Below are 576,716 nucleotides of genomic sequence, written 5' to 3'. Positions count from 1 at the left end.
ACATGTTGCAGAATCATATTGGTCATGCAGTCACATATATACATAAAGTAATAATGTCTTTTTTATTCTACTATCTTTCCTACCCCCCACATCCTCTGCCCTCCCTTCCTATCAGTTCTCGCTACCTAATCTAAAGTAACGAAAGCTATTCTTCTCTAACCCCCCACCTTATTGTGAATTAGCAGCCATATATTAGAGAAAACATTTGGCCTTTGGTTTTTTGAGATTAGCCAATCTCACATAAGCCTATTTTGTTTAGCATGATATTCTCCAACTCCATCCACTTATTGGCGAATGCCATAATTTCACTCTTCTTTAAAACTGAGTAATATTCCATTGAGTATATATACCACATTTTCTTTATCCATTCTTCTATTGAGGGATATTTAGGTTGGTTTCATAGTTTAGCTATTGTGAATTGAGCTGCTATAAACATTGACGTAGCTGCATTACTGTACTATGTTGATTTTAAGTCCTTTGGGTATAAACTGAGGAGTGGGATAGCTGGGCCAAATGGTGGTTCCATTTCCAGTTTTCCAAAGAATCTTCATACTGCTTTCCAGAGTGGTTGCACCAATTTTCAGTCCTGCCAGCAATGTCAGAGTGTACCTTTTCCCCCACATCCTCGCCAACTTTTATTGTTGCCTGTATTCTTGATGATTGCCATTCTGACAGCAGTGAGATAAAATCTTAGTGCGGTTTTGATTTGAATTTCTCTAATTGCTAGAGATGTTGAATACTTTTCATATATTTATTGATTAATTGTATTTCTTATTCTGTGAAGTGTCTGTTCATTTCCTTAGCCCATTTATTGATTGGGTTATTTGTTTAGTTTTGGTGTTAAGTTTTTTGAATTCTTTTTATCTCCTAGAGATTAATGCTTTATTGGAGGTGCACATGGTAAAGTTTTTCTCCCAATCTGTAGGCTCTCTCCTCATGTTATTGATTGTTTCCTTTACTGAGAAGAATCTTTTTAATTTGAATCCATCCATTTATTGATTCTTGATTTTACTTCTTATGCTTTAGGAGTCTTGTTAAGGAAGTCAGATCCTAGGCTGATGTGGTGAAAATTTGGGCCTATTTTTTTCTTCTATTAGGCACAGGGTCTCTGTTCCTAAATCTTTGATGCTCTTTGAATTGATTTTTGTGCAGAGTGGAAGATAGGGGCTTAATTTCATTTTGCTACATATGGATTTCCAGTTTTGCCAGCACCATTTGTTGAAGAGGCTATATTTTCTTCAGTGAATGTTTTTGGCACCTTTATCTAGTATGACATAACCATATTTATGTGGGTTTGTCTCTGTGTCCTCTATTCTGTACCATTGGTCTACAAGTCTATTCTGGTGCCAATACCATGCTGTTTTTGTTACTATTGCTCTGTAGTATAGTTTAAGGTCTGGTATAGTGATACCACCTGCTTCACTCTTCTTGCTAAGGATTGCTTTAGCTACTCTGGTTCTCTTATTTTTCCAAATAAATTTAATGATTGCTTTTTCTCTTTCTATGAAGAATGTCATTGGGATTTTAATAGGAATCACATTAAATCTGTTTAATGCTTTTGGTAGTATGGCCATTTTGACAATATTAATTCTACCTATCCAGGAGCATGAGAGATCTTTCCATCTAGCACACCTTCATGTTCAAAACACTAGAAATACTAAGGATAGTAGGAACATACCTCAACATTGTAAAAGCTATCTATGCTAAACCCAAGGCCAGCATAATTCTAAATGGAGAAAAATGGAAAGCATTCCCACTAAAAACTAGAACAAGACAAGGATGTCCTTTTTCACCACTTCTATTCAACATCATCCTTGAAACTCTAGCCAGAGCAATTAGACCAAAAAAAAAAAAAAAAAAAGAAAGAAAAAAAAAGAAAAATTAAAGGGATACAAATAGGTAAAGAAGAACTCAAACTATCCTTATTTGCTGAAGATATGATTCTATATCTAAAAGATCAAAAAAAAAATCCACCAGAAAACTTCTAGAACCAATAAATGGATTCAGCAAAGTAGCAGGATATAAATTCAACACTCAGCCCTTTTTATATTTATTTAGAGACAGAGTCTCCCTGAGTTGTTTAGGGCCTTCATAAAATGCTGAGGCTGGCTTTAAACTTGCAATCCTCCTGCCTCAGCCACCTAAGCACTAGAATTATAGGCACATATCACCACACCTGGCTGGAAATTCTTATTAGTCATAGAATCTTGGGCAAACCACTGCCCCAGTTAGCACTGTCCAACAGAACTGTATGCAATGATTACATTGTCTAAATTTGTGTTGGCCAATGTGGTAGCCTCCTTATGTTAACTGAGCATCCAAAATGTGGCTAGTGCCTGATGCCATGCACACATCTGTAATCTCAGCTATTCAGAGGCTGAGACAGGAGGATGTCAAGTTTGAGGACAGCTTGGGCAACTTAGTGAGACTATGTCTCAAAATGAAATGTAAGAAAGGGCTGGGGATGTAGTTCAGGGGTAGAAGCCCATTGGATTTGGTTCCCAGTATCACCCCTACCCCCATCACACAAGTGTCTATTGTGATTGAGGACTGAGTTCTTAATTTAATTTTTAGATGTAAATAAAAGCAGCTTCATAGGCCTAGGAGCTATTAAAGTGCCCGTACAGTCTCTTGTTGTTGTTGTTCTTTTTAGATATCCATGACAGTAGATTGTATTTTGACCTGTCATATATATATATATGGAGTCTAACTTCCCATTCTTGTGGTTGGACATGATGTGGAGTTTCCCTGGTCGTGTGTTCATATATGAACATAGGAAAGTTCTGTCCCATTCACTCCACTGTCTTTCCTACTCCCATTCCCCTCCCTTCCCTTCATTCACCTTTGTCTCATCCAATCAACTTCTATTCTTCCCTCCCTCAACCTTGATATGGGTTAGTATCCACATATCAGAGAGAACATTCAGCCTTTGGTTTTTGAGGATTGGTTTATTTCGCTTAGCATGATGGCCGTATAGTCTTGTAGCCTTGGTTTTCACTTTTATAAAGAGGAGATAAGAACGGGACTTTTCATATAGGATTGCCATTGATTGGCTGATTGATTGATTGATTGATTGATCAACATAGATTAGATTATGCAACATAGTACTTGGACTATGTTCAGTAGGGAAGAAATCGTTTGTGTGCTCCTGTGCAAATACATCTTATATTTTGGAGACCTGACGTTGGGTTCTACATTGTTGCAAAATGAGAACAATCTGTTATAAGCTTGCATTTTTTTTCTCTTTGGGTAGGCTGAATATATTTCTTAGTATGTTGATTTTTTTGTGGGGGGGGGTATCCAGGATTGAACTTGGGGGCACTTGACCACTGAGCCCCATCCCCATCCCTATTTTGTATTTTATTTAGAGACAGAGTCTCCCTGAGTTGCTTAGGGTCTTGCTTTTGCTGAGGCTGGCTTTGAATTCATATCCTCCAGCCTCACCTTTGAGCTGCTGGGAGTCCAGGTGTGCACCACTGTGCCTAGCTGTTGATGTTTTTAATACACTTTTTAAACTTTTTAAATAACACTTTGGGCTGGGGAGTGGGTAGCTCTGTGGTACAGCTCAACGTGCACCAGGGCTTATGCAGGATTCCCAACACTAAACCAAAAAGACAAGCCAAAAAATAAAACAAACAAATCAATAAATAACCCAAAACAAAACAAACAAAAAACCCAAACCAAATGAACCCCTTGAATTTCCTCTAGTCCATGACCAACTTACCCATTTCTCCAGACTGCTGTCAAGGTCTATCTGAGTTCATATTTGTCTTTGGCTGCCTGTGACAGGAGGCCATTCACTTTGCCTGTCACATACCTGACTTTGTGCTCCAGGCTCTTGGTCTTATACTGCTCTGTCTTCTTCCACACTGCTTTCTCTTCATCCTCCTCTTCATCCCCAGTGCCTGCTTCTGCCCTGGCTTTGAGTTATGTCCCAGGCGTCCGGGAAGGAGAAGCGTGCTTCCTTTTGATACTGTGCTTTTAATTTTGGGAGAAAAGCCCTTGTAAGAGTTTTTATTTCACGGACCTGAGATGGGTCATACAGGGACACTCCTGGGTCCTAAGGAGCATGGGGAAGGTGCACCCTGTGTTGTCTCGCTGCACCGAAGAGAAGGTGGGGGGGCGTATGTTCTGTGAATGTATCTGCAGCACCTGGCACAGTGTTTTAAACACTAAATTCAGACAGTAGCTGCCAGGGGTTTATGGTGTGTCTGCATAAGAGAAGGAGCCTCTGAATACTTGAGTTGGTTCATCTCAAAATGAGAAAGCACAATGTGGATCTCCCTGAGATGTAGGTAAAAGCTTTTTGCAAAATAAGAGTGATGGAAGATTAAGGAGGAATGATGATGCCGATTCATTATTTAAAATCTCTCCTTTTCCTGTTCTGTAGTTCATTATCCTCAGCAGCTATAATTGGAGTCCCTTTGACAATAGCCCCGGTAAACTTATTAATAGCTAGTTTCATTTGACAGCAGTATCTTTGGATGGCTTACTTAAAAGCAGAACCTTAAATATTACTCAGCCATAAAGAAGAATGAAATGACGGCATTTGCTGGTAAGTGGATGGGACTGGAGACTATTGTGGTGAGTGAAATAAACCAGTTCCCCCAAACCAGAGGTGCATGTTCTCTCTGATATGCAGACGTTGACACACAATAAGGGGGAGTGAAGAATAGAAGTTCAATGGATTAGACAAAGGGGAATGAAGGGGGGGCGTGAAATAGAAGAGACAGTGGAATGAATGGGACAGAACTTTCCTATGTTCATATATGAACACACGACCAGAAAACTCCACATCATGGACAACCACAGAATGGGAAGTTAGACTCCATGTGTATATGATTTGTCAGAATGTACCCTACTGCCCTGTATATCTAAAAAGAATAATAATCATAAAAAAGCAGAGCCTTAGATTAGAATTCTTGTGCCTGCCTTATATTGAGGGGGTGCATCAGGAAAGACCTGCGGGAGAGAGAGGGAAGGATGAGGAAGGGGGAATAGGTGAGTGGAAATGAGTCCAGCTGGATCCCAGGACGGGAGCTGAAGTGTAAATTGCACCACAGAGGTGACCCTGCCTAGAGACTCAGGGGCCTGGTCTTCTATCCTCCCAGGTCAGCCATCGGCCACATGGTGCCCTCAGGAGTGGAGGGCATAACTCCCAGGCCTCTTGAGAGGAGGAAACCCAAAGGCAAATCTGGAGGAAGGTGTGGGTGAACTGCCAACAGACAGTGACTACTGAAGCTGGGAGATGCTGCAGGTGAGGTGAAGGAAGTCCGGGTTGGGCATCTGCTGAAGGTGATCTGAGGATGGAACTGCTTACTCCTTGAGTCGAGAGAGAGTCTGTCCGTCCCGTCTGCATTTGTCAGAGTTCCTTCATTACCCATATTCTTGAACCTCCTGCCCCACAATAAAAAGATGTCTCAGGATTCTACCAATGGACCTCTTGGAATAAGGGTGGTTAATTTGCATAAATCAATAGAGAAGGTTCCCATTGGCAATAATCCTCCTTTTCCACTTTGGTTTTGTTCTTGACCTGAAGGATCACATGGGACTCAGGGAAAACATTTTTTTTTCTTGCCAATACAGTTCTAGATTTATATCAATATATAAAATGCACATATATGTATAATACATATATACATATAAATGTATGTGTGTGTATGTATGTGTGTGTGTGTGTGTGTGTGTGTGTATATATATATTCTGTACTGGGGATTAAACCCAGGGCACTTAACCACTGAGCCACATCCCAAACCTTTTTTTATATTTTAGTTAGAAACAAGGTTTTGCTGAATTGCTTAGGCCTCGCTAAATTGATGAGACTGGCTTTGAACTTGGAATCCTCCTGCCTCAGCCTCCCAAGTCTCTGGGATTACAGGTGTGAGCCACTGCACCTACCTCAGTTCTAGATATTTGTTCATGCTTGGTGTGTAAAAGAATTAGGGAATATGCTAATAAAAATCAGGGAGACTTGTCCTGTAACTATGGAGAATTGGTAAGGAGGGTGGAGGGTGAATTCTCACTCAGAATGAAATCTAGATCTGACTGGAAAAGCAACCATCATAATATCAATAAAAATTCACGTATCCACAGTACCTAGCTGTCTAGGTCTTGTGCAAAAAATATCTCTATACACTTGTTCTCCCTAAATCTTCACACCTCTACAGATGCATTTATATCTCCCATTTTACAGATGGAGGTATTGAGGCTTAGAAAGAAGTAATTGCATACCCAAGGTCACACAGCTGGAAAGAGACCAAAAAATGGAACTTTAACTGAGATAGAAATGATGGATTGTGTGGCAGAGGTGTCTGAACCTGAAAATGAGAGACTCGAAAGACTTGTGTGCTGCAAGGACCCCAGAGCTTATTTCCTCCCAAAGAAGACAGACAATAAAAGACACCAGAGACACAGGTTCCTGTGAATTTGTTAGGAGAGTGTTTAGAATAGGCTTGGAGCTGGGTATGGTATCATATGCCTGAAATCCCAGCATATGGAATATCATGAGTCCAAAGCCAGCCTCAGCAAAAGTGAGGTCCTAAACAACTCAGCGAGACCCTGTCTCTAAATAAAATACAAAATAGGGCTGGGGATGGGGCTCAGTGGTAGAGTGCCCCTGGGTTCAATCACCAGTACCAAAAAAATGGTTTGGAAATAATACTTCAAATATTGTTCTTCATTCTGTATTTATGGAGCCCTAGTTGTATGCATGCCTGAGACTGGCCACAGGGCACAAGATCATAAAATGGGTCCCTTGCTCTTATGGGGCTTAGAGTCTAGTTTGGGGCAATGGACATTGAATTGATGGTGTTGATATGAAGAAAAAGATTAGGGTACCATAAGGGTGTCTGAGCACAGAGTGCTAGTGTGTGTGTGTGTGTGTGTGTGTGTGTGTGTGTGTGTGTGTGTGTTGGGAGAGAGTGGTGGAAGGAATTCAGAATGAGTTTCCCTGAGGAAGTAACCCTATTTTTTCAGCCTTATGGAGGTATAACTGAAAAATAAATATGGTATATATCAAAATGCACAGTCTGATGTTTTGACTTACATGACTCTGAGAAAGGATTACCACAATGAAGCTAATTAACATATTCATCACTTCACATCGTTTTCCTTTTTTTGTGGTGAGAATACTTAAGATTTATTCTTAAAGCATCCAATCTGTTATTATTAATGATAATCCCCCATGCGGTGCACTGGGCCTCCAGAACTTTTTTTTGTATAACTACAAGTTTTTCCCCTTAGAACATAATTTCCCCCACCTTCCCAAACCTGAACACCACCTTTCTACTTTGTTTCTATGAGTTCAGTTTTTAAACCTTCCACCTGTAAGTGTGATCCTGTAGATTGGTCTCTCTGTGCCTGGCTTATTTCACTTAGCACAATATCTTCCAGGCAGTTCCATGTTAGCAAGTGTCAGGATGTCCTTAATTTTAAAGGCTGAATAATATTCCCTTGTATATGAATACAACTTTCTCTTTACCTATTCATCAATTAACAGACACTTAGGTTGTTTCCATATTTTGGCTACTATGGATAAAGGTGCAATAAAAAATGAGAAGGCAAGTCTCTCTCTGAGATTCTCAAATCCTCTTTTTTCAATGTAATGTATAATCAGAAGTGAGATTGCTGGATATACAGTAGTTCCATTTTTAATTTTCTGAGTCTCTTCCATACTGTTTTTCCTTAAGGGCTCTACTACTAATTTTCATTTTTACCAAAAATCTAAAAACTTTCTCTTTTCTGTGTAGCTTCACTGAGACTTTTTTTTTTTTTTGACTTTTTGACTATAGTCATCCTAACTGGTATGAAGTGATCTACCTTTGTGATTTTGACTTGCATTTCCCTGGTGATTGGTGAGGTTAAGCACTTTTTCATATTCCTGTTGGACATTATATGTCTTCTTTGGAAAAATGTCTATTGATATTGATTACCTACTTTTTTTAAAAAAAAATAAGCTCACTTTTTCTCTTGCTATCAACTTGAGTTCCTTATACATCTTGGTTATTAATCTCTTATCAGTTTGCAAATATCTTTTTCCACTGTTTCACGGCTGGACAGTTCATTTTGCTGATTGTTTCCTTTGCTGTACAGGAATTTTAGTTTAATGTCCCACTTATTTGGGATTGCATGTGCTCTTGGTGTCATATCTAAAAATCCATTGCCAACCCCAGTGTCTCTGAGCTTCTCCCTGTGTTTGAAGAGTTTTTAAAGTAAACTTTAAATTGTGATGTGAAGTATGGTGACAAGGGAGGAGTGTTCCAGCAAGAGGGAACAGAGAAGGTCTTAAGGTGTGAATTCTCTGCTCACAGCCACACCTAAAATGTCTGCCTGGGCCTGACAGTATTAGGGCCCAATAATTTGAAAGGGCCTGTTACCATACCACCTTCATCTTTCTCCTGGATTCTCCCAACAACTTTCCAATAGATCTTCCCATTTTTATTTTCATTCTTTCAATCCAAACTCCATTCACACCAGTTGAGTCCATTCAAAGGAGAATAACTCAGGTGTTCAATTATGCAATTGGTTTGTATAATCTATATTAATGTAGTGATACCATCTATGGTTAAATGTGTACAAAACATATATAGAGAAATATATATTTGTATATAAATAAATATAGTGATATATAATATATATATATACACACATGAGGATTATTGCCACTGAGATCATGTAATTAATGCAGAGTCAGTTTTTTTTTTAAAGAGAGAGTGAGAGAGGAGAGAGAGAGAGATAGAGAGAGAATTTTTTTAATATTTATTCTTTTTAGTTCTCGGCGGACACAACATCTTTGTTGGTATGTGGTGCTGAGGATCGAACCTGGGCCGCACGCATGACAGGCGAGCGCGCTACCGCTTGAGCCACATCCCCAGCCCCAGCAGAGTCAGTTTTTGCCAAAACCTAGGTAGAAGTTGTAGCAGAAAATATTTTTCTCACAATGAAAAAAATTTTTTTTTGAATTATTCGGAAGAGCTTAAATCGAACCTGATCATGTCTCATCATTTCTTGGTAGAAATTGGACACTGCTGAATATGGAGAATGAATGACAGTAATGAGTTGAAGAAATACCCACATTTCTTTCCATTATATGGAAGCAGATCATGAACTGGCAGAGAGAAATCCACATTGTCATTCACTGAGTTCCATGACACTCACAACTCATAGTTCACAAGAAATTGAAAAACATAAATAATCATTTCCCAAAAGCAACCCCCCTCCCCAATTCTTCAAAAGCCATAGATATTATCCCATACAACTTACATTGCTAAACATATGGTCTGTCAAATCAACAATTTGGACAAACAGAGAAGAGCAGATCACTGTATGAGTTTCTTATTGCTGCTGTAACAAATTATCACAAATATGATTGTTTAAAACAACACAATCAAAGGCTGGGGATATAGTTCAGTTGGTAAAGTGCTTGTCTTGCAATTCCTGGTACCAAAAACCAAAAAAAAAAAAAAAAAACACTCCCCCCACATAATTACACTTATATTTAGACAAAGATGCTAAAAAAATATATTGGAGAAAAGATAGCCTCTTCAACTTTTTGCTGGCAAAACTGGAAATCCATATGCAGCAAAATGAAATTAAGCCCCTATCTCTCACCTTGCACAAAAATCAACTCAAAATAAATCAAAGACTTAGGCACTAGAACAGAGACCCTGAGCCTAAAAGAAGGAAAAATAAATCTAAATCTTTACCACGTTGGCCTAGGATCTGACTTTCTTAACAAGACTCCTAAAGTACAAGAAGTAAAATCAAGAATCAATAAATGGGATGGATTCAAATTAAAAAGCTTCTTTTCAGCACAAGAGACAATCAATAATGTGAGGAGAGAGCCTACAGATTGGGAAAAAATCTTTACCACATGCATCTCTGATAAAGCACTAATCTCTAGGATATATAAAGAACTAAAAAAAACTTAACACCAAAAAATCAAATAACCCTATCAATTAATGGGCTAAGGAACTGAACAGACACTTCACAATACAATCCATCAACAAATATATGAAAACATGTTCAACATCTCTAGCAATTAAAGAAATGCAAATCAAAACTACTCTAAGATTTCATCTCACTCCTGTCAAAATGGCAATTATCAAGAATACAGGCAACAATAAATGTTGGTGAGGATGTGGGGAAATGGTATACTCATACATTGCTGGTGGAACTGCAAATTGGTGCAGCCACTATGGAAAGAAGTATGGAGATTCCTCAGAAAATTGGAAATGGAAACCATCATTTGACCCAGCTATCCCAGTCCTTGGTTTATACTCAAAGGACTTAAAAATCAGCATACTGCAGTAATGCAGCCATGTCAATGTTTTTAGCAGCTCAATTCACAATAGCTAAGCTATGGAACCAACCTAGGTGTCCCTCAATAGATGAATGTATAAATAAAATGTGATATATATATATGCAATGAAATATTACTCAGCATTAAAAGAGAATAAAATCATGGCATTTGCCAGTAAATGGATGGAGTTGGAGAATATCATATGAAGTGAAGTAAGTCAAAAAACAAGGGTCGAATGTTTTCTCTGATATAAGGAGGCTGATTCATAATGGGGCTGGTGTCCACATCAATGTTTATAACAGCACAATTCACAATAGCTAAACTGTGGAGCCAACCTAGATGCCCTTCAGTAGATGAGTGGATAAAAAAATGTGATACACACACACACACACACACACACACACACACACACACACAACAATGGAATTTTACTCAGCAATAAAAGAGAATAAAATCATGGCATTTGCAGGTAAATGGATGGAGTTGGAGAAGATAATGCTAAGTGAAGTTAGCCAATCCCCCCACAAAAAGCTGAATGTTTTCTCTGATATAAGGAGGCTGATTCATAGTGGGGTAGGGAGGGGGAGCATGGGAGGATTAGATTAATTCTGGATAGGGCAGAGGGGTGGGAGGGGAAGGGAGGGGGCAGGGGGTTAGCAAGGATGGTGGAATATGATGGACATCATTATCTAAAGTACATGTATGAAGACATGAATTGGTATCAACATACTTTATATACAACCAGAGATATGAAAAATTGTGCTGTGTATATGTGTAATAAGAATTGTAATGCATTCTACTGTCATTTATTTTTAAAAAATCAATTAAAATAATTTAAAAATAATGGGGCTGGTGGGGGGGCATGGGAGGAATGGAGGAACTTTAGATTGGGCAAAGGGGAGAGAAGAGAAGTGAGGGGACAAGGGGTAGGAATGATAGTGGAATGAGACAGACATCATTACCCTAAGTACATGTATGAAGACACAAATGGTGTGACTCTACTTTGTGTACAAACAGAGACATGAAAAATTGAACTGTATTTGTGTACTATGAATTGGATTGCATTTTGCTGTTATGTATAACAAATTAGAATATATAAAAATTTAAAAAAAGACTGTGGATGTTTTTCAGTGGTAGAGCACACCTGGGTTCAATCCCTATACCACCACCCCCCCAAAAGCAAGCAAACAAGCAAAACCCCCCAAACAAAAACAAAAACAAAACCCCACAGTTTATTGTCACAATGTCGTATTCCGGAGGTCAGAAGTGAAAAACGGAGTGCAGCAATGATATTTCTGGAGGCTGTCAGGGAGACTCTGTCTCTGGCCTTCCCTGGTCTCTAGGAGTGGCCTCACTACAGGGCTCATCAGGAGAGGCCTCCCTGCAGCCTCCTTTCCTCCATTTCCTGCTGGCCTCAGACCCTCCTGCCTCCCTCTCCCACTGCTTAGGCCCTGTGGTTGATTTGGTCCACGCACAGAATCTGGGAACACCTCCCTCTCAGCCTAGTCATGTCTGCAGCCATGTTCTTGTCAAGCAAGGTCACATACCCGTGGGTCTCAGGAATCAGGACCTGGACATCTGTGGGCAACCATCATCCTGCCTGCTGCAGCCAAGGACTGGGCCGCAGGGAACAGGGCTGTCACCAATGCAGCAGGCAAACCCGGGAACAAGACACCAGACAGGGGTGACTTCCCAATAGTCAGTTCCCAGTGACATTTTCAATTTCGAGGCATCTTAGCTCCAGTTAAAGCTGCCATGTTGAGCAAGGTTTGTCTTTTTATTCCCCTCCCTTCCTGCCTGTGATCTCCTTGGCCAACTCGAGAGCAAGAAGCTATTTTGGGTGGAAGAAAAGCCCTTTGGGCAGCCTAGGGATGTGCATGCAGAAGCTCTGCAAAGCCCAGAATAACAGTGCAATTATCGTTCTGGAGGGATTTCTCCTCAGAGGAAAGTAGGCCTCTTTCCTAAGGCCTCGTCTTCCTCCCTTAAATGTTGCTGGTGCCCAGATGAAATCTGGGTTTTGTGTGGATTCCTCCCAGAAGCCTTTGCAGCCCCCTAGGTCAGCCCCTCCCTCTGTGTGGAATCCTCCCAGAAGCCTTTGCAGCCCCCTAGGTCAGCCCCTCCCTCTGTGTGGATTCCTCCCAGAAGCCTTTGCAGCCCCCTAGGTCAGCCCCTCCCTCTGTGTGGATTCCTCCCAGAAGCCTTTGCAGCCCCCTAGGTCAGCCCCTCCCTCTGTGTGGAATCCTCCCAGAAGCCTTTGCAGCCCCCTAGGTCAGCCCCTCCCTCTGTGTGGATTCCTCCCAGAAGCCTTTGCAGCCCCCTAGGTCAGCCCCTCCCTCTGTGTGGATTCCTCCCAGAAGCCTTTGCAGCCCCCTAAGTCAGCCCCTCTCTCTCCCTGAGGGGTCACCATTCCATCTCTTACTGTTGACAGAATGACTCAGTGGACAACCCAGGAGAGCAGGGATATCATGCTCCCCTGTCCCGTAGTGGAAATAGGTAGCCCCGGGTCAGGGAGCCGTGACCTGAGCTGGTCCCTCTTCCACACCCTTCACCAGGATCTTCTGTCTCACTTTAGGTCCAGAACAATGGAGTCAACCATCCACAGACTGAACCTCTGAAAGTGTGAGCCTAAATAAATTTTTCCCCTTCCAGCTGTTACTGTCAGGGATTTTATTCACAGTGAGTAACACAAGCCTCTGCTGGCCCTTAGAATTTCCTCAAGGGACAGAACTGTCCATCACAGGTGACAGCATAAACAATGATGAGATGAAGACAGAGTCAAACTCCCCAGAAGCCAATCCTGAGTCAAGAATTCACTTGCAAAGCTTTATTAAGGAAATGCTTCAGGAGGAACTGGTAAAAGAACAGAGAAGCCAGAAAGCGAAGAAAAAGATGAAATAGGGCAGAATGTCAAGTGAAGCTCAGTCTCAGACTTCTCTCCCCGGGGGATTTAGAGGGCCAATCAAACCTCTACATTTGCCCTGCTGAAAGCAGATGTGTTGGTCAGCTTTGTAGCACTGTGACAGAAGACCTGAGGAAAAGCAACTTAAAGGAGGAAAGGTTTATTTTGGCTCATTGTTTCAGCGGGTTCAGTTCATGGGTGTGTAGCTCCATTGCTGTGGGCCAGAGGAGAGGCAGAGCATCATGGCATGGGAGAAGTGGTGGAGCTGAGCTGCTCACCTCCTGGCAGCTGCAAAGGGGAGAGAGAGGGAGAGAAAATGGGATAGAGTATCAAGGACACACACCCAAGCACCCATGCCCTTCAGCTAGGTCTCACCTTCTATAGTTTCCACCACCTCCCAGTAGTACAAATTATGAATCCACCAATGGATGAATCCACTGATGAAGTCAGAGACCTTGTGATCCAATCATTTCCTAAAAGCCCCAACTCTGGACATTGTGGTACTAGCGACCAAGCCTTCACCACACCAGCCTTCTGGGATATTCCAGACCACAGTGCTGGGATATCAAAATCCTTCTACTACTCGCCATGGCTGATTCTAGCTTCTGTGCACATATGCAGCATAAAAAAGTGCCTGGCACAGAGGAGTCCTTAGGAAGCATTTGTTGAAGAAAATAGTTAATATTATGGTTATTGTTTTTTTTTTTTTTTTTTTTTTTGCTGCTGGGACTACAAGACTCGACAAGAACAATTCCAGAGGAGGAATAGTTTATTTGGGAGCTCATAGTTGCAGAAGTCTCAGTCCATAGACAGCAGGCTCCATTCCCTGAAGCTCGAGGTGAGATAGGACATCATGGAGGAAGAGTGTGGTGGAGGGAAGCAGCTCACATGGTGACCAGGAAGCAGAGAGAGACTCCACTCTCCAGAGACAAATAGAGACCCCCAAAGCCACGCCCCCAATGCCCCCTCCTCCAGCCACACCCACCTGCCTCCAGCCACCACCCAGTTAATCCCATCAGGGGTCCATTCACTGGTTGGGTTAAGGCTCTCACAACCCAGTCATCTCTTCTTTGAACCTTTTTGCATTTTCTCACTTGTGAACTTTTGGGGGACACCTCACAGTCAAACCATAGCCGTTATTGTCATTGTTTTTAAGGTTGCTTTTGCAATATTAAGTAAGGTATACGGTCCATAAAGGACCCAGTACAGAATCTGGCTCACTTAGGCCACCTGAGAAGGTGTGTACATTTACCTACAGGTGAATATGAACACGTACTTTGCATCGTCCCCAAGGCGTCATCTCAAGGATATGGATTGTTTTAATTAAAATACATGAAGCAGATGTGGCCACTCCCAAACCATCACCGGTGGTATGTTTGCTTTCATTTTTCTGCAGTGACAGGTGTGACAATGAGAGCAAAGGAATTTTATACTGGAATTTTCTTAGAGTGGAATTTTCCTGGGGAAAAAAAAAGGGGTGGGGGAGAACTCTGAAAATAATGAGGCTCCGTTATTGCTTGTCCACTGCCTTGGAAATGGAGTCCAGCCGTGGAATCAGTCAAATCTCAGTTCAAAAGCTGCTCCAGCAATCATAATAGGGTGGCCTTGGGGAACAGCTTACCTCTGCTCGGCGTCAGTTTCCTTGTTCATAAGACAGGGGTAACAACAGTATCTTCTCCTAGTGTCTCTCTGAGGAGTGACTGAGTTACTGAATGACAAAACGACTTTACTGTGCCTCTCAAAGTGTACCCAATTGCCTTAATTGCTTTTAGGCCCTGTGGGTCTCTCCCTCTAATTCATTTAGTCACTCACTCGATTGATACACGTGCCAGGTACCAGAGTAGACCCAGGAAATATATTAGAAATGAAGATGAATATTTAACAGATGAACACAGTTAATATTGGGGTGTAATCAAACATTTATTGAGCATTGACCAGCTTCGTATTCCAAATGCTTTACATACATTTATATACATTTAATACTCTCACAGCATCTTTGTCACCCTTGCTAGAAAACTCAGGATCAGAGAAGTTAAACTACTTGCACAAAGTCACACAGTCATGGACACTTTGTTCTAGAGTACCTATGTTCACTCACGAGGGATGTGAGGAACCCCCCACTCCATGTTCTGCCAGGTGTTAGGTTGATTTCCAGCTGTGGCATGCAGTTGCCCACTTGAAGTTCAAGGACAACATTCAGCACTCCACAAATCAGGGAAATAACAAATTCTTTTCCTGGCCCAAAGCCATGGCAGATCTGATTGAAAGCCGGAAGTGGTGTGATGGCTGTGAATTTCCCAGAATGAATGGTCCTGCTTGTCTTCATTTCAAAGAGCATCACTTCCTGCCTGGGACACAAGCCCCAGGGATGACATATCCTCCTCCCAGAAAATCAGCAAACACTCATCGCCACAATGTTTCCAATGATCTTCCAACCCACAAGCTCAGCCAGAGGAAATTAAATTCCGCCTTTCTTGAAGGTGAGTCATTTTATTAATGTGTGAGCTATAGACTGATGTTTAATTTCAAATCCCCAAACATGGAGGCTATTGATCTTGGTGAAGTGTGAAGACTGATAATTCTGAAGATGACACATGAAGGGAAATATCCAGGCAATTATGAGTTGCATCCAATAGAGAGACTTAATAAATATTGAATAAGTGGAAGAAACTACTCATGTAGGAGAAGCTGAAGAAAAGCTGCAAGATCGGGTTGTGTGTGTGTGTGTGCATTTGGGTAAAGAGAAGAGGGAGAGTGAGCCAAGGGTTCAGAGAGAGGAAGAAGGGAGAATTTACGGCTTAGGAAAAACTATTCTTGCAATGCATCTTATTATTCGGCCAGAGGACCAGTCCTGTCCTTTCTCGAGAGTGTTTACCAATCTTCCCAGCCCATTCTGCTAAAAGGAAATTACAAACTCAGGACTGTAATGAGAAGTAAAAAAGGGATATATTGGGTTTTCAATGAAAAGTGGAGTCTCAGGAGTGAGGCAAGATGTCTTGGAGAATTAACATGCCCATGATGATCTCAGCAACTGAGAGGCTGAGGCCAGCCTCAGCAACTTAGGGAGACCCTGTCTCAAAATAAAAAAAACAAAATAAAATAAAAAGAGCTGAGGAAGGAAGTGGCTCCCGGGTTAAATGCCTCTGGGTTCAATCCCTGGAACTAAAAAAAAAAAAAAAAAAAAAAAAAAAAAGTAACAACTTTCTTCTAGAATATCTAGAGCAAGAAACCATAGATGTGGTTTCCTCTGGCCAGTTCATTTCTAGTGAGCTGGTCGGCTTCTGTGGCATGGAAACCTGGGTGTTTTTCTCACCTCATTACTGTCATTCATTCTCCATGACCAGCCGTGTCCAAGTAAATTTCCAAGAAATATTCTTTTTTCAGCACCAGGCATTGAGCTCAAGGGTGCTAAACCGCTCAGCCACAGGCCCAACCCATTTTATTTTTCTTTTTCCTGAGGCTGGCTTTGAACTCGTGATCCTCCTGCCTCAGCCTCCTGAGCTACTGGGATTACAAACCTGCGCCATTGGGCCCTGGGCAATTTCCAAGAATTTTTTGAAGGGAAGTGCCTGTGCAGAAGGAAATTGGGAGGGATCTGGTGAAGTTTGCAGGGACCTCAGGCTGCAATGCAAAAATCTGATCCTTAGGGCAGGAGACAGGGAGGCGGGGGCGAGAGGCTGGGAGCACCCTGCCTGTGAGCCAGTCCACTTGCAGGAAGGGCCCGCTTTAATATCCCTAGCTACTGGGTCACGCGAAGGGAGTGGACTTGGGGGCGTGGCCTTGATGTGATTGCCAGAGCAGACTTGAGAGCTGTCGCTTTCAGCAGCTCCGGAGGCTGAGGCAGGAGAATCAAGGCTACCAGGGATCTCTGTAACAGGAGTTCTGCAAGACCACCCCATAGACCAGGTTGTGTCTCCTCCTTTAGATGTCCTCTCCCCCATCCCCCGTCCCTCCTACTGACCTCTTAGTCTTTCATGATTGCCTTTTGGTTGGTTTGTTAATGTAACAATGAGCACATTTAATGGGAAGGATATCAGAGAGGACAGAGGTGCTACCACATATGTCAACCCGGGTGTTGCTGGGTGGGTTTGCAACTGGAGATAGTTGAGATTGTGTGAAGCGACCTTTATAAATACTGACGAGCATGTTGAAAACCTCTGAGACAATCAAAATTTGGGGATTTTATTTAATGTGAATATGACTGATATGAAATGAAAGAGTTTATTATTTGTATTAACAGGTCACATTTATGTTTTGGATGGACAGAAAGACATTTTGTGGAAATGGCTCAGATCAGGGTAAGGAACACATTTTTTTTTTTTTTTTTAAAGAAAAGATGTAGAAACTTTTGAAAGGAAAGAAAGAAAAAAATGAAAAGCAAGGAAAAATACTCATGATTGACTTTTGATAGCACTGTTTTCATTGAATTAAGGTTTTTTTTTTTTTTGGCTTATTGGCTATTTAGGAGGTCTTTAAAACTAAGGATCAGCTGGGCACCATGGCACACACCTGGAATCCCAGCAGTTCAGGAGGCTGAGGCAGGAAGATGACGAGTTCAAAGCCAGCCTCAGCACCATAGCAAGGCCCTAAGCAACTTAGCGAAACCCTGTCTCTAAATAAAGTATAAAAAAGGGCCCGGGATGGGGCTCAGTGGTGGAGTGCCCCTGAGTTTAATCCCTGGTACCCTCCCACCAAAAAAGTGCTTCTTCCTTTCTCAGAATTCTGTTCTTGTTGCAAAGTTGTAGCGGATGTTGTTGGTATCCTGCCTGTAACTTCTCCACACTTGACTGCACAGAAAGATCCTTCCTGTGAACATCTGCAAATCTCTGCCTGAGGCTTTCCCTGGCTGGGAGAGCATGCCCAGAATAAGCCAATGGCATGGAGGGGCTGCTGCTTATCAGCTGCTGTCCTCCAACAAGAATGAATGGGAGCTGGTGGATAAATACCCTAGCTCCCTGGCCTCTGAGTTTGGGGAGCTCGAAGGCACGTGTTACCCTGTTTCTTTTGAGCTCCAGTGGCCCATGGTGACAACATGCTTGATAACACCCCTAGTGCCTTCCTCCACCACTTCCCACCCACATTTCTGGAGCTACCTCCCAAGTAAACCATTGCACTTGAATCTTTGTCTCTGGTCTTGTCTCTGGGGAACACAAACCAAGATGAAACTCTCCTTCAAGCGTCATTACCTATCTCGTTCGTCTAAGTTCCCTTTTGAATCTGAAGAGTAGGAGGGGTGTTATTTCCATTTAGAGGTGAAGAAAAAAAAATTAGTGGGGGCTGGAGTCAGGGTGCTGGTCAGCTTGGCTTTGGATTTCACGTTCTTAACCCCTTTGCATCATATGGACAAAGTCCTTACCTAGATCCAGATTGAACCAGGCATATGACTATGGGCTTATGGCTATAGGTTCCTCACATGGCTTCTTTTACTTATTTTTATTTTTTGAGGGGTACCGGGGATTGAACTCAGGAGCACTTGACTTCTGAGCCACCTCCCCAGCCCTATTTTATTTTATTTTATTTTATTTTATTTAGAGACAGGGTCTCACTGAGTTGCTTAGTGCCTTGCTATTGCTGAGGCTGGCTTTGAACTCTGATCCTCCTGCCTCAGCCTCCTGAGCTGCGGGGATGACAGGCATGCTCCACTACAGGGCTTCTTTTAGATGGAAGATGCACATGTCTATAAAGTGGCAAGTGGTTTGAAGTGGTAAGTTCACTTGCCATGTAGGAGTAATGCAGTAAATTGGCTCCATTTCTATAATTGCAAAATATTAGAATTTCAAAACAATATAATTGCAAAAAACTATATAATTAATAAAACTCCTCATGAGATTTGGAAAGTTCCAGAGTGTCCCATTTTATGTGTTTTGCCAGCACTTTGCACATGATGCAGATGTTTCATCTTGAGGTGTTGATTGCTGTGGATGGATCATCACTGACCCCTTCACTCTTGAAAATGTGTTTAGTTCTCAGAAAGAAAAGAAGCCAGGTGCAGTGACCCACGCCTGTGATCCCAGCAGCTCAGGAGGCTGAGGCAGGAGGATCTCGAGTTCAAAGTCAACCTCAGCAACTTAGTGAGGCCCTGTCTCTAAATAAAATATAAAAAAAGGCAGGGGATGTGGCTCAGTGGTTGAGCATCCCTGGGTTCAATCTCTGGTACCAAAAAAACAAAACAAAAAAAATTAAAGAACAAATAAACAAAAAGCAGCTCTTTTACCACTTGGAAACCTGCTTATATCAAGCATTTTTTTTCTTCTGATTTTTCTGAGCCACTCTCAATAAGCCAGAAGGCTTATCTTTAAATACAAGTGGCCAATCTGGAGTATCTCCCAAGGTGAGATTCATACCTTAACACATCTCACCTATGAAACCTCCTGTCTCAGAGTTCTCTGCAAACAACCCTCTTGACAATACTGGTTCGCTGTCCTAGAGGATGGGAGTTTGTTCTCATTTAGAGGGTTCCCAACTCAGATTGCCATGTTGACTGACTTAAGGTTGTTCATAATATTCTATGATTATTGTTTTGATATTTATTTTCCGGATCCTTTTGGTTGCCCACATGGACAAAACTGTTTTCTCTCTTACTCTTGATGGGACTTGCTAAGGGTTTATCAGTTTTGTTGATATTTTTGGAGAATCAACTATTAGCTTTATTTCTTTCCTATTATTTGTCAAAATTCCTTTTCATTCATGTCCAAAATTTTCTTTGTTTCTTTTCTAGTTCCTTCTTTTTATTTACTTTGCATTTTTTTTTTTTTGCTAGAGTCTTCAGGTAGAAACTTAGGTCATCGATTTCATAACTTCTTTGCTTTTCTCATAAAAACATAAGACAATAAATTTCTTCATAAGCACTCTTTTAACTGCATATAACAAATTTTGATGTCATATTTTTGTTTCCTTCCAATTTGAAATATTTTCTAATTTCTCTTGTGATTTCTTGTTTTGACTTGTGCATTATTTATGAGTATGTTATCTATTTTCCAAATATTTCTATTGACTTCTAATTGAATTCTGTTGTAGTGAGAGAACATGTTTGTAGGAGTTGAGTCATTTTAAATTTATTGAAACTCTTTATATTCTATTTTCATAAGTGTACAATGTACTCTTGCAAAGGATTTCTATCATGCTATTTTAAAAAATAAAAATTTTTTGGTACCAGGGATTGAACCCAGGGGCCTTAACCACTGAGCCACATTCCAGCCTTTTTTATATTTTATTTAGAGCCAGGGTCTTGCTAAGTTGTCTAAGGCCTTCTAGTTGCTGAGGTTGGCTTTGAACTTGAGATCCTCCTGCCTCAGCCTCCTGAGCTTTCTGGGATGACAGGCATGAGCCACTGTGTTTAGCTCCAGCTAATTTTGGATGGAGTCCATAAATATCAATTAGGCCACGATGGTCAATGATGTTGTGCAGATCATCTAGGTCTTCACTGATCCTTTGCTTAATTGTTTATCAAGTGTCGGGAGAGAAGCATTAACATCTCCTTCCATGTTATAAAATGATGGACTCTTACATATAACTCTAACCTTTTTTTTTTTTCCCATAATAAGCATTTACTTCTCATGGATCTGCAGGCTGGCTGGGAGGTCTCTGCTGGTGCCCTGACCGATGGAGGCTTGGCTCCCTGCCGGGGCTGCTGGCTGACAGTACAGGCCGGCCATGTGTTCTCCATGCACTTCTCTTGGAACTTGGACCTGAGCACAGTCAGGTCAGGTTCTTCTCCTGGGGAGGGCACAGGCACCAGAAAGTGAGGTCTACTGTGAGCCTAAAAGCCTGGGGATGGATCCGCACACTGTCTCCTCCACTGCCGGTCACTGACCCAAGCAAGTCACGCTGCGGTGTCGAGGGGTGGGACACAGCGCTCAAGTCACACCAGGGCCACAGGGAAAGTGCTTGCACGCGGAGGTGCTCTCACTCCTCCTTCTGTCTCATTTCTCTGGAGTCTTGTTATTCACACCTCCATGTTAACATCTGGTGATCGCTGTTTCTTCCTAATGCATTGATCCTTTTAAAAATTTATTTACTTATTTTTGTTCTTTTTGTTTATACCTGGCAGGAGAGTGACATGTTTTGACATATTGTACATACATGGAGTCTAACTTCCCATTCTTGTGGTTGGACATGATGTGGAGTTTCCCGGGTCGTGTGTTCACACAGGAACATGGGAAAGTTCTGTCCCCTTCACTCCACTGTCTTTCTGATTCCCATCCCCCTCCCCTCCCTTCATTCCCCTTTGTCTCATCCAATGAATTTCTATTCTTCCCTTCCCTGCTTTTATTTCGGTTTAGCTTCTACATATTAGAGAGAACATTCTGCCTTTGTTCTTGGGGAATTGGCTTATTTCACTTAGCATGAGAGTCTCTGTCCATTTCCATGAAAATGTCATAAAGTCAATCTTCTTTAATGCTGAATAATATTCCATTGTGTATATAGACCACATTTTTCTTTATCCATTCATCTGTTGAAGGGCACCTAGGTTGGTTCCATAGCTTAGCTATTATTAATTGAGCTGCTATCAACATTGATATGGCTGCATCACTGTAGTGTGCTGATTTTAAGTCCTTTGGTATATGCTGAGGAGTGGCTAACTGAGTCAAATAGTCGTTCCTTTCCAAGTGTTTTGAGGAATCTCCATATTGCTTTCCAGAGTAGTTGCGTCAATTTTCAGTCCCACCAGCAGTGTGTGAGTGAACCTTTTCCCCACATCCTTGACAATATTTATTAGCATTGATCCTTTCATATTATGCAGTGTAACTTTTTGTCTCTGACAATACTTTTTGTCTTAAAGTCTGTGCTACCTGATAAAGCTACCGTAGCCTTCATATGCTACCGTTAGCATTGTCTATATTTTCCCATCTATGTAGTTTTAACCTATATGTGTTTTTGTATTTAAAGTGCATCTCTTGCCAGATGTGGGGATGCATATCAATAATCCAAATGACTTGGGAGGCTGAGAAAGGAGGATTGCAAGTTTGAGGCCAGCCTCGGTAATGTACCAAGGTTTTAGGCAACTTATTGAGACCCTGTCTCAAAATGAAAAGTGAAAAGAACTGGGGATGTGGCTCAGTGGTTAAGCACCCATGGTTTCAATCCTTGGTATGAAAAAAAAAAAGGGTCCATCTCATGGAGACCACATATAGTTGGTTCCATTCTGACAACGTCTGCCTCTTCATTGTAGTTAATATTTAGGCCACTAAATTTTTCTTAAAGGTATTTAAGGGACTCAGTATGGGTTAAGTATAGAACTCAGTAAATGTGAGCACTTGTATTTATTACAAAAAATTCAATAAGCTTTGATAACTATATCTTTAGAACTTTTTTTTTAATCTTTAAACAATAACTCCTCATTTTTCTCCTCCTGGTAACTACAATTCTACTTTTATCTGTATGAATTGACCAATCTTGATGCCTCCAATGAGTTGGAGCATAAAATACCTGTACTTTTGTGACTCATTTATTCATTTTCTGTGTATCTTGGATCTCAATTGCTCATTAGCTATGTGATTGGCAAATATTTTTCCCATCATGGGCGCTGACTTTTTAGTTGATTGCCAGTGTCCTTTGATAAACAGAAATAGGCCATGAACATTTAGTGTACTTATTAATATATTTGACTTACATTTTTAATTTCAATATTAATTTCCTGTTATTCCTTATTATCTTTCATTCCTGTTTCTCCTTTCCTGTCTTATAAAAAATATGTCTGAATATTTGTTAGAATTTGACTATAATTTATCTATTGGCTTTTTAGCTATATGTCTTTGAATTATTCTTCTTTTTATCATCATCATCATCATCATCATCATCATTTTGGGACTCAGGGGTCCTTTATCACTGAGGTAGGTCGCTGGCCCTTTCCATATTTTTTTTTAAAAATTTCATTTTGCGACAGGTCTCCCTAAGTTGTTGAGGCTGGCCTTGAACTTGAAATCTCCAGCTTCAGCCTCCCAAGTTGCTAGGATTACAGTTGTGTGCCACCATGCCTGGCTGAATCATTTTTTTAGTGGTTCATCTGTGGATGAAAATATATATCATTAACTTTTCACAGTGTACTTAATGTTATGTCACTTTCAGTAAAATGTAGAAATCTTCTCATTGTATAGTTTTATTTAATTTCTCCCACTACCTTGTAAGCTATAATTGTCATATTATTTCTCCATACATTGTGAACACCTCAAGGCATTATGTTTTTCTTTAATCACTTTTTCCCCACATTTTTTGTTGCTGCATTATAGTTGTACATGATGATGGGATTTCTTGTCACGTATTCATATAAGCACACACTATAACAATATAATCTGCACAATATCACTCCCCAGCATGATGTCTGTCCTTTAAAGCCTCCTTGAGCATTTCTTATAGTGCAAGTATTTTAGGAGTGAATTCTGTTTTTTTTTTAGACCTGAATGCATCATTCTTTTGATCTTATAATAGCAAAATATTGTCCACACAGAATTCCAGGGTTTTGGTCTCTTTCTTTCAGCCCTTTAAAATGTTCCGTTTTCCCAGTCTCCGCCGTTCTTGCCGGGAAGTCAGCGCAGTTTTGCATTTTAGTTGCTCTTTGTTGAGAGCCACAGCCAAAGGGGCCCCAGCAAACTTCTAGCTGCCAGCAAACTTCCAGCTGCCGGCTGATGATCCAGCTGCCAGCAAACTTCCAGCTGCCGGCTGATGATTGGCTCACAGTGGCCCCAGCAACATCTAGCTGATTGGCTCCTCTGCGGTGATGTTCATTGGGCTGTTTCCCTGCCCTTCAGACTGCCAGCTGATGATTGGCTCACAGCGGCCCCAGCAACATCTAGCTGATTGGCTCCTCCACGGAGCTGCTCATTGGGGGACTTCTTTGGCTCTGCCCACGCAACCCAGCCAATCGGCCTCAAGAGCAGGAGGATTGTGGGAGGTGGAGAGGCTGGTGTGGGGGTGAGAGGCTTGTGGAAGCCGGTGGTGGCAGTTGGGCTCTGAGGGTTTTTTCCCTGAGGAGCTGTTTTGTTTGGCGTTTGTAGTTCTAAGAATAAAGTTAGTTTCTTTTGACAAGTGGCTCCTGAATTGTGCCCAGCCAGACTGTGGCAGCTCTTTCTCTTTTTTCCCCCTCTCATTCATATATTTTCCTTCCTGCATCTGTGGTGTCAATGTGGTCTTCTTGCCTTGTAATATTTTTAGTATGTTATTTTTAATAGCTTCACAATGAAGTGTCTGAATCTAGCTGTCTTTATATTCTTTTGGAGTTTGGAGTTCAATGAGCTTCTTCACTGTGCAGACTTATGTCATTGACGGTATTGGGGGAAGTTTTGGTCAATATTCTTTTAAACGACATTTCTGGCCCATTTGTCTCCTCTATGAATCCAATTACACAATCGCACCCTTTGATATTATCCCACAGGCCCTTGAGGCTCTGTTTATTTTTTCTCTCTTTTATTTGGGTTGAGTCATTTCTGTCTCTCATCGGGTTCACCCAACCTTTCCTCCATTGTGAACATGCTAACTGCTAACATTAAGACTATATGAAGATTTTATATATTTTCTTTCTAGAATTTTAATCTGGTTCTTTTTTATTTCTTCTATGTCTCTGTGACAACTCCTAATTTTTTATTCATTTTGAGTATATTTCCCTTGTGTCATTGAACATGGTCATGAGAGCTGCTTTGAAAGTCCTTGTCTAATAATTCTAACATCTCGGCAATCATGAGATCGACCTCTGTGGTTCTCCTTCCCTTGAGAAGGGGTCATTTTATCCTAGTTTACCAGATGTCGTATGATTTTGGATTATATGCTGGACATTGTGGTATGTGTTGTGGAAACACTGGATTCTATTATACTCTTCTGAAAGGGTTGCTATTTTTATTTTAGGAAGCAATTAACTTGGTTAGATCTGAACTCTAAATTCTCTCTACCCTTTTGTAGGTGTGGGAAGTTCAAGCCAAACCAGTTCTTTCTTAAAAATTTTTGGTACTGGGGATTGAACCCAGGGGCACTCGACCACTGAGCCCCATCCCCAGCCCTATTTTGTATTTTATTTAGAGACAGGGTCTCATTGAGTTGCTTAGCACCTCGCTTTTGCTGAGGCTGGCTTTGAACTCACGATCCTCCTGCCTCAGCCTCCCAAGCTGCTGGGATTACTGGTGTGCACCACTGCACCCAGCTCAAACCAGTTCTTTTAGCTGTTTGTTTTTGGAACCTGCTTTTTGTTTGTCCCATGCGTGTGTGGTTTAATTGTTTACCAGCAACTTGGGTAGAGTTTGCATGCAGGTTTCAAGACATCCTTTTTTGAATATCTCCTTTCTAAGAGAATATCTTCTTTCTCAGCAGTTATTGTTGCCCTCTTATTCTTCAGTCCAGAGAGATGATTGGGTTTTCTGTTTGCATTTTGACCACCTGTAAGTAAGCTTTGGTGACCCCAGGGGCTAACGCCATAAACAGAAGAATCTCACTCCATATCATTCTTCCAAGTTTTGACTTCCCCCCTGAGTCCGACATTTGGTTCCCTTTAGAGATTTCAGTTCATTGTGTTTTCTTTTTCTTTTTCAGCATTTTGCCAAAGGTTCAGTTCTCATCTGTAGGTCTTCAGTCTGCTCGGAGTGTACTCTGCCTCACCAGAAGTAGAATTCCAGATAACTCCTCACGATTCCCAATTTCAGAGGTTGCTGACCCAAGAAAGTGGTTATCTGATGCTTTGTCTGACCATTTCAGAGACACAGACACAAAATGCCAAATAAGCTCTTTGGGATGTCAGTGTGGGACAGTAAGTTGATGGTATAAGGGGGAAGTGTTTGCCCCAGGCAAAAAGGGTGCATTACGTGTGGGTCCACAGGGAGGTTGGCACCCTGCACAGCACCAAGAGACGTCACTCACTCTTTGGTCTATGTGGAGTTGTGTGGGGACAGTTGGTGGTTGTAGCAGCCATGAATGTCCTCTATTAACTATAAATAAATCAGAAGTGACTGTGGGGGGCACACCTGTCATCCCAGGCGCTCGGGAGGCTGAGGCAGGAGGATTGAAAGTTCAAAGCCAGCCTCAGCAACTTAGTGAGGCCCTAAGCAACTCAGTGAGACCCTGTCTCTAAATAAAATACAAAAAAGGGCTGGGGATGGGGCTCAGTGATTAGTGCCCCTGGGTTCAATTCCTGGTACCAACCAACCAACCAACCAACAAACAAACAGAAGCGAGGGTCACTGAACACAGGTGCTCCTGATTATATGTAGAACAATGTCTGTGAAGTGCATAAAGGTCTCTGCTAACCTCAAGCCTCCTCCATCCTCCTAAATCCAGGATTATCTATGATGTCACACGTCTACCATTATAATTGAGGTTTTTGACCTGTGGGCCTCTATAATGGTAAAAACTTTCTGTTTGCATTTGTTTCTGAGAAGATAATCCAAACCACTCTTGTGTTTCTCAAAGATATTTGGAAACATCCCCTGACCCCTGCAACAAATCAGAACATTTATCATTACCTTTTGTTTAAATTCAAATTTCTTAAAAGATGTGATTATGCCTTAAGATGTTATGAACTATTCAAAGAGACTTAAACAAACAGTTTTACAGTCATGTAATAGAAAAGCTGATTTGTATAAGTTCCGCAACATAAGTCTTCATTCTTATTTCTTTTAGTAACTAAATCCTGAAAATCCCTTAGAAGATGTTGGGAGGAAAGATACGGAGGCATTTAATATCTGAAACATCCTTGTTCAAATACAGGTTAGTTATTCACTAGCTGTGTTATGTCAGGAAAATTACCCAACCTTTCTGAAACCCAATTTGTTTTTCATTCTCTATTATTTACAATATTTTAATTATTTTTTCATTAATTTTTTATATCAGAAATGTCTTTAGTAGAAAGCTCTTACATTTGTACTTTTTTAAAAAAATTGTCCTATATATATATATATGACAGTAAAGTGTATTTTGGCATATTATATATATATGGAGTATAACTCATTGTAATTAGGATCCCATTCTTATGGTTGTACAAGATGTGGAGTTTCACAGGTTGTGAAACGTAGGAAAATTACGTCTGATTCATTCCACTGCCTTTCCTATTTCCATACCCCCTTCCCTTCATTTACCTTTGTCTAATCCAATGAACTTCTATTATTCCCTCCCTTCTTATTATGTGTTAGCATCTGCATATCAGAGAGAACATTCAGCCTTTGGTTTTTTGGGATTGGCTTATTTCACTTAGCATAATATTCTCCAGTTCCATCCATTTGCCAGTAAATGCCATAATTTCATTCTTCTTTATGGCTGAGTAATATTCATTGTGTATTGTTAAAGACCCCCGTCCAATGAAAGACCCCCGGTATCCCTGTCCAAGGAGAATCACACGAAACACTGGCTGCAAAAGCAAGAGGTTTGTTTATTGGGACACAGGCTCCTGTGGGTGCCCAGCAGCACCTCAGCCGGAGCTTTGGTGAACTGGCACACCAGGCTTGGGGATACAGAGATTTTTATAGGGTTTGGGACAGGTTTCGCGCCCGCGGGAAGCAACAGGTTTCTTATTGGTTTGTTTAAATCTAGCATATAGGCCACCTAGGGGGTACAGGTCTGCATTCCAAAAACCACAGGTCTGCATTCTATTCTTTATGTTCCTGCTTATCTGTTCCTGTTTATTCATTCATGCCTCAGGGTGCGGGTGCTCTGTTCTTTAACCGGTTGTCGGGAAAGCATGCCTGGTGCCTGAACCTGTTTATGGCGTGCCTGGTATCTTGGTTTCATATCTTGGCCTTAGGTAACTGGGCTAACTGGGCTAGGGTCTTTCAGTATATATACCACATTTTCTTTATCCATTCATCTATTGAAGGGCACCTACGTTACTTCCACAGTTTAGCTATTGTGAGTTGAGCTTCTATAAACATTGATGTGGCTGTGTCACTGTAGTATGCTGATTTTAAGTCCTTGGAGAATAGGCTGAGGAATGGGTCAAATGGTGGTTCCGTTCCAAGTCCTCTAAGGAATCTTATTTTTCACCTATTTCTCCATTGTTACAAATAACATTTGCTTATTTGAGAAAAAATATGAAAAGAAATAAAAATAAATGGGGGAATGGTAATAGGAAAGACAGTGGAGTGAATGGGACAGAACTTTCCTGTGTTCATATATGAACACACGACCAGGGAGACTCCACATCAGTTCCAACCACAAGACTGGGGAGTTATGCTCCAGGTATGTGTGTTATGTTAGAATACACTGTACTGCTGAGAATATCTAAAAAGAGCAAAGAAAAGATAATAAAAAAGGAAACAACTATAGCTCTGAACCCTAGTGCTCATTAGGTTATCACTTGGCATCCTGTGATGTCTCTGCAAAGAGACCATGGTGGGACCCCTGTACAAATAAAACTGACTCACAACTTACAGCAAGCCATCCAGAAAGTCAGAGCGCAGCATTTGCAGCAATTGGCCCCAAGTGACTAAGACTCAGTCAGTAACTCTTGGCTTCTCCAGTTTTTGTCTTTCTCTCCAGCTTAGGGCCAGATGGAGGAGACCAAATGTACACTCCTAAGCAATTACAAGAGGATGCCCCATTTCTAGGCAGCCTGATTCCAGTTTCCCTGCCAACAGTCTCCAATGGGGGCCACACTCAAAGCCTTCCCGTGCCCCCGCCTGCCTTTACTGTCTGTCACATGCACTGCACGAGATGCTGGCTGACTCTCTGGTGCAGCAAGTGCTGAATAAATAGCCTTTGCTCGTTTTCTTTTGGGTGACTTCAGTTTTTGCCACAGTAATTTTTTGGGGGGTACCCTGGAGTAAACTCAGGGGTGCTTAACCACTGAGCCACATCCCAACTCTTTCTTTATTTTGTTTAGAGACAGGGTCTAGCTGAGTTGCTGAGGGCTTCACTAAGTTGCCAAGGCTGGCTTTGAACTTGCGACCCTCCTGCCTCAGCCTCATGCGTGGCTGGGATGACAGGCCTGCGCCACTGCACCCAGCTGTTTCTACAGATTGTCTCCGTAATTGTGTTTCTATGGATAGTTATTCATCCCACTTGATCATTTGGACATGCCCCATTATGTAGTTTGGGCGTCCATCTGGTCTCCCTTAGCGAAATGCAAAAGCAAATATGTCCCAAAACACCTCCTAAACACTGGGTGATACCAGGCTGCCTCCTGATGCATCCCCTTGCTCTGTTTGGTCCTGGACTTCTCTTTCCCATCTATAAAATGGACAGACTAATAGCAGGACTATAGGATGGTTGTGAAGAATTCCAATCGGATCTGTATGGCTCCTAGCAGAATTCCAGACCGAGGATAGACACTCCGTGGGCACTAGTCCTGTCTGTGCAACACTCAGGGTGCTTGATAGTGGTACCCATCATCCTCATCCTTCCCATCCCAGATCCAGGGGCTTTCTCAGGCTCCCCAGTCTTTCCTGCTGGGGTCAGAACAGTCCCTGTACCCCGGGAGGGAGTCCAGCAGGAGGGGATCAAGAGCTGCTCAGGCTGAGCACTTGGGGACCTATAAACAAAACCCCAATAGGGTCTCTCCTGTTGACATGGCAACCTGGCTCCCAGCTGTCAGGCATTCAGGAGACTTTTACCACCTGTACCTGGTTAAGGACTCTCAGCTGGGGGAGGGCGTGGTGGCCAGCTAAAAGCACTTGTTCTAGAGGCTTCTTAGCCAAACCCAAAGAGCCCCTCTTTGAAGCTTGGTTTGGGTGCACTTTTTTATTTTCCTCTTCCAGCCTCAGCAGCTGCCTCCTGCAGGGCCTTGAACAGTATCTGCCACAGACCTTTTGTCCTGAAGCTTCTGCCTGACTAGCTTTCAAAAGCTTTCCCAGCCTCCGCTTCAGCTCCTTCTGAGACACAACAGGTGAGTGACAGCCTTTTGTCCAAAACATAAGTGACCGGGGAGATAGAAATCAGTTCTTAAGGAGCAATGTGATGCCCTGGGGTCAGAGACAAATAGTCTGGAGTCCAGTTACCCCCAACACAGAGCATGACTGCTGGCCATTGGAAGCAATTAGATTCACTCTCTCTGTTATTCCTTCAGTGTTAGGAAAAATGTTCTGATTTCTTTGGGCAAGGGCTAGACAGTTGTCTCAGGGTGACCTGTTTGATGGTTGTATGGGAGTCAGCTTCCTGTTACTGTAACAAAATACCTGAGATCACTTATAAAGAGAAGAGGTTTTAGTTTGACCCACTGTTGGGGGTTCTAATTCATGATCAAATGACCCATTTGCTTTGGTCTATGGTGAAGTAGCCCATTGTGGCAGGAGTGTGTGGCAGAGGAAACGGTTTGCCTGATCAGCCAGGAGGCAAAGAGAACAGGATGGAGAAGGGGCTGAGCATCCCATAATCCCCTTTAAGATCGCACATGCAGTGACTTAAGAATGCTCCACCTCTTAAAGGCCCACTGCCCCTCCCAATAGCGTTCCATTGAGGACTCAGTCTTAAATACATGACTCTTGGGGGATATTTAGCATCCAAACTATAGCAGTGTTACAGGTTGTGCGCTGCACACAGCTCCCGACACAGGGGTCAGATGGGGAGTGAGATCCTGCCGGTCCATCACATATCACTCTGGCATGTTGTCTTGTCCCAAAGTGGGATCTGTTTTCATGACCTTGAGTCTGCATGCTGAATCTCAGTGTTGCTGGCCTTGACCAACCCTAACACTGCCAGTCCCCAGCCCTGGATAAACACCAAAATGTAACATAGCTTGCTGGAAGTCTCGGCAGGGGAACCTAACTGCAGCCATTTAGGGGCCTGCCCCTACACTGACCTTTGACCCTCCAGGAACTACTGCAAACCTGGCACCTTGTTGGCACTAAATAAATGCTAAATGAGTGAGCAAATGTTTTCTTTCTTCCTTCTCGTCCTTCAGCACCTGTTATAATCCAACACGGTTAATTGGCAGGTTAGTGTGGATTTCAGTAAATTGCTCTGAACACCAGGTATTTGCAGCTAAGCCTTAGCTATAAGAAGAACGGAAACAAACTGTTCCATTAAAGGGATCCAGCCATTAGCACATTAGCCTGTGACCCAGACCTTACCAAGAATTTTCAAAACAGCATCCTGTGAAAACTGCTACTAGCTACTGTGCACCCCATATGGGTCAGGTTCTGAGATGAACTCACTGCAGGAATTATTTGTGGTCTTCACAGTGATGCTCCAGGGGAGGTATTCTTACCCAGTAGATGAAGACAATGAAGTTCAGAGAGGTTAAGAAACGAACTCCAAGTCACACAGTTACTTTTTATCTTTCTCAGCCTTCTAAGTCCCCATTAGTATGTGAATGTCTGCAAGAAAATAATGGAGTTCCATTTTCCAGAAGAATAACATGTCCCTAGAACAAGTGTCCTAGTCTTTTTTTTCCACATGTTGAATTTCTTTTTTATTTTCCTTTTTTTTTTGGTACCAGATTGAACTCAGGGACACTCAGCACTGAGCCCCGTCCCCAGCCCTATTTTGTATTTTACTTAGAGACAGGGTCTCACTCAGTTGCTCAGGGCCTTGCTAAGTTGCTGAGGCTGGCTTTGAACTCTCCATCCTCCTGCCTCAGCCTCCCTAGCCACTGGGATTACCGGTGTGCACCACTGTGCCTGGACCACATGTTGAATTTCTGAATATCAGCAGTTACATGGCCGTAACAGATTTTCGCCTGTTAGAAATATATTAAGCTTTTCTCCCAAATGTTTTCCTAGTTGTACTCAACTGATTTTTCTTCCATCATCTCCAAAGAAACACAGACAAATTTCTGCTTCAAATAGCTGCACCTGAAGCCTAAGGAAATTTATCAGGAGAGATGCATCCTTTTGATTAATCAGCTTGACATTTTCCCACGTATAAGAAAGGGACTGAATTAGACTCCTGGGTGCCTGCCTGGCCCCCTTATTTATAAACATGAAAGTCTGTCTCCTGTGGAGTCCAGTCTGGAAATATTCCCAGCAAAGTAAGAAGGTACAAATTGAGGATTAATTCCCAGCCCTGTTACTAGACCTATTACTGAATAGACTTCAAAATTCAATTATAAATTATAATGCAATGTAACATATTCCCAATTCTCACAGCACCTCAGGGACTGGAAGAGATATTTTACCTGGGAGTTATTTACATTTATTACTTCTTGTTTTCATAATAACAAATACTTCCAATTTGTTATTTAAGGATTCTTGATTTTTTTTTAATTTAAGTTTTGGAACAATGGATTGAACCCAAGGGTGCTTCACCACTGAGCTACATCCCCAGTCTCTTTATTTTTTTATTTTGACACAGGGTTTTGCTAAATTGGTTAGGGCCTTGCTGAGTTGCTGTGCCTGGTCTCAAATTTGTGAGCCTCCTGCCTCAGCCTCCTGAGTTGCTGGGATTACAGGCATGGGCCACCATACCCTGATATAACACACACACACACACACACACACACAGACACACACACACACACACACCAAATCTATGTTCCATGAGGTATCAGCTTAAGGAAATGAGGAGTTTGCTTTCCATGTGGAGACAGATGGGTTCTCTAGCAGAGGTGCAGTGGGGCTCACTTATTGCTTTTACAATGTTAAAATAGTTAAAAGCCAGACTTTAAAAAAAATGAACACTTTTCCCCTGCATATGAAAAGCAACCAACCAAACAATCATGAACAACTTAAAAAAATTGTTCATTTGAACACTGAAATAAAAAAATTAAATATGTATAATTGCACCAATAATTACAACCTTTAACATATTTGCCATGTTTATATATGCAGTGTATTTTTAAAGTGCTAAGCATTAAGTTGTTTTGCACTGATGATGCATATTAAGCCTTTTAGCCACCTCTGGAGATAAATTCTATTATTATTCACAATTTATAGATGATAGACTGGCACCCACAAGGAGTAAGAGTAGGTGGAGGACTCAGATCCACCTTAGCAGTCTGGTGCTCAGTTTCTTTTGGTGCTGGGGATTGAACCCAGGGGTGCCTAACCACTGAGCCACATCCCCAGCCATTTTTATATTTTATTTAGAGACAAGGTCTTGCTAGATTGCTCAGAGCCTCGCTAAATTGCCAAGACTGACCTCCAACTTGCAATCCTCCTGTCTCAGCCTACCGAGCTGCTGATATTACAGGCTGTGTCACCACAGCTGGCTTGGCGCTCCGTCTCTGAGCTCAGTTTTTTCAACATTATCCAGGGACACATTTCCGGGTAGGCATATAATAGATGTCATGTTGATGGTATACATTGTAAATCAGATGCAGTTACTTTGTGTATGCAGCTTAGTGTTCCTGTACTACTAAATAATTTCTCAAGTGTACTTACTTTTCCACCCCATTAAATGTTTAACAAAACTCAACACCGTCATTTTAAACCATGACAGGCCAATTGGGTCTATTTTTATTTTGTATTTTTTATAGTATAAAATTCTGGGCACTGGGGATTGAACCCAGAGGTGCTTACCCACTGAGCCACATCCCCAGCCTTTTAAAAAATATTTTATTTAGAGACAGGATCTCCTGAGTTGCTTAGGGCCTGGCTAAGTTGCCAAAGCTGTTTTTGAACAGCATCTGAGTTACTAGGATTATAGGCATGTGCATCGGGCTAGATGTAATTTTAGAAAACAAAATACCAATATTGCACTTTCTCTCATGCCCCCCAAATAAAATACAGATGGATTTTAATTTTTTAATCAGTTATAAACAAAATTAAGAAAATTATAAGTGAATCATCTCACCTGAGTTTGCATCACACTCCAAATATTTTGTAGCTCTGTTACCTGGGCAACTTACCAACCTCTCTGAGCCCTTATAAAATGGAAATGAAATTGCTTTTAAGTTAGAGGGATATTAAAGGATTAAAATTTTTTTATCTCTGTTTCTCATTTAGCAAACGCTCAGTAAATTTTAGATATTGTTATATGTAGGAACAGAAAAAAAAATTTGTCCTTAATTTTAGGGGCTTAGGAGCACCCTCCAACAGCAAAGACTGGCTATAACCCCTTCTGCTTAACACTCAGATCTCAACCTCCACCCCATCTTTATGAGAGGTTTATTCTAATTGGTATCTGATGAGGAACTGCTTTTATTCCTCCATGTGACTTGGGGTGAATTAAGCCAGCTTTAAATTAAGTTCAGAAATGAGAATATTGTCCTCTTCTCAACTTTTTTTTTCCTTATTATAGAATCACAAATGAGAGGTTTGGAGTATGAGTCTGCATATTAAGGAGAGGCAAAAATCTGATTTCCATAACCAGTTTTCAATCTCCAAGGAAAAAAAGCTTGCATAATTGCTAAGCGGAACCAGTGGGTGAATTCTGTCCCAGAATCTCAGCCTAGGTGCAGCCCAAATCACCCACCCAAATGAAGCTAGAGTTGAGATTCACTGAGGGTGGCAATACTTAGACATTTGAAATTTGATTGGTATCCTGGATGGCATATGTGCATGTAAACCCTACTGTATGTACAGCTTGCTGAGATCTGAGTGATAAACTCAGACAGGAGCATCTAATCAAAGAAAAACAACATGTGGGGGGGGGGGTACCAGGGATTGAACTCAGGGGCAGTTGCCACATCCCTAGCCCTTTTGTATATTTTCTTTAAGAGACAGGGTCTTGGTGAGTTGCTTAGAGCATTGCTAAGTTGCTGAGGCTGGTTTTGAGCTTGCAATCCTCCTGCCTCAGCCTCCTAAGCCAGTGGGGGTCACAGGGGTACTACCCAGCAATATGTGGGAGATTAATGAAGCCATGGGCAGATCTGAAAAACTCTAGAGGGACTTTCCCAGTAATTTTAAGCACTGTATCCCAGGGTTAAAGGACACTTTTGAGATGGCTAATGGTGGCAAGCAGTTCTTCATTTGCTTGTTTTTTTTTCTCTGTGTGTCTTCTTTGGTGAAATATTTGTTCAAAGTGTTAGTCCTTTATTTTTAGCGGGATAGCTTGTTTTTGTTATCACCCACTTTGAGTTCTTTGTATGTTACGGACACAAGTCCTCCATAGAATGTACGTGGGTATGGTGAGTATTTTCTGCAATTTGTTGTTTTGTTTGCACAGCAAACTTTTAAGGTTTGAGAAAGTTCACTTTATCAATTTTGGAAAGAAAAAAAACAAGAACTTTGAGACGTGTACAGTTTGAGGAAGACCTGCTTCACCAATCTGCTGATAGTCCAAGGGTGCTACGCTTTGAATGTGCTACAGAAAAGTTAGTAAATTGGAAATTTCATCCCCAAATTCATGCTAATGGTATTTGGAGGTGGTGATTTGGGGAAGTAATTAGAATTAGATGCGGTCAAGAGGGTGGGGCTCCATGATGACATCAGTGGTTTTATAAAAAGAGGGAGAGACACCCGAGCTGGCATGCCTGCTCATTCTCACCATATGATACCCTCTTCCGTGTTATGATGCAACTGGAAGGTCCCCCTGCAAATTGCCAGTGGCTTGCTTTCTAACTTCCCAGCCTTGAGAGCCCGAAATCAAGTAAACCTCCATTCTTTTTGTTTGTTTGTTTTTTTTGGTACTGGGGATTGAACCCAGGGATACTTAACCATTGAGCCTCATCCCCAGCTCTTTTTATGTTTTATTTTGAGGTAGGGTCTCACTCAGTTGCTCATGGCCTTAATAAATTGCTGAGGCTGGCTATGAACTCACAATCCTCCTGTCTCAGCCTCCCGAGTTGCTGGGATTACAGGTGTGAGCCACTATGCCTGGCCTAAAAATTAATGTTAATTCTTTAGCATCAGAGAATCTTAAAGTCACCTGTTAATTCAACTGTGACAGTTATTAGCTCCTATCACCGGGCAATTACAACATGCAAAGGAAAGACACTATATAGGAGAGGTGCAACACATGTTTTATGGTTTGGATGTGAGGTGTCCCCCAAAAGCTCAAGTGTGAGACAAAGCAGGAAGGTTTAGAGTAGAAATGGTTGTGTTTTAGCCTTAACCTAATCAGTGAGTAAGTCCCTGATGGGATTAACTGGGTGGTGGCTGGAGGAGGTGGGTGTGGCTGGAGGAGGGGGCATTGGGGGCGTGGCTTTGGGGTCTCTATTTGTCTCTGGAGAGTGGAGTCTCTCTGCTTCCTGATCACCATGTGAGCTGCTTCCCTCCACCACACTCTTCCTCCATGATGTCCTGCCTCCCCTGGAGCCCTGAGGGATGGAGCCTGCTGTCTGTGGACAGAGACCTCTGAATCTGTGAGCCCCTGAATGAACTTTTCCTCCTTTACTGTTTTCTTTTTCACAGTAGTGAAAAAGCTGACTAAAACAGCAATCCATATTTTTATTTGGTAAATCAAGCGACTCTTAACATCACTGGAGAAGGAGAATCCAAGGGATTCCTGGAGAAGGAGATGAAATTGTAAAAGATGTGACTTATAATGTGTGAAAGCTAATAATTGGTAGTAGAGTATGAATCCTGAGGTTCTTTACCTCTTCTTCCCATGTCTCAAAGCGACTCTGAAGGTTTTCCATCTTCCAACCACTCAAGAAAGTTGACATTTCAACTCAGCTGTTGGAACATGTGCTTGGTGCCAGGTATCATTAGTTTGTTACAATCAGTTGCAATGTTGTCGACCCATTCAGCATTTCTCGCTTTTCACCCAAGGAAACAGAATCATGAAGAGTTGGTGTGTTGCCAAAGTCCTCCAGGTGGCCATAGAGTCAGAATCCAGACCCAGATGATTTGGACCTCAAAGCTCAAATAATGCTCTAGGTTACTTCTGAGTCCAAAGATGAGATGGATATTTTGGGGAATTCACTTGGAAGGTTCTCAGTTGGAGTCAGCATTTGTGTCCTCCTGAACTTCTGGGTTTGAACTCTGTGACCCGGGTGCTGCCATATTTCTGTGTCACCAAAGCGATGTTGAACTGACAAGATGCTTCTTCTCTGATCAGCATGGCATGGGAAGGGGCCAGGGAAACAAGTTGAGTCCTATTTTCTGGATCTGGCAGCCAGTCAGGAGAAAGGGTTTTTTTTTTTTTTTCAGGAAAATGGAAATCTTGCAAGTCCTGGAGGTTGTTCATATGATCTACAAGAGCATGGATTTTTTTTTTTTTGAGCACATATCATAAGCCACTTCTGACTGTGTGACTTCGGGCAAATTACTTAAAATGTCTCAGTCTCTGCTTCTTCATGAGAAGCATGGTTTAACATAACTATTGGAGGTGGAAGTTCTACTGAGAATATGCCCATGGAGGCATTCCCTGAGGGCACAGTGCTCCAACATGGTAGCCATCACCATTGTCATGGTCATTGTCTTTCTTATTTCTATTTTTAAGAGTCTGGGAATACTGAACTCCCTTACCCTGGAACTCTGACTCTTTGTGTTGCTTATTTTCATATTTATTAGGCATTTACCCTCCCACCCCTTTGCCCTATCTAGAGTTTGTCTAATCCTCTCATGCTCTCCCTCCCTACCCCACTATGAATCAGCCTCCTTATATCAGAGAAAATATTCAGAATTTGTTTTTTGGGATTGGCTAATTTCACTCAGCATTATCTTTTCCAACGCCATCCATTTACCTGCAAATGCCATGATTTTATTCTCTTTTATTGCTGAGTAATATTCCATTGTGTATAAATGCCACATTTTCTTTATCCATTCATCTACTGGAGAGGCATCTAGGTTGGTTCCACAGTTGAGCTATTGTGCATTGTGCTGCTATAAACATTGAAATGTCTGCGTCCCTGTAGTGAGCTGCTTTTATGTCCTTTGGGTATAGACTGAGGGGAGGGATAGCTGGGTCAAATGGTGGTTCCATTCCCACATTTCCAAGGAATCTCCATACTGCTTTCCATAATTTGTGCCAAGGCCTGGGACAATCGGAAAAGGAGGAACTCAGAGCCTGGTGCAGAAACCAATACCACCACCCCCTAACAAAATCAGATTCTATGGCGTGCGAGATGGCACTGTGGGGTAGAATAAGGAACACAGAAGAGCAGTCCTACAAGCGATGAAAACTAGCTTCAACTGACTCAAGTCAAAAAAAGTGACTAATGGGCTCTGTCAATTGAGAGGTACTGGTGATCTCCTTGCTGAGGAGCCGCCTGTCTGCTACCTTGGTTTCATGCCACGGAGCATCCAGGAAAGGGACCTCCTCTATTCTGCCATCTTGAAATCCCAAAGAGTTTTAATTGAATAGTTTTTTGGTGTGTATTTAAAAGTACTTATTCAGAAGTCAAGGCTGAGATTATTGAACTACCTTGCCAAGCTAACAATGGAGTGGGAGGCTGGTGAGAGAACCCCGCAAATTGTTCTCAGAAAAACTCCTTCTCCAGATTGGATGGTGGTGAACAGTTCCACAGGTTGCCTTTGATCTTCATCCCCGTGGACACCACTGGGTGAATCTTGCTGCCCTCCAACAGGACAGGAGCCTGGTGCTTGCACAACATCACTGCCAAATCATCTCTCTGCATCTGTCCACTCTGGTTTCTTGTGCATTGCTTTCCCTCTCGGGCTTCTCTCTCCAGGTGAACATTTCACTGGCTCAAGGACCTACTGAAAGAGAAGGTCATTTTCCAAAGAGTCACAGCAACTTATTTAGCACTGATCCTTTGGCCTGAACTAGATGCATGCCCATCCCTGAACCAATCTCTGTGGGTCCAGCTCAGATCCGGGGAGCACGGTAAGCCTACCTTGTACCGGTGGACTATCTTGTCCATTTTCAAAGGGAAACTGAGGTCTGGACATGAGAAGGGGGGAGATGGCTACCAGGGAAGCCAAAGGAGATGTACACTCCTAGGGTGGTGGGAAGGGGGCTAGGGAAAGGCTTTTCATGAGGGGGCTCCAATTTAAAAGCACAGAGCCATAAAAGTGCATTATATTTGAAGGACCTTACAGAAAGCTGGAGCAGCATCCACTGGAGAAGGGACATTGGAAATGTCCTTCCACCGGAAACAGAAAGGTGCAGACGTGTTTTCAGAGTTTTATTTTTCCAAGTGCCATAGCTTGTATTTTTTCCTTTGAGCCTCCCTTGGTCCATCTGGGTGGGAGTATCAACTCCAGTTTTCTCACCTGTAAAATGTACATATTCACATCTGCTCTGGAAGTGGTACCAAGGGCTCCCCATGGCTGCTGGGGGCATCATCGCCCCTCACTGGTCCTTAAACTGCCTGAGCTTTGTCAAGACCCCTTAGCCCACTTGAGAGTGATAGCTGTGTCACATGGGAGCCTTGACTGGTATAATAGCACAACTAGCTGGGGTTAAGTGCAGTGGAATTAGTTCCCCCCAAATGGCGTGTCTTTGGATAGAGCCCTGACGCATATTCCCTAAGTATGTAGAAAGTTCTGCCAAATAATAATGGCATGAATTTCTCAGCATGTTGGCCAAAAGTCAGTAGGAGAAAGAAATGAATCGCTGGCTATTTGTCACAAACAGGCTGTCCAAATCGAGCCCCTTCATGATTTGTAATACAGAGTAGGCTTCAACAGGAAGCATTTATTTTAGCTTCATCACTCCGTCTTCTTAATGATGTTTACTTTGCAAAATGCTTCTCATAATTTCCCTTGCCACGGCACCCTCCTCTCGGCATCCTCTTTGGTGCCAACAGCACAAACAGTTCAGAGATTCTCAGTTTGTTGGGAGAGACGTGACTCTCAATTGTCCTCTGAAATGGGACTTCTGAAACTCAACTGTGGGACGAAACGAGGACCTGAGAAATAGCACAGGAAGATGAATCAATAATCTGCCTACATGCAGACGTGCTTTGCATCACCATGGTTGGCTCAATGACAGATTACACACATGACAATCCATGCAGATATGACGGTATGTTATCTATAGATGCATGGTAAGCTGTGTCATCTAGGTAAGTATCATCTATGATGTCTGCACCGTGATAAGAATCATCTAATGAAGCAAAGCATGACTATGTGTGTCTCCTAGAAAGTCAAGGAGCATGTCCCTGTGATTAAAGCATGACTAAATGTATCTGTAGAAGGTCAAGGTGAAGCCACCTAATAGCAGCATTCAGAGGCCACTGAATCCATCATCCACCCTTCCTTTCCTCCACCTATTCACTATGTGCTCACACTCCTCCCCCTCCCTGTTATCTACAGGATCATTGGTTTAATCCAACCAGAGGCTAGAAGGCAAGGTCACCTGTTCAGGAAGTCTACAAGATCAGTCTTCCAGGGCACAGGCCAGGCAGAGAAGAGCCAGGATATCTAGGGCGATAAGCAAGAATGAGCACAATACCTCTTCCCGTTTCCACCACTCATTTTAACCTGGGAAATAAAATTCACCGGTCAAGACCGAGTGTGGATGCCAACTCACCCAGGATCCCTCCCCACCGTGTCCCCCATCCAGGATCCCTCCCTGCTGTGTCACTTACCTGTGTGAATGTGCCCAGTCATTTCTTTCTCAGGATCTTCTGGCCACTTTTCATTTTGCTCTTTGGCATAGTCAGTTCTGCCTGCCTTAATAGAATACCGGGGACCCGGTCACTTGACAATTATTTCTCCTAGTTTTGGAGGCCGACGAGTCCAAGATCAATGTGCTGGCGGATGTAATATCTAATGAGGGCCCACATCCTGGTTTTCAGATCACCCTTTCTTGAATCTTCACGTGGCTGAGAGAGAAATTCTCTGTCTCCTGCTCCTTCCTTGGAGGGGTGCTTATCCCATTCAGGAGGGCTCCATCCTCATGACCTACTTGCACCCCATCCCCAAAGCCCTGCCTCTCAATAGTGTCATCTTGGGAGTGAGAGTTTCAGCACATGGGTTTGAGGGGATACAACAATTCAGTCTATAAAACTGCACTAGTGTTGACTTAGGTGTATGTTAGGTTGGGGTCTCCTCAAAGCAGATCCTGAAATGAATTTGTTTGCAGAGGTGATGTTTTAGGAAGTGTTCCTAGGAAGAACTTGTGGGAAAGTGGACAAGTAGGGAGAGAAGGAGGCCAAGCTAAGTATGAGTCAATGGGGCAGGAGAGGTGTTGTGGTGTGGATGTGAGGTGTCCCCCACAATCTCACATGTGAGACAGTGCAGGAAGGTCCAGAGGAGACATGACTGGGTAGTGAGAGCCTTCACCCAACCAGTGAATGGACCCCTGATGGGATTAACTGGGTGGTGGCTGGAGGCAGGTGGGTGTGGCTGGAGGAGGGGGCATTGGGGGCGTGGCTTTGGGGTCTCTATTTGTCTCTGGAGAGTGGAGTCTCTCTCTGCTTCCTGATCACCATGTGAGCTGCTTCCCTCCACCACACTCTTCCTCCATGATGTCCTGCCTCTCCTCGAGCCCTGAGGAATGGAGCCTGCTGTGTGTGGACTGAGACCTCTGAAACCATGAAGCCCCCAGATAAACTTTTCCTCCTCTACAGTTGTTATGGTCAAATATTTTAATCATAGCAGCAAAAAAATCTGACTAAAACAGGAGGACTGCAGCCGTTATTCATCTGGCCTCAGTGTTGCCCTTCCCAGGGGCAAGCAGCAGGTGAGCTGGACTCGCACACAGGCCTGTGGTGGAGGACTTAAGGTTTCCTGTGGTCTTGGGCAGAGTGGCTCTGGCAGCCTGTGGCCAGAATCCAACATGGAAAATGCAAGTGAAGTCTTTTGAGTGTTGAGGGATCAGGTGGACCCCAGTTCGAAAGGAATCCAAAAGGGTGATGTGAATTTCCAATGAATTGTATCACACCCGGCTTCTCTCCTTCCTGGATACAAATCCTCTCTAGAGTAGGGACCGGAGTGTGCTTTGTAACTCCATACCTGATCTTTGTAATTCGACATCTATCACCAGCACTGACTTTGTGTCTGTGAGCCAGTGGACAGCAATCAATCAGAAGGGCCCTGGGCTTGTTTAATACTGTGCCATCACCATTCCCAATTTCTTTTCTTATTCTCCTTCTTTTATGTATGTATGTATGTATGTTTGTATGTATGTCTCAGGCATTGAACCCAGGGGAGCTTAAACACTGAGCTACATCTGTAACCTTTCTTCTGTTTTTGAGACAGGGTCTCACTGAGTAGTTTAGGGCCTTGGGAAGTTGCTGAGTCTGGCTTTGAGCTTTCAATCCTCCTGCCTCAGCCTCCTGAGCCACTGGGATTACAGGAATGTGCCACCGTGTTGGGACTCAATTTCTAAATAATAATCTAATAAGGAGTCTTGCATTTTTGTTTTAAACAGAGCCTCGCAAATTATGTCACCAATGTATTTTCATTGGGTGAAGGGATGGATGCATGGCGTTCACAAGGTGGCTAATAAACGCAGGCTGAGTGGAGGTATCGGAGGAGCTGTGTCCTGAGGTCTTAGACCTCAACGTGGAGGCTGGAGTGGCTCCTACTCTGTGACCTACTGTTCACCTTCTTCCTCCTCCAGTCTGCACACCCCTCCTGGGCCCCCATGGGGAGGGAGTAGGAATTGTTTATTTTGAGCTATTTGTTTTTCTTTTGTATAACACGGAACACTCTTGGCATCAGGCAGCACTATTTTTGTTTCCCCATCAGAATAATTAAATTTAGGCTCAGCTGCTCTTCCTCCAGAGTTAGGCTGCGGGGAAAGTTGAGATAACAGGCTGATTCCCAGGGCGGACTAGGGAGGGCTGCTGGTCTGGAATACATTTACCCTGGATGCACTTGGGGAGGAGGTTGTTAAGACTTAAGATCAGTTGATCTTCCTTTGGGGTGAACAGGGCAACCACAACTGTGTACCCTAGAGCCAGCTGGGGCTGCAGGAATGACCTTGACCAGGGCTCAGCCCACTGCCTGATTCTGGAAGCAAACCTTTATGACAAGACAGCCCTGGTCATTTGTTTGCACATTGTTGTTGCGTTTGTTTGGAAATTCAACATTGGAGTTGAGCACTGGTGACAGAGGCCCTGTGGCCTCTAAAGACAAGTTTGTTTACGATCTGGCCCATTATAGATTAAGTGTGTTGACCCGTGACCTAGAAAAGGAATCCTCACGCATTTCCTTTTTTACATGGTATAGAGTGTATTTTAACATAGGTGGAGTCTAGATTATTCTAATCAGGATCCCATTCTTGTGGTTGGACATGATGTGGAGTTTCCCTGGTTGTGTGTTCACATATGAACACAGGAAAGTTCTGTCCCATTCCCTCCACTGTCCTTCGTATTCCCATCTCCCTCCCTTCCCTCCTTCCCCCTTTGTCTAATCAATAGCTCCTAGTCTTCATCTTTCTCCCTTGTTGTGTGTTAGCATTTGCACATTAGAGAGAACATGTGACCTTGGCTTTTTTTGGGGGGGCGGGGAATTGGCTTATTGGAGGTCCAGGGTATGGGTACATGTCCTTTCTCCCTCCCTTGGATTCACTGCTGCCAGAGCTCACACAAGGTGCAGGTGAAGGGAGCAGCTCCAGGCTCCTGCAGCAGCATTTGACCCAGTTATCCCACACCTTGGCATACACCCGAAGGACTTAAAATCTGCATTCTATAATGATGCAGCCACATTAATGCTTATAGCAACTCCATTCACAATAGCTAAGCTATGAAACAACCCTTAGGCCTTTCAACAGATGAATGGATTAAGAAAATGTGGATCCTGACTGTAAGCTTAGCATAATAGTCTTCAGTTCCATCCATTTACTGGCAAATGCCATAATTTCATTCTTTTTTATGGCTGAGTCATATTCTATTGTGTATATTTACCACATTTTCTTCATCTATTCATCTGTTGAAGAGCACCTAATTGTTCCATAGATTACCTATGGTGAATTGAGTTGCTATTAACATTAATGTGGCTGCATCACTATAGTATGCAGATTTGAAGACCTTTGGGTGTATGCCAAGGAGTGGGATAAATGGGTCAAATGCTGCTGCAGGAGCCTGGAGCTGCCTCCCTTCACCTGCACCTTGTGTGCACTCTGGCAGCAGTGAATCAGAGGGAGGGAGAAAGGATATATGCCCATGTCCTGTCTGATCCTCCACTGCTCACCTTCTAGCCACCTGAGACCTCAGCACATAGAACTAGACTCTGCCCGTGCTCTACCCAGGCCTGCCTGACTAGGGCTGTACTTTCTTGGAAGAAAAAGATGATTCCATTTTTTTTGTTTCATGATCTCTGATTATAAATCACCTCCCAAAGGAGAGAACCATGAAGCTTCATAAGAACAGGTACCGCTAGATAGGTGTCTAAGACATCATGGTGCTTCTTGAATGTTTAGGATGTGCAAAGCCCTATCTTCAGTGCTGGTAATCAGGAGAGAGGGGTTTTCTCTTTTTGGTCTTCTCCCTAAGAACCTAGAAGAGGGAGCAGGGAGTATATTGGAAGGCAATTCTAGGAAGCAAAAAGGGGAAGTTATGTTGAATCCAGGAAAGAAAAAAGAGCAATCCAGGTGTATCAGTGCACAAGCTGCCACACGGACCAGTGGGGCGCAGTCCCATGGGGGATTTCTGGGGAACTTGCCTTATGATCTTAGGGTGAAGAGCCTGAGGGAGCTCCCCAGTGACTCCCCCCTGCACTGGTGGGAAGGGGCCCTGGGAGTTTTAACTCTACGGCAGTTTGCACCTTCCTGACATAGAGCCAAGCCCCTCAGGCTCCAGAGAAGAGACGCATGTGCACCCAGGCAAGCAATTGCCAGTGTGCCCGAAGTAGCACAGGTGTCCTCCGATGGGTGTGCTAAGAGGATATGTGTTGGGCTGGGTGTGGTGGGGCACACCTGTCATCCCAGCAGCTCAGGAGGCTGAGGCAGGAGGATCTCGAGTTCAAAGCCAGCCTCAGCAAAATTGAGGCCCTCAGCAACTCAGTGAGACCCTGTCTCTAAATAAAATACAAAATAGGGCTGGGGATGGGGCTCAATGGCTGATCGCCCCTGAGTCCAATCCCCAGTACCCCCTGGCTGCCCCCTAAAAAGAGGGTATACATTGGTCATCAGCATCATTTCTGTGGAGGTGACATTCAAAACGCCTAACAACTTATATGGCACAGACAGATCAATCAGAAGAGATGCCTGCTGTGACCAACATACTGATGAAGACACGCTGACCATCAGCCCTGCTAGGGATACAGGGATGAATAGGAGTCTCGTTCCCAGGCTGGGATTCTTCAAGAACGACTAATATGATTTCAACGATGACATACTATTCCAGGGCTTTTGAATCTTATCCAGAACAGTCAAAATAAAGATCAGAGACAATGTCATCATCAAGTTGGTATTGTGTGTGGCCTCAGGGCATAGAGAAATGCCTCCCACGCCTCTTAGCCTCATAGAAAACCCCATAGTACCTTTTCCACATAGAAAGGGCAGAATTGAATCAGTGAGTGCGGGCAGCTTCACCTTGCAGGAACTAACCTCTTTCTCAGTGTGCACATTGGAGTTTGTCCCTGGTTGAACTAGCACAATGCAGGACTGTTTTTCAGACCTTGGAAGCAAGGTTTCAGTTTTCAAGCTTTGGTGTTATTGGGAACAGCTGTTCCTTGCAAAGGGGACCCGCAGTGCTACAGTGCAAGGGAGTTTCCACAGACAGTTTGCTATTTAGTTTTAATGGGGTTTTAGGGAATTGACCGACTTCCTTCCTTCCTACCTTGCTGGGATTGAACTCAGGGGCACTCACACTGAGCCCCATCCCCAGCCCTATTTTGTATTTTATTTAGAGACAGGGCCTCACTGAATTGCTTAGGCCCTCGCTAAATTGTTGAAGCTGGCTTTGAACTCATGATCCTCCGGCCTCAGCCTCCTGAGCCTCTGGGATTACACCCTGTTCAGTTGGGAATTGACCTTCTCGACAGTACCACTTTCCCATTGTACCCTGGGGGCACCCAGGTGCCTGTGCTCGCTGAAAAATATCATATTCCTATTCAAAATGCTTGAGAAGAGCAGCACATTAGAAGTGCAGTTTCTTCAGCAGCACGTTCAGATTCTAACTAGGAGACTCTGAGGACGGGGGCTCTCAACTGTGCTGTGACTGTGCTCCTGAGAAGAGCTGATCTCTAGCTTAGTTTTAAAAGGGATCCAGGGGTCAGGAGAAGCAAGCTCACTCCTCGCTGGTGGCCCCAGAGATCAGACCTAATTTCCATTCTTTACCTTTCCTCTCCTCCTGATGTCAGAGAAGGAGCCATGTGTGGGCAGTCTAGCAAAGACAGCTCCTGAGCCATGAGCCCATAAACATGCAACTGATCGTCTTCAGAATCAGAATTCTTTCCTTAAAGAACCAAGTGTCAGAGAAATCGAAGATCCTTTAGAAACCTGTGGCTCTCCTTTTCCCGGCCTTTAATTTCACTATTGATTTTCCTTAAGCCCCCCAGAATCCCCCAGCATGCCTACAGCTTTCTTTCCTTCAAAGAGAGAGATTTTGCCAAGGCAGACGGTTCCAGGCATTCACAGGCCACTGGACACGCTGCAGCCCCACAGCCAAGGAAAAAGAGAACCAAACAGCCCTAGTCCTGCTCTGAGGCCTCGCCCATCCAGGGGAGAGGTTCAGAGATTTCCCAGGATCAGCCTGTCCTCCCTTGGGGCTGCAAATCTGTCTGAGCGCAACCCTTGAGGCAGAAGGACAAGAAACTGGGTGGAGGAGCAGATGAAGTTGGTGAAGATTCTTTGAGCAGAAAGATAAATCACTGAATTTCAAAATGATTTTATCTTATAACTAAAATTTCATCTTATTGCAAAATGTTTTTATCTTTATAACTAAAAATGGGCTTTGAAACAATGGCCTGGCTGACTGAGCTTCAAAAATCAGTAAGAAACAGGAGTGTCGGGCGCCATGGTGCACACCTGTCATCCCAGCGTCTCGGGAGGCTGAGGCAGGAGGATCACGAGTTCAAGGCCAGTCTCAGCCACTTAGTGAGGCCCTGAGCAACTCAGGGAGACCCTGTCTCTAAATAAAATATAAAAAGGGCTGGGGATGGGGCTCAGTGGTTAAGGGCCCCTAAGTTCAATCCCTGGTAATCAACAAAGTAAAACAAATAAACCAGAAGAGTCCTCAAGTGGCTCTTGGCTCAGATGTTGAGTGCTGGTCGAGTGTCTCTGGGTTCTGGGCCTCTCTGTTCCAGTGGGTTTCCCACTGTGTATGGACTTCAGTTACCTCTAACAGTGAAGATTCTCTTTGATCTCAAGAATATTCAAATGGCTTGTTTGCTGGTCCCCAGCTAAATGGGAGTGAAAGGAACCCTAACTGAGTTCTCTTCTTTTTCTTCTTCTTCCACCCAGGCTGAACTAGCATTGGCTTTGTGAGTAGATTTAGTTCATTTACATACCACAGGAGCTCTTTTCTTTTTCTGTATCACTTTGGCCTGTATTCAAGCAAAAATATATATATTTTTTTGTACCAGGGATTGAACCCAGGGGTGCTTAACCACAGAGCCACATCCCCAGCCCTACTTTGTATTTTATTTAGAGACAGGGTCTCACTGAGTTGCTGAGGGTCTTGCTGAGTTGCTGAGGCTGGCTTTGAACTCACCATCCTCCTGCCTCAGCCTCCTGAGCCCCTGGGATTATGGGCGTATGGACCACCATGCACAACACTCAAGCAAAATTTTTACATTTTCCCTTTCACCTCTCCGTTTGGAGGACTCATTCACTCATTCATTTGTTCATTTGATATTCACTCAGCACCTACTGTATACCAGACACTGTTTCAGGTGTCTAAGACAGCCTGGGCTCTTCCTTTTCAAAGCCCTAGAAGACAACAGAAAGTGACCTCTGTGGCACTTTTGAAACCCACATAAAGCACATCTTCATGTTCTGAACCGCAGAAGCTTGGAGAGTTTCTCATCTTTTCTCTTCCTCTCCTTCTGACATCGCAGGGACATTAGCTGGTGACTGATGTCTAGTGCTGGGTGTACTGGGGTGAATCTACCCACTGCCAAGGTCAAGTGGTAGTCAAAAGGAACAGAAGAGATGACTTTTTTTTTTTTTAAAGGATTAGAGTTCATCCACGGGCACATTAGATCTTGTTGTGATTTTCTTTTGAAAAATGTTGGTTTGCCCAAGAGAATGTCCCAGTGGGATGGGATTTTAGAGAACATCTGGTCACAGGGCCCCATTATACCAAATAAGGAATAATATGGGAGTTGAAGAGAGAGAGCAGGAGTGGACCTGGGAATGAAACCTGCTTCCCCCTCCACATCAGCGTCTGTACCACGCCACCTGGCACACGTCAAGGTTCTGAAAATACCCTCTCTGTCCCAAGGACCCGATGCTCTTTTCTCCCTGCTTCTGGGGCCTTCTTCCCACCATCTGTGGGCAACAGGACACCTGGATTAAAATATTCCATTGCCTTCCCCCAGAGGCATAAATCCTTGGGAAGCTGAATTAAATGACAAAGGGAGGCGAGTCAACCATTTTATACTAGACTGCATTTTTTTTTCCTGTATTGGGGTTTGAACCCAAGGATACTCTACCAGTGAGCCACATCCCCAGCCCTTCTTATTTTTTTTATTTTGGAACAGGGTCTCACTATATTGCTAAGGGCCTCACTCAGTTGCTGAGGCTGGCCTCAAATTTGTGTTCTTCCTGCCTCAGCCTCCCGAGCTACTGGGGATTATAGGTGTGTGCCAACACACCAGGCTTTATTGCATTTAAAAAATACTTTTCTTGAATTGATTCCTTTGGGCTCTGGACCTGTGGAATTCTTTTTCTTCCCTCTCCTCCTTGTTTTAGAGGATAATTTGTTGTAATTCATTATGAATCTTAAATGTTGGACAGGCTGTCCTTAAATTTGCTCATGGGATCATTGAAAGAAGTCAGACTGTGGCATGCAGCAAGACAGGGTTTCCATGCTGGGTGACATCTGTCATTTATTGCCCTGTGTCTCTGGGCAAGCCACTCGACCCTCTCTAAATTTCATTCTGTTTGGTGAAATAGAGAGGATCATACCAATCTCCAAAGCTGTGTAGGGAATTCAGTGGCAGACTGTACCGTGATACCTGAGTGCCACAGATCCTTGGGGTGGGGCAGCCGTTGATTAAGGGCACGACAATGGGAATTTGTTTAGAATGAGACAAGTGGCCTCTGTTGAAGTCTCACAGCAATTTTTAAAAGAAAAGAATCTCCTTTCTCATTCAAAACATGTATTTAGAAATTATAAGGTTAGCCAGGTGCAGTGGTGCGTGCCTGTAATCCCGGTGTCTTGGGAGGAAGGCTGAGGATGTCAAGTTCAAAGCCAGCTTCAGCAACTTAGCAAGGTGCTAAGCGACTCAATGAGGCCCTGTCTCTAAAGAAAATACATAAAAGGGTTGGGGATGTGGTTCAGTGGTTAAGCACCCCTGGGTTCAATTAAAAAAAAGATATAGTTTATATATATATATTTCATTCAGAAAAGTGGGTGACTTTGTCATCACAGCTCATGGTGGCAGGTCTGGGACCATAGTTCAGGTCCCTCCCTGTCTGTTCACTTCTCTAGGCCAGTGACTTCTCTAGGGATGTAGATACCCAGCTTTATATTCTCCAGACTCACTCTAAGTAGGAGAGAGAAAGATCATAAAGGGTTGGTTAAAATTTGTTTTGTCTTCAAGTAAGTATGAAAAATTTCCATGGTCACTGCTCTTTAGATTTAGAATTGTGGCTGAAGTATTGAGAACTGGTAGTGTTGTAGGGACAAACGAGGCAAGGCACCGAAGAGAGCAGGAAACAGTTTTATTTGGCTGCAGCCAGGTTCAGAGGGCACAGCTTTGGCTGTAATCAATTAATCCCCTGAGCCCCGAGTTCAAAGTTTTATACCCAGCATGTAAGGGGAGGGCTCAGAAGTTCACAGTCTGCAGAAGTTCACATAAAGCAGCTTTTTCTTTCACTGTGTTGGGCAAGTTAACCCTTCAAGGACAACTCCTGAGAAGGGGAGAGCTTCTTCTCCCCTTTCTTTCCTCCCCCTGCCAGCTGTTACCATGGAGCCCAGTTGGTAACTTCTCTTATCTTAGAAATGTAGACATCTCTGTGAAGCCCAGCTCCAGGCCAGAGGCCTTGTTTGCACATTTCTTCAAAGTACTATACTGGATACATTTGTGAAAAACTAGTAAGGGAGTGTCCAGCACCTGGAGTGTCTTCCTTGCCAGTGGCCAAGTAAACAGGGTAACAGGAAAATAGGAAGTTTATCTACATTCGACTTTTTCGCAGAGACTCTTGCTGACAGTCCTAAATTCAGCCATGGTGAAGAGGGCTTTTCTGTGGAGAAAGGGGGTGCAACTTCAGTAGCAGGAATGCATGGTGTTGCTCAAGGAAAGTTCTTTTTAAAAAGTGCAGTAACAGCATAACATGCTAAAAAAAAAAAAAAAAAAAAAAAAAAAAAGCTCAATGCCATGCCATCTCATGAATTGGATTATTTAAATTTTATCCCCAATGGATCAAAGAGAAATTTGAGTCCATGTATCCTGCATTGAAATTGCAGGAGAAGAGATCATGCTAGCACATACCTATCATCCCAGCAGTTTGGGAGGCTGAGGCAGGAGGATCACGAGTTCAAAGCCAGCCTCAGCAACTCAGTGAGGCTCTAAGCAACTCAGTGGGACCCTATCTCTAAATAAAATATAAAAAGGGCTGGGGATGTGGCTCAGTGGTCAAGTACCCCTGGGTTCAATCCCCGGTACCAAAAAAAAAAAAAAAAAAAAAAAGAAAGGAAGAAATTGCAGAAGAGAAATCAGATATAACCATCATTCTCCCAGGCCCGAGTCACCGTGTCCCTTGCCAACCGTCTGGGCCAACCTTGGCTGCATCCGGAGCTCTGGTCTCCCCGAGAGCTCTCATTTGCTCTGCCTGTCCATGCCAAGGTGAGCTGAGGAACAGGCCCCCCCCTGCTTTCCTCCCAGCTCTCTCCCTGCGTCTCACAAAGGTCTATTTAAAGCACAGATTCTTATCTCACACTTGAACCCACTTTTAGATGCTAAAATAAAGAAAATTAGGGGTTCTAGGACCGAGTTCGTTTCTGTCATGCTTAGCAAATTGCACAGGTGCCGTGGCACTTGTCTAGGAATATCTTGGCTGTAATTAACCACAGGAAGACTTCCCAGGAAGACTCAGGTTAGCATCTTTTATGCAGTGACAGTGACACTGCACAAAAAGTTTCACTTGGAATAACAAAATCATCCCACCGAGACACTGTAGCTAGGCCCATCTCTGAGAAGCAAATAACATGGCCCATTTCATCCAAGGGATGCATTTATTCCTGGAGAGTTTTACAATTTCCTCAGTCAGTTTCTTCCCGGGTTCTCTTTTCCTCCTTTGAGAACCTGCCTGCATTATCTCTGAGGAGTTGGCTCCCAGGGGCAGGCAGGTGATTGTCACCTTGACCACATGTGTCTGGGCCAGTAGCTGTCCCTCCTTTAACTCTTTTTTTTTTTTAAGAGAGGAAGGGGGGGGAGAGAGAGAGAGAGAGAGAATTTTTTAATATTTATTTTTCAGTTTTCGGTGGACACAACATCTTTATTTTTATGTGGTGCTGAGGATCGAACCAGTGTCCCGTGCATGCCAGGTGAGTGCTCTACTGCTTGAGCCACATCCCCAGCCCCCCCTACTTCAACTCTTGCCAATAGCATTCTCTCTCCTGAGGGTTGGCATGGGGGCTGCTGAGATGCTCCTGAAAGTTTGTTGAACATTTAATTAAAAAAAGATCTCCAATCAAAATGTTTTACTTGGCTCTTGTGTGAAGAAGCAGAAAGAACTGATGAGAAGCTAGAGGTGGGGGTGGGGGTGGTGCAGAATAATGACCACATGCAGAGAGATGTTAAGACACCAATTCATTTTAGAGATACCGAAACACCTTGGCTTTGCTTTCTATTGTCATTTTCAATATTTTATGGATATTCATTGGACTCTGTGCCCTTGTCTTCCATTTTATACTCTTGTACCTTGTTTATAAACACACCTGTTCTCTTTCTCCTTTGGTGTGTGTATAACTGGAGAGGATTTATTTATTTTGGATTCTGACATTTTAACTTCTTTTGAATATAAGTCCCTTTTTTTTTTTTCAAGCAAAGAAACAGAATCAGCTTCAGGAGGTGGTCCTCCAGGGATCCAAGCCAAGTCTGGAGATCTTCAACAGAATGACATGATAGCATAGGGGCTAGTCGTAGGTAAATAGCAACTCGAAATAGCAATTACTTATATTTATTTTTTCATTAGGGAACAGCCAAAAATTTAGTCTTTAAAGGCATTGGTGTGGATCTGTCTGTAATATTTTTTACTTTGTTTTTTAGTGGCAAGATCCAGGAATTTTTTTTTTTTAAGCCACAGAATAAGTTTTCAAAGTATAAGCACTGTCTCTGATAACCAATTCTTGGCCAGCTCTGATCTGGTTTCCCAAGAGGCTAGCCTGCATATAATTTGGGTCATTCTATCCTTTGTAGATCAAGATGTTCTGTCTATGATGCCTTTAAAGATTGGACTTTTGGCTGTTACCAAAGGGAGAGGATTTTGTTCCTTATAACCCAGGGATCCCGAGACAGAGTCCCTCCACAGCCTCACCTATGACCATCAGTAACATTTTCAAAATGGCACCTTTCAAAACAGAGTGGAGCTCATGGTCCTATGACTAGGTCCTAGAAGTTCCAGGATCTAGTGTCTTAACACCATGCTCCTTGGTTTATCTGTCACTGATGCTTCCACATGTACTTTTGCTGCTTTCATTCTTTGCTAAAATAGATTCTATAATTGATATCTCCCTCCGAAGATCGTGACTTTCCATCTGGGATGGATTTTTTTTTTTTCCCTTGGAAAATTCTTCCTGGGTAGTCCAGAGGGGTTGGAATAGCTCCAAGATTCTCCAAGACTCACACCCTTGGCCAGTCTCTCTCTTTTTTTTTTTTTCCTCTTCTCTGAAAGTTGTGAATTTGACCTTTTCATTGGTCACCGAGATTTCCATATTCGGCTACTTGTGACTGAGACACAAAGGGCTTCGAGAGGGAGGACAGCCCACAGAGTTCTATTTGAGGAATGCCAAATGGTTCTCTGGGGCCCAGCTGGTATTGCTGTCACTCGCACGGTGCCTGAAATGTGCACGGCTATTTTTGTCAAGTTATAATATTATTGCTCACAATAAAATCTAATATTAAAACCAAATCAACATTGCCCTCGGGGAGGACAGAAAACTTTCGGAGCTGCTACTTGTGTGGCTGGAGGAAAAAATATCAAAAGTTCTGCGCTTCAGTTTCCTCATCTGTAGGATGGCCCTAATGATAAGATCCACCTCACAAGCGTGTTGGGGGGTAAAGTGAGTTATGGTTTGTCAAGTGTCAAGAAAAAAGTGACCTGTATAGAGTGTCATTCTGGTGTTTGTAATAAAAAAGAAGAAAAATTTCCTCTGCTTGTCCTTCCCACTTGATGCCAGGCAAACAGCTCAAGGCAGGAAGACTTCGAAAGGTAGCCATAAAGAATTTTCCGGAACTTCTTTTTCTTTTTGTACTGGGAATTGAACTCAGGGGTGTTTAAGCACTGAGCCACATCCCTAGCCTTTTTTTTATGTATCTTATTTAGAGACAGGGTCTCACAGAGTTGCTTTTGGGCCTCGTGAAGTTGCTGAGGCTGGCCTTGAATTCTCAATCCTCTGGCCTCAGCCTCCTGAGCAACTGGGATTACAGACTTGTGCCGCTGTGCCTGGCCCCTTTTGTTCTTCTTTGATGAAATAATTGAGTTTGAATGCTTCTATTAAACACACCTGCCTCCTGCTAAAGTGGCCCGAGAGTGGAAAGTCTGGAACTTTACTTGGTCTGAGCTCTTGGACACAGGTTTGAGGTTTGCAGAGGAGAGAGTCAACGAGTTGAATTGGGGTGGTTTTGGAACTCTGCTACATGTGATAACACCTCACCAGACCCCCAATTATTAAAAGTTGTGGTCTCTTTTGAAAGAGTTTTGCATATGTGTGCGCCCTGCAGTGTTGGTCTGGGAAAAAAATCAGAGGTAAGAGAAGGACCTGGGAAATCACAATCATTTTTAAATGAAGCAAAGTTTGTCTCCCCCTGAAACAAGCAGATTCACTTTTTTCCTGAAGTGACATGTCCATGCGTGTGTCTGGGGTTGTGCTCTAGACCAGCCTCCCCCAGCTCCGAGACTGGTGGGGCAGCTGTGGTGGGCCATGTTGCCACTGATCATGGCCCAGGGACTCGGAGAAGAGGGTTGGACCCAGATTCTTAAAGAACCCACCCAACTTAAATGTCCCTGGCCAGAGCCTCTGCATTCTGCACTTGGAGGAAGCAGAGAGGTGCCGTCCCCCTAGTGTTTGGCAGAAAAGGGATGGTTTGGTGAAGAGCACATGCATGGAGTCCTACCAGCTATCGACTCCTGGAAAGTAAAGACTGTGACTCATCCTCTCTCTTTTTCTTTTTTGGGTGGGAGGGTGCTTACCCACTGAGCCACATCCCCAGCCCCTCTTTTGTATTTTATTTAGAGACAGGGTCTCACTAAATTGCTTAGGGCCTCACTAAGTTGCTGAGGCTGGCTTTGAACTCGAGATCCTCCTGCCTCAGCCTCCAGAGCCGCTGAGATTACAGGCATGCGCCACGGCATCCAGCTCTGCCTGTCTCTAAACACCAGCTTATAGTAAAAGTGTGATAAACCTGAGGTGACAGGCTCGCTGTGAAGCTTTGTGACTGGAATAAAATGGGCGCAAAGGACCAGAACACTTAGTTGGTCTTCCCTCCCCTTGTGCTGGGATCTAGACTGTGGTGTTGGTTATCTGGGTGACCTGAACCCTCCTTGGCCCACTGTGAGCCTCAGCACCTGCAGCTGAAAATGTCCTTTGTAAAGATGGGCCAAGAAGGCGTGTGTGAAAACCCAGGTGTGTGAAGCTTGCCTGGTACCATCTCTGGGGGCCTGTAGGTGCCCATCAGCATCTGCTAAACGGCTCCTCTGAGACCTGGGGTCCCCAGGCACATCCCTACATGAATAAAAGCCTTTGAAAGGGTCTGTCTGATTGGTTGAGGCATTGATATGTGTCTCTCTGTGTGTAATTTATTATATATATATATATGTAATTTTTATTGTAGAAGGACACAATACTTTTATTTATTTACTTATCTATATGTGGTGCTCAGAATCGAACCCAACGCCTCACACATGCTAGGCAAGTGCTCTACCCCTGAGCCACAATCCCAGCCCCTGTGTCTCTGTGTGATTTAAATGCAGGAATGCAGGAGGCAGTCATGGGGGTGGAGTGGGTCTTTGGAAGAGGACCACTTTTAGATCATAAGGCTGGTTAAACCCTCTTGTTAAACCATGATCAGGTGACAGGGATGGTATTGGGGGTATTAATTTTAAAGTCAGGCTTACTTAGGGGTAATTCATAATCACCCTTATCAGGGTGCAGTGCTAAGAGTTTGACAAATTCCCTTGTGCCTGTTTGTGAACGATCTCCTTTCCCACCATGTCCCTGGCATCCAACTGTTTATTTATTTTATTATTATTTTTTAAAATAGAATATCAGGAAAGCTTTGACCTTTGAACCCAGGTCAGATAATAAACTCTTTTAGCATCCTGTATCCCTTACTGTAATGATAACTATGTGGTGTTTGGAAAAAGTGTTCATTGTCCATCTTTCCTGCTGGAGACTTGTCAGCATGCTGGAAGGAGGGGACTGTCTGGTCATTCTTCTGTATCCTTGGCAGAGTCACCGAGTGAATGCTCAACAGACATCATAGAATGAATGAATGAATGAATGAATGAATGAAAGACTCAGTGTCTATGAGGAAAATGCTCTATGTCACTGTGGACTTAGCAAAAGCAGTTGGATATTCATGTATCATGTTGTAAATCACGGCACATGAGTAAAGGATGATCCAAACATTTCTGACGAGTTATACGAGTCTGAATATCAATAATCAGAACCATCTGAGATCCAGGATCAGTATAATCACCCAATTACAAAAAGAAGGGAAAAAAAATCTTTGATCATTGGACACCATGCTCAGACGTTATTTTATCTACTCTCATATTTGAAACCGTCACTTGTCATTTTTTGCACTCCAAATATCTTGTAGTAGATCTGACATGACGGTGACGCTCAGGAGCAAGATCATGAAGTCCTCAAAATCAAGCTTATTTTCTGTGTGCTCCTCCAGCTCAGAAAGGATGTCTTGGTAGTTTGACTTGGTTTCCTGTCCCTGTGAGAAGGAAAAAGGAAGGAGGAAAAATCTCATTCATTGTGAAAACCTTGGGTTTACAGATAATAAGCACAGAAAAATGTTTTCAACAGATAACATGCAGGTTGTCACCCGTATTACCAAAGAATGGCGTGAAATCTCTTCTTGGGCCGGGCATGGTGGCTCATGCCTGTCATCCCAGCAGTTTGGGAGGCTGAGGCAGGAGGATTTCAAGTTCAAAGCCAGCCTCAGCAATGGAGAGGCCCTAAGCCACTCAGTGAGACCCTGTCTCTAAATAAAATACAAAATAAGGCTGAGGATGGGTCTCAGTGGTTGAGTGCCCCTGAGTTCAATCCCCAGTACCCACCCCTCCAAAAAATCAGTTTGTGGGTTATCTCATTTGATCCTTGCAGGGACCTTTCTGAATATGTACTATTGTTGTGCCCTCTTCTGATGCTGCATCAGAACTTAGTGATAACGAAGCAGCTTTGGGTATGGAGCTAAGATGTGTGCACTTGGCTACCTGATCCTAGAGCTCTGGCTCTACAACCTGCTGTGCCGACCTGCCCTTTTCTTGAACACAGATATGGTTGCATTTTCACTTTTTTATGGGAGGCCTCCGTTATGTCTTCACCTGAACTGTAAGACGATCCTGCAATACAGGAAAAACGATGCCGAAAGAAAGCAGGCACTGGGGAAGCTTGTTCGGCATTGAGTTGGATCCTAAATCAGATCCAAGTTTGTGGTCCTCATAAACAGACCCAAGGAAACTCTCTGAGTAGCATGTGAGTGGAGAGGCTTCTCAGTGTCAAGCCCTGGATCAATGAAACATAAACGTCCTTTGGTTCTTCCACCCAGCTGTTCCCTTTGACTTCAGCCCGGGTGCCGCTCAAAACCCTCCCAGGAGGAGGGAGCACTTCGGGAATGAGGGGGTGCTCCCTCTGCGGGCTGGGGCCCTGTTTTATCAGCTTTTTCCCTGCTCTGAATAAAAGACCTGAGCAGCACAACTGCAGAGGAGGAGAAGTTTATGTGGGGGCTTATGGTTTCAGAGGTCTCCGTCCACAGACAGCAGGCTCCACTCCTCGGGGCTCGAGGGGAGGCAGGACATCATGGAGGAAGAGTGTGGTGGAGGGAAGCAGCTCACATGGTGATCAGGAAGCAGAGAGACTCCACTCTCCAGAGACAAATAGAGACCCCAAAGCCACGCCCCCAATGCCCCCTCCTCCAGCCACCCCCACCTCCTCCAGCCACCACCCAGTTACTCCCATCAGGGGTCCATTCACTGGTTGGGTTAAGGCTCTCACTGCCCAGTCATGTCTCCTCTGGACCTTCCTGCACCGTCTCACACGTGAGCTTTTGGGGGACGCCTCACATCCAAACCGTAACACACAGGTGTAGGGAATCTCACAGAGCTGGGCTGTTGGGTCAAGGTGGCATTCTGACATATCTCTATAAAATTGAACTGTCACCGTTGATCGTGATTCTGCCTGGAATGAACTGTCCTCTGGAGTCCCCTGAACCTTGGCCCTGCTCTCTGGTACCTCTCATCTCAAGCAGAGGACAGCATACACTTAAGCCTAGGCATGTCCACTGCAGGCATGGCTGAACCTTGGGTTTAGTCTGCACCAAGGGTCAGGAGGCGGAAGGTCTTTCCTAATGACTGCTTTTAATATTTTCCTTTGATATTCTCAGAGGGATTATCAGTGACATCAAGGTGATGATCCGCTAAGTCTTCATTTTCATGCTTATTAAAAGCCCTCTGAAGCCTTTCCAAGACACCAGCTAGGAAGCCTTTTTTCTCTCTGAGATATGCCATTTATTTTAGCCAAAGATAGAGTGAATATTATACATGATTTATTCACACCTCTCTTCTTTAAAGAGTCCCCCCAAACTTTTCAATCTCTTGTCAAATTCTGCCTAATATTTCTGCCTAAAAATAACATTTCCTTAAAAAACAATGCATCTATAATATAGAACATTTAGGGAAAAAAAGTTTTTATGTACTTTTTATTTATTTATTTTTGGGAGGCTGCAGATTGAACCCAGGTTGCTTTACCACAGAGCTACATCTCCAGCCCCTTTTATTTTTTCATGTTTAGATGGGGTCTCACAGAATTGTTGAGGCTGGCCTCCAACCTGAGATCCTCCTGCCTCAGCCTCCCAAGTAGTTGGAATTACAGGTATGCACCTTTGTGCCCAGGTTGAAAAATGTTTTTAAAAGAATGAATATAAATATAACCCTTACCTCATTACCCAACTATAGCTAACCCTTATCAACATTCCTGTTATTTTTATGTGTACTACACTACACATACACACACACACACACACATACACACACACACACACACACACACACACGCGCTCTTTTGAAATAATCATAGGCTCATAGGAATTAGTACCCTAGAACGGGCTTCTCCCAGTGGGTAACAACTTATATAACTTAGTGCACTAAAACAATGTATGCATATGGGTATATGTACATGTACATACTTGTGCATTGCACATAAAGAGACTAGTTATCTTTTTAGTGTATCAGAGCACATATAGAAACTTAGAAACATCCTCTATTTTTTTTTCTACTTACCAATAAACATTGGTGGTTCAAGCACACAAATCTTTTATTCTTACACATGTTCCCTAGGCCAGTCTTACCCAAAGTATGAACACGTACTCATGGTAGAAGGTGACGCAGTTTCAGATGATACATGATTAAAGGTCAAGTAAGAATTCATAGTTATCTAGATTTTTAACTCTCTTCCATTTTTACCCACTGAATTCACGTTTTTTTGAATATGATAAAGTAGTCTTATAAAATGAACGTATGTAGACATAGAGAAAATGTAAAGGAAAAGTTCAAAGTATTGGAAGATAGAGGCTGTAGACGGATGTGGAAATAAGATGGCATTCAAATGGCCCAAGTGTGAGGCCTATGCCCCTCAGTGGTGTAGGTACTCCCTTTAGATCTGTGACTGTTTATATATTGCCAATTCTTTTTTGGGAGGGAGGGGATTCAACCAAAGGGTGCTTAACCACTGAGCCACATCTCCAAACCACCCCCACTTTTTTTTTTTTTTGAGACAAGGTCTCACTAAATTGCTGAGGCTGGCCTCTAACTCACGATCCTCCTGCCTCAGTCTCCCGAGCCTCTGGGATAACAGGTGTGCCCCGCCAGGCCTGGCCCAACTCTCACTTCTGCCTTTCAAATGCAGCTCTCTATTCTTCCCTCTCAACTCATGCATCCTGTGGTTTTCTCACTTGAAAGTTTCATGGACGTCTGAAAATTGACATATTCTAAGGGAACGACTTCCTTTACTTCCTCCCAGATAGATAACCCCTCCCACCTCAATTCTGCGTATTCTGCGTCTTTCTCTTTTCTGGGAACAGATCCGGCATTGACTTCTCTAACTCAGAAACTGGGCTGTCAGTCAACTCTCACAGCCAATCAACTCTCAGATCCCATTCATTCTGTCTTCCAGATGTCCCCTCCCTCAACTGCCCCCCAGCTCCTGTGATTTCTTAGACTTGGAAAACCATTTCCAGTTTCCTCCAGTTCTTAGGCTGTGTGAGATGAATATTTGACTTCTCCTGACCTCTCTGGTCTTATCATCCACCACTTCCTACTTCCCACCCCCTCCTTACCAATTGCTCACTCACCTTCCAGGTTCCTGATCTGCCCCGGGGACTTTGCATGTGCATCCCCTCTGCTTGGAAAGCCAGCCTTCCCACTCCTTGCCTGGCTAGCTCCTGATGGCTCTTCAGACCTTAGCTATACCTCGGTGTTCCGGGAACCTGCCTTTGACCTCTTGCCCCAACATAGTTTTACTCTCACTCCCTGCTCTACTCCTACATGTCTTGTGAACATTCCTAAAGACAGTTTCAGTATATTTCTTTACTCTGCTGGATCATTTGCTCGTTTATTGCCTGAACTTCTGTGCCCCTGCTCACTGCCTGGCATGCAGTAGGTGCTCAATAAACATCTGCTGATTGCAACAACTTGGTGGGGCCTCGAGCTGGGAGTTGGTGGCTCTTGGGGCCAGCTGTTAAGATGTGGCCCCTATTTATTCATTTATTCATGCAGGAAAATTCTCTTACCTCTGTGAAATTCCTAAATTGAGTTTGCAGCAGATTTTTGGCAGTAGCTTTTCCAAGTTTGCCGTCAGGGTCAGAAGAGTTTCGGAAAATCAAAGCGGCGGTAGCAATGGCTTTTTCCAGATCTGAACCCTTCTTTAAAGCTGTGAGGAAAGACATGTGCATTGAGGTCGACTATCTTGGAAATGACCTTTCCCCAAACAGGGGGCTATTTGTATCTTCCAAGGAAACTGTGGGCAACAGGTTTGGGAGGTGTACATCAAAGACACAATCCCTGGTCCTTTGCCCCCAGCTGGGAGCTGGATATAGAGGTTCCTGATCCTGGATCTTTAAACAATGCAGAACAAAATTTCCCTTAGTAGCATTTAGAATTGGTAGAATTACTATGGTACTTAACACCTGCTTTCTCGGTGACCTTGGAAAAACACCTCACCTCTCTACGCCTTGGTCTTTCTGAGTTGTAATTTCATTCAGTTACTTAACATACATTTATGGAACACCTAGTATGTGTTGGGCTCTGTTTTAGACAGCTTTCTTGCTGCTGTGAATGAGAGACCTGAGCAGAACAATTGTACAGGAGGAAAAGTTGATTCGGGGGCTCAGAATTTAGAGGTCTCAGGCTCCATCCCTCGGGGCTCGAGGGGAGGCCGGACATCATGGAGGAAGAGTGTGGTGGAGGGAAGCAGCTCACATGGTGACCAGGAAGTAGAGAGAGACTCCACTCTCCAGAGACAAATAGAGACCCCAAAGCCACGCCCCCAATGCCCCCTCCTCCAGCCACACCCACCTCCTCCAGCCACCACCCAGTTAATCCCATCAGGGATCCATTCACTGGTTGGGTTAAGGCTCTCACAGCCCAGTCATGTCTCCTCTGGACCTTCCTGCACCGTCTCACACGTGAGCTCTTGGGGGACACCTCACATCCAACCATAACAGGCTCAGCCTTTGAGGTTAAGGATAACTCCCTTAATAAAACAGAATCCCATTCTTGTGGAATTTCTATTCTGTGTCAGGCACAGCATCCCTTTAAATACAATAAAGGAGAAGGACTTCCAGGACAAGTTCTCTGATATAAAGGAGGATCAGAGGTCTTGCCCCCGGTCAAGGCGATCTCCCAGCTGGTTGGTGTGGCTTGACCTCCTTGACAGGGGCAGCGCTAATTTATTCCTTCCTAGTGGGTAGCAAAGTGAACACGGGAAAATGCACCAAGTACCATAAAAACAGCTCCAGACTCTGAGCTTTTAAAGTCACCTTTGTATCCACTCCTATAGAATCCGCACAGAACACTTTATAGCGGTTAAATGTTTAACCTCCACAAATAGAAAGCAAATCTCCACGGGGCCAAGGGTCCTATCCCGTATCCCTAGTGAATAGCACAAGTACCTGCTAATAAATGCTACTGAATGAATCAGAAGAAGGTAAAGAAACACAGAGTCTCATAGCTTTCAGCAAAGGTCATGGGCCACAAGAAGAGGTTCAAAGAACGATGTGTCATGGGAATAACGTGGCTTCTGTCACATTGCTGTGTGCTTGGTCCTCCGGTCAAGTACTCAGCATGTGAGGTCCCAAAGCAGATGTGGTCTCTGTTCCCGTATGTCTTAGGATCATAGTGGTCAAATCAGTAAAGATCGAGAGGATGTGTATGTGTGTTCATATGTATCTGTTCTTTACTTACGTTTCCACGTATGTATCTAGCATGTATATATGTATATATTTGCAACTTGTGATGTATGAGACTAACGAAATCAAAAGACAGAAACACAATTATAACTTGGGTCTGGGAAGAAAACTACTGAGATAGATAGATGATCTGGAAAGCCCATATGAGTAGATTAATAGGGAGACTTATAGAAGGAGAAGGAGCCGCCATGTCAAAGGTGTGTGGGGGTCAAGGTGGGGTCGGGGCTTTGCTGAGTGTTTCGACTCAGGGAGCTGCACAGGTGAAGGCTTGTGTCAAGAGCTGAGGGAAGACGGTTGTTTCTGGAGTCCAGCAGCAGGAACGGTGTTTGCCCGGGACAGGTAGGCGAGGGCTCGATCGGGCAGGGCCTAGATAGGCTGTGTGAAGCAATCAAGGTTTTCTTCAAAGTGGGAAGAGCAGCAGGGAAGAGTTTTAAGCACATAAGTTTTCAATGAAAGGTGAAGGAAGCCGGGTGGGGTGGTGCACGCCTGTCATCCCAGTGGCTTGGGAGGCTGAGGCAGGAGGATTTCAAGTTCAAGACCAGCCTCAGCAACTTCGGGAGGCCCTGTCTTAAAATATAATAAAGGGCTGGGGATGTGGCTCAGTGGTTAAGTGTCCCTGGGTTCAATCCTCAGTACCAAAAAAAAAAAAAAAAAGAAAGAAACTGAAGAATGGAGGAAACATACGAATTCTTTAGGAGGTAAATACTTGTTCTGTAGTTTGGACCAATTGATTTACAAATTAATAAGCCAGGCTTTAGGATGCGATGCTCTCCTGGGTCTGAGGATTTCCTTGGAGGCAGTAGTCACTGGCAGTGGGATCTCCTTTTCTTCTGTTTTCATTTTGGTGGTCTGGGGTCTGCTCAGGGCCTCTCACATGCTAGGCAGGTGCTCTACCACTGAGCAATGCCCCTGGCCCCAAAGCAGTGGATCTTCATGCTGAGAGTTGAGTTTGCAAAGCAGGATAGGGACCTTCCTTGTTTACTTCATGTTGGGGCCTTTAAACATAATCTTATTTAATGCTTCAAAACCCCCCACAGAGGTGGGTAGTGTTTGTGCCTCGATTTCACATGTGCGAATCCTGGAAATGGGAGGTCAGTCTTGAGCATCGTGAGTTCACAGTGCTGAGAAGTGACAAACACAGCCCTTGAAGGTCTTTCTGGCTCCTAGGCCTCATGGAACCGTCAGCCACTTGAGAACATCTGTTTGCAAGTCCGGCGGTCGTGGAAGGCGCCGTTTTTCCAGCCCTCGGGTCAAGTTCAAGTGTAGCTGCGCTCAGCATCGGGACTCCGTCTGGACTCGCCAATTCATCCTTTTCCTACATCTCTTTGGAAAGATAGCATGCATTCCCCACCACCCCATAAACTAGCATATGTTCATGGTAAAAAACAGAAGTAGGAAATATTTAAAATAAAAAATAACCAAGAGCCCTGGCTGTCCTACTCACCCTGATGATGTTTTGCAAAGCGTTTTAGTTTCCTGTTTTTAGGGTTCTTTAATAAACCCAGTAGGTTGCCTGCAGACTTCTTCGCTCTCTGACATGTAGACTTGTGAACTGGTGTGTGAAGGCATATTGCAAAGGTCCGAGTGCAATTATAAGCATAAGGGATTGCAATTTCTCTGCTGGCGTCTGTCTTTTTTTGGGGGAAGGGGTACCGGGAATTGAAATCGGACACTCAACCACTGAGCCCCATCCCCAGCCCGATTTTGTGATTTATTTATAGACAGGGTCTCACTGAGTTGCTTAGGGCCTCAATAAATGGCTGAGGCTGGCTTTGAACTCATGATCCTCCTATCTCAGCCTCCCAAACTGCTGGGATTAGAGGTGTCCTCCGAGGTGCCCAACTCTGCTGGTAACTTTCGTTGGATGCCTTGATTCTGGATTGGGGACAGCAGGGAGGCTGCTAGGCTGGGTTACTTGACGTGACCCTCTTCTGCTATTTCCCTCATGCATGTTTTATACTTTGATACTATTGGACTGTGTGTGGTTCTCTGAACACCCTAACCCTCCCACAAGTATGTATCGGTAAGTATTTGCTGCCAAACCCTATGCTAGTTCTCGGTGTAGAACAATGAACAGCATCTGAGTAATCCCTGACCTTGGGGAGCTCATGTTCTGGTGGACAATAGTAATGAATGATCTTGGAGCCCAGACTCTCCACACCAGTCACTGCTCTCTGGGATGGATGTCTGTCATTCCACTGATGGATTCTTATGTGAGTCCTACAGGGTAGAGTCCTGGTATCATCCACACTTTATAAATGAGAAAATGGAGGCACAGAGAGATTAAGTAGGTTACCCAGAGTCACACAGCTTATCTGGTTCCTCACCCCAGTGTACTCTGCCTTTAGGGTTTGTTTATTTTTTTGGGGGTGGGGGCCATATTCTGCAGGGCTCTTTACCAAATTCCCAAATAGGGTGACATATCCCTTCTTTATGCTTCTATAGGTCCCTAAACATAACCTCTCTATAACCCTAATGCTGTTTGTCAGTCTATTTTCTTTTAAAAAATGTTTTTATTTGTTCTTTTTAGATATTCAGGACAGTAGAGTATATTTTGACATATATACATGGAGTATAATTTATTCTAGTTAGGATTCTGTTCTTGGGGTTGTATAAGATGGAGTGTTTATCCATTTTAATTGTCCTCTAGATCTATGCTGCCCAAAAGATATATATGAGTCATAATCATATTTTAAGTTTTCTGTTAGCCACATTAAAAGAACTAAAAAGAATCAGATAACATACTTTTACTATTTATATACATATTTTGGGGTACCAGGGATTGAACCCAGGGGTGCTTAACAACTGAGCCACATACCAGCCCTTTTCATTTTTTATTTCGACACAGGATCTTGCTAAGTTGCTTAGGTTAGGGTTTTGCTAAATTGCCGAGGCTGACCTCAAACTTAAGATCCTCCTACCTCAGCCTCCCAAGCTTCTGGGATTATGTGCACATGTCTCTGCAACTGGCTAATAATGTATTTTATTTTGCTTGATAGGTGAAATATCATAAATTCAACAGATCATCAATATAATACATTGAGAGATTTTATAAGTTTTTTCCTACAATTTTTTTTTGTACTAATTCTCTTAATTCCACATCTGAATCCAAAGTAATCGCCTTTCCAGTGCTCAGCAGATCCATGTGGCTTGTGGCTACCATACTGAACATGGCAGCCCTGGACTGTGTGGTCCCTGAAGGCAGTGACCACATCTGTATTATCTCTGCATCTGTGCCCAGGCCCTGGGTGTTGTGTACACGTGTTAAGCTGAGCTGACTTGAACCTCAGAACCATCCCCTGCCTCTCCCTCCTCCCCTGAGCTGGAACACAGGACACTAAACATCCTGCCTGAGTCAGATCCTAACACTTTAGTGTCAGAGAAGCACCACTCTTGGCGCGACAAGCTGTCGAATCACCTCAGCTGAGATCTTTTCCTAATGTCAGTTACTTTTGCAAGTGAGTAAATGGAAGATCCATAGCAGAGAAGCCATTTGCCAAAGCTCATGGAGGTAGCCTATGGCAGAATGGACAGCTAGGAATGCCCTTATTCTCTACTCTGGAGGCCGAAAGTTTCCCTACAACTCTGATGCTTCCCAAACTTTTTACTCCAAATCTGCCCTGGGCGTTAGAGGTATATATATAGCTACTCACCCTGCACCCCAAATGCTCAGGCAGGCCAGGGCATAAACCAAGAGAATGAGCACTCAATTCCATGATCTGTGCATGTTTGATTTCAGTGAATAACACTTAAAATGACATACTATTGAATAAAAACACATCCTAGGAAGCTGAGTTGTGTTTGTTAAGGCATGCGATTACATGTGGTTTTTTAAAGGAGTCTGGGGCTATGAGTGGTGTGTGTGTGTGTGGCTAGGGGGCAGGGGAGAGGTTAGTGGGGTTTAAATAGTTATAATCCCCCTTCAACCTTCCAGGGGGAAAAGTTGTCTTTAAAAATCTGCTGGAACAATTCTCAAAAGAGCCTGGAGGCTAGATGTGGTGGCACACACCTGTGATTCAGCAGCTCGGGAGGCTGAGGCAGGAGGATCGAAAGTTCAAAGCCAGCCTCAGTAACTTTAAGGCGGTCCTAAGCAACTCAGTGAGACCCTGTCTCTAAACAAAATTAACAAAAAAATTACAAAAGGGCTGGGGATGTGGCTCAGTGGTTGAGTACCCCTGGATTCAATCCCTGGTACCAAATTAAAAAAAAAAAACTCTATCTGGAATTGTGTACCCTTTAGAAATAGAAACCATGAGTCTGTTGTGTTATGATAGTGTAAACAATATTTACATCAAGGGGGAGATTTGTTTAAATAAAAACCTCAAGACTCTCTTCTGGAGAGAGTGGCCAGCCGTCTAGGAAGAAAACCACTGCAAAGGAGAAATATCGAGCTATGCTACTTCCTCTGTAAACATGTTCAGCCACACATTTCGGGATGCGCATGATCCAAGTGTGTGAGTGTTTTCTCTTCTGTTGCTATTTATGCATGAGACACCTTACCTATGCAATTGAATTTCAAGGGCAAGTAGTTCCACTTTGGGAGATGGCCACATGGTTGTCACTCAATGAACTGGTAGCCGAGAGTCGGTCACATCCTGAGTTCCTCTGAGTGTTTGTTAGTCAGATGCTCAGAGTTCTCCTCTGAATATCCTGAGAATGCTGCCCGTGGGGAGGTGTTTGGATACCATGGGAAGAAAGGGAACCATAGTCTAGTCTTAGCTTTGCCTTTAATGGTTTGTCTCACTTAGGGAAAATCATTCCTGTCCCAAACCTTTCAGAAAACCTTCATGAATGTTCGGTGATGTATCTACAGGTTCCGTCCATCTCTGGTATTCTTGCACGACTGCTGTTCTAACTCACTCTGGGCATGCCATCAGGGTAGAGGGGAAACCCACACATCCGTCACCCCACACCTTACCTTTAATGGAAGCCAGTTGCTTGGATATTGAAATGCTGCCAACAAAATGAAAGAAACGTCATGATTCTGGGACTTGGGGATATTGATATGAGCACCTAAAGCAAAGCAATGCAACGATTGGAAAATCCCTGCTTTTCAATGGATATTCACTGAGCATTCTAGGGCTGCAGCTCTCTGTCGACCCGAATCCTTTGTTCTCCTGCATGTCATCTAGAAGTACTTGACCGTGGCCGTACCCCAGCCACACATCCCTGTCTTCCTCAGAGTTAAGTGGCCATGTGACTGGGGCCAAAAGAGAAGAAAACTCCTTCTGCTTTAGTCAGGTTTTTGTTGTTGTTGTTGTTGTTGCTGTGAATCAGAGACCTGATAAGAACAATTTTAGAGGAGGAAAATTATTTGGGGCTCACAGTTTCTGAGGTCTCAGTCCATAGACAGCAGGCTCCATTCCTTGGGGCCACATGTCTGGAACTCCCACTCTGAACTGTCATATAAAATAGAAAAAAAAATAGCTTCTTGCTCTACAAAATACAAAGACCTTGGAGTTTCTTTATTCTAACTGGTTAGCCTACCTAACTAGGAACAATCCTGGGCCATGGGAATATATTGGGTCATGATAGAGACCTATTCCTTTGGGGCTTCAAGTCCACCGTAGAAGACAGATATTAAAGCAGTAACTTGATAAAGAATAATGGAAAAGCACCCACAGAGGGCAGAGAGGGCGAGCCTCGTCTGCAGGCAGGGTGGGGCATTTTGCCTGATTCTAAGGAATCAGGTGAGGAAGGAGCAAGAGGGTTTCCTGCAGAAGGAACAGTGTGGGCTAAAGCGTGAAGGTGGGAGAAAGTGGGGCTTGGTGGAAGAACCCGAGGAAACACGGTGTGGCTGGAACTTGGAGAAAGCAGTGGAAGATGAAGTCAGGAGCCAGGGCCAGAGAGCAGGCTGAGCTTTGGAGTCTGTGGTTATTATCTCAAGGGCATTGAAGTACAGGGTCAGGTTTGCACTTGGGAAATTATTTCACCTGCTAATCAGAGGTGGATCCGAAGCCGGGCACAGAGGCACCTGTCTGCAATCCCAGCGGCTCAAGAGGCTGAGGCAAGAGGATCATGAGTTCAAAGCCATCCTCAGCAAGTTAGCGAGGCCCTAAGCAACTCAGCAAGACCCTGTCTCTAAATAAAATACAAAAAGGGCTGGGGATGGGGCTCAGTGGTTAAGCACCCCTGGGTTCAATCCCTGGTAACAAAACAACAACTGGAACAAAGAGGAGATTGGAAAAGGGTCCAGATTGTTGGAGGTAGGAAGATGGAGATGAATCATGGTCCTTTAAAGACAGCAAATCAAAGTTGGATGCTCATTCCCTGTGACTGGCATACTTTTCAAGAAAGCCAACAAGAACAATAGAAATTGGTCATCGCTTTGGCATTTCCTCTGGAGGGACTTTCAAGTTCAAGGTCCGGTTTTGACATTGAGAAGTTGAGGCACCATTACCTTTAAGGGGCTTCACTTTTCTCACTTGTAAAATTAGGAAACTGGATTTTTTTTTAATTTCCTCATTTTTTATTGGTGCATTTTAGTTCGGCATATTGATGGGACTTGATGTTCTATATCAGTACATGCTGGGAACTGGGCTCTGTGATGTCGAGGACCCTTAATGTTATGGTGAGCTCCTTTTGATTTTAAAAAAACCTCTGAACCTCTATTGTTACCTCCTTCATGGGAAGAACAAAAAACCATCTTTTACTTTTCACAGCCTGCACTTGTAACACGGCCTGTTATTTTCTACTGCTGTGATTGATTTTCTGCCTCTTCAATTGTCTGGGGCCCTTGAGAAGCCAGCACTCTACAGTTTATTCCCACACCTCCCTCCTGTTATGGTTTGGATATGGAGCATACCCCAAAGGCTTCTGTGTTCATGCAGGTGGTGAAATGATTATAAAAGACGTAACCTCATTGGTAGATTAATCCATTTGATGGATTAATAATTTGAATGAACTTCTGGGTGATAACTATAGGCAGGTGGGGTGTGGCTGGAGGAAGTGGGTCATGGGGATGGGGTGCCTTGGGGATTATATATTTTGTCCCCGGCTCATCTTGCTCTATTTCTGGGCTACCTTGAGCTGAGCAGCATCCCTTCTGCCATGACACGTGCCTTACCTCAGCCTCAGAGCAGTGCAGTCATCCAACCGTGGACTGAACCTCTGAAACGGTGAGCCCCAAATAAGCTTTTCTTCCTATACGTTGTTCTTGTCAGGTATTTTGGTCACAGTGACAAAAAGCAGGTGAACACATTACCTCTTGTCTAGCACGGTCTAGAACACTTAATTTTCAGATGCTCCAAACATTTTTGGGAACTAAAGTTGTAATTCCACTAAGGAGATGGAATTACCTGATAAAAAGTATTTTCCATTAAAAAAAAAGGATAGTTCATAAGAGAAACAAATTAAAATGACCATTTCTAACCTATCAGATTGACAAGAAAACCAAAGGTTTGGTAACACAGTCTGTCAGGGTTCTTGTGGGAAAGCTGAATTCATACATGGAGAATAAACTAGTGTAACACCAGGGCAGGGCAAATTGGCAACATCTCTCAGAGTCACCCATGCGTTGACCCTTAGCCCAGCAATTCTCCTTTGGGAAACATGTCCTACTGATATATGTGCATCCATGAAAAAAATGACACATTCAAGATGATTCATTTTGGTATTTTGATACAAGATTGGAAACAAATGTCTAACAATATGAGACTAGTTAAATAAAACATGTTCATCTGTCAAGTCGTATACTATGCAGAAAGAATGAGAATGTTCTTGAGATACATTACTTGGGGGGGGAAGCAAGGTATGAAACAATAGTTTCTGTATGTAACTATTTATGCAAAAACAGTTTCTATGGGCTTATATTTCATTAAAGTAACTCTGGAAGGATAAAATAATATTTTCCATTTATTTGATCTAAGTTTACACATTTGAACCATGTGAAACAATTTCTCTCTGTCATGGGTAACTTGGAAGGATATGCTGTACAGTTAAGATCATTACCCCGGTTGATTCACAAATGTTTCTCTGAAGACAAAGATATTTGTGAAATTGCAGGCTCTTTCCAGTCTATGGTCAAAGCTGCAAGTTCTCTTTGTTTTTCCAATTCAATTTAAACCTGGATTTGGGTGGATCATAGGCACCAAACTTTCAGTATCTCGGCTACCAAGCTGTTGACATCAACTAGTTGGAAATATATTTGCAAATGTAAATGAATTTAACAAAAGAAAACCAAGTGCCACTGACCTTTTGGGCATTTTCCTTAGATGCTAAAGTGGACGTTGGGGTTTCTAACCGATTGGACTCCTCTTCTGAGTGGATTGCTTGGCTTTGGTTACGGTGTGGACGGCCACCTCTCCTCTGGTCCCTTGTGTGTTGGCCTTTCCTAAGCAACAGCTACTTGTCCACTGTTACTATTGACATTTACTCCATGACAACTACACACAGGCACTTCTTGAAGAACTTTTGCTCAGGGTCATGGTATATGAAGACACCGAGTTATTCATGTGTTCAAAAAAGGTTTGGGGCCAGACACTGTCCAAGGCGCCAGGGGCAGGACGGCAAGAGCAGACGCTCTTGACCTCAGGGAGGGTGGTGGCGTGATCCGTGTGATAGTCAGCTTTTCACCACTGTGACCAGAATACCCTGCAAGAACAACTCAGAAGAGGAAAGGTTTACATTGGCTCATGGTTTCAGAGTATTCAGCCCATGGTCAGCTGGCTCCGATCCTCAGGGTTTGAGGTGAGGCAGAGGGTGGAAGGGCGTGGCAGAGGAGACCAATTCAGCTCATGAGCTCGGGAAGGAGAGACAGAGAGAGAGAGAGAGAGAGAGAGAGAGAGAGAGAGAGAGAGAGAGAGAGAGAGAGAGAGAGAGGAGAGAGAGAGAGAGAGGGAGGGAGAGGGAGGGAGGAAGGAGAGAGGGGTGGGGGGAGGGAGGGAGAGAGAGGGAGGGGAAAGGGCTGGGAAGAAGATATATTCCTCCAGGCACCCCCTACCCACTATGGTTTGATGTGAGGTGTCCCCAAAAGCTCATGTGTGAGACGGTGCAGGAAGGTCCAGAGGAGACATGACTGGGTGGTGAGAGCCTTAACCCAACCAGTGAATGGACCCCTGATGGGATTAACTGGGTGGTGGCTGGAGGAGGTGGGGGTGGCTGGAGGAGGGGGCATTGGGGGCGTGGCTTTGGGGGTCTCTATTTGTCTCTGGAGAGTGGAGTCTCTCTCTGCTTCCTGATCACCCTGTGAGCTGCTTCTCTCCACCACACTCTTCCTCCATGATGTCCTGCCTCCCCTCGAGCCCTGAGGGATGGAGCCTGCTGTCTATGGACTGAGACCTCTGAAACCCTGAGCCCCCCAATAGACTTTCCCTCCCCTAAAATTGTTCTTGTCAGGTCTTGTAGTCCCCACAGTGACAAAGCTGGCTAAGACACCCCCATTGCACTTCTTCCTCCAGCTAGGTCCCAGCTCTCGATGGTCCATGTCAGCCTGCAGTGGTCCCCTTGATTGTTGATTCACGGATGAGGTCAGAGCCAGACCTCTTAACCTTGCTGCGGGGGGGCCATGTTTTCAATGTGTGACTCTGGGGGACAGTTCAGTTCCAAATCCTAACAACTGACGTTAATCAAGTAGTTGTGCGAGATGTCACACCTGTGAAGAATGCTACGTAAGGGGGACGCCAGGAGATGGGAGTCCGGGAGTCAGTCAGGCATCCCGGGGAAGTGGCGCTTGGTGATGAGCAGGACTTAACTAGGGGGAAGAGCAGGGGGTCCATGTTTCCGACAGAAGAGGAGCCTGTGCCAAGCCCTGTGGCAGGAGGGAGCCCGGCACAGGGGGCCAGTGTGACTGAGGTGCCGAGTGTGGCTCCAGCTGGGACTGAAGAAGATGTGTGGTGGCCATGAAGGAGCCTGCAGACCACAGTAGGGGATTTTTAAAGCTATGTCCAAAGAATGGGCAGCCATTGGTGGATGTTAAGCCAGGAGGTTAATGAAGGTAGGTTTATATTTTGAAAAGGTCACCCCAGCTTCAAAAGGCTCGTTTAAAAGGCTGGGAGCGATGGCACATGCCTGTAATCCCAGCAGCCCAGGAAGCTGAGGCAGGAGGGTCTCAAGTTCAAAGCCAGCCTCAGCAACTTAGTGAGGCCCTAAGCAACTCAATGAGACCCCGTCTCTAAATAAAATATAAAAAAAAAGGGCTGGGGAGGGGCTCAGTGGTTAAGCACCCCTGGGTTCAACCCCTGATGCCAAAAAAAAAAAAAAAAATTGTGGACAGAGTTAATGCAGGAAGACTGGTCAGGAGGCTGTTCCATTCCTGGTAGATTTGAGTCCTTTCTATAAAAACTGAAGGATGTATCAACTCAGCCAAATGAGTCATTCAGAGAAGATACATCCAACCATTGCATAAGTCCCCATGAGCTGAGGAGCGGGAGGAGATGGAAATCTCCAGGGAGGCTATTCATAGGTGTTATTCAGGCTTTCAGTTTGCCCCAGTGACACTGCTATCTGACGGCTGCACCACACGGTCACTGTGACCACGTGGCTCTCTGATTTCCCATGTTTATCAATGTTCTCTTTATGGGGGTCCTCCACCTCTTCGTTGATTTCCTTAGCATTTTTAATTCAAGTTCAGGATGGAGCGAGGTTTGGTTGTCTTACTAATTACCACTGCCCATACCGGCAGTCAGTTACTTTGTGTGGCCAGTTCCTGTGGGCCAGGCTTGACCCTGAGCCAACCTCACACCTCCAGTCAAGGTCTAAGGTTGGTTTGCTTAGAAGAGCACTCGGGATAAGATTCCCAGAATCTGGATTTTTTTTTTTATCATTTACTTTTTCCCCAATTATTTTTTGGAGGGCATCAGGGATTGAACCCAGGGGTGCTTAACCACAAAGCCCCATCCTCAGCCTTATTTTTTATTTTATTTAGAGACGGGGTCTCACTGAGTTGCTTAGGGCCTCACTAAGTTGCTAAGGCTGGCTTTGAAATAATGATCCTCCTGCCTCAGCCTCCCGAGCTGCTGGGATCACAGGTGTGCACCATTGTGTCTAGCTACCCACATTTTTTTTTTTTACTGGTGCATTATATAGTTGTACATAATGACGGAGTTATTGTTACATATTTGTCCGTGCACACACTATAACAATATAATTTTGTCACTATCATTCCTTGGTACCTCCCCCTTCCCTCCCTTCTTCCCACTGCTTGGTCCTTTTCCTCTACTGACCTCCCTTTGATTTTCATGAGATCTGTCCCACCTTTCTTTTTAGAATTTGCATGTTTAATACACATTCCAGGTGATTCTGATGGGGATTGCTTTGAGGAGCTGTTGGTACTGGATGAAAAGGGACTTTGGAGTAGAAAGGATTTGCATCCTGACTCTGCGGCTTACTAGATGCGTTCCCCGGAAGAAGACCTTTAAAACCGCTAAGTCTGGTTTCTCAGCTGTAGATGGATACTCTCCTCATGGAGTTATTGTCAAGACTGGATGGCTTTGGGTTGGGGAAGCCCTTAGCACCAGGTCTGATGGAGGGAGCGATCAGTAAATAATAGCCCTAGGGAAAATGGTGTCAGAGAGATCCTTGTATCATTTGAGTCCTGCTGGACACAGAATCCAACTCAGATGGTACCGGGGACATTTATGAAAGGATGACTCAGTGGGCAGGGACAGGGAAACCAACATTGACGCAGAGGCACCCAGAGATGAGCAACAAGGAGAAGCTGGCAGTACCCTTGGTCCTGAAGGGGCAAGGGAAATAATAACGGGGTTGGAGAGCTCAGTGAGAGCTGGGTTTTTGGAGCAGAGGTCACTCCACAGAATCTCTGGTGGCAGAGAGGAAGCCACTGCTGAAATGCAAGTGAAGCAAGAGGGACTGAGGAAGAAACATCCCTTGCTCTGATCACTGGCCTGTGCCTCCTGTTACCTAACCCAACTAGGACACCAGCCGCAAGGGAGCCTGGGAAATGGAGTCCTAAGGAATCAGCCTGCTGGGTGGGGCGCAGAGAGGGGCAGAGAGTGGGAAGGGAGGGAGAGGGAGACAGAAAGGGGAGAAACAGCCTGAAGAAGATGATGGAAGCCAATGCTGGGAATCTGAGGTTTATGGATCATCTTTTCATCAGAATTGAAATAGAGCTGGCGTCCTCTAAAAGATCCAGTAGTTTCTGCAGAAGGTTCGGGTAAGAATGGGCCATTTATTTTCCACACTGGAATCGCATCCTATGGTGGGACATATAGGCTGTTCACACACGGTTATCCAATCATCTGGGGGAGCTGGGCTTGGTGGCACAAGTCTGTAATCCCAGCAGCTCAGGAGGCTGAGGCAGGAGAGGAGGATCCTGAGTTCAAAGCCAGCCTCAGCAACTCAGTGAGACCCTGTCTCTAAATAAAATGTAAAAGAGGCTGGGGATGTGGCTCAGTGGTTGAGTGCCCCTGGGTTCAATCCCTGTTACAAAAAAAAAAAAAAAAAGAAAGTCATCTCGGAGGAAACTATGTATATATACATATGTGGCACAGGGGACTGAGTCCCAACCTCAGTAAGTTGCTGAGACTGGTTTTGCCTGTGTCTCCCAAGTTATGCACCATCATGCTCAGCCTGGGAAAAAAAAAATAGATATCTGTTTTTTTAATCTATCTGTTTTTTAATATTTATTCTGCCAATGACCAGTACTACTCAAGTTGATATTTTAAAAATGTTATTTTATTTTTATACCTTTATTTTATTTATTTTTATGTGGTGCTGAGGATCGAACCCAGAGCCTCACACATGCTAGGCAAGTGCTCTACCACTGAGCCCCAGCCCCAGCCTCTGGGAAAATATTTTTAAAAACGCCACAAAATGCCCAAGTTGACCTAGGCTTTGGGCAATGGGGGTACCGAGGGAGGGCTGTCAGTTTGCCAAAGGAAAGGGGAGGACCCAAAATGGCTCCATGTGGATGTGTTGACAAGCATAGGGGACCCCCTGCCTGCAAGTCTCCTCAGTGGCCTTCTTCTGTGGTGGCTGCAGGCAGTGGGAGATCAGCACGGGGTAGTTCTTAATGAAGCATGAGGTTTGTTAAACTAGTCAAGTGAGGAAAAAAAATGCCAATGGAAAATTAGTTTTCCAGGTTCGCTTTCTCACTTGGTTTCCTTGCCCTGGTCTGACTCAGCAAATATTAAATAGCTGATCCTAGGAGAGAGAGTCTCAAGGGACTTGCCTTTCACAGGTTGGTTTAAGTTGGCTTGTGCTTATGTTTTTTTTTCCCCTCCTGATGCTAAATTCTTTCCTGGGAGACCTGGAAACAGCTAGTTTACAAATTGCACTTTTAGGAGCCTTACCATGGCTAGAATCATGCAAACATTTCCTCCTGTGTTCATTTTTTCTGGGTGAAAGGATTCCTAGGTTCCTGAAGTGGTATAGAACCATTTCAGAGTCATTACTGGGAGCAATGCCACCAGGCTGGTCATGCTGTCTATTTGAAAAGACCCCCTCACCCAATCCTGCTCAGCCTCACCCCAAGATAGAGAATATGGACTCTTAGGTTCTCACTCAGTAAATATAACTGCTAACATTTATGCAATGGATCGCTGATATGGTGCTAGGTGTTTGATTAATATTTCTTTTTATCTGCCATAACCATTCAAAGTAAGAATCGCCATCATCCACAGATGATGAACTTCAAGCTTAGAGGGGTTAAAGTTTTTTTTGTCCAAAATACTATGTCTAATAAATGGTTGATCCTCCATTCAAACCTAACGCTCTGGGGTCAGGATTTTTATTATGTTACGCAGTCTCCTGCTGCACTGTTTGATCAGGTCTCCTGAGCTGATAAGTCACAACTCTCTGTAAATCTTATGAGAAATCGGACCAGAATTTTCCAGCAAGAATCAGCCTCTTTCCCCTTTCAGTATTCCCAAAGCACATTTTGCCTCTATAGTCGGCTTTATAAGTAGATGTGATTTACCATCTCTTACTGAATTGAGAACATTAATAATAATAAGAAAAATAATGAAGATGATGATGATTGTTATGGTTTGGATTGAGGTATCCCCCCAAATCTCACATGTGACACAATACAAGAAGGTTCAGGGGAGAACCTGGATGGGTTGTGAGAGTCTTAATTTATCAGTGAATTAATCCCCTGCTAGGGATTAATCTAGTGGTAACTGGAGGCAGGTGAGTGTGGCTGGAAGGAGTGGATATTGGGGTCTCTATTTGTCTTTGGAGAGAGGAATCTCTCTCTGCTTCCTGATCACCATGTGAGCTGCTTCCCTCCACCACACTCTTCCTCCATGATGTCCTGCCTCCCCTCTAGCCCCGAGGAGTGGAGCCTGCTGTCTATGGACCGAGACCTCTGAAACTGAGAACCCCCAAATAGGCTTTTCCTCCTATACAATTGTTCTGGTCAGATCCTTTAGTCACAGCAGAAAAAAAAAAAGGCCAATTAAAACAATGATGATGACAATAATAATAATAGTAATGTAGTCTGACCCAGAATCTGGAGTGTGATTGTTAGGTACAGGACAGGCTGAGTAAGCTGTCTGCAAGGCATGCCAAACAAAGTTAGCTGCAGGATGACCTGGCCACTCAAACCCTCTGTCTGGCTCTTTATCACCTGTTTGCTTCAAGCCCAAACGCCCAAGCCCCCGCTCAAGGCTGAGCGCTTTGCCCCCCTGCTGAAGGCTAAACACTTAACCCCCTTGTGTGCCAACAAGGCAGCTTGCAGACCCAGAGACCCCATTAGATTTGGGCTATAAAAACTCCCTCCTGCGGGGTCCCCTCTCTCTTGCTCTCTCTGTCTCTCTTGCTCTCTCTTTTGCTTTCTCTGTCTCTCTCTTGCCTGCGCTTCCCCCCCCTCCTCTGTTTCACTGCTGCAATAAACATATCTTGGTTGCTCTGAGTGTTGTGGTCACTTTTCTTTCATCTGGTGCCAAAACCCGGGAGAGGGTTAAAATCCACTTTTGGGTCCCTCTTCCTTCGCAAGTGCCACTCACCAGACGGCCTGAACCCAGGCCTGAACCCATTTTCTCGACCCCAGAACTCCATCCACCACCGGCCTTCGATTGGTGAATCTCCCCTTCCTGGAGTCCTAAACCCAATGGTGGTGTCAGGAGGATTTGACCTTTGACTGTCTGGCAAACCTCTTTGCCCACCTTTGGGGAGGAAAACACCCCCCACAGCCTTCAAGGCCACGGTGGCCCTCAGGGACTCCTTCCTAGGGCAGAATAGACTCCTGGGTTCAAAATTATTCCCTTCCCTTCCCAGCTGGTAGTTTCCCAGTATAGGCTTTGTAGATCTTCCTCGAAGGACTTTGTAACCTCCAGGGACACATGACAGAGAACTGAACATCACACTCCACCCAGACCTTCACGGTCTCGGTGGCTCTCATATAGTCCTAGTCCTCACACCTCCAAGACTCGGCCGCCAGAGAGACGCTTACCCTCCCCTTCCTCCCTCTTCCCCTGTCTCTCTCTTTCCCCTCTTTCCGGCCCTGCGAGTCTCCGGCCTCTCCAGGAGGGGTCCCGAAAGGCCTTGGCCAAGGTCTCCCACGACTCTGGCTCCCACGGCTCCAGCTCCGTCCAGGACGAGAGCTTCGACTGTCAGGATTCGGTGACGACCAATCTCTGCAGCTCAAACCTGCCACTAAGGCACTCCTGATTTTTGGCTCTAGCGGGGGACGCCCCTTTTGCCAATAAGGGGACGCCCCTTTTGCGCCCTCTTCCCTCCTCCTTATACTACATTTGCGACAGGGGTAATGTGTCCTCCTGCAGGTCGACTCTCCCCTACAATGCCTCTTGGATAACCTCAAAACCCTCTCCTTGACACCAGACATTAAACCCCCCAAATTGATCAAATATAGCACCCAGCCCTGACCCACTTATCCCTTAGACAACCAAAGCAGATGGCCCCCTTTTGGGTCCCTGGATCCCTCCATTCTAAGGGATCTCTACAATTACTGTGAGCATTCGAAAAAATGGGCAAAAAGCTGCTATGTCAAAGCTTTTCTTCCTGCTTGTGCTCTCTGCACCTCTTGCAGACCTCTGCAAATTCTTCCAGCTTGCAAACCAACTCCCCCAACCACCGATCCCCAATCTTCTCCTCCTCCAGACTCATCCACTTCTTTTGACCCTACTGATGAATTTCCACCCTATCACCCGGCTCAAATAGGTCCTGACCCTCAGCCATCTGCCCGACTCTCCGTTGTCTCTCCCACCTCAGTAACCTGCTTTCTCCCCTCCAATTACTAGATCAAAAACGTACACCACCACCCTTCCTCAGACTGTTGCCTCTTTCCTGAGGTAGCAGGTACTGAAGGAATCCCTTCACCCACTCACTCCTCTCTTCTCCTGTCAGTGCCCACACCGGGTCCCACCAGGTCCTCTTACCAGCTAACCCAAAGCTCAAACCAGCTGAGGAGAGCCCTCAGACCCCTATCCAAGATGTAATAAAAATGGCCTTTAAAGTTGCTTTGTCATCAGCTGAAAACAGGTTACTAAGAATTAAAGTCCCTTACAGGCTTTTTGTGATACTCACTCCATCTTCTCCTCTGCTCTACCTGTTCTACTGCTCAAGTTTTCCTTGCTAGGGAAAATCCCCAACCCCTTTCCCAGTATTATTCTACATCTCCTTCCTCATTCTCAGATCCACAGGAACTGCTCTCAGCCCCGCCTTCCTGTCTTCCCCCTCCCTACCAGGCCCACAGAAAAGTCTTAATTGACCTTCCCCAGAAATCTTCACCACAGCTGATTTTAGGACTTTCAGCAAAAGAATCTCTACAAAAGAGTTCAGTGTAGATAAACTTCCTATTTTCATGTTGCCCTGTTTTACTTGGCCATTGTCTGAAAAAAATCAGCACTCCAGGCGCTGGACACTCCCTTACTAGTTTTTCACAAAATATGTAAATAAGGCCTCTGGCCTTGAGCTGGGCTTCATAGTGCTGTCTACATTTCTAAGATAAGGAATTTACCAACTGGGCTCCATGGTAACAGCTGGCAGGGGGAGGAAAGAAAGGGAAAATGAAGCTCTCCCCTTCCCAGGTGTCCTTGAAGGGTTAACTTGCTCAGAACAGAGGAAAAAAAAAAAACTGCTTTTTGTGAACTTCTGCAGACTGTGAACTTCTGAGCCCCTCCCTTTACATGCTGGGTGCAAAATTCTGAAACTACCTAAACTCGGGGTTCAGGGGATTGATTGATTACAGCAGAAGCTGTGTCCTTTGAATCTGGCTGCAACCAAATAAGACTATTTCCCTATCTTCAGTGCTATCTTAGGTGCCTTGCCTTGTCCATCCCTACAACAGTATAATTCTATACACTTAAACACTGTTTATGTTTTCATGAAATGCTAAACAGATCTAATTAATTGTGTACTGCAAATAACAAAATATTTCTTATTGAAATGGAATAACTTGCCTAAATTCAGAAATTTGCAAGGATTTGTTCAAAGTGTGAATAAAGAAGGAGTTATCATATGGGAAAGAGAAATTAGAAGATTCTAAGTATGGATTTAGTAGAAGGAAAAGGTGTTTCTGGATAAGAGAGTCTATATAATTAAGTAAATAAGAGGGTTTAAGTAAGTGATAAAGAAGGTCTATGTATGTTGGTTACATATGTAAGTTTTTTGAGCAAGTAATCTTGAAGGAATTAAAAATTATACAACTATGGTTAAACAACAACTGTTATTTTGCAATATTGTAATATGTTATTTCTTTAAAAGCTAAACTTGATTAATATAAAAACATCAGTGCAATTATGGTACTTTTCTTTGTATATTAAATGTGTTCATATTTTTCAGGTATGTAAGTCTTTAAGATAGAAGCTTAAAAACAAAAACATTATATTATATAAATTTGGTATTCTCCAAAAGGTTGCATGGTAATTTTAGGCTTAAAAAATAACATATTGGAGATTTATTTATATCATTTAATATTCTATAACTGGACCTATTATAAAGTTCTATAAACTGGAGTACAATTTAAATTTAACATCATATTGTGTTAGCTAGTATTCATGTGACATCAAGCAACAATATATGTAAACTTTATAAAATGATATTTAAAAACAAAGATCAGCTTCAATACTAGAACACTTTACCTAAGATTTATAAAGAGCCTTGGCTTACCTGAGATAAGGCTATGCCTCCCATCTTACTACATGTCAGAATGACTCCAAAGTAGGCCAGACTTCAGCTAAAGCCCAATACTCTTAATTTAGGGTGAAATTGACTTTGCTGGATATTTAAGATCAAGACTTAAAGTTAAATTAAAATGGCCAAGAAAACCAATATTTGCCTCTATCCCTCTGAGTCAGTCTGAAATCCAGAGAACAGGGAACTTCTCTAAAGAGCTTTGCAACTCTGGGCCACATAACCTCCTGATCAGGGAGATTAATGAGACCACTGGAGAATGAAAAGCCAATCAGTGCACTTGCTGTGAATAGGAGGCTCATTGGAGACAGGAGACATCCCTGATGCTTCCAAGGGAAGCCACATGGTCAAGCAAGACCTGGACCCATCCTAGCACAAATGGTACTAGCAGAACTAAGAAGCTGCTCTCAAGTTCCCCCACGAGTGACCCCTATGGGAACTCGGCTGACTCTTCACAATAGAAACAAAGTCAGTTTTGACCACTTGATCTTAAACACCTACCAAAAACAGTTAAGCCAAACACAGTCATTCCTGGGAGTAATGAAGGACAAGAACAGCTAGAAAAGAGGAGACAGCAACTAGGCCAACAGGCTCCATGGGGAATGTTCAGTCAAGTATGGCCTTGGCTCCTCCCCCTCACAGGACCCCTGTTAGTCCTCTCTATGTTTCTCCTAATAGGACCATGTCTATTAAATTGCCTACAGAAGTTCCTCCAAGATCAGACACACAAATTCACCAACCAGTCAGTCAATCAACTACTTCTTTAAGACTACCAGCCCTGACGCCCAAGATGAACACCTACGACTCATGACCAACTCCTCTGGCTCCAGAGACTCTGTGCCCATCTAAAACCCTCTCTAACCCCCTTTTCCAGTTTTCACAACCCATCTTTCACTTCCTAGGAATGAGAACTACTCTCCAGCATGTCCTCTCTGCTTATTCTGTCTGCTCTACAGTATCCCCACAAGGAAGCATCAAACCTAAACTCCCCACACCTCAGATGAGGAGCCACTAGTCAGGCAAAGACTGGTAGATCAACTTCACTCATATGCAGCGACCTACTTACTTTGGTTGATACTTTTTCAGGTTGGATAGAAGCCTTCCCTACCTCCAGGGAAACTGCTGACACGGTTGCCTCCATCCTCATTGAGCAGATCATTCCCAGGTTCAAACTTCCCGCCTCCATCCAGCCAGACAACAGTCTGGCCTTCACTTCTCAGGTTGTTCAATAGTTTCCAAAGGCCTCAACATCACTTGGAGGTTCCACATCTCCTACCAACCCCAATCCTTGGGTAAGGTTGAGAGGCCTAATGGCATTCTCAAGGATCATCTCACTAAACTTACTATTGAACTTAGGTTCTTCTGGCCCAATCTCCTGCTGTTGGCCCTCACCTGAATTCAGGCAGCCCCAAGGGCCCCCTCAGGCCTTAACCCCTTTGAGCAACTCTATGGGTGCCCTTTCTTAATCACCCAAAGCTTTTCAATCATTCCTGCCCCCCTTGTGTCCTACCTGCCCTATCTCACACTTCTACACAAACTCCTAAGGGAACATGCAGACCGGTACCTTCCTGCACCATTCACTGCCTCAATCCCAGCACAACCACAAACTGAATTGCACCCTCTTCAACTGGGTGACTCAGTCTTACTTCAGGAATGGCATTCTCAATCGTTGGACGACACCCCATACAGTCATACTTACTACCCCAATGGTAACCAAGCATTTAGACACTCTCTCTGGTACCATGTCTCCTACCTTAAAAAGGCACCTGTTCCAAATGTCCAGTCCTGGACTTCTGCCATGCCCATCAAACTCAAAATTTCTAGCCAACTCTCTTCTTCTATTACTAATCATTATTCTCTCTCAAGTTTCTATCCCAACCACAGATGGTGCTTCTACATCCAAGTGACATGGCACCAGGATGACACCACCCACTCTCAGTTTATGGGTCAAAGTGATTGTCCTTCCACTGGCTGCAATCGGGCTGCCACCCTTAACATTACTGGATTCAACCAAGCCACCTCCGATACTTCCTAGAGTCCCTGCTACAGGACCAGTGGCTGATACCAAGAATCTCCTCCACCCAGGACTGGTTTGATGCCATCGACGACTTGTGGCTTCAAGGAACTTTTATGGACTTTACCCCTACCACAGTAGTTGTCTGTAGCCACTGAGTGTTATTTCTGGCTGCCCTGGTGTTCTCAGACCTGTCCCCTGAACATTCCTCCACTTCCCTTCTAGGTCTAATGCTGCCCACCATTAAGCAGGAAGTAGCCAGAGGACTTTACGCTGTCCCCCATGTCACTTAGAAAAACAAAAAGGGAGGAATGTTAGGTGCAGGACAGGCTGAGTAAGCTGTCTGCAAGGCATGCCAAACAAAGTTAGCTGCAGGATGACCTGGCCATTCAAACCCTCTGTCTGGCTCTTTATCACCTGTTTGCTTCAAGCCCAAACGCCCAAGCCCCGGCTCAAGGCTGAACACTCAGCCTGCCGCTCAAGGACGAGCACTTAACCCCCTTGTGTGCCAACAAGGCAGCTTGCAGACCCAGAGACCCCATTAGATTGGGCTATAAAAACTCCCTCCTGCCAGGCCCCCTCTCTCTTGCTCTCTCTGTCTCTCTTGCTCTCTCTCTTGCTTTCTCTGTCTCTCTCTTGCATGTACTTTCTCTCTCTCTCTCTCTCTCTCTCTCTCTCTCTCTCTCTCTCTCTCTCTCTCTCTCCTCTGTTTCACTGCTGCAATAAAAATCTCTTGGTTGCTCTGAGTGTTGTGGTCACTTTCCTTTCAGTGATAGTAACTGGGGAAGTGGTGTTTGTGTCTGGTACCTGGACATCCATAGTGTCCAGTGCTCTCTCCCTGTTTTCAACCTATGGGTGAAATGGGATCTGCAAGAAGCACGCTGAGCTCACAAAAGGCAGAGATAAGAGGAAAGTGTGAGATTTGCACATAGGAGTTTTGTCCTCAGGAAATGGACATTTGAATATACGACAGATCTGGTATCCGTTCTCCTGGTCCTAGATATTTGGGGTATTTCTGATTTGGGATCATTATGAATAAAGTGGCTATGAACATTTTTCTGCAAGCATTTTTGTGGGTGTGTGTATACACAGGCACTCTTTTCTCTGGAGCATATATCTAGGAATGGAAGTTCAGGGTCATAGGGTAGATTATAATTAATTATCTCAAAAACTGCTGAATAGTTCTCCAAAGGGGATGGCTTCATTCTACACCTCCATCAATAACGTAGGACAGCTCCCCATCCTCATCAACGCTTGGCTTTGCCAGATTTTAAGAAGCTTTATGCATTCTGGCATCGCAGTGTGGTTTTAATTTGCATTTCTTTGATGAGTAATGCTATCGAGTAACTTTTTCCTGCCCTGACTTCCTGTTTGGTTATCTTTGGAACACTACCAGCAATAAAAAAGAGCAACCTGCAAATGTACACAGTGACACAGGTACACAGCAAAACCACTGCATGAGATAGAGAAATCAGACACACGATAAAAGAATATGTGTCCAGGGCTGGGGATGTGGCTCAAGTGATAGCATGCTTGCCTGGCATGCACGCAGCACTGGGTTCGATCCTCAGCACCACATACAAATAAAGATGTTGTGTCCACCGAAAACTAAAAATAAAATAAATATTTAGAAAAATTCTCTCTCTCTCTCTCTGAAAAAAAAAATGTGTTCTCTATGATTCCATTTCAATGCTGTTCAATAAAGCAACAACAAAAAAACCCTAATCTACAGTAACAGAATTAACATAGTGGAAATTTCTGGAATGGACCTTGGTTTAAAAATAGCACCAGGGGACTCTTTGGGATAATGATTTTTTTTTTTTTATTGTTGGTCGTTCAAAACATTACACAGTTCTTAATACATCATCTTTCACAGTTTGATTCAAGTGGGTTATGAACTCCCAACTTTACCCCGTATACAGATTGCTGTATCACATCAGTTACCCTTCCATTGATTGACATATTGCTTTTCTAGTGTCTGATGTATTCTGCTGTCAGTCCTATTCTCTACTATCCCCTGGATAATGATGTTTTAAGTCTTGATCTGGGAGGTGATCACATGGGTGTATCCAGACATAAACAAATTTTGCTTTAATAAGGTTTATTAAAGATTTTGCCAAGTGAATGCATTTGGAAAGTGCAACAACACAGTGTGAAGCCACTGTCTAGGGAGCGTTAATGGTGCTCTGCCACCAAATACCCCTGTGGGTCCCCAGCTGGGGGAGAACACTGATCCACGCTACAAATGCTCTGCTCTTGCCTTCCAGCTTAGGGCTAACTTCCACAAAGGAGGGACACCCCTGATTCTCAGGAACCTACTTCTCCAAATAAGTATGTCCTCAAATTCTATTAGCAAAGACGTTTCTTTTCTTTCCACTGGGGAATTGATGGGGATCATTTAGTTTGTTGAACTCTTCTTCAATTTTGTTGCCACAAACTCTGTTGAATAAACTACAGAGTTAGGCTTGGGGCATTAGGATGATGATTTATATTGATTTTTTTTCAAGGTCTAATCTAATTCTGTTATTCTAGAGAAAGCTTTTTTCTTTCTTTCTTTTTGCAGTGAAAGGAAACAAAAAAACTTAATCTTCCCTGGAGAGACAGCATCTTATGTAACCAGACAGCGGCGTCTCACTTTTAGATGGTGCCATTATGACAGCTGCTGACACTTGCACTTGGTTGATCTCACCAACGGGCGAAACTGGTGCAAAAGGACAGCCATGATCACGTGCAAGAAGCACAAGGTGGTTCTGAAACAATTTTTTAAATAAGTTTTTATTCTTCTTTTTCATTATACATGACAGTAGAGTGTATTTGGACAGATTCTACATACACGGAGTCTAGCTTATTCTAATTAGGATCCCATTCTCGTGGTTGGACCTGATGTGGAGTTTTCCTGGTCGTGTGTTCATATATGAACACAGGAAAGTTCTGTCCCATTCACTCCATTGTCTTTCCCATTCCCATCCCCCTACCTTCCCATCCCCCTCCCTTCCCATGCCCCCTCCCTTCTCCTATTCTCCCACACAATGTGATGACCCTCCACTCTCCCACCAAGACCCATCCTGTTTAGTCAGCTTGTTTACTGCTGTGAATAAAAGGACCCCACCAGAACCATTATAGAGGAGGAAAGGTTCATTTTAGGGCTCATGGTTTCCGAGGTCTCCGTCCCTAGACAGCAGGCTCCATTCCTCAGGGCTTGAGGGGAGGCAGGACATCATGGAGGAAGAGTGTGGTGGAGGGAAGCAGCTCACATGGTGATCAGGAAGCAGAGAGAGACTCCACTCTCCAGAGACAAATAGAGACCCCAAAACCAGGCCCCCAATGCCCCTCCTCCAGCCACACCCACCTGCCTCCAGCCACCACCCAGTTAATCCCATCAGGGGTCCATTCACTGGTTGGGTTAAGGCTCTCACAACCCACTCATGTCTCCTCTGAACCTTCCTGCACTGACTCACATGTGAGAGCTTTTGGGGATACCTCACATCCAAAGCAGGATACCCCCCTCCCGGCCTATTGTGAGTCAGCATCTGCACATCAGAGAGAATATTTGCCTTTGGTTTTTTGGGGACTGGCTTATTTCACTTAGCATAGAGTCTCCAGCTCCATCCATTCTCCTGCAATGCCATCATTTCATTCTTCTTTATAGCTGAGTAATATTCGGAAGCAAATTTTCTATGCCCTGTGTAATCCACCATTTGTTGAATGTCTGTGATGTTGGCATGGTACAAGTTTTTTTTTTTTTTTAATTCTTATAAAGTTGTGGTAAAATAAACTTTGCCAGTGTAACCAATTTTAAGTGTATGATTCACTAGCATTAAGTGCCTTCTAGTTTGCAGTCATTACCAGTGTCCATCTGCAGAACTCTATTCGTCTTGCAAACTATAATTCTGAACCTGTTTAATACTGACTTCCCATTCCTTCTCTGCTCGCCCCTGGAAATGACTGTTCTACCTTCCATCTGTACAAAGGTGATAATTTAGGTACCTCATGTAAATCCAAGTGGACTTTCTGTAACTGGCTTTTCCCCTTAGCATTATGTCCCCAGGGTTCATCCGTGTGCCGTTGCACATGCATTTTGTTAATCCATTCATGTGTCTGTAGATAGCTGAGTGGCTTCTGCCTTTTGTCCATCATGACACTTGTACAAGCAAGCATAAATGCCTGTTCAGGTCCCTGTTTTCAATTTTTTTTGAGCATGTACCCAGAAGCAAAATTACTGGATCATATGGTAATGTTATTTTTAATGATTTTAGGAAGTGCCATACTGTTTCCATAGTGGCTGTACCATTTTCAATTACCACCAACACCTGTTTCTTCACATCCTTGCTAACAGCTGTTTTAAGTTTGTGCTTAGATAGCAGCTGTCCTAGGGAGGTGGTATCTCCTTGTGGTTTTGATTTACATTCCCCTAGGGATTAGTAATATTGAGCATTCATGTGCCTGTTGGACATCATCTCTCTCTCTCTTTTTTATTTTGTACTGAGGATTGAACCTAAGGGCACTTAACCACTGAGCCCCACCCCCAGCCTGTTTTTTCTATTTTATTTAGAGACAGGGTCTCGCTGAGTTGCTAAGGTCCTCGCTAAGTGGCTAAGGCTGACTTTTAACTCACGATCCTCCTGCCTCAGCCTCCCAAATCGCTGAGATTATAGGCATGGGCCACTCTGTCCGACTCTGGGCATCTTCTTTATAGAAATATCTACTCAAATTCTTTGTCCATTTAAACAAGTTTGAGCTTTTGTTTTCTGTTTTGAAGTTGTAGGAATTATTTCTATATTCTGAAAAAGATGTTTTTTTGAATGTTATTTCATTTAATCCCCACAATAACATGAAAAAGAAGTCTCATTAACTCAATTTTGCAGCTTAAAGCTGAGTGTGGTGGTGCCTACCTGTAATCCCAGCCACAGGGTGGCTGAGGCAGGAGGATCACAAGTTTGAGGCCAATTTCAACTACTGTCTCAAGGCCAAAAATAGAAAAGGGCTGGGGATATGGCTCAGGGGTTAAACACCCTTGGGTTCAACTTCTGGTGCAAAAACAAACACAAAACAAAACAAACAAACAAAATCAATTTTTCAGTCTTATCTTGAAGCACACTTAGAGAAATTATCTGGTAATTCATTCACCAAACAAATATTTATGGAGTTCTTGCTCCGAGTCCAACACTAGTAAAAAGCAGTGAAGCTATAACAATAAAATAAAACTGACAAGACCTCTTCCCTCCCACAGCATCCATGCTAGTGGGAAGACACACAAGAAACAAGACTAATAAACAAAATGCTGTCAAAATGAGAGGCCATGACCACTATAGAGAAAAAAAAAATTGAGTAGGGGAGGGAAATACCAAGTATTGATGGGAGATGGAAAAGGCTGTAATTTTAAACAGATTGGGCAAGGAAGGTCTCCTCTTGTGATATTTGAAGAAAGAAGGAAGTTGGAAGGGAAGCATGATGTTATCTGGAGGCAGAACTTTCTGGAAAATAGAGAAGTAGAAAAGCTAAGATGTGGCTGGGTGTGGTGGTGCATGCCTGTAATCTCAGAAGCTTGGGAGGCTGAGGCAGGAGTTCAAGGCCAGCCTCAGCAACTTAGCAAGGCCCTAAGCAACTCAGTGAGACCCACTGTGAGGTATATAAGGCAAAAAGAAATCCTGGGGTCCTCACCACCATGAAGCTTTTAGAGTTCTGGGGGCCGAGGCCACCTGACTTTTCCCCCACTACCTTTTAGACTCACATTTATTCTATGTAAAATGTGTAGGGGTTGTAACTGTATTCAGCAGAAAAGCAGGGAAATATGTTTATTTCATCTTCCTGGATGCAGGAGACTCCATATAACTTTTAGAAACACTATCTTATTTAAATACCCATTTAAGTAAATAAACATTCATTTAAATATTCATCATCTATCATAAGCAGACTCAGAGAAGTGACTTGCTCGAGAGCATATTTGCTGCCTGATACTGCACAGCTGATATGGTCTCACCGTGCTACGTCGCCCATAGCCTTACAGAACTTTACTGATTCCCGTCACCCTCCCAGATGCCTTCACATACTTGCTTGTATATCTATAACTATCTGTCCACTCATCCATCCATCCATCCATCCATCCATCCATCCATCCAATTATCTAGCTGTCTATCCAGTCTTTCTGAGTTCTAATCTACATTCTGCTGACCCCTTTCAGATGTTTGTTATGGTTTGGCTATGAGATGTTTCCCCCAAGCTCCTGTGTTAATGTAGCAATATTCAGAGGTGAAATGATTCAATTATGAGAGTAATTAATCCATATCAAATGGATTAATCCACTGGGTAGATTAATTATTTGAGATGACTATGGTACTAGGTGGTAACGAGGTAACTATTCATGTGGCTGATGGGTCTTTGTGGCTGAAGGAAATAGGCCACTGGGGATGTGCCTTTGGGGTTGATATTCTGTCCCTGGTACCCTGATCTCTCTCTCTCTCTCTTTCTCCCTCTCTCCTTCCCAGCGGCCATGAGCTGACAGTTTTCTTCCATCCTGCCTTTTTGCTGTGATGCTCTGTCTCACTTGGGGCCCAGAGTCAAGGAGTTGGCTGACCATGGACTGAACCTCTGAAACCATGAGCCCTCAATAAACTCTTCCTCCTCGACACTGTTCTTGTTGGGAATTTTGGTCCCAGAGATGAAAAGTTAACTCACATAATGTCCATGCTGGTACGGTCTCATAGTCGTCTGCCCTGCGATGGCATTGTCTTTGTCACGAATGGGACCTTGCTGTCACACTCCTGCACGGACAGCTAGCAGAATCACGGAGGAGGAGTAGAGATTCAGGCTTCCCAGAAATAGCACCCAGCAGCAGTGGGTCCTCCTGTAGTGACCTCTTATGTAACATCTTTCTTTGGTGGGTCATCTGTTTAATAAAGCAATGCTTTGATGGTTTCCCAGGGCCAGCAGGCTCGGAGCCCAGGTCTGTCGACACCGTGCAGTGGGTCCCCTGCCTGCACTCTTCCTTCTCTTTGGCTGGGAACTGGCAAAACCATTTGGAAAGACAGTGGCTTCACGGTGAAGTTGCCAGCAGATGGCCTACAGCGTCTCAATGCCTGTCTGCTATGGTCTGAATTAAATTTCTGAATAAGGATGTCGATGGGTTTATTGGTCTGCGCTTGGATTATTTTACAATGTAATGGAGGGCGGCAGCAGGGCCTCCCATTTTCCACTGGTGACTGACATCATGTCAGCCTTTCTTGTGTGAGAGAGAAACTGGTCCTGATGAGCACTGGGCAATCTGCGTCCTCTCTTAGGAATAAAGCCTTCCACCGATTTGCAGTGAGACAGCCACACACCATGTAGGTGGAGCCAGCACTTCTCATGTGGTCCATGAACACAGAGCATTGAACGGGATCTTAGGTTTGATTTCTGTTAGTAGTCCACCGCTCACTCAGAAGTCCTGGAATCTCTTTGGTGGATGCCTGTTTTTGTTATTATTATTATTTGTTCTTTTTAGATCTACATGGAAGTAGAGTGTATTCTCCATGTTGTACATATGTGGAGTCTAACTTCCCATTCTCGTGGCTGGACATGATGTGCATGAGTTCCTCAGTTAGAATTTTAAAGCCTATAGGATAAAGAAATCAGGTAAGAAAGCTCAGCTCAGATTAAAGACTAAAAACCTGGAGGAACTGTTCGCCCTAACAAGGAAGTACCCACTTGCGTTTTCCCAAAGTGGTAGCTTATGTGGGAGAGTTGGATTTGAAGACATCCAAAGGGGTTAAACTATATATGTTAAAAGTCTGAATTTAGTTTTTGAACAAAGGACACTTTTATAGGCTTTCAAATCAAATACACGAAGAGGCAGATAGAGATCCCTTTCCTATTCCTGCGACCATCTGCCTCAGTTCTGATCTGCTTCGAGTTATAATCACCTTAGTCTGAATTAGTCATAAAGCCTCATTTTTTTTCCTCTTAAGAACATGCCATGAATGATTTCCATATAGATCAAGATGATCTTCAGGAAGCAGTGTGGAGATTCCTCAGAAAACTTGGAATGGAACCACTAGTTGACCCAGTTATCCCACTCCTTGGTCTATACTCAAAGGACATAGAATCAGCACACTACAGTGAGGCAGCCACATCAGTCTTTATAGCAGCTCAATTCAAAATAGCCAAGCTAGGGAAACAACCTAAGTACCCTTCAACAGATGAATGGATAAAGAAAATGTGGTCTAGATACATAATGGAATATTAATCAGCCATAAAGGAGAATGAAATGATGGCATTTGCTGATAAATAGATGGAGCTATAGACTATCATGCTAAGTGAAATAAGCCAAACCCCCCAAACAAAACCCAAATGTGCTCTCTGATATGCGGATGCTATCACATAATAAGGGGGTGGGGGGAGGGAAGAGTAGAAGTTCAGTGGATGAGACAAAGGGGAATGAAAGGAAGGGAAATGAAACAGAATGGGAAAGACAGTGGAGTGAACGGGACAGAACTTTCCATGTTCCTATGTGAACACACGACCAGGGAAACTCCAATCATGTCCAACCACAAGAATGGAAAGTTAGACTCCATGTGTGTGTGATAGGTCAAAATACACTCTACCATCACATATATCTAAAAAGAACAACAACAACAAAAAAAACTGTAAAAAATAATTCAAGGAAATGCAATTATATTTTTAAGTGATTTTAATCATTTTCTCTCTATCAAGCAATATATGTTTCTTAGGGAGGAAAGAAGATTGTCTTCAGGGCACAAGGCAAAGAATAAATATAGAAACAAACCCACAACCTAAAAGCAGGCGTCCAAGGAGAATGGGATAGAGTGGTGGTCCCCTCCATAGGGGTCTCCTTCCTCTCCTGGGGATCTCTCAGAGCCACTTCCTGTATTTCTGAGAGCCCGAGAATCACAGCGCTGCCTCACCCCAAGACGCGAAGCCTCACTATCTGACACAGGTGAAGTTGGCCGCCCTCCCTCTGACCTGGTGATCTCTCTTTCCCTGTGACACGTCTATATTCCTGCTGTCCCCAGGGAATCTGAGACCTGAGTGCCCTGGCTTTGCTCAGACTTTTCTTTTTCTCCATTTATTTCTCTAGCACCTGACTTTCCAAACCTAGTGGAGGATTTTTTCCCCTATGTGAGTGTCAGAGTTTGAGACTAATCTGCACTGAAAAAGGAAAAATACCATATGCTAAAAATTTCTGTTAGTGCTTCTGTGTTGAAGAGAATGAAGTGAACCTGGAGAGATTTGGTATCCCAGAATACCAACAAGATCTATTTTTTAAAAGAGATTTTGTTCTGCTCTAACTTGGACCACGATCTCGCCATGGTGTACAGACAGGGTTTTTTTTTTTTTTTTAATAATGTGTTGAAGGAATTGTCGTTTTAAAACTCCAAAACAGCTGACAATATGTCTTTCTCTTGGCATGCTCGAAATTGGACAGATCCAAATAAAGATAACCAAGTTGTAAACAGAAATATCCAATCTTGAGCTCAACAGAGATATTAATACACTCAAGAATCTATTTGGGGGATTCTAATTTCCCTAACAAAATAAATGTCCTTCTGAGATGTGGCTTAGGAGAGAGGGACATCAGCAATTTTCCTTGAACTCCTCAGCACCTGTCATGATGATAAATTGTTACAGGGCTTGTCTTCCAGAGCAAATTTCACCACCGATTTCGAGTTGCTCAGTCCTTTGTAGGTTTCCAGGAACACCAAGTGCCAAAAAATAACACCCCAATAAAGATGAACTGATAGCTCCCTTTTCTCCACCTGACCCGCGATGACACTGCTGATCAGCCAGAACTCCCATCTCTGCATGTGATTGGATATTTCATCTTTCCAAACCTCTAATTTAGAATGAGTATTACTTTGGAGAGGAACACACTGGAACACATTTTTAGAAAAAAAAATTTTATTCTTTTTAGCTCTTCATGACAGTAGAGTGTATTTTGACATATTATACAGACATGGAGAATGTCTTATTCTAATTAGGATCCCATTCTTGAGGTTGTACATAATGTGAAGTTTCAGGGGTTGTGTGTTCATATATGAACACGGGAAAGTTATGTCTGATCCATTCCACCGTCTCTCCTATTCCCATTCCCCTTCCCTTCCCTTCATTCCCCTTTGTTGTTGGGTATTAGCATCTGCATATCAGAGAGAGCATTCAACCTTTGGTGTTTTGGGGATTGACTTATTTTGCTTACCTTGATATTCTCCAGTTCCATCCATTTACCAATAAATGCCACAATCTCATTCTTCTTTATGGCTGAGTAATATTCCATCGTGTATATGAACACATTTCCTTTGTCCATTCATCTATTGAAGGGCACCAAAGTGGGTTGGAACTCATTTGGAACCATTTGTTCATAGTTGCGCAGGTGAGAAGAGATTCTTGCCTTTTGTATATACTTACCATCCGTCTGTTCACATGCTCACGTGGTGCATTCATTTACTCACACAGTCAGCTTTCATTTGACATCCAGCAAGTAACACAGACTGAGTGCCAGCCCTATGCCTGTCATGCTTCCAAGGACCTGGACTATAGGAGGGGTCCCTATTGTCACACTGCTTAAGTTTTAGTGGGGATAAATTGCCAATCATGACATGGAAGCGCTTACTCAGGCAGTGCGCACAATGAATAGAGAATTACTGATTTTTATAAGGGTGACAGGTGTCAGTGGGGAGCACCTTCAGATTGTGGAATCCGGAAACACCTCTCTGATGATGTTTGAGCTGCATCTTGAATAAGGAGTCAGCAGTGTGAAGTGGTGGGGAAGAGCGCCCCGGGCAGAGGGGTCAGTTCACACCACAGTTTGAGGCAACAGAAGGGGAAGAGGTTGCTGGGGCTGGTGCCCAGGAGCTCTGGAGCTGAGGGGTGGGCTTCTCTGCCATGCTGGGAAAGGGGAGTGGGGAGGGGTGATGGCGAGGCTGGGCAGTGGGGGATGGATCACCATGGAGGACAGATCAGGGTGGGAGGAGAGCAGAGTGAGGGACAATGAAGGGACACTTTTTTTTTAAATCCCATAATATGGGAATGTGGGAGAAGAAACCATGAAAATGATCCCTAAAGCCAGGTGCAGAGGCTCACACCTCTAACCCCAGCAGCTCAGGAGGCTGAGGCACAAGGATCGCAAGTTCAAAGCCAGCCTCAGCAAATTAGTGAGGCCCTAAGCAACTCAGTGAGACCCTGTCTCTAAATAAAATACAAAATAGGGCTGGGGATGGGGCTCAGTGATCAAGTGCCCCTGAGTTCCATCCCTGGAACTAAAACAAAACAAACCAAACAACCCCCTAGGTTGTTGACTTGAGTAGCTAACTTTGGTCTCTACCTGTAGGATTGTGAGAGAGTCTCCGGGATTCCCAGGGAGAAGAGACATGAAGAGGCTAACAGCCTTGCTGAGAGCTGGGGAGGGGAATTGGGAGATGAGTTCTGGTATATGGGAGACTCCAGGCCTCAGGGCCTCTCAGGGCCACACCCAGGAGGTGGTGGGATAAATCCTCTTGGCTCGTCCTCCTGATCCATGTTGGAGTGAATTCACTCCGAATCTGTGCAGCTGACCTCATCTCCCTATTAGGGATCCAGGGTGCTGGGGTGAGCAGGACCCTGGTCTTTCTCTCCTTTTCTGGAGTCCAGGAGTGAGTGCAATACGTGGTGATTGCAGCGAGTGCCATGGACCAAGGCCACTCAAGAGGAAAAGCAGCTTCCTCCACCTGAAGAGATGCAGGTGAGTTGGTGAAGGAGTCTTTCAGCTGGATCTCAAAAGAGGAGTTAAGAGTTGCACAGAGAAAGGATTCCAAGTAGGAGAGACAGCATTTGCACCAGCAGAGACATGGAAGTGCAAGCTGTGACTGGTGTGTGAGTGTGTGTGTGTGTGTGTCTACACAAGCATCTGGAGACTCCCCAGGAAGTGGCTGGAGATGAACCAGAGCCTTAGAGTAGCTATGGCAAGTGCTCATGGCTCCGGGGGCCAGGCAGCAGGAGGGATCAGGATAGGGAGTGGAAACAACCCTTTCAACCCAGCGGGAACAAGTCCAGCAGAGCCCCAGTGTCATAGCGTTGGTCAGCCTCTACCAAGGAGAAATGTAGTCAGGGCTTCTGAATTTTCTAAGGAAGACTGAAATGTAAAAATCACTTGGATTCTAAATGTTGACCCAATGCTGAGACCAAGTGAAGCCCATTGGAGAATTGGGGGCTGGCTTTGGTATTCTGTGCTTTCTCGGCGAGGACGGTGTAGCCTGGTTAAAGTTCTAGTCTGGTTAAAGTCAATGGACTAAGCTATAGGTTATTGGTTAACACTTCAACAACAACAACAAAACAAAAACAGAAACAAAAAAACTCTAAAACCTAGGTTGACTCAGCTTCATGATCCAATATGGCAGCCATTGGCCACGTGGTGATTTAAATCTTGATTCACATAAAATAAATTAGAATACAATTTCCAATTCAGTTCCTTAGTCCCATTGGCCACATTTCATGTGTCATGTGGCTACCATATTGGGCAACACAGATCCTGAACATTCTTATCAGTGCAGAAATTTCCATTGAACATATCTGGCGTAGAGTGCATTAGTGTTGTTCATGGCTATATTTTTGGTGTTGGGCATATAATCCTGAGAACCTAAGTGCTCAAAAAACCATGAATTGATTGATTGTTTCATTGACTGAAATCTGTTCTGTGAAGAGAACAAACTCCACTCAAAAAATGAACGGAAACAGTATGTCTCTATGTAGATACCAAATATTTTTTAGAAAACCTACCTTACATAACTTTATGATGTCTTATTCTGGACTACTTGTGTCATTTCAGAGGAGAGTGCTCTGAAACACTCAAAGGTTTAGTTTTCATGTTTCCTTGACTGTTCGTACCCTGAATGGCTTCACGTCCCAGAATTCCTCGACAGTTGTGACTGAGCAAGTCATGACATGCTCAGGCTTGGGGGTATCACTGTGTACTCAAATGTTTGCACCAATGGATAGAGTTGGCATTCTTCCTAGAAATCTCCAGGAATGAGGAAAGGCATCCAGTGAATATAAAACACTTAATCATTGTACATTGTCACTCAGGGAAATAGCTTGAGTGTTTAAGAGCTTCTATTCTGGATCAGAAAAATCTGGAATCAAATCATGATCTTACCACTGTACAATTGACAGCATCAAAACCCTGACTTCCCAAAAATTACACTCTAAAATGAATAATATTATTGTTCTAATGAAACAAAAACGGAAACTGCACAGCTAATAATTGTGGCAGAGTTTGAATCATAATTCAAACCCAGGCACGCTGACTCTAAGATCAGATTTCTGAACTTCAGTCATCCCAGGGTCCTGATATTTAACAAATTAAACAAACTTCCTCATACCTCAGTTTCTATATCTGTAAAATTGGAGTCATGCTCCCCAACTCACATGATTTCTTGCAGGATTAAGAGTCTGTCACCTACTGTTGGATTTATATATATATATATATATATATATATAATATATATATATATTGCCGCAGCCTGGCTGGCTGGGGAAAATAACCGGGGGGTGATGAGCAACTGTGTAGATTGATACAGCAGGAGTGGGAACCGTTTATTGTAGGACAGGAGCAGTATTTATACATTCCACACAGCTTATCTAATTAACATAAACTAGATACAGCAGTCAACCAATAAGGAATCTCCACACTTAATGGCTCGCTGGCCTTACTTCACAAACCACTCCCTCTGGCAAAATGCCAGGTGCCATCTTGACTTGTTTACAGACTCTAACAATATATAAAGGCATTCATTGAAAAATATAAAATCATACTCATCTCATAAAATTAATACATTTAAACAACAAGAATATGTAGAAATATATATGTATGTATGTATGTATGTATGTATATATATATATATATATATATATTGCCCATCATACAGATAAACACCACCCCCCAATTATATAATTCTGTGAGAGAGAAGATAAAGAAGTACTCTGTGTTCTGCTGGAGGGAATATAGTTGGGATAACCTCTAAGGAAGGTGCTATTAGTTTGCTTGTGCTGCCATAACAAAATACCACAGGTCGAATAGCTTAAACTACACAATTATATTTTTTCATAGTTCTGGGGACTAGAAGTCCAAGATCAAACTGCTGGCAAATTTGGCTTATGGTAAAGGGACTCTTCCTGGCGTGTTTTCTTACCGTGTTCTGTGTGCCCAGGAGAGAGAAGTCTTTGTCTCACTTCCTCTTCTTGTAAGGATGACACTTCCAACAGATCAGCACCTAACTCATGTGTCCTCCTTTAATCTTAAATGCCCCATCCCCAAATACAATCACATTGAGGTTTAGTGCTTTAACATATTAATTTTAAGAGAACACAATTCCATCCTTAATATATGTAATTAGCAGTACCTATCAAAATTAAGAAAGTGTTTCTTTTAACCAAAGAAAGCCATTCGTATTAATTTATCCTTTAGATATGTTTGCTGATATGCTCAAAAATGTATGTTCAAGAATGCTCATTGCTATGATATTTGTTGTTGCCTTTAATAGGATGTTAATTAAAAAGGGGTCAGCAAACTTTTTATATAAAGGGCCAGATGGTCCATATTTTAGACTCTGTGGTCTATCTAGTCTGTGCCATTTGCAGTTAAGAGCAACTATTGATGAGGTGCCCATGGTTATGTTACAATAAAAATTCATTTATCAAAGTTGATTCAGAAGTTGGCTGAATTTGACTTGCGGGCCACAAGTTTGCTGGTCCATGGTCATCCATGGTGATCCGTGACGGTTCATCCCTGTGAGGCATGCTATTCCCCACAGAGGAAGATTTTTCTGCTCTTCTCCCCCTAGAACCAAGTTTCATCCTCTTGATCCTCAGCTCAGCATTCATGGATTATTTATGTATGTCCAGTTCATGGACCCTCTCTGGAAAGATGGGTAAGAACTTTGGGACAACCATTGCTTCCATGGATGGATGGTCTGGGAGGGTCGGAAGTGGGGAATCTCAGATTGTGTTACTTTCTACAGAATGAGAGAGAGAGAGAGAGAGAGAGAGAGAGAGAGAGAGAGAGAGAGAGAGAGAGAGGGAGAATAAAGAAAGACCTTCAAGCAGAGTTGCCAAACAAATAACTGTACTGTGGAGGAGGGTGGGGGCCTGCCAGGAGCGCCTGCTGAGCCCCCTCATTTGCTGGGCAGGCTGTGTTCCAGGAGCACTAATGGACCTCTGGATCTCCAGGAAGCCTCAGATCTGAGAAGGCAGCCATTCCTCACGTCGGGGCATGGGTTTGTTTGCCTGGCTTTTAATGACTCCATCAGCAGGCTCTGCTCCCTTTCTGCATTTCCTCACAAATAACCCCAGATGGAAAGAAAGAAGCAGATGATTTAATGAGTCCTTTAACCCTTTACTGGAACATACCTAGCCTGCCTTCGTCTGTCCTGAAACCTGGAAACCGCCTCTGGGGTGAAACACGTGTCCAATTTGTTCTTTGTTTCTCATCGAATGAAGACTCTGCTGGATCCAACTGTGCATTATTCCGGGGGAAAGGGAGTGATAGGAGAAAGAATTGGTGGGACCTAAATCAGAACTTTCTTCTGCGTTCTAACTGTGTGCTCATCCACTCAACCATGCTTCAAAGCGCGGGGGACCCCTCTGGGCATCTAAATCAATTGAGAAATTGGAAACCAGCACGAAAAAGCAAGTAAATCACAACAGAACAAAACAGAATGGAACAAAATAGAAAAGAGAATGTGTCTCATCTGGTAAAGACAGAGATGGCATTGTGATACTTTGTGTTTACTTCTTTATGTGTCCTGGGGCTTATTTGAAATGTATTTACTCTCAAGGGTGTCTGTCCCATTAACGACTGACCCTAGCAATTTGACAGAGCCTGGTGTGAAGGATCGTCTGGAGCTAGTGAGAATTCTTACCCCTCTAGGCATCCTCTATTTCATGGAGGATTTTATAGATGTAGGAAAGTTCAAACTTTCCCTCTGAAAGTTTGGTTAATCGAATCTGCTGAAACAAATTGACAACAGACAGATTAACAGGAGAAAAAGCTACTAAAATGCACACAGGCTTGGTAGCCAAATAAAAGATGAAACTTAGAGGGGGTCAGATGGGTCATAAGGGAGAGGGAATTGGGGAAGCAGCTAGAAAATATTTATTTATTTATTTATTTATTTATTTATGGTACTGGAAATTGAACCCTGGGGTGCTCAACCACTGAACCATACCCCCTGCCCTTTTCATGTTTGCCGAAGTCTGGCTTGGCACAAATCAGGAGCCACTTGTCAAAAAGAAACTAACTTTATTTTTAGAACTACAAACGCCAAACAAAACAGCTCCAGGGAAAAACCCTCAGAGCCCAACTGCCACCACCGGCTTCCACAAGCCTCTCACCCCCACACCAGCCTCTCCACCTCCCACAATCCTCCTCTCTTGAGGCCGATTGGCTGGGTTGCGTGGGCAGAGCCAAAGAAGTCACCCAATGAGCAGCTCCGTGGAGGAGCCAATCAGCTAGATGTTGCTGGGGCCGCTGTGAGCCAATCATCAGCTGGCAGTCTGAAGGGCAGGGAAACAGCCCAATGAACATCACCGCAGAGGAGCCAATCAGCTAGATGTTGCTGGGGCAGTCTGAAGCTTGCTGGCAGCTGGAAGTTTGCTGGGGCCCCTTTGGCTGTGGCTCTCAACACATGTTTTATTGAGAGACAGGGTCTTGCTAAGTTGCATAGGGCCTCACTAAATTGCTGAAGCTGGCTTTGAACTTGTGATCCTCCTGCCTCAGCCTCCCCAGAGATTCTGGGATTACAAGTGTGCACTACCACACCTGGCTTGTTTTTTTTAATTTATTTTTTTTATTGGTTGTTCAAAACATTACAAAGCTCATGATATATCATCTTTCATACATTTGACTCAAGTGGATTATGAACTCCCATTTTTACCCCAAATACAAATTGCAGAATCACATCAGTTACACATCCACATTTTTACATAATGGCATATTAGTGACTGTTGTATTCTGCTACCTTTCCTATCCTCTACTATCCCCCCTCCCCTCCCCTCCCATCTTCCCTCTCCACCTCATCTGCTGTTGTTCAATTCTCCCCCTTGTTTCCCCCCTCCTTTCCCCTCACAACCTCTTATATATAATTTTGTGTAACATTGAGGTTCTCCTACTGTTTCCATATGCTTTCCCTTCTCTCTCCCTTTCTCTCCCCCCACTCGTCTCTGTTTACTGTTAGTCTTTTCCTCATGCTCTTCCTCCGGGTTCTGTTCTTAGTTGCTCTCTTTATATCAAAGAAGACATTTGGCATTTGTTTTTTAAGGATTGGTTAGCTTCACTTAGCATAATCTGCTCTAATACCATCCATTTCCATGCAAATTCCATGATTTTGTCATTTTTTAGTGCTGCGTAATACTCCATTGTGTATAGATGCCACATTTTTTTAATCCATTCATCTATTGAAGGGCATCTAGGTTGGTTCCACAGTCTAGCTATTGTGAATCGTGCCGCTACGATCATTGATGTGGCAGTATCCCTATAGTACGCTCTTTTAAGATCCTCAGGGAATAGTCCCAGAAGGGCGATAGCTGGGTCAAATGGTGGTTCCATTCCCAGCTTTCCCAGGAATCTCCATACTGCTTTCCAAATTGGCCTCACCAATTTGTAGTCCCACCAGCAATGTACAAGTGTACCCTTTTCCCCACATCCTCGCCAACACTTATTGTTGTTTGACTTCATAATGGCTGCCAATCTTACTGGAGTGAGATGGTATCTTAGGGTGGTTTTGATTTGCATTTCTCTGACTGCTAGAGATGGTGAGTATTTTTTCATGTACTTGTTGATTGATTGTATGTCCTCCTCTGTGAAGTGTCTGTTCAGGTCCTTGGCCCATTTGTTGATTGGGTTATTTGTTATCTTATTGTTTGATTTTTTGAGTTCTTTGTATATTCTGGATATTAGGGCTCTATCTGAAGTGTGAGGGGTAAAAATTTGACCCCAGGATGTAGGCTCCCTATTTACCTCTCTTATTGTTTCTCTTGCTGAGAAAAAAATTTTAGTTTAAGTAAGTCCCATTTGTTTATTCTTGTTGTTAACTCTTGGGCTATGGGCATCCTATTAAGGAATTTGGAGCCTGACACCACAATATGTAGATCGTAGCCAACTTTTTCTTCTATCAGACGCAGTGTCTCTGATTTAATATCTAGCTCCTTGATCTTTTTTGAGTTAACTTTTGTGCATGGCGAGAGAAAGGGATTCAGTTTCATTTTGTTGCATAGGGATTTCCAATTTTCCCAGCACCATTTGTTGAAGATGCTATCCTTCCTCCATTGCATGCTTTTAGCCACTTTATCAAATATAAGAAAGTTGTAATTTTGTGGATTGGGCTCTGTGTCCTCTATTCTGTACCATTGGTCCACCTGCCTGTTTTGGTACCAGTACCATGCTGTTTTTGTTACTATTGCTTTGTAGTACAGTTTGAACTCTGGTATTGCTATACCTCCAGATTCACACTTCCTGCTTAGACTTGCTTTTGCTATTCTGGGTCTTTTGTTTTTCCATATGAATTTCATGATTGCTTTATCTATTTCTACAAGAAATGCCGTTGGGATTTTGATTGGCATCGCATTAAACCTGTAGAGAACTTTTGGTAATATCGCCATTTTGATGATGTTAGTTCTGCCTATCCATGAACAGGGTACATTTTTCCATCTTCTAAGATCTTCTTCTATCTCTCTCTTTAGGGTTCTGTAGTTTTCATTGTATAAATCTTTCACCTCTTTTGTTAGGTTGATTCCCAAGTATCTTATTTTCTTTGAGGATATTGTGAATGGAGTGGTTTTCCTCATTTCCATTTCAGAAGTCTTGTTGCTGATATACAGGAATGCCTTTGATTTATGCGTGTTGATTTTATATCCTGCCACTTTGCTGAATTCATTTATTAACTCTAGCAGTTTCTTTGTAGACCCTTTTGGGTCTGTTAAATATATTATCATGTCATCTGCAAATATCGATAATTTAAGTTCTTCTTTTCCTATTTTTATGTGTTTAATTTCTTTTGTCTGTCTAATTGCTCTGGCTAGTATTTCAAGAACTAAATTGAATAGAAGTGGTAATAGAGGGCATCCCTGTCTTGTTCCAGATTTTAGAGGGAATGCCTTCAGTTTTTCTCCATTTAGGATGATGCTAGCCTGAGGTTTAGCATATATAGCTTTTACAGTATTGAGATAAGTTCCTGTTATCCCTAGTTTTTCTAGTGTTTTGAACATAAAGGGATGCTGTACTTTGTCAAATGCTTTTTCTGCATCTATCAAGATGATCATATGTTTTTTATCTTTAAGTCTATTGATTGTGGGGAATAGCATTTATTGATTTCCGTATATTGAACCAGCCTTGCATCCCAGGGATGAAACCTACTTGACCATGGTGCACAATTTTTTTGATATGCTTTTGTATTCGATTTGCCAGGATTTTATTGAGAATTTTTGCATCCAAGTTCATTAGAGATATTGGTCTGTAGTTTTTTTTCTTTGAAGTGTCTTTGTCTGGTTTTGGGATCAGGGTGATGTTGGCCTCATAGAATGAATTTGGAAGAGCTCCTTTTTTTTTCTATTTCTTGAAATAGCTTGAAAAGTATTGGTATTAATTCTTCTTTGAAGGTTTTGTAAAACTCCGCTGTATACCCATCCAGTCCTGGGCTTTTTTTGGTTGGTAGTCTTTTGATGGCTTCTTCTATTTCTTCCTTTGTTATTAGTCTGTTTAAATTGTGTGTGTCTTCCTGACTCAATCTGGGCAGATCGTATGACTTAAGAAATTTATCGATATCTTCACTATCTTCTATTTTATTGGAATATATGGTTTCAAAATACTTTCTAATTATCTTCTGTATTTCTGTAGTGTCTGTTGTGATATTGCCTTTTTCATCCCGTATGTTAGTAATTTGAGTTCTCTCTCTTCTAGTCTTTGTTAGCATGGCTAAGGGCCTGTCGATCTTATTTATTTTTTTCAAAGAGCTTTTAGTTTTATCAATTTTTTCAATGATTTTTGTTTCAATTTCATTGATTTCTGCTCTGATTTTAATTATTTCTTGTCTTTTACTACATTTGCTGTTGTTTTGCTCTTCCTTTTCTAGTTTTTGAGGTGTAGTGTGAGTTCATTTATTTGTTGGTTTTTTTCTTTTTTTTTTTGAGGAAAGAACTCCAAGAAATGAATTTCCCTCTTAAAACTGCTTTCATTGTGTCCCATAGATTCTGGTATGTTGTGTCTGTATTGTCATTTGTCTCTAAGAATTTTTTTATCTCCTCCCTTATGTCTTCTGTAACCCATTGATCATTCAGTAACATATTGTTCATTTTCCATGTCATGTAGGATTTTTCCTTCCTTCTCTTACCATTGATTTCCAATTTCATTCCATTATGGTCAGATATGGTGCATGGTATTATCTCCACGCCTTTATATTTACTGAGAGTTGCCTTATGGCATAATATATGGTCTATCTTTGAGTAGGATCCATGTGCTGCTGAGAAGAATGTGTATCCACTTGATGATGGTTGATATATTCTATATATGTCGGTTAAGTCTAGGTTATTGATTGTGCTATTGAGTTCTATAGTTTCTTTATTCAGATTTTGTCTAGAGGATCTGTCTAATGGTGAGAGCGGTGTGTTGAAGTCACCCGTATTTATTGTGTTGTGGTCTATTTGACTCTTGAACTTGAGGAGAGTTTGTTTTATGAATGTTGCAGCACCATTATTTGGTGCATACAAATTGATAATTGTTATGTCTTGTTGGCGGATGGTTCCTTTTAACAGTATATAGTGTCCTTCTTTATCCCTTTTGATTAACTTAGGTTTGAAGTTGATTTTATTCGATATGAGTATGGCCACTCCTGCTTGCTTCCAAGGGCCATGTGAGTGGTATGATTTTTCCCAACCTTTTACCTTTAGCCTGTGTATGTCTTTTCCTATCATATGAGTCTCCTGGAGGCAGCATATTGTTGGATCTGTTTTTTTGATCCAGGTTACTAGCCTATGTCTCTTGATTGGTGAGTTTAGGCCATTAACATTTAAGGTTACAATTGAAATATGGTTTGTACTTCCAGTCATGTTTATTTATTTATTTATTTTAGTTTGGCTAGTTTTTACTTTTTGGTTATTTTCCTCCCCCTTTACTGAGATACTTCCTGCTGTTAGTTTTGGGCACTATTTTTCAATTCCTCTTCTTGTAGTATTTTGCTCAAAATGCTTTGCAGTGCTGGTTTTCTTGCTTCGAATTCTTTTAGCTTTTGTTTATCGTGGAAGATTTTAATTTCATTGTCAAATCTGAAGCTTAATTTTGCTGGATACAGTATTCTTGGTTGGGATCCATTATTTTTCAGTGTTTGAAATACATTGTTCCAGGATCTTCTCGCTTTCAAAGTCTGTGATACAAAAACAGTCGTTAACCTAATTGGTTTACCCCTGAATGTAATCTGCCTCTTTTCTCTCGTAGCTTTTAATATTCTCTCCTTGTTCTGTATGTTGGCTATCTTCATAATTATATGTCTTGGAGTTGGTCTATTATGGTTTTGGATGTTTGGGGTCCTGTAGACTTCTAGGATTTGGCAATCCATTCCATCTTTCATCTCTGGGAAGTTTTCTAGAATTATTTCATTTAATAGGTTGTCCATTCCTTTGGTTTGATCCTCTATGCCTTCTTCTATCTCGATGACTCTCAAATTTGATTTTTTTATGACATCCCATATCTCTTGAATAGATTGCTCATGGGATTTAAGCATCTTTTCTGTGTTGACTATATTCTTTTCTAGTTGATAAACTTTGTCTTCATTATCTGATGTTCTGACTTCTACTTGATCTAGTGTATTTGTAATATTCTCGTTTGAGTTTTTAATTTGGTTTATAGTTTCTTGCATTTCTAGGATTACTGTTTGATTTTTTTAAGATCTCTATCTCCTGGTAAAGCTCGTTCTTTGCCATTTGAATTTGTTTGTTTAGTTCATTTTCAAAATATACTTTCATTGCTTGGACTTGCTGTCTCATGTCTTCTCTAATATTCCTTTCCATTCGAGTTAGGTATGCCTTGAGTTCTTTCCCTATCCCTGTTTCTGATGCTTCTAGGTCCTCCTGTAGATTAAAGTTGTCCTGCATTGTTTGTACTCCTTTTTTCCCTTGTTTTTTCATGATGTTCACGTTACTTTCCAGCTCTATTTGATTGCTGTGTTTCTGCTCTCTTCTATAGATTTGTTTTGGTTTTGTATATCTCTGTTGTCTCTCCTTTGTGTTGGTAGACTATGTTTGCTAAAGTGGATTCCGCTAGGAAGGAATTCCGACGGCTGAGCTCCAGTGACGTCACCTCTCTGCTATGGCGGGCCCCAGGCTCCTTGCCGGGGTGTCCGAATCGGGGGGTGGGACTGGACTGTCTCTGGTTGGTTTCAGCTCCCGGTTGCCGGCGGGTGGGCAGTCTTTAGCTGCCCAGTCACGCTGGCAGCCAGCGGGCGATTGGTCGCTGGCCGGCGGTCGATCTCTAGCAGCCCAGTCACATGGTCGGTCGCCGGCGGGCGGGAGGTCTCCAGCCACCGAGTCACGAGGGCCTGGCCTCTAGTCCCCTGGTTTCTCTTGCTAGTCCTGGCTTCTCCTGCTAAACCAGATTTCCCCTGAGTGATGCCTCTCGGCAGTTCAAACTGTACTCTGGGCCTGCGGTTTGCTGGGTGTGGAGGGTGGCTATTGGGAACCCCAGCACTCTATTGTTTTGATTTTTTCCGCTCGCCCCCTCCCAGTGCTGGCAAGACAGGTTTCGTTTTCGCCGCTGATGGGAGGGGGAGTTGAAGGTCGGGTATGTCTAGCTTTCCCCGAATCTTTCTGCAGGCTCGCTCTGATAATCCCTCCCCCGGAGAGCCTAGGAGAGATTTTATGTGAATTCCCCGCTGTATGGGAGATGAGCTGAATAACACGCACCTGTTTTATTGTTGCAATCTGTTGGAGAGTGGCGGTGGTTACGTCAGCTCTCCAAGATGGTGGCTGCTGGTTTCCTTGGTAGAGTTTCCGTTGTGGGGAATAGAACTGTCCCACTTCCTTCCCCGTCTGAAATCCTGAACTCAGCCCAGGGCTCAGTGGGGGCACAGCCGGCAGGATTCCACAGAATCCGTAGCAACATTTCTCTCTGCTTGCTGGTTGATTCTCGTCGGCACCCCACCACCTGTAGCCGCGGGGCGGGCCGCACGGATCAGTCAGCCTGGATCTCCGGTCTCACAGTTGGCTTGTGTTTGAGACTCAATTACCGGACCTCGGTGCTGGAAATCCTTCCTCTAGGTTTCGGTGTACCCCCATTTTGTTGTAAGTTCCTAACAAGATAGTTTTTTGTCGTTCTAACTCGTTATTCACCTGCACAGTGGCGAGGTACATGGGGTGTAATGCACTCTATTGGCGGCCATCTTGGAGTCTCCTGGCTTGTTTTTGAGACAGATTCTCACTGTGCTGCCCAACCTGGCCTCCGACTTCCCATCCTCCTGCCTCAGCCTCTCACCTAGCTGATGTGATAGGCATTCACCACCATGTACTAGAGGTAATTTTAGAGGGGTTGTGATTGATTTCTAGAAAAGAGAATGAGCCTGGAGAACAGATGGTGGCCTGGCAGAGAGCTCCTCTGGGATCTGGATGTGGTGACCTGTGTTCAACTTTCTTTGGTGAAGGAAACATCACTAAGAAGGTTTGAGAGCAGTTGTGTTCATGCTGGACCCATCTGGTCTTTCGGAGATTAAGGAACTTCAGGGAAAACCCTTCACTGCATTTGATGCCAACCAGGGGCTCTGAGTGAAGTCCCAAGCAGCATGTTTTGGTATATTGATTTCTGATTTCCAAAGAAGATACTGGAAGCGAGCCAGTCAGTAGCAAGGTTTGCAGGACCTCTGGTGCAAGAGGTCCTTTCTGTGTGGGCATATGTTGAGCTATTTGGAAACATGCTGGAAACTTTCCAAAGGAGACTTGAAATGCTTCTCTGTCTAGCTTGTTAATATATCACCTTTGTTATACTAGTTGGCATATTTTATGAACAACCCATAATGCAATAACTTGGGTAATGTATCACACAGTATTTATTTCACAAGTATTGGACTCCTTGAAGAGTTCAGGCACTGTTCCAGAGTGCAGGCAACTCAGGCATGCATAATCCAGCAAGCTCCTGTCCTCTTCTGAAATTTACTTATAAAGGACAGTAAATAAGGGAAGACATGATGTGATTTCAAGTCTGCCTGCAATCTCTGTCATTGGTCTATAAAAACATTGGAGTAAGAACTGTTGTTTTAGTCAGCTTTTTCACTGCTGTGACTATAAGACCTGACAAGGACAAATTTAGAGGAGAAAAAGTTTATCTGGGGGCTCAGGGTTTCCGAGGTCTCAGTCCACAGACAGTAGCCTCCATTCCTCGGGTCAGGAGGGGAGGCAGGACATCATGGAGGAAGAGTGTGGTGGAGGGAAGCAGCTCACATGGTGATCAGGAAGCAGAGAGAGACTCCACTCTCCAGAGACAAATAGAGACCCCAAAGCCACGCCCCCAATGCCCCCTCCTCCAGCCACACCCACCTGCCTCCAGCCACCACCCAGTTAATCCCATCAGGGGTCCATTCACTGGTTGGGTTAAGGCTCAGTCATGTCTCCTCTGGACCTTCCTGCACCGTCTCACATGTGAGCTTTTTGGGATCACCTCACATCAAACCAGAACAACTGTGTCCTCCCTATTGCTGGACGGAGCGAGGATCATATCTGGAAACCATACATTTTCATTTGCTAGAGTAGGAAACAAAATAAAATATTGGTCAGTTCCTAATCAAAAAAATTAATACTAATGATTGGAACAGCTATGAGTTTGAATCATCATTATCAGCTACTGATTCCTTTGAACAAACTCTGATAAGAAATTTACTTACATCCTATCATTTGATCCTTTTTTCTTACAGGACAAGGGAGTAGACAGTATAATGGCCAGAGCTGTCCATATCATACTCCCAGGAACATATGATTTATACCTTAAATGGCAAAGAGAAAGGAAGGTTGCCGAGGGGAAGAAGTTGCTGATCAGCTGATGTTAAAATGGAGAAATTCTTCTGTGTTATACATGTGGGCCCAATATAGTTACAAAGGTCCTTGAAAACAGGGGAGTGGCGGGGGGGGGGGAGAGAGAGAGAGAGAGAGAGAGAGAGAGAGAGAGAGAGAGAAAAGAGGAGATTAAAGTGGGACCATGTAAAACAATTTGGCCATCTGTTGTTGACTCTGAAGTTGGACAAAGAGGGCTGATAGCCCAGGAATATAGGAAGCTCCTCATCGTTAGAAATGACAAAGAAAGGGGTGTCTCCAAGGGCCCCCAGAAGAGCATACAACCATTTTCACCCTCTGATTTTAGCCCACTGAGACTTCTAGCTAAGAGAATCATAGAGATAATAAATTTGTGTTAAGCCACTAAATTTGTAGTAATTTGTTCTGCCGTCTGTGCAAACTAATTCAGGTAAAGGCATTATCCCCAGATATACGGATAAGAGCTTGGAGGTTCAGGAAGTGTTGGGGCACCTTCCCAGGACCATAACAGCCTGGTTTGGGTGGTGGAACCAAGGTTGGAATTCAGATCTAGCTGACTCAGAAGCTGATGGTTACACTTCACTGCTGGGAATTGACAAGATCAACCTACAACATAAAGCTAGTGACAGTATCAATGCCTAATGACACAGTGTATCTCTCAGCTCCCAAACTCTGTGCAAACATATATCCGTCATTACTAACAGAGCAACTCCAAAAGGAGGTATGGGAGCTTCAAGAGAACAGAGTAACAAAGAGCTTGTGAAGAGGGCAGGAAGACTCAGGGCAGCTTGTCAGCTATGGAATGATCAGATTTGGAAGTAATGTGACTTTGGACATCAATCCGAAGAGACTTGATAGTGAAAAATCCAGAGGAGGAAGAATCCAGGAGGATTGTCAGTCCCCAGGAAAGATGGGAGGATATTTAAAATGTGAAAGTGTTACCAAGCCGGGGCCTTCCGAGAAACGTAGGCAGCACAATGACCCCCCTCTTCAAAGCCAGATTCTTGCGACCACGTCGCAAAGATTTCAGACATGTCACTCAGGGTAAGAGGAATGAGTTCATTAAAGGAATACGGAAATGGGACAGGGGACACTCTCATGGGAATGAGTGCGTCCTCTCAAAGGGGAGAAGGACAATGCACTCCAGTTTTATTGGGGATCCCAGAGAAGTTTCCAGAGAGTCCCACCCAGGTCCACCTCTTGACTTTTGACTGACAGCAGGATGACATCAGACTTTCAAGTCCCCACTGTCCTGGCAACTCTAGGTCACCTGGGCCCATGCTGACTGGTTCTAACTGGATTATTAACTATATATTCTTGCAGATTTTAAGGTTAGGAGAAAATATCTTTATCTTCCAGACTCTCAGGATCTTTCTGGTCATAGAAGCCTCCCCTTTAGGGTATCTTGGGTCTCTCTTGTCAACATTACCTTGGGCCTGCGTTTCTCCTGCAGGGAACAGGTAGTTTGCTGAGGAATGTGACATGTCCTGTCCCCTGAGGCCAAGCAGGGCTGCAGATGAATTGCTTCTTGGAAAAGAAAGCATGTGGCGGTCAGCACCGGTGGGCCCATTTTATGGAATTATTTACCGTGTTCATCTATCTGTCCCCTAACTAAAGCAGATCAGCTTTTTACTTTTCTTGTGCTTATCAACTCGGCATGAAAATAGGTAACACGTGGCCGGAGACTGCTTCTGGGAAGGAGGGGGATGACTTAAGTTCACAAAAGCCAGTGAGTTCAGTTCACAGTGCAAGCCAATTAGACCCTCTTAAGCAGCAAGAGTCCAATCAATCGATACATGAATAAAGTAGCAGAAGCTCAAAGGTAAACTCCTCTCTGCCACCAGGAAACCTCTTAGACTCATTATAACTACCCTCAAGTGTCTTGTTCAATAAACCTGGCGCAGAGAGCGGGGACTTGCCCATTTCAAGGAAATACTCAATTAGGCTTAAAATATTTTCGGAGAAATACAAGATTTCCAGGAAAATAGCAAAAATACTCTATTATGATGGCCTTTTTGTATCCAGTGTGTGTGTGTCTGATACATATATAATTTTTTTTTTGTACTGAGGATTTTGTACCTAGGACACTTACCCACTGAGCCACATCCCCAGCCCTTTTCTTATATTTTATTTAGAGACAGGGTCTCACTGAGTTGCTCAGGGCCTTGATAAGTTGCTGAGGCTGGCTTTGAACTCGTGATCCTCCGGCCTCAGCCTCCTGAGCCGCTGGGATTATGGGTGTGGGCCACTATGGTGCCCCGCTTCAGTGCATATTTTATTCCCATAGGTGATTTCCAACATGGGGTCGGAGCATCCAGGGTCATTCTTGGAAGTATTTGCTACAGATTCTGAAGAGCATTCACCTCAACCCTAAAACCCAGCAAAGCCTCACACTCCATTGGAGCATGTGAAGAAGTCATTCTTAGTTCACTTGGAACTTGAGCAATCTTAATGACTTCCTTAACCTGTTTAATGAGTGAGGTCTGATGATTCGTGGCACAGCTTGGTTTCTAGCTAACAGAACACAGCATCCTTGTGGAAGGCCCAAGGAAGCCCCTGATGGCTGGGGTCTTCATAGTTTGCACCCCGTTGGACAGGCAAAGTGCACCCAGCTTGAAAAGTCATGGAATGCCTAGGCAGCACTGCTGTGGTCTAGGAAGGTTGTTCAGAGCAAGGAATTTCAGAGGCAGAGAGTCACGGATTTCTGCATTCAGGGGCTCTGCCCATGCCTAGCTCAGTGATCTTGAACACATGACTTAATTTTCAAGAAATTCGGTCTTCTTTTCTGCTCAGTGGGTATAAAAACAGCATTTTCTCCTGCATTCCCTGTGAGCATTAAATAGAAAAATGGAGGCAGGCTGTTGTTGTAGGAGCTTCTTCACAGCTTCAACTAAAAGACCCGACCAGCACAACTATGAAGGAGGAAAAGTTTATTAGAGGGCTCAGGGTTTCAGGGTTCTCAGTCCACAGACAGCAGGCTCCATTCCTCAGGGCTCCAGGGGAGGCAGGACATCATAGAGGAAGAGTGTGGTGGAGGGAAGCAGCTCACATGGTGATCAGAAAGCAGGGAGAGACTCCACTCTCCAGAGACAAATAGAGACCCCAAAGCCACGCCCCCAGTGCCCCCTCCTCCAGCCACACCCACCTGCCTCCAGCCCCCACCCAGTTAATCCCATCAGGGGTTCATTCACTGGTTGGGTTAAGGCTCTCACCACCCAGTCATGTCTCCTCTGGACCTTCCTGCACCGTCTCACACGTGAGCTTTTGGGGAATGCCTCACATCCAAACCGTAACAGGTGTGTAGTATGGTTCTTTGTGCAGTAAACCGAGTAAATAGTAGGAATTATGAACTCTCTTTATTGGTGAAGGTGTTCCCAAGGATTCTGTCATCTTCTAACTCTCCAAACTTTGGTTTTCTAAACCACAATATAGGAATAGTACTAGTATCTTTATTATAGTGCTGTTGTAATTAAAGACAAAGCGGTTGCTTAGCTCAGGGGCTTGCACACTGTATGTGCTCAATATTTTTTTAAGTTATTATTTTGTAGATGTTATTAAAATTGGATATTTTCATATCTAGATGAAATTACACGGTCTATTGGGGTTAAATTCCTATTTCTATGCTGTAAGCTAGGAAGTGAATAGGGGAAATTCTAAGATGAGCAAAAGAAAAGAGACTTAAGTTCAAGTCTTTTTCCTGGCATCAAGCTGTTTATCATTGCTGAATCTGGGTGTGGAAGTTGTGTTCCCTCACAACTGACTATTGAACCTGTGCTGACCTAAGTGACTTCAACTGGGGACACCTGTGATGGTCCCTGAGTGCATCACTCTCCGTCAGACGTAGACTGTACACGGGGTGGTCCAAAAGTGCTCGGGAGTTACCACTTTTCCCAGGCAGCCATCCTTCAGTGAGCAACAGGAATGGATGGTTAAATGCCACGGCTCCTCCATCCCTGGGCTGGGCTACCTGTTGGATCATTCTGCATGTTGGATATTCTTTTGTAGGTTTGAGCCTCACTTGGCCACAGCTGTGACCTTCTCCAGAATGCAAGGCTTACCAGCTTTCCTGCCTTTGGTTCACACCCCCAACCCCTTGTATTTTGCACTCTGATCTCAGGGTCTGTCTCTGGAGAAACTCAATTTTGGACTCTCAATTTCAAACAGGGCAAGTGGCCTCTACCTTTTGCTTGGCCGTTGAGAGGATCACACGAAATCAAGGCCACTGTGACTTTTGAAGAGCTCACAGAGTGGCTCCATTTAAAGGAACACTTATTTTTCAGCCATCATTTATCATTTCCACATACTATCAGTAAGACTTGGGCACAAGCCTCAGCTATGCAAGAATGCTCATAGGGCCTCATCCTAGCTCAGGCCGCCGTGTTTTTCTTCTGGGCCGTCTGGCATCTCCTACTGTGCCCATCCACCTGCAGCCCTGTAGCTGTCTTCCATGTCTTCCTGTTTCACATTCTCCTTAACATTTATCACTGTCTAGTCTGATTTCTTTATCTGCATATGCTCCATTGGCCTCACGCTGGGCTACGCATTCCGTGAGTGCGATGATGATGTCCATGCACTTCAGATCAAATATATCTGAAATGTCTATTCCTAGAAGATAGAATAGAGCTTGGCACATAATACCAGCTCAGTAAATACCCACTGAATGAACTGACGAATTCTCCTCACTCCCTGACTCTTCCTTATTTAATAAATCCAACCTTCCGAGTCCCTGATCTGCTTTGAATGTCCAGTATTAAACCCAGTAAAGTCCTCCCACCCCTTGTCATTTCTCATACCTTGCTGAGAAGCTGCTTTTCTCTTTTCTGGTTTTCATCCCACAGAGCAGCCAGGAAAGAGACCTTCTCTATTCTGCTGTCTTGAAACTCCCAGTACGTAGGCGATAGGCCTATATTCCCTGCTCAGTGGCTTCCCACTTTCCTTAGGATCAGATCTTCTTTCCATGTCCTCCAAGGCCTCTGACATTTTGGCTTTTCCCAAACTTTGCAGCCCTGGCTCGTGATCCTCCCCTGGCAGGTCACCATCCCACGTCCCTTTCTCTTAGCCATTCTTCAAAGACACTGGGTGGTCTCCTGCCTTAGGTTCTTGGACACCCTCTCTCCTCTGCGTCTTCTCCCCAGGCATGATTCCTCCCTTTTACGGCTTAGATGTGAGGTGTCCCCTAAAAGCTCAAGTGTGGAACGATGTAAGAAAGTTTCGAGGTGAAATGATTGGACTATAAGAGTCTTCACTTAATCATGCATTAGTCCCCATGATAGGGATTAACTGGATGGTAACTGCAGGCAGGTGGGGTGTGGCCCGAGGAGGAGGGTCCCTTGGAGGTGTGCCTTTGGGGTTTATATTTTCTCTCTCTCTCTCTCTCTCTCTCTCTCTCTCTCTCTCTCTGCTTTCTGATCACCATGTGAGCTGCTTCCCTCCACCACACTCTTCCTCCATGATGTCCTGCGTCCCCTCAAGCCCAGAGGAATGGAGCCTGCTGTCTATGGATTGAGACCTCAGAAACCGTGAGCCCCCAAATAAACTCTTCCTCTTTTAATTGTTCTTGTCAAGTCTTTCGGTCACAGGAGCAAAAAAGCTGACTAAAACAATCCTTATTCTCCCTGTCCCCAGGCCTCAGCTGAGAGAGGTACCTTCTCAGAGAGGCATCCGGTGACCACCCCATTCCACTGCCCCCTGCTATTTTCCTTCCCAGGATCCATCAAAATCTATTCCTACCTAGATGGTAATTTGCTGGCTACATGAATCTTCCAATCTTGAGAGTAAGCTCCAAAAATGACGAGGAGTATATTTTGTCTCCCTGGGTTCAAGTCGAAGTTTGACTTATAAGAATTCAGTCTTATGTAAGTTTGGAGTCCATTTATAGCTCAACATTTAATTCAGCTCTGTGGAGCCAGCACTCTGTGGGTTCATTCATGTTTTACACATACAGCCAGATAACTTCTTGTCACTGCCCCACAAGGTGGGATCAGCCACAGCCTGGTTCTAAAGGCTAAGTGATAACAGCTCATGGGTCACCGCGGTGGGTGGCTTTGGCCTTGCTCTTCCTCGGTGAGTCTCTCATTTCAGCCTCGGCTTGGATGAGAGTTCCCGCTCCTGTTGACAGTGATGTCCCCCATGCATGGACCTTCTGGGCCTCCTCCTCTATCCTTCCTCAAGTTCACTGTCCACAGAACTGAGGGCGGGAGGCTGTGGCGGGACTCATGCCAGCCCCCTCCCCTAGCCCACAGCCTGTTAGATGTCAGGAGTCAAGAGTTATTTTCCCAAAGTCCTAGGAGTGTGTTCACAGGCAAGTGCGCCCTCGAAATGTGGCAGGTTACCCTGGACTGGGCGCATTCCCACGCCCGCTCCTGCGCCTTGATGGGAACCTGCCCGTCCCTCCGGGGCTGATCCCGAGGGAGCCCAGCATCTCCTGTCCCCTCCATCGAGGTCACCAACCCACCCTGTGCTTGGTGCTCCTCCTTGGCCCTCTCCTGTTCTGCACTCCCTCACTCCTGCTCCTGCTCGGTCCTTGTCCCCAATGCCAATCCAATAATGAGGATACGGTATTGAGAAAAAGGAAAAAGAAGGTTTATCGCTTTGTCACAAAGGAGTGACACAGGGGACTCCAGTCCCAGAGGCTGTGGTTCTGCCCGTCAGGGAAAACAGGGGGCTTTTAAAGAAGCGATTCAAAGGCTACCTTCCCGGTGGGTCCTGCTGGGGGAGGGGTGTCCCAGGTGCACCATGAGGTTATATTGAAATCCACTTGTTAATCTGGGAGACTGTCACTTCCTAGTTCTTCTGGGGACATCTCCTTCCAGGAGAGAACAGATAACTGAAGGTCACCTTGTTCCCTGCTCCCAGGTGAGGGATAGGGAGAGGGAGAAGAGGAAAAGGAAGACAGATCCCTTTAAAAATAAGCAGGAAGGGCTGCATTCGAAAGGTAAAGTGGACTGCTGTGACAAAGTCACCTCCCACACCAACCACTGGCAACCAAGCCCTCCTCCCAGGTGCTGTGTTCGGGGGACCCAGTCCCTGACAGTGCCTGCTGCATGCTGGAGCTGCTCTCCTTCCTGTATGTGGCCTCCCCTTTTCCTAATAACATCTTCACTTCTTCAAGGCAGATATGATTGCTGTCTCCAGGGCAGAGAGGAAAGTATGAGAACTTAAGCATCTTGCCAAAGGCCTCTCTCCATTGACCTGTCCACACCCCTCAGGGTTGAAGGTGCTCCCCAGAGTTTAATTTCCCTTCACATCCAGGCTGCAAGTACCCATAGACCTCAGAGGAGTCCTGGGGCTTTGGAGAAGGCCCGGGAAAGGTAAAGCTACTGCAGGGATTCTAGACCAGGTGGTCTGATCTCAGAGGTTACCTCTTTATTTTCAGTGCCGGGGTTGCACTTAGGGGTGCTTAACCACTGAGCTACATCCCCAGCCCTTTTTCTATTTTATTTACAGACAGAGTCTCGCTGAGTTGCTTAGGGCCTTGCTCAATTGCGGAGGCTGGCTTTGAACTTGCGATCTTCCTGCCTCAGCTTCCTGAGCCACTGGGATGACAGGTGTGTGCCATGCCCGGTTAGAGTCCACCCATTTTGAATGTATGTTTTCCCTCCTCCCAAGGAAACAAAGGTTCAAGAAAACAAATCAATATCTTGAAACATAGCCAGAGGTGGTGGCTCACTTCTGTAATCCCAGGTGCTCGGGAAGCCGAGGCAGGAGTTGCCAGCCTTAGCAACTCAGTGAGGCCCTAAGCAACTCAGTGGTTAAGCACCCCTGGGTTCCATCCCTAGGACCACAAAAAAGAAAATAAAACAAAACCCCCAAAAACTTTGAAACATGATCAGTGAGCAGTGCAACTTCCAAATTAGGTCTATTGGACACATAGATCTGGGCTTACTCACAAGCAAGGATCATTCCTCTTTGTGTGAAAGGCCAGATCTACTGCTCTCTTCTTGAAACCTGGAGGAATAAGACCAGTTTAGTGACACCCCTGTTGGATTAGACCACATTTTTATCGCACACCTGCAGTGGGGTGTGGAAGCCCGCCTCTGGCCCGACTGGGGAGGGTGGTGCTCTCCATTCGTCAGCGCCCACTGTGCTGGGGAACTGCTAACCCCGCTCAAAATCACCGCTGGCTAGGATGATTTCTCTGCTTTGCAGGGTTCAGGACGGTTTATGAAGCAGAGGACACTCTCTCCTCCTGGACAGGGCTGAAGGAAGTCAGCCCTGGCCATTGTCCCAGGAAATGGGGGGAGACACTCTGGGAAGAAGGCACCAGTGCCCCCTCCCTCTCCCAGGCCACGGCCAACAGAGGTCAGGAGGGAGAGCCTGTTTCCCTGGGCACAGGATGCCTTCCTTTCCTATTCTCTTCTGCCCCTCAGCCATCGAGAGCCTTCCAAAATGCTAGTCTCATTGTGTCCTGCTTAAAATCAGTGCTTTCCCTTAGCTTCCTTAGGATCAAACTAGAATTCCTAATTATGGTCTTTGAGAAGGTTCCACCAGGCACCCGTCACAGCCACACCTCCCGGCACGCCCTCCTCCTTCATCTCCCAGTGCAACCTGAAGTATTCCTCCTTCATCCATCATCAAAGCCTTTGCCAGGGAATTCTCCCCCGGGACCTGCTTCCCTCTCCCCCCTCTCCCTGTGTCCTTGTTAAACCTTGTTAGTGTTGATACTGATCTTGAAAATGAGGATCAGGTCCTTGTTATCCCAGTGTTGAAGATTAAACAGCTGAGAAATGCCATAGCGAGAGAGAGAGAGAGAGAGAGAGAGAGAGAGAGAGAGAGAGAGAGAGAGAGAGAGAGAGAGAGAGAACCCACAGAGCTGGTGCCCGAAGGAATGCGAAGGAATGGGGGTGACCTGCCCCTTTAAGGAATTTAGGTTTTCCTTTTCTCATGCCCCCCTCTTCCCAACCTGCCTGCAGTGATCAAAAGATGACCAAAAGGCAGCCAGAGAACTGTCCAGGGGGTGACTGCTTGTGTTGGAAAGTGTGATCTTTCCCCTCCCCCAGAGGCTGTATTAGGTGCTACCAACACCTTTCCTTTTCTTTGGTAATCAGCTACCTGTCCTTTGTCCTTTGGTCTCAGTGCTCAGGTACAAGGCTCCTGGGCTTCTCCCTAACTGGCTCAAGTCCTTCTGATAGATGTTCCTGTGGGATGGTGGGATCCGGTGTCTCATTGTCGTACTTGGCATAATCGGGGTTTGATGATGGTAACGTCTGTCTCTCCTAATAGAACATAAGCTTCTTAATGAACAGCCTGCTTCTGGGTTTTCTCATTATTATGTCCCCAGAGACATGCACGGTGACAAGGGCACAGAAGGTCTTAGAATGGGGGAGTGACTGAATGAACAACCCTGCTGTGTTAGTCAGCTTTTTCACTACTGTGACTAAAAGACCTGACCAGCACAACTACAGAGGAGGAAAAGTTTACTTGGGGGCTCAGAGTTTCAGAGGTCTCAGTCCATAGACAGCAGGCTCCACTCCTCAGGGCTCGAGGGGAGGCAGGACATCATGGAGGAAGAGTGTGGTGGAGGGAAGCAGCTCACATGGTGATCAGGAAGCAGAGAGAGACTCCACTCTCCAGAGACAAATAGAGACCCCAAAGCCACGCCCCCAATGCCCCCTCCTCCAGCCACACCCACCTGCCTCCAGCCACCACCCAGTTAATCCCATCAGGGGTCCATTCACTGGTTGGGTTAAGGCTCTCACCACCCAGTCATCTCTCCTCTGGACCTTCCTGCACTGTCTCACATGTGACCTTTTGGGGGACACCTCACATCCAACCTTCACACCTGGGCTCAGGAAACAAGCAGAGGGGGAGAGACTGGAGACACTGCATTTAACCCCTGTTCTTTTCACTGGTCAGCCGGCCGGGTAGCACTACTGTCATTCACTGCACTGTCAGCAATGTGTGTAATAACTTTATTAAGGTCAAAGAGATATCACAATACACATTTATCCAACAGGATCAAGAGAGGGTTACAGATATCACCCAAGACACAAGGCTATTTTGTGCTATATGCTTCTCACATCACAGATCACACAAAGTTTGTACAGAAATAACAACTTTTATCTGGAAATACAGATGCTTAGCTTTCCTTACCGTCCAGGCTCTGGTGTTTCAATTGAATTAAAATAAAGAGGAGAAGTTTGGCATTTTCTTGGTAATGAATACATTCTAGGGAATATTTCATGAGAACACTCTTTGGGATACAGAGTGGCACCTGGAAGCCATTTTTAATTTATCGGTGACACTCAAAGCAGAATTAGTAAATCTGTTGAGCTGTGACTTGAGAATTTTCAATAATTGGATTGAAGAACATATTAGCTTTATAAATAGATAGGATTAAAATGTTTGATGGGTCTACATAGATCTACAGAATTTCCTTTCTACACTAATACTTTAGAACAGCAACATCTTAACTATGGTATCTAAATCTGCATCTCCAGTATTCTATGGACATGTCACTGTTTGAGCTCAGACAGTTACTGGGCTTTATTAGGCATGGTCCACAGGATAAGAGCCATAAAACACCATAGAAATTTATCAGAATGTAAATACTTAGATAAGCAAATAGGATAAATATTGGGCAGTTACCCTATGTAACACTGTCTACTAATAGGAAAACAACAACAACAACATCAATACAAATCTTAGTTACAATGCATTCAGAACTTAGGTAAAGCCAGAAAGACAAATTTGCAAAGGTATACAAAGTAATGAGTATGTTTCTTTAAACATCCTTTTGACAAATTTATAGTGCAAACTGGAAAAACTTCGTAAATATAATTCAAATGTTTACTGTGTGAGAAATGCTTATTCATGCACTAAATCATATGAGCATTGATTCATCAAGTGAAAAAAAAAATACAGTAATTGCCTGAAATAAGTAGTTAGAGATTTGCATCATACAGGGTCTAAAAACTAAAAAATAATAATGCATGCAACGTTGTTATACATCAAATTGTCTCCTAGGAATCATTAAAATGTTTTTTTTTCATCAAAATGCATAGGAAAAACTCAATGCTATTTAATTGACTTTACGCATATCACCTACCAGAGACTTTAAGCTACAAAATGCTTCTACGATCTCTAACACACATATAAAATGACCATAAAAGTATCTGTGGATTTAACAAGGTACTCTCCAATTAGCCATCTGTGATAAATAATATGTCTCCCCACGTCGTCTCATCTCTAAGAATCATTTATCACGACCCAGGCCTCTCTGCTTTAATGAGGACTACACATCTCTGACTTCCATTCAACACGACCTGCATGAATAATTGATGGGAACTCTTAAAAAATTCGTCTGCCACTGAAGTGGAAGGTGGTGAAACCTTCTCCAGAAGACTGCAAAAGCTACTCTGCTAAATCTGATTGGTGAAGGAGGTGGGACCGCTAGGCTGTGGGCCAAACTCGTCTGAGGATGGCCCCAAACTCGCCTGCTGGTTGTACCCGCTGCTAGACCCATAGCTCTCTTGGTTGTACCCGCCCTGATTATAGCTGCTCGAATGCTTCTCCATGGGGTCCGAGAGGTATCTCTGTCCGGAGGAATGCCAGCAGGTCTCCTTGAAAACAAACCAGATGTTTCCAGCCCAGAGGATAAAATTCAAGAATCCGAAAACCTAAGGAGAGAATCAGGGCAAATGAGTTGATACACTGGACAGAAATGCTAGGGGAAAAAAAAAAAATCTCAGTTTCAGAAAAATCCTTCAGAGTATAATGGATGTTTTTTGGCTTTAACGTGGAGGCCCCATGACCCAGACCTGGTCTGATCTTCCATTTGAAATCACAATCTCATTTAGAATATTTGGTTTCTAGTGAAGGCCTGCTGTAAGCCAGGCACCGGGTAAAGGACTTTATATGGATTGATTCCCTCTGTCGAAGCTGACAGTGCAATTATTAGGCCCATATTAATGAAGTGGATTCTGGTCCCAGGTCACACGACTTGGTAAAGAGATCTCGGATTTAAACCCTGTTCTGTCTGATAGCCTGAGCCCTGACCTAAGCCATCAGTCTATCTGCAAATGAGGAATTCCTCATGGTATATAGGATTACCATCAGGTGGTGTAGGGTGCAATATTCTCTCTTTAGTAATGATATGTTAATTGATAAGGCTACTGGCTACAGATACTACTTTCCCATTTATTATAATGATAGAAAATGATTTGATTTTTAAATAAACATGGAACAATCTGTGATGTAGGCCCAGAGTTTGAGGCTCTGCAGAGTTGTACTTCTGTGTCTCTCACATTCAGAAATGAACTTCAAGAGCAGACCCAGAAAGAGGTGAGGTTTCAGAGAGATAGAAAATGCTTCCTGAAGAACTGGAATATGAATATGAGGCTTTCCTACGCAGGTTTCTTTCACTCTCCATAAGGGTTTTGTTGAGTCAGAGGACTGGGTGGTGTTTCTCCAGGGCCTAAGTGTTTGATGGATACAGAGCTACTTGCTACTGCAACAGGCTCAAAAAGAAGTCCCCATTACATGGTTCTTCTGCCACCTTTTCCAAGACTGGTTGGTTGATTTTGGAATGAATCATAGTAGCCTGTTTGAACAATTTCATGTTGGAGACAGATAAGGTTAGTATAATACCAACTGAAATAATATTAAAGTCTATCGAGATAATATGAAAGAGATATAATATTAAAGAGATAATATCAAAGTCTAACAGAGGTAGGTAGAGAGATGCTAGTGTAGAGATGTTGGGGACTGCTTACTAAGACATTTCCTTATTGCAGCATTGGGTGGGTCATTAGAACACCTGCCGACTAGCTGAATGTGGGACTTGGAGTGATCTCTGTGGGCGCTGAAATTTGAGTGGCCTGGGCACTTGCCTTCTTGCTCTGCGACTCGAACCTTAGACCTCAGGATTTTTTTTTTCTTATTTGGAAAGAAGATAATAATTCTTTCCTTGGGGGATAGTTTGGAGGACTAAAGACAATATGTGAAGGTGGGTAGGGCCGGGCATATTTGTGTTACATGGTAAACAATGCTCTGAATCACTTTAAAATATTTTTACCAATTGGAACTCTTGCCGTCACATAAATCGAAGTGCATTTTGACCATGAGGCTATATTCTTGACAGGTAAAAAAAATAGTTAAAACAGAGTAACTTGATCTAATTGAAGACTGGCCTCCTTCTTTCCCTTCCTCTTTTCCTTCTTCTTTCCTGTTCCAAATCTTTCCTTAATATTTCCTTAATATTGAGGATCAATTTTGTGACATGTCCCTCGCTATTGCTGAGGAAGATGTAAAACATAAATCAGGTGTAATCATTGCTTGATGGAAATGAATCATGTAGTCACGGTCAAAACTCTGATTTGCATTCAGGACATTTCAACCTGTGTACAGTAACTGGATATTTGGCATGAGAAGAGGGAGCTTAACTAAATTGTACATTTGTAAGTAAATGCCAATATATAAATGGAAAAAAATCATTAAGGGATCTTTTCAGATATGAAGAGATAGCTCTGTCCAAGGCTGTAATTTTCTCTGTTGCCTATAAATTGAGGGGATTTAAAAATCCAGCGAACTTGATCCCTGAGCCCCATCCCCAGCCCTTTTTGAATTTTATTTAGAGTCAGGGTCTCACTGAGTTGCTTAGGGCCTCGATAAGTTGCTGAGGCTGGCTTTGAACTCGTGATCCTCCTGCCTCAGCCTCCTGAGCAGCTGGGATGACAGGTGTGCATCATCGGGCCCAGGTTGTTGTGCATATCTTTGGTCTCTCCCTTTTCCATGTTGTTACAGTTTTTTTTTTTTTTTAATTCCAAAGGGATGCTCAAGAAGAACCTAGAAATCAGGGAAATGCAACTTAAAAGTAAGACCAGAAGGCGTCCCATCTGATAGCCGAGTTTCCTGGGTCACAGAGGTATCACAGGTCTCTCTCGACGGGCATATTTCAGGGACACATGGCTTCCTAAGTTTTTTCTTGCCATTTTGTTGCAACTGAAACTAGGGGAAAAATTTTGATTCGAGTTCAGAAGTGGGGACAACAGAGAGAGAGAGAGAGAGAGAGAGAGAGCTCGAAAGAGACTCTACCTAGCACGAGAAAGAACAGGGAGAGGAAGTCGAGATTATCCAAAAAGACGTGTCATGTTTGCCTGAAGTGAAGAAGTATAAGTAGAAATCAAAGTTATGGATAAACTAAGGATGCTCAGTGAAAGCTTGATAAGAACTGAGAGATTAAAATAAATCCCATCTCCCTACATCTCGCTGGCCTCTAACACTTAATAATATTAGAGAAAATGAGTGTATACATTTTTTTCCCCTGGGTACTAGGGATTGAATCTAGAGGCATTTAACCACTGAGCCACATCTCCAGCCATTTTCATATTCTATTTAGAGACAGGGTCTCACTGAGTTGCTTAGCACCTCACTAAGTGGCTGAGGCTGGCTTTGAACTCATGATCCTCCTGCCTCAGCCTCCCCAGCACCCCCAGCAGCTATGATCATAGGCATGTGCCATTGTGCCCAGCTGAGGAGCTTCGAGTTGACTGTTACCTGGCGTTAGCTATCTACTGGGCACCATGATAAGTCGTGTTAAGTATTTTTCATATATTGTCTTGCTGAAATCTTCCCAACAGTCTTGAGGTCTGTTCTATAATTAGGCCCGTTTTCCCGGTGGTGAGACTAAGTTTCAGATAACTGAATGACATTGTCCAAGGATAGACTGTCAATGATTGCATGATGCAGCCGGGACTCAAACCCTGGCAGAGAGACTCCGGCATCGTTCATGCAGCTGTGTTCCGTGGCAACAGCATTTGGACAGTTTGGCTCCAGTTCTGGCCTTTTAGAATTTTGACTTTTAGACATTAATCTGCAAACTTGACACAGGTCCCTTAACCTCAGCTCCACTCAGGGGCATTATCTGGATAGCTCATCTGTCTTTATGTGTCATTACGAAATGATAGATGCCAAAGTGCCTTGAAGAAAGTCAATTTGTTACTAAGGTGGAAGATAAGGTGATTATTTCCTGACCCATTTATTGGAAGACGTCACCTACTGTGGTGTGTGTCTGGCTCCTTCTCTAAAACTTGCTCTGGCCCAGGAGAGTGAGTGCTGTATTTAGATGACAGACTCCCCAGTGATAAGACAAAGGTGCTCAGAAGGCCTTAGAGAGGTTCTCTACCAGGTGTCTGGAATTGGAACGGAGTGATTGTAGCTCGTTCCAAACTTTCTCTTCCTTTTTTGGGGGGTGGGGTGGGGTGGGGGATGGTATATCAGGGATTGAACTCAGGGGCACTTGACCACTGAGCCACCTCCCCAGCCCTATTTTGTATTTTACTTAGAGACAGGGTCTCACTGAGTTGCTTAGGGCCTCGCTTTTGCTGAGGTTGACTTTGAACTTGCGATCCTCCTGCCTCAGCCTCCCAAGCTGCTGGGTTTACAGGCCTGCACCCAGCCCAAGTTTTCTTTAACAGCAAATATAAACTTAGAATCTGTGAGGTGTTTTCTTCTGTTGTGGGTATGGAGAAAAAGTGAAAGTCTATCTGGAAAGAGACGATAATGAAACAGACATTCTCTTTCAACAGAAAAACACAAAGCTCCAGAAAGAGGGAAGGAAAAGAGTGGGAGATAAAACCTGTTCCATTTCCCAATGATATTTTGGTTCTTGGCCCTGGATTCTACCCTGGCAAGGCAACATGATAGTATTTTTCCAATTATTTTCCATTTTGCATAACCTATCCATATGACTTGAAGGCAAGTTTGTAATTTAAAAAAAAATGATTGTGTTTGGGCTGATTCATAGTTGTTCCTCTGATTTAGGAAATACAAATCTGATTTCGTTTGCAGAGCCGTGTTCCACCTCAGTGGCTAGAGCTCTCTCCTGGAACTTAATGCAACCCTGGAAGAAAAATGCAAAGTTAGGTAAAAATTTCCACTAGTGGCAACTCAGAGGGACTATTCTTTAGTATCTGGCATCTGGAACTCTGATTCTCCTCAAGATTTGCCTTTGTGTTTTCAAATCTCATCATCGTGTTCATGAGCCATTTGATATCTTCCCCAAAACTGTTTTTTAAAAATTTTTTTCCAAGATGAAGTTAGAGTCAGTTTCTCTTATTTGCAGTCCAAATATTTGAACACATATAGATATTGGTATCAGAAGTGGGGCTCAAAGAATAGACTTTAGGGATACAAAGACTTGTGCTTTAGCCAGCTTGAAGTGACTTTTCTGTTATGAGAAAACAGCTATGGATACATAACTGTAACAATCACCTTGTTTTTTCATTCTGAATTCCTGTCTTCTAGACTAAAAATCATCGAAGACACTAGCAGAAGAATTTAAAGGATCCTGCAAGGTTTCACAATTTATTGGAGACTGGTTATCAAACTAACAAACACATCAAACAGTTTAATCTTTGTTCTCTTAGGTTTTGAGAACCGAGTTATAATCACTTTCATTAAACACTGTCTATAAAACAAAGTAGAATAAGTAATACTGCTTATGCTAATGTATACCTCAAAGCAGTTATCTACAGGTGAGGCCAACAATCAATAGAAATGATTGTGAGGTCCTCAAATATGGTTTGTTTCCATGGTTACTATCTCACCAAAGCAGGAATCAGTGGTAAAATCCCTGGGAGCAGAGGAGCAACCTTTTCCTGCATTGTAAGAGCCTTCCCAAGTTGGGCATGGTGGCATACCCTTGTAATCCCAGAGGCTGGGGAGGCTGAGACAGGAGGATCTCAGTTCAAAGCCACCCTCAGCAACTTAGTGAGGCCCTCAGCAACTCAGTGAGACCCTGTCTCTAAATAAAATACAAAATAGGGCTGGGGGGTTAAACACCCCTGGTTCAATCTCAGTTCCCTCCCCAGCAGCTTCTCAGATTGAATTCCAAAAAGCTGTAGAAACACAGGTTAACCTTGAAGCAAAAATAATTATTTCTAAGGTTGCTAAAGAATGTTGTTCCTTTAACAAACACTGCTGAGCTTCCTCTTCTTCGATACAAACTATTTTGTGCTGCCGTTACAGCTTCTATCTTTTTTCAGACACAGCTTCTTTATTGGGAATAACACAAGTCTTACCCTTATAAATTAAGAATCCAATTTAGCATCCCTGCTAACTGTCAGATTTTCTCTCGTCCTGTAAGAGCCACAAACCTGATGACAATATTTGACCATCTTCAATCCATAGATTACATCTTTTCTAAAGCTATCAAGCAACTAAACCAAGAGGATGGAGAAGATTTTTTAAAAAATGACCATAACTATTCCTGGCACTTTTGTTTGCCATGTAATTTCTTTTGCAACTTATGAAGTTTGAGTATTTTCTTCTCCAGTTGGGTGTATTCTATTCGTGGTTTGAATAATGTTTCCCTCCCAGATAACTTCTATGCCATCAGAAATTCCTTTAAACTTCTGGCAGGTGGCAGCCTTCATGTTAAGATTCCATGTCTGCTTTTGGCTTAGAATTTTGACTTGACAGTCATCTAAGCAGTAGCTGCTGATACTCGCTGGGTTTCTATTAAGAAGTCTGTCAATCGGTGGCCCTGGAGTGTATGGATTTCTGATGATAAAAACCTTGAGGACCAAAGGACGGTCTTGCACCTGGAGTGAAATTCCCCTGTTCCGCTGGCCTAATCTGGGAGGCAGACATTTACCATCCAACTCTGGAGGTGCTTTTCTTACTCATTGGGCTTAAGCCGCAGGGGAAACCAACTCACCACAGAAGTGTTCAAGCTGGACATGACAGGGCTGTGGACAGCCATGCACTTGTTGGACGGCTGCTTGCAAGCTGACATGAGTTGCAAGACTTCCTTGGGATCTGTGGCGACTTTGACATCAGACAGTCCTTTGGCCCACGCGGATGAGCCCACCAACCACAAGAAGGAGAAGACCACGGTGACCACGAAGTCCTACGGAGCAGAGATGGAGCAGGAAAAGAAAATGGACGTGAGTTCTAGGAACAAGTACTTTATATAACTACTTGCTTTGCCTTTTAGAAAAATTCCAAGGTCCCATTGTTGGGACAAACGAGGCCAGGCACCAAAGAGAGCAGGAAACAGTTTTATGTGGCTGCAGCCAGGTTCAGAGGGTACAGCCTTTGCTGTAATCAATCAATCCCCTGAACCCCGAGTTCAGGGAGTTTCAGAGTTTTATACCCAGCGTGTAAATGGAGGGGCTCAGAAGTTCACAGTCTGCAGAAGTTCACACAAAAGCAGCTTTTTCTTTCACTATGTTGGGCCAGTTAACCCTTCAAGGACAGCACCTGAGAAGGGGAGAGCTTCTTCTCCCCTTTCTTTCCTCCCCCTGCCAGCTGTTACCATGGGCCCATTTGTAACTTATCTTAAAAATGTAGACATCTCTGTGAAGCCCAGCTCAAGGCCAGAGGCCTTGTTTGCACATTTCTTCAAAGTACTGTACTGGGTGCATTTATGAAAAACTAGTAAGGGGGTGTCCAGCACCTGGAATGCTGGTATCTTCTCAGCCAGTGGCCAAGTAAACAGGGTGACTCGAAAATAGGAAGTTTATCTACAGTGGACTCTTTTGCAGAGACTCTTTTGCTGACAGTCCTAAAATCAGCCATGGTGAAGAGGGCTTTTCTGTAGAGAAAGGGGGTGCCACTTCACCAAAGCAGGAGGAACAAGAGAGATATGTGGGATAATGAAGATTGATGATATTCATACTTACATAAAATATACAATAACAATAAATACATTCTGCTGTCACATATGACTAAAAAAAATAAAAATAAATCATAGGGTAAAAAAAAATAATAGTTATTGAACGCTCACCATGTCTCAGGAACAATGCCAAGGACTACATAATCCTCATCTGACAGATCCTACAACATCCCTTATCATATGTACATGATAAGAATTTAACCCCTGAGCCTTTTCAATTTTTTGTTTTGAGACAGGCTCTCACTGCGTTGTTAAGGTTCTCACTTTGTTGCTGAGGCTGGCTTTGAACCCAGGATCCTCCTACCTCAGCCTCCTGAGTTGCTAAGGTCACAGGTTTGGGCCACCATACCTTGTCAGAAAGTTCTTATCATTATTCTAAGAGCTGTCCAAGGCTCTCTGACTCCTGAGTCCTCGCTCTTACCCACCAAGCTCTGATGGCTTTAAAGAGTTAGAATTTAGCCAGTTGTTAGAGACCCTGGGTGGTAGTATTCATTCATTTATCCACTTGTTGTTGTAACACACCTATGCATTATCTATGTTAGCCTGGGAACACTGTTACATGGAAGGTAATAATAGCTATGATGTTTTTTTTTTATTGTTGGTTGTTCAAAACATTACACAGTTCTTAATATATCATATTTCACAGTTTGATTCAAGTGGATTATGAACTCCCAATTTACCCCATATACAGATTGCTGTATCACATCAGTTACCCTTCCATTGATTGACATATTGCCTTTCTAGTGTCTGATGTATTCTGCTGTCAGTCCTATTCTCTACTATCCCCCCTCCCCTCCCCTCCCCTCCCCTCCCCTTTTCTCTCTCTGTCCCCTCTACTGTAAATCATTTCTTCCACTTGTATTATCTTGTCTTACCCCTCCTTTCCTCTTATATGTAATTTTGTATAACCCTGAGGATCGCCTTCCATTTCCATGCTATTTCCCTTCTCACTCCCTTTCCCTCCCACCTCTCATCCCTGTTTAATGTTAATCTTCTTCTCAGGCTCTTCGTCCCTACCCTGTCCTTGGTTACTCCCCTTATATCAAAGGAGTCATTTGGCATTTGTTTTTTAAGGATTGGCTAGCTTCACTTAGCATAATCTGCTCTAATGCCATCCATTTCCCTCCAAATTCTATGATTTTGTCATTTCTTAATGCAGAGTAATACTCCATTGTGTATAAATGCCACATTTTTTTTATCCATTCATCTATTGAAGGGCATCTAGGTTGGTTCCACAATCTTGCTATCATGAATTGTGCTGCTATGAACATCGATGTAGCAGTGTCCCTGTAGCATGCTCTTATTAGGTCTTTAGGGAATAGACCGAGAAGGGGAATAGCTGGGTCAAATGGTGGTTCCATTCCCAGCTTTCCAAGAAATCTCCATACTGCTTTCCAAATTGGCTGCACCAATTTGCAGTCCCACCAACAATGAACAAGTGTACCCTTTTCCCCACATCCTCTCCAGCACTTGTTGTTGTTGGACTTTATGATGGCTGCCAATCTTACTGGAGTGAGATGGTATCTTAGGGTGGTTTTGATCTGCATTTCTCTGACTGCTAGAGATGGTGAGCATTTTTTCATGTACTTATTGATTGATTGTATACCCTCCTCTGAGAAGTGTCTGTTCAGGTCCTTGGCCCATTTATTGATTGGGTTATTTGTTATCTTATTGTCTAATTTTTTAGTTCTTTGTATACTCTGGATATTAGGGCTCTATCTGAAGTGTGTGGAGTAAAGATTTGTTCCCAGGATGTAGGCTCCCTGTTTATCTCTCTTATTGTTTCTTTTGCTGAGAAAAAACTTTTTAGTTTGAGTAAGTCCCATTTGTTGATTCTAGTTGTTAACTCTTGCGCTATGGGTGTCCTAAGCTATAATGTTTTATGCCTACTGTGGGTGAGAGGTTCTATATAAAATCATTCTCACAATCATCATGTTAGACACTATTTGTAGGGCTCATTTTAGAGATGGGGACACTGAGTTTCCAGGAGGTCCAAGATCACTTAGGAAGTGACAGAATCAGAATTCATATCCAGGTTTGACTCTAAAAATCTCCTCTTTGCAGGGGGGAAAAACTTCTTTGTTTTTAACAACAGCAACAAATAAAAAATCTCTATGATGTAAGGGGTCGACTTATTTTAGAGACAGAATTCTCTAATGGGACAGAACCCTCCTATGTTCACCTATGAACACACGACCCGTGAAACTCCACATTACGTACAGCCACAAGAATGGGGAGTTAGACTCCGTGTATTAGGGACTAGTTACCATGTCCTCTCTCATGGAAGGAGAGGTGGGAGTCACTGTCCAAGACTTGAGCCCAGTCTATGTCCTAACAGACCCTTTTTCAGATTTAGTGTGCTTTCATTTGACTACAAAAATGTCACATGCTGTTTACCTAAAATAACTAAAAGAAACACCAACCCAGAAAGAAATATAATAACTTTGATACATCCAAGAAATAGTCCGCTCTTGGCTGGCCGCAGTGGCACATGCCTATAATCTCAGTGGCTTGGGAGGCTGAGGCAGGAGGATTGCAAGTTCAAAGCCAGCTTCAGCAAATTAGCGAGGCCTAAGCAACTCAGAGAGACCCTGTCTCTAAATAAAATATTTTAAAAAGGGCTGGGGATGGGGCTCAGAAGTAAATTCTCAGTACCAAAATAAATAAATAAATAAATAAAAAGAAAGAAATAGGCTGCTCTTTTTATTCTAGATAGCCAGTCCTGTCCCGAGCAGAAATCTTGGACTGTTTCTTTCCTACCCAAGGGCAGGAGCTTCTGATTTGCCTGGGTCCGGTTGTCCCTGGGGCTAAATGGCTTCTCATCAAGCTTCTGTGATCTGCACTGGGGACTCTGACGCTGCTCAGGTGCTGAGTGAGCCTGGATTCGATAGGGGGACCTTTGTGGTGAATGTTTCAGAGAATTTTGTAACTAACAATGGCTAAACCTTTGGAGCAACTGGTCTCTTTTCATCCAGGGACTGTTCTGAATCTTCTAACTCCGTTTACCTTTTTGTGTTGGCTCTAGAATATTTGGGTCAATCCACAATTTATTCACATGGTTTTTAGGGCACGGTTTTTGTTTTTATGGGGTACCGGAGATTGAACTCAGGGGCCCTCGACCACTGAACCCCATCCCCAGCCCTATTTTGTATTTTATTTAGAGACAGGGTCTCACTGAGTTGCTTAGCACTTTGCTTTGGCTGAGGCTGGCTTTGAACTCACAATCCTCCTGCCTTAGCCTCCTGAGCTGCTGGGATTACAAGTTTGTACCCTCATGCCTGGCTAGGGCATGGTATTTTTAACTATTTTTTAATACTCATCTTTCCTTCCTTCTTATTTTTGATTAGTTCCATCTTGAGTTTTATGAACCCTTATAAACCACCTTAAGTTCTTTTTGGAATGAGGCAAAGTGTCAACCAACATGCAAACAAATATGATATCTACAACTGCTTCAACATTAATAAGAACATTTGGAATAGAGAAACTCAAGTGATGGGTTTGAACTAGAAATTGGAAGAATGGTTACAAATAAATAGGCCAGATAAACTATCAAGTTATAATTTCCTGTTTACCTCCAATTTGGAATCTTCATTCATTCATTCATTCATTCATGCATGCATGCATTCAACTTGTGTGGTCTTATGAAGGATAAAAATATGCAAATCAGGGACTTTGACCTTTTTGATTACATATTGATTATGGGCCCATATAGACCATTGTATTCTGAACATGGAACTGTGGTGGTTCATGATTTATACTCATATATTTAGAAAAAGACTTATTAAAAGGCCAGTAGGATCAGCATACTACCATGACACAGCCACATCAATGTTTACAGCAGCCCAATTCACAATAGCTAAGCTATAGAATAGACTTAGGTGCCCTTCAACAGATAAATGGATTAAGAAATTGTGCTATATATACACAATGGAATATTACTCAGCCATAAAGAAGAATGAAATTATGGCATTTGCCTGTAAATGGATGGAGCTGGAGGCTATCTTGCTAAGTGAAATAAGCCAAGCTCACAAAAACGGAGGTTGCGAGTTCTCTCTAATATGTGGATGCTGACTCACCATAGGCAGGAGGGAGGGAGGAATGGAGGTTCACCAGATTGGACAGGGGAATTGGGGGAAGAGAGAGGGGGTTGGGAATGGGAAAGAGAGTGGAGTGAGTGGGACAGAACTTTCCTAGGTTCATATATGAAGACACGACCCATGAAACTCCACATTATGTCCAACCACAAGAGTGGAAAGTCAGACTCCATGTGTGTATAATATGTCAAAATGTATTCTACAGTCATGTATAACTAAAAAGAACAATAATTTTTTTTTTTAAAAAAAGGCCAGTAGGATGGTGGAATCAGAACAGAATTCTGTGAAGACCTCTCAGTTGGAGATTGGAGAAAATCATGTCAAAGATTTCATATTTATTAGTTTAAACACTCATCATTCCTAACATTTAGTGAGTGTTTTTCCAAGTCCATATGCATCTACTCATGTAATTCTAATAATAATCCTGCCCCCATTTTGCTGTGGGGGAAGATGGTGTGCCAAGAGGTGACATAAACTGTCCTAGTCACGTGGGGGTAGATGCAGGGTCTGGGATCCTAAGCCTGGCCATCTGCCTCCGGGGACTGCTACTCCATGCTGCTTCTCTTGTCTCCTTGAAGGAATGAAAGTCTTCCTTCTTAGTTACTTTTTATTTTTACTTAAGGAATGATGTCCCGGTGGATTTTTGCATGCTATCGCTTCCTACTCCCCAAATAGGACTCATTCCTGTGAACCCACCAATTCCATGATTTTTATTATTATTATTTTTTGGTACTGGGGATTGAACCCAGGGGGCACCTAGGCACTGAGCCCCATCCCCAGCCCTTTTTCATTTTTCATTTAGAGACAGGGTCTCCCTATGCTGCTTAGGGCCTCACGAAGTTGCTGAGGCTGGCCTTGCACTTTCAATCCTCCTGCCTCAGCCTCCTGAGTGGCTGGGATGACAGGTGTGCACCACTGTGCCTGGCTATCATCTCCCTTTCCAAACAAGTACACAAAATTGTTTTTCAAAAGCAGTTCTTGAGGTCTTGCTTAATTCAATATGAAAAATAGTAATGAAGCATTTTCAGGAAAGGAACTATAACTTTGAAACCAAAGATTTATGTGGTTGTACTTAGTACAGGGCTTTTGGAAGCTGATTCATTCTTTTATCTTCTAGTTTCATCTCCGAAAGAGAGATCGGTGTAGATGATCCCTTAAATATTTGAGTTAGAAGCTCAGACTCTGTCCCCGGATAGGCCTGGGTCTGAACACTTCATTTTACACTTGATTGCTTTGTGTCTGTAGGGAGTTTGCCAAATTGAAGCCTCAGTTTGCCTCTCTGTCAATTGGGATAATAACAGCATCTGTTTCATAGGAGGGTTGTGAGGATCAAATAAGATGCTATAAATAACATGCCTATTGCTGTGCCTGGCAAATAGTGAGGAACCAGTGAATGTCCACTTCAACAACCACCAATAACAGCAGCAGTCAGTGCAATACCACCATGACTAGCATGACCCACGGAGCAGGAGCTTACATGACTGTGTATCTCCTTTGAGTAACTTCTGCCTTATTGAAGTGGAAAGAGGAAATTTTGAACAAGGTTACAAACCTCAGCATTTAAAAATCATGAGCTGGGCACGGTAGTGCATTCCTGTCATCCCAGCAGCTTGGGAGGCTGAGGCAGGAGGATCTGCAGTTCCAAGCCAGCCTCAGCCACTTAGCGAGGCCCTGAGCAACTCGGTGAGACCCTGTCTCTAAATAAAATATAATAATAATAATAATAAATAAATAAATTGGGCTGAGGATGTGGCTCAGTGGTAAAGCACCCCTGGGTTCAATCCCCAGTGCTAAAAATAAATAAATAAATAAAAACATTGCCACAAAGAAGTTAATGTGCGACTCTTAAAAATAGGGCCGTAGAACATGATTTACTGACGTCTGTCTGCCCCAGCACAGAGGGTAGAGCTGCACATACATCCTCTGCTCAAAAACAGCCAGCGACGCCCACCCACCTTCCTGACAATGCAAGCCAGAGGCCATACAGAGGCTCACAAGAGATCACCATCTGGCTGTGCCTGCTGCCGCTCTGATTTTGGTTCCTGTCCTGTCCTCCCACCCTCGGCCCTTCCAGCCACACTGGCCCCTTGCTGTGGCTCACACCCACCTAGAACGCGTGTAGCTCCGAGGTTTTCCCAGGACGTTGCCCTCCCCACATATCCACGTGGGTCGCCTGTTTTCCTTAAAGTCTCTGCTCAGGTCTCATGCTATCCAGAAGTTTCCTGGCCAACTACACACCAACAGCACTCCCCCAGATGAACCCCCTACTCTCCTCGTTTTAATTTCCTGTTGCCCTTTTACAAACCCGGGTGTAGTTACTTGTTTTTTTCAACCGTCTCCCTTATCTCCTCCAGCTAAAATGTAAAGATGGCATGGGTGGGAATTCCATCTGTGATGACAGACCACAGGTGCTCAGCAAATATTTCTCAAATGAATGGATGCAACAGGAAATGCTTCTGATGTACCCAGGTGGGAACTTCAGGGTAGAACCTGTGCGTCAGGCCAGGTGAGTTCCTGCCTGGGGCCTCTGTACTGGGTGCTCTTCTACAGGATTGGTAGGTTGCTTTACCACCTTCTAAGACTCCTCACTAGCGGTCACCTTCCCTAAAATGTATCCCCTTATTTCTATTCCCTTATTTTTCTTTCCTCTTTTTCTTCTTTTTTTTTTGGGGGGGGAGGGGTACCAGGGATTGAACTCAGGGGCACTCTGGACACCATTGACCACATCCCCAGCCCTATTTTATATTTTATTTAGAGATGGGGGTCTCACTGAGTTGCTTAGGGTCTCGCTAAGTTGCTGAGGCTGGCTTTGAACTCGGGATCCTCCTGCCTCAGCCTCCCATTCCTTATTTTCTTTACCTAGCACTTTTGACAATTTGAAAAATTGTTTGCTTGTTTGCCAACTTCTGTTGATAAGACGTCAGCTCCATGCAGGGAGGGACTTTTCCACCTTGCTTATTTGCTGGGTTTTGGCAGAAAAGGCATCATTCATATTTGTTGAGTGAATGAATGAATGTATGAATGAATATACAAAATATTCCCATTGTATTTTTATGACTATAACATTGTGTAAGAACTCACCAAATATTAATGGCAGGGTTAGAGGTTCTTGTTACCTTGTTTTACATTAGATTGTTTATTTTAAAGCACGATTTTATAATTTGACTAAATAAAGATAATATGGCAACGTGACCAGAACACAGCGTGATTATAGCCATGGCTGTCCCAGGCAGAACTTCAGATGGCCCTAAAATAATCACAGCATTATTTTGTTTATTTATTTATTTATTTTGGGTACCAGGGGTTGAACCCAGCATTGCTTAACCACTGAGCCACATCCTCAGCCCTTTTTAATATTTTATTTAGAGACACGGTCTCGCTGAGTTGCTTAGTGCCTTGCTAATTTGCTGAAGCTGGCTTTGAACTCAGCCTCCTAGGTTGCTGGAATTACAGGCGCCTGCCACTCCACCCGGTGAACAGCATTACCCATAACTAGATTAAATAATAAACATTATTAGCATTAAAACTATTTGTACCCAAGGGTTTCCAAAAATAGTTTCCAGCCAGGCTTCCTATAACTAAGAAAAATGGGGAGACCCTGTCAAAACTGCGGGAATATATTAGCTTGAAATTGTTTTGGTTTTTGGCTTCCAGCATAAATCTGAGTTTGAGGTTGATTTGCAGAGAATGAGACGTGGGAGGGAATATTTGACCCCAGTTTCCGTTCATTTTCCTATTTCCTGCTGAGGCCACCCCTGGCCAAATTCCAAGGGCTCCAGGAGGTGGGAAACCCGAAGAGGTGATGCATGGATATCAACTCCTGGGCACAAAGGAGATCAGAAGAAATCCGGAATGGATTTTTCCCATTCACTGGGAGCTTCCTCAATACCAGGCCCTCGGCTAAGGCCTATAGACATCATTAACCTTATAATCGAGGCCCTTCTGTTTGCCCTGTTTTACTTGTGACAGGACTGAAGCGCAGACTGGTTAAATACTTACAGTTAACATCAGGCTTGATGACTGTAGCATAACCCCAGCTTTCTGGAGCGTGGAGGAATACAATGCTCTGGTGTATTCTAGGTGAACAGTTACTCTAATTGATGTTCTTTAAATTTCAGTCAATTTGGTACCACCTAAACAATTTTGATTTCATCGACATGCCTTCTGTGTTTGGCTTAATATTTCATTTAAAGCCATTATGCTCTCTGCACAAATGAGGTTATTTTGGAAAGATAATGAAACGTGTTCCATACATGTTAAAGCGATATAGCTTCCCATCAATACAAGAAAAAATGCAAACATAAATGTTGTCTGGTTGAAAATAAAACAGCTCCAATTCTAGGGAGAGATGTTCGTCCAAGGCTTTGGAACCTAGGACCTTTGTTAAGCCGGGAGATTAACAGGTGTGAGAGGGTGTTAGGGAAATTTCCTAACATGGCCCAATCAGAAGGCTTGACCCTGTTTTCTCATTCGTGTCACTGAATGCCATGTTCATGGCTGTCTAGAGCCATTTTCTGTCGGGATTAATTTCTTGTCTGCTCTCGTGTGTGGCCCCGTTGAGGGAATAGTCTTTACTGTCCAAAGTGTCATGGAGTGATCTAGATGGAGACCGCCTCATAGGTGTGGTATCCAGAGCCTTTGTGTTAATTCTGGTTTTGCTGAAGCACTGGAGGTCCACAGTGGGACCTGGGAGTCCACCCTTAGCCATTTCTATTTGAGGTCTAGATGTGAGTTTGGGTTTTGGTCTCTTCTTTGCTTTGTATTAAGGTATAGCTGAAGACTGAGCGTCACCCATTTGTGTGTGGAGCAAGGGACGCTGTCCTTTGGCTGAGTTTAGTTCAGAAACAGAACCTCTACCCTGTGAATTGTAGTGTCTCTGGAGGTTCAAGCACCTCCCTCTGCTTGAATCCCTAGCAACAGAGCCGTAGGAATGCAGCCTTTCTCTAACCCGCCATCTTGAATATCCTGGAGCCATTTTTCTGTTCCAGGAGAGGTAAATGGCTCACTGCTTGGGAAGTGACTTCTGATGGGGCAGACGAGATTCCAGTTGTCTACAATCTACTCCTCATCTTTCTAAGACAGGTAGGATTACTGGAAGATGAATTTGTAACATGTACTGGTAGGTTATCCTGGTGCCTACATTAACCTTTTGAAGATACCTTCCACTAGCTTTGTTTGTGTTATTTATCCTCTTGTAGTGGACAGCCTGCCATTTTGAAGGTGGTGCAATGCTTCAAAAAGCCCTCCTGCTTGGATCTGGGTGGTTCCCACAAAACCCCAAGAAATTGTCAGAGGAGGCCTAGAAACTGCAGCTTCAGGATTAAGAGGTTCATTTTCCCATGGTTCATTGAATGGTTTCTGGGTGAACTCTGCGCCACTGATCTTATCCTGTACCCAAAGAACTGGGGCATGCAATCTGGGTGTGTTTCTGCTGTATGCCTAAAGTGTCTGCTCAGCAAACAAAGAAAAGAGTTTCACCCACAGAAGGAACAGTCTGGCTTAACGTAGACGGTTGCCTTGGTTCCATTTAGCATTTTTAGGAGTACTTTGTCATCTGATAAATTGTTCAAAATTTTTTGGTTTTTACTAGAATGAAATTTAATATAATAAAGCTGCCAATCCTGGATCACTGTGGGGCACACAAGAGGGAGTCTTTCTTTGGTGACAGAAAAGTTGACTACATCAGAGCCAGGTAAACTTGTCTCCACCCCTCTCCATTAGTGGTACACCCCAGCCTCACTGGATATGAGTCCACAGAGTCAATTACTCCATTTCTACCTATTGGCAAAATTTGCCCATATTTCAGTCTGGTGAAATATTTGGCTTTTTGGCTTTTTTTTTTTCTATTTGGCTTTTTTCTCTTGTTCATGCTTTCACTGAGAGCCTGTACTGGATACTACTAAGAGCTACCTTCATCCCAGTGTCAGAGGGTTCACTTGGCTGATTTTGCTTCCAGCATGATGCTGTGAATCAGAAAACAGAAACCAGCAAGATGGCGGCTCAGTGGAGGGCGGAGCTTTGGTCTTGTCTTGGAAGAGAAGAGCTAAGCACTGGTCAGGTAAGACAACTTCCTATTCTGTCAACTCACAGGTTTGCTTCATTATTCTATTTGAGGTACGAATAATAATGGCTTCAGACTTCCAGAGGGTGGGTGCCTACCAGTTTTAACATGCTATGGCAAAAGAGCTTCACAGTAGCTGGGAGAGGGTGAAGACAATCATATTACCTATTTTACAGAACAGTGAGGTAAATGCAGGGAATTTAAGTGATGTGCCCAATTGTCACAAGGAATTGTGATTTGAATCCAGGATTTTAGGGTCCTGGTGGGTGTTTTTCTTTTTTTTTTTTTATTATGCTCAGATTTTCTAAAGATAGAGTGGGACCATAAATGTAGCAATAAATAACATTGAGCTACATAGGGATAAAGGCATTTTCCTTCACAATTCTCTTTCAATCAGCTTAGTAAAGGAGAAGGTCTCCGTTGGGTGCTAATCTGTCATCCACACCCATTTAGCAAATGCTAGTCCTTTTCATCCAAGAAAACTGGCCCCAGGGTCAGAGCCTTCAAGCAATCAAATTTACCTAACCACAGTCCAGTCCTATTAATTTTCCATTGGTTCACTTTGTAGGTTTATCTTTTAATAAAGTCAAATAAGACTGGGGCTCTATAGCTAGTCATGGTCTATGCTTTTATTTTAAAAAAAAATGATATTTTGAGAAAATGATGTAACTTAAACAACAGAAAATAATTTGTGACCCAGAAATTAGAATGTCTGACATTTGGAAAGGACTGTAAGGCACCAACCTAGGAGATCTCTAGCTGAAATCCTAACCCAGTCATCTACTAGAAATCTCATGCAAGCCACAGATATGAAACACATACGCAATTTTAAGTTGTATAGGAGGTGCATTAAAAAAAAAGCAAAAAGAAACTTGTGCAATTAATTATGCTAAAGTATTTCACATTAATATAATAAAGTCCAATATAGCAAACATTATAATATCATAATCAATTTAAAATTATTAATATTTTAGCTTTTTGGGGGTATTAAGTCTTTGAAATTTGGAACATTCTGGTATAGGTATTTTGCACCTATAATACATCTTTTGTTTTGGGGGTGGTGGTACCAGGGATTGAACTCAGGGGCACTCAAACACTGAGCCACATCCCCAGCCCTATTTTGTATTTTATTTAGACATAGGCTCTCACTGAATTGCTTAGGGCCTTGCTAAGTTGCTGAGGCTGGTTCTGAACTCAAGATCCTCCTGCCTCAGCCTCCCAAGCTGCTGGGATTACAAGCGTGAGCCATCACTACAGGCCCTGCAGTACATCTTAATCCATTTAAAGTATTCAGTAGCCACATTTGCTAGAGATCTGTCCTATTAGCCAGTTCCGATTCACAATGAGCAGATGGGAGCACATTTATATTCAGGTTCAAGTGAGAGATGCCCCTTCCCTGTCGTGGGTCACTGATGGCCTGATTTCTTTTGGTTCTCTGATCTGAGATGGCTCTGCGAGCTGTCTCTTGACTCATCCTCGACAAGGCCAGCAGGCCTCTCAGATGTCTTTTGGCCTGTGGAGGTCCCATAGGTGTGTGGACATGGTCACCCAGTTCCTTATGGCAGTGACTTTGTGGAGGTCTGAAGGCGGGTCCGTGTGAACAGAGGCCCTGTGTATTAGCAGCCCCAGGAAGGAGGTGAGCCCACAGGGTGGCCCTGCCCATCAGAGCTGCGCCATGTCCTGGGTGGAGGGCAAAGGTGGACTTGAGCGCTCTGTTCTCAGGAGAGGTGGTGGGTAAATATGGAGTCTTCCTGTTGCTCTGACTGTCATTCTGAAATAGGAGGAAGAGAAGGGAGAGCAGGAGGGAGGGAAAGATAGAGGGAAGAGAGAGTAAGAGGAAGGGGTAGGGAGATGAAGAGAAGGAAGGGTGAAGAATGAGAATCAGGGAGAGGGAGAAGGAGAAAGAAGAGTAGAGGAGCAGAAGATTCAGAGGACCTGCCACCATGAAGCACTCAACACGTGGTAGGGTCTGTGCTAAATGCTTTGCATGCAGTTTCATTTTACTTCTACAACAACTTTATGAAACCCAGTTTCTGAAGATAAATCAAGAGTTTCAGTCAGGCACAGTGGCGCACATCTGTCATCCCAGCAGCTCAGGAGGCTGAGGCAGGAGGATCACAAGTTCAAAGCCAGCCTCAGCAACTTATCGAGGCCCTAAGCAACTCAGTGAGACCCTGTCTCTAAATAAAATATAAAAAGGGCTGGGGTTGGGGCTCAGTGGTTAAGCACCCCTGGGTTGAATCCCCTGTACTGAGAGAGAGAGAGAGAGAGAGAGAGAGAGAGAGAGAGAGAGAGAGAGAGAGAGGAGAGAGAGAGAATTTCAACCAGTTATGGAGTTTTCAGTCCCAGGAGGTCAGACTCCCCTTTTCCTGACACGGAGTGAGCTTTGCCAAATCTTTTAAATTTTCTGGTTTGTAACAAACTTGAAGTGGTGGTATTAATACTTCTGGCTGTCATTCATGGAGTAGTAACTAGGTACCAGACACTGAGCCTCTATACATTATTCATTTAATGCTCACAGTGACACTTCCAGAGTGCCTATCATTGACCCCGCTTTACAGTGAGAAAGATGAAGTGGTTTGCTGGAGGCCTGAGATGCTAAATTGCTGAGTGTTTGTTGTAACCAATGTTGGTTGAGCTCCAGAGTCTGTGACTCTCACTGGAAGGTGACCCTCCTTGTCTCCCAAAGCAGCTTTCCTGGAGTCCACCACTAAAGGTGTGAAGTGAGCACACGTTTAAAATGCTTTTTGGCTGTTGTGACTAAAATACCCCATCAGCACGATTTTAGAGGAGAACAGTTCTATTTAAGAGCTCCGGGTTTCTGAGGTCCCAGTCCACAGACAGCAGGCTCCATTCCTCAGGGCTCGAGGGGAGGCAGGACATCATGGAGGAAGAGTGTGGTGGAGGGAAGCAGCTCACATGGTGATCAGGAAGCAGAGAGAGACTCCACTCTCCAGAGACAAATAGAGACCCCAAAGCCACGCCCCCAAGGCCCCCTCCTCCAGCCACACCCACCTCCTCCAGCCCCCACCCAGTTAATCCCATCAGGGGTCCATTCACTGGTTGGGTTAAGGCTCTCACAACCCAGTCATGTCTCTCCTCTGGACCTTCCTGCACCATCTCACACGTGAGCTTTTGGGGGACACCGCACATCCCAACCAGAACAGTGCTTTACCTATTTCACCTAATTTCATCTTTATTACAATTTTCTGGGATAGTTGCAATGTTTATTTATTTTTTCTATTTTGTAAATGAGAAAGGTGCGGCTTAGAGTAGTTAGGTAACTAGAGCGGTTAGATACCAGACTGAGATCAGTTTGACTGCGCATCACATTGTCTATTGTTCTCTTTGCCCCTTTTCACAGTCCTCTGCCCAACATTTATCATCTTGCCACTCTAGGCTGGGTGCTGTTCTAAAAATGGATCAGGGGTCAGGCGTGGGGAGGGTGATCCCTGCCAAAGGAGATCTGTTCTCAGCCCTCCAGTGGTTTACATCTTTCCACGTTATACACTGCCTGGGATGTTTTATTCTACAACAAGAAGATAGTCTATTGTCGCACAGTCAATTAATCAGCATTCTGCAAAAAGAAAGATATAGCGCATGCTGATGTTCTTCCGTTATAAGGCCACAGTATTAATGAGTTATCTTGTTTTGTGTGTGAAGAATCTGGTGTGTGCTTGAGGATTAATGCAAGATTTCATTTCTTTTTTCCCTTAGGTTGAATTTGATTGTGATGGGACATACTACCCTTTATATTTTCTAAACTGTTCCCAGAGATCTTCATCAATTGAATTGTGGTTGCTCTGCTGTGGAACTGAGACCTCTTCATTTATGATTTTAACTTTTCTTGTGAAAATAACACTTTTAAAAAGATTCTCTCTCTCTCTCTCTCTCTCTCTCTCTCTCTCTCTCTCTCTCTCTCTCTCTCTCTCTCCCTTTAGTTTAGTCATAGACAACTGATTACAAAATTTATTTTTTTCTTTTGTACCAGAAATTCAATCCAGGGATGCTTAACCACTGAGCCACATCTCCAGCCCTTTTTAATATTTTATTAGAGACAGGGTCTCACTGAGTTGCTTTGGTCTCTCTAAGTTGCTGAGGCTGGTTTTGAACTTGAGATCCTCCTGCCTCAGCCTCCTGAGCTGCTGGGATGACAGGTGTGCACCACTGCACCTGGTGATTTCATAATCTTGATACAAGAGGGAACTATTCAGGACTCTTTGGTAAACTCAGAAAAGATGAAAGTCTTTCCTAGCCTTCTGTGATGCTATTATAAATCATATGTTAAAAATACCCCTAACCTTGGGCTGGGGTTGGGGCTCAGTGGTACAGCACTTGCCTTGCATGCATGAGGCACTGGGTTCAATCTTCAGCACCACATAAAAATAAATGAATAAAATAAAGATATTGTGTCCATCTACAACTAAAAAAAATTAAATCTGATTTGATTTTCAAATCAAATCTAACCTGATTTGATTTTCAACTGATCCTCCTTAACCTTTTTATTGTAAATAGCACAAGCCCTTTAGAATAAGTTAATAGTAATATGAGTGAATTAATAACAGTTTAAAATAAATTAATTGTATTGATTATATATCTATTGTATATTGATAATATTATTAGCTTCTATTACTTACTATCGGCCAGACACTACATACATCATTATATTTAATTTTCATTGATAATGTGTACAGTAGCCTTCATATTGGTAAGTTTTTATAATACACAGTGGCACATAGTATTTATGTCTACAATCTTGAAAATCAAGCAGTCCTGGGTTCAAATCTCAGTGTTTAGTAACTAGTTTTGGCTTCCTATTGAGATCTAGTTTTCCTATATGTAATAATGGGTAATAATGATATAAATGTTCATAGAGCCAAAGATAAAGGAATTAATACAATAGCATGCTTAGCCCAGTGCTTGAAAGTGTACTTTTAATTAGTCTTGATATAGGAAAATTCTAGTGCATGAAGTTTAAGATGAAATAGGTTAGAAAAGGCCATTGGCATGGGATTTGGTGGGTGCTGAGAGTTGATAAATCAGATGGGTTCATTCATTTATTCACCAAATCCATACTGAGAATCTACTTGTAGCCAGATTTGGGGAGCGTGGTAGTTAATAATAACAAATAGAGGCCTAGTCCTCACTGTGATAGAGGAGAAAAACCTTAGTCAAATAATCACAAAAGAAAGTGTCACTGCATATGGTGCTAACAACTTTGCAGGAAAAGGTCTTGGTGTTTGAAAATAAAAAAGGGTGGGAGTTTAGAAGCCCTGACTGGTCCAGCCTACAGGGACAGAAAAAGTTATATAGAGCTGGTTGCATTCAGAATCATTTTAGGTTTGATTCTTGAATGGTTCTCAAAACCAATGCACCACAGAATGGCTTATCTAGAAGGCCTATGAATTGGCCTCTAGAGGGAGCATTGGCTCCTCTCTGCTACATTCATTAAGAAGGAAGAATGTTCATTTGGATCTGGAAATTTCTTGGGCTGTGCTCCCAGGAGAGGTAGTGACCAGTGGGAGGAGGCATTTTGGTGACCCAAGTGGCTACAGAGGTTATCAACTATCTGTACTTCTCCGCCTGTAGTCCCTTTGGTCTTAGAAAATAATAAATAAGGGGAGTCCGAGGGCTGAGAGGTCAACGAATCGGGGGTAGAGGTAGATCTAGTTGTTGGCAGAAGAGTATTTTTGCCTTTCGGGGTCCTCGCAGTTTGTGAGTCTAGGAAAGCAATCGGCATTGTTGGCTTTTCTGGCTGACTTCCTAGCTTACCCACGAAATGGCACCTCTTCCAAATAACTGGTTATTGGTTTTGACACACCTATGAATAAATTCATAAACAAGTAACAAGTCCAAGATCCTCGATCAGAGGTGAAGCAACTGTTGAAACCAGTTTAGATGTCTCAAAAATAACTGAGGGGGGAAATTATAATAGTGGCGTTAGTCAAGGGTGGATCTGGAGATTTGGAGAAGCTCATTGAAAACATCAGTCTGTTTTTTTTTTTTTTTTGGAGAAGCTTATTGAAAACATATCTGTCTTTTCCATTTTTATTTGTTTTTTAGCACTTCCAAAATATTTTGGGAGCTGCCATTGAGCCAGCTAGTTGAAAAGGCTCAGATCTAGGTAATTAACCACCAGCCTCATCTACTTGGCACAAAACATCTGGGTGTTCTAAATGTATCTGGGAAACAACAGATGTCGGGGGACATCCAGGAGAAACATCTGGAGAAACTGTCGCATCGAGCACACACAGTGGAAGGCCCAGGGGTGGGGGTGGGGGTGGGGCAGAAGCAGCCCGGTTTGAACTTACTTCTTCTGTGTGCCCCAGACTACAGTATTTTCTCATCATGAGACTGAAACTGCCCCATCATGGTTTAGCACACACCTGCACGCATCTTGGAGTCATAGATTTATGGGATATCACACACACACATATGGGCACATGTTTTAAAAATAGATGATACGCTACCCCCCTTTTTACCCATATAATGGCAGACAGTAAAGACAGGGATGATTAAAATGTCATGTAACCCAAAGTAATTTTTTTTTTTTGTACCAGGGACTGAACCACATCTCTAGCAACACACACACACACACACACACACCACATATTAATATATAGATTATTTAAAGTCAGGATGTTGCTGAGTTGCTTAGGTCCTCACTACATTTCTGAAGCTGGCTTTGAACTCTCAATCCTCCTGCCTCAGCCTCTGAGCCACTGGGATTACAGGTGTGCGCCCTTGCACCCTGCCCACAGTGATTTCTTAACTTGTTTTGATGCTCTTCAGTTACCCCGTCACTAAGCTCTGCTTGAAGATTCCTACAGCAGACCCTGAGACATTTCAGCTGGCTATTGGACCCCACCTTCCCAATCAGGTCATCTCTGTGAATTCTGTCCTAGACTCTTTTTTTCCTAGACCCTCCCTGAAAATCAGGAAAAAAGGCACCTCTTCTTCTTTTGCAGAATTACATAATATTCGAGTGGGAGGGAACTGCTGAGATGAACTCAGGCTGTCAAATACTCCTTGAAGACACAATGCTATTATTAACTTACTATTCTACACTACTGGCACCTCCCAGGGAGGAGCAGGAGCAGTGGATATGTGTGGCCAGGAGCAATGCCACAGAGCCGGTTTGTCCCCAGGTGCTGCACTTCTCTGACTTCACATCTGGAACGTGGATGAGGACTGCTTCTTTTACGGGGTTATTGTGAGGAATGACATTACACAGAAATGTTGAGCGTGGAGACTGGACTATTTTTTAATTGTCGCAAAAATGTTTGTGAGAATAACGAAGATGAAGATGTAAGCCTGATTGGATCACAGCCTATGCATGACACTTGACAGGAATTCAATTGTTATGACTTGGATTATTTTTCCCCCCCCAGTCTGTATTGTGACATTCTTTGGAAAAGAGTGGCCCTGGGCTGAGATTCAGCAGACACGGCCTGGACTTGGTCCACTCATTCTAAGGTGTTGAGCCACTGGTTCTTGGTAGGCCTCTATGTGTGTGTGTGTGTGTGTGTGTGTGTGTGTGTGTGTGTGTGTGTGTTTCATCAGGTTACAGTACATGTTTGGAAAAGAACCTGAGTCGTTGTGAGAAGATTTAAGGCCATTTGCAAAAGCTCTCCCTGGGAGAATGAGCCACGGATATGGCAAAGGAATGCCTCTATCAATTTTTTTCCCCCTTACAGAAAGGACTCTCTTTAACTACTGCATCCCTAGCACCTAGCCAAATGGAGACTGTGGATCGTTTCTCACACATACCCACTAACTAGACGAAAAATGAAAAGAGACATCGTATTTGGAAGACACACAAAGGAAAAAATCATTTGGGTCTCAAAAATCTGCCTGTTTTCTAAATTATGTCAAGGTATAAAAATCTCATAAGTTTGAAAAAATAGAGATAATTTAAGGCTAGGATGTAGGGATAGAAGGTGGTTTGAAATTTTTTGTTTTTATTCGCTGAGCCCAGTGGTGCACGCCAGTGATCCCAGCGGCTCGGGAGGCTGAGGCAGGAGGATTGTGAGTTCAAAGCCAGCCTCAGCAATTTAGCAGGGCAAGTCAGTGAGACCCTGTCTCTAAGTAAAATACAAAATTGGGCTGGGGATCTGGCTCAGTGGTCAAATGCCCCTGAGATCAATCCCTCGTACCTGCTCCCCCCCTCCAAAAAAAATTGTTTTTATTATTTTTCTTTATGTGTACTTCCCTCCTCTCTTTACAGCCTCTTAAGTGACTAGATGTGAAATATATGGCGTGAGTTTAGAAGGGGCATGTTCTACTGTACCTGACCTTTGGCAATCAGGAGAAACTTTCCGTTTAGGAGGGTGATTATGATTTTATTTCACATTTCCCTCCCACCAACTTTTTCTTTTTTTTTCTTTTTTTCAAATGAACAAGTGGCATTAACAGACAGATAGGTTCATGAAAAGAGCTGCTATTTTTCAAGCGTTCCTTTTGCCTCTCTAGAATTGAAGATCCATTATTCTGTCATATATCAACCCATCTGTCAGCCTGCAACAGATGGTTCAAATGAAGAACTTCTAAAATACCAGGGAGGAAATTACCCTGTGCTTCACCATCCACAGCATAAATTCGGTCTGACTTTAGAATATTTTTTGCTACTTCCCTGCTTATCATGTGAAGTGAAACTGAGGGGGAAAATATTGCATTTGAATTACAAATCAGAAGCCATTCCTTCAAAAGATGACTGTTGGCTTCCTTCAATGTCTTTCCTTAGCCCAAGAAAGACTTGAGTTCTAGTCTCAGTTAGGCTACTTCTTAGCCCTCTTGACTTTGGCGATTTATTTAACCTCGTCAACTTTAATTCACTTAGTGGACTAGTAGGAAATTAATAGCTTGTCTTGGAGGATTATTGCAAGAATCAGAAAAATAATGAATATCTTGCAGGAAAAATACCTTGCATAGCTAAGTATCTGCAAAATGGTCAATGCTATTGTTATTTTCTCCATCGGTTCTCCCCTAGTTCTTGTCCCTTGTTTCCTATAAGTTTGTTCTCAAAGACTCTGTGTCTCTGTAATAGCGAAGCTGTGGAACTAACCCAGGTGCCCTTCAACAGATGAATGAATAAAGAAAATGTGGTCTATGTACACAATGGAACATTATTCAGCCATAAAGAAGCATAAGACGATGGCATTTGCTGGTAAATGGATGGACCTGGAGATCATCATGCTGAGTGAAATAAGCCAATCCCCCAAACCAAAGGTCAGATGTTCTTTCTGATATGTGGATGCTAACACAGAATAAGGGGGTGGGGGTAGGGGAAGAATAGAAGTTCATTGGACTAGACAAAGGGGGATGAAAGGAAGGGAGGAGGATGGGAACAGGAAAGACAGTGGAATGAATGGGACAGAACTTTCCCGTGTTCATATGTGAACACATGACCAGAGAAACTCCACATCATGTCCAACCACAAGAATGGGATCTTAATCAGAATAAGCTATTCTCCACTTATATGTAATATGTCAAAATACACTGTACTGTCATGTATATCTAAAGAGAAAAAATAAACAAATTTTGAAAAAAAGACTGTGTCCCTGGAAGGCAAGATTTGTGCAGGTGCATATGGACAGAAGGTAGGCAGGCTTGAGAAACTGGGGAGTGTCGATGAAGCTGGGTGTGTGTGCATCTGACTGTTTCACACAACACACGGGGTGCACCCAGGATAACCCAGGAAATGCTGTAGTGCGGCTCTTTGATTCGCATGTGTGGGAATGAACGTAGAGACACGTGGACCAAAGTGACCTTGCATTCAAGGGCTAGGTGTGCTTTTGTAAACCCGAGAGGGATAGGAACTTTTGCCCACATCCTCTCAATGAGAGCGATTATATGTTTTCTGGGTTTTTCATTTCAATCTGGAAGAAATAAATATTTGTGATTTTCACCCTATCTAGGCATAAATATTAATGGATCATAACTTATGTTTCATACTTTATTTAGCTGATTCTACTTATTTTTGTCAGATCCATCGTTTCCAGTATATAGCTCTTAGAATTTTACATTCTAACAGGATTTTTTGGTTTTTGTTTTTGCAGTGGGAACTTTTCAAAGGACAAGCTCTTCTCTTCAGTCTTGTTCTTTCGTGAATGCTGCTGGGTCTGACAGGAGATAATGACAGGCCTGGTGGTTTTGAGAAGCGAGATGTGTCCTAGGAAAGGGCTTTGCAACGTTATGTGCCAGGAAGCTTCCAGGAATCTTGCTGAAAAGCAGGTTCTGGTTCAGTGGGTCAGGAGTCGTGTCTGAGAGTCTGTATTTCCAACAACTTGCAAGAGATGCCAGTGCTGCAGGTCTGGGCCCACACTTTCAGAAGCAAGTCCTAGCCTACAGGAAACTTCCTCCATAGAGACTCCAGCATCCACTGCAATCCACAGCCCCACTGTGAACCACTGTGAAGACACTTCCCAGTGCCATTTTGGGGACTTTGCCATCCTGTCTTGTTTTCATGTGGACAGGTCTTATTTTGCCAGTTCAATTTTTTAAAAATGATCTTTCTTTAAAAATTTTTTGTTAGTGCTTTAGAGTTATACATAATATTGGGGTTCATGCTGGGCACAGTGGCACACACCTGTCATCCCAGCAGCTCAGGAGACTGAGGCAGGACAATTGTGAGTTCAAAGCCAGCTTCAGCAACAGTGAGGCCGTAAGCAACTCAGTGAGACCCTGTCTCTAAATAAAATACAAAATAGGGCTGGGGATGGGGCTCAGTGGTTAAGTGCCCCCTGGGTTCAATCCCTGGTACACCCCAGAATATTAGGGTTCATTCGTCCATTCAATTTAAGATAATTCTCTTCTTTCTTTCTCTCTTCTAACATTTATGTGTATTGGCTATATACCCTAACCCTAACCCTATATATACTTCATTTGCATGATTCAGCCTTATTCAGTTATCAATGATAGGGTAGGTCCTACTATCATCATCAATAAACAGGTGAAGCTACAGAGACCTAGACAGGATGAGTAAATTGCCCAGGGAAGGCAATCTGATTCCAGAATCTGTGTTCCCAATTCCTAAGGATTTGTTAATATACCTTTCTGGGAATGTATCAATTATATACAGAACCTCTCCTAGTGTTACCTGTAATGGATATGAACAAATTAAAGTTAAAAAAATCATAAAAATACATATATGCTGTTTCTTCTCTCTTTTCTTCCTAATTGGCTACATAATGAATCCCATGAAGCTGAATATCAGGAGATTTAGGACGAACATTATGATACAAAGTCCAATAATATGTACTTAGCCAAACTGCATATGATTAGGCTCTGGTCATGAATAGTTATGCTATGGGGACATCATTTGACCTTCAGCCCATTAAAGCCCATTATAATGAGATCTCATTATATAAGCTATATTTTGTCCTATTGATGAGAGGAAGAAATTAACCACTGGAAAAAAGCAAATGTTCTACATAAGATATTCTTAGACACAAAGAGGACCCCAATTCCACAGCAATTTGCAGAAATTAGCTGAAGATGCTATCATCTTCTGTAGTTTGCAGAGTTGCCCTATGAAATGGTGCTGCTAATATTCCATTTAAAAATGTGTTTTCACTATTACTAAAATGGTGTCAAAGAGAAAGTATTTTTCAGGGCAAAAACCAAAACAAACAACAACAACAACAACAACAACAACAACAAACAAAATGCTGTACTCTTGTTTTGGAGCTAAATGTTCAACCATATTTTCAGGAACAACTCTCATTCCATGTTAAGCAGAGTCAAACCTACTGGGCAGCACTGGGGAAACAGACAATTTGCAAATACTTTGTTTTGAGAGAATATTGTTATGGTGTGGGTGTGAGGTGTCCCCCAAAAGCTCACAAGTGAGACAGTGCAAGAAGGCTCAGAGGAGAAATGACTGGGTGGTGAGAGCCTTAACCCAACCAGTGAATGGACCCCTGATGGGATTAACTGGGTGGTGGCTGGAGGAGGTGGGTGTGGCTGGAGGAGGGGGCATTGGGGGCGTGGCTTTGGGGTCTCTATTTGTCTCTGGAGAGTGGAGTCTCTCTGCTTCCTGATCACCCTGTGAGCTGCTTCCCTCCACCACACTCTTCCTCCATGATGTCCTGCCTCCCCTCGAGCCCTGAGGAATGGAGCCTGCTGTCTAGGGACTGAGACCTCTGAAACCCTGATCCCTCAAATAAACTATTCCTCCTCTAAAGTTGTTCTGGTCAGATCTTTAAGTCACAGCAAGGAAAAAGCTGATTAAAACAAATGTGAAGCCCAAATTATAATTCCTATTAAAATAATGGTGTTTACTTAAGTAAAGACGAAGCCACACTTGCAATTCCAATAGCTTTTGAAAATATGTGGGAAACATGGGAGCGTTCACTCACATGCTTATAGATGGGTCCTAATATCTTTTTGTAATGAGAAAAATCACTGAGTGTCAAAAATACTCTTTGATAAATCTTCCAAATCTCTTGTAGAAGGTTACCTTGGTTTTGTGCGTGCATAAAGTTGACGGTTTATGTTTACGACTATGTTGAATGAAAAATACACGTCTTTGAGTACCAGGATTACTTCTGTTTGGGGAAATGCTCTCCCTGTGAGAATCGGAAGGGAACTGACACACACTTCTCTGTTCATGAAGGTTAGACATGTTTTCATTTTTGTTTTTCTTCCTCTGCACCTTAGTTATAGGTCTTGTTGATTTTTACTTTTTTTTTTGGATACATACATGCCTTTGGATGATCATATCACATCAACACACCACGCCCTCCACTGTGTCACTAGTGTGGAGGGGTCAGGAGGTTTTTTCCATTTCGTTTGGTTTTAGTGACAATCCTCGCCCACCTCTGCCCTCCCCCAGAGGTTTCAAAATAGTGGTTCTCAACCTTGAGCTCCCTTGGAGCATTTCAGAATGTCTGTCTGGAGCAGTAGCTGGCTGGGTGTGTTTTTCTGGTGTAGTGTGCGGCCCCTCTGCCTGTACTCAGGACAGTGGAGTCATTTTTGGCCTTTCCCCATCTCATCTGGAGAAGGCCATGAAGCCCACGTGCTGATAGCTACAGGTCATTTCTGGATTCATTGTTACTGACTGGACTCTAGCCCGAACCGAACCCCTACATCCCCTCGGCCTCAGTTTCTCCATCTGTCAAATAGGGTGAAATACCTCCCTCACTAAACTCTTGTGAGGACTGAGTTGTGATGTATGAAATATTCATTGCATGCCTGACATATGCTAAATATTCAGTGAATATTAATGGTGGGCATGATTATTTATAGGTGTGCTGAACACAGGCTGTTTCATGGGACTCGTCCAGAACAAATTCTCAAAGCAGATCACCGGTGACAGAGGTGAAGCCTCCCCAGAAATGAGACTTCCAATGCCAGATGCCAACTCATCCGGGTACAAGGAGGAACAGCCACTAACCTTTCAGGACCAGAGACTGACTGAGTGGTGACGGAATCTATCTGGTCCTTCACCACGTTAACAAGGGCTGATCTCAGTCTTGGGTTCATGCTTCAGTCTCTGGGCAGCTGAGCTGCAGTCGCCCAGCCGAGGTCCTCCCTGTGAGATTTATTTCCTGTGCCTGGCTTCGGTTGGTCTTTCTTTCTACCACCTTCTGAAATCTAGGCTGCCATTCACATCCCACAGGCTGTGCCAGACTTTGGATTGGTTTTGCTACCAGCAAAGGAAAGTTATCATTCTGTGAGTCATATTTTTTAGTTTCCTGCATTTTGAAAAAAAAAAAAACACCACAAAAATCCAGTCATTCCCATCCTCTCCAGAGATACATATTGTATCAATACATGGATATATTCTGCGAGGCCTCTGGAGCTTTTCCAAAAACCAAAGGTTCTGTTCTAAAAAGGTTTTGATGAACTTTGCTCATAAAGAAGTCATGAGATCGCCTTCCTGGTCTTATATTCACCAATTTCTTTGTTTCTCGATATGAAATGACTGCGAGGGATGATTTCACCTTAGCTATTAGAGAGGGTAAGCTCGATGGGGTCACACCATAGCTTCTTATAAGCCTGACTGGGAAGACTTTTCAAATGTCATAATTCATTTTTTAATACTTAAAAAAATGGAGCTGGGTGCCGTGGCGCACGCCTGTCATCCCAGTGGCTTGGGAGGCTGAGGCAGGTGGATGGCGAGTTCAAAGCCTGCCTCAGCAAAAGCGAGGCCCTCAGCAACTCAGGGAGACCCTGAGTTGATGGGAGTGGGACTCAAGGAAGAGATAATAAGACAGATGAAATGGGGTCTAGTGGAGGATTGAATTTCGAGGTCTCCTGGCTGGAAATATAGTGTTTTCAATCACTGGGGGCCCAGCCTGGGATCCCAGGACTCCCCACAGCAGCAAAACCTTTACCAGCGCAGGCTCAGAAGACCTGCCTTGCTCAAGTGTCTGGATACAGGCAGGTCAGGGTCTTGGATGGCTGTTTCCATGGAGATACAAGTCCTGGGCTCTCTTTACCTCTTTAAAATTCACAAGGAAGAAGAAGAAAAAAAAGTACACTCTACTTCTAAATCTTCTCTTTAGTTAGGAATCCTTAAGCTTTCATTTATTCCTTTAAAAATCTTTGAGAGGGGAGGTCCTCAGATGGCATTATCCCCTTAAGCTCTGGAGAACTCTCCACTTCTCCCCGTTCAACACCTTCAGGACCTACCTCATCTGAATGTCAGATCCACACCCTCAGGACCAGGCACACAGGGGTGTCCTCTGCTCCTCTGATTTAACTTTTCTGAAAATAACTCAAAGTCTCTCCCTACACCTACTCCTTCATCTGCATGGATCAGCTTGGCCAAGGACAATCTCAGGCTCCAGGCTGAAATGCCAGGCTGCCCCTCCCCTCCCTCCTGCTAGCCTTGGGCCAGTGGAAGCTGAGCATCACCAGCCCAGCGCCAGCCCAGGCCCTGCCTGGGTCAGAGAGATCTGCCTCCATTTCCGTCCCAATCTTTACTGGCCATGTTACTTACCTTGAGCCTCACTCAAAATGGGAATAGAGACACTTCTTAGCTCATGAGATTTCTTTGAGTTTTAAATGAAATAATGTCTATTCTGTGCTTGGTAGGCAAGCCGTGCTCAAAAGCGGGCTATCACTGTGGCTAGAATGTTCTATTGTAGTTGGGTCTTACTCAGCTCCTCACCCTGTCTCTCTTACCGGCACATTATTTAATTATTAACAGAAGCCTTTTATTTTTAAATACATTTAGAATTTTTTTTTGAGGGTGCCGGGGATTGAACTTAGGGCCTCGGCATGCTCTACCAGGGAGATACAGCCCCAACACCAACATAAGCTTTTTTTTTTTTTTTTTTTTTTAACTTGGTACCAAGGATTGAACCCAGAGGCACTTAACTACTAAACAATATCCCCAGGCCTTTTTCTATTTTATTTAGAGACAGGGTCTCACTAAGTTGCTTAGGGCCTACCTAAGTTGCTGAGGCTGGCCTCAAACCTGCGATCCTCCTTCCTTAGCCTCCTGAGTTGCTGGGTGAACCGAATATTTCTAAAGTCAGGGTTCTCTATAATTCAGCTCTCTCTGGACCTCAGAGTATTTTGCACCTAATGATTTCTCTGTTGAATTCTATTAGGAGGATTCCAGTTGCTAAGGTTCCAATGGAAGCATGCAGATAGCATTTAAGCATTGCCTTTACCCAACCACCTGCTGCTCCCTGGTTTACAGTTTGACTTACAACTGAGTGTGAGGTTCTTCTGTGCAAAGCCATCTGTTCTACAAATTGCCAGCAGCCCCGGATTGGCTCCTCTTTAGTTCTCCGCAGTGAGCTTTTTCAGTGAGATTAAGCCACTAGGGAATGTAGACCAGAGATCTTGCTCAACTAGTTGGACCAGCTAAAACTGGTGGCCTTAAGAGAATAGAGGTGGGTGTGGTTTGTCAAGGGTCACCGGTTTCTGAGGCCCACCTTTGCCAAGCTGTTTACCAATGATTGGGAAGAAGATTTCCACAACCTGTTTTCTATGTGAGCAATGCTGGGGACTGGCTTGGCATCACATTAGGTAGAAAGGCAGCAGAGTTTTAAGAACAATCCGACAGTGGCTTATTGAAACTGGGGAAGTCATTCCAATAGAGAATTCCCCTCCTAACTTTGGGTGAGGAAAGTAGCCCAAATAATTTCTAAAATTAGCACCAATTTCCTATTCCTGATCCAAATTACCATCTGGTACGTGTTTGTCTCATGTACTCCCAGAAAAGCCAACTCGAATAGAAAATACTAAATACCAGGAATGTTTTATTCCAAGAGGTCCCCTTGACGGGAGATCTCAGAGACTGTGAGAGGGTGGGAGACGCTGCTCCTCTGGTTTCCAGAGGATCTGCTTAGATCTAGGCAAGGAAGTAAAAATGTCCTACAGTCTGGGTTGGGGATTTCTTGGTAGCAGGAGTGCCATCAGAAGGGACAACTAAATAAAGTTATTCCACCTAAAGTTAAAGACAATCACTTTATTATCCCTAATATTTGCTAATAACAAAACCATGGCACTTTGGATCATCAAGAAATAATGACTATTTGCTGGTTGCAGTGGCACACACCTGCGATCCCAGCGGCTCGGGAGGCTGAGACAGGAGGATTGTGAGTTCAAAGCAACTTAGTGAGGCCCTAAGCAACTCCGTGAGACCCTGTCTCTAAATAAAATCCAAAATAGGGCTGGGGATGGGGCTCAGTGGTCAAGTGCCTCTGAATTCAATCCCTGATACCCCTGACCTGGCCAAAAGAAAGAATAAGCATTTATGTTCACAAAATTTCATTTAAGACTATAAATCATTGGACTTTACTGAAATACGGTTTAGTATAAAACATGAGGTCTTTGTTGTTGATTCCAAAGGACACAGGCTTGCTGGTGAAAGAGACCCTACTAGGAGAAAGAGAGGCCCACATCCCTTGCGGCCCGATGGGCACGAGGATCCATTATCTCTCAGCCGACAAGAGAGTCTGGCTGAAGTCTCTCCACGCAGTCCCAGGCAGGGTGAGCCAGGCCCTTCTGCAGTAGTGAAAGCCATGTGTGCAGGGTTCCTTATCTTTACAGTCTCCAAGTGCCTCCTGTCAGGGAGGGCCCTGGGTGACGGAGCAGGGCTGATGTTGTGCAATCCAGGCTGAAAGCAGGTCAGGTCTTAGGATGAGAAAGAGGAGCGGGGCCATCATGGAAGAAGGGAACTCTGGCAGCCCAGGGTAAGGGACTCTGATGGGGACTTGGAAGGAGGAACAAATATCTAAAGAGGGTTGCTTCATGGATCAACTAATTTTTTAACTTTCTTGTGTTAAAGATGACTCTGCATTGACATCCCAGTGATCCAACAACCTTATCTCACGTTCTGATTTTGGGGGATAGGAAGATTCTTATTTTTAATGGACACATAATAATTGTGATATTTATGAGGTAGAATGTCATTTTTTTTGGGGGGGAGTGGGGTACAGGGGATTGGACCCAGTTGTACCTGTTGGCCAACTTCTCCAGATTCCCCTCTGTCCTACTGTCCCCAGCCACTGGTGACCGTTCTTCTACTCTGAACTTCTATGGGACCAACCTTTCTAGATCCCATCTATGAGGGAGGTCATGTTGTATTCGTCTTTTTTTTGTGTCTGGGTTATTTCACGCAGCATGATGTCCTCCGGGTACATCCGTGTTGTCAGAAATGACAGGATTTCATCCTTTGATGTGGCTGAAGAGGTGAGCTTTTGGCTGGGTGACATGCAATGCCAACTTCTCCAGCTCTCATGAAATCTGGGTATCATCTTGGTACCAGCTCACGTTTGTCTGGATGGATTCTGTGATGTTAGAGCACTGACTTCATGGTGGGTACACGGTCATGTGTGGGCTTTATAGCTAGGGCTGACTGTATGTGGGCCCTGGTTGGTGTGGGGTAGACCTGCTGCAGGGATTCACTTGTGTAGTTCTGCCTTAAATAATTGCAAGTATGCACTTATACTTTCAAATGCGTATGTGTTTGGCTCCTGTGTTTTCTCTCTTGTACTGGACAGGTTAAAAGGAAAAGAAAGGTAGGGACAGAGCTCACAAAAATCAAAAGGGGATCAATAAAGGAAAGAGATCCCGAGAAATGGGAGGTGCAGAGGGAGGGCCAAATTATATTGTTATATTGTGTGCATAGATGGATATGTACCAAACAAATCCCCTTAGTATGTACAACTAGAATGCACTAAAAAGAAAATGTATGCGTTTGGATGATGAATTATAAGGCCATGCAAAATAGCATTGATCTGATTGTACTTTGAGGACCAGATACATTTGTCCTTCAATTGCTTTCTAGCTCTGGGATTGTGGGCTTCTCGAGAGATAGGACACCATCTTCATTAACTCACTCAATACTAGATATGTGAGTTCTGTATAGGAGTCCAGGGTTTGGTTTCAATGAATAATTAGAAATGGTCTCTGCACTCCAAGAACTTGTGACATGGTGCAGGTGGCTGATGTATAATTAAATAAGTACAAACTGGAGAGGCAGGTTTACGTTTATTTTATTGTTTTGGGTACTGGGGATGGAACCCAGGGGCATTTACCACTGAGCCACACCCTCAGCCCAGTTAGTTGCTTAGAGCCTCACTAAGTTGCTGAGGCTGGCTTTGAACTTGCCATCCTCCTGCCTCAGCCTCCTGAGCTGCTGGGATGACAGGCGTTGGGCCACTGCACCCGGCTCAGGTTTACTATTGTTAAACCAGTGTGGATTTCTCCACAGACACTACGGACATTTTGGGATGGATAGTGCACTGTCATGTCAGATGTCCTGTGCATGCTAAGGAAGTTAGGATCACTCCTGGCTTCTACCTCTGAATGCCGGTAGCACCCCATCCGGTAGTGGTGACCTCAAATGTCTCCAGATATTGCCAGATTCCATCCTTTCCCTCCCGCTCCACAAATCCAGGACTATTAGTTCCTTCAGACAAGATCAAAGGCATCACAGGAAGAGCACGTAGCCATGCTTGGGTGGCATTTTATTAATTCTGAATGCTCAACTCCTAGGCATGGCTTAGTACATGATTGATGACTGAATAGAATACATACCAATCATGTCACCCTTTAGGATTCTTGGACTGAAGTTTAGTCAAACAGGAGGAGTTGAGCTGTGAGGCCTTAGGCAAAATGTAACAGATGACATTTGTTCTGAATCCTTGGTACCCGTGTTCATCTCAGAAACACTCTCTGTAGCCCCAAAGGGACTTGCTCCCTAAATGTCACGGGGCAGGTTCTCTAACACCTATTTTCCTGTAATAAACACAAGACGGTCAAGGCCTTGGCAAATACCAGGTGCTTGTAAATGTTAGTCATTATGAAGCCACATAAATGCTTGAGATTCCATCAGCCACAGCAGGGAATGAGTCCAGATTCTAAGAAAAAAAAAAAAAAAAAGCCCTGATATTCAACTAGTGGCTTACCCACCAACCACCCCAACTGGTCGCCTGAAACCTAGTACATCTTAGAAGTAGGTGTTTTTGCAAAAGGTCATTAAATCCCCCGTCCCAACTTTGGGGATGGCATCCTGTTCCCAAGTCAGGTTTATTTTGATGTAAATTACGGCAAGAAAATTCACAGCACAACCCACACACTCCTTTACACATTCTCAGTCCTGACCAGAGTGACATTAGAGTAATGGTTCAGCAGAGCTGACTGGTAAAGATCAGCCAGAACCACATGTTGGCTTTTTTTTTTTTCCCCTGATAAACTTGGGATATGTAGAGCCATAGTGGAAGTTTTTGTGAACAGGCTGGGTGACCTTAGGCAAGTGACAACTTCTCTGGTCCTCCACTGGTAAAACAGAGGGCAGAGAAAGTAATAATATAAAATCGGCTCATAGGACTTATTGATTCCTTCATCAGTGGTTTATATTCTTAAAGGATCATGGAATTTAGCTGGGTGCAGTGATGCATGGCTGTAATCCCAGCAGCCTGGAAGGTGGAGACAGGAGAATAGTAAATTCAAAGCCAGCTTCAGTAACTTAGCAAGACCCGAAGCAACTTAGTGAGACCCTGTCCCTGTCTTAAATATAAAATGGGCTGGGGATGTGGTTCAGTGGTTAAGCACTCCCCAATACAAAAAAAAAAAAAAAAATCATGGAACTGGTGGGTTCATAGGACTGGCTCCTATTTTGGGGAGTGGGAAGCAATGGCATCCAAAAATCCATCTTGACATCATTCCTTAAGTCTTCTTGAACATCCTGAAAACTCAGAGCAGGGTTCTGAGGCTGTCGGTCATGCAGAATAGCTGGGGGTAGTTACTTGCTGAGTCTGAGCCAATACCTAACCCTCTCCTTGCTGAGATGGTGCTGTGTTACCTGCGATGATGTTCCTTGATAGAAATGTGACCCAACTGATTTTGGACTTTCAATTACTGAACTTCCTGGGAATTCTCTGAAATCTCTTCCTTTCCTTAAGATAAATATTCTCAGTGAGTGCAGAGAGACCCGCTGATGTTATTTAGAAGTTGCAATCAATAAGAACCTCCAGCCACGAATCTGTTGTCCCCCTACCTACCAACCCTTCCTTTCTTTCTGATGTGCCAGAGGTCCATTTTATTAGCAGCATTCAAAGCACATGCAGAATCAGCACAAGAGCGACTCCTTTGTTTTAATGCTGCTGCTAAGCATAGAAAAAATAACTTGCATGCAGGAAAAATCTCCTTCCTCCTTTAATTCCTTCAGGAAGTACCTCCTTCTCCATACTTATTAAAAATGGGCAACCAGTTCCAGGAGGCTCCTGGAGGTCTAAGTTTGTGAAGTGACTATGCATAAAGATGGCAGAATATCAAGTTTTGATAATTACACCTTTTCATGCGTACGGTGCCTGGAGTGAAATCGGCTTTGACTTTGGCTGATTTAATATAGCTTTTCTAATTTAAATCTATCTCTTCACTCCTACTTAGCTGTTGTTCCATTTTAGATGGGAAAAATGGGTTCCTATTTCCCACTTTCTCAAACCAATAAAGATTCTGTATTTTTAGACAAGAGTGAAGGCATTGCATTTAATTTCTGACCTTGCTCTCTAATTCAAGAGTTTGGGGAAGGGAAGCGTTTCGATTTCTGTGTGATTAAACTGTTAAAGACAGGGCAAAAGAGCCAGGAGAGGCTCAGGTAACTACACCTAGCGTAATGCCTGACTCAAATCCACAGGCAGCGATTTTGGTTGCAAGAACACTGCTTTAAGACAGGAGAGAAGACTGTGAATAATCTTACAGCAGAAGAGGTCGTCAAGAGACCTTACCAAAAAAGCATATTTGGAATGAACTGTGATGAACATGAAAGCAATTGGGTTCAGTAAGTAGAAAGACTCAACCGGAAAGCAATGCAAGGTACCCCTTGGTTTGCTGTCTCTGGACATATGGCAGCCCAGGGAATGGTCACATAGCTGTCTGCTGGTTTTCAACTGAAAGTCAAATGGGGATACAGAGTTCATCCCTTTAATAGGCACCTCCTGGATGCCCGCTTTGTGCTGTGCTCTGTCCTTCAGGGATGCCAAAGCAGTCCTGCTCTCAAGATGACCATTCTCCAAGACGGAAAATGGACAGGAAGGCGTGACATTGACCTAGGATCATAGATTGGAGAGGGGTCCTCTTGTCCAAGGAAAATTTTTTCTTCCAGGAAAATTTCAAATTTTTTTTTCTTTTCTTTCTTTCTTTTTAAAGAAATTTGTTTATTTAATAGCACTAACTTCACAAAGCTGTTCATGAAACCAATTTTATGAGCCAGAGTATAAAGTCTGGGTGAATCAGCCCATTATTTTATTAGCTACAGAACAAATCAAGTTTCTCTCCTTTCACAAGCATTTGGAAATTATTTGAATTTCAAATATGGAACGTTACCTACTTTTCTTTGGGGAAAATTCACATCTGAATCTTTAAAAAGATGGTCTTTATTCAAGTGTCAATCTTTTGTTTTCTGATTACACATTTACCAAGGAACCTCCCATAACCAGAAAACAGACAGGTGTCAGTCACTTGTGGCTGCAGGGATGCTTCAGATGTTTATTAATTTGAGCTGGGGACGGTGGCACACACCTGTGATTGCAGTGCTCAGGAGGCTGAGGCAGGAGGATTGTAAGTGACTCAAAGCCAGCCTCAGCCACTTAGTTAGGCCCTTAAGGTAGTTAGTGAGACCCAGTCTCAAAGTCAAAAATAAAAGGGGCTGGGGCTGGGGTTGTGGCTGAGCTTCGCACGTGCAGGGCCCCAGGTTTAATCCTCAGCACTGTGTCAAAAATAAATAAATAAATAAATAAATAAATAAATAAATAAATAAATAAATAAATAAAAGTTATTGTGTCTAACTACAAAAAAAGAAATTAAAAAGGGGACGGGTGCTGGGGATGTGGCTCAGGGGTTAAGTGCTCCTGGGTTCAATCCCCAATACCAAAAAAAAAAAAGGAAGAATTTTATCAATTTGAATTTATTTTGATGATGCACAATTGTAAATACCTCTTTGAAATAATCAGGTATGAATTAAGGCCACATTTAACATTTTCAAAGAGGAATAAAGACTGCATGGCTGCTGAATGTAACACATATTGATGCCGTTTTCCTTTCACAAAATGATTAAATCAGCTGGATGCGGTGGTACATGCCTGTGATCCCAGGGGCTCAGGAGGCTGAGGCAGGAGGATCATGAGTTCAAAGCCAGCTTCAGCAGCTTAGTGAGGCCCTAAGCAACTCAGTGAGACTCTGTCTCTAAATAAAATATAAAAAGTGGCTCAGTAGTTAAATGCCCCTGGGTCCAATCCCTGGTACCAAAACAAACAAACAAACAAACAACGACAACAAAAAAACCCTAAATCAGATAAGAGTATGGCAGGAAAATCATGAACTTCTGTTGTTAGGTGGACTTCATACTCCCTATATGTTGTTGAATGCATGTTGTAGGCTGTACCAGAGGAGGATTAGTCCTTCTTTTGGAAATAGCAAGCTCAATCTTAATAACATTGATGCTTATTGTTAATCAAAATCCTAATGTTGAAAATGAAGCAGTCCCTGTGGATACCTCTAGTGTCCACAGACCCAAATTCTGGACAAGGCGTATTCTATATTTTGGGACTCCCTGCCTGTGTTTCTCGTGGAATATACATTTGCTGTGTGCTACTGGAGCTAACCATAGTTCCTGGAACACAGTAGGAACTGAACAAATTTGTGTGCAGTCCATGATCATTCAACTCAGAATTAGAACCCATCTTTGAGGCTCGGCTTGGGAGGTCCTTATTTTCATTTGTATACTGCATTGGGGGAATACCTCAGTCAGCTTTTTCACCACTGGGACTGAAAGACCTGACCAGAACCATTGTAGAGGAGGAAAAGTTGATTTGAGGGCTCATGAATTCAAAGGTCCATAGACAGCAGGCTCCATCCCTCAGGGCTGGAGGGGAGGCAGGACATCATGGAGGAAGAGTGTGGTGGAGGGAAGCAGCTCACAGGGTGATCAGGAAGCAGAGAGAGACTCCACTCTCCAGAGACAAAGAGAGACCCCCAAAGCCACGCCTCCAATGCCCCCTCCTCTAGCCACACCCACCTGCCTCCAGCCACCACCCAGTTACTCCCATCAGGGGTCCATTCACTGGTTGGGTTAAGGCTCTCACAGCCCAGTCATGTCTCCTCTGGACCTTCCTGCACCGTCTCACACGTGAGCTTTTGGGGACACCTCATACCCCAACCATAAGAGGGAACGACAGCTATAATAGAAATAGTCCTCCTTCAGATATTTGATATCTAATGGGGGGTGGTGACTCAAACAACACCACATCTAACTAGTCGTCACTGCTTTTTGCACAAAGAAAAATTCTCACACAGATCTATGGAAGTTTAGAGGAAGGACAGTTCACAAATCTTCGGCAGGAAGGAAGTAGAGAATGAACAGGCGGTAGTGCAATAGGTAGCATTTGAGATGGGTCTTTGAGAATGAATCAAATTTTGATTGGCTGCAGTAAGGGCAGATGCCAAGGCCCTTCCAGGTGGCCGGTAGACGCTCAGTAATGATGCACAAATAGGAGGTTATACACGATGGCTTAGGAATGATGAGTGGTTCAGTTTGGCTAAGACTTGGAATCTAGGGAACGGTGGGAGACGGCTCTGAGGAGTGGGTCATGGTTTAGGTGGGCTTTGGATGTTGGTGTGAGCAAAGGGTTGTTATTTCTGACAATCAGAGATGGCCATGGCCAGTTGCATCAACACAGCTGCATTTTGGAGCGAAGGATTGTTACAATGGAAATCAGGAGTTAGACTATTCCATGAGACTCAAAATATGACCCAATAGGATGAATTCTCTTTTTTTCCACAGTCTCTCCCCACCTCTCTACCCCCTGTTGCCCGGAACAGTGCAAGAAGGTTTCATGAAGTCCAGATTGGGCTCCCCACCGGCTGTCTCTTCTAATCAGGGACACCGATTCCACGTGGTTTGGTCTCTCTTTTTTTTTTTCAATTGTGACTCAACAATTTATGAGTGGGGAAAAGAAGAAGAAAGCCAAAGAAGGCTGTGGGAGATGGTTTAATTGGAGGTTTGAAAGGAGCCACCAGATTTAGGCAGATGCTCCCGGTTGTGACTGCAGCAGGCAGAGTTGGAGCCCCTTGTGCTGATCTCCCTGCGCCCTGACCATCTGCTGGGCTGCCGCAGCCAGAACGGTGGGCCCTGGAGACACCCCAGACTTATGAAGGGCTTCATTATTAAGGAAAAAAAAATAATTCACATAGAATTGTCGGGTGTTGGATTCTGCCATGCTTGGACAGAATGGTCAAATGCTAATGTCTTGAACTTCACTTTTTGAGCTTCAATGAGAAGGTAATGCCAAAGCCAAGGGCACACAGAGCCCAGGTCTGAATCTATGCATATGCCGCCACGCAGATCAATGCCATCCATCTTGGGGCTGTCTCCTTGGTAATTCAAGGCTGACATCTGCATACTTAAACACGGCTTGAACTGAATTTTTGATGTTCCCTTAGTGTCTCAAGTTTCAAAGTAAATATTTCAGGAGCAGCCTCAATACAACAAAACTTTCATATGTATATATTTTTTCTCCCTGGAAAGCAAATTCTCTCTGTAGAGCTTTTTGGGAGACTCTTTCCAAAATAACATACGATCTCCTGGTCTGGGGTAGAGTAAACAGTTGACACGCAAAAGTTCCACTCAGATCCGAGGTAATTTATTGTGGGTATGTTTTTAGGTAGGCTTGAAAATATGTACTTCTATCTCCAAAGTCGGGCTGATAATCGACTTCCGAGATTCAGTTCCTAAGTTAATGACTCAAAATGTGTGTAAAGATTTAAATGGAAGCCTCATGATTCATGAGATGGGAAAATTCAACGCTTTGTAAAATTAAAAGCCCCGTGTAAGAAATGTACAAATGATTTAATTTGTCAGAATATAATGAAACATTATGCAGGCATTCCAAAGGGAAACAACTGGGATTAAGTAATAACCAATTAAAAAGCACAACCTGAGTTATTCTACCTTATTTTTCCTTGGTTCTATGAATAAATAAACATCTTCTATGTACTTAGCACCTAGTTATCATACCAAAAAGATTTTAACACAGGGCTGGGGTTGTAGCTCAGTGGTAAAGTGCTTGCCTAGCCCTTGTGAGGCACTGAGTTTGATCCTCAGCACCACATATAAACAAACAAACAAACAAACAAACAAATAAATAAATAAATAAAGGTATTGTGTCCATCTACAACTAAAAATGTATTTTGAAAAATCTTTAAAAATTTGTAAACTTAATCCCATAAATGATTTTTTTTTGTACTGGGGATTAAGCTCAGGGGCACTCAACCACTGAGCTACACCCCCAGCCCTATTTTGTTTAGAGACAGGGTCTCACTGAGTTGCTTAGCACCTTGCTTTTGCTGAGGCTGGCTTCAAGCTGGTGATCTTTCTGCCTTAGCCTCCCCAGCTCCTGGGATTACAGGTGTGTGCCACTGGGCCTGGCTATAAATAATCTTTTGATCTTTGGGTTCTTAGTACTTTTTAACAGAAGAAATAAAAACTGTAGTTTAAGATACTATCTTTGGCAAGTATCAGAAATCCACAAAGTAGTGATCACAAAAAGAAATTCAGTCGCTCATATAACTGGAAAGTCTAAAAGTTCCTGCTTCAGGCTTGGCTGAATTCAGGAGCTCAGTTTTTAATTTTGTCCCTGTCCCTCTATGATTCTCTCCTACTCTCCTCTCTAGGATTTGCTTATTTCTGCTTAACTTTATTCTTTAAAATGATTCCTCTCATATCACGAGCCATGTGGCCACCACCACCTAGACCCCTGTATTCCTCCTAGCTTAGTGACTCAAGAGGAAGAAGAAATCCATTGTGGATCAATCCAAGAGGAGACTTTGGTGGATATCACTTTCACTTGAGTCACTTGCTTATCTGATGTCAGGCATCATGACAGACAGCCCAGCAGGACTGTATCAGTGGGAGAAGGTAGTTTCTTCAAATCAGGAAGCTGTCAGGCCACAGAAGTGTCTACAGTTCAATCACATCTTTGCTGAATCTATTCCCCCAGCTGAAAATCTCCCCCTTCTATTCAGCTGATATGTATGTATGTGTATATTGGTACCAGGGATTGAACCCAAGGACACTCAACCACTGAGCCACATCCCCAGCCCTTTTTCTTTTTTAGAGACAAGCTCTCTCTAAATTGCTTAGGCCCTCTCTAAGTTGCTGAGGCTGGCTTTGAACTTGTGATCCTCCTCCCTCAGCCTCCAGAGCCACAGAAGTGCACCACCACACCTGGATTCAAGCCTTTTTTTTTTTTTTTTTTTTTTTTTTTACCTTGAATGAGTTTCTACATGTTCCCAGGACAAATTTCAAAGTATTCTCTAATGTGTTCCTTTGATAAGGATTCTGCTAATAAGCCCTGGAGATGAAGATCCCCCTCTGGGAGAAAAGGCTAAAGAGCCCGCAGAAAACCCAACCTCTGGAGTTTGTGCCAATTATTTGAATTTTTAATGAACCCTGGGTAGTAAAACAAGACATTTTTAAACTTCTGGAAGCCCCAATAAAGCTAAGCCTATGTGTCTGAGCGTTGGCTTGTTTTGGGTTCAGAAAAAACAAATTCAGCAAGTAATAAGTATAGTTGGCTATCTTTGGGAGTGTGGGTGGGGGGACATATCACTAATTTAAAACATCCATGATAGCAGGAGGGGTGAAAGACTGAGACTCGTCTCTCAGCTAATTGTCCCAATCAGGTTTTCCAAATTCTGCCTGTTATGCCATTACTATATTCAGACTGCCGGCTGATCCAGATGCAAGCTCTTGCTACCTGGATCCTGGATGATTTAATGGATTTGTGCTCTGTTCCTCCCCTTAGGCAGGAGGTCTGAGTGCCCTGGTGGGAGGGAGCTAGCCAAAAGGAGGGGGAACAGAGCGATGGGGGGCAGAGTGAAGTTCCATATTAGAGCGGATTGCATTTGCCTGTAAAGAAGGCTATGCCAAGTTTGAAAGCTCAAAGAATAGAAAAAAAAATCATATAAAACGGGGTTTGATATTGACAGAGCAATAAGAAGCCTTCCCCAGCATTTCTCAAGAAGAGAAAGTCAATAGAGTCTGCATCCACCTGTCTTTCAGCCCTAACATCTGTGGAGATCTAATGAATACAAGCAGCTTAAAAAGCACAGTACGAGACCAGGGTAGCTAATACGGAGGCCGATAAAAATGAGGGCTCACTTTAATGAGCCCCTGCCGAGCACCAGTTGTAATGGCTTTGTGTGTAATAACTCATTTACTCTGACCAATCCTCTTGGAAGTTGTCTCCACTTCGCAGGTGAAGGATTGGAATTACAGCGTGGTCCTAGATCCTGCTCAAAGTCACACAGATGGTAAATGATGATACTGAAATTTGGGCCCACTGAAATTTGGGTATACAGCTTGGAGTCCTACCCACTGCCTCTTATTGTCTCCTGATGACAAATTATTCCTCAAGATTAGTAGGAATAAAGCTGGGTTTCATTCAGCTTTAGGTCCTTAGTACTTAGCACAAGGCCCGGGCCCCAGTGTCTAAACATCCATGATCATTACTCTTTGTTATTATTGTTCTGATTAGTTATACATGACAGTAGAATGCACTTTGATACATCATATATAGATGGAGTATAATTTTTCATTCTTCTGGTTGTACACGGTATAGAATCATGTAGTCATATATGTACAGAGGGTAATAATGTCCAATTCATTTTAAGGTCCTTCCTATTCCCATACCCCCTCCCCTCCCTTCACTCCCCTCTACCTAACCTAAAGTAATTCTATTCTTCCCTAGACCCCCCACCTCTTATTGTGAATTAGCATTCGAATATCAGAGAAAACATTCTGCTTTTGGTTTTAGGGATTGGCTTATTTCACTTAGCATGATATTCTCCAGCTCCATCCATTTACAGACAATTTCATTCTTCTTTAAGGTTAAGTAATATTTCATTGTGTGTGTGTGTGTGTGTGTGTGTGTGTATTTTCTTTATCCATTTATCTGTTGAAAGGCACCTAGGCTGGTTCCATAGTTTAGCTATTGTTCAATGTCTTTAGCAATTAGAGAAATGCAAATCAAAACTACTCTAAGATTTCATCTCACCCTCATCAGAATAGCAATTATCAAGAATACAAACAACAATAAATGTTGGAGAGGATGTGAGGAAAAGGTGCACTTATACACTGCTGGTGGGAATACAAATGGGTGCAACCATTATGGAAAGGGGGTTGGAGATTCCTCAGAAAACCTGGGATGGAACCACCATTTGACCCATCTATCCCACTCCTTGGTTTATACCCAAAGGATTTAAAATCAGCACACTACAGTAATGTAGCCACAGCAATGTTTATAGTAGCTCAACTCACAATAGCTGAACCATGATCATCACTCTTGAATCCAAGAAAAACTTTCTACCTTTAAAGAAGAGTGAAATTATGGCATTTGCCAGTAAGTGGTTGGAGTTGAGAATATCACGCTAAGTGAAATAAGCCAATCCCACAAAACCAAAGACCAAATGTTTTCTCGAATATGCGGATGCTAATTCACAATAAAGTAGAAGGCACTAGGGAAGAAAAGCATTACCTTAGATTAGATAGAGGGAAGTGATGGGAGGGGAGGGGAGGGGATGTGGGTGTAGGAAGGATAGTAGAATGAGACAGGCATTATTACTGTATGTGTATATGTGACTGCATGATTCTATAACATGTACACTCAGAAAAATAAGAAATTATGTCCCATCTATGTATGATATATCAAAGTGCATAAACGCATTCTACTGTCATGTAGGACTAATTACAACAAATTAAAAAATTAATTAAAAAAGGAAGAACTACATAAACTTTTGCTTGACTGAAAAAACTAAAAACCAAAAGTGTCTGAGGGTCCTTTAAGGAAAACCCAAGATAAAACAAATTATCAAAAAAACTTAGTGTAAAAATTAAGTAGGGAAATATTTTGCTCCTTTCTTTCCTAACTCTGTAGCATTTTGAACATCTCACTGAGGCTACTTGGGGTAGCCCTTGGGGTAACCAGTGCTCCAAGTTGCTTGGAACTCTTCAGCTGGCTCTAATTCCGTAACTGGAGATGGGGTCTGCAGCAGTATAAGAGTATCCCGAAGCCTTCGGGAGCATGCAGAGTCCTTTGATGGGTATCATCTAAAACTGGTGGAGGAATGCAGTTTGCCGCCATGTTCTTCTTGGACGTCAGGTAGATCACAGGGGAGCTTTTGGGAAAGAGGCTGCACAGCTGCAATTGGGGGGGAGGTAAGATCTTGAGTGCATGTGTGCTGGGGTAGCTCAGAGAGAAGCAGAAGAGGTCAGAAGGCATTGCAGTAGCCAATAGCTAGCAGTGAGGTTCATGGATCAAACAAACAAATGTAGAGGCAGGGAGTTCTCCAGATGTGGAATTATTCACAGCCAAAGAAGCAACTTTTTAAAAATTTGTTTTAATTAGTCCTACATGACAGTAGAATGCATTTATGCACTTTGATATATCACACATAGATGGGATATAACGTCTCATTTTTCTGAGTGTACATGTTGCAAAATCTTATTGGTCATGCAGTCACATATACACATACAGTAATAATGTCTGTTTCATTCTACTATCTTTCCTATCCCCACCTCTACTTCTCTCCCCTTCCTCTACCTAATCTAAGGTAATGCTATTCTTCCCTAGTGCCCCCCCGCCTTATTGTAAATTAGCATCCACATATTAGAGAAAATATTTGGCCTTTGGTTTTGTGGGATTGGCTTACTTTGCTTACCATGATATTCCCCAACTCCAACCATTTACTGGCAAATGCCATAATTTCACTCTTCTTTAAAGCTGAGTAATATTCCATTGAGTATCTATACCACAATTTCTTTATCCATTCATCTACTGAAGGACACCTAGGTTGGTTCCATAGTCTAGCTATTGTGAATTGAGCTGCTGTAAACACTGATGTGGCTGTGTCACTAGAGTATGCTGATTTTAAGTCCTTTGGGTATAAACCAAGGAGTGGGATAGCTGGGTCAAATGGTGATTCCATTCCAAGTTTTATGAGGAATCTCCATACTGCTTTCCATAGTGGTTGCACCAATTTGCAGTCCCACTAGAAATGTGTGAGTGTGCCTTTTTCCCCACATCCTCGCCAACATTTATTGTTGCCTGTATTCTTGATGATTGCCATTCTGACAGGAGTGAGATGGAATCTTAGAGTAGTTTTGATTTGCATTTCTCTAATTTTCACATATTTGTTGATTGTTTGTATTTCTTATTCTGTGAAGTGTCTGTTCAGTTCCTTAGCCCATTTATTGATTGGGTTATTATTATTATTATTATTTTGGTGTTAAATTTTTTGCATTCCATGCCGAATGTCTTCTCTGATATACGGGGGTGACTCAAAATGGGATAGGGAGGAAGAGCTTGAGAAGAAGACTACCACTAAATAGGGAAGAGAGGTGGGAGGGAAAAAGAGGGAGAAGGGGAGTTGCACGGAAGATGGAAGGAGAACCTCATTGTTATACATATATGATGTTGTGAGGAGAAAAAGAAAACAAAAGTGTGTCACATTAGATTGGATAGAGAGAAAGGATGGGAGGGGAGGGGAGGAATGGGGGGATAGGAAGGGCAGCAGAATAGAATAGACAATATGATTGATGTATGTACATTCCAGGTATGTATTATATATCAAAATACATTCTCGTGTCATGTATGACTAAAAAATAATAAAAATAAATCGTATGGCAAAAATAAATTTTGCATTCTTTCTATATCCTGGAGATTGGGAGAAAATCTTTACCACATGTTCCTCCGATTAAGAAGCAACTTTTGAGCTGAAGTCAGAGGTGATAAAAAGCTTTTGCCTCTGGGGCAAAACTCTTCATTTTCCTTTGCTATCATTTTTTATATCTCAATAATAGAATTTAATAATATACCAAGCTCTAAAAGTTATCTTAAGGATTTGTAAGGAAAACGTTTTAGTCAATCTTTTTCGCTGCTCTGACTAAACAACCTGACCACAACAACTGTAGAGGAGGAGAAGTTTATCTGGGGGCTCACAGTTTCAGGGGTCTCCGTCCACAGACAGCAGGCTCCATTCCTCGGGGCTCGAGGGGAGGCAGGACATCATGGAGGAAGAGTGTGGTGGAGGGAAGCAGCTCACAGGGTGATCAGGAAGCAGAGAGAGACTCCATTCTCCAGATACCCCAAAGGCTCATCCCCAATGCCCACCTCCTCTAGCCATACCCTATTCTCTTCCAGTCACCACTCAGTAAATCCCATCAGGGGATTAATTCACTGATTGGGTTAAGGCTCTCATAACTCAATCATTTCTCCTCTGAACCTTCACTGTCTCACACATGAGGTTTTGGGGGACACCTCAACTCCAAACCATAGCAGAAGACATTTGAAAAGTGCCTGGTGCAGTGCTAGGCATACAGTAGGTGCTCAATGGTTGGTGTTTATTGCTCCAAATCAGGCTTTCTCAACCCCAGCAGTACTGACATTTGGAGCTGGATAATTCTTTGTTTTGGTTGTTCAGTGCACTGTGGGATGTTCAGCAGCATTTCTGACCTCAACCCTGATAGATACTCGCAATGTCCCCTCAGTAGTGACAATGAAAAATGTCTCTGGACATTGCCAAGTGTCGTAGGGCAGGAGTGTGTGCCTTAGTTCATCTGTGTGACTCTAAAAAAAACCACTTCAGATTGGGTCATTTATAAAGATTACAAATTCATTTTCTCATAGTTCTGGAATCTGGGAAGTCGGTGATCAAAATGCCAATATGTTTTGTTGTCTCATGATGTCTGTTCTCTCCTTCCAAGATGGTCCCCATGTCCTGCATCAAGGGGAAGGGAGTATGCCATTCCTTACATGGTAGAAGGCAGAAGGGAAAGCAAACCAAACACCGTAAAGCCTGCTTTACAAAGGCCTGAATCCCATTGGTAAGGGAGGAACCCTCAGCGCCCAGTCTCCTCTTAAAGGTCCACCTTGTGACACTGTCACTTTGACAATACATGCATTTGGGGGTGGGCACAATTTTGTGGTTTAAATTTGTCCCTTCCAAAATGCTTGTGTTACCAAAGTGATAGAAGAGGTGGGCCTTTAAGAGGTGATTATCCATGAGGATGATTCCCTTATCAGTGAGATTAAACCCCTTACAAAAGAGGCTTCACGCAGTGTTTGGCCAGCTCCTCTAACATGAGGACACAGTGTTTTTCTCCTCCAGGGGAGGTGGCCACAAGGTGCCATCTCCAAGCAGAGAGCGGTTCTTGCCAGACAGCAAACATGTTGGAACCTTCCGTCTTGGACCTTCCAGCCTTCAGAACTGTGAGAAATAAATTTCTGCTTTCTATATTTCCTGTCTCAGGCCTTTTGTTACAGCAGCACCCTTGGACTAGGATGGGGTAGGGGTATCAGAAGCAAAATTGCCACCGTCCTTCTCCCCATGAGTTAAGCACCACTGGTCTAATTGGGAGAGGGAACAATTCCCTCTGGTGCACTGGGCCAGAGAGTGGACACATTTCACATGTCATTCTGTTTTAAATGAAAATAGAAAACGCGCAAGGAAAACACATTTGGGGTTTGGCCACCTTCCTGCTGGGTTCTGATTTTCTAATTGAATGGTGAGTCCCTGAAAGGAGGAAAAAAAATCTGACAGAAATGGGATGGAGCTGCAACTGACATTTCCACGAGCCCTTTACAGAACAGGCTCCAACAGAGGAGGAGAGCCGTGGGCTCTGGAAGATCCACACTGATCCTTCAAACGGTTCATTGCCTTTATTAAAGCTGTTGGGCTGCAGCTCATCTTTGTATTTAACTAGCTAATTAGAGAAACATGGTACCAAATACAGTGGGAATTCATTTAAATTACTCTCATTTAAATTTGTTGGGCTGCAGCTCATCTTGTTAAAGAGCTCAGTGGAAATGTCAGTTGACAGTCCAATCCCATTTCTGCTCAGATATTTTTTTCCACTATTTCAGGAATGCCCAAATGCTTTGGGCATTATCTTTTACTTTTTGTTTTTGGTGGGGAGGGTGGTGCTAGGGATTGATCTCAGGACCCTTGACCAGCCCCTTTTTTCTATTTTATTTAGAGACAGGGTCTCACTGAGTTGCTTAGTGCCTCACTAAGTTGCTGAGGCTGGCTTTGAACTCGTGATCCTCCTGCCTCAGCCTCCCGAGCTGCTGGGATTACAGGCGTGCCCCATCCTGCCCGGCTAGAATTATCTTTTAAGTAAGTCCATGCCAAGGAGTGTATTCACTTGTAAGCAGAGTTACACTATGGTTTAGATTGAAGTGTCCCCCAAAAGCTCGTGTATGAGACAATGCCAGGAGGTTCAGAGGTGAAATGATTGGTTTATGAGAGGCGTAATCCTAATCCACAGATATGGATTCATTGGGTGTCAACTGTAGACTGGTAGGTAGCATGTGGCTGGAGGAGGTGGGTCACTGGGGACATGCTTTGGGGGTTTATGTTTTGTCCCTGATGAGAAGAGCTCTCTCTGCTTCCTGGTACTACGTCCTGAGCTGCTTTTCCCCGCCATGTCCTTCCACCTCACCTTGGGCCCAGAGCTCTGGAGTTGGCTCACCAAGGACGGAACCTCTGAAGCCATGAGCCAAAATAAACATTTCTTCCTATTTATATGAGGTCTTTTGGTCACAGCAACAAAAAAAATCTGACTAAGACATACACTTCCTCCTCCAACTTACCAAAGCCCATCTACATTCCTCTTGTAGACCATTTGCCAGGAATTTCCAATGATTTTCCTTACCATACCGCATGCTCTTAATTCATATACATATGGCACGTCCATTGAAGATACCTATGGCCTATTATAGTGAAATGCACCTGGGCATGAAGGGGAACTGATATGATCACTCACACACTCTCTCTCTCTCTCTCTCTCTCTCTCTCTCTCTCTCTCTCACACACACACACACACACACACACACACACATACACAAACACACACACACACACACACACACACAGAGAGAGAGAGAGAGAGAGAGAGAGAGAGAGAGAGAGAGAGAGAGAGAGAGAGAGAGACTTCCTAATAACTTCCAAATAGCTCAAGGAGTGCAAAATTTGATTTCCACCTGTGATCACACCCAAGTAAAGGTGTTGCTGATGGGAAATAGCCTTGGATTCTTGGAGCATTCAGAGCTGACCTGCTTCCTCTTCTCCTACCTCAGTGATGGCCTCTACCTGTGCCTGACAACGAGGAGCCTGGTTTTCTACTGGGGAGGTTAAAAAAGAGTCTACCTTCCAGACACAGAACACAATGAGTGGGATACACGGAACGGAAAAGTGACTTGGAGCCTTGCTCTAGCCGTGGTGATCTGGGAAGCAGTTCTGAGTCGAGCTCTAGCCTCAGGGACTGGGGGTAGGAGAAGATGCATGGGGTGGAGGGACCAGAGGGAAGCAGGACTGTGATCAACTAAAGGAAGATGCCGGCCATTTCCCTTTGTAGGTCTAGGGCACTACCTAGTCATGGTCAGGAGAATTATTAAAATTAATGACAATAATAACATTACCATCAGATACCATTGACGGATCACTGACGGTGGGTCTTTCACTGGACAGAGCCCTTTGAGGGCCAGAACTCTCTGTCCTTACAGCGCCCATGTGTTATGGACGTTATTGTTCTTGGCGCAGTAGAAATAACAAGCTTCCCACTGTTAAGTAATAGGTCCTGACAGCACAACTAAATCAAGAACGCCATAACTGAACCACTGTGCTTAAGATCATCAGGAGGAGAGTTTCGATATTTGTTTTGCCGTTAACTTCTACTGACATTGGCCAGGTTTCTCATCGCCCACGGACTCATTTTTGCAATGCCAGGTGCTCAATAAAAAGGAATCAATTTGAATCGGTAGAATGAGGCCAGTTCTCATCGCTCTGTTTGTCTCTCTGGATTGTCTTGAGGCTAAATGGGGAAATTTGAAAATACTTGGAAGGCAGTGGGCACACAACAGATGTGAGCCGTGACACCCGGGTGAGTCTGCAATGGGTAAATGGTTCTAGTCCCATAAACGCCCTGTGGTCAACCTGGTCTCCTTGATGACAAAAAGAGATTTTTGAGGAACCTGGTCTTTTCACTCCCACAGACTCCTAAGATGCATATTGTCCACTTCTCTGATTATTAGACTGTTTACTTTAATCCAAACTTTCGTTCAACACGGATTCGTGGAAATGTGGAATGGGGTTGACTGGATGCTCCAACTCAGAACATCCGGCCAGCTTGGTAAGGTCAGTTTCTCTTTTAAACCTCCTTTACATGAACATGAGGAAAACCCACAGCCTCACTGTTTGACGTGAGATCCGAAGGTGGCTCGGAATATCCTGTCACAGAAATCTAGGCCAGAGATGGGCTTTAAAACTATACTCCAAGGAACATGACAAAATGATGTAACCAGACGTGGCATTTCAATTCCGCAATCATGAACCATTCAGGTGGCCACTTCTGCTTCCTGAGAGCTGACAGCCACTCCGCTGTATGAGAAGGCACTTCACCGCGGTGACGTACAGGACCGGGCTGATGCCTTTGCCCTGGTTTTTTCTAGCTACTGTGTCATTTCGTATCATCAACAATTCACGTTGCTTGGAAAGACATTCCGATTCTCATTTTTACTTCAAGGTGGGTAATTCTGTATGAATTCCGTAGATAATTATCTTTTTCTTTGGCAACGGATAAGCTTAGCCTCAGTTTGTTTGAAATTGCTGACAGCTGCGTATAAACATTTAGGAACCAATCCTGGTCATCCCTGATTCATAATATACATTGATCTTGGCCATTGTTAAAGCCTGTTTTTCTCTCTTTGCATCTTCTGTCTGCCATTCAAGCAGAACCTTCTTACTGTTCAAGCATCGTAGACTCATGGCAGTCTTTCTGTAACTCCAAATGGATTTTGATGGCAAATTAAAAACCTCCTGTGACTGTCAAATGAGCAGAAGACCCCAGGTGACTTGGGGTGCAAGTTATCTATTCCCAGAGTAAGAAAATGTCCCTGTGTACAAACCCATTCGCCTTACGTACCTTCACCCCTCTAACTTCTGTAGCACATTGTCCATATGGGACCCTCTGACATCCAGGAGTTTGGGGCCCTGGATTTGGGTCCAAACACTGCCCTCTGCCTATTTAAGTGATGCGACCTATGAGAGCTGACAATTTTTTTTCTAAGCTTCCTTTTCCTCATCTACAAATGCAGAAAATAATACAAACTCAGGTTTTATTAAATCAGCTCAACACATAGTAGAAGCCCAAACATTATCAGCTGATATTGCTAATGTCAATTATTATTATCATCCCTGCTATCATTAGTCTTATTTGTGTGTGATGTATAGTTTCTTGTTTTATCGGCTATAAATCAAAATGGGAATTGGTTAATTTTTGGAAGGATACCTAATTTCTTTCTTTTTCTTTATTTTTTTAAATATGAATGGATCATAATATTCTCTTAAATTTATTTTATTTTTTTGCCTTTAGATATACATAACAGTGGAGTATATTTGGACATATTATACACACATGGAGTATAGCTCATTTTAATAAGGATCCCCCTTTTGTGGCTGTACAAGATGTGGAGTTTCACTGTGGTGTATTCACATATGAACATAAGAAAGTTATGTCTGATTAATTCTCCTGTCTTTCCTATTCCCATCCCCCTTCCCTTCCCTTCATTCCCCTTTGTCTAATTCAATGAACTTCTGTCATTCCCTCCCCCCTTATTATATGTTAGCATCAGCAGATCATCCTCATAGTTGGCCTTTGGATACCTAATGTCTTAAAACTGATTGAATTAGCTTATCTTAGTCTAATATGGCAACTTTGTTGTTTCAGACTAAAAATTGGACTTGGAGAATCCCAAATTACAGAATTTTTTTTTAAAGGGTGTGTGTACTGGGGATCGAACTCAGGGGCCCTTGACTGCTGAGCCAGTTCCCCAGCCCTATTTTGTATTTTATTTAGAGACAGGGTCTCGCTGAGTTGCTCAGTGGGTTCACTGATTTGTTCAGGCTGGCTTTGAACTCACGATCCTCCTGACTCAGTCTCCCAAGCTGCTGGGATTGCAGGCATGTACCACCGTGCCCGGCCTAGAATATTTTAAAGAAGTATATGTGTTGTCAAAAAGGAACAACAACAAGAAAAATATGTGGTCATCAGAACAAAGCTGCTCAAGTTAGGAACAGTAGCCAACTTTCAGAATAAATGGGATTGGGTTAAAATACAAGTATTGTTAACATCTGAACAAAGGCTTCTTTTGTCTAAAGTTTTAAGCACCCTTCAGGTATCCCCTCACACTGTGAATTTGCTGCTTGTCATGAAAGGTATAAATATGCATTGTTAGTTCCCCAATCACAGCCTGTCATGGTGGGATTGGGACTGACAGGGTACAGATATACACAGATATACACGCAGCCTGCCTTGTGACTTGTTGGACTCAGGCTTAAATTAACTTTTATCTGCTAAGTAATGAGCACATCAGTTTTTTAATATCGCAGAAGTTTCATCTTGGAGACTTTCCTTTTTTTATTACTAGAATCATCCCCACCTCGGTCCCTCCCTTCCCAGCATGTAATAAAACAAAAGCTACCTGGTGTATTACACAACTCAGGATTTCATTAGATCCTGCCGGGTGGGAAAGACTATTTACACAGAGACAAAAGAGCATGCTTTTGCAAGATGATTTCACAGAAGCGGAATGGGGTTTTACAGAATAAAAATAGATCTTTTCCCATTTATGGGCCAACTAGCTGGGCCAGTTTCCTCTTTCTAGAAGTCAGAGCATTTCCCTGGACTTGAGAATTCTCTGAGAATGTTTCCATGTCCCCAGGAAATGAGTGGATGCTGCTGGGGTCATGGTCTATGCATGGTCATCTCTTTTTTTTTCTATGTACCAACCTACCTGCATCATGGGAGAAATAAGACCACTTAGGTGACTCTGTTAAAGTTTTTTTTTTTTTTTTAAAGACTACTGGTTCCAATCTAGGATGAAATAAAAGGACCCCTACCAAATGTTTAAGTTCTTCTTTGTATTCCATATTCTCTAAGTTAACCAATTAAAGTGCTACAAATCTGAACTTTTATCTAGTTCCTTCCAACTTAAGCAGAGTTGTAAAAACACACCTTTCTCCCAGTTATCCTTCTATGATTATTTCAAGGTTCAGTTCTCCATAACGTGTAGGTCAGAGGTTTATAAAATTTATTTTACTTGCATGCTCCCTAAAAGAATTTCCAAAAACTGTGTGAGTATTTGGGTAAAGTCAGCACTTAATTTTGTTTTTCATGATAGTTTTAATAGTTGTGGATATTGTAATTTCCGGCATGGTCTCAGTATTGACATTTAAAAGTATAGCTGTTATCTCAATTTTTAAACAACACAATATTTACTTGATATTTTTGATCATCCATTAAAATTGATAAATAAATTCTTCAACAGTTGGAAAATTTGCTTCTTTTGTTCTCTTTGAACTTATATTTCCGTATACCTCCCTCACAGAATTACAGATACAGCATTTTTGAAAGAATTTTATATTTGTTTATCTATATTTTTATTATATTGTGTGTTTCTTAATTTTATATTTCTATGCAACAAAAATATGTATATGAATTTAAATTACTTTTTAATTACTTATGATCCTAAGGGCTTAAGTATTATACCCTTTTGATTGGTCAACCATTACAAGAATTATTAATGCAAAATTTTCCAAAACAACAAAAATGTATTATAAATTTTATAAGTAATCTTTAAATAATTATTGAAAGTTAAAAGTAAAAATTTCATTGAAAATTTATATTTCTTAGATGGATGGGCTGCTTTTTTTCTTCAATTTATAAATATTTGGGAGGGCAAATATTATCACTTTCTAGAATGGGACATGATTCAGCATAGACTTGATTGCCATTTTTTATGTTATAGCTGTATATGCCGAGAAAGTTTGCTTAAAAGAGTAGATGGGAATAGTTGGACTTTTGTTATAGCAATATCATTAATTTCCTTATATTTAATTTATGTGCCCTGATTACATGGTTATCTATCATCAAAATTTATTTTAGTTTATTTTTAATTTTTAAGAATTATTTTAGCTTTCTCTTTATACATCAAAAATTATTTTTTTAATGCTGTATCAACTGATGAGGACTTTTAATTTTATTGAAAGCAAAACATAGGAAATCTCCTTATGTCCAAAAAAAGTATATTAGCCAGGCATAAGGATCCTCACTTTTTCAACAGAGTACCCATATTTCAAATGATTCATTTTTTTAGTGCCTCAAGTGTGTTGTATCATGTAAATCTACTGAGTGGTAAGATTTGGGATGGTATGGAAGGATGCTTTTCTTTAAAATGGGAGTAGATGATCATTATAAATTGGATAGTTAATGTTCCCCAAAGGCCAATGTGTTCCAAGTATGGTCTCCAGGGTGGTGCTGGGGGCGGGGTGAAACCTGGGGGAGGTGGGATCTTGGGGGATGCATTAGATCAAGGGATTGTTGGCCTCTGAACCCCTCCTCTGTAGCTCTCTTTTCCTTCCTGACCTTGACATGAGCAATTTTCTGTCATGTACTTTCACTATTTGGTGTCCCCACCTGGGGCTGGAATCTCTAAAACTGTGAGTCAAAATAAACCTTTTTCTCTTTATATGGTAATTACCTCAAGTGTTTTGTTACAGTTAGTTTTTGAAAGCTAAATGTGATTTGAAAAAAGATAGCAATATATCTTCAGAGTCAGGGCATTCTCAGGAAGACAGATTTTATGCAAATATATATGTAAAGATTGGGAAATGTGATTTTTTTTTTTTTTGGCACCAGGGATTGAACTCAGTGGCACTTAACTGCTAAACCACATCTACAGCCCTTTTTTATATTTTATTTAGAGACAGGGTCTTATTGAGTTGCTTAGGGCCTCCATAAATTGCTGAGGCCGGCTTGGCACTCTCAATTCTCCTGCCTCAGCCTCCCAAGCTGCTGAGATTACAGGCCTGGGCCACGCTACCCTGTGGGGAAATTGGAAATTTATTTCCTTAAAATTACCCATGCCCATGTGCCCGTCAGAATTTGTAAATCCTTCTAGGTATATGCTGCCCCACCTGTAGGAGTCCTTGGCCCATTCTACAAAGCAAAGGAAAGTGGGGGTGGATAGGGTGACTGATGAGAGAGAGAGAGAGAGAGAGAGAGAGAGAGAGAGAGAACCAACTTCATCTTAAAGTAAATCACACTCTGCCAAGACTATCATGCACTGAGGGAATAACACATTTCGGATATGTACAAATCATACTGTCTACATAACCAGTGATCAAAAGGACTAAGTCCAGAATGCTGAGATCATAAGTGAATCCAAAGCAAGCCTCACCACTCCTTCCTCCCTCTCACTTATTTCGGAAGGGGTTTCCAGCAGGTCTCGGACATTATTTCCAAAGGCAGGGGGTGGGGGGCTCAGGAGAGGGACAGGCATCACACACCTGTCCCCATCCAAGAGGTTTGGATGAAAAAAGGAAAACGATTTTCTTTCCCATCCCTGCCCCCAGGACTTTAGGTCCCTGGGACACTTTTGCAGCCTTTGCCAAAGAAGCGCGAGAGGACAAAGTTCTGTGAAAAGAGAAAAACCACTCACGATCAACGGGCCCCGGTTGTTTTCTCGGTACTTGTTCTGGAAGAAAATGTAAACCACGGTGGCGGCCAGAGAGTAGAGGAAGGCGAAGACGGCGACCGTGACGAAGAACTCGGCCGAGGACGAGGAGTCGCCGATCAGAGCCAGCTTCTGGCGCTCCTTGCCCTCGCAGGTGGGCACCTCGAAGGTCACCTGGTGCAACCTACATGGCCGGACAGAGGAAGAGGCTCTTTAAGGGCTCCCAGGTCTGGTGTCCTGGACCCTGGCTATGTCCCCCGGCTCCTTCCTCTTCTGCTTTGAACTGTCACCTTGTTGTAACCTCCATGCCCCCCCCCCCCCGCCCCACCTTTTGGGGCTTCTCAGTTATGCCAAGCATGGTCCTGAGTGTCTGGTCATGGACAGCTCTCTTTCCCTAAATTACTCTGCCCCTGATCTCTCCCAGGGCTGTCTCCTTGATATTCAGGCATCATCAGCTTGAACACCCTCCTGGGAGAGGATTTGGCTGAGCATTGATCAAAAGCAGTTCCTTTGGCTGGTTGAGGGAGCGCATGCCTGTCATCCCAGCCACTGGGGAGGCTGGGGCAGGAGGATTGCAGAGATTTGAGGTCAGCCTCAATCATTTGGTGAGGCCCTGAGCAATGTAGTGAGACTTCATCTCAAAATAAAACATAAAAAGAGCTGGGGGCACTGGGGTGGTGGCTCAGTGGTAGGGCGCTTGCCTTGCATGTGTGGGGCACTGGGTTCCATCCTCAGCACCACATAAATAAATAAAATAATAAAATAGAGGTACTGTGTCCATTTACAACTAAAAAAATTAAAAAAAAAAAAGATCTGGGGATGTGGCTCAGTGGTTAAGTGCCCCTGGGTTCAATCCCCAGGACGAAATAATAATGATGATGATGATGATGATGATGATAATAATAATAAAAGTAGCTCTTTTGCTTTAGACATCTTCCACCACGTCACACTGTTTAATCTTATTTGCAGCAGTCATCACCAGGCAATGACTGGTCATTAACGGGTCTCTTATCTCCACGATAGTGGGGAATCTTGGTTTTCTTCTTGGTATTCCCCAAATCCAGCCTCTGTTTGGCACTCAGTATTTGGAGAAGTAAATGAGCATTCTTTTTTTTTTTTTTAATTTTAGTTGTTGATGGACCTTTGTTTTATTTGTTTATACATGGTGCTGAGAATGGAACCCAGTGCCTCACACATGCTAGGCAAGTGCTCTGCCCAGCCTAGCCCCCAATGTGAATGAGCATTCTCCAGTCTGTCTATCAGGATGACTGATAGTCTGATAGTCCTAATTAGATTGGGCCTTTAAAACTTCTACTTTAAAAAGAAAGTTCTATCAGGATTGCACCCAGGCTTAATAGATTGCTTGGTAGAGAAAAATAAGATGCTGGGGTGATGCTTTCTGCTTAGCCAAGGTCACCCAAGGAAGGTGACATCCAATAGTTCATGGTGTGAACTAGAACAAAGTGGTCAACTGGAACTCAGTCTAGAAACCAGTTCTCCAGAAAGACCATGAGGGAGACACCTGGACAAAAAAAAAAAAACATGAAGGAGGCTTATTTATATCAATAAAGCATCACTTGGAAAATTATGCACCTGAAAATTCACAACTTATCCTTAGAATTTTTTTTTTACTAAGCAAATTTTGATCTCTTTCAAATAGATTGTTGAACACATTTTCTTCCAATTTAGATAGCAATGGTCATGATTAAGTAATAATGATAATGACAACCAACATATTGGAACATTTCTTATGCAGCAAACACTTGGGCTTTGAATACATGATTGAATTTAATGCCCAGGATGAACCTGATAATGTAGTAACGTAACGGCATTTTCCCTTTGCAGATGAGGAAACCGAGGCGTACAAGAGTCAGGTAATTCTTCCTAAGGTACGTAGCTCATGATTATTGAGCCAGGGATTTAAATCTGCTTCTGATTTCAGAGTTGGACCTTTTAACATCTGTGTTAACCTGTTTATATTAAGTAATGAAGACATTAACTAGCAGGAATTTTTTTTTTCAAAGTGAAGCCTGTGGACTACTGGCCTTAGAAACTCTAGGCATTCTAGCATACATTCAAGGGCCCCGTTCCAGACTTACTGAAACCTCTAGGAGAGAGCCTAGTTGGTAGCTAGAGCAGACAAAAATCCAGTTCACTTAATTTTTTTTTCTTTTTCTCTTTCTTTTCTTTCTTTCTTTTTCTTTTTGGTACCAGGGCTTGAAACTACAGGTGCTTCACCTCTGAGCTACATCCTCAGTGCTTTTTTATTTATTTATTTATTTTGAGACAAGGTCTCACGAAGTTGGTTGGGTCGTTGACTAGCCTCAAACTTGTGATCCTCCTGCCTCAGCCTCCTGAGTCACTGAAATTATATGCATGGACCACTATGTCTGGCTTGTTCTTCCTTCCTTCCTTCCTTCCTTCCTTCCTTCCTTCCTTCCTTCCTTCCTTCCTTCCTTCCTTCCTTCGTACTGGAGATGGAACCTAGGGGTATTTTACCACTGAGCTACATCCCGGCCCTCTTCATTTTTTAATTTAATTTAAATTTTTATTCATTCATTCATTTATTTATTTAGAGACAGGGTCTCCCTGAGTTGCTTAGTTCTTCCTTAAGTTGCTGAGGCTGGCTTTGAACTCACCATCCTCCTGCCTCAGCCTCCTGAGCTGTTGGGATTAAAGGTGTGCACCACCGTGCCCAGCCAATTTCTTTATTTCTTAAAAGCATTCATTATTTTTTGTTTGTTCACTGTTTGACTAAAGAAAGAACTATCTACAAAGTCCTTTTGATTTTCCTTGTGGCCATGGAGCTTGTCCACGGTCTTTTCCTTAACAAACACTGAGGTGTTCAGCTGCAGTAAAATTCGGGAAGAGGTGATTTGGCAGAGCCCCTTTTCTGCCTTGCTGGGTATACGGAAATATTCCTCAACAATTTGACCTGTAGGAATATTTAAAAATGAGGGAGATTGAAGAGGTAGGTACTCATGTCAATTCTGAAACAGGTGATTTGGAGTTCACACCCTTTCCCTGTGTTTAATGTCATTCACTTAACACATTTTTTGACAGTCAGCAACTCTATGCTTTACCCAGTGGCTGATGCTGGGGTGAGGTGAGGAATAAGGAGAGGGAGTGATTTCTATTTAGTTTGATTGAAGCTATTTACTTTACAGAGATGATAGGTTTTCTGAGAGGAGCCCTTGCCCAGTCTGGGGGTGGGAGGGTCCCGGTAAACCTCCCTTATGGGAGCTATCCTTACTCCGCAGCTTGAACATGAGTAGAAATAACCCGGATCTAAAGTTAAGAAAGGAAGCACAATAAGATCCCATTTTGCATCCACTAAGTTGACAACACCAGACCAGATTACAGGGTGGCAGTAACAGGCGTTGGCGGGGATGTGGGGAAATTGCAGCGTTCACGCGTGGTCCATGGGAAAGTCAAATGGAGTGACCACTTTGGAAGACAGACCCTGAGAGTTCTTCAAATAGTCATACACAGAGGCATCATAGGATCCGATTCCACCCCTGAGATGCATATGGGAGAGACATACTATTTGGTTACAAAAAACTTGTGCCAGAATGTCTGCACGAGACTATTCATAACAGCCCCAAAGTGGAAGTAAGTCGAATGTCCATCAACTGATAAAAGGGTGCAGTGTATCCAGAGGTTGGGATGTCATTTGTCAATAAAAAAGGAACAAGCACTAATACATGCCACAACAAGGAAGAACCCTGAAAGTGCTACAGTGAGTTTAAAACAAAACAAAACAAAACAGACACAAGAGGCCATGTGTCCTGTTTCTATTTATGTGAAATATTCAGAATAGGCAAATCTATGGAGCCCAAAAAGCAGGTTAGTGTTGGTTAGGGCTGGGGGTTGGGAGAAGTGGGGATGATGGCTAAGCGGTGTAGTGTTGCTTTGGGGGGATACTGACGGTGTTCTAGAATTCATTGTGGGAAAGAGTGCATAACTCTGCCGAAAAGCTATTTAATTGTACATTTGAAATGATGAATCGTGTGACATGTGAGTTATATCTCATTAAAACTCTTAGCGAACACACAGGGAAGATGATTTATCACGTTCCTGTGTAGGCAAGACACTCAGCACATGGAGAAATGCAATATAGCCAGGTGCGGTGGTGCACACCTCTAACCCCAGCAGCTCGGGAGGCTGAGAGGCTGAGGCAGGAAGATGATGAGTTCAAAGCCAGCCTCAGCAACTTGGCGAGGCCCTAAGCAACTCAGTGAGACGCTATCTCTAAAGAAAATACAAAATAGGGCTGGGGAGGTGGCTCCTTAGTCAAGTGCCCCAAGTTTAAACCCATATATATATATATATATATGAGATGCAATATGACTTGGGTAATTGGAAAAAGGATGGGTGATGTGGAAAGAGAATAATAGCCAGGGGTCCCCACTGCGGGCCTTGTGGGTCATGTTATTGACATGGGCCTTTATTTGAAGACAAAGGTTGGCAAGATTTTCTTAGGGTAACCATCACGTAAAACAAAACTGTGTCACCTGTTGCAACGAACTGGAGACATGCACACCTGCTTGCCCAGTGACCCACTCCAAGATTAGTGGGTCTCCACGGTGACAGTTCCCTTTTCTCAAATGTGGAATCTGGGTCTGAATCTGTGTGCAGGGGAACAAGAGGAGTGGGAGAATAAATCATCCTTCTTTTTCAGGACCATCAGTTGAACAGCAGGATTTTTTGCCTTGCTGACTCACTGCATGGACTCGTAGAAATTGTTAACTGTGCTTATGTGCACATGATGAAAACAAACAAACAGACACACACACACACACACACAAAAAAAAGCGACTTAAAAATCTGCTTTTCTAGGAAACAATCAAAAACGTGAAGAGAGAGAAAATCTTTGCCACCTGCACCTGGGATACAGCATTAATCTCCAGGATATATAAAGAACTCAGAACATTTACACCTAAAAAATCAAATAACCCAATCAATAAATGGGCAAAGGAACTCAACAGACACTTCACAGAAGAAACAGTAAGTCATCAAATATATGAAAAAATGATCGACATCTCTAGCAATTAGAGAAATGCAAATTAAAACTACACTGAGATTTCATCTCCAGTCAGAATGGCAATTGTCAGGAATACAAGTAACAATAAATGCTGGCGAGGATGTGGGGGAAAAGGTATACTCATAAGTTGTTGGTGGGACTGCAAACTGGTGCAACCACTCTGGAAAGCAGTGTGGAGATTTCTTAGAAATCTTGGAATGGAACCACCATTTAATCCAGTTTTCCCACTCCTCAGTATATCCAAAATACTTAAAATCAGCATATTATAGTGATGCAGACACATCAATGTTTATAGCAGTTCAATCCACAATAGCTAAGCTATGGAACCAACCTAGTGCCCTTCAATAGATGAATGGATAAAGAAAGTGTGATATCTATATACAATGAAATATTACTCAGCCTTAAAGAAGAATGAAATGATGGCATTTGCTGGTAAATGGATATAACTGGAGACTACCATGCTGAATGAAATAAGCCAATCCCCCCCCCAAACAAAGGCAGAATGTTTTCTCTGATATGTGGATGCTAACACACAATAAGTGCGGGAAGGAAGAATAGACCATTGGATTAAACAAAGGGGAATGAAGGGAAGGGAGGGGGATAGGAATGGGAAAGACAGTGGAATGAATCAGACATAACTTTCGTATTTTCATATATAAATAACAACCAGTGAAACTCCACATCATGTACAATCAAAAGAATGGGAAGTTATAGGGGCTGGAGTTGTGGCTCAGTGGTAGAGTGCTTGCCTCACATGTGTGAGGCTCTGGGTTTGATCCTCAGCCTCACATAAAAATAAATAAAAAATAAATAAAGGTATTGTGTCCATGTACAACTGAAAAAAAATTAAAAAAAAAAAGAATGAGGAGTTATACTCTGTGTGTGTATGACATGTCAGAATACACTCTACTCTCGTATCTTAAAAGAACAAATAAAAAATTTTTAAAAATCTGCTTTGCTTATTACTATCTGAGCAGTTAGTCCAATAACTCTGCTGGGATGAGATGAGAAGAAAGAGATCAAATGGAAGTGACGTTCTAAACCAGTGCCTAATATAAGGAAAGGGGTGGAGGACAATTTATAAAGGAAGAGTATAGCAGCAGAAATAGTCAACCAATATATGAAAAAAAAATGATCAACATCTCTAGCAATTAGAGAAATGCAAATTAAAACTACATTGAGATTGAGAATAATAATTCATGTCATTCCGTGTTTTGAATGCTGCAAACACACATATACACAAGAAGCTTCTCTTAAGCAACAGTTATGTTTATATATAAATATGGTATGTATGGCTGTACATATAAAAACCGTGCGCTCTCTCTCTCTCTCTCTATATATATATATATATAATATATATTATATATATATATAACTGCTATATATATTAATTTGAAAGAGGAGAATTTATAGTCGGCATGTGTTTTGCAGCTATAATCACTGTAGAATGAGGTCTCATTAATTTCAGAACCTAAACTAGGGGGGAAACTGTCTCAGAGAGATAGAGCCTATCAGTGCTCAGCATCTGGAAGCTGGGGATCCCTCTGATCTTGCAGAGAGCAGTTGCTGAGCCTGCGAAAGGTACCAAATCCAATTTGTTGATTTCAAATGTATGATTCCCTTCTCGGCTGACCTGACCCAATCAAGGGGTAATTGAATTTGGCTGGGTTTTACTGCATATTGCATTCTATCAAGGAAAGCCCTCCATTTTAAAGTAGTTTCCTTGAGGGGGGGGAAGCAACTTTTGATACCAAGGCCTAAATGGGGCTATTTAAAGCATTTCATGGATACACCAATTAACTGCAAGGAACTACTAAGCACCTGCGGTTTTCAGGTCTGTTTGTAGGACCTGGAAAAATCGTCAATGTACCTGTCTCTTCAGGGAACTGGAAAAGGACAAACTGGTACTGCTTTGCTAAGAACCAGTGACATTTTTCTACCTCTAGGCAGTGGGCTAGTTTTCTGTAGCTAGCCGTATCTCAATTAATTCTGATTGCAACTCTCTTAGATAATACTGTCACTAGTTTTTAGACGAGGAAGTGATGCTTGACATGAGCAGTCAGCTTGCCTGAGGTCATTTGGCATCCACCAGGAGAGCAGAGATTGTCTCAACTGCAAGTAGATCAGGAGGAGCTCACATTAAGGACTACCTCACATTTCCACCTTGCAGCTTGAAAATGATAGTATCCTTTAATGTCTTTTTTATTTTTTAGTTTTTGGTATCAGGGATTGAACCAGCGTGTACTCAACCCCTGAGCCATATCCCCCGCACTTTTTTATATTTTATTTAGAGACAGGGTCTCACCGAGTTGCTTAGGGCCTTGCTAAGTTGCTGAGGCTGGCTTTGAACTTGCGATCCTCCTGCCTCAGCCTCCCGAGCCCCTGGCATTACAGGTGGGTGCCACCACTCCTGGCTGCATCTTTTAATTTCTAGCTGAATGTTTGAACAAAAAGTGGCCAAGCCTGCTTTCCCACACCATCTCATCTAATGGTAGGCTGAGAATTTATACTAAACGGATTCTAAACCAATATTCCTTCTGCTTCCACCTTGAAATATGTGAATCAGGCATTTTTACAAAATCCCCAGCAATGACGGAGCTGCTCCCTGAACGCTGATCAATAGAAAGGCATTTAAAACTCCCTGGTTTTCAAACCTTGTCCTGGGATATTCTAACATTTGCCTTAGAACCAAGCAGAGGGCAAAGGAACTGCAGTTGGGATCATCATAGGGTGATTCTGTGTAGAAAGGGAGACACTCTGCTGAGGGTAGCACATATTCATCTGTATGTCCCACGGGGCGATGCCAGTCATCTGGGAATACGACTTTTGAAATTATTGACAGTATCTTTCACCAGGGGTGGAAGAAAACAGGACTAAAGCCCCTAGCAATATATTTGGGAGTGGCTCAGTGTCACATCCTAAGGACAGCGACCTAGCTGCTTCTAGGAGCAAAGTGGGGAATATTTAGGGTGTCGGGGAACATAGGGCTGTCACTGAATTCCTGATAGCTTTAATGAAATTGGCTGGGAAGATCAGAGGGCAGCTGGCGAATTATAGTTCTCAGCACGTTTTCTCATTACCCGATCATCTTCTATAGGTTCTGTTTCAAATCCCATTTAACAGTCGAAAGGGACTTTAATCATCTTGCTCCAACTTTTTCTCTTCCCAATACGAAACATTGGCCATTGTCTGGTTTTAGATCGACTTTCTATTTAAAAAAAAAAAAAAAACCTTTTTTTTTTTTTTGTTAGCCCTATGTGCATTACATTACAAATGTAATGAGTACATTTGGGTGTGCATTTGCGTGCACACAAACACACACACACACACACACACAAGCACACCTACTGCTTACTGTGCTCATATCATTTACAAGATAAATCACTGTAAAATCCTGAGCGTTTATGCGTTTTCATAGGCTACCTTTTCAGTTTCTTTTTCTCCCCAGTAGATCTTTCCATTTCACAGACAGAAAAATTGGAGCTTAGTCATCTTGGAAAGAATCACAGAGTTGGCATAGAGAAGAGGCCAGACCCCGATCCAGGCTTTCTGCTGCCCAGCTCAAGTTGTTTGAGGTGTGGACTGAATTCCTCTAACTTTCCCAAACTGCTGTCTCCCTATGCTCACGTCCTTCCTTTATTCATTCAACAGGGATTTGTTGAATCCGGTGGGACAGTCATTAGAGACCACTAGACAGGGAGACAATGAGTTATGGGGAATGGGAACGGAGATTATTTAGTGGTTGAAAGCACAAACCTCTCCTTGGGTGCTTATCACTACCTAGAACAGTAGTAGGGATTTTTTTCTTTTGGTACCAAGGATTGAACCCAGGAGTGCTTAACCAGTAAGCCATATCTTCAGCCCATTTTTGATTTTTTATTTAGATACAAGGTTTCACTGAGTTGTTTAGTGCCTTGCTAAGTTGCTGAGGCTGGCTTTGAACTCATGATCCTCCTGCCTCAGCCTCCTGAGCCACTGGGATTACAGCTGTGTGCCACTGTGCCCGGCTGCTAATAGGGATTTTATGTCTTCCACTGCTGGATGCCAATCGTCAGCTGACATTTACTGAGCATCTACTAGGCCAAGCATAATGTTAAATGCATTTAAATATTATCTCATTTAAACTTACAAACACGAGGAAGAAGACTATTATCTTATAGTACCCTTCCTGTAGAAGTGAGGAGACTTAGTGACATCAGGGACTTGAAATGGAGCCAATCAGGCCTCAGACCTCTTGCTCTTAAGCTCCCATATTGTGGAAAAAGAAATACACACACACACACACACACACACACACACACACACACGATGCCACTAATTATTTTTAGGAATCACATATTGGCTGGCCATTATAGTCTCATGGTAAGTCACCTCCTGCTGGCTTCTCCCAGGGTCTTTTAGCAGCTAATTCTCTCACTTGTCACTTTCAGTGATTTCTCAGCAGGTCATGGAATGAATCTAGGGTACTGTGACCATTTGTTTCCCTGCTCCCTGCTTGACAGGTGATTTTAAGCTGGTTCTAAAAAAATCTCATCCATGGGAGCAAGGTTCCCCTTTAAATTACCAGCACCTCACAAGGCATATTTTTATGTTGTGATCAAAATCTGGGGAGAGGCCTGTTTTCACAAAGCCCGTGTTTAGGATCATACAGGGTAGAAATGACAGAAGAGTTCCAGTTCTGGTCAGAGATCAGACCCAGGAACATGCCCATTGTGGTCAGAATCAAGAGTCAGCCCCAGCAACGGGGGCTCAGGTCACTGAAGATGCAGAAATGTGGCCAACAATTCTATGAATAAATATTCAACACCTCTAGCAATTAGAAAAATGCAATTAAAATTACACTGAGATTTTACCTCACTCGACAAGAATGGCAATTATCAAGAGTACAAATAACAGTGAATGTTGGTGAGGATGTGGGGAGAAGGCAAACTCACACATCGCTGGTGGGACTGCAAATTGGTGCAACCACTCTGGAAAGCAGTATGGAGATTTCTCAAAAAATTGGGAATGGAACCACCATTTGACCCAGCTATCCCACTCCTAGGTTAATACCCAAAGGACTTAAAATCAGCACACTGTGACACAGCCATATCAATGTTTATAGCAGTTCAAACCATAATAACTAAGCTATGGAACCAACCTTGGTGCCCTTCAACAGATGAATGGATAAAGAAAACGTGGTGTATATATATAATGGAATATTACTCAGCCATAAAGAAGAATGAAATGATGGCATTTGCTGGTAAATGGATGGAACTGGAGACTATCTTGCCAGGTGAAATAAGCCAATCCTAAAAAAACAAAGGCAGAATGTTCTCTCTGATATGTGGATGCCAACCCACAACAAATGGTGGAGGGGAAGAACAGAAGTTCACTAATTAGACAAAGGGGAATGAAGGGAAGGGAGGGGGATGGAAATAGGAAAGACAGTGGAACGAATCAGACAGAACTTTCCTACGTTCCTATATGATCACACAACCAGTGAAACGCCACATCATATACATCCACCAGCCTGGGATCCTAAATGGAATAAGATACATTCCATGTTTGTAAAAATAGATCAACATAGATCCTCCTGTCACATATAACCAAAAAGACCAAATAGAAAAAATAAAAAGATGGCAACAAGGTTGAAGCCTTGAGCTTGCAGAAGGGATTGGGCAGTTTGTCTTAAAGGCAAGACTCCCTCACTGAGCGCTGTCAAGGATCAGTGCACCTGGGGACATCTCTGTTGAGGCACAGAGTCACCATCAGACTGTACCCAACATCCCTCGGGGCAGAACACGAAGCAACCCAGTATGCAAGTTCCCTTCTAGGACAGCCTTCCTGTGCCCCCAGGAAGGTGGTTTGGACATGGATGGTACTTCCACACCCCCATCTGCTAGACCGCCAGGATGCTTGTCTTCAGATAACTGCCCTTGTGTCGGTAGCCTGAATCCTTTCTTCAGACATTTCAGTTCTAACCTGGGCTGAGTCAAAAGCAGTTTCATCTTCAAGCCTCTCAGCGTCAGTATACTCCCCCATCAATAGTTTCTTGGAATTGAAGAAAAACTAAGGGAAAGACAAAAGTTTCTACTTGTATTTTTCCATACAATGGGGCCTTTGTCTCTGATTTGTTCATGCATTGAGTGTATTAAAATTCGATTGTCACCACGGAAGGAAATTTCCGTTACATTTTGTCCTCTCCACTTTACTAATAGTGAACCTAAGTTTTCTCCCTGCAGAGAATTCAGCTAGACATTGGGAAGTGTAGTCAAGGTTGCCACAAACAATACACCATTTTCCTACATTGTTAGTTGTGCTCGTGCATGGGAGGAGGGAAAATCACTGCCTCTGTCCCCCACCCCCAGCATGTGCCTGCCATCTTATGTGCCCAAAAGACATTTATTCAATTTATTGAAAGAATGCTGTGCTGTTAAGAAAGTTGCTTCTTAAGTTCATGTCCTGCACACCTGAGTGTGCACAAACACACACACACACACACACACACACATTTGTATTTGTGTAGATAGACATTTCTCTGGTAGAGCAAGATGGGAACTTGGGCAGTCTAAGAGGTGACAGGCTGTGGTTTTGCACATGGACACACAGCAGCTCTGCTTTACTGAATTTAACCATAGAGGCCTGCAGTGGCTAATGGTATCTTCTAACCACAGTAACAAAAGCAGGAAATACAGCAATGGGGAAAGAACAATCCCCCTTTAGGCTTAGTGCAGTGAAAGTCCCCATGCTGTGTGACCTAAGAGCCCCTAGGCTGTTGACAAGTTTTTATCATATAAGGAACATAGAATGCACCCTCCAATAGAATGGCACCTACCCCCTTGCCTTGATGTGCCCCAAACTTGCTTATGTTTAAAAGTAAAAGCCCTGCTGTGCTCAGGGCTCAGAGTTTGGGAATTATCCCTTTGGGCCGTGGGGCCACTAATAACGGATTGTTTCCAGATCTTGGACCCTCATTTCCTGCTACATTTCAAAATGGAAATGTAGACTTCAAAGTGATCAGAATGGACTGGTTCCATGGAGCCCAGGGTCTGGCCTGCGGTGGAACTTAGAGAAATAAGACTCTCAAAACCTACAGAGTGGCTTGCAAAGAGGCATTGCTATGCTCACTAGCAATGATTTATTAATTTTGGTTTCTTCAAATAGAATTTGAGTAATAGAGAGCTCAGACTGCCTCTACATTGCCAAATTAAAATAGATAATGAGTTCATTATTTATATCCAGGGAACATTCTTCTCTTGTTTCCCCTGAACTGTGAAACACTATAACCCAAGAAAATTAGGAAACAAAATTGTCCCAGAATGGATTTTTTAAAAAAAATCTTGAATGTCTATTTGACAATTGCTTATCTCTCCATTGTATTTGTTTAATATAAATTTTTTAATATAGAAATTTTTAATATAGATTTTTAAAATATTTGTTTAATATAGAAATCATGAATAAAAAATGTAAAAAGGATTTGGTTCACAGATATTTGCAATACTCAAAAAACACAGGGGTGGTACAAGGGAGGGTGCAGAATCTGCCTGATCTGACATTTTGTTCAAAATTTAGCTCCAATTGATTTGATTCATTAATTCAACCAACATAGAAATGTTGAAAAGAGAAAGAAAAAAAATGCAATGTCACAATTTCTTTTCAAGCATCAACAACCTTAAAAGATTGAAATCCAACAAGGTCTTCCATCTCCTATTTACCACCTGGTAATAGGACCAGTCCATAGCGGATCCTTTCAGAAAGCCCTTATTCCTAAGAGTCCTATCTAGAGGCACAGAAGGAACCATCGTATTGTACACACTGTTCTGTGCAGGGACCAGTGGAGGTCCCATGATTATTTTCTAAATAGCCCTTCGTTGGGGCATTTTGAATACTTCATATTAATTTCTCTGGATCATGTTACATAACTATCAGATTCTCAGACAGTTTTTTTTTTCTTTTTTAAATCCCCAAAGGTTGAAATTTACTAAACTTGATCATTTTGGTAACCTACTGCTGAAAACAGAAATGAGAAATGGATTTTAAGGTTTTCATATTTGGGCTGCATATTTTGTCCAATGTGACAGTTCTTGATCCTACCCACTAATTACCTCACCTGGGCGACATGGAGAAGAATATTCAGATACAAGTCCCGTCAGTGAGAGGCTATTTCTGACACACTGAGAGCCCTAACAAACCTTCTGTATGTCTCACTTTGTACATTTTTTTTTTTTTGCTTAATGGAAAACCAATATAAAACAGACCCACTGACCACCAGCTATGTGACTTTGGTCACAGTAGAGTACATCTGCAATCCTAGCAGCTTGTGAGGCCGAGGCAGGAGGATCATGAATTTAAAGCCAGCCTCAGCCACTTAGTGAATCCCTAAGCAATGCAAGGAGACCCTGTCTCAAAATAAACCATAAAAAAGGGCTGGGGATGTGGCTCAGTGGCTCAGTGTCCCTGGGTTCAATCCCCCATACCAAAAAAAAAAAAAAAAAAAAAAAAAAAAAAAGGACCATCCTCAGAGTAAATTTTGGAGAGGCTCAAATGAGATAATAGAATGCACTGTATTTATCAAGGTACTTGAATGTAACTGGCAATTACACATGCTATTAAATATTTGAACTGCTAAGAATTTCCAGATTCTAAGTTCAATGTTAAGTTTAATTTGTCAAGTTGATTTTAAAAAGGCGAATGGCTTCAAAAACTAGAAACAGGCAAGTTTTAGTACTTTTTTTTTTTTTTAAAAAAAACTAGGCAATCAATAGTTATTTGGTCATTTTCTGTTGCTGCTTGCTTGCTGTTCTCACAGATCTCTGGCTGGGTGGGAAATTCAATATTTATGCCAGATAATAATCAAATAAATAGTAATCACTTATGCCTATAGAACAAAATGCAATCTCCTTGAAATCACCAAAAAGCTATTGCCTTGTCAAGCGGTTTTGGAAATCCCCAGCTCTTTGGTTATTAATATTACCATCAACACACAAATCCTCTTTGGAAAAAAAAACAAAAAAACGTCTCAGACACAAAGAAACGCTGTTCATTTTAGTTAACTAGGAACAGTTTGTTGAACATATTTATCAGCATGGGATAGGAAAAGTGCCTCTTATTGTCAACAAATATAATGTCACCCACATTTCCAGTGTGTTGCCAGCGACTAGGGGATTAATCATACCATTTGAGAGTGGCATTTGGAATATGACATGTAAGAATTCATTTTCTTTCTGCACAACAGCCAGAAATCTTTTTAAAACATGAATCAGAGCATGTCACTTTTCTGGGTAAAACTCTTCTTGGGTGACTTTCTCTTCTTAGAATACAACCGCCCCCACCCCCACCCTGCCCAGGTCCTTTGATTTAGCTCCACAGCTTCCTGCCTGCGGTGGAACTTAGAGAAATAAGTTCACCCCAGGCCTCGGCGGCCAACAGGTCTACCCCGCTATGAGGCTCCTTTCACCACGGAATCCCAATGGCGCATCCTACCCTTGGTCATTCTCTAGTTCTTGGTCCCGTTTTATTGCTTTATTGTCTTATCACTGTCTGAATCGACTGTTATTGTGAACCTGTGTTTTGCCTGTGTCTCCCACCAGACTGCACACAGGGGTCCTGCTCATCTACCTGTTTATTAATGAGCACCTAGTTAGGGTACACTTGGTTTACAGCAAGTGCTCAATAAATGTTTGTTCAATGAGGAAGGAAGAAGGAAGGAATAAAGGAGAGAAAGAAGGAGGAATGGGAGGGGGGAAGAAAGGCCAGATCTCATTAAAGTCCTAGAGGAGCCGTTTGTATGGAAGCTGGCTCTACTCTCACCTTGTGGAATTGGAGACAGAGATGCCTCCCCTGTTCTCCCAGAGGAAATCGAGATTCAGAGACGAAGGTGCTTGACCCAAGTCACACAGGGAAAGAATCACAGGTCTAGCTTCCTGCTTCTGGAGCTGGAGACCCCCGACTACTCTGCGATTCTCTGAGGAAGAATTCCCTTAGCTCAGAGAGGCCATGCCCCGAGGCTGGGAAAGCTACAGGATCCAAGAATAAGAAGTGGAAGCCATCACCCTGGCCTCTGCTGGAGACCTCCAGGGGAGCCTCCCTTCCTGGTTTGTCTCACCCAGTCAACATGGTGGATCTTGGGTCTCTCTCTCAGTACTGGCTTTGCTCTTCCTGGGTCTGGGCTTCCCTCTGACTGAACTTTCATTCATTCATTCATTCATTCATTCATTTATTCATTCATTTATCTCCTACGTGCTGGGTACTGTGCCAGGGATGACAGTACCCTACTAAGCAACATGGAGGTGGTTTCTGATCTGAGTCTTTTGTTCTAAGGAAAACAGAATCCACGCAATAGCTCTGGTCATTATGGTAATCCAACAGCAAGAGCTGGTAGATATTGATGCCTGCCTTTATGAAAGTCACAGTGTTATGTGCTCTGCAGAACTTATTTCCTCAGTCTTCACAACAGCCCCAAATGGGAAATCATTATTATCCCTATTCTACAGATGAGGAGACCGAGGCCAAGCACAAACAAAGTCCATCAAACACAGTCAGCCTGTCCGGGGAGATGCTTACTGGGCAGCAGAGATTTCTTGCTCTCACCCTGAATGCTTTCTCTCTCCCAGGCAGACTAGATCCTTCTCCACCTTTTCTCAGAGGTGCATTTGGAGTCAGCTCTTTATATACCAATGGGGGCAACACAGTGCAGATTTCCAGAACGATTGGACCATGGTGAGCTAATTTGCTAAAAATCCACTGGCTAAGAAATCAGTTGCCAGATAGTTTGCTGACCTGGAACTGTCGAGGAGAATTTGTCATGGCGGTCTGGCCACCGTGTCTGAAGGTGGAGTGGCTCCTCAGTAGGAATGGAAAAGAGTGAGTGTGCTCGTGTTGGGGTGTGGGAGAGGCCTTCGCCCAGTGCTGCTCATACATTAGGACTATTTAAGAAGAGAGAAACCTATCTCTCAGTAAGCTGATTATTTTAAAAGCTGAGTAGGAGGAAATGGCTTTCCTGCTCACTTAGTTTTGATTGAAATTAAACTGGAAACCAAAAGGGCCGCCGCCCCTAGGAAAGAATTTTAAGGAATGACTTGAAGGCTTTGAAAGAGAGTCATCTTCCTCTTGGCTTCAGAAGGGAAGCCTGATCCACTGATGATAGGACTTGCTTTGCCCTTCACGCTGCCCAGGAACCAGAGTGAAGGGGCTTCCTTCTCTCCCCTGTTCTGAAATCTGCATGTTCCCAGTTCCACCATGTCCAAGTCCACCACTTATCCAAACAGAACTTCCATCTCTAAATAAAACCACCTCCATTAGGATCTTTCTTCAATGAAAGGAGGTTTAATACAATATTTACTAAATATTTGATTGGAAAGCCTTGGATGTTTTTATGAGGCCAGTGATAAGTCTATTTACAGAAGGAGAAAAAAATGTCTTTTAAAAAGAGAAAATGAAACCTGGCACAGTGGTGAAGGCCTGTGATCCCAGTGACTCAGGAGGCTGAGGCAGGAGGATCGCAAGTTCAAAGCCAGCCTCAGCAAAAGCAAAGCACTAAGCAACTCAGGGAGACCCTGTCTCTAAATAAAATACAAAAACAGGGTAGGGATGTGGCTCAGTGGTCAAGTGCCCCTGGGTTCAATCTCTGATACTAAAAAATAAAAAAAATAAATAAAAAAAGAATATGATATTTAATCATTGAAACTTTTCAAATGACAAATAAATAAATAAATAAATAAAACCTAAACTGACTGACTTCATTATTGGTTAAGGCCTATTTCTTACTATTACTTTTTCCTCTTAATTCATGGAATATTTACATGGAACAGAATGGGAGCTAAATACAATTTCTTTCTTTGAGAATTAAAAAATCAAGGGTCATTCCATGTGAGCGTATGCCACTGATATGTCTTGCAAAGTAATTTGATATGCAATAACTTTGCTTAGCTTCTTAGAAATTCTTAATGTTTCTGAAAACCTGAGATCAGAGATCCTAAAACTGTGGTCCAGAGACCCCCTAGGAATGTCCCTTTTGGGGGTTTATGAAACCAAAACGGCTGTCCTAATGTTGCTGAGACAATATTCGTTGTGTTAGCTCTTATTCTCTCACAAGTTTACTGTGCACTGTGTTTTGCAGAAGCCACAGGATGTGGGATACAGCCAATGTTCTGATGGTTAATAAGACGTGTATTTGCATATTCTTGAATTTTGTAACTTCCTCGGTTTTGATTTCTAATACGGCAAGTATCCACAGCCAAAATCCACATGAATAAAAAGATCTTTATGATTGTCAATCATTTTTAGAGGCCACCAGAGTTTGCAATTAGGGATGCTTAACCACTGAACCACACCCGCCAGCCCTTTTTATTTTTTTATTTTTAGAGACAGGGTCTCACTGAATTGCTTAGGGCCTCACTGAGGCTGGCTTTGAACTCACAATCCTCCTGCCTCAGCTTCCTGAGCTGCTGGGATGACAGGAGTGCACCACTGCGCCCGGCTTCATCAATCATTTTTAAGAATGTAAAAGGTATTTAAATCTTAATGTTGGAGAACTGTTACTCTAGATGGTGACTTGGACTTTCTTCAAAGTATTTCATTTTTTTCAGGCCCATTTTTGGTAACTCACATAACATGGCTCCAGTCACCATTTTATACAGAGCTTTTTTTCACCCAGCAATATTTATTGAATACCTGCGGTATGCAAATCATCACACCAAGCAATGGTTTTTATCATCATGGCCAAAGATCCATTATTGATCTCATCCCTGAAGGAGAGTCATAAACTGAGGCTTAAAGATGGTGAATTTGCAACATAAGGGAAAGAAAGTATTGTGTTTTTTTGTAGTACCCCCATGAGGTGGATATTTGATAGTTTAATTACCTGGCATCTGTGGCTTTTCTTATTCGTTCTTTGATTTTCAGGTGGAACATGAGATTTAGATCTGATCAATTATAATGTTTTATCCTTTGGGTTTAAGGATTTAAGCCATACATATTGGATCCCACTACAGGATAATGAGGCCAAGAAAGGAGAAAAGATGTAGAGAAAGAAAGCCATCCTAATTCCTTATTGTATCCCTAGCTCCTAGCAAGGGCCAGGTTACTAAAAAATATTTATAGACTCAACAGATTGACTTAGCTTCTTTACAAGTGCCTGGAACAGCCCATATAAAAGCAGAAACCCATCTAACCCTTTATTTTGAAAAGGCATGATTTACAGAAATACCCACTGACATGTCAAAATTTGATAAAACCCATTTCTTCTCTATTTTTTTCTTTCCTGTCTCTTTGATGCTACCTTGTTCCACTTCTCTGGCTTTTTATTTATTCTAAGTGCCCTCTGGAGAAGGTAGTGGTATTATGGGAAAGGCACTTGGATCTATTGCATGATTCAAAAGCATGCTTTTTCTGAAAGCATCTTTAGTTTTGCATTTCTATGTTTAGCTTGTCTGGGCTCTTAAATCTTGTGAAAGAAATTTCACATGTGGCCAACCTATGCCAACATTCGTAGACTGGATCCCTAGCCAAGGAACACGAACCCAAGTGGATGAGGTAAGTGAGGGGGAAGAGGAAGAGTGTTATAAGAAGGAGGAACATCATGATCAGGACTCAGTGCTCAATAAGTTCAGCTCCTTCATTGAAAGAAAAGTTAACCTGAAGTTAATATTGCCACCTGCAATCTATCTAATTATTCTAGAAACCCACCTGCACACACTCAGGTCCACAGAAAGGACTGGTGCATGCTGAAGGTCTATTGGCCAGGTAACTCTGAATCTTTGGGCAATTTGTATAAGGATTTATATGAAGAAGAGCTCACCTAACCAACCTCCTTTCTTTTTTCCTTCTCCTTCCTGACATGTTTAATGGTCCAGTGAACTGAAGCCTCCTTTGTCTGTTGTTTGCATTTCTCCCCCACCTGCCCATGACAGGACACCTGGAGACTTCTGAGCAGATGCCAGCAGGGGGTGACCCACCAGTGAGCCAGCAGCACACATGGAGCCCTCGTGTGCAATGTGTCCATTCTTTTTTTTTTAAAAAAATGATTATTATAATGCATTATACTTATGCATAACACTGGGGTTCATTTTGACATCCTCATAGAGCGTGGAATATAACTTTCTCCACTTGGGTCCTCAGCACTTCCTCTTTCTCTCCCTTCCTCCTTACCTCTGTTTCCTTTCATTACTCAATCGGGCTTCCTTCTGTTTATTTACTTAGTTTTTTCTTTTTTTATTAGCGCTTAATGGTTATACATAGTAGTGGGTTCACCCTACAAACTTATACATATTTTTTTGGGGGGGTGGAGGTACCAAGAAGTGAACTCAGGGGCACTCAACCACTGAGCCACATCCTCAGCCCTTTTTCTTTTTCTATTTAAAGACAGGGTCTCCCTGAGTTGCTTAGGGCCTCGCTAAGTTTCTGAGGCTGGCTTTGAACTGGAGATCCTCCTGCCTCAGCCTCCTGAGCTGCTGGGATAACAAGTGTGTACCACTAAACTCATCCCTCGTACATGTTTTTCTTTTTTAAAATTAGTGTTTTATAAATATACATAAAAGTGACTTCCCTGTGGTATATTCACACACGTACACAGCACAATTCAGTCAATTTCATTCCATCACTTCTCTTTTTCCCTCCCTCCTCCCTCTTCCTCAACCTCCTTCTTCTGCTTCACTGGTCTTCCTTCTATTTTTGTGGGATTCCCCACCTTCCCTCCCCTCCTTATTTTGCAGCTTCTATTTTTCCTTTTCCACGTGTAGTTAATAGGATTCTTCTGAGAAGTCTGAGGTGAAGATTTATCTCTTATTTATTGTTTAGACTGAGTCTAAGAGCTTAAAAAAAAAAAAAAAAAGAACATCCCTAACCTTCCTCCCTCCATCAGCTTGCCTCTGCTTGGCTTTACCTTTCTCCTCAGGTGTGCAAGACGGAAGGCTCGCATCCACTCCCCACCAGCTCAGAAGTCCTGACCCCTAGACAGCTGAACTCCCAGCTCTATCAAAAAAAACCAATTAGGTCATATGCCCATCTCCAGTACAACCACCAAGGTCAAGGTCTGGATGGACCTATTGGCTAGGCTGCGGCCAGGTACCTGGTGCATGAGTGTCTAGGAGGTGAGAGGAGGTGAAACTCCACATGGACCCCACCGACTGGGTTCTTCCTTGAAAGAACCCAGTAAGAAAATATATGAAATATATTTTCTAGTATAAAAATATAAACCAGACGTTTTAGTCAGTTTTGTTTGTTTGTTTGTTTGTTTTTTGCTGCTGTGACTAACAGACCTGACCAGAACTATTTTAGAAGGTAAAAAGTTTATTTGGGCTTCATGGTTTCAGAGGTCTCAGTCCCTAGACAGCAGGCTCCATTCCTCTGGGCTCCAGGGGAGGAAGAGTGTGGTGGAGGGAAGCAGCTCACATGGTGATCAGGAAGCAGAGAGACTCCACTCTCCAGAGACAAATAGAGACCCCAAAGCCACGCCCCCAATGCCCCCTCCTCCAGCCACACCCACCTGCCTCCAGGCACCACCCAGTTAATCCCATCAGGGGTCCATTCACTGGTTGGGTTAAGGCTCTCATCACCCAGTGATGTCCCCTCTGGACCTTCCTGTACTGTCTCACACGTGAGCTTTTGGGGACACCTCACATCCACACCAGAACACTATGTATGTCTACTTTAAGTGTCTCTTCCAAGAGGATCTCCTGTGGATTGTTTTATTCTCTACAGAGAAGGAATTAGACATGTGAACATATTTGTTTAATAAACAAGAGGGATCACACATGGTGTTACACATGCCTTATTCTAAGGACCAGCTCTGTGCCCTTTCCACTGTGGGCCCTGTTGACCCACGTCCATCATGCTACAGTGCCTCCCCCCCCTCTATCCCATCCTTACATGCACAGGCTTATTTCTTTTTCAACAGTTTCCACCTCATCAATCTTCAAGCACAGCTCAATTATTCCTCTGTAAAGCTTTCAAGGAAGAACACCTCCTTCATTATATCTCCATCTTGGAGTTCCCCGTGCCCTGACTTTCTTCCCTGTGGCCTTCCTTAGAAAACTAGTCTTTAGACCATGATTCAAGGGTCAACTCCTCCCGTATCATCTGCTAGGCAAATTTCTTAATTTCCGAGGATGACCATCATCGTACCTCTCTCTGAAGGCTGTTGTAAGGATTAAATGACAGGATGTCTGTCAAGAGCTGAGCAGGGCACCTGGTAGAATGTGAGTGTTCAGAAAACACTGGCAATTGGGAGAAATGATACAATATCTCGCTGCAGCAGGCACATTTGATGCTGTGTCCAACGTGGTCCGTGCTCAGGCAGCCTCTGTGGAGCTCAGGCAGCCCCTGTGGAGGCCCATCAGGCCCTCACCTGAGCAAGCTCTTTTCTCCATAGGAGGGCCTTCCTCTACCCCAGGAGGCTTTCTTGGCTGCAAGTGTGCACAACTAGAAATGTGAGGGATTTAACAGTTTTGAATGCAGGATGAAAGTCAGAGGGTCAGTGCCCCAATTTCTCAGAGGATCCTAGCAGGACTGAGCCCCAGCTGCCCACCATAGCGATGTCATCAATGAAAACTCTGCTGACTTTCTCCTTTCCCCATTTCATTTCACTCACTTCTCTGCTTGTGTCTTCTGGGATCACCTCCTACCTAACCTGGCCGAGCCCATGTCTGTCTTGGGGACACCCAAACTTCCAGATGTTCTAGAAGCTTCCGGAAGTTTCCATTGTTAAAGTCATTTCTCAGGATACATTCACTTTGGGCAAGGAGCGCCCACTCTTCCCTTTGTAGCTCTACACTGCTTGGTATGTTTTTTGTGCACTTAGACTCAATAATGGTGTGTTGGCTGAAGAAGTGATATATTTTGAGCAATCTTTCGTATTTAGATTCCAGAGAAAGAAGTCTTACGGGCTTTTTTTCCCCTCCCGACAGCTGATGAGATTCACTTTCTATTTGCATTCCCATTTGGTTCAAGTTTGGGACACACATGCCTGAAAGCCTCCCTCAACTTCTTTTTGGAAAATTTAGCTTAGGAACTACATAACTTGTGAAAGTGAGCCCTAAATCGGGTTTATTTATAAAAATAACATCACACTTCCCTTGGTAGGTATTACTCTGTTGAGAAATCACTCATGTTATTGAATGACTGGTACTAACATGTTAGGTTGTCAAAATATAAACCACAAGCTACAGAGCGGTGTGTGTGTGTGTGTGTGTGTGTGTGTGTGTGTGTGTGTGTGTTCAGTGATGCAAAACTTTCAAACTGTGAAGCGGAAACAACAGATGTCCTGGTACAGAGGTGGAAACAGAATTAAGAAAGAGAGAACCGGCCTTTGATTTCCTTCAACTAAACAAATGGATAGAACCAATCAGGAATCTGTTCAGATGAGTATTTTTTTTTTTCATCCAAATTTGGAGAGTTAGGTTCTTAGGCGTCTTATTTCTGATTTACAAACAACCTGCCATTTCCAGGAAGGGACAACACAATAGTGTTTAGGGAAAAAAAAAAGAAATATAGAAAGTAAATTAGGACTGTGTAAGATTAGTAACGGAAGATCCTACTGGTTAACTCTTGCCATACGGTGCCGCCTAGTTACCTATCTTAATCTCAGTGGTTAAAAGCAACCGCTGTCTGATCTTGCACCTGTGTCTATCTGTGGCTGCAGAGACTCTGTTGGTTCATCCCTGGGTTCAGGGTGAAGGGCTTCTTCTACCTGGAGGAAGCCTCTTCTGGTTGTTGGTGGAGGCACAAGATTCCCATGAAGGCCTCCACTGGTTAATGACCAACTCTTCTGCCCACTTTCTATTGAGTGACAAGCTCCAAGTCAATTGGACGAGGAAGTAACACTCTGTCTCTATGACACCACAACAAAGGTGATTTTGCAGAATACTAGTTGGGGGAAGAGGATGAAGAATTGGGGTCAAACGGTTCTGTTTACCACCAGCAATAATGTCATCATTAACGGATCACAATTCATTGTAAATTATTAGTTTCTTTCTCTATGTGATAATCATGCTCAGATGTCTCAAACCACAGTGTGTTCAAGTGGTAGGCCAGGGAAATATTGTTCTGGAAAAAAAAAAACGGAGTGAAATTGGCCAAGTTATTTTATTATACTATGTGCATGTACAAATAGGTAACAACGGATCTCACCATTATGTACAACTATCCTGCACCAATAAAAATGGGAACAAAAAGAATATCTGAGCAAAATTTATTCATTGCAAGTTCTAATTCCCACCACAACAGTTTCATGATTTGACTTGTAAAATAGCTTGGCTTTGCTAACAACCAAAGCTAGATATTCCAAGGGAACATTTTCAGATACTCCCATATAGCTGGTTAATTATGCAAAAGTATTCCACACAGCAAAAAGAATTTATTGCTCTTCTTGAGGAAATTCAGCTTATCCTGGGACACTTGGGAACTGGGCTATCAGCTCACTTTCAGAAGGCAAATATTTATTCATTGTAGCATTCTTTCCCACCGGTAATTGGAATTCAAATATGAAAGTATGTAAGGTTTAAATCTAAGGCAACTTTTCTGTGTTTTGATAGCATATAATCTTTTGATGAAAAGATATCCTTTTGTTCAGTTTTCTGTCTTTAATAATTTGTTTATTTATTCATTTATTTGCCCATAGAAATGTGCCAGGTGCTGTTCCAGACCGCAGGACAACAGGGACAAATACCTCAAGAAGCTCATACACCAGGGGAAGACAGGCAACTAAACAGATAAGGACCACACGTGGAATCTGTGCTAGAATGAAGATTTGTGCAAAGAGTGGAATTGCTAGATATATGCTTTAATAAAAAACATTACTGTGTATTTAACATATGAAGGAACGGCCAAACTATTTTCCAAAGCAGCTGTATCATGTCAAAAAATCCCACTCGCAATTTAAGAGAAATCAGCTTTTCCACATCCTTGTTCACACTTAATACTGTCTGTCTTTCTTTTTAGCTATCTTAGAGAGATGGACGTGGCGCCTACTTGTAATTTTGATTTGCATTTCCCTGCCGACTCTTGAGGTTGAGCATGTGCGTAGCTTCTTTGAAGAAATGTGTATTCATATTCTTTGTCTAGTTTATAATTGGGTTATTTTTTCTTTGTTAAGTTGTAAAAATTCTTCAAATATTCTAGATAGATACAAGTTCCTTTTGAGATAGATGATTTGAAAAATGGTTCTTCCCTTCTATGGATTCCTTTTCAATTTCTTTTTTTCCCCCATATTTTATGGGTGCATTATAGTTGGACATAATGGTGGGATTTGCTGTTACATGCGTGTATGTGCACATAATGTATCAAAATATGATTTGACCAATGGCAGTCCCTCGTATTTCCCTTTCCCTCTCTTCCTCTCCTCTCCTGGTGCTTTTCATTTTCTTGATAGAGTCCTTTGAAGTACAAAAATTTTAGAAATCTTGGTGAAATCCAGTATTTTTCTGCTGTTCCTTATGCTTTGGTTGCTTTATCTAAGAAGAAGTCATTTGCTTAATCCAAGGTCATAAAGATTTATTCATTCCTACACGTACTTCCAAAGGTTTTATAGTTTTAGCTCTTACATTGTTTATGATCCATTTGGAATTCATTTTTGCCCATGACTTGAAGTCAGGGTTGGTCCACCTTGGTTCTTTTGAGTGTGGATGTTCAGTTGTCTGACTGCCATTTGTTGAACAGACAATTCTTTCGGTTAACGTGTATTGCATCCTTGTGAAGAATCGATTGACCTAAGAGCCAAGATTTATTCCTGAACTCCCAATTCAATTCCCTCGTTCTTTATGTCTATCCTTATGCCAACCCCACAGGTCTTGATTATTCTGATCCTTTTAATGTCAGAGAAATACATTTCACCACACCTATTAGTAAGCTGCTCCTAGGGCAAATAGATACAAGGGTTAAAACCAATAATTCTTTTTTTTCCCCCTTTCTGAATTTAGTCCTAATAAAACAACTGAAAACTATCTTTGGAATCAGTAGAAGGGATAACAGATAATTATGTTCTATATAAAAAGCACTTTTATCTGATGGATTTTTTTCTACATATAAAAATTTCTTGGAAGTCATATTTTTATAACCACATTATAAATTCATGCTTTTAATATGCTTTTATTGAAAAAAACCTGCTTATTATAAGGAAAGTAACCCAACTACTTTGAAAAATAATTACTAAGGTAATGGTGATGTACAAATGTGTGTAGTGCATTTATTTTCTAAACAATTATTGTCGTGTCTTTAGTTCTGCTAGTTACCAGCTGTACAATCTTAGGCAAATTATTTAAATTCTCTGATCTCCAGCTCTATGATACTGAAAGTCCCTAATCCCACTGTTTTCTCATAAATATCAAATGATACATTCATGTGAAGGTCTCAGCAGAATGTCTGACTTCATAGATGTACTTGGACTGTTGTTGGAAATGTACAACAGATATCTGTTGGCAAAATACCTTTTTTTTTTTACCTGTAAAGTAAAATGAGAAACTGGAAATGGACAGTAACATAAATCTTAGCATTTTATTTCATGAAACAACCTCTGTTCATCTTTCCGTCTAACTATAACTTCATTCACATCGATGAGAAAGCACCAACTTTTTGAAAAATTCAGTTACTTTAATTTTTTGTTCTCCAATTTCATATTTAGGTATTATTTGATGACAGCTTCCAAGATTTATTTGAACTTCTTTCCTTTTACTTATCTATTTACTTGTATATTTTAAATTTATTCCTTTTAGATATATATGACAGTAGAGTGTATTTTGACATATTACACATACAAGGAGTATAACTTACTCTAATTAGGATCCCATTCTTATGGTTGAATATGATAGGGAGTTACACTTGACTACCCTTTGTTTTTAAAAAAGGATGGTGATCTGAAAACTTTAACAGGGTCAAAAAGCCCTGGGAGGGATGGACAATGTGAACGCTGGACAAGCTATATGGTAGCACTTGTGCAAATGTGTTGTACTTGAATTCAAGTCCAAGCTACTCAAGTTTTGTAGATTCTCATATTTCCAATTAGCTGTAAGAGAGTCCTAGTCCTTGATTTAGTTTTCTAATGTGGATATTCTCCAAGGCAAGACTGCAGTAGGTATTGAGAATAGCTGTGTTTTGGTTGCCAGACACCTGTTCTTCTTTGATGAATAGCCCCTTGATTTTCTTTTGGGGAATCACATCTCCTGGAGAGATTGCAGATTTCCTATGAAAGGGGCCGTCATTCCCTATCCAAGGGAGGAGTGAAAGACCTTACTTAGACTAATCAAATTCTCCTTCTAGATTTTGAACCTTGTGTGGCATGATGTCATATGGGGAAAGTGGTTGGATAGAATCCTAAAATTGCATGCATGGATTAAACTATGGAATGAAGCCATTCCTTAGTTTCTACTATATTTGTGCCTGGAATGTGCCAAATGTGTGTGTGTGTGTGTGTGTGTATAAATATATATATATGTATATATATATTTAAGGCTATTATTTTCTAGCCTTTCCTTTCATTGTATCAACTTCCCCATATCTTCCCAATAAATTCTTTCTCTGCAGGTTTTTTTTTCCCCCCAAAGGTAATTATTTCAATCTCTAGGACTCTAGGTGACACAAAGTCTGTCTCCATCACTGCCCATTCTCTCCCCAAACAAGCAGGGTGGCTGAAAGTGGGTTTCCATATACATTCATTTGTTGAATTCTTCAATATCTCCAAATGTTCACCCTTAAGTTTCCTGCAAGTCCTTCTGTTTCTTTTGAGTTCCAGAATCTCATAAATATTCCAGAACCTTCTTTCAAAGAATTTGATGGAGCTCTTGTATAACAATATACAGTAGTCACTATAATAGATAGTGACACTAATGATAGGGAACACCAGAAAAACTTTCCTAGCGTTCTATCCTTCAGTTGTTTAGGAAATAACTATTGCAGATATACCTTACCATGTCCTGGCTACTAGACGTACAAAAATGACTGGGACAGAGAGTCTTGTTCCTTAGAGAGTTGGGGCGTGGTAGGGGGAAATGAGAAACACAGAAATAACAGTAGTGCCCGAAGTGCAGGTTGAGTGAGTGGGAGAACCAAGGAGGGGAGATTAATTCAATGCCAGAAGGAACGAGGAAGATTCTAGCAGAGGAGATGAAATTTCAAGTGCCCAGTGGCCAATTATCTCTAGGAAATAGAGTTTGCAAAATTAAGTCTAATCTATAGAGGATAGGTGATTTGCTCTTAGCGTGGTGTATTAGTTTCTACGGATTCTGTCGTGGGCAGTGGACTAAATTGCTTACAGTAGCCCTGAGGACACAAGGATGTCAGAACCAGGCCTGGTGTTTGCATCTTTGGGATGTCAGTGGGACTGACCGTGGCCTAGTTCGGGGCCAGAGGTATTTCTTAGCAGTTGTTAAACCTGCTGTAAAAATTAACTACCAGTTCCAACTAGCTGCTTGGACTTATTATCTCCAAATGGAGACAGCAACAAGGACAGAAGCTGTTGACTAACAGTGATAAGGCCCTGAAAACATTCGGTTCGCGTTCTTTTATTTCCACACCTTCTCTTCTGCCCACACAGGCAGCAAACTTTCTTCTTCAATTTAGCAGAGAAAGGAAGCTCTGAATTCATCGGAGATGGACAATCAGCCTGACAGACGGAGCTTGAAAAAAACGTATTACTGCTCATAACTGTACTAGGCGGTGGTTTTGTGTGAAATGCTCCTTTCATGCCGGGAAACCCTGAGGCATTAGGAAGGAGCATTATTTGAAACACAAAATGTTGTGTAGCCAGGTGACAATGAATTTATTCATCCAGCCAGAGAACATGTAATAGAAAGAAAGACAGCCACTTGTTTTTTTTTTTTTTTCCTTAAAGTTTCAGTTTTTCCAAAGAGGAGGGTTTACTTTGACAGTTTGCCTGATACTTCCCTCCATCTCCTTCAACAATTCACACCCTAGGCTGTGCTCCTGTGAGCCTTACACTGGAGAAGAGCGGTTGGAAAGAATGCGAGGGCACCATTCCTCCCAGAGGCTGGGGAGAGGGACACTGTTAGTCATTATTTTACTGAAACCTGATGTGGGAACACATTAAGGAGAAACCTGTGGACTCCCAGTCCCCAAATGTGAGGATGGCCTTAGGCCTCAGCCTAAGCAACTCTGGTTTGAAACCTGCAGTCTCACCGGGCACACCCACAGAGCCCTCCAGTGTGGCCACAAACAAGTCACCTCCCCTCACCCTGATAAACAGAGTGAAGCCCCTGGCAGGCTGTCCTCGCCTGATAAGAGGCAAAGGCGAGAAGATGAGGTGGAGACCACACCAGCAAAAGCCTGCCTTGGTTCCAGACCTGGTCACCAGGTCTGGGTGAGTGTGCATCTGCTGGACGTAAAGCCTGAGGCTTGAGACTTTGCAACTTAGCCTGCAGAGGGAATGTCTGTCATTAGCGTGTCATGATTAAGTGTGTTTGCAGTGCTTAGAATTACTCTAGAATTGTTTGCTGTGGATGAATTACTCTAGAATTGTTTGCTGTGAATTGATTCGGTCTATTGCAGGGCCCAGCACTAAAGATTGTTCTTTTCTTGATTAAGAACCTATAGAGTGAAACTGTAAGGAGTAATTTTAGCAAATAAAGTATCGAAAGCGGCAGAGGTGCGTGGACATTCTTTATTTCTCCCCTCGACTGCATATGTCGCAATTTTGCCCCCTTGCGACACCAAAGCTCCTTGGAAATCGATAACTTTTCCACCAGAAAGTGGGGAGGAAAAGAAAACATGGTATCAGTGGGACTTTTAATAATACTCTCACTTCCCCAGCAGCAGTTTCCTAAATGGACAGTTTAGGAAATTGTTCAGTTCAAGGACCTTCCAGAATGTTCTAAAAATCTTTACCTAGTTGGTTTCAGGCTTGTGGCTTTCAGAACTGGGAGACAAGAAATTTCAGTGGTGTTAAGCCACTGGGTTTGTGGCATGTTGTTACTGGAGCCCTAGGAGAGGAATATGGGTGCTTAAAACTACCCTGTGCTTCGTGATTGACTGGGGCACCTTCCTCCCGACTATGGTCTACTATTTACCGGCCTCCTCCTCTTCACTACACCTCAAGCTTTGGGCTCCGTTGGACTCTCAGCAACTCCATCAGTATTTATCACAATTTTTTCCACCTCCATGAATGTTTCCTTCCTGGCACAGCGAGGACCAGCACTGAGGGTTCTGGGCCCACTCAAAATCCTGCTCATCCATTCAAAGTGAAAACTCCTGCATAAAGCTGAGCTAAGTGAGAAGAACTTTCTCCTTGAAAACCGTTTGTTTGTCCCAGCACCCTGCCTTGCCATTTAGCTAGCAGACTACACGTCTAGCTTCTGTACGTTCACGAGAGCTGGGAACGGGAAGACTTTTTGAAACTTTCACTTTGTGTGGCTGAGAGACTTGTTTCTCAAAGGAGGCTCCTCAGACCAGGGGCATAAGATCACAGAATCTCAGACCCACCCCAGACCCTTGGCCAGAATCTGAATTAAAACCCAGTTCTTGTGAGACATGTGTCCTGCTATGGTTTGGATGTGGGGTGTCCCCCAAAAGCTCACATGTGAGACGGTGCAGGAAGGTCCAGAGGAGACATGACTGGGTGGTGAGAGCCTTAACCCAACCAGTGAATGGACCCCTGATGGGATTAACTGGGTGGTGGCTGGAGGAGGTGGGTGTGGCTGGAGGAGGGGGCATTGGGGGCGTGGCTTTGGGGTCTCTATTTGTCTCTGGAGGGTGGAGTCTCTCTCTGCTTCCTGATCACCCTGTGAGCTGCTTCCCTCCACCACACTCTTCCTCCATGATGTCCTGCCTCCCCTCGAGCCCTGAGGGATGGAGCCTGCTGTCTATGGACTGGGACCTCCGAAATCCTGAGCCCCCAAATAAACTTTTCCTCCTCTTCAGTTGTTCTGGTCAGGTCCTTTAGTCACAGCAGGGAAAAAGCTGCCTGAACATGTTGACAGTGGAACTTAAGCAGCACTCCCCAGAGGGCTGGGCCATGCCAGCTACCGCGAATCAAATGCGAGTTTCGCGGCTACAACTTTTCTGAGCATCACTACTTACATTTTTCAACTTAGTCATTGAAGTGATTGTATGGACAATCCTGTGAGGCAGGTATTGTCACCTCCCAATACACAGAAGACAAAACTGGACTTGCAGTACAATGCTGTGTGTGGGAGTGGGGAAGTTAAGTCAGGCATGATCCTTTCCGACAGCATGCCATCCACCAACCTACGGCTGATGCACAGCCCCAAGGGCACTGAATCCTCCTTATCCGGCTGTGTGGGGCATCTGTGCCAGGAGCTGTGGATATACAGTACCCACTCGTCATAGACCCAGATGCAAGGCAGACCTTAATTTTTTTTTTTCTGTATCAACAAGGACCTCTTAATTTATGTCTCAAGGGGGAGTTTATTCCCAAAACCCAATTCCCTGAGTTTCAATTCTTACTTAACTATTTAGTAATTATTATTTCAACAAACCCATTTACAGATCAACTCCATTTTGAATTTCCTTTTTTTTAAAAAACCTGGAATGAACATTTTATTGAGAAGATTTGTTAATGACTAAGATGCTTTTCTCTGAATCTCTTAAATGAATAAATTTTCTTTGATATTCTTTCTATCTGGCAAAGCTTTGCCTCCTATCGATTGTGTAAGAGTCCTGTTGGAATTTGCACATGTATTCTAGAATCATTTGGTCTCTATAGCATGAGACCTGGAGAAGCCACAGATCCTCTGTGAATGACAATCAACAAACATAGTATTCCTTCGATGCACGCATGTGTGAGTATACAGGAACAAGATAATGTTGTGATTAAATGTGCAGATTCTGTGGTCGAACCTCATATTGACTGTCATAGCCAGTTCCCTCTGACTGGGGATTGCTACAGAGAGGAGGCTTGGGGGTTCTTTAGTCCAGCTATACCATTAATAAAGTTGATAGTTGGTTTCTCTTTGGGTATCAGTTTTGTGGCTCACTTAGTTCTTTATTAGAAATAATGATTGAGCCAGGCATGGGGGCACATGCCTGTCATCCCAGCAGCTCAGGAGGCTGAGGCAGGAGGATCACAAGTTCAAAGCCAGCCTCAGCAACTCAGTGAGGCCCTAAGCAACTCAGTGAGACCCTGTCTCTAAATAAAATACAAAAACAGGCTGGGGATGTGGCTCAATGGTTAAGCACCCCGGGATTCAATCCCTGGTTAAAAAAAAAAAGAGAGAGAGAGAAAGAAAGAATGATTGATACTTTCAGAGTACATCCAAAATGCAAGTAGAGACAAAATCTTATTAGAGGAAGAGAGTTACACCCAATTCTGGTCAATCCTCTCTCTTCAAATGTCATTGGGCCCATGGGGGTGAGAAAGATGGCCTGACACCCAGGGGGTACAGAGTGAGGTTTATATGTTGTGGGCCAAGGTGGTTTCTGGTTAGAAAATTTTAGTAAAAATAAATCATGGCCTTAATTTTCCACCTGTGCAAGTAAAAATGGATTCTTCTCACATAAAAGCTAGGAGAACAGTAAACATGAACAGGCCTAATAGGCTAGTAGTGCAGATCTAGTGGTTTTTTTTTTTTGTTGTTGTTGTTGTTTTCAGGCACCAATGGTAACTTCCTTGGGAGTTGGAAGTTCAGGAGAGTCTGGAGCCTGTGTTGGAGCGCTAGGCCTCTTAGTTTAATAGCAGGGGAAGAACTCCCGTCTTTCACAAGGCTGCATCCAAAAGAGGACTCCACGGAGAAATTGAATTTGTATTATGTGTTCACTTGAATATTAATGATGCAGTCACCTACTGACGGCTTGGACGTGACCTCAGCAAACATACCTGCTTCACTCTGTGTAACTGAGTCCTCCCTCAAGTTTATTGGATCCCTAATTGAGGTTGCATATCAGCCATCAACATACCGTGATACACATTTTGGTTTTCAATGAGATGTTAATGAGGAGGAGAGATCTAAAGGGAGACTCCCTTCATTGATCGCTTCATGATTGTGAGAGAGAGAGAGAGAGAGAGAGAGAGAGAGAGAGAGAGACAGAGACAGAGACAGAGAGAGAGAGGGAGAAAGAGATTGTTTTTCTCCTATAGTTATCTTCCAAATGGGATTTTCTGGAAATCAGAGATTAGCATCTGGCAAATGAGTGAGGGTCCGGAGGGAACATCTGACCCCAGGGAAAGAGAGGTTCCCTTCTCTCTGCATTATTAAAGACCACAAAGTCCTCCCTGAAAGCTTCTGTTTCATGCTATAACTCAAGACAAAGATCTTTGGTAAAATAAAGTAGGATATTCACTCCAGACGACATTGGGAAGATCCAGTGCCACATTAAATCATGACATTTTTTCATGATGGACACTGAAGTCATGTGCCTGACACTTGGGACACAGTATTAAGTGTCAGGATGAAACCACACAAGGACATTCACTAGCCATCAGGGGCTTGCTGGGTCCAACAGCAGGAGAGGTGGGGCAGAGGGGCCGACTCACCAGGCTCTCGGGGATACTTTTCCACCTTGAGATAAAAGGGGAGACTATTTTCTTCTCAAGATGGAGGCTGGATAATTCCGAGGGTAGATTTATCTGGATTCCTGGTGCTGACGGACAGCAACTCAATCCGCAGAGATGCTCAGGGCTCTGGCAAAGCCATGCCACCAGTCCCTAGGGGTTTTTTGTTTTCTCAAGGACACATATCCCATTAATGCAAATCCAGGGTAACTACTGGTCACCGCCTGTGTGTTCTCCAGTGATAATGACAAGACAGGGTTTTCTGGATCTTTGGGGAGTGGGTGGGAGGTGTGGTACTGGGGATTAAACCCAGGGGCGCTTAACCACCGAGCCACATCTGCATCTCTTTATTTTATTTCATTTCTTAATTTTTGAGACAAGGTCTCACCAAGTTTCTGAGGCTGGCTTTGAACTTCCAATCCTCTTGCCTCAGCCTCCTGAGCTGCTGCTCAGGAGGATTATGAGCATGCGCCACCACGCCCAGCTGCATATTTTCTTTACGGAAAAGCAAAGCGGGGATGGTGGTTATATGGAGGCAGAGATGTCTCCCTGGAGCTCCTCTCCATGAGGCCGTGGATACTATGACCACAACTGCATTGGGGAGGGTGACTTGGGAACAAGCAGGCCAGGCAGGGCTGCCCGTGGGCAGTGCCATCTGAGTGAGTTTCCCACTAGAGCCCCTACGTTCCATTTTGGTAGAGTGCCCTGTGATCTCATTTCCCCAGATTATTCTCTGTTACTATTCTGCAGCTGTTCCTTCCATCTGGACTGCCTTGGCCTCCATTTCTGCCTATTGAAATCTTACCCATACTTCAAGGCCCTATACGAACTTCTTCTCCGAGAAGAGTTTCCTCTTTACCTCTGGGTGAACAAATACCCTGTTTTTTTTTTTTTTTTTTTTTTTTTGCCTGTTGGGGCCTTTCTTATAGAATTTTCACATGTTGATTTCTACTACGGTGGAGCCAATGGTCATCCTTAAGGCCCACAGTCTGGACCCTTTGAAGATGAGATTAAACTCTAAGTCATGTTGTCATCCCCTCCTGGAGCACTGAGCTCATAGCTAATAACTCCATAAATGCCACTTGAATGGCATCTCAGCCTTTTGCAAAAGATTGCAATTGAAAGTGGGCAACATCTGTCATTCAGCATTCTGTTTTTCAATGACTAGGTGGTCTTCCTCTCCTGGACTTCCTGGGCCCGTGTTTTGCAAACATTGCTCATTCTCTTATTGCTCTTGTGAGTGGCAGCCTTTCTGTGTACCGTTTATGCTCCTCTCTACTTAGGGTTTTCTTTAAATAGATTCTCCCTTGGCCTGCACTAATTCATTTAAAAAGAGGACCATCTATCTCTACATTAGACAGAAATCCAGGGTCAGGTGCCCTTAATAGAAGATAAACATGTTCCTTAATAAAATGAGAACAAGACATTTGGGATTCATCCATTGAACACATACTTATTGAACACTGACCCTGTACCAGGTACTGTGTGAGGTGCTGGGGAGACAATTGCAAATAAGAAGGACATAATCCTAGTTCTTTAGGGACTTATGCTCTTTGGGAGAGAACACAAAAATGCAGAGATAAACACTAAATATAAAATAAATGTTACAAAGGAAAATAAAGCATGGCGAGGGAGAGTCTTTGGAGTGATATTTAGATAAAGAAGTCAGGAAGGGCCTCTCCAGGGAGGTGATATTTGAGCAAAGACCTGGAAGAACAAATGGTGCAACCATCTAGAGGTAAAGAATCAGAGGTCTGGAGAACAGCAGGTGTCAAGGGCCTGAAAAGGAAATGTCGGAAGAGCCTCCGGACCTATAAGGAGGCCATTGTGGCTGGAGCCTGGTGAGTGACGGAAGCACCATACGGGGTAGTAAGAGTACATCAAGCCTGGTGGACTCTTGGCATGACTGGGAATGTACTCTCAAAGGGAAACACATGGCATGACAGGAAACTCTATGGGATGGGCATTGTGAGCTCTGCCCTATGTTGAGTCTTTGATAGCATCCTCTCACCTGACATCCATGTGTGTAGGTGCAATTGTTAGTCCCAAATGATGCATGTGAATAATGAATCTTTGGAAGCTTTAAAAAATATGTGGTTTTTGCTGGGCCTGGCATTGCCCACCTATAATCCTTGTGGCTGGCAAGGCCCTAAATTACTGAGACTCTGTCTCTAAATAAAATATTTTAAAAAAAGGGCTGGGAATGTGGCTCAGTGTGTGGCACTGAAAAACAACAATAACAACAAAAAAGAGTGTGCCATGTTTTCTGCAGGGGTCTTGGGTTAGGAATTCAGACTCAGACTTGCCTGGTCCAGTGTTTCCTGAGACATGTGCATGTTGCATCCAGCATATTGACTAGAGGAACACTTCATCAGAGATTCCAGACCAGGCTATCTCATGATCCTTAGGAGCCAGATCATATGGCTTCAAACCTGTCCCTACCCTTCTCTACCTCAGTTTCCCTTTTTGAAGCTACTATCAGCACAGAGGTCACTGGATTGCCATGTACACTCAATGGCTTGATGTTTGGAAAATTGTTGAGAACAGTGTCTGGCACACAGTGTACACTCTGGAAATGTCAGCAAGGCTCCTGTACCAGCACAGAGCTGGGTTTTAGTGGACAATTTTCTGCAGATGACATTTTTTAAAAAATGGTTCTTAAATTGGGGGATCACTTACAAAAGTCACTTTTAATATCTTTCCATGCACCTATCCCACGTTCTAGTTCAGAAGCCATGAAGTGGGGCCAAGAACCTGTGTTTTTAAAGTTGAGGAGCCCCAGGTGACTCTGAGAGGTGGAACCCAAGCCCATCAGAAGAAGCATTGCCTTCAAGAGGTCCAGCAGCCACAGGAAATGGGTAGGGAGGAGCTGGTCTAGCAAGGCCCAGAGACTTCTGCCATGTAGCACCTTCTTTTCAGACAGAGAAGTGGACAAATCCCTTCCCTTCTTAGTAATTTACTTGCTTATTATTTTTCCTGTTAACTGATAATGTTCAGAGACTTTCATACAAATGGGCACACATGTGCAATCATTTGGCCTTTTCCTACCAAAAAATCGGATTCTAAAGAGGCAGAATTGGCATTTCAAGTCCGGCTCTCACTCCCTGGGCCTTGTGGACTTCATGTACATTAGCGAAGGCTTGGGCAGGTAGACCCTGCAGAGCACGTGGGGCCAAATCACAACTTTGCCATCAAATGTGAATTGGATTCAAATCTGGCCTCACCTCCCACAAGCCAGGAAGTCACTTTGAGGCTATGAGATTGACAATAATAGGGGTGGAGACCATCCTAATGATGGTGTGTGGTGGTGGTGGAGAAAGGGCCTGGTACCGTCTAAGTTGTTCAGCTGTCCTCAGGGCCACTGGAAAACCTGAGTGAAAAATTGGGGGACCTAAGAATTCTATTTCTAAGACACAATTTAGTCTTCTTCCTAATGTAGCATGTCTAAAAAAACTTCTTCACAGCAAAGGAAACAATCAAGAACAAAGGGTGTAGACCTTTGGCCTGCCATCTGGTGGATCCGGACAGGTGAATCAAGTTTCCGTTTCCTACTTTAAGATGGAGGGACTGGGGCTGTAGCTCAGTGGCAGAACCCTTGCCTAGCACATGTGAGGCTCTGGGTTTGATCCCCAGCACCGCATCAAAACTAATTAAACAAAATAAATGTAGTGTGTCCATCTACAACTAAAAATATTTTTTTAAAAAGAGATCAATTTGGTGATTTATTGCAATCTCATCATAAAATATAGACACAACAGAAAATCACTCAGCCATAAAGAAGAATGAAATTGTGGCATTTTCTGGTAAATCCATGGGACTGGAGATTATCATGCTAAGTGAAATAAGCCAATTTCATAAAACCAAAAGCTGCATGTTCTCTCTGATATGTGGATGCTGACTCACGATAGGTTGTGGGGAAATAGAGGTTCACCAGATTGGAGGAGGGGGCAGTGGGCGGTAATGGGAAGGGAGGAGGAATGGGAATAGGAAAGACAGAAGAATGAAATGGACAGAACTTTCCTATGCTCATATACGACCAGTGAAACTCCACATCACGTCCAACCACAAGAATGGGAAGTTAGAGTCCATGTATGTACGACAGGTCAAAATACATTCTTTTTTTATGTGTAACTAAAATAAAACATAAAAAATCTACCTAATGGATAATAATAGAGGAAAGGGCTTAAAGAATTCATGGTTTATGTGGCACATACTGGGCCACATTCTAAAGTTATGTTGTAAGACGATATTTAATGATGCAGGAACATGTTTGTAATCTATCCAGTGGTTAAAAAAAAACAACTTGTTAAAATAGAGCATATCATATGATTCCACATTCAAGATACATTGAGTTGTAGCTATAAATATGGAGATACATGTGTTCATATATGTCACACACATATATATACATCTATTTAACAAAATGTTGGAAGTGGTTATCTCAGAGTGATATATAACTTATAAGGATTTATGTTTTCTTTTTTGCTTATAAGAATTTTCCTTACAATTCTCATGTTTCTTTTTTTTTGTAATTAAAGATAACATTAAAGAGCACCCTCTATTTTGGAGGAAATAAGATACATTAGACTGACCACCTCTATTAACTGAGTGCATTACTGCTCAGCATCAGAGTTGGGGAACGGAAGAAAGCACTACCATAGCAACGTGGTCGTACAAACCCAGACTCCCTGAGAAGCAGCTGGACAAAGATCTGCAAAAGCGCAATTCAGTGACGAAGAGACCCGTGTCCATCTTGAGGAGGGTGCCGAAGGGCAGTCACTGATGCTTGGTTCAGGGACAAGGAGGGGTTGGAATCTGGCTGTGGATTAGATGGGCCAGGAGGTCAAGGAGCACAGCTCTGAGCAAGATCTCCTGTGTCCACGAAGGGCTCAGGAAATAAAAGAAGAGCTCTCATGGGCAGAGCATCTATAACAAAGGGCTTTGTCTTCTTTAAAACTTGCAGCAATCTTATTAGGTAATTATCACTATTGTATCTTTTTTAGCAATGAGGAGATGAGGCTAAGAAAGATTGAGTGATTCTCTCACGATCTCAAAATGACACGGATAGTCATCAGAAAATTGGAGCCAGGATCTGATTTTGGAGCTTAAGAGCCTGTCTACCAGCTGCTGTAGCTCACTTATTCATTCAGTGGACATTCGTTGAGGCTTTTATGAACCAGGTCCAGGGGACTAAGGTGGAGTGCAAAGTGGTATGAATCACACAAACAAGGGTGCTGTCGTAGTAACTGACTGCCCAAGAGCTGCACATACAGAGAGGTCAGATGAGACTCTAGGGGAGGGGTTATTTGAACCAGGTTATGAAAGACAAGCAGAATCAGCCAAGCACAAATCAGAGGATATGGCAAGTGCAATGTCCAGAGTCATCAAGAGTTAAGTCTACAGGAAGAATCGTGAAAGAGGGGAGAAGGGTAAAAAACAAAATAAGATCAAAGACGCTAATGTGATTCATTCCCCATTAATTCCACGTGGCAGAAGGTCATCTTCCTTTATAACAATAAATCTTCATCAACTCTGGCCCACTTTTACCCCCTTCTGAAGATCAGCTCCCACATCTGATTGATCTAGAAGTCTCTTTCTCCTTTGCTCCATGCAAGCTCTGCATTCTGCATGAAACCAGGACTCACAGGATGTTTACTGAAGACGTAGTTAGGTGCCTTCAATTCATTTCAATAGGAACAGTAACAGTTAAAAACCCAACCCAACCCAACCCTCAGCACACATACACTATAATTAAAGCCTCGAACGAAATCGTATCAGCTCTCTGCCTCTGAGTGTACTTGTGACTTCCCCGTAACGGTTTCTGATCAATCACCTTTGAAAGAACATATTGCGATTGAAATGAAACATATCAACCCAGGCAATTTGGGGAAAGCCAAGTCATTTGTTGAGAGACTGTGATCAGCATAGCCAGAAATGAAAACCACAAGGAAATAAAATACGATCATTTTAACTCATTTGAGCAGCCACTTGGGAGTCGTGTGGAAGAGAACAGAAGGTGGGAAGATGAGGAAAAGAACAGATTTAAAAAAAAAACAACAACAACAACAAAAAAAACCACTGTTGATTTACAGAGTGGCCCTGCCTGCTGTGGATCTGCATTGTGTGACAACAGCCTCTCTCCATGGCGGATTGGACCCCTCCCCCAACTGTGGACTCTTCCAAAAGGATTCCTCTCGTGGGCAAGAACTCTGCGATTTGTTGATTATCCAATCCCAAATCTTATCTATCCCTCCTACTTCCCCAAAGAATGGATATCATCACCTCATTATTACGGACCTTGGACTTCACCTGCTGTTCTGGAAGCAACCAGGCATTGCAAATGAGGCTGTTGGCTTGAGGCTGGGCACTCTGGGCTCCATTTCTGGCTCCACCCCCTTGCCTTGTGACCCTCAGCAGATTGATTGATATTCAATCGTATTAATTATCATTTCCTTTTCAGGGAGTAATTGTGATGGTGGACTGAGGTCACAGATAGAAAATATGGAATGGTGCCATTGCATATAGTTGGCAATCAATACATGATCACTGAGTATTCAGAGGATTTAGGTCACCTGTCTGAAGCTGGAAGGTGGTAGGGATATTGAATTCAGGTGTGTTGAAGAGAAATCATTAAGCAGTGCAGGTCTATCTCTGATGCAGTGGGCGATACATTTGAAGTGAGATAAATCATTCAATTTGTGCCCTTATGCTCACCCCAGCATCACTGAAATGGGCAGGACATTTCCTTAGTACTTTCCTTTTCTTTCTAGTCTGAGTTAGAATCTTGCCCAACAAGCAGGCTACTGTGCCATAAACAGAGCCCTCCAAAAATAAGGCTATAAGTGCGAGGGGTGAAGTATGCTTGCTCCCTCCTCTATCTGGACTTAAGAATCCAGCAATCTGTGGGTATCATGGTTTTTGTAGAACATTCGATGAGATTGGACTTGTCAAGCAAAGGGTGAAGATATGTCTTCTGGAACGTTTCCATCCCCCTCCCCCTCCCCCTTTGGTCTCTCATACAGATAAGGAGGGATAGATTCTGTGAGAAAGGAGGCAGGTGATTCTCTGAGATACCTCTGATCCGGGACCGGGATTTGGGTAGTGATGACATATAGCATAAACACTCTCCCTCAATCCTGACACACCCTGGCACTTCTGCTCACTTGCAAAATCAGCCTAGGTAGAAGCTATTCTCCTGATGTTTGCAGCCCCTGCCTCCACAGACCTACAGCATGAAATAATTTCTTCTGGTACGTGGACTTCTTGTTAGGCTGCCACGCTGTGCTGCATTTATTTATTACCCTATTTGTCTCCCTTTCTACAAGATGAGTTCTCAAGGGCAGAGAACGTGCTCATTACATGGAGGCGATTAGGATCTCTGGCTTTGGGGTCAGGTATGCCCAAGCGAGGCTCTGAGTTGCTCATAACCTCCCTTCCTTGACCTCATTCAGGTGAATGAATGTGTTATACCCTCTATGTTTTTGAGAAATCTTAATCTGGAGCAGATGGGTTTCCCTGAAATTACAAAATGTTATACGAATGTACATATTTCTATGAAGAATTCAAGAATTTCATATTTTTAAATGGGGGGCATACTTCTAAAAGAAGTAAGAACTTTTTGGATGTAACTGGTTAAAATTAAGTTTATAAATTAATTCTGAGTTCTGCATCATACTTTTTATAATAAAGAAAAAAGGAAGATATATATATATCTTCAGTTTATAGTCAGTTTTTACATGCTTTTTGTTTTTCCAGTACAAATTCACTAAATACATGGTTTTCTCTACTTAAAATATCTTTTCTTCCATGATTAACCACTGAGATCAAAGTCATGTGCCAAGAACTCTTCTGAACCCTTGAAAGTACATAAACTCATTGGACCAAGTGAACATGGGTATCTCCCCATTATATAGAGAAGGAAACTGAGACATAGAGTTAGGATTCCTTCTAACGCTCTCTGCCTGTGCCTACAACACCCTGTCTTTTCTAGAATCCTCAGCTTGTGCAAATAAGCTCTCAAGTTTCCTGTTTGGTTTGTAAAACATCGAGGTCTAGTGATTTCAGAATCCTCCTTAAGAATTCATGTGTTATCACATTGGGATGGATCATTCAGAAGCTTACAGGTTGTGTTCCCTTTGAGTCAGAATATAAATCTCTAACAGAGCAGGTCTTGCTTTTTTTGTTCTTGTTTTGTACTTAGGATTGAATCCAGGTGTGCTTAACCACTGAGCCATATCTCCAGCCTTTTTTTTAAAAAAAAAATATTTTGTTTACAGACAGGGTCTCACTGTGTTGCTTAGGGCCTCAATAATTTGCTGAAGCTGGCTTTGAACTTGCGGTCCTCCTCCGCAACCTCCCAAGCCACTGGGATTACAGACACAGTTTCTGTTTTATAAACAGATTTGCAAGACGGATAAAATGACATCCCTTATACAACATTGTTCAAAATCTTCATGAATATATATTAAAATTTTAGGTAAAGAAAGAATACATTAATACATCAAAGATTCTAATGAAAATATAAATCACATATAAAGCAAGAGAAAAAATCCCATATTTTTATAAAGGAAAATGAACAGAAGATAAACAGGGCTAAGTTGGATTCAGAATCTTTACTCTAAAGTGTTAAACTGTACAGCTGAATTTCAGAGAGGAGTAAAGGCTATGGTCTTTTGGCATTAAATAGATAAATCTGCATCTAGGCTCTCCTATGTCTAGTCTAACTGGTAAGCTCAAGCTCAACCATATAATGAAGGTCATATGTCACCTATCTTACAAGGTTGTCAAGAGCACAGTGTTAGCACTCCATAGATCATCAATGAACATTAATTGTCTATATTCCTTTATTTAGAATTTCCCTTCCAGTTTTTCATTACACCAGAGTGATTGCTTCTAATGTTTCATTTTAAGTATGAAGAACTGGGTCCTCATTTATCTGATGTCCCCAAGGATACAGGGCCTCCAAAGCACAGCGAGCTAGAAAGAAAACCAGTCTCATGCTAGTTGTCCAAGATGAGCTAAGACCAGGAAAGGGACTCCCTGCCAGGGAATGTCCTCTTCTAATGGAAACCAAGATGGCAGCATGAGTTAGAACAATTTTCTGGATGCCATTCTAAATGTCCAGTCCTTATACCTTTGACCCAGCAAATATAATTTAGGAAACTTTCCAAAGAATTCATTATTAAAAAAAAACAACTCTCATGGCTATGCATAAAAGATATTGATTGTAGCATTATTTATAGTAGTGAAAGAGTTGGACTATTTGCTGATTGTAAATCTACTAATTGTTCATTGATGGGGGTCTGGTGAAGTTATGATTGATCTGTGTATGAAGAGACACCATGGTCATAAAAGGGGTAATGAAAATTTGAATACTCACAGTTTGTTAAATTTAAGATGTAGGCAAGAACACATTATGTTCACATTGACCTTTTTTGTAGGTGAGAAAAGATTAATATGAATATAGTACACAGGCACACACCCAAAATGTAGAAAGAGGAGACCCATGAGATACATATTTTCCTGTGTGTGTTTTCATAACTATCCAAAATCTCTACAAGGATTCTGTGTTGGTTTGATAACCAAAAGAGTCATTTAAAACATCTCCAAGATCCTGATCATTCCAAACACACATTATCCTGTCTTAAACTTCCCTGTTCTTTCTTCCCAGTTCAAAAACCCACACTGATATGCCTCAATTCCCATTAACAGGCCACTTAGGGGAAAGGACTCAGCTCTATTTTGATTTTCCCATTTCAGGAAAGATGGTTTTCATTATTCATACCCAACCAACTGGGAGAGAGAGAAAAGAATAAAAGAGAAGCCGATTAGAGTGATGTGAATCTTCAAGATAATAATTATAACAAAATTTCCACTTAACACGGCAGAGCTGTCTCAGTCATGATCTAATTTAGGAAAGCAAGGAGGACGATGACAGGAGTGACAGATTTAATCTAAGACCCGTGAGGGGGCCACTGGATAATGAAGAGAGGCAAACAACCCAGGGGCAGTGAGAAGAGTGGTTGATGCGAAATTCAGTGCGAGGCCTGATCTCTCATAATTTCAGAGATTTTGAGGGCTGAAAGCCAAAAAAAGCATAATTATTTATAGGACCCCAAATCTACAAAATTACAACAGATCCACACATTATTATGAAAATGCTTAACATACAGAATAAGGATAGAATTTTAAAGCCTGCCAGAAAAAAGTGACTGGTAATATTTAGAGGGAAACCAATCTAGATCTCAGCTGATTTCTCAACCCAGAACCTCAAAATAAATAAATAAATTGAAAAGACAGGAGGGGAAAGGAACTATGATACTAGAAATGGAGGAAAGGAAGTTGCTAGAACCCCATATCATTAATTCATTCAGCGTCGCCTTGTAAATATGAGAATGTGCAATAATTCTTGTGGCCGTGGAAACACTGGGCCTGTCACTCAGAATCACTGACAACAGCTTCTGTAACAGAGAGAAAGCATTAAATATGCATCATAGACGTTCTTGGGGAAGCCTTTACAGGGTCACTGAGCTCCTGCCCCACGATCCAATTTAAATGCACCTAGAACATGAGTACATCCGAGGTTACCAAACCAGCCCGTCTCAGGCATCCTAAGTTATTCATCAAGAGCTCAAGAGAAAGCAAAAGTGAAATCTCTCATTTTAAAACCTGCAGTTCTCGGTTGATTCTATTTTTGTCAATACTTATCTTCTTCTTCTTCTTTTATTTATTTATTTATTTTTGCTTCACTCCTTGCCCCAAGATGACCTGAGACCATATATATTACTTATTTATAATTTAGTAAGATCAGTAAGACGTTTCCTTGAAGTTCCTTCCAGGGTAGGAAGAGGGGAGGGAGGATTTGCAGTTGGTCTTGTAAGATGAAGAGACAATCTGTCTAGATGAGAAGAGAGAACTCCAGAAGAGAGAGTGTGTCGGTCGCCAAATGCAGAGACCCAAAAGCCAACGGAAGGATTTCCATTCTGCTCCGCTGGGTGCAATAGGCAGAGATTTCTTAGAGGTGTTCCAAACCTCATGACCTCTCATGACTTGCTCAGTCTCCTTGAGCAAGTTCAAAGCAGGGCAGTGATCTATTATCCACTCTGAAGACAGGCAATAAAAATTATGAAAGCCTGCAATAAAAATACAGCCACCAAAGACCATGCACCAACTTTTCAGCTTCGCGATGATTGGCACAGGTAAGGAACCAGATGAGAAAAAATCCAGCTCCAGCAAACACACCTGTGTACTCTGATCATCACTTCCTGTCTTATTACGATTTCTCAGTGATTTACTGATTTAAAAAAAAAGAATATTTGTAAGATCAGATTTTTGAGCTCACTGCTTGGGATAATAATGCTCACTGCCTTCCTGACATTTGACTGCAGGCAGCAATCTCCGGGGAGGTGACAGTGGGGGAGAGGGCCAGTCCGTAGTCAGTATCAGGCACATGTTGAGCATCTTCAGCCATGTTTCTGAACCAAATGCAAAGGGCTTACTTTGAGCAAGATGCCCTGCTGGGCCTCTGGAGATTTCTCACCTGTCACTCTAGAGGAGGGTCCACCCGGCCTTCCCTGGGCCCACTGTACATGGATGTCTGACGCTCCAGGGGTGTAGACTGATTCATTGTTTTTTAATTTTTCAACAAATACCCCTAGAACAACCACCACCACCACAAAGCGCCTTCCCAAGCCCAGTTGGAAGCTGTAACTCTAGAGGACTTGACCTTCCACAGTGGTCTCTCAGGCCATTGAGAATTGGCCACCAGCAAAGATGAAGTAGGACAAGAGAAACAGTTGCTTTCAAAACCTGTTCTTCTCCTCGGGCTGCCGTAACCAACTATCATAGGCCAAGGCGGCTTTCAACAATAGAAATTTATTCTGTCGCAATGCAATTCTGGAGGCCAGATATCAGAATTTAGAGTATCATCAGGGTTGGTTCCTAATGGAGACTCTGAGAGAGAAGGCTTCATGCTTCTCCCCTAGTTTCTGGTACCTGCCAGCAATTCCTGGCATTCCTTGGCTTGGGTAGGTATGTCACTCCAATCTCCACCATCTTTATTTTGGTACCAGGGATCAAACACAGGGGTGCTTAACCACTGAGCCCCATCCCCAGCCCTTTTCATATTTTATTTAGAGACAGGGTCTCACTGAGTTGCTTAGCGCCTTGCTTTTTTTAGCTGAGGCTGGCTTTGAACTCATGATCCTCCTGCCTCAGTCTCCTGAGCCATTGGGATTACAGGTGCATGCCCCCGCTCCTGGCCAATCTCTACCACCTTCACGTAGCCTTCCCCTGAGTCTCTGTGTCTTATAACACAGATAACCATCAATGGCCTCCAGACCCACTGTAAATCAGGATGGTCTCATCTTGAGAATCCTAACTTCATTGCTTCTGCAAAGGCCCTATTTCCACAGTCACAGGCACCAAGGGTTAGGACTTCCACGCATACTTACAGGGCCAATATTCCACCAGTGACACCAGTGTATGCTTTATCCTCCCTCATGTTAACAACATGGAGTGAAACACAGTAAAAAGGAGAATGAATTTCCTTGCTTTTTACAGCTGCTAGAGGCCACTATATTCCAGGGCTCTGGGCTCCTTTGTCCATCTTCAGATTTGGCAAGAAGCGTGTGAGTGGTTTTCACATCACAGTTCTCTGACTTGCTTCCAGAATCCCATTCTCCTCTCTCTCTTCCCATCTCTTTCACTCCTAAAGGACCCCTGTGATCACTTGGGGCCTACCCAAATAATGCAAGATAATACCCCTATTTTAAGGCCAGCTGATAACCTTAATTATTTTTTTTATTAGGCAACTTGCCTTTTTATTGTGCCGTGCATATGGCTAGGGGTGGGGATGTATAGATGTTATTTTGTTCCAGATGTGGAGTAAGCCCAGGGCTACAGATAGCCTCCCATTTGCTTAAAAATATTTCAAATTGAAGTCAGTAGACTCTGATGACACAGCCACATCCATGTTTATAGCAGCTCAATTCACAATAGCTAAGCTATGAAACCAACCTAGGTGCCCTTCAGCAGATGTTTGGATAAAGGAAATGTGGTGTCTATACACAATGGAATATTACTCAGCCATAAAGGAGAAAGACTTAATGACTTTTGCTGGTATATGGATGGATCTGGAGAATATCATGTTAAGAGAAAAAAAGCCAATCCCTCCAAAAGCAAAGGCTGAATGTTCTCTCTGATAAGTGGATGCTAACTTGCAACAAGTGGGTAGGGAAGAATAGAAGTTCATTAGATTAGACAAAGGGGAATGAAGGGAAGGGAGGGAGATGGGAATAGGTAAGATGTAGAATGAATTGGACATAAATTTCTTATGTTCATATATGAATACACAACTGGTGGAACTCCCTATAATCTACAACCACAGGAATGGGAAGTTAGACTTCATGTATGTATAGTGTGTTAAAACACACTCACTGTCATGTATATCTAAAAAGAACAAAAAAATTTTGAATGGGATTCTTTGATTTATATTTCAAAGAGTCCCAGTTATACACGTGTGTCTGTGTATATGTATTCAAATACGTTTGAGTATGATTGGAAAAATCTAGAAAGACTAGCAGGGAATGGGATTGGGTGGCTGGTATTGGGTGGCTTTATTTTTGTCTTCATGGGTATCTACTGTGTGAATGTTACGCAATGGGCAGGTATCACTTTTATCATCTTAAAGATGAAGCCAAAACAGCGGCTATGGTATAAAATGTTAAGTTCCCCCTGGGCTCGAAGGTCTGGCTCAAGTAGCAGAAATCTCAACACTTTCTCTTTCATCTGGTGCATTTAAATAGTCCGAGTCCACTCCAGAGCCAATAATTACAAGTTGCTTCGTAGGCCCTGATAACATGCTCTATCCTTTCCGAAGAGCTCTTTAGAAGAGGCCACAGAAGATAAAAGGCCCCTGCTCAGAGACACAAACAAGAGCCTGCTGGCTCATCCTGGTGGGGTGACATCTCCGGGTGCAGGTCCAAAAGGCAGGTCTTGAAAGTACAAGTTTGTCCTAGTTTCCCTTCCTCGCCTCCTCGGATTATAAATATGCACATCATAGGGATCCGAGATAAAAGCCAAGATGCCAAAACAAATGCTTGCATTTCCCTTGCCAAAGAAGACACAAAAGCCGCCTGCCTCCAACTGTATTAAAACACGGGAATGGAGAGTCTGCTAAAATGTCACCATTAGGAAGCTCTGAAGCATCCTGTTGCTGCACTCTCCACAGGGGGCTGCAGCATGCTCCATCTGAGTTCCTTCTTCTCTTCCTCGCCAGGTCTGGTAGGCAGAGAACCAACCACAGTGCCAGGGGGCAGACTGGCATCACCTTCTTTAGAAGGACCCTTTGAGCAACTCAGTCAGGGAGCGGGGGCTTCAGGATTATACCCAGGCCTTTCCGTTGCCACGGTCCAGGATTCCCCATGCATAAAAAGGCAGTAAGAAACATTGCTGGGGAAACTTGTCCCCTTAACAAAGATTCAGCATCAGGAGAGTTGGGGCTGAGTCCAGGAATCTGCATTTCAGGAAGCAGGCCAAGTAATCCGATGCAGGAGACTGTGCTTATAGAACACCCCCCCCACACACACACGCATTTTCCGTTACGCTTTTGGCCTTTTAACTGAAAGGATATCAGATTCTGAGAAGCAGAAATGTGGGTACACTTACACATGCCCAGCCTTTCCTCTTTTCTTCTATCCCAGAGCATAAAGAACTGAGATCCTGAGATCGGGAGGTATTTAAGTGAGGAGCTATTATTGATCAGAAGTTTTTAAAACATACAAAGAACTTCATTCATTGTTCAGTAAAACAAAATTTGCAATCCTCCACATATAAGTAATCAATTTTTTTAATGTGTTAATTTCACCAAGTTGTAGAAAATTGTTCAAATTTCAGGGCAAGGAAAAAATCATACTTTATTGATCAAACGTGTATGGACTCATGGAAAAAAATGTGACAGGCCACATAATTTGGAAGCCCTCCATTGTCTGCTGATACAGGCTTGACCTCACAGAGTAGCTCATTGATGAATGCAGTGGCGCATGCCTCTAATCCCAGCAGCTCAGGAGGCTGAGACTGGAAGATTGTGAGTTCAAAGCCAGGCTCAGCAATTTAGGGAGGCCCTAAGCAACTGTCTCTAGAGGCCCTGTCTCTGAATGAAATATAAAAAGGGCTGAAGATGTGACTCAGTAGTTAAGCACCCCTGAGTTCAATCCCTGGGACCAAGAAAACAAAAAGTAGCTCATTCATATTCCTGCCCTGCTTAGCTGGAAGGCGGGTGGTTCAGAATGCTGTCACCTCCTTTAAACCACACAAGGAAACAGCCCACAAGGGTACTCATCTATTTGAATTACACCTGACCCTATTAAATACCAAATAAATGAAAGTAAAGCTTTGTTTAAAAATTTCCCATCCATATCTTCATTGAAAGGTGTCTGTTGAAACTGAAGAACGGAAAGAACCATTGTGCAGTGACAGGTGACTGGGGTTGAACTTAAGTCCTGCCTCTGTTAACAAATTTACCTTGCAAGAATCTCCCGGGCTAGCTGGGGGCCTCCTGCTTCAGCCTGTGGATCACATAATGCTTTCAAGTTAATTTAACTTTTTAAATTTCCCCTTACTTCTGTTTGTTCCTCCCGGTTCACTACCACATACTCACCGCCAAGCCCACTCTTAAAAATAAACCCCAAGAGGATAAGAAATTTATTTACATATTCCCAATAAAAATTAAACAAGAGAGCCCACGGTTTATAACTGTATTATAAACTGCTTTATAATACAGTTGTTATTTTAATTTTTTTTCGATACAAAAGAACTTTAAGATGATTTCAGAGATTATTATGGTAGATATTATTTGTTTTGCTTCACATTGTGTAGCATAGAGTTTTACTGTCTAAAAATTATAGGGTTTAAATTTCATCCTAGTGTATATGAATTTCCAGGTTTACTAGCACCATTTGTTGAATAGGCTGTCTTTTCTCCAATGTGTGTTTATGGTGCCGTGTCTACTAGGAGATAATTCTATTTAAGTAGGTTTGTCTCTGTGTCTTCTATTCTGTCCCATTGGTCTTCATGTCTGTTTTGGTGCCAATACCATCCTGTTTTTGTTACTATAGCTCAATAATATGATTTAAGGTCTGGTATTGTGATGCCTCCTACTTTGTTTTTCTCATGAAGGTTGCTCTGGCTATTTCTGGGTCTCTTATTTTCCCAAATGAATTTCATGACTGCTTTTTCTATTTCTATAAAACACATCCTTGGGATTTTAAGAGGAATTTTATGAAACCTGTATAGCAGTTTTGGTTGCATGGCCATTGCTGCGTTCTACCAAATCTTCAAAGAAGGACTAACACCAATCCTCGTCATGTTATTCCATGAAATAGAAAAGGAGGGAGCCCTTCCAAAGTCGTGCTGTGAAGCTAGTATTATCATGACAAACCAAAATGGGAAGGGGACTTCAGATTGATATTCCTGATGAATGTAGATGTAAAAATTCTTAACAAAATACTGGAAAATCACATGCAAAAACATATTAAAATATAGAGCCCCATGATCATGTGGGGTTCATCCCAGGGATGTAAGGAAATCAATAAACATAATTCATCACATCAGTAGACTTAAAGACAAGAATCATATGATCATCTCAACAGATGCAGGAAAAAGCATTTGATGAAGTACAACACCACTTCCTGTTCAAAGCACTAGAAAAACTGGGGATATTAGGAACATACCTCAACATTGTAAAAGCTATCTATGTTAAACCCAAGGACAACATCATTCTAAATGGAGAAGAACTATATATATTATTTAAATTATATACATACAAGTAATTGAGGCTGAAAAGTTCGTAATAAATTCAAATCCATGAAGTGGATCTTGGAAGAACTGGGACTAGCCATAAATTCTGTGTTCTTCCATTTTGCATTCCAGCTATTAAAAGTCTATAAAGCAATGAGGTGGATTGACAGGGTAAATATTAATTTTGCATAAGAAATCACAAAAAAGTAAAGACTAGGATATTTCCTGAAATTCCTAAAAAATTTAGTGAATTATTTTTTTCTGCATAGTACCTTCCTTTCTTCTAAGATCATTTCCCTTTATGAAGGAAAACATTGGTGGGTGGGATTATTTTGTTTTCCTCTGTTCTAAGTTGTGGCTGCCATTGTTTTGCTTGTGACTGGTTGGTTGATGAATGGTTCAAGTTAGCTCTGTCAGAAGGGCTTTATGCCACTCTTCTGCTTATAGTGATTGGTCAGGAAGAGGTCACATGACCTCAATCAGACCAATCATATTCCTGCCCAGGATTTTTGTATTTGAAGCTAGGTATAAAGCACTTTGTTCTTCTGATGCCTGAGTTACCTAGTCGTGTCTCTCCACCTTCATGTCTTTGCTCCATTGTTGGCTTCCCTGAGATCACATTTGAAATTGGAATCTCACCCCCACTGTATCTGAGTCACCTTACCCTGCTTTGTTTTTAACCCCATAGCATTTACTACTTCTCACCATATAATTTGCTTATTTACTACAGCTACTGTTTATGTCAATCACTCCCTCTTGGGAGTGGGATCTCCAGGAAGTTAGGAATTTTTGTCAGTTTTATGCATAGGACAATACCAGGAACACAATGTACTCATAAGGGAGAGAGTGAGGAAAGAAAGGGAATCAATTGAAGGGAAGAACAAGGCACTCATAGGAAGAAGCAGAAACACAATACAGAGAATGTGTCTTAGTGGTGGTGCAGCTATACTGTCTAATGTGCAAGCCACTAGCCACATGTGGATCAAATGTGAATCAAGAGTAATGGTAAGTGGCTGATCTGAAATGAGTCTGGATTTTAAGACTTAATTATACTTATTTTTTAAAAAAATATTCTTTTCAGATATACATGACAGTAGAGTTTATTTTGATACACTATATATATATTATGGAGTCTAACTACTCATTCCTGTGGTTGGACATGATGTGGAGTTTCAATGGTTGTGTTTTCATATATGAACCTGGGAAAGTCATGTCCGATTTGTTCTGATGTCTTTCCTATTCCCATCCCCCCTTACCTTTATTCCCCTTTGTTTAATCCAGTGAACTTCTATTCTCTCCCCCCCCTTTATTGTGTGTTAGCATCTGCATATCAGAGAGAACATTCAGCCATTGGTTTGGGGGAATTAGCTTATTTCACTTAGCATGATATTCTCCAGCTCCATCCATTTACTGGCAAATACTTAATTTCATCTTTGAAGACTTCATATAAAAAACAATGATAAAGAACTCATTATAGCCGAGTGTGGTGGTGCACGCCTGTAATCCCAGTGGCTCAGGAGGATGAGGAAGGGGGATAAAGAATTCAAGCCAATCTCAGCAACAGTGAGGTGCTAAGCACCTCAGTGAGACCCCGTCTCTAAATAAAATATAAAAAGAGGCTGGGGATGGGGCTCAGTGGTTGAGTGCCCCTGAGTTCAACCTCCAATACCTTTCCCCCAAAAAGAACTCATTAAAATTTTTATAGATTGCATGTTGAAACATTAATATTTTGGATATGTTGGGTTAAAGAAAATATATTATTAAAATCAATTTTGCTTGTTTAACTTTTTTAATTTGGCTGTTATATAATTTAAAATTACTCATGTGAGTCATATTCATGGCTCATACTATAATTTGATAGGTTAACGCTGCACTGGACCCTGAATCCCATCATCTCTTTTTTTTTTTTTTTCTACTGTCCTTATTTTTTATCTTTTCAATTTAAAGCAATTTTAAATTGTTATTAAATTTGCAAAACTAATCGATTATATGTATTTTTCCACAGATTTCCCTAATATTAATGTCTCATCATACTTCCCCTCACACACACACTGGGGATTAAACCCAGGGGCGCTTAACCACTGAGCCCCATCCCCAGCCCTATTTTGTGTTTTATTTAGAGACAGGGTCTCACTGAGTTGCTTAGGGCCTCACTAAGTTGCTGAAACTGGATTTGAACTCACGATCCTCCTGCCTCAGCCTCCCCAGTGGCTGGGATTACAGGTGTGCACAGCTGAGCCCGGCTCACCATATTTTTTAACTGATCTGCAGATTTCATTCAAATTTCACCACTTCTCCCATTAATGTTCATTCTCTGTATTCGAATCTGATCTAGGATCACACATCACCTTCAGTTGTGATGGTTTCTTAGTCTGCGTCAATCTGTGACAGTTCCTGATTTTTAAGTCTGTGACACTGTTTCTTGATTTGGGATCGGCTTATTTCTTTTTTATTACTATTCGATTGAGGATAGGCATTTGTACCAAAAGGGAAACAGAAGTCATTTAGTAATCTTAGTCTATCATATCAAATATAAATTATTTTTTCCTTGGTAATTTATCAATACCTTGAAGGACACACTTTGAAAATAGGCAGATTTTCAACTTTTCCTTAAACTCTTGCTTTTTGATCTGTTGGGTCTAAGTCCCATCACTTCTGGGACTAGATCTTCATAGAACTGCAGGGCAGTAGCTCGAAACTGGCTCTCATGTACAAAGCCAAGTGTCCCCCAGTCCAGTGCTCAGGGATTCTCACCTGGGTGTGAGGCAGCACAGAGATTTTAAATTCTCCATTATAAATGGTTCTTTAAAAAGATACAGCTCTTCTTTTGCAGTGAGAATGAAAATTTGCTATTGTCTAAGTAGTTTCCCAAAAAAGGACTCCATGGAAAACGAATTATGTGGTGCTCACAGATGTTATATTATTCTAAGAAATGTTTCTAAGATTAAATGAGTTTGGGAAATGCAAAGTTAAACAGATTTCTCAGAACTTTTATTTCTCCAGTGTGCATTGGAGGGAACCGTGTAGCTCAAAAGTCATTGCATTCCTTCTTTGAAGAGCATGTCATAGGACTAATGTTTCTCAGAAATCACTTTGGGATTCATGTCCTAATTCATCAGCCCGATAGGGACATGACAACTTTTCTCAAAATATTTGAGAAAGGATATTAGTGAAATTTTGTGGCATGCAATTGATAAATATTAATTTTTTTTGCGTGCACTACTGAGAAGCGGGAATTACAAATTTAGAAGGAAGGATGTGCTGTCTATCAGCCACACCAAGCCTTTTCCATTGTCTAAAGGAAGTGCAGGAGAAAGGAAAGAATGAATAAGGGAAGGAAAGAAGGAGGGAAGAGGAAGAAAAGAAGGAGAGAGGGAAAAGAGAAAGGATGGGGGAGAAAGCGAGAGCGAGAAGGAGGGTCTAAGTTGGATTGACAGCAAAGTGCAGAATCTCCATGCTGCTTTTATACCCAGAAAGAATGATGAATTAACCCAGAACAATAGTCACGGCTAGATTATTGATGGGCAGAGATTTTGGTCCATGAATGAAATCTCAGGGGACATGAAAATAGAAAATTCTGTATTTCCCATGCTCATTTGATCATAGAGAATTTTCTTAAACCTATAATATCTATCAGCATCACATAATTCATTTTTCATAGAGTTCCTTTGGGGAAACTAGTCATATGCAAAAAAAAAGTACCTGCAAAGAAGTTCCTTCATAAGACATCAAACATCATCGACTGAACTCTAGATGAGTCAGAATGCTGTCGACTGAAACTTTTCGCCAATTGGAATGCAATAATCCGCATACATTCTCTAGCTGTCAATAACTGAAAAACCATGCTTTCTTAGCATGAGGGGGATTAAAGGCTCTACCTTGTTTATTACAGTGTAAGCACACTACTGTAGAAATGGCCTTCAGCATATCAATTAACTTTTTTATATATGGGAACAATTTAAGGTAGATAATCTGCAAACTACAAATAGCAGACACACATGCATTCAAATGATCATGTCTGTTTTGTCCCCCACTTAATTCAAATCCACCTTAAAAGACTATTGTCATCACTTCTTCAATGTGTCCATCCTGCGAGAACGAGGTCCTGTTTGATGCATACTTCTCCCCAAACATATTTTATCTTCCCATCAATATTGTGTAGAAGGGTAGGAGAAAAAGAATTAGTGCTTTGAAGTCAGGTATTTGAGGCATTGGGAATTTTATTCCAATATTTACTGGCTCTGTATCCTTGGATAAGGTTGAGTTAGGTTGAACCAAGTGAAATTGCCAATATTCATCTGGCTTTGATCTATAAATCTGGCAACTTCATTTGGTTCACCCTAACACGTAACCCTCTGGGTCTCAGGTTTTTCCACATAAACTATAATAATACTGCATTTAGTTGTGAAATGGCATGTGTCTAAAGTCGTTGGCACAGTGCTGGCACAGAGCAAGAGTCAATAAACAGGAACTGTTATCCCTGGCTATCTAGAGAATGCCCAGTACGTCCTCTCTCCCTCCTGTTCCCACTTTAGTTTCTCTTACTCATAGACAATCTGATAACCCACCTTCCCATCTTTCCGTCCTTGTTAATCATCTCAGAAATCTCTCTACTCTGTCCAGCTCTCCTTCTGTCCCTTTTGCCCAGGTGAGTCACACAGGAACCAAGCCGTGGCTCCTCTGTGTGAGAGTGATATACACCCTGTCAGTCATGAGACACTCACACAATTGGAAATAGCCTCCACAGTTCTTGAGCATTTCCCAAGCAGTTTTCAGAATGCCCAGAGAAGTTCCTTACCCTCTTCATTACTAATTAAAAACTACTTTTTAAGCCGGGCACAGTGGCACACATTTCAGGCACACACTTGAAATGCCAGAGACTTGGGAGGTTGAGGCAGAAGGATCTCCGAGTTCAAAGCCAGCCTCAGCAACAGTGAGGTGCTTAGCAACTCAGGGAGACCCTGTCTCTGAATAGAATACCAAAAAAAAAAAGTGCTAAGTGAAGTTAGTCAATCCTCCAAAACCAAATGCCAAATGTTTTCTCTGATATAAGGAGGCTGACTCTTGGGATTGTGCGGGGGAGCACGGGAGGATTAGGGCAAACTCTAGTTAGTGTGAGGGGAAGGGAAGGGGCATGAGGGTAGGAAAGACGGTGGAATGAGATGGACATCATTACCCCAAGTACACATATGAAGACACGAATGGTGTAACTCTGCTTTGTATACAACCAGAGACATAAAAAATTGTGCTCTAGATGTGTAATACAAATTGCAACACATTCTGCTGTCATGTATAACAAATTACAATAAAAAACCTATTCATGTATAGATCAAGAGACATTTTTAAATTAATATCTGCATCTATAGCAATCTCTTTTTATTAATTGTGTTGCATCTGAAGTGTTCATTGCAAATGGGTAGCGGTGTTGACTGTAGTGGAGTTTGAGTGGGCTGTGGCCTTGGAACTGACACACAAGGCCAGCAAGAGACAAATGACTGATTTGCATACAAACTTGGGAAAACCAAATAGTCCATAAATATGGGAGAGGGGAGGGGGTTAAAAGCCCGTGGAGAGAAGGAGAACATAGAGATGGGTACATGAGAGAGAAAGCAATCTTTTATTTCTTCTATTTTGTAAATTGCCAACTCTAAGAATAAACAAGTTGGAATTTAATATCTCTATACAGAAAGTTATTTTGGGTGCTTCAGATGTTTTTAGAATGTTGTTTGCAAGATCTCTATGAACCAGAGCTGACTCTTAGCTGGCCAGGGTCCCAAATATTCAAACTTACCCATGGATACGTGCATACAAATAAAATGTAAAGCATTACCAAGAGATTATTGTGTAAGATGTTTTCATTTCAACAATAAATGCAAACTAACTGATTTATAAGTCATCCTGTTATATATACTGTCTACTTGATAGAAATTTAGAAATGTGAATGTTAAGTTATTTTCAATAAAAGTTCGATGAATTCATAAATTAATTTGGAATATTACATAGAATAAAGTAGTACATGGTCTCTGTTATTGTTTAGCATGGTGGAATTACTCAAAGCAATGTTCTACTCATATAAATTAATAAAAATATTATTGATATACAAATAGTCCATAATTATTTTCAGCCCTAACACCTAATAGCTACCAACTGCCCCTTAAGATTATATATGATTTTAACAGTATCTGTTTCTGGGTTTATTTTGGTCGTGTTGGGGGTTCCTGTCAGTCTTCTATACTTTTCAGTTCAGTGGAAACGACTCCATGAGTGTCTTATTTTGCAAAATAATTTAACAGAAGAGATAAATACAAATTACAAAATTGAAATCGATGACAAAAATTCTACCTACTTAAAATTCCGGCTTACTACAAAACAATACATCTAGAATGTGGATTCAAAAGACATTAAAAAAAAAACAACACAAAGACTGTTAAGACATTCAACTTCACAAAAGAACTTCGCTATTGTTTTCAATTTTAAAAAGCCATTCTGCTATCACAGGATTATAAGATGGGCCATAATATTTTGTCAATATTTGAGCCAAGAAGTGTCTTAGGTTCTCAAGAGAACAAGATAAAGGATACATTGGAATAAAGTACTCTAAAAAGGCATTTAATGAAGAACTATTACATAAGATGTACAAAGATATCTTTAAGCTCCATCCATAAAAGAAGAAACAACCCAATTAAAAAAAAAATTGGCCAAAGGTCTTCACAGACACCTCCCCAAAGGAGATATACAGATGGCAAATAAGCATATGAAAAGATGCTCAACATTATACATCATCAGGGAAATGCAAATGAAAACAACCAAAGAATGTCAATACACACCTATTGGGTCAAAATACAGAGCCCTGTTACCACCAAATCCTGGCCAGGCTGTGGAGACACAGGGGCTCTCGTTCTAAAGGGTTCCGCCGTTTTGGAAGGCAGTCTGGTAGTTTCTTATAAAATCAAAGATCATATGAACAGACCCAGTTCTCACATTCTTTGCTATTCTCCTGAAAGACCTGGAAATGTGTCTACTCAAATGCCTGCACATGGATGGTTTTAGCCATTTTATTCATGATTCTCCTGACTTGGAAGCAAAGGAGCTGTTCTCCCATAAGCGAATGGATAAACTGAGGTACATCCAATGAAACATTCTTCAGCTTTAAAAGGAAATAGCTAACACATCTTGAAAATCCACAGATTTTTAAATATTCCTTATTTTCATACTAAGTCTTTGGAATCTAATGTATATTTTTTTACCCTTCAGTGTACCACATTAAATGCATATCCCTGAGGGAAAGAAGCCAATCCCCAAGAGCTGTATCCTGTATGATTCTGGGTATTCTGGAAGAGGCAGAACTGTGAAGGCAGTTTTTAGAAAATAGTGGGCGACCAGGGATTGGGAGAAGGGGTGAAGTGGAGTCCAGCAGACTTTCAGGGAAGTGAAGATACTCTTACTGATGGGTAGATGCCATTATATATTTGCCGAGTTCTATAGAACCCACAGAAAGACAAAGAATTCTTCCTAATGCCAACTGTGGACTTTGGGTGGTAAGAACCCATCAATGCAGGCTTATCAGTTGTGACACATGTCCCACTCTGGTGGCGGATGGGGATAATGGAGGAGGTTGTGCATGTTGGGTTGGGGGAGGCTGGGAGATCTCTGTTCTTATCTTTCAGTTTTGCTGTGAATTTCAAACTGCTCTAAAAAATAAAGTCTTAAAATGTCCTAGATGGCCACTGCTCCATAGATCTAGAAAGCAAGTCACATGTGTCATTTTACATGTTCTGGAAACTACTAAAAATAATAACAAATGGGTGAAATTGACCTTAATAACAAATCTATTTAAACTCACAGGTCCACAATATTACCACAACAGTGTGCATTGGATAAATCATAATATTTTGGTTCTATTGATTTCACATTGAAGTACTAGCGAGATGTTAAAATACTCCTTATTTTCATTCTAAATCTTTGGAATCTCATGTGTATTTTTACCCTTCAGCACACCACCATCCAGAACAGCCACATTTTAAGTGCTGAGTGGCCACACAGGGCTAGGATATCATAGCACAGGCCTAGACCTTTATCAATAAGGAGTTTTACTTATTCAAATCAAACCAGATGCTAATTTCTCCTGTTCATCCTGTGGTATCCTGGGAGCATCTATTATTTTACAACATTGAGCTAAATTGTCCTAGCATTTCAAACAATAGATAACAACACAGGCAATCAATTCTGATTAAACACAGAATTTTCTATAACTAAGAATTCTTAGAGCCGGCACATCTCACTGTATCCAAAATAAGATCACCACAATAGACACAGATAACAAAAGCTGAAGGCAATAGCAAATATTTATTAAGCACTTATCCTGCGCTTGACAGTGTTTGTGATAACTTTCATTTAATTCCCACAATAACTCATTGTGGCGGGACGATGGTATTTGGAATCTTGGACCCCTAATAAAGACATGCCATGAATGTGAAGAGTGATTATCTTCTCTCTTGCAATAATAGTGAGTACTGTTTACTATCAGCCAGGCATTGTTAAGCTATTAACTATCTTTTTTTAATTCAATTTTCACAAAATCTAGCAAAATAGGAAGAATACTTCTATTTTCCAAATTGGGAAATAGATTCTTAGAGATTACTTGTCTTCTACAAAGATTCTAGTCCATTACTGGCACAAAATCTTGGCACACCCCATGCTAGATACTCAAACGTACCATCTAATTTATGTTTGTTAGCTCATTTGACAAAAAAAAAAAATTTCCTCTTCTAGGTACTTCTTTGTTTTGGGGAGGTACCAGGGATTGAACTCAGGGACCCTTGACCACTGAGCCACATCCCCAGCCCTATTTTGTATTTATTTAGAGACAGGGTCTCACTGAGTTGCTTAGCACCTCACTTTTTCTGAGGCTGGCTTTGAACTTGCAGTCTTCCTGCCTCAGCTTCCCAAGTCGCTGGGATTACAGATAGGTACCACTGCACCTGATATAACTATTTCTTTTCTTTTTCTTCTTTCCTTCCCTTCCTTTCCTTCCTCCTTCCCTCCCTCCCTTCCTTCCTTCCATCCATCCTTCCTTCCTTCTCCTTTTTTTTGGTAGTCGGAATTGAACTCAGGGGCACTCGACCACTGAGCCACATCCCCAGCCCTATTTTGTATTTATCATTGAGTTGCTTAGCACCTTGCTTTTTTGAGGCTGGCTCTGAACTTGTGATCCTCCTGCCTCAGCCTCCCGGGCCACTGGGATTACAGGCATGCTCCACCGCTCTCAGTGGTACTTCTTAATATACCTGATAAAATTGGTCTTACTTGATAGAAATAATTTGAAACACCACAAGTTCAACGAATGAGCTGGGTCCAAACTGTGTGGTTCTGATAATGAGTGAAGGCACGTTCAGAGAAGATTAGAAAGAGCTGGAATACGCTGGGAACCCAGCTTACAGGAAAAATCTTTCTTTGAGGGTTTTTAGATGCCAACATTTCCCCTCCTGGCACTAATATGAAGACTCGAGGAGTATTGCAGTTCACATAATAAAGATCCGTCATTCACTGAGCTCTTTTTCTTTTGCAAAGCATTTGAACATAGTTTGGCTTCTGTGATCCCGGACTCACTCATAAGATGGACAGGGCAGATATTATATGATCATTTAATTATTTTAGGGGAAAAGAGATTGATTCACCCCAGACCCACAATTGCTAGGTGAAGGAATGAAGTCCAAAGTCAGATCTTACAACAATATTTCCAAGAATCGGTTCATGTAGCCCTAGTGTTTGTTAAATGTTTTAAGTAGACGAAGGACTGGTCTTTATTTGCAAAGTATTTTGTTATTTCCAGAACGTAATTGCCCAGGATGGGCCTAAAGCATATATTTAAATTACAAAAGTGAGATTCAGCCAGTAAAATTCCAGGTGGTTTTCCGATAGGGTAAAAACCATGAACAAAATTTGGGAAATTCAATACTTTACATAAGACCATGTACTTTCTAATAGAAATTGTCATTCAGACTTTTGTGTTACTGAATGCAGATTCTGATGGAAGGATCACATTGCGTGTTTTATTTTTTGTTGTTGTTTGCTTGCCAAAGAACATCTCTTCTCAGTGGCAAATCAATCATGTTTTAATGCTCTGAGCATTGCATTTTGCCGTGGTATAACAATTCTTTGTATTCTTGTCTTCCCCACTGAACTGTGCACTTCTTGAAGACAATGACTTTGACTCGCTGGTCTTTGTGATCTTCAGTGTGCCTATTTATTCATTGCCATTAGACAAGCTTATTAGGAGGAGACAGAGACACATTAAGTCACATCAAGAAAAGGGCGTGTTTCTGTGTAAGTACCGTGCTGACCAATTGGGCCACTGGAGCATCCGAGAAAGGGGTGTGTTTCTAGATGGATGCATGAACAGAACCAGAAAGTAGGACAGAGGTGACAAGCGACCTCCCGTCTCTCTCCCTGCTGGTCTCTCCGGGTGACTGCCACTCTGTCTGGCACTATCTGTCCTTCAGAGGGCTTCCTTTTCATTCCAAGTTTCTGTTCCTAATCATTTTGGCTAATCTAGAGCTCATGGATGCTCTGCCCTGGACATCACCTCCTCATGGATGAAGGATCCCTTCCTTCTGTCCCCCATCCCCCACCTCAGCTTCTTCGTGAAAATTCACCAAATAGAGAATCTGCTTGGTACCTTGCAGTTTTCTACAAGAAGTCATTCATTCCCTTGTTTAAAAAATGACCAATTATTGCACCTAATCAATTTCTCAACTTAAATATCCAAACTAAAGCAACGGACCAACGTCCCACCAATCAGAGGATAGTGGTAGGTCTCAAACCCTGATTTGGTCTCAGCCTTCTTTATTCTTTCTATCAACCAGTTCTAGGAATCATTGTTGAGAGCCACAGCCGAGTCGGGATGACACATGGCATTTTTGCCAGAAGTAGTGGTTGAGAGGTGACGCCAGCGAGCCATTAAGATGATGACTTTTGAGTTCTCGCGGGGTTCCCCTTGAGTTCCGGTTGAGCTCTCGCGGGGATTCCTGAAGAGCTCGCATTGGTTGGGGAAGTGCAGCAGGAGGAATTTTCCGGTTCGTAGTCCCTGGAGGAGCCGCGTGGCGTCCGGGAGAGTTCCCGGGGAGCGTGTGTGGAGTGTGCTGGTGGAGTTCAGAAATAAAGTTTGTTCCTGCTTGAATGGCTTGTGATTTGTGCCCAGCCAGACTGTGACAGATCATACCTTTAAATATATCCTTCTAAAATTTCTAATTTTCTCCTAAACCAACAAATGAATTCATCCAAAGGAATCCTTCATTGTTCCTTGCCTAGATCCACTTTGACATTTGATCCGTCTCCTTGTTCCACTGGGAAAAATATCTATTCCACAGAGCACGTAGAATAATTCATAAAATATTTAAGTCAGGTCATGTCACTCCTCTAGTCTTAAACAAAGAATGCCCCTTTCATCTAGGATAAAATTCACCCGTCTCCCAGAGCCCGTGTGTCCCAGGCTCCTGCCTGCCTCACGGCAGGCTCCTCAGCCATTACCACATTCTTCTTTCCCACCCTGGTCTCTGCTATTCCACCCACATGGATCTTTCCTTCAGATCTTTTCGAGGTTCATCTTCCTTGCTATTCAGATCTCAGTCCCCTCACAAGAGAGGCATGTTGCCTCCTTCCCCTCCAGTTATTGTCCATCTCATCACCCCATTTAGCTTGAACCATTGCACCTGACGCATCGGCTACCATCTTGGATTTTTATTTGTTTACTAGTTTCCTCTGTTCCTTTTCCTCCCTATGAGGTGAAGCCAATCCATCTTGTCCCCCATTAGGTCTCCAGCACCAAGAACAATTCTTGACACAAGGTATTTTTTTAAAAAATGAATGAATGAATCTCTGCTTTATGCCAACAAACATTCATAAACCCCATTGAATGACTAATAATGTGGTACCCACCTATCATCCAACTGGCCGGAATGCCTGGGTCACCAGGTCCCACACATGGCTAAGCACGGGATGGATCTGTAGCAGAAGACAAGCACGCTCCCGCCCTTTGCCCACACTCTTGGCAAGCACTTACTGAGCAGAGGAGTGAATGGACAAGGACTCAAAAGTCCCACCTGTCTCTGGGGACACCGGAAGGTGATGGACTATCTTTCTCGCAGAAAACCTCATTAAAAGGGCCCGAGACGCGCTGTTTATCTAGCTTGCCGCATTTGGTTGAAAATCGAAGTGATTTTTTAAACTATAGAAACTCATCTGGCACCAGGACTGAGCCTCAGTTGGGAGGGAATTCACATTACATTTTCATCTAGCCTTGCGCAGCAGAAGACATTTACATTCATTTTCTTCTATAGCACTTTTTGTTCCTATGGGGAATATTTATGCTTTCCTCCCCCTTTTTTTTAATCTGCATAAAGCAAACATTAAACTCTCTCATTCTTTAGAGAACGTTCCTGCTCTAAAGGGTCTGTAGTCCCTCTGTAAAGACCATGATAATCGGAGCAGTAATTTTAGATTTGAAAGTGGTAAAATTCATGTCAGCCTAAGACAGTGTCTTTTACTGAGAAAAAACCCTCATATTTAATGGTGTATCACCCTTGGCATTCCTCTCTCTCCACTACTGCTGGGATGACTTAAAGAAGATCGAAGGAAACAGAGTCTTCTCATTTTGGCAGGCAATAAGAGACAAATATGAATAAATGCTCAGAAATTAACTCTGAAGACCAACTCTTTCATGAGACTTTTTTTTTTTTTAATTTTAAATCGGTGAGGGAACAAGGATCAGCAAATCTCTTTCATAACCACATATTGGATGAATTCTTTTTAATGCCAGAACTTAATGAATGTTAAGATGAACACCATGATGTAAATTAATTCAATATTGTTTATTCCCAAGAATTTCTATTATACTGTGTAAATACCAATTTGTTAGTTGAGGCAATTTGTTATAGAATTCCTTGTCATTAGTAAAGATTCACAGAGCCTTAATTCTAATTATCTACAGTGGGACTCTCTGATGGTCAACTGGGTAGATGCTTCTGGAACATTTGTGCAAATTCCTGTATAAATTGAGGTCTTGCTATAAATCCTGAATGGGAAAAATAACCTCTCTCTGCAGAGAAACAGGCACTTCCTCTTAGTCATATAAACTGCTTTCTAAGGAGGAATTTGGCAAAATCTATAAAAATTTAAATCGATACCTCCTGGCTCAGGAATTTACCCTACAGATGAAATTACAAGACTGCGTTAGTCATAGCATTGTTTGCCATGGTAGGAAACTGAGACAATCTAAGTGTGCATCAATATGTGATTGGCTTCATAAATTTTGGTATAGCTGTGTAGTTATGATAGAGCTTCAAGGCAGAAAAATATGAGCCGAAGTGAAAAGACTTTTTAAGTAAAACTTAATTTGGAAAATTGGGCTTACTTTGCTTACATAGAATTGACTTGAGGGCAAATAAATATATAAAGAGAAAGTCTGAGGGCTGGGGTTGTGGCTCAGTGGTAAAGCGCTGGCCTAGCATGTGTGAGGCCCTGGGTTCAGTCCTCGGCACCTCATAAAAATAAATAAATAAAATAAAGGTATGCTGTCCATCTACAACTAAAAAAATAATAATAAAATTTAAAAAGAGAAATTCTGAAATGATCCACATCAAAACTCCTCACAGGGCTGTGGTTGTAGGGCACTTGCTTAGCATGTGTGAGGCCCTGGGTTCAACCCTCAGCACCATATAAAGATAAATAAATAAAATAAAGGTATAAGAAATAAAAATACAATGACATTATTTTTTAAAAAAGAGCTCCTCACAGTGATTATCTCTGAGAAGTTCTATTAAAGGGGATTCTGATATTCTACTTCATCCATTTCTGTATAATAAAATCATTTTGAAAGAATAAAGACTTTATTTTAGAGCAGTTTCAGGTTCACAGCAAAATTGAAGGGGAAGGTCCAGAGATCTTCCATTTTCACGGTACCTAGGCGCAGCCTCCCCCATAATGAACATCCCCCACCAGAGCGGTAGATGTGTCACAACTAATAAAGCTGCCTCCATGTGTTATTATCCTCCAACGTCCATCATCCACATTGAGGTTCACCCTTGGTATTGTCTATTCTATGTGCTTGGACAAATGAACACACGATAGGATGTATTCCGTATTACAGTGCCATCCACAGTATTTTCACTGCCTTAAAAAGCCTTTTTTTTTCTCCTGATTCCCCCCCTCTCTCCCACTCCCAATCCTTGGTAATCACTGATCTTTTTATTTACAGCCTCTATCATTTTGCTAGCAGGATTTTTAGAATAGAATAAAAAATTTGCTTTTTCTAATAAAAAAAAAGATATTTTAAAATGTGGTAATAAGCAACAGAGAATCTAACTGTTTTAGACAATGGAAAGTAAGACGGCATAAACAAGGGTGGAAAATGAAACCCCAGTGGATATTTTAAAATAAAACATATGTAGAGATCATTGAGCAAAATTCACAGCTCATTTCCAAAGATGTTTAAAGTGAATCAAGTAGACCTCAGAAACTCCACCTCTGTACTAGAAAAGTGGTTCTGTGCTTTCCACTTATTACTGATATCTCTGTGCTAAGCTTCAGGGGCATTATGACGGAAGATTCTCCATTGCAATCAAAGATGCTCTGGTTCCCTGATTAATATCTGGGAACTCTGAACTCCAGCTTCTCTTCACAAGCCACCTCTTCACCAGGGAAGCGAGAACCTATCATAGCATTAAAACCTTTGGAACAACTTTATTTCAGAAAATCCTGTACTTCATGGAACTTCATGACAGCTGCCACTTTGGTGGAGAAGTCTTTCAAAATGAAACATACGAGGTTCTGCAGATGGATCAACAACAACTCATTTAGTTCGAATTCCAACCAGCTGCAAAAAGGAAAAGAGGCTGACCATTTCAGCTCCAGCCTGGAGTTGTTTTGCAAACTTCCCTGTTGATTCTTGGACTTGAGAAGTCACATGGAAAATAAATGCCAGTCATTCTAAATCCTGAAGAGCACAATGCACCTGAGAACCAGTCCCCACGTCCCTCTTGGTCTGCCTCACTTGCCTGCAATGCAGAGTGGGCTCTAAATGTGACCGTGGGGAAGGGGTGTTCACAATCATGGAGATTTGTTAAAGCAAGGACGTCTCTGCTGCCCTTTGTACCGTGCCAGTGAACAGCATGGACTTTGAAGGATGGAGACCCATGTGTCCAAAGCCTAACCTTGCACTTATTGCCAGGTGACCTTGGGCACCTCCATGGGGCTCAGTCTCCTCACCTGACAGATAAAGATTAGAGAAGCTTCCTCATGGGGATGTCCCATAGGAAAAAAAAAAGTGCTACTTTTTCTACCCTTATTACTAAAGAGTGTAATGTTTGTAATTGTCCTCACAGCTCCTGATATATGGTGAGATGATAATGATGATGATGGTCATCATCTTCATTATCATCTTCAGCTTCGTCATTGTTCCATGGGATAAACCAGACTTTGGTATGGTGGTAAACAACTCCATGGAGGACACCTTTGTAAGTCAGAATTTTTTTTTTTTTTTTACATTCAAGTTTTGCCATTTACTAGCTGTGTGGCCTCAAATGACATTTAATGTTGATCTGTGAAAAGAAGAATAAAAATGAATTGGCTCTGACACTGTTACAGTGTTCTTGTGACAACCAAGGGGATAATAAGGTGAAATAATTAGATTTTGAGATATGACCTAATCAATGGATTAATCCACTGATATGGATCCACTGGATGCCAACTGTGGGCAGTTAGGGTGTGGCTGGAGGAGGTGCCTTTGGGGTTTATATCTTGTCCCTGATGAATGGAGCTCCCCCTCAGCTTCCTGGTTGCATGTCCAGAGCGGTTCTCCTCTTCCAGGCCCTTCCGCCATGATGTCCCGCCTCACCTTGGGCCCAGAGCTATGGAGTCAGCTGACCATGGACTGAACCTCAGGAACCGTGAGTCAAAATCAACTTTTCCTCCTCTAAGTTGTTCTTATCATAACTTTTGGTTGCAGAGATCAAAAAAAGTCCACCGAAATGCATTCTTTCTGACGCCCACCCTCATTTCCGGTTGGCCTAGAGGGGAAAGGCAACTAGTATTTCCTCCCTTTTTTTTCAGGAGACAAGCTCAGCAGCATGTTGTGGAGGCAGTGAAATTGCTACACTTTGCCCATTATTATGACATTTAAATTACATTTGCTTTCTTGTGAAGTTTATGGGTATGAGTAACATATGCTATAATACATAATTTAGGAACAACAAAAAATGGAGACATCCATTGGCTTCTTCCTGGTAGTTTCCTTTTTCTATTTTGTCATGTTCAAGATAATAAACAAGGCAAGTGTTAGCTTAAGTCAAAGTGTAATCCCAGTTTAAAAGAATCCATCAATGTTAACACACAAATATCAGGCTACCGCAAACTGAAGCTCTATTCAATTTTCTCTAGGTCAGCAATTCTCTACTTTCCACATGTCTAAAATTATTGGATACTTATTAAAATGCTAGTCTAGGACCTTACCACCATGATGCCAGAATGCTGAGGATAGGTAGGTCTGGGGCAGAATCTTGGAATCTCTATTTTTTTTTCTTTTTTTGAGACAGTTATCAGTAAGTTGCTTAGGGTCTTGCTAAGTTGCTGAGGCTGGCCTTAAACTTGTGATCCTCCTGCTTCAGCCTCCCAAGCCATTAGGATTATAGGCAGGCTTGGAATCCCCATATGTAACAAACTTTCTACAGACTGTGAGGCGGGCAGAGAGCCTCTGAACCTTGCATTGAGAACAAATCTAAAGCCTGGGACCTCTGAGGAGTCCTGGAAGGGCAATGAGGAATGTGCATCTCTGCCTTACAGTTGTTCAAGATGCCCCAGCCCTGACACTTCTGCAGTTCAGTTCTGACTGTCAAATAGCTACCCAGTGAGTCAGCTTTAGCGCTCACCTGTCTTCCTTTGACCTTGCATCCCTTGGACACTCCAATTCATCTCATGGCTCCCCAAATACCGTAATTCTGTCAAGGATGGTTTGGGGTTGGGGAGGAAGAGGGAAGACAAGTTTCTACCCACTCAACTGATACCAACTTGACCTCGTAAGGTGCACTGTGTGGCTTCTAGCTATCTGCTTGAGGGGACGCAAAGAGAGTTCTCTTTCCAGAAGAGAAGGAGGTACAGGTGAAGGTTAATGAGACCATGGAGTGGGCACCTCACATTTTCAAAGGACGTTATACAACATAGAGATATGAATTGATGGTTCTATCTGACGTACACTGCAGCTGACTTCTTCTTTTCCAAACAACTCAAACTCTCTCTTACTCTACGAGGAGGGGAAAAAAAACAAAAAAACAAAAAACATGACCTATGTAAGAGAGAACTGGAACTCAGTTTTTGCAACTTTGAGAGAAGTCCTGTTTGTGTTCTTCTGGGGTATAAAGCTCTCACCACGTCCCCCACGCCTGCTCTGCAAGTGACACACAGTGAGACCAAGAACTAAGAACTATGGAAAGAGCCCACTCAGCACACACTGATTTAATCTCTGCCACTTGTCACCTCCCTGTGGGAGCTCAACAGAAACAAAAGCCTTGATTACAGAACCTACAATCATTTTTTTTGTTCTGTGCCCAAATCCTGATCTGTCAAAGCTTGTTCAGCTTCTACCTAAATAGGGCAAGCTTCCCTGCAAGCCCTGTGAGGGTGAATGAAAGAAACTGGAATTTTTACATCTCTTGCTTTTTCTGCAAGAAGGGTGACTGGGGTGCTACCAGGGACCCTTCCTGGCCAAGGTCAGGTTCTATTTTCTCCTGACTTAGAGGTCTACTTGTCTTTTAAGAAGACTTCAAACTAGCCTTCTCATTCGGTGCATCAGGGAACTGAGGTTTAGTCGGGGGTCTGTGCTGGTCATTGCCTGTGTGTTCTCGATTCCCCTGATGTTCCTGTCCCGCCCCAGTTTTGCATCTTGGGGGCTTGATTCTGGCCCACTGGCTTCCAGTGGTGGGAGAGGAGAGGGCAGGAGCAAAGGAGAAGCCAACATATTTCTCCCCCTTTCTCTTGTGTCTCTGGGGAGCATCTCTGGCAATGGCCACATCCCTTCCCTAATTGGATTAACCCCTATTCATGCCTCTTGCTTAGGGCTCAGTCCAATTTTTTCTCTTTTTCAGGCCACATATTAAATTCTCTAGGCTTTTATAAGCCAAGAGGCAACATTGAGGATATTTGATACACACTTATGCAGTATTTAATACATAATAATTTTTAAATGTAAAAAACCATTCTGTGAGCTTCATTCTTTATATTCGTTTTAAAAATTGAACACCTGGCATAAGCTCTTTTGCCCTGAATAGATTCTGACGGATCTGAGAGGCAATGACCTGTTTCAAGCCATCTTCTGTGCAATGGGGGCTATTAACCACTCCATAAATCTCTGTGTGTCTCTGGTCTCCGGGAATGCATGCACAAACACGTCGCAAAGGAATCGCGGGGACTCGTCCTTCCAGTCCAGCCTGATGGCTGCCTGTTTGTGTGGACTGTGGAGGTGGAGGCTATTACGTGGTGCTGAAAGGCCAGCGGCCCCCAGGGGTACCCACAGACCAGCGTGAGGAACAAGGATCTTAAAATATTGAAGTCGTTCTCCATCTTGAGCTGTGCTACCCAACCTCGCCGGCAAAAGGGCTGAGTCGTAGATGTGAGTGAGCACCAGATGTGAGACGTGGAGGGCCACGCAGAGACACCATGCCTGACGGTCCCCATCGACTCTATCCTGTTCCAGGCTACCCCTGTGTCTTTCCTGATGGCTGCGATGCCCTCCTTCCTGTCCCCCTTGACCTCACCCCTGCTTCCTCTCTCTGACGTTTATCTACTTTAACAGCTAGATCGTTTTTTTAAAATCATAATATCCATTTTTATTTGAACATAGTCTGTTTTTTTTATGAATGATGGTTCTGGGCCAGGTCTTTTATAAACACAGATGGCAAGGACCCCTCTGCTTAGACCCTCCAGTGACTTCCCGTTTCAATCACTGTACAATCCAGACTTCTCATGTTAGCCCACCAGACGACCCCGGGGACCCGGCCTCAGCCTCTCTCTTCCACTCCATCTTCTGCCAGGTCCCTTTTGCAATTTCCAGTCCAGCAAAACATGGCTTCCTTGCTGACCCCCAACCCTCCCCACGTTGGACGTCAGGCCCCTGCTCTTGTTCTCTCCCTGGAATACAACCCTCAGAGATCTGTGAGGTGGTCTTTCTCTCTCTTTCCTTTCAGGTGTGCTCTGAAACTCTGAAATGTCATTTCATCATTTGGGTTTTTCTCCAATCAGCTACAGCACCACCTCTCCCTTCGCGTTTTAATACTCTTAACTTCCTTTCAAGACTTTCATTAGCGCTTGACACTTTGCCTTCACTCTTACTTTCTGATCTCATATCTACTTTCTCTTTCATTCACTCTGCCTCAAGAACTTGTCCAGACCTCCTCCTGACACAGGGCATTCTGAACCATCAAAGCCGAGATTACGTGACCCTCTCCAGCCCCACCAACACTTCTCTGCATAAAACTCATTTTCTTATAGAAATGATGACTGTGGGAAAAAAGGGATATGTGTACATACGTATACACACCCATATTTATTTATTTATCTTTCTTACTTTTTTATTGTCTTCTGGAGCAAGAAGCCAGGCCTACTTTACCAACCCATGCATACCAAGTATCTGTATGTTCAGGGCCTCATCCACTGCAGATGATCAATCAGTTTTTATGGAGAGAATGAATAAATGATGCAGGATGAGCTCATCCATAGATCTAGGGAAATGACTGAAGAATCTCTCCATGGTACAGAGGTTCTGGGGGAACCACCCATATTTCTGGTTCTGGCCACTTCTGTATACAATGCTGGCTTTCAGAGGCCAGTATCCACACTGCCTGACTGAGGTCTTTCTGAATGGCAGGCTCATGCTTGATCTGCAAGCCACAGCAGGGAGTTAGCACCCGCCGGAGCAGCTCTCCACCAATGACCAGCAAGAGAAGCTGGATAGTGACCCCTGCCTGACGCAGGTACTGTTGAAACATGGTGCCCGCCGTGTCCCAGAGTCTCGGGTGCTCTACTTGCTCATGGTGGTGACCTGCCCCATAATCCATTCCTCATCTGCTTCTTCCCTCTCCTACATCACATCTTCATTCCTCAATGGTATACTCCAGGGATCTACCAAGAAAGCTACTTTCATTCAAATCCTTATTACAGTGATGCAGCCACCTCTATGTTCATAGCAGCTCAATTCACAATAGCTAAACTATGGAACCAACAACTATGGAACCTCCAACAGATGAATGGATAAAGAAAATTCGGTCTATATACATAATGGAATATTACTCAGCTTAAAGAAGAATGAAATTATGGCATTCACTGGAAAATGGATGGAGCTGGACATTATCATGCTAAGCAAAATAAGCCAATCCTAAAAAACCAAAGGCCTGATGTTTTCTCTGATATGTGGATGCTGATTCATCATTGGGTGGCGGGTAGGTGGGAGGAATGGAGGAACTTTGGATTGGGCAGAGGGGAGTGAGGGGAGGGGAGGGGTATGGTGGGGAGATAGTGGAATGAGACAGATATTATTACCCTATCTACATGATTGCAGGAGCCGTGGGACTCTGTATCACGTACAGTCATGTACAGAGGAATCATGGACAGAGGAATGAGAAGCTGTGTTCCATTTGTGTACAATGGGTCCATTCTGCATTCTTCTGCCATGTGTAACTCATTAGAACAAATAAAAAATGGAATAAAGAGAAGAAGGTGTTTTGGGGAAAACCCCAACTGAGACATGCATTATAGCCAATTCCTCACCCACCACTCTCCTTTTAGAGAGCCTTGCAACTAAAGCATTTCAACCTGGTATTTGTACAGGCTGGGAGGGCCCCGTGGGGTAGGGTATAGATTAATTTATCACTCACTAATTAACGTCTTCCATGCCAACAGTCATTGTGCACATTTGTATAAATTTTTGTGATTCCTACAAACATTCTCTACAAATGATTATTCCTTTCTTCATCCTAAAAAAATGTCTTGTTCTTGGCCTACTGCAGAACTCTGACGCCCATTCCTTCTGCTAAACCCCATTATTAATGGTAACAGCAATGATGCAATTCAGGGACCACTTGATACGAGCGAGACTCTCCTGCCTGATTAGCTTGCGTTATCTAGTGGAGAGGCCGTTGCTAGAGCAGGAGCGAGATACCATTATTCTTTCCTTTTACAGTAAGGGAGCCTGGGGGTTCCTGGGCTCCACACGGCTCACTGCCCAGCCCTGCTCTCAGGCTGGGAATCTATAACCCGTCCACCTCCTGCGTGGCAGAGCTTGGATTGAAGCCAGGAAATTGCCCTGGACCCTGCAGCCCACTGCTTTCACATTTCCACGAAGCCACCAAGTCTCATCTTCCCCGGAACATTTAGTTTGGGGCACAACATTAAAATGACATCCTGCAGTTATAAAGTTTCTACCATTTTAGCCAGAAAGAGCGACGTTTTTTTGGTAATGAGAAACCATAAACGCGTGCTTAAATGTAATTGCAAACGAAGCATTTCCTGAACACAAGACATAAAAAATTGCAGCCCTTAACATTTTTATTTTCCCCAAACTGGCTCTTTTTGGTTTAAAAAAAAATGCTTGTCATAATCACTCTTGGGTATGAATATTCCTCCTGTTCCCACCCGGGCAGAGCCGGCATTGCTAGATGATGGCCCTGCTCCCACAGCTTTCCTGACAGTTATTTCCACCTACCCCCGGGCTCCAAAGTGGAGCACGGAGCCAGGGAGGATTCATGAGGTGAGGGAAGGGGCCTGTTATGCAGCCCGTGCCCTGCTGGGCAGCCCAGCTGGCCTCTCCTCAGTACCCGCACCCACTCTTTGAAGTCTCTGTTCCAGGGATCACAAGGGTCAGGCTGAGCCTCGTTTCTCCTCCCTCACTGATGCCAAGCAACCTCCCAGATACCGCATTAGTGCCCCATGACTTCTCCATCTGTCACTTCATTTCTCCTTGAAGTTTAGTGAGAAGAAAAAAAAATTGGACTCATAATAATAATACCTCACAGAGACTCCTAAATAAACATTAGAGAGTTAAAAGCAAATCAATCCATGTTAGGCAATAAAGTAGGTGCACATTTTAGTGTCTGCATATAGGCCCTGCTTATCGTGGGAGTTGCTGTGATTCTGGATAAAATACAATGTAAGGAAAAGGTTGGCCTGATGTGTTGGTGCAGGCCTGTCATCCCAGCAGCTTGGGAGGCTGAGGCAGGAGGATCGGGAGTTCAAAGCCAGCCTCAGCAACTTTGTGAGACCCTGAGCAACTTAGTAAGACCCTGTCTCTAAAGAAAACATTAAAAAGGGCTGGGGATGGAGCACGTCATTTGTTTGCGAATTAACTAGAAAAATGATTTTTTAGTTTTCTCGTTTATTTTTAATTACTCTTACTTGATTATGAAATAAAATAACGTACTAAAAGAAAACTCACCAAATGCCAGGCCTTATTTTAAACATTTTGCATGTATTTCATTTAATATATTTAACGTTACTGTGAAAGAGGTCATTCTATCTCTGTTCCACAGACAAGGAACAGGAATGATAAATGAGTTTTCTCAACATTACACAGCTGAGCTTTTGTTTGTTTGTTAGTTTGGCATATGCAACACTTTGTAACATGATTCATAGCTAGAGTAAGTGAGGATCTACTTGACTGATTAATTGATTGCTCGATCTTCCTTAACGATGATAAATTTCTCAAGCAATGCCAGCATCTTAGGTTCAACCTCTTAGGAGCAGACCCTGAGGTCAGGATTTGAGTGCAACTCATTTGGAGAGGATTCATCTTTACAAACACCAATAGGGCAATTGCAAAGTAAGATGGGACAGGAAAAGAAGATAATCAAAGCTTGTTGGTGGTCAGATCTGCACTGTAGGTGGAGTTGGCCTGCGGAGTGACCCTGCAAAGGGGACAGGAAATGCCTTAGAGTTGTACCACCCAAGGGCTGGTCATTGCATGAAGGCTACTGTAGGGGACATTAACTTCCCAGGATTTCTGGCCTGTCCTGCCTATTGATCAGTCAAGATTCTGCAATAAACAAAAATATTTGCCGGATGCAGTGGCACACACTTATAATCCCAAGTGGCTCAGGAAGTTGAGGCAGGAGGATGGCAAGTTCATATCCAGCTTCAGCAAAATCCAGGCCCTAAGCCACTCAGTGAGACCCTGTCTCTAAATAACATACAAAACAGGGCTGGGGATGGGGCTCAGTGGTTAACTCACCTGGGTTCAATTCTGGTAACCATCCCTGACCCCCCCCCAGCCAAAAAAAAAGAAAAATATTTAATGGTTATGGGGGCTTATAGTGAGAAGGGTAGGCATGAATGGTACAGAGATAGGGCAGATGGATGGCGATGGTAATATCTGCTCCAGCCTGCCTGTATAAAACAAATCAAAATCATGACACAGTATATAATCTTGTATTCTACGCAGAGTGTATTTCACGTATCTTTTTTCCCCTACTTTTTTTATTGGTGCATTGTACTGGAGATAATGGTGGGATTCTTGCTACACATCTGTGCATGCACACAATAGAACCCTATAATTTGGTCAGTATCACTTTCTAGCACTCCCCCCACCTTTTCTCACTCTGGTCCCTTTCCTCCATTCTACTGATCTTTCATTGATATTTACATATCTTTAAATATCGAGAAAATGACGTTCAATGGCTGGCTAGCATTTCACGCTTTGGCTTATAAAGAAAGTAGAGTACTGAGTCCAGAAGGACCCTACTCCCAATTCATCAAGCAAAATGCATACCAACAGAGCATATTATAGTGGATGAGAAAACTATGTGTTTTACTTGCAAATCAAAAGGAAGGCCAGGTGAAAATTGTTTTCTCTCCACAGTAAAATAACAGGTTGTTGAATGGAAATTCTTTCTGATAAAGGTACAAGTTAAGCCAGGCATGGTGGTGTATGCCTGTAAAAATCTCAGAGGCTCTGGAGGCTGAGTCAGGAGGATTGCAAGTCAAAGCCAGCCTCAGCAACAGTGAGGTGCTAAGCAACTCAGGAGACCCTGTCTCTGAATCAAATACAAAATAGGGCTGGGGATTTGGCTCAGAGGCCAAGTGTCCCTGAGTTTAATCTATGGTACCCCCACCCCAAAACAAAGCACAAGTCAAAAATACACGTGTGTGGAGGTGGAAAAGGAATTGCCTATTTGGGCCAAGTTATCAAAAGCAGCACTTGGGTATTTTGTGAGTTAGCTAGGATTTTTCTTTAATTGACATTATTTTACATCTTGAAATATTTGTCTGATAACCACTTCAGTAGCTTTCTTTGATCTGTCATTTGCAAAATAACTGTTTTCGTTCAGATGACTTGGCATTTGAATTTGTTGTCCTCATCTTTGCAACAAACTGAACAGAAGACACTGAATGCTCTTATTTCTCGGGTCATGAGCAACTCATTGGCATTGGCTTGTGAAGTTTTAGGAGCACATGAATTTTTTGCCTTACTGAGAATTGAACCCAGGGGCATTCTACCAGTGAGTTACACCTCCAGCATTTTTAAATTTTTTTTTTTTTTGTACCAGAGGCACTCAACCACTGAGCCCCATCCCCAGCCCATTTTATATTTTATTTAGAGACAGGGCCTGGCTGAGTTGCTGAGGGCCTGTGATAAAAGGCTCCTTGCTTCCTGAACAGTGGATTTTACATTGCTTTTAGGAGACTGGGTCTTCCCAGGAGGTATTGGAGAGTCTGCAGGGTATGGGATGATGGGGATGGACCATTGTGTGGCAGAGGAAGAGAGCCCAGGAGGACCAGCCCAGAGCTTCAAGCTCATGTCCTTCCAACCTTGACTGTTTTACAGGGTGGGGAGGGGCACCAGGGATTGAACTCAGGGACACTCAACCACTGAGCCCTATATCCAGCCCTATTTTGCATTTTATTTAGAAACAGGGTCTCACTGGGTTGCTTAGCACCTCGCTGTTGCTGAGGCTGGCTTTGAACTCATGATCCTCCTGCCTCAGCCTCCCAGGCTGCTGAGATTACAGGCGTGTGCCACTGCTACTGACTCTGACTTAATGAATTCTTGACTGAGGTTAGTGAACATCCCATGCCCATCTCCTGTCCTCTGCCAGTTCTCCACTCTGACCCTAGATCCTGAATGCTCTTCGGTGAGCAGGCATCAGCATGGCCACTCTCCTCCACAAGCCAAAGGCTTCATCTAGAACTTTCAGAAGTGTCAAACATCCTCAGCCCATGTCCACCAGCACAGCTAGCTATCACCACCAGATTGCCAGGGATGACATGCTTAGTATTTCTGAGCTCTACTCTGTAATTAGTTAAAAACAGTCCTGGTGCAAGGGTGTTCTGCAAATCTTAAAATTTAACAGTCAGAATATTGGTATAAATGTCACTTCTCTGTGATTCATTACCTATGAATTGAGGCCGCTTTGTCTTAGACTAGGAAAAGTTTGATAGACCAATATTTAAAAGGTACATTCCATGATATACAAAGCCTCTGAGATATCCAGTGGGAAAAAATGAGTTTTTGTGTATTTGGGGGCAATACTGTGCTTCTTTAGATGATTTCAAAATGAGCATTAGAAAGATAAAGTGCTAGCCAGGTGTGGCGGCCCGCACCTGTAATCCCAGTGACTGGGGAGGCTGAGGCAGGAGGATTGCAAGTTTGAGGCCAGTCTCAGCAACTTAGTGAGGTCCCAAGCATCTTAGTGAGACTCAGTATCAAAATAAAATAAATAAATAAATAAATAAGAGCTGGGATGTGGCGCAGGGGTAAAGCACTTCTGGGTTAAATCCTCAGTACCCCCCAAAAAAGTGCTAAAAAGTATTTCTTAGATTTGATTCTACCTTAAAATTCTTCCTCCCAGTGACTCTTTTCCTCTCCCACCTCTTCTCCTTTCCTATTTTTCCTCCTTCATTTCTTTCCATTTAGTAACATTAGTTATCTAGATCTCCATGAAAATAGTCTTGAAAAAACACTGTACTTATCTGTTTTTTTTTTTAAGTGTGGGGGTGCCAATTTTTACTTGTTTTCTGTAATCACAGCACCAGCACCATGCTTGGTACAAAATGAATACTAGCAAACATTCGTTAGTTGAAAGGAACAGGAGAGTATAGTAACAAGATGTCAATATAATGCATTGCATGTTGTTTTTGAAAAACACACCCGTAATTTGATGCCAATTATATGGGAGTTTTACATAAATTCACCATATTTTCCTTGAGTTCAATTAATCCACTTTGGCTATATAGATCCGAATCAAAAGATGTGAGGTTTGGGATAGGCATTGAGCCATCATTTAGTACACAGGACACAAACATAGATAAGGCATGGTCTTTCATGCTGAATTTGTAAAGAGGCTTACACTCCTCACAGTTTAAGTGTATCAATAGAGATCTGAGCCCTGGCTCAAGACAGGGGCGCTCAAACACTGACCCCATCTCTCACTGGCTAAGGGAATATGAGCAAACACACCTGCGCCTCAGTTTCCTCATTTGTAGATGGAGAGGGTGATAGTACACCCTTCAGGGTCAGTGTGATGCAATCACACAGGTCAACCGGCTGAGCAGAGAGCCCGGCCCAGGGAAAAGTATTCAGTATTAATATTATTAAATGCATTAAATAGCCAGAACTGCATAGTCAATAGGATATGAAAGGTGACACAAATCTGGAGAGAATGTGGAAACCCTAAGGATGGAGAAATGGAATGGAGGAGAACTGTAGAACTGGGGTAGCTGTATTGATCGCCCCCAATATCCTGGGTAATAAGTTGATTCTGTTGGGGGTATTTTTCTGTTTTGTTTTGTTTTGGAGGACAGTCCATTCTGACTTGCAGGTACAACTCATGATCATTCTGGGGTGGGGAAGCCGGTGGACACCCCTTTGGGAATCTCATAGGTGTGAGCAGAGTCCTTTCAGTTTACCCAGAAGCCCCTGGGAGAAACCCCAGATGGAAGAAAGCCCCCCTCTTTGGGAAGCTGGGGAGCAAACGGCCATGGCCTACCTGAAGGGGTAGGCGAATGCTATGTCGATGCTGAGGTTACTTTCTGTCTTGTTGACGCAGTCCACACTTAGCCGAAGGCCTCCAGAGTAGCCACCACATGTTGCAAATGCAAAGATGGCAAAAAGCTGTGGGAGAGAGAGAGAGAAGGTGCTATTAGGACGACGTTGACTTAAATATATAAATTAAAACATGTACGTGAAATAAAATTGTACACATTATACATGATATATAAAGACTTACTTATGATATAATTTATTTATACATGGTATGTATCATATATACATATTTATTTATAATATTATTTATTTATATACATTTTACATACGATATTTTTATGTTTTTATATATTTTAAAAATATGTAATACATATATGTTATATATTATATATTTTTAAATTTTAATGTTTATTTTATAGAATAATATTTTATATATTTTATTACATATTTATATGTAATATTTTAATATATTCTATTTAATATAACTTATTATACATATTATTCTATATTTAATATTTTGTATTTTATCTATTTCATTTTACATATGCATTAATTATATATAATAATTAAAATTAGGAGCTTAGGGTCTGGATCAAGGGTGGCTGTGGTCCTTTCAAAGAACTCTCTCATATTTGGTTAAGGCTGGGGCTTGAAACTTGCAACCATGGTGAGGTCTAGAGAATAATCTGGTGAGCTAGAGGAATGTTACTGAAGAATTGTTGGGGACCAGGGCTGTGTCCCCTCTCAGTGTGTAAAGAGCTGCCATGCATCAGAGGGAGGAGACGTAATGTCACAGTCAACGACCTGGAAAGCCGGGTGCTAATGGGTCACCAATGGAAGAGACTGGTTAGTGATCACAGTGCCTTATGAATCCTTCACAGGGAATGTTTGGTGGACAGTTTTATTTGTATTTAAATCAGTATTTAAAAACTAGAAACAAGACAGGCGCAGTGGTGCACACCTGTAATTCCAGCAGCTTGAGAGGCTAAGGCAGGAGGATCACGAGTTCAAGGCCAGCCTCAGCAACTTAGTGAGGACCTAAGCAACTCAGTGAGACCCTGTCTCTGATAAAATGTAAAAAAGGGCTGGGGATGTGGCTCAGTGGTCAAGTGCCTCTGGTACCAAACAAAACAAAACAAAACAAAAAACCCAGCTCCATTAAGGAAAAAAAAAATATATATATATATATATATGTATATATATATAGTAGATGTAGAAAGCAAGATATATTCATATATGCTAATGAGTGTGAAGCATTTAGAACAGATCCTCCCTGCACAGTGTTAGCACTCAACAAATATTAGCAGACATTATTACTGTAAATAGTAGGGGCTGTGATAAGTTGTTCCAGGCCAAAAGGTAGGAAATTTAGATTCACTCCCTAGGCAAATCCACACAACCCTCAGCTCCCGGGAGTCAACATCCTAGCAACAGATTTTTTCAGAGTGCTTGCTTTCCTTCATAGTCTACCTAACCCATAGGGTTACAGGCATTCAGAGGCCACTCCAGCCCACTCCATAATCTGGGAATAAAGTACAGAACACCAAGGCTGAAAGGGACCCCCATCTCTGTCCCTGGGGTGCAGATTTGCTGATTTTTTTTCATGGCCAAATAATTTCAGTATCAGTAGGAATGGGGAATAAGGAGAAAGTGATTTTAATTGTTCAGTAGTTGAATCTATATTTCATCATATAATACTGGATATCCCACCCCCTCTACCATGTCAAAATAGCATTTTTGGTAAGACTTCTTCTAGAAATTACCATGGAGTCTGAAGCCCTGGATTGTAGCTGTAGAGAGAACTCTTTCTGGCTCTAAGTTTCCTAATCTGTACAACAGGGTCATTTTATAAACCTCCCTCAACTGCTGAGAAAATTAAGTTGCTGAGTCTGGCCGAGAACCTGTGATCCTCCTGCCTCAATCTCCCAAGTCACCAGGATTACAGGTATGTGCCACCACACGCAGCCTGCTAGAATTAAAAAAGAGGAATATATACTTATGTGCCACCCTCTCCTAATTCACAGAGAGATTTGTGTGATATTTGCACATATGCATTTCTCAGGGTAAGAGCCTTTGGATACACCGAAGGATACACTTCAGCATTCAGTATAACCAAAGAAGTACATGTGGTAGCATTGACCACTGTGGCCATTTGATGGGCCAGTTGTTGTGCCCAACACGTAACACACATGATCATATTTCCTGAAGACAACAGTGTTGTGATGAGCGTGTGAAGCTTAATATTCCTATGTTAAAAGTTTGGCAGGCAGCTTGGGGGAGGCTGAGGCAGGAGGATCTCAAGCCGGCCTCAGCAACTTATCCAGAACCTAAGCAACCTAATGGGATGCTGTTTCAAAAATAAGTTAATTAATTAAAAGGGCTGGGGATGTGGCTTAGTGGTTAAATGCCTTGGATTTAATCCCTGGTACCAAAAAAAAAAAAAAAAAAACCCAAAAAAACAGAATAGAAAATAGAAATAGAATAATCACTTAATCACACTTAACCACTTCACAAATTTGTAATTAAAAAAAATTCCTTGGGGGGCATTTAAAACACATCAAGTTCAAGTTCAAGTTAAAGCACCTGAAGATGAATCTTGTTCATTTTAGTGTTTAATAGTTATGTAGAAACTACCTTGGCTTTTCATCTCATATTAAAGTTGTGTATTAGGTAGCAGGGTCTGATGAATACTGCCACGTGAAACTCAAGAGGGAATGATAAGTATGAATTTAACTTGTTCAAAGAGTTATAGGTGTGGAAAGGAGGCACCCAACTATTGAAACCATGTACACCATTAGTTTTTTTCTTGGAGCCTTTATTGAGCTTTGAGAACACAGAGCATCAGACTCCAGGTAAATGTGATACCTGTGGCTTTCAGGTTGATTAAAGGGAAATCATACTGTGTGACCGACATGAAATTCACATGGTTTTGGTGAGGATTAAGCGGATAATGTCTGCGGAACACAGGAAGAGTCAGATCCTGCTGAGTGATTAGCTCATTACAGGGACGAGGATTCCATGTTTGAGAGAGTGAAATCAGCTCCCCCACAGTGCATCAGACGGGGGGGGGGGGGGGGGGTTGGTCCAGTAAATAGAACCATCAAGGCAAGGGGGACACACATCTCTTGGGGTAGCTGTCGAGATTCTCTTCGTGCTGCAGAGCCAATGTAAAGTGGGAGGAAATGAAGGCAGTTCCCTTTCTAGTCCTCCCTCAGCCATTTCACTCCAGGTGACAGAGCAGGGCAGTTCTGGAGTTAGGCAGATTCGAGTTGGAGCCAATTGCTAGCCAGGGAACACTGGGTAGATGACTGTATTTCGGCTAGAGCAGGAAATGCGGGTCAGGACACCAAGATCCAGAAGCAACACTTTATTAGTGGTGCCATGGCCGGGAGGGATAAGTCCCAAAGTCTGAGCCCCTAGCACAGCTGGGCTTTTACTTATGCATAAGTGAGTTTGGGGGACATGAAGGCCCCGGGGTGGTGCCATTCTATTGGAGGGTGCATTCGACATTCCTTATATATTGTACAAGCTTGTCAACAGCCTAGGGACTCCTGGATCATATGGCTTAGGGACTTTCACTGCATTAAGCCAAAGCAGGGGACTGTTCTGTCCCATTGCTGTGTTTCCTGCATCTGCCACTGCAGTTATCTGTCACAGGTACCTGTCAGCCACTGCAGGCCTCTTTGGTTAAATGTCAGTCAGCAGAGCTGCTGGGTGTGAGCGTGCCAAGCCACAGCCTGTCACCTCTTACACACCTAAAGTTCCCATCCTGTCCTACCACACTCCCCATCCCAGTAACCACCTCTGCTGGTTCCTTCAGCAGATGTTTAATGGTCGACTCAACTGTATTCCTGCTGCTGGGTGCAGAAAGATCAGCACACCAGAGAAGAGGCAGGAAAGGAGTTCTCTGGCTATCACGGAGCTTAATGCTGCTTGAAGGAGAGAGAACCCCAAAGAATATACAAATAAAATCATTAGAAATTGTGTCTATATAATGATTGAAGGGGAAGCTGTTCTAGACAGAAAGGATGTTACATCGGATATAAGAACTAGAAGATAAAGAAGAGGAAGCCATGCAAAATGTAGGGGAGGAAGTGCCCCAGGCAGAGGGAGCAGCTTATGTGACAGTCCTCAGGGAGGAAACGTGTGACAGGGTCAAGAAGCCAACAAAACATCAATTTGGTAGTTGGATGGTCAAAGGGTTTGAGATGGACACTGCCTACCTCGTAGGATTGTTGTCCATATTAACTGAGAGAACATCTCAGGCTCACAATCCTCAACGAATGTTAAAATATCTTCTCCTGACTGGGAGTGGTGGCACATGCCTGTTATCCCAGCAACTCGGGAGGCTGAGGCAGGAGGATCATGAGTTCAAAGCCAGCCTCAGCAAATTAGCAAGGCCCTAAGCAACTCAGAGAGACCCTGTCTCTAAATAGAAGGGCTCTAAATAAAAGGGCTGGGGATGGGGCTCAATGGTCCAGTGCCCCTGGATCCAATACCTGGTGTGTGTAGGCAGGTATGTGTGTGAATCTTCTACTTCATCTTCTTTTTTCTTCTTCCTCTTATACCACTAACTATAGTTATTTTTTAAAATTTTTCCTTGGGGTGAGGGAGGTATTAGGGATTACACTCAGGGGCACTTAACCACTGAGTCACACCTCAGCCCTGTTTTGTATTTTATTTAGAGACAGGGTCTCACTGAGTTGCTTAGGGCCTCGCTTTTGCTGAGGCTGGCTTTGAACTCACCATCCTCTTGCCTCAGCCTCCTGAGCTGCTGGGATGACAGGCGTGCCTCTGCTGGGATGTGGGATGTTCCCAAAAGCTCACATGTGAGACAATGCAAGAAGGTTCAGAGGACTTCAGTGTGAGACTGGGTTGTGAGAGCCTTAACCCAACCAGTGAATGGACCCCTGATGGGATTAACTGGGTGGTGGCTGGAGGCAGGTGGGTGTGGCTGGAGGAGGGGTCATTGGGGGCGTGGCTTTGGGGTCTCTATTTGTCCTTGGAGAGTGGAGTCTCTCTCTGCTTCCTGATCACCATGTGAGCTGCTTCCCTCCACCACACTCTTCCTCCATGATGTCCTGCCTCCCCTCGAGCCCTGAGTAATGGAGGCTGCTGTCTGTGGACCCAGATCTCTGAAATCGTGAGACCCCAAGTAAACTTTTCCTCCTCTCCAGTTGTTCTGGGTGGGTCCTTTAATCACAGTGGTAAAAAAAGCTGACTAAAACAAATGGCTACAGACAACTTGATGAGGGGCATAAAAACACAGTGTGTGGGAGAGGGGGGGGAGTGTCATTTTCTCCAAAATCTGGACTCTGCACATCTGTACCCACCTTTCTAGTAATGAAGCTGTGTCGCTCACCTTCACAGACACTGCAGGTTACAACCCTGGGGACAAAAGCCCATCTTCCCAATCAAGGGAATTATCAAATGCTTGTGCTCCCAGGTTTCCTCAAGCTCCAGATCCAGACAATGAAAAAAGTCACCTGCTCTCTAGCACATCCAGAGATAATCAGCCTCATAACCACTAGCCCAATCAGTCACCTCCCTTGAGGTCAGGAGACCCACATAAATCTCCGGCAAAGGCTCTCGTTTCACCACTGTCTGGGGGTGATCTATGACTCTGTTCCTAACAACAAAAAAATTACTCTCAAAATGGACAAAATTAGCCCACAGAGAGTTCTTTTGTTAGCCTGATTAGAAATACATGCAGGCAAGAGAGCACAGCAGCACGACCCAGCATTTCCTAGCGTAATGGGCATCCATAAGCCGCCATCGGCCAGGGCGGGGATGGTCTTTGCACAGGTAATGGCTCCACAGGTTTTTTCCCCCTGGGAAGAAGGGCAAGCCTCTCCCACTTTGAAAGGAATGAAAGCTAATGAGAAATATCCCTGGAAGATGCTATTAATCTTTCTGGTGAATTTGCAAGTCAGAGTTGAAAACAATTGGTTGGAGGAGGACAGGAAATAAGACTGATGAATGGCTCTTGCCCTCATTCTGCATGAAGCCAGGGAGGGGCACCATCTCCAGGGCCTGGCATACAAGCCTCCCCAGGAAGGATGCCTTGGACCTAACAGGCCTATTATGGTTGGGATGTGAGGTGCCCCCACAAGCTCACGTGTGAGACGGTGCAGGAAGGTCCAGAGGAGACATGACTGGGCTGTGAGAGCCTTAACCCAACCAGTGAATGAACCCTGATGGGATTAACTGGGTGGTGGCTGGAGGAGGTGGGTGTGGCTGGAGGAAGGGGCATTGGGGGCGTGGCTTTGGGGTCTCTATTTGTCTCTGGAGAGTGGAGTCTCTCTCTGCTTCCTGATCACCATGTGAGCTGCTTCCCTCCACCACACTCTTCCTCCATGATGTCCTGCCTCCCCTCGAGCCCTGAGGAGTGGAGCCTGCTGTCTATGGACTGAGACCTCTGAAACCCTGAGCCCCCAGATAAACTTTTCCTCCTAACATTGTACTTGTCAGGTCTTGTAGTCAAAGCAGAAAATAAAAATAAATAAAAACATCCCTGACTAAAACAAGGCCACAGGATGTAAGGAAGGAATTGGGATCCAGTAGTGACACCCCCATTCCCAATAAGCTGTGTGTGACACAACTAGGTTTCAGGACTGCAGCTGTGACCTGTAGCATTTGCCAATTCCCAGAGTGTGAATGTGAATACGCCCCCCAGGGCCAACGCCAGACTCCCACATGGGGCCTCCCCCCTTGGTGAGAAGAGACCTGCACAATCTGCCATCCTCCTGCCCAACTGCCACCACAGGTGTCCCCTGGGACAGGGCCCTTCATTTCTTTAGGCTTATTTCTCTCGAATACGATTAGTCATTCTTGCACTCCTTTATCCACTCGGCTACTTGTTCTCTTATTTACCACAGCAGGGCCAGTTGGTGGCTTTCCCACATTCTCTAGGGGCCACCTGAGCTTCACGGAGGCTTCCTCCCTCATGTGCCTGAGTCCCTCCATCAGGCGCTTTCTCAAGCAGCAGGAGCCTGCGGCTACACAAGGCAGAAAAGCAAGGTAGAAATCTCCGGAAGTTAGTACCCCTGCTACTTCCAACCAACGTCGCCTGGTGGGTGAAGATGCCAGTGTTCTTGCCTCTCTGTGTATTGTGGAGGTGGGGCTGACCCCATTTCTTTAAGGCTGCACCATGAGAAGGAGCAACCTGCTCCTGTGGCTGACCTTCCTCCCTTCCTGCCTCCTCCTCCCTATCATTTGGTTTCCGGCATTACCTCCCTACTTCTTTTTAAATTATTTTTAGTTGTTGATGGATCTTTATTTCATTTATTATTTGTTTCTATATGTGGTGCTGAGAAGCAAACCCAGTGCCTCACACAGGCTAGGCAAGAGCTCCACCACTGAGCCACCACCCCAGCCCACCTCCCCACCTCTTAAGCCACCACCTCAGCCTACCTCCCCACCTCCTAAGCCACCACCTCAGCCCACTCCCCACCTCCTGAGCCACCACCTCAGCCCACCTCCCCACCTCCTGAGCCACCACCCCAGCCCACCTCCCCACCTCCTGAGCCACCACCTTAGCCCACCCCCTACCTCCTGAGCCACCACCTCAGCCCACCTCCCTGCCTCCTGAGCCACCACCTCAGCCCACCTCCCTGCCTCTTGAGCCACCACCCCAGCCCACCTCCTGAGCCACAGTTCTCATCTCCAGATCTGCTTTGGGAAAGGCAACTCAACACAGTGGCCGAGTGAGCATCCACTATTTTCCAGCCCCTGCCAGGGAAGCCAGGACTCGATTCACAAAGGAAACCACCCTTTTCTGTCTACCGGAGCTCATGCCTCCCCGGCTCCCTCCAAACAAGCTGAGCTCCTTCCAGGCACAGGACCTGTGTGTTTTCTATCTCCTTCCCCTGAAATCTCCTTCCTCCTCTGCTTTGCCTGGAGGGATCCTTCTCACTCTTTCATTTCCGTTTTAGACAAGAAGCCTCTGCACCACCTACATCAGGCGACCTCACCCTTCCCTCATCGATTCATTTTGTTACTTCTTAAACATGAACAGACTTTTAAAAACCTGTATTTGTGATCTTATTTATTCCTTTTTCTGTTCCCCAAGAAAAGGTAATACTTTTTTTTTTTTTTAAATTGGCGAAACTCTACCATCTTGAACAGTGCTTGGCACGAACCAGATGCTCTCCCTAAAATTAAATCAATCAATAGAACAAAGACCTTCTTTTCCCCATCTCCAGGGAATTTTCTCTCTGTGAACCGGCATTGTAACAGTGCATTCCTATGGTGGCAGTATTTGCAGCATGTTGGAAAAAATAGTGTATACCTGCACCAGAAAGACAGGATGAAGTGAGTGGGAAATGGGGGTCAGGACACAGAGATCTGGAAGCAGCACTTTATTTGTGGTGCCACAGCCCAGAGGGATAATTCCCAAGGACTGAGCCCCGAGCACAGCAGGGCTTTTACTTTTATACATAAGCAAGATTGGGGCACATTGAGGCAAGGGAGTAGGTACAATTCTGTTGGAGGGTGCATTCGACATTCCTTGCATAGGTATTAGCTCATCAACAGCCTGGGGACTCTCAGCTCACAGCATGGGGACTTCCACTGTCCTAAGCCTAAAGGGGGACTGTTTTGTCCCATTGCTGTGTTTCCTGCTTCTGCCACTGCAGTTCTCTCTTACAGGTACCTGTCAGCCCCTGCAGGCCTCTGTGGTTAAATGACAGTCAGCAGAGCTGCTGTGTGTGAGCGTGCAAAGCCACAGCCCGTCACCTCTTACACTGCTGAAGTCCCCATCCTGTCTTGCCACACTAGCTGTCTGGAGGAATGCAGAGCTAAGCGGAAACCAGGAAAACAAGCCTCATTTATCCAGGTAGGAGTGAGAAGAAGAGTGTTTCAGGCAGAGAAAGCAGCAAGCCAAAAGCACACAGGAGAGAAGGGAGGCACGTTTCAGGTGGGGAGTTGGTATAACTGGAGCAAACAGCATCGGAGATGTGTTGGGTGTGGTCCAGCTGGGATCCCAAAACTACAGCCCTGGAGTGTGTCCAGCCACATCTCTGCATTTATACAACAGTCTGTGGTTACTTTCCTGCTATGAAAGTAGAGTTGAACACCTGCAACCCAGGACCCGGGTTCCTGATCTATTTGCTCTCTGACCCATACAGAACTTGTTTGTCAATGTGAAGGAACCTAGGTCTTACCAGATCAGGATTTCCACAAGGAAGGAACAGGACCAAACAGCTGGGGTGTGCCACGCCACCCAGATTGCAACCTAAATCATGAACTGGAAGAGGGTGGGACTAGAGTCTGAAAGACAAGAGGGTGTCTAACTCCCCAGCCAACCTGCACACCCTTGGCCATCAGGACCAGGCCTTGGGCATCTTTGTGTGCCTCATGCTGGGACACTGCAGGTGACACATAAATTTCATCAAGTGACTCATGATGGTGATTGTCATAATAAAATCAGGCTGGGCACAGTGGTGCAGGCCTGTAATCCCAGAGGCTTGGGAGGCTGAGGCAGGAGGATTGTGAGTTCCAAGCCAGCCTCAGCAACTTAGCAAGACCCTGTCTCAAAATAAAATATAAAAGGGGATGGGGATGTGGCTCAGTGGTTAAGGGTCCTGGTTCAATTCCCAGTATTACTACTGTTGGGTGCAGAGCAGGCTGAACTGTGTTGTCTGCAGGGAAGGCTGAACAGATGTTGGCTGCAAGATAGCCCACGCACTCAACCCCCCTCTATCTGGTCCTTTATCACCTGTTTGTGTCAAGGCTGAGCACTCAACCCCCCTGGGGCCAACAAGGCAGCTTGCAGACCCAGAGGCCCCATTAGATTTGGGCTATAAAAACTCCCTCCTGCCGGGGCACCTCCCCCCTCTTGCTCTTTATCTTTCTTGCGCGTACTCTCTGTCTCTTGCTCTTGTTCTCTCCCTCTTCATTTCTCCTCTTCTGTTTTTTTTCTCTCTCTCTCCTTCTTTCCTTCTTTCTTTTATCCTCTGTTGCACTGCTGCAATAAAGATTTTTTTGGTTGCTCTGAGTGCTGTGGTCACTTTCCTTTCAACTACTCCTCCTACTACTACCAATAATAATATATTTTGTAATAATAATAATAATAATAATATATTTTATTATTATTATTATTATTATTATTAATCATTTACTCTGCAGCACCACAGACTCACCAAGCGGGTGGGGAGGGTGTCCTGATGTGAGCAGAGGGTGCCAATGATTCCTGACAGGTCCCTCCTAACAGTTGCCAGCCATCCTGAGCTGGGTGTGTTGGCTTTCTTACATGCACTCAGCTCCATCTCTCAACAGCTCACAGGATCTGGAGACCCAGGCCCACCCCCTGCATCCCCCCTGCAGGGCCTCTCTTGTCCCTCCTCCTCTGGTGACTTGTCTTGGACTGAGGAGCCATTTGTGCCCATCTTGCCTAAAAGGCAGTTCTGGAAACACAGCTGTTTATAGGAGCTGATTACCTCCCTAGTAGCCCTGAAAAGTGAGAAATAGAGACTGTCAGGATATTTTCCAGGGCAGAAAGATCTTTAAATTAACCATGGCTTCTCTCAAGCTCCTCCGCCGGCACGGGAACGGCTCAGTTGGCTAAAAAACTCCTTGATCACTAATGTTCCATGGCTGCTGATTTTTGTCTAATTCTTCTGTCTTTTACATTTTCTTTTCCTACTGATAATTGGGTTTGTCTAAGGAAATGGACCCAAGTATCTTCTCAGCCATCAGTGCATAGTTTGTTAGTGCAGAGGGATATGATATTTTGACCCAGAAGGTTTTGGCAAACAACCCCGTAAACAACTCAAATGAGGCAGGTGTGGTGGAGCAGGCCTGTAATCCCAGCCCCTCGGGAGGCTGAGGCAGGAGGATCGTGAGTTCAAAGCCAGCCTCAGCAACTTATTGAGGCCCTTAGCAACTCAAGGAGACCATGTCTCTAAATAAAGCACAAAAAAGGGCTTAATTGCCCTTAAGTTCAATCTTGGGTACCAAAAAAGCCAAGATAAACAAACAAATGAAAACTCTCAAATGGGACCTTCATGTAAAAGTGAAAATGGCAGGTCGTCCCCGAAGACAGCAGAATTGCATTTAATGGGAGGACATTGAAGACCACTGTTCAAAAGCTTTCCCCTGTAGAACTGTGGGGATTCCTTCTCTGCGGTATGTAGCTGTGTTCTTAGTTGATTCCAATGATCTTCCACATTGTATTCTATGTCATACTATCCAAAACTGAAGAGCTACCTTGTGATTTGTGTTATCTTCCTAGACAAAAATTCACCTTTAGGTATAACTACAGTGCACTAATATATTTTTTAAAAACTACAAATAAACAGAAGAAAGCCCAGTGGAGTAGAACAAAGGGGATGGGGAAAGAAGATGAGTGGGAAAGGGGAAGACCTGGGCCTGAATTGGGGCAAATTATAGTTCATGCTATAAAATTATGTCAAAATGAACCTCAATATATATATAACTATAATACACTAATTTAAAAAAATAGCCATATGGAATTGGAAATTAGCATCATCAACTGGGGCATTCTGACCAGGCCCCATGAAAGGGGAACTCCAAATTACTTACATGACAAAAAGAAATTCTATTTCCATTTTCTTAATACTGCAGCCGGAGGGCTGGATCAATTAAAGTATTTTTCTGAGGATAACATAAAGTCTCACCTCCAGTGGCTTAAATAGGAGTTTTTCACACAGAGGAGGAAGTCCGGAGCTAGATAGTTGAGGGTATTAATGATGTCTGAACCAATATATCTTCAGTACTTATGTATTTTGCCTCATGGTCACAAAATGGCTGCTGTGTCCCTGGATGCATTTAGCTGCCTGGGAGACTAGGAAGTGAATCTTCTATTTTCCTGAGCTCTGTAGGGAAGAGATCTATAGGCAAGGGGCTGAGGGTAGGGAATGACTACTGAGTCAGTCATTCTCCAAGGCCTGCCACCAGGAATTGAAGGGAGAAAGCAGAAATAAAGCAAGCATCCAAGGTAATTTATAAAAGCCAGTCATCATGCTCAAACCCACTGAGCATCTAGTTGCTTTTATCCCTACACAGTGCCATTAGTGTGCCTCATGTAAAACTGGATAAATGCAACTTTTGCCCATGGATTGAAATTTTAATCTGTGCTTGAATTCTGACACAAATCTACAAAATAAAACACATGTCTGAAATAGTAAGAATAATTTGGAAATAATCTTCACGCCTATGAAAAATACAGTAATAAACGAAGAGGCATCCAGCCAATGGGATGTTATACAATGCTTAAAGAATGAATAGCAGTGTAGAAAACTGAACACTGTTTATAATTTCTTATAGAACTAAAGGGAAAATATATATTAATTGCCAAGCATAACATAGACGTATTGCATTTTTGTGAAATAAAATATTTGTATAAATACACATTGACATTTTCACTTTCATGGCAAAGATCTAGAGAGGGAACACTGAAGTAATATTAGTTGTTACCACTGAGGAGTGAAACGTGGAGACTGAATCTCAGTTTTTAATTATCTTTGAATTATTTTAATTTATTCCAGTGAGCTATGGCTTTTGTAACCAAAAAGATGATTTTCTGAAAATTACAAATTTAGACAATCTCTAATTAACTTGAGCAAAGTAAATTCAGGCTGCGTGAGACTTCTAACTTTAATTAAAATAAAAAAAAAATTCAAGTTAAAAAAAAAATACATGTCTTTTTGGAATTGTCCTTAATAACTTTAAACATATTTAAAGAAACCACATTTACTATATTTATAGAAACCGCAAGTAGAAGAATGTTTTGATCTGTTTGTTAGTTAATAAAATATTTTGCAAAGTCATCCTTTAGAATCAAGGTAAACATTTTCAAAATACGCCAATACATATGGCTCAGATATAGTGCCGGTTCTTAGTTGGGTAAAAAGGGCGACTTATCTTTCCATCAGATTGAGTAAGATAATCACCTTTAAACGAATCAGCTCCAATTCTCTGGTATCTGTTATATGGAATAATAAAATGAAATGTGCCACAGTTTTCTCCTTAGAGTTGACAACGTTCTTCTGACACCTCGTTAGACAGTCTTGGGAATTAATTTCTTGCCTACAGAAGTGAATTTGAACTTGACAGTTTTCCTAGATATGTTTACAGCAGAGACTTCTTGAGTTTTTGTGCACACTGCTGTGGTTTGGGTGTGGTTTCAGTATGTGCCTCCTGGGTTTATGGGTTCAAAGCTCGGTCCTCAGTTTGGGGGTAGTAGGAGCTGTGAAACCTTTAAGTAGTGGAGTCTCGTTGGAGGTCATTTGGTCATTGGGGACATCAACCTTGGGAGATATTAAAGTAGTTCTTGTGGGACCCTGGTTAGCTCTCGCAAAAGGGTTTTTATAAGAGAGTAAGACTGTCTATCTACTGTCTGGGGTTCCATCTTGCCACATGACCTGTCCTGTCCACAGGTACTCCTGCTATGATGTAGACATATCCATGATCCAGCTCCATGCCTGGGCTGATGGGGAAGTGTTTCTCATTGGTTTCATGCTGTTTGAAATTTCAGTTTCCAAGACGATGAAATAAATAAACCTTTTTTTTTCTCTACAAAGTTCCAAGCCTTGAGTATTTTGTTGTAGCAATGTAAAATGAACTAGTACAATTTCCATACCCATATCATAGCACATTAAAGAAAATCACTGATGATAAACTTCTTAACTTTATACTTCTGCTTGACAGGAATGTGAGAAATAGAGACATTTCTATAGAGAACAGTTCTGCAGTTTAATAATGTACACGTGAAAGTACTGGAATGATGTATGCCTTGCCAGAAACCAAACTTTCAAAATAATGTGGATTTTTTAAAAAGTGAAGATAAGTCACAACCTTTAATTTACCCCTGTCTTCATTTTTTAGAGTAGACCTCAGATTGCCATATCTCATTTTCTGCAAATAGAATGTAAAAATTCAAGTTGGGATTCAGCCCTGGTTGAATTCAGTGCATTTGGAATGTCTTCTTTAACATTTAAATATTTCATCAGATGGAGTTGTATTTATACCCAGAAAGCAATTTAGAATACCATAGAGTTATTTTTGGGTAAAAAAAAATGGATCCATAATCAATTGGCTCCATTCAATTAATGTATTTGCACCAGACAGGAAGAATCATTGAACAGAAATGTTTGTCTCATCCTCCTCCTTTTTAAAAAAGTCTAGTTTTACCTTAATAAAAGCACAGGGTCTCATTAAAAGAACAGTAGAAATTGATTTTAGGGGGAGGACTTTTGTGTGTGCTTTAACCACGAGAGGTCCTGAGTAGAAACACACATCACACTTACGCTAGTGACTTAAGGAGGCAGCAACCAGGAATCGGACATGGAACTGTTGACTGTCAGAAAAAAATTTGAAACCTGCAAATAATCATGCACACGGAGGTTCGAACCTCTTCCCACACCCTCCTTCCTTTGAAGGGCTCATGGCAAACTGCCTCTCTGTACTCTCACTTGAAGGCATTCATGGAGTTGTTTTGGTCATTCTGATCCTTGACCTGTGGTCTGTGTGCACACCTCTTAAGTATGGCACACAGTCTTCAAATGACCCTCCATGAATAGGGAACTTACTCCAGTGCACTGGGCTGGTTGTTGAGTGGCAAAGACACAGATCTTAGGTAGTTCAAAGGCAGCATATGGCATCTTTCATACTGGAAAATAGTTCCGATCTCAGAGCAGAAGTCAGAGAGGAACAGTTGAAGGGTAGATGCTAAAGTCGTACTTTATGTCTATATTTATGATCATTGAAAGAATAACAACGTGGCTGCTCTTTCTATTTGAATCCAGCAAGGCACTGGGTGCTTTGCAGATACCATGTCACTGAGATCTCACAACTTCTGGAGGTAGGTGCCGTGTTGTCCCCAACACAAAGCTAGGTGATCCATGGCTTAGGGAGGGTAAGTGATTTGTCCCAAGCCACACAGACAGAGAAGGCTGGTTTAAACCCACGAGTCCATAACTGCATGAAAAGGGAACATACAAAACTAATTGGTCACTGTTAGAGGATACTAGAGAACAAACCACTTTGTTTACAATTGCCAAGGAAAAGAAAAGGATTGATCTTTTTTTTTTTTTTTCTTGGTACCAGGGATTGAACCCAAGGGTGTTTAATCACTGAGACCCATTCCCCAGCCCTTTTTCTTTTATATTTTATTTAGAGACAGGGTCTCTCTGAGTTGCTTAGGGCCTCACTAAATTGCTGAGGCTGGCTTTGAACTCACAATCCTCCAGCCTCAGCCTCCCCAGCTGCTGGGATTACAGGTGTGCACCTTTCTTCTTGTTGTTTCTATAAGAGTGTTACAGAGGCCAGCTGCAGTGGCACACACCTGTCATCCCAGCAGTTCAGGAGGCTGAGGCAGGAGGATCGTGAGTTCAAAGCCAGCCTCAGCAACTCAGCGAGGCCCTCAACAACTCAGCAAGACCTTGTCTCTAAATAAAATGCAAAATAGGACTAGGGATGGGGCTTAGTGGTTAAGCACCCCTGGGTTCAATCCCTGGTACAAAAAAAAAAAAAAAAAAAAAAAGAGTGCTATCAGTAGGTGACCAAAGGGTAGAGCAGATATTCTCTTTATAAAACTATGCAGCCTAGAATGAAAAAGGAAGGATAGAGTTAGAAGGTCACTGGTTTGTAACCTGTTTGGGAAGGTTTGTGTGGCCTCCCCAATTCATATGTTGAAGCTTTAACCACCTGGTGTCTGTGTTTGCAGATAGAGCCCCCAAGGAAGTAACTAGGGTCAATAATGTCTGGGGGGGGGCTGATTAACAGGATCCGTGTCCTTAGAAGAAGTGTCAGGCACCTGCTCTTCTCTTGCTCTCCTTGTTACAGAGCACACAGTGAGATGGCAGCTGCCCACCGGCCAGACGAGGTCCCTCAGAATGAAACCTACCCTCCAGCACCTTCGGCCTTGGACTTCCCATTGAGAAGCACTTATGTTTTTAAAGCCGTCTGGTCTAGGGTATTCTGTGATAGCAGCTCTAAGACCGGACCCTAAATGAGCTAATCCATCTAAGCCATGATGTCTGATATCACAAAAAGAGAAACAACAGGATGATCTGTCTTTAAGGGAAGACTTCCACACCGATTTTGAGACATTCTTGGTGGAAAAGCAAAAAGAAAAAATCGAACCATGAACTTGAGCCAGTTGTTATGTACAAAGGTCAATGGACCAAAAATATATATCTATATAGGAGAGAGAGTATGTGAAATAACACCACAGGGACGAAATCCGTAAAACCCTGACCCCGAGAAGCTCTCTAGAGGAAAAGACCTTGTTTACCAGGTGCAACAGCAAACTAAAAAGTGTCCACAGAGGGCACGCGCACGAGAGAAAGAGAAAGGGAGACAGAATTTACAGAGGATGAGCTCTTAGGTGACGTATCAATCACCATGTGCAGATTTTTTTTTTAAAAAAATCCAGATCTGAGAAGACTCTAAGAAAAATCAGGAGAGTGAGGCACTTAGAAATGTGTGACTATCTGATGATATTAAATCATTGCTCATTTTAAACATGGGGCCTGACACCGTGATATTTTTGCCTTGAATATTTTTGAGATGCACACCAGCGTCTTCGAGGGAGAAATGATATACATCCCTCCGAGAGCCTAAGGATGGGGGTATAAAAAGATAAAAGGAGCAACTTTGGCTGAGAGTTGATTACTGTTGGAGCTAGACAAGGAGGCGACTCATTAGATCACTCTGTTTCTTTGTGTATGTTTGAAGTTTTCCATCATTAAAAGTTTTTGAAAACTGAGATCCTATTATAAAGCAATCCATGGATGAGTGTCTACATATGGACAAAACTCAATCGTTTTTTTTTTCCACTGAATAAATATGCAAACAGTGTTCATGTTTTAAAAAGAATATTCAAAAGTAACCTTGATCCAAATCTATGATGTGAGCACTTTTAAAGTGAGGACGTCCAATCCTGCTCTATTATCAGAATACTGCAGTCGTAGGAGGAAATACACTCTCTCTTCTTTAAGAAAAATTTTCTGTCTTAATAATCTTTTATTGATTGTTCTAAGGGCCCTTTTAGTTCTGCCTCATTATGAGAAGGCAGATTTTCTCTCATTATGTTTTAATGAGACGAAAGATCATCATAGCTTCAAGGGCTATATGTTCCATGTCAAGGATGTTATTTCCTTGCAATAAAAAAAAAAAAACCCACACCGCTTTCAATAATGTCTATTGATTAAATCCAAGAGGCAATAAAGCATATCAAATTACTTAAGATTTAATATATTGGTTTTGGTTTCTGAATTCAAATGAAGAGGGGAACTCATAAAATCATAGAATGATAAGCAAAGCTATAAATATTATCCCATCAACTCCTGCCCTACAGAAGAGAGGATTCCTCCCGAAAAGATGAAGTGATCTTTTCTGAAAATATTAGCCTTTGACTCCCAAACTAACCTTATCCCACTTGGGACCACATCTAGAAAGGTTAAAATACTAGCAGACTTACTGGGTGCTGGGGTGCACACCTGTAATCCCAGCAGCTCGGGAGGCTGAGGCAGGAGGATCAGGAGTTCAAAGCCAGCCTCTGCAACTTAGTGAGGCCCTAAGCAACTCAGTGAGACCCTGTCTCTAAGTAAAATATAAAATAGGACTGGGGATGGGGCTCAGTGGTTAAGTGCCCCTGAGTTCAATCCCAGGTACCACCCTTACCAAATAATAATCGTAGCAAATTCATTTTCTTTGTTCATGCAGACTAAAGGCAAGGATGCAATGAATAAAGACATGACCGTTAAAGAAAGAGATGGACAGGATGGAGAAAATTGGAAGATGTGCAAACAGACCCATGAGTGCAAGGTGCCTTGCAAATCATACTGTCTCAAAAATATGTGTTTAATAAATATGAAGGAAATTTTTTCCTCCAAGAGACAAGAAAGAGGAACCAAATGGAACTCCAGAGAGTTATGTTGCATTGGGATGGAAGGAAATTGAGGGTCCTATGAGGAAGCATCTTAATCTTCTTAGTAAGTGAAGAAGTAAAATAAAATAACCAGTACAGCTGAAGGAGGAAATTAGAAATTTGAGGAACTAGGGGAAAAGTGGGAACATGTACTTCATTAAGTAAAAATGCAAATTAAAACTCCACTGAGATTTCATCGCACTCCTGTCAGAATGGCAACCATCAAGAATACAGGCAACAATAAATGTCGGTGAGGATGTGGGGACAAGGCTCACTCACACATTGCTGGTGGGACTGCAAATTGGTGCAGCCACTCTGGAAAGCAGTGTGGAGATTCCTCAGAAAACTGGGAATGGAACCACCATTTGACTCAGTTATCCCATTCCTCAATTTGTACCCCAAGAACTTACAATCAGCACACTACAGTGACACAGCCACATCAATGTTTATAGCAGCTCAATTCACAGTAGCTAAACTATGGAACCAACCTAGGTGTCCTTCAACAGATGAGTGGATAAAGAAAATGTGGTCTGTATACACATGGACTATTACTCAGACATAAATAAGATTGACTTTGTCATTTTTACTGGTAAATGGATGGAACCAGAGACTATCATGCTTAGTGAAATAAACCAATCCCCATAAACCAAAGTTGAATGTTCTCTCTGATGTGTAGATGCTAACACACAACAAGGGGTGGAGGGAGGGAAGAATAGGAGTTCATTGGATGAGACAAAGGGGAATGAAGGGAAGGGAGGGGGTGGGAATAGGAAAGACAGTGGAGTGAATGGGACAGAACTTTCTTATGTTCATATATGAACCCACCACAGTGAAACTCCACATCATGTCCAACCACAAGAATGGGATTCGAATTAGAATAAAATATACTCCATGTATGTATAACGTGTCAAAATACACTCTACTGTCATGCATATCTAAAAGGAATAAATATTAAAAAGTAAAAAGGAAACAAGAATTGTACATAAGACACAATGCTATTACACTCTTTTCCTTGCCTGGTTGGGAACCCTTTGACATCAAGGGCATCCCTGGGTTCTTTATCCCCCATCCTGTGAGCAAGTCTAAATTAAATGGCTGTAAATTTGTCTCCTCAATGAGGTCAAATAAACTCAGAGCAAACCTCCAGTCAGATAGGCGGCAGAAGTCAGCAAAAAAAAGAGTGCTTTAAAATGTTGGAGAAGTTCTTTTTGATGAAATTGAATGAAGATCAGCCCAACAGGAGTACCTTCGAAGCTGAACTAAAAGGAACATATCCCTTCCCTCATTCTAAACAGGAGGAAACTCACAAATTGATATCAAAGTGGAGAGAGGGTCTACTTGATGAGGTTCAAGGAAGAGTCTAGAAGGAAGCAGGTAGAACTGGATGTGATAGATAAAAAAGGGCTCAAATAAGACTTATAGGGGGACAGGAGGTAGAGGCCACAAATTTTGATAAATGTAAGTAATAATAATGGGATCACCATGTTTCCTGGTGTAAGTTCATCTGGGAAGTTGGCATAAATGAACCTGTTTGGGGGGAAATTTGATAGCAGTCATCAAGTAAAACTGCAAGCTATGGGCTGACCCCCTAGGAAATTTCTCCTCTGCACATATATTTAAAATTCATTCTATAGGCTCCGTGGATTCAGGGATTCCTCAGGGATCTCTAACAGACCAACCCAGAGATGCAAGAACCACAGGCTTATTCAGAAGAACACTTCCCAGGTGCCACAGCTGCTAGTGCATTTACAGATGTGTCCTTTAAGACCTATACATCACTGTTGTTCACTGCTGTCACTATGGGAAACTGCTATTTCCAGAATACTGTCCAGGTCTAACTCCCACTTTTAGATGATGATGATGATGATGATGATGATGATGATGATGATGATGATGAGATGATGATGATGTTTGGTACCGGGGATTGAATTCAGGGTTGCTTAACCTCTGAGCCACCGCCCCAGCCCTTTTCAAATAGGTTTTATTTAGAGACAGGTCTCCCTGAGTTACTGAGGGCCTTGCTAAGTTGCTGAGGTTGACCTCGAACTTGTGATCCTCCTGCCTCAGCCTCCTGAGCCGCTGGGATTATAGGTGTGGGCTATTACGCCTGGCTTTCACTTTTAGATTTCTAATTCCAAATTTTCTAGTTTTCTCCCATATTTACCATAAGTCATTTCCTTTAGAATTCATCACTAATTCCTTTGACATTATTCCCATGTGCACCAAAATTCTGTGTATTAAGAAAACCCAGGATCTCCCTATTTTTTTTGAGTCAGGCCGCTTCTTAGTGGGGAGCTAACATGCATGAAAAGCACTTCCCTGCAAAAGTGGATGATAAAATGCTCCATCAGAAAACGAGCATCTGCATCTTATTTCCCGCCTCACAGGAGAAATGGCAAAATCCTCCTGGGAGAAGTACGGGGCATCTGTGAGACCCCAGTGACTATGCGAGGCATCGGATTCATTTCTAATGGAATCACCTGGTCTCTGAGGGATGTGGCCAGCAGCAACCCAGGCATGAACTTTCCCTGACAGCTGATCTGCGTGTCTGCAGGACAGAGGCAGCAAAAGGAAGAGTAGGCCAAGGCTCCTCTCATTTCCCTGACGGCCCTGGGTCTGGATGTGCGCACCAGCTTACTTCCCCTTACAGGAAACCAAAAGTAGTGCCCAAGAGGCGGAGGGAAACCATGAAAGCCTCCAGGAGCTCTGTTTTCCTTAGCAGAGATTGGTTGATGATGCATATTTGAATGGGATGCATACTGAAGTATGCAAAGAATAATTTTCCATTCTAATGTTTTCATTTCTTCCTGGTCCTAATAGATGTAACAGGACATTATCATTTGCAAAAGATAAATGTCAGCTCATTAGGGGAAAAAAAATTTTTTTTGCGGGGGGGGGGGGGGGAGTAGTCTTCCACTGAGTTCCATCCTCAGCCCTTTTTATTTATTTTTATTTTAAGACAGTCTTGCTAGGTTACCCGCACTGGCCTTGAATTTTCGATCCTCCTGCCTCAGCATCCCGAGTTCCTGGGATTACAGGCACGTGCCATGGCACCCAGCTAACGTCAGATCATTTTATATCAGTGTGGACTTTAGGAGCGGCATCTTTCATGACCTGTGTGATCAGTGACTAGGAAGCTGCTACCTACAAGTTCTGGAAATAAAGTATAATTCCATGACTCAGATGACAGGTTGCTGGGTATAAAATCATTCCTCTGAATTCACGGTTTTATTTGATAGCTGGCTCTTCCTGAGGTTGCATTTCCATCTGAATTATGCAGACTTTACTTCTTAACATAAAAACCACTGTCTTCTAAATGACTGTATCCAAAGTGCCAGGCATTATGTAGGTGGGGTGTGTGTGTGTGTGTGGGGGGGTGCATATAAATAGCTGCTGCTCTCTTTGAGCTTAAAGTCTGGTATGAGTAACCAAAACAAGCAATAAGTGAATAAACAAATATAAAATCGTGATAAAGGAATTTAAGGCATTGCTTACTCATAAGAGGTGTTTAATGGAGAAGAGCAATAACAATGGAGTCTTCTTCCATAAGGTGAATTGGAGAGACTTCTTGGAGGAGAGAAGACTGAGCCTCAAGACTAAGAAGGAGCTAGCCTTGGCAAGACTTGGAGATAAAGGAAGGATCCCTGGTGGACCATTTGGAGTTATTGCTGCTACGGTGGGCAAGGAGAATACTTCCAGATGAGATTTGAGGCAAGACCAAGTCGGTCCTTATGAGGAATCTGGATACAACACTCAAACTCTGTTATTTATTTAGAATTCATTGTGCAGTAATTATTCAGAGGAAGATACTCATCGTCAAAGCCAGGCTCAGTGGTGCACACCTGTAGTCCCAGCAGCTTGGGAGGCTGAGGCAGGAGAATTGCAAGTTCAAAGCCAGCCTCCACATCTTAGAGAGGCCTTAAGAATATTAGTGAGATCCTGTCTCTAAATAAAAAATAAAAAAAGGGCTGGGGATGTGGCTCAGTGGTTAAGTGCTCCAGGGTTCAATCCCTCATACCAAAAATAAATAAATAAATAAATAAATGAATAAATAAACTCATAATCAAAAGAAAAACTGATGTCTCAAGAGCATTCACTGTGCCAGACCCTAAGCAAAGTGCTTTCAATCATTTATCTGCAGTGATGTTTAAATATATCAGCAACATAGACACTATTTTTGCTCTACCATGAAGGAACTGAGGCTGTTTACATGTGGATTTCTCTAACACCCCACAGCGGGTGGGTCAGTGAGAAATCTCGCAGTTGAACCCTGGGCTATCTGACTCAAGTTCTTCACCAAATCCAGAGACACCTTCTGTTTGAGCCAGCTTTTTCACTACTGTGTGGAGAGCAGCCCAGGACATGGGAATCGAGAAGTAGAGAGTGTTCCTCTCTCACCAGGCACAAATTATGTGCCCCCAAGGCACACCCCAGTGACCCACCTCCTCCAGCCACACCCCATCTGCCCACAGTTACCAGCAAGTTGGTCCCTATCAGAGGATCAATGGGCTGATTGGGTGAAGGCCCTCATTACCAATCACGGCACCTCTGAACTCCTCTTGCATTATCTCACACGTGAACTTTTGGGGGACACTTCATAGCCAGACCATCACAGCCTGCTTTGGGGGAACACCACATATCCACACAACAACATCCTCTTCCTCTTAGAACTTCAACCCGACCTTGAAGCATTGGGAGACCCCAGAGTCTGCCTTGGGGGCGGGAATGTTGAAGGACCTCTGCTCCTTTGGATCTCACCTAGTTTCACCTTTCAATCAGGCAGAGAGGCCAGATGGGATCCAGATCAGATACCTAACAAAATCGGTCGTATACAGGGAGAGGATGGGAAGAGGTGTCTTGACCCAAGTACAGAGACGGGGCTAGAACAAAGATGTAAGAAGGTGTCAGACTGGCCCAGGCAAAAGGGAGAAGCTGCAGCATTGGACTTTTATCTGTGGCTGTGTTCACGTTCCCTGGGAAGAACTGGTGGACGCACTGTACATACACCCTGTCTCCTAGGAAGCAGATCTGCTCCGCGATCATGATCACGGGCTGGTTTCTTAATGCTCCGAGTTCAATGAGACCTTGGAAATGAACAACAGACCCGATTACTAAGTCCCAGGAGAAGTTCTGTCCTGGTATGGCATTTCATGATGGTGTAATTGGGGCATCTCCTAGAAGTGATGGGTGCCTCTCACTGGAGATGGTCCTGATTTCCACCCAGGGAAGCTCTTTTCATTCCATTGCCAAAGGGAAAACCAAACCCAACCCAAATAACCTGGGAGCCATCCTGCCTTCCTCCTTCCATCCTCTCCCACACCAGCTTGGCGGCTCTGTGGGTGCTGCATTTTGATATTTAGCAGGACTGCACGCCCTCTCATGTCACCAGCTAGTGTGGGCCCGGGCCACCATCAACAGCTGTACCTGCCTCCAGCCTTGCCCTAGGACACCCAAACTTCACCCTGCGGCAAGGGCTGGCTTCCAAAATGCAAGTCGGTTTGTCACGCCTCTCTTGCTCCCCGGGTTCCTGTTCGGTGGCCTTCCATTGCTTTCCTCAGCATGGCGTGCAAGGCCTTCCATGCTCTCTCAGGCCCTCGCATCCTTCTCCAGACTCATCTCTCCTGGTCTGGGATGAACAACCAGGAACAACCAGAACAACCCTTTGGACTCTCCTCCCTGAACCATGGTGGGTCCTCTTTTCCCACACTGCCTCACCCCTGCTGATGCCTTCACCAGAAGCTCCCCCCACCATCTTTGTGCTTAGATTTAAAAGGCAAAGATGTGCTGTTTTAAGATGCTACAACGTTTTTGATAACTTGTTATAGCAACAATAAGAAACTAATACATGTCGATTTGGTGGTGCACATCTGTAATCCCAGTGGCTTGGGAGGCTGAGGCAGGAGGATCGCCAGCTCAAAGCCAGCCACAGCAACTTAGCAAGGCACATAGCAACTCAGTGAGAGCCTGTGTCTAAATAAAATATTAAAAAGGGCTGGGGATGTGGCTCCATGGTTGAGCACCCCTGGGTTCAATCCCCAGTACCAAAAAAAGAAAGAAAAGAAACTAATGTATATTGCTTTTCTTTCTTCCCTTCACCACAAGCAAAACTGGTCTCTTGAACCTTCTGCACATCTGCCTCTCCTAATGAGAATATAAGCCCTTGAGGACATAGACCATGTCTTAGGCATATCTATGCGTGAGCACAGGGCTGGGATGCAGATGGTTATTTGTTCATTCATTCATTCATGTGATCACTCATTATTTCACATAATTATGAAGTTTAATATGCACAGACACTGCTCTGTTCAGGCACTGCTTTCATAGGGCAAAAGAAGAGAGGCTTTCTGGCTTCAAGAAGCTTATAGTTTGATGCAGGAGACAGACATTGATTAAATATAGTCAGGAAAATAAGTTCAGCTTTACTAAAAGATGTCTAAAAGTGGATGAAGGGCAGCTGGGTAGGTGTTCTGGCAGACAGAGTGGCATATTCAAAGGCCGTGTGGGAGGATGGTGCCTAGTGTACTTGAGGGACAGAGCTGGAGGAAGAAGTGACATAATGGACACTTGTTCTGGTGTGGATGTGGGGTGTCCCCCAAAGGCTCACGTGTGAGACAGTGCAGGAAGGTCCAGAGGAGACATGACTGGGTGGTGAGAGCCTTAACCCAACCAGTGAATGGACCCCTGATGGGATTAACTGGGTGGTGGCTGGAGGCAGGTGGGTGTGGCTGGAGGAGGGGGCATTGGGGGCGTGGCTTTGGGGTCTCTATCTGTCTCTGGAGAGTGGAGTCTCTCTCTGCTTCCTGATCACCATGTGAGCTGCTTCCCTCCACCACACTCTTCCTCCATGATGTCCTGCCTCCCCTCGAGCCCTGAGGGATGGAGCCTGCTGTCTATGGACTGGGACCTCTGAAACCGTGAGCCCCCAAATAAACTTTCCCTTCTCTACAGTTGTTCTGGTCGGGTCTTTTTATCATAACAGCAAAAAATCTGACTAAAACAACATTATAGGGAGAGGTGATCTCGAAGATTCAGGCTGGGCTAGACGCTACAGGGTCTTATTGACCTTGAACTAAAGAGCAAAGTGAATTTACTGGAATAAATTATTTAGGGAAGCTGGGTGAATGAACTTGAACTTAAAATTTATCCTTCATATTCCCATAGGAAGCAAGGCTTGGAGGAAGATGTGGGTGGGGGAAGAGTGAGGAAGAGTAAGAATTTTTTTTTTTGTACCAGGGACTGAACTCAAGGGCACTCAGTCACTGAGCCCCATCCCCAGCCCTATTTTGTATTTTATTTAGAGACAGGGTCTCACTGAGTTGCTTAGCACCTCGCTTTTGCTGAGGCTGGCTTTGAACTCATGATCCTCCTGCCTCAGCCTCCCAAGCTGTGGCATTACAGGTGTGCATCACCACACCCAGCGGAACAGTGAGAAATTTTGTGGGAGGTTGCAAGGGGGAGAGAGAGATACAGGTAACAGTGGAGATGGACAGACTGAAGGATATTTTTGAGGAAAACAATCAATGAGGTTTAGTGCTGAATTGGATGGTGGTGAGTGAGGGAGGTGTCAAGCCCCGCTTTGCTGGAGGAGGACATGCAGAATTTTCTTGTAACTTGCATCACAGAAAACATTTGGCAGAATTAAGCGACTATAGAATCTGAATAAAAATTACAAGATTGGTGCAGAGTTTTAGAAACTATATTTTCCTCCCAGCCCCTGAACTTTAGGCTTTGTGAAAAGATAAACCACATAATCTTGCTTCTTCAAATAACGGGAACAAAATGGTAGATTAGATGAAATTAAATTTAATTTGATTTAATGAAATGTAATGAATTAATGAGTTTCATGAAATGGGATTTAATTCAATGTAATAATTTTTTTGTTGTTGTTGAATATCTATTTTGCCCTTTGTCCAGTCAAAAGAGTTCTAGAGAATCCAAAAGAACACAGGATGAGCTTCCTGGCTCTCATGGAGTTCAAAATTTGCTGGAAGAGACCCTGGTCCATGGAGATATTTTTAAGATCTATGGAATTCTTTGGCTAAATATATAGCACTGTCATCATGGGACATGGAGGGACTGGGAGGTGAGAAGTCATCATGATGCTCATCCTTTGTCTCTGCAGAGGAAGAAGAACTTGTTCTGATGCCTGGAGGTGGGTCAGAGTTTAAAAGTCAAAAATAGATGGAGAAAAACAGTAAAAATAAATGATTCGAAGAAATTGTGGAATGTGTAGGGATTTTAAAGTGCCTGATTTCAGCCGGGCATTGTAGCGCATGCCTGTAATCCTAGCGACTAGGGAGGCTGAGGCAGGAGGATTCCAAGTTCAAAGCCAGCCTCAGCTACTTAGCAAGGCCCTGAACAATTCAGAGAGCTCCTGTCTCTAAATATAATATTTTAAAAAAGGGCTGCAGATGTGGCTCAGTGTTTAAGCGCCCCTGAGTTCAATCCTTGGTAAAATACATATATATAATAAATGAATAAATAAAAGTGGCTCATTTCACCAATGTGTGAAAGTCTAAAGTGGTGGACAGTGTTGAAAGTCAATCTAAACAGGGAAATGGGGACCAAGTCAGAAAGTGTGGTTTGGCAGAAAATGCTGAGCTTGGTACGAGGAGGCTTAGGGAGCCATAGAAGTTTCTGAGGTGGGAGAGAAAATAGCACGACTAGGGGAAAAGACTTAGCTGGATGGTTTGAATGAGATACCTAGCAATATGGAGATCAAGGAGAAATCCACGTGGGAGGTGAGAGACAGAAAGATTCTCTTTGAAATCGACGGCTTGGGCTACAAAGGAGGTGGGGAGAGGTGAGTGTGAGAGGAATGCAAGGCTTTCACTTAACAGTGTGGAAAAGTGACAAATTCACTGATAGGAATGGTTTATAAGAGAGAGAGGCAATAGTCAGACCTGATTGGAAGAGATCTAGACTCAAAGCTGATATGACCAAACGACTGGATTCTGGAAGTGAGAGAAGAAGATCGGACTTGCAGAGATGATGGTTTAGTAGCAAAAATACTATGAAAATCCGTACAGTACTTTGCAGCTATTTTACCGGGAGGTAGAGTCCGTTTCCTCAGCCTTCAATCTGAGACAGCTGTGTGACTTTCTTTAACCCACTGAAGGTGATGAAAGTGACATCTTGTAAGTCTCAAGCCTAAGCCTTAAGAGACCCTGGAGCCTGGTTACTGACTTGGAACCTGGAGATGGCTGTGAGGACACACCAAGCTAGCCCATTGGATGATGAGAAATAAGTGACTCAGTCACTGCCATTTTCTTATTTGACAGACCGTTAACCCATGGAAAAGAAACCACTGTATTCATTGGAAAATGACCATAGATATATGAGTGAGTCCAGTCAGCACCAGAAGAACAGTAGACCCAGCTAAGTTCAGGCTAAACTGCTAACCCAAAGAATCATGAGTTACATGAATAGTGTGGTTTCAAGGCATTAAATTTTGGGATGGTTTGTTACGCAGCACAAGCTACCTGATACAAAAAGTCCAAGGTAGAGTATCAAGAAAGAAATGGAGGACAGTGCCATCAGACTAAGACACATAAATTCAAGGAGGAATTAATCTTAGTGGATTTTATGAGTGGATTTTATTTTGTCATACCCAAATCATCAGCCAAGAGTAGAGTTAATTATGTAGACTTACACTCACAAGTCAAAAACTCAGAGAGGCAATAAAGTCTTCTCTCTTTCTGGACCAAAGCTTGCTGAATATTCAATGTGTCTGTGGTATGATTTGAGCTCCGTGGGTGTGTGTGATTGGTTATGCAATCTTCTCCCTCTTTCACAGGTAATACAAATTGGAATTTGCTCCACCGAGACTTATCCTTCACTAAGTACAGGAGTTCAATTACTTTCTTAATCTTCAGGGTCTTTTCATTTTTTCCCCTTGTTTTCTGTGTAATAAAGTCAGTTCGTTAGATGTTGAAGCACTTGAAGATCTCTTCAGTCTTATTTTGACCTCATTTATTTTAGCAGATGCAAGAAACATCACCCAAGAGCTCATTAAAATGAACCTTCTGTGCTTCCCAGTGCTACGCCTATCACAGAGACACAAATGTCCCAGAAAGTTCTAGGGGAAAAGCAAATGGATGTCCCAGAAACTTTTCGGGGGAAAGCATTGACCTGTTGAGACCTTAAAAATGAAAAAGAGAACCCATTTTGTAAAGATTCCAGTTTATCGCCCCCCCCCCCAAAAAATGGAAAGGATCTATAGAAATCTACATTGAACCGGAGGGCATTACTGGTGTAAAGTGGGTGGGACTGGAAACTATGTTGGGGAGTTGGAGTTTCCTCAAAGGGCAAGTACTGAGGAATCCACCAGGGAGCTGAATTTATCTTAGTGGGGGAGGAAGATTATGAGAACCCAGTCCCCAAGCTTGGCAAACCATTCTCAGCTTGGGAGGTGATGGAAGAGGCAACCAGCCACCCCTTCTTTGGAGACCCCCTTAGCAAAGATACTGGAGCGTCTCTGGTTGCACCAGCTCTAACAGAAAAGGCAGCTTTTCTTGGTGTTATTTGGATTTGGTTTCCATCTGACATGGAGTGTTCCAGCGATTCAAAGGTAATTTGAGGACAAAGGACTTCAAGACAGGGGAAATAACATAAAGACACAAAGAACGGTCCAGGGTCCAGAGTAGGTTTGTCAGAAGCAACAGGCAGCAAGACCTCAGGAAAGAAACCAGGATCATGAATCAGATGTCTCCTTTCTCCCTGAGGCAGAGGGTAAGACCACAGTCCAGGATTCAGGTTGACCTGATGGTACAGTGTCTACCATCGCTTCCTGGTTCTATGACCTTGGACAATATCTTTTATTTTTTACTTTTACTTTCTAAAATACTTTTTTTAGTTGTCAACGGACAGATTACCTTTATTTTACTTATTTTATTTTTATGCGGCGCTGAGGATGGAACCCAGTGCCTCCCATGTGCCACGCTCTACCACCGAGCCTCAGCGCCAGCCCTGAACAAGTCCTTCAGCTCCTCGATCCTTCAGTTTCCTCTCCTCACACGAGCAGGTGATACCTGACCTCACCACAGAATTCCGTGGTGAAATGTCGTTAAAATGACCTCGTCCTTGCCTGGCCCACAGTCAGGGCTCACAAGAATGGAAGCTATGATTCTTCCCTCCAAAATCCCATTCCTGTCTTCTGGACCAATTTCATCCAGTGAGTTATTCTTTACCTGGCTGCTCAACCTGAGGAGGCTTCAAGATACTGAAGCAAAAAGAATGCTCCTGCGGAAAGTGTAAATCCTGACTGGGTGTCAATGGTTCATTCAACAAACATCTACAGACAGCCTCCTCCATGCCACGCACCATGTGGGGAGTGACAGGGTGGCAGAAGGTCTTGATATTCAGAGTCTATTTCAGAATAAATAATTTAATGGGAACAGGATAAAATAGCTGACATTTGAAATTGGGAACATTGGAAGATACACACATATACAACTACATGCTAAGGCCAAATAAGACAAAAACTTTTTCCTCTACTTTTAATAAAACTTACCAAATGAATGAACATATCACAACTGGTGGATTCAGTAAGGAATTTTTTTGTTTTTGTACCAGGGATTGAACCCAGGGGTGCTTACCCACTGAGCCACAGCCCCAGCCCTATTTTCTATTTTATTTAGAGACAGGGTCTCACTGAGTTGCTTAGGACCTCACTAAGTTGCTGAGGCTGGCTTTGAACTCACCGTCCTCCTGCCTCAGCCTCCTGAGCTGCTGGGATGACAGGTATGTGCCACCACCCCTGGCTTTAGTAGGGTTTGACAGCACCAATTTTCCATGGTTATTTAGCATGCTAGGAACATAAGCAAGTTTTTTTTTTTTTTAAATGAAGGGACTTGGAAACAGTAGTTAATTCAACAAATGCAAAGTGTAGGATTTGTTAAAGAGCTTCTCCATGTTTTTACATTATAAATTGTTATTATTTTCTAAGTCCAGATTCCTCTACTCATCCATGTTCTTACTTTTGGCTCTACCCAATCTCACTGAGGCAGAGGGTAAGACCACGGTAAGACAAGACCAATTATAATCTGTCCATGGCAGACTCCATGGTTAACCCAGGGGGTAAAAATATGTTCAACTTAGCTTTGAGAACCTGGAAGAAAGAGGTTAAAGAAAGACACTTTCAGAATGTTACCACCTTAAAAGTGATGATTACAGGGGAAACTACCCTTCAATCATGATTTATTATGTAAGAACTAATTTTTTTCAACTGACAATCTTAAATTATATGTCAGTTGACAAATTACTGGATAAACAACTGCCTCTTCGGAGCTTTGGGGTCACACCCGTTAGACTCCACCTGCGTTACCTCTTGGGCTCTTTGGACGGCTCCCAAGGATCGCTAGACACCCCAGGGTGTTTCTTACTGGTTTATGAATTTCACATCCCTAAAGCAATCCTGCAGGGGGGAGGACAGCCATGTGGAGAAGGAACAGAGACGAGACCAATTCTGACAGTAGACGACAATGTCATTATTGCATTATATAAATAATTCCAAGTGGCGTTTGGAGAGTGTAATGTGAGTTTTAACCTCAATCTAAGAAGACCAGGAAATTAATGAGGCCGTTTTAGAGTTTGGGGTGGACACAGCCTGATTGGTGACCAATTTCCCTGTGATGGTGCAGGGAAATGGTGGCATTATCATTAGATAGGCTATTTCTTTCCTCTTTTAATATGTTGGCCCTCATATTTCAATTATTAGATCATGGTACTATTTGTGGACTACTGAGGGAAAGAAGAGAGAGACGATATTTCTGAGTTACACGTCAAACACTTTGCTGGTGGAACTCACGGGGACACATCCTCATGAAATCCCATTTCCATTCTGAACTTGTACCAATAAAACCTTTCCAAAATTTGAGGCAGAAGAGTATGAAAAGAGAGCTTATCTGGAGTAACTGCTTGAAAAAAGTCCATTCTAAAACTTAATAAAATGGAGCTCAGAGAATTCTATAATAGCCTAACAAGGCTTAACAAATATATTGGTATATGTATAGATATGTATAATCAGTTGGAGACTAATGATCCATGCCTCATAATTACCATTTGCTTCTTTTTTTTCTTTTTTTTAATTGTTGGTTGTTCAAAACATTACATAGTTCTTGATGTATCATATTTCACAGTTTGATTCAAGTGGGTTATGAACTCCCATTTTTACCCCGTATACAGATTGCAGAATCACATCAGTTACACATCCACTGTTTTACATATTGCCATACTCATGTCTGTTGTATTCTGCTGCCTTTCCTTTCCTCTACTATCCCCCCTCCCCTCCCCTCCCCTCCCCTCTTCTCTCTCTACCCCCTCTACTGTAATTCATTCTTCCCCCTTGTATTATTTTTCCCTTTCCCCTCACTTCCTCTTGTATGTAATTTTGTATAACCCTGAGGGTCTCCTTCCATTTCCATGCAATTTCCCTTCTCTCTCCCTTTCCCTCCCACCTCTCCTCCTTGTTTAATGTTGGTCTTCTTCTCGTGCTCTTCTTCCCTAGTCTGTTCTTAGTTACTCTCCTTATATCAAAGAAGACATTTGGTATTTGTTTTTTAGGGATTGGCTAGCTTCACTTAGCATAATCTGCTCTAATGCCATCCATTTCCCTCCAAATTCTATGATTTTGTCATTTTTTAATGCAGAGTAATCCTCCATTGTGTATAAATGCCACATTTTTTTATCCATTCGTGTATTGAAGGGCATCTAGGTTGCTTCCACAGTCTTGCTATTGTGAATTGTGCTGCTATAAACATCAATGTAGCAGTGTCCCTGTAGCATGCTCTTTTTAGGTCTTTAGGGAATAGACCCAGAAGGGGAATAGCTGGGTCAAATGGTGGTTCCATTCCCAGCTTTCCAAGAAATCTCCATACTGCTTTCCAAATTGGCTGCACCAATTTGCAGTCCCACCAGCAATGTACAAGTTGCTTCTTTATATCTCTTATTCTGCTTTCATTCTCTGCAATGTCACCATTAGAGTGGAAGAAAAATGCTTTCATCATCTTAAACCATGATTATAGCTTCAACATGAAGTGAGTTCAACAAGACCCCAAGATGTGGAACAAAAACATCTCATAGGGACCTTCACTATCCTGGAACCCTTAGGGTCCCTGCCACCCCGCCCCCCGCCAGAGGTTTTTTTTTTTTTTCCTTCCTTTCTTTTTTTTTTTAGAGATTGTCAATGAATTAGAGGTCTGGAGTCCATGTTGCCTTTGGAGAGCAGGGACCTGAGCCTTTGTGCACTACTGCTCACCAGGGATGGGAAACTCTGGTCAACTCCAAGTGGACTTTTTGAGCTATAGATTTTTCATTTGATGGAAAACTCTATGTACAATGAATCTTTCAGTTTCATGGGGTTATTGTTAGCATCAAAATGATTGATGTGTGATTGTGTCAACCATGAAGTCCCCTGATCCCCCGGGAGTCACACATTCTGTGGGGAGAAGGTGGAGATAGGACCAGTTTTGCTTTGTTTTGTTACTTGGGGTCATTGGGATTGAACTCAGGGGCACCCGACCACCGAGCCCCATCCCCAGCCCTATTTTGTATTTTATTTAGAGACAGGGTCTCCCTGAGTTGCTTAGGGCCTTGCTTTTTGGAGGCTGGCTTGGAATTTCCTATTCTCCTGCCTCAGCCTCCCGAGCCACTGGGATTACAGGTGTGCAGAACACCATGCCTAGCAGGACCAGTTTTCCTGCAAGCTTTTAATCCATTCAAATTTCCAAACAAGGTCACTTTCATTTTAAATAAAACCTATAGAGACAATCCTAAAACTCACAAGGATGAAAAATCACTTGGTGTACTTTCAATTATTTTTCTGTAGATTTCCCGTGGTAAATTTGCTATTTGAATCAACATATTAAAATATATATTTGAAAGGATGGCCCATCTTCTCTACCTGATTTATATTTCTCCATATATCTTATCACTACCAAACATTTGCCAAAGGCGAGGGGTGGGGCTCCATGGTAGAGCACTTGCCCAGCATCTGCAAGGCCCTGGGTTCCATCCTCAGTAGTGTGAAAAAATAAGACAAATTTGTTCATCATCCCGCTGGGCAGGGTGGCACGTGCCTGTAATCCCGACAGCTCAGGAGGCTGAGGCAGGAGGATGGTGAGTTCAAACCAGCTTAGCAACTTAGCAAGGCCCTACGCAACTCCGTGAGACCCTGTCTCTAAATTAAATATAAAAAGGGCTGAGGATGGGGCTCAGGGGTTAAGCAACCCTGGGTTCAATCCCTGGTACCAAAAAGAAAAAAAAAATCATTACTCTTTGAAAAATTTCTAAGACAGTGGAATGAATCTGACATAACTTTTCTATGTACATATATGAATACACTGCAGGGAATCTCAACAGCATGTACATTCACAAGAAATTAATTTTAAAAAAACTATGGGTAAATAGCAGAAAGATCAACAGAGGAAAGGGAGCAGGGGAGGGGGGTAGGGGAAGGAATAGTTCTGGGGACTGAAGTAGAACAAGATATATTCCATGCTCTTCTAATTATACAACGGATTCTACTGTGATGCATAACTAAAAAGAACAAATAAACAGGAGTTTAAAATATAAGACGTCAACAACAGGTGAAAACAGGTGAGGTGGTACGTGGGAACTCTGTGGTATCGTCTCGATTTCCCGTAAGTCTAAAATGGTTATAAAAATTAATGCCTATTAAAAATGGTGATGGGTTTTTGGATGAAGTAGCCTAAATTATGTGCTGTGCATGGATGGATGTAACACAGTGAGTCACATTGTTATATATAATTATAATGCACCAAATGAAAATATTAAAAAAAGAATGTCCTTCCCATTGTGATTTAGGTTGACAGTGTGTTTACTGAGTCCTTGTTCTGCACCTGATCACCATTTTTCTCGGTGTTTGAAAACCTTATTATACCATATGTTGGCCCTGGTCGCTACCTGAGATGTCTGATTTTAACTTCAACATCCTTTTTAATGAGCTCCCCGGGTGATTTGATCTAGGTGCTCCAGGGGCCACACGGACTCCAGAGGTCAATAACAGACTCTTGAGTTCTACAGAATCTTCTTCCCAGCACTCTCCTGTAGGAGGGCTCTTGGCCCCGTCTGTGAGGAAGGCTGAGGTCTTCTCCACTGAAGACACGCAGGAGAAAAAAAAAAAAAAATTTTGCACCTGTCAATCAACTGGCCTGTTAGCATCAGAGCCAGGCTGCGAGTGCAATCTGAGCTTGTTCTAGATCTGAGCTACTCAAACTTAACCACGCGTCCATCACCTGGAAATCATCTGAATACACATTCTGATACTGAGTTGGTCTGGGCTCGAACCTGAGATTCAGCATGTCTAAGAAGCGCTCAGTCACACCAGGGATGCTGGTCCTCAGTCAATGCTCAGCATGGGAAGCTGATGGAGAAGCTGGCTCGGGAGGCTGAGGCGGGAGGATCGTGAGTTCAAAGCCAGCCTCAGCAAATTATCATCGAGACTCTGTTTCTAAATAAAATATAGAGAGGAGGGCTGGGGATGTGACTCAGTGGTTAGGTGCCCCTGGGTTCAATCCCCAGTAGCCCAAAATACATAAATAAATAAAAGATGTGTAAAGGTTAAAGATGTGTAAAGCACTCCCAGTGCCTACGAGGTTCCATCTTACTTCCGTGAGGAATCCCTGTGGTCCTGATTCCAATAGACATTAAAATGATCCTCTTTTTACCTTTCTACTAAGTACATGAACTGAAGGAGGAATGTTTTGTGTCAGCTTTTCACAGATGAGCAGCCTGGGAAAGGGTTCGGATTTGGGATTGACAACCTGTAAGCTGCATCTCAGAAATCACTATTTTGGATAAGTGGTTCAGAATCTCTGCCTTTTAGTTTCCTTACCCTAAAACAATAATAGTCATCCCTCATGATGCTGTTAGGAAGGTACAGGCTCTGCGGGGCCTAGAGCATTGTGCCTGCGGACACTCAGTCTGTATAAATGGTGTCTACTTTGTCCTGTTGAGTTATCTGTGTTCCAGTATGACTGGATTTACTAATGGAGTCCATGCCCTTCAGATTTTATGGGCTCTAATCCTTTCCTCTTATAATTCCCTCAAAGAGCTTTTATGAGGATTAAATGAATTAATATGCATAAAAACACTTGGAACTGTGCCTGTAACATAATTAGTACCCAAGATGGTTTAGCTTTATTTTTAGCACTTACGACAATGATAATTAAATCACTTTTAGGTATTTTGAAATTGAATGAGTACCCCATTAGATTGTCAGCCTCACAAGACTGGGGACTATGTCAGTTTTAGTTACCTCCATTTCCTAAACCCTAACACAGTGCCTGGCACACAGTTGCTTCTCGGAAATTACAGCTGAGCCGGGCACGGTGCCACTTTTCTGTAATCCCAGCAGCTCAGGAGGGGCTAAGGCAGGAGGATCATGAGTTCCATGCCAGCCTCAGCTGCTTAGTGAGACTCTGTCTCAAAATAATGAATAAAAAGGGCTGGGGATATGGTTCCGTGATTAAGCACTCTGGGGTTCAATCTCCAGTACCCCAAAATTAAAAAAAATAAAATAGCTGAATGCATAGTGAATGAATGAATTGATGAAACAATGAAGGAATGAATGAATAAGAAAACATTCTTGACCTCCGTGAAGAGTGTGAGAAACACTTTCTTTGAGTATAGAAGCCATAGGAGAGGGGAAAAAAATTCAATCAACGAACCCATCTGGGGGGGGGGAACGGCAAGGGAAGGGGTTTCCAAATGCCTCAGAGGATGAGGAGTTCATAAATACCAGTCAGAGTGAAGAGATGAGCTGAGGGTGGAAGGCGCCCAGGAGCAGACGGCCCCCCAATAAGGGTCTTGGAAAAAAATACATGCCAACTGGATTTTCTGATCAAATGTGTCAGGAGAATGCTTTATAAATAAAACATGAGAAATGAGAAACCTTTGAATTTCCTGCGTGCAGCAGGGGCTAATGAGGAACCCAGGGCAGGCAGAGAGGTTTCCCTGAGAAACTGTCCTTGGGGAGGAAAAATTATGATTTGTCATCCACTTCTACGCCCCCCCCCAGAAGCTTCTGGAATCACGTGGAGACAGGAAATGGTTAAAGTCACTCATTATCAGCACAGAATGGTCTGTGGTCCCAGGGCCTGTCAGTCTCTTCTACTGATTACAAGACACACGGGACATGCCCGGACCCTTGGCGTCCGACGGATGGCCAGGAAAGAGACAGGAAAATTCAGGTGCCTCCCCTTTGTTAAGCTGGTCCGGGGAAGGGCTTTATCCACCGGGCACTTGGTTTTATTGCAGTTATTCTTTAGTGATGATGCTGTGTCTCTGCAGTTTGTCACGTGGTATAAATCTCCCCCTGGAGAGCCAAGGGTCCATCAAAGCCTTTCCAGATGACTTTAGACCCATCCCATAACTAGAGTCCTTTTCCTGGTAGACTGGGGGAAACCGTTTCCCGTAACTTTATCCACTCATTGAGGACACAGGATGAAAACCGATAGCAAAATGGACTTGGACTGTGAAGGGAAGGAAATAATGGCCGCTGCCTAGACCTACACCATCTCAAAAGGGCTTTCCTGTATCACTTAGGTCAGGCGCGCTGGAGCGCTGGGGAGGGAACTCATGACTTCCATTATACAGAAGAAGAGACCGAGGTCCAGAGAGGGCGGAGGCCTCATCTCAAGGCCTGGAATACACCGAAGTCACACAGCTGGGATTTGGAACTATTTCCTCTCATTGCAAAATTGGTGTTCCCAGACAATGCAGGAAGAGTAAGATTTTCTTGTTGGGAATTCTGCCAGATTAATAATACACTTGGAAGGTCTTTGACTTTGAAAAAATGTGCCAAGGGTCTCAAGAGTTACCAATACCTTTCCATAGCTCCTTTGAAACATCAAGGCTTTGTGCCAAAGCACAGTGTGAGCCTCCTCTCCTGGGAAAGCCTCACAGACGTCCAAGCTCTGGAGCATTTGGGATGAACGCCCCTGCCAGCCACCACTTGCCATTACTGTGCTTTCTATGTCTCCCCCTCTTCTAAGATCCATCCCGGGCTGCTGGGTCTCTGCAGCCTTTAAGAGGCTGAGATTCAGTTAAAATAACCCCCCAAGGAGGATAGAAAACCAGAGACCTAATTCTGGCACCTAGACATCTGTATAATCCCAAACACACATATTTACGGTGGGGGCCACCTCTGTCCATTTACCGTCCCCATGAGAAACGGTTCTTCATCCCATTGGCAGGAAGGAGACTGAGTTCTGCTATTGTTTTTCTTTGTCTGGAATTCATTATAAGGCCTCCGGCAAGTCAGATCACCTCTTGGGGCTTCTTCTGTTTTCTGGCCTAAGGAAATTAAGTTTCCGTGTCTTGGGGTCACCAGCGAGGACCAGATCATTTCAGGGTATCCTCCATTTCCTCTCAGGATGCTGACCCGCACGGCAGGTCTGACTCACTTCAAAACTTGTGCCCTATCCACGGTACTAGAGTGATCTCTAAGGCTTCTTGTGGCTTTTGCAGTGTTTCACTTACATTTCCCCAAACTCTTGAGGAAACTTGAATGTGGACCATACAAAACATGTGCATAAGCTGCCGAGTACGGGGCTATGTCTGCGGACCTCCAGTGACCAGTCACCATCCACTGCTTCATCCCCTCACTGTCCAAAAGAGCAAGTTGATGCAACCACTCTGGAAAGCAGAATGGAGGTTTCTCAAAAAAAAAAAAAATGGAACTGCCATTTGACCCAGTTATCCCACTCCTCAGCATACACCCCAAGGACTTAAAATCAGCATACTATGGTGAAATAGCCACATGGATGAATGAATAAAGAAAATGTGATCTATATACACAACAGAATATCATTCAGCCATAAAGAAGAATAAAATTATGGCATTTGCCGGTAAATGGATGGAACTGAACACTATCATGCTAAGTGAAATAAGTTCATCCCCCAGATACAAAGTTGAATGTTCTGATATGCAGATGCTAACACACAATAAGGGAGTGGGGAGAATATAAGTTCAGTGGATGAGACAAACGGGAATGAAGGGAAGGGAGGGGCATGGGATTGGGAAAGACAGTGGAGTGAATGGGACAGAACTTTCCTATGTTCATATAGGAATATACCACAGTGAAACTCCACATCATGCTCAACCACAGGACTGGGATCCTGATTAGAATAAGATATACTCCATGTTTGCATAAATGTGTCAAAATACACTCTACTGTCACATATATCTAAAAAGGACCAATAAAATAAAAAAAGACAAAAAAACCCCACAAAAGATTCTCAGAAAAAAAATATGCTTTAAACATATTCACCCTTTTCCCATGAAATATTATAATTTTGGAGAAAAACTGGGATGTCAGTTAGGACACATGAGTCTGATCCAGGTTTGAATGCCCATTGTGTAGTCACATGTTAAAGGTGGTCATGTTGTAATGTTGCCTCATTGGTTGATTTCTAGAATCAAATGAGAAAAAAAAAAGAGAAAAAAAAATAGAATCAAATGAGATCCTGCAGCTTACCTAAAGTGGCAAAGCATTATACGAAAGTAAGGGTTAATAATTAAAAAGAAAAAAAAATTTAGAAGTGCCATTGTTGTGCCAGCACATCTGGAGAAAGCCACTTAAAACTCCCCAGGTAAACCACGCATCCATCTGAAAAGCCAAAGAGTAGCAATCCGGCGGGGAAGATGTGGTCAAAGCTGACCGTCCTCACCAAGTTCCTTGCAGGGGTTCTCTTTGCAGATGGGGATAATTTGACAACGTCCAGGTAATTTGGGTTGTTACAATGTGGGGTGGAGGTTGCTACTGACATCTAGTGGGTAGAGGTCGAGAATGTTGCTAAACCTCTAACAGTATATAAAACATTCCCCGGCAAAAATGAGCTATTGTACTGGGGATTGAACACAGGAGCGCTTAACCATTGAGCCACATCCCCAGCCCTTTTTATATTTTATTTGAAACATGGTCTTGCTGAGTTGCTTAGGGCCTTGCTACGTTTTGAATTTATGATCCTCCTGCCTCAGCCTCCTGAGCCCCTGGGATTACAGGTGTGCACCAGCACTCCCAGCCAAAAAAATGTTCATTGTGGCCAAGCATGCCATTCCGAGTGTCGGGGAAATCGTGGCTCCTCTAGGCAGCGTCTTGGTTTACGGGGCCATCCTTACTTCTCTGTTCTCTCAGAGACTCTCACCTTCATTCCTCTCCCAACCCTGGCAAGAACGAGGATAAGGATAGTCCGTCAAGTCTGAGGATGCCCAGGAGCGCCAAATGATGTTTATAAGACACAAGCCCCGTGAACCGCTGCCAGCTCCCTGCTTCAAAGCACTCCATGTCAGTGAGCAGTAACGACATCAGCAAATGAGTGCATTCCCTCTTGTTCCTTCACCAAGTCCAAAAGCACAGATTTCCTACAAATGTCTTGCAAAGCAGTCCAATTACACCTTTAAGAAGACTCAATCCATTAAATAGAACCATAAAATAGAAACAAAGTTATGCAAGAAAATGGAACGCGAAAGCTCTTGTCTCTCCTACCACGTGGGAGAGCAGATATTGTATCTCTTTGTTCATTTCTTTTTTGGGTGGTGGTGGGGGTACCTGGGATTGAATTCAGGAGCACTTCACCTCTGAGCCACATCCCCAGCCCTTTTTGTATTTTATTTAGAGACAGGGTCTCACTGAGTTGCTTAGCACCTCGCTATGTTGCTGAGGCTGCCTTGAACTCATGATCCTCCTGCCTCAACCTCCTGAGCCCCTGGGATTACAGGCGTGAGCCTCTGCACCCGACCTGTTTGTTCATTTCTGTATCCCTACCCCTCTCTCAGTGCCAGGCACATGGTAGGTATCTGTATGAATTTGTTAAATGAAAGGATAACCTAGCAGAGGCAATGCTGCAATCCTTCCCTCAGATCTGCTTCCAACTAAAACATCTTTTTTTATTGGGGAGATTTGTATAAAGATAATTTGAATGCTATAGGTTTTTTTTTTTAATTGTAAACATGTTAAGAGTGGCTAAGCATGCTGCACTGCAATCCTAGTGAATCAGAGGCTGAGGCAGGAGGATCATAACTTCAAGGCCAGCCTCAGCAATTTAGTAAGGCCTTAAATAACTTGTTGAGACCTTGTCTTAAAAAAAAAAAAAACCATAGTGCCAAGATTGAGAAACTTTGTTCTATTGGAAATTCTATCTATCTATCTATCTATCTATCTATCTATCTATCTATCTATCTATCCATCCATCTATGATTCTGAATTCATCATTGAGGAGTAGATGTCAATATGGGGACTTAAAAAAGTTCTTGCAATAATAAATCATGCTGGGTACACTTTACCAGGAATAAAACTAAGCCTCAATTATCAGTCACATCTTTTTCAGAAAGTCAACACTTGGATAGTGCGAGGCAATTTGGGAGGATTCTATAAGCAGGGCCACAGAAGTCACATGGGAACTGTGAAGAGAAACCTTTTATGCCTATCACAACCATTCTCCCAAGGGACCATGATGACATGATTATCCACTTACATGGACCAACTAACACTCCACAGTGGAGGGACTGCGCTTAGAGGGAGCTTTCCAGAAACCACAGCGGGATGTGTTAGAAGCTCCCCCGAAACAGTTTTCCATTAGTACCGTTGGTTAGAATCTGTGTTAAAAAACGATCCCTGCACCATCTATCAATTATGCAGTTCCATTAGTCGGCAGGGTGGAGAGACAGAGGTGTCTGCAATCTCAGCACACTCCTTTTTCTTTAAGCCTTCAAAGACACACCAATGACCAATAACCTCTTGAACAGGATTTGATGCTTGATGTGCTGGTTCAAAAAAACACTCGCTGGTTCTCTGTTCTCATGCATGCATGTAATGAGACCAACAGCTCTATTGGCACATCTGTCTGGCATGTCTAATGATAAACTCAAGACTAGCCAACACTCATTAAGTCTTAATGCCAAACAGTTTCTCCACACTTATCAGATTATTTTTAAGAACTTAATGTTCGATATGTTTTAGTACACACATCTCTAACCAAAAAAAGAAAAAAAGAAAAAGATACACTTTATAAAACTGTCTCTAAGGTTGATTTTAAGAGAGAGCCTGTATTTGATAAATACTATGACTAAACACAACATTATTTCATAAAGGGAAAAGTTCTCATTTGATGATATATTTAGAACCCAGAGAAATGTTCTTGCAAAAACCAAATTGAGGGCTGTAATATAGCTCAGGTGGTGGGATGCTTGCCCAGCATTCACAAGGCCCTGGGTTCAATCCCCAGCACCACTAAAATTAAAAAAAAAAAATAGATTTAAATTTCCTTATGGGTCTTGGCTCTAATGCCACACTTTCTGATTAAATCACCAATTCTAATATTTTTCAAATGAAGATCTGAAGAAAAAGAAGTACTATAGAATCAAATGAGTTATCAAGCTTGCCTCCGGCAAAAAAAAAAAAAAAAATGACTATCAATTTGGAAACATTTTATTGTGTACTGCACTCTGAAATCTTCATTCAACTAGGTGTCTACACCTGCGTCCCTCAAAACCTGTCACTTATTAGACACAGTGCCTCACGCCAAGATTCAATTTCGAGTTAACCACTCCAGAACTTGACTCTTGGGGCTCCCAATTTGTGGTGGGGGGTTTCTGTTTGGTTGTTTAATTTTTAAGATCTTTCTGGGGTTTGGTAAAACATAACATAGATGTCCTGAGCTGGATTCTGTCTTCAGGCAACATTGTTTTTTTTTTTTTTAATCATTCATAGTTTTCTCATAATTGCTTTCTCATGAGAAGGAAAAAAAAAATGCAGCATTTCCCAGACTCACCCAGGACCGGCTTGCTAAAGCTGCAGCTTGAGGAGAAATTTCAAACGTATTGATTCCCGGTTATAGTGGCATTTTTCCCCCCTAGAGGATTCATCGGAATTTTATTGGCTTAAATGGATTTCAGATGGGGAAGTCAGCAGCCAGGTGCAAAGGCATGCATTGGAGGGCTTGGAATGGCCACTTTATCAAGCGTCGCAAATCCCTCATAGCCAGCTCTGGTCATTTTTTAATTACCCAGGTGATAGAGACACTCTGCAGTAGGCTACATGAAGCGCCAACTCAGCCCTTTCACCACAGAAAGCAAAACCACAGTGGTGGTAAAGTCAAAGGGAGGTGAGGATTCCAGAAAGTTCTCCACAAGGGCACCAACTCTCTTGGAATCGCCTTTTGTCCTTTACATCTACGACAAACCAGACACCTGGAGGTATTGATATTTCCCAGCTCTTGTGGCTTCTGTATCTTGACTTTGTGTTCAAAAGATTGCAAGTTCAAGGAATGGGTTTATTTTGGTCAATACGAAAAAGCTACCTTAATTTAGCCTCTTCTGCATATTACTTCTCCCTAGCTGGCTCACTTGCGTTACATCCACATTGTGGTAACTACACAAACGGAGTGGAAATAAAGAACACATTCTTCAGATTTAAACACATAATTAGCCTGGAGTCACAAAGGCACAGTGTGAGAAGAAGGAGATTATGTGGTGTCAGAAGAGGGAAAAAAAAAGTACTAATGCAAATATGGTGTATTATTGTACATCCCTGCAAATCATGCCAGGCTGAATCTAAGCCTGAATCTAAACCTCTAAGGTTTGTACTGACGACGTAAAATCCTGACCAGGGGACAAATGAAGAGTCTAACTCCGGAATCAAAGTGCCACTGAGTTTCACTGCCAATGGCGTTCAGCAGACCTGCCCGGTCTCTTTCAGTAAAATGGGGAGTTAGAGTTATCTCCCCCAGAGAGCGGCTGAGAAGATCAAAAGAGAGAAGCCACATAAAATGCTTAGCACGGTGACAGGTATACAGTAGGTGCTTATTAAGTGTCAACAGCTACAGCGTCTTTCATATTGCGGAAAAAGCATCAATGATCTCATTGTAAAACAATTTTTAAGCAACCCCTTCATTATTTCCCCCAACGTGGCACAGAAGTTTATTCCTTAGAAGTCATGACAACAGATTTTCTGGGCATAACATTCTGGACTTTCTAGAAGTGATATCTGAAAGGACCATGCCTATTTGCTCTAACTCAAATGAAAATCCTGAGCTCTTTTAAGAATCAGGTGCCCTGTTGTCTTCCCTGTCAGTGGGTCCTGCCAGGCTCAGAGCCCTTATTCTTCTGGAAACTGGCAACCTGGAGGAAAAAATAGGTATTTGCCAGTTGAGCAGCCTTCAAACTTCATGACTAGATGAACGCACAGCCTGAGATGATGATATCTCCATTAGCAGCTGATGACTTTATAGACAACCTGTTACAACCGGCCGTGAAAGGAGAAAAGCACTGCCACCAGCAAGGGATGTTGGAACCTGCTGTGTGTTCATTGAGAAGGGGACAGGGATATTTACGCTGATGGACTCACTTAGCAGTGACCAGCAATAGCTCAAGGATAAAAGCTGTGTTTGGTTTTTCAAGAAACTACCTGCAAAGCCACACTGGGTGGCTGTTAGGACTTAGGACATCCAAGAGTGTTATTAGAATCACGCTTACAGAGGCCGGTGGCAAGGTAATATAAAATTTCAGGTGGTTTGGGGGGATTTGGCATTTTTTGAGGCTGAGCCAGATTAATCCAAATTTAGTCTATTTGTCAGGATGAGTAGCTTCTTTCCAGTGTGGGAAGGCTGTGTGCGAGTTTCAGAATACCCGAAAGGCAGCAGAACAGAGGGTCAGTACATTCCTGGAGACACATCGCTATTTCCATGAGCTGCCCTGAGATGATTTCAAATCAGAGAAATTGCTGTTCAGAAAAAAGCGTGCATGCCTAAGAGATCTAGGCACGTGTGAAATTCCCAACTTGACTTGAAAAAAAAATTGTCAGATCTTCTCTTGGTTCACATTCAGTGATGCCTTTAACTTTCATTATGAATATATTCTGTAGCTCATTTCACCATGGAAAGGGCTATGCAGATTTGTTGATTGTGTAACCAAAAGAGAAGATGAAAGCATCCACTTGTTTCCATTAGCGTAATTAGTTAATCATCTTATCATCTCTGTCTAGGATAATTATATTAATAGATTTTCTCCCAGACTTTGGAATTCAAAACAAAGAATTGAGACCATCTTTTACACTTTGAAAGAAATCAAAAACAAAACCCAAAAAAACCCACAGCAGTTAACCAGGTAATGCATTTAGAAACCATTGCTAGCAAAAGTGACCAGACAGCCATTGTACACTAGTTTGCATTTGACAATAGCAACTTTCCTCCCGATTAGCTTTGGATATGGAAACACCATAGCTAGGAATGGACATTTGACAGATAGTGGTCCTAATACACAGTGCAGAGAAACAGAAAAGACACAACATCTCCTTAGGATCCAGCTTTTCAGGGAATAATGTGAAAAGGACTTTAATGATCTGAATGCTTTTTGCACAAAAATTTGGCTCTTTTTTTTTTTTTTAAAGGTGTATGTTCCTGGATCTTAGGGAAAATTCATCTCATTCATTCTACCTTGCGTAAGACCTTAGGAGATTAGCACACATCTTTCGGCACAGCACACAATATTTGGTAGCTATTTATGGATTTTAAGACAGTCTCACTGTGACACTGACGAAGAAACTTTAATTAAAAATGGCTAGCAAGTTGTAACACGCGAAGGCACCCAGGACATGTAACACTCTCAAGGAAGGTTCAGGTAGAATGACATTACATTTTTTATAAAGCCAACTCTAAGTTTGCTTAAATAGTTTCCTTACTCTGTTGGAAGACACCCGGCATATACTCCAACAGCTAATGAAAGCTTCCTACTGTCACATAACAGCCACTCTGGTTTAAACATAAGAATCAAAGAAAGCAAAGTTAAATTTTAAAAAAAAAAAAGACAATCATGAAAGATTTCAAAATCATATTTGGAAAGAAAAGTGTACAGCCCAAGTCTACCCAGGCAGGCAGACACACACACACACACACACACACACACACACACACACACACACACGAGCCAACTGTAAATCAAGAGAGATAAACTTACCGGAGCAAATATCACCATACACATTTACAAAAGAATTGATAATCCAACTTCCCTCTCCTGAAAGAAAATAGAGGTTGTCTCATACTAAAAATAAAGCTTCTCTGTCCACAGCGGCAGCCACTTGTCCCTCTCTCTCTTGCGCTCTCTCTCTCTCTCTCTCTTTTTTTTTTTTTTTTGTGAAGCCAAGGAAGAGAACAAGAAAATCAATGCAGAGGGAAAGTGAGAGGCTATATACCAATCAAGGGGCAGCGCCTGCTTTATTGGCAGAGAGATGGCAAAACAGTCATATTAGTAGACAGGGACAGCCCACAGCCGAGTGCAGGAACCTGATACTTCCCTCTGGTGACAGGCTGCCTGCTCTGGGGGAGGTGGCTACCACCATGGTGAACTCCCACACTTGGCTCTAGGCTCACAACTGCCCCATCGTGCAGGACGGAGCAGAGCACTGCGCATCACCAGGAGAGGCACAGGCTCCCCTGTTACTCCCGAGACCCCTCCTCCCTCCCCCACTGCGCTTGAAAACAAACTGGAAGACGCTAAGGAGGCAGGATTTTGCACGTTGAGGGTGCAGAGGGGAAGCCATGGTTTTATAAAAAAAAATTTAAAAAAATCCTTATGAATAGATTTGCATAGATTAGGTTAATATGGGTATGTTGGTTAGAAAAGAATTGCCCTCGTTTTTATGGAAATGCACGGTTATTATGCATGATCCCCATTTGGGAAATTCATACGCTGTCCATAAATAATCATTAAGATGATGGCTTGGAAGACAGGTTTTTTGTTTTGTTTTGTTTTGTTTTTTTTTTTAGACACTGTAGACACTGGCCATTATGGAAGGGACCGATTGCAACTTGGGTTCATCCCACGAGTAGTACTTAAAACCTTCTGCAAAATCTCAACATTAGAAGGGTTCCACTGGTTTAAATGTGACTTAGGTATTTTTTTTTTCCCTTTGCAGAAAGGAGTTGAGTTTGACTATTTCCACGGGCTGCAATTATGGCACCCCCAAGAAATGTGTTTTGGGGAGATTGGCACCAAATCCACAGAGAGGCTGACCCACCAGTTGCATGCTGTGCTCCCACAGGTGCTCCCAGGACGATTTCTACCTGTGACTCATGGGGCCTCCCAGGGAGGCGAAACCTGCATGCTCCCCTCCCCCAATTCAGGGCCCCACTCGGGACAGGTGTCTTGTTGGGTTGACCCAGGTAACTGTGCTTCCTATTCAGTGCACCTGAAGACGGTCCAGCCGAAACTCACAGAAGCTGGCCATGTTTTAAATAGGTGGTTAGTGCAGAATCTATACCAGACTTTGTCTGGGTCCCTCTCTCTGTCTCCCTGTTCACACACACACACACACACACACACACACACACAGCCACTGTCACCAACACACAGAGGTCATCACCATCATCTCTCTTTCTGACGGCCCCACCTTTTTTTTCCCTTTCCTTCCTAGGCACACAGTAATGACTGGGGAGCAGGTGGAGGGCGTTGGCGGACCCCACCAGCCATCTAATAAAATAACGACAAGAATTCAGGCAACTTGGAGTCTCCGGGTCCTGTTTCCACTCACTGGCCATGTGACTTGAAAAGTCCCTTTGGGCCTCTGAGCCTCAGTTTGCCCTCTGTAAAATGGATACAGTAGCATCTCACTGCGCTGCTGGTGGGGCCCTGTGGGGAAGAAATGAAACGTACCCAAGAGAGTGCTCTGAACCCACACTACCCACGCATGTGCAGGCGAGGTCAGGGACCCCCAGCTTCCTTTCTCTTCCTCCTCCTGCTGATCCTTTGTGCATGAGCCTGCAGAGTTCTTACAAGGTGTCAAGCTCTGAACGTCCCCCCAACCCCCACTCTCCCATGGCCACCTCTCACCTGCTTATTAAAACGTCCCATGCCAAATGAGGGACTCCAGGGAGTGAACTAAGCAAATGAATCAAGATAAGGCAGGGAAAAAAAAGAAAAAAAGATACCAGGCACTTGAATAAGCACTCAGCAAGGCTCCGTGGAATAAACAGAGGAAAAACTGACCCCCAAATGACGTCTTTATACTAAGGCCACAGCTCCTGCCAGAGTGGGATCCAGGTTGGAGCCGAGTTGAGGAGGTGGCTGTTCCCAGCAAGGTACCCATAGGACAGAACCAGACTGAAAGTTCTGCAGGCTGGGTGGCCATTCTCACCAACCTGGAATACGAAGATCCCCATTTCAAGCAAAAGAAAAAAAAAATTTTTTTTTTTTTTGGTCTTTCACATACTAATAATAGTGAGCATTTCCTGAATATTCTCCGTGCCAGATATTATTAGTAATATTTTTCTGATGCATCAGCTTCTGAGGTCTCACAAAATGAAAAAAAGTTACTATTTCCATTCTAGTGGATAGATGAGGAAACCAAGACCCCAAGAGTGAAGTGGTTTATCCGGAAGTGCCTAGTTAATATTTAACAAAGCTGAGACTAAAACCTAGCAGGATGCTCTCCAACCATTAACCGCAGCAGCCTCGTGATGCCTGTTGTCTTTTTATTTATTTAGTGTACGGGGAGTGACTAATCCACATGTGCATGCGGGGACCCTGGGAGAACTCCTTGGCTGTACCCACTCTGTGGATTCAGGGTACGCCAGACCCAGGAGGTCCAGTCCCCGGCCGGGCTGGGCTCCAGGTGCACTTGGCATGTTATTCAAGACCCGAGAAGAGGGGAGGTAAGCTGCTCCGTTGTCTTGGGGTTGCTACGGATCTGCTCCATGACCCTGGGGGTGTCCCTGAATTTGTTCATGTTTCAGTTTTGCTCATGCTTCAATGGAAGGCTTTCAACTGCGTCACCTCTCAAGGGCTTTCCGAGTCACCCCAGACTAGAGTCTGATCTTCTGGTTGGGTCAGCCTTTCGGGCCTCCAGTTTTGTTCCAGATGAGGCTGTCACATGCGCTAAGGGTCCCTGCCACCACCCACCATCACCTCTCCCCAGAGTGGATCCAAGTAGGTCCCCCATGAAAGAACCCAGGTTCATCCCTTTAAAATGTCCATCAGATCTGGTCACTTCATTCATCCCATAGGCTTCAAGGGAAATCCAGACTCTCTGGGGCTCCTTCAAAGCCTCCATGCTGGGCCTCCATGTGCCTTCCTGATTGGATCTCATTCCCTTTCTCTTCATCACACTGGTCTCACCCGCCTTTGCTCTGACTGTTCCTTCAGCCTGGAATGTTCTCCCCTCAGATCTCCTTTGTCATTCAATCCTTAGATGTACTTTCTGCTTTTGAGAGGGTCCTTCTTTGCTGACCACCTAATCTGAGTGCTGACTGGGGATAGGAGAGCATATTGTTTTTTTCCTGTCGTAGTAACAGTTGTTGTTGTGTTTGTGTGTGTTATGATTTTTTTATTATTATTTGGTACCAGGGATTAAACCGCTGAGCCCCATCCTTCCTATTTTTTTTTATTTACTTAGAGACAGGGGTCTCACTGAGTTGTTTAGGGCTTTGCTCTTGAACTTGCAATCCTCCTGCCTCAGCCTTCAGAGCTTCTGGGATTACAGGTGTGCACCACTGTGCCTGGCCCTCTTGTTTATATATTTTCTCATTTAATTCTTATCTCCTTTCTACAAATGCAGGGTACATCTAGGAGAGTGTCTCCTCTGTCTTGAGAAAAGCCCCCGGCACAGAGTAGATGTTCAAGGGGGTTTATTTGGTGGGTAAATAAATGAATGATCAAATCAATGAATCAACCTGAGAATGAGTGTGGCTACAGACAGCAATTAAAAAAAACAAACAAACAAACAAACAAACAAACAAAAAACCTAAGTTCTTCATAGGAACTCAGCCTCCACCCTGGGCAACGGAATCCTTGGCATTAGTGAATGCAGCCTGTGTTTGCCATCTTGTTCAGGGAACATTCTGGAAGGGTTGCAGATTTCAGTGTCCTCCCTGTGGACTCCACAGATCCGCTGTGTGTGGAAGGCTCGGATTCCTTGAGACGCTCACCTGGGCTCACCGAGTGTCTGAGATCTGGGTCCTTCCCATACACCTGCCATCGACAGAACAAATAGTCCTGTCAGCAAGCCACTGAAGGCTGTCCTCACCTCCGCATTTATCAGACAGCCCAGACAGTTGGCTACCACTCTCACGTGGAACGGGAGCCGACAGAAATGAAGCCATGTGCCATTGTTTGATGGTTCTGGTTTGAAAAACTGATATCGGCGTTTGTCGCTACTGCCTTAAAAATAACACTTACCCGTTATTAGACTGTTAAAAATAGAGGTCCAGTGTCTTCTACGCTGAGTATTTATGGAAAGGTTAAGTGGATGAAAATAATCTGTGATGCTCTGAAGCAACTCATTAGCAATGCTAATCTCCAATATGGTCAGATCTCCAACACAGAGCTTTCAATGGAGCGTGGCCTTCAGACCACTTCAAAAGCATTTTTTGTTCCCCTCTGAATGGAAAAGACTTGTCCCCCCGCCCCTCCTTGGTGGATCTACCTCCTGGTGGTTGCAACAGTTCCTTACCCTTGGCATTTCTGTTTCTAGACATCTGGTCTCTGCCAAGGGTCTTTTGCAGGCCCATCTGTCTGCCTCAGAGGAGTCCTAGATGTCTAAGCATTCAGCAAACCCTGAGCGGAAAATTCCAGAGCCACAAGGCTCTCTCCAAGGCCGAGAGGGAAGGGAGGTAATCAAAGATCAGACGGCTCTGGCCGTACTAATAAATGACCAAGGGAGTGAGCGAAGGTTCTTACATTTTGCTCCAAGAACAATTTTGACTCTTTCATGAAAGTCCTTGCATCCAACCCACTTACGGAGCAACCTTGAAATCTCTAATGAGGCCTCCCTTCCTCCGATGAAGCACTGCTCCTAGTGGATAAGGATGCAGTTTATTCAGATCTGAGCAAGGTATATAGCACCAGGTTCCTTATCTTTTTATGTCTTTGGTAGGAGAGAGTGGTTTTTTTTTCCTCCAATTTTCTCTCTTTTTCCCCTTTTAAATGCCTACTGTGATAAAATAATATCAACATCACTCAATCTTGTATTAATCATTAGCTGTCCTCAGTAGAGTTCAAGGCTGGTTAACACAGGTTGTGGGAATAACAGAAGCTAAGAAATATAGCAGAATGAGACCGAGTGGTTTGACCCAGTTTTCGTACTCCTCGGTTTATACCCAAAGGATGTAGAATCAGCCTACGACAGTGAAGCAGCCACAGTGATGTTTATAGCAGCTCAGTTCACAATAGCTAGGCTATGGAGCCAGCCTAGGTGCCCTTCAACAGAGGAATGGATAAGGAAAATCTGGTATCTATACACATTGGAATATTACTCAGCCATAAAGAATAAAATGATGGCATTTGCTGATCAATGGATGGAACAGGAGACTATTGTTCTAAGTGAAATGAGCCAATCCCACAAAAACAAAGGCTGAAGGTTCTCTCTGATTTGTGGATGCTAACCCCAAACAGGGGGCGGTTAGCAATGTGTATTTGCTGAATGTGGGGTGAACAGACTCATCTGGGGCAGAAGATGCATGGTTCAGCATACTCCTATTTAGGCACTCAGCATGATGGACAGCTTCTGCCTGTCCCTTTGGGCCACTTCCCCAACCACTCTGTGCCCAGAAGGCTGACCTGAATGGCCCTTAGCAGGGACCGCCCCTTCTCTGAGGCATCCCATTGGCAGGTGCTTCCAGGAGAGTAGAGGCTGAGAGGAGGCTGAGCGGAGGCCATTTATTCCTTTGGTCCCTCCTGATGGGTCCCTAAGTTGGCTCCTCTAGCAAAGACCATGTATAAAGTAGGCTTCTCCATGCATCTGCCTCCCTTTTCTCTCCTCCCTCCCCTCTTGCTCTCTCTGGTCTCTCAGACCCCAGGTGGTAAGTGTTCTTGCTGCTGAGTACTGAGGTCCTGCATGGCCCTTTCCTTTCTTGCTTTCCTAGACCTTTCCCCATCCCTTTTTAAGATTCATCTCCTTTAACAGCTCCCCATAACTCAGTTTCATTGTGCCAGCTATTCCCTACCTGGGGCTTCAGGAAGGAACACAGGTGGCTTTGATCCCCACCCTGTCCCCTAGCACTCACATGGTCTGGAGCGATGGCCTCACCTATAAAATCCAACACTTGCCAATGAATGCATCCAAAGTGCCAGGTGCGCAGCAAGCGGAATGGTAGCAACCCAGGGACCCCCTTGGCCGGCTTCTCTTTCCTTTCCCCTCTGGAGGGAAGAGCTTGATGTGCTTTGAGAGAGGAAAGGAAGGAAAGCCCATGTCCTGTTCAGAAAGGTCCAACAGATTTCCCCCACTTGCCTATCAGGAGCCTAGACATCCCTGAGGCATGGGGCTTCAGGAGAAAAATATTTGCTGGAAATGGCTTTGAGAATGGGCATTTCTGAGTGCCCACAGTGCGCTGGTCCATCCACTCAGCCCGTGGTATAGAGGAGTGGTCAGCTGCTTCTTTCTGAACTGGGTGCTCAGGTGTGGGTGTCGCTCCACGGGCTCTGGAGCTGACAGTGATTCCAGATGCTTTAAGTACCGATTAAACTTCTGCTTTCATTCCTGTTTGAATATTTTAAGTCAAGGGAGGGGCTGTGTTTCATTAGAAAGTCCTTTAATGGCCCAAAGAGGCTTTGGCCCAGAAGAGATGGGAATACCTGTGTGGCCTAGGACAGATTAAAACCTACGTGGGCCTCATTCCTCTACAGGGAGGAACAACTTTGAATCTACGAGAACTTTGTGACTTTTCTAAAGTGAAAGAGCCATCATTTATTAGCCTAAAAATTTTAGAGGTACATGTCTTAGTGGGGTACATGCTACAAGTCCATGCTAAATTCTGTGGATACAGTGAGGAAAAAGAAAATAAAAATAGTACCTTTCCAAAGTAACTTAGAATTAAGTCGTAACTTTTGCATTATCTGCACCATCAAGAAACCTCTAGGGCCTGCGATGTAAATGATTCTCAATGTATGTTTATTGAATGGTTGAATGAATCATGTGGATATTCACATTACTGTGATTTTTTTCTCCTTTTTATTTGTTATTTTTAGATATCCATGACAGTCGATTTCATTTTGACATATTATACATGGAGCCTAACTTCCTGCTCTTGTGGTTGGACATGATGTGGAGTTTCACTGGTCGTGTGTTCATATAGGAACAAAGGAAAGTTACATTTGATTCACTCCACAGTCTTTCTATTCCCATCCCTCTCTCTTCCCTCCATTTTCCTCTGTCTAATCCAGTGAACTTCTGTTCGCCCCCAACTATACCATTTATTGGGCGTTAGCATCCGCATAACTATGGTGCATTGTTAATTACAACGGTCAGCGTGTATTAAAGTATGTTGGTGAAACTCCTACGGGTACTAGATGGCACACATGACCAGATTATCTCAGTTTTCTAAATAATTGGAAGCATTAAATTTAACATTGAACTTTTTAAGCTGAATGCTAAGAATTCCTAAAGATGCTCCATGTGTGAGATGGGAATGTCGGGTAGGAAAGGAAATCAGAGGTCCATACTCCTTCTCTGCTTCAATCACTCCATTCCATCATTTTCTCTTTACAATTCAGGTTTGCAAACATGATTTTTTTTTTTTTTGTACCAGAGACTGAACCCAGAGGAATTAACCACTGAGCCACATCCCCAGCCCTTTTTATTTTTTATTTTGAGACAGGGTCTCACTGAGTTAGGGCCTCACAAAGTAGCTGAGGCTGGCTTTGAACTTGTAATCCTCCTGCCTCAGCCTCTCAAGCCACTGGGATGACGGGTGTGTGCCACCATGCCCGACAACATGATTGGTTTTGAATAAAACGTCTTACATCTCAAATAAAGACTGCAGAGAACTACTGCTCTCATGAAGAAATTCCACAGTTGTCATTAGCTGCCATGAGCCTTTCTGATACCAATAATGATACCTATCTTTATTTCTAGGTATTAGCTGAAGCATCATTCATGCATTCTTTTATTTTATTATTGCTCAACCTTGTGGACTAGAATGTACTTCTGTCTTCATTTTAGAAACCAGAAAGCTAAGGCTTACTACAACTTGGTAAATAGCCCAAGTCTACATGGAGAGTGATATTGGAATGAGGGTTTGATCCTGGGTAGTATAATACAGTCCACATTGCTGAGCCTTGCTGATGGGAGCAAATAAAGCTTACAAAATTTGGGCAGTTGGCTGAGCGGAATTACACACACCTGTAATCCCAGTGGCTGGGGAGGTTAGGTAGGAGGATCATGAGTTCAAGGCCAGCCTTAGCAAGGCCCTAAACAACTTAGTGAGACCCTGTCTCGCGATAAATCAGTCAATAAAAAGGGCTGGGGATGTGGCTCAGTGGTTAAGCTCCCCAGGAATCCCCAGTACCAGTACCAAAAAAAAAAAGTCAAGCCGGGGGACATTGCCCATTATTATTATTATTATTATTATTATTATTATTATTATTATTATTATTATTATTATAGTATATACTTAATAGAAATCCAAAGTGATGATGTACTTCAGGTACATAGTTTCTGGTAATCTCATCGACTGTTCTTGTGTAGGGGGGTAAAAGTGGCACTAACTATAATAAACCTCTCCCTAGCAGATTCATTTGTCCTGTAGTCTCCCATAGGACACAATAAGTACCAAATCAGTCTCTGCCCAGTTATTACAGGAAATGAGTGACTTTTCTTATTTTCACATTCATAAATCTCATCAGAAATAGCAAGGATATTCGCTCCCTGTTTTCTTCCTATCTTTTTTTTTTTTTTTTTTTTTTTTTGTAGTACAGACTGTGCTATCAGCAAACAGAGGGCTTAGGAATTGGGCTGTTTCTGACATGGATTTCTCAAAGCGTGGTGTGGGAGCAGAAGAGGAATAGTTGTAGCTATGATGAAGGATTAAGACTTTATATCAGAAAGAACCCCTGAGGTCTGGTTTTTACATGAGTCTTGTTAGCAATGTAATAGAACAAGGGAAGGAAAACACGGAGATCGTTTTCAGTAATCTCGCCCAGTATACTGAGAAATTAATAGTGAATTAGATGGAGAGCTATGTGAATTTTCACCGATAATTCTCCAGGAAGGAAACGTATCATTGCCAACTGTGCATACCAGTGGGACTTGCTTAGGCTTTTTAAAAAATACATAAATTGTAAGCATTTATGGGTTACCTAATACTTTTATTTTTTTTTCCTTTTAGTTATACGTGATGGTGGAGTATATTTTGACATATTTATACAAACATGGAGTACATCTTATTCCATTTAGGATCCCAGTCTCGTGGGGGTACATGAGATAGAGATTTGCTGTGGTGTGTTCATATACGTTATCCAGGAAAGTCATCTTTATGGTGAAGACTCTTGAATCGGCTCTTGGCACTTCTAACTAGATTAAACTAGATTAAACCAGAGTCAACATGTTGTCCAAGAGGTCTCTTGAATGTCTTCCTCCCTGCTTACAGTCATCATGTACCCTTTGACCCACGTCTCCTCAATCCTTCCTCCTTCCCACTCTCCCCAGCCTCTGGGAACCACCACCCCACTCTCCACTTCTGTGAGAGCAACTTTTTTAGATTCCACGCATGAGTGACATCATGGGGCATTTCTGAGCCTGGCTTATTTCACTTAACATTGTGTCTTCCAGGTTCACGAATGTCCCCTGGCCTTTCTGACCATCTGTGAAATGGGGATGGTAACCTGGGTTCTGTTCATCACATACAGAGAAGTCTGTTGGTGTCTGTGGCCATGTGGGCTGTGTTTCCGTCTCCTGCTCCTGCCTCAGGCCAGATGGATCAGAGACTCAAACACGTGCAAAACGGCCTTCAGGATTTGCTTTCCTTCCCAACAAATCTTGTTACCATCCTCTGTAACACAAACACACCTCAAGCACTCGGACCACAGGGCAGCTCTTAATAAGAGTCAGGTAGGAAAGAGGGGGAAGTCTGCTTCTCCTCGGCATGTGGGTTACAGCTTCTAGAATGCACGACACTTGCGTGTTTCCCTGGAGGTCTGGAGCCTAGCCCTGCTCTGCCCGGCTGTGGCTCCATCCACTGCATCTCCCCGGGATTCCACCTCCAACCACTTCCCAGCCCCAATTGAAGCATGCACATGGTTATGATGCTGATCAGCAAGGGAATGGGGTTGACCAGAGTGCATCTAGGGCAATATTTTAATTGAAGGGCTTAGGAACTCTGTGGAAAACCCCTCCCTTTGGCTGAGTATGTCTTATACTAGAGGATTTTTTTTGTTGTTCCTCTTAGTTATACATGACAGTAGAATATGTTTTGATATATCACACAAACATGGAATCTACCTTCCCATTCTGGTGGTTGGACCTGAGGTGGAGTTTCCCTGGTCGTGTGTTCATATATGAACATGGGAAAGTTCTGTCCCATTCACTCCACTGTCTTTCCCATTCCCATCCCCCTCCCTTCCCTTCATTCCCCTTTGTCTAATCAATGAACTTCTATTCTTCTTTCCCCTCTTATTGTGTGTTAGCATCCACATATCAGAGAGAGCATTCGACCTTTGGTTCCTTGGGATTGGCTCATTTCACTTAGCATGATAGTCTCCTGTTCCATCCATTTACCAGCAAATGCCATAATTTCCTTCTTCTTTATGCCTGAATAATATTCCATATTGTGTATATATATATACCACATGTTCTTTATCCATTCATCTGTTGAAAGGCACCTAGGTTGGCTCCATAGCTTAGCTATTGTGAGTTGAGCTGCTACAAACATTGATGTGGCTGCATAATTATAATATGCTGATTTTGAGTCCTTTGGGTATATATGCCAAGGAGTGGGATAACTGGGCCAAATGGTGGTCTGGAGTTTCTTTTAAACTGAGTATGGAGTAATCCATTAGCCAAAAATATTTTCTACAATTTTATTATTTATACACACGCACACACACACACACACACAGACACACACAACACACACACAGACACACACAACACACACATCCCTCCTATCTGGGGGCTGCATCCTGTATTCCTGATTTCCATTTCCCCAAATTCTTGGATTCACGCACAGCTCCAGCTGTCTCAAAGGGCATCTGGATGCCGTGAGCCAGACGGCTCCTGTGAAAGAACTTTAGATCTGGAATTTGCAATGCCATATAGAGTCACTGTTAATTTCTCTGCTCAGCGCCTCTCCATAGACATAAGATGAAACTCTTTTTCCTCCAGTAGCTGATTATTTATCACTGCAGGCCTATTTAGAACAGTTCAAAATGCCATGTGCACACACAGAGAAAGTCTCGATTTCTCCTTCAGCTGTGCATCTATTTTTAAAATAGAATGTTTTACCAATGTCTTCCTTAAAATGTTAGTTCCTTGTTAAACCATCCCCAGCTCTTGAAAGGATACAAATTAAGAGAGCCAGTCTGAAGAACAGGACATCCAGATATTTCCAGAATGTCACTTCTCGCCACACTGAGAGTAACATTTTCCTCTCCTTTCTTTGAAAAGGGTAAAAACAGAAACTCCCTGCAAAGGTTTGTAATGCCACTTGTGCTGACATTAGTTGTGGGAGAAGGCGAGTCGGTGTTAGATTTGGCTCAGAGAAAAAGAGAGAAAGAAAATCCACCCTTTCCGTTATGATATCACAAAGCTCTGTGATGCGGACAGTAGGGACCAGAACCACACAGCCAGGGGGTCTCAAACCTGGCTGCACATCTGCTGGGTGGCTTATAAATGATATGAGTGAGCAGTTCCAAACCCAGATCCCCTGACTCAGAACCAGGGTGGCAGGAGGCAAGTCTGGAAATTGACCAACTCTCCCAACTAGCTCTTCCCCAGGGGGATTTGTCCAGGAGCTTCTGCTCAGAGCATGAAACCAGGGACTCCATTCAGTTACCATCAATGAGTCCCATATCCAATGAAGGCTTTAAATAGGCAGAGAAGTCCCATCCAAAGAGAGAGACAGTGGCTGATGGAATTGCTACATCATGGTGCGGAAGCATCATCAATGATCTGCCAGGAGTCCTTCTCAAGCCTCTCTCCTGTTTGAACCCATGGTCTTTTGGGGAACACTGCTCTTACACATGGATACCAGAGCAAGAAGTTATATAAATGGCTGATACATAATCCTTCTTATCGGTGGTTCTACTCTGAAGTTTTAGTTTATTTGCAGTCAGCCATGGTACAAAAATATTAAATAGAACATTTCAGAGAAAATTTTGTAAGTTTTAATTCTGAGAATGGAAATGAAATCTTACACTGGTCTCACTCATGTCTTCCTTGGTAGCATATACTATGTGGATACACTGGATGTCTAGTGTATCCACATAGTATATGCTACCAGTCAGTTAATAGTCATCTCAGTCACCAGATGACTGCTGCAGTCTCACAGCATGATCCTTATTTACTTAATAATTGCCCCCAAATACAAGAGTGGTGACACAAAGGAGGCACCAGAGCATGTGACAAGGAAGGATAGATTAATTATGGCGACATATGGCAATAGGGCAGGTTTCGTAAGAAACCAACATACCATATGGAGATTTTGCTACTATCCATTGTTTCCAGCATTCACTGGGGGTCTTTAAATATACTCCCTACAGAAAAGGGGAGACTACTGTATCTGAACTCCAAGTTCTTTTTTAAATACTTTATAGGAATTAACTCATTTAAACTTCCTTAAGATATAACCAAACAAAATTTCAAACTTCAAAGACCAACATAAAGACTGCTGAGGCCCTTCCCTAGAGTCCGCTTGGATTCTGCTATCTTGCCTCGACCTTCCTTAGTCTTTACCCTGTGAGTTAGTTCATCAACCTGCTGCCCTGGGTATCTCCCAGAGGCTTCAGCAAAGCCGTGTTCCGGAAAGTTCCTCCTCGGACAAGCATATAAATGCAAGCAGTTTATTTGAAAAGCAATTCCAGGGAAAGGAACAGGAGAACAGAGGAAGTTGACGAAGGTCGCATTCATGAGCAGGTGACCCCGTGGGGCCACCAGGATTGATCTCACTAGGGTGCTCCAGGAGATAGTCTGGGAGACGGGTGAGCACAGGTCAGAGGTGTGACCTGCAGGGACAGGAAGCTGGTCATTGACCCTCTATGTCCCTTCTTTCATGGGTCCTGCATGAATAAATCTCCTGCCTTTTCCACTTGAGAGTCTGTGGCCCTGGGTCAGAGAGACCCTTCCCTGCAGGAAGAGACAGAAGGCCTCTGATCCCGGACGGCTGCACAGCTGGGCTCAGCGACTGCTGGAATGCCTATAGGGGCCTCAGAGAGGCCCAAGTCACAGGTGGGAAAGGAGAGAAAATAGAACCATGATTTTTTTTTTTTTTTTAAATGAGGGCTTCAAGGAGATGATCATGTTGCATCTGACTGTCCTTCTGAGGTTTGGTTTTTGTTTTTTTTTTTTTTTTTTTTTTTTTTTTTTTTGTGTGTGTGTGTGTGTGTGTGTGTTTGCCTGTTTTGTTTTTGATGGGCTTGGTGCCTCTTGGAGCCAATCAGGCTTCTCCTTCCAGTGAGGTCCCTGAGAGCCCCCGCCCTTAGCTGACCTTCTTCTCTCCACTCACGGGTTTCTTTGCTCCTGTTCTCCGTCAACTCTTAACTGCACTTTCGAAATGCCAGGTAAACTGCTGCCAGCCTCATTTGCAGTTTGTGCCTCGTTGTTAGCTCTGATTCTACTCCGTGCTGGGGTCTGCCCCTCTCCCACCCCTGAACTCAACACTTTGCAGTGGGAAGTGCTCCTTCCATGTGCACGGACAAGATGGATAGATCTATTCTAAATAAAGGGATTTCACGCTTCTTAGGAGTTCTACCTGATTTAACTCCAGACCCTGGGCATATTGTGGAAGGAACACGCTTCCCTTGCTCATCTTAAAAATCCTCTTAGTTTACGGGGTGGTATTGATTTTTGGTGTCTTTCCCCTCTGTCCTTCATGTCACAGTAGATGCCACATCACCCTTTGATGGAACTGAGGCTCAGCTATGTTTTATTGGGAAGGTGGCACAAGGGAGTGGAGAAATCTACAGGTCAGGGTGCAAACGCTATTAAAGAAAGATAAAGACGGACAATTTTCACTGTGTGGAGCAGGGAGCGACCATTTCCCCAATTGTCTTCCAATTTCAGAAGTAAATCCCTGTCTCTGGCTTGGCTGAAAAGCCAGATTCCTTGTGGGAGATCTGGTATTTGGTTTGTTGACTCCTACGCAGGCGTCAAAACCCAGCCCAATTTTCACACCCCCTGAAGGGGAAAAAGGAAAGAAGCTGATATTTGGGGAGCTCTTACTTTTCCAGGCATTGTGTGTGGATACCAGAGTTACTTCATCTTGTGATCTCAGCAACCTGGCAAGGCAGATGTTGGCCCTGTTTTCCACAAAGGAAAACTGAAGTTAAGCAAAAATCTACCTAATAAGAGCTGAAATCAATATTTGAATCCAGCAAAATGCATATACCTTCTATTAGCCCAGATTGCACTCCCCAACGTGCAATCTGACAGAGCCGGCCAAAGGCCCACCACCAAGCCTTCCATGCGAGGATGGAATGAATCTTGGACTGAATCTTGCTAAGGTGAGGTGACTTCTGGCCCCTGCTCACGGCAAACGTACTCTTCCTTTAGAAATAACCCTAATACATTTGGTTTGTCTAATTTGATAGACTATTAGCAGAAGCCTTGTTAAATGAAGCAGGCTGTCAAGAGGCGGGCCCACCGAGAGTCTCGTGGGAAGAAGGAAGAGCCCAGAAACAATGAGAAGGATATAAACGGGGACTTGAGAGCTCAGCATCCTCCGAATATTTTATGTAAGGGCAAAGAAACCCCGCTTTGCTCCACAGGCTCTGAGGATGTCACTGCCTTATGGCAAAGAACAATACCGTCAAAATCTGCGAACATGCTTTCTATCAATTCTATTTTAAAACGCAAGGGCGTGGATATACTGTACTTTTCAAGACTAATTTCTGTTCCAAAGGGTTACAATCTTTTCAAACGACTAACATTTTGATTCTTCAATAGGCAGAGCTTCAGCCATCAGAAATCACGGCTACTGAGAAAGGATCATTCCCTAGAGCTTCCTGAGCCTGCAGAAGTGGCCCAGCTCAGAGGAGGCGCCACTCTCCCAATGGGCAGAGAGTGCAGAACCACCCAGGGTAGTGGGGCACCTCACAGCTGAACTCCACTTGAGATCCAAGGCCACGGGATACGCCTTAGAAACCTCCCTGACTTTGGCAGTTTGAGATTCTTTTCATCATTTCCCATCTGCATGCTCAACAGAAAAGAAAACTGTATGTGTTTATGACACGCAAATGATTGACACAATCCCTTCCATGTCCTGAGCAAGGAAGTGGGTGATATTCTACCCCTAGCCCTGCCTTGCCAACATACCAATTCTTGGCATTTTTATATGTTTTCCAGGTCTTGTTCATATGTATTTTAGTCAGATATTTTGCTGCTCTGACTAAATGACCCAAGCAGAACAATTTAAGGGGAGAAAAGTTTATCTGAGGGCTCACAGTTTCAGAGGTCTCAGTCCATAGACAGCAGGCTCCATTCCTCGGGGCTCGAGGGGAGGCAGGACATCATGGAGGAAGAGTGTGGTGGAGGGAAGCAGCTCACATGGTGATCAGGAAGCAGAGAGAGACTCCACTCTCCAGAGACAAATAGAGACCCCAAAGCCATGCCCCCAATGCCCCCTCCTCCAGCCACACCCACCTCCTCCAGCCCCCACCCAGTTAATCCCATCAGGGGTTCATTCACTGGTTGGGTTAAGGCTCTCACCACCCAGTCATGTCTCCTCTGGACCTTCCTGCACCGTCTCACACGTGAGCTTTTGGGGGGCACCTCACATCCACACCATAACAACATGCACTGTACATTGGTTAAAAAGGACCTTTATTAGTCTTTATCTTGGGCCACACTCATTCAATGGCACTTTGCAGCTTTTGTAGTACAAGAAACAGAGATGACTTCCCACTCCTTCCTCTGGCTCACCGAACATGGCAGAAGTGAAGGGGTGCCCATTCTGAGCTAGGTCTCCGTTGCTCTTGAAGCTTCCACTCTCTTTCCTGAGATTTCTAAGCCATCCTGTGAAGACAACCTGACTGGATGACACTGAGGAGACACTGTCACCATCCCTGTACCAGCCAACATTCAGCCAACCACTAGATAGGACAGTGATGCCATCCAGACCGGTCAGCAAGCAAGTCCAGACGATTGGCATGTTTCAATCAGTTTTTTCACTGCTGTGACCAAAAGACCTGACAAGAATAATTTCAAAGGAGGAAAAGATTATTTTGGACTCCTGGTTTCAGAGGTGTCAGTTCGTGGTCAGCCAACTCCATGGCTCTGGGCCGGAGGTGAGGCAGACCATGATGGCGGAAGGGTGTAGCAGCGGACAGCAGTTCAGGACACAGCACCAGGACACACAAAGTGAGCCCCTTTCACAATGGACAGAATATAGACTCCAATGTCATGTCCCTCATGACCCACCTCCTCCAGCCACACCCTCCCAACCCTCACCAGGAGACTAATGCACTGATTAGGCTAAAGCCCTCACAACCCAACCATTTCACCTCCAAACTTTCTTGCATTGTCTCACATGTGAGACACCTAGCATCTAAACCATAACACAGCAGAATCACTTGTTCACACCTAGATGAATGAGCCACATTAAATGCCTCGTTTTTCATTTTGTTTTTTTGGTATCAAGGATTGAACTCAGGGGTGCTTAACCACTGAGTCACATCCCCAGCCCTTTAGAGACAGGGTCTCCCTAAATTGCTCAGGGCCTTCCCAGTTTGAACTCTCAATCCTCCTGCCTCAGCTTCCTGAGCTGCTGGGATTACAGGTGTGCACCACTGCGCCAGGCCTGTTGTTGTAAGCATTGTGTTTTATGTGGTTTGTTAGGCAGTGACTATTGATACAATATGCAAGTGTACTTGACCTAGTCACAGTTTTGTTGTAAATCGTGCTTCTAGGAGCCATATAATGTGCCATACAGTTGATACATAATAATTTACCTATTTGTTCCTCTCCATCTGACATCTATTTAAGGTGTCTACAGTCACTTAGTACATGATGCATTGGAATGTGCACATTTTATCAGTCTTCTAACAACTCTTTCATATCCTGAGTTTTCCGATTGTGAAATCAGTGGCTTTGGCCCACTTATCCTCTATGAACCTCAGGTTCCTCATCTATGAAACAGAAACAATGGTATGTTGAAATTGTTTTCCAAATGCTCAATCTGATTTGTGATAATCCAATGTCAGAATGCCGTGTAGTGATTGCTGGAGGGACTGCAAATTGTTGCAACCACTCTGGAAAGCAATATGGAGATTTCTCAAAAGACTTGGAATGTAATGACTACTTGACCCAGTTATCCTACTTCTCAGTATATACCCAAAGGACTTAAAATCAGCATAATACAGTGATGCAGCCACATCAATATTTATTGCCTCAATTCATAATAGGTAAACCCAGGTGCCCTTCAACAGATGAATGGATAAAGAAAATGTGGTACATATACACAGTGGAATATTACTCAGCCATAAAAAGAAGAATGAAATTATGGCATTTTCTGGTAAATGGAGAGAGCTGGAGACCATCATGCTAAGTAAAATAAGCCAATCCCTTAAAACCAAAGGCCAAGTGTTCTCTGACATGTTGATGTTAACACAAAAAGGGACGTAAGGAAGAATAAAAGTTCACTGGGTTAGAGAAAGGGGAATGAAGGGAAGGGAGGATGGGAATAGGAAAGACAATAGAATAAACAGGACATAACCTTCCTTTGTTCATGTGTGAATACCCAACCAGTGAAGCTCTAGATCATGTCCAGCCACAAAAATGGGAAGTTAGACTCCATGTCTGTATAATAAGTCCAAATACATTCTATTATTATGTGCAACTAAAAGTAACAAATAAAATTTTAAAAAGAATGCAGGGGAATCGATTAATAAATGAAAGATAAATTTTAAAGAATGTAGTGATCCATTCAATTCCCAGGCACACATTTTTTTAGTTCAAAGATGAAGACAAAAAAAGAGATAAGGAAAAATACTGCTGGATCACATCTCAGGAGTGCGCCATGTGGTCTATAGGGGACACCCATTAATTTTGGAATGAGGTTTAATTTAAATAAGGAGACGATAATAGATGAGAAAAAACACTAGCACATAGAGGTCACTGCAGATTTGTTCAGCGTTCATTTCTCAAGGATTGAGGCATCAAAGAATCATTGTTCTAGAAAAGGTGACTGGCTGGTGCTGGACCTTGGAAATTGCAGCTCGCTATTCTAGCGGTTACCAAATACCAGTGCACAGCAAGAACTTGGAGGGCCAAGACTGAGCCCGTGGGCTTGTTTCACATGCAGATTCTCAAGCCACATAGCTAGGAAATGGAGAACTGAGCCCGGTAATAATATTCTGAGATTTCCTCCAGGGAGACTGACCAGGTCGGCCAATTTGAGGAGGGACTGCCTTATCATTTTGCAAGTGGGAGACCAAGACCAAGAAGGGTTAAAGTAGAACTTTGAGGGCCTGGGGTGGTGGCTCAGCGGTAGAGCACTTGCCTTGCAGGAGTGAGGCCCTGGGTTCCATCCTCAGCACCAGATGACAATAAACAAATAAAACAAAGATATTGTGTCCATCTACAGTTAAAAAAAAAAAAAAAATGGTCGAAGCTCGAATCTCCTCTGGGAGCCCAGGCCTCCGGCTTGACTTACAACCAGGGTAGCTCGCCTGAGTGCATCAAAGGACAAGTACCTGCAGAGGCCCTGCTTCTAAGGACTTCCCGCTTCTAGTGGATATGTGCTTTAGATGCTGGGGAAATGATTAATGTGATCCCATCTTTTATTCCTCACTGAGAACAGGTCCTGTGAACTGAAACCAAAGTAACTGACTCTCGGACAAGTTGAAATATACAAGGAATACTTTGTCTGTACGTCAATATATATAGCCCCGTGTTCGATTTCAAACATAAAAATAAAAAGCAGTAAATAAAATCAAGGTAACGGATTCCTTTAAATTTTATTGTCTCCTTGGGGCTTTGTAATACATTTTTCCTTTTTAATAAAGAACTCACTGCTTTATATAACTCATCCTTGCTAACAAATGGCAGGAGACTCTTGTGCCTTCCCAGTTGGAACTTGGAGAGGACATGCATCGATCAGGCGCCGGGGTAGAGATGGATATACCCTAAAAACGTATTCATTTTGGTAGAACTGGGAGGCTTGGTACAGTTTTAGATGTATTTGAAAAAAAAAAAAAAACTTTTTTAAATTAATTTTTTAAGTTGAATTTGAACTCAAAGCAACTTAAATTATTGACTGAGGCAGAAAGAAAAATTTCAAGGCAAGTCAACTGTGTATGGAGTCTTAAGCTTCCTGTGGCTTAGCAACAAAAGTCATACCTAACCTCATCACTAAAACCTTGATGTTTGAGAAGACAAGGTTTGAGAACTTCTATCCTTCTAAACCCATGACCTTGGAAAATGATTCGGCTTTTCTAAGTCTTAACATCTTCATCCACGTAATGGGGAGAACCTTAGCAAACATGAGTTGAACACTTACTATATGCCAAGAATTTTTAAGGGGTCTTTTTTCCATGGTTTCATCTGTAGTTTTCATGACCCCAGGATACATATTAATTTTATCTCCAGTTTACAAATGAGGCTGATGAGACTCAAGGTCTCGCCCAAGGTCACACAGGTAAGAAAGGATAAAGCACACATCTGAACCTGAATTTTAACCTATTTCACAAACAGAATAGTCTCTGCCAAGAGCTTATAAATATTCTTGCTTAAAGTGAGAGCTCAGAAATGGTACCTCTAAAACTGTTATTGGCAGAGGATCACCTTGAGGCACACACCTACCTAAGACACCCTCTGCTGGGACGGCAAGCTTCGAGTCCTTGTTTACCTCTGCTGATTCATGGTCCATCCGCCCATAATAAAAAATTAACCTACACCCACCTCATCCCCTTTTATTCTCCTTCAAGTGGGGTCTATTGTTGTCTGGAAAACATAAAAAAGTCTAAAGAATAAAAAGGACTGAATTCCACCATTGAGATGATTACTCTTTGGGGGAGAGTTTATTCTTCCAGATTTTTTTTTCCTCTGGGCAAATGAATATTTGCCTATTATTTTCCTAAACTGTATATCATCTATAAAGACGGTTTAATCCTATCTTCCCCCCTCCCCCATGAAAATTGTATCATGGGCATTTTCTCCATCCCATGTGCTATTCTGTGAAAACAGGATTTTGAGATGGTCTATTTCATTTTATGGATAAACTGGAGACGGGTGGGGACCTGCCCTCTTCCTGCTTTCCCAGAGGGTGGGTCTCGGCAAGAGAGAATGGCACGGGCACTGGGGAGAAGGATCTTTGGGTTCCATGCACACAGGGTCTTGCTTTCTCTTTTGAATTTGGTGCCCTCCTTTGCTAGGTCCAGGGAGGAGGACCGCCGTGGTCACAGCGCTGTCTTTTCATCTCATCTCTTCCCGTTGGAGACAGAGTGGTGTCATCCTGAGATCTGAGTTTGGACTTGGGAAAAACCAGAGTGAAAATTCTCCTGGCTAAGCATAAGGGTCAGTATGACGTATTCATAGCTCCTCTCCCCCAGAGGGCACCAGGGTGTCAAAGGGACAAGGAGCATTTTGGTGTTTGTTAAGAGTGACTGCAAATCTATCCAGGGTCGCTTGTATATGAAAATCAGGCAAGGCAAGCTTGGTTTTTTAAATGGGTGCTAATGTTTGCTTGTTTTAGTAAACAGGTTTGTGGATGTTATTAGGGTTGTCTTATCTGTCCCAAACACATAAGAGGTGATAATAAAACAAATAATATACATGATACATTGGCATTAAGAAATGGCCACTGAGCCCACGTTGTGTTCAATGCTTACATGTTCTCTTTTTTGTGGGGGAGGATGGTAACAGGGATTGAACTCAGAGCCACCTCCCCAGCCCTATTTTGTATACTATTTAGAGACAGGGTCTCACTGAGTTGCTGAGGGCCTTGCTAAATTGCTGAGGCTGGCTTTGAAGTCTCTATCCTCCTGCCTCAGCCTCCTGAGCCACTGGGATGAAGGCATTGCACAACTGTGCCCAGCCACATTCTCTTTTAATGTCTCCATGAGTAAGGTAAGAATTGTTCATATTTTGCAAAAGAGGAAGTAGAATCTGGGAGTCATTCCATGGGGAGAGAATTTCATGCAAGATTTCAGTGCAGACTCGCCTGCCTCCAAAACTGTGTTTCCGATGAGCAAAGAGAGAGAACTACATTTCTCAAAAGAAGACAAACCCATGGCCCAAAGGTATATGAGAAAAGGCTCAGGCTCACCAACCATCAGAGAAATGCAAATTATGGCCACCATAAACAGCCCCTCATTCTGGTAAGAATGGTTATTGCCATCAAGTCTAAAGATAACGAGGGCTTGAGAGGAGGGGGAGAAAGGGAGCCCTGTATCCTGTTGGTGGTGATGTAAATTAGGGCACCCATCATGGAAAACCGGGGAGCTTCCTCAAAAAATTAAAAACAGAACTAGCCTAGGATCCAGCAATCCCCCTCCTGGGTACAAATCCAAAGGACATGAACTCAGTATATTGAACAGACATCTCCACTTCTGGGTTCCTGGAAGCACTAGTCATATCAGCCGATAAATGGAAACATCCTAAGGGTCCATCAACTGGATAAATGGATAAAGGAAATATGATCCATATCCACCATGGAATACTGCTCAGCCTGCAAAGAATGAAATCCTGCCATCTGCAACCACAGGGATGGAACTAGATTGTTCCAGCCACATCCACCTGCCTCCAGCCACCACCCAGTTAATCCCATCAGGGGTTCATTCACTGGTTGGGTTAAGGCTCTCACAGCCCAGTCATGTCTCCTGTGGACCTTCCTGCAGTGTGTCACACATGAGCTTTTGAGGGACACCTCACATCCAAACCCTAACACTTGTGTATTAAAGTGGGTAAGACAGGCACAGAAAGGAACTACAAGATTGTTCTTTTGGTCAGCTTTTTCACTGCTCTGTCTAAAGGACCCCACAAGAACAATTTTAGAGGAAGAAAAGTGTATTTGGGGGCTTGCAATTTCAGAGGTCTCCATCCACAGACAGCAGGCTCCATCCCTCGGGGCTTGGGGGGAGGCAGGACATCATGGAAGAAGAGTATGGTGGGGGGAGACAGCTCACATGGTGATCAGGAAGCAGAGAGAGACTCCACTCTCCAGAGACAGATAGAGACCCCAAAGCCACGCCCCCAATGCCCCCTCCTCCAGCCACACCCACCTCCTCCAGCCACCACCCAGTTAATCCCATTAGGGGTTCATTCACTGGTTGGGTTAAGGCTCTCACAACCTGGTCATGTCTCCTGTGAACCCTCCTGCCTTGTCTCACCTGTGAGCTTTGGGGGACACCTCACATCCAAACCCTAACACTTGTGTATTAAGGGAGGTAAGCCGGGCGCAGAATGGCAATGTGTATGTTCATACGCATAGAAGAAAATCCAGAAAAGGTGGTGACATGGAAACTGAGGGCAGAAGAGTGATTATCAGAGGCTGGGGGAGTGGGGAAGGGAGGGAGGCATGGAGAACGGTTGATCTACGTGTACCAAGTCACAAATAGATGGGAGTAAGAAGCTCTGTGCTCTGTCACACAATAGTGTGACTATAAATAGCAGTAATGCACTGCATATTTCAAAAGGCTGGAAGAAAAGATTTTGAACGTTTTCACCATATTACAATGAAAAATGCTAGAGGAGATGGATGCCTTTAATCTGATCGGAACATTATTCAATTTGCACATGTATTGAAACTTACATGGTGCCCATGTAATGCATAACACAAGATATATGATATGTAATATGTATGATTTTAATTTTTTTGTCACTTAAAAAATAAATTAATAAACATTTCTCTATGTGACACCCACCAACCTGTTTTCTGCGAGCTGTAAGTGATGGTATTTTTTAAAAAAATACCACATCTACTCTAAAGTAAGAAGAGTTTTAGATTTGCATAAAAGTCTCAAGGATATTTCAAGAGTTTATTGACCTTACACTTAGTTTCCCCTGTGGTTGACACACTGTGGCACATTTGTCACAACGAAGGAACCAATATGGAGATGATTATTAACTGAAGTTGTACCTTATTCTAATTTCCTTAGTGGTTTTTTTTTTTTTTTCGGTACTGGGGATTGAACCCAGAGGTGCTTAACCACTGAGCCCCATCCTCTGCCCTTTTTCATATTTTATTTAGAGACAGGGTCTCCCTGAGTTGCTTAGGGCCTCACTAAATCCCTAAGGTTACAGCAGTGTGCCATTGCATCTGGCTAATTTTTTTTTTTAGTTGTCAATGGACCTTTATTTTATTTATTTTATGTGGTGCTGAGAATCAAACCCAGTGCCTCACACATTTAGGCAAACGCTCTACCACTGAGTCACATCCCCAGCTCTGCTTTTTAAAAATTTTTGACCTAGTGACTTTTTCTGTCCTAGAATAAAAACCATGATACCACATTGCGTTTATCTGTCATATTCCATAAGCTACTTTAGGCTCTGACAACTTCTCACATTCTCCTTATTTTCGATAATGACAGTCTGAAGAGAACTGGTGCAGTATTTTATAGAATATCCCTCGGTTTGGATTTTTGTGACATTCTTTTTATGGGTCAACAGAGTCTATGGGTAATAATTTTAAAATGAAACCCACTCAATACCCACCATTCAGAATTAACAACTATTATGTTTTCCAGATTTACTTTCAAAATTTTTTAAATAAAAAGTGATGAAACTTAGTTTCTCCCTCACCCTCCCTCCTCCACCCGACCCCCCACAGAACTAAGGGACACTTCAATACCGAGCTACATTCCCAGTCCTTTTATTATTTTATTTTCTTTACTTTAAGACAGTGTCCTGCTCTATTGCCCAGGCTGGACTTCAACTTGCCATCCTCCTGCCTCAGCTTCCAGAGTAGCTGGGATTATAGGTGTGTGCCACTGTGCCCAGCTTTAACTTTGGTTCCTTTTGTATTCATTTCCAGTTTTATTCCCTTTTCTTCCAAATTTATGAATCTGCATTTTCTCATCCATGTTTTTATATACATTTGTTACATGTTTTCGTCAATAAATCGCTTGCAGAATACTTTGCATTTTTATTGTATAGATGTTATTATCAACAGTTATTCTGCAACTTACTGTCTTTAAACATTAGATTTTTGAAATCTATGTTGATATATATAATTCCTTTTAACTCCTGTATAGTGGTTTATTCTACAAATATACCATGTTTATCTACTTGTCTCATGTTGGACAAATTTTTTTTCAATTTTTGTTATTGCAACAATATGCAATGAGCATCCTTGCATTTATGCCTGGTGGAGATGGTTGAGTTCCTCTAGCACTGTAAATCCTGGGTCTTAAAATATGGTCATGTTCACTTTTTTTTTTCTGGGTAAGACAAATGCACCTCGTTTATATACTTTTGCCTCAGTAGTGTAAGTTTCTATGATGCCTCCTTACATCTGGAACTTTCAGACTTTCAATGGTTTACCAATCTGATGGAACATATTTTTATTTAATTTACAACTTTATTGAGCTTAATTGCTGTATTAGGAACTATGCATGTTTAAGAGTATAATTTGATGAATTGGGAGAGAGAAAACCAGTACTGCAATCTGTTGATGAATATTTCCATCTCCTTCCAAAATGTCCTCTTTCCTCTTTGCACAATTCTCTCTCAACCCCCTGGATTATTATTATATATATATATTTTTTGGTACTAGAAATTGAACACAGGGGACTTTACCATTGAACGTTTGCAAACCCTCAGCCTTTTTTTTTTTTTTTTTTTTTGAGACAGGGTCTCATGGAGTCACTTAGGGCCTTGATAAGTTGCTGAGACTGATTTTGAACTTGCAATCCTGCAGCCTCCTGAGCAGCTGGGACTACAGGTGAGCACTACCACTCCCCTTGATTCTTAAACTTGATGATGCACCATAGACATCGGTCATGTTGTTCTCCCAGACAATTTGTTTTCTTGTGTCTTCATGATGGAACAATAAAAAAGGGGATAACAATTGCATTTTCATTTTATTAGGAAAAACAAAAAGATCCCACTATCAAAAGGGGGAAATTGACTGCAATATAGACAGTAATTAAGAACTGTAATAAAACAAGATATCATTGACATCTTCCCCTCAACTTCTGACACTGGGTATACGAAGCAGAATTCTAAGATGATCCTCAAGTTTCAGGCCTCTTGGTATGCACCCTGTGTGTCATCCCTTCACCTTGAAGGTGGAGGGGACCTTTGAAGATCACAGCACAGGGTTCCAGTGAGTAGGCCAATGATGCAGTAATGCTGAGGAGTTTGCAAAAGTGATTAATAAACTTAACCAGTTGAGTTGGATTCAAAGGGAGTTTAACTCAGATGAGCCTGACCTGATCCTGTGAGCTCTTTGCAAGAGGTTCTAAAGGTCAGAGTGGAAGCCACAAAGATTTGAAAAAGCAGATGCCCCCTGATATTGTGGAAGAACCAAGCACTGCCTGGCACTGAAAGGCAGGAGCCTATAGGAGCTTAGGACCTCTGTCTTGCAGCTGGAAGGAACAACTGAACTCTGCTTATGACCAGAGTGCTTGCAAAATAAATAAATAAATAAAATAACCAAAGCCTCAGATGAAAGTAACACCACGGTGTCAGCCTGAGCAGAGCACCCAGGAATCCTGCCCCTTGGAACCTGGGAGATTAGAATGGTGCTGTTTTATATCATTAAGCATTCCGTCATTCACTATGCAGCAAGAGCAAACGAGTAATCCTCACGCTCCGGAGGCTGAGGCAGGAGGATCAAGTTCAAAGCCAGCATTGGCAGAAGTGAGGTACTAAGCAACTCAGAAAGACCCTGTTTCTAAATAAAATACAAAACAGGGCTGAGGATGGGGCTCAGTGGTTAAGCACCCCTGGGGTCAATCCCTGGTACTAAAAAAATATATATAGTGTTAAAATCTCTCTGTCCCTTTCATGATCTCATTCCTCTGTCTGCATAGATGTAAAACCTGTCCTGATGTTGGCGTTTGTATTTCCTCTTAATGTCACCTATTACTTAGTGTGTCTGAATCCACTCACATACAGTGTTTCTGTGTATTTCAACCTTTAACTAAGTAATATAACACCATCTAAAAATTTAGCCATAAATTCAATTCTGACTTAGAGATGTATCCATATTCCTCTTAATATGTGTACCTAATTAATTCAGTGTAACTACTGCACTTCATTGTATGAATATGTAACACTGTAACCAGTTTCCCATAGATGGCTATATAAGTTGTTTCTGATGGCTACCATTTCTTCAATAAAATACTCATATTTTTTGCTATTATTTGTAAGGAAAACAAACAAAAACCCCCAAATATACCAGACAGAAGATCTTCTGTTTGCTTTCTTAACCATAGAATAGTTTGCTTTTTCTAGATTTTTTTTAATAAATGGAATCAGGCAGGATGCATTTTTTTGGTCTGTATTTTCTCACTTAACAATGATTTTCAGGTTTATTCCATCTTATTGTACATCAGTTCTTTGTTTCTTTTTATTCAAAGCATGCATATACTACATTTTGTGTATATATTCATTTAACATAGACATTGGGTTTCTAGTCTCCTGGCTATTTTTAAAACTGCAAGGCTTTGTGTGGACAAAATTTATTTCTCTTATTTGAATGTTCCTGAAAACTAGTAGGGTCAATTATGTTATCAAATTTTATTGTGTATTTGGATGCTTCTCCTATGAATCCCATCAGTATTTTTGGCCCATTTTTCTATTGAACTATTTGTATTTTCTTCTCAAGGATTTATAGGGGTTCTTTACGTATTGTGAATACAAATCCTTTCCCTATATATGTTTAAAGTATATTTTCCCAGTTGATTATTCACTTTAAAATATCTTTTTTTTTAATAAAAATTAAAGTTTTTAGAAAGCCTAATTTATCTTTATTTTTTTTTTTGAGTTTGCTCTTATTTGATACTCTTCCCAGGCCAGAAGTCATAGTTTCTTTCTTTCTTTTTTTTGGGGGGGTGGGGGGGGTACTGGGGATTGAACCCAGGGGCACTTAACCACTGGGCCACATCCGGAGCCATTTAAAGTTGGGTTTTTGTATTTGTTTTTGTTTTGAGACAGGATCTAGCTAAGTTGCTTAGGACCTCACTAAGTTGCTGACTTGAACTTGCAATCTTCCTGTCTCAGCCTCCTGAGCTGCTATGATTAAAGGTATATGCCATTGCGCCAGACTTTACTAAATCTTTAAATCATAGTTTCAGGCCAGGCGTACTTACACATGCCTGTACCCCAGTGGCTCAGGAGGCTGAGGCGGGAGCCTCATGAGTTCAAAGCCAGCCTCAGCAAAAAACGAGGCCCCAAGCAATTCAGGGAGACCCTGTCTCTAAATAAAATACAAAATAGGGCTGGGTTGGGGCTCAGTGGCTGAGTGGCCCTGAGTTCAAGCCCCAGTACCCACCCTCTAAAAGCAAATCATAGTTTCAGAGGGTCTTTTGTCACTGTTGTTACGTTTAGATCTTCGATCCTTTTGGAGTCTGTGTTTGTATGGAGACAGGTAGGAATATAATTCTTTTTCCTAGCAAGGCAATTTTCTTAATTTTAATATCAAATAGCTCATCCTTTCTCTACTGATTTTCAGTGTCAGACAGTAATTCCAATAATATATGCACAAATCCAGTTTCCAGCTCTGTATTCTGGTGCAGTGCGTATTGATTACTGCCAAACTCAAACCAAGCTGTTTTCATTATAATATCCTGGCCTTCAGCCTCCATGGGTTTCATAACATCTTCTCTGTTGTCTTCTATTTCAGAATTAGCTTGGCCTTTCTTAGATTTTACTCCTTTAAATAAAATCGAGGATAAATGTATCAGCATTTGCCCTTTTTATTACACTTGTATTAAATGTATTGATTAATTGGGGGGAAATTTACATCTTCACAAACTGAGTCTTCTCATCCATGAGCATATTATATCTCACAATTTTCCTTGTCTTCTTTTGGATGCTTTAACAACATTTCACTTTTTTTTTTCCTGTGAGATATTGAACTTCCCTTGTTAGATTGATTCCTCCATAGATACAGTCTTAAATTTTATGTGAATTATCATAGCTATTTCTCTCTGAAATTTTTAATGTGCAGAAATTGTGATCTCACTAAAAGGACTACTTACAACAAAGAAAAGAAATCTACTTCTAGAATTGTGTGTGAGCGGATGTTGAAAATGATATTTTTTTCTGTTCTGTGTTTTAAAAAAAAAAAAGAGCTCATTGTGATCTCTCCCATGAGAGCCTTGCCTACATTTCATGGAAACATCACCTTCTATAGTTTGCATTTAAGAGCTGGAATTTTTACAGCTTCCCTGACCCACTGGCTGGTGACAGCTGCTACTCAACTCCAGATTATATTAATTGGAAATAAGGGGCACTGAGCTTGCTAGAAAGATCTTCTAATGTTTTAAGAAAAGCTGACAGTCCATTTATACACACACACACACACACACACACACACACACACACACACACACACCAGGGACTGAACACTCAGGAGCACTCAACCACTGAGCCTCATCCCCAGGCCTTTTTATATTTTATTTAGAGACAGGGTCTCACTGAGGTACTTGGGGCCTCACTACTTGCGGAGGCTGGCTTTGACTTTCGATCCTCCTGCCTCCGCCTCCTGAGCCACTGGGATTACGGGCATGCACCACTGTGCGTGGCTTAACAGTCCAATTTTTTTTTACATGACTTTTAAATATTTGTCTAAAATTAAAAGAAATGTTTATCATGATGTGGACCACACTAAACAGGACTGAGACCCCTATGGCAATGTAGGCTGCTAGTTTTCAACCTCTGAGAAAGCTCTCTCCCTGTCGGTGAGCAGGAGAGCTGCTCTTTTTCAGACCACATTCCTGTGGCCCATCCAGGAGGCCAGGGCAGTCCTGCTACGTGTGCAACATATTTTCTAGCTTTAAGTATCTGCGATCCCAGAGTGTGAGCTTGAAGAGACATTAATATTTATCCTACTTCAATTTTCATGGTGATAGCATTTTTGAAGCTGAGTCCCACGGAGACCCAGAGGCAAGGTCAGCGGAGCTCAGGTGATCTGCATCCACACCCCGCAGGTACACCTGAGTCCGCAGGGCCCTCAGGGGACAGGCTGGGACTCTTCCCAGAAGGTCTCAGATGCATAGTTCCCCGGACACATGACATGCTCCTGAGTTGGTGCTCCTTTTGGAATGCACGGGGAGAGGATGTCTAGTCACTTAAATGTTGCACTCTAAACAACAGCTCCAGCAAAACAACACACATAAACTATTAGAGCTCTATTAAACTGTAGATTCTTGGTGGTGCACAGGCCTAGAATTTGAAGTCAGCGGGGACTTCAAATTAGTGAGTAGGAAGATTAGTGAGTAGGAAGATCAAGCCTAGCGATTACATTTTTGTATGAGGCATTTTTGAAATGTTGATGGATATGGATCCGTTTACGGGCTGCTCATAAATATGCTCATATAAATGGAATGAAATACGACCTAGACCTAAATGCCAGGCTCTTACTACAGCAGCCACGTGAATGGAAATGCACCGCTCAGTGGTGATTGAACAGAAGAGACTCGTGCCTGTTCACCCAGCCATCTGACTCTGGATCACTTACGAGATCAGAGGCTTGAATGAGAAGAGGAGCCTTGTCTGTCACCTGCTATCACTTTTGGAGAGTGAACCTGTGTGGTTTCATGCATCAGGCAACTTAAATGGGCTTGCAAACCACAAAGCTTCTTTTCCCAACGGCCACTATGGGGTTGGCCAAAGAGCCCATCAGCGATGGAATTTTCCATCTAGTGGAACTGCAAACAAAGCTGTGTTGCAATTTGCTGCAGTGAAAGGTCATTAATGTTTTGCATTCCTTAAATGACATTGCTTGGATATACAGATTATTATTACAATTATGACTTATTGATTAGAAAGACTCTTCTACAACCAAGAGTTCATTATTTCTGCTTCTAACTTATGCCATGGTTAGGAAACCCGTGTCTGGAGGGCCAAATCAGGCCCACCAGCTGTTTGTTCAAGTTAATTCTTATTGGGATACAGTCGTGTCCATTTGTTTACATGTTGTCTACAGCGGCTTTTTTGCTACAATAGCCGAGTTGTGTAGTTGTGATCACAACTCTATGACCCACAGAGTCTAGGGCATTATGTCTTTGTTGTTTTCTGTTGCTATAATAGAATACCTGACACAGGATCATTTATCAAGGAAAGAAGTTTATCACAGTTCTGGATGCTGGAAGTCCAAAATCAGATGACTGTATCTGGTGAGGGCCTCATGCTACATGGCAGAAAAATGAAAGGGTAAGCAGAGAAAAAAGAAGGGCAGCCTGCTTTTTGAACAACCATTCTTATGAAAACTGATCCAGTCCTGCAGGAAGTGCACTAATTAATTCCTCCTCATAGCCTGATCACTTTCTAAAGTCCCCACCATCTTTCAGTGCTGTTCCACGGAGACCCAATTTCAATGTGGGTTCCACAGGAGACAAACCATCTCAAAAGCGTAGCACATTTACTGTTACTTCTTTACAGAAAAAAATAAGTAAGTCTACGACATATGGTCTGTCATATGTCTGTTATGGTTTTCTTCTTTTTTGAAACAATCCTTTAACAATGTTAAAAACATTCTTAGTTCTGTGAGACAGGATTGGGCTTTGGGGCTATAGTTTGCCCAATCTCTGGTCTCATTCATCCAAACAATAAGTCATAATTCTGATTCGTAGCATATGCCTACTTCCATGGTGTAAATATTCCCACTGTGATAAGTTTGAAGCTACCAACCTGCAGTGCTGGGAAGAGAGGTGCCATAGTGTCACCAGATCCTAGCGTCCAAGCTGCCTGTCAATCAAAGTGACCATAACTTGGGACAGAAGAGTTGGTGGGAAGGAATCAGGTTTGTTCAAAGAATAAACTGAAGAATAGAAGTGGGAGCTTCTCAAAGCTCTATCTTGGGGTGGGGGTCCTCAGGAGTGCAAAAAGTTTTTATGGGGAGGGGAAAAGAGGCTTAGGGCTACACTCAGAACGGGATTTTCATCATGGGGGGGGCACTTCCTCATTTTCTTCTCATGCAGGAACATAGCAGTGAACTTGAATATCCTGCAGCTAGTTAAGTGAAATCTAAGGAAGGAGTGAACGCGCTTCAGAAGACAGGATTTAGCTGGACCTGATGGCGCACACCTATCATCCCAGCAGCTCAAGAGGCTGAGGCAGGAGGATTACAAGTTCAAAGCCAGCCTCAGCAAAAGCAAGGCACTAAACAACTGTATGAGACCCTGTCTCTAAATAAAATACAAAATAGGGCTGGGGATGGGGCTCAGTGGTTGAGTGGCCCTGAGTTCAATCCCTGGTACCAAAAAAAAAAAAAAAAAAAGAAAGAAGAAGAAGAAGAAGAAAGGATTGGGGAAGGGGTGAAAGGGCAATAGGGACATAGGGACGGGGAGCAAGGGACAATTTCAAGGAAGCCTGTTCTAGTAGCGAGTTACAGTGTTGTCACCGTACAGATTCAATGCACATAAATATCCTCAAGGGCATATATGATAAATAGTAGTCCAATAATTAGTAGGGAGTCTCAAGTGTTTGTGATTTTTAATAGAACGTATTCAATTATAAGTTTATATAATTTAATTTCTAACAATAAAATGGATTAAAGACGACGGGCTTAGAAAATCCTTGAAAATTGAACAATTGAACAATTGGCTGTTGCAAGCCAGCCACAGCCTGCTCCGGGACAATATTGAATTTAGGAAATTTTGCACCATTTAGAGATGAAGAAAAAGGACAGGCTGCTGTGTAAGTTAGGAAGTGGTTATGTTTCGAAATAGACCCCTCCCCATGAGGAAGACTTCAGCGTAAACACAGTGGCTAGTTCATGTCAGGGTGTGGGCCAAGGATATCGCTTGAAATTAGAATCTACCTAAACTGAAAAAGCCGCAGTTTCTCTGGACAGTTGGCCATCAGAATTCACACGTTGACCACCACCCCTCAGTCAATTTTCTTGCAGCTTCAGGAACAACAGCAGCAGGTGCATTTGATCTTGATGGATTCAAAATATTTAGTAGATCAGACACGTTCCAGTCTTTTCATCAGTGAAGCCCGGCTCTGAAAAGCTTCTGTGATCAATTGGGACGTTCACGACATTTCTGGATCGCAGTCATGAAGAGACAGGGATAGGTTGGCCGCAGCCTGGTTGACACCCCCCTGGTTGACACTGTTGTCTTGAAGAATGGATTGGGTCCTTTTTACACTTCTTCAGATTCAACAGAGTCGGGACCCAGGGCTAGGGAGACCCACTCACGGCCCATTAAAACTCTGATTTAGGAATCCGTCAGCTGGGTCTCTATGGTGTGTGGGTTAAAAAAAAAAAGATATTTAATGTTTTATGTTTTTAAGAAAAAAAAAAAAAAGAAACACAAAACTAATTACTGTCAACTGCACTTTAAGCTTTCAGATGCCTAGCCAGCAGAAAGCTGTTATTAAACCACTGTAGATTTTCTCTGATTTTCTTCCCACATAGGAAGCATGATTTTATTCACGATATTGGCTTCCAAACAGAGGTTGTCAATCAACACACCCAAGTCACTGCCTGAAAAAAAGAAAACACTAAAAGTCTTTGTTTTTATTTCAGATACATGTGAAATTTATAGTCTTTGGGGATTTTTTTTTTTCTCACCTCTGATTGTTACTAAGAAAATAAATGGGGAAAGACTCTCCTATTTGATGATACTGCAGCTCCTAGCTTTTAAAGATTTGTTTTTTGTTTTGGTTTTTATTTATTTATTTATTTATTTTTGTGAACATGCAACTCATCCATTATCTTTTCAGGGAAGTGGGAAACTAGCATCTGGCAGCCTATGGAAAACGGAATTGGAGGGGCATCTTCCTTCCCAGGCCTCTTTGCCCACCACCAGCAGCTACTGCCAGTCACCTTCAAGGTAACAACACAGGGTAAGACAATAGAATCGCAATAAGCCAGACACATCCATAGTGTGGCTAAAGGAGAAGAGAGAATGGGAGAAAATCTTCGCCACCTGCACCCCACAGTACCAATCTCCAGGATATATAAAGAGCTCAAAAAACTTAAAAACAAAAGTACAAATAACCCAATCGATAAATGAACAAAGGCACCAAATAGGAACTTCACAGAAGAGGAAATACGACCAGTCCACAAATACATGAAAAAACGCTCAACATCTCTAGGAATTAGAGGAATGCAAATTAAAACTGAATTGAGGGCTGGGGCTAGAGCTCCATGGCAGAGCACTTGCCTTGCACATGTGAGGCCCCGGGTTCCATCCTTAGCACCACATTAAAATAAACAAATAAAATAAAATCATTCTGTCCATCTACACCCACAAAACAGATTTTTTAAAAAAGAAACTCCACTGAGATTTCATCTTACTCCAGTCAGAATGACAATTATCGAGAATAAAAGTAACAGTGAATGTTGGTGAGGATGTGGGGAAAAAAGATACACTCTTAGTTTGCTGGTGGGACCGCACATGGGTGCAACCACTCTGGAAAGCAGTAATGAGATTCCTCAGAAAACTAGGAATGGAACCACCATTTGACCCAGGTATCCCACTCCTCAGTTTATACTCAAAGGACTTAAAATCAGCATAGTACAGTGACACAGCCACATCCATATCTACAGTCACTCAATTCACAATAGCTAAGCTATGAAACCAACCTAGGGGGATCTTCAACATAGGAACGAATAAAGAAAATGAGTTACATGTACACCATGGAATATTACTTAGCCACAACAAAGCATAAAATTATGGCATTTGCCAGTAAATGGATGGAACCGGAGACTATCATGCTAAGTGACATAAGCCAATCTCCAAAAACCAAAGGCTGAATGTTCTCTCTGAGATGCAGATGCTAACACAGAATAAGGGGGGAGGTGTAGAATGGGAGTTCATTGGATTAGAAAAAGGGAATGCAGGGAAGTGAGGGGGATGGGAATGGGAAAGACAGTGGAGTGAGTGGGACAGAACTTTCCCATGTTCCTGTATGAACACACGACCAGGGAAACTCCACATCAGGTATATCCACAAGAATGGGAAGCTAGACTCCTTGTATGTGTGGTATGTCAAAATACATTCCACTGTTATGTAATTATAAAGAACAAATTAAAAATATGAAGTTAAAAAAGTAAAATTCTAGCTTAGCATATGTATTCTCTATTGCAGTGACATCTGAGGGTCTCTTTGTTCCAAGGGTCTTTTGATGATTTTTTTTCTCCTCATCACCCATGTCAATGAAGGGAAGTAAAATAGCTTTCGTCTAACTAGCAAAACTTAATTTCCTATCTTGCTTTTTATGAAGCCCAAATGAGCCATTACCTGAACCTTCAGGGACTCTTTAGGATTTGTTCTCAATTATTTACTCATCACTTAAAAGCACACCAAGCAAAAACCAAACTTTTACTTCAACATTCCTATTGGCCCTGTGAGATTTTGACAAATTGTCACAAAAGGGTAAGAGACTATTATAAATCAGATCACCTATATTCAAAATACGGGGAGTCATGAAATTTATGAAATAATATTGGGGAATATGATATATAATGATATAATATATATTATATAATATAGGATATATAATGAAAATTATATTTTGTTATATGTAAACTATAATAGGAAATCATATATATATCAACTAAAGAGATATTGAAGACACCCAGTATCTTTTTCCATGTTTGCTTTGTGATAGAAAATTGGTGACCCAAAAAGGAAGGTGATTTTGTGGTTTCCAACAGGTGAGCCAGCAAAGGCCATTTTGTGATTGTTATCTAATTTAATCTTGAAAAGAATAAAGTACAATAGTACATTATTGTCAGATTTCCCAATGGCTGTGCTTCCCATGAGATAAGACGAAGACAGGAATACCTGGAGCCCCAAAGGACCAATAAATACAAAATCCACCTGTCAATAAGATGCAGATAGTAAATGTGGACTTTGAATGACATTTCTCAGATGCCTTATTAAAGAATCCACCATGACTTCAGCAGAATTGTCTATCCAAAGTACAATCAGATCCCATTTCCCTTTGTACGATAAGCCTCAATGATATCTAGAAACCTTCAGGCTAACGTTCAAAGTGTTTATAGGATTGCAGAAACCAGCTTCCTAACTAAGTCTCTAGCCCCAGCTTCTGTCATGCCCACCCTCCAGCCCCTTGCTCCAGTCATTTTTAACCCTGGTGACTCCTTAGGTGTCTTTGTCCCTGATGCTCAGTCTTTGCATGACCATCTCCCCTTCCTAAAACACAGTTTACTCCCATATCTCAGCCCTTAAAAGCGACCCTTAAAGAGGTGCCTTTAAAAACAAAGAAAAAAGTCTAGTCCCTGTTGGTGGGACTGTGGACTAGAACAGCCCCTCTGGATAGCAGTTCAGAGATTCCTCAAAAGAACTAGGGTTGGAAACACCATATATCCCAGCTGTCCCACTCCTGGGCATTTTCCCCAAAGATCTCAAATCTGCACACTGTAGGGACACAGCCACCTCATTAATTATAGCAGCCCAATTCACAACAGCTAAATCATGGAATCAACCCAGATGCCTGTCAGTAGATGAATGGATTGAGAAGTTGCGGTATGTATAGACAGTGGAGTTCTACTCTGCCATAAAAAGGAATTAAATTGTGGCATTCGCTGGCAAATGGATGGAAACGGAGACTGTCATGCTAAGTGCAATGAGCCAGACGTAGAAATTCAAAGTCGAATGTCTTCTCTCATATGTGGAAACTACAGAAACATAAGGGAGAGGGGGAGGGAAGGGTGGGGTAACATAAAGAATGCATCAAATACAAAGTAATAGATGAGCAAAGGGAAGTGTAGTAGGGGAAGGAGAACGGGGAGGGGGGAAGGTGGGAGGGATAAAAGGGAGGGAGGGGGAGGATCATGAACTGAAATCAATTTCCATCCATGTGTGAGTTCGTTGGGAGGAAGCCAACTGCTATGTATAATTATAAAGCTCTACTACTAGTAAAAATAAAATCAATAGTGGAAAAAGCACAGTCCTCTATTATTTACATTTTGTTGTTTGCATATCGACCCTTCGTTTCTCCATTATACCATAAGCTCCTCTTGACTCTGTATCCTCCATGCTCAGAGCAAAAAAAAAAAAATGTGTTTGGTAAAACCACATTTGCATAAATGGATGCATGTTCTAAACTTGGGTTTACCTGTCTGGGTCAGTCAGTTCTACCTTCAGCAGATGCTGCTTCTTAAGGTCAATAGAGAGACTTCACCAGTACACAATATACCCTGGTGTTATGGTGTGGGTGTGAGGTGTCCCCCAGAACCTCACCTGTGGGACAGTGCAGGAAGGTCCAGAGGAGACATGACTGGGCTGTGAGAGCCTTAACCCAACCAGTGAATGGACCCCTGATGGGATTAGCTGGGTGGTGGCTGGAGGCAGGTGGGTGTGGCTGGAGGAGGGGGCATTGGGGGCGTGGCTTTGGGGTCTCTATTTGTCTCTGGAGAGTGGAGTCTCTCTCTGCTTCCTGATCACCATGTGAGCTGCTTCCCTCCACCACACTCTTCCTCCATGATGTCCTGCCTCCCCTCGAGCCCCGAGGAATGGAGCCTGCTGTCTATGGACTAAGACCCCTGAAAGCTTGCAGAGTCTCGAAGGCCTGTTAAGGCTTTTAATCTCTTTTCTAAAGTCTGTAGGTGGCTGTTGAGGAGTTTTAAAGTCTGTGAGCCCCTAAGTAAACTTTTTCTCCTCTAAAATTGTTCTTGTCGGGTCTTTTAGTCACAGCAGCGAAATAAAGCAAAGACAACTGGCATTTCAAATTTTCATTTCCAACTATCTACTTACTATCTTTTCCTAAACATTTTTCAAAGACATCCCAATGTCAGCAAATACAAGATTAAAGACATGATCCTCACTCTTTGGCTGCCCCTTGTGATGTGGTTCTAGCAGTTATTGCATAACTTGTCCAAGTCAGAAAAGCCGGACTCACCCACGTTCTATCTCTAACCCATTATGAAGTTCCACTGATTGTCTTCCTAAATATCTCTGCAATCACTCCACCCTTCTCCATCTCTCCTGCCAACCATCCGGCCTGATGTAGCAACCTGCTCTTGCCTGGACGGTTGCAGTGGCCTCCTAATTCTCTTTCCTGTATACATCCCACTTGCCTACTCCAACCACTATATTCAGCATGGCCTAACAGTGTGATCACAGACTTTAAAACTCCTCAACAGCCACCTACAGACTTTAGAAAAGAGATTAAAAGCCTTAACAGGCCTTCGAGACTCTGCAAGCTTTGCCCTGACTTCCCAGGGTCTCTGCAGCCTCATCTCCCTCCTTCACTTCGACTCCATCAGCTTTACAGTTTTTCAAATGCACCAGATTCACTCCATAGCCTGTATTTTCAAGCATGTTCTAGCATGTTCTTCTCTTTTCTAGACCCTGTTATTATTATTTTTTTCCTTGTCCTTTAGACTTCAACTCCAAAATCACTTCCCTGATGATGTGATGCACTTAGAATATCATTCTTTTATTATCGGTTTGTAATTATATATGGATCCATGACCGTGATCTCTTGACCATGGTCAGCCTTCCCAGACTTTCTGCACAGGGCTCCCCATCGCCCAGCATGGGGCCCAGCATGGTGTACTGCTCTGTAAATATTTGTTCCGCGGCTGAACGAGCAGTTCCAGGAGGACGTGGACCCAACAGAAGGTTGCTGCCCACACCAATTTGCTCAAGGTCCATCTGAAGCTCACCTCCTACCCCTTTCAGTCTCAGATCTCCCAGACTCTCCGTTCTCCACCCACCCACCCACCCACCCACCTTGAGATTAGCCATTTCCTGTTCTCTTTTCTGAGAATCAGGCTTGAATCTTTTCTGACTCAGCTTCCTCACCATCAGTCCGGGTTCTTACTTGAAGAAGCAGAAACCGACTGAGGCTGATGAAGCAGAAAACTAGTTCATTAAAGGATACAACAAGGAGCTTTCAGATACTGAGAGGTTTGGAGAACTGGGCCGAATGCCAGATTTCTAGGAATCATGCCCCAGATCAGGTTCCCAAGTTCGCCTGATGAGAAGAATGTGGCTGGCTCTCCCCTCAGGACCAGAGCCTCCTGGACCAGGTACCACCCCTGCCATTACGGGCCTCCCCAAAACTGGGGTTCTGCAGCCCCTCGCCAGTGAACCGAATGTCGCGTGAAGCCTTATTCCTCTGAGTACTTGTTTCTGCCTTGAAATCTGGGGAGTGTGTGAATATGTTGGTGAAGCACAGTTAGATGCATACATCTCAGCTGCAAAGGAGTTTGAAAGTGAGTCCTCAGGCTCCCACTTTGGGAACTCATCATGGAAAAATCCGTAACGGTGTTTGAAAGATAGTAGGTGGCCAGAAAACACGATCCATGCTCATTCCATAAATCCTGGCCCAAATTTTGGCAACCTGCTCCACCTCTCTTTGATGCTAAGCCCCCAGCAATTTTCTCACCTTATTTTACCTAAACGGACAGCTCAGAAGGTCTTCAGCCCACGAGGCTGCCCGACATAGACCCAGACCCAGACCCTGAAAGGCTTTTAGAACCTTTGCTAAAACCATGCTAGAAATCTGTTTGGGAGAGCAGAAAGCAATATTTCAGACGACAGACTCTGGAATCCAATTATCTGAGCTGGCAATGGAAAACCATCATTTAAGTACACGATGGGTAGATAAGTCATCAGAGGCCAGACCAATACCAGGACTCTCCTCTCAGAGCACCTAGTTCACATGTGGCACACGGTGGTCGGGAATCATGCACTGATGAATAACTAATTGCATGAATGAGTGATTTCTGCATTAATCAGAGTGAGCAAGATTAAACTGTTAATAGGCAAAACTCCATGACTTGAAACAACAAAGTTTTCTTTCTTCACTGTTGTTGTATGTCTACAAAGGGGTGGATGGCGTCGTCTTCCATATCACTTCATTCAAGGATGTGGGTGAAGGGAGTCTCTGCTATAAAGAACATCACTGGGCACAGGGAAAGAGAACACGGTGAATCATGCCTGGGCTCTAAGAACACCTACTTTGGATGGGACCTGTGTCATTTCCACTCATATTTTCTTATGGAAGCAAGTTGGATATGCCACGAGCCCAGGAACCTGGAGTTTTGGTGTCTAAGACAGGAGACAATGATTGACTCAGCTCCACAAGAGAGGGAGAGTGGGAAAGAAGAGGAGAGCACAAATTCACCGCCCTTTTCCATTCTGGAAATACCCTCAACAATATACTTAGAGCTGGGAGTGCTGGTACACGCCTGTGATCCCAGCAGCGTGGGAGGCTGAGGCAGGAGGATCGAGAGTCCAGAGCCAGCCTCAGCAACTTAGTGAGGCCCTAAGCCACTCAGTGAGACCCTTTCTCTAAATAAAATACAAAAAGGGGTGGGGATGTGGCTCAGTGGTTAAGCGCCCTTGGAACCAAAAAATATCCATAAATTGTTGCATTATTAAGTTTTGCATATTAATTAAATTATTTAATGATTCCTTATTGCCTGTTAGTTAAAGCATTATCCATAAATAATGCTTTATGAGCTCTCTGGGTACCTCTTAATGCAGCCCAGTTGACACCTAAAAATAACCATCAGCTGCCCACCGGGCATCTTTGCAATCTCCAAGCTGACTGCGCCCTCCCTTCCTCTCCATGAGCTCTCTCTTAGCTGCTCCCACCAACCTCCTCCAGGGTCTCAAACCCTCGTACCCCACCAAGCCAGGAGGGCCGTGTCTTGTCTCCGTAGGGAGGGATCCATGATCAGTTTGCTTTCTTCTTGTCCCTCATCCATTCCTCAAAGCCTTCTACTCTTTCTCAAAGCCCATTCTTCTCTCAACAAAACCCATGGATCAAAAGTTGTGGCTTTCAAAGCTCATGTTTCTGATGTGGACTTCAAGGCATATTTTGGAATTCAGAAAAACTAAACATTGATTTTTTTAAAAAAAATTGGAGTTTTAGATGGACAGCATCTTTATTTGTTTTATATATTTACTTTTTGATGTGGTGCTGAGGATCAAACCTACTGTTTCACACATGTTAGGCAAATGCTGTACCACTGAGCTACAACCCCCAGCCCCTAAATATTGATTTCTTTTTTTAAAAATTGAAACACATATTTATATATATATACACTCATTTTTTTGCTTTTTAAAAAACTTATTATTTTAATTAGGTACATATGACAGCAGAATGCATTTTGGTTCATTGTACACAATTGCAGCATGACTTTTCATTTCTCTGGTTGTACATGAAGTAGCATCTCACCATATGTGAAGTCATATGTACCTAGGGTAATGAAGGCCATCTCATTCCACCATTTATCCAGCCCCCATTACCCCTCCCCACCCCTACCTCCCCTTAGCCCAATCAAAATTCCTCCATTTTTCCCATGCTCCCTCTCCCCACTTTATGGATAAGCATCCACTTATCAGAGAGAACATTCAGCCTTTGGTTTGGGGGATTGGCTAACTTCACTTAGCATGATATTCTCCAACTCCATCCATTTACCTGCGAATGCTATGATTTTATTCTCTTTTAATGCCAAGTAATATTCCATTGTGTATATAGACCACAGATTCTTTATTCATTCATCCACTGAAGGGCATCTAGGTTGGTTCCACAGTTTAGCTATTGTGAATTGAGCTGCTCTAAACACTGATGTGGCTGTGTCCCTGTAGTATGCTGTTTTTAAGTCCTTTGGGTAGAGACTGAGGAGAGGGATAGCTGGGTCAAATGGTTCCATTCCCAGTTTTCTAAGGAATCTCCATACTGCTTTCCAGATTGGCTGCACCAATTTGCAGTCCCACCAGCAATGAATGGGTGTGCCTTTTCCCCCACATCCTCGCCAACACTTATTGTGGTTTGTGTTCTTGATAACTGCCCTTCTGAGAGATGTGGCATGAAATCTTAGAGTGGTATTGACTTGCATTTCTCTAATTGCGAGAGATGTTGAACATTTTTTCATATATTTGTTGATTGATTGTATATCCTCTTCTGAGAGGTGTCTGTTCAGCTCCTTGGCCCATCTATTGATGGGGTTGTTTGTTTGGTGTTGAGTTTTCTGAGTTCTTTATATATCCTGGGGATGAGTGCTCTGTCTGACCCGTGGGTGGCAAAAATTTACTCCCAAAATGTAAGCTCTCTCTTCACCTCACGGATTCCTCATCCTTGATTTCTTTTGTTCTCTTTACATTTCCAGTTCTCCTTGAGGCATTTTGGCGCCTCCGACTGATTGAAAGGAAGAAGAGTCATCATCACGGATGAGAGGACAGGGGCTTCCATCGTACCTGGCTGCAGGACGTCCATCCGATCTGACTCCCACTCTCCAGTCAGGGAGTGGGCTCTTCTGGCTGACTCTCTGCTGACATTGGTCCCTGGGCTCTGCTGTCTCGTGCCCATGAAGATGTAAAGGGCTGACCATGGGTGACCTTCTCCTGAACTTCACACTGTTCCTGGTGAACTTTCCACAGTTCCTTAGATATGTGAGCTCCTCTGGCTTTGGGATTCCAGGAGTGCACCAGCAGCCCTCCAGGTTCTAAGGCCTTTAACCTTGGACTTGAGGGTTGCTCTGTTGGATTCCCTGGCTCTCTGGGGACAGGTCACGTGTTGTGGGGCTCCTTAGCATCCATAATTACATGAGCCGATCCACGTAAGTTCCTTATCAATCTGTCTCAATCGTCTATTTATCATCTATGTATCAGCTATCTACCTAACACCTATCTAACATCTATCATATATCCATCATCTACCTGTCCACCTATTGATTATTGGTTCTGTTTCTCTGAAGAATCCTGATTAATACAGTGACCAAAGAATTGCCCGAGTCAGAGTCCACAGATTTCCAATGCCATCTGGTGGGCACTACTAAGAAGCCATATTATTGTCTCATTCAATAGAAAACTGACCTTAGACCAGGTGCAGTGGCAGCTGAGGATCCCATCGGCTCTGGAGGCTGAGGCAGGAGGATCACAAGTTTAAAGCCAGCCTCAGCAACTTAGGGAGGCCCTGGGCAACTCAGTGAGACCCTGTCTCTAAATAGAAAAGAAAAGGGGCTGGGGATGTGGCTCAGTGGTTAAGAACTTCTGGGTTCGGGCTGGGGATGTGGCTCAAGCGGTTGCGCGCTCGCCTGGCATGTGTGTGGCCCGGTTCGATCCTTAGCACCACATACCAACAAAGATGTTGTGTCTGCTGAAAACTAAAGAACTTCTGGGTTCAATTCCTGGTATAAAAAATAATACCCCAAAACAACAACAAAACCTACCCTTTGTATGTCTTGGTATCTTTACTGAGCCCTTAGTGGACATTCTTACTTCCTTCAAGTGACCATGGATATTCTAATCTCCTCAAAAATAGGAGATTGATATGAACATGGTGGCATTAGAGGGAGAGCCTAGCATGTGTACTTGGAAGAAAACTCTGGGTTACAGTCTAAATTCTGAGGACCCCTTCTACGCACCCCACCTTCATTTTGTTCCCCAAAAGACTAGATTGCACCTCTGAATCCAGTTTTCAAAGGAACCATTTCTTTATGGTATTTTCCTTTTTATCTTTCTTTCTTTTTATTTTTTCTTTCTTTCTTTCTTTTTGAGCAAGGACATCATTGGAGGATTATTTCAGATTATAAAATATAAAATAAGGCATTTTCCTTGTAGGCTATTCATGCTGATAAATAACAACTAAGGCTTACTGAGCAGTTACGACAGGCCCTTTTGAGCACTTTAAATATTTTATAAAATAGTCTATCTCCATTGTATAAAGGAGAAGATTGAAGTCCTGAGACCTAACTGTTGAACGTTCGTGGAGCCAAGATGATTCAAACTGAGTTTGAGCTCAGCGTCCAAAGACTCCGTGGTCCCTTATCACATGGAAATAAATGGCTCCTCACTCTGCCTCTCTTTGCAGGCCTTCATTTATTCATTCAAGCTGAGAGCTTGCTGTAACTTCGGCACCCTGTTCATCACAAAGACAAAGAAAGCAACTAGACCCAGCATTGCTGCACTGGAGCACTCTGTGCTGCTGTGTGGTTCACACCGCTTCAGTGTTCATGCGAGTTCTCTGTGGAAATCAAGATGCAACGGAAATAACCTCATAGAAGTATTTCCACCAGGTCCACGTGTGACCCCGAGTGAGTAAATAAATCATTTAAACCGCCTGGGCTTTGTTACCTGTTAGATATTTTCAGTCTTCCAATTATAAGGTCCTGGGGCTCCAACAGGCGGACTGAGCGCAAGGTCCTGTGCGCTCTAGGAGAGTTCAGAGGCAGGCTAGCATACCTCTGAGTCCCAATTATTCAACATGGACCCATCTGTGACAATCCAAAGGGCACCAAATCACTTCTATCAGCAGTAAAAATATCTGGGCTGGAACTTATGTTCTGATCCTCAACTGCTAATTGTGGTGGAGCTCATTGTGGGCCACTAAAGTTAATAGAACACACTCCTGCTATCCAGGAACTCTGCGAGGGGGTGAAGCCTGGAGACCCCTTCTGTTATTCTAACGAGACCTGTTTGTAAGATGGCCCAGCTCCAAGTTCTCCGCTTAATAAAGTTTTCCTTTGCCTTTCTCTCTTTTCAAATCCTTATTTCTTTCTGCCTGAAGGTGGACCTTCCTTGCATAATTCCGTCTTCCTTTTTCCTAAGAGAGGAAAGAACATGATCTGGAAAGAGATAATAAAACAGGCTCTTGGAGGATCAGAGAGTCGGGCTAGGGTCTGACCTGTCCTGATTAAAGGACCTTGCAGATACAACCAAAACTTTCTCAGTCTCAGGTTCTGTCTACTACCTGGGCTTCTTGGAAGACTAAACCTATTACATCACCCTGCACCTAGGGAGGAGTAAAAATACAGCACCCAGCAGGACAAAGACAAGGTAGGCGCCCAGAGTCCATGTTTGTGCTGTTAATTTTTCCTCTTTCTTGCCCCAAGGCTATAATTTCTCTATAAGCAAAGGGACACATGAATATCATAGAGATATTGGTCTATTGATCCTGACAATTACATAGAGAATAATAATAATAATAATAATAATAATAATAATAATAATAGCCGGGCACAGTGACGCACACCTGTAAATCCCGTGGCTCTGGAGGCTGAGACAGGAGGCTCTGGAGTTCAAACCAGCCTCAGCAAAAATGAGGCCCTAAGCAGCTCAGTGAGACCCTGTCTCTAAATAAAATACAAAATAGGGCTGGGGAGGTGGCTCAGTGGGCAAGTGCCCCTGAGTTCAATCCCTAGTCCACCCCACAATCATGATAATAAAAATTAAAGTTATATTCTTAACCCAGTACCTCAGCACTTGGTTATTACAGTAACCTCATTATTGTTTTCTAACCTTCGTTGCCAGTGAGACACAAAACAGGTTCTGGAGCCAGAGCCCCAGTACCCAGGTCCCAATTCTGCCACGTTCTAGTAACATGAGTCTGGGCAAGAAGTTTAACCTCTCTGGTCCTCTGTTTTCTCTTTATAAGGTGGGAAGAATAACATAAGGATGTCTACTTCATGGTGTCATTGTGAAGATTTGAGATGTACTCTGTACCACAGTTACGAGCATGTCAAAGATTAAAAGAAATGTCCTCCACTTTTTCATGATATCCTGAAGATATTAAAGAATTTTGAACTTTAAAAAAATAGTAAGGAGTGCTGCTGATTCAGTGCTCATCATAAACACCCATTCTGTGCCATCATTTTGAATGCTGTTACTATCTTGCTGTTGTGATTCGAGTCAGTACAAATCAAAATGTTCTCCAGTAAAGCAGCCCTGGAACCACAGGGAACAAAGTTTTGTACATTTCATTACTTAATGTTCTTTTCTAATCTATTTGGGCTCTTTTCTCCCCTAGCACAGGCCACACCATCTCTGGCACAGAATCTTGCAATCATCTTCTCTGTGTTCTCCCTGCTCACAGCCTTGTTCTCCCCAAACCACAGCCTACACGGGTCTTTCTCAAGGATTGATCGGATCATCTCACTCTCTTGTTCAACGTGGTTTATCTGCTTTTCATTGCTCTTAAGGTAAAATCCTGTCTTTACCACCGTCCACAGGCCGGCAGGGTCTGGACCGAATGCCTGTCTACATCCCCACCCTCAGCTTGGCCTCCTCCATCCTTTATGACTCAGTCGCCAGGAACCACGGGTGCACTTCCCTCCAGAAGGGCTGCTCCCCATTCTTTAGTATCTGTTCTTGTTTGATCTCGGTATCTTGTACAGCCTTTCTGGCTCTCTGGAGACCATTTCTTCTAACCTGGGTCGCATGCTTTCTGAGGGTAAGAGCCTGCTCTCTTTCTGCAGTGAGACCATTCTGCACATAGCCTACCATTTCCTGTTGAATTCTGAAGGCCTTTGCGCGGATGACGGATGGAGGGCAGAGACAGAGTCTGTCTTGTTGTTCACTATGGGGAAGGGGAGGGGCAGAGATCACCCACACTGCAGTAGCCAAGGTGGGGAGCCACTGATCCTGACAGACACATGTCCCGTTCCTTTGGAATGTCACCAGATGATGGTGTAGATTCCTGGGCCCACTCAGTTCCCAGGATGGATGGCTTCCATCAAGTGCTCAACAAATACCTGTGGAATGAACGACTGACTGTACATCCGTCTACATGGCGGACAATGGAGAATTAGTACCGCGTCTTTCCTGTCTGTAGACTTTAAGATTCCAATTCGAGAGTCCAGGCGACTCTTGTCTTACCCCCGAGGTTTGAAGGAAATGTGTTAAATAATAGAAGCACATTCTTTCAAAAACCAAATGAGATTTTTTTTTAATAAAAAGAAGAGTTCCTTCAATGTAAAAAAATATGATATGTATCTGACTTAAATCTCGATACTTCAAATGGTGAATTGTATTTGAAAAATAAAGGAATTCAATTAAAATGTCTTATGAAGAGGATGTTCAGACAGGAAACTGCGGTAACTGAGGTCCCCGTTGTAGATGAAAAAGAATGTAATTAAGGTATCAGTGAAATGATAGGTTTATAAAAACTGCAGTCTGTCCCAGGTCTAAGGAAAATCAGAAAGATACGTGTAGCTTAACCCATGCCTAAGAAACCTTGATATAAAGCCTTAAGATAAAAGATTTCCTTTTAAATAAGGGATACTATCTATCTCAGAAACATTTTTTATTGGTGCTTCTTAGTTATACATGATAGTAGAATCCATTTTGATAAAATCATACAAGCATGAAATATATCTTATTCCAATTAGGACCTCATTCTTGTGGGTGCACACAATGATGGGGTTGCTTAGGTATTTTCCTATATGTGTACATAGGAAAATTACATTAGATATATTCTACTGTCTTTCCTATTCCTATCCCCCCTCCCTTCCTTTCGTGCCCCTTTGTCTAATCTACTGAAACTTTTTTCATGGATTTCCTCAACACATATTATATGCCCCACGTGAGAATATTATCATTGTTGAGGTTCTTTGTTAAGAAATTCATTTTACTATGATCCTATTCACTGTAATTTCCTTGGTAACAAGCTGCTCTCTTTTTCTTTTAAAAAACTATTAAAATGTCATCCACATCGCATTCTAGATGTGGATCCAGCTATTCCCAATAGCAATTCAGAAGCCATAATCACCATAATTACTGTTGACATCTAATTAACATTCGGCATCCTCTCTGCAGCATCCGCAGCTGGACAAACCATCTATTCCAGGATACAAAAACTGATGCTCTGTTGCCTTTTCTTCAACATAATAATAATAATGATAATGATAATAATAATAAAGCCAACGAGGATCCTAAACACCTGGGCTTCGTGTTTCTGTGCTCCCCGTGAGTGGTGATTGGAGGTGGGACAGCGACTATGAACACCTTTCTAAATATTGTCAGTGGATCAGCTGACAATTCCCGTGTCTAGGTCCCTGGGAATCCAGCCTGTGGTCCGTTGCAGGAGTGCTGATGTTCGTGTGAGTGTAGGAGCTGGGGCTGATGGAGGGTGACCCCAGCCTGCCAAGGCATGGTCTTCGGATGAGTCCTTCCTGGTCCTGGCTCCCGTGCCATCACACACCACACTTTCCTTTGTCCCCTCTGCATGATGCCTCCTGAGCGTCTTCCAGAGTGCCAACAGCATGTTCTTGCCCACCTCCAGGGCGTTGGCGATGCTACTCCTCTGTCTTCTTCCATCAGCATGATGGTTAGCAGTATGGACTCTGACCCCAGAACCTCCAGTTCCATGTGTCAGCTCTGCACACCATCAGCACCATGTCCTTGAGCGTGTTAGCTTAGCCTCTGGGCACCTGTGTTTTCTTGTCTGCTAATGTAATCCAACAAGTGTTCCCACTGCGTGGGGTTATTGGAGAATGAAGCGTGTGTATGGGTAAACTATTATTGCGTTTACATTGCATTTTTTCTTCTGCCAGAGTTTCCTGGTTTTGCATTTGAAGCCATTTTTTTTCCTAGAATATCTGCTTTACTGTTCTAGGATATTTTCTCTTGAAAGGCTTTCATATCCAAAGGGTTTAAAATCAGCACACTACAGTGATAACAGCCACATTAATGTTTATAGAAGCTCGATTCACAATAGCTAAGCTATGGAACCAACCTAGATGTCCTTTAACAGATGAATGGATAAAGATAAAGTAGTATGCATGCACAATGGAATATTACTCAGCTATAAAGAAGAATGGATGACTTTCTGATGTTTGCCAGCAAATAGATGGATCTGGAGTCTATTGTGCTAAGTGAAATAAGTCAGTTTCAAAGAACCAAAGGCCAAATGTTCTCTCTGATATGTGGAGACTAATCCATGATAATGGGTAGAGGGGAAGAATAGAAAGTCAGTAGATTAGACAATGGGGGATGAGGGGAAGGGAGGAGGAATAGGGAAAGGAAAGACAATGGAATGAATCCTGTTGGGGACCACAAATCAAGTCAAGATGGCGCCTCGCAGTTTGCCAGGAGCAGTGGTTTGTGAGACAATGCCACCGAGCCATTAAGATGGTGAGGATTCCTTATTGGTTGACTGCTGTATCTAGATGATGCTAATTGAGTCAAGCTATGTGTAATTAGTTAGGTATATATACCTCTGCTGTTGCGCAATAAAGCGGTTCCCACTACCTCGAGTGCCCGTTACCTTGAGTTCCCGCTCAGTTCCCGCTGAGTTCCCCCGCAATAAAGCAGTTCCTACTTCAACCTTTAAGTTGCTTGTCACCTCCTGGTTATTTTGCCCAGCCGGACTGCAGCAAATCTGACACAATTTTCCCATTTATGAAAACCATGCAGTGAATCACACCACCATGGACATCCACAAGAATGGGATCCTAACTAGAATAAGATATATTCCATACAGGTATAATTATATCCAAATGGTCCAGTGGCACACGCCTGTAATCCCAGAGGCTTGGGAGGCTGAGACAGGAGGACCATGAATTCAAAGCCATCAGCAAAAACAAAGAGCTAAGCAACTCAGTGAGACCCTGCCTCTAAATAAAATTTAAAAATGGCTGGGTATGTGGCTCAGTGGTGAAGTACCCCCTGGGTTCAATTCCCGGCACCAAAAACAAATAAAAAAATAAATAAAACTTTGAGATTGAAACTAGAATTCACTTCAGATTTCTAGTCTCTGATTTTTATCATCTAAAACTTTTCTTATGTCTTCTCCACTGGTGGAGAGTCTGCATTTCGTGGGGGAGCATGGCTGGCGTTTAGAGGGTAGGATGTCACTAAAGATCACTCCATGTCTTGGGTGGCCTTTATCACCAAGAACCATCCAGCCCCAAATGGCAAAAGCATTTGAGCTGGAGAGTTGGTCTTCCTCAAACACCCTCCCCCTGCTTCTGAGTCCATCCTTAACGAAGAGCCCTTTGTCTGCAACAGGGACATAGAGTATTGAATACATGAAATCAAGGATGATTGGCAGGGGCTCTTTGTCTCAAGGGAGGAACGTGTGTCTCTTAGGATCAGCAAACTGGGGGTAGCTTTGTTCTCTAGGTTGGCTGTGGCATATTGGGCTGTCTTTATCTCCTAAGAAGTCCTAATCTCTTAAAAAGACTGAATCCAGGTGGCATACAGGGAGCACCCTATACAACAACTCTACAGAGTTTGGTAGAGACTCTTTGGAGCACCATATTTATTCCCATAAGAATCCCCAAGGCCACACTCAGGTTCTGCAAACACAGAATTTGCAATTAACCAGTTTGCCACCAGGAGCACAAGTCCCAGGCACCTGCCATCTCTTCATGATAGAATATCCAAGACTTCTGTCATTAACCTGCTCCCCTGGTCACTTTCTGCTCTGGGATTAGACACAAGATCCTTTAAAAAGTTCCATGAAATCTATTTAAAACTGCGCTGACCACCCAGATGAGCCAGCATGCAGATAATGACGCGGTGCTCTCTGTCCTTGGGCTGATTCACCTGCCACCCCATGGGAGACAGTGAGGGTGGCTGTGATCGCAGGAGCACTTTCGCCTCCCCTTGACACAGCTGGCAGTGGACGTAAAGGCCATCACCAGGCTTTGCTTCTCATTTCTGATTGACCATGGCCATCGCCTGCTCTTGACTGAATGGCTCTCATGGAGCATTTATTAGATTCCTGGCCCGTCTGTTTAGGTCATGCACACCTGCAGGCCACTCATTGGCATATCCAAGGATTTTTTTCCCCAGTGTTTGCTTGGCCATTTCAACTGTAGCTCTTCTCACAGATTTCTTCCTAATACCTTTATGAGAACCCAGATTCCATCTCTATTTCTCTTTTGTTATCCATCTGCATTAGAGGCTTCAAGTCACGGTAGGTTTTATGAACCTACGGTGAGGATACAAATGGCTGGGGATGTAGCCTGTGAGGTAGTCAGACCATTGTGCTTCTCCACTTTGGTTTCTCTGTAGCACTCTTATTTTATGCTGAGAAATTAACCCTCCCCCTTTTGTTCAATTCAACGACCTAGTAGCTGCCTGTCATGGCTTTAACATAGGCCCATGGATTCTTTGCCATCCCCTCCCACTTTGAATGATGGAGCCAAGTGACCTCCCATTAAGTGTGGGCTAAACTTACTGTCTGCAAATGGAAACAGTGATGCACAGGACTTCCCAGGTTATCTTGAAAAGGCACCTGGGGCTTCCTCCTGGATCTCTCTTAGGAAATCTCTTGCTGTGGTCTTGACTGTAGTCTTTCAGGGATTGAACCCAGGGGCGCTTAACCACTGAGCCCCATCCCCAGCACTTTTAATATTTTATTTAGAGACAGGGTCTCCCTGAGTTGCTTAGGGCCTCACTAAGTTGCTGAGGCTGGCTTTGAACTCACGATCTTCCTGCCTCAGCCTCCTGACCCCCTGGGATTCCAGGTATGAACCACCACACCCAGGAAGCAAGAATATGTTACTGATCTCATGGTAGGAAAAGCTTCCTCAGAGCCCTACGGCCAGAATGCATGAGATGCACCATGTCGGACTTCAAGATTCACATTCCTGGAAGAGACCATCTGATTAGATCAGCTTGAGTCCCAGTGCCTACAACATGGAGTGTACCTTAGATCATCAGGACTATTATGACAAAATACCATAAGCCAAGCAGCTCTGAAACAACAGAATTTATTTCTAAAGTTCTAAAGAGTGAGAAGCCCAAGATTGAGGTGCTACAGATCTGGGATCTGGCTTGTGGTAGACTAGGTTATGGTTCCAACCCTTTACCCCCTTTCAAGTAAGAAAATGATCTTGGCCATTTGATTTGCAGTTTCTCTCACTTAAGGATGTAGTTTTGCTTCTCGACTTTGTGTTGAAATACGTAACTCCTTTGGGCCAACTGAATGAGATGGAAATACAAGTGGGTCAGCTCCCCACTTGGGTCTTAAAAGACTTCCCCTATTTTTTGCTCAGTATTTGAACTTTGGCCATTTCCATGAGAATAAAAATAACTAAGCCAGCCTGCTGGAAATGAGAGTCACAGGAAGCAAAGCCCCATTGGTGAGCCAGTTCCCAGCCTGTTCTGTGAAGGAATGAGCAGACTCAATCAAGATCAGCAGCCGTCCATGATCACCCATAGACGTGTAAGGAAAACAATGCTAAGATTTAGTGCTGGCTCTTACGCAGCAACAGCTAACTCATACACTTAGTTTCTTAGTTTCCTAAGAAAACTTTCACCCCTCCTCTTTACCACACCCTCCTCAGAATAGGGGCCAGCTTCTCTTTCCTCCACCGACCTCCAAGGACAATTGGGGAATTCCATTTGTCCATTTTTTTCCCATTATGTCATGAGTATGTTACATATCCCCCCAAAGATTTATCTGCTTAGCTATTCCAATGCCAGTCTCAATATTACTTTTTATTTTCTTCGAAAACAATGCTTGGGCTAGGCACAGAGGTGCACACCTGTCAGCCTACCGGCTCCAGAGGCTGAGGCAGGAGGACCCTGAATTCAAAGCCATAAGCAAAAACAAAGAGCTAAGCAACTCAGTGAGGCCCTGTCTGTCAATCAAAGTTAAAAAGGACTGGGGATGTGGCTCAGTGGTCAAGTGCCCCTGAGTTCAATCCTGGTACTCCCCTCCCCCCCAAAAAAGTGCTTGGGACACAGAAGAAAAGGGAATTAATAGTTCTTACATGTTCTTTTAGGGGCGATTGTTGCAATTTTTGAGAAAGCTGCCATCTTCCCCATTTTTTCAGATGACGAGAGGGTTTTATAGAAACGGTAACTGACTCATTCGATGGCAGAGCATAGATTGAAACCTGTCTACCTAATTCCAAGTCTTTCTCTGACACCATTCCACATGGCCTAGCATTGACCTGGATTCTGGTATCCCAGGACTTCAGAGCTAGCGAGGCCTTAGGAATTGGTCTGTCACGGATCCTTTGATTCTAAGAGCTTCTTAGAAGCTCTTAGAAAGTTCCAGAAAGGAGGATGGAGGAAGAATTAGGGAGGGAGAAGGATGCAAAGGAATAAGGAGTGGGGTGTCTATGCAGGTAGAACTCTGGGCCCCTCCTTTCTATGTTGATTTCTGTGTGTTTCATATCCTGGGGCACCAACCAAGGGCTTTAGGAGTTCCAATGGTTTTTTTTTTTTTTTTAAGTTTTAAAACTACTAAGTTAAATCAACTTTTCCATTTTCTGGATCCAGGATTCTGGGGAGAAGGCAGGTGGTTGTCTCCAGGTCTCAGTAAAGAATGGTAGTGACAGACGACTCCAGACTACTTGTCCTCCGTGGTTGTCTCCTCTGCCCTCCCTCCCGGAAGGCTCCTGAGACTTTCCCCTCACGCCAAGTACCATGTGTTGAATGCCAAGGCTTTAGGCTGTTCCCTCTTATTTTTCTGAGTATTTGAGAAGCCTGAAGTTAGAAGCAGAGGGCTCTCAGAGGAAAGAAAGCAAAACCCAGGTACGAAACATTCAGATTTTACTCTCCTCCTCTTTGTCAGATGGTCTTGATGGACCCTGGGCTGGAGGGAGAACCTGACTCTCCATCTTTTCAAAGGAAAACCCCGAGCAGCCCAGAGACGTACCCAGGAGCCATCTTGACATGTGAAGACATGGAGGCTGTCAGTCTGGGGAGGAAAGACGTTGGCTGAAAGGGCAGGGATCCCCGAGCTGCCTACTGTTTCTGAGAGGGACACTGATCTAGGATGTCTTGGGGAAGGAGGGATGGAAAACGGAAGCCTCCTTCCTCAGGCTGACCCAGGACATTGAGAGCCCTTGCTTGGAGTGGACTTGATGATTTTCTTTCTGGGATTCTAGTCCTTTACATCTGCGCTTGTCAGAGAGGAAGTTCTGGAAATTTCACTTTCAGGCTAACAGCTTCTCTAAGAAGGAAGATCTTGTGGAGCCTTGTGATTGGTGTGGGTATGAATGAGTCATGGAGGTGACAGACAATGACAAGGTCCTTTCATAGAGAGAGGACATAGCAACTCCAGAGTTGATTATTGTGAGCTGATGTCACACAAAGGGCCACCCAGTGCTTAGGAATGATCACCCCAGGGAGGTGAGGAGAAGTAGGTGCTCTGTTTAACCGCGTGGTTTGTGTGTGTGTGTATGTGCATGTGTGTGTGTGTGCATGTGTGTCTGTGCGTGTGTGTCTGTGCGTGTGTGCATGTGTGTGTGTGCATGTGTGTGTGTGCATGTGTGTGTGCATGTGCATGTGTGTGTATGTGCATGTGCGTGTGCATGTGTGTGTGCATGTGTGTGCATGTGTGTGCATGTGTGTGCATGTGTGTGTGCATGTGTGTGTGCATATGTGTGTATGTGCATGCGTGTGTGCATGTGTGTGCAAGTGTGTGTGCGTGTGTGTGTATGTGCATGTGTGTGTGTGTGCATGTGTGTGCATGTTTGTGTGTGTGCATGTGTGTGTGTATGTGCATGTGTGTGTGTGTGTGTGTGTGTGTGTCAGTTACTACTCCATAACAGCGAGCAGGAAGAGGCTACTCAGTGTGGACCAGGAACTACTTGGAATGCGGGGCATATTCTCACCTTTCCTCTCAAGACATGAGAAAGTGAGGCAAAGAGAGACTAAGGAAAACAAAGAGCTGGACTTGAGATAGATTGAACGTGTCTCCAGATTTTTAACAATTGGAGCCATAAAACAAAAGGGAGGCACATCTTCACAATTAACAAAAAAGGGGGGAAAAGAATTCAAAGGTCAGCAAAAGACTTTGGACCTGTTACATAAGAAAAAAGAAGAAGCCGGGCGCAGGGGGTACATGACTCTAATCCCAGCAGCTCGGGGGCTGAGGCAGGAGGATTATGAGTTCAAAGCCAGCCTCAGCAATTTAGTGAGACTTCAAGCAACTCAGTGAGGCCCTGTCTCTAAATAAAATATATATTTTTTAAGGCTGGGGATGTGGCTCAGCGGTTAAGTACCCCTGGGTTCAATCCCTAGTACAAAAGAATAAAAAGAAAAAGGAAGAAAATTCAAAGTATGATATACAAAGAAGATCAGGTTACGTGATATAACTGGACATTGAAAGATAATATATGCCTGATATAATGTATACTTGCACAGTCCTTGGGATTCTTAAATACATAGTATTTGTTATCTATTATTGTTACTTGGTTTTATTATTTCCCATGTAATGAGCAGACAGCTCTAGCAAATGTGAACTGTTTTACCTTATGTAACTTACATAGCCTCTGTGAGTCTCTGAATTCCCTCATCTCCATCTGAAACAGGCATGATTATGGGGCCTACCGCACAGGGCTCTTGTGAGGTTCAGATAAGGTAATGTGTATAAAGTGCTTGCTACAGTGCCTGGCACACAGCAACCACTACGTAAACAAAAGCTGATATTTTGTTACTGTTGTTATTATTGCACATATTTTGCCAGCAGCCCTGAAAATGTGTGCAAACCCTTCTGGGAAAACCCCAGGATGATTTGCTTAGAAAAGAACTCTCAAGAAACTTATTTTCAGCCAGGCACGGTGGTGCCTGCCTGCAATCCCAGCGGCTTGGGAAGCTGAGGCAGGTGGATCTCTAGTTCAAAGCCAGCCTCAGCAACTTAGTGAGGTGCTAAGCAGCTCAGTGAGACTCTGTCTCTAAATAAAATATAAAATAGGGCTGGGAATGGGACTCAGTGGTTAAGTGTTCCTGGGTTCAATCCCTGGTACCAAAAAAAATAAAAAATAAAATAAAATTATTCTGACCCTTTAACATATCAGCAATCATTTGGTCCATCTCGCTGATTCTTCCTCTGCACGCCCTGCTCTGTCTCTTTGCATCTAAGGAAGACCGTACTTTTCCCAAGCCTGATCCTAACCTCAGAGTTCAAGTGCACAGCCCCAGTTTTCTTGCCCCATATTCTCAAAAGAGGAGAAAGTGGCCGCTCAGCCTCACCTATGGCTTGTTCCCGCTGGGTCCCACAGCCAGATGTGGGGGAGGAAGGGGGCTGATGTAGTGCACGGAGCCCCCCCCACTCAGCAAGGAGAGTAGGAGACCCTTTATGGAGGGGCATTGGATGAGCAGGAAATGGTCACTATCTCTACCTTACTGTCAAAGATACGCTTAACGTGTGGGGAAACGCAAAAATTATGAGAAAGCAGGGTCCCAGGTGGTTGGTAATGAAGGATGCATCCCCAAAATCCACAGGATTCAACACAAAAATTCATGGTGGCGCACACCTGCTATCCCAGTGGCTCCAGAGGCTGAGGCAGGAGGATCAGAGTTCAAAGCCAGGCTCAGCAACTTAGTGAGGCCCTAAGCAACTCAGTGAGACCCTGTCTCTAAATAAAATACAAAATAGGGCTAGGGATGTGGCTCAGTGGGTTCAATCCCAATTACAACCCCCCAAAAAAGCTCATTTTCAAACTTCTTAAAATTTATTATAAGGAAATATTTTGACAGAGGTAAGAATCAATACATAAATTGCGTTTGGTAGTGTTATCCCCAATAACTTTCTAGTTTGTACAATGAAGGATAAACTCCAGCAACTCTGAATAACATGGAAACTGGGGCCAGAAACTAAGACCGGATATGTTTTGTCCCCTCAAGAATTGAAATTGTTTGATGATCAGTAGCCAGACCTTGAAGCAGTTCTGTTTTAGGGTGTTAAAGCCTACTACATGTGGGGTTAAGAGTGTCTGTTTTTTCATATGGTGGCATGCTTAATAACTATATCTTAGTGAATGCATCTATTTATACTGGTGATTTTTTAAGAGATAAACTGTACCTTACAAATTCAAAACTTTATCGGGTGCAAATACTCAGAATTACTTTAGTGGTTAATATTTGCCATTAATAAGTGTGTGTGTACTGCTGGGTATAAAATCGGGGTCCTCATGCATGCTAGAGAAGTATTCTATCACTGAGAAATATCCCTAGCCCACTTAAAAAAAATAGTAAAGAATGGTTGCTTAAAAAATTTCTGCTTTTTTAAAAATACTTATAGTCTCTCCAAACTATGATTTTGGAGAAATAAATCTGAACAGAATGAGACTCAGTGTTCTAGCTTTTGGTTACGTCTTGACAGTGCAGCCTGTAGCAATTTAGCATACTTACTGCCCAGGGAAATCAAGGGAGCATTTCTCTTGCCATGGGAGGGATGCTGAAAAGCTTCTCTGACCCAAAAAGGGTTCGAGTTATTTGCTAAAAAGGTAAGAGGTTTTTCCATCTTAAAGAAAGAAAGGAAAAAAAAAAAAGAAGTAATTACATTTAGAGTTTAATTCAATGCTATCTATAGGGACCAAACCAGGAGCTGCTCATTGTGAGAGAAGCTTTCTTGTTTTTTCTAGTAATAATCCCTTGGTCAGAGTCAAGACAGATTTAATTTGTATCAAATTCTGGGTTATAAGAGCAGGGTTAAAGTTAGACTCCAATGGTTGTTTTTAAGGAAGAGTGAGCAGAATATAGATTTACAAAATATATTATAGGTGATGGAGTCCTATGCTAAGAGAAGTTAAAAGACTTGTTCAAGATCACCTATGTGGAAAAGGGAAACAGCTAAGATTTTAATTTAATTTTGTCTATTCTAAAGCTCCTCTGATCATCAACCAAATGTTTAGTTTGTATCTACTATGTGCTATAAACTAGGAAAAATGTACTGGTTAAAATAAACACAACCCTGTCCTTATAGAGATTATATTCTTACAGGCAAATATAAAATATAAATATAAAATGATATAAAATACACCTGCTTAGAAAATATTGGTAACACATATTAAAGACAAAATTAATAGCTGTAATATATAAAGAACTCCTATAAATCAATAAGAAAATGTTCAGTAGACAAAGAATGAAAAGTCTCTCCATCACCAAGAGACAGCAATAAAATACCATTTATTATTTTTTAAATTAGAAAACAAAGAACTTTGACAAAAGTTTCAAGACAATGTAGAGACGAAGTCACATCCTAAAATAATGAAAGGAAAAATATGAGTAGTTACATCAAAAACCTATATACTCTATGACTCAATAATTGTGCTTCTTAATCTTTATGCTAGAATAACTCTCCCATGTACACACAAGGAGATACGTAGGGACTGTTTATTTTAGCCTGTCTATAATACAGAAAAAAAAGAAAAGGAAATAGCCCATGTATTCATCAGTGGGGACAGGGGTAAAATGTATCTTGATGCATTTGAGCCTATGTAATACCACGTGACTTTTTCAAGGAGTAGTCTATATGTGTAGAAAATAAACAAGTAAACATTCAATGCATATATTTCAGTGGCTACCAAGTTGCAGGACAGTACCTTTGGATTGATATCCTGCTAAAGACTCCCAACCATGCCATTTAGTTTTTCCAAAGCCATACTCATGCATGGAAAACCATAAAAATGTATAGAACATGTACGTACAATCATGACAGGGCTTGCCTCTGAGGAAGGCAGGCAGATGGAAATTGGGCTGTGCGTCCAGGAAAAACTGGAGACTCACCTGTGAATTTTAGCACAGTTTTCCCAAGAATATTGGCACACGAGCTTCTTGCATACATAAAAGTTCAAGAAAATAGAAGCCTACTTTATCACCACCCTCCAGAAAAGACCATTTTCCCTGGGCTGGGTGTTATGACTGAACCATCAAGTAGCTGAGCTGGAACTGAAATCCAGAGATAATAACGATAATTCAGCTATCCGTTTGCCAAGCTCTTTACAGTTTCCAAAGTTTTTGCCACATACATTATTTCATGAATCCTCACCATCAGTCTTTTGAAGATGCAGCTTTATTCCTCAGATGTTGCTCAAGTGGACACAAAAGACAACAGATTTCCAAACTTCCACAAACTAACATTCTCTCTCTCTCTCTCTCTCTTACTGTTCCAAGGGTCATGAATAGCTTTTATTTCAGAGGTTCTTTTGTGTATACGGTCATCCTTCGGGTAGAGCTAATATGGAATGGAAAATAGTAATTTGAGGGAGTTTGGATGATGCTGTAACCTGAGACTCTATTTGATTTTTGTCTCTGAAGACACACAGCAGTCCCATTTCTGAAATCATGACTCTGGCTGCCTGGAATTAGACAATCTAATATTCCACTCTCTGAGCATCCTAATGCAAGGCCCTCGAAGAAGGAGGGATGTGTGGTACCATCTGAGACTCTTCGTGTCCTCTCTCTTCCATAATAAATGGATCATTGCCCAGATATTAATTATTAATAGTGCATTTTGGTTAGGCAATAGAGTTGCTAGTCCTAATGGAGTTGAGGGTCACTTATAAGAAGAGCTCATACTCAGAAAGCTCAGATGAGGAGCTCCAAAGGGCATGGCCAGTAGGATCCAAGGTGCTAGAGTCAGGCACGTCTGAGCTATTATTTGGTGTCTGCTGTTTACTAGCCGTGAGACTTTGGGTACACAGAGCCTAGTACATGTGAGGCATTGGGTTTGATCCTTAGCACTGCATAAAAATAAATAAAATAAAGGCATTCTGTCCATTTACAACTACCAAATTAAAAAAAAACATAGGCATAACATGATATATATTAACTCATTACATGTATATGCATTTATGTATATATATACACATACACACACATAATATGTGAGGACGTGAGTTCTTAGAGAATTCATTGGCTATTGTTTGTATCCTCAACTTGGTATACAGCATGCAGTAAATGTGCACTACACACAATGCATGCTAACAGGGCTAGTCATAGAAATGACTTTCAGAAAGAGAACTTTTTTAGCCTTAAACCAAAGCGAGACCATATTGCTGCATCTGGAAAGAAAGGCAAAATGGATACTCAGAGGATGCCCATTACTTGACGGACGCATAAAAATGTCCTCGGCAAGGCAAAATAAATGCCTCCTTGGAACACAGAGTCAGAGAGACCCATCAGTGCGAGTTCTACCAACTGCCCATGTCACAGTGAGGCAGATGCGGCAGTGGCCCAGGGAGGGTGGGCCCCAGGGAGGGACTAGGAAGTTCGGGTGGGAGACAGGAGCTCCATGAGACCCTCCGCAGACCTGGCCAGAGCTTGGGATAAAGACAGAATTCTAGAAAGAGCTATCCCCACGTGTCGGTCTCCATAAACAGGCCCAAAGCTAATTATCTGGAAGGAGTTGGGTTGCTGTGACTCCAGTGTATCCCACTTGAATGATAATTCATGCATTAATTAAAAAAACAAAACAAAACATGGAGGACTCATTAGATTCTGGCACTGTCCTGAGCTCTGAGTATATAACAGAAGCACAGGAGGTGTGATTCTCAGACTCTTGGGGCTGATAGATTGAGGAGGAGCACACACAAAATGAACAGAGGGCTCTGGAGGAGGACAGTGAGCTATGGAAATGTCACGGAACCCAGAGGAATGGAGACATTTCAAAGGAGGAGGTCTCAGCTGAGGAGCAGGAATTTGGAGATGAACATTCCAGGCCCTGGAGATGAATGCATTTGAGGGGAGGTGCAGTTACCAGTGATCGAACTCAGGGCACTTGACCACTGAGCCCCATCCCCAGCCCTGTTTTATATTTTATTTAGAGACAGGGTCTCCCTGAGTTGCTTAGGGCCTCACTTTGGCCGAGGCTGACTTTGAACTCACGATCCTCCTGCCTCAGCCTCCCGAGCCGCTGGGATGACAGGCGTGTGCCGTCACCCACGCCTGGCTTGAAATCATTTTTAAGAGAGTCAAAATACCACCACCAACAACGAAAGGGCTGGGGATGTGGCGATGTGGCTCAGAGGTAGAGCACTTTCCTAGCATGTATAAAAGGTCTTGGGTTCAATCCCTAGCACCACCAAAAACAAACAAACAAAAAAATCTGTGGGACTAGAGCCAGGCCGTGCCTGGAAACTCATAAAAGGAATGAGGAACCTGAAGTCATGGGCATGAAAGCATTTTGTCCAAGTTTGCACGGCAGGACGCATGCCCAAGATGTCTGCTCATAAAACTGAGTGTGCGTGCCTCCTCTCACAAGGAGCGGGAGCTTTGTGTTCCCACAATAGCCAATGAGATGCATGTTCTCAGGAAGCAATGGGAGATGACACCCTATCCTCTCTCAGGGGTCAGCCCGGACCCTTTCTGTTAGGTGCACAGTCTCCTTTTTTTCTCTAACCTTTCAGTCACTCACATCAAAAGCCATCACACTTGGATTTCACAGTCATTCATCCTTTCCTGCCTTTGATGTACTCAGCCGCCACCTGGGTACCAATTGGAGGTTCTCTTCTGCTACTGCAATTTGCTAAATGGACCCTCAAGAGAAAGACCCCCGTGGAAATTCTACCTACTTCTGTCCCATCTTTTGATGAAGATTCACAATTAGGCTACAAAGCCCATTTGTTTATCATGCTCTTTAGAGGGAGAATAATTTCCCTGTTCCTCATTTATGTGCCGGGTTTAAAAAAAAAAAGCTGAGCTATCATGTGATTTTTTTTTTCTCTTCATGGTATTGGAACGATATTAAATATCCTGTGAAAAGGCTGAAGTCATTAATGCTTGCTCCAATTGAAAGGCTTTCAGAGATCCCTGGTCGCAAGTGAGACAATACTTCACCAGCAGAGATCCCGGGACGCTGCCTGCCATTAACTACAAGGAGAGTTCTTAATTAGTGAGACCCTCCTATGATCCAAAGAGCTTTCCTGTGTCCGTGAACAGCTGTCCTTACAACAATCCTGCCAGGTTAGGATGACCAGCCCCATTCTGTATGCATGAGAACAGCCAGGGAAACAGAAAGGAGGTAACTTGGCAGATAAAAGAAGAAGAGGCAGAATGTTTACCCTGGGTTGAAAAGGAGAGTGAAACTCGGTGTTTTTGTCAGATTGCAATTCATTTTTTTTGTTTGGGGTTTGCAGCATGTTGATCTTCCTTTGGGGGATCACCCCCACCAAATTATCAATCCACATGCATCCAGAGGAGCGAAGGGGGTATTCTGCACAGAACACCCACCCGGCCAATGAGGAGAGTCCAATCACCAACCTCAGGGATTGGTTTAAGGGTCGGCATGTGACCCAAGTGATCCAATCGGAGCCAAAGAGTCCAGTCCTACACAGTGGGCAGAAGAGACCCCCTTTCTGCTTAGACTTCAGCGGCTGTGATCCCAGAGCTATCAGTCACCACGTTTGAGAGCACCTGCTTTGGAATGGAGCCAACCTAATCCCATCCTTTGAACCATCCCCCTGTTAATATATATTAACTCCAACAATTCTCTCATACCCCTCTTGTTTTTTACAAGGTAAGAGAGAGTTTGGGTTATTTTTATGCCTGAGGAAGGTTTTGTTTATTTGACTAAAATGGAGTCCAAACTCAAATTTATTTAATATACTATTTCATAAGGTGCTGTGCATCAAAGAAGGGGCCCACAAAAGATATTTCTCACTCCTAATTTCTCTGACAAGCAACTCAACAAAGACCACCACACTTACTCTCTTGCTAATCATAATCTGATCAGATTAAAATCCCAGATGTACCTGAAATTCTCAATTTCCTCTGCAAAGGCTAAGAGAATCTAATTTTAGAGGCCAGCAAGACTGTTTTATTAAAACACACGAAAAGCCACTTTTCCTTACCCCCTCTTTTTTTTCTACTTTTGGGAAATCATATTGTGTGAGCTGGCATCCACTAATGGCTTTAAGAGTTGACTATTACATTTCTGGGCATAGCTCTCATAATTCCCGGGACCACATGTGGCTAGCCTCTGCCGTCCCATTTCAAAAAGTCCCTCCAAACTTGGCTTGGGTGGAGGAAAAAAAATATTAAATGAAGTTCAGCTCGTAACCCACAGGGTAGTATCCCATCCAGACACCTCCTCAGGAATGAAGGGCACATTCTTCTCACTGCTGGTCACCTTCCCCCAGCTGTCAGCTCCTTCCCGGATTACCTGGGCTGACGATGGCACCTTGCCTAAAGTCACTCCCTCTTCCTGGAACAACCCACTTTCAATGACTGGACACAGGTGCCAAAGCTCAGCTCCCTCCTCACGACTGGAAACGACTCTGAAGGGTCCCCTGCCATCAGAAGTCCCTCCAGGGTCAAGCCGAAGTCTTCTGTGACTACCCTGGAACTCTTCTTCCTCTGCCGGACTCTGTTTCCCGCTCCTTGCTCTTTTGGGGGGTTGGCCCAAGTTCTCCAAGAAGGTTCTTTGGCTTCCTTTGGATGAGGAAGGTTTCGGGAGAGTACACATTGGCTCATAGAGATGCCAAAGTTGTCTTTAGAGAGTGGTCAAGTCTTCAAAGAGGACTGCAGTGTGTGACCAGAGGCATTTAGGGGTCATTCTCGTGGACATGCCAGGGGGAAAATTCTAAATTAAGAGAAGCTCACGGATTTCCCCCACCCCCCTTCTGAATATCGTGGAATTCTAATATAATTATGCACTAAAACTTTTACATGGATTCCAATAAAATGGAGTGATTCAAAAAATAATATCAGAAATAAAATAGTAGGATATGGCAAAGTTTGCCAAGGTGGTTATAGGCAGAGCTGCAGCCTAGCAAACCCTTTCTTCCAGGGTTGTGGGGACCCAGGGACATCTTTAGGCATGCACAGATGCTATGTGTTAAGTGGAAGGCATTTGTGTAGCTTTTTGAAAACTGCATCATGTTTTAAAGGCTCGTTTTGATTTAAAGAGGTGGCAATTCTCCTGAGAGGACTCTCATACTAAATATCACCTGGCCTCAGAGAAGCAAGATTCTTGAGGAATCGCTGGGGTTTGTTTTGGAAAAAAAAAAAAAATCCCAATTATCCTCAAAGAAAAGCTGAGGCCGCTTAGCAAGGACCTTGCTGTCTGGTCTTGGTGCACCCCGCTCATACCCTGAGCCACACCATCAGCTCACGGAGGTAGACAGTGCATCTCAGAGTCTGATCAGCTCACCTACAGCCAGCACCCTGCCGTGTTCCACTCTGAGGGGTGCACAATCAGCTGCCCCCCAGGCTGACCTGAGTCAGTGGCACAGCCAGAGCCCTGAAGGCTGATCCCAGGTCATTTCCCCAGGACTGAGGCTGATCCAAACACAATGAGTCAGAGGCAGATTTGCACGTTGTGGGGAGGGGAAGGAAGGAAGGAAGGAAGGAAGGAAGTAAATATAATCCAACTCTGCTCTTGCGCTCATGGAAGATAATTACAACCAAACAAGAAAATTAAATGTCAAAGTGCCAGACTATATTATAATTAAACAAACACAAAGCAGGTCTCAGGAACATTCCAGACGCCATCTGAAGGGTTCAAACAAAGCTTGTTAACAAGGAAGGCAGACACCTTGTCATTACTGGAGAACTTGGCCCTGCCCCAGGCCTTCCAAGGTGGCGGGTGGCAACAGAACGCGGGGACTCCTGCAGGGTAGAAGTTTCTGTCCCTGTGTTTGAGGTAAGGCAACAAGGCTCAGTCACACAGCAGCGGCTTTGGGGTCATTTGGAACAGAGCTTTCCAATCCCAACTGACCATGTGCCATGCATACTCGCTGGGCCTTTACTTCCCCCGTCTTAAAAATAAGGGTTATTCAACAGATGGCTGCCCTCGTAGGTAAAGCGGTCGACCACGGAGCCTCGTTTGTAGTCAGCACTCTGCAAAGGTAAGCTGTAGGCTCTCGGAATAATGAGCACTGACCACAGAACCTGAAGGATTATTGGGACCCAGTACAGGATGGCCAAGATGAAGTCCAAGATGAACAAATGTCTATCTACTCACAATGTCCAAAGTAAACCTGAGTCCTTTCCAGGAAAGTCTTGACAGGTGCTGTGGCTGGGATGTGAGGCATTCCCCAAAAGCTCACGTGTGAGACGGTGCAGGAAGGTCCAGAGGAGACATGACTGGGTGGTGAGAGCCTTAACCCAACCAGTGAATGGACCCCTGATGGGATTAACTGGGTGGTGGCTGGAGGAGGTGGGTGTGGCTGGAGGAGGGGGCATTGGGGGTGTGGCTTTGGGGTCTCTATTTGTCTCTGGAGAGTGGAGTCTCTCTCTGCTTCCTGATCACCATGTGAGCTGCTTCCCTCCACCACACTCTTCCTCCATGATGTCCTGCCTCCCCTCGAGCCCTGAGGGATGGAGCCTGCTGTCTATGGACTGAGACCTCGGAAACTGTGAGAGCCCCCAGATAAACTTTTCCTTCTCTGCAGTTGTTCTGATGGGGTCTTTGAGTCACAACAGTTAAAAACCGACTAAAACAACAGGTCTAACACTTGGCTTTGACAATCTTTGCAAAACCTTTAGTTCTGGGAGGTTGGACCCACATTGGTATTTCTCTGTAGCATGCATGCTGCATCAAAAGCCACTGACAGCTTCTATTGTTAAACAAGTAAACAGCATGTCCCAGGTGGAGGACAAGAGAGATTTGGATCTCCTTGTTCTCAGGTGCATTCTAACCACAGACCCCTGATCCTCAGCCACTACTTCATTGGAGAACACTTCCAAGATGACGTTTGGAAAAACTTAAATTAGTAGTTTCAGGGAAAAGAGTCAGAGGTGTCATTAATGCTGTGGCCACATTATGAGTTTGTTTCTTACAGTCCAGAAGCAAGAGTTATAAAAGATCTTTTCAGTTTCCTGAGTGATTTCATGTCCATTCCTTGTATATTTTTCACAAATACACGCAGAGAGTCCAAGCCAGTGATTCTCAAATGTTACAGCTCACACTTAAAATAGAGGTGATATGAAGAGATAAATAATATTAAATAAACTGGGCATGGTGGTGCACACCTGTCATCCCAGTGGCTCGGGAGGCTGAGGCAGGAGGATCCCAAGTTCAAAGCCAGCCTCATCGGGACTGAGCGACTCAGTGAGACCCTGTCTCTGAATAGCATACAAAAAGGACCGAGATGTGGCTCAGGGGTTAAGAGCCCCTGGGTTCAAACACTGGTACCAAAAATAAATAAATAAGTAATATTAAATGACTTTGGCAACATTGAAAATTTACTCTCTTTTTCAGTTGTTTTTCAATTTTTCTTATTACATCAAGGAGAAAAACCCCCATTTGGTGCTGGCATGTCCTAATATCTCCAAAAGTTTTAGTAACCTCTTAGAAAACATGGGAGGAAGGAGGGATGTGAGGGAAAGAGAAACAGATGTAGGGAAGACTCTTCATCGTTTTCCAGGCACTGTGCTGCATTTAGTTTGAATTTGATAATATTATTTTTCATCATTGTATTTATTTTCAGTGTTTTCTTCTTAAAGAAGAATATCAAGTAAATATTGAATAAATGATTGTACAGGAGGTATCAGTGTCATGCAAAGATTGGGGAAGTGGTTTTAGATGGCCCAAGTCTATTCTCACAGTTGGTGTTTGGCTATACAGCTGTACTTGGGATGGTTGCAGTCAAGGGCTCCTTTCAAATCAGATATTAATACCTATTAAGATCTTCTGCTTGAGCCACACCAACGTTTATTCATGCCCAATTCACAATAGCTTAGGTAAGGAGCCAACCTAGATGCTCATCAACAGGTGAATGAATAAAGAAACTGTGGTATATATACACAGTGGAATATTACTCAACCATAAAGAAGAATGACTTTATGACATTGGCTGGAAAATAGATGGAACTGGAGACTCTCATGCTAAGTGAAATAAGTCAATCCCCCAAAACCAAAGGGTGAATGTTTTCTCTGAGATGTGGATGCTAACACACAATGTGTGGGGGGGAGTGAGAATAGAAGGTCAGAGGATTAGACAAAGGGAAATGTAGGGAAGGGAGAGGGATAGGAATAGGAAAGACAGTTGAAAGAATCAGACAATAATTTTCCATGTACAAATATGAATACACCACAGTGAATCTCTACGTCATGTACAACCACATTTACTAGTCCCTAATTAGAATAAGATATACTGCATGCATGTATAATTTTATCAAAATGGACTCTACTGTCATGTATAACTAAAAAGAACCAAAAAATAATCTTCTCCTTAGGAGGATCTTAAGTGAAATCCAGCTTCAGCATCCCGAGCTCTGCTTCCTTGGATAAATTTCTTAACACTTCTAATCCTCAGTCTCTACGTTTTATAAAATAGGATAATAATAGCATCTAACTCACAGGGATATTAGGGCATTCTAATAATAAAAATAAACATAAAACACTTAGCACAGACCCATACACATAGTAGGGACTCTAAATTAATCTTCTAAAAATACTGATTCAAAGACTTGAAAAATAAGAATTTTGACAAATCCTGGAACATTCCAGAGGGTTTTGTTGTTGTTCTTGTTGTTGTTGTTTTTCTACTACCAGGACTGAACTCAGGGGCTCTCAACCACTGAGCCACGTCCCCATCCCCAGCCCTATTTTGTACTTTATTTAGAGACAAGGTTTCACTGAGTTGCTTAGCGCCTTGCTACTGCCAAGGCTGGCTTTGAACTTGGTATCCTCCTGCCTCAATGAAGGAATCTCTCTTAGTGACTGTGTACATTTCTCTCCCTTCCAAAGCAAAGCCTAACTGTGGCTGGGGAATTTGCTAGGACTAGATTGGTTGAGTTACAGGGAAACCAAATTATGTACTGTGGTCAAGGAAAATATTGTCACAAATAGCTGGACTTTGGGGAAAGGAGAGAGCTGAGAAACTGCTCTTACTGACTCTCATTAAAGGATGCTGTTTAGAAGTTTAAAAAATGACATTTTTGCAATATATATATATATATCTTCAATAAATTTAATGGAATATTTATTGAATGATTAATCTGTGCCATACTTTCTACTAGGTGCTGGGAGGGAATGCAGCGATAAATAGGAGAAACACAGGTCCTGCCTTTACAGTGCTGCAATAAAATGTTCTAGGACTGTATAATATTTTCCCCATGTTTGTTACCACCCACACTATCCCGTATACTGTCTCTCCTCAGGTATCAGTGGAGGCTGGGTGGGGAGCCTGGACCTCTGCTCCCACTGACAATGATGATCAGGGAACCGGTTACAAGGAAAGGTTTAGATAACATGCAGATTCTCACCACATAAATCCCCCAAAGCACAAATCTCCATGAAACCATCACTCGTCATACTAAGAACCAAGAAAATCCCAAATTGAAAAAATGATTGGAAAAAAAATCATTAGATCCAAGACTTGAATCCAAGATCCAAGATAAAAAAAAAGAAGTTAGAATCATCTAACAAGAATCATATAGGAATAAAACGCCAGTGAGCAATTTCCAACATGCTTGAAGTAAATGGAAAAAGTAGAAAGTCTCAGCAAAGTGACAGAAAGACTCAACAAGGAAACAGAAGATATAAACATGAACTAAACAGAAATTGTGAGCTGAAAAATAAAATAACTGGCCAAAAAAAAAAATAGTGGGGCTCAACAGTAGAATGGAAGAAGAGAGAAACAAGAAAAAGTGAACTTGAAAATGAAACAGTAGAAACTACCCAATTGGAACAATAGACATAAAGAGTCTAAAGCATTTGTGGGGTTATAATAAAAGAACTAGCAGTCATGTCAGTGGAGTCCATGGCAGAAGAGGAAGAAGAACATTGTAAAACACTATGACTGAAATGTCCCCCAATTTAGCAAGAAACCTAAAAAAGCAGGGAAAGAGAAATGACAATTTGGCTTATAAGAAGGAAGGAAGGAAGGAAGGAAGGAAGGAAGATTGATTGATTCCAATAACAGTGAACTTCTCATTTTGAGTCATAGAGGCTGATGGCTTTTTTTTTTTTTTTTTTTTTTTACAAGTGTGAAAGAAGAGAACCTAAACCCAGAATTCTGTACCTGGAAGGGGAAATAAATAAAACCAGCCGGTCTACCCCAGGCCATTTGTTTATCACTTCCTTATGTCTAGGAACCCTCTAGACATAAGGAAATGATAAGAGGAACCTCAAAACATCTTGGTTGTTATAGTAGAAAGAACAGAGAAAAAATGGTGGGAAGCTAAAACATATGGATGAACAATGCGTTTTCCGTTTCCTCTTGAATTTTCTAAATTATGTTTGATGGTTAAACATGATCATAGAGAGTTGTTCCATCGTCTGGTGTATTTCTCAACATTTTGAGAGGAAATATTTAAGACAGTCATATTATAAAACAGTGAGGAAAAGGGAGGCAAATGGAGGTAAGTTTTCTACACTTCATTTAAAACTATAAAATGTTGACATTTTATAAATAAATACACACACATACCTGGAGGAACCCATAAGAGATATACAAACTTATATACTCAAGAGCATTAGAGATAAATCAACATGGAATGTTAAAAGATGTTCAAGCAGGGCTGGGTTTTTTTTATTGGTTGTTCACAACATTACAAAGCTCTTGACATATCATATTTCATACATTAGATTCAAGTGGGTTATGAACTCCCATTTTTACCCCAAATGTAGATTGCAGAATCACATCGGTTACACATCCACATTTTTACATAATGCCATATTAGTAACTGTTGTATTCTGCTACCTTTCCTATCCTCTACTATCCCCCCTCCCCTCCCCTCCCATCTTCTCTCTCTACCCCATCTACTGTAATTCATTACTCTCCTTGTTTATTTTCCCATTCCCCTCACAACCTATTATATGTAATTTTGTATAGCAATGAGGGTCTCCCTTCATTTCCATGCAATTTCCCTTTTCTCTCCCTTTCTCTCCCATCTCATGTCTCTGTTTAATGTTAATCTTTTCTTCCTGCTCTTCCTCCCTGCTCTGTTCATAGTTGCTCTCATTGTATCAAAGAAGACATTTGGTATTTGTTTTTTAGGGATTGTCTAGCTTCACTAAGCATAATCTGCTCTAGTGCCATCCATTTCCCTGCAAATTCCATGATTTTGTCATTTTTTAGTGCTGCATAATACTCCATGGTGTTTAATGCCACAATTTTTTTTATCCATTCATCTATTGAAGGGCATCTGGGTTGGTTCCACAGTCCAGCTATTGTGAATTGTGCTGCTATGAACATCGATGTGGCAGTATCCCTGTAGTATGCTCTTTTAAGGTCTTCAGGGAATAGTCCGAGAAGGGCAATAGCTGGGTCAAATGGTGGTTCCATTCCCAGCTTTCCCAGGAATCTCCATACTGCTTTCCAAATTGGCCTCACCAATTTGCAGTCCCACCAGCAGTGTACAAGTGTACCCTCTTCTCCACATCCTCACCAGCACTTGTTGTTTTTTGACTTCATGATGGCTGCCAATCTTACTGGAGTGAGATAGTAACTTAGGGCGGTTTTGATTTGCATTTCTCTGACTGCTAGAGATGGTGAGCATTTTTTCATGTACTTGTTGATTGACTGTATATCCTCCTCTGAGAAGTGTCGGTTCAGGTCCTTGGCCCATTTGTTGATTGGGTTATTTGTTATCTTATTGTCTAATTTTTTGAGTTCTTTGTATACTCTGGATATTAGGGCTCTATCTGAAGTGTGAGGAGTAAAAATTTGTTCCCATGATGTAGAGGGCTGGGTTTATAGCTCAGTGGTAGCGCATTCACTAGCACGTGTGAGGCTCTGGTCAATCCTTGGTACCATATAAAAATAAATACAATAAAAGTGTGTATCCATCTACAACTATATGTGTGTGTGTGTACACACACACACACACACACACACAAACACACACATATATATGTATGTATGTATCTCAAAAAAGAATGGTAGAATTAAATATATTAATAATAACATTAAATGTAAATGGTATAAATACACCAATGAAAAGACAGAGGTTAGGAGAATAGATTTTAAAAATCTGACTATATGCTCATCATAAGAAATTACTTCAGCAATAAAATCATAGGCATGTTAGAAACAAAAGGATGAAAACCATTTATCATAAAACAACAATCAAAATTGAGGACTAGAAACATTAACATGAGATAATGTAGTTTTCAGAAAAAAGAAAATTAACAAAACAGAGAAGGACATCATATAATGATAAAAGGGTCAACCCAATGGTTGATACAGTAGCCCTAGATGTGTATGCACCAAAAACAAAACAAAACAAAGCAAAACAGAATCACAAACTATTTAAAGCAAAGCTCGGCAGAATTGAAAGATAGACAAATCTATGATATAGAGACTTCAGTATCTCTAAAGTCCTCTTTCAGTAACTGATAGAACACTAGAAAGAAATGGCCAAAGATAGAGAAAATCAACTTCACCAGTCAGCAGAGGCTGATTAACATTACAGAACTCTCCACCCATCAATCTAGAATGTACCTACTTTACAAGTCTCTACGGAACATGTACCAAGAGAGGTCATGTCCTGGCCCATAAAACAAAACTCAGCACATTTAAAAGAAATAAAATCATACAGAGGATATTTTGTGACCTCATAGAAGGCAAACTAGAAATCAATAACAAATATAATAGGGAAATTTCCCAAACATGAAGAAACAAACAAAAATTTGTATATATGAATAATAAATGATGAAAAGTGAAATTTCAAGAGAAAATTTTAAAAAATACATGGAATTGAATGAAAATGAAAGTACAATCGAAATTTCCAGACCCAGATGGTTTGATTTGAGAATTCTAACAAATATCAATGAATAGTTAGCATGAATTCCAGAAATTGTAAGCACTTTTTCCCGAAAATACAAGGGAATATTTCTCAATTTATTTTATGAAGTTAATACTATCCTAATACTCAAACCAGATGAGTACAAAGAAACCAAAGACTACTCATAAATATGGTTGTAATAATCCTTATCAAAATATTATCAAATAGATTTCAGCAACATGTAATAAGAGTTATTACAACATCAAGATCGTGAGCAAGAATTCTTCAGAGATACAGAAGTCATCCAATGTTTCAAAATCATTCAATACAATCAATATGACCCACCACATTACTGCGTTACAAAAAGAAATATCAAACCATCATACACATTGATGCATTAAAACAAGAGACAAAATTCAATACCTACTCGATGGTAAAACTTTCAGAAAAATAGGAAGAGGGTTATGTCTTGGCAAAAAATCATCTTTAAAAAGCCCACAATTAGCATTAATACTTAACAATGAAAGACCAAACACTTCCTCCTAATAGCAAGAGCTAATCGAGGCTGTCCACTCTCCCCATTCTTATTTAACATAGTATGGAAAGTTACAGCCAGTGCAAACCAGGAAGCTAAATAAATAGATAAAAGACATAAGGAGAAGTACAACAAAACAGTCCTTATTATATAAGAAATACAACTGTCCTTATTTGCAGACATCATGATTTTCTGGGTAGCAAATCCCAAGGAATCTACCTAAGGAAATAGGCTCCAAAAAATCATAAAAGAGTTGAGTAAGGTCAAGGATACAACATATACATACAAAAATCAAGGGTATTTTTAGCAGGCTGTCGTGGCCCACACCTGTAATCCCAGCAGCTCAGGAGGCTGAGGCAGGAGGATCGAGAGTTCAAAGCCAGCCTCAGCAATGGCCAAGTGCTAAGCAACTCAGGGAGACAAAATAGGGCTGCGGATGTGGCTCAGTGGTCAAGTGCCCCTGGGTTCATTCCCGGGTCCATCCCCTCCCCCCAAAAAATTAATGATATTTTTATATATTAGTATTGTATTCATGGGAATAAAACTGAAAAGGAAATATTATTTGCTATTGCTGGAGAAAATGAAGTACTTATTTTAATTGATCACATATATAAAATTTATATACCAAAAGTTAGGATGTGCTGAGGAAAAAAATTTAAACACATGTAAATATAGGCTGCCTATGGAGTAGATGAGCAACATAGTAAGAAATCATTTCTCTAAACTAATCTGTGCACTTGATACAATTTCTATCCAAATACCCAGCAAGATTCGATATGGAAAGGCAAGAGAACTGGAATAATAAACAACTTTGGGGAAAAAGAAGAAGACCGTAGGCTAAATCAGTTTACCCAGTATCAAGGCTTATATAGTCATGAAGATTGTGTGATACAGGCAAGGAGTAGACACGTAGATAATGGAACAGAGCAGAAAAAAAATCAGAAAGAGACTCAAACAAACATGTTCAACTGATTTCTGATGAAGTCACAAAAAAGAATTCAACAAAGGAAGGGTAGCTTTTCAACAAATGGTTCCGGAGTGATTGCCTGCCACACACGAGGAACCTCAAACTTTACCGCCAACTACTGTGTATCATTCTAGTCTCTACTTTGGGGTGTGCCTGTAAAGCTCCATAATGAAGAATTATCAAGAGTGAAAGAATCTGAAAGTGAATACCTTTCCTACGGTATGACTTAGTATTTTCTCATGTTATGACTTTGGACCCTTAAAGCCATATTATGAAATACGCTGCCACATTAAGAGTTAGCATCCAATCAATTCTAACTCTCGTATAATAAAACAGATATGATTTATATGCAAGAATACATATGGAGCTATTTATAGAAAATATTCTACTATATTTGATCATCTTTCTTTCTAAAATGTTTGATTTTATGACTTTGTAACAAATTCAATATAGATCCATAGATCAACTCCAAAAAAAAAAAATAAAAAATTCTTACTTGAATTCTTTGACCTTGACTTCTGACATTCATTTATTTATTTTGAAACCAAGGATTGAACCCAGAGGCGCTTAACTGAGCCACATCCCCAGCTGTTTTTATGTTTTATTTAGAGATAGGGTCTCACTGAGTTGCTGAGGGCCTCGCTAAATTGCTGAGGCTGGCTTTGAACTCACCATCCTCCTGCGTCAGCCTCCTGAGCCACTGGGATGACAGGCTTGTGCCGCTGTGCCAGGCCTGATCCTGACTTTATAAACCAATACAATTTCTTAGTAGATCCAAGCTGTTTAATGTTTAATATCCTGGTGATTAAAAAACAAAATACCATGTGCACATTTATTCAGATATTCCAAGACTCCTATACTCTAATTTTCATTATATTTGTTTTATTAGAGATTCGACTTGGCAGCAAGAGGGAAAATAATGAAACATAGAACATTTTGTATAACGACTCCACAATGTTCTGCTAAGTATGAAAACCATGTAATTAATCTTTTTATTTAATAACAGATTTGAATTTTCTGGAGTGCTGGCTCTTTGTGAAGGTTTTCTTTTTTCTTTTTTTTTTTTAACTTCTAAAATGGATCATGCTTGGTTTACTTCAAATCCTTTCTGGTTGACTTTCTTGCCAAAAAAAAAAAAAAAAAAAAGATTTTTTCATCTTTTATTTTACAGTACACTAAAACAAAGACTTTAGCTCAAAGTACATGATTTCATTTAAGGTGACGGGTTGGCACTAGTTTCCTGGGATCTGCTATTGTCCTGAAGCTCTTTCCACGCCGTCACTTTCACTTAAACCTGATAATTAGAAAATACAACTTCTTTTTCTTTACTTAACGGGGCTTCTAACACAGGCACAGGTTGCCTTTTAAACCCAGAATTGTAAACTCTGTTTAAAGCCTCTGGAGATTTAGAGAGGCTTTGGCTGAGAAGTTGGTAATAAAATGCACATTTTGTTGAGATATTTAGTTAGAAAACACTTTGGGGTTTTTTTTCTCTCTCTCTTTCTGTCGTATTGGGATTGAACCCAGAGGTGCTTAACCACTGAGCCCCAGCCCCAGCCCTTTTTATTTTTTATTTAGAGACAGGGTCTCCCTGAGTTGCTCAGGGCCTCGATAAGTTGCAGAGGCTGGCCTTGAACTCCAGATCTCCCTTGCTGGTTTGGGGCTGCTTGTAATTAAGTTGAGGATGAGTCATAAATAAATGCTCCCCGATAAGTATTTAAGCCGGTTAACAGCAGATGTGTTTCAGGATCTATCAGCTCTGTGAAGATAATTTTAGGGTTGGATTTTCTTTTAATCATTTTGTCGAAAACTTTAAAAAAAATGAAACCGTCTCCCCAGCTTATACACAGCTAAGTTTGTTACACTTGAAAAAATGGAATGTGGAAGGGAAAATTATAAGGAGGGAAATTAGTCTAAGGCAGGATTTTGCAAAAAAAAAACAAAAAAAACCCCACTATATTAAGAATACAATACGAAACTAGGCAGTGGTGGTGCACACCTGTAATCCCAATGGTTCCGGAGGCTGAGGCAGGAAGATCACAAGTTCGAGGCCAGCCTCAGCAATTAATCGAGGCCTTAAGAAGCATAGTAAGACCCCCATCTCAAAATAAAATGTAAAAAGGGATGGGTGTGGCTCAGTGTCCTGTGGGTTCAATTTCTGGTACAGAAAAAGAAAAGGAAAAAAAATATAACACTGACATGACTTTTCATTTAAGCATTTATTTTGGGCTAGAAACTGTTTTACACTCTATAAATATAATTAGTGAAAAAGTTAGATATGGTCTTTTTTTTTCCCCTTTATTTTTCTTTGTGTGATGTTTCCTGAGCTTCTGAATATACAACATTTATCTGAGTCCTTTGATATTCAAAATTTTTACAGGGCTCTTACACATAAACTCAAAATTCGACCTGATGGTATAAAATATAAAATTCCTCCTTGCTTTCTTTGGTGGACCTGAATAATAATCTAAAAACTTCCAGAAGGGAGTAGACACATTTATTCTTCTACAAAATCCCAAGAGCTCCATCCTGAAGTTTTGCCATAGCCTAGAAATTTTCAACTGTGTTCATAAATCATAGACTAAAGGTCAGTTTAATGAATGGGACAGAACGTTCCTGTGTCCATATCTGAACACACCACAGTGAAACTCCATATGATGGACAACCACAAGAATGGGATCCTAATGAGAATAAGTCAGACTCCATGTATGTACATAATATGTCACAATACACTCTGCTGTCACGTATAACTAAAAACTTATTTTATACGTATATAAAATAAAACACCACAATGTGCGATTGCCACAGTTAAACAGCAGCATGTTTTTTTGGATGAGCACAAGTTTGGCCCTTTGGACTCTGAGAGGGGAGATTATGAAGTTCGATTAAAGGAAAGTATCCAGTAGATTCTTTGTTGGTCCACTAGACAGCTTGTCAATATGTTTGTTTGTTTGTTTTAATTCACTTAAAGGACGATCAGAGGATTAAAGAAATCCTGGACCGAGACAGAACCAGTCCTTCCAGAATGCGCTCAGGGGCCTGGTTTTCTAAATGAAATCTTGCCAAGTATTTTAAAATATCATTGTTCCCATCTTGGGTGAGACTCGGGGGGAGGCGTTCACCAGACACAAAGCTGCTTCCCCTAGAGAAGATTTCAGAGGGTGAAGGGGATCAACATCTCCAAGTCCTGCAGGCTGCAGGCGTCAACCCATTTATCACTTATTTATGTTCCTCTCTCATCTCTCTGGCCACTTGCTGATTAGCTGGACTTTCAAAAATCAGAAAGAATGTGAATGCTTGACAGGATGAAGCCACTCAAACAGACTTTTTTTTTTTTTTTTTTTTTTTTGTACTCGGGATTGAAGCCAGGGACGCTTAACCCCTGGGTGACATTCCCCAGTCTTTTTTTATTTTTTTCATTTTGAGACAGGGTCTCACTCAGTTGATGAGGACCTCACTGAATGGCCAAGGCTGACTTTGAACCTGCGATCCTCCTGGGCTTAGCCTCCCGAGTCACGGGGATTATTGGGGTGTGTCACCATGCCAGGCTCAAATAGCTTTTAATCTTTTTTTTCTTTTTTTTTTTAATATTTATTTTTTTTTAGTTCTCAGCGGACACAACATCTTTGTTGGTATGTGGTGCTGAGGATCGAACCCGGGCCGCACACATGCCAGGCGAGCGCGCTACCGCTGAGCCACATCCCCAGCCTCAAATAGCTTTTAGATTTCAGCTTTTAGATCTGGGCTGTCGATGGCTAGAACTCAAAGGGTTCACTCACAACCCTCTTCGACAAATGATCGTGGGACAAGAAAACGACAGGAAGAAGTTTCTGGGTTTCTGAGTCTTTGAGTTCCATAGGGGAGGAAGAAGAGAATTCTTCCCGGTCTTCCCCAGCCCAAATCAAACTCGGAATTCTATACTGCAATTAAGAGACAAGAAGAGGCGTCTCCAAATGCTTTCTAAAGATAAGTACAGTGTGGCACTAGATGACTGCTGATTATCCCAATTACAATCAAATAAAAAAAAAATCCACAGCAAGCAGGGAGGGGAACCCCCTTGGGCTCCTTACCTTCAGCCCCTGCGCCACCCCCCCCCACCACCATGGTTACATTAAATAACACAAAGAGATTAGTTCTTAGGGAGCTTGAACACCAGGTCCCACATTTCAAAAGATTGCTTTGGGGTATTCCCTGGAAAAAAAACAAAAGATAAATATTGAAATATTTTAAGAGTGACTGGGGTTATGGCTCAGTATAGAGCACTTGCCTAGCATGTGTGAGGCACTGGGTTTGATCCTCAGCACCACATTAAATAAACAAACAAACAAATAAGATTGGATTGACTTCATGTTTCTTTTGCACACGCCTGTGTTCCCTGAGGTCTGTTTTCCCTGTGAGGGCTACTCCTCCTTCCACGCTTGGCCCACCTCCACCTGCAGGCTGCACTGGCTGGGCATAGCAAATCGCCATTAGCACTGTTGGTAAAATCACTGTCTCACGGTTCTGCAGACAGGAAGTCTGAGATCCAGGCGTGGGCAGGGTTGGTTGTTCCTGAAACCTGTCTCCCTGGCCCGTAGATGATCATCCTTTTACCGGTTTCCCTGCCCACACCCCCTCAGTCCAGGAGGCCTTGATACCTTTTCTGATAAGGGACATCAGACGTAACTGGAGTAGATCCCTCATTTTAACTTCCTACTGACTTAAAGAACTTACTTCCAGTTACATTCTGAGGCACTGAGGGTTAGGAGGCCAGCATGTGAATTTTCAGGGACACCCAGTTCAGCACATAACAGAGACCATAAGCGTGATTTGTTTTTCCTTGTCTTGAACATAACAGCAATGTAGGTGTTAATGAACAGATAAAGAAAATGTGGCGCATATATATATATGCATCATACATTCATCCCTGTACACAGGGACTCATATGCACAATCTTATTTAGCATTGAAAAAGAAGGAATTCCTGTCACTTGTGACAACATAAATGAGACAAGGCTATGCTAAGAAAAAGGAGCCAGGCATAGAAAGGAAAATTTAAAAAACTGCATGATCTCAAATAATATGGAAACCGGAAGTCCTAATGGACAGTACAATGGGGTACCAGAGGCTGGGGGGGTATGGGGAGGGAGGGATGGGACAGTTGTTGATCAAAGAATCTAAGTTTTCATAGAGATAGGAGGAACAAATTTGAGATCTATTGCACAATAGGGTCACAGTCAATATTAATGTGCTGTGTGTAGAGGCACGCCCCGTAATCCCAGCAACTCAGGAGGCTGAAGCAGGAGAATCGCAAGTTTGAGACCAGCCTCAGCAACTTAGCAAGTCCCTAAGCCACTTAGCAAGATACAAGACCCTGTCTCAAAATAAAATACACACACACACACACACACACACACACGTATATGTAGTTATATAAAAGGCTTGGGGATGTGGCTTAGTGGTTCAAGTCCCAGCACTAATAATAATAATAATAATAATAATAATAATAATAACAACAACAACAACAACAACAATGTATCATATGTTTCAAAAAAAAAAACCCAGTAAATTTCAAATGTCTTACCATTAAAAAAGGGTTAAGGTTAGCAAAGTGATGGATATGTTAATTAGTGTGATTAAATTTTATGTTGAATACACATGTCAAAATACTACATTGTATCCCATAAATGTATGTAACTATTATTTTTCAATTAAAAGTATCTAAAAGTAATCTAAATATTTTGTGAAAACAAAATAATTCATTTTTAATGGAAGATGTCCTTCAAAATTGTGAGAAATGCTATGGCTAAAGTCTCTTTTGACCCTCTGTCTGTGAGTGGTCTTCATTTTTCCCCCGTAACTGTTTCATCAGATCTTTGCAACATGACTTGGAAAAATGTGGTATCAGTAAAACAGTTTCCCCACCAAAAAAATATCTCTTGATAAATAGCGTTGACCATATTCAAGGACCATTTCCATTTGAGCTCTCCAGGATCAGCTCCTGGAACTGGACACTGTGCCTCCTTTTGGAATTATGTCCCTTTCTTTGTGACCATGGTTTTATACTCCATAGAACTTCTTGTCCTTTCTCCAATTTTTGCTTCTCTCTTTGGGGTCTGGGCTCACTCTTCTAGTCCATCAGTTCCCACTTATCCTTAAAAATTCTGCCCTTTGAGCCGGGTGCAGTGGCGCACACATGTCATCCCAGTGGCTCAGGAGGCTGAGGCAGGAGGATCGCTAGTTCAAAGCCCGCCTCAGCAACTTAGTGAGGCCCTAAGCAACTCAGCAAGACCCTATCTCTAAATATAAAATAAAAAGGGCTGGGGTGTGGCTCAGTGGTTAGGTGCCCCCGGGTTCAATCCCCAGTGCAAAATATATCAATAAATAAAAATCTGCCCTTTTAACAAATCCAATTTTCACCTCTTACCCAGGTAAAGCCATTTAAGAATCTTGATTTGCCTCAGAATGCGGTTGTCCTACATGCAAGTTGAATCTCATCATTAATTTTCTGAGTTCTAAGTCGGCATATGCAAAATTATATTCCTTTTGCTCTCCAACGTTTCCTGTGCTCTTTCTTTACCTTGGTTTAGGCTCAGAGCCTGGAATGATCTCTGGTCACTCATGAATGTATTATACAGGTATTTACTGATGTCCTGCTAGGAAGCCACCGCTGAGCCAGGCAGAGTCCAGCCAACCAAACACAGAGAGTCCTTAGTTTTGCAGTTGCTCTTGGCCAGGAAAGGTCTTTCTTTGATGTCTTCCCACAGCCTGTCACTAAACTGTACAAATCCTCCTGTCTAAACAATGCTGAGGCTCATCTCTACCTTAGAAATCCCTCAATGTCAAAACCAGCATCTCGCTCTTCACTGCATCAATTTTATCACAAAAGGATTAATGCAATAAACTCCAAGCTGACCCTACGTCGTCTCTAATCTCCACTGTACTTCACCCTCATCATCCAATCTCTCCAGAACATCACTTCAGCATTAGCCTTGAACTACCATTATGATCACTGTCACTCCCCGCAGAAAATTGTCAGTGAGTATCCTGGCCCCTTGGAAAAAAATAAAAATCAAATTCTCAAGAGCTAGGGAGACTAAAAGAAAAGGATGGATTTGAATGCCTGCTTTGCCACTTACATGTTTGACATTCTCAGGAAAGTCACACACCCTCTCTGAACCTATGGCCTCTGCTGAAATCTTGGTATTAAACATTGCTGGTGGGACTGCAAATTGGTGCAACCAATATGGAACGCAACGTGAAGATTCCTTAGAAAACTTGGAATGGAACCACCATTTGACCCAGCTATCCCACTCCTCAGTCTATACCCAAAGGACTTAAAATCAGCATGGTACAGTAATGCAGCCACATCAATGTTTATAGCAGCTCAATTCACAATAGCTAGACTATGGAGCCAATCCAGATGCCCTTCAACAGATAAATGGATAAAGAAACTGTGGTCTACATACACCATGGAATATTACTGAGCATTATAAGAGAATAAAATAATAACATTTGTAGGTAAATGGATGGAGTTGGAGAATATCATGCTAAGCAAAGTAAGACAATCCCCCAAACCCAAAGGCTGAATGTTCTCTCTGATAAGTGAAGGCTGATCCATAATTGGGGTGGGGGGTGCATGGGAAAAATAGAGATACTTTTATTGGGCAAAGGGGAGGGAGGGTAGTGGGTATGGGGCAGAAAAGATGGTGGAATGAGGTGGACATCATTACCCTAGTCATACATGTATGACTGCACATAGGGTGTGACGCTACATCGTGTACAGCCAGAGAAATGAAAAGTTTTGCTGCAATTGTGTACAATGACTCAAAATGCATTCTGTTGTCCTATATACCTTATTAAAATAAATAAATAATGAATATTGTTTTTAAAATTGGTAGCTGGCTCATAGGGTTGTTGTAAAGGACAGTGGCACTCACAATTACCACCACCACCACCAGCAGCTAATCTACCAGCTAGAATCCATAAAGCCCAGTGCCCAGACACTGTCATTGTTACCTGCCAGCAGTAGCTCATTTAATCTTCACTCTGCATATTAGCTGTGTGACCTTGGAGCAGGTTTCTGGACTCTTCTTTGACTAGGTGTTTCTGTAGGGCCTGAATGTGATAATTCATGCAAATTAAAATACCTAGGCAGGGAAGCGGACACCGAGTGTACTGAATAGTACTGGGTTTCTGTCTGCCATGCTCATTGTAGCACTTGGATAGATTGTGAAACTAAGTGTCATCTACGTTATCTATCCCTCTCCTGCTTTGGAAACTAGATTGCTGAGCACCCACTCAAGAGAGAACTCATCTTATATTTGCTTTGTTCTACTCACAAAAGAAAACAGCTTATAGAAATCCTTGCTCAAAAGATGAGAATGAGAGATTTGCCAGGTAATGTGGAGATGTGTCAAGATGCACATCCCAAAGTTCCTGAGAGTGGTCTGTCTCCTTTGGCTTAGATGAACCTTTTCCCATAGAGGCTGGAAATGATTCTAGTTCTAGTCCTACAATGACAGTGATAAAGATCAGCTAGATTTTTCCAAGATCATAAATATCCCTGTTCTCTTTTCACCCCCAAGAAAACCAGCATTTGTAAAATCCCAGCAGCTCAGGAGGCTGAGGCAGGAAGATTGTGAGCTCAATGCCAGCATCAGCAACCTATCGAGGCCCTAAGCAACTCAGGGAGACCCTGTCTCTAAACACAATATAAAAAGGACTGGGGATGAGGTTAACCGCCCCTGGGTTCAACTGCTGTACCAAAAAACAAAACAAAACAAACAAAAATCCCAGCATTTTAAAGAGAGAAGAATAAAAAAAAAACTAAAAATTAAAGAAGATAAGAAAAAAAAAGAAATATGTGTGGAAAAAACTTCCATTTTGTATCAAAGAAGTCTTGAAAAGATTTAGATTCTACTTGAATCCAATACATAATCAGAGATTACATATGGGTTAATGAGTACCAGAAGTAAAGCTAATTAAGATTCTGCCTCTTTTGCAGAAACGAAAATGGATGCAGCATAATTCAGTCTCCCAAATCTTTTATCGATATAATTACTAAATGCAAATATTTATGAATTGTACTCTCTTCAGTATCATTTCAATTAGCAAAGAGTTCTGGCTGCAAAAAAAAAAAATGGGGGGGGAGGGGGCGGGAATCAGGGAACAGAACATCAAACGCTTCCCGTGGATCATCTGTTCACCTTGTTTATGTGAGAAATGATCGGAATAGGAGGTGTGTCCCCATTAACAGATCATCACACTGAAGTGGTAGCAAGGGTCAAAATGTGGGCAATGCTTTTTAGCTCAATAGTGAATGTAATGAAGGAATGTTGCTACCTAATTACACTCACATGCACACACACACACATCTTCTGGGTTGATTCTCTTTTGAATCAACACAGGTCCTCTTTCCCCTGGATGAAAGCTTTGCTCAAATTGATCAAAATGACATTTCATATGCTTTTCTTTTTCAGTGTCTTTTTTCAGGAAATAATCCTAGTGATCCTTTTGATAGCACACTGTAACTTGGACCCTCTTGTTTAAACCCTTGAGCTTTATTTCCCCATGTTAATCTTTTTGGAGGGATGGGGGGTAGGTACTGGGGATTGAACTCAGGCACACTTAACCCCTGAGCCACATCCCCAGCCCTATTTTGTGTTTTGTTTAGAGACAGGGTCTCACTGAGTTGCTTAAGGCCTCACTTTTGCTAAAGGTGGCTTTGAATTTGCCATCCTCCTGCCTCAGCCTCCTGAGGTGCTGGGATGACAGGTGTGTGCCACCTTGCCTGGCCTCCCTGTGTTAAATTTTAATCACCCAAATTTAAAACTAAATTTCTCACATGGACCAGCACCTAAATTCAGAATGAATCATAGAGAAGCGGCTCCAAGGATAGGTTCCCTTGGATGGGAGAATGGACTTCCCTGTTACTCTCACATACAGCCCTCAAGTCCCCACGGAACCCTCTCTGGTCTTAGAGGGTCTTAGAGCTTGCGTCTTTCTATGACATTCTGATTGTTGCACAGGACCTTCGAAGCCGTGGTATCATCTGGCGGAACCCTCAGCCCCTCTCCAGCATCCTGTGCTTCGGCTCCCAGCAGCAGAATGAGAAGCCACAGCCCTCTGCTGGTACGTGTTCACTTTGCAGTCAGCTAACCTCTAAATGTTTTTTTCCAATTCCTGATCATAGACTTTCCCCTTACTTAAATTCAGATAGATCTATTTGAAATGTTTTTTCTGATTGTTTGTTTGTTTTTGAGACTAAGGATTTAATCCCTGAGATATAACCCTAACCCTTTTTTTTTTCCTTTGAGACAGGCTTAAATTGCTGAGGCTGGACTCAAATTTGTGAGTCCTCCTGCTTCAGCCTCCAGATTGGCTGAGATTACAGGTGTGTGCCACTGAGCCAGGCTAAGACTAATTTTTTTTTAAAGAAGCTAGAAGTTAGAAGTTCTAGTTTGCCTTCTTCCTTCTCTATCCATTGATTTGTTATCTAAGTGTTGGCTTTCAGTGTCAATTTGGACTGACAATGAGCCCCTGAACCCATAAAGCGTACTATCCACTTATCCCCCTGCTTTTTAAAGCATCACCAATATTGAAGCAGATCGAGACACTCTCTTAACCCAGAGCCCAACAGTGATACAGGCAACTCCTACAGAACCGGGAGATGGACTCATTTAGATCTCCACTCCCTCCTCTTCGGGAAACTTCCATACCCTTAGCTGTGGTAGGTAGTACATTTCTAGGCCAATGGTCACGCCCTTGGTTGGAATAAATGGAGAATAAATAGGAGCTTCCTGAGAGAAAGCTTCTGCAGGTGTCAACTCCAGCATGCCTGTGATGTGGGATCAGTCGTGAGCATATTCCTGTCTTTCCACACCAGGAACTTGAGTCTTCAGGGAGCCTAGTGGCAGTGGAAGCAACGGGGCACTGGTGATAAATTTCCTTTTTATACTTAAGGCTTCTCCTCCTCATTCATGTGAAAAGTCTCCTAACTGATGAAGGCCATGAGTCCACATAGAAGGTTCTAGAAGAGTCTGAGCAGAATAGTTTTATGTGAGAAATAATCAGCAGAGGTGACTGCAGGTATCAAGGGTCCACATGTGGGCATGGCTTTTCAGCTGAACAGAAAGCCTCACAAAAGAAATGTTTCTGCCTGTTAATTCCACACACATTTAACTGACACCTACTAATCTGGATTTTTTTTCCATAAGGGCAGGGCTCCTATCCAGTGGGCACACCCATTTCACTGGTACCTACTAATCTGGACTTTGGGTAAAGCAAAGACCTTCCTCTGCAGGGCTGTGTCCTTCATATCTGGACAGTGCCTGGCACCAGGTGGGGTGCCTGTGACAGTTAAACGAATAGCTAAGTAAATGGTCACATGAATATAGAGGAGCACTCCCCCTTATCCAATGAATCCCTACAATAGCCCCATGGATTAGGTATTGCTCTCTATTTTACAGATGAGGAAATCAGGATCGGTCCTCGTTCCTCTGGTGTTGAAGATTAAACACCCGAGAAACGGAGAGGCAAGCTCAGAAAGCAAGTTTTATTAAGAAAGAGACAGAACAGAGATAGCAAAGTCCAGGCCCAGAGCTGGGTGTCTGCAGGAGGGGTATCTTGCTATTTTACAGATCTCAGATTTCCTCTCCTGCTCCCCACCTCCCCTGTCTACACTTCACACCTGCCCAAGGGCAGGAAACAGCAGCCCAGGGGGTACTCATTAGCCACTCCCTGTGTTGGGTGGAGCGATTCCCTGGAGGTGTTAGCGACTGGTTGGGGGGAGGGGGGAGGGGGGAGAGGAGCTCTCTAGAGGTGTTAGCCCTCCTTTCCTTGGATAATCAAGTTAGCGAGGTCCTATGCAACTCAGTGAGGCTTTGTGAATAAAATACTTTTTTTTTTTTTAGAAAACAATCTGATAATAATTCCTATTTTTTTTCAACTGCCCCATAAGGCTACCAATTCCTTATTTTGCAAAAGGATGCCATGTTATGTATACAGGAAAAGACAGCAGAACTTTCAAGAAATTAGCCCACGCCCCAAACCCCAGCCACAGTCCCTATGTACCCAGTGGCCTGTTGGGAGCACCTCATGGCATCTCTCTCTAACCCTGAGAGGAGGTCAGAGGAACCTCACCCCGGCCGCTCTGGCCTGTTAGGGTTCCTTCCTTCTTCTGCTAAAGTCACTCCAAGCTTCCTTCAGGGAAGGAAACAAGTCCTTCTTGCACACAGCCTTGCAGTGTGATCAAAACAGAACCCTTATCCCCCCCCCACCACCACCAAGGGATGGGCATGCCACCAAGTATAGACCATGGTGACCCATGGGGACACTTGGGGACAGGAAAGTCTCCAAGATATGTAATGGCAAAAAATATATCCAAACTCTCAGAAGGGGACACACTCTCTAGTTTGGGAATCTGATCAGCAGTCAGTTGTGGCTCTTAAACATACCCATTCATTTATTCCACAATTGATCGATTGTGTGCCTGGAAGCCTTCTGGGATTTCAGCAGTAGCCATGCATCTTCTGCCTTCACGGAGTTTACATGCTGGTAAGTAAATAAGCAATAACACACACACACACACACACACACACACACACACACACACACACAGCAGGTATGGTCTTGGAAAGCAATAATTGCTAATAACTAAAATGTAAGGGAATATGAACCATCATGGAAATAGGGTTTATTTTATAGGGTAATCGGTAATGCTTCTTAAGAAGGTGATTCAGGATCAGAATAAAGTGATAAAGACAGACAGGTGAAGTAGGCCGGGAGGAGACAGCAAGTCCCAGGACCTGAGCCAGTGCATGAACTTGGTCCAAGGAGAGCAAGGACCGTAACGCACCAGGAAAGGGGGGGGGGGTAGAACACCTCACAGTGAGTTTGGAGGTAAAACCAGGGTCCAGACAATGTTGTATCTTGTAGGTGAAGACCACTGGTTTCATTTTTAATGTAACAGAAAGTAAGTAGAGGGTTCAAGGAAGACAGACATATTTTGATTTTTGAGAAAAAAATACTTTTAGCTGGATACGGTGGCTCATGCATGTAATCCCAGCAGTTCAGGAGGCTGAGGCAGGAGGATCGTGAGTTCAAAGCCAGCCTCAGCAACTTAGCGAGGCCCTGAACAACTCAGTGAGACCCTGTCTCTAAGTAAAACACAGAATAGGGCTGGGGATGGGGCTCAGAGGTTAAGTGCCCCTGAGTTCAATCCCCAATATCCAAAACAAGAAAAAAAAAAAAAAAAAAAGCAGAGACTGGGGTGATGCAGGGAAGGGGCCATGAGCTAAGAACTGAGTGGCCTCTAGAAGCTTGAAAACAGAAGGCCATGGACCTCCCCTAGAGCCTCCACAAGGAGCCAGGCCTGTAGTCATGTTGATTTTAGGACTCGGCCTCTAGAACTGTAAAATAACACATCTGTGCTGTTTTCAGGTGTTGAGTGTGTGCTAAATGGTAACAGCAGCAATACACAACGCATATTCATGAACCATTTCTTGACTGTCTCCAAGGGGTGCCAGGATGAGTCACACCCAAGGCCTGGTTTCAAGGAGCTCATGGCTGAATGTGGTGCCCCCTCCTGGTGTGGAGGTGTCATAGCATGGGTTTTATGCAAATGATTCACTCAACAACCTTCCCCTGGATTGGCTTTGCAAGAAAAGATTTCCCTGGACCTTAAATAAAATTTTACGTCTTATTATAAAGTTGTAATTCAAAGCAACTCCTTCCATGGAGTATCAAGGTCGGGTCACAAAGTGTATGGAGATGTCAGGCTGCTAATACATTGATTCATATCTGAAGCTCCAGGGAAAGTGCTAATTAAATGCAAGCGTAATCCCCTTAGATGCTAATTAAAATGCAGTTTCCTCAGCACCAGGTGCAGGAACGGAATCTGAATGTCAAGGTGAAGACCCAGGAATCTGCATTATGTCATAATACATTCCATGGTCATGCATGACTAAAAAGAACCCATAAAATAGAATAAATCAACAACAAATGCAGTAAAAGCAACAAGAAGCAAACGCAAAATTTAGGAACTACAATAAAACCCCCAAACAAACACACAAAGCCGGCTCCCAGGTGATTTTTATATGCATGTAATAGTTAAAGAGCTTCAGTCTTGGATTCTAAGCATCTCCTACCTGCAGCCTCCCACCCCAGATCCATGCTGTTCAAATGAGAGACCGGCAGGCAGAGTACGGGACACCTGTGTTGTGGCAGGTGGGTTAAAGGGATGGTGGGTTCTGGAATATGAAGGAGCTCAGTAGAGTCTTGTTGTCCTAAAGGTCTGATGTGGGAAGACAACGGCCCCAGCCAGAACTAGAAACAGGAACCCGGGCTAGCAGCTGCGATGCAAGAATGGAGCATCTGAGACGGGCAGAACCCAGCCTGGTGTCAGGTCATCCAATGCCCCTCACAAGAGCAAGCAAGACAGAGAAAGAGGTCCTGCTCCACATTCTCTTGAGTTTGGATAGAGGGTTAGGGTTAGGGTTAGGGTTAGGGTTAGGGTTAGGGTTAGGGTTAGGGGTTAGAGTTAGGGTTGCCCGAGAAACAGGGCAACTGAGGATCAAGCCTTTCAGCCAAGCCACAAAGACGGGGAGCAATGATGGTGGCCCTGTGGAGACTACACCTTGTTTCTTAAGTAAAAACCACTATTCCAAGCATTTTATTTTTTTAACCTGTTAAGTTACTTCATTTTAATGTCACAACAACTTTATAGGAACATACACATAGACATGGTTAGTATGTTCTTTTTTTCTTTTGGTACCAGGGATTGAACCCAGGGACACTTAACCACTGAGCCCCATCCCCAGCCCTTTTTTTTGTATTTTATTTAGAGACAGGGTCTCACTGAGTTGCTTAGGGCCTTGCTAAGTCACTGAGGCTGGCTTTGAGCTTGTGATTCTCCTGCCTCAGCCTCCCAAGCCACTGGGATTACAGGTGTGCGCCACTTATATCCATTTATTAGAGAATCCAATGCTTAGGATAGGCAAATATTTCTCTAAAATTCACACAGCTGTGAGGAAGAGGTAAGATCAGAACTCAGATTCTTTAGTTCTAGGACCAGTCTGCTTAACCTCTATCATATGACATAGGACTCTGACATGGGTGATATCCACCAATTCCATTGCTTTGCTTTCTTTATTCATAATCAGAGTCATAATTTATTCATAATTCATATTATTTATTCATAATCTATTGGGAAGTTCTCCTTTTTTACCTCTAAATCGGCTTATGGGTTTGTGTCTGAATCTATTTCATATTCGATAAATAATAACCAAGGATCTAATAGGTGCCATGAGGGTAGACACAGGGACATGAAAGGTGACAGGCCTCTGACTCTCCCAATCTCATGGGAAAGGAGCAATGATGACAGTGGCCATTGCTGTAAGGTCCTTGTGAAGTAGCCCCCCCCCCAAAGACCCTTCCTATAATTAAGCTTCTCTCCTAGTCAACAAGATCCTTATGCAGAATGTCAGCAGGATTATCATCTTAGAGAGCTCTCACTATGGTGTGTAGCTTCTGCTTCTTGTAAAAGCCAGGTCTACCTTCGAGCTTCTTGCTGGGCTAAAGATACTGTCTCTGTTTTCTTGGTTAAAAACTTGTGTAGCCTAAAATACGGGACAAAGAGTAACTGTTATGTGCCCACCCACTGTCATGTAACCCCCCCCTCCCCACACACACACACATACCCTGGGCATAAATTTTGAATTTCAAAGAATTTCCAGACCTAGGGTCCAGAGAATTTTAGGCATGAGCCCCTCTGGATTGCTGCAGCTTAAATAAAACTGCTTCCTGAACACTCCTCGGGCGTCCAGCCTCACCTGTCCTATATCACTTGGGCGCACAGAGGCCTGGGAAGGGCACTGACCCCGTCTTGGGATTCAGGAAAAGTGCTGTGGCCAAGTGTCTTTGAGACGGTTGCTCAATCTGTCCCTGCTCTTCTCTCATCCACAATAGAGATAATGATAACTGGACCCTCGCAGGGTTTTGTGAGGATGAAATGAGAAACCACTCGCCAAGCATGTAGGGGAGTGTCCTTAAACTTGGGATTAATAAGCGCCATGTCATTCATTATTGGACCCCTTGGACAAAGTCCCAAAGAACAACTCAGAAGTGGTCCAAATGGACCAGGGTAGTTAACACACTGTTGGTGGTTTGTGACCCCAGCGTTTGGTTCAACGAACTCGAACCCAGCTTTCACGCTGCGCTAGTTGCTAGGGATACAGGGAACACCGCCATCCTTCCTGGGACCATGGAGCCCATATATGTCCACGAAATACGGAAGATGACGACAAAACTGTAGTGTGCAAAGGACTACAGAGAGGGGGAGGGAAGGGGGAGGAGGGGAGGGGGAGGAGGACAGACAGCGTGAAATCCTACTCCCTGAAGTCGGAAGATGTGGATCCACAGGACCCACCCTTGACCTCCTAGTTGGATTTTCTGGGAGAATCTGCCTACAATCTCATGAGGAGATTCTTTTACACTGTACTCAAGCTTCACTGGCATGGTTTTTATTTCTACCCCAGGACCTTTGGACTTGCTGCCCCTCAGCCTGGATCTCCTGCCAGGTTTTCATGTGGCTGGCTTTTTTCTTCCTTTCTTTCAGGTCAGCTTCAACATCTTCCTCTGCAGAGAGCAGGGTTCATATTCCTATCCCATAGTGCCCTGAAACACCCACACCCCTCTCAACCTTGTAGCAGCTATCACCATCTGAACCGTTATCACGCACTGGTTCAGTGATAACTGGTTTCTCTCTCCCCCACTTAGAACCTGAACGCCATGACAGCAGGAGCGGTCATTGCATTACGACTCAGTTCCCAACCCCTAAATCTTGGCCGCATAGAAGGTTCTAGGCCAATATTTTTGAGCACCTGGAGTCCAGGAACATCAGATTCTCCTTGAACACTATTCTGCATTCTGCTGAGATTAATGAAACTAAAGGTCACGTTTACATTTGGGAACCTGTTATCTCTGGTCCTATTCCTCGGGGTTATCACCCACTATTCCCAAATTGGATCTCTGTTGCCTGCAAGAGTAAAAGGAGCCTGCGTTTCAACTGTAATTGTCCTCATAGAAGGGACAGCCAGACGACATTTCCTTAAAACAACAAAGAAGCAAGAATTCCTCACTTGTTGGAAATAACTGGAGGAGAACAGAACCAGCTACAACCACCCCTCCCTCCCGCCCTACAAGACTCCATCGGAAAGGCACTCCCGCCCTCTACTGGGCGCAGGCAGCATTGCAGCTTGAACTCAAACTGTCAGATCCATTAGGCACGGAGTGTCAGGTGCCCTGTTACCCTGAAACCAGATGAAGTAAGCAGATGAAAAGAGCAAGACCCACAACAAATGAAGGAGCAGAGAGCGAAGTTCACCGACATCCACTGGGAAGATCACGTCACATTCTGGCTTGGAGATACGGGGTGCATTTCTTCCTGTAAGACCAGCCAAGGTCAAGGATACCTGCTCGAGGACAGTCAAAGAAATGAATAGGATTAAGCAGAGGGAAAAGCATGCTAGAAAGAAGGATGATTAAGAGGCACACAGGCAAGAGACAGGATGTGACCTAAATGCAACCTGACTGGGGTCCAATTCCTCACTGGTAAAACAAAGGACAGACTCAGAAGAGGTGGCCCTAAAGGGGAGGTACCTTGACCAAGAGATGAAGAGGTCACCAGCTGACGGGCTCTGACGCAGATCCAGGCTACACACACAGCTGTAGCAATGCAGGTTTTCTTTCTTCCTTCATCATGATATGCCACAAGACAGAATTCGCTGGGTACAGTGGCGCACTCCTGTCATCCCAGCCGCTGGGGAGGCTGAGGCAGGAGGATGGCGGGTTCAAAGCCAGCCTCAGCAAAAGCGAGGCCCTAAGCAACTCAGGGAGACCCTGTCTCTAAATAAAGTACAAAACAGGGCTGGGGATGGGGCTCAGTGGGCGAGTGTCCCTGAGTTCAATCCCCAGTATAAAAACAAAACAAAAAACCCCCACAAACAGACTTGGACTCCTGTCCCCAGCATGGTGTTTGTAATGCGTCCAGGAAGAGTGACAGAATGCCATGCTGAGGTCTGTGGTCTCTAGAGTCCCTTTGAGCCATCTTTTTCTACCCATGCTTCTTGTGTAAGGAAAAATCTCCCTCTTTCCTCAGAAGTTAACCATGGCAGGATGCGTGTGTTGTGTGTGTGTGTGTGTGTGTGAGAGAGAGAGAGAGAGAGAGAGAGAGAGAGAGAGAGAGAGAGAGAGAGAGAGAGGATTGACCTACATATTTTCCTTCCCTCTTAATATTTTTATATAATAAGTATAATTTTTAAAAAAGAACATATTCACCCTGTCACTAAGATTTCTTGCCTCAAATGCAATAAATAGGACACTAACATGTAACATCATGGTACACTCACGGTTCTCCTTCGTTTCAGTATAAAGCAACCACCAAAGACCTGTGTTCTGGAAATACAATGTCAGGATATGAGATATGAGAACCGTTTATATCAAAGCTCTGATTAGCTTATGTGTGTTTGGACCGACTCCATGGATTATCTGAACTGTTGGCAGGCATCTGACTTTTATGAGAAAGGCAAAAAGAAAGCCAAATGAAACCAAAACCTGAAAATCGAAATTAAGTCAAAGCAGCCCTCTCTTACTCAGGACGGGTACCCAGAGAGCTCTGCGCTTCCTCCACCTAGTGGGCAAAAGCCCCCATCACTCAGGACGAGGGGGAAGCTCCTTCCATTCTCAAGCTGGAAGAAAAGATGAGAGTTGGGTGTAGACTCAGCAGTAGTACACTCAGAAGGGACAGAGGTGGCCTGTCATTCAGGCCAAGAGCATCTCTAGTGGTCCAGACAGCACCCATCTCCTACCAAATGCACGGAGGAAACGCTAGAATTTAATCCACAGTGATAGGATGGAAATGCTTTTCAACTAGGGTTACATCTCACTATTGCCAAATCACACCGTTGAACAATCAACCCATGAGTCAGAATTTTAAAAAGTATGATTATTAATTAAGAAGGTAATTCTTTAAGGAGACAGATAATTGATGGCTATTTAAAACACTTATGAACCTGGTGTGGTGGCACACGCCTATAATCCCAGCAGCTTGGGAGGCTGAGGCAGGAGGATCACATGTTCAGAGCCAGACTCAGCAATTTAGTGAGGCTCTAAATAACTCAGTGAGATCCTGTCTCTATTAAATAAAGTATAAAAATGGGGCTGGGGATATGGCTCAGTGGTTAAGTGGGTTCAATCCCCCTTCCTGAAAAAAAAAATCCTTATGAATGATTAACACATAGCTGGATGTGGTCTGCACACTCGGGATCCCAGCTTCTCAGGAGGCTGAGGCAGAAGGAATCTCTGAAGCCCAGGAATTTGCGGCCAGTGAGTAACATAGTGAGTCTCCATCTCAATAAATACACAACAAAACCAATACAATCTAAATGAAATTGAGTACTTATTAGGCCCTGAACTGCATGTTAATTATATTATGTCAAACTTTCTCAATTCCAGGAAGTTATCACTTCACAGAAACTGAAGTCTGATAGTTTTAGCATAAGATATGGTTCTCCAAATAATGGTTTCCTCTACAGAATTCTTCCTGAAATCAAAGGGAATATTCTTATATTCATATCATTATAAAGTCTCTCAATTTTATAAGATATATTAAGTGCCAATTGGGAAGACACAGCATTTCTTTTTTTTCTTTTTAAACACACAAAATTTCTGAAATGATCTCAGTGGGTCCCATTTTGAATGCTTAGGTAAATTAAAAGAATTATGAAGACAAAGAGCTGGGTGCAGTCATACACATCTGTCATCCCAGTGGCTCAGGAGGCTGAGGCAGGAGGATCACGAGTTCAAAGCCAGCCTCAGCAACTTAGGGAGAACTTGTCTCTAATGAAATACAGAAAAAGGGCTGGGAATGTAATTCAGTGGTTAAGCACCCCTGGATTCAATTTCTAGTACCAAAAAAAGAAAAGAAAGGCAAAGAAATTTAGAATGTGTTCTATCATACTTTGCACTCATATGACCTTTCAATTGCAAGGAATGATTAAAATGATACCTAATTTTTAGACAGCAAAACAATAGGTTGTACCAGGTATTTGTAAACATGTATCTAGAAAAAGCAAAAATATTGTCATAATAATAATGAATCTATATTTATGACTTGGGTACCAGTGACCGGGTCATAGATGTAAAAACCCCATACATGCATTTTTAAAAGTGAAGGAATGTCAGAGAAACCAGATACTACAGGTGGGATACTTTCCCCTGTTGTCCTTTCATGAATCTGTAGGCTAAGTCACATCCCCCCCACCCCCCCACCCCCCCCAACCCCCCCCAACCCCCCACCCCCACCGCCATGCCACCCAGGAGCAGGGCTCCTGTCCTTGATCCTTTGTGGCATCATTGGTCATAATCTGGTCTTCAGACTTTCAACCTGGACTTTGCAGAGGAAGTTGGGCCTCAACTTACTGCATATTCAGAGCATGTTCAAAACCATCTCATGACTGTGTACAAAGCACAGTAAAGTGACCCAGGCTGTCCTGGTGGGCCACGCCACTGGGCTCCCTGTTAAAGTCTGCTTTATTTATTTTTTTTTTTTTGTTTATGGGGCAGTTCTCTTTGTTCATTTGTTTGTTTAGAATAGAAACCTGCTCAAATTTTAAAAATTGAAAATATCAGTTCTTAAAACTTCAAATACTTTTAAATTCCAAATATCGGAATAAATAATGCTTATTTTACAAATATGTACTCCCTTAGATGTACTCCCTTAAATGGATGACATTCTTTTTAGAAACAAAAAAAAAACACAAAGAAAAATGTAAATGTCTTCTGTTTCAGGTTGATTCCAATCAAATGCAGAAGTCTCCAAAAATAAAAAAAAATTAAAAAAAGCAAAGGACTCTAACTGTGAGATGATTCAAGAGCAGCTCTAACAATGAAACAATGAAAACCCAATTGACATGTAGGAAGATTTTGAATCAAATAGTTTGGGGAGATTGCTATGGTAGATAAAGAGGCGACATTTCAAAATAAATATATTATTTTTTGGGGGTGGGGGTACCAGGGATTGAACCCAGGGGCACTACTGAGCCCCATCCCCAGCCCTATTGAAAGGTTAATAAAATAGGTACTTGTCACTCTGTTTTTCTATATGCTTAACAAAACACTGTTGAAATCTTGTTCCCAGGATGTGTTGTCCCCAACTGTGAACTCTTTGCTAATCTTGTTCCCAGAATGTGCTGTCCCCAACTGCCAAACTGCAGGATGCACTCCCTCACTCGGTTGCAGGCAAACTGCCCACTCACCCTGACCCATCAATGAACTTCCCTCCCTGCCCTCTCCAAGAAAAGTATATAAGCTCTGCTCAAGCGGTTCTCAGGGCTCTATCTCTCTTTGCTATAGAGGGAGCCCCAGCATGCTGGTCTCCAAATAAACCCACCCTTCTGCTGTTGCATAAGAGAGTCTCTTGTGGTCTCTACTCCGACGTTTCGCCGTACCCTTACACTATTTTGTATTTTATTTAGAGACAGGGTCTCCCTGAATTGCTTGGGGCCTCGCCATTGTTGAGGCTGGCTTGGAACTCGTGATCCTCCTGCCTCAGCCTCCAAAGCTGCAAGAGTTACAGGCGTGTGCCCCTGCACCAGGCTGAATATCTTATTTTACAGTATGAATTGGTCTCTCCAGATTCATTTTCCAGCTTTCTCTCCCTGCCTGCCATCCCCAGGGAGAGACCGGAGGCTGCCTGGGTGGACCACACAGTGCGCCCCCTGGGGCTCTGGCTGAGTGAGATTTGCCAACCAGCCCAACTGGCAAGCAGAGGAAGGGGGAGATGAGGTCAGGGGAGGGGTCCCCAGGCTTTTGTCCTACAAGGTCACTTCAACTCAACAATCAATGCCCCTTCCTGGAAGTCTCCCATCTTCCTGGGACAGTTCCCTCCCTCCTTCCCTTTCTTCCTTCCTCCCAGCTTCCTCCAAAGTCTTCCTTCCTGCATCCTGAAGGGCCAAGGGGTGAGCATGGCTCTGCTACCTCCAGCCCCAGGTACCCCAGGGGATTGCTCTACCCCGTTCCCACCACCTGAACTTGGCTCTTATGAATGCTCTCAATGCAAAGAAACCAGACTGTTCCGTCTGTGCATCTGTTTCCCTTTGGGATCATGGTACAAAATCTAACTCAGTATCCTAAGCAGACCTTGAACGATTTCCTCTAGGATCCTAAAAGTTAATATATTTCCTTCGACAAACCTCTTTTTTGCTTTGGACTTTTACATGGAGAAAACAAAAAACAAAAAACAAAAAAAACCAAAAACCAGCACTTTTGAAACTTGTATCCAGGGCTTTCTGACTTGTGAGCTCACAAAATTAGGAGAGGACAGAGGAAGTGGGGGTCCAATGGAAAGCAGTGTATTCCATTTCAAAAGGGCTGTCCATACTTTTTTTCTATTATTATTATTATTATTTTAAAACCTGGGCTTGTTATTATGGGCACATTCTGTTGAACGCAGAGGTTGTGTTATTCCCTTTTTATTTAAAGGTCAGGAGGGCACCTTTGAAACGGAGCTAGACAATAGGAAAGAGCATTCTTCTCATGCACAGAGTCTTTGAAATGGATGGCAAACGGATGGCCCCTGAACAGCCCAGGAGCCAGGGCGCTGCTCTCCTAATGAGGAGCATCTGCAGACTCGCTGGGTTTGGCCGCATTTACATCACTATCAACTCTGCAATTACAGCTCAGCCGTTTCCGGGATAGAGACAGAGAATACGAATTGCAACTGCAGCTTTCCTGGGTTGGAGCTCTGCCAGGAGCCTGAGTCACCGTCCCAGACATCTGTAGCACACGAAGTGGTGCCCTCCCGTGTTATCTCTGCACACTTGACAATGGCCCAAACCTCCCACAAAGCACAAGGCTGAGGCCTTCCCCAGAGACCCTGTGAAGTTAGGTGGACCTGCAGGAGACGGCTTCTGGGGTAATTTATACTGCAAAAGAAAAGCCAAAATAGAGTGGGGTGGGGTGGGGGGCGGGGGGTTTGGTTGTCTGTACTTCATGGACAGAGAAGGTCTAGAAAAGAAGTAACTATGCTGGAAAATGGTTGTGTTTTGTTTGTTTGTTTGTTTGTTTTGTACCAGGGATTGAACCCAGGGGTGCTTGATGGCTGAGCCACATCCCCAGCCCCCCTTCTTGGTACTTATTTAGAGACAGGGTCTCACTGAGGTGCTTAGGACCTAAGTTGCTGAGGCTGGCTTTGAACTTTTGGTCCTCCTGCCTCAGCCTCCCAAATCACTGGGACTGTAGGAAGCGCTGGGCTGTGCTTTGTTCTTAACAGTACTTCAGACCAGTAGGGCGAACGGGACAGATGCAGTATTTCCTGTCCATGTCCTCACTGACTGTCCTCCCAATCAGGACCATGGCCCCTGAGAGCCAAGCCACAGCCATGGCTTCTCTATCTGATTCTTGGTTTTCCCACTGTACGTTCTACACAGAGCATGTTTCAGTTTTTTTTATTTAATTAAATTTATTTATTTATTCATTTATTTATTACCACTGTGACTAAAAGACTCAACCAGAACAATAAAGGGGAGGAAAAGTTTATCTGGGGGCTCTGGGTTTCAGGAGTCTCAGTCCACAGACAGCAGGCTCCATTCCTCGGGGCTCGAGGGGAGGCAGGACATCATGGAGGAAGAGTGTGGTGGAGGGAAGCAGCTCACATGGTGATCAGGAAGCAGAGAGAGACTCCACTCTCCAGAGACAAATAGAGACCCCAAAGCCACGCCCCCAATGCCCCCTCCTCCAGCCACACCCACCTCCTCCAGCCACCACCCAGTTAATCCCATCAGGGGTCCATTCACTGGTTGGGTTAAGGCTCTCACCACCCAGTCATGTCTCCTCTGGACCTTCCTGCACTGTCTCACACGTGAGCTTGTGGGGGACACCTCACATCCACACCACAAGAGAGCAGTTAGAGTGACCTTTCATACTGTTCCAGAGCTGGGCCTCCTAGGAAACTCAGGCACTGAAGACCCTCTCTTTACATCATGATTCTTGATAGATTTCAGTCTTCTCACTCAGAGTAACAGAGACGAGTTTATTGAAGGGACAGGAAAGGGAAAAAGGGAAATAGTGGGTCCGCTCAGAGAGGAAAGGGACCATGTGCCTCTCCTGCACTCCAGTTTTATTGGGGATCCCAGAGAAGTTTCCAGAGAGTCTCGCCCAGGTCCACTTCTTGACTTTTGACTGACAGCAGGATGACAGCAGACTTTTAATTACCCATTGTCATGGCAACCCTAGGTCACGTTGACCCACGCTGACTGGTTCTAATTGGATTCTTAATTATGAATTCCTTATTCCATACTATCCTTATCTCCAGAGTTCCAGGATCTGGTCACAAAAGTCATCCTTCAGGGTAACTTTGGTTTGTCTTATCAACATTATCTTGGGCCAGGTGAGTGGCAAGTGCCTGTAATCCTAGCAGCCTGGGAGGCTGAGACTGGAGGATCAACAGTTCACAGCCAGCCTCAGCAACTTAGCAAGGTGCTAAGCAACTCAGTGAGGCCCTGTAGAGCACAAAAACAGGGCTGGGGATGTGGCTCAGTGGTTGAGTGGCCCTGAGTTCAATCCAGGCACCTCCTCTACCCCCCAAAAAAGAGAATTATCTTGGGCCTGCATTTGTCCTGCATACATACACACACACACACACACACACACACACACACACATATATGTAATGTAATGGTGGATATATGATGCCTATTGATCATAGATTTATATATATATATATATATATCCAAGAATGGTGGTTTTTTTTACTGCTGTAAGTCACATTGACACTACCACCCAAGCACTCCCTGTGGCCCCAAGGCACTGTGATCTGTGGCCTCTGATCTCCTGAACAGGATTCTATTTTATTTAGACACAGGGTCTCACTGAGTTACTTAGGGCCTTGTTTTTGCTGAGGCTGGCTTTGAACTCCTGATCCACCTGCCTCAGCCTCCCAAGCCACTGGGATTATAAGTGTGCACCACCTTACCCAGCTGCAGTTGACATTTGGTGAACATTTCTCAGTCTTTCATTCTGTTATTTGTGTGTTACGACGTATTCAGGATTCTCTTATTCATGATCTCCCCTTTTTTTCCTAGTACTACCCCAATATCATTTCTGGATTCATTCTGAAGCGGAAATTCATCCTTGTGGCCTTTGGAAAATATCATGCACACTCTTCTACAATCTAATTTTTTGCTTAACCAAATATTGTAAACATTTTTTCCAAGTGATTTTCCACATTATGTCACTGAATATTATTGCACAATGCATTTAACCAAATTCTAGTGGTCAGACACTTAGGTTGTTTTATATTTGTCGCTAAATGAGATACAATATAAAGGTATGGTAACCTAGTCGTGAGTGGATCAGGAAAGTGGTCTTAAAAAAAGATTAGGAGAGAGGGAAGAAAAAACAAAACAAAACAGAGAGAATGGCTGAGCACCATGGCCCAGACAGAGGTCCACCGGTCAGGAGACACAGGGAGTTTTGTGTGTCAGGAAAATACCTTGATTAAATCTACAGAGGCTGACTCCCAAAAGCATGGCCATTCCCAGGACACTGGCTAAACTGGACTCAAGGAAAATGGAAACCTCCTGGGCTTCCAGGTATACTGGTGTCCACTGGTTGTCCTACTTCACGTCCGCTGCGAGTCAAGAACTGTCTGCACAGCACCAAGCCTGTCTCATGGGACCATTGTCTCTCTCCTGGACTTTGTGCCCCAGAGTACAGGTCTGGGTACCATGAATATCCCCAGTGCTAGAAAGTACAGGGTGCAGGTGAGAGCTCATCCCCCATTCTGGAATCATATGTACTCCTCTTGGCAAGTTTGCAAGCCTCTGTTGGTGGAACTCAGTTCTGTAGTTTTATGGTTCAGATGTGAGGTGTCCCCCACAGCTCACGTGTGAGACAATGAAAGAAGGTTTGGAGGGACAATGATGGGTTATAGTCTTAACCTATCAGTGAATGAGTCCCTGATGGGATTAACTGGGTGGTGGCTGGAGGCAGGTGGGTGTGGCTGGAGGAGGGGGCATTGGGGGCGTGGCTTTGGGGTCTCTATTTGTCTCTGGAGAGTAGAGTCTCTCTCTGCTTCCTGATCACCATGTGAGCTGCTTCCCTCCCCCACACTCTTCCTCCATGATGTCCTGCCTCCCCTCGAGCCCCGAGGAATGGAGCCTGCTGTCTGTGGACTGAGACCTCGGAAACCCTGAGCCCCCAGATAAACTTTTCCTCCTCTACAGTTGTTCTGGTGGGGTCCTTTTAGTTACAGCATTGAAAAAGTTGATCCAAACACATAGCTACAAAATAAATAAAGAAAAGAAAATGCTCATCAGTCAGAGGCTGGGTCAAGAGTGACTGCAGTAAAACATCAATTAATTGTCAATCTGCCCAAGATTCAAATATACATGATGGGTTTTCCAAAGTAGGAGAAGCATTTCCCTCTGAGGAGGCCAGCTTGCAATCTGAGGGTCTGTGACCACTGTGGTGGTCTCTAATCAAATCCATCTGCCTGCACACACACACACACACACACACACACACACACACACACACACACTTTTAATGGAGACAATTGCCTGGAAATTGCAGGCTGAACTTCAATAGAGGAACTGATAAGAGGTAGCTGTGACAATGGCTATTATTCTGCATACCTGATGTCCCCTAATGCCATCCCTTGCCACCCTAGGCAACTGACATTCAGCTTTCACCTCAATAGACTCTTCCTTGTAACAACTACAGCCAAGTCACCCACCCCCTCTCCAGGTGGACCACCTTCTAGAGTGACACAAGATTACCTTTATGATCTTCAATCTTGAACCAAAACCTGTTCTTGGTGGAGGTCTTACCTATGGATTTGCTTCTGCTCTGTGTTCCTATGAACAAGACTTTTACATTCGAGGAAAAATAATGTACTATTGATTTAAAATCCTACATCCCAACCCTTGGCTATTATGCACTCCTTCCCTGTTCACTAAAACAGCTGTGAGTTTAAAATACATTATGGTGCCAGGCACCACGCCTGCCATCTCAGCAACACCAACCAGGGAGGCAGGAGGATCCAAGTTCAAAGCCAGCCTCATCAAAAGCAAGTACTAAGCAACTCAGCGAGACCCTGTCTCTAAGTAAACTGCAAAATAGGGCTGAGGAGTTTGCTCAGTGGTTAAGCACTCCTGGGTTCGATACCAGGTACCAACAAAACAAACCAAATTTAAGACAAACCAAAACAGCTTTATGGTACTTGGCTAAACCAGCACAGATTATTCTAAAATAATAATAATAATAATAATAATAATAATAACCACCTTGTTTTAAATCTAGGGAGTATTCCAAACTCCACCACCAGGTGGCACTAATTTCTCTACTACTGTAGATCATCTCTCCATTCTTTCTACCATTTAGAAAATCTCAGTGAAATATTTCAGTTTCTAATTATTTCCCCTCGAATTTAATGAGAACAGACATAGAAGTGGATCGTATTTTAATACAAATGAATACAAAATGAACTTGATGGGAAAGACAACATTGAGTCGTAGATTTGATTCTGTAACTATTCTTGGTCTGGTGACTGCTGAGAATGAGAAATCAGAATGAAGACCCGTGGGCCAGGCACAGCGGTACCCACCTGTAATCCCAGCCGCTTGGGAGGCTGAGGCAGGAGGATGGTGAGTTCACAGCCAGCCTCAGCAAAATCGAGGCCCTAAGCAACTCAGTGAGACCTTGCCTCTAAATAAAAACTACAAAGGGCTGGGGATGTGGCTCAGTGGTTGAGTGTCCCTGAGTTCAATCCCCCCTACCAAAAAAAAAAAAAAAAAAAGAAAAAGAAAAAAGAAAAGAAAAAGAAAAAAAATTCTTTCCTTGAAGCCTGAACTTTTACTTTTGTGCTCTCCTTGTGTTCAAATTGAAGTTCTTTCTGCTGTTTTCAGAGGCAGAGTTTGAGCAACTAGGGCCCTGGGAGAGGACACCAGGATGGGGTAGAAGGAGCGGGTAGGGGGCAGTGTGTGGTGGGAATTTGATATTTTTCAAGACCCTAAACAATCTAACTGTAGACAAGAATTCACCTGATTTGGAAGTTTCCTTAATTTGAATTCAGCTAAAGAAAACCAAGATAAACTCAAGGATTAGGCAGAAGGCTGTTTTGTTTGTTTGTTGTTCTTTTGTTTTTGTACAGGGGATTGAACCCAGAGGCGCTTAACCAACTGAGCCCCATCCCCAGCCCTACTTCGTATTTTATTTAGAGACAGGGTCTCATGGAGTTGCTGAGGGCCTCACTAAATTGCTGAGGCTGGCTTTGAACTCACGATCCTCCTGCCTCAGTCTCCTGAGTCGCTGGGATTGCAGGCGTGCACCACTGCATCCAGCAAAATGATTTTTTTTTTTCTGAGCATCAAGAATCACTGGGGAAAAAAAAAAGAATCACTGAAGCTGGGACCTGGCTCTCATCTCTGTAGCTGCCTGGAATTAAGACTGGTCTGTGAATATCGGGAAGAACAGTGAAGAAGCAGAGACAAATGGAAAACCCTGGGGACATCACTGGAAGGCTCGGATCCAGCCCTATCTTGACTGGGAATCTGAGCTTCGATTTTAAGTCTCTTCGGATGTTCTTTCTTTTCCAAAGTCAATTTGAGCAAAGCTCTTGGTGTCCACAGTTGGAGGACTCCTAAGTACAGAACTCTCCTGGAACCACTTGTTCCAGAAGAAAGACCTCAAGGAACGGGACTGGTGCAGACCCCAGGACTGACAGGGCTGGAAGAGTGCTCTTTCATCAGCTCCTTTGCTGGAGAAAAGGCTCTGGAGGGTGAAGAAGCACTTCTGAGCCCAGAGAGGGTCACAGAGCTTCCAGAGAACACCAGGCAACTGACCTACACCCGGCAGAGAACAGGAGGCTCCCAGCCCTGCTGGTCCAAGTGGATGCTAAGACACCTGCACCAATGCCCCTACCCTGGGAACAAGGGGTTTCACGTCCTCCCCTAGGCCATCAGATTTCAGAAGGCTGCGTCCTAACACTTACTTTCTTATTTTAACAAGAGGCAGGGAAGACGGGTACCTGCTTGGCCAAGCAAGGACAACCGTGTGGGTAAAACCCGGAGGAGCTGGTTGTTCGTTTCTATCCGAGAATCAACCCAGTCTGGATCCTGGAAGCCCCATGTCAGGAAGACATGATGCTCATCTTTGGCTCAGCTTGGTTGGAGGCATCCTAGGCAAGGTCTGGAGACAGTCTAGATAAACTGGAGAAAGTCCAGGTGTTTCTAGCAACGGCAGATATGTTCCTGTATGGTTTATTATCCAGGGATACTCTGCGGGAATGGAGGGGGAGACTGTCAAGTGTCCCAGGAGCCAGATATAAACCAGGGGAGTGCAAAGACCCGTGGCTTACCTTACTAGTCATTAGGGAGCACAGTTCTCACCTCAAGAAATGTACTGCGTTTACCTTTGGAGATGTATTCTGATGCAGGAGATTTTGCAGGGGGAGGGTACCAGGGGTAGAACTCACCCACTGAGCCCCATCCCCAGCCCTTTTTTGTATTTTATTTAGAGACAGGGTCTCCCTGAGTGGCTTCCGGCCTTGCTAAGTGGCTGAGGCTGGCTTTGAACCTTCGATCCTCCTGCCTCAGCCTCCTGAGCTGCTGGGATCCCAGGTATATGCCACCATGCCGGGCTCTGATGCCGGAAATATTTCTGAGTTAGGAATAAAACTCCAATCCCAATTTCTACATCAAGAGGACGTGGGCAAAGGCTGGTGGGCATTTTAATTAAAGGAACTGCTTTCATTCCTGGGCTCAAATACTGGCTCAACTGCTAAACAGCTGTACCACTTTGGATAAGTTACCTCCAGGGACCTCAGTTTCCTCCGTATAAGCCAGGGCTAAAACTGGACTCTTGTGTTCGTTTAATTACCGTGGAGGTTAAGTGACCAGCTCAGTGGCTCATGCGTAATAAACTCTTAATTATTACTCTCTATTCTTTTTAAGATTCACGTAACCCTGGATGCTGGGATGAGCATTCTGTAGCCCGTTTTCTGAACAAAGTCTCATTAACTTAATTGAACCAGAAGTGTGTTTTTCCAGGTGTACTGACAAGAGTTATATTTGCACCATCTAAGGACGCGAGGACTGCTCCAATTTTAAGAACCAGCCTAGCTTCAGGTTTGGATCAGATATATAGACTGAATTTCAATCATTCTAATAACGGAGAGATTGTGTAGCTCCTATAGAGCTGCTTCTTTGCCCATGCTGAAGACACAACATTAACTTTGTTTTTGTTATTGTTGTTGTTTTGGTACCAAAGACTGAACCCAGGGGCACTTAACCACTGAGACACAATCCCCAAGCTTTTTAATATTTTATTTAGAGACAGGGTCTCACCGAGTTGCTTACGGCCTTGCTAAGTTGCTGAGGCTGGCTCTGAACTCACCGTCCTCCTGCCTCAGCCTCCCAAGCTGTTGGGGATGACAGGCCTGCGCCACTGCGCCCTGCTCATAGCAATCAACCTGAGAAAACAGTTTCTGGCCTGTCACAGATATAAAAATAAGTCAAAGCTAGGAAAAAATAAAGCCACCACCGCTGCTCAGCCACAGAAGACTCTTGTCTAAACGGAAGTCACTAACCAATGAAGCAAGTGTATTTAACCACTGTGGATTTGGGAATCAGCTCCCCGGGAATTGGGAGCTGTGGCTGCCTGGTTGCTCGGGGTTCACAGCAGTCCTCGGAGCCCGGGCTCCTTTTGCAGGAGCAGAGTACACAGCCTCTACAGCTTCACTGCCAAGCCCTGAAGGACTGCATTCTTCCCAGGACCGCTGGCTACTATTCTTAGTTACCAGCAATTTTGTTTTTAATGCTCATTCCCTTGTCCATTTTAAAAACACATGATTGTGAGTCAAAGCAGAGAGAACAGGCATGTCAGGGGAATTGGAGCTTGGAGCACCCAACCTAGTGATTAAACTCCTAGGTCACCCTGGTGCATTATGAATTCCTCCTTTTAAATATAGAGCCGTTTCATTTGATATGAAATGGGCTGACTCAGGCCTATCATGCTAAGCAGGTCACCTCATTGTATTGAAATATGCAGCCTGAATGGAAGATTCTGGAAAGCCCCAAAGAGGGAGATGAAGCTCTGAGCTTCCAGAACTCTGGGATAAAGAAAAAAAAAAAAAAAAAAGGAAGAAACTTTGGCATTAGAGATATCACTGTTTTCCGGGGGGGGGGGCGGTAGGGAGGGGATGAGGTAGTTTTAAAAAAATATCTTAGTGTCTTGAATGATAGAACTGGTCCTGGGACAGATTTGAGATTTGTTTAATTTCTTCTTCTTCTTTTTTCTTTTTGGTACCAGGGATTGAACCCGGGGCACTTAACCACGGAGCCCCATCCCCAGCCCTTTTTATTTTGTATTTAGAGACAGGGTCTCACTGAGTTGCTTAGGGCCTCACTAAATTGCTGAGGCTGGCTTTGAGTTTGTGATCCTCCTGCCTCAGCCTCCCAAGCTGTTGGGATGACAGGTGTGTGCACCACTGCGCCCGGCTAAATTTGTATTATTTCTTAAAAAGAACATTACAACCTAGTGATTGGCCCCTGAAATCTAGTTTAGATTCAGTGTATTCCTCATTTGAACAACATTTTATAATTTTTGCCCGACTGATTTGCCAAGGATATTTAGTTTGTCCTGTTTTTCCCATCTGCGCCTTTCCGGGTCCTTCTCACACATGGCCTTCTTAAAGGGAAAGTTCTGGAATATTCCATGCACACAGACAGCCGGACCAATCTCCTTGGAGAAAACACACTTATCTGCTAGATTCCTAGGATCAATAAACAGACCATCATTGGAATACCAGAAACCTCTTCCCAACAAAAAAACTAGCTCCTATCCCTGATTTCTAAGACCTCTTAGAAATCTTTAAAAATTTTTTTTTGAATGAATTGAATTGTCTACTATATTCTCCTTTGTATTTGATTTATTTTGTTCAGTATTTCTTTGGTTGTCTCGGATGTCGGAACTCCAACTTTGTTCCTTTTTATTACTGTAAGTAATTAATTATATGAGCATACCACAATGTATTGGTCATGATGCTAACTACACAGGGACATGCATGATCTTTTAAGTTGTCTATCATGAACATACTTATCAATGTCTATTGTGAAACATATACTTGCGAATAGCAGTGCTTGGACATGATGTATTTATAATAGATAGATGGGTGGATTGATAGACAGGTAATGTGAACCGAAATTCTCCAGAGAGGCCACATCTGCTAAAGATCCTGCAGCCTGCTGGAGCTGGGTTGAGTAAGACCTCATGCTTAGGAAGAGACAGAATGTGGCAGATCGTGAGCCCAAATCACCAAGGGCCACCTCAGGCCCTTTCAGTAGCCATTCAGCATCCATCTCTGTATGTGACCTAACATCCTTGTGACAACTTGGCAAAACTCTCAGCTTAGCAGACCTGCAGCTTCCACCAACCGCAAAGTAAGAATGCCGTCGGATGGCATCTGAAACCTAAGGGAGCAACTTCTGCACTTTGTTATGGCCTTCGTATCTGATGCTCCCATTAATTCATGGATAAATGTATTGACTTGTGGCTTTTTTAAATTCTAAAAAGTTCATGTAACCTCTTTCATAGTGGAACTTGTCATTCAGGTTAACTTGAATTCATGTGTGCCCAGGCCAGGGTCACTTATATTTGGCTCAGAATAAACTAATTTCCTTTGAAATGAGTCACTATTTATAGGTGTATATATATCACATATTGCATGTGTCACATTTATATGATACCTTCATATACTATATGTAAACAGACACATTTAATCTTGTTAATAGGTGCTACTGAAAAGTTTTAGTTTTTCTTTCTTTCTTTCTTTTTTTTTTTTTTGGTACCAGGAATTGAACCCAGGGGCACTTGATCACTGAGCCACATCCCCAGCCCTTTTTTGTGTTTTATTTTGAGACAGGGTCTTGCTAAGTTACTTAGGGCCTCATTAAGTTGCTGAAGCTGGCCTTGAACCTGTGATCCTACTGCCTCAGCCTCCTGAGTCATGGACATTACCGGCATGGGCCACTGCACCCAGCTTACTGAACAGTTTTCTAAAGTTACATCAGTTCACTGCCCACCAACAGGGTAAGAAAATTCTCATTTTTTCTATATCTTGCCATCACTTGGGGTTATCTTCTACCCACTCTTTTCCCCTTTTGGTGCTAGGGATCAAATCTAGGGCCTTCCTAGGCAAACACTCTACAAATGAGCTTGTACCCTGAACCCCTCTTTTTCTTTTTAGCTATCCTGGTAGAGAAAGACTTCCTTTTCTAGTATGTGTATTTATCTTCATTCTCCACTCCACATTCTTCCTCGTCAGGATCTTGCCTTCCCAGTTTGCGTGAATGGTTGCCACTTTAGCACAGCTAGCAATTAACATATATCTAGTCACTGCAAAAAGTAAAACAAAAAAATCTAAAAATAAAGGGTCAGTGATTCATTTCATTTCTATAAGGAATTTAGTCTGCTAATGGATTGAGAAAATATTGCCCTTGAAATTGGTAAAGGTTAAGAGTGGGGAAATAAAGCGGATAGACATGGAAATTCACAATGTTTTCATATTGCACCTCGTAAAACAAGCTTAATGTGAACTCAATTAAAACGAGCACATGTGGGGCTGGGGCTGGGGCTCAGTGGGAGGAGTACTTGCCCCTCCAGGGTGAGGCACCACATGAAAATATATAAGTAAATAAGATAAAGGTATTGTGTCTGTGTATAACTAAAAAATAATAATTATTATTAAAAAGAACTCGAAAAGAGTACAAGCACAGTTCTTCCATTACTTCCATAAGTTCCAGAATTCGATTTTTACCACACATCTGCCTGCCTTCTGAAGATCTCAAAGTTGGTGACAAGCTTGAATTCCTTTCCTGGTGCTATTTAACATAGAGAAGAACCAAGAGATGGTGGAGAAGGACATCACTGTTACCAAGGTAGAGGACCATTAGGACAAGAACCTGGGCCTCTCGCCTTCCAGACAAGACTGGCCCCGCCATGGTCTGAGACGGAGCGCAGTCCAGCTGTAGCCCCCTGGAGCTGGTCCATAGGAAGGTGCTGCCCACTGGCTTCTCAGTCTAGTCCCTTTGTTATAAAGGAGGCCTTCCCCGTGGACATGGTGTAAGCATCATCATTAGTAACTGGTGACGGAAGAGTAAAGTAGACCTCTTGTCAGGCACCCTGATTCTCACAGTCCCAGACGTGTGCTCACCCTGCAGAGTCAGACGGAGGCGTCCACCCTCCTGCACACACTACTGTGGCTGCAGTGAACCTGCAACATGTGCCTTCTCTTGCCTAAGTCTCACTTTGACAAAGTCATCACATCTACTACCAAGAGGTAGAAGATCTATTGAGGTGGTGTGTGTGTGTGTGTGTGTGTGTGTGTGTGTGTGTGTGTGGTCGTACTGCATTCCCTCTCAGGTAGAGGCACATGGGGCTGCCATTTTCCCTGGAACTGGGATTCCACAGAAATGGACCCATGAGTATAAATGACACCATTTGGCCTGGCCTAGTGGCACACTCCTATAATTCCAGTGGCTTGGGAGGTTAAGGCAGAGGATCATGAGTTCAAAGCCAGCCTCAGCAACAGCAAGGCATTAAGCAACTCAGTGAGACCCTGTCTCTAAATAAAACACAAAATAGGGCTGGGGATGGTCGAGTGCCCCTGAGTTCAATCTCTGGTACCAAAAAAATTTTTTTAAAAAGACACCATTTTAGCTTCTTGTTCTGTCTTGAAGGTAGAAGAGTATGGAAACAAAATGAATCTCCCTTTACTGCCCCAAGTCTTCCAGAGCCCTGGATGCTGTGGGAACAGGGCATCTTTAATTTTCCAAAGGTCTTGAGCAGAACGTGAAAGTTGGCCGGGAAGGAGAGATGATCAGAGCCTGCCCAGAATCCACTTGTGGGGGACAAAGAGCCCTATATCAGCTGTCAGCTGTGTGGACAGTTTCCATTGGAAATGATTGAAAGGACAGACTTCACCTTCCCGGGCCACCTGAGCCAGGAATCAGATGGAGACTGGCACTGTGTCCAGACTCTTTGTAGGCACATTAAGTTTTGATGAATCGAATTTGCTCTGAGGCTAGCTGGGGGACCACAAGGTCCAGACAGAGAAATGGCCACCCGTTCCCTTCGGTCACCAACTTGTGTCAAGCCATCTGGGTTTTTTATTCTCCCTTCTGAGACACAGGGGGCCACCATTTGCCCTGGGGCTGGGGTTCCACAGAAATGGACCATTGAATAAAGAATGACATCATTTGGACGGGTGCAGTGGCACACTCCTATAATCCCAGCAGCTCAGGAGGTTGAGGCAGGAGGATCGTGAGTTCAAAGCCAGCCTGGTGGAAAGGAGGAATAAGTTGGACAAGGTGAATAGGATTGGGTTCCATATCTGCAGTGACTAACACGTTTCTGCATCAGACCTTCCCAGAGGTGTGTAGATGACGTTCTGACCACTAGAGAGATTGCAGTCCAAATTACTTTAGTGAGGAAACTAATTAAAATGATGTTTCTTGTACACCCCAAGTGAACTACACTGAGAAGTCACACCTATTGCATGTAAAAAAAAATGCCTAGCATGGGTAAATGGTCATTATAATTATCTGCAAGATCTAATTAATATCCTGTCTCTTGTCACCCAAGAATTAAGTTGTAATTACCGTGGCTGTTCTGCCATACTATAAATAACTCCTACTAAGACTTTACCAGCAGAGATTTTTTTTTTTTTCAGTTTCTAACCGAATATTTTTTGGATATCAGGATTTACACGCAGACATCTTACCAGACAGCCTCATCAAAAACAAATCTGATCTTTTTGCTGGGTGCAGTGGCGCACGCCTGTAATTCCAGAGACTTAGGAGGCTGAGGAAGGAGGATTGTAAGTTCAAAGCCAGCCTCAGTAACTTAGTGAGGCCCTAAGCAACTCAGGGAGACCCTGTCTCTAAGTAAATTATAAAAAAGGGCTTGGGCTGGGGCCCAGTGACTAAGCATTCCTGAGTTCATTTCATAATGCCAAAAAAAAAAAAAAAGAATCTGATTTTTATAAAGTGTTCTTCACCGTTGTCAAGCTAACATATCAGACAATAGGAGAGGAGCACGTGTGAGAGAACCGTAGACTCACAATAGCAGGTTTTTTGATGTGTTGGTAGGAAGCCATGGGCCTCTCTCTCACTTGTATATTCGTTGTGTTTTCTCCTGAGGTCCGTGGAGAACAGCCAGTCACCCACCACCATCTGGCCAGGCTAATTTGGGGTGGCTGCAGCTGCAGCCCAGTGTCTGGTAATCACAGCTCCAGGTTCTCTCCATACTAAATAGCTAGCTCGAGTTGCTGCCTGGCGAGCAAATTCCAACACAGGCAGCCTCACTTTCTAGCAAGAGATCAGATATATAAGCACTGAAGCTAACTCCTGCGATGGACAGCCCAGTGCTAGGTATTTCTTTTTTTGGGAGAGAGGGCATAACGGGGATTGCACTCAGGGGCCCTCAACCACTGAGCCCCATCCCCAGCTCTGTTTTGTGTTTTATTTAGAGACAGGGTCTCGCTGAGTTGCTTAGGACCTCACTGAGTTGCTGAGGCTGGCTTTGAACTCACGATCCTCCTGCCTCAGCCTCCTGAGCTGCTGGGATTACAGGCATGCACCACCGTGCCTGGCCAGTGCTAAGTATTTCTGTCTTTCCCTTTTGAGTTCTGAGGACCACTCACCTGGATATTTCTTCTTAGATGGACTGCCTCTGTTCTGATTTCGTCTTTCATGGTCTATCCATTGCTGATTCCAGATGAATCCTCCAAAAGTGCAGATCAAGTCATACCACCTTGCTTTGTGTCACAAGCTCTTAATATATTTCCCTGTTGGCCACAGGATAAATGTCAATTTCCTGAGTGCCCAAGCAGGGCTCTTTATCCTCTGGTCCTAGTCTTGGCATGAAGAGTTCAAGCTGGGGTCACTGGTACCGGTTCCTGGTTTGTGTGCACTATTTCTTTAACACCCTTTCATGGAGTTAGTTCCTTTCTCAGTTTATTCATCTTAAAATGAGATTAATAATAAAGACTGTTGCAGGGACTAAGTTAAATGAAGATAATTTGCCTAGTACTCTTGCACCGGAAATACCCACCGGGGGTCAGGTGATGGCTCTGATAATTACAATTACTTTCCAGCGTTAGCTTTCACCGTTGGCCAGTATTCCATATCTAATTACCTATAGAGGAAGTATAAAAATTAAAAATTTAGAATTTTGCAACGAGACTGGGCGTAAGTGCTGACTCTGTGACTTGCTGTGTGTCTTGGACAAGTTACTTGATCTCTTTGTTCTTAGTAACAACCTGAGGTGAGTACTTGACTCATAGGGATGTTGTGAATATCGAATGAGAGAAGGCATGTGAAAACCATAATTCTTAGAAGAACTCAGCAAAAGCAGTTCCAGGATTTCATCTTCATATCACTTCCAGAGTAGGATCTCAAATAATGCTCATGGAACTCACTTCGATTCACCTGGTTCCCATCTCATTTGCTAAAGGGCCCGGGAGTTTAGGAACTGAAGTTATAAAGTGAAGAAAAGTAAAATGGACAGACCCTGGAACGTCAGAATTGCTAGCACCTTCTTGTCTAGAGCATTACTGTGGTTCTTCCTTATTTCCTTGGGACCCAGTTTTGCACTCTGTCCTTTAAGAGAAAGGACTGTAATGATCCAATCGCTCTCAAAAGAGCAAGAAACACATGTCAAAAGCTTTGCCCTGACAAATGGCGAAGCTGTCACTCATCGGCAGGAGACTTGGCATTCTGACTTCTACTGAGGCACTTAAAGGTCCTTCTGCTCTGAGCCTTTCCAGGATCTTGGAAAAGAGGCCTCTTCAGGGTTTAATATCTTCTACTCTTTTCTTTGTAGTGCCTGCTGGAGGGGCTCTCACTAATAATCCCCCCAAGCTTCCACTATTCCACCATCAGAACAGATCATCTAGATGATAAGGTTCTTCTTCTTCTTCTTCTTCTTCTTCTTCTTCTTCTTCTTCTTCTTCTTCTTCTTCTTTTTTTTTTTTGGTATCCAGAATTGAGCTCAGGGGCATTTGACCACGGAGCCCCAGCCCCAGCCCCATTTTGTATTTTATTTAGAGACAGGGTCTCACGGAGTTGTTTAGGGCCTCGCTTTTGCTGAGGCTGGCTTTGAACTTGCAATCCTCCTGCCTCAGCCTCCGGAGCTGCTGGGCTTGCATGCATGGGCCATCGCACCCGGCAAAGGGGTTCTTAAGTTAGAGAAACGCCCTATGACACAGACAACCCTTAAAGCCTAACATCCTTGACTTTGTAGTCCCTTCCATTAAAAATTTTACTGATCCATTCATTTTCCTGCAAGGGACATAATTTCATTCTTCTTTATGGCTGAGTAAAATGCCATTGTGTATATACACCACATTTTCTTTATCCATCCATCCATTGATGGACCCTTAGGCTGGTTCCATAGTTTGGCTATTGTGAATCGTGCTGCTATAACACATGGCTGTGTATGTATCACTGTAGTATGATAACTTTAATTCTTTAGGATAAATACTGAGGTGGTGGAGCTAGGTCGTATCATTCTTATGGTTAAGTCTTAGTTTGGAACCTATATGATTCTTTGTCTCTCTTTGTTATCCATCTAGATTATAAGGTTCTCTAAGACTGAGGAGCCAGTGAGATTTAGTAGGCTTTTACCACTGCCCCCCTACCCCCACCCAAATCTAAACTTTGACACTTAACAATAAAGAGATCATGGAGTCTGGGGTGGTGGCTCAGAGGTAGAGCACTTGCCTAGCATGTGTGAGGCACTGGGTTCAATCCTCAGCACCACATGTAAAATAAAATAAATAAAATAAAGGTCCATCAACAACTGTGTGGTAAGGGTAATATCAAATTAAATAAAAAAGATCATGGGCAAAGGACTTTTCTGGTTCTGTTTTATTTTTCCCCCCTTTTACAAAGGGGACGGGGCCGCCTAACTCACAGAATCATTGAGAACATTAAAGACCTAAAACCTCTGTGGAAAAGCTTCCATATAATCAACATACTTTCAATGGATTTTTATTTGTGCAAGCACCATAGAGACTAGCGGTCAAGTGCACAGATTTGGGGCACTAGCAGTTCTGCATTTAAGTCCTATCTTATTCCCTAAAAATTGTGTGACTTGGAAGATGTTTTCAGCTCTCATATCCTCTGCTTCCTGCCCTGTAAAGCAGAAATAACACCACTTTTTTGAAATCCATGGTAAGTCCATGAGTTCAAGAAGCAGCAGCGTGCCTAGCCAGCATCCCATCCTTGAGTGGTACTTGATAGTGTATGTCCACCTCCTCTGATTATGTGTGCTTAAATCTCCAGCATCATCCATCTATCTATCTATCTATCTATCTATCTATCTATCTATCTATCTATCTATCTATCTATCTATTTAATGGATAGTCTATTTCAGATAAACGTTTTCAGGTGAAACCCTAATTCCTCTAAGCCCTGAATACATTTGACATGTACAGACCATTGCTGGACACTTTCCAGCCCAGAGTCAGAGCACATCCTACTCCTCCATTACGAAGCCTTTCCTAACATTCTCTCCAAGCAGGGACATGGCTAGAGGTTGTCTCTCCTTGAGTGTGGTGGTTGAGGCATGGAGGATCGCGAGTTTAAAACCAGCCTCAGCCAAAGCGAGGCCCTAAGCAACTCAGTGAGGCCCTGTCTCTAAATAAAATACAAAACAGGGCTGGGGATGGGGCTCAGTGGTCGAGTGCCCCTGAGTTCAATCCCCCATACCACACACACACACACACACACACACACACACACACACAGAGGTCCTCTCTCCTCACTGGCTGATTCAACAGACCTAATTGGGCTGGTGACAACAGTGGACCCCCATGGTGACCGGCCAGCCATAAACACTCATAAGGAGTAGTTACAATTTCAACCTTTTCCAAGGTGGGGACTGCTAGTTCCCTGACAGCCAGCCTGACATGTGGCCCCTTGGCTGACCGCTTCAGGGACACTTCAGAGGGCCCGACTAGAGCTGATGCAGGATGCAAAGAAGCCCTGGGTGGTTTCATTCGAGGGGAATTTTCTTTGTGTTCAGATGGGTTCCCCATTCTCAGGGGTGTGGGTGAGCACATGGAAACTTCTGTGCACCCCCATGGGGCTATTGAACTCTTCTCCCTAAAAGATGCGCAGAGAGAGTTTTCTTTCTCTCCATGATATTGAAGAATAAGCACCTGCTGTGCACTAGGCACTAAGCTGTATATCTGGACTATAAGAAAGGGAAAAAAAGCCTAGTCCCTGCTTTTAAGGAACCTGTGATCTTACAGGAGATGATTAATTCACTTACTGCTCCTTTAGGAGCTCAGGAAGAATTTCCTCTTTCTCTTTATCCACATATAATGACTTTCTTAACTTATATAACAGTATCATAAAATTATTCCAATAATAGAAATGGATTCTTATAGAAATATTTGACCTGAACAACTCAACAGAACAAGGTTGAAAGAGAATAAAATATATTTTTCTCTTCAGATTCTTTCTAGTATCCATAGATTATACAAAAAAAAGTTTACTTTGTCATCACAAAGAAAAAATGCTATTGTATTTAAAGGTCAGAAATAGACTAAACCCCTTCAAGTTATATTTAACAAAATGAAGGTGCTATAATATAATACTGCTGCTTTAAAAAATAAGTTCTAAAATATGTAGGGTTTTTTTTTCTGTGTTTGAAAGAAATATCTTGCAGGAATAAACTTCAAAGTTGTCACCTAAATAACTAGACTATTCTGCATCAAGAAATACAATCCACATTTAATGTTTACCCAATTTTATTCTCCCCAATGTTTGTGGAATCTGTGGTTTTGAGCATGGTCAATGCTTCTAGCTCTCAAAATTAATGGCCTTACTTAATCAAAGGAAGTGGAAAGAGAATGAATTTTGGAATTCTTTCTTTGTCATGGCCAGGGGTGGTGGCACATGCCTGTAATCTCAGCAACTCAGGAGGCTGAGGCAGGAGAATCACAAGTTCAAAGCCAGCCTCAGTAACTTAGTGAGGTCCTAAGCAACTCAGTGAGACCCTGTCTGTAAATAAAATATAAAAATGGCTAGGGATGAGGCTCAATGTTTAAGTGCCCCTGAGTTCAATCCCTGGTATAAAAAGCAAACAAACAAAACAACAACAATAACAAAAATATTTCACATCTTCAGAAAAATTGGGTACTATCATCCCCTTTTTCAGAAAAGCCAACAAGAACAAGGAGTTCACCTGGTAAATCATAAAACTAAGATTAAAATTTTAATCTGCCTCTCAAAGTGGTGCCATTTCTATGCAGAAGGACATTGAACAGAATAGTAATCATAGTTCCTGCAATCTATACATGAACTGTTAGGGTGTAAAAATTTCCGGTATACTATGAGTCAATAATGGTTTATTGGTTCATTTGATTATTCATGAAATATTCCCTAACTTGTTACTATGAGCCTGGCAATTCTCTAAAATATGTGGACATGAGAGTATGGAGATAAACCTGGGCCAGGGCCAGGAAGATATTGCAGAAAGTTAGGGGATCTCAAATTCTCCTTATAGAGTCTTGTGCCTTTGTCACAGTGCTCCACCAGGTACCTGAACATGGCTTCCCACAGTGTGGCTTCCAAATATCTATTAGAAATAATAGGAACATTTTTAAGAGAGATGGTGGCTATGGTGATTTTTCACCTTCTATTTGACCTTGACAACCTTTTTAAAGAATTAAAAAATCAGTGATGCCAACTTATCATGGATCCATTAACTCAATTTAAAGAATTTACCATTTGCAAATAATTAAAAATGTACCTAAAAAGGCATTCCTAAAGATATTCACTATAGCTTTATAAGATGATGAAAGCAAAAAAACCCCACCAATTTCTCCATATTAAGAAACTGCTTAAATAAATTATGATAAGCACAATCATGTAGGACTTTCCAACAAGCACAAACAATTTTTTAGAAAAATTCTTAATGGGGTGGGGGAGGGGAAGAATAGAAGTTCATTGGATGAGACAAAGGGGAATGAAGGGAAGGGAGGGGGATGGGAACAGGAAAGACAGTGGAGTGAATGGGACAGAACTCTCCTGTGTTCACATTTGAGGACACGGCCAGTGACACTCCACATCATGTCCAACCACAAGAATGGGATCCTAGTTAGACTAAGTTATACTCATGTATGTATGATATGTCAAAATATACTCTGCTGTTTCATATGTCAAAAAAGAATAAAAAATTTAAAAAAGGAAAATTCTTAATGCCATAGAATTTTTTTCACAATAGAATATGAAAAAAATAAAGTTAAAAACAACAGAATTCTAATTCAACATAATTTTAATTATATAAGTATACAGATGTTCTAAAATCCAAGTATGGGTAATATGTATGCTTTTTATTTCATTTTTTCTATATTTTCTAAATTTTAACAACATACAACATTTTGGTGATCAGTAAAATATATCATTTAACTAAAGTATTATCCCAATTTGTTTTCTATAACAAAAGTTGTTTTAGTGAAAGTTTAATTTCTATTATAGCATCTGCATATGACATAATAATTTAACTTTTTTTGAATTATTCAACTCAATATTAGATAAGAACCCATCAGTAACTTCAAGGTGCAAGAGCTGTCCTACTGTGTGCTGACCGGACCATTGAATAAGTGTAAATTACAAAGAAATGCACTCCTTCCTTAGCCATTGATTAAATTATGTGCTGGGCTATTTAATATTTTATAGGTAAATAAAGTGATTTTTAAATACGTTTTTCTTACTGATTTTATCAGATTGAAAATAACAGTCTTAAAGAGAAATGACATATGGAAGCTACAGCAGGGGTATCACAAGTTCAAAGCCAGCCTCACAAACTTAGTGAGGTCCTAAGCAACTTTGCAAGATTCTATCTCAAAATAAAAAAAATTATTGTATTGGAATCATGAAGTCCTGCAGTTAACACCACAAAGTGTAATCCAGCCGTGTTGGCAAGGGGGGCCCAGATAAAATATCAGATCAAATTCAACTAAAATGACCTCTTATGTTAAGAAGATATTTGTTTATTCATTCATTCATTCATTTAAAAAAATGGCGATAATTAGTGCTCTGTGAGGCCCTGACAATTTTAAAAACAGAGATTCTATCTTTATGGATTTGCTAAGTTTGAAAGGAAACCAGACAATAAACAAAAGAACAAACCTAGAGTCCAGATCAATGAAGGGAACAAAAGTGTTGGTGATTAGAGCCACTTGAGGTGAAGGGGTGAGTGCTGAGGCTTTCCGAGAAGCCTCTGCAAGGGAAGGATGTCTAAATGGAGATCGGGAAGGACAGAGAAGCCTGTCATGGAAAAAGCACAGGAAAGAACATTCCAGAAACAGGAACAAGAACAAGAGTCTTGCTGGGTGCAGTGGTGCACGCCTGTAATCCCAGTGGTTCGGGAGGCTGAGGCAAGAGGCAAGTTCAAAGCCAGCCTCAGCCACTTAGCAAGGCCCTAAGCAACTCAGTGAGACCCTATCTTTAAATAAAGCACAAAATAAGGCTGGGGATGTGGCTCAGTGGTCGAGTGCCCCTGAGTTCAGTCCCCAATCCCCCCACCACCAAGAAAAGAACAAGAGTCCTAAGTCAGGAAAGAGGTTGGTCCGCTCATACAACTGAGCAGAAATCAGTGGCCCTGGAGTGGGAAAAATTGGGGGGAGCTCAGTACAAAACCTGGGGCCAAGCTTTGTTGGGAAGAGACAGAGACCCCAGGACACAGATGGAGAAGTCCATCGGGAACAGAACCAGGAAGTATCTCTCAGTGTGTCATGAAGGAAGAAGAAAAGGAGTATGCCAACCCAGGCAAGTTATGTAATAGGCTTGGTCACAGGAAGTTGGAGGAAATGAATTTTCTTTTCTGTGGAGGCAGGAAATGAATGTTTCTGCTGATAGAGAAGAAGAAGATGAAAGGAGTGGGAGCTCAAGAAGATACAACAGAGTTTAAATCTGAGTACATGAATCCATTACAGCCAATGTTCCCCTCTCAAGAGGGAGAGGGAGAGGGAGAGGGAGAGGGAGAGGGAGAGGGAGAGAGAGAGAGTGCTGACTAAGGAAACAGAGAGATTGCTGGGTAGCACCTAGGTCCCAGCTGATAGTGAAAGAACTATCAATCAAGGGTTGCCATTGGAGGAAAATGCCTGTTTATTGAGGAACAGCTCTGCATATTTATAGAGCCAGGGGTGGTTTGACAGTCGGCATGGGGTGCTTTCTGATTGGTAGGTAAGGATCATGTGAGCCAGCAGGGCTAATCTGATTGGTGGGTAAGGATCATGTGAGCCAGCAGGGCTCACCATTGGACGGCTCTTCTTGGGGGATGGGGAAGTTAGTCTTTGGATCCGGGGCAACTCCCAACAGATAGGAGGTTGAAAATTGATAATTTTAATAACAGTAAATTAAATTCTTTGACAGCAGTTTACAGAAACACAAGTATGGGCAATCTTATGCATGTAAAATCATATACATAATGTTATTGGGTGCATCCACAAAGAGATTGTCCAGAAAACATACACCATGTTAAACAGTCCTCCTCACAGGTTGAGTGGCTTTTTAGGTATATTTTTAGGATTACTTATTGTGGCTTATTTCATGTTAGATCTACTCCATATTAGCACAACATTAAAATTTACATTATTAATGGGGGGCAGGGATTTAGAGAATCACAGAATTCTAGGTCTGAAAGGGACCATGATATTGTAACTACCTTCTCTATTTGAAGATGAGGAAAGTAAGGCCCCAAAAGAGGAAATTTCTTTTTAAAAGTCTTATAAGGGCTGGGCGCAGTGGTGCACACCTGCATTCCCAGTGGCTCAGGAAGCCGAGGCAGGAGGATTGCGAGTTCAAAGCCAGCCTCAGCAACTTAGTAAGACCCTAAGCAACTCAGTGAGACCCTGTCTCCAAATCAAATATAAAAAAGGGCTGGGGATGTGGCTCAGTGGTTAAGTGACCCTGGGTTCAATCCTCAGTACCAAAAAAAACAAAACAAAACAAAACAAAAAACCCCACCAAAAACCAAAAAACGAGTTTGAAAAATACCGTCTCTTGTCTTGTATTCACTTGCATTTATAAAGCAGAGCACATACCCCCACCAAAGAGACCCCCTACTTTATTTGTATTATATATGTTTCTCAGGACCCTTCCCCCACAATTAAGCTTCTCTTCTTGTCCGAAAGATTTTTACACAAGATATCAGCAGCAGAGAGCTCAATGTGGTTTAAAGTTCCTCTTTCTTGTCAATGCCAGGCTTGCAGACAAAACTCGTGAAACTTCTGTCTAACCTAAGAAATGTGGGACAAAGAGTAGCTGCCAAGGACCCGTCCACTGACACGTAACCACACTACTGAGTATAAATCTAAAAAATATTCCAGGGTCAGGGTCCAGAGATTTTTAGGTGATACCACCCTTGACTTCTGCAGCTAAATAAACCTCTTCCTGAAAATCCTTCAGGTGTCCTGCCTCTTCTGTCCTATGTCACTTGCACATATTCACCTTTGCACATCTGATTATTGGAAGGGTGCATGAAGAGCCTGCACTACATGGTATCTGTGTGTATTGTGGGTAGCAATCAGATAGCTAGAGGAATAATTGCAGGGAATAGTTCATTGGCACACCCCCAACATACCAGAATGAATGTTTTAACCCAGGCACACAAAACAAACCTTCTGGTAAGAGCCTCCTGTGAGACAGATCTTCCTTTTTTTTTTTTCAGAATTGGGGGTACCAGGGATTGAACTCAGGGGCACTTGGCCACTGAGCCACATTCCCAGCCCTATTTTGTATTTTATTTAGAGACAGGGTCTCGCTGAGCTGCTAAATTGCTGAGGCTTTTTTGATCCTCCTGTCTCAGCCTCCCAAGCTGCTGGGATAACAGGCATGTACTACTGCACCTGGCCCATAGGTCTTCTTTCTGATTTCTTTCTGGGATAGCTTCCCTCTCAACCTCATGCCATGTGGTTCAGGTAGGGATTCACTGCTGTTTCAGGCCTGGAACATAGACCCAGGTCTCTAATCCAGCCAGTGTCCCAGAGTGGCCTTAGAATTGGCACTGTGTTGGCTATGTGAATCCATCAGAGCCAATGGAAAAGTAGGAGTCTTTGTTGAGATGGGGCACATCTTTGAGCAAAGACCTGAAAGGATCAAGCTCTTTCCAAGTAACTATATTGATTCCTAAAACAAAGCTTAATAATATTTGCAGAATTTAAAATCTGGCCAGGAACACTGGCACATGCCTCTAATCCCAGCAGCTTGGGAGGCTGAGGCAGGAGGATCGAAAGTTCAAAGCCAGCCTCAGCAAAAGTGAGGTGCTAAGCAACTCAGGGAGACCCTGTCTCTAAATAAAATATAAAATAGGGCTGGGGATGTAGCTCAGTGGCCGAGGGCCCCTAATTCAATCGTCATACCCTATCCTCCCCTCCAAAAAAATCCTGCATCAATCAAAGGAAAATTCACAAAATCTGACATCCAATCAAAGATGACCAAGAAAATATAGCCCATGATGAGGAAAAAAATAAGTTGAAATGGAACCAGAAGCAACATAGATATTAAAATTAACAGACCAAGACATTAAGATAGCTATGACTCTATTATAGATTTTCAAGAAGTTTAGTGGAGACATTTGAAAAAACAAACAAACAAAAATTCAACTTAAACTTCTAGGGATAAAAGTTGCAATATCTAAAATGAAAAATGTATTTGATAAGATTAATGACAGGTTAGAATTAAAAGAAAAAAAAATCATGAACTTGAAGACATAGCAATACATACTATACAAAATGAAATAAAGGATTTTAAAATAAACATCAGTGCATCAGTGAGACCAGTTTTTTGAGGCCTAATATGAGAAATTGGAGTCTCCAGAGAAGGAAGTGGAGGGCAGACAAGGAAACTAAAAAATAGTGGTTGAAATTTTATGAAAACCATAAAATTTACATTTAATTGAAATTTAAAATTAGATTATAATTGCAATACTATAAACCTCTGGATCCAAGGAATCTAATGATTCCCCAAGCACAGTAAACATAAGCAGTGTACAATATAGAATTTTATAAGGGAATAAATTGTTCAAAATATATGATAAAGAAAAAGTCTAGGGAGAAAAGACACATTATGGAGAAACAAAGATGAAAACTACAGAAAATTTCTTTTTAGAAGCCATGCTAATAAAAAGACAGTGAAGCAACATCTTTAAAATGCCAAATTGTTGTATAAAGGTGTATTAAGAATTGTAATGCAAAAAATAAATAAATAAATAAGAAAGCTCATGTATAATGGCATAATTTGACGTGAACATACTTTATATACAGAGTTAGGAAAAATTGTGCTGTGATGGATAATTATGAGTGTAATGCATTCCACTATTGTCCTGTATGTAAGAAATATTTTTAAAAAATCACCATACAGATAATAAAAAAGTATTATTTATCTTGTGAGACTAAAAATCTCTAACTTCTAAAGCAAATTTGAATAGATTGCTACAGTTTTATGCCTCAAATTATCCATGAAACTACAACTATCTATTGGAAATAAATCAAACATAAAATTTAAAACGTATATAATAAAAAAATGCCCAAAACGAAACCCCTCACAATCTAGAATTTTATACCCAGTACAAATGTCCTTGACAATGATGACATAAAGACTTTTTCAGACATAAAAATGCTGAAACGTTTACCCCCAATAGATGTGCAGTATAAAAATGTTTAGGAAAATCTTGAATGGAAGGAAGAAGATATTAGATGAAATGTGGATCTAGCACAAAAATGAAAAGCAATAAAAAGTTTCTCATGATTTATTATACATCAAGTCTATCTCAAATATGTGTAGGTACATAAAATTTGCTAAAAAGCACATTCTACTATATGTTTGACATTTCTAGGGTGAAAATACCAATGCTAATTATATAGATCTCTTGTCCTAGAGTGTTTTACATCTCACCAACAATGAACAATTAAAAACCGAAGATTAGTTTCTGTTCTCTCTCAGCTGAAAGGCCTATCAAAATGAGGCATTTGATTTTAGTATTCTTATATTTAATTAATTCTTAGACACTCTTTTTTCTGTTGCTTTAATGTTGCTTAATATTATTTAAGGTAATCTTCCTTTTCATTTTGTCTTTCAAAGTCCTTAACTTTGTTTTTTTTTTTTAAAAAAATCATCATTATTCATTATTTTTTCCATAATGTCAAAGCAAGATTAAAGGTCATGAACTTTGTCCTTCTCAAGCCAGATTTCTGATCTCTATTAGTACCAACTGCAATTAGACCAGAGCCAAAGTGTTTCTCTCGGAAGTGAAATGCCTAAGTAGGCTTCCTCCTGAGAATCTTATCAACACAGGATTTCTCACTTCATCTCCATGTGTGACCTCTTTTAACAAACTTAACATACAAAAATCAAAATTTACAGAACTTGTAAATGGAGGACTGATTATCTGCAAAAGAAAAGGCCTCTCACAAGACTTTCTTCAATTTTTAATAATTAAAAAAAGGTTATTTGACAGGAAGGCAAAGGTGATGGGATGGCAAAGGTAGGAAGAGACCATAAGCCTGCCTGCAAGGGGCTCAGGAAGCTGCTAATTAAAGGGCAAAGAGGGAGGATGCTGGAACATTCCTGAAATCATGATGTAAGTTGATGCTAAAATATGCATGTATTGGTACTGCTGCTGGGGAAACTTATTAAACATAAGGAAATTATTCCATTGTGTATATAGACCACATTTTCTTTATCCATGCATCTATAGAAGGGCACCTGGGTTGGTTCCATAGCTTTTGTGAACTGAGCTGCTATAAGCATTGATGTGGCTATGTCACTGTGTATGCTGTTTTTAAATCCTTTGTGTATAGACCGAGGAGTGGTATATACTGGGTCAAATGGTAGTTCCCCTTCCAAGTTTTCTGAGGAACCTCCATATTGCTTTTCATAGTGGTTGCACCAATTTGCAGTCCCACCAGCAATTACTCAGCCATAAAGAAGAATGAAATTATGGCATTTGCTGGAAAATGGATGGAACTGTAGACCATCATACTAAGTACAACAAGCCAATCCCCCAAAATCAAAGGCCATATGTCCTCTCTGATGTGTGGATGCTAATCCACAACAAGGGAGAAGATTAGAAGTTCATTGGATGAGACTAAGGGGAATGAAGGGAAGGGAGGGGGGGTGGGAACAGGAAAGACAGTGGAGTGAATGGGACAGAACTTTCCCATGTTTATATATGAACACACGACCAGGGAAACCCCACATCATGTCCAACCACAAGAATGGGAAGTTAGACTCCATGTGTGTGTGTGATAGGTCAAAATGCACTCTACTGCCATGGATATCTAAAAAGAACAAATTTTTAAAAGGAATTAAACTCAGTGCTTTGTTATTATTTCAGTTACCACTTGAAAAGTGACTTTTCAAGAAGAAAATGGGTTGCACTAGACATTTCTTTTGCAAGTCTGGTAGGGAAGGAAGACTGGTAGGGGATGTAAGACAGGAGGTAAGAGCCTGGGAGTGGAAGTCAGACTGCATGTTCTGCATCCTCACCTATACCTGCAACCCAGCAGAATGACCCCAGAAGCATCATTAGATGGCTCTCCTTTCCTCACCTGCAAAAATGCAGACAATAATAATTCTCCTTTGGATGATTGTGAAAATTAAGCTAGACCGTGCAATATCCAAAATCAGATAAAGCCCAAGGTTAAGTTCAAACCTATGGAAAGAAAGTGTACGGACAACACTAGCTTAAGAGAGATGCTTTCATTAGCATGCATCCTACCACAGACTAAGTACTCAATATGAGAAAACTAGCATTATTGTTGTTCCAGAAATTCTTCTAGTTATTCTTCCTTCACTGTGGAGAGTATACATTTTATAATTTAGGAGAGCAAGCATAATAAAACTCATAATAGTTGAAAAAACAAAAAACTCTCCCTCTTTTCCCTGGGTCAATGGTTTTGCCTTTCTTGAGTCTAAACCGAGTTAATGTCAAACCATTGATTTCAATCAACTGTGCCCCAACGGCTAAGCCTCTCTTCTGCATGAAGTATGGCGGGAATCGGGCAAAGAAAATGTCATCCTTTTCAAGGATGAGGGAGAGAGCTTTAACTGACTTCTTGGCAGCTGGAAGTCATAATTAAGCACATTGAGTTCCCTGCGATTTTGATCTTTATCATCATAATGAACTCTTTGGCAAATTTTAATGGATCATCTACAAACTAATTTCATATTGTTTTTTTCAGCACTGGTAAACCCGATAGGCGGAGGGAGGGTATGTATCAATGAAAGTTCCCAGGAGCCTGTCCGTGGGGTCTTCTGGTGAAGATTTATCAGCTGTCAGAAAAGGAATCAACTGCTTTGGTATAGCCGTCCTAGTTATCAGGCCGCCTCTGGAATCTTTCAGGAGCGAGGAGCAGGAGACGGATTTAAATTCAAATGGGCTGAAAAGAAGCATATTGAGAAGTCTCACTAAAGAGAGATGCTTTCTTCTTCCCCCAAAGGCTAGCTCTGCAGCACTGCACCTGAACTTGAGTTGACACCTGAAATCAAGGAGCCTGACATTCGTGGGATGAATGAGACAGTCTGCCGTCCTGGCCTCCAGGGATTTGCAAAGGATAAAGAAGGTACAAGTGTCACTCTTACAAGACGCTGTAAAAGAAAAAGATGCTTTGACAAATCAAAGGCTCTGAGGATGATGGAGATGAATCTGAAAAATGTGAGCGGGTGGAGAAATGGCATTGGAACTGGCCCTGAATGATGGGTTAGGCATTGGCAGGTGGAAATGCAGAGATTGGGGTGGAAGGATTCTTCTAGTTGCTCAGACTGTCAGCGGAAGCGCCAACTGTTCTAGTTTGCCCAGGACTCAGGGATTCTCCAGGGCTCAGGATGTTCAGGGTAAGAATTGGGAAAGCTCATGGTAAACCCAGATGAATCCTAGAATATACAACATTGGACTGGAATAAGGTCTGAGAGCCACTAAGAGCCCGGTTTGACAAAGGGCAGAGTTCAAGAGTGGGTGTGTGGGTAGGTGACCCACATCTCAAACATTTGGGATGTTAACTAAAAATAAAGATACTTGGGCCCTACTTCCTGACTTACTAAATCAGAATTTCTGGTGGTGGGGCCTATGGGTATGCATTTCAAGCAAATTCTCCAGGTTGTAATTAATCAAAATCTAGTTTAAAAATAATGGTTGTAAAAAAATAAATAAATAAGGGTTGTGTAAGGGAAAAAGTCTAAAAATGTCTAAAACACACATATCACATAGCACTCAAATATTCAGTACTCTTCCAATTGTTCAGAGTATAAAGGATAAACTGGTTTTTTTTTTCCTATCATTTCTTTTGTGTGTGTGTGTGGGGGGGGGGGGTACCAGGGATTGAATCCCAGAGCACTCAGCCACTGAGCCCCAGCCCCAGCCCTATTTTGTATTTTATTTAGAGACAGGGTCTCACTGAGTTCCTTAGGGCCTCGCTTTTGCTGAGGCTGGGTTTGAACTCAAGATCTTCCTGCCTCAGCCTCCTGAGCTGCTGGGATTAAAGGTATGCACCACCACACCTGGCATGTCATGTTTTTGATTATCAACTTACTGTGTGACAAATTAATTCCAAAATTAGCTGCTTGAAATAACAAACATCTGTTATCTAACATAAAATTTGAAGATCCGGAACCCAGGTGGAGTGTAGCTGGATGGTTCCAGCTCAAAGCATCTCATGAGATTGTCGTCAAGCTATTAGTGAGGGCTAATTATCCCTGGGCTCAACTGGAGCTGGAGAATTGACTTTCAATGTCATAGTGTAGTGGTTGCAAGCCTCATTGCTTCCCTGGCTGTGACCTGGAAATTTCTGTTCCCTGCCTCATGGACTAAACATTTGGGCAGACTGACTCAGTGGAATGCAGGGGATGGCCACATAAAATGTGAGCAATGTGAACAGCAGGTGGTCACTGGGGGGGTCACCTTAGATGCCAGCTAATGCATGATGTCATTCCCAAATTGCACCCATTCTACAGACCCTGAAAACAAGGCTCACAGATAAAGTAGCTTTCCCCGTTGATCTATGGGTAACATGGAAGGCCAAGTACAAAAATCAGGTCTGTCTGATCCTCAACTTATGCAAAATGTTTTAACTACTGCCTGTTCTTCATAAAAAATCATTTAAGAAAAAATACAAAGTTCCATTTACTAGGATGCTGATTTACCTCATCAAAAAATCATTAAATTATATATTGGATTAAATTTAACATGGATATTGAAATTAATAAAATTAAATAACATAAATTTAACTTCCAGAAAGGCCAACAATTCATCACAAATCCCTTTCTTTTCTTCCAGTGAGACCCATGATTTTTAAAATTTTTTGGTGCATAATTATATATAATAGTGAGATTCATTACACCATATTTGTTCGTAACACAATTTGATCAATCTTATTCCCCATTTTTTTGTCATAGGTTTTTTTTTAATGTCTGTGATACTTACAACATGAGTAAGAAAATGTTGAGTATTTTGTATGAGTTATTCATGATTCTTACACCTGATATTTTTATGCCATAGAATTATAATTGGGAAGCTTCTGGAGAAAAATTCTTTCACAAGATATGAAAGGTAGTACTTTGTACTGCAATTTAGAAGATCAATTCCCTTGCAGATTATGCAATTTTTCTGACCTGATTTTATATTTTTTTGTAGCAATTCAGTTATTATTTAAAAAGGAAAGCTATAAGCAAATGACCAGTAATTTAAAATTTCCTTCACACACACACACACACACACACACACACACACACACACACACTTTCTTTTTTCCTTACCTGACCCTCAATGTGATTGAAGGTCTCATTGTGTGGGCAACTGGACTAGAATCAGTGGCCTTTCCCGAAATCTCCCCTGAGTTCCTAAGTGCTTTTGCCTATAAGGGAAACTACTTATAGGAAATGATCTGCTAGCAGCTATTTATACCAAGTTTTGAAATTAATCAAGGGGGCCAGGCATGGTGGCACATGCCTGGAATCCCAGTGACTCAATTCAGGAGGCTGAGATGGGAGGATCACAAGTTCAAGGTCAACCTAAGCAACTTAGTGAGGCCCTAAGCAACTTAGTGAGACTTTGTCTAAAAAAGAAGAATAAAATAGGCTCAGTGGTAAACTATCCCTGAGTTCAATTTCCAGTACCAAAAAACTAAAATTAATTAAACCAGCATTTATTTTTTCCAAGAAAATTTTCCATTTACATGTCGTCACTAACTGTAGACTAAATAGATTTTTTTTAAAAAAAATAGTTTTAGACTAAGAACAGTTGTAAAGGAAAGGCAAAATCAGGCCCTGGAGAATTCATGTGCTGTCTCTGTCTCTAAGGTAGATTTGGAGACTTTGTTTTTTTAATTTAAATAATGGATCAATTCTATAGCTCTTGGGACCAAGATGGTTTTGTCTTCAACTGCTTGGAATTACCCATTGGGATAGTTTTGTTAACTACATTCTCCTGGTGAAACTGGCAAAGACCATTGTATTTTAGGGGAGAAGATCATGCACACTTGTTTAAGAAGTCTCATTTGGCAGAGTCCAAAAGGTCATGTGCATGAAGTGATTTCTGATTTTAAAAAAAGTTGAATTAGAAGAAACTGAAATTCACATTTAGTGGTTTTCATTACTACTTCCAGTAGCTATCCTCTGCTGAGTGCTTCCTGAGCATCTTTCTTCTCTCAAGTATTTTACATGCATGTTAAACTCTCCTGAGCATGGTAAATCTATGAGGAAGTATTTGCATTGCAATTTTACAGACGAGATTATATAACTTGCCCACACCTGGAAGTGGCTGAGCTCACTTGGAAGTGATTCTCTCCAGTCTTCTAGAATAAAATGCCATCTGTGTGTACAATGCACTATTGATTTTCAGGCATGCTTCTGCACATGGCTCACAGGCTATTCAATCTCCAAATCCCAGGTGATGGGCTGAGCAGGTATGAGTGTTTTCATTTTAGAAAAGAGCACCCTACAGCTCAGGGAGATGGTCTGCCCAGGATCTCAAGAGGCAGAGGCAGACCCAGACTGGGGTCTTTTGGCAAACTCAATCAGGTCCCCTTCACCTACACCACCCTGTTTGAAAGGAGTATTTGCAAATATGGCACTATGACCACGGAAGGGATAGTGAGGAGTGTAAAGTTCATACAAGGACATTTTATTCTCATTTCCCCCCCCTGAGTTCAGAATTACATGGTAGAATATGTCCAAAGCCCGTATAAATGCTTTGTAATTTTTAAAAAAATGTTTGCAATACCCTCAGGACATAATGAATGCTTTGTAAAATTTAAAAGGTGAATAACCTGTACCTCTTAAAACAGAAGTATTTAAAAGTCAATTATTGGGTCTAGGAGTTTAGCTCAGTGGTACAGCACCAGTCTAGCATGTCCGAGGCCCTGAGTTCAATCCCCTATATTGAAAAAAAATGAATTATTGTACTATTCATTTCTGTTATGACTGCTATCCATTGTTTTTGTGTTTAGAAAAACATATTTCTAAAGGAACAAACATTTCAATAAAAATATGATAAATTTTACACATTGATTCAAAGTAGCCACTGAACTTATTGGTTGTTCTTTTCAATAATGAAAATAAATACATAGAGCATTTTAGTAAAAATTCTTTTTATTAAACTGAAGAATTGAATAGATTATATGCTTAGGTAACATGAAGACTAATGAAATAATTGATTAGGAGAAATAATACCGAACTTGGAGTCAGACCCACTAAGATTTAAGTCATATTTATATAAATTTATTTGCCACGTGGCATTTAAATTAATGATGTTTCCAAAACTCAGTTTCCGAATCTATTTAAAAAAATAGCAACTGCACAGGGTGCCTAGAGGACCTAGCACCCTTCACGTATTGCTTGGCATGAACGAAATGCTTTAAAAAACTTAGTTTTCTTCCTATACATCTGTCTGAAGGATAACAGGCCTGGATTCCTACTGCACAACCTGGTTTATGTTAGGAAACACCCGTCCAACTCCTGAGGGCCGAAGGAGAAACCATGACTCTCCCAAGCAGAACATTTCTTTTATGAAAATCCACATAAGTAGAGGAATAACCTGGAATTTTTAGAGGATCCTAGAAGGAAGAGTAAAATTTCCATTGGGTAGAAAACTAGGAAACAGGAGATGTTTATGTATATGGCCTTCAGAATGAGGAAACCAGGCCTTCATCGACTCTTCTACTCATTCAGGAAACATCTGGAGAGCTGTGATGGAGCGGGTGCAGTTCTAGGTGATGGCATCGTGGAGGTGAAGTTTGGGGTCAAAGCCCTCATTCTCGTGCAGCGTCTATCCCAGGAGGCTCGTGCTAACATTCCATAGCAAGAGTGAAATTAGTTCATTAGACAACAGGTGGGAACTTAACTCTTCCTGGGCTGAAGCAGAAAGATGGCAACCTTATAAAATCCAGAAGAGTCAAGATGTGACAAGAATTAGCATCCTAGGCATCCACCTGCTAGTCATCCCTAAGCATCTACAGAGAATTTTCTAGAAGAGTTAAACTCATTTCATTAAATCCTATGTATTCAAGCTCAAACTTGCTCCAACAGACTTGGAAGAACTGTATGAACTACAACACGACATGGGATCTCAGTGTAGTTTGAATTTGCATTTCTCTAATTGCTAGTGGTGCTGAACAATTTTTCCTATGTTTGTTGACCATTCGTATTGCTTCTTCTGTGAGGTGCCTGTTTAGTTCCTTAGCCCATTTAGTGATTGGGTGATTTGTTCTTTTGGTGTTAAGTTTTTTGAGATCTTTACATATCCTAGAGATTAAGATCCATATTATAGAATCAGGACAGAAAATCCTTTTACTTTGGTGAAGGAGTACTGAAGGAAATTTTAATGACTCAGACAATTTAGTACAAAACAGATTTCTTAAAATAGTGAATTGTAGCATATGCATCAAACTCAGACTGCAAATAATGCTTCTCATCTACTTCTCCCATGGCAATTTATCAGGAAAACAAAACTCAAAAAAAAAAATCAGTTCTTGTAATGGATACTTTTCTACATTGTCCTGTGGCTTCAGCTACCTCTTAAGTTAGCCAATAACTTAAATTATAGTACATAACTCTTACGTTATAAATGTTTATCTACTTAAGTATAAATAATTAAAAATAGCTGCTCAAAATTCACAACACTTACTGAGAGCCCTTCCGATATTAGAGGACCTAAAAGTCATCTAAAATATTATCTATCCAGAGTTATTATTCCAGCCTATCCCAGTAATACTACTGAAAGTAAAAGCTATATCTACACAACATCAAAGTATTGAAAGATGATGAAGGAAGGATTTGTCTCCTCATTTGTCCAAAACTGAGGCTTAGCAAGTAATTTACTTATTTCCATGACTTAAAGGTAAAAGGAAAATTCAGGTCTCTATTTTCTTGGCCAAAGAATATTTCATCCCATTTAATACAATTATTTCCAACACTCTATATTTTCTTTTGCCAATATGCTTTGTAGATAAATAGGGTCTACTTATTTTTTAAATATGGTAACATTCCCATCTTTGTTCAGGTTCTGTAGAGGCAGAGCTTTCGACAGAAATTCTAATGCCCTTAATTACTGGGGAGTGCTCACAAGGTCATGACCAAGGGCAGGATACAGCTGGGGAAGCAATAGAGCAAGAATATGGCTTATATGGCTTCAGTCAGAGGCTTGCTTTTGCCTGACCCCCTAGATGCTATGAAGTGTGAGTTGTACCAGGGTCAGTCCCATCGTAAGGCAAGGGAGTCGGCCTTTTGTACACCAGTGCTAGGCTGGTACTGGCTGTGGGCTTACCAGTTCAGCAAGGTGGAAGCCCGTGTCCATTTCTCCAGAGGTAATTTTCTAAGGAAGAGACAGAGACTACTATGTACTAGTAACAGGATCTGGTCAGGACCCACTGGTCGGGGTCTACCACAATTTCTTCATTTTAAATGCATATTTGAAAGTTGGGCCGGGCGTGGTGGTGCACACCTGTCATCCCAGCAGCTCGGGAGGCTGAGGCCGGAGGATCGCAAGTTCAAAGCCAGCCTCAGCCAGTTATCGAGGCCCTAAGCAACTCAGTTGAGACCCTGTCTCCAAATAAAATATGAAAAAGGGCTGGGGATGTGGCTCAGTGCTCCTGAGTTCAACAACCTGGTAACAACAACAACAACAACAACAACAAAGTTATCACCAGGCTGGTAAATATTGACACCGTGCCACAATTTTTTAAATTTTTTTTTTTTAGCCAAAGCATTTGAGTTGATAGTTCCATGATGGTGTTACCTTAGAAGATGATGATGGATGTATACACAGATGGTAGACAAACAGAAAGATAGATGAGATGTGCCTTCAAGGATTCACACTTAGAACCACAAGCAGTATTTGAGAATGTTTTAAAATGTCAATTGTCAAGGAATAATTTGCAAGGCACCCAGAGGCTGGATTTAGAGGTGGGTCTTGTCCTCTCCTTCTCTCCCTCCCATCTCTCTATCCCCATCAGCTTTTCTGTGAAGAGCCCTTCTGACGCTGGCAAGGAAATGTGGAGCCATTATCAAAAACATATCCGAATCACCCATGAGCATCCTAAATGAAAACTAGGTCCCGAGGCTGCAATCAAGGACACTCATCATCTGCGGCTGATTTGAATGCCAAGCACCTCTAATGATTAATGAATTCAACAATGCCACGTTCAAAACATGGAACTGCCACATCCTGCTGCTGCTCGGGAGATGGCCTCCAGATTAGTGTCCCCAACATGGAAATGACTTTCGTCACCCACAGAGACACCTCCTTCGTGATAGTTTCTCAATTACAGTGATGATACTACCTTCACTCTCCTATGAATTTTTCTTTTTTTTGGGGGGGGGAGGGGTACCAGGGATTGAACTCAGGGGCACTCCACCACTGAGCCCCATCCCCAGCCCTATTCTGCATTTTATTTAGAGACAGGGTCTCACTGAGTTGCTTAGGGCCTCAGTAAGTTGTTGAACTCTGATCCTCCTGCCTCAGCCTCTGGAGCCACTGGGATGGCAGATGTGCGCCACCATGAATTTCTGTGTTGAATCCTGTGGATTTTGGGGATGCATCCTTCATTACCAACCACCTGGGACCCTGCTTTCTCATAATTTTTGCGTTTCCCCACACGTTAAGTGTATCTTTGTCAGTAAGGTAGAGATAGTGACCATTCCCTGCTCATCCAATGCCCCTCCATAAAGGGTCTCCTATTCTCCGTGCTGGGTGGGGGGGCTCCGTGCACTACATCAGCCCCCTTCCTCCTCCACATCTGGCTGTGGGACCCAGCGGGAACAAGCCATAGGTGAGGCCCAGCGGCCACTTTCTCCTCTTTTAAGAATATGGGGCAAGAAAACTGGGGCTGTGCACTTGAACTCTGAGGCTAGGATCAGGCTTGGGGCAAATACGGTCTTCCTTAGATGCAAAGAGACAGAGCAGGGCGTGCAGAGGAAGGATCAGCGAGATGGACCAAAGTCACGGAGACGCAGAGAGGACAGAACAAGGGCCCAGCTGGGAGAGGCCTCAGAACTCCTCCCTGATTTTCTAGCTCCAAGATTCTGTTTCCCTCTCCTTCTCCCTCCCGAAACCTGACTTCACATTTTGCCTGGAGATAACCCTGACTCCTTCCAAAATATCCTCTTTTTTCCCCATAAGCCAGTTTGAGTGGGTTACTGTTCCTTGTAATCAAATGATTGCTGATATGTTAAAGGGTCAGAATGATTTTATTTATTTATTTATTTATTTATTTATTTATTTATTGAAACTGGGGATTAAACCCAGGGCACTGGACCACTAAGCCCCATCCCCAGCCCTATTTTGTATTTTATTTCGAGACAGGATCTCACTGAGTTGCATAGGGCCTACATGAGTTGCTGAGGGCTGGCTTTGAACTAGAGATCCTCCTGCCTCAGCCTCCCCAGCTGCTGGGATTACAGTCATGCACCACCATGCCCAGCCCAGAATAATTTTAAATACAAGCTCAGGCAAAGCAAAGTCGAGAATACAGCAGCTATTTGAAGATATCTGTCATGATATGTTCAGAAAACCAAAGTGCCTCATCCTGCTGATCAGAAGATGGCTTCAAGATCAGTGTTCCCAACATCTAAATGGCTCTCATTACCCATGGAATATCAGAGACAATATCAGAGAAAATAACTCTCTTCCTCAGATCCATTCTCTCTCTTCTTCTTCTTCCTTAATAAGTTTTGTGAGAGGTATCAAATGCCCACTTAAAAATGATATTTTAGCTGGGCATGGTGGCACATGTTTGTAATTCCAGCAGATCAGGAGGCTGAGGCACGAGGATCGGGAGTTCAAAGCCAGCCTCAGCCACTTAGTGAGGTGCTAAGCAACTCAGTGAGACCCTGTCTCTAAATAAAATACAAAATAGGCCTGGGGAATGTGACTCATGGTTAATGCCCCTGAATTCCATCCCCGGCACCTTCCCCCAAAATAACAACAACAAAAAAAGATGTTTCTAGGCTTCTTTGGCAGGGAGGGGTAGCCAGGTAACATGACGTACCCACCATGTGCTCTGCACTGGTCCCAGGGTCTCCGTGTGGGATTAAGCTCCAGCTGGCCAAGGTGCTAGCCTTTTAGAGACTGGATCCCCCACTGTTCCACGTCCTTTCTCTGCATGTCTCCCTTACCCTGCTTCCTGGAATTAACTCTCAAATAAATTAATTTAAACCTTATTTCAGAGTTGGCTTTGGGGAATCCAAAGGAAAACAAGAGTTAATGTCCAGAAGCCATTTTTTGCCAATGGGCAACAGGGGTAGAAAGATTTCTCTGTATTGGGCCTTTTGTTCCCAATGCAAAGAGTTCTGGGATACGATGCCTAAGGTTGCTTAGGAGGTCCCAGGTGGAGCAACAGTCTCCTGCAGGGATGACCAGCTCCATTGTGAGCCCTTGTATCGGTCTCAGGCACTTGGTCATCTCCAAAATTCCAGCTTTTCCTCAATTATTTTTTTTAAACCATCAATTCCGTGATGGGCATGGAATTACACAATCTCAGGTCTTGTTCACACAGCCAACTCACCAATTGTGATGCCATTCGTCTGTTTATCATTCTCTTATTCCTCTTAAATGGGCACTTTTACACCAATAGAACCACTTATGTGGCCATTGCCAAAATATTTTCAAACTACCTTGTGAATCGTAGAATAAAAATATGTCAACGTGATTTTTTTGCTAATTAAATCTTGTTGAGATTGTTTCCATTCTCTGATTCACATAATATTGCATGATCTTGGTAGTTTTTAGTCTGCCTCTTAAATGTATAGCTGAGCATGGTAATGCATCCCTGTAATCCCTCTCTGAGGCAGGAGGATCACAAGTTCAAAGCCAGCCTCAGCAACTTAAGCAACTCACCGAGATCCTGTGTCTAAATAAAATACAAAATAGGGCTGGGGATGTGGCTCAGTGGTTAAGTACCCCTGCCCCCCAAAAGGAGTCTATTTTAAAAATTAATTTAGCTTGTGCTAAAAATTGACGCAAAATTTGACAATTACCATCATCTTGCATATTGGAGGCAAACAGATAAGGTTATTAGTTTGTTTTATATTTTTATTTCAATATTTAAAATTGACCTATGGTCATGTGCTATATAATGGTGCTTCAGTTATTGACAGACTGCATATGCCATGGTGGTCCCGTGAGATTATAAATGAGCTGAAACATTCCTATCACCTAGTGACATCCTGGTAAATCTCATTACTGATATATATTGGTGTGATGTTGATATAAACAGACCTACTGCATTCCTAGCCAGGTCAGGTATAGCACATAAAATCAAGTACCTAATGCTTGATGATGGTCATACTGGCTGTCTCCTGGTTTATGTGTTTATGGTGCTATGCATTGTTTTAGAGCATATTCTTTAGTTATTTGAAAACTCCTGTCTGTAAAACAGTGCACCACGTTACACCAACAGCAGCCTCACAGGGCTCATGTTAACTGCGTCTCTTGATTGTATAATTTCCTTTGTGCTTGATTAATTTTACATTGTCCTTTTTATCATGGCCCCTGAGCATATGAAATCCACGTTTGATATTGCCAGTAACATTCTACATTGAGTGACTGACCCGGAAACAGAATTAAAGGAATGGAGGACTACAGAATCAGAAAGAATCATCGATGGCCTCTGCTTGCCCATCAGGAATGTCCATTCTACCATAGCATGACCTTGAAGGACAAGAAGGAAGGGGTGAACGCTTTTATTGGATCTGCTTCCCAGAAGGCAAAGAGATGAAGAAAAGTTCCAGAAAAACCACATGAACATGGAGAAACTCTGAATCATCTAAATGGAAGACACAGAGCACATCTCTTTTAGCACCATGATGATCACAGCCAAAAGCAAAAAAAAGTTTTGTTTTGTTTTTTTTTTTTTGCTAGTTCTGGGTAGTTTAAGTGATTCAAAAATTGTTATTCATTCCATAATGTGAAAGCGAGCGGTGAGTCTATGCGTGCTGATGTGAAGGCAGCTGAAGGATTTTTGGAAACTCTAGATAAGCTGATTGTAGAAGAAAATTACTTGCAGAAGCAAATCTTCAATATGGATGAAACCTGTGAGCGCAACGATGAAATCACTGAGTGTGGCATTTCTCAGAATGTATCCCTGCTGGTAAGCAAGGCATGACTATATAAATGTATAAAATCCATAAACATATGGATATATAGAAAGTACACTAAAGACGAACAACTGAAGTATGGAAAATCTAGGACCCAATTAATTTCTAGAAGTTGGCTTCAAAAACTCACTGCCATCAACAACCTGTGATGCATGTTAAACTACAAATGTAATAGCAAATGTTTGAAAGACAAGAACCCTTTTCAATGAATATCATCTCACCACAAAATCTAAGGTACTTGCTGAAGTTTAGCACATTCCTCTTGCAAACTAGACGAATGGTTGCACTGATGGATTGAACACGTGCTCTGCCCAATACGGTAATCAGTAACTATTAAAATTTAAATTAATTGAAAGTGGATAAAGATTCAGTTCCTCAGTCACACTGGCCCCATTTCAAATATGGTCACATTTGGCTAGTGATACTGAGGTGCACAGGGAAGACACAGGATACTTCCATTGCTGTGGAATGTTCTAATGGATGGCCCTACTGTATAGACAAATGTCCAGAGTCATCTCCCCTTTAAAATTCATTTATTTGTTGGGCTGGGGTTGTAGCTCAGAGGTAGAGAGCTCACCTAGCATGTATGAGGCACTGGGTTTGATCCTCAGCACACATAAAGTAAAATAAAGACATTGTGTTCACCTCTAACTAAAAATAAATAAATAAATATTTTTTAAAAATCCCTTTATTTGTTGACTCTTTAAGCCACAAACAACTAAACTGCATTTTTTTTTTTTTTTTTAGTTCCAAGGATTGAACTCAGGGGCACTCAGCTACTGAGCCTCATCCCCAGACCTATTTTGTATTTTTATTTAGAGACAAATTCTCACTGAGTTGCTTAGCACTCACCGTTGCTGAGGCTGGCTTTGAACTCGTGATCCTCCTGACTCAGCCTCCAGAGCCAGTGGGATTACAGGCATATACTATCATGCCCGCTGCGTTTTGTTTACTTTTATTATTTATTTTTTGATACCAGGGATTGAAACCAGAGTACTTAACTAGGGAGCCACATCCCCAGCCCCATTTTTATCATTTATTTATTTAAATTTTGAGACAGGTTCTTGCAAAATTGCTTAGGGCCTTGCTAAGTTGCTGAGCTTGGCTTTGAACTTGTGATCCTCCTGTCTCCGCCTCCCAAGTCACTGGGTCTACAGGCATGTACTACCATGCTCAGCCTGTACTGCACTTTTAAAGAACATAATTAATTCTTTGAGATTACACGGAAAATTAATTCTTGGAGATTACATTGATTGGTTGAGAAATTCACTTCTTCCCTATATTACGTGATATTCAGAACACTATTATTTATTACTCTATGTTGCTAATATGAGCAACAGCCTCCAGTCCCATTGAAGTTGGAGCTCAAGATAGAAATCTTCTATTTTTTTGTTTGTTTGTTTGTTTGTTTTGTTTTTTAGGCTTCCTAGATATTGAAAGAGAAAATGTTGCAATTTATTTGAAGGAAAGCAAAGGAGACCTTTCGAACGGCTAACTCAGTCATCTCAAAAACCAAGCTATGGTTAATTTCTGATTACCAAATTTCTGATTTTTCCATCAGACAAATGGCTCCTGAGAACCTGCTGGTTAGAACCGGGCCAGGTCCTGAGGGAAACAGAGAGGAGGCCTCAGGGGAGCCAGAATGCTGAGCTGCTACAGGAACAAGCTGGAGACTGCCAGCCATCTCCAGAATCCACCGAGCGTTGCAAAGAATGGGCCTCGTGATATTTAAAACATGGAAAATATTTCTGACGTTAAAAATCTTGTAAAACCGCGCACGCGCAGTGGCACACGCCTGTAATTCCAGCAGCTCAGGAGGCTGAGGCAGGAGGATGTGAAGTTCAAAGCCAGCTTCAGTGAGGCCCTGTCTCTAAATAAGACACAAAATAGGGCTGGGGATGGGGCTCAGTGGTTGAGTGCCCCTGAGTTCAATCCCCGGTACCCCCTTTCCCCCAAAAATAAAAAACCTTGTAGGGGCTGTCGATGTAACGTAGTGGCAGAGTGCTTGCCTAGCATACACAAGGCCCTAGTTTGACTCCTAACATACCCAATCAATACAAAACAACAATCCTGTCCCCAACAACAACAACAGCAACAACTAAAATCTGGTAATATTAGTATCGAAAGTCTTATTTTTGCTCTCCCAAAAGAAGTGAAACTCTCGGGAGGTGTTGGCCCCTTGTTACCACTGACCAACAACTGTCCAGGGAGGAGGCAGCGACCCCTACAGGTGGAAACCCACGTTCAATGTGCCACCCTGTTATCACCTGTGTAGCCCCACGTGACTGCCTGCTTCCTGTTTCCTCCTGCATCATCTTGCTGGACCCCTGCTGACCCAGTTAGTATTCCGGCCCCTCTGTGCACTGGTCAGATGGCTTAGCATCTTACCCAGGTTCTACCAAAGCACCCTCGCCAACATGAGAGAAGAAACTGGCCCCCTAAATCAATAAAACAAAAGATTTACAAGTTCATGAATTTTTGCATTTTCATGAGTAAACAGGGACAGAAGAGCAGCAGGAAAACCACTGACAGAAAAGTCAGGGAGCATGCAATCCCACTACTTTTTCTAAATTTTATCCACCATTTGCCTATGCAACAGTGGTTTTGCTTTATATAAATACAATAAGACCAGTTCAAATAAAACTGAAACTATCTGCTTCTTTCTTGTTTTATCAAGTATAGTCATTAAAAAAAACTTTTAAAAATAGGTACCTTGCCTCTGAACTGCAAAGAGAACTTTAAGAATCTTATTCTATTTGCCCGCAACTGCATTCACCATCAAAGAAGAACACTAAGTGCTTTCAGTTCAACCACCACTGTCGCTGGTTTTGTTCTGACAGATACTGGTCCCTTATGTTGGAAACCCATCTCTGGAACAGGATCAGAAGTTTTCTTCCTCCATTACTGCCTGATTAAACACATAGTGTCTTTTTGAAGCTCTCCAGACCTGGGCTCAAATCTCAGGTCTGCTATTATCAACTGTACACACCTTTGCTTATTTTACGAAGCCCCAGATCCCTTTCCTAAAAACAAAGAACATCCTGGTGCATCCCTTTGTGAAAGTTGTCAGAATGAAAACGGAATCACCAGAAGGATACAAAGGAGAGGTTCTCATGTACAGTGCAATGGCCTATACACGCGCGCACACACACACACACACACACATACACACACAACTTCTGTAAGGACAGGATTCCAGTTAACTGTCCATTCAACCTCACGCTGGTACCACTTTTGTTATTAATCCTGGTAGTCAAGATTATCGTTTCAGAATATCTTATATAATTCACTTCATTTGCCTTTAAAAACTTTCCCTATCCTCAATCTCCTTGAAATGCTCATGATTGACTACGGTATAGATATCTCCCCCATTGCAATGTTCTGCTATTCCCAAATACATATCATTATCCTTTGGAGAATCTCTGATTGTCATTTAGGTTGACACATTTTAATAGACTCGTTAGAATGAAATACTAGAGCATATAGAAAACATTTAGCACAGGGCCCGGAGCACATTACATATACAATAGATGTTAACAACTGTTATTTTTAATTCACAGAGAGGACAAGGTGGCCCCAAAGAGCCATATGCAAGGCAAAGGCAGAGTGCATAGGTAATGTCATCTCAGCTAATAGCAAGTTGGTCAGGAATGTGATCCAAGAAAGAGGTAGTGCCCCTGGCATCTGGCAGAGGCTGAATTTATTTCACTATTTTTTTTTTTTTTACTATTTTACTGATAGAGACTTCTTCAATCAAAAGCTAGATTCCCACAATTTCTCGGATGATACAGTAGCACCCATACATTCTGCTTTTCCCTCAAAAGAATTATAAAATTTCCAAGTGCCTCAGATTGATCCCCAAAGTAGGTACAGCATAAACTTGTGTTTATCTGTCTTGACCACATATGTGCATGGACTGGGATTTCAGAAAGATGTTGAATAGGGACTAAACATGAAGAGTATCATTGAAAGAAAAATAATGTATTAGTACGATATGTAAAATGAATACATAATTCAGACAAAATACAAATAGAATGGTAAATTTAGTTTTTAAAACTACATTATAAAATATTTGGACATTCAAAAAATGTATATCTCTACATAATGATTCAGAGAAGGAAAGACAGTATTCATCTCTTCCTCTGAGTCAGAGGATAATAGCCTAAATAATTTCCCAATGGTAGAGTAGTACACTGACCTAGAAAGTTTAAGGCAGCTTATATAAAAATTCACATGAGCAGAAGCATGAGTTTGGCGGTCTTGGCTACAGTTGTATAAATTCATTCTTTTTATTAACATACTTCCAAATCAAAATCACAATATAAATCATTGTCATGTAAAATGTGCAATGCCATTGCAAAATTAAAGAAGCATAAGTTCATTCAAGACTTATTTCTATCAATCAAATAGCAATGCATTTAATCGATCCTTCCCACACTGGAAGGCAACTTGGTAATCCTTTCTAATACCTTGAAAATGTGCAACTTTTGGAGCAAGCAATTCCACATCCAGAAATTGTCTAAGTCAATAATTATAGAGTACAGGAACCATTTATCTTTAAGGAGGACTTTCTTGTAGGTCTTAAAACTACCTAAATTAGGAATTAGTTCATCTCCAGAACAGGCATACACTGTGATAATATACAGCCATTGGAATTATGGAGAAAGATACTTTTTTTTTCTAGTGACATGGAAATACGGTTCATAATATACTGAGGAGAGGAAAGCAGTTGACAAAATAGCACCCATTCTAAGGAGCCAAGTAGTGTGGGTGGCATTGTCCCCATCTGTCCTTGAGGATTCATGTTGAAATCCTAACTCCCAGAACCTCAGAATGGGACCTTATTTGGAAACAAGGTCACAGGGATGTAATTAAGATGAAGTCATACTGGGACTGGATGGTTCCTAATTATTACAACTGGTGTCATATAAATAGGGAATTCTGGACACACCTTCCTTGTGAGGAAGAGGGCCAGGGAGGGAGCAATACACCATCCATATGCCAAGACCCAGAAGCCACGGAGAGGCACAGACTCTGCCTATGACCCTCAGAAGGAATTAACAGTGCCCTGTCACAGACTTGAACCCCCAGAACTGTGAGAGAGTTGAAGCCACTCGGTTTAGGATATAGCAATGCATTGCTTAAGGATAGGGACACATTTTGATAAATGCGCCGTCACCATGCAAAATCTCACAGGCTTAGCTACACAAACTAAGGCGGTTACATTGTCACTTGCAGTAGAGTCTTATGGGACCAACATCATTACAGTTCATCCCTGCAGCCCATCCTCAACTAAAGTGTCCTTATGTGGTGGGAGACCATACTTTATTATGTACTAGAGACCTAGCAGATTTATATCATTGTTTTTGGAGGGAAAAAAAAGGTACATGTACATAAAAATGTCTAAAAATAAACTTTTTCAAAATATTAAGCTTAGTTGTCTCTTGGTAGAGCAGTGGATAATTTTTATTTACAAAGTCTTGTTTATTTTGTGATTTTAATGAATAAACATACATGCATAAAATGGCTCTAAATAACTTTTCTGAATCAAGGACAGCCACCTATTCTCAAATGCAATCACAAATACGCTTGGTATGTTTGGCTGCATGGCAGGCAAGGGAGACGGGGAGATCAGACACACCTGGCTTGAAATCCTGCCTTGGTCCTTTACCAGGTATGTCACTTTGGGTACATGTGCCGTATAAAGTCATTGTAAGGTCTGAATGAAAGCACACAGTAGATATTATGGACATAGTGCAGCCTGGTACACAGCAAGTGCTCAATCATTTGAAGCCATGATCATGTACTTCTATCCCATATGAGCACTTAGTGCTTTTGTAAAATGAAGAAGCTGTCATTCCCTTAAAACAGCTTCACAAATTCATGGTCACCTTGCCAAAGGCTACAGGAATCCTGGGGCTCCAATGACCTAGGAGTTGACACTCCAATCTAATCATTCTTTCCTTGCCAACCATGGCTGCCAAATTTTACTGTCCCCACTCAAATTCATTCCAATTACGTAGACTCTTTCTTCAGGATTACAGTACAAAGAATGCACGTGTACACCCAGGTGTATGCACACACAAAAATGTGAGAAAGCATCTACAGGAGGAAAAGACCTGAGATTTTCCAATTTTTCTTTCCAAACGTTATAGTAAAAAAATATGTAGGGGGAAAGTTAGGCATGGTGGCCCTCTCCTATAATCCCCTCAGCTCAGGAGGCTGAGGCAGGAGGATCGCGAGTTCAAAGCCAGCCTCAGCAAAGGCAAGGCACTAAGCAACTCAGTGAGACCCTGTCTCTAAATAAAATACAAAATAGGGCTGGGGATGTGGCTCACTGATTGAGTCCCCTGGAGTTCAATCCCCAGTACCAAAAAAAAAAAAAAAAAAGAAGTGGGAAAGAACAATCAGGATGTTTTAAATATTTCTTATGTGGAAGCACTCTTTGCAAATGTTATTTCATTTAATGAACACAGTAACTCTCCCTGGCAATTATCATTATTTCTACTCTTATAAATATGAAAGAACCAGAGAGATGAAGGGGGTTCAAGGTCATACATCTTGTCAGTAATGGAGCTGACAGTCAAACATGAGATTCTTTCTAGAATCATGTGGGAAAGTAGTAAATAAGGGCAGATTTTTTTTTAAAGAAACCATGTACATTTATGTATCTGTATGGAGCAAAGAGAGAAAGAGAGAGAAAATAGTGTATGCATTTTAAATTTATATACTGTTGCTAATAAATGTAGCCTCCCCCCCCACACACACACAGAAGAGTTAGGGGTTGATGGCACTACCAATTTCACAAACATTCTTTCTTTTAACCAATAGTGCACATTTTAAAAAACAAATTACAAATACATACACTGGGTGATTTTTGTGATCACATAAATAACCATGCTTTTCTTTCAAATGTTTCATACCACAGAACTATGCATCTGACAACAAAAGTTTTTGCCTAAACTCTAGTCAATGAAACATGAAAATATACCTTTCTCATTTCCTCAAATAAGAGTAGTGCAGATGGACATTACAAAAGAGCACACTGGACATGGCTTTCCTATAGGAAAGATGTACCAGGTCCCTGATGTTTAGTTTTCAAGATTCAGGGACTGATAACATTGACCAAGTCCTCAGATGGGAAATTTTACACATACTATTTTATTCCACAATTCTGTGCTATTGATGTTTACCCTCATGTCACAGCTCAAAAAATTGACAGAGACATAAAGGAGTTTGCCCAGAGTTTCTCAGTTGTTAGTTTGTCTTTATCATGTAAGCACCTCTTTAGGGTAAAATCCCTAAAAAACCTTGAGGTCCCATGAAGCTGATTTGCCCATGAACATATCCCAGGTCTATGCTGAGCCCAAACTTGTATGGCTCCAATCCAGCACATTCTAAATCGTAATAATAAGCACTATCCAACCAGCCAACGCCTCTTCCAGTTACAATGTCTCTGGAGTTCTCCATGCTTGTCTCAGGCCACAGGTTAATGCCTTGTCATTTTCTAATATCATTCTTACCTTCTCAGTTCTTCTGAATACCTATTTCAGGAAAGACCTCAGCAGGAGTACCAACTATCTATCAGGTGCAGACCAAAGCATCATTGCAAACAAACAGAGTCAAAGAAGACCAAATGGATGAGAGAGCACTTCCTGTTCAAGCCACAAGGGTATGTCTTCTTATCTGGCTCACAAATCCTCCCAACTAACACACCCAAAGAATAGTAGTACGTGCAAGGGCCCGCGCGCACATGCGCGCGTGCACACATACACACACACACACACACACACACACACACTCATCACATAATATGCAGAAAAAATGCTTTTGCTTCCCCATCATCCATGACAGAAACTGTTTAAAAATTTCCTGAGAATCCAAAAATAATTTAAATGTTCATGATCTCACTAAATATCCAGATACCTTCTGAATTCTGCAGATGTCTTTGTAGGTGTTACGGTTTAGATGTGATGTCCCCCAAAGGCTCACGTGTGAGACAGTGCAGGAAGGTTCAGAGGAGACATGACTGGGTTGTGAAAGTCTTAACCCAACCAGTGAATGGACCCCTGATGGGATTAACTGGGTGGTGGCTGGAGGAGGTGGGTGTGGCTGGAGGAGGGGGCATTGGGGGCGTGGCTTTGGGGTCTCTATTTGTCTCTGGAGAGTGGAGTCTCTCTCTGCTTCCTGATCACCATGTGAGCTGCTTCCCTCCACCACACTCTTCCTCCATGATGTCCTGCCTCCCCTTGAGCCCCAAGGAATGGAGCCTGCTCTCTGTGGACTGAGACCTCTGAATCCATAAGCCCTAAAGAAACCTTTGCTCCTCTTTGTTCTGGTTGGGTCCTTTTAGTCATGGCAGTGAAAAAGGTGACTAAAACAGTAGGCATGTGTCAACAACCCATTTCTGAATTTAAATTTCTTTATAGGATCAGTAAATGGATATTTTTGTTAGAAAAGATGCACAAGATCAAAACCATTTTCTCAGGGAAGAAAGATATTTTTGAGAAGTAAAAAAGTTCCCTCAGAAGGTTTTGACCAATCTAGACATTAGGAGGGTACTTAAATTTTGCTTTGTTCTCTGGTTGCATGAGATAGTAGAAAGGGAACTGAGTGAGTAATGAGAAGAGCTTTTAAAATCTTTAAATAAATTAATTAGAACAATTTAAAAATTGTTTCATACATATGGAAGACATTATTTAAATACATATATGTATATAATATATATGTAATATATATTATGTACATTATATCATATATATGTGTCTATATCATATATATATATACACACACATATATATTTATATATATATTTAAAATATATGTGTATATTTTTTTCCTGATGTTTACGGTGGTAAAATCATTCAAAACCAAGACTAGGAATAACTGGATAATCTGTATTAATGAGAGACAATGCAAAAAAAATGATTGAGCGCATGGCATCCATTTGCCTCAGTTCTATCCCACACTAGCTGTGTGAATCTAGGGAAATGGTTCAATCCTTCCACTTATAAAAGAAGTCGTTGATTAGTCCTTTATAAGGCATTCCAAATCAAATGAAATAATGTCTCTATGGCATTTAGCAAACTGCTGGTCTCTGTGCATTAGTATTAATACCATCTGGGTATTGTTTATGATCATCTCAAAACATTCTCCTTTTAGGAAGATAATAGAAACAAAACCCCAACATAATAATACAATATTGAGCAACCTTTATGTTTGTAAAGTGTTAGAAACTTTAGGAATGTTAACTGTATTTTTAAATACCTCATCATCTTTAAAAACCTCTTCCTCAGTAACAAGGGGTGGTAGTAGGCACCAGCTGGACATTATGCTAATTTTATCTTACCTTGTTATGGTCTAAGCTCAGTCGATATAGATATATATATATTACAGATTAGAGATTATAAATTATAAAATTTAATAAGAAAGATAATATTATCATAAGGTAAATAATGTTAAGTTACTCTAGTTATAAGTTAGGAGCAATAGACATAAGTTTCTCATGAGTAAGCATAAGCAACAGTAGGACAATAATCTTATGACGCTAAGATTTATAAGACACAGGATTTAAGCTGTGAGTTGTATGGGTAAGTACAGGCTAATAGGTTAACATAGCTCAAGGTTAAGTCGATATAGTCACAGACGATAGATTAGCCATAGTTACTCCATATTATGACTCTTCTCTAAACTTGTTATATAGGTTGTTCTTAATATTCTTAAAATTGTTTTTGTGTATATACCCATACAAATGCGGGTATAGACCCCTATAGATGACTATAGGGTTGTTTTTGCTCTGCTAACTGCGTTCTCAGCCCTTGTATCCTGCTTGCTTGTAACTTGCAGATTTCATAACATGTGGTTTCTCCCTTTAAATACTCTGCCCCAGTCACAGACCATTGCTGTTCTCCTCTAAGGTCACTTGGACTCTGGGAAGAACAGTCTCTGGTCAGATAGTAAAAAGACTCTCTAATTTGATTTAAATCTGGACTTAGAGTCTCTGTTTTCTGAGTGGTGGTTTCATAACAACCTAACCATCCCAAGCATCCAAAAGTTGAGACTCTTATTATGTTCATTTGATGGCTGTGGATCCCTGAGGATCCGAACAATGATGCAATCTGCTCCACATCCCATGGCTGGAACAAAAAAATCCAGAATCCCAGCCTAAGACAGATTCTAAACCCAGGCTCCTTCAAGCCCCATGGGGCCTGCTATATTTTTCAGTGTTTTGTTTTTCCTCATCAACCGATTCTTGCTTTCTCCTGCCTCAAACAGTTGTATCCCAGGAAGCAAGCTGATGCCTCTTCCCTGAGCAATCTGTTTTCTACTACATTAATAACACACACACACACACACACACACACACACACACACACTCACACACACACACACACACACATGAATGCAATGATTAATGTAGTCTTCTAACACTAATGGCCAGAGCTGAGTTAATCTAGCAACATAGCAATGAAGCTGCAGTACCTTGTCATTCACAAGTGGCCTGTCTCATCACTAGTCAACATTCCTTCAAGAAGATTGTTCCACTGTTGAAAAAGATGGTGCAGATGCTAACACACAATAAGAGTGCGCAGAGGGATACTCTGGATCAGACAGAGAAGAATGAAGGGAAGGGAGGGGGATGGGAATGGGAAAGACAGTAGAATGAATGGGTCAGAACTTTCCCATGTTCATCTATGAATACCTGACCAGGGAAACTCCACATCATGTCCAACCACAAGAATGGGAAGTTACACTCCATGTAGGTATCATATGTTGAAATATATACTGTTGTCATGTATAACTGAAAAGAACAATTTAAAAAAAAATATTTACAAGATGGTGCAAATTAGTGGAGCCCATTTCACCCCTTTGAATGATCAGCAGTGTGAATCCAGCACAGGATCCTTAATCAGAGAGAATTCAGGAATGCTGGTCCCCAGACCCCAGAACTCTATCAAGCTCTTGAGAAAATCCCAGTGTTGCTTTGCTGAAGGAAGCCCAGGTGAACCAGATCATGCCTTCTTACATCGTATATGTAGACTTCTCACTAGCCTGCTACACCCTTAATGAAAAACTGCCCCTCCCACAGTTCCAGTTGAAAGAACAGTCCAGAAGGGAATGTTTTGACTCTCATGACCCTTTTATTCAGGACACAAGTGACAGGACAGCAGAAGGCATGTGACCCAGGGGCAACCAATGCATAGAGTAGCTATTGACTTATGATTTGACCTGGGGCTGAAAGTTGTATTTAAACTGAAAAAAAAAAAAGATAGCTGGGGCAATCATGGTCCTTCTCTTAGGACATCAGACGAGAATCATGGAAAGCAGAAAGGGAATAAATACGCTGAGAGGGCAGGCAGGCCAGTGGCCAAGGCACATTATGGCAGCAACTAGCCATGACACTCCTGCTGCTTATTGCCATGAACCCCAAGACACAAGGACTGGGCCTCTATTTTAGTCAGCTTTTTTTGCTGCTGTGACTAAAGGACCTGACCAAAACAATTATAGAGGAGGAAAAGTTTATTTGGGGGCTCACGGTTTCAGAGGTCTCAGTCCACAGACAGCAGGCTCCACTCCTCAGGGCTGGAGGGGAGGCAGGACATCATGGAGGAAGAGTGTGGTGGAGGGAAGCAGCTCACATGGTGATCAGGAAGCAGAGAGAGACTCCACTCTCCAGAGACAAATAGAGACCCCAAAGCCACGCCCCCAATGCCCCCTCCTCCAGCCACACCCACCTCCTCCAGCCACCACCCAGTTAATCCCATCAGGGGTCCATTCACTGGTTGGGTTAAGGCTCTCACCACCCAGTCATGTCTCCTCTGGACCTTCCTGCACCGTCTCACACGTGAGCTTTTGGGGGACACCTCACACCCACACCATAACAGCCTGTTTAAGTTCTTGTACTTGTTTCAGGGAGAATTATCCTCCACAGTGGGTACCCCTACTGTGGGCACCCTCTTCCCTCCACAGAGCAGTCAGCCTATGTGAATTAACTCCTCCATACCCAAGACCAGCAGATAAACAATTATTTCAACGGGAGTCCTTACTATTCCTCTTCCCAGCGGATTTGATGAAGGGGGATTTAAACCCCATCCAAGATGTTCTCTACATCCCTTTATTCTGTCTTTGTTCTCTTTCTTCATCTCCTCACTTCCTTCAACCAGTACTTATTAAGCATCAGTTGTCTGGGTATTTTGGTAGGATTTGTAGCTCATGGAGTCAGCCCTTCTAAGGTGCCAGGTGCTGTGTTAGATCCTTAGAATATTCAGATGACGGAGACAAGCCAGATCCCTGTCCTCATGGAGCATTTAGTCTGGTGACAAAGCTAGAACGTGAACATGTCACTAATGAATGTGCCCTAGGATCCATCAGGAGGTGACCTCGTCTAGCAAGTGCCCCCTATTTGGTGACATTCATGCTGACACCTGAAGAGGGGAGAAGAATTCACCAGCTAAGTGTGATCCAGTGAGAAGCAAGAGAGAGCATGTTCTCCATAGAACATGGAATCAGCATGTGCAAAAGTCCATCAGACCAGCGAGAAACCATCCTTGGGACCCCCCAAATGGAAGAAATGTGAAATGTGGACAGAGTAAGAAATTGGTAGGAGAGTTAAAAGGGTGAGGGTGGGCCTCCTCCCACCCTACAAGTTGGGATGCCGGATTCCTGTCAACTGGAAGCTCAGTTCATTCATGTAGGTTCCAGAGACCAAAGAGAGTGGGAGGGAGGCTGGAGGGTGGAGAGGGGCTGGGAAGAGCTCAGCACTTCAGAGAGCAGAGATCAGCTTCCCGTGTTCACCATAGCTTCTCCCCAGCAACTATCTTACGCTGTCCAGAGGCTCTTAGGTTGGGCGGGGGAAGTATTTGTAATCATCTCAACTATGGTCACAATTGTTTTTCACCTTTGGAGGACATTTAATGGTTTGCCATGTGCCTTTTCAGGCCTGATCTTTTTAAAAAATTTCCCGTGCTATGGGGAAGTAAGCAAGGGGTATTCTTTCCAATTTACAGATGAGGAGGAGACAGGCTCTTGAAGGAAAGCTAAGCTAATAAAATGCTGTACAAATACAGCAAAAGTCGGATACATGCCTGTAGAAGATTAAGACTCAACAGAAACTTGTGGTTCTGAACACATACTCCTGGGATTCTTTTTTTCTTACTAATGCATTATTATTTTTCTTCTGGCCTTATAGATGGGTCAGGGCTTGATGCAAATCCTCCTGGCCACAGAGATTGCCTCTACTTCAGCAGGATTCTAGAGTGCCTCTCTGGTTCCTATTTGGGACAGTCCCAAGGTCATGGAGCATCTGGTTAGTAGGTACCCATTGCTGACCCTATCAGGGGTCAGTTCTACTTTGGAAAATTCAACTGGACACCCTTTAACCCTTTCCAGTGTAGGCAAATGTCTATGGACTATGATTTGAGAAAGATCAGGAACGTTCTCTCTCTATACTTCACCCAACAATCCCCGAGGGTCCAGTGCCTGAAATTCTTCCATTGGATCTTCTCCTTTAGGATCAACACTAGCCCTTCTGGAATGTTCTCTAAAAGGTGAATATTCCAAGAAGCAGTTCCTTGGAAAGTCACTTGTGCTGTGGTAAAATAAATGTGGTAGCATCTAGTTGTTAGAGACGGAGGGGCTCAAAAGAGAGATGAGCAAGGATATATATATATATATATCTTTTGTACTTTAGAAACTATCAAACACCTAATTTGCAAGAAGGTAACCCTATGCCCCAAATCACTCTCTGATGGATTTCTCTTTCCACCTCTTTCATCATCATTAAAATTGGAAACATCATCATTATCACTTTTATAATAATGTATCGAGCACTTATTTATAGCCCAGAGATTTTGTGAGGTATTTTTCATGGGTTAAGTCATTTCACCACTACAGCAACCTTTTACCTCTATCTTCTAGATGAGAAAGGTAAAAGTCCTGCAAGCTAAATAACTTGCCCAAGGTAGCCAAGCAAGTAAAGAGTGAAATCTGTATTCAAATCCATAGGAAATCTCCCTGACTCTACTCTTCTCTTCTCTTCTCTTCTCTTCTCTTCTCTTCTCTTCTCTTCTCTTCTCTCTCTCTCTCTCTCTCTCTCTCTCTCTCTCTCTCTCTCTCTCTCTCTCTCTCTCTCTCTCTCTCTCCCCTCTACTTTTGGGGCCAAACACCAAGGTCTTCATAAACTAAGGAAAGCACCAAGTGCAGAAATCATTCACTCACTGGGGATTTACTCTTTTTATTGTGTATTATCAATTCTTATTCCATCGGCACACAATTTTTGCCGCTAATTGACAGGCTAGAAAGGTATAATTAATGCAGTTTTAAATTACATCACACCCTCAATGGAACATTGCTGTTTAGGATTTAAATTTTTATATTAGAATTCCCTGTCTTGCTGGCACAGTGGCCTGTAATCCCAGCAGCTCGGGAGGCTGAGGTAGGAGGATTGCAGGTTCACAGCCAGCCTCAGCAACTTAGTGAAGCCCTAAGCAACTCAGTAAGACCCTATATCTAAATAAAAGAAAAAGAAAAATAAGGGTTGGGGGCTGGGGATGTGACTCAGTGGTTAAATATCTCTGGGTTCAATCCCTGGTACCAAAAAAAAAAAAAAAATCCCTGTCTTGTTTATACTTGGGGGGGTGGGAAGAGTTGTCTCATGTGCACGTATTTTTAACAAAAATGAATGACTGTAAGTACGATTAAATTATTGCTTCATAATCAAAGTCTTCTGCACATTCTAAATGAAAATATACTGGTTTTGAATTGAACTTTACCTCGGTCAATTAAAAGCCAATAGAAAATAAAGCCCCAAATACACAAGATGATGTCTGTTCAACTTGTCTCTAAATACAAATGCTCCTTGGCATTTTCAGAAAAGACCTCAAATATATAACTTAATGAGTGAGATAAACCTGAAACATGGATAACATCTACCTTTTAACATTTCTTTGAGGATTAGGGATAAGATAGAGCAAATGTCTGCCCAGTGGGAGGGAACAGAAGATTGTAGCATGTAAGGGAATACAGTTTAGAGTGGGACTGCTTACACCTTGGCTTTGACATTTCCAGCAGTTTTATTCCTGATGAGTTGGTTAACATCCTTGAACCTCATGGTGAAAGGCTGGAGCCACACAGATCCACCGTGCTGATGTGCCATGGTTTAGGACTTCCTAGGAAGTTTGTGCAAGGAACATGGGAGTTTTAAAAGAGTAACTATTATTATATTGCATTTATAATGACATGCTCCACTTTGTTATCACTTACATGAGTCATAAATGTTATCTATTAAGATCAAGAAAGCAGTATGGTGTTGCTTGGGAAACAGCTCAGAATTGAAGTGCAGGAATAAATATGATATCACGGCCACTGCTTCCATTTAAATGAAGTAGGACTATACCTCAAATACCAGGCACACTGCATCTCTAGATGAGCTGGCCTCCTTGGGGAGTCTCAGAGGCAGAAAAGACAGATCAAATTGAAATGTGAAGTGCACGAGTTATAGCAGAACTGATAAAGCAAAAATAGGGTTGGAGCAGAGGTGGTGGCACTTGCCTGTAAATACAGCAGCTGGGGAGGCTTGAGGCAGGAGCATCGCAAGTTCAAAGCCAGCCTCAGCCACAGCAAGGCCCTAAGCAACTTAGTGAGACCCTGTCTCTAAATAAAATTCAAAATAGGGCTGTTGATGTGGCTCAGTGGTCAAGTACTCCTGGGTTCAATCTTGTTACCAAAAAATAAAAATAAAAAATAGGACTGGAGATGAAAGAATTGGAGGAACCAGGCATGTTGACTCTATCAGCTGATTTCATAAGGACAGAACCTGGAGCCATAGCGCTGAACCAGGATATGATGAGGACATCATTTGGGGGAAGGTTAAGTCCTTCTGATGCTCTTGCAAGTGTACCAATGTGGTCCTGCACACTGCAGATGTGATAGGTCCTCCACTTTCCATTTCACAAGCACCCACGCGTGCAAATCCAGAAGAAAGAAAGAATACGTTAACATAATTATTTAAAAGGAAAAGAAAAAGAAAAGACCAAAGGACCACACTGGTCAAGTATTGCTGTGGTGAAAAATAAGAATGATTGGTACAAGACAAGACTATGCCTACACAGATGTTCAGAGTCAGTATGAGAAGAGGGTAAATCTGATTTCTTACACCAACTCCAAAATGGTGGTGTAAGAGATTTGCAGAATCTATTTTATCACTTGGGAACAAATGGAACAGACCACCAGAGTCAGTGCTCTGTCCCGAATTTCTGTTTTGACCCAAAGGCTAGTGAAAACTCTCCTGACCTAATTTAAGTGGAGATTAAGGATGTGGACTCTTTGCCTGGAAGTCTTCAAAATTGGCTAAAGCTTTTCCCTCAAGGCTTGACATTTATAGGTTATTAAGACTTTAAATCTACTGTATCCATCAGGCATCCTAAGGAAAGGACATATATAGAAAGTACATTTTCTCCCATAAGGCCATAAATCCAGATGCCTGGAGAGGTAATACCACTTTCTATGGACAATCTATAGGAAATGATTTAAAATGTGAGTTATCTTTTAAGAACCACTCGTGTGTATAACTGTTTGCAAGTGATAGACCTGTGAAAAACTGCACATACAGTTTTTCTTCAGTCTCACCCATTCTCTGCCCACCGCACACAGAATTACACCCTTAAAAAATCACTTTTTTTTTTTTTGGTTCAGTGGTATACATCTATGCTTTCCTCTATGCTTGTCAAATTCCACACGTACATACACTTATACAGAAAACCATACCTTATTTTTACAAAAATCCTACTTCACACTGTATACTAATTGGACACCTGATGGAATAAATCACTCTCATGCTGATTCAAAGGAACAAACTTGCTTTTCCCCCTTTTAACGTTATCAAATGAAAAAAAAATGAATACCCATTTTCTTTTATGTAACAATTTTATCACACACAATTACATGTATTGACCTCTAGGTCAATGGATATTCATTTCATTCATTCTTTTTAATGGAAGTATAGTATCTCATGATGTACATGAGTTATACTTTAATTGCTTTTCTGTAATGGATTTACTAGTTGTTTCCAATTCTTTCCACTACAGAAGAGGTTGTAGTAATATATCCTTGAACATGTTGCAATGGTCTGAATGTTTGTGTCCTCTCCAAAATTTACATGTGGAAACCTGATCCCCAAAGAGATGTTATTAGGCAGTGGTGCCTTTGGCAGATGATTTGCTTAGATGGATGGAGCCCTTGTGAATGGGATTAGTGCCCTCATAAAGGGTGAAGAGACCAGTGTCCTTCACTTCTGCCATATGAAGATGGCAAGAAGGTGTTATCTATGAACCAGAAAGTGGACCCTCACCAGACACTGAATCTACGGGCACCTTGATCTCACATTTTCAGGCTTCAGAACTGTAAGAAATAAATTTCTGTAGTTTACCAACTACTGAGTTTATGGTGATTAATTATAGCATCCAAAGAACTCTATGACAAATATCTTCACATGCGCTTTTATTTCTACAGCATAAACCCCCCCCAAAAAAGGATTGTTAGCTTAAAAACTTTGGAAACTACCAGCTTTCAAGTTACTGTCCATTTCTCTGTAAAACTTCCACAAAAACTGAGAAAGAGGATATTTTTAAAGTTGTCATGATCAATTTACAACATTTGTTGATCATTTACTGTTTTGTAGTCCCTGTGAAAGGAACTAGAGAGAAAAGCAGAGATGAATGGAACATATTTTGTGGCACTAAGAGATTACATTCCCTTTCATTTGTCAATAACTCCTGCAGAAAAAGATAGCTCAGAGAGACTCTTCATGGCACTGCATGCACACAGAAAATACTGTCTTCCTCTCTATCCAGTTCTTTAAACATTCTAAGCCTCTAGCATTTTCTCTCTTTCCCCTCTTATGTCTCTAACATGGATCTTTTTAAATGTAGATCAGCCAACTAATTTATCTGGCTTTTTAAGTTTTCTTTGTCCATTATTCATGCTCTCTTGCACAAATAAGAGTCCAGTGACTGATTTATTAGGGAAAAAAATAAGAAACCTTCATTATAGAGCCTTAGAATCCTTGCAGAAGGGCTGAAAATATTTCAAACATAGTAACTTAACTTCTATTACCCCTCCCTACACACATGCACATGCGTGCGTGCACGCACGAGTGTACACACACGCACACCCCAAGAAAAAAAGACTATATTGCAGTACAACTTGGTGTGATAAATTCTCTGAACAAATGAATGAATAAAATGCAATGGGAGTCTAAATAATGGAACACATCATTCATTTGGGGGTAGAGTTAAGGGAAAGAAGTAAATATGAGAATGATCAACATTGAGAAGTTAACATTTAAGCTGAAGTAAAAGACAACATTTTCCCCCCTAGACTTGGGTAGAAGGGTGTTCCAAACAGTTTGAAGAAAAATAGCAAGGATACTGAGCAAGAAAGAGCTTTTGAGTTTTGGAGGGACCTCCAGGTACAGCTCAGGCTAGTGTTTCTTTAATATGAAAGTAATAAGAATCATTCAGATAGCTTGCTTAAAATGAAGATTGATGGGCAATATTTTGATTTGGGGTCTAGAAATCTGTGATTTAAACCAGCTCATCCAGATGGACCCCATTTTGAAATATACCAGAAGAGGCTATGTGGTAAGGTATGGTTAACAAAAAATTATGTGAAAGCAGAATGTGAAATAACACAGACTGATATTTCAGGTAAGTGACATGTGAGACAGTCAGACATTATGTCAGAAAATGATGTCAGATCTTTGAACTTTGTTGTGAGAATAATGTTGATCCCGAAAGCCACTCTTTTACAGAAAATGGTGATTGAAAGGCCAAGTATTTGCTTGTTTTGTTTCATTTGGTTGCCAGTAAAATATGATCAGACTAGCGAGCTCAGAATCTCTAGTTCAAGCATTCCAAAAGCTGTCTTGATGGATGTCAAATTGATATACTCAGGCAATTTTATTTAGACCTACAAACAAGGCACATGTGATTATCTTGTAGATCATGCATGTCAACAAGCTCCACAGTTGTGTAGCCAGAGACAGATATACAGAGCTCAGTTCTGGGAGCACAGAGCAGGCTCTTACATAATTTCTCAGCTAGTCACTGTTAGGGCCTGTGATTAATGCTACATGACGGGCTTTGAACTTTCTGTTCAGATAGGTTTGCTTGCCTTTCAGAGCTTCCAGCAAGAAGAAATGTGTGACCTGCAGATTTCACTCCGCATAACTGTCATCTCAGCCAACCACACAGACAATGTTCTATGGCCCCCCATGAAAAATCATTTCTGTGCCTTTTTCCTCTGTCCATAGACAAATTGCCATAAGACGTTCAGGGTGATTTTTTTTTTTTTTTTAAAAAGGGGGATAAAACAGAGGAGGAAATCTAACTTCCTACAACCCAGTCGCTGAGGAAAGCTACACAAAGAAGGCTGGTGGCCTCTTCTAGGAAGTACTCCAAGAGCCCTGCAGGAGTGGCCAGAGCACAGGAGTTGCAATGGGAGGGAAGGGGTACCCCTCTTGACTCCAGCATCTTTAGCAGCCTAGCAACTGTGCCTCTCCAACTGGAGCTCCCTGGGAGCTGTGAACCATGGTCCTGACGAGGAGCTGTCCCAGTGCTGACCAACTTTTCCATCTTGGACAAGTCCTCCCCGCTGTAATATTTAATCTGAGTCCCTCCTCTCCTCCCCGGTCATCTGCAAAGGTCCAGTTGATATTCTGGCTTCTGCCAAAGCCCCGCGGCAGCTTTTCCCGCTCCCTCCCCGTCTCCCAACGAGGGAAGAGGCTTCTTCTAACAGCTCCTGCGTCGGTTGCCAGCTGTGAGGTGAGATGACACTTCCTCAGGCTTCTGTAAAAAACGAACCCCCATTCCCGCTTCCAGCCATGGTCCCTTTTTCCTGCCCTGCCACCCGACAATGGCACCTTGGGAGTGGGCAGGAACCAAGTAAAGACCGGGTTTTGAGCAGAACCGAGCCGAGAGCACCCCACCTGACCTGTCCTCACCTGATACTTGGCTGCCTGGGTCCCCTCCCCGTGCACATTCCGCTACTCACCAATTCCAGGGCTCGCAGGAAGGCGAGGGGCTCCTTCAGCGCCCGGAAGGTGCCCGCTGAGGCCAGCTTTGGGTGGACAAGACAAGAGAGAGAAAGCAAAGGCGTGAGGAAGGGGCTAAGGGTGCGTCTCCGGAAGCCGCGCTGTCCCCTGCCATTCCCGCCCAGCTCCCAGCGACAGTCGCCCTGCCCAGTCCCCTCTTACCTGACTCACGGGGTCCATAGCTCGCCCTTGCTGGGTCTTCTCACCCACCAGCTCCCTTTTTAGATGAAGTTCTTTCGCCTGATATCAGGGTCACAAGGGTCTTGGGGACCCGCTGGAGGAGGAGCAAGGCCCGGGAGCAGCCAGGCGAGGGCAGGGGACCTGGGAGAGCGGTTGCCCAGCGCCAGCTCACCGCGCGCGCTCGGCTGCCTGCGCTCTGCGCCCCGGAGCCCAGCGCCCCGGGAGGCCAGCTGAGCCAGCCGAGGGGCGGGGAGGGCAGAGCTGGGCTGGGGTACAGGCAACAGGGGAGGGGGCAGAGCTGAGCCGCCGGGGGACGGCTGTCATTGGCCAGCCGCGTGCTCCGGGGGGCGGGCCAGGAGGTGGGCGCGGCAGAACCCGCAGACATTGGTCCAGGCTCCGGGGCGCGCGCGCCGCTGCCCTCGGGCTCCGGGGAAACTTTGGAGCTGTCGTCTGGGGAGAGCTGCAGGCTGGCATCGTGGGCAGGACGGCTGTCCCCTAGAAGAAGGCGTTTCCAGGTGAGAGAAAAATCCCCACGCCTTCCACCGGCATGTGTAAGAGTTCTGGTGATCCCGGAACAGCAGAGAATCTCTATTTGTTACTCTTTCGTGGAACATCTATCATGTATCCAGATCCTGCCAGGTGTTGGGGTAGCTAACAAACAAACAAGAACAGAATAGGCATTGCGGAGGGGGCAGAAGTTGAGCAGGAAATTGCAACGTGGTCTGGACCAAGGTGCAGAGAGCAAGCACAGGTGGTATGGGGCTCCCAGCAGGTGCATCTGCCCCCAGCCAGGTGTGAGAGCAGGACTGGGAAGAACCTGCTAGAGGAGAGAGAGGTGGAAACAAATTAAGTTTGATGTGGGACCCTATGCCAGACAGATGATCCTCAGGGCCACGTGTGAGATAGGAAGCAAATTAGTATGTCCAGTTTATTTGATTTTATTTTTCAAAGACACTCAAAGATTTATTTAGGAAAGTACACACATGTTCAAGGGAGAATTCAGGTTGTCAAGAGAGAGAAGCAGGGAGAGAGGGATGGGGGAGGGAGGGAGAGATGTGTGTCTTTGGGTGTGAAGTAAGAAATACACATTCAAGGGAAAATGCTGGCCATCTTGAGGGTGAGAAGCTTTAAGGGCAAAGCAAGGAACACACATTCAGAGGAGAATGCTGGCCATCTCCCCAGAGGGACAGACAAGACACCCTGTCATGCCCATTTTTGAAGTAGGAAACAGATGAATGAGTCTGAGTTAACTCAAGTAACACAGGTCAAGAAAGAATTAACAGGCCCAGAAAGGACCTTTCCAATCCATATAGGTTCTACTGAGATCCTTTATCTAAGATCCAATCCCCCCATGAGGTCCTCTAAAGTAATCACAAATAGGACTCTGAGTCTCCCCTCCAAAATTATTCAAACTCTTTTTTTCCCCTCTGTTGGCGGTCTAACATGGAAAAATATAATAAATAACAATAACAACAACAGAATTCTTTCTATGAGCCAAGAACTGTGCTAAGGGCTTTATGAGCATGATTTCTTCAAAGAGTCACAATGGGGGTAGTAGTATTCCCATTTTAGAGATGAGGAAACTGAGGCTTATCAAAGGGAAGTAGACTGCTCAAGGTTGTCGGTTAGCAGGTAACAAAGAAAAAAGAAAAGAGAGCAGGTGGAAAGAAGAAGAGAAGAGCTCTCAACCACTACCCTGAGAAGCCATGTCCCTTTCCTTCTCCTTCTGTTTGGACTGGATTCCATGTATGCAGTGGTCTCCCAGCAACACAGTTAGTCCATCTGTTTATTACAAAGGTTTGCCAAAAAGGTTTGGAGTGTGTGTGTCTCTGTGGGGGTGGGGTGTGCAGGAGTTTAATATTTAGGAGTAGGGGGTGATATGGAAAGGAGTAGTTTGCAGTCTGGGAGGGGAGGCAGCAGGCCAAGACTGGGTAAGAAAGAGCCCTAGCGTAGAGGCCCCCTGCCCATGGATTTTGTTGGAGAAAGACTAGCAGTGGAGTGAGTGGGAACTCCAACAGGCCACGGCACCATCTGCAGTCATCTGCTCTTCCTACAGGCAGAGGGAGTCTCCAACAATTGGAAACCGTTGTTTCCAAAATAAGCCATTACGCAACTCCAGGGGGATGGGGGTGGAGGGGACTAGCATCATTCAATGTGTGCCCTGTCATTTATGATCCTATGGATCAAGTTACTTAACTCCTGCAGGACCTCAGTTTGTTTTAATCTGTAAAATGGAACCAGCAATATTGACCTTAGAAGGTTGTTATGAGTGCTGGGTGAGAGTTTGTAGATAGCCTATCTAGGACCGAGTCCGGCGCTTCATAATCTCTCAAAGTGTAATTTCTCAACCAGAAGAAAGATGAGGACGTGAAGGTGCACATCAGAGGCCTGGCAGATTGTAACACGACCTTTCTTTCTCTCCCGTGTCCTTCCCTTATGCATATCCTTGCCCTTGTGAACCTAGGAGTAGCCCTGGACTTGAGAGGTAATGAGTGACTCCATTTCTGGGGAGAAGTTTTTTTTTTTCTTTTTTTGGTATTGGGGGGGGGCACTTAACCACTGAGCTACATCCCCGGCTCTTTTTATATTTTAGAGACAGGGTCTTACTATGTTGCTTAGGGCCTCACTGTTTCTGTGGCTGGCTTTGAACTCATGATCCTCCTGTCTTAACCTCCCAAGCCACTGGGATTACAGGCATGTGCTACTGCTCCCAGCTCTGGGGAGAAGTTTTGAGAACCAGTCATCTTGCTTATTTCCTTCTCCTATGACGAATGTAATTTCTACCTAGAGGCGACTTTGGCAGCCTGGGTCCGGATACAAATATACTGAAGAGTAGAACTGAAACTCAAACCTGATGGACATGCAGCTGAGATATTGAAGTCTTTTATTACAATTATGCCACATAACCTAAGATGATTGACAACAATATTTGTCACACACACAGCTGGGCGCAGTGGGGCACGCCTGTAATCCCAGCAACTCAGGAGGCTGAGGCAGGAAGATGACAAGTTCAAAGCCAGACTCAGCAACTTAGCAAGGCCCTGTCTCAAAATAAAACATAAAAAGGTCTGGGGATTCAGCTCAGGGGTTAATTCCCCTGGGTTCAATCCCTAGTACCACAGGGGGTGGTGGGGGGACACATTTGCCACACACAGGTAATAGAGTTGGTGAGCCAAAATTCTACCCTGGGACTCTATAACCTTATTGTTCTTGCATCCTAGGACATTGTCCTTGCTCATCGTATTAACAGTCAGTTAGTGTACAGGCTATAACAGCTCCTGCATAGGTTGAATCATGATGATAATTATTTTAACGGCTAATATCATTTGAGCTTCTGCTACATGCTAAGCATTGTATAAACTGCCTTATATACTTCATTTAAGAATCACCTAAGTCTCTCCTTTTATGGATAATGGTATATCCAGCTAAGGCACTTGCATGAGGTCACCTGTACATTTGTATCTCTTTTTTCAGGGAGAGAGAGAGGTGCATATGAAGTTTTTCCTACTTACATATCACTGGAGTTGAGAACTTGGCAAAGATGAAGTGTGATTACTGAGCCTATTCCCCCAGGTCTCTCTTCACACCCAACATTCCTCGTTGCTAATATGATAACATATTTTTCCAGTTCTCCAAACACCATGTGAAGGAAGCCAGAATGGTGACGAATGGCAATGTAATAGCATAGACAACAATTGCACATTGTCAGAGGATGCTTTTCACATTCCAGAAATGTAGCAAACAGCTACATTTCTAACAGCTGAATCACCAAAATAACCCAGAGTTCCATCGCATGTTAGCAATGTGAAAAATTTGTAGACTTTGAGGTTAGAAGCTCTGGGTTCAGACCTGGAAACAACAAAGTTACAAAAACAATCATCTTTCATCTCAAAGATGGTTCATCTTGCAGCAAAACTACAAAAAAAATCAAACTATCATGCTACCAAAGGACTTGGATTATTTGAGCATATTAAATCTTGTTTTTTTTTTCCCCTGAAGAACTAAGTTGAGAAAGACAGGCAAGATGATATAAACATTGCCACAATATTATCATTATGGCTGAGGGTGACCGTTCTCCTTTGCCCTAAGATAAAGAAAGAAAATTTCCCTTTTATTCTAGTAAATCCATTGCAACGGTTCAATGATCATTTTAACTTTGGTGGGGCATAAGATCCACTTTAGTGGCCTATGGTAACTGTGGAACTTAAGAAATTTCCAAAGTGCTCTTTTGTTTTAGGTGAGGGGCTCAAATTTATGAAGACTTTCTTTGACATGCCAAGGCCATCTTGCAGTGGCTCTCATTCTCAGGAGATGGTGATTTGGGTCCTTCCCCCCTTCAGGAGATATTTTTGGCAATGATTTGATTGTCCCAGCTGCAGTGGTGGTGACGAGGAGTGCTGTTGGCATCCAGGTAGTAAAGACTAGAGATGCTACACAGCATCTTCCAATGCAGAGGACAACTGTTCATGATAAAGAATTATCTGTAAAAACATCAATAGAGCCAAAGTTGGGAAATTCTGGTGTTCATTCAGTAAGTAAAGACCGAGTACCTCTTGGGTACTAGTGCTGATCTAGGTACTATAAACAGCTTGCCCATTTCCCTGCCTTCACAATGCTTATTTGGTAGTGGGAAATATATTAGGCCTCAAGCTCAGTATTGGTTAAATAAGCAAATTTTTAAAATGAAGTCACAAAAGCAATCATTTTTTTTTTTTTTTTTTTTGTCTCAGAGAGGGTTGGTCTGGAAGCCAAAGTACAAACACCAAACTATCATGATGCTGAAGGACTTGGATTATTCAGGCAAATTAAATCTTGTTTTCAATTAAAAATAAAAAAAAAAACACCTGGGTTTCTTCTTTCTGTCTCTTGTGAGAAAGAGGAAAAAAGTCATTTAAAAATTTTATCTTTAGCAACTTGATATAGAAGGAAACATTACTCACACGTTATAAAATCTAAAATATTTGTTTAAGTCATGAATGAAAATCTTGCCCAAATGTCATAGGTTTGATTGTGATGGTGCTGCTAACCTGAATGTTCCAAATCTTTCCTTAGGTCACTGAGTGAATGAGTATGAAAGCAAAGGCCAACAGCATGCTTGTATACTGACATGTGTGTTTGGTTTACATAGGGCTATTGATAAACAGGATAGGCGATGGCGTGGAAATATTTCCCAGAACTCTAATTTCATGATAAATATAGCATTACTTCTCAAGTTAAAGGTCCATAAAACCATCTTTACTTCTTTGTTTTTGTCTTAAGTGGATGTAGTATAACACATAAAGATATGATTCAAAGTGAATCACAGCCAAGCATGGTGGTCCATGCCTGCAATCCCAGCATCTTGGGAGGCTGAGGCAGGAGGATTGCTAGTTCCAACCCAGCCTCAGCAACCTGAGTGAGGCCCTGAGCAATTCAGTGAGATGCTTTGTTTAGATGAAATGTAAACAAATGGCTGGGGATGTGACTCAGTGGTTAAGTGTCCCTGAGTTTGATCCTTGATACAAAAAAAAAAAATCACAAAATAAGATCTTATAAACTTCCTATTGGAATTCCTAGCATTTGAATAGGGTCATTCTAAGGTTAACCCTAACTGATATAAAAATTCATATTTGGGGGTTTAGCAGCACCAGCGCACACATACGACATTTTGACAAGACTTACACTTATTGCTTATGCCAATATTTTAGATTTTATAACATGGGAGTAGCATTTCCTTCTATATCCAGTTGCTAAAGACAACTCACATAAACTCACATCATAAAATGCTTTTATATTTCTATGTTTTAAACAAAAATGATCTGCATGAATTTGTAAATTTGGACAGGCCTGAATATATGGCATCGAATTATCCACCACGGAAGAAAAGTAGTGCTTATAATCATAATTATGACCCTTTCAATACCTTACTATTAGATAGAATTTGAAAAGAAAACTTAGTTAATTTCTTCATGATCCTTAAAACCGGGTACCATTTCTCTCTCTACGTAGTCAAGAAATCACAGACTCCAAGAAATTAAAAATCTTAGCTAAGGTTTTATGGAAAGTAAACAGCAGAGTCAAGATTTTTCTCCTACTCTCACAACTTCCCAGGGAAAAGATGATATAGTTTCTATTGCAAATTCAAATATGTCACAAGCTTCAGGCAAAAATATTTTTTCCTGCTGAAATGTAAGCAAAATTTTTCTGGGAAAAGGAAGGAAAGATGGGCCTCATATTCCTTCCAGAAATACTATTACTGCATGAATGTTGTAGAACAATTAGAAAAACCTCTCCTCCTTCTCCAGGACTCAATTGTTCTAATTATTTTTGCCTTTCATCATTAGCTGTTTTTCTCCTAAAATACCAAAGTGTTCTGCTTGGATCACTTTTGTAACTGGAAGAACACAATAGCTTTGAGTTCATCTGATAACACCCACTGCAATTTATTTTAATTTTTTAATTCTTATTTGTTTATCTGTTTGTTCTTTCTAGATATAGATGACAGTGGAGTGTATCAGTGACACCGCCACGTCAATGCTTATAGCAGCTCAATTCACAATAGCTAAGCTATGGAACCAACCTAGGTGCCCTTCAACAGATGAATGGATAAAGAAAATGTGGTAGATAGCCACTGAAATTTTTTGAAGGAGGCAAAGGAAGCCCAAGAGAATGGAGGTCTCTTGCCTGATGTCTTCTTTGGAAAGAAGCTAGCATAAGAAGTACCAACACGCGGCTGCAGGTCAGCGGTAAGCGCACTTGCCTGGCATGTGTGGGGCACTGGGTTCGATTCTCAGCACCTCATATAAATAAATAAAATAAAGGTCTATCAACAACTAAAAAAAAAATAGTACTAACACGAGTTCTGGAATCAGATTAAGCTTGTCATACCCTAGTTCTTCCACTCCCCAATTGTATGACCCTAGGAAAGTCACACTTTGTCTTTTAGTTTGCTCATCCATAAACATAGAAGCAATAATTTGACCAGCCCCATCAACTTGTAAGAAGGGACAAATGATTCCATGCAAATAAATCACCCAGAAGGATATTTGGCACCAGGAAAATCAGTGTAGCTGTCTACTAGAACATCGAGAAATGGGATCAATAGCAATGGAATGTTCTAGGAATTGCTTTTGCACATATAAATATTTTTCCCTTAAACAAGGGAAGACGTGGTCTGTGATATCACCCCATGATCTCTACTCACAATAAACAATTTAAGGAAATCACTTTCTTTCTCATACTTCCTTCTTTGCCAAATTCTCATTTCTTCCCCCGCTGCCCCCAATTTTCTTTCCTCTTTGAACCTCTAGCCTGACCATTGATCTTGGAATTTTTTCATTGAAGTTAATAATATTGGTTCATTCAAGACATTCTTTTGGGAGAGCTTCCAGATATACACATATTTCCTAAGATTATATAAATGCTATGGATTTTTCATGAAATACAATTATATAAGAAAAATGGTATAGAAATAAACAAAGTAACCCAATTTTAACAAATATATTATTTTTTTCTTTTTGTATTAGTGTCTGATTGTTATGCATAATCATTTTGTCACAATTATGAAGCATGCAATACAATTTGCTCCATCCAGTTCAGTTCCTGGGCTCCCCGGCTCTCTGACCAGTTAGTTCCCTTTCCTCTACTCTACTGGTCTGTCTTCTATTTATTCATAGTTGTTTAAAATTAGTGCATTGGAGATGTACATAAAAGTGAAATTTGCTGTGGTCTGTTCATATGTGTACATGGGATAATTTGATCCATATATTTACTGATGATTATAAGTAGAGCTTTGCCAGAGATTTTATGATTTCCTTAAAAGTTAGTTAAACTTGCCAATATTTGCACTTTTTCAATATTTTGTTCTTGCTTTAGGGATAAACAAATATTTCTTTAGGGAAGAAATATTTATATGTGAAGCAACAATTTATAAATGATGAAGATTGGAAAGATCTGAAAGGTTCTACAAAGGCCCCTGATTATAATTGGTATCACTCTAAAGAAATTTACAACAAAATACATAAATGGCAAGAATGACGTTATACATTTGATCTTCTCCTAATTTATATACATGAAGGTGTATAATCCAAATTGTGTTGGATGTGTTCACCTTATTAAATTCATTCGTCTTCAGACCTTGTGCTTTGATATGACAAAACAAGATTTCACAGCTGCTCCAAATGAGGTAAGGAAAAAACCTTAGCTTGCTCAGTTATTGTAAAAACCCATGTACTTCTTTCCTAGTCTAGCCTTTAAGTAAAAAGCAGTTTAAAATGATCTCTTCTGGCCCTCTGAAGTCATATTTTTGCCTGCCCCAGGTCTTTGACACAGCTTGATGGCTGTGAGGGGACAATCCTGAATCCACTCACACAGACAGAAGCACAAACCTGATACCTAAAATTAGGACTTGACTAAATTATACTACACGGCACTTTTACACCTGCTTGGCAAAGAAACACCCGAAGAAAAGTACAATTACAAAAAGATTCTCTCTCTCTCTCTTTTTTTTTATTTTGCCAGAAATAGAAGGCAGGTTTATAATAATCCTTGAAAAGAGAAAAAGAAGGATTAAAGAAAGGAAAGTGGGAAGGTAGTATAGAGAAAGAGAAAGAGAATGAAAACAACCTTCTCTCCAAATCGTGGTTGGGAGATATCATCAACAACATCATTGAAGTTTACTTCTATTCAGAATTTTCGATGTGTCAGGTACCTCAGTAAACTGCTCATAACACTGTGGATTAGTTTTTGTTGTTATTGTTATTGTTATTTTTATTATTATTATTAATATTGGTACCTGGGATTGAACTCAGGGCATTCGACCACTGAGCCCCATCCCCAGCCCTATTTTGCATTTTATTTAGAGACAGGGTCTCACTGAGTTGCTTAGGGCCTCACTTTTGCTGAGGCTGGCTTTGAACTCGTGATCCTCCTGCCTCAGCCTCTCTAGCCCCTGGGATTACGGGCATGTGCCACAGCGCCTGGCTTGGATTAGTTATTATCATCCACATTTTTCAAATAGTGCAACTATTTATACAAGAAATTTATAAGATAAATTACTCAAGCCCATACAACTCTAAACCAAGCCAAGTTTGAAGCCAGTAATTCTTGGGAATTTGAATTAATCTTATACCTTCCAGTAAAAAACACATTTCTTGTTTGCACCACTGAAACCTGGAGAAATTCATAAGACTTTTCCTTAGCAGCCAATCCCAAAGGCCTAATCAGTATGGAGATGGGTGGCACACTTCCTCAACCCATACAGATTCCGGGGTTTCAGTCTTATTGCTCATGGTATTTGCCACATCATGTGAGCTTAAGAAAAGTACTGCCTCATTATGTTTGTAAAATATATGAAGGATTTCTTCTTTCATCTTAGTTCTGTAGAATGTTTTAAATATAATTTTAAAAAGTTCATCACTACTTGGCTTGGCTATTTCCCAGTCGGGGACCCATTTTTCTCAATGGTAGAATAAGCCATGGTTCGTATTTATGAAATCTTTCATCTGGTGAAATGAATGCAGGTTTACTTCTTTAGCATGATCTATAAATTAACCAGGAGAAAAGAACAATTTTTTTCTGAATGACTCTTATATCTATATAAAGACCAATCAAAGGTAATGTTCTTAGTTTTAATATGTGTATGTTATGTGTGTTTGTGTTTATATAAAAAATATAATCACACTAAAATCTGCAGTATCTTCTTCTTTTTTTTTTTTTTTTTGGTAGCAGTGAATTAACCCAGGGCACTTAACCACTGAGCCACATCCCTAGCCTGTTTCATATTTTATTTATAGACAGGGTTTCAATAAGTTGCTTACAATCCCTCTAAACTCCTAAGGCTGGCTTTGAATTCACAATTCTCCTGCCTCAGCTCCTGAGTTGCTGGGATTACCTTGGTCCCTCTGGTATCTTTTTTGCTTTTATTTATTTTACTGTTATTTAAAATTTCCAATGATATAGAACTATAAAAGATAAAAGTAAAAATCCCTGTTCTTTTGCTTTCTACTTTTATTGCCCTGGAATAAATAATTTTATATAGAATTATTTATGTGCATATATATGAGTGAGTATTTGTATGTGTTTATCTATATGTAAACATGTATATCTATGCATATTTGATTTATATAACTATCCCACATATTATACACTTATTAAACACATATATATTCCAAATGGCATATATCTACATTTTATAGAAATGAGGAAATACCGCATAAATTATTGTGTAACCTGGTTTTTCACTTTGCACTAATCGTGATTACTTTTCCTTATCATTGCATGAAGATTTACTTCATTATTTCAATGGTTGCATTTGTTTTATTATTTAGGTCTACTAAAATTTATTTAACCAATCCTGTGCTGTTGATCTTTGGTATTTATACCTATTTTCATGTTGTAAATGCAGCATCATGCATATAGAGATGTTCCCCTGTTTCTATGAGGTTTTATATGTCATTTCCTAGAAGCATAATTTCTTGTTCAGGTCAAAAAATAGGTTCTGATAGGTAGCCTCCTACTATCTTTATTCCTGTAAATTTCATAAGTGACTACTGGATGCAGAAAAGGGGTTAGTATTCAATGCCATATTTTTCATGGAGAACAATCCTTTTTTTTGTATATGCATTTTTTAAGGAATTTGTCATGAAAACATTACTGTCTGCTTGTAGTCAAGAACTCCTTTATGGGTACAAGTTATAGTTAGGAGGAATACGTTTTGATATTTTATCACAAATATAGGAGGAACCTAAACATTCCTCATTAACATAGTATTGTTAATATGTATTTTAAAATAGTCAAAAAAGAACATTTTGAATGTTATACCATAAGGAAGTGATAGATGTTTGAAGTGATGGATATGCTAATTGTATTGATCTGAGGTTTCTATAGTGCATATACATATGGCAACATCATATTGTACCCCCATGTACTTGTGTGTCAATTAAGAATTTTTTAAAAATAGAACATCTGAATTTTAGCAGACACATGGTTACACGGGTAAAGACCACACTTCCCAACCTTCCTCAAAACACCGACCCATATCTATCTACTGGGACATAGAACACCAGAATTGATCTCTCCTAACTGTAACTTGTGCCCACAGAGGAGTTCTATTTTAAAAGAAGGAGGGGATTGAGGATAAGCAGACAGTAACATTTTCACAACAAATGCATTGAATTGGTGTTCTGGACAGGTCAATCACACCAAGGGGGTGTGATAAGCAGGGTTGGGTGTCTTCTGGGTTATTGTTTTCAAAGAAAAGGGGTCTGTGTTGCTGTGTCCTTTCTCTCCTCCTTCAGCTGGGACCCACATGTGATGGGAGGCACATGAGCAGCGCGGCATGGTGGGACCCCAAGATGACTATCAGGTCTGGGGGATGATAGAGTCAGCTGACGTCTGCACTGGTACAGGCCAGTACTTGGTTTATGTCATTATACTTTGGAATTTGTTTGGTGATTATCAAACAATTTTCTTTTTTTTTTTTGATATGGGGTTTTGTTCTGTTGCCCAAGCTGGCCTTGAACTCAACATCCTCCTGCCTTAGCCTCTGGGGTAGCTAGAATTACAGGCACATGCCACTGTGCCCGGCTTTAGGCTTGTCCTTAATATAAAGTCCAATACTCCATTCAAATGGCATATACTTCCAGAATGATCCCATATGCCACTTCCTTGAGTCGTTTGTCTATCAGAACTACTCACTTTTATCCTATTTTCTTCATACCTTGAAAATATTTCTTTTACTGTTTATAATCTTCTGGTTTTATTATAGTTGTCTGTTTCCAGTCCTAGAAGCCTTACCTGATGTCACAAGTTCCCCAAACTGCTCCAGTGGCACCCTGTAATTCTATGCATTAATTATGTTTGAGTTTACCTTTTCAATATTTGCCTTCCCATGACACTGTCTGTGCTCCATATGGGAAGAATCTCAGTTGGATTTCAGGTAACTATATCTCCAACTCCCCAAAGAAATTTGATACATATAAATGTTTGTTGGAAGCTGGGTGTGGTGGTGCATGCCTAAAATCCCAGTGACTTGGGAGGCTGAGTAGGAGGATCTCAAGTTCAATAACAGCTTCATCAACCTAATGAGGCCCTCAGCAACTTAGTGAGACCCTGTCTTAACATGAAAAATAAAAAGGACTGGGTATGTGGCTCAGGAGGAGTTAAGCACCCCTGGGTTCAATCCCCAGTATGGAAAAAAAATAGTTTGTTGTATGAATACATGATTCCCTTGAAGTTAGAAAATATAGATTTGTGGCCATTGATTGCTAAGCTCAATGTCTGGCACTCCTGGGTGGCCAGTAATTGCAACAAACTCAGTTTGAATGGGATGGTGTTAAATGATATAAGAGGGAGAGAGGATGAAGTGTTTAGGATAATGGGTTCTGTGCAGGGTCATTGATGGGTATTTTTGGTACAGAATGTCCTTACCTGAAAGCTTATCTGGAAGTATTTCTGTGAGCAAGAATTTTTAAATTCCTTTATATGTGAGATAGGACTGTTGATAATAACAATAAGTGAGCAAGAAAGGAATGGCTGCTACATAAATTCTAAGATGAACCTTGACATCTTAAAAGCAGTTGTGTGCTTCTTCGTGTCAATTTGAACCCTTATACCTACACTTCTTTGGTCAAGTATTTGTGAGAAATATCCATCACTAGTTAATCTCCTTATTTACAAAGAAATTATATCCTTAGGTTAGTAGGAGAATAAATATATGAGGAACCTAAATATTCCTCGTTAATTTGTTACTATTGTTGAAATCATTTAAAAAAGTCTTTTACCAAATGCTTCATGCAACTAAAATTGCCTGGAAATCGAAAGAAATCTTTGCCTGGGATTGACATAGTGAAAAAAATTCAAAAAATAATATGTTCAGGATACTGACTTGGAGTACTAAATAACCTAATTCAATTCCCTCGGAATAAAATAGGCTCAATATTAGGTTCTCTAAATTTTCAAAATATTCTGTAATTTCTATGAATGTGTTTATGTAAGTTGCAATTATTTTCAAAATATTCTATATTTTCTATGAATATGTTTATGTAGAAACTGTCTCAACCAAACACATCTTGTATGTATCAGGCACGGATTGATTATCTCCAAGTAGGGTGGCTTTTTCTTTTCTTTAAACCCTGTACATTCATCTACCATCGAGGAAATTCAGGGACTGAGGTCTCATGGCTTGGCCCAGGGCACCCAGATGGTCCTGTTCTTGACATACTGTTGTGGGTTTTCGTACATCATAACCTTTCACATAAGTAGGCTGCCCTGAACCATTGGTAAGAGAATCGTAAATGTGTATGCCAGGAAGATCAGGAAAACACCAGAGTATGCTCATGGTGTGAGCCCAGGCAGATGTGAAGGGGTTCACGTGGTGAAATTCTCATGAGATTGCCTAAAAGGAAAAACATGGCGGCAAGGCTTTTGGTGGTTCCACATGTTCTTTGGGTTGGTGTCAGGACCAAGCATGCTTTCTCTGTGGAGAAGCAGAGAACCATTGTGAAAATGTCGAAGGCACAAGCACTGAGTCAAAAAGCTAAACTTTTTTAAAAAATGAAGCTTTTGCTCCTTACAGTAATAAAAATGGATAATAGACTGAATTTGATTATCAATCTACAATGCAAAATGGTCTCAGCCTCACTATCACTCTGGGGACTTATTTTTCTCTCTGTATATCATGTGATCTATAACTCTACAAAGTTGTCACTGTATGAATAATTGTAAATTATGTGTAAATTTACCTTGGCATGCAAAATGAGAAGTTAATGGATGGAACTGGAGACTGTCATGCTAAGTGAAATAAGCCAATCCCCAAAACCAAAGGCCAGATATTTTCTCTGATATGTGGATGTTAACTTCACAATAAGGGAGAGGGGGTTTAGGAAACAATAGAGGTACTTTGGATTAGAAAAAGGGAAATGGAGGAAAGGGAGGGGGAATGAGAATAGGAAAGATAGTAGAATGAACTGGACATTTACTGTCCTATGTGCATAAATGGTTAGATGACTAATGTAATTCTACATCATGAAAACCAGAAGAATGAGAAGTTAAACTCCATATATGTACGGTAGGTCTAAATGCATTCTACTAATTAGAACAAAAAAAATGTAAACAAAAAATCTGTGCTCATTTTATTTGCTTGTTTACATTAAGAACAGTTATTCCTTAGGGCAAAATAATGAATATTCAAGTGACAGGGAATCTAAATATTGGAAACCTTTGCTAAAGTTATTGACTATTTTAGAATATTTTTGCCAAAATTGATGACACTGGGCAAATTGCCTTTGGGTGTGTGTGTGTGTGTGTGTGTGTGTGTGTGTGTGTGTGTGTGTATGTATGTCTCATGTTTCCTTTAATATTATTTATTCAGTTAGGGTAAAATTTCCCCAGGTCTCTGAAAGAAACATCAGTCATGATTCTGATGTTTAATAAAAAAGTATATGGTCATTTAAAATAATCTTGATCCTAAAACTTGTAATTCCTGGTCCCATATGAAAATCAATATTGCAAACTGAATTAAAAAGTTAAAGGTCCTGTCTCTCATGCAAGTGAGAAATGGGATAGACAGGAGGCCACCTGATATGTATCTCTGTAGTGACTGTGAATTTTGGCCAAGTTTGCTGGATTCCATGTTTTGAGACTGTTCCTTCAGTGGTAAAAGGGGTCTATTAGATACGGCGTTTAGTATCTCCACTGTTCTAGAATGACTAAAGCAAGTGAGATAAAACATGTTGTTAAATATTGATGAATCCAATTTAAATCCATTAAGTGGACAGAGGTGATACATCTAACTACTTCTCCAAACAAATGAAAAAAAACACACCTCATTCATTAATAATTGTTTATTGACTATCTACTCAACCCAAATAGTGCATTAGGCATTGGGGTTACAATAGTCATGTCGCCAACCCACATGGACTGTGAATGTGTAGGGGAATGAATACATTACCCTGTTCATCCCTCCTAGGATATTAAACATTATGGAAGAATGTTCTAAGAACGTCATTGGGAGCCAAGCCACCACCATATACTATACTTAAAAACACATTTGAATAATGTCTGTGGTTTTCCGTGACTCCTGGGTCTTCCTTCTAGGGGAAACTATGTTGGGTCAACAAGTCTGTAGTGTACCTTGCGCTCTCTGAATATCACACATTTTCTATAATTTCTGTAAAGAGAACTGGGTTTCCTGTTAAATATATAAGCAGCACTAATAGCCTGGTGGAGGGGGAAACTAGACCCTAATTGGCATTTAGTTCTGGAAACCCAATAAAAGTATGCATGTACTGCTTCCATGTGCTGATAGGAGTTGATTTAGCTTATAATATAATTTCCCTTTACCCAGAATCCTTTTCCTCTTAAAAGCTTCATATATGTGAACTCCGGGGACATGTGAATCTCTACTGAAATGAGTTTTCCAAAAAGCCTTGTAAGTCAAGTGTGACTTTCTGATATGATTTTACTTTGCTTAAATTTAAGCGTCATTTTGATCACTTATTTGTTAATGTTTCCATATAGAGCGCTTCACCTTTTCATCTATTCAGTATCAATTTTTCTCAATTTATGAAGGCTGTTTTATTTTACACTCAGACAGCAAATCCATGCTGTCAATAATGAACTACATGAAGTTTTACACACCCTAATCCCAAGTAGAGACAGAATACCAGGGTCATGGTAGTGTGGGCTTTGGAGACAGAAAGACTTGAGCTCAAGTCCTAAATGATTAGGTGGACCTTGGATCCATTAATCTCTGTAATTTCAGTTTCCTGGTGAGACTGGGATGTATTAATAGCAAGTCTACCTCCTATGTTTGTTTGAAGATGTAGCAGTGTGAAAAGATGCCCCTGAAACTCTTTGACACTTACCCTACCAAGTGGGGCTGTGGCCCCTCCTATTTAATCCGGCTCTGAGACTCCTAACCATTAGAATACACTGAGTCAGTTTCTGGCACCTTCTACTTGCTATCTCATGAGGTGTTTGTTCCAGGCACCTAGCCATGCAGTTATGGCGAGGAGCTGGGGAAGTCTCATGGACAAACAAACATGGAAAAGGCTGCGGCTCCTGGCCCTTGGCCATGGCTGAGCGTCCAGATGGCACTAATTTGCCAGTCACGTAAGTGAGATGTCTTGGAAGAAAAACCCTGCCGCTCAGGTCAAGCTGCCCCACTGACACCACGTGGAAAAGACATGAGCCTTCCCTGTTGATCACTGTCCAGAACCAATGAATTAAATAAAGCTTATTTTAAGTCACTAAGGTTGAGAAGGGCTTGTTATGCAGCGATTTTAATAGAAACAAAGATTAAAGGAGATGATAAACATAACGTATTCATATCGTTCTGGGATAGAGGAAGCTCCTAACAATTTATTATCTTAGGGAAATTACTCAGAAGGGACATAAAACTTTGACCTCAATATTCCACTCGTTAACATTGCAAGAATCCTAGAGATCATCTAGGTGAGAGGTGACTCATTGGTGTTACAAGGTATGTTTCTGTTGGCTTAGGCGGGATTTTTTTTTTAAATGAACATATATTTTTAAAATATAGAGACTTCTCATGAAAATTTGAACTTCCAGATTCTCTCCTTAAAAAAAATATCATCTATCTGGCAATATGAGATCCACATTCCCACAGGTACCAAGAAGCTGTGGCCATGGGAGGCTGTCTTCCTGATGCAGAACACATTGACTCAGGTTCAGTCCTTCTCCAGCCCACACCTTCAAAGCTGGCCAAGGCTCTCATCTATGTTTCTTATCTGGCTATTTGGCCAGGCAGTGGGCTTTTCAACCTCTGGCTTACCCCAACTTCTTTATCATACAGATAAAAAGATAAAGGCCGAGAGCCATGAGAAAGTGCTTTGGGTTGGATCTTCTGACTTGGAACCCAACATGCATGCCGCCATTGGAGGTCTATCTCACGGTGGTCGCTGCAACTCCAGTAGGCAATCCACACTATCTATGGTGAAGCCAGGGTCTGTGCTTTCCTAGATGTCCTTTGGCCACTTGAACCTCTGCCTTGGCTGCTTGCCTATGGCTTCCAGGAGTTGGTGTCTGCCTCTGTCTTTCATGAAACTCTGGATGGGCTTTGGCTTGGCCTCCATCACACTGGCTAGAGCGATGAAGGCACCCAGTCAACCTGAGTGGACCCACATTCCCACCCCCTCATGGTGGCCCAGATAACACCTTACCTTATGGCATGGAAGATCTGCTTTCCTGTCCGCTTCCTGGAAGGGTCAAGTATCACAGCCTGGAAGGACAGGGGAGTGAATGTCCTGTGGAACAAATTTGTACGAGAGAAGAAGCCGTTAGATAACTTCCTCAGTTTTCCTCTCCCTACATTCTTCCCCAACACACTGTTCCTAACCACAAAGATTCACTTGTCTCTTAAGTAAAGGTCTTGCAAGCTGGGCACAGTAACCCCAGCAACTTGGGAGACTGAGGCAGGAGGATCACAAGTTCAAGGCCAGCCTCAGCAACTTAGCAAGACTCTGTCTCAAAAAAATTTTTTATTTAAATGGGCTGGGGATGTGGCTCAGTGGTTAAGCAGTGCAGGGTTCAATAACGAATACCAAAAATAAAAATAAATTTTAAAAAGGAAAGGGAAGAAAAGTTCTTGCAGGACCAAGCTACCAGCTAAGTTTTTCAGCAAACTCTGGCCATTGTGGTCAGGCATCACTTGAATCTGCTTTCTTACCTCTTCCTTCCTTAGTCCCCCATCGCCCTAACTCTTTCTGTCCTTGAATTATATATCCCAGTATAGCATTAGTACATAATATTTTGTCTCAGACTTTGCTTTCTAGAAAACTCAAAGTGCTTTCTCTGTAATATGTTTACTGATATTTTTTTCTTAAGAATCAACTTTTAAAACGTCAACATTGTAATGATAATCCCTGTGCTAAAATCAAAATCACCTCTTCTACTAACAACAAATGCAACAAATATCATTCGATTAAGTTGATCCACATTTTTTTCCCATCTAAGCAGCAGAAGGCAACAGCATACATCAATACCACAGGGCCTTTTCACGTCACAACATACACAAAATTGTGTTCGTGCTTTGGCATAACTAGTTCAAGCCTGGAGGTGACAGGCCCAGGGGTCTATTACTACAGGATGTCTTGGGTGAAGGATTTATATCTTGGCATTCCCACCATCCTATCATCATTTTCTAGAGTGCTGTGGCAGGGTGCAAAGGGGAAGATTTTCAAGTGTCTTGACAGCAATACACAATAAGAAACTCATCTGGATGCAATGACACACCCTATAATCCTAGTGGCTGGGGAGGCTGAGGCAGGAGAATTGCCAGTTCAAAGCCAGCCTCAACAATTTAGGCCCTAAGCAATTTAGTGAAACCCTGTCTCAAAAGAAAATATAAAAATCACTGGCAGTGTAGTACAATGGTAGTGCCTCTGGGTTCAATCCCTGGTTTAAAAAAAAGAAAGAAGGAAAGAAAAAGAAAATAAAAGAAATTCACATTTACAATGTTAGTACAATCAGGTACCTCTAAAGCAAAATTTTCAACCACGGGTGATTTTGTTCCCAAGAGAACTTTTGTCAATGCCTGGAGAAATTTTTGTTTGTCACAACTGAGAAGGAGTTACTACTGTCATCTAGTGAGTAAAAATCAGCTAGTGCTGTTTTAACAATGTACCCCAGACTGGGCAACCTGAATCACAATAAACACAATAAAAGATTATCTGAAAGTCATTCATGTTGGCACACACCTAAAATCCCAGTGACTCTGAGGCTGAGGCAGGAGGATCACAAGTTCAAAGCCAGCCTCAGCAACTCAGCAACCTAGTGAGCCCTGTCTCAAAATATAAATAAACAAATAAATAAATAAGGGCTAGGGATGTGACTCAGTGGTTAAATGCCCTTGGGTTCAATCCCTGGTACCAAAAATAAAAGTGTGAATATTTGGCTCTTATTAGGACAGTCAAAAGATTTTGCCATAAAGCAATCTCCAAAGAACTTACCAGATATTTTCAGTGGTTCAGAAATAACTATAAGAGTAATTTGAAGGGAGCCAAATTGAACCCAGGGGCACCCAACTACTGAGGCACATCCCCAGCCCTTTTTTTGTATTTTATTTATTTATTTTTTTTTAATTTTTTTTTTTAAAAAGAGAATTGTAATACATTTAATTTACAGTGGAGGTGGAAAATGAGTTTGATTCAGTAAAATGAACATCAAAAAAATTAAGTATTTCAGAGATTAAAGTCCCTAAATCCCTAGGTTTGACAAAACTTGTTAGCAAAACTTAAAATAAGCTGGGGTACAGAGTTATCTGAAAACAAATGAAACCTTATTGGGTTTTGTATTTTATATTTTGAATACTACCTGAAAATAAGTAGTAAGTAAGTAAATAAGTAAGTAGTAAATAAGTAAAATAAGTTTGGTGGAACTTGATGGAACTTTGTAGAACTTAGTAGAAAAGTAACAATGACAGGAATAACAAAATTGTTTTACAAATGTCAAAATTTTCATAGATTTAAGATCATTGAGTACAGGTTTGAGAGAGGATTCATTACAGGTTGGAACTGGACCAGGGTACTTATTCTTAATCTATGGTTGTTATTCTTAAAAGATTTTGGAATATCATGGAGTGTTTTACATAGGAAAAGTGATCCTTGTAGTCTTCTTTTGATTTAATTGCTTCTTCATACTTTTTTTTTGTATTCTTTTTTTAAAAATTTTTATTTATTTATTTTTTTATTGTTGGTTGTTCAAAACATTACATAGTTCTTGATATATCATATTTCACACTTTGATTCAAGTGGGTTATGAACTCCCATTTTTACCCCGTATACAGATTGCAGAATCACATCAGTTACACTTCCATTGATTTACATATTGACATATTCATGTCTGTTGTATTCTGCTGCTTTTCCTATCCTCTACTATCCCCCCTCCCCTCCCCTCCCCTCCCCTCTTCTCTCTCTACCCCCTCTACTGTAATTCATTCCTCCCCCTTGTATTATTTTTCCCTTTCCCCTCACTTCCTCTTGTATGTAATTTTCTCACTCCAGTAAGATTGGCAGCCATTATGAAGTCAAACAACAACAAGTGCTGGCGAGGATGTGGGGAAAAGGGTACACTTGTACATTGTTGGTGAGACTGCAAATTGGTGCAGCCAATTTGGAAAACAGTATGGAGATTTCTTGGAAAGCTGGGAATGGAACCACCATTTGACCCAGCTATTCCCCTTCTCGGTCTATTCCCTAAAGACCTAAAAAGAGCATGCTACAGGGACACTGCTACATCGATGTTCATAGCAGCACAATTCACAATAGCAAGACTGTGGAACCAACCTAGATGCCCTTCAATAGACGAATGGATAAAAAAAAAATGTGGCATTTATACACAATGGAGTATTATTCTGCATTAAAAAATGACAAAATCATAGAATTTGGAGGGAAATGGATGGCATTAGAACAGATTATGCTAAGTGAAGCTAGCCAAGCCCTAAAAAACAAATGCCAAATGTCTTCTTTGATATAAGGAGAGTAACTAAGAACAGACTAGGGAAGAAGAGCATGAGAAGAAGACCAACATTAAACAAGGATGAGAGGTGGAGGGAAAGGGAAAGAGAAGGGAAATTGCATGGAAATGTATTTTATTTAGAGACAGATCTTGCTGAGTTGCTTAGGGCCTCGCTAAGTTGCTCAGGTTGGCTTTGGACTCACAATTCTTCTGCCTCAGCCTCCCAAGCTGCTGGGATTACAGGTGTGCACCCATGCCTAGCCAAAGGAGCCATTCTCAGGTGCATATGCAAATTCTGTTGACTTCTTCAGTGTTCATTAGCTGCTTGCAAGATCATGTGATAGGGAATATGAACATATGTGAACATATGTGTCCACATAGGTCTTCAGATCTTGTTCTGGCTATCAACACATTTTCATGAAAGTTTCTTGTAGGCTCTGTTTCATGACTAGCTAATAGCTAATTCTGTAAATGTCCACTTTTATGGAATGATAGTGGCAAGTTTCCTTTTGCAGTACATTGCAACCTTCTTCGAAACTGAAAAAGAAACCAAATGAATTCTCATTGGCAGCTGGACACACCAAAGACATTGGAGTCACATATTTTCATTCTTTATTTCGAAATAAGTGCTGCATAATTGGAATTTAAAGGCAATGAGATGGATCACAAAGCATGGCCTAAAGACAAAGAGGATATTCTATTATGAATTATAAAAGTCAAACACGTTCTTAGATTAAGTGAAATCTGTATAAAATAGCATAAAAACGAAAAGTTTAGGGCACCAGAGGAGACCATGGTTAATTGTACCATCAATATCCTGGGAACATTGAGAACATCACATTTTTATGCAAATAAAATGAGCACTATTCAAATTGTTCTTCACTTTGCCTTTTTTTTTTAATTTAAAATTTACCTTGCAGATCATTTTTATCAGAGCATATTTACTTGCTTCATTATTTTTAACAGGTACATGTTACTCCATGATTATCTCATTTCTCCACCATAGGCCTGGAAGACATTCAATTGTCTCTACTTAAATTCATTTTATCTGAGGATTCAATTCTCCTGTGCAGTCAAAATTTCATCTCTGTCAAGTTGAGAATCCCCACCACCACCACAATACATTTGTGTGGATTACAAAAGGGCTCATGCAGAAGAGAGGGCCAGGGCAAAGTTATGGCAGCTTGCCAATTGTCTTTCCATGCAGGTTCACCTTCCACCTTGACCTCAGTCATGTTCCAGAGAGATTCTGCTGATCATCTCTGGCTTCTACTCCAGGCCCTATAGATCTTCTTTGTGTTTGTGTGTGTGTGTGTGTGTGTGTGTGTGTGTGTGTGTACGTGCATGTGCCAATAAGTTTTATTTTCTTTTTCTGATATGAAAGTAAATACAGGAATGCAAAATTTTTCCTGGATCCTAAGAAATACATTATTGGTTTTTGAGATCTCTAATCAATTTAATTTTAATCATTTGTAATATATACCATTGCTTCAAACATATATAGATGCTATTTTAATCCAATGAGCTTTCTATTTTAATTACTCAAGTACAGACATTTCACAGTTTCCCTTTGGTAGCAAATGGAAACTTCTGTGGGGAGTGGGTGTATTAGGGATTGAACTCAGGGGCACTCAACCACTGAGCCACATCCCAGCCCTGTTTTGTTTTTTATTTAGAGACAGGGTCTCACTGAGTTGCTTAGTGCTTTGCTGTTGCTGAGGCTGGCTTTGAACTCATGATCCTCCTGCCTCAACTTCCCAAGATGCTGGGATTACAGGCATGCACCACCGCACCCGGCTTCAAGTGGAAATTTTTACTGGTCCAACAACGTGGGCTACAATCTATACTACCTGACAACAGAAAAATTGGATTAGCATTTTATGAAACATTAAGTGTTTAAAAGATTACTGTAAAAAGTCATCTTAGAAATTATGAGTTGCGAATTTGTCAGTTGTTTCAATAGAACCAATTTTGGGCTTGGTAATCCCATTTCTTTTTATTTTCTAGTTTATTAGTTTCCCAGAGCCTGTGCATACCAGGCAGGCACCCTACTCCTGGGTCATACCCTCAGTCCTTTGGACCTTCTTAATACAGTTCTGTCACTCTCAGATAGACTTTGGGTACCAGGCTGGAATTGGGGGGAATCCTACAGTCTTACAATCATCACTGTGTTATACCACGCCATTAGTATTATTCTACTCTTTTATCACTGTGGCAGAACATAGGCAAAATTTGGGGTCTTGTCATCTTCCACACATCTAACTCATTGGCAAGTTTATTTTTTTCTTAGACTCAGCAAAATAATCACAGGTTTTGTCACCCAAGCACCCCACACACACCCTCCCTGGATCCAGCCTTCAATGGAAGGCTTCTTTGGGGAGACACATACATACATCCTTTCAGAGTCCTTCCCAACTTTCCAAGCCACGGATTTTTATCTTTGGGAACAGGTGCACAAGTTCCTCCCAGTTAAGGCACAAGTTTTCAGATATCTTGTTTACGTCTAGGCTTTTGAAATTTGAAAACCAGACATTCTCTATTTAGTTCTTATTTGCAGTCTGCTGTGCCATGTGTCCCCTGAAGCAAGTCATACCAAACACCAGATGAAAACGAAGTTCAAGCCAAAATAAACAAATAAACAAAGCGGAGATGACAAAAGATGATCTCATTACGTATGTTTGTATCCTATTTATGATATCTTAGAGGTCCTCATTTATGATATTTTCATTTATGTTGCTGTTGTGGTTACAAACTACAATAAATCTCCTGGTCCACAGAGCTTGAAAATTTATGTTAGAATATTGGCAATAGAACTCTTTGCATTAGAATTCCTGGACAATGAGTGTCTGTCAAAGATTGATAGATATCATTTTTGTTTGTTTGTTACTGGAGATTGAACCCAGGGCACTTAACCACTGAGCCCCATCCCCAGCCCTATTTTGTATTTTATTTAGAGAAAGGGTCTCACTGAGTTGCTTAGGGCCTCACTTTTGCTGAGGCTGGCTTTGAACTTGCAATCCTCCTGCCTCAGCCTCCCAAGCCGCTGGGATTACAGGTGTGTGCCACTTGCCCACTCAGCTGGATATTACCACCTTTAGCTCTAACAATGTCACGCTATCACTGTCATGTATATGTGTACCAGTTTCTCCATTCTTCATCCACTTTTATCACATACTTTTCATTTTTTTGCAGCCTGACAGCTCAAAATATTCTCTTGGTTTTCTAATTTCCCCATGTTTTTAATTATAAGAGTCATTGAATATATTCTCACAGATGTTCTACCACTGTTCTTTCCATCTTTTGTTCCCTGAACTGCTTATTGAAATGAAAAAGATCATGTTAAGTAATCCTAAAGTATGTTTGTTCAATGGGATTTTTTTTCCAACAGCTATATGTTTATTTCTTTCTTTGTGTGTGGAGATTCAGATTATAGAGAATTTAAGACAACGTCCTCTCCAGTCTCTCCTTCATGGGATGGCAATCGAATAACTTTTATGTAGGGACAGGACAAAGACCAAAGTGAGGATGAAAAACGGAGTCACTCACACAGAATTAGTAATTATGCTTCGACATTGTCTTCATATCTCCAAAGTGCAAGCACAGAGCTAGTTTCCAGCAAAAATGGCATTTGCTCCAGTGCTCACGTGATAGCATCTTGAGAGACAGCTACCACAATCAGCAAGTGTCCCCTGAGCCTGTGTAATTATGCAAAGACGCAGAGAGCTCATTAGCACAATGGATTTTGGTTTCAATTCAAATGTCACAGAGCACCCATTTCCCATGTCCTATGTCATCACTGCCTCAAAGAGCTTCCACTGGAGTAGATTTGCTCCCAGTAAGAATTCCACAAAGAGAAGCAAAGAGAAGGTAGATAAGAACTTCAGGAAAAATAGATGGCCGGAGTAACTGCTAACTGTATGTTTCACTTTTTAGCCCCCTAATTATGTAACATCTAAAATAGTTGACTTCTCTGCCGGGCGTAGTGGTGCACACCTGTAATCCCAGTGACTCGGGAGGCTAAGGCAGGAGGATCACGAGCTCAAAGCCAGCCTCAGCAATAGTAAGGCACTAAGCAGCTCAGCAAGACCCTGTCTCTAAATAAAATACAAAATAGGGCTGGGGATGGGGCTCAGTGGTCAAGTGTCCCTGAGTTCAATAATCAATACCAAAAATAAAATAAAATAAAATAGCTGACTTCTCATTCTTTGAGCTTTTTCCCTGTCCATTTGTTATATTTTCTATTTCATACTTATTTATATTGTACCCCAATTAGCATATACCCTTCCAGCTAGAAAGACCCTTGAAATTTCATTAACTCCTTGTGACCACTATGCTTTACCTTTCTCTTGATCACAATTGGTACCATGTCCTCACTCCATATGATGTGCAGGCAGTCTGCAGCTTCAATATCATCAGTCCATTTTATAAAGAAAGACTAACACTCATAGAAGTTAAAAAAAAAAAAAAAACTTGTCCAAAGTCAGGACCTAGTAAATTGCAGGATTAGCATTAATAGGTTCTGGAAGACTGATAGATTTTGAGAAGAAAGAAAAAAATGAGGGAGATTTTTGCTATGAACTGTGGCATTTCTTGAAACAGACTTTGCTGGCAATATCACTTAATAGGTCTCGATGCCAAGGTTGCCTGTACATTGCTTTCCCTCTGGGCAGCGGGCTGTCCCTGCAGTGCTCTGACGGATCTGTTGAAGACGGCTTAAAGATGATAAGGGTAGATGAGGCAGTCTGTGTTGCATAACCTGAAAATGGAGAAGGAGACAGACCATGTGAGGTAGGGACTGGATTCCCGATTTCCTGCTCCATGGTCATACTCTCTCCATGACAGAAATGGCCCTCCATGGACCCCATTCCTGTTGCTGCCTTCTCCTTTTGGTTAAGCTGCTCATCTACCGTCTTCTGACTCTCATCCCCTTCAGGCTGAGTCATCACCAGGAGAGCTTGTAAAGTGCCTTTCCCTCAAGAAGCAGTAAGAGAAGAAGTGGGATTTGGAAAGAAAGGGTTGGAAAGAGATTTTAGCTCTCTGGAAAGGACCATGGTAGTTCAAGTGTTGGTGCTAGACCTAGATGATGGAAATATCCTTGGAAATAGCTCAAGACAGGAGTTCAGGGAACGCAAAGCTCTTGAGGTACATGTCAGTTGGGCAACCTTTCAGGGTGGCACCTTGAGCAGATTGGCATACTGCACTGGCAAAGGCCTTCTCCACTGAACCTCCTGCTTCATAATTCAGTCCTTCCTTGAGGGTTCTGCTTGATGGCTGAGCCCCTTATTATCTTTACCCGAAGTAAATAGAAAATTTCATCCAGTGATTTTAAAACAGAGAGAGGAAACTCTCATACTTCCTGGAGGCTTTAGATTAAAAAAAAAACTCCACCATAATTTAATTCCCTCATTTTGCAAAAACTACCACTCATAGAGGCCAATGAGCTTGTTCAGGATCACACGAAGAATAAATATTTCTGTTCACATTCTAATTTTCAATGAGTACTTAGAAGACAGTTCCAGTCCAACACTCACGATTGATTTCATATCTGAATGTTGAAGAAAATTCAGGTTTCCCCAAGAAGCAGTTTTTTTTTTAAATAATAACCAATAGTTATTAAGTTAGCACAATACTGGGGAGCATGCTAAACTCTTTGCCTGCAATATTCTTTACCTTTACAATTGCAACATAAATAACATTGTATAAATCCCCATTTTTTTAGGAGAAAAAATTAAGGCTCAAAGATTTTAAACCATTTGCCAATTTCTAATGCAGTCACATGACACATAGTGATGGGGATAAGTGCTCAGAAAGGCATTATTAGGAGCTAGGGTTGTGGCTCAGTGGTGGAGCACTTGCCAAGCATGTGTGAGGCACTGGGTTCGATCCTCAGCACCACATAAAAATAAATAAATAAATAAAACAAAGGTATTGTGTCTGTATACAACTAAAAAAGAAAGGAAGGAAGGAGGAAGGAAGGAAGGAAGGAAGAAAGAAAAAGAAAGAAAGGAAGGGAAGGAAGGAAGGAAGGAAGGAAGGAAGGAAGGAAGGAAGGAAGGAAGGAAGGAAGGAAGGAAGGAAGAAACAATGAATTCATTGTTAAGGGATTCATTGTTGCTGGACAAACATTACAGAGTATTCATACCAACATGAGATGTATCAGGCTGTTGCTGGCATAATACAGTAAAGCGTTTTACAGTACACCTAAAAAGATGGGTAGCCAATTCTGAAATATAATAAAAAGTAGGTGGAAGTGGTGGCTGGTGCCTGTAATTCCAGCATTTGGGAGGCTGAGGCAGGGGAATCTTGGAGGCCAGCCTCAGCAACTTGGTGAGACCCTGTCTCAAAATAAAAAAAAATAAAAAGGGGTTGGGTTGTAGCTCAGTGGTAAAAACACCCCTGAGATTAATTACCAATACCAAAAAAGAAAAGTATTGTATGGTACATACATAAGCCAGTAGCTCAGTGGTTCATTATCAATATGACGTACTGTGTGATGGCTCTCCTTTGGCATGAGTGCCAGTGCGGTGTGACACACAGCGTCTTCAAAAACATGTACGTCACACACCGTGTTATGATACTCCACGGGCCCTGCCTCGGGTGCTGTCCCTTTCACCAGCAATGGTCTTTCTCCAACTATTCACAAAATGTCAACTCTCCTTACTTCAGGTTTCTGCCCCCATGTCACTTGATCAACGAAGACTTTTCTGACCGTTGGGTGTAAAAAAACCCACCCTCTGTGTCCACTCTGTCTTATTTTTTGTACATTTAACTGATTATCGCATATCGTTTTATCTGTCTTGCTCACTAGACATGTGATCTCTCTGAGGCCATGAACTTGAATCTCTTCCCTGTGTCTCCAGTACCTAGAAGGGAGCCTGGCACACAGTCGATATTTCTAGCATCAATCAATCAAACAAGTGCAATTCCATCTCTATCATTCACCTCAGGAGATGTCTATCACAGGAGTATCTGGGGGACTCCCGGAAGCCTGATTTAAAGGGTATCTGATCTTGTGAAGAAGTCTAATTTAATAATAGCATGCAAGAGGAGACATTTTTTTTTCCCCTTCCAGAACTGACAGCCGGGAGAAGGACGTGCAGTTCTGTTCTCCTCATCTGCCCTTGTGTTCCCTGCCACCCTCCAGAGCTCCAGGGACACTCACTTTGAGAAATGTAGAAGAAGCATCTCCTTCCCCTTTTCTAAGCCAAACACGTATTCCCAGCGGGGAACATTTAGCAATGAAATGTTTTTGACTCCCGCACTTATCAGTGTTTCGGAAATGTGCAGTATAATTAAATTACTGAGAGGCTGTGCTTTAATCAGGAGCAAATTTAATGAATATTCAGATGGTTCATTGTCAGGAAACGGAAAAGATTGTCAGAATATTCTCATTACAGCCTCAAAGTCATCCAGAAGAGGGTGCTGAAGTTCTTTATTGAAAAATATCTCACACACACACACACACACACACACACACACACACACACTACTTGAAAGCTTTCTTATGTCATTGATCAACAGATACTTACTGTAGGTTGTGAACATTAAGTAGAAAATAGACACATGAGCATTTCACAAAGTGAAAATCAATGCCTTTTTATAGTGATAAAGTTCTTTAATAAAAAACCTACCTCAGTTTTAGAGAGATTAGCTAATAATTAAATAAACTGCAATGAAAAAATCATCTACTTTTTTTTGGAGCCGTGGATTGAACCCAGGAGTGCTTAACCACTGAGCCACATCCCCAGCCCTTTCTACATTTTATTTAGAGACAGGGTTTCAATGAGTTTCCGAGGGCCTTGCTAAATTGGTGAGGCTGGCTTTGAACTCACAATCCTCCTGCCTCAGCCTCCTGAGCCACTGGGATTACAGGTGTGTAACAGCATGCCCAGTGAAAAAATCATATATTCTCTATCATCAATATGCCCATCAGTGTTAATACTATGATATTTCATTAAATAATAAGCTTCTATTGAATCTAACACAAACAAAAGTTAAACATATTGGCAAATGCTTAATATTATACGCAGTGATAGATTTTAAATGAAAACTCCTTTCATTTGATTAATAGCACATTCTTCAAAGGCAAACAAAGATGATTACCAAGTATTTCTTAGTGTTTATTCAGGAATGATCTTATTCTAGATTCTGTTCATATACTCAAAATTAAAACAAAATTTGAAGTCAGATATCTTTTTAGGTTCATATGGTCACTGCTATGGTTTGGATGTGAGGTGTCTCCCAAAAGCTCATGTGTGAGACAATGCAAGAAGGTTTAGAGGAGACATGACTGGGTTATGAGAGTCTTAACCCAATCAGTGAATTAATCAGTTAATCCCACCAGGGATTGCTGAAGGTCATGGCAACTGAAGGTGGGCAGAGTGTGGATGGAGGAGGGGGCATTGGGGATGTGGCTGTGGGGTATATATTTGGTATCTGAGTAGAGTTTCTCTCTCTCTCTCTCTCTGCTTCCTGATCACCATGTGAGCTGCTTCCCTCCACCACACTCTTCCTCCATGATGTCCTGCCTCCCCTCGAGCCCTGAGGGATGGAGCCTGCTGTCTATGGACGGAGACCTCTGAAACCCTGAGCCCCCCAATAAACTTCTCCTCCTCTACAATTGTTCTTCTGGTCAAGTCTTTTAGTCACACTAGTGAAAAAGCTGACTTAAACAGTCACAAACAGGATTTTGGAAAGAATGAAATGCCTATGAACTAATTTTTTTTTTTTGTATTGGGGATTGAACTCAGGGGCACTCGACCACTGAGCCCCATCCCCAGCCCTATCTTGTATTTTATTTAGAGGCAGAGTCTCACTGAGTTGCAGTGCCTCACCATTGCTGAGGCTGGCTTTGAACTTCTGTCCTTCTCTAAGTAAATTTTAACAATCCTTTTCTACTTGTACTTTGGGTATCTGAGTTAAAGTACAAGTAGAGTTAATTTATGTTTAAAATATACCCTAGATTCCCTTCCTTCTCCTAAGTTTTCCGAGTTCTGTCGTCACAGTTTAAGCAATTGACATGTTGACTGTTTCTTTAAAGCAGAGCAATCATGTGAACTCTACATTTTCTGTGGGCAAAATGAGTGCAAATAAGAAGAGCTTTCTGTGTCTGCCTAAGTGAGTTCACTTGGAATACAAATAAGAAAAGCCATGCAGACAGCAAAAGCTATTTTTAAATCCCACTATTAGCTCCTAGGCATAGCAGATTTAAGAGGACATCTGTATTCTAGAAAGCTCAATAGAAGGATGGGCTTAAATAAGGTTCCATCTGGAGATCATGCAGATCGGGGGCTCTCGCTGGAAAGAGACGTTGTCTTCATGTGACAGGAGGAATCCGTGGAGTCACTCAGCAAAGGTACTTCTTCCAAGTGGCACGTCTCCCACCAAACTAAAATGCAAGCTCTCAGACAATGGGAAGAGGTAGAGAGGTGTGCAACCACAGCACTAGGCCCTGACGCTGAAAACACCTATCCTTATACTAGGAGCCACTGCAGTGAAGCTCCTGCCTGTGTCAGCCTGGATGAGTTGTGTTTCTGTCTTTCTCCATGTGCTTGTGCAGGAGACTACATTTCCCAGACTCCCTTGCTTCCTGCTGCAGGATGGTTCTAGCTAATGGAAGTCTCTGAAGGAGGCATGGGGAAGCAAACAAATGATAAAGCCAAGATATCAACCCCACTCCTACCCCTGCTCCATTTCAGCAGAAGCTGCCACATCTGTGTGGCTCTAGTTCCTGCAAGATGGTGCCTTATCTCCAGAGTCCCCATTCCAACCAGCCTGGCCCACTAGGCGACCTCCACCCCTCAGCTCTGCCGTGGTCCCTCCTGCTCTTCTCAATCCAGCCCTAGGTGAACAGTGACTTCCTTGCTTCTGATAAACTTGGGGTTGCCTCCAAATTTAGGCATCCCACTCTCAAATTGATTCTTTCTTTCTAGAATTTCTATCAGACCCTGTCTTCTTACCTCCCATGTCTTATCTTCTCTTGTCCTAATTTCTCTGTTCCACATTTTAGGTTATTATCTTGGCTCTAGGCTCCAACATATACATATTGTTTTTTGTATGTGCCTTTTCATTCCATTGGTCAATCAATTTTTTTTTGTTTCTGTAAATTAAATTTTTTCATACTTTTTTAGTTGTCGATGGACACAATATCTTCATTTTTATTTACTTATTTTCATGTGGTGCTGAGGATCAAACCCAGGGCCCCAGGGTGAGGCAAGCACTCTACCCCTGAGCCACAACCCCAGCCCTGTTTCTGTGAATCAAACTTCTATTTTAAGATTCCCAATATATTCTTTTCCACCTCTCAAACTTGATCACTTAATAGCTTTGAGCTTGCTTTATCTTTGCTGTTTACATCTGAAAACATTTTAGACATAATTTTAAAGTTTCCTAGAAGCAATCCTATTATTTCTTTTCTTAGTGTGCAAGTTCTTCTTTTTGTCATATCATCTCACGTTCCATCCCGTTAATTCATTTTCTTCCATGGTTTGAGTATTTGACCAGGAAATTATTTTCAGTTGATACTGACTTTTGTGGGTGCCCTGGGTTCTCTGAGCTACGGGAGTTGTTCCTGTTGGGATGTTTGGACTTCAATCCTTCTGAGGTTCTATTTCATTCATTTTGTGTCAGTTTTCATGTTGAGTTCTTAGCTTTTCTCCAATACTGATGGTATGAATTTGGACCTGCTCCTATACAGGGTGGTAGCTTCACCTTTCCTAGGGTTACATCATTTTTTAACCTCTATGCTGTTTGGAAGTATTCTCCCAATCCCTAGGACTCCTGGCTGTGGCAGGTTTCTCAACTCCAGTTCCCTGTATGAACAGCACCGGGTCCTGGACTCCTTATTTTGCACAGGCACCAAAGCTCTCAAGCCCATCCATTTGAGCCTGTCTGATTGGAGTTTCCTTCCCACTTCTGAAAATCGGTCTTTTGTTTTTGGAGTTTCCTTCCCACTTCTGAAAATCGGTCTTTTGTTTTTCTCTTACGTATTACGGTATTTTATGAATTCGGATTCTAATGATGGGAATGTGTGTGGGGAGGTCCTTTTCTCTGCTTTATTTCCTGTTTTAACCATGCTGGGGGGAAAAAAGGTACTTGACAATTATAGAAAGATTCTTCTACCATGTATAGTGTCTGCAATCTCAGAATCTTCTGGAAGGGGGATGTTCATATAGTCCATTACCAGAAAGAAAATAATAAGTCTATAAGCTGGTTTTTGAATCCATAAGGAGTTCTTGAAATACTGCAAAATAGTATATTAATTTTCCATCAGATTCTTGATTTGTTTTGTTTACTTTTGATGGGAAGTAACCACAAACCCCAACTAAACTAAGCTTAAAAAATAAGATCTATTTTCTTGTCATAACCAAGGCTAAAAAATAGGGTGATTTCAGAGTCAGTTATCGGAGTAGCTCCTTACTGCGCCAGTTCAAATTCACCATGAACAGCTTGGTCTCTCCTCACAGTTATACATACAGCAGTCCCAAGAGTGGCCGTTTTAATATCTATCAAGATGTAGGAAAGAATGGAAGAGAATTTTCTTTGTTTCTTACATCTCTCTCTCTCTCCTCTCTCTCTCTCTCTCTCTCTTTTTTTAACAGCAAGACAAAACCCTCTAGAATTCTTGATGGTCTTAGGTGAGTATGTATCACATGGGCTACAAGTGTGTCATACGTCCATTCTCAGACTAACTACTGACCAGGGAAACAGTCAACACAAATGGCAAAGATCAAATGAGCCTCAGTCTGGGGTGGGTAGCAAATCCAGGCCTTCCTGAAGAACGGGGCTGACTAATGACTGAACGGTATCAGGAATCTGTTACCCTGTTGGCTAGGGAAGCAATAGTGTTTGCCATTGTCACTTTCAGGTTCCTCAGAGATGGCATGAAGCATTCAGAACACAGAGGTCCATTCTCTGGCCTCCCTTCCTCTCCATTGGCTCTCACCCTTTTCTCCTTTGTCCTTTCTAACTCTTGCCCCTGACAGTGCACTCCGAAAACCTTGGAGGCCACCATCATTTCTGACTCTATTCTGTATGAGCCAAGGTGGATCCTGATAGGTGGGATCTCTTTGCCTGTTCAAAGCTTAGTTATTTTTACCATCTTCAGACCAGACCAGCTACAAAATAAATATGGGTCATACTCTTCGCTGTCCTGCTTTGAAACTTAGTTTTTCAGAAGAAAAAAAATGGTATATTTGAGAGGGGCAGACATGGAGGTCATTGGATGGGGAGAATGCCAAGTCTCAGGTCACGGTGGGATACTACCACAGTCAGAGAGTTACCTGGTGACGTGGTGACCATGAATGGTTCAGCCTTTCCTCCTGGAACAAGCTGTCAGGTACAGGCTGCATGATTTGCAAGATGAGTGATGGAAAATTCTTACTTACATGAAGGCTTATGGGGACACATGGCAATGAGTCCAAGTCATGATCCAAGGATCATGGGCCTTTGAACAATGCCTTTGAAAATGATCCTTCTTGCTTCCCTTGCTGGCTGTGCCATTTGTTATGTCATTTGGGATAAAGCCCCTGAGCTGAGGTCACTGTCACTTATAGATTGCCTCAGTTGTTTTTGCACCCCAGTTCATCCCGTCACGTAAACACCTGTCTGCTCTTTTACTTCCTTCTAGAGTTCAGAGGTCCATATAATAAGACCATAGACTATAAGCCAAAGGAAAAGTTCTTTCTAAGAATGCCGTTAACAGTTTCCAGAGGGTGAGGGATAACATTGGCTCTTTCTCCTGGAGTGTGGGCTATGGGGTGAGTGTCGAGTTAAAACTGGATGAATGTTTCTAATACAGAGGGGTAGGGGGGACACTGTAACAGTTAAGTTTTACATTAAAGTAGATACACCATTTTTATCCTGTTAAATCAACAAATTCTTCTATTGCCGGTGTTTATTGCTTTGAATACTATATCTCTGATGTGTTTTATATTTTTAAAAGCCCAAATAGTTCATCCAGACATAAATCAAGTAAAGACTAAAAAAATATATATTATTAATGGAATGGAGTTAATAGACAGCTATAGAATATTTAACTCAGAAACAACTGGATTTACTTTCTTCTCAGTTGCCCATAGAATATTCTCTAAAATATTGTATATTTTAGGATACAAAGCACATTTTAGTAAATACAAAAAAAATAGAGATAAATCCTTGTATTCTGTCAGACAATAATGGAATGAAATTAGAAATCAATAATGACAAAAATTAAAAGCCATTTTAACCCACAGAGATTAAATAATACATTTATGGATGAGAGATGGGTCATCCAAGAAATCAGGGGAGAAATAAAAAGTCCTTAGAAACAAATGGGAACAGAAATACAACATATTATTCTGAGACAGTCTGAAGGCAGTTCTAAGAGAAAAGTTTATAACAGGAAGTGCCTGCATTAAAAACAAAACAAACCAAGCCAGAAGGCTCCCAAATAAACAACTGAATATTGTATCTCAAGGCCATAGAAAGCAAGAAGAAACACATTGTAAAATCGGTATACTACAGGAAATAATTAAGACTGGACTGAAAATTAATGAAATTAACAATCAAAAAACCAATACACAGAAACAATGTAATTTGGAGTTGGTTCTTTGAAAACATAAGCAAGATCAATAAACATTTATGCAAATTAATAAAAAAGATATAGAAGAAGACCCAAATCAACAAAATTAGAGAAGTAAAAGGGGACATCATCACAGACACAAAAGAGGCTCATTAGGAAATATTTGGAAAATTTAGAATCCAATAAAACTGGAACATCTAGAAGATATTGATAAATTTCTAGATACATATGACCTACCCAAATTGAATCAAGAAAATGTAAGAAAACTTAAATAGATCAACCTAGATGAGATTAAAGCACCAATTAAAAGACATCCAACAAAGAAATGCTTACGATAATTTGGATTCTCAACTGATTTTACCAGACCTTTAAGAAAGAACGAATACCAATCTCCTAATTATTGAATGAAATAGAAAAGAGAGAACACTGCCAAATTCATTTCATGAAGTCATTAATAACCCTCATATCAAAACCAAAGATATATCAAGGAAAGAAAAGCATAGATCAATATCCTGATGATCATAGATACAAAAATGTTTTAATAAAATATTAACAAACCACATGAAAATACATGTCAAGAACATTGAACACTGGGTTCAAGTGGGTTTCATGACAGTAATGCAAGTTTGGTTAAATAAATAAATCAATAAATGTAATTCACCACATCAATAGAATCAAGGGGGGAAAATCACACAATCATCTCAGTAGATGCTAAAAACAAAGACATCAACAAACCCCATTCATATTAGAAACACTGAAGAAACTAGAGATAGCAGGAACTTACCCCAACATTATAAAGGCTATGTATGAAAAACCCGAGGCCAACATCATACTGACCAGAGAAAAACTGAAAGCATTTCCTCTAAAATTAGGAGCAAGACAAGGATGTCCACGCTCACCACTCCCATGTTATATAGTTCTTGAAAAGTAAGCCATAGCAATCAAGCAAGAAAAGAAAAATCAAAGGATACAAATAAGAAGACAAGAAGGCAAATTATCACTATTTGCTGATGGACATAGTTGTTTATCTAGAAGATTCAAATAATCCACCAACAGACTTTGAGAGTTGGTAAACAAATTCAGCCAAAGTAGCAGGATACAATATCAACCTACATAAATAAATACCTTTCCTATACTCCAATAATGAATCTGCTGAGAAATCAGGAAAACTATTCTCTTCACAATAATGTAAAAACAAAACAAACACAAAGAAATAAAAACCTTGAGAATAAATCTGACAAGAAGGTGAGAGACCACTAAAATGAAAACTGTAGAACACTGAAGAAAGAAATTAAGAGAGACCTTAGAAGAGGTGGAAAACCTCTCATGTTCTTTGAAAAGAATTAATGTTGTCAAAATGGCCACATTACCAAAAAGAGTTATATAGATTCAACACAATCCCCATTAAAATACCAGCAACATTCTTCACAAAACTAGAAAAAAATTCCTAAAATACATACAGAAGAATAAAAGACCCAGAATAGCCAAAGCAATACTGACCAAGAAGAGGAATGCTGGGCTTACAAAACCTGATCTCAAATTATACTACAGAGATCTAGAAACAAAAACAGCATGGTCCTGGCACTAAAATAGATATGAAGACCAATGGAATGGAATAGAAGACATAGAGGCAAACCCACATAATTACAATCATCTGATACTTGACAAAAGTATGTGTTAGAGGAAATACAACCTTTTCAACAAATGGTGCTGGGAAAACTAGATATCCATATGTAGAACAACAAAACTTAAACCCTATCTCTCACCCTGCAGAAAAGTAAACTAGAAGTAGATCAGAGACCTAGGAATCAAAGACTAGAAACTTTGCAATTGCCAGAAGAAAACATGGGGTCAATACTCTATCATATTTGGCTTAGGCACCAACTTCCTTAACAAGATCCCTAAAGCTCAAGAAAGAAAACAAATAATCAACAAGTGGGATAGCATCAAATTAAAAACTTCTGCACAGCAAAGGAAACAAGAGCATGAAGATAGTGCATACAGATGGGAGAAAATCTTTGCCAGCTACTCCTCTGAGAGGGTTAATATCCAGAATATATAAAGAGCTCAAAAACTTAACACTAAAAAATGATAAATGGGCATAAGATCTAAACAGATATTTCTCAAAAGAAGAAATGCAAACAGCCAATGCCTATATAAAAAAATGTTCAACATCCCTAGCAATCATGGAAATGCAAATCAAAACTACATTGAGATTTCATCCCACTTTAGTTAGAATAGCAATCATCAAGAATACAAATAATAATAAATGCTGGTGAGGTTATGGGAGAGGAGGTCCCATCATACATTGTTGGTGGGACTGCAAATTAGTACAATCACTTTGGAAAGGTGTATGGAGATTGCTCAGAAGACTAGTAATGGAACCACCATATGATCCATCTAGCCCAATCTTGGTATTTATTCAAAAGAATTAAATTAGCTTCTGTAGTGATACAAGCACATCAATGTTTATAACAGCATAACTCAAAACAGCCAAGTTATGGAACTAGACCAGGCCTATCAACAGATGGGTAGGTAAACAAAATGTAGTATATATATACATAATGGAGTTTTACTTGACAATAAAGAAGAATGGAATTATGACATTTGCTGGTAAATGCATGGGATTGAAGAACATAATGCTAAGTGAAATAAGCCAGATTCAGGAAGTCAAAAGGAAATGCAGAAGCTAGAAGAAAATAGTAGGAAAAAATGGGGAGTTCCCACAAAAATAGAAGGGACTTCAGTGGAGTGGAGAAAGGAGATTGAGGGGGGTGGTGAGATGATATGGAAAAGGGGAGGAACTCAATATGAAATTGATCAAATTCTGCTATGTACATGTATGAATATATTTTTTTATATGTCGACAAAGCACCAACTAAAAACAATAAATAAATAAAGGGAAGACCAATAGAGTAGAGAAAAGGGGGGAAGGATGAAGTACTGGGGATTGAAATGGATACATACTGTATGTATGGTTTTGTCAAAATGAACCCCCCTATTATGCATGACAATAGTGCACTAACAAAAATATTTTTAGCATAAGAAGTAAAATCAAGAACCAATAAATGGGATGGATTCAAATTAAAAACTTCTTCTTAACACAGGAAACAGTAATGTGAGGCGAGAGCCTACAGACTGGGAGAAAATCTTTACCACATGGACCTCCAAAAAAGCATTAATCTCTAGGATGTATACAGAACACAAAAAACTTAACAGAAATAAATAAATAAATAAATAAATAAATAAATAAATAATCCAGTCAAAAATGGGGTAAGGAACTGAACAGACACTTCACAGAAGAAGAAATACAATCGATCAACAAATATGTGAAAAAGTGTTCAACATCTCTAGAAATTAGAGAAATGCAAATCAAAACTACTCCATGATTTCATTTTATTTCTGTCAGAATGGCAATCATCAAGAATACAGGCAACAATAAATGTTGGTGAGGATGGGGTGAAAAGGCACACTCATACATTGCTGGTGAGACTGCAAATTGGTGCAACCACTATGGGAAACAGTATGGATATTCATCAGAAAATTGGGAATGGAACCATCACTTGACCCAGCTATCCCACTCTTTGATTTATACCCAAAGGACTTAAAATCAGCATACTATGGTGACATGGCCACATCAATGTTTATAGCAGTTCAATTCACAATAGCTAGACTATGGAACCAACCTAGGTGTCCCTCAATGAGTGGATAAAGAAATTGTGGTATAGATACTCAATGGGATATTAGTCAGCTTTAAAGAAGAGTGAAATTATGGCATTTACCAGTAAATGAAAGGAGTTGGGGAATATCATGGTAAGCAAAATAAGCCAGTGCCACAAAAACAAAGGCTGAATGTTTTGTCTAATACTTGGATGCTAATTCACAATAAGGTGGGGGGCACTAGGGAAGAATAGCGTTACTTTAGATTAGGTAGAGGGAAGTGATGGGAGGGGAGGGGAGGGGATGTGGGCATAGGAAAGGTAGTAGAATGAAACAGACATTACTACTTATGTGTATATGTGACTGCATGACCAATATGATTCTGCAACATGTACACTCAGAAAAAATGAGAAATTATATCCCATCTATGTGTGATATATCAAAGTGCATAAATGCATTCTACTGTCATTATGACTCATTAGAACAAAAGGAAAAATAAAAAGAAACCCAAATAACAAAACTCATGATGTGTGGAGTGACAAGGTATGTAAGAATGAAAGGAAGGCCAATCAGACACGTCATTCCATCTCACACATTAATTACCCCAACCTAATTTACTAAATTTCTTAGCCTTTTAGGGACATGAAGAAATTAGAAAGATTGTCAAGGTCCCATGTCCCACTGATAAGCTATTTCCACCTCCTACGTCCTTTAATGTATTAACTAGTTACTTGTCCATGCAGTGGTAGGAAATGTGTGTGACAGGCTTGACAATGACAGAGTGGGTACCTTACACCCTTTATAATGGCAGGGTAGGTGTGTGACATTGATAGTGGTAAGATGGTCACGTGATATGTCTGACATGGTGGAATAGGTTCATGACACCTCTCACACATTAACAACCAAGGGGCACAGAAGGTGGGTTTTGAAGGAACGGTGGCAGAGTGCTAGGTGGGAATCTCAGCAATAGCATATATTGTGTCCCTGTCTGGAAAGGTCATAAAACAGCTTCCCAAATCCAGACTTAGTGGACAAGTGCATGCACACTTGAAGCCTAATTCATGGTCAGCCCCCAAAGAAGATGGAATTTGTGCCATTTCATTCTCCAAAAATGATATTACTCTCTCTTGGTTTCGGTCAAGCCTGACCATCTTACCAATTCCTTGGTCATTTTTTTAAAAGATTTTAAAAAAATATGGAAACATTATGATTAAAAGCATAATGAAGCAATGATAATTTTAGAATCCATGCTTTAAAGATGACACATCCTCTTCCGAGATACAATCATACAAAATCACCCTGGCTACCACACTACCACTATTAGGAAATGATATCTCCACTTACAAGTTCTCTGAACTTACACCTTGAGGGCTGTACTCTGTTTCCCTTTGATCCACATGAAGCATGGATAACCCCTAAGAATTGTTGGAACATGTAAGTTCCACCAGGCATTAAAATGAAGCGTATTAATCTCATCTATCTTCCTGTTTTCTATCACAGTTAATTTAATAGCACAAAGAAAACCGTAGACGTGGAAGCTTCTGTATTTTACAGCTGCCTTTGTATGGACGGACCTAACATGAAGCCCTGTTCTTTTTTAAATTTGTTTGTTTGTGCATTTTTCTGCTCTGAGTTTCTCCTCGTATAAAAACCAGACCAACCTGAGACCTCAGCAGCGGGGAGGGGCGGTGAGAATGGAAGGGAGCGAAGTGTGGAGATTGAGGGAAGGGAACTGTGGAGAGGAAAGAGGATCCAAACTAACAGGGACCTCTACGGCAGGTGGAAATTGAAATTTTAAGTGAGTTTCTTTTGCATGAAATAGATTAACTCTGGGTCAGGATAATATATCAGAGACAAGTTTTTCCCTGTCCTTCAACATGACTATGAGCCCTGAAAAACCATCAGAAAACAACTAAAGGTCAATGCTGAGAGGTGGAGAGGGGGTGAGATGGTTCCAGGCCTCAGGACTTGAGGACCTACCCGCACAGCACAGCGGCAGAACGTCATGGCCCTTCACCTAACAGAGGAAGGTGGCCCAGGTGCATTGCTTCCCAATCCCGCACCTTGTGAGAGAAGTCAGTCCAGTGTGGCTCATTCTCCCTAGATCCAAAAGGAGTCCCGTTGGGAACACCAGGAAAGGTCCACAGGTGAGAACATCCAGGGACAGCACTCTCTTCCCTCTTGGCCTGAGAGTGTCCATCCCTCTCAGGGAATCCTGAGGCCAGGCCCCAGGGAAATGCAATGCAAGAAGTGGTGGGAGCTTAAGGGGCATGACAGAAACCAAGCAGACAAAAATACAAAAAAAATAATGCAAAAAAAAAACCTCTGAAAATTAAACTGTCATGGAAATCACAACCAAAAAATTTTATGTGCTAAACCTTGGAGGGGACTGTTTTCCCCAATGCCAAATCAAAGATTTAAGTGGGACCCTGCATAATCATCACCATTATTATCATTGTCAATTATTAAAAAAAATCATATTAATAACAATATAATATTCACAATATGGGTGAAAATGATTCATCATACTAAGAACCAAGAACAGAACAACTTGAGAGAAGACAATCAAATGATGCCAACGTCCACCAAGATGAGTCAGATGTTGAAATTACCTGACAAGGGTTTTAAAGAAGCCAAATTAAAAATGCTACAACAATCAGCTATAAATTCTCTCAAAGCAAATTAAAAAAAATAGAAAAATTTAGCAAAGAGGCAAATTGGTTATTAAAAATGGAAATTATAGGACTCAGAAATATAATAAAGCTTAATACAATACTCATTGGGTTAGCCTCAGAGGTAGAGTAGATATTTCTGTTTTAATCTTTTTTTTTTTTGCATCACAGTGACAAAAATACCTGAAAAGAACAACTTGGAGGGGGGAAAAGTTGATTTTGGCTCAAGGTTTCAGAGTTCTCAGGCCAAGGTTGGCCATCTCCATTGGTCTAGGCCTGAGGCGGAGCAGAACGTCATGGTGAGAGGGTGTGGAGGAGGAAAATATCTCAGGACATGGCAACCAGGAGGCAGAGAGAGCTCTATTCACCAGGCACAAAATGAAACCACAACGTCATGCCCACACAATGATCTAATTCCTCCAGTCACTCCCTACCTGCTTACATTTACCTCCCCGTCAATCTATACCATTGAATTAATCCACTGATTAGGTTACAACTCTTATAATCATCTCACCTCTAAAAATTCTTGCATCGGCTCCCACATGAGTTTTAGGGGTCACTTCATATCTAAACCATAACAATGACAAAGGACAAAATCAATAAATTTGAAGACTTGAGAATAGAATTCACCTAATCTGAACAAGAGAGAAAACAGACTGAGGAAAAAAATGAAAAGACCATCGGGGACCTTTTTGTGAGACAATAATGACATATATCACATAAACATATCAACCATGTTAAACCATGATCATATCGATTGATACAACAAAAGCATTTGACAAAATCTAATACCCATTCATAATAAATATTCTCACAAAGTTAAGAGTGGAGGGTAATTGGTAAACAGCATCTACAAAAAAAATAGTTATAGTCATATTTAGTAGTAACAAATTGAATGTTCTCATCTTAGTATGGAGAATAAGGCAAGAATGTTCACTCTCACCACACTTATTCTACAGAGAACCACAAATTCTAGTTGCTGCAATTAGCCAAAGAAATAGAAGGCATATGGATTGAAAAGAAATAAAGCTTTTCCTATTGACCGATGACAGGGTTATTTACATGAAAACTCACAAATAACCTGCAAAAATACTCCTGAGGTTGATATGCAAGTATTTACAAGATGTAGAAGATCTGTATGTTAAATAGTATAATATGTTAATGAAAAAAAGATAAGCAGACTTAACTAAATAGACATACTATATTCATGGACTGAATATAGCAGATATATCAGTTCTCTCCAAACTGAACATAGTAGATATATCAGTTCTCTCCAAACTGATCTACAGGCTTAGTGCCATTTCTACAAAAATCTCAGCAAGTTTTTTCTAGATGCAAACATTTTTAAAAGTTTATATAGAAAAGCACAGGCTCTAAAAACGCTCAAACACTGTTGACTAAAATATGAAGTAGGAGGAATTACTCTCCCTAATGATTACTATTTAGCTATAGAAATTACAATGGTGTAGAATTAACAAAGAGATGGATATGTAGATAGATGGAACAGAATAGAGAATCCAGAATTAAATCCATACAACAACACCCAACTAAGTTTTATAAGGCAAAATAAATAGTTATGACAAAAACAGTTTAATGGGGAAAGATTAGCCTTTTGGCAAAGGGAGTCAGAAGAATTTAACATTCATAGGCAAAATAAATAAAGAAAAAAGATCCTTAACTTCATATGTTCTGTGCAAAAACTAAACGAATTATGGCCTTAAATGTAAAACATAAACTATAAAAATTGTGTGGGAAAAATCTTTGAGAGCTAGAGCCAGGCCTAGCATTCTTAGATTTAACATCAAAACCATAACCTTTAAGGAAAAAAGTGTTACATGGGACTTCATTAAAATTAAAAACTTTTGTAAAGGTTCTACACCTCTTTTACTGATTCCCAAGTATTTTATTTATTTATTTGTTTGTTGTTTGTTTGTTTGTTTGTTTTGAGGGTATTGTGAATGGGATAGTTTTCCTAGTTTGTCTTTCAGAGGATTCATCACTAATGCATAGAAATGCATTTGATTTATGGGTATTGATTTTATATCCTGCTACTTTGTCAGCAGCAGGATATGAAATCAACTTCTAGAACTTATTAGTTCTAGAAGTTTCCTAGTGGAGTTTTTGTCATTAGCAAACAATGATAGTATGAGATCTTCTTTTCCTATTTATTCCCTTCAATTTCTTTTGTCTGCCTAATTGCTCTGGCTAGAGTGTCAAGGACTATGTTGAATAGAAGTGGTGAAAGAGGACATCCTGTCTTGTTCCAGTTTTTAAAGGAAATGTTTCCAATTTTTCTCCATTTAGATTGATGTTGGCCTTGAGTTTAACATAGATAGCATTTACAATGTTGAGGTATGTTCCTACTATCCCTTGTTTTTCTAGTGTTTTGAACATGAAAGGGTGCTGTGTTTTGTCAAATGCTTTCTCTGCATCAATTGATATAATCATATGATTCTTATCTTTAAGTCTGTTGATGTGATGAATTATATTTCTTGATTTCCATATGAAAACTACAGAACACTAAAGAAAGAAATTAAAGAAGACCTTAGAAGATGGAAAGATCTCAAAGCTCTTGGATAGGCAAAATTAATATTAACAAAATGACCATACTACCCAAAGCACTATACAGATTTAATGTGATTTTTTCCAATTAAAATCCCAATGACATTCCTTATACAAGTAGAAAAAGCGATAATGAAATTTACGTGGAAAAATAAGAGACACAGAATAGTCAAAGCAATACTTAGCAAGAGGAGTGAAGCAGAAAGAATCACAATACCAGACGTTAAATATTCTACAAAGCTATAGCAACAAAAACAGCATGGTATTAGCACCAAAATAGACATATATGCCAATGGCACAGAAAATAAGACACAGTTATCTTACACTAGACAAAGGTGCCAAAAACATTCCTTGGAGAACAGATAGCCTCTTCAACAAATGGTGCTGAGAGAACTGGAAATCTGTACATAGAGAAATGAAACTAAAACCCTATCTCTCATCTTGCATAAAACTCAACTCAAAGTGAGTCAAGGACCTGGGAATTAGACCAGAGACCCTGAGCTTAATAGAGGAAGAAGTAGGCCCAAATCTCCATCATGTTGGATTAGGCCTTGACTTCTTTAAGTGCAAGAGATAAAATTAAGAATGAATAAGTTGAATGGACTCAAACTAAAAACCTTTTTCTCAGCAAAAGAAACAATCAATGAGGTGAAGAGAGAGCCTACATTTTGGTAAAAAATTTTTGCCACACACAAAAATTAGATAGAACACTAATCTCCAGGAAATATAAAGAACTCAAAAACCTTAACATCAAAAAAAAAAAAAAACCCAAAACCCAGTCAATAAAAGGGCTAAGGAGCTAAACAGACACTTCTCAACAAGGTATACATTTAATCAACAAATATATGAAAAAAAGTTCAACATCTAAAATAATTAGAGAAATACAAATCAAAACTACTCTATGATTTCATCTCACACCAAGGTGAATGGCAGTTATCAAGAATACAAACAACAAGTGTTAGTGAGGATGTTGGGGGAAAAGGCATACTCATACATTGCTGGTGGGACTGCAGATTGGTGCAACCACTCTGGAAAGCAGTATGGAAATTCTTTGGAAAATTTGGAATGGAACCACCATTTGACCCAGCTATCCCACTCCTCAGTCTACACCCAAAGGACTTAAAATCAGCATACTATGGCAACACAGCCACATCGATGTTTATAGCAGCTCAATTCACAATAGCTAAATTATGGAACCAACCTAGATGCCCTTAATAAATAAATGGATAAAGAAACTGTGGTCTATACACAGTTGAATATTACTCAGCATTAAAAGAGGATAAAATTATGGCATTTGCAGGTAAATGGATGGAGTTGGATAATATCATGCTAGGTGAAGTTAGCCAATCTCAAAAAACCAAAGCCTAAATGTTCTTCCTGATAAGTGGATGGTGATCCAAAATGGGGAGGGGCATGGGAAAAATGGAGGAACTTCCATTGGGCAAAGGGGAGGGAATAGTGTCGAGGGGGAATGGGAGCAGGAAAGATGATGAAATAAGATGGATATCATTACCCTAGGTACATGTATGGCTGCACATATGGTGTGACTCTATATCATGTCCAACCAGAGAAATGAAAAGTTGTGCTGCAATTGTGTGCAATGAATCAAATTCATTCTGATGCTATATATACCTAATTTAAATAAATAAACTTGCTCTGTGAAAAAACTCATGCAAAGAGACTAAAAAGACAAGTTTCAGCTGGCAAAAAAAAAAAAAAATTTCAAACATTTTATGCAACAATGGACTAGTGTTTAGAATATAAGGACCTCCCAATCCAGCATTTTAGGAATAGAGGACAAATTAATGGTTGTCAGGGAAAGATGAAAGGTCCTTGCTGAGCTAGAAATAGTATCTTGACTGTGATGGTGCTAAAATTTGTTTTACCTTGATGAAGAGCATCTACATGGGCATTAAATTGTTAAGAACTTAGGGTGCGCACGCGCACACACACACACACACACACATACACACACAAATGGTATGAATAAAACTGGAAAAATATAAAAAAGACCTGAGGATTGCATCAAGTTCAGAATCCTGGTTGTGGTAAGTGAGTTGAGTTTTGCCAGCTTCCTTCATTGGGGAAGAGTGAAGGTGAAGTGTACAAGGATCTCTCTATTTGGTTTCTTACAATTATATGCAAATCCATAATTATCTGTAATTTTTTGTAAAAAATGGAAGAGCCTCTTATTTCAATGATAACTGAAGTTTGGGCTGAGATGTCGCTCTGTGATCAAGTGCTTGGCTAGCATGCACGAGATCCTGGATTCGATCCTCAGCCCAGCAACAAAATGATGTTTTTTTTTTTTTTTTTTAAAAAAACAAAACCTGCATTTAACTATGTTCTGTCCTATCAACATGTACAAAACTGCATCTTTCATGAGAAACAAGCATCAAATGGTCCACAGAGAACATACCGTATTCTGGTAACAAAAACTCTGGTTACAGGAAATTCTTCATTGAAATAGATATTGAATGATACAATTGGGAGCTTACAAAGCCTGTCTCTCAGCTATAAATTCCACAGAGGGGCAGCATCAGAACTTCTACACAGCTGGGGTTGATTAGAGACAATTCTTGTTCATTGTCTAAATTGCGGCTTGCATGTCTACTAAAAGGCTATTTTAGAATAAAATCCCTTTATTTCCATCTTGACCCGTGAACTATGGAAGCCCACAGTTTTCAGTTAGTGTGCCTGCTCTGTGATTCTAAACCATTCCCCTGCTGGGTTTCCAAAAATCTAGGAGATGGGGAAGGATACAAGCAAATCTATTTTGCCATATACCAAAACTACCTTCTCCAACCTAGCTTTCATCGGAATAATGTTTACCTATGTATTTATTTATTTTGATACTGAGGATTGAACCCAGGCATGCTATCCCACTAAGTCCCATCTTCAGTCCTTTTTATTTTCTTATTTTTGAAACCTCACTAAGTTGCTGAGACTGGTCTTGAACTTGTGATCCTCCTGCCTTAGCCTCCCAATCCACTGGGATTACAAAGGTGTGCATCACTGTGCCCGGCAACACTTTGATCTTTGTATATCCCCCATCCAAGGTCAGTTTCTCAATTATTCCTAAGCTTAGGTAAAGAAGAATGGAGTTATATGGGTATTTCATATGTCTGGTATGGGGAAAGCAACTGGTAACAGTTTGAGAGGCTCTCTCTCTCTCTCTCTCTCTCTCTCTCTCTCTCTCTCTCTCTCTCTCTGCATGACAAACATGTCATTTTAACTTAGACTGCCCAGTTATTCAGAATGACTCCAAACTTGACTATAGAGATGCAATGAGCTAAGTATAGACTGGAAGACAACTCTTTCCTGGGCCGTGTTTCTCAACTTTATGTAGCATCATCCTTTTCATTTTTGGGGGGGAGTAATTAAGTGGTATGATGTAACTAATCAAGTTCAAGTTCAAGTTCACTCTACCCATGCAGAGTGGAGTGGTATGATGTAACTGACTTAATTGTGATTTTCAAGTTCAAGGGGTATGATGTAACTAATCAAGTTCAAGTTCAAGTTCAAGTTCAAGTTCACTCTATCCATGCAGAGTGGACAGCATGCTCAGAAACGCTGAATCACTTGCACAGATTCTTTTAGGGATTCAGAATAAGCGTATATGGAGTGTAGACGTGGCAGTGGTATCAATATGGGATGAGGCAAAGAAAGTGATGAGAGTATCTGGGTCTGGTGGCTGGAGATGGAAGACTTTGTGTGCTATGCTCAGGATCAGGATCCTTATGATGAGGTTGATGGAGAACAAATGGGGTATTTACTAGTTGCCTCTTTTAAACCTTGGCATGAAGAAAAGAGGATTTCAATTTAGATCTCTTCCTAGGATTTATAGATTTGCTTCCTTCCTACACACTAGATTTATGATCATGCCTAAATTCACAAGTCCTTCCCATGAGCTGAACACTGGTTTTGCCAATTCTCGTGGACTAAAGGATCTGCTGGATTTTCTGTTAACCACGGAGATTCCTGGGCCTCCCTCTCAAAGAGCCTGGTTTAGCTGGTCTTGAGTGGGCTCTGGGAGGCTGCGTTTGAACCCCTGAATTGTGAGTCCCCAGTTCTGTGGGCCACCCTTGGAGACGGACTGTGAATGATCAAAGTTGAAAATAAAACTCTCCCTACTCCTGTCCTGTGAGCAAAAACCTGCATGCACTTTCAGATGGAATTTAAAAATAGTCCTAGTCACCACTAGAGGGTAGCATATCAAAATTTTGATTTTTGAACAATATTTTAGTTGTGTGATTTAAAAAACAAAGGAATTGGAAGGCTGAAAGCATTGTTATGTGGCACTTTTTACACATGAAAATGTCAAAATGAAAAGTATTCTTTGGAAAAATGACTTCCCCCACTTTTCTTAGTCTGATCAAGTTTTACTTCAAATTAAAATATTTCCTCAGTTGCCAACCCATGGTCATTCTGGGTGAGGACAGATAGCCCACCTTCTCCATTTAACACAGGAGAAACATGAACTCAGCAGCTCATGAGCTCAAGGTGTCTATATTTAGTAGCATAGGAGAGACTAGGTCCCAGGTGGCCCAACCATGAATTCAATATTGTTTCCTATATGTCATCTTATGGAGGGAGGTAATTTTGGAGGTGTCTGGGATGGAGAACAAAGCCATTATATGATCATATTTTAGTTCTTCCAGCTACAGTTCCAATAAAAACTCAAGTCTGAAATATTTATTAGAAGCAGCCCTTGAGAACTGTGTGAAGTAACTATTTAATGACTTTATAAATCCCTGTGCAGACGAAGAATTCCATATCTCTTTTTCTTTTTTTTTTTCTCATGGTATTAGACCATCTCTGAATTATATATAGCTCTTTGATTTCTACCTTTTCATCTTGTATATATTAGTTTGCTTTTAATGGTAGAAATACAGCCAATGGGTGTTAATCATCTTTTCGTCACTGTGACAAAATGCCTGAGAAAATCAACTTTCAAGGAGGAAAAGTTTTTATGTTAGCTGAAACAGAAACAGAGGTTTCAGTCCATGGTTGCTTGGCCTGCCCTGTAGTGAGGAAGAACATCAGTGCAAAGAACAGAGGAAGTTTCTGACCTCATAGCAGCCAGGGAACAAAGCAGAAAGGAGGGTCCAAGGACACCAGTAGCTGCACCATCCAAAGAGCTGGGAGCCTCAGGAGGGACTAATGATGAATCCCAGTTGAAAAATGAAGCCCACTGGAGAATCACCAGTATGGCCCACCTTCAAAAGCCAAAGACTCTGGAGTCTGACATCCATGGGGGATAGCATCAGCAAAAATCCCTCTCACTCAAAAAGAGCTGAGGGAACACGTGCATCTGAGCATAGCCTTTCTGCACCTCTTCATACCATCCAGTCCCTCAGCCGACTAGGTCATGCTTCCCACGCCAAAGAACCATCTTCTCCACTCAGTTCACTGACCCACATGTCACTCATCTCTGGAAACACTCTCACAGGCCCACCTGGCAGTGTGCTCCACCAGTTTTCTATTTGTCTATCCATCCTGTCAAGTTGACAACCAGGATTAACCATCAACTCAAGTAAAGAAAAAAAAATTATACAAATCAGGAAAGAGAGCAACAGGGCAGTTCTAATTTTTCATCCATCCGTCAGTTTACATTTTAAATGGTCTTGGCTTTGACAAAGAAATCTGGCTGGGCGCGGTGGTTCACACCTGTCATCCCAGCAGCCTGGGAGGCTGAGGCCGGAGGATCGCAAGTTCAAAGCCAGCCTCAGCAACTTAGCAAGACCCTAAGCAACTCAGTGAGACCCTGTCTCTAAATAAAATATAAAAAAGGACTGGGGATGGGGCTCAGTGGTAAAGCTCCCCTAAATTCAACTCGTGGTACTAAAAAGAAATCTGTACAAGAGGGTTCAACTTTCTTCTTTCTTAACCCCCCCCGCCCGTCATGTAGCCCTTTTTTTTTTTTTTCTGAAAGGCTTTGCAGCAGGTGAAGCCTGTGCTTCAAGACAAGGTGCTGTCCCCCAAGAGCTGCTAAAAGGGATGGAGAGAGACCCTTTTCTTACAGATCCAGGAGTTTGGCAGACCCAAAAATGGTATCATCTGTACAAGCAGAAGCAACAACTGTACTTCTTTATCTTGATAGAGGTAATTTCCTGAGGAAGATGACTTAAGAATTTAATTAGAGGATGGGAGGGAGTCACTACGCAGTGATCTAGCACTTTCTCCTTTTTGATGGAAACTGTGAATCATTATTTCATGCCCTTTAACATTTTATCTCTTGTGCCTCCTACTTACCTATAACATGGGTCAGGAAACTCCAAATTGCCAAGGTACAAACCAGTCTCACCCACTGTTATCATAACAAAATTTGCCAAGCTGCTAATAAGTGTCAGGCACTGGGATAGGAAATTTGTCCATAAAATCTTATTTATTTCTCAGAAGAATCTTACGTGGTGGTTGCTATGATTAGTCCTATTTTAAAGATGATGATACTGAGACTTGGATGAGATAAGATGTTAATGTCAGAAACTGGAGGTTGAAGAATCTTGACACAAAGCCAAAGTTCAAGTGCAATTCTGAACTGACATACAGAGATGTGTGCCCAGGGAATGCTTATGAGGATAGCTCCATCCAGTTCTGAACAGTCATACGATGTCTATCTATATTCTGTTTAAAGTTAAGGTGATTCAAGAGAGGGGACAAGAATTACTTATTAGCCATATCTTAGCTAGAGAGACTCCGCCTGCAAAAGCTGAGGTAGGGTTAATGTCTAGGCTAACATTCAAGCCAGACCTGATTTTCATGCTCTATTTACTGAAGCTCAGAATCCTTCCCTCAGAATCTCTGTAAACAGGAAGAATAAATAGCAAATATATTAAAAGGACACAGACCATAGACAGGCTATGCATATGCACATTAGAAATGAGAGTGTTATTTCAGATGTATATTAAATCACTTCTCTGGATCATCGAGACACAGTGCCTCAATTCACAGTAGTTTCAAGCTCCATCTTTGCAAGATTACCCTGAGCATCCGCTGAAGCATGCAAGAAGGGGAACAGACCTCAGGAAAGAAAGAAGAAGGCTGAAATTCCTACTCAAGAGAGGCAGCAGAGGACAGGGCTGGATTGTACCACGTGGTCCTTCATGGACCTGCCATGATTCTAGGTGGCACCTGAATACGTTTCATGAAGAAATTTTAATAGCTGTGTATCCATTTAATGAGAATTAGAGAAAAAAAAAACCTAGCATCTAAAACCAGTGATTTCATGGACATTATTTTTCAGGACTCAATTAAGTGTTAAGAAATAAGCAAATTCAAATCTGATTTGAATAAAAGCATCAAGTGAACAATGCTAATCGTGATAGAAAGGCATGGACAAACTTCTGAAGATGTTTTATGTAAGTCATTGGAGTTTGTCCCAAACAAACAAATCATGGGCTATTCATATATATTTCTTACCGATTCTGCGCCAGTGGTAGAATCAATATATGATAATAACTTCAGATTTGGGGGTCGAGTTTCTGGCTCTGAAACAGACTCTGCATTTGACCTTGGGTAAGTCATCTCACACTTCTAATCCAAGTAGCTTTGACTATATAATAAAAGGCTGTACCAAATCAAAGGGGGGGATTTCAGGAACTCTGGATCCCTAATAAGGTGTTGGAGTTACCCCAAAGTTATCTCAGAATTCACCCAGATGATAAACAATGGGAGAACACTGAATTAATATACCTTACCAAGAAACAGAGGACAAGTTTACAAAATCACAGAGATGCTGTCATGATTAATTAGTAACTTAATTAATTTGAATTCATGTAAAAGCTCTACTTTGAGCAGAGGTACCTGTATTCAACATTAGCCACCCCCTATCCCAAATAATAAAAATACAATTGCAATTGATGTTTTTGATATTGTCAATCCGTACAGATGTTATTTTTGATATCGTGCAGATATTCCCTGTTAACCCAGTTTCAACTTCTGCACTGTGAGAAAACTGCTACCGTGCGCATCACAGAAAAGTGTCCTGAGGGATCATGAATAGAAACTAATTAGTTCCCCTGTTCCATGAGGGTGCTGAGGGGGAAAATACCCTCATTTGAACTTTTTCCTGACCCAGAATATCTGCACACGCACGAGACCCACTCATTCTAATGATCTCACACACAGAGGCTGATTTGAAAAAAAAAAAAAAAGTAGATGTGTAGACATCTCTTTTTTGATGATAATAATGACATGAATGACTCCCTTTTATTTACCACCTATTGTGTGAGGGGGTGTGTGGGCATCAGGTGTTGGGCTCAGTATTTTATATAATCTCTCGACTTTCAGTGTCTCTGAAAATAAAGTATGAGTAATTCTAATTTGTAGTTGATGAAACTGAAGGTCAAGAAGATTAATTTTTTTCTTTTGCCCAAAGCCCATAAATTCATAAGTGATAATTTTAGGGTTCATGTTCAGAACTTCTTGGTCCTGAAATGCCATCTATTTCTGCATCCTAATTGGAAAACTTAAATAGATACAGGTGTAGGAGACAGGGTTGTAAGAAGCAAGCTCTACTCACCTCAAGCATAAAGGCTCTGAGGTTGACAGAAATGAGGATGCAATAAATATAAGATCCCTCGACACCGTCTGAACTTTGTGTTGCTGTGACCAAAAGAACTAAACAGAACAACTTAAAGGAATAAAATTTACCCTGGGCTCACGGTTTCGGAGGTTCAGTCCATGGCCGGCTGACTCCATTGATCTGGGCTTGAGGTATTATCGTGGCAGGAGGGAGTGGCGAAGGAAAGGTGCTCAGCTCCTGGCAGCCAGGAAGGGGTAGGATAAAGGAAGAGGCCAGGGACAAGATATAGCCTCTCAGTAGGTCACATTACCCTCTGTGACCTACTTCCTCCAGCCATACCTACCTGCCTCCATCCAAATATTAATCCATTAAATGGATGGGTTTACAACTCAGAATTCACTCTTACTTCTGCACACAGCTGCCTTGCCTAACATGCAAGCTTCACAGGGGACATCCCCAGATCCAAACCAAAGTCACTGTTTGGATTAGGATTGACAGCGAGCATTGACCGTGAGGTCTAAAGTGTATCTTCTGGCGATTCCTGAAATACTTTTCTCAAAAGTTGAGCTATTAGTATAATCACAGGGTTTTGGTGTCCCCATATTGTAAAACTATTCAGACTTAATATTTTCTACAGCAATAATTGGTTCTCATCCAAAAATTCGGCAGTTCAATGGATTAAGCAGATCTAGAAAGCCCACAAATAATAGTTTAAACCAGACATTATAACTATCATATTTCCATCGTTGCTTATCTATATCAAAGTACCTATAAAATAACACCAGTGGAAAAGAAGTATGGGTGATTACACTGTTTACACAGTGGTCAAGAACATGACTTTTTTTTTTTCATCCAGCTTCGGTGTATGGAAAAGAAAAAAAAAACCTCACACATTTATTTATTAAAATACCATTTTTTTTGAAGGGGGTGGGTTACCAGGAATTGAACTCAGGGGCACTCAACCACTGAGTCACCTCTCCAGCTCAATTTTGTATTTTATTTAGAGTCAGGGTCTCACTGAGTGGCTTAGAACCTTGCCATTGCTGAGGCTGGCTTTGAACTCTCGATCCTCCTGCCTCAGCCTCCTGAGCCACTGGGATGACAGGTGGGTGCCACAGCACCTGGTTAAAATACCATTTGATAAATTCCTATCATGTGGAAGTTTCAAATGGTGAGAGCATGCCACTAACCAATATAGAAATCAGGATTAGAGAAGCCTCAGACAATAGTTTAGGTATTTTCCACCATTCATCCTAAAGACTGACTTTATGGAAGTCAGTGATCAAGTCCCGATTTTTCTATTTTAACAGCTTGTGGGGTCTTGAATAAGTGAAGCTGTCTTGGGCTCAGTATCCCTAACTGAAAATGGGGATAGGAATATGTCACATCAAAATAAAGGCCCAAAGCAATGTCCTTTGCCTCTACCTTTCCTCCCCTTATCTACCCGAGAGGATCCCAGAGCTCTGAGAAGCTAATAACACAGCATCACTTGAAGATGACAGCCATCAAGTGATATGATCTCGTTTTCTGTCAGATCTCAGATGGCCAGGAAGTTTTTTCCTATGCAGTTCCTAAAGTAGCCACTAGGTGGTGCTAGATGGCTAATTCCATTTTTTTTTTTTTATTTACATACAAGGAAAAATAAAAGCCAGAAATGAATATATTTTCCACATCAGGTTGCCCGGAAATTCTCCCCTCTTTGTTATTTGTAAATATTTGAAACTTTGCCTTAAGTCTTAAAGAGCTGGTAGAGGCCAGGTGCGGTGGCGCAAGCCTGAAATCCCAGCCACTCAGGAAGCTGAGGCAGGAGGATCACAAGTTCAAAGCCAGCCTCAGCAACTAAGTGAGGCCCTGAGCAACTCAGTGAGGCCCTGTCTCAAAATGAAAATTAAAAATGGCTAAGTCATTAAGCACTGCCTGGGTTCAATCCTGATACCAAAAAAAGAAAAAAAGAAAAAGAATTGGAAGGAAGCCTAGAAATTTGAGAGTGAGGCAAATTAAGGAGAAATAAAGGAGACATAAAACTAAAGAGAAAGGGACAGACTATCTTGATTGGAGAAGGAAACGATTACGACGAGGAAAGTTTTCACAAATGTGAGGGGGTGTTATCATCAGATTCAGAAGTAAATGCAATTAATTGTCTTTAATTACACATGAAGGAGTCGGACTAGTGGCTTCCCTCAACTGTTTCATAAAATAAAAATGACAGTTCTTTAACAATCCCAAAATAAGACCGTCATGATCTCTTGGGCCAGCTTCTTGTGCCCAGGCTGCCACGGATTCTGCAGGATGACTGAGACACTTTGGATATCAGTGTCCTCTCCACCCACAGGGCAGATGGCTCCTTAGGCAGGATGGGTCTGTCCAGGTGGGATGGTGGTCCCACATTCCACGTCAGGGAGTCTGTGCAGACTATCGGGCTCGCCCACCCTCCCTTCTCTCTTGTCCTCCTTCCGTGGCCTCCTCGATGGGCCTCCCTGCTTCCCGTCTGCCTCTGTAGAGCCCACTCTACCTTCTGAGTAAATTAAATCACATCACTCTCCTCCTGAGGATCCTTCAATGGCCATTCACTGCATTTAGAATAAAGCCCGAACTCCCTTCTGGGCCTGGCAAGGCTCTCCCCGATCTGGCCTCGGCCGGCCTGCGGCAGATGCTGTTGGTCCACTCTCAACTGTCACGTCGACATTTCCTCCTTTCTTGTGAACAGAACCCCCATTGTGTGCGGCTGCATGAGCACAGTTGCAAACTCCGCTCTCAGAGACCCTTCCGGAGTGAGGAGGAGCCTCGGACCCATTTCTAGCAAATGAGATTAAGTGGAAGACTACTGGTGGGGGTCCTCCTCCAGGAAGGTCTTTTCCTCCTGCATGATTTTAGATAAGGACGACGGGCTCAGCTTGCCTGGGCCTTTGCCCTTCACCCCTTTTCCTTCCTGCCTTGGATAGGAATGGGAGAGCCCCAGGTAGAGCAGTCATTTGGTGACAATGAAGACAAAGCCCTGCATGCTAAATATAGAGAAGCCCCAAGATAAAAGGAGGCTGAGACCCTGAGAGCATGAAATGTGAGACTGTCTGGATTTTTTTTTTTCCTAATGTGATAAAAATACGTCTCTATTTGATTAAGTGACTGTAGTCTGGTTTTTATTTCAAGTTCCCCAAAGGGATCTTATGTAACGTACTATCTTTCTGATTTGCTCATCTGTGTTTCCCCTGGTCCCATGTGCTGGGGTCGGGGGCTGGGCTGTGTATCCCATATCCTCCTTTAAAAGCTGAAAAGACTTTTTTTTGCGCTTTAGGAGTCTTTAACAGGAAGTCAGTTTTCAGTTTCTGTGGAGATGAATAACTGATGGCTCCTCACTCTGCCGCTCCTCAGGGGATTGTCTCACGTGAAGAGACCCAGCTTCAAAGTCACACTTCCATTCAGGGCAACCCATGTGTGATCACTGTTTAGTCAGTTTCTTTCTTTTTTCTTTTCTTTTCTTTTTTTTTTTTTCCCCTGCTGTAACTAATAGATCTGACAAGAACAACTGTAGAGGAGGAAAAGTTTATCTGGGAGCTCACGGTTTCCGAGGTCTCCGTCCATAGACAGCAGGCTCCATTCCTCCAGGCTCCAGGGGAGGCAGGACATCATGGAGGAAGAGTGTGGGGGAGGGAAGCAGCTCACATGGTGATCAGGAAGCAGAGAGAGACTCCACTCTCCAGAGACAAATAGAGACCCCAAAGCCACGCCCCCAATGCCACCTCCTCCAGCCACACCCACCTCCTCCAGCCACCACCCAGTTAATCCCATCAGGGGTCCATTCACTGGTTGGGTTAAGGCTCTCACAGCCCAGTCATGTCTCCTCTGGACCTTCCTGCACCGTCTCACACGTGAGCTTCTGGGGGACACCTCACATCCACACCATAACAATCACTAAGAGATTCTGGGATGTATGTGCTCAGCCCTGTGTGTTTTCCAAAGTGAATAAACGTGAAGCCCTAACTCCCCGTCAGAGTCCCCTGAGAGGCTGAAGGAGGCCCTCGTTAAGACTGTATCCTGCTGCAGCGACTCTTTCTTCCCCAGCCTCTTCCTCTTTTATTTCATTCCCTTGCCGTTCAAAGACACTAATCTCAAAAGCACTTCCTCATCAGCTTCCTGCTCGCCAAGCTCCATCTCAGAGTCGTCTTCTTAGTGATGCAGTGTTCAAGAGTCCGAGCCAGGAGGCTCTGAACAATGCAAGCTGGATCACTCACCAGCCTCCTGGAGATGAGAATCTCACCACTGTGGATGAGTGTCCTAGAGGGAGACTGCTGACCATATATCACTCGGCAGTCCCCCTAGAAGTGACAAATTTCACAGAGCAGTGGAGGGACCGGTCGGAGGCCCGGCAGAAAAGGCAGCTCAGAGACCATGCGGGTCTCAGCACACACTCTACATCAATGACATCATCCATCCTGTGTCAATGACACACGGGACACCTGGGCTCCCTGCTTCTCTCACACCCCACGACACACTGGGTACGATGATGCTTCACATTTCCCACAACTGTGGGTGTTGCGGGCTTGAAGATCTTGGGTTTTCAAATCTGGGACTTTCCACCAAGGGACCCAGGGAGAGGATCCATGAGCAAAAGTTCTGGCTGCAATCTGGGAACATCAAAATCCTCATGTGGAGGAACCCGTGGCAAGAAAAGACACCACTCTCCTGGTGGGCCATCCACTGTGCTCACAGGAAGAGACCGGGCTGTGACATGGGGAGACCAGGGGACGCTGTTTGGCCTCCTCTGGGCGCTCCACTGCTCAGTGTGGTCTTCAGGAGGAGCACAGCAGGCGAGGCCTGAGAAGAACATGGCCACCAGGAGTCGGGCTGCTGAGTCATGGGGCTCCATCACCCTCCACAGATGCCTTAGTGCTCTCCATTGTTTAGAGGATAAAGCTCAAACTTGTTGGCCTGGTCTTCAGGGAGACCCACTGTGTTATCCCTGGTGATGCCCCGGACCACGTATTCCACCTCAACTCCACCCTGAGTTTTTTAAACTTTCCACTAAATTCTGGGCCTCGCATCAAAAAAATCCAACTCTCCCTTTATTCCATTTTTTTTTTTCCTGCTGGAGAAATTAGTACTTGGTTCAACTATTACTGTATTGAACGTCCCCCCACCCCCATGTCCCCCTCCTGGATAAAAATCAGTCACATCTTCTCTCACACTTCTGCAATAGAGGATACTCATTTCTTTCCGTTTTGAACCAGCGTTAATTTCCAAGTCTGGCTTCTCCAAAAGAGGGTACATGCTTTGAGGGCAAGGACTATGTCTTATTTATGGAACTAAAAGACAATGAATTTACTCAACAGAAAATATATGGACCACTTACCACAGCCCCAGCACCCTGCTGGGTATCAGAGAGTGTGCAAAGACAAGTTCAGACAAGAATTCTGCTCTCAGAACTCCATCTAGGGTCTAGCGGAGGAGGGACATGGGTATGTAAATCTCCACAACAGAATGTAGGAAAAAAGTGAAATGACAAAGAGAGAAAATCCTCTGGGAATATGGAGAAGGAATTTTTTAATTTATTTTTTGCTACCTAGTCTCTGTCTGCATGGTACCTATAAGACAGCTGGAGGATATGTAAATGACAATCCCCCAAAACAGGGTGGCCTGGGACGAGGGATGGAGGACGAAGGCAACACATTGATAACATTGATCCTTTCCCAATACATCCTTTTCCTCTGGGAGAACAATCCCTGGAAAGGAAGCAAACATCACCCAGTGATAAGACAATCCCTGGGAAAAGGGCGAGCATTGATCCTTTCCCAATATGTCCTTTCTCAGGGACAGTACAGTGGACCCTGGAGGAAGAGAGAAGCAAGGACTCTGATCTCTGGACCCTCCATCCTGGCCCTATAAAAACACTGCCCAGTAAAAACCAATTTTTGATTTTTGCAACCTTTTTCCTGAATACCCACATCCCGTTAAAAATCTTCAATGGCTAAGTCACCTCCCAGTGTATCACCTGTATTAACCCAGACCCTTCCTGTAATTCGTGGCCATTTTCTATCCAGAAAGTGTGCCCACTGAATGCCTGACTCCACTGCTGAATCAAGGCTTTGCTGAATCCGTGAGGTCTGCACCCGTCTCAGTCGTTTTGTGCTGACCGTGGCTATGTTAGGCTCTTCCAGCTCTACAGGAGTTCAGTTTTGAAAAGGAACATTTTGAAAGGCTGTTGACTGAAAGTCAGTGTTCCCAGGAAAAGTGAAAAACAAGGATTAGAAGAGAGGCAGAGAAAAATGGAGGTCAGAACCTCGTCCGACACCATGGTAGCTCTCTGTGGCCACCATAGAGCATGAGATGTCACAGCTGCTGCCACCCCATCTCCCACCAAGGCTCATCGGGTGGAAAAGTTGACAACATGAAAGAGAACCCAAGAGGAATGGCGCCACCATCAGAGCCCAATCAAGGACACCTTTACTGCAAATGTGAGATAAACTGAACAAGAAGCATTTACAAACTGGAAACTGAGATCCAAAATCACCCCAGGAGAACATGCCTCGGGTTCACTCCTGTTTATGAGCTCTTGACCTTTTGAGGCACAGTAGAGTGTTCTTCTCAATCAACAGGCAGTTTAGTTGGATGATTCTGGCCCATGAATGGAATGGAGGAGACCTGTTGGTCTTCCAGACTGGAACCTCCCTGTATAATTCTTGAGCTTCTCTCTTTCCCTTCTTTGAGGAGGGTGGAGATGGTGGAGAACCAAGATCGCTGAGTCACTGTATGGAGTAGAGCAGCCTGAGAGTGTGCCCAATCCCAGCTATTGTGAGTTGTTAAAAAAATGCATGTATAGGTGTCAAAAACCATGGAGGTCTAGCCCTAGCCCGTCTTGCCCTGATCCAACACCCAAGAACAATAAGGACTTTCTAGCACTTATTTTGAAATGCTTTAACTCATCCACATAAAAATAATATGCCTGAACTGTGACAATTACTACCGTCAGCTTCTGTTTGCTGATTGCCAGCGATGGGTGCCGCCCCATGCTAAACCCTTTGAAGAGATTTAATTTAGCTATCCCAATATCCCTGTATGCCACACATTCTTAGACCTCTTTTTCAAGCAAAGTAAAAACCAATCCTTGCCAAAGTGACACTGTTCTGAAATTATACAGCCAGACAGTGTTATTATCTCTTTACAGCTACTTGTATACTTCCCAATTATACCTTGAGTTAAAAAATGAAGGCAGGAGGCATTTAAAAAAAATAAAAATCATTCTAAAAATTTTAAGTCTATCATTTTATCCAAACTCAAGGCATAACACCGATTCTTAACGTCCTTGGGATCCGTCATTCTAAATTCTTGGGATATTATTCTATTCTTGGGTTCTGTCATTCATCACCTCACTGTCAGGCTTTGGCTAAGCCATGAATCATTTGGAAACTGTACAGTTGACCTCGTTTATCCCAGGCCTTCCTCAGAGCAGCTCATGGCTATTTTCCACCAAGAAGAATATGCTGCTTGAAGTCTTCTCCAGAAAGGCAGGGTCCCGACACATGACCTGCTAGGACACATGAAGTTTATATTAAGGAATGACTCTCTTCTCAGGAAGCATTCTAGCAGAGTCTTCTCCATGATGTGAGGGGTCAGACAGGTGAGGATGGGGGGAACAGGAGGGTAAGAGAATAACTCCATAAAATGGGCCCCAGGTGCTCACCCCCACGTGCTTTCTTTTCCAAGAAGCAGTTTACCTGGCCTCCGTGGACAGGACGTGTCACATTCTTCAGCAAACTACCTGTTCCCTGCAGGAGAAACGCAGGCCCAAGGTAACTTTAATAGGAGGAACCCAAGTTATCCCTAAGGAGGAGACTTGTGACCAGATCCTGAGACTCTGGGAGATTAGGATAGTTCCTCCTAACCATAGATCTGTAAGAATGCATGGTGAAGAATCCAGTTAGAACCAGTCAGCATGGGCCCAGGTGACCTAGAGTTGTCATGACAGTGGGGACTTGAAAGTCTGATGTCATCCTGCTGTCAGTCAAAAGTCAAGAGGTGGACCTGGGCAGGACTCTCTGGAAACTTCTCTGGGATCCCCAATAAAACTAGAATGCAAGAGAGGCACATGGCCCCTCTCCTCTCTGAGAGGACCCACTCTCTCCCTTGAGAGCGTCCCCTCTCCCTTTTCCTATCTCTTCAATAAACTCATCCCTGTTACTCTGAGCGACGTGTCTGAAATCTTTCTGACTTGGTCATAAGAATCCGGACTCGAAGGAGGGAGTCTTTGTGTTGCCTTGGTTTCTCCAGAGAGCCCAGCTTTATAACAACGGAAAAGTGTGAGTTCCTCTTCTTCTGCTGTATCGATTGTGACAATTACTACCGTCAGCTTCTGTCTGCTGATGGCCAGTGATGTGGGTGGCCCTGTGCTAAACCTTTGAAGAGATTTAATTTAGCTATCCCAATGGCCCATGGGCAACAAATTCTTATACCTCTTTTACAAGCAAAGTAACTGATGCTTGCCAAAGTGGAACTGTTCTGAAATTATACAGCTAGACAGTATTGACACCAAGGTTCAAACCAGGTTTTGCTGACTAGGCAGCCTATGCATTTAACCTCAGAACGCTGCTCATTGCAACGAAGGAACTAGGACAGTCACAGATAGGCTGAAATATTCTTCCCCTCAGCCAGGTCTGCTTCTCTCCAGACTGCTTACCACTGGGCTTAGGGTCATAAAAGGTCCAACAGCCGATAAATATGTTTCCAATTCTTGACTGGGAAATCTGTCCCTATCTCTTTTCTCTTTTCTTTTTTTTATAGTACCAGGGATTAAACCCAGGAGTGCTTAACCCCTGATCCAGGTCCCCAACCCTTTTTTATATTTTATTTAGAGTCAGGGTCTCTCTTAGTTGCTCAGGGTCTCCCTAAGTGGCTGAGGCTGGCTTTGAACTCATGATCCTCCTGCCTCAGCCTCCTGAGCCGCTGGGATTACAAGGGTGCGCCACCATGCCCGGCTGCCTTTCAATTTTCCCTACTCAAAGACTAGAGCAGAGCTTCCATAACAATTACTAATTCACAGTGAATATTAGCATAGCTAGTCACTACTCAATCCTAAGGCACTTTTCTTCTTTCCCTAGATGAAATAAATCCCTTTTAATCCCCTTATAGTCTCTCCCTTCAAGGAATCATCCAGCCTTGTGAATTTCGATGGCATCTGAATTGTTGAATTCCCCAATTATATTCCAAGTTTAACCTATGCTTATTTCCCCCAGGATCTGCTCGGCATCCCCACCCACGGTTATCACAGACATCTCGAACCTGATATTCAAATCCAAATTCTTCCTTTCTTCCCCCACCGGGATTGATCTGGGTCTCTCCCTGTCTTCCCCACATCCTAACAGTCCAATCAGAAGGCTGAGGCCTGCCTCAGGTCCCACTGGGATAGAGAAACCACAGGAGGTATGGGAACATAGCTCACGCAACTAGGTTTCAAGTTGTGAACTAGGTAATTGAGAAAAATCAAAGACCAGTGAGTGATTATAGAGGTAGCCGTTGCAGGAATTGCCAGCCGTCCTGGAGGACACAGGACAAGGTTGAGGCTTATTAAAATTCAAAGCTGAAAGGAGGAGACCCACAGGGGTGGAAGGCAGGCCGCTGGGGTCGGAGCACCAGCTGGTGCTGGGAGCTTGCAGAGGAGAATAACAGAGCTGTTCTGTGAGTGGTGGATAAACAGCAGATTGGCTGGAACCTCTGCTCTGGGAAGGAAGGGCCTCTGCAAACGGGGAGAGGGCTGGGGAGCAGGAAGCCCACCCAAAGCGAGCAGAAGGCACAAGTTCTGCCTCTGTCTCCGGTGCTCCCTATTGGCAGAGCGAAAGAGAGCCACAGCAAGCAAAAGCATCTTTTCAAAGAGTCCAGCCCTAGCCTTGCATAGCCCAGGAGACAAGGCTGGACTTCCAACCCAGAGACGATAACCCAGTAATCAGCACCTCTGCCATGAACCACTTAATGACTGCATGACCTCTGGCTCTTTATTCTTGTTTGATTCCTGCTTCAAACCCATCAGAAAGCTCTCATATCGCTCTCTCCCCAATATGTATTCATTTGTCTGTTTCTGTTTATTTATTTATCTTTGCTTTTCCCCCTTCTTTCTTTCCCACAATAAATTTGAGTCCAAAGCTCTGACACATTTAACCTGCCCTTCAGCAATATCCCACTCACTGGACTTCTTTGGTTCACTCCTATTCTCTTTGAAATGAAACATGCATTCAACGGAGGTTTAATTGAGCACCTACTATATACTCCAGGTCCTGACCCAGGACCGTGGGCAAAATGAAGGGTTATGCTTGCAGAGCTTCCATTTTCGCCACCTCCACTCCCGTAAAGCAGCGTAGAGGCTTTTTAAAATATACATTTGAAATCATATAGCTGTTGGAAACTCTTCAGAGGCTCTCCATGCCCAGCCCCTTGGGGCTTATGCCCCTCTCTCCACACTCAGTGCTGGCTCTCTCCTCCTCTGCACTGAGCACGTCCTGGCCACCTGTCAGTTTCTTGGGCTTGCAATCTTTTCCTACCAGAAGCCTTCTTCTGTTATATCTCCTCTGACCAGAAGGATCTTCAGCTCCCTCTTGGCAAGGGTCCAGGCCACCATGAGGATGGAAAGACCCCAACTCTCATGATCAAGTCAGAAAGATTTCAGCTGTCACTCAGAGTCACAGGCGTGCATCTGTTAGGAGGGAGGGGAGGAAAGGGAAGACACTCGAGGAAGAGAGTGGGTCTTTTCAGAGAGCAGAAGAGCAGAGTACTTCTCCTGTCCTCCAGTTTTCTGGGGATCCCAGAGAAGTTTCCAGAGTTTCCCACTCAAGTCCTCCTCTTGACTTTTGATGGAGCAAAGTGACATCAGACTTTCAAGTCCCCCCCTGCCATGGCAACTCTAGGTCACTCAGGCCCAGGTTCTCTGGCTCTAGTTGGAGCCTAGTTTTACAGATTCTGTGGTGAGGGGGGATTATCTGGGATCTGGTCTGTGTAAGAGTTACAAAAAATGCCCCCTTCAGGCTAATTCCTGTTCTTCTTGTTGGCATGTTGGGGCCTGAATTTCTCCTGTAGAAAATGGACAGTTTGCTGAGGAATGTCACATCGTGCCCTGTTGACCAGGCAGGGCTGCAGGTAAATTGCTTTTCAAAGGGGAAATCACATGGCGGGGTGGGGGGTCAGCCTGGTGGGTCCAGGTATAACCTGGACCTCATATTCATGCCACTCATGTCTGTCTGTCCCCTAGGATCATATTTTATGTCCTGATGCTTGTCTGCACCCCAGCTCCTGCACTTTGGGGCCATTAGGTTTACATAAACACGGGAGCTACAGTACTGTGACAGTCGATCTGATCATGGTGGCGGCTGCTAAGTAACCAATGGGAAGAGGAATTTAAATATGCTGGACAAAGAATGTCTCACATCCAGGCAGGATGGAGCAAGGCAGTGCATGACTTTGTCATTGGTACACAGTTTGAAGGTCATGAATTGTTTAACTCTGGAATTTTTCACTGAATATTTCCAGTTGGTCCTGGGAACCCATACCACAGAAAATGAAGTGGATGAAGAAGTTCTATCGTATGTTCAAGAAGCTGCCTTCCTTATCTGGCTTTATTGCTTCTTCCTATTCAGTTGTTTCCTGGAACAGGTGAAACTGTATTATTTTTATGAATTGGTTATTTGAATCAATGAAAAGCACCAAGAAGTCAGTTTCATGTTGTTTCAATCAGCAATACCCAAACTTATTTGATATGAACAACTTATATTAAAAACGCCAATCCTCCCAAAGAAGATCAATGAAGAAATATGAAGAAGAAAAAGAAGAAATATGAATGGTCAAGAAAACCATGAAAAAATATTCAATTCCTTTAGCAATCAGAGAAATGCAAATTAAAACTACACTGAGATTTCACCTAACTCCAGTCAGAATGGCAATTATCAAGAATAAAAGTAACAGTAAATGTTAGCAAGGATGTTGGGGAAAGAGTATACTCATTCGTTGCTGGTTGGGACTGCAAATTGGTGCAACCACTCTGGAAAGCAGAATGGAAATTCCTCAGAAAACTAGGAATGGAAGCACCATTTGACCCAGTTAGCCCACTCCTTGGTATATACTCAAAGGACTTAAAATCAGCATATTACAGTGATGTAGTCACATCAATGTTTATAGCAGCTCAAGTTACGATAGCTAAACTATAGAACCAAGCCAGATTCCCATCAACAGACGAATGTATAAAGAAATTGTGGTATATACACAATGGAATATTACTCAGCCATAAAGAAGAGTGATTTTATGACATTCGTTGGTAATTGGATAGTTATGGAGACTATCATGAAACCAAAGGTCAAATATTCTCTCTGATAAGTGAATGCTAACCTACCACAAGATTGGGAAGAAAGAATATGATTTCAGTGGATTAGACAAAGGGGAATGAAGGAAAGGGAGGGGGTATGGGAATAGAAAAGACAGTGGGATGAGTCTGGCATAACTTTCCTACGTATATGAATACACCACACCACAGTGAATGTCACCATCATGTACATCCACAAGACTGGTATCCTAATTAGAATAAGATGTAGTCCATGCATTTCTAAATACATCAGAATAGATTGTACTGTCATGTATAACTAAAAAGAGCAAATATATATTAAAATATGTTAGGGAACACAGACTTTCAGTTGAGATAGACCCTCTTTGACCTTTTTAGTTTGCTCTAGGCAAAGCACCTTCCAAGCAGAAGGTATATAGAATCAAGTTGAATATTCTCAAAAGATAAATAGTGTAGAATCTGGGCATGGTGGCGCACACCTGTAATCCCAGCGGTTTAGGAGGCTGAGGCAGGAGGATCTCGAGTTCCAAGCCAGCCTCAGCAATGGAAAGGGCCTAAGCAACTCAGTGAGACCCTGTCTCTAAATAAAATACAAAATAGGGCTGGGGATGGGGCTCAGTGGTTAAGTGTCCCTGAGTTCAATTCCTGGTACCCTCCCCACCATAAAAAAAAAAAAGGGTGGAGAATTTACATATAATTTTGATTAGACTCTGAGAGTCATTCCAGGTGAGAAGCAAAGGTAGAGATTGGATTCTAAGCCTGTCTCTCATGCAAAATGAAGATTATAATCCTGACATTTCAGGATTGTTGGGGAGCATCTAATGAAACAAAACATACAGAGCACCTGGTGCCAAGTGCATAGTAGGACCTTAATAAAAGTTAGCCCCTCATGCTCTGCCCTGTTCCCAGTGTCTGTGGATTAGAAAAATAAATTAGCGACATTCTTCCAGAGAATAAAGAAGAAACAACCCTGCCTCATGGATTATATTGACTGCTGGTGGACAGGGTTATCAATGAATGTATCCCTTATTGTTATTGTTTTTTAATCTCAACAATTTGCTCAATCCTCCAATAAATATTAGACATGGCTTTTCCCTTGGGAATCTTAAAACCTAATTGTAGAAAAAAAAAACAAAACAATAAACCCAAAGGAAATAAGTAGAGAAAAAAATATAATACTAATAGGCTGTAAGAGTTTTAATAAAGCAGGCATAAGGACTGGGGTATCTGAGGTTTCTCCTACAAGAGCAAGTACAAAAGACAGATACAGGCCTCCTCTCCGCCAGCCTGAAATACGGAAGCCGCTTAAACAATGTGTTCGGGAGGAGTTTGGGAAATCCACCCCAAATTAAATGAAATTCTGATTTCACAATGTGCCCTTCTAAGATCACAGTGCATTTTAAGGAGTCTGTCCACATCAATCCCCAAGTAAGAAAAAGATCTAAGCTCCTTTCTAAAACCCGACTTCTCAGCAGAGCGCTCCATTACAGACCCTGGGAAACTCAAACGACAGGGCAATTTTTCTTCTTCCCCCAAATTGAAAACAGCTTGAGCTCTCTAAAATCCTTGTCATCTACCAAGGCAGATGGAAGCTAAAGACAAGAACAACCTCATAACAAAATCACAGCCGGATTAGCCCGTGGAGAGAGAATGGGACTTGCCGGGGGATTCAATAGAATGCTATTTCTGCAAAAGACTGTGACCTTGAGTCTCCTTGCCCTGTGGGCTACCCCGGCCTTGTGCTAAGGGACTCCGACACCTTCCCCACCAGCCCAATTTTTGAAAACAAATCTAGTTAGGATCTGGGGAACAGGATGGGCAGCGGCAGTTCAAGTTCATTTATCTCACATTGAGTGTGACCTACCAGTGAATCATGCCATAAAGATGTCAAGGATGAAGTGAGATGACCCAAGGTGACATTCAATTACAAGGACTACACAGTTAAATCAGTAATGTTTTGATTTGTTTGTTATGGGCGGGGGGAGGTTAATCAGGGGCACTCGACCACTGAGCCCATCCCCAGCCCTATTTGGTATTTTACTTAGAGGCAGGGTCTCACTGAGTTGCTGAGTGCCTCACTTTTGCTGAGGCTGGCTTTGAACTCACGATCCTCCTGCCTCAGTCTCCCAAGCCTCTGGGATAAGTCAATGGTTTTTAATACTGGGTTGTGCTGCACTTCATAATTTATCAATGGTACCAGGGGAAGCAGAAAATTAACAAATCATTTCTTTTGCACTACACAGTCAGCCCAAATAACCTGATGAATCATTTTAATATTTTACTTTTGTTTCTGAAGAATGGATTCCAATGCTCAAAAAATTTGAAGTTCATAGTACTATGTGATTTGTGAAGAGTGTTGCGATTTCTAGGAGGAATCTGAAATTGTGTAAAACAAACCGTGCCTAGGTTCCTACCTAAGATTGTCAACATCTGGAATGGTAGGTTCCTTTTACCAGGAGGTGGCAATTTTCTCTTTGTATTTAGCTCCCTGATGATCTATGGACTTGATAATAGCTTTTGACATTAGAAAGGCAGAAATTTCCATACTAAAGAGCATTAATTAATAGAGAGTTTGAGAATTTTACAAGTGACAAAATATAAATGAAATCTTTGTTTGCTAAGGATCCATTTTTAACATTCAATCTTGGGTAAGAATAGACCTTGGGCACAGAGGTCCTTGAGAATCTACGAAATACCATTCATTCTGTTGATGAATGTGGTATCAGCTACCAGTATAAACAAGGAAAGATGGGTCTCTACTAAGAAGATCAAAAGGAGGGAAATATGGTAAGACAGAAAGGAGAAACAGAGAGAAGAAAAGAAAATTAGAAAAAGGAAAAAGACAATAAGAAAAAGAAAGGGAGAAAGGAAGGAAAAAAAGAAGAGAGACACATAGAAAATCAATATAGCAAGGCATGGTGGTGCTCACCTGTAATCCCAGCTACTCAGGAGGCTGAGACAGGAGGATTGCAAGTTCAAGGCCAGCCTCAGCAACTTAGCAAGGTCTTGTGATATGGTGTGGATGTGGGGTGTCCCCCAAAGGCTCACGTGTGAGACGGTGCAGGAAGGTCCAGAGGAGACATGACTGGGCTGTGAGAGCCTTAACCCAACCAGTGAATGGACCCCTGATGGGATTAACTGGGTGGTGGCTGGAGGAGGTGGGTGTGGCTGGAGGAGGTGGCATTGGGGGCGTGGCTTTGGGGTCTCTATTTGTCTCTGGAGAGTGGAGTCTCTCTCTGCTTCCTGATCACCCTGTGAGCTGCTTCCCTCCACCACACTCTTCCTCCATGATGTCCTGCCTCCCCTGGAGCCCTGAGGAATGGAGCCTGCTGTGTGTGGACTGAGACCTCTGAAACCCAGAGCCCCCAGAAAAACCTTTCTCCTCTACATTGTTCTGGTGGGGTCTTCATAGTGACAAAACAGCTGACTAAAATACCTTGTCTCGAAATTAAAAATAAAAAGGACTGGAGACGTAGCTCAGTGGTAAAGCCCCAGGTTCAGTCCCCAGTACCAGTAAGAGAAAAAGAAAAAGGAAATTGCTGTGGACAGCACGATTTCTCGTACTAGTAGCTGCAGGAGTTTTATCCTTCCTTTCCCCATCATTCTTCTTCAGCCTTTCTTGTTGCTCTATTTTCTGGACAGGGACATCTAAAGGCAGGGGAGGTGACAGTGAGGATGACTAAGTATAGTAGAGAGAAAATGGAAAATAAGTCAGATTTGTGAGGAAACAGCAGAGAAATTGACTCTGCTCCCTGCGAATGTGATTTTGAGCCACTGCTGCTGATGCTGAGATTGGGAAAAGGCTTCATGTAGAAATCACTTGGATCCACTATTTATTCCAGTTAGACTGAAGGGAATTTCTTCTAGGCCCTGGTCAGTCCTGATTTCCATGAGGACTCTGTCAACTTTCTACCAAATGACTTCTTGAGGCAGGGGAAAATCTATTGAACTAAGCCTTTTCAAGGTTCTCATCTGAATTAAATAAGTGCAGTAAGCAACTAATATTGGCTAGGTATATAAGAAAAGAATCATTCTCATTAATGAGTAAGAGGCACAGAGTGAACTAAATCTACTTTAATTACACAAAGCTAACAGTCTTAATTTAGTTAAATATTTGGATGGTTTTCACAGTCCTATCTGTTTGACTGATCTCTTTTAGTAAGAACAATGTCCTTTTAGGGGAAAAAAATTGTTAGTGAATATGGGCTTTATGAGAATTCTTGCACCCTATTTAATTGCAAAATAAAGTCCAGAAGGGCATGGTGGTGTATGCTTGTAATCCCAGTGACTCAGGAGGCTGAGGCAAGAGGATTTTGAGTTCAAAGCCAGCCTCAGCAAAAAAACAAGGCCCTAAGCAACTCAATGAGACCCTATCTCTAAATAACATATAAAAAGGATTGAGGATGGGGCTCAGTGGTTCAGTGCCCCTGGGCTCAATCCCTAGTACCAAAAAGAAAAGAAAAGAAAAGAAAGTTCTAATTTATTCAGCAAATATTTATCAAGCACAGAGTTTTAGACTGGACTGAGCAAGTTCAACATCTCATCTTGTCTCACAGAGCGTCCAGTTTATAGAAGAGACAGATATTAAGCACCTTAATTACCCAATCAACCTTCTGATTTAAATTGTGAATGCTTGCTATGGTTTGGATGTGGTTTGTTTCCTTCAAGGGTTCACATCCTAAAATTTAACACCCCTCTGTGAGGCATGAAGACAGCAGAACTTCGTCCATCTAAGGTGTTTAGAGGTGGGGCCATTAGAGGTGATTAGAACTAGACAACGTTATCAGGGTGGAGTCCCCATGATCCATTACTGGTGAGTTGGTAAGAGGAAAGTGACCAGAGCAGACACTCTCCCTGTCTGTTGCCACACAGGATGCCCTGCACAGCCTGGGGCTTCGGCCAGCATGAAGGTCATGACCTGGGTGTTGGAGCTCCCAAACCACCAGCTCAAACCAACCTCCATTCTTTACAGATGGCCCCGTCCATGGTGTTCCGGCATGAGCAACAGAAAATAAACTAGCAACGTGCTGCTGTGTCAAAGTTTAGAATGCCAAGACACTGTGTAGGGAAGAGAACTGAGAAAAAAGAGGATGATTGAGCCACGTATGGAGGTTAAGAAGAAATTAACTATGTGAATAAGGAGGAGCAAGAAGAGTGCTCAGGAGGCTGGTCTGAAGTCCTTGTGGGGAAAAGAGCAGAAATCAAAGGAAGGCTGTATGGCCCACAGCAAGGGAGATGCAAGGGAGGAAGGTCTGAGAGGATGGCAGAGGTTATGGTACGGAGCTCCACGTTTGAAACTGCACAGTCAGGTTATTCAGAAAAGCTCATTTAGTACATGAAAATCATCAAAGACCTGAATATGGGCCATGGCTGCCGGTGGGATAGAAGAACTTATCCTTTTAAGATTTACTTCCCCTCAATTCTTTCTTGACCTTTGAAACAGAAAATAATGCTTTCCATTTCCAGATCCGAGGTACACTTTCCAACGATAGCCAAATTTATGAGTGTTTTCATTTTTTTTAACTGTAGTGATCACTTAAACCTCAAAGGAGAACCGAGGGTCAACAACCTAGCCATTGTGTCCTGCCATTGTAATCCAGTATTGCTTTAAAACACCAAAGAGGAGCCGGGCATGGTGGTGCACCCCTGCGATCCCAGAGGCTCAGGAGGCTGAGGCAGGAGGATCACAAGTTCAGGGCCAGCCTCAGCAACTTAGCAAGGCTCTAAGCAACTCAGTGAGACCCTGTCTCTAAATAAAATATTAAAAAGGGCTGGGGATGGGGCTCAGTGGTGAAGCACCCCTGGGTTCAATCCCTGGCACCAAACAACAACAAAAATACCAAAGAGCAGGGGATGGGAGATGGTGGAAGGGTGCCTGCCCCATTAGCTCCTTCAACAGCCACATACAAAGTGGAAACAGGGCTTCTCAGCAAGCTGGATAACCGGAAGAATCTCACTAAAATTTAATACTTAACTATAAAAATATATATCTCTAGAGTCACAGAAGTCAGAAATGCAAACATAAGACATAATGCATTAGCGAAGAGATAGGGAAGGAGGGGTGCAGAGGAAGCAGTGTGGCTGGGCCATAGAACAATTTAAAAAGCAACGAGTTGACTTGGGGTAGAGAGGAAGGCTGATTTTGATAGACCTAGAGTTGGTAGGGGAAGCAAATCGGTGATAGCAAGTTCAAAAAAATAACTCTCACCCAAGGGGAAGCAGTTTGCGCATGGAGAAAGGATGCCAGGTGCTGGTGGGGGGGGGAGCACCATCATGCCCTAGCAGAGAAGGGGGCCCCACGTTGAGCTCCCACTTTTGGAGAAAGCAGCTACCCCAGGAGTTCCTGTGGCCCTGGAAAGTGCACACTCCCTTGTACTACAGCCACCAGGGAAAGTGGCCACTCCCCTTGGTCCTGCTGCCTGGGGAGGCTCAGGCTGGAGAGGCTTGAGCTCCCACCACCCAGCCTGCACCCGGCCCCCTCCTCCTGCCAGGAGCAAGGAGATCCATGCAGCTGACCAAAAAATTCCCAGAAGGTGCCCGAACCACAGACTGAAATACAAACAAAGAAAAAGTTTGGACCATTCAGACCCTGGATTCCAAGGGAGAAAGCTCCCGCTATTGCTGGTACTACATCAGCTGCACAGGAGCGTCTGTGCTCCAAGGCAGATGCCAAGTGGTTCATACTCTTAGCAGTGAGGGTAAATCCCGTGGAGGTTTTGTCCCTGGGCATTAGAAGTGGAGGTTACCAGAAACCCTAGAGATCTAGATGTCCTGCAGAGACTGGCTTTCCCCCCCAATACTCAACAGCCACCCACCCACAGAGGGCCAAAGTTTGATGTGTGAAAGAAAAGTGACCACAACACTCAGAACGACCAAGAGAACTTTATTGCAGTAGTGCAACAGAGGAGAAAGGAGAGAGAGAGAGAGAGAGAGAGAGAGAGAGAGAGAGAGAGAGAGAGAGAGAGAGAGAGAGAGAGAGAATGCAAGAGAAAGAGCAAGAGAGACAGAGAGAGCAAGAGAGAGGGGCCCAGCAGGAGGGAGTTTTTATAGCCCAAATCCAATGAGGTCTCTGGGTCTGCAAGCTGCCTTGTTGGCACACAAGGGGGTTGAGTGTTCAGCCTTGGGGGGGGGGCAAAGCGCTCAGCCTTGAGCCGGGGCTTGGGCATTTGGGCTTGAAGCAAACAGGTGATAAAGAGCCAGACAGAGGGTTTGAGTGGCCAGGTCATCCTGCAGCTAACTTTGTTTGGCATGCCCTGCAGACAGCTTACTCAGCCTGTCCTGCACTAACAATGTGGACTAAACCCCAGTTACTGGAATCTCTGAGTTAGAACTCTGCTGCACCCCCACCGCAGAAACTCACAACTGGTCAACACCCACATTGTGTTATGCCACTGTACATGGGGAGACTGGAAGCTGAGGTCTTCTAAAGCCAGCTTTGCTCCTAGCCACAAAGATGTTGCGCTTAACAACCCCCAATTCTGTATCCCAAGGCTACAAAGCCAAAAACCAATACCAAGAATGAACATCCACCCCGGAAAGCAGTTTTGACTGCCTCAGCTGACCCAAGTACTTTTTATTTCTTAGCAAGATTGTTTATTTTTTTATTTTATTCTTTATTTTTTAAAAATATCATGACATCATCTTACATTACTTTTTGCTTTTTTTCTATTATGTATGATTTTGTGTGCATGTATGTGGGTATGTGTGGGAGCGTGTAGGTACTCACTATGTGGCTAGGTTCCAAAAACACATGTATTTATACAAGTTTACTTTCATGTTAATTGCTTTCTTTTGCACTGATTTATTATTTAGCCTTGACTTGTCTCAGATGGGGTTCAATTATTTGAGGGTGCAAACAGTTTTGATCTTACAGTTTCTAGTTGATTCATACCTCAGTTCTCATCCCTCTTATCTCCCCTTCATCCCTCTCTTCCCCACCAACAGCCAAATCTTTCTAACCCCACATCCTCTCTTTATTACTTTCTGTACGTCTTTTATTCCTTCTTCATTACTGTTGACATCTGCTAACTACCACCTGCCTCTCCTTTGATCTCTTTAAAAAAATATTTCAAACTCTCTCTCATCTTCCCTCCTCATTTACTCTTTTCTTAAAAAGCCTTAATTCCATTAGATAATAAAATCATATTGTTTATGTAACTCATACCCCATTTATGTGGTTGCGATTACTATTAAAGTGCTTGATTTAGTTCACAGGTTTTAGTTGCTGGTATTGAGGTTAAAGGCTGACCCCCTCCATTCTTATGTAGATGTCAAAGTGGACACTGGACATTCATCTCCAACCTGTACATCTGCAACTGACATTCATCCTATTCTTGGCTACCTCCTTCCTCTGAGAGGGGCTGGAAGGTGATTGGAGCACTTCAGAACCAAAGAGGAGAAATTCTGCAGCTAAGAAACGCTCACAACTCAGCCAAGCAACAGTACATCTCACTCCACACATGATCTAGCCCCACCTGAGTGTAAACATTGCTCCAATTCATAGAATAGGGGAGGGAAAACCCCAAGCCAAAAACCAGGCCCCAAGGAGGACCAACCAGAGAGGAACTTCAGGTTGTACCACTTGACGTATTCATATATCAAAAACCTAACAACCCCTAGAATAAAGAAGAGCTTCATGCATAAGGACACACATACAAAAGAGGAATGGGAATCTATCTCAGTGGATGTGCAAGTCCAGGACTTCTGAAAATATCAGGACAAAGAGGCATAAAAATCTCCCCCCAAAATTCACAATCCCCAACAAAGGATCCCACAGTTATGGACAAGGATGAAATCCCAGAACAGGATTACAAAAACTGATTATTAAAATCTCTAATGAACTAAAAGAAAGATCATAGGAATTAACATATCAAACACAGGCAATGAAACTTCAATAAAGAAATAGATACAATGTAAAGAAACCAATCAGAACTCCTGGAAATGAAAGATACAATGAGTCGAATTCAATATTCACCCGAAAGCATCACCAACATAATGGGTAGCAAATAGAATGTCACCACTTGAAAACAGAATTCATGAATTAGAGTACTCAGAATTAAAAAGGGGGAGGGGCTGGGGCTATGGCTCAGCGGCAGAGCACTTGCCTAGCACCTGTGAGGCACTGGTTTGATCCTCAGCACCACATAAGAATAAACAAATAAAATAAAGGCATCCTATCCATCGACAACTATATTTTTTTAAAAAAAGGGAAATAATAGAACATGATTAGAATATATAGGAATGCTGGGACAGCATCAAGAGATCAAGCCTGAGAATTTTTGGATAGAACAGGACATAGAGACAGGCTAAAGGGATTAATAACTATCAATGACATAGTCACAGAAAACTTTCCCAATATCAGAAAATAGATGGATAACAGGAGGCATACAGGACCCCAAATAGACCTGATTAGAAGAGAAGTTCTACAAGATGTATCATAATCAAAATGCCTAACATAGAATTTAAGGAAAGGATATTAAAAGCTGCAACAGAGAAACCTCAGATGACATTTAGAGGCAAATCAATCAGGATCACTTCTGACTTCTTAGACACTGGGAGCAAGGAGGGCATGGAATGAAATACTTTAAACTCTGAAAGAAAACAGCTGCCAACCCAGATTTGTATACCCAGGAAAACTCTCTTTCATATTTGATTGGGAAATAGATTCTTTCCATGACAAGGATAAACTAAAAGAATTCATGACAACCAAGCCAGCACTACAAAGAATTCTCAAAGGAAACTGTACACAGAGGAACTCAAATCTCAACTCCCAAATAGATGAATATCAAGGAAAGACTAATCATTTAAATCAGAATCAAGACAGAATTAAACACAAGAAAAAATTAAAATGGCATTAAATCACAAGCCCATATCCATACTGACTCTGAATAGAAATAGTCTCAACTCACCAATTAAAAGTCATAGATTAATAGAAGGTGTCAAAAAAGACAAGATCCACTATATGCTGTCTGCAAGAGACTCATCTCATAGGCAAAGATACTCACAGGGTGAAGATAAAGAATGACAAAAAAATTTCCACCCAAATGGAATCTGTAAACATAATGAAGAATGGATCAAAGAAGATGCGCGAGAGGAAATTCTTAGGAATAAATGAAAACAAAGATACAACATATCAAAATCACTGCAACAGTATGAAAGCAGTGATCAGAAGAAAATGTATTTCATTAAGTGCCTACATAAAAAAAAGAGATACCAACTAAATAAGCTTATGCTCCATCTCAAGGCCTTAGAAAAACAAGCTAACACCTCCAAATCAGAAAAGAAAGGAAATAATAAAATTCAAGCCAAAATTAATGAAATAGAGAATAAAAAAAATCAAAGCACAGGATCAATGAGTTGTCTCAATAAGTTCAAAAGGATCAATGAGTTCAAAGAGTTGGCTCTTTGAAAAGATAAATATGATTTATGAACCCCCTACCCAAACTAACCAAAAGAAAGAGAGAGAAGACCAAAATTAACAAAATTCGAGACAAAAAAGGAGATGTCACTGTAGGCACTTCTTAAATCCATAGGGTCATTGGAAACTATTTTGAAAATTTACGTTCCAATAAACTGAAAACTCTAGAAGAAATCGACAAATTCCTAAACACATATGAACTGCCAAGACCGAAGGAGGAAGATACAGAAAACCTAAAGAGACCAATATCAAGTAATGAAATAAAAAAGGCAATTGCCAACAAAGCCTACCAACATGGAATGAGGTGGACACTATTACCCTATATACATGTATGATCACACTACCATGTGACTCTGCACCACATACAGCCAGAGCCATGACAAGTTGGGCTCCATTTGTGTATAACGTGTCAAAATGCATTCTAGTGTCATGTACAACTAATTAGAACAAATTTAAAAAAAAAAAAGTCTACCAAGAAAGAAAAGCTCAGGGCCAGATGGATTCTCAGCTGAGTTCTACCAGACCTTTAAAGAATAACTACCACCTGTCTTTCTCAAATTATTCCATGAAATTGAAAGGGAAGGAAAACTCCCAGATACTTTCTATGAAGCCAGTATGACTCTGATACCAAAGCAGATCAAGATCCACACAGGAGAGAAAAACTACAGACCAATATCCTTGATGAACATAGAAACAAACATATTTAACAAGATATGAGCAAAACACACTCAAAAGCACATCAAGGAGATAATACAGTATGACAAAGTGGGGCTCATTCTAGGGAGGCAGGTTGGTTCAACATAGGCAAGTCACATACCTTACATTACCCTAAATGTAATTCACCACATAAAGAGAATTAAGATTGAGAACCTTATTATCATCTCAATAGATGCAGAAATGGCCTTTGATAAAATCCAGCCCGACTTTATGTTAAAAATGCTGGAGAAACCAGGGATACTAGGAATTTAGCTCAACATTATAAAGGCGATATATAATAAACTCAAACCCATTATCAGATTGCTTGCATGAAATAAGTAACAACAAGGATGTCCATTCTCACCACTTCCATTCAATATAATTCTCAAAACTCTAGCCAGAGCAATCAGGCAATAAAAGGAAATTAAAGTGATACAAATAGGAAAATAAATCACACTATCTCTCTTTGCTGATGACATGATAATTATGTCTAGGAGATTCCCCTCCCCCTCCCCAAAAAAACAACCACCACCCAAATACTCCTAGAGCTAATAAATGAATTTAGCAAAGTAGCAGAGTGTAAGATCAATGCTCATAAATCAATAGCTTTTCTCTACTCCAACAGTAGTTCAGCTCAGAAAGAAATTGGGAGAACAATCCCCTTTGCAATATCCTCAAAAAATTTGAAATATCTGAGAATTAATCTAACCAAGGAAGGGAAACATGTCTACAATGAAAACTTTAGAATACTGAAGAGAGAAATGGATGAAGACCTCAGAAGATGGAAAGAATTCCCATGTTCTTGGACAGGCAGAATTCATATGGTCAAAATGGCCATCTGCCAAAAGCACTATACAGATTCAATGCAATCTCCATCAAAATGCTAATGGCATTCTTCACAGAACTTAGTAAAACAGCCCTTAAATTCATTTGGAAGAATAAGAGACCCAGAATAGTCAAAACAATTCTGAATAAGAAAAGCGATGCAGCAGACATCACAATACCTGATCTCAGACTATAGCCTGAGAGCTGCAGGAGCAAACACAGCGTGGTATTGGCATCATAGCTGACATGAAGATGGATGAAATATAACAGAAGACACAGAAACAAACCCACGTACTTACAGGCATCCAGTACTTGACAAACATGCCCAAAGTATATGGTGGTGAAAACACAGTCTTTTGAACAAATGGTGCTGGGAAAACTGGATATCTATATGTAGAAGAATGAAATTAGATTCCTATCTTGCATTCTGCATGAGAGTCAAATATCAAAATGAATCAAAGACTTAGGAATTAGACCAAACTGCTAGAAGAAAACATGGGGTCAACTCTCCATTGTAGAGGCTCAGATATTGGCTTCCTCAACAAGACGTCTAAAGCCAAAGAAATAAATCCAAACATCAATATGTGGTATGCCATCATACTAAAAAGCTTCTGCACCACAAAGGAAACTATTAAGAGAGTGAATAGAGAGCGTATGAAACAGGGAAAAAAATATCTTTGCCGATTACGCTTCTGACAGGGTTTTAATATCCAGAACATATAAAGAACTAAAAGAAAAAAATTACAAATCAATGCCAGAAGCCAAATAACCTGGTTAATAAATGAGCAAAAGAACTAAACAGTAGTTTCTTAAAAAAAAAAAAAACAAAAAGAAAAAAGAAAAAACAAAAATGGTCAAAAAATACAGGAAAAAATGTTCTGTATCTCTAGCACTCAGGGAAATGCAAATTCAAACCACACTAAGATTTCTTCTCACTACAATCAGAATGGCAATTTTTAAGAACAGAAATAATAATAAGTCCTGGAGAGGATGTGGAGAAAAAAAAGACGTACTCATACATTGTTGGTGGGACTGCAAACTAGTATAAACACTTTGAAAAGCAGTGTGGAGATTCCTCAAAAAAAGAAAAAACAATCTGGGAATGGAACCATCATGATCCAGCTCTCCCACTCCTCATTATGTATCTGAAAGGACAAAAATCAGCATGCTATCGTGACACAGTCACTATAATGTTTATAGTAGCATCAATCTCAATATCCAAATAATGGAATCAGCCCAGATGCTTATCAATAAATGGATGGACCAAGAAATTGGGGTGTATATACACAATGGAGTTATGCTCAGCCACAGAGAATGAAATGATGTCATGTGCTGCTGAAGGCATGGAATTGGAGAGCATCGTACCGTGGGAAACAAGCCAGACTCAGAAAACCAAGGTTCAAATGTTCTCTCTCCTACGTAGAAGTCAAGGCAAAATAATGGGGGGGGGGAGTCAGTGAAGGAAGGAATTGGATATCATAAAGACAGAGGGAAGATTAGTGGAGTAGAGGAAAGAGAATGAGAAGGAGGGAGGAAGAAAGGAAAAGGGAAAGAAATATGGAACGAATCTAACTGATCGTGTGACACACACATATGTAAATGTACCCAAGGGAATTTCTCCTTTATGTATATGTGGAAAGTACCAATCAAAACCAATAATAAGGGGCTGCGGTTGTGGCTCAGTGGTGGAACACTTGCCTAGCATCTGTGAGGCACTGGGTTTGAATCTCCGCCCCACATAGAAACAAATAAATAAAGGTCCAATGACAACGAAAAAAATATTTTTAAAAAATAATAAATAATGGATTGAAAGGAAAATTAGTAGAGGAGGAGGGAAAGGGGGTGGGGAGAAAGATGGAAAGGGATGGAGAATGGGAAATGAAGTAAAATTTCTTGTATATATAATTTTGTCAAAAGGAATCCAAATAGTATGTATAATTATAATACTCTAAATTAAAAAAAAATGTTTTTCAAAACCCACAAAAGAGTACTATAGTCAAACCTATGGGTAAAATAGCAAATTCAAGCCAGGTGTGGTGGAGCACTCCTGTAATTCCAGAGGCTCCAGAGGCTGAGGCAGGAGGATCTCAAGTTCAAAGCCAGCCTCAGCAAAAGCCAGGCCCTAAGCAACTCAGTGAGACCCTGTCTCTAAATAAAATTTTAAAAAGGGCTGGGGATGGGGCTCAGTGCTCGAATGTACCTTAGTTCAATTCCTGGTTACTCCCCACCCCCCAAAAGGAAATTCAGTATAGGTAAATAGGTTTTCCTGTTGACAGAGTTCTCAGAGACTATTCTACAGAATCAGCACTTCTTATTCACCTACTCTGCCAGTTTTAGGCTGAGGTTTAGGATCCAGAATGACTGGAAACTCATGGTCCCTGAGCTCATGGAACTTAGAGTCTATGGAACATGGGTTGTGCTCTTTCCCAGAGGGAAAGCAGTTTGCAGACCTTCCCAAACTTATTTGAGAACAGAATATATTTCTTTTTTTCCCAGCAGAGCCTGTCCCAGGACCACACTTGAGAAATGCTTGCTAGTCCTATCTGGAAGAGTCAATCATAGGCACCCCCCTAACACTCAGATTGTGTTATGTGGAAAAGTACTTTTAAAAATGCCAGAGGAGGTCTTGTTTCCTAGAGGACGAACTGATGACATATGGTAGGACAGCCTTTTAAATTACTGGGAGAAACAGCGACATTAAGAAACCATATGCACCCTGAGCAAGAAGTACCAGCTCACTCTCTGCCGGGCTTGACAGCCGCATCGGGGAAATCTCAGAATGAGCATTAGAAAATCACATTTTTCCCTCATCCTGACTCTGAAGCTGGACCAGTTCATCTCTCCCAAGTAATTTAACCCTGGTGCCAATTACAGAATAATTGGGTCTGGTGTTGGTGGCTTTCTTGATGCGATTTTAATTGAAAGAAAGGCATCGCTCCAGGTGGGAGACTAGTTAGGACACCCATCTCCAATGCAGAAAACAAAGGCATAGTCTGGAAGTTGTTGACTCGGAGTCTTTTGTGGGTGCACGCCTGTAAAACTAATGACAACTTTCTTTTATCCTTTACCAAGATCTTTACCCAGATCTTCTCTGAAGTTCTCACCCAGAAAAAGAAATATCAACTTGGCCTTGCTCAAATAACTGAAGCCAGTGGGCCCCTTAATGAGGGAAATGGCCTCTTGGGTTTCATATTATTTTAGATTCCTTTGGATTCATCATGCTTGATGCTGGGATTGGAATGGAAAGTCTTTCTTTCATTTTTCTTTCCTAAAATGCTGTAGACAGTAGTGAGCAGATTTGCAGATATCCAGAAAAGCAGAGACCAGAAGACAGCTTGTCTTTCACACTAGTTTGGTGAAGTTTCTCTCCTGCTACATCACTTTAAAGAACCCTGCTTCTGGATCCTCATGATTCATGCATGCAATATTGAATTACGGGTATTGTGTTGTGATTTTATTTGGAAGGATACTTGTTTCAGGTAAAGGCATAAAAAGAAGCTTTCTGAGTACATCAAAGGGACTTAGGATGCTAATTAAATTGTTTAACTTTGTTAGTGACAAATGTTTCTTGTGAGTCATCTTTCTTTTGGTGACAGTGCCTTCCTGAGTTAGTCAAGTCAAATATTAAATCCACCTGCTCTGGGGCCCGATTTCAAAACCACTTTGAAGGAAAGGAGCATTATCGGATAACATAATGGGAGAAATCAGATCAGAACATGTATATAGGAAAATGATATTGAGTCAAAACACTTAGATGTATGTCAGGCACATGAAGGTAAATAATGAAATTTGTTGATCTCCAACTTTTGTACCTCATTGAGTACTCAGTAAATTCCGCACCTTGATTTTTAAAAATAACCTTGGTTCTGTGAATACAAAAACAAAGTCATTGTTTACCAAAAAGTGCTGCACATTCAAATTGAACCTGCAACATGGATCTGGACTTCCTCCCTTCTTTCTGAGAGCTTAGTGCTTCCGTTTACTTCTGCATAAAATTATAAAATTTTGGAATTAGCTTTATCCTGTTCTCTTCTGCAAAAAAAAGTTTCTCTATTTCTCCATGAAGTTAGAGCAAGATGAGGATCCTAACCTCCAATCCAGGCACAGCTCCTGATCCGCCCGGCCTCTCATTCCTTGTCCCCACCTAATTTGCATTTTCCAGAATCGAGAATCTGATTGCACACTGCATCTCTCTTTGATCTTAAGTGATTGACATGTCCCTTACACTTTCTGTGACTTTTCACATCTATGTTTAAGAACATCCCTGTGTCACATTCAAAAGTTTTGTCTCCAAGAATGCAAAATTTAAATAAATAAAATAAACTCCATAAAACTAAAAGTTTTGTGATTTCTCTATCAGGAAATATTTGTAAATGTCCACTAGAGGAATCTTATCATAATGGCTTGCCTAAACTCAAAATTCTATGCAAGTGGGTTCTTAACTTTTAGAGCACCTCATAGATTAAATTCTGCCCTTTTATTAACAATAAAAATAAGAATCATTCTGCTCTATATCGGGAAGTTTTGTAACTCTGGGGAGAATATCAGGAATAAAGTTTTATTTTATTTTTTGTGATTTCCATGTGATTCAGTTGTAAGTGGGTAACAGTTTTCGAAACACAAGAATGGATTACTTAAATACAAGACCAAAAAAAAAAAAAAAAAAAAGGAAAGGCTAAGAATTTGAGAGAAAGGTGTTCTGTAGAAGGGAAAACTGAAGAAAACAAGCCATTTATTGTTTCTGGAGAATCCTTTCCTAGGTATAAACTTTCTCAGTAACTAGAACTGCTAAACCCTCATTTCTAGACCAAAGGTCCTCCATAGACTTTCATTGTGGTATCGAACATGCTTCAAGGACCTGTGACCAGAACCATCCAGTTATTCCCATGAGATGATGTGCAACCTCTGGTTTCAGATGGGAGCATTTCTAAGATAGTCAACACATTAGGTACAACTGCCTGGCAGGCAGCAGACTGAGAAGGCTCTTGTTTATAGAGTTATGAATACAAAGGCAGCTTCCCAGACAGCAGGGCTCAGCTATCCTCAGGGACCAGCTGTATGTTACAGATTCTCTTTCTAAGCACCTGACCGAGGAGAACCACAAGCATCTCACAAAGGGCTTTGTAAGCAAGCTTGCACCCAAACACATGATGCTTTCATTCTGCTCCACGGGAGCCAGCTTTAATAGCACTGGGAATTCAACGGTTGGGAGTGTGCTATGGTTTGGATGTGAGGTGTCCCCCAAAAGCTCACATCTGAGACAATACAAGAAGGTATGGAAGACAAATAACTGGGTTGCAAGGGTCTTAACCTAATCAGTGAAGGAATCCCTAATGGGGATTAATGAACTGGAGGCTGGTGGGTGTGGCTGGAGGAGGGGGCATTGGGGGGCGTGGCTTTGGGGTCTCTATTTGTCTCTGGAGAGTGGAGTCTCTCTCTGCTTCCTGATCACCATGTGAGCTGCTTCCCTCCACCACACTCTTCCTCCATGATGTCCTGCCTCCCCTCCAGCCCTGAGGAAGGGAGCCTGCTGTCTATGGACTGAGACCTCTGAAACCCTGAGCCCCCAGATGAACTTTTCCTCCCCTAAAATTGTTCCTGTCAGGTCTTATTGCACAGTGGTGGAGAAAGCTGACTGAAACACCATCTCTGCCATATGCCTGCTGAGCCATCTTCTGCAGACTCTCTTACCTCTGTGAGCTTCAATTTTCTTATCTGTAAAAAGGGAATAATATAATAGCATCTAGTTTTTAGGGTTGTTCTTGTAAGTAATAAGTACTGTAATGAATACACAGTGCTTTGCAGGATAGCAGCCAAGATGACAAATGGTATCCATACATGGTATCAATTACCATTGTTCTTTCTTTCCTTTTTGTTCCTAGGCACTGAAGGTCAAGTCTGATTCACTCCTAATCACAGAGCTCCTGCCTTCTGATGCTCTATAATGCAGAAGAGGAACCCAATGCTTGGGTGTGGAAACAAACAAAAGAAGAAAATTCTCATCTCCAGTGGACCCTCCTCCTCCATTAAGCAGTCAGAAGTAATCCACTGGGTATTGGTAGGATGGAAGAAATCTGAACTTCTCTCCAACTCTCAGGAAATCCAGAGGAACTTGGAGTCCCTGCTCTGTGCCCTTCCCACAGGAGGTGAGGATTCTGTAAAGCAGGCTGGTTTTCATTGGCCAGTTTCCTTCCAGAACAAGAGAAAGATACATAGCCATGTAACCAAAGGGAGTGTTCCCTCCTTTATAGTGGGCAGCTGGCCGGCCTGACCACAGAAATAATAGCACTCTCCCATGTCATCCCTTTTAGATGTCTAGAAAAGATCGGATGCCTGGATTTGTGTTAAATGGCAAGTATTGAAAGCAAAATTCAGCAGAGGTACTGATAATTTCTTGGGTAAAAATTTAAGTGATTTTTTTTTTTTCAGAGGACACAGCTTTTCTTTGCTGCCTGAGAACACAGACAGGAAGCTGTAAATCATCAGGTTGCCAAAGATGGAACGTTTCGGCCTCAGTTTGGGAGAGCACAGGCCTTCAGCAAACGAGATGAATGTGATTTGCTGTGAAATCAAAGGGAGGCATCTATTGTATTACTGCCACTCGTGACTACCACTGAGCAAAAACCAGCAAATGAAGGAGCTCAAAATTCAAATGGTCAGTCAGCCTTTGCTGGTCCTGGACAAGATGTTCCACTGGTCAACAACAGAAAACATTTTAATCATGTCACCCTATTTTTTTAGTAGTCAGATATAGATACACATGCTACTTAAATATTATGTGTGTATTTTTATATATGTGTAATTTGACACGTTGGGGAGGTTGGCATAACCTATAATGGGAGTATTGTGAAATTATGCAATTGGCCAATATGAAATCAGAGTGCTTCTGGGTTTTGTACAGGAATATTTTACAACAGCTTTGTTTGTAATTGTTGACAACTGTGACCAAACCAGTTAGCTGTGAGCTATCGATTAAAAGAAAACGTGGCACGTCCATACAGTGGATTATTACACAGCACTGAAAATGAATACATGAGTAATTCACACAACCACTTTGATGAATCTCAAAAGCATGAGACTGTGTGAGTGGTATCATGAGTCAGGAGGCTGCATACACTATGAGTCCATTCACAGGACTTTCTGGAAGGGGCAAAATTACTGGGGCAAAAAAACTGAGCAGTGTTTGCCAGGGGCCAGGGCCGAGGGTAGGGACTGGTTATAAAGGGGGATGAGAATTTGGGGAGGGGAAGTTATGAATCTTTTTCAAAATACATTTTATTTGTTCTTTTAGATATAGATGACAGTAGAGTGTATTTTGACATATTATACAGACATGGAGTACTTCTTATTAGGATCTTAGTCGTGTGGCTGTACATGATGTGGAGATTCACTGTGGCGTATTCATATAGGAACATAGGAAAGCTAAGTCACATTCATTCTACTGTCTTTCCTATTCCCATCTCTCTCCCTTCCCTTCCTTCCCCTTTGTCTAATCCAATGAATTCTATTCTTCCCCTCCCACTTCCTTGTTTTGTGTTAGCATCTGCATATCAGAACATTCAACCTTTGGTTTTTTTTTGTGACTGGCTTATTTCACTTAACATGATAGTCTCCAGCTCCATCTATTGCCTGGCCAATGTCATAAAGTCATTTTTTATGCCTGAGTAATATTTCATTGTGTATAAACAATGTGTAATATATAATTTATCTATTCCTCTATTGAAGGGCACCTAGGTTGGTTCCATAGCTTAGCTATTGTGAGTTGAGCTGCTATAAACATTGATGTGGCTGCGTCACAATCGTATGCTGATTTTAAGTCCTTTGGATATATATAACAAAGAGTGGTATGCATCCTGACTGTGATGTTGGTGACCAAAGTTCATGAACCTGTACACTCAAAAGGAGGAAATCTTACTGTCTGTGAATTGCATCTCAGTGAAAATAAAAGAAGAAAATCTCTGAGTTCATTGAAATTGCACAAAAGAATGCAGCTCCTCCAGCATCACTTTAAAAAGCTGAGGCTCCTCCTAGAAGCAAGCTCATTGCCGAAACTTGGCCTTGATGAATGCAGCTGATCAGGCCCCTGTGATGGGCCTCAAAGCAAACCACTACATCAGTGAAAGCAGCAACTGCCCACTTGAGATACTTGGCCAGTTTCTCTCACTTGTGTTTTGAGACCTGCCCACTCTGGGCCCTGCTGGGGATGTCTGGTCATGGATTCTGCCCAGCGTCATCCCTTAAATGACATGATTCAGATGCTGTGCAGACTCCCTGATATTTCTTCTGTGAGACTTCTCATTGCATCCTTATTTTGGAAGTTCTGGCAGGACAGTGCAGTGTCCCAGGTCTGCCCACGCTTCTAGAATCCTGCCAGGTCACAGACTCTATGGTGTTCCTTGTCTCGTAGAAAAATATTTGCAAAGATCAGCGCCTTTGCTGGAACTCTCCCCAAAGGAACTAAAGGAAGGAAAGGAGACCAGAATGAGAGGTTAGATATATGAGGAAGTTAACTTCCTTAGGCCTCCCCACGAACAGTGCTTAAATTAGGACTCGGAATTAAGAAACAGATATCGCTTGGAAATAATACTGTTCTATCCGAGTATTATTTGTGTTTCTGTACATTGCACTCTCCTCAAGAATGCCACCGCCATCATCTTGTCCCCTAATCCCCACCGAAACAACAACAACAAACAACAAAAAAAAAATCTGCTGGTCTGAGCATAATGCAGAAGTCTTTAAATGCATACATACCTTCATTCTCAAAAGTGAATATTCCAAATTGAGGGAAATTACTAGATTTTGAAGTCTTGGTATAAAAAAAAATGTAAAATATCATCCTTGTGATATATTTGGGTTTAGAAGTATTTAAAAATTAACTTCACCTGTTTCTTTTCATAATTTAATGTGGCTCTGGAAAATTTTACATGACCTATATGATCTGAGTTCTGTTTCTATTGGGTAGTGTGTCTCTATAACCTTGGCAAATAACTAAAGTTCAATTTCATTATCTGTAAACTGTTGTAAGGGTTAAAATTAAGGAAGGTCCAGGCACAGTGGTGCATCCCTATAAACCCAGAGGCTGGGGAGACTGAGGCAGGAGGATCACCTCTGCCACTTAGCAAGGCCCTAAGCAACTTAATGAGACCCTGTTCTAAAATAAAATTTTAAAAGGGGGTGTAGCTCAGTGGTTAAGCACTCCTGGGTTCAATCCTCAGTACCAAAAAAAAAAAAAAATCCAAAAAAGAAAAAAAAAATTCCAAGGAAGCTAAGAACTTGGCATAGTGTCTGGATGATGGGGAACTTCTGAAAATGATAGTTATAATTAACATGGAACTGGAGATTTAAGTAATTAAATACTGCATGGGGCATTCAGGAAATGTCAACTTGTTAAATGACTTTAATATACAGAAATAAGTTTGGATAGAATAGAGCCAGGTTGGAATTTTGTCACCTACCTCTAAAATTAATTTAAAAAGCATATTCCGAAGGTTTTGTGAGCGAGCTAGTCTTTCACCTGAAGGGGAGTGTTGGCTGTGTAGGATTACATGGGAATGCTGCCCTGCTACTTCTCTGAAGTTTGGGAGAACTGGAGCTGAAAAATTAGACACATTGGCTGAGACCTGGAATACCGTGTCCTGGGGATTATGACCCTGGTGGCCAGACTGTCCCTGGGCCAGGCCGAGGCAAGAATAAAAATTTAACCCCTCCCCCCTTCATAAATGACAGCAAAATACACATGGATGGATGTTGTGGTCAGTGGCTGTGTTACAAATTCATGATGGATTCACATGGATTCTTTTGTACACTGGCAAAATGTTTTGGAGTAACATTTATCTTCAGTGTTATCGTTTGTTTCTTTGGTGGTTTGTTGCTCATGATGGGATAAAAATTAGGGAGGTGTTCGATTATTATGTTACCTTTCCATAGGACTTAAGGACAGTGCTTTTACGATAATAATATATTACCACTTGAGAAAAGGTGCTTCAATAATAATAATGTTATCACTGTGGAAAAGTGCTTTTATAATGATAATGAATTACCATTTGGGGAAAAATGATAGGAAAAGTGGACAGGAAAATATATATATTTAAATTGTCATTAATGCTTCAGGACCTTCCGGACATAGAAAAAGGCCTGTTTTTTTTTTTTATTTGCTTGAGGGCTCTGGGAGTCTGTATTCAGTGATTTGGTCTCTGGCCACATCCTGAAGTGGCCCCACTCCTCAGGGCATTATCTTTTGAGAGCTGTTCTGGAATGGGAGGGGCTGGGCCATCAGCCTCTTCTTCTCCTCCTTAGGGCACAGGGTAAGTGCTCTAGAGCCTAGTTCTCCTTTCACTTAGCTGTTCCCATTGCTCAGGTGTCTATTGTTGGGTGGTCTTCCCAGGATCTCTTTCCAGGAACAGCTCTCAGGGGGAAGTTCCTGTTTCTGCTGTGTCATACCCTACCTCCCACCATATTGGTTTGGAGCCAGAAAACTGACTCCAAAACAAGACCCACCAATGGTGTCACCCCCAAAACTTGTAACTGAAATGAATAGAACACTGGTCCCAGAGAGTATGTGTAGTCTCAGACAAGGTGACATGGTACTTGGAGGCATCACAGAAAACTTGGAAACAGAAGCAGCCAAGGGTCAGAGGGAGCTGAGAACGGTGGTAATCCTGATGGCTGAGCTCTGCGAAATTCTTCCCTTGCCCATGGGATGGTGGTCTTTGGGTTATAGGAGAAACAGTTCTATTTTGTGATAATTTCCTGCCTTTTTTTTTCTCAAGTCAATATCTAGTTGGTTTCAACTGCTTACAATCAAAGGTCTTCAGGAATATAGGTAAAATAGCTACCTACACAGATTTAGCAAACAAGGGGCTCTTCTCACTTGGAAGGACTTATCATTAATTGGAAAAATTAGTCCCAGCCTTCTCATTTATAGGTAGAGGAAATCATCATATTGTTTCTTCCCTGCCAATGTTGTGAATTTATAGAAGAGACCAGGGTTAATGAAATATTTGCTAGAGAAGTTTGTCAAGCAGTATGATTGCTACTATGTTCTCACAACCCTGCCACCCCAGCCTTCTTAGCCTCCGAGGCCTTCCAAAATTGTTGCTAACATTACCCCACCTTTATACATACATCTCTTACAAAAAAGTAATTACAGTGAGTTTCTGGCCTCAGATAAAAATAACCTATGCCATTACTCTCAGGAAACAGAAGGGGGCGCCCTAGGAATATTTAAGTGGCAAATAACTGCTCTAACCCACCTTTATGTACTAGGATGAATGCTTTCAAGCATAGGAAAGAAAAACAGAGTTCATTTTGATAACTAAAATTAATCTGTGGAGCCACGTGACTAGGGAATGAAAATCAACAGTGCCTAAGTCAGTTGCTGAGAGAAAGGCAAAAATTAGGATAAAACTTACAATATGCCAAACATAGGCTATCCCCCTCAAATAATTTAATTTGATTGTTACAATGGTTTAGGGGAAAATTATGGTAAAAAAAATTATTGTTGTACACGATTATGGGTAGAGATTAGAGGAAGGAAATAACAAAATTAACTATATTTATTTATTTACTTTTGAAGCTTTTTTGTTATTGTTTTTAATTTAATGCTATCCCATTTATCAACTCTTGGCATTATTTGCTGAGCTTCATGGTTTTTTTGTTTTTATTTTTGTTTTTTGGTACCTGGGATTGAATCTATGGGTGCTTAACCACTGAGCCTCATCCCCAGCCACCCTCCCTTTTTTTTTTTTTTTTTTTTTAAATATTTTAAGTTGCTGGGGCTGACTTTGAACTCACGATCCTCCTGCCTCAGCCTCCCAAGTTGCTGAGCTTACAGGCAGGCATCACCAGATAAAATTCACTTTAAAGGAGAAATTTCTACAGGTCATTATGTTTAATTATAAACATGATGTTTCGTTAACATGGTTTAATATTCTACAACAATTGGAAGAAATAGGTACTCAAAACTCCCCCAAACCTCTAGTAACAAAGCTAGCCTCTATCTCTCTCTTTGTTTTTTAAGTAGCAATTCTTTCCATTGGCCCACATGGTCTTCTGAAAAATGATCAACCCGGAATAAACAGGCAGATCGTTCCAAGAGTCTTTATTAAATGAAGCAGATTAAATGCAAAGAGATGAAGATAAATTCAAAAGGGTCTAGGAAGAAGGGTGCAGGGGATGGGGGAAAGAGACACGAGGAGACAGAGCCCAGCAACAAAGAGAGACAGCGAGGGCAGGAGGCAGGTTGAAACCTTCCCCTGGACCTGCAGAAGGGCTCTCCTGCTCTTCCCTACACACCCACAGGGTAAATATCCACAGTTCAGAGGCTGCACAGAAGCACCAGATATTAACACGGAGACAGTGGCCTCACCTGGGAGTGAAGCCCGGGGCGGCTCTCTGATGGCGGAACCATCAAAAGAGAGAGATTGACTTGGCAAGCTCTGAAGCCAGCCCTCCCTGAAAGGTTCAGCCCTCCCCAGCTGTTCATTAGTTAATGAATATGAAATATTGACTCAAGGGTGTCCCCAAAGGTGGTCAGGAAAACAAGCTCATTTCCAACCTGTCAATAGCACAGGGATCGCAGGGCGGCAGGTGGGGAAGGAAAGCACTCCCCAGAGCCGCAGGCCAGGGTGGAGCTTTGGATTCTTCTAGATTTTTTTTTTTTTTTTCTCCTACGGGCAGAGGTCCTAAAATAAGGACAAAGGGGACCTATCTGTTTCATCTTTTTCTATACAGGTTAGGACAGGGATAAATGGAGTCTCAAGCTTGGGGTGACTGTGTTAGGTGAAACAGCTTTAAATCCACTCTTATGAATTTATTTTTTAGTAGAGTTGGATAAACATAACATGCACATAGTACTCTGGGTTTCCCAAATATTGGCGCAAAAGCTAGAGGAGGCATTTGTTTTTAAAGTAATTGTTTTGAAAGATAATAAGGCAAGTAGTGTGCAGACTATATCTGTTGAGACTAGCAAGAGTTAAATTCAGTGTTTCAGAAGCACTGAATTAAGGCATGGCACCGTTCAGCCCAGAAATAATTCTTTGTAAGAAAATAGGTGGATAGTAGAGTATTGGTTGAATGGGTAATAGATATGCCATGATGCATTGGAAAAATGGGTGCATGTTTAAAAGACAAAATTACAATGCATCTCATTTTTCAGATTTTTTGGGGGGGGGTATTGGGGAGTAGGTACCTCAGATTGAACTCAGGGGCACTCAACCACTGAGCCACATTCCCAGCCCTATTTTGTATTTTATTTAGAGACAGAGTCTCACTGAGCTCCTTAGTGCCTTACTTTTGCTGAGGCTGGCTTTGTACTCATGATCCTCCTGCCTCAGCCTCCTGAGCCGCTGGGATTGCAGGCATGCACCACCACGCCGGGCTCATTTTTCAGATCTTAATTGGCATTATTTATGATTCCAGAATCAGCAGTATGAACAAAAATGGCTCAGAATGCCTTGACCCACCACAGGAGCAAGTTTTATTTGTAGTCAGAAAAGAGGAAATGATATGCAGAACATAGAAGTGAGGTCTGAAGACAGCCCATTGGTTACAGCTTGTGTCTGTCTTGAATGTGCTCCGAAAAGGTGGCGGCTTGTGTTTGGTAGAAACTCAGCTACTTGTTACAAGAATAGGTCACAGTCTGTTTACACGCCAAGTTAGGGTGTGGTTCACTATGCACAGAGAAGCCTTTGGCCTAACCGTTCAATTTAACAAGTGGATGGATGGATGGCTAGATAAATGGATGGTGGGACAGTTGGGTGATTAAATGTGTGATAAATCAGAAACGGCTAGGAGAGATGTACCCTTAGCTTAATTATTTGCTTGTATAAAGTGGTTGCCATTGGAGTGAAGAGAAATGGAAGTAGAAAGGGTTAAGATGTACAGATGGGTGCCCATCTGTACATCTTAATAAATAGGTATAAGGCTCTCCCTTCACATGGGAGCTGGCAGCCTAGGATTAAGTTTATTTTTCTCATGATCTCAAAATGTTGGTTAGGACTGTGTGCTTTGGAATCAAATTTTCTATGTTGAAATTCCAGGCCTTCCATTCACTTGCTGTTGATGCTGGGCATGTTGCCCTACCTCTCTGTGCCCCAGTCCTCTCACTTACAGAATGAGGCCAGAGGACCTACCTTCAAGGGTTGCTGTGAGGTTTACAAATAGAGGTAACCACAAAGATCAGCCAATGCAATCCAAATGATCATTATTGACAAATGATTTTGTGTTGCTGCAATTAAAATTGATGCTGATTATAAGATAAATAGATATTTGTGTGTTTCAAAGTTTACTTGTCAGTTTGGATATTTCAGTTTCCAGTTAACATTATCATCAGTTAATGTCATTTTTCCATTTTAACAATGAATTTTTTTAAGCTCTAACCATTATTTTCTTGAACCATTCACTTGAATAATGTACCCCCAAAATATGATATTTAATTTTTATGAGTATTTTTTTAGTTCAAATTTACTTTTAACTGGTAAATGGAAAAATTAAAACTACCTTTATTAATGAATGGCCTGATGTTTTGATACATGTATGCCCTGCATAATGTTTAAACCAGGAGAAGCATATTTATCTCCCCAAATAGTGCTCATTTCTTTATGGTGACACCTTTTACAATTTTTTTCTTTTTCCTTATGGTGAATCCCTTTCACAATCCTTTCTTTTAACTTTTGCAAATGAGCAACATTGTCATTATCTATATTCACCCTCCTGTGCAATAGCAGAAACTCTTGCTCATATCTAACTGTAACTTAGTAGCTGTTGATCAGCCTTTCCCCATTTCTCCCTAACCCCCTGTCTCCCCAGCCTCTAGTACCCACCATTCTATTCTCAATTTCTACACGATCCATTTTTCAGATTCCATAGATGAGTGAGAGCATGCAGTCTTTGCCCTTGGCTTTACTTCACTTGATGTCTTGATATCAGTTTCATCTATATTGTTACAAATGGCAGAATTCCATTCTTTTTTTAATGTCCAAATCATGTCCCATCATGTACATACGAACCCTATTTCTTTCTCTAGTCATTGGTTCATGGACACTTAGATTGTTACATTTTCTTGGTGGTTGTGGTGAGTGGTGCTGCAAAGGTTGAGGGTGTACAGATGTTTCTTTGACATACTGATTTCATTTCCTTCAGATGTAAATGCAGGAGTGGGATTGCTGGATCACATGGTAGTTTTGTTTTTAATTTTGTGGGGGAACCTCCATACTGTCTTAATGGTGGCACCATAATGGTGGCACCATAATGGTGGCACTAATTTACATTCCCGCCAACAGTCTCCCCATACTTACCAGAACTTGTTATCTTTAGTCCTTGTTATGGTTTGGGTGTGAGACATCATCTCAGATCTCCCTGTTAATGCAGGAATGTTCAGAGGTAGAGTGATTGGATTGTGAGCGCTAACCAGACCATCCTAGTTTGAATGATTTGGTGGTAAATGCAGGCAGGAGGGGCTTGATGGGAGGAGGTGGGTCACAGGGGATGTGCCCTGGACGGGTTCATCTTTCCTATAGCTCCCTTCCCTCTGCCCCCACGTCACCCTCTGCTTCCTGACCCTGATGCAAGCTGAGCAGCCTTCCCTCACCTTTACCTGCCTCCAAGATGCTCAGCCTCATCTGGGGCCCAGCGCAATGGAGTTGGCCATCTATGGGCTGAGACCTCTGAAACTCTGAGCCCCAAACAAACTTCCCTTCCTCTAAATATTGTTCTTGTTGGGTATTTTAGTCATAGAAATGAAAAGGTGACTAAAACAATCCTTTTAATAATAGTCCTTCTTACAGGGGTGAAATGATACCTCATTGTGATTTTAATTTGCATTTGCCCAATGATTAGTTATGTTGATCATTCATTTTCATGTTCCTGTTTGCTATTTGAAAGTCTTCTTTTGAGAAACGTCTACGAAAGTAATTTTTCATTTATAATAAGATTTTTTTTGTTATTGAGTTTTTGGAATTTCTTACATATTATGGATATCAGTCAGAGGTGTGGATAGCTATCAGTGGTAGACGTGGCATATGCTGCCTTCCATAATGTAGGATGTATCTTCACTCATGATTGATTTGAGAAAGCTTTTTAGTTCAATGTAATCCCATCTTTATCTCCTATTTTGGCTTTGGTTTCCTATATTTTTGGGGTCTTCTCCAAAAAGCCTTCCCCTATTCCAATGTCCTGAAGCATCTCCCCTACGTCCTCTTCAAATTGCTTCATAATTTGAGTTCTTATATTTTAGTCTTTTGTCCATTTTTTAGCTGATTTTTATAAATGGAGAGAGAGGGGGGTTTACTTTTATTTTTCAACATGGCAAAACACAATTTTCCCACTATCATTTATTGAAAAGACTATCCTTTGTCCAGAGAGTGTTCTTACCACCTCTATTGAAAGTCAGTAGATGTGAGGGTTTATTTCTAGATTCTCTATTCAATTCCATTAGTCTGTGCATCTGTTTTTACACCAGTACCATGCTGTTTTGATTACTACAGCTTTGTAGTACTTTTGAAGTCAGGTCATATAATACCTGCTGATTTATTCTTTTTGCTTGTGATGGCTTTGAGCATTCCAGTATTTTGTTGGGTTTTATATGTTTTAGAATTTTTTTCTAGTTTTGTAAAGAACATCATAGGTATTTTGTTAGGAACTACATCGTTTCCATAAAATGCTTTGAGTTTTATGTATATTGCAACGATACTGAGTCTTCCAATCCATGAACATGGGATATAATTTCATTTTTTATGTCCTCTTCAATTTTTTTCTTCAATAGTTAATCCTTTTTATTAGAGATTTTTTTTTCTTTCTTTAGTTAAATTTGTTCCTAGATATTTTGTGGCTATTATATATGAGATTGCTTTTGTGATTTCTATTGCAGATATTTGACTATTGTCATTTATCAGTACTGCTGAGTTTTTATGTTGATTTTGTGCCCTGCAACTAACCTGACTGAATTTATTTACTAGTTCTGATAGTTTTGCTGTGGACCTTCGGGTTTTCTATGTATAAGATCAGGTCATGTATAAATAGTGGTTAATTTGATTTCTTTTGCAGTTTGGCTGCCCTTTATTTCTTTCTCTTTACCAGCTCTACCTAGGACATTTAAAATCATGTTGAGTAAATTTGGTGAAAATATGCATTCTTGTCTTGTTCTAGATCTTACAGAGAAAGCTTTCAGCTGTTCCCCATTCAGTACAAGGTGAGCTGTTTCTTTATTATAAATGACCTTTGTTATGTTTAGGTACTTTGCTTCTTTACATAATTTGTTCATTGTTTTTGGTTTTTGTTTTTTTAACCATGAAGGGATATTGAATGTTATCAAATGCCATTTTTGCACCTATTAAGGTGATTGAGTGATTTTGTGCTTTGTTCTATTAATGTGGTGTATCACCCCCGAGATGAATCTCACTTTGTCAAGATGAATAATATTTTAAATGTGCCATTGGGTTCAGTCTAGTAGTATTTTGTTGAGGATTTTTGCATCTCTATTCATCAAACATATTGGCCTTTAGTTTTCTTTCTTTTATTAAAATTATTTTGTTTTCTTATCTGGTTTCAGTGCCAGGGTAATGTAGGCCTCATGGAATGTATTTGGAAGAATTCCTTTCCATTCTATTTTTTTTTTTGGAATAAATGAAGGAGAATTGGAATTAGTTCTTTAAATGTTTGGTAAAACTCAGCAGGAAGCTGTCTGTCCTGGTCATTGATTTGATGGGAACCTTTTTATTACTGAATTAGTCTCGTTCCTTGTTATTTGTCTATTCCGGTTTTCTTCTTTGTTTTCAAGTCTGGCAAGCTTCATGTCCAGAGATGTCTGCCACAGTCTGGCTGGGCACAATTCAGGAGCCACTTGTCAAAAGAAACTAACTTTATTTTTAGAACTACAAACGCCAAGCAAAACAGCTCCTCAGGAAAAAACCCTCAGAGCCCAACTGCCACCACTGGCTTCCCACAAGCCTCTCACCCCCACACCAGCCTCTCCACCTCCCACAATCCTCCTGCTCTTGAGGCTGATTGGCTGGGTTGCGTGGGTGGAGCCAAAGAAGTCCCCCAATGAGCAGCTCCGCAGAGGAGCCAATCAGCTAGATGTTGCTGGGGCCCCTGTGAGCCAATCATCAGCTGGCAGCTGGAAGTTTGCTGGGGCCCCTTTGGCTGTGGCTCTCAACAGATGTCCCTCTCTTTAGGTATCCAATTTGTTGGTGTATAGTTTTTACACTAACCTCTAATGATCCTTTGCAGCTTGTGGTACCTGTTGTAGTGACTCCTTTTTCACTCTGCTTTTACTTACCGGAGTTGTGGTCTTCTCTCTCTCTTTCTTAGTCTAGCTAAGAGTTTATTTATTTTGTTTATTCTTTGTTTTTACCTTGAAGTATTAGAAATTGAGCCCACAGGCACTGTACCTGTGAACATTAGATCCACAGCCCTTTGAAAAAAAACTTTTTTTTTTTTTTTTTCCTGAGAAGAGGCTTCCTAACTTACAAAAGCTGCCCTCTCACTTGTGATTCTTCTGCCTCAGCCATCTGGTATTACAGGAATGTACCACCTTGGCTTGCCTTTTTTAAAAAATATTTATTTTTTAGTTTTAATGGGACAAAATACCTTTATTTTACTTATTTATTTTTATGTGGTGCTGAGAATGGAACCCAGTGCCCACACATGGGAGGTGAGTGCTCTACTGCTGAGCCACAACCCCGGCCCCTTGGTCTACCTTTTTGAAGAGTCATCCTTTTGCTTTATCTTTAGGAATTTTGTTGGGTTTGTTGTTGTTGTTGTTGTTGTTGTTGTCTCTAATTTATTTTTGTTGTTGTTGTTGCTACAATCTGATTACATTTTTCTTTGAGCTGATTTGGGGTTTGGTTTGTTCCTGTTTCTCTCCTTCCTGTATGTGGGGCTCTGTAGTTGCCTATTGGAGATGGTTCTACTTTCTTGCTTCCTGGATGGTTATAAACTCACCTCTTCATGCCGCTCTTGCTGTACGCCATCTGTTCTGTCTCCTTTTGCATTTGTTCCAAGAAAGTTTTAAAATTTCTTTTTGACTTTTTATTGATCCATTTGTCTTTCAAAAACAAGTTATTCAATTTCCATGTACTTCCCATGTTTCTTTATTATTTAATTTTTAAAAATACCTTTATTCATTTTTTTTATGTGGTGCTGATGATCAAACCTAGCGCCTTGCACGTGCTAGGTGAGTGCTCTAACCGCTGAGCCTCAACCCCAGCCCCTATTATTTAATTTCTAATTTCAGAGTATGTGGTTGGAAAAGATTCTTGATGACTTTGATTTTTTAAAATGTATTGCAGTTTGTTGTTGGGCCTATCATCTCTCCTGAAGAACGTTCCATGTACTGAATGTGTGCTCTGTGGCCTTCGGGTGGAATGTTCTGCAGATGTCTGCTAGGTCCATTGGGTCTAGGGTACAAGTGAACTCTGCTGTTTCTTTCTTGGTCATCTGACCATTGCTGAGAGTGGGGTGCTGAGGTCTTCAACTATTATTGTATCAGACCCTGCAGGTCTGTTAACATTTTCTTTATATATTTGGATGATTGCGTATTGTGTGTGTGTGTATGGTATATAATACTCATATAATATATATGTAAATTAAATTATTTCCTCATGGTAAGTTGACATTTTAATAGTTATATAATGACCTTCCTTGTCTCTTTTTACTGCTTTTCATTTGAAGTCTATTTTATCTGATAGACGTAGGGCTTCTCCTATATTCTTTGGATTCCATGTGTCTGGAATATTTTATCCCATCCCCGTCAGTCTATGAGTGTCATTAAAGGTGAAAGAAGTTTCTTGTAAATAATAGATAATTGGGTCTTTTTAAAAAATATATCTTCCAATTGTAGATGGACGTCATACCTTTATTTTGTTTATTTTATGTGGTGCTGAGAATGGAACCCAGTGCCTCACATGTGCTAGGCAAGTGCTCTACCACCGAGCCACAACCCCAGCCCCTAATTGGATCTTATTTATTCATTCAGTCAGTGACTCAACGTCTTATAATCAGAGAATTTAATCTATTTACATTCAAGGTAATTACAGATAGGCAGAGTCTTATGATAGCCATTTTGTAACTTGTTTTCTAATTTTATTACAGTTCGTTTCTTTTTCCCTCATCTTTTAATAGTTTATCTTTGTCATTAAATTATTTATCCTAGTGTTGTATTTTTGTTCCTTGCCTATTATTTTTAAGTCAGTCTCAAATAACTCATCATTATTTTGGTGAGCCATTCAGTCACATCATATACCCCCTAAACGTGATATTTAACTTTAAAATAACTGCCCAATAAACGTTATTTGGGCATATGTTTCTGGAAGAATCTTTTTTCGGTAGGCACCTTTTCACCTTCTAAAATCGTTTCCAATCCTCACTCTTTAGGTGCATGCCTTTGGATAATGGCTACACATATTCCCTGTGGTTGTGGACTGGACACAGTGAATCAGGTCCAATGAATAGAATATGGCAGAGGTGATGGGATGTAACTTTGTTTTACTTTAGTAATTACTAGTTTTACTAGTTTATGCACACATGCACACGCACACCCCTCCATCTTTCTCCCTCTTTCTGTCATTATCACTTAGAGTTCTAGTTGTGGAAGAATTAAGGTGCCCTGTCCCTGAGTAGCCCTGGGGAGAGGTTCCTATGACAAGAAACAGATGTATCTGGGCAGGAGCCCGTGGGGACTAGACGTTGCCCACAGTGAATGAGCAACTGAGGCTGTATCCTCTTCCCTAGTGGAGGCTCCAGGTACTACAGCCCAGCTGATGCCTGGGTGACACCCTGGGGAGAGAGTGAGTCAGGGTCCACACCTCACAGAGATTATAGGATTGTTGATATTTCTTGTTTGAAGCTGCTAAAATTCGTTATTTCAGCAATAGATGCTAATATGTCATTAAAATTTAAGAATTCCTAGAGAACCTTTTTTCCATTTTGAAATTCTAAAAAATTTGTTCTGATTAGTTACACATGACATTAGAATGTACCCTGACACATCCTACATAAATGGAGTATAATTTCTCATTCTTCTGGTTGTACATGATGAAGAATCACATGGGTCGTGTAGTCATATATGTACATAGGGTAACAATGTCCAGTTCATTCTACTATCCTTCCTACCCCTCTACCCCCTCCCCTCCCTTCACTTCCCTCTACCTAATGTAATTTTATTCTTCCCTAGCCCCACCCCCTTTTATTGTGAATTAGCATCCACCTATCAGAGAGAACATTCAGCCTTTGGTTCTTTGGGAATGGCTTATTTCACTTAGCATGATATTCTCCAGCTCCATCCATTTACCAGCCAATGCCATCATTTCATTCTTCTTTAAGGCCAAGTAATATTTCATTGTGTACATATATCCATTCATCTTTATCCATTCGTTGACTGAAGAACGCCTAAGTTGGTTTCATAGTTTAGCTATTGTGAGTTGAGCTGCTGTAAACATTGATGTGGCTGTGTCACTTTCGAGAAGCTCTTTAGAGAACTTCATTTACCTACTGTGCATATGAGCTTTGGCAATTAACTTGCCCAACCTCTCTGATGGCCATTTCCTCATTCATAACAGTTTATAATAATAAATCCCACACTCTGCTTAATTTTTAATTTACTCAGTCTCTGCTATAAACTTGTGAGAGGGCTTCGTGCTTCATGAAGTGCTTGATGTGTACATAGGCAAGGTCTCTCTTTGCTCCACTTCATGTAGGTAGAAAAGATGGTCTTGTGTGAGGGTGAAGGACTTCCATACCCGTTTTATAAATGGGGATTTTTTTGTCTTGGGAAGATTAAACCTAAGCCAAACTGTCCACCTGACTTTGAGTTCAAATAAGAATTCAACTTCCAGTGTGTATGTTTAAGCTTTAGTCAACTGTCACCTCCACAGAGAAGTCTATGTAGCCCTGGGTGTGTGCCCTACCCTATCCACATTCCTGTTTTATTCTCTTCATTGCACTTAGAAGTAATGAAATGGATTGCATGGTTTCTCTTCTGCTTCCTTTCTTGGGAAAATTAAAATTTTAAGAGTATGGATCATTCAGTCTTAATCATTGCTGGGGTATCAGCAGAATCCAGTAGGAACCCGATGCATATATTTCCTGCCTGCCAAGGCAAGATCAGTGCATATATTGCCTGTCTTATCTGTTTGGTCTCAGAATATACAAGAGTATTACTGAGTAGCTAATATAAACAACAGAAATACTTTTTCCTCACACTTCTAGAAGGTGGGAAGCACTCGCAGATTTGCAGGCTGGTGAGAGGCTACTTCTTGGTTCATAGATGGTGGCCCTCTTCTGGCTGTGTCCTTACTTGGCAAAAAGGAGGAGAGAACTCTTTGGAGTTTCTTTGACAGGGGCACTAATCCTAGTTGTAAGGGCTCCATCCCCACAAGCTAATCACATCCCAAAGGCGCTACCTCTTAATTCTATCATTTTGTGGGGTTAGAATTTAAACATATAAATAGGGGAGGAGAGAGGACCATAGCACGGTCAGAAATATGTTTTCTGCCTCATGTTTTTGCCAAGAAAAAGTCAGAGTGTTTCAGATAAAGTGACTAATAAAGAAGAAAAAAAATGATCTCCATATTCAATTTAGATTTTTAAAAAAAAAAACTTTCATGGTAGTCAGAATTGATGAGAGTGGAAGGGCTGTGGATTGAAATGGATGTAGAGTTATGAAAAAAAAATCATTGTAAAAATTCTTGCCCCAAAAGATGAGAATTTGAGAAATGGACCCAAGGGCTTGGGGCTGTTCTGCCTGCTAGCAATCCCAGTTGGAACATTGAAGTTCTAAGGGAGGCAATTATCCTGTTCTCTCTATCATTGTTAATATGTGAAATAGTGAGATCCATTATTAGCTCATTGGTGGCTGAGTGCAAATTTTCAAAATCTTCAATTGAGAGAACCAGGGGCCTCCCTTTTGAAATCTTATTCGGATGACATTTTCTTCTATGGAACCTCCATTTATCTTCCTCCTATTAGAATGCATCCTCGTGTGTGTGTGTGTGTGTGTGTGTGTGTGTGTGTGTGTGTGTGTGTTGGGGACTTGGGAACGCTGTGGAAGGAAGAACAAAGAGAAACCTATGTGTATTAATACTTTTTTTTTTTTTGGTTAAAAAAGAGTGCTACACACCACAGGTAAGAGATGCATTTTCCTATAATACTCTGGATACCAAAGTACCAGCAATTATTTCACTTCACTTGAGCTTCTGAAAGGATACCATGTGGTTTATAGTGTATAAACTGCTTTGGGGAAAAAAAAATGGTTTTAAAAAATAATCTCAGACCTTTTCATTTCAGGGATGTCACTGAGCCTTTAGACCAAAAAAAAAAGGGGGGGGGGAAGGGGTCTAACCTTTTCATCTATTTTAATTTCTAAAGTAAACATTGCAAGAGGAAAAATGAATTCCAAGTTTTCATCATGGAGGTGGGAAAAGAGCAGGGAGGATCCCTTTTGCTTCTTACTTAACCCTTCTTCCCTCAGACGTGAGGAGGGAAGTGAATGAGGACAATATGTTCCAAATTGCCAATCACATTAGTCTCTGCGTGGGCTGCTTAAAACATGCAAATGGCTCTGAGAAATGCCTCTCATCTTGCCAGGATAAATGGAGGCGCACCTCACCATCAATCGCAAGGGGAGCCACAGGAGGTCGGAAAGCGTTGATGAATGAGCAAACCTCGCCTGTCCCCGCCGCAGACAAACATTCTGTGCGGAAACACGCGTGTTGATGGATGGCGGTCCTGATGGTTGGCTCACCTGTAGCCTGGCTGCTTCCCTCCTCTGCCCTGCCAGACACACCTTCCTGCTGGATGGCTTCAGAGTCTGTGCTCGGACACCTTCTTCAGTGACTTCTCATTAAGTAACGATGGAAGCCCCAGCTTTTCATCTTGGAGTTCAAGGCTCCAATGAGCGTTTCCATTCTTTTTTTGTCACCACAGCCAGACATCTGTCTTGTGTTCCAGCCCAGGTCCACGTCAGGGGATCTTTATTGCCTGCTCCTTATCAGAGTGTTCTCTGATCACGGTGCTGCTTCTCTAATAAGGAATCTTCTCTGATGACCCACGTGAAGATGTTTGCAAAAGGACGTTGAGGCTGGATTGAGAGGAAGAAGGTTCACCGGTGGAGAAAATGTTTAGAAGTTTAGGACTCCTAACACCTCTGCTCTTTGAGTTGATCTTTTGGTCATGCCATGGTTGGTAGAGGGTTCAGCTGTCTCAGTACACAGCACACACAATGATGCAACGTGAGTCAATCTCCAGTTTCATATGGTAAAAGATGCAGCGTTTGAGAGGCTGAGGAAAATGATATAGGAGAAATTAATGGCACTGTCAAAAATATTTTGGCAAATGACCTCCTCATGGTCAATGGATAAAGGCTGAACACAGTGACATCTCCAATCTCAAACTAGTGTTTCACACCCATACACATCCTTGATCCTTGCTTATTTGTCTTAAGACAGCATACGGCTGGGCCTGGTGATGCACTCCTAGAATCCTAGGGGCTTGGGAGGCTGAGGCAGGAGGATCGAGAGTTCAAAGCCAGCCTCAGCAACTTTGAGGGGCCCTAAGCAACTCATCCAGACCCTCTCTCTAACTAGAGTATGTATATAAAAAAGGGCTGGGGGTGGGGCTCAGTGGTTAAGTGGCCCCAGTTTCAATCCCCAGTACCCCCAAAAAAACTTAACATATGTCTGTGATTATAATTGATGCATAATAAAATGTAATAAAACATCATTTAAATTTATTTCTTGTATGTTTTTGAAAACTTTCTGAGATAAGTTTCCAATGAAATCTCTCTACGTTACTGACTAGGAAACTTTGATTCCCACTCTACGTGAATCCCCTTTAATGAGGGAGCAATTTCCTTTTGTCCTTGCCCCTCATCTCAAAATATTCCACACTCTTCTATTCCTGCTGATTTGCACATCTTCCTGTTGTGGCTCCTTCCAGGTGCAACTCAAATGCTTCCTCTAAAAACCCTTCTCTAGTTAAAAAAAAAAAAAAGAGAGAGAGAGAGAGAAATCTTTCTCCTCAAAACACCCAGCAGATTTTGTTTATAGCAACTATAAACAGATGCTGCCTTGAATTCTAGAAGCTTGGAGTACCTAGTTTAGGCTCAAGGGCAGGTTCTATAGAGTTTTTATTTGTTCATTCCGCTAATATTTGTTGAGCTGTTTTATGTAGGAATCAATGCTCTGGGATCAACGGGGGAAAGCGGAGGGGCCACGCTGCCTCTGTAAAACATGTCTGCTTTGTGAATTCTATTTATCCAACAAAGAGGGGGACGTAAAAAAAGCCGAGCAGAAAATGAAGATTTAAAATTTCCTTTCCATTGGGTTTCCTAACAGTGAAAGTGACGATTACAAACTTTCGAATTCCTTCAATCCGGGTAGATCTATGACTTGCCCAATGTGTACCTCGATTCAAGAGGAATAGTTTCTCCAGGGGAGAGGGGATCCCTTGGGAAAGGACCTGGACCCTGGTTGACTATTTCTTTCCCTTTTTCTTCTTGTTTTCATGGTTGTTTATGATCTACGGCTCTGGGTGGCTAAAAATGGAACGCGACAGCTGGTACTTATAGGATGGTGTCAGCTGGAATTACAGGTCCTGTCCTCGGTGAATCCCATAATTTGTTTGGGTTGGTGGCTGCGGAATTAGAAAGCTGTTCCTCAGAGAGGCAGTGGCCAGTAATTCACAAGTTGGTCTGGGCTTGTGTCTAAGCTTCTTCAAGGACAGGACAGAGGAAGTGGTTCAAGGCTGCAAATCTCTGCAACACTGATTGGTGTTTCTTGTCCATCTCAGTAGAGAAACTGGAATTAAAAATACCAAGGAACAGAGTTTGGGTGCTCAGTGATCTGAAGCCTGAGATGCAAAATGTGCCCAGCGGTCTCAGTGTGGTAGTGAGGGCGTGAGGGATGGCATGAGGCTGCATACCTCCTTTAAAGGGACTCAGTCACGTCTTTTTGCAAACACTCTAGGTGCTTGCCTTAATTCAGTTTGGGCCTTAACGGGTCCTAGGGATACCAATTGGTCAATTAAAAAATTTAGAGAAACCTAGAAATTCTGAGATTATTTTTAGTGAGTTTGATGTATTCATTCATTTTGTTGCTGGTCATCTTTCCAATATCTCTTTGCACTGATACCAAAGCCATGTCCCCTCATAATAAAGGGGTAAAGCAAAATCCTGGAGCCGGGCATAATAATGCATGCTTGTAATCCCAACCACTTGGGAGGCTGAGGCAGGAGGATTGTGAATTCAGAGCCAGCCTTGGCACTGTAGTGCGGCCCTAAGCAACTTAGTGAGACCCTGTCTCTAAATAAAATATTGAAAAAAGGGCTGGGGATGTGGCTCCGTGGTTAAGCACCCCTGGGTTCAATCCCTGGTACCGAAAAAAAAAAAAAACCTGCAGTGTTGAGCCCCTGCCTGTGTGAAGCCTTGGGACTGAGAGCTAACTGATCCTCGTAAATCCACTGCAACAGGGAATTAGTGTACCGCTGATCAGTGCCGCTGTGACCTCACCAGCAGGCTGAAGCTTGAACCTTGGCTGAACCCTGGCATATGTCTCTAGCTGCCTTTGTGGAGAGGACTATTAATCTAGGTCCTTGGTGAGTCCCCTGCCCACCATGAGGGAACTCCTACAATAGGAGGGCCACAAGGAATCCACACTCTGATCTCCTCCAGAACCAAAGTTATTGGCCACAAAGTCAAGCAGCTCTTTCCTGTTTCAAAACTCTCCTTAGAGGACAGGAGGATGGAGGGAAAAGAGAACTGTTAGGTTCCGTGACCTAATTACTCTCCTCCTTGTTCTGTGCCCTTGGAACTGTCTTTGATCAGGCTCTCAAACTTGGCTGCACATTGGTGTCACCCAGAGAGCTTAAAACAGCAGCAACAACAGATCTCCAATGCCTGGGTCCCGACGTGGTGCAGCCAGGGTTGGGGACAGCAAGGCCCTTGGGTGTGTGGTTGTGCTGGGATGAGGATAGCAGGGTGGTCTCTGGGAATGCACCATCTGTGACCTCATTCTTTCCATTTCCATTTCTCAGTGTGGTTTCTTTAAACCCTTCGCATTTGCTCTCTGGTTTACGACCCCTCTCCTATATAAAAAGTCAAAATTCAATTTCCTGTCTAACTATCTTTTTGATGTTTAGCAAATTTAGCTGCCTTAAGCGTCCCTGGAATATTAAAGCTTTCACCTCCAGGGTTAGATTTTCTCCTCAGCTGCTAAATATTTGTCATAAACCTGATTGTACCATCTGTATAACACCATGTGCACACCTGGTCATTTATTAAGACAGCTCTCTATATAGTTATGCATTTTGGTTATTTTCATGTTTCGTGAAATGTTCTGCAGTATGTAAAGTCACTTCATTTAAATGTTAATATGTGCTCACTTCTCTACTTCCTTAGGGATGTTTCTTAAGCAGTGGAAAATATTGGTGCAAAGATAAACATTGTTTTTTTTTTTTTTTTTTTTTGGTACCAGGAATTGAATCCAGGGGCACTCAACCACTGAGCCCCATCTCCAGACCTTTTTATATTTTATTTAGAGACAGGGTCTCACTGAGTTGCTTAGGGCCTCGCTAAGTTGCTGAGGCTAGCTTTGAACTCACCATCCTCCTGCCTCAGCCTCCCCAGCCACTGGGATGACAGGCCTGTGCCACTGGGCCCAGGAAGATAAACATTTTTAAGGCCCTTGGTATATATGGCCAAACTACTTTTCAAAGCACCTATATTGATTTACAAACCCAACAAGTATGACATTGTATAAGTAAGTAACTCTTAGCTTCTGAGATGGGTACATTTTAACTGTCTGGCATAATGTAGACAGAATTCAATTAAAGTCTATGTTGCATGCTGTACTAACTAGTAATAAGTTGTTGCTTGTTTGTTTGTTTGTTTGTTTTTGGTACCAGAGAGATAGGATCTCACTGAGTTGCTTAGCACTTCGCCTTTGCTGAGGTTGGCTTTGAATTCATGATCCTCTTGCCTCATCCTCCCGAGCCTCTGGGATTGCCAAACGGGCCACTGCACCCAGCTCAATAATAACACTTAACATAAGATAATAACAACATCTATTGTGTATCCCAAGGAGAGCTTCATTTCATTAGTTCACTCCTCCTCTTTAAAACAGTGAAAAAAAAAAAAAACAAAAAGAACAACAACAAAAAAACCTCTTAGTTTATTTTCACCTTGAATCATTTCCTTTATACATATAAAAAACAGAATCTACCTGTGAATTATAAACCAGGGCTGTGGATCTGCTGATTCTCTAGAGAATCATTTGAGCTCTGCAGCTTTCTGAATTGCTTCCACAGGAGACTCAGTTATCTGATTTGATCTAGAGACGGAGAGACTACATTTTAGCAGAGGCTACCCAGAGGAGGCCAGCTGGGGGTCAGTTGTGGGTACCACAGGCATGTGTTATTAGAAGAGTGTCTTTATGCTCTTCTGTGAACACGTGTCACCGTTCCTTCTTGAACTTCACATCTCTTACCTGTAACCAACAATTCAAGAATCATTAGAATTTCTCCTAAAATGGGATCAATGTAGTAAAATGCTTATTAAAATTTATGCTAAGATTCAACTGAAAATCTCTTGTGGATGATGTCACTGTGGCAAGATACAAAGGACATTCTATTCACCTTAATGTAAAATAAATGTTGATTAATGTCACAAATGTGTTAACATATAAGGCACTAGAAACATAATGTCCTAGAGATCATCCACAGGGAGATACACCACTGTAGAGGGAGATGGTAAGTCTCAAGATCAGAGTACAGTGTATAGGAGGGCACAGTGGCATATGCCTGAAAGTGGCTCTGGGGGAGGCTGAGGCAGGAGGCTCATCAGTTCAAAGCCAGCCTCAGCAACTTAGCAGGACCCTGTCTCAAAAAATATATATATACATATAAAATAAAAATTAAAATTCTGGGGATGTGACTGAGTGGTTCAGCCAGCACCCCTGGGTTCAATCTTCAGTACCAAAAACCAAACTAACAAAAGGATCAGTGGTACACATTCCTGTTATGCATTGGTGAGGTAGGTTCAGACTCTTATTTCCTCTTGTTCTTGGGAAGAAGCTCCCTTTTTCCTTACTTTCCTCTGCTTGTCATGATATACCTACGTATGCGTCTGTGTGTCTAGAAAAACTGGAGAAAAAAAAATGTCAATGCTGATATCTTTTTTAAAATTTTATTTTTAATTGTAAACTGACAAATGATGGTTGTGTGTATTCATGGGGTATAAAAGCAATGCTATAATTGATGAAGACAAAGTTAAATTGATTTTATTGCTAATTTGCTATCCGAGGAAGCCTTTTATTTTGATGCAGTTTTATTTCTCTATTTTTGCTTTTACTGCCTGAGCTTTTGAGGTCAAATCTAAAAAAAAAAAAAAAAAAATCATTGCCAAGACCAGTGTCTTGTGATCCATGAATCTTCTTTAGGAGGATTATTCTGAATCCTTTGCTATTTTACGGATCTCTCTTCTTTAGGTTCCGTATTTGGAGCTTGCTTGGTTTCTTTTGGGGTGCCATGTTCTTCCTAGTCTTTATAACCCTTCATATCTCCCACTGGGGTCCGTGTGTGTGAGTGGACAGACCCCTTTTCCAGCTTGTTATAGGGGTTTTCTGGAAGAGATAGGCCTTCATTATTTGCTCTAGATTTTGATTGAGAATGGGTCAGAGGGTATTGATCTGGGCAGGTAGAGCTTTTCTTGAGTTCTCTAGATGCTTTTGTGCAGAGTTTGAGTGGGGCAGCTGAGTGGGCTCAGCTACCTAGTATGAGAGGTTTTTTTTGGTGGGGGGAGGATATACTGGGGATTAAACTCAGGGGCACTCAACTACTGAGCCACATCCCCAGCCCTATTTTGTATTTTATTTAGATACAGGGTCTCACTGAGTTGCTTTGTGCCTCACTTTTGCTGAGACTGGCTTTGAACTCATGACTTCTTGCCTCAGCCTCCCAAGTGCTCAGCGACGTAATAAGACCACTGAGTGAACCCTGCAGTCATGTTGAGCTGCTGGATGGGCACCGTCATCACCTCTTATCAGGCCAGGCCACAAGATATATTCAGGGATGAGGCAGTGCTACTATTTGAGTTCAGGAGTGGAACAGCATTGTGAAAGAGTCTGAGGTTGAAGAGGGTCACTGATTGCTATGGAGGAGACCAGCTGCTTTGCTCAGTAGAAATACACAATGGAGGTTCATTCAATACCCTGCCAATGTGGGTCCTTGAGAGGAGCTTTAAGCCCGGACTGAGCACTGTTTAAAATCCCACAGGTGGTACACCTAGGCTATGCTCCCTTCCAGAATTCACTGCAGTGGGGTCTACAGGTGTGCTTCGAGGTCATGCTGAGCACTGTAAAATTGTGTGGATAATTCGACTCTGATCTTTGCTGAAGTTTTCTCATGCTGTGACCTTTCTGTAGAACATCTAGCAACACCACACAGAGCCCTAGCACTGAGAAATGACATTTGGAAATTGCTGACCATTTTCATTATGACTGATATATTGTGACAACAGGAAATATATTCAAACTAATTAATGCCACAAAGCAGTTTTGAAACAATACAAGAACAGCTCATCCAGCTTTTTCATGGGCATTGATTTTCCTTTTACATTTTTACATTTTTTTGCTATTATAGACATCTGTGTAATAAATTCCAGTGCATACACATTAACTCATTAAATCCTCAGATAATTCCTGGATTGATCTCCCATTCGTTTGTGTCAGCAGTTGTGTGAGAAGCAGGATAATGCACCCCTACAGACAAAAATATTCATGTCCCAATACCCACTGTGGTTCTGATATTAGACTATGTGGCAAAGAGAAATTAAGATTGCTAATTGGAAACGTTTAAAGTAGGGAGATTGCCTTGGATTATCTGAGTAGCACCAGTATAATCACAGGGATCATTAAAAATAGAATAGAAAGGCAAAGAGAGTCAAAGATGTAGCTCCAGAGGAAAGGTACAGAGAGAGGCAGTGTTGTTGAGTTGAAAAATTTAGAAAAGAGCCACAAGCCAAGGAATGTGGGCAGCCTATGGAAGCTGGAAAGGGCAAAGCAACAAATTCTCCACTAGAGCTTCCAGAAGGGAACAGAGCCTTATCAGTATTTGAGTTTAGACCATTGAGACCCATGTCAGATGTCTAACCTACAGAACTGTGAGATGATAAATCTGTGTAGTCTTGAGTTGTTAACTTTGTGGCAATTTGTTACAGCAGAAACACAAAGCTGATACGGGCCACTTCCAGATTAATAGAGTCAGCATTGGCTCTCACTGATTTTTATTTTGTGTTCTACTTTATGGTGAGAGGATAGCCTTAGAAGTTTTCTCCTGCTGTGGATTGTAATCTACCTCAAAAGAGGCCTTAAATATCACAAAATCCTATGTGAGAGGCTCATAGATATTATGATTTCCCAAGGGCCTGGGTTTTTCCCTAGCTGTTTTTCTTATCATATCTCCCCAGTTCTGAGATAGGAAAGACTGTGGATGACTGCTGAGCTGGAATAGCTCTTTGTCTTTGAGGTCTCATACTAAAAGCTGTAAAAGCCCCCATGCTACCTTGCACGTGCCATGATAAACAACAGTTCTTGCCATGAATGGAAATCCGCTTGCAACCCTCTTCCTGTTTATCTGCCTCGATTGAAGACATGAGCATTTAATCTCAGTTATCCAAATTCCAGCAAGCAGAGAAGGACCACAAGAAAGTCAGAGACCTTGGTCCTGATGTTCCTGAATCCCCCATCCACTGCCAGGATTCTCTTTATGAGAGAAAGGTAAACATTTATTTGTTTAAGTTACTGATAATTATTTGTTCTATAATTTGCACCAAAGTACTCCTTACAGACAGAATCTCTACTTCATCCTTATTCAGACTTTACCCTGTACTTCTCTCGGCTAAGCCTCTCCATTCTTAGTCTTATTTTTTCCTTGAAGCTGCGTTCACTGTGTGACCCATGGAATCTCCTCCTCTCCCCTCTAGCACCATCAGAGCCAACTACATGGTACACTATATTGAATATTCCTCTGGTTATCTCCTGGGTGTCTGTCTGCCTACTCACTAGAGTAGCACTATCCAGTAGAACTTTCTGTGATGAGGAAATTTGTTTATCTGTTCTGTCAACATGGTGGCCAATTGGGCACCTGAAACACAGCTAGCACAACATACATTTTAACTTTATTTAATTTCATTTCAAATAACCACATGTGGTAAGTGGCTGCCCTCTTAGCACACACTAGAATATCAGTTCCTTAAAGAAAACAGGGATAATTGATAAAATTCTTTCTTTTAGCAGAGAGGTTGGCACTAAATACACAATAATTCTTTTTTTGGTGAGGGTGGGTACCAGGGATTGAACTCAGGTGCACTCCACCACTGAGCCCCATCCTCAGCCCTATTTTGTATTTTATTTAGAGACAGGGTCTCACTGAGTTGCTTAGTGCCTTGCTTTTGCTGAGGCTGGTTTGAACTTTCGATCCTCCTGCCTCAGCCTCCCGAGCTGCTGGGCACATAAGAATTCTTAAATGAACTTTCATTACTCCACATAGCCCACAGCTGTCATTGCCAATCTTTATGCCTACAGGAAATCAACAGGTAATGTGAATGAAACAAGTTTCCAGAGTGTCATAATATAAAAGGTGTATGTAAAGTAGGGACTGCAGCAAGCTGTCTCATTGGGGGCAGTAGCTCTTCATCCCAGATGATGTTGTCTTGTTGAAGGGACATCAGTGTGGCCAAAAAGAGAATGAAAGTGACCAAATTATGCTATGAGCATATATGAACATACCAAAATAAGTTCCACTTTTATATGTAACGATCACATGCCAATTAAAAATAAATAAATAGAAGGAAGACCAACAGAGCAGAGGAAGGTGATCAGAGGAAGGCACTACAGACTGAATTGGAGCAAATTTTGTTATGTGCATTTATAAACATGACAAAATGAACCCTGCTATTATGCATGACCATAATACACTAATAAAATAAGAAAAAAATAATATCTAAAAATTGGTTATGTTTAGATAAAAGTATCAGATTTTAAAATATTGACAAATAATTTGAAATGAAAAAAATAAAGAAATTTGGGTAGCTTTGATAAAAGATCCCATGGCCAGATGTGGCCAGAGGGCCACCAGTTTGAGGCTTATGGCCCACAAGAAGAATTTCAGAGTCTTGTCAATTAGCCCTGCCTGGGAAATTGGCAGACATCCCAGGTCGGTCACCTGCGGTTCCTTCCTGCTACTCTGCTCTAGCAACCTGGGACCACCTGCAGTTCCCCAAACTGTCCTGCACTCTGGTGAATCTATTTTTGCTCCTGGCAGCGTGATGGCTTCTCAGTTACCCAACCTTACCCAGACCTTGACGCCCCTGTTCCCCTAGGAGTCTCCTAGTTATTCTGCAGGTCTCAGCTCAGACGTCCTTTCTTTAATAAACTCTTCTTTAACCCCAATCAAAAGACAACCTGGCCCTTTGTACAGAAAATACAGCTGCCACTGTCCTGCTCTTGTGGTGTGAGGATAAGTTGCTTACCAACCAGCTTCAGGAACAATCCCTGCTAGTTTCCCGGCAAAAGCCTAGGTCAATCGAATAACCTGCTGTGCCGAGGGATTCATTTAGCTATCTACCTATTCTCCCTAGCATTAAATTAATAAGTCCCTGGTGCCATTTCTTCTCTGCAAAGGATGAGTAACGAGTAGCCACCTCCAGGGGTGGAGAAGAGTAAAAGATGTGTTTCATAGACAGTGCTCAGGATAGTGTCTGGAGCACAGGGAAATTTAAATGCTCAGTAAATATTCCTCCCATTGTCACCTTGTAGCCAGGAACATGCATGGAGAGGTGCCCGTATGAAAGCACTGCCATCACAAATCAGTATGTGCTTTCCCCAAGAGTCTGCCCTGGAGAATTGGGTTCCGAGGGATGCAGGGATATGCCACCATTGTTTGCTATTGATGTTGCTTTCTGATTCTGCATCATTTTGATTCCCAAGACATGTCCTCAGACTCAGCAGGCTCATGCCTTTCTCCGTCCCTCATTTCAGATGCTTGGGAAGATCAGGTATTTTTTTTTTTTTCTTTGAGTTGCTCATTAGCACGTTCCAAAGTGAATCCTGCAGGTGCCAGATAGCTTAAATTTAAAATCAATTATCCAGTTAAGCTAAGATGGAGATTTGGTGGGAAAAAAAAAAATCTATGTGACGGTTGAAATAGTGAGCAGACCAACAATTTTGTTCAGATAGAATTTCCCCTTATAATAGTACTGTGTGACTTCATGTTAGGAATTTTATCTGACACGTTCAAAACACTGAAACTCCTACAGGTGGAACAGGCAGCCCAAGGGTGTGGGTGCTGGCGTGGGGTTTGAAAGTCAGGACTGTTTAAAATCTAAGAACAATGATGCTGAAGCACAGCCCGGCTGTCCCCTTTGTTCCCAGGCTGATGGGTGATGGTCACCTTGTCAGGGCAGGGACCCAAGTCCAGGTCTCCTGACTCCAGGGGCTGCTTCTGTTCTAGCCGCTGCCTCTCCCTGTCTGAAGGAGCAGTTTGTGTTCAGGGACACCCTGAAGGAGGGACAGAGCCAAGCAGGGCTATCCGCTGTTTGGACAAAGGGCCTTTGAAGCCGGGGCATTTCCTTAAGTCTGCTGGAGCAGACTCCATGAGCATCTGGGACGGTACCGTGATTCTTATGGGTGCCACAGGAAAGACTAGAGGGCATAGCCACCCCATGCCAACCAGGCCAAAGCGCACATGGCCTCTGCTTCCTTCAGAGATGACCCTGTGGCTCTTCTTTGTTTTCATGGCCCTCCAAGCAACCCAGACTATCCAGAAAGATTCACTTAATAAATTTTAAGAGAGCAGGCCCTAAGTTCCCCAAGGAATCCCTGCAATTTTTTTTTTTTTTTGGAATGATACTGTGAAGATTATGGCTTTGGATTTTTTATTTTTATTTATTTATTAATTAATTCATTGCCATACCAAGAATGGAACCCAGGGGGCTTTACCACTGAGCTACATCTCCAGCCCTTTAAAAAAATTTTTTTTTCTTAAGGCAGGGTTTCACTAAGTTGAGGCTGGCCTCAAAGTTGCAATCCTGCCTCAGCCTCCTGAGTAGTGGGGATTACAGGCCTGTGCCACCATAGCCGGATGCAGAAGCTTTTTAAATTTGAGAGCATCTCATTTATTAATTCTTGGTATTATTTCCCAAGCTTTAGGAGTCCTGTTGAGGAAGTCATGGCCTATGACTGGGTGTCAGAGTGCTGTCCCTGTGTTTTCTTTTGGCAGTTACGACATTTCTGGTCTAATTCCTAGGTCTTTGATCCATTTTGAGATGACGTCTTTTGTGGAAGGTGAGCAATAGGAACCTGTCTCATTCTTCTACATGTGGGTAACTAGTTATCTCAGCACCATGGCTTGTGTCATGGTTTGGATGTGGTGTCCTCCAAAAGCTCACGTGTGAGACGGTGCAAGAAGGTCCAGAGGAGACATGACTGGGTTGTGAGAGCCTTAACCCAACCAGTGAATGGACCCCTGATGGGATTAACTGGGTGGTGGCTGGAGGAGGTGGGTGTGGCTGGAGGAGGGGCATTGGGGGCGTGACTTTGGGGTCTCTATTTGTCTCTGCAGAGTGGAGTCTCTCTCTGCTTCCTGGTCACCATGTGAGCTGCTTCCCTCCACCACACTCTTCCTCCAGGATGTCCTGCCTCCCCTGGAGCCCCGAAGGATGGAGCCTGCTGTCTGTGGACCGAGACCTCTGAAACCATGAGCCCCTGAATCAACCTCTCCTACCCTTAGATTGTTCTGGTCAGATCTTTAAGTCACAGCAGTGAAAGGGCTGACTAAAACAATTTGTTTAAAAGCTTGTCTTTTCTCCAACATATATTTGGGTGCCTTTGTTAAGAATCAGATGATCACAGATATGTGGATTTGTCTCTGTCTTTGATCCCACTGGTCTGTGTGTCTGTCTGTATGCCAGTGCCTTGCAGCTCTGGTTATTATAACTCTATACTATAATTTGAAATTCAATACTGTGATACCTCCGGCAGGGTTGTTTTACTCAACATTGCTCAGACTTTTGTGACTCTTTTATTCTTCCACATGAATTTTAGAATTGTTTTCCTACTTCTGTGAAGAATGTCACTGGTACTCCAGTGGGGATTGTATTCCATCTATAGTTTGCTTTTTGGAAATAGGATCTTTGCACAATATTAAGACTGCCATTCTATGAAAGTGGGAGGTCTTACCATCTTTTAGTGTTGTCTTTGATTTCTTTCTTTGGTGCTCTGTAATTTTGGTTATACTTACTTCCCATCTTTTGGTTATACTTATTCTTAGATATCTATATTTATATCTATATCTATCTATATATCTATATCTATCTATATAAATCTATATATCTATATATCTCTATCTATCTATATATCTGTATATATATTATTTTGAGGGGGCTTTTGAGGGGGCTTTTGAGGGGGATTTTGAGGGGGCTTTTGTAGTTGAGATAGTTTTCCTGGCTTTCCGTGGGTTCATTATTAGTGTATAGTTTGTATCCTGCTACTTTGCTGAATTTATCAGCTCTAGGAGTGATTGAGTTGTTAGGATCTTCTAAGTATAGATCAGATCATCTGTAAGCAGTGATAATTTGAAGTTTTCCTTTCTTATTTGTCAGCATTTATCTTATTTCTTTGCTTACTTAATTGCTTAGGCCAACATTTCAAGTACTATAATGAACAGGAGTGGGAAGAATGGATATCCTCGTCTTGTTCCTAATTGTATAGGAAGTGCTTTTAGTTTTTTCCCGTTCAATATGGTGTTGACTTTGAGTTTGTCATATACAGCCTTTATGAGGTTGGGGTAAGTTGTTTCTATCCCTAATTTCTCCAGTGTTTTTAGCATGAGTGAATGATGGATTTTTTTGAAGGCTTTTTCTGCATCTATTGAGATGATCATGTGATTTTTGTCCTTAATTCTATTTTAAAAATTTTTTAATTCTTATTATTTATACATGACAGTAAAATACATTTATGCACTTTGATATATCATACATAAATGGAATATAATTTCTCATTTTTATGATTTTACATGTTGTAGGTGACATGGAATTTCTTAATTCTATTTATGTTATGAATTATACTTATAAATTTACATGTTGAACCACATTGAGTCTCTATAATGAAAACAACTTGATCATGATGTACAATTTTCTTAATTTGTTGAAGACATTTTGCTGATATTTTACTAAGAATTTTGGAACTGTGCTCATCAACAATATTGGTTCCTAGTTTTTTTTTCTCCTTACTGTGTCCTCATCTGATTTGGGTATTAGGCTGATACTGGATTCATAGAATAAATTTGGAAGTGTTCCTCTTGGTTCCATTTCATGGGGTAATTTGAGAATAGTGTTAGTTCTTCTTTAAAGATTTGGTAGAGTTCAGATGAGAATTCATCTCATCCTGGGCTTTTCTTTGTTGGAAAGCTCTTTATTAATGCTTTAATCTCAATGCTTGTTATTGATCTGTTCAGGTATCCTCTTGGTTCAATTTTGGTAGGTCAGATGTATCTGAAAATTTCTCCATTTCTTCTAGATTTCCAATTATTGGAATACAATTTTTTAAAGTGATCTTAATCTTCCTCTTCTTTTGGTGATATGTTTTGGTATCTCCTTTTTGATGAATAAAATGTTAAAAATTTGGGTCTTCTCTCCCTCTTTAGTTGTTTGACTAAGTGTTTAAAAATCTTGTTTATCTATTCAAAGTACCAACCCTTTGTTATGATGATCTTTTATATTATATTCTATTTTATTAATTTCTGCTCTGATCTTAAATATTTTCTTCCTTCTACTGGTTGTGTATTTGTTTTGTTCTGATTTTTCTAAAACCTTGAAATGCATCATTAGGCAGTTTATTTGAATTTTTTTTTTAATGTAGGCACTCAAGAATTTCCTCTTATAACCACCTTTGTAGTGTCCCAGAGATTCTGGTATGTTTTATTTCTATTCCCATTACTTCTAAGAATTTTTAAATTTCTCCCCTCATTTGTTCTATGACCATTCACCATTCAAAACTGTATTCTTCAAACTCCACATGTAGGTATTTTCTCTGTAGTATATTTTTGCTTTTTATGTCAAATTTCATTTCATTTATCTACTGATAAAGTACAAAGAATTCCATCAACATTTTTTTTGTATTTTCTAAGACTTGCTTTTTGGCCTACAATATGATCTATTTTGAAGAAGTTCCTTTAGCAGATGCAAAGAAACTTGTTCAGCAACAGCTCTTAATGTGCAATGAAATATTCTGTGGATGTCTGTAGGTCAATTTTATTTATAGTATTTTTTTAGATTTGAAGTGTCTGTTGATGTTATATTTGGATGACCTACATTTTGGTGAGAGAGGTATGTTTAAATCACCTAGTATTTTTGTATTGGGATCCACCTCTCCTTTATGTGGAATAGTATTTACTTCATGTAATTAGATATACTAATATTAGGGACATAAATATTTATTATCATTGTATCGTCTTCCCTTTCTCATTTTGAAGTGAACTTCTTTGTCTCATTTGATTGATTTTGGCTTGAAGTCTGCTTTGTCAGATGTGAGAGCAGTTGTCTCTTATTGGGTTTACACTCTATTTATTGGTAAGTCATTTTTTCATCCTTCTACTTTAGTCATGGATGTATTTGCCTGTGAACTCTTGCAAGCCACAAATAACTAGATTTTGATTTTTAATCCAATCTAACAATCTATATCTTTTAATTGAGGGTTGAGACCATTTACATTCAATGTTACTACATTGTTGTTGTATGTGGAGTGTTTAATTTGATCCTAATTCTCATTTTTTTAGCTAGTTTCTAATGAGATCATCCATTTAGGAGATCTGAAGTTTGTATTTAACTTCTGTATCTGGTATTTCTTTGGGTACTTTCTGTAGTGCTATCTTAATAACTCTGAATTCTTTTTTTTTTTGTTTATCATTGAAGGTTTTTTTTTTATATCTTCTTGATTCTGGAGGATAGCTTTGCTGGATATAGCCATCTTGGTTGGTAAGGATTTTCTTTTAGGACTTGGAATCTATCTTTCCAAGTGCTGCTGGCTTTTTGAGTCTCTGCAGATAAATCAGAAGTTATTCTGATCAGCTTCCTTCTAAAATATAACCTGTTTTGTCTTGTGTATTTAAACATTTTATTCTTATTCTTAACATTAGGTATTGTGGAGAGGTTCTTTTTTTAAATGGGGTTCTGAATAGCTCCTGTATCTTTATATCCACCTCATTCCCAAAGTCTGGAAAATTTTATTTCACTGAAGAGTTATCCATTCCCTTATGTTATATCTCATGTCCCTCTTTGATGTCAATGATTCTTAGGTTTGGTCTCTTAATGTTGTCCTAGATTTATTGTATGTTCCTTATATGGTTTCTTAACTTCTTTATTAAGGTTTCAAGTTTGTATATTCTGTCTTCAGCGCCTTAGATTCTGCCTTCTATGTGATTTAATCTGTGGGTGAAATTTTCAATTGAATTTTTAATTTGATTTATTTCCTCTTTTATTTCCAGCATTTCAGTTTGGTTCTTTTTCAGACTCTCTCTTTATGAAAATGCTCTTTCGTATCCTGCATATTGTCTCTGAGTTAAATTCCTTAGATCTTCTTTTAGTTTGTTGATCACTTTAACCATCAACTTTCTGAATTCCTTATCCTGAACTTCAATGTCTGTGAGTTCACTTATTAGAGTATATTGTGAACTTTCGGGGGCACCTCACTCCTTTGCTTTGTCATATCACCTCTATTTCTACATTGATTTTTGCACATCTGCTGGGATGATGATCTCCTCTGTTAAACCAGGGAATTTTTCGTGCACTTCTCTCTCTTTGCTAAGTGCCTCTGGCTTGCTGCATATCTAACTGTTGGTCCTCCCACTCAGTGCGATCCTGCTGCTCTGTTCCGTCTCTAGCATTGCTTTGGGAGGATATAATAACCACCAGTAACTGCAGCCACTTCAGAACAAAGCCATCTACTAGCAAACCTTTAAAACTTACAGAAAATTGTCTCCACCAGTCCACTAATTCAAGTGGAAAATGGGAGTAATTTTCCAGAACAGGCTGAGAAATTAGGTATTAAAGAAAATAAGATTACTATTAAGCTATGCAGGGTATGAAAAGGAAAAGAGAAAGAAAGAATGAGGTCAAAAGAAAAAATGAGGAGAGGAAGATGGGTAAAGGAGCAGAGAGAGATTCTTAGAAGAGGGATATAAACATGATCAAGGAGACAAAAGACATAATAATTCCAATTAATGCATTAAAACACTGAAAGAAAGACTTTACATTGGAGAAAGGAATGCAATATCAAATAAGGGAAAATCAATACAAAGATATCTGTCAAATGAAAAGCAGTTTTATGTTGTTTCATGCTGAGCTATTTGAGATAGGGAGACTAAATAGGTCTTTCTGATTTGGACTTTCTCAGATTTGGGGGGTTTGGTGTATTGCTAAGAGCCACAGCCAAGTAATATGATGCATGGCATTTTTGGTTGAAAGGTGACGCCAGCTAGCCATTGAGATGATATGATTTTGTTAAGATTTACATTCATATGGATATTGGACTCCTGCTGACCACCTCGGCCTGCTACTGGACTCCTGGAGAGTTCCCATTGGTTGGGGAAGTGCGGTAGGAGGGAATTCCGGAGGAGGAACTTCCTCTTGGGAAGTGCGTGGATCTGCGGTCTTCGGGGGGCGGGGGGGGGGCGTACAGGGCATTGGCGGCAGTTTCAAAAAATAAAGTTTGTTCCTGCTTGAGTGGCTCGTGATTTTGTGCCTAGCCAGACTGCGGCGGTGTATTCCCACTGTGCTCTGTCTTACCCCTTGTTTCTCTGGGGGTGGAGATGGCAGTCTCACCAGCACATCTCTGATACAGTGCTAGGATGCTCCCTCCATTCTTTGGTTTGTGAGGGTACCTCTTAACTTTCTGGTGAGTCAGAGCAGAGAACTCTTTTTATGACTTAGCAGCCAGGTTTCTCCTTGACTGGAGATACAATCTAGTATGCTCACCTGTAGAAATCCTTCATGTGCCCAGAGCTATAACAATAGCTGTGAGTTTACCTGGGTAGGTTTAGGGGGGTGCAGGATATGGCAGCCTAAGGCAGAGGTACAGTCCAGCTGTAGGTGCTGGGTGGCTCCTGAGAGGTGCCAGATGGCTTCCACCACCCCCTTGGCATGTGCTCATGCTTGGTGACAGCTGGTGGCTTTGAGTTCCATATCCGCAGGCCCTCTGTAGTATGTGTGGCACTCTTGATTACCAAGGCCTCTGCCTTGGCTGCTGGAGATCACAGGGTTTCTGCCAGATGCTGGGGTTTCTGTAGGGAGCCCCATGTCTGTGAACTGTCTGGAGTGACCTGAGGCTGTGGAGCCTGCATCTGCAGGACCTTGGGGTGATGCAGGTGCTGCTGGGGCACAGGGATGTTTCTGCAGCTGTTGGGGCTCATGATGCACACTCCCTGAGAATGACTGGCTCTCTGTGACCCTCCACTCCACTCCCTTGTCAGTGGTCATGGAGGGTTTTGACAGCTTCACATAGCAGTGATCCCTCTGTGTGGATTATGGAACCATTCTGGTCAAAGCCATGTTCTATTATAGATTTGCTGCTCTCTGTAGTTAGGAAGAAGTTATGTAGATGTCATTGCTTTTAGGAAGGCAGGCTTAGGTATGTCTTTACAAGGTGGCTGCTTGGCACTGTTTTCCACCAGCAATTTCAGATGATGTGTGCATTTTTCCTCTGCTAAGTGACTTTGCAGCCCTTGTCCTGGCTTAACTGGGTCTGATTTTCTTTTCTACTGATTTTAAGGAGGGAATCTTGCCAGCTTGCCTCTCCCTCTTTCTCCTTCTGTCACTCTTCTCCCTGACCTGCCCCGATCAGGATTCAGGGTTCATGAATTATTTCCTGTTTATTGTTCTAGTGACCAGAGTTTCTTAGACCTTCCAAGTTTCATCCTGTCCAGGATTGGGTCTTTGTGCATCCCCTGTATCACCTACCTTGTGGATCAACTGTTTTCTCACTGCTTCAATTCTGAACTCTCAGTCCAGATTTGCTATAAAGACAACAAAAAGAGAAGCAAGCAAGGTGCAGGGGAAATGTAAAAGGGGCTACTCCTCCGAGCTGTCAGCTTTATTTATATCCATAGGTTCCATTAGTTCATTGGCATCATCAGAACATATTGCTCATTGTATAAAGTGACTGTAACATGGGAAGGTTTAGGTGCAGTGACATATTGGTATAATTTAAGAGAGTTCCTTTATTCCCAGAAGTTGAATGTCTGAGATTAAGGTCAAGGCTGACAAAACTCTAGCACAGAGCCTCCTCACGAAGGACATTACCATAGCACCTAGGCATTGAGCATGTATTAGTCATCTTACTAGTTATAGGGAGAAACTGTAGAATATTCCAAGTGTGGAAAACAGGGTGCCTGTTCCCTCCAGGGGTTTGCTCACCAGAGGAATACTGCCTTGCCTTGTACATTTCCACAGCCAGAATCCTTATAATTTGCTGCCTAGTTCCACTCCACAATCTCGAGAATTCTTCAATAGTGATAGAATTTCACAATAAATCCTTTGTTTTTCTTTCCTTGGGGGGAAATTGATTCAAATAAACTTATAAAGTAATGACACCCAGCATGCATTGATGTGTACACTTTGGAATATAATCTTTTTCTACCAATACATTAGCATTCTGTTATTCTCAGTTTCACTTTTTAAACTTTCCGTTATATGCAGTCAACCAAGGTATGAAACTATGACGTTAAAAATTCCAGAAGTAAGCAATTCAGGATTTTTAAAACTGTGTGCCATTCTGAGCAATGTGATGGAATCCTATGCTGTCCTGATCTGTCCTTTCCAGGACATGATCATCACTTTGTCTAGCGTATCCACACTGTATACACTACCTTCCCAGTAATCACTTAGTCACATGTCAGTTATCAGATCAACTATTGAGGTATTGCAATGCTTGTATTCTAAAACCCTTTTTTACTATAACAACACCTATTTTATTTATTTTACTGTCCTAATTGTCCCCCACACAAGAACAGTGACACTAGCAATTTAGATATGCCAATTAGAAGCTCTAAATTGCTTGAAGTGAGAAGGTGAAAGAACAATAGGATATTTTATAATAGATATCTTCATACAATGTATGAAATTGTTTTATTTTATCATTATTTATTTCTAACTGTGCAAAATGTATAACTTAAACTTTATCATAGGTGGGTATAACTAGGAGAAAACAGAGTGTCAAAGGTCAGTACTCTCTGAGGTCTCAGGAATCCACTGGGCATCTTAGAAGAGAGCCCCCATTAGTAATGCGAAACTACTGTACCTCTCTCATAGATAAAAGGTTGCAGTTTTCTAACTAAAAACATCAAGCAAAAACATAGCCCCTAGAAAAAACTGAGGGTGTCCAGGCAAGTTCTAACTGGAAAATGTAAATAGCTGCTTTCTTATCACTCAGAGTTAGCTGTAGTTAATTTCCTGGTGTTTATTTGCAGTTTTTAAAAATAGGGATTAGATTTTTTTTTCTTTTACATAACATACTGAAAGCATTTTGGAGGAGATTGTCTTATGTCTTGACTGTGATGTTGTTCACCCATATCTACACTGGTGACACAATGGCCCAGAACTCAATGTGTGCACGCATGCACACACACACACACACACACACACACACACACACACACACACACACATAAGTCCATGTAAAAATGGTGAAATCCGGATAAGGTTAGTGTATTGTACTCACATCAACATATTGGCTTTGATATTGCCCCAGTACTCTGCAAGATGTTACCACTGAAGAAAACTAGAAAAATAGGCTTCCCCGGGGTCTTTCAATACTGTTTCCCAAAGCTACTTAAATCTGCAATTAATTACAAAATTAAAAGTTTAAAAATAAAACATATAACATCCTTCCTCATCAACAAACATTGTGATAAAGTATCATGTTCAATAGCTGCCTAATTTATAATTGCATGGAATGATTATATAGTAAATGCCCTCTGAGGATCTCAGAGACAAGGGAAAACTGCTCATTGCAGATATTAATCTAAATTATGAGTGTATCCAACCAGAGAAGATCCTCCTGATCACCTCCTTCTAACACATCACTTTACAGAAGGGGGAAATTGAGGCTCACAGAGGCAAAATGCCTTGTTCAAGTTCAGAAAGGCAGTCGATGGAAAACCTTGACCTAGAACCTTCATCTCTAGACACACAGCCTGGTTGTGCCAGCTCCAGAGAGCCCAAAAGCTGAGTTCAGGGATTGACAGAATAACATGCAGCCACTTCATGTGGTTAAGTAGCTTACTACATAACAACATGGAAAGAGCAAAAATATACTGCAACATTTAGCAGAAAGGTGAGGGGTGATTGCATGAAAATCAAGTTTAGCAGAAAGGCATGACTACTGCAGGAGTGTCGATCAAAGGCAAAGTGTCACTAATCAGAGATGAGTGAAAGATCATGAATGGGGCCCAAGAGAGTGGGCCAGGAGTACAGAAAACCTGAATGACAGCAACTACCCACTTCCAATTAATGGCCACCAGATGAGAATGCAAGCCACATGGGCACCAGGGAAGGTAGGCCTTTATGTAAAAACAGTACCTTTTAAAAGGTTTGTTTCAAGTCCTTCAAAACAAAGAAGTATGTAAGCCAAACAAAACCGGTTTCTGGATTGAACCAATGTATGCACTATATGAAGGACAAGTCTGTGACCAATAAAGAATGATCCAGTCTATGCTATTGGAAGTGTATCTCTCCATCTTTTTATTGGTGCATTGTAGTTGGTCATAATGGTGGGACTCATTTGTACATATCTGTACCTACACATGAGGTACCAACATAACTTTGCCAATATTATCCCTCCGTATTTACTCCTCCCCTCCCCTCCTTTCTTGCCCTGGTCCCTTTACTCTACACCACTGATATCCCTTTGATTTTCATGCAATCACCTCTCATCTTTTTATTCCTTTTGCCTCCCTAGCTTCCATATATGAGAGAAAACATAACCTTATTTTCTCATTTTACTTAATATAGTGTTCTCAAGTTCCATCTATTTGCCTGCAAATGCCGTGATTTGGTTCTTCATTATGGGCTGAATAAAACTCTGTTGTATTTAAGTACCACAATTTTTTTATCCATTCATCCACTGACCGATGCCTAGTCTGGTTCCACAGAAAAAGTAGTTATACTTCACCCATCAGGGGTGTTACTCCAGACTCAAATTTAAAACTGATAATACCAGGAAGTAGAACTGCTCTGACATCTTCCCTGGAAATTCTGGCAACCTTAGTAGCTACTGCCACTCCCTGGAGGCCTCCCGATGTGACAGAGGGGAGGCAGTGTTCAGTGGTACACGCTTCTTGGTCCATAGAGAAGCACTATGTATGTTCCCAGGAGGGACAATGGCAGCGCCTTCATGAGATGAGTTCTGCAGCCTGTGATGTTGAACATTGTTCCTGAGTGTTTCAGTAGCATTTGTTCAATTATAATCCTGCTATAAATGAGCCAGAATTTTTAAATTGTATCTATAATGTCAAATCTTGATCAATACAATGGGAGTGGGGTAATGTATATTGATGTGTCTGCAGTAGCTGTATTTTAACACCAGTTTGTATTCATTGAACAGAGAAATGCTCAAGTATTTGGTGTTCAAGTAGAGGGTCATTGAAGAAGTATAATCTTTTAATGATGGGGGTAATAACACATTACCCCCATCATTACCCTTCCATATAGATGACACCATGAACCCTAAATAAACATTTCCTCCTTTACAATTGTTGTGGTCTATTTGCTCCCTCAAACACACCCTACACTTTTTTAAAGAACTGAATTCTAGGAGGACTGGGCTGGGTGGCAGTTGGGTGTGGGGTCTGCGAGGACCTGATTCCAAGGTGACTTCTTCACTCCCGTCCCTCATCTTGGGGATCTTGGTATCCTTCTGTCCAGATGCTTTACATACACTGGGGCCTTTCTGTAGGTCTCAATACCCTCAACTTTTGTTTTTGCTAATTCTTCCACCTGAAATACCTTTCCTCCTTCCTCCTATGAAAATCCTACCACCTTCTTGGTCCAGCTTAAATAATTCCAAGATTTCTAAGTTTGGAAATGCTCATTAGCGCTCTGCCCCAATGTGTTAGTTACCTTTTACATTGCTGTGACCAAAAGACTTGACCAGAACAACTTAGAGGAAGAGAAGTTTATTTTGGCTCATGGTTTCAGAGGTTCAGTCCATGGTTGGCTGACCCCATAGCTCTGTGCCCTACATCATGGTGGAAGGGCATGGAGGAGGAAAACTGTTCAGGACATGATGGCTCGGGAATAGAGAAAGAGCTTCACCCACCAGAGACAAAACCTGAACCTCAAAGACATGTCCCCTGTGACCTCCTTCCTCCAGCCAGACCCCACCTTCCCACAGTTACCACCCTGTTAATCTGTATCAGTGGGTTAATCAAATGATTGGGTTATAATTCCCATAATTGGGTGTTTTCACCTCTGAATTGTTTTTCATTATATCATGAGCTTTTGGGGGACACCTCCTATCTTAACCATAACACATTACCCCCATCATTACCCTTCTATACAGATTTTGTTTAGCTCCAAAAGCAGAGGTACCTGGGAACAGAAGATGTAGGGAGGAGACCAGGTGGGAAGACAGACATTCCTGACCCCTTTGCCCACTAACGTTCTTGTGTTTACCAGCTTGTGGTCCTTCTCTGGAGGATGAGCCACAAGTTCACATTCCTGCATCTGCAGCATCTGGGAGAGTTCTAGAACATACCAGACCCTCCAGGAAGGCTTGTTGAATCAACAATTCCAGGGGTGGAAATTAAAGATGTCTGCTCACTGACACATCAGCATTTTTGTTCTGTGTTTATTTTCATTCCCTCAACCAGCCAATCAATTAGATGAATCTGTGCATGATCACAACACCACTTGAGCAGTTGGGTGGTTTCCAGGTAAGTACCATTGACATGCAACTCCCCTGTCCTCCCCCGGGGGTGGGACTCACACTGATCCAGGTTCTCGGCAAATAGGCTCTTCAAGGAGAAAGCTGTATGGTTGATGCAGCTGCTGGCTCCATAGGCAGCAGCTGAGAAGGGCCCTAGGGCCTCTGCTTGGAGGCCTAAATGCTGTTCAGTGTTCCTCCTGAAGAGATGCTAAAGGTGACCACAGTCCCTGGGAGCTGAGAGTCTGTGGCTCAAAGTCTGGGAAAAAATCTCAGAAAAGTAGACATTTGACAGGAAATGCAAAGTCTGCAAATCTCATTTCAGACTAACTGGAAGGCAAAGGGAGGATCCCATGTTGGGCTGGAATGGCTTTGAGGAGGAATCCGAGGGCCTGGCAGGAACAGGGGTACATGCCAGCACATCAGAGGTCACACCCAACCTCTCATTCCACAGATGAGCAAGCTAAGGACAGAAGAGAGCAGAACAGAACTCTGCAATAAGACCCAGCACTGACACGGTGCCAGGCACAAACGTCTGTCAGTGTGTGGGAATCTTATTGTCCCTAGTGAATTGAACAACTCGACTCTCACACCTTTGGTGATGTCAGGTGCTGTTGACCTGGCACTCTGGGTGCTGTTGACCTGGCACTGTGGGAACTCACACACTACAAATGTTCAGTGGCTTGACTTGAAAAAAGTCTGATCAGGTCTCCTAAGAAAAAAATCGTCCTGCATGAAGCACTCAATTTCCACAATTTTCATCCAGCTTTTTAAATCCACCATTAGTGGAAGGATATCCATTCACCCATTCATATGGATCAAAACTCTGAACTTGAATGAAGCAGATGTATTTTAGCTTATAAGTTCAAGTCAAAGATATGCATTCTGGGGGCTGGGGATGTGGCTCAAGTGGTAGCGCCCTCGCCTGGCATGCTCGGGGCTCTGGGTTCAATCCTCAGCACCACATAAAAATAAAATAAAGATGTTGTGTCCACCGAAAACTAAAAAATAAATATTAAAAAATTTTCTCTCTCTCTCTCTCTCTCTCTCTCAAAAAATGCATCTCTCTCTCTCTCTAAAAAAAGAAACATGCATTCTGTCAGAAATACTGTACTCCTCTAAGGAGGCTACAGCACCCCTACACTCTAGGATGCTTGCATCCTTGCATCATATCACTCACAGTTCATTGGACCAGGGATGGTACCTAACTCAAGCTGGGCCAATCAGATTGCCTTTATATTGCCTTTGAAATCTGAGAAATTTAAGGAGTTTGCCATGCATCTGAGGTGGTTTCTGGCATGGAAGAAAATATTCTAGAAAGTTATAAGGAAGGGTTTTCCCTGAATATGCAAACGCAAAAAAAAAACCAAAAAAGCCAGTTGAAAGGAGATAATGGTGGGGGGTGGTGGTGCTAAGGACCAGAAGAAGGAGAAACTGGCAGACCAGAGAAAAAGGAATAAGAGTGTTATGGTTTAGATGTGAGGTGTCCCCCAGAAGCTCACGTGTGAGACAGTGCAGGAAGGTCCAGAGGAGAGCCTTAACCCAACCAGAGAATGGATCCCTGATGGGATTAACTGAGTGGTAACTGGAGGCAGGTGGGTGTGGCTGGAGGAGGGGGCATTGGGGGCGTGGCTTTGGGGTCTCTATTTGTCTCTGGAGAGTGGAGTCTCTCTCTGCTTCCTGATCACCATGTGAGCTGCTTCCCTCCACCACACTCTTCCTCCATGATGTCCTGCCTCCCCTCGAGCCCTGAGGGATGGAGCCTGCTGTCTACAGACTGAGACCTCTGAAACTCTGAGCCCCCAGATAAACTTTTCCTCCTTTACAATTGTTGTGGTCAGGTCTTTTAGTCACAGGAATGAAAAGGTTGACTGAAACAGAAAGAAACAAAGGAGATAGGGTGAGAAGCAAGTATTAACGAGGGCTGGGGACAGGGAGAGAGATGGCGACAAGGGGTGGGGGGAGAGAGAGGCCATCAAAGACTGTCTGAGTTTCACATTTCTGTTTCAAATCCCTTGAGAGGCCCAGCTGCTTTGGATTCTATGGATGACACAATGTTCTTCCAATATTTCCCCCTCTTGTAATGTGAGCTTTTGCTGTTTTCTGCTAATTGCTACTAGAAGTTTAAACTATAAACAGCTTGGCACTTCAAAAAGCAGTGCTGGTTAAAAAGAAAATGGAGAAAGAACGTCCCTCGTAAAGTGACGCATTCTGGATTTCAACACATTTGGAGATGATCACCGTGGTCTCTCCATATCCCTTTATACACAAGCTAATTATTTTAGTTAATGAAACCTTCACCATCAAAAGAAGTTTAACTCGGCTTCTTGACAGGGAACATCCACTAAAAATTCTTTAGGCAGAACCCTGGGATGGGTGTAACAAGTTCACGTATCCAGGCTGGAAGGAAATAGAACAGAGATGGCCAAAGAAACTGTGGGCTTAGTTGACATATGAGCCAGAGGGGCTGAGTCTGGCCTGGGAAAGTGCCTTTGGAAACTGGGGCAGCAGAGGGTGGCACTCAGTCAGGTGGGAGCAAAGGAATGA

The 576,716-nt window shown here is 42.2% G+C and overlaps 2 protein-coding genes across 3 annotated transcripts; both read right to left on the bottom strand.

The window, feature by feature from the left end:
* Window positions 1-55,411: 55,411 nt before the first annotated feature.
* On the bottom strand, window positions 55,412-70,193 carry Sntn (sentan, cilia apical structure protein). Its single transcript, XM_005342959.3, has 4 exons — window positions 70,013-70,193; window positions 66,738-66,772; window positions 60,143-60,282; window positions 55,412-56,068 (listed from the first exon to the last, which is right to left on the bottom strand). The coding sequence occupies exons 1-4, from the start codon at window positions 70,021-70,023 to the stop codon at window positions 55,910-55,912; spliced, it is 345 nt and encodes a 114-aa protein (XP_005343016.3). The 5' UTR covers window positions 70,024-70,193; the 3' UTR covers window positions 55,412-55,909.
* A 46,614-nt stretch (window positions 70,194-116,807) lies between these two features.
* Window positions 116,808-451,783, bottom strand: Synpr (synaptoporin). 2 transcript variants are annotated; one of them, XM_021733267.3, is made up of 6 exons: window positions 451,498-451,783; window positions 451,296-451,361; window positions 253,018-253,142; window positions 176,709-176,907; window positions 124,570-124,761; window positions 116,808-118,528 (listed from the first exon to the last, which is right to left on the bottom strand). In XM_021733267.3, exons 1-6 carry the CDS (start codon window positions 451,513-451,515, stop codon window positions 118,271-118,273), a joined length of 858 nt encoding a protein of 285 aa, XP_021588942.1. In that variant the 5' UTR covers window positions 451,516-451,783; the 3' UTR covers window positions 116,808-118,270. The 2 variants fall into 2 exon arrangements, with proteins under 2 accessions (XP_021588942.1, XP_021588943.1); XM_021733268.3 differs by lacking the exons at window positions 451,296-451,361; window positions 451,498-451,783 and adding an exon at window positions 297,886-298,327.
* Window positions 451,784-576,716: the final 124,933 nt, after the last annotated feature.

The sequence above is a fragment of the Ictidomys tridecemlineatus genome, chromosome 2 (assembly GCF_052094955.1).
Source record: "Ictidomys tridecemlineatus isolate mIctTri1 chromosome 2, mIctTri1.hap1, whole genome shotgun sequence".
NCBI lineage: Eukaryota > Metazoa > Chordata > Mammalia > Rodentia > Sciuridae > Ictidomys > Ictidomys tridecemlineatus.
The sequence above is the reverse complement of the archived record's forward strand: the minus strand, read 5'-3'. Positions and strand labels throughout refer to the sequence as shown.

Bases quoted from the DNA above. Each gene is read 5' to 3' on its own strand.
- Synpr (XM_021733267.3), bottom strand. The intron at 253,143-451,295 runs GTGAGTAGCGGA...TCTCTCCCACAG, and splicing joins TCCTGCGAGCCCTGGAATTG to CTTTTTGCCATCTTTGCATT. The intron at 176,908-253,017 runs GTAGGCCATGGC...CCGGCCATGTAG, and splicing joins GCATTCGCCTACCCCTTCAG to GTTGCACCAGGTGACCTTCG.
- Sntn (XM_005342959.3), bottom strand. The intron at 60,283-66,737 runs GTAAGGTGTGGG...CTTTCCTCACAG, and splicing joins GCAACTGGCTTCCATTAAAG to CTTTAAAGAAGGGTTCAGAT. The intron at 56,069-60,142 runs GTAAGAGAATTT...TCCTTCTCACAG, and splicing joins AATTTAGGAATTTCACAGAG to GGACAGGAAACCAAGTCAAA.